The sequence below is a fragment of the Lycorma delicatula genome, chromosome 1, assembly GCF_047948215.1.
Source record: "Lycorma delicatula isolate Av1 chromosome 1, ASM4794821v1, whole genome shotgun sequence".
Taxonomy (NCBI): domain Eukaryota; kingdom Metazoa; phylum Arthropoda; class Insecta; order Hemiptera; family Fulgoridae; genus Lycorma; species Lycorma delicatula.
In genome coordinates this window covers 59,818,819-60,395,534 of record NC_134455.1, presented here as the reverse complement: position 1 = coordinate 60,395,534, position 576,716 = coordinate 59,818,819, and the positions used below count along the sequence as shown (strand labels likewise).

Genomic DNA, 576,716 nt, shown 5'->3' with positions numbered 1-576,716 from the left:
AGAAGGTCAGCTACATCGAGGCAAAGAAATTCTAAACCCCCGCAGGCCTAGAGCAGCAAAAACTTATGCTCAGGCTGCGTCTGCAGTTCCTGCTACAACTAATGTTGATACAGACCAACTGCTAGGCAAACTTGTGCCCACATTGGCTACCATGATTGAGAGAATAATAGACAATAGAATGAAGACTCTCACTCATAAGGAATTTACTAAACCTTTGATAAATGTACAGCGCCCAGAATAAGGCGACTAAGAACAAACAGCTCTTGAACAGAAGAAGACAAATACAAAGTCAGAAATCCAATTTCGTCTGTATAACCTATTGGATGATGGTGCGAGGAAAGTGACTTCATCGCAGTCTTCTATGAAGGCTCCCAAGTCTGCTACAACCCAGGTGGCCTCTAAACCACAGCGGCCATAAAGAACCACCCTGGGGAGGCCTGCTTCCCCCCTGCCTGAGGCAGTGACTGGTGCATTCCTGGGGGGGGGGGGTTCTCCCAGGTTCCCGGCTTTCAATTGGCGCCTAAACCAAACACTGACCCATGTGCGTCGTCATCCGCGACTTCGATGGTCTCCGAAGGCCGGGAATTATATGAGCGATGAAATTCTTAAGAAACATGAAGCTGTTCACAAAATGGAAAAGAAAAGGAAAAAAGGATGGCCGAAAGGTAAACTTAGGGATTAAATAGTATAAAACATTTGCTAGTCGATTCTCCAATGGAACATCAATGAATGTTTGTCAAACAACCATGAGCTTCAACGCTTGGTAAATGATGAAGACCCCATTTGAATATGCATGCAAGAAACACATTTCTGTGAAATGAAAATTTCCAATTAAGAAGATACAATTCATATTGACAAGATTAACCGTCAAATATAAGTTAGAGGTGGAGTAATTAACATCGACTAGAGCTGCAACCAAAGCGGTTAAAATAAACACAAATCTGCAAGCGGTTGCAGTCAGATTGAAGCGTTCACTGCAAATCACCATCTGCAGCATATACCTGCCGAATTTTGATTGGAGGGATGATGAAATAACACTTTTAATTACTCAGCTTCTCCAAGAGAATTGGAAAAGTTCCTACTGAATTCTGATTTCATTATATTGAATGATGGTCCAGGAACGTTTTTCAGTGTCAGATATGGATCGACGTCCTATATAGATCTAGTACTTGTAAGTGGATCGATCGTACCGAGGTACACTTTCCATGATTTAGAGGATCTGCATGAAAGCGATCATTTTCTGATGCAAATTGTAACTGACGTTACAAGGAAATTATATCCCATCTCCAAAAGATGGCTGTTTGATAAGACAGAGTGGACGATCTTCACAGCTAGGACGATACCCCCCGAAACAACTGGAGTTATCGAAGCCGATGTCGACGCAATAATTAATGCTATACTCGACTCGGCATAAAGATATATTCCCAAAACATCAGGGAAACTCAAGAAGCGACCGTTCCGTTCCACCCGTTCCGTGGTGGAACGATGAAGCTATAAAAAGAAAAAAAAAGAGTATAACGCTTTTAAGAAACTTTCGCCATTAGAAAACCTAATTGCCTTTAAAAAATACAGGGCGTATGCAAAAAGACATGATATATACTAAAAAACGATCCTGGCAGCAATACGTGTCATCCATTAACAGAAATACGACTGCGGCATATGTTTGGAACGTGTTTGTACTTGTGGGCGTACAAAGTTTACTCCCATAAGTTGCCTTCAATATTAAGATAACGTTAGAGATACTCCAAACGAAATTGCAGAGTTTCTAGTCAATCGTTTCAATGAAGCAAGCAAAACGGGATTTTAATTTAAATTATCCAGGTACTGATAATTTAGTTAGAGTGGTTGATATAAATACTTCCAATGGTCAGATACGAAGACCTGTGCATAAATTATGTTTATTACTATTATCCAATGATTGAATTATTAGTCGCATACTTATTGTTATTACAAATTCATTTATTCATAAATTATATTTTACGTTATCAGATGTCTCTTTCTTCTTCTCAGTTTACCTTTTTTAATATGAACTACATAAAAGATGTAATTAAGTTATCCATCACCAGCTGATAGTTTTTTCTTGCTTAAACTCCGGGATCACCGTTAGGTATTGACTCAGAGGATCAGATGAATGATTTGTAGCATGTGTGAAAAATGCCATGCGTGACCGGGATTCAAACCCGGGACCTCCGGATGAAAGGCCGAGACGAGATAGTTTTATTTGTAATTTATATTCATTACTTCTGTTGTTTATTTCATTTTAATAACACGTACAGCACAGATGTATTTATCCATATTTTCATTTATGTACAACAATGTGATATAAAATATATATCAAACATTATTATTCATGAGTAAATAATGAAAAATAAATCAGTGACACCAGAGTCAGCAAAAAATTTCAACTGGTTGAAATGAAATTAAATATCCATTTTGATTCAAAATGGATATTTACGTTGAAATCTGAAAACCGAAATTTTTTGCGATGCTTCCTTTATTTCATAAAAGGAAGTAAAAACACAGCTATCCTAAATACATGAAAAATAGTTATAATTTGAATTCAAAAATTAATCATCGGTTATAGTAATTTTTATTCATATTTTTATTAATAATATCTGCATTATATCTTTACTTATGAATTTGAAGCGTAACACATTGTTCCATAATTAGAGTACAAAATAGAGAATGGTTTAATTAAATTTATATGCAATTTATTTTTGTTTTTGTTGTGTAATTTAATTCCATTATTAAAATTTCTCTTTAAATACCTGGAGAAAATTAAAATTGGTAATGTCTTGAGTACTAGCTGTTTGTAATGAAATCTGAATATAGATATTTGTGTAGCTATTTGTATAAACTCTAACTGAATTTAAGCCCGTGCGATAGTTAAAAAAAAAATATGATATTGTACCACATGACTTCCTTGTACGCCAACTAAACTACAACTTTTTGATGCACTTCATTTAAACTTATTTAATTTGAAAATGAGATACGTTCCTCTAATTCTTTAATAAAGATAGTTGCACAATTGCATTGTGTTGAACACAACATTGCATCACATTTTTTTATGGTGTCCTTATCAGCACTTTATATTAGTTTATATATTAATTTTGATTCACGTCGCTCAAGTAATTATGTGGTGTAAGCGAGAACGTGTCGAATCCGTAACCACGTACACATCAGTTCGAATCCGATTTCATATACATACAATTTTTTAACTTTTATTTAATTTAAATATATTGATTTATTAATGATTATTAATCTCTTCAAAAATTTATAAATTAAAATGAATAGTACGTAAAACTTCATTTCACTAATAACTTCTGATATTTTTTTCATATTTTTTTTGTATTTTTATTATTTATTGAAATTTTTTTTTACAATCTGATGTTAATAATTATTTATAAATCAATATATTTAAATCAGAAAAAAAAGGTTAAAAAAAGGAAATGAAGTCGCATTCGAACCGATGTGCTTTCCCCTTGTAAGATCCAAATATCTCTTTTATTATAATACTATTTTGCTATAATTCTGGAACCGATGAAAATATGTAGCACTTATGATATATCGTTGAAAAGCTCTCAATGAGGGGTTATTACTGCAGTTAAGAACAAGTGCAAAAACCAAATTTGTTAGATTTTGGGCTTTTTTGGACACTTTTGGTTCAGTCGATTGCAATCAAAAGGGGAAGTGCACAACTAAATGTTACAACAGTCCTAAATAAAAAATTTCAATATTCTACGACTAATCATTTTTGAGTTATACGAAATACATACGTAAGAACAGACGTCACGCCGAAACAAGTCAAAATGGTTCAGGTATGGTCAAAATGTTTTTTACTTTTACTTTTACTTTTACTTCTTTCACAAAAAGGAAGTAAAAGTCAACAAATATTTCTTCTTAGCTCCTTTATAAGCAACTGTTTTTATTTTCCTTTGCTAATTTAAGTGTTTTTGGATTTTGTTTTGGTTATTGAAGAATATAAATTTTTCAAACTACTTTAGTCAGAAATCATTATCGTTAAAAATCAAAACTTGTCACCGGTATATTAATTTTTATTAGCTAACTAAATTTACATAGTACGAGGATTGTCCAGAAAGTAAAAACCGTTTTTCTTTTATAAAAAAATAATTTAACCATAATATATGCATCCACGCACCTAGCGAGCGACGGGCTAAGAAGGCTATAACCCCCGCTGCCCGACAATTGCAAATTTATGTCTGTCCAATTACTCTATGTAAATGAAATTTGACACTTTTAATTGCGTTGTCCCATAAACCCATGCAGTAAAAATTGAAGACCAAGGTTTTGAATCTTGGCAAGCTAGGTGAAACGATTCTTCTACTTGTCTTTTTCCAAATGTTAGGGAGTTGCGAGAAATTAGCTGGGTTGCCCCAATCGGCATATTACTCAATTTCTTTCGGGACATGGTGCTTTTAGGGATAGTTTGGCTAGGTTTAGGTTGGTTGACTCCGGCTTGTGTCCGGACTGTAGGGTCGATGACACGGTGGACTATGTCCTTTGATTGTTCCCGGTACGAATCTGAACGTACCAGAGTTGTTAGGAAACTTGAGAGAGTAAACTCCTTTGATCTGCGACTCAACTGGAGGACTCGCAGAGATTGAGCAAGTGTTGCTGGCTTTCTTTGATTCCTCGCCCTGCGCTGGACGACCGAAGGAATCTAGTAGAGTAGGAACTCGAGTGGCTAGGGTCTGCCTGGACAGTTTGACTGACCGAAGGTAGGCGCTTTGGCAGCGAATCACGGTTAGCTAGATTTGAGGGTGACCAAAAAAAATATGATCTGTCGGTGGAACGGCGACTGTACTGCCAATGGTCATGGGGTACCGTCCAGCCATGAGATGTAGTGGCGTTTTGACGAGGGCATCGGATGAGCAAACGACACTGTCGATAGGATGGTGACTGCACTGCCGATGGGCACGAGATACCATGCAGCCGTGAGGTGTAGCGGCATCTCGACAATGGTTATTGAGGTGAATGTCACGCGGGACTCTGCGGTGGAGCCATGTGGGATTAGGAGGTCTGTTCGCCTCTCAATAGTGGACCAGACCGGGGAGTCCAATATTTAACCTAAACCTAGGGTTTGAACAAAAGCTGAGTTCAGTAAGGGAACTAGGTCTAAATTTCGTAGTTGCGACCAACATTTTTGGTGGTATGTTGTTTTTACTTGCCTATAATTACGAGACATTCACGAAATTGGCTCATAATAAGTAGAACTAGGCGCGGGACTTTTGCTTCTGCGAGCTCGGTTACCTAGTTCAGAGGGATACGATGTAGGACATTGAAGATGTCTGGATGAGGCCTACAGCGAAGGCAATAAGCTGAGTTATTAAATCACTGATGCAAATGTCTTCCGAGGCATTTGCATCGGTGGCATCCCAACGAGGCCAAGCTTATTACTATGAGATGTAAAGAGTCAGAGGGCGAAAGACGACTCCCGTTAAAGCTCAACAGGGCAAGAAAGAGAGGGTGTGGCGACCGGAACGTCACTAGGCGGGTGTCTTCCCCTACGGGGTTGGGATGTCCCATAAACTACCAAAATGAGGAGTAGCATGAGGAATGAAAAATCAACTGATTTCTTGTTTAGTTGTAAATATTTAAATGTCTAATTTGAATTCATTTGATTTGAATAGTTGATATAAATTGTGTAGAGTGTTTTTAGCACAACGGAAGTTACAACCGTTGTCCGAAACAGTTTGGGTAGGGATTCCCCTACGCTATATGAATCTTTTTAGAGTTGCAGTGAATGATTGTGAAGTTAAGTCTGAGACCAATTCCAAATGTACAGCTTTGGTAACAAGTCGTATGAACAGAGCAATGTGTACCTTACTGAAGAATTTGGATCTCTGTCCACCATGGCGTGTTATAATTGGACCGCCATAATCTAGTGCACAAGCAGAAAATGGTTGTGAAGGATTTAATCTAAAGAATGGTAGCTGACCAAGGATGTTGATGCTGGGACTTTGCACTGAATCGAAAACACGTTAAACACTTACGAATGATTGATGTAATGATTTTTGCCGTTTACAATTCAATATTTTTGTGGTAAAGAATGATGGATTAAATGAAAAGCAGCTTGTAAAAGACGCAAATGTTCGGTATTGATTATTAGTTTTGTTATATTTACATTTGGGTGAAGGATGATACGATGTTTTACCTGGTAATGTAATACAGAATGTTGTAATCTGCCACCTACTCGTTGCAAACCTGAGCTGTCCAAGAATAAGTCTAGAGAAATAAGTTTAATTTGTTTAAAAATAATTTGATACCTTTATTCAAAGGTAAAATTTTAGAGTGGCAACATTTTTGTAACATATTCATTGATTTAATTCACAAAAGAGCTGATTTAATAGATTTACAAAAACTTCATTATTTACATTCTTCTCTACAAGATGAACCATTGGCCATCCTTAAAAATTTATCTATTGCCATTGAGAATTATCTAATTGCCTAAGATTTACTAAAACTAAGATATGAAAATAAATATTTAATAGCATTTCATAACGCTGCTTGCGTTTTATGTTTAGGATTGTTAATAGATTTCTTTTCTAAGTGTAAAAGTCTGTTATTAGCGCTAACAAAGGAATCACGTAATCGATCATTATCAGATTGGCGTGATAACGTTACAACAAATCTACTCTGATCGTTTCGAATAGTGTTCGACTGAAAATGTTCTTCAGACTTAGAACCTTTATTAACTGATGTATCAGTGGTAATATCTTCTGTTTTCTAGAACTGCTCAAGAAAGTTATTATATCATTATTACGAGTAACAAAGAATGATACAGACTTGTTGCCTTTAACGGTAATAGAAAGGCAACCGCTAATTAAACGAATATATCGTAATTCAGTTTCTTGAAGAACGGGATATCCATAGTTTTGAATGAATTTCCCTGGCAGGCTAAGACTCGAGTAATATTGAGCTCCTATCAGGATATCAATGGTATCTGATACATTAAAATTGGGGTTTGCCAGAACTATATGATGACACAAATTAAAATATAAAATATCAAATGCGGATACAGGAACGCTGTCAGTAATGTGCGGTAAGACAGCACATTGAACCTTGAAAGTAAGGTTCCTATGTCTGGAATACAATGTTATTTTGACACTATATTCAGATTGTGACAAAGAATCGTTTATTCTCATAATAGGAAGATCATTCTTTATAAGTTTGAGTCCTAGCTTTCGGAGAAAACTATATCTACAGAAACTTGTTTGAGTACCTGAATCCAATAATATTCTACAAGAATGTGTATAACAATGGTATTACATACAACTGTTGACAAAATTATGTTTTCATTTGAATGATTCTCAAATGAGATATATGTATTAATTTCAGAGTTATTATTTACTAATTTAGAAGCATTAAATTTGTTTACATCAATAAGTGTATTATGTTTCTTTAAGCAAACTTTACATAGATTGTAAGAATAACATTGATTAATAGAATGGTCCTCACACAAACAGTTAAGACAACAAACGATGTTGCTGCACGTTGAAGTAGAGGTTCGTCTTTGGTATTCTTATATCCGTAATGGTACTCTTCCTTTTCATCCTAATTAACGTGGAATTTGCTACACATAAAAAATAAAGAAATAATAGCTCTCGACTTGCTATGTCGGTTGAGTCTTTTGTATATTGAAGTTTCAATAACGAGTTATATTTACTTGTCATACAGTTTAACGCAGTTGATGTAAGCCTAACCGTAACTTGAATACGATTAAGGTACAAATAATCGATTGTAATCTGTAATGAACAAAGGTTATCGTATTTCTGCGTACGACTATATAACGCTGACTCCTTTCCGTCCTCAATAACTCTTATAGATGAGAGGCTGACGGTAGAGGATGAAGGGATAGCAAATAAGCAAGGGAGAGCTAAGGGTGGTTGTGAAATTGGCTATTAGAAGGGCTAAATGTTTAAGGGTTGAAATCTACCTAACGCCTTCCTTCCAGCTACCCTCCTTGATATGCAATGATTGCTTTATTGTAACTACGACAGGCAGAATAATAAGAGAGAGATAAAAGATGAAAGCGGGTAAGACAAGAAGGAAATTACGGAAGGCGATGAGAAACAGTGATGAAGAAGGGGTTTTGGTCGAGATGAGCTTTATGACGTATGACAAATGGCGCTCTCTTATCTCCTATCTCTGATAACAGATGGCGCACTTGTCGAGTCTAATTAAATGCTGACAAATTGTACACTGTCTTTCTGAAACTCACTTTGTATCAAAGATAGTTTGTTTTATTGAAGATATCTTATTTGTTATTCAACGCAGAATTTTATATTCTCCATATTGGTTATTTATTCATTTTATAAAGGTAGACATATTGAAATCATGCTCTGCGACAGGACACTCTCTTTTATGTATTTAATGCATTATTAAATTTCCATAAAATGTTATTGGTTGCTAATTATTTGTTAATGATTTAAATCAAGTGAAATTATTAAATTAAAATATTTAACAATTGGACATAACATTGTAACAAGAACGATATAGCGGGCCTGAGTAACGGATTCCTACCAATTATTATGAACGTAGAAGCAAATATAATAATGGGAGGAATTCAGAAAAGCACAAAAAGGGGTTCCCTTTTTGTAACGTACAGGTCCGTTTTACAATCGTCTTTTGTTCGTTGTGTGCCAGACTGCCCGCTAACACACAACGAACAAATAATTTTACACAGAGAAAAGCTACCGGACCTGGTTATGGAATCCATGAGAACGAACAGGCTCGTCTATCGTACTCACGCTTCGAGTTGGGTCCGGTCCGGCAGGTAAAGAGGCTACCAGTATAAGTAGTCTAGTAAGACAAGCTAAAATTCAGTTCTGTTAGACCAATCTGCGAGACGTTACTACGTCAGTTCCGCGAGGAGAGGCTGCGAGATGGCAGTCAGCGAGAGCATTCTGCAGAGAGGACAGTAAGGAACGAATTTCCACTGTGAATTAAGTTCAATACGATTAAGGCGACGCCACGAGTAATTCCAATAAATAAGAAATACTATCGGTGAATTTATCGTAAAACTGTAAGTGAAAGAAACAATGTACTACATTTCGTTCACAAACTGTTAGGGAAGTTTTATTTGTGGATAGCAAAGGTATTTGCGAGTGTATTTTATACGATTGTGTATTAATACAAGACTATTAGTTAAAAAGGGTTTAGATTAGCGGTTATGCTACATTCTTTGTTAATGGGACTGAATTCTGTTTTGCTATTTATCTACCTGGAAAAAATTCTGAACAATAATTATGTTAAACTCTGTTTAACATAATAATAATGATTATTATGATTGACATTTATGATTATTTGGATGTTATTAACACGTAATATTATGATTGCTTGCTGTTGCCATTATTGCCAAATGAATTTTGTAATATTATAATTATGCTAATTATTAATGTGATATATTTCTTTTTATTGTTTTTTATTAATATTTATTACCGATTCTTATAACTATTTGATGTGTAATATTTTGATTTTTATTCTTTTTTGAATATGTTATGTATTATGTTCAGTTTTTACGTTATGTTTATTGTTTTGATTATGGCATGTATTATGTTATGTATTAGTTAATTGATTTGTTTCTTATTGACATGTAACATTATTATCGTTACTTCTGTTTATTATTACTATTATCCTTTTTTTCCATTTTTAACCACACAGGGGCAACCGGTAATCGCTGGTAGAAGACGTTGCCTCAGTCGGCCCTAGTGACGTCGCTGTAGAATAATCCACCCTAGTGCATACAGCAAAAACCGCTGCCCTGCCCATTGGGGCAGTCACTCCTGATTCATTGAGACATCATGACAACTGTATCCAGTTGTCACGATGCATCTCTATATCCTAATCAGATGCATCTCTATATCTATATCGGGCATCGTTGCCCGTCCCTATATCCTAATCAGAGCCCGGGTGTGCACCCCACGCATACCCCTTCCGAATCGCGTACCTCCACCTCACATACCTTGTCCTTAATGCGTCATCGGAGCGCCCCAATCCAACCACTCTTGTATGTGGATGATCTAGAAACGCCCTCAGCAATGAGGCTACCTCCCTTATCCCTACACGTGTCCACGATTCGACCCCTGGAGATCTTATTGTTTCGTCAGTCCTTATTTTTTTTTTGTTGAAATTATCATACACGCCTATTCATATATTCAGATAATTTCACCCTGGGTATTAGATATCACAGTCTAAAGCTCAAATCAGTCACGATGGATTTAAGAACCCATAGGATAACGACAGGAAAAAACATGAACAATTGTAAATTAATTAGAAAATCTTACATCTAAACACAATAAAGTGACAAGGATCTCATGAGTCCCGTACAGATGGTCTACACGACAAAGGTTCACCCCCAACAAGTAGGTAGCAATAGACAGCCCGTGGAAAGAAAAATATCAATGAAAAAAGCTTAGCCTAATACATAGAAATAGAATGAACACATTTATAAAACCACCATTCACATCGTTTTCAAAGAACAAAAGACTTACCACCATGTATATGCGGCGCAAAAAAGGTTTGCTAAAGAACCCACTGCCCATGGAAAACCCAGCCTCGAGTAGGTCCAGGCGAAGAGGTAAATAGAATTTAATACATATTATAATACAAAAAGAAAATCTCAAAAAAATTGAAGGACACTAGGTACAGCAAAATCACAAGACACAGTTAATCAACAAAAGAGCAAGTAAAATCCGTGGTGTTCTGTCCCACCTAAAAAAAAACCCACGACATCGTATTATGCTAAAAACTAACAGTTATAACCATAAATTATGGCTCCTTGTTAGATAGAATATGACAAATACATATCAAAACGTAGCCTATCACAATAAACGATAAACACTAACAGGCGGTAATGCACCACAACAAGTACAATAAAGTCACTTTCTCATGTCGGTAAAAGAGACACAAATGGAAAATAATATACAATTACAAAATAGAAAACTTAACCTAACAAAATGAATTACAATATCAACAATGGTGACTATAGTAATAGCTGCAACGATCCTCGTTTACGCCGTCTGGAGTCCGTGAACCCTGCCACCAATATCATCCATTAGTCCGGTCAATCGGGACCTCATTCCGTCATCTCTCCCAGTTTGGTGTTTAGGATGCCGGTGATTAATCTGGACACCTCCTCCCATTGTCGCTGATCCCGGAGTATATGGCCCACCGTGTTTTCTGATGTCAGCCAGTCTAACCCTTGTATCGGCGACGATCCAGCCACCGTTCAGATCTATTAACCGTATGTTCCGGGGTGTTTAGCTGTCCACAATAAACATAAAGAGGAGAGTTCCGACGCTTGAACTTGAAGAGATACGTTCCGTATTCCCCATGCCCCGAAAGGAACTGAGTCAGCGAATGAGAAACTTCCCCACGCATCCTCATTATCCAGGGAACTATCCGGAAATCAACCGTCGAGTCCAATCGCCTTTACGCAAAGCATTCCAAAGGTCCTGTTATTCTTGCAGCAGTAGCTATCGTGCCGCGGTTTTTGTGCATCCTTGCTGCATCTGTATGAGTTCTGTTGCCTGGATCGAGATCGGAGGAATGCCCGCAATCGCTACCATCGTATCCCCCGATTTCGTCCAATTTGCAGTCGTCACCATTATTAGAGCTCTTCGCTGCAATAAGGCCAGCGTCTTCACATTCTGTTTCAGGTCCAGCGCTTCCACGTAGACCGGAACTACTGATATAAGTGATGACAGCGCAGCTGTCATGATCAACCTCCTCTTACTGGTTTTCGGACCCGCCTGCGCTGCTATCAACCGGCCCAATGTCGAAATAACCGTCTCGCATTTGGTCACCACCTTCCGGAGATGGGCAGTGAAGAGCCCTGATCTATCCAGCCAAACGCCTAAGTACCTTGCACTTCGCTGCTCCACCATTCTAACTCCACCTGTCTTAATCGCTATTGGCCGAAGTTGACGCCGTCCCACAACAGCTACCACTGCCGTCTTCGTTGGAGCAAGCTGCATCCCACTTCTCCGTAGCCAAATAACTGATTCTTGCCGTTGCGATATTAGCGGTGTCTTTCACCTCTCCCTCAGTACGGCCAGCAACTAGTAGTGCCAGATCGTCGCATACGCGACCACATCCGCCCCTTCCGGCAGCTCCATCTTCAGGAGGTCGTCGTATAAAAGGTTCCACAAAAGTGGACCCAGCACCGACCCTTGCGGTACCCCACGTGTCATATCGAAACGCATCACTTCTTCTTCCGTATAGGCGACGATATTGTGATCGTGGAGGTAGTTGTTAATTATCACCACCATATAGCCACTCAGGCCTATGTCTCTGACCGCCTCAACGATCACCCTCCAGGGGACGCTGTTAATGCGTTTTTAACATCGAGAAACACCACAATGGGAATCTGTCTTCTTCGCCAAGTGCCCGCAGCACGAATCTTGTCCCAGTCCACAACATAACGAATGGCATCAACGGTCGATTTCCCTTTGACAAATCCGAATTGGATCGGAGGAGGAGACCTCCTCCCTCCACAATCTCCTCCCACATGCGGTGTGCGATCAACCTCTCGTAAAGCTTGCCAGTTCATTAAGGAAACAGACTGGTCTGTATTTCTTCTCTTACTGATCATCAACAGCCAGCTTCGGCAGTAGAACCAACCTGGCCTCCTTCCATTTCTGGGGAAACGTCCGATTCGTCAACATCTCGTTCATGGCTTCCATGATCCCCTGGGTTGTGTCTCGTCAACACAACCCAGGGGTAGTGGCTCACTTGATTCTTGACAATTACTTCGGGAACTTCGTCCGTTTCCGGACTCTTCTGTCCTGTAATCCTCAGGGACGCAGTTGGAAGTTCCTCTTCAACGAAAGGCCTTAGAATCGCACTCTCGATCTCAACGCAGTCCAGATCCATGACTGGGAAGAGAGCCGATACCGATATTGCCGTCTGATCCTTAGAAAGGGTTGGGATTTTCTTATGATCGTTTCATAACGATCCTTCACAGTGGGTGAATCACAATGCGGTTGTTGTCTCGCCTGAGGTTCTTCCCCGTAGAAGTGTACCGGAACAGTTAGGCTATTGAACAGTTTGACAGTTTGGGTCCAGAACTCCGCCATTTTTCTTGTCAGCTCCCCAAGCCGTCCTAGATCCAAAAAGGTTTTGAGGCCGGGGGCCCAGGTGCCGAGATATAGAGAAAACCAAGTTTCCCTATATAAACTGTACTGTGGAACTAGAAAAAATGTTCGAAAGTTTTTGCAACAGTTCAGCAGACCACAAGGAACTATTCATTCAATGTACTTAGTGCAAAGAGAATGTATGTGTTCTTTGTACCCACTCCTTCACTATAGTTGGCAGACCTGCAACAATGGCAGGTTCCGTTATACGAGCACATTGCAGAAGTTTGGTTAACAATGTGCTCGTAACATCTTACTAAAACTAAATCTCACTAATAAAAATTAATAGCCGGCAACAAACAAATCTAATTAAGGTCTAAAAATACAAAATAAATAATAAAGAGAGTTAAATATTAGCAAATAGAGCTAATAACACTCACTCGTTATACCGGCAGTACGTGGTTCTATGGTAGTATTATAAATCACTCAATAACTAATCACACAGAAAAAACTACACCTTCCGAACTTACAGATTGTTAAATACATCCAAACGAAAACACACGCACGACACAATACACTCAGAAAGAACCACTTTTTAAGGAAAAATATCGATGAGCCACAAGGAGCTACCATACTACTCAAGAATTGTATTTCCTCGTCTTATTTTCTACTATTATCCTGATTATTATTGTGTTATAATTACTATATTAATATCTGTTTATTTACTATTTTTTATTGTTTTATTATTGTCACTCATTAATATTATTGATTTGTCTGGTTGGAATTATGAACATTTCAAACCAAAAACTGAAATTATATAAACATTCTAAATTGTCAAATTGTCAGCCTCTCAATATCCTGATCGAACCGCGAAGCACGCGACAATATGATATACAATATATTCATTTCATTGAGTACCATACGATAAATTGATTGAGTACGATATATTCATTTCAGGTTTTAGTACCATACCAAGCGCTTGTCTTTTAGAAAAAAAATTTATCCTTGATGTTTATATTTCAAACAGTAGTATTTAGTGCTTAAAAATAAAATTAGTGATCAGCTTCAGTCTGAGTTTATATAACAGAAAGAAAAAAAAATTGCTAATATTTTTAATTTTAATGAACGAACTATGAAGCAGCAAAAACAAATATTTATAGAGGAAGTCGTTTTAGATTTGATATTAAAACAAATATAGTAAAAAATATAAAATATCCCGTAAAAATAAAATTCTTCTTTTTTTAAATTATTTTTGTTACTTTTTTGGGTCATCACTCATTCTCTGATTGAATAAAATTTTACAATATTTAATAATTGAAAATAACAATAACTCTAAAAATTATGTTATTATATAAAGTCAATGGAGTTTGTTTTTACGCGTGGTAAACTTAAAAACCACTTTTCTTACATGTTCATAAAGCAGAACTCCTCCGGCACTGTTTTAAAGTTTACCCCTCCTGAGTGTCCATAGGCCATACAGTTATTACGTGATCCCCTACAACCAATTTCTTTCGCCTTGGTATACTTCATGATATTACATAGACAAAAAATAGAGTCTGTTTGTGAAATAAGTGATTATCACACATCCCTTTGAAATCAGATCTTTCAAGGTTAGAAATCCATCTCCAAAAGGGTGAAAAGAATGTTTAATTATACAATTATTCCTCAAATTTATTAGTGTAAAATATTAAATTGTTGGTAATTCAAATATGTTTGTTTTGAAAATCTGTTGCTCTTGCCTTACTTGAGCCACCCACCTGGCCCGCTGAATAAATAGAAGTTGAAGCGTTAAGCTATCTAAAATACTCTTTTTAATGTGTCTATCTGCAAAAAAAAATTACTAGGAAGTAAGAAGGCTCTCTAGTAAAGAATTCAAGCTACTTAGCTCCACACAATTAAGAAGATTGAATCAAACGATATTCAAACAATTTTTAAAAAAAAAAATGGTCTACGAAATAGTCCCGGAACACTTTTTCATGAGTAATCTATTTCGGGCTAAAACTGTTAATCTTTTAGTTTGGTAAATGATAGGCAGAAAAGATCTACAGGAAGTTGCAGTTCTCCGGTTGCTTTTATAGATAATAAGAAGATGAAAGGTTTTGTGCAATTTTTTATTTATTTACGTAACAATCGACAGACATTTTGTTCAAAATTTTTTCGAAATCGTGTAAAGTTATTTGTCACTTAATTTTAGCAAATTATGTTTTTTTTTGTTTGCAAAACAGTTGAACTGAAATAAACATCTGTAAACGATCGGCAGACATATTTGGTCGGATCTAGATGACAGGCAGTTACCTTACTGATCTTATAAAGTTTTAGTGGTCAATTAATAAACAGTCGTCTGCCAATTGATTTTTAATGATTACATGATTTTTCTACTGTGGCTGTATATGTGCTAGACAAAAGTAGATGGTAGTAATGGGTGGCAAATAAAAATAATTAATTGTTTTAGGTGCAAGATGCAAGATCTCTTGTTCGTTTTATTTATTATTTTTGTTAATAAATTATGTTATTACTTACTTATTCATTTACTTAACAACAACAAGCTAACGCTCGATTACAAATTAATCCTTTATCTTACTATTCTAGGAAGTAAAGAATAATTATAATAAATAAGATTTGGGTAGAGTGAAAATACCTTGCATAAGGTGTTATTTTTACTTTCTCTGCAAATACATACGAAAACAAATTATTAATAAAAACTGGTCACACAACCATCTCTGATATACAGTACGTTCGGAAAGTCGCTGTGCAGTATGCTTTAGAATTATATGGTGCATTCTGATCTAACGACGGTTGCTTGACCTGTGGGTTCATTCATTATAAAATGAATTGGGCGTTCCTCAGTTATAAACCAAGACGTCAGCTGTTGAGTTGTGAATGAATTTGCTTAGTTTCGTTTATGGGAATCAATATTTGCGAGAAACGTAATGGTTCTTTTGTTAGAGAAACACATTTTTCTCGCAGAACACGTCTTTCGTGAATGTGCCAAGAATAATGATTTAGTGAGGCACAAGTTTTCTGAAAAATTTCCAAATATTCCTGTTCCTCACCGCAATGCAATTCGAACACTTATCGAAAAATTTAGGGCAACAGGCTCTGTTGAAGACGCTGATCGAATTGGAAGACCACGTAGACTATACCAATAGAAGCTGCGTGATACTTCGGACGCTATGGCTGAAAGTCCAACAAGATCAATGCGTAAGGTAGCGCGGCAGCAAGATATCGGACTTGCTACCGCACATAAATCTGTAAGAAAAGAATTGAACATTTTTCCTAATAAAGTAATGTGTGTCAAGAACTGAAACACTTACAGATCGTGCCAAAAGACTAAATTATTTTAATAGTTTAAAGTTTCATTGACCAAAATTCCGTAGGTATCCTCGACATTACGTTTTTTACAGATTTAAGATTTTTTACCGCGGATTAAACCGCGGTTTAATCTAGGAGGGTTTATGAATTTACAAATACACGACTGGGGTTGACAACTAACCCCCCATAAATTGCATGAAGCGAAAATTGGAGTCTGGATCGGTGTGAGTAGAACGCGCATTGTGGGTTCAATCTTTTATGAGAATACATTTAATAGTTATCGTCATGGTGTTGTTTTAACAAACTTCATTATTCAGTTAACAGAAGTGGAAATCAATCATGGTTGTTCCAAAAAGATGGCGCCACAGCGCATACAAGAGGTCAATGAGCTTTTTTACGAAACATCTTTGATGAACAAATCATTTCGAGGGGTTTATGGCCTGCACGATGGCCTGTTCTGACTCCCACAAATTACTTTCTATGGAGGAGCGAAACTAATATTGTATCGCAACAGGCCACCCACGATTGACGAACTAAAAACCGTAATAACGCCTTACGTACGAGACATTCCAGTACATCAGCTGGTTAAAGTATTTTAAAACAAATTGAAACCTGTGCAAACTTGTATTGATGTTTTGGAGGTGGTCATTTTCAAACCTTTTATCAACTATTTCATCTACTGTAATATCCATTTCTATAAAATATTTATTTAATAAAGTGTAAATAAATAACTAAAGTTTATTAAAATTGTAAGTCTTATGTACTAGTGGGCTATTGTTTTGAAAAACGGTTTTTGGTAAATTACATAAATACCTTATAATGAATGAAACAAACTTATCTTAATTCATTCTTAACAAACGCTGTAATGCTAACCATTTAATACTAACGTAAAATAATTATTATCAAATGTAAATTTTTCTTTTGAAGATGTTCCGTGATTTTGGATGTTTTGTTTTTTTAGGGATAAAGTGATTCTTCATATGATGTCCTTTCTTGGATGAACTGGTTTCACTGAAGTTTGAAGATGAAGATGACTGGACGAGCGTACAAATTTATATTCTGTACTAAATGGTGTACAGCACTAAACCAACCCGGTGGGTTTACTTTATTAATACTATGAACGGTAATAGAATTCAGTACTTCAACACTAACTGAACTAAATAATATAACGAAATTACATGATGTTCTGCAAAAACTAAGCTGATTTTATACATAATAATTCAAGCGAAATATTTCCCAATGCAAAAACCTGATTTCACTATAGAACTGTAGCTCCTATAAGTAAGAATATAATTATTAAATTCAACACTGCTCAATAAACTGTCAAATTTGTTGGTTACATAAATATCTTCTTTAAGGAATAAACAATTAAAACTGCCAAAAAAAGAAAATTTTCTACAAACCATTCATTCCTCTATAAAGCACAATTCTAACAGCATACAAAATTTCTTAAATATTTTCACTGCTGGTAATAACTACCAATTATTTGTTAGAGAATTCTACAAATTGTATGATGCTCAAAAGTAGAGACATTTCATATATTGAACATATTGGTTGCCACTAACTTATTACCCAAGCAAGAGTAATGTGAGCAAACTATGTCTAGATATTATGTTTAAGCTGTGATAGACCACATGTGTAAGCTATGTTCAGCCCACCGGGTTGGTCTAGTCGTTAACTAGTCATCTCAAATCAGCTGAATTCCAAGTCGAGAGTTCGAAGGTTCAAATCCTAGTAAATGCAGTTACTTTTATACGGATTTGAATACTAGATCGTGGGTACCCGTATTCTTTGGTGGTTGGGTTTCAATTAACCATACGTCTCAGGAATGGTCGACCTGAGACTGTACAAGACTACAGTTCATTTACATTCATACATATTATCCTTTGAAGCAATACCTTAAGATGGTTCCGGAGGATAAACAGAAAAAAGAGAGACCGTTTGTAGTTTTTCATAAATAAAAAAAATAAAACTTTCTTTCGAAGAATAAAATAATGGTTTTTCTCATACTTCGTTTTGTAAACCATGTTACGGTAGTATCCACGAAAATGTTTATTTTTTTGTTCATTTCATTTAATTCAAGAATAATAATAGAAAAAGAAAATAAATTGTAATAGGTAATTAAGTATAGGTACTTCAACAGGTAATGATTAATAACAAAAAAGTTGGTTTGAGCGAGACAGGCAGTGAAACTCAAAAAAGGGTTAGATCATTTGCTTGAAGCGATGCCTACAATTTATCAAAACTGGTCTATTCTTAGTCGAGAGAGTAATTGAAAAGAGGTCGGTTGATTGAATACCTGAACGAATGAATGAATGAATTTGTGTGATTTTGACAGCAGAGTAATAAGAGCAATATCTTTCTTTTTTTAAAATAGGAAACCGCTTTAAATTTTGACAAAATATTACACAACAGATCTTCGGAATTGATTATTATCTCTGTATATCTTTCTGAATGTATTATTGCTAGAAGTTCTTTGTTTTAGAGAATGTTATTTTTTTAAAAATAGAATTTCAAAAAAAATTAATTTTTTAAAAATTATATTAAAATAAAATAAATTAATAATGTATTGTATTATTTGCATAATTAATAATGTTGAAAGTGGATTAATTTACTGAACAAAACTCATTCATTTGGTTAAAATTAATACAGGAAAATATAAAATTTTTGTATTATTAATATAAACCTAGTTAATTGTAACCAGTTGGAAATATTATTCATGTAAAATATATGTAATAAAATACATGTTTTGTACATAAGAAATTTTTATGATATCAGAACGATCTGTAATTTTTTCCTTTATTTGCGAGTTGAAATGGTAATTTAGGATTAATGGATTAATTTAGTAATTTAGGATTTAATGGATGAAACAATTTTTTGTTGTTGTGGAGAATTTTCTAGAAATGGCTTATGGAAACGAAAATTTTTAAGAGTTACGTAAATGAATTAAATTTTTTTCTTAAACATAAAGAATTACACATAAACTTAGGATTTTATTACATACTATACTATTTAAATTTTGTTACAAATTTTTATTTTGGGAGTGAATATACGGAAAATATCTTTTAGATCAACAAATAGGCTACTACTAATTTTGGGTAATTAAATTTTCTCAACAATGGAACAAATTTCACTTTGATATTAAATACATAGAATTTTTAATTTAATTAAAGTATTTTTCCTATATTTCCAAATTTGAAATAATGAATAATACTCAACATAGAAAAGAATAAAAAAACTCTAATTAATCGACAGAAAATTCTAAAGACAATGAATTTGAATTTTGAAAATAGTTCCAGTAAATCGGGTTCGAAAAATTGAAAAGTAGAAGTAAAATTAAATTAATAGCATATTTAGTGATAAATTTAAATAGTATACTTAAATACATTATTCCGAGGAAATGTAATGAAGTAAATTTTTATGTACTCTTATTTCTTTCTCCGTACAAAAAAATTGGCAAATTCAGAAATTTTTCATCACAACAGACAAGTACAAGATCTTATTAACAAAAATAATAATAATTTTGAAATCGATCTTCGGCTTCAGGAATTATACCTATCTAGAAGTATTATTAGAAATAAAGGACTATTTGACCAGATTTTTATTTAAGAATAAGGTATTCCACCTTCTAGTAGAAGATTAAAATACTATTAGAAAAAAAACTAAAGAGCGGAAGACAAGCAGAATAAGATGTTACAGATAAATCATATCAATTTCGGAATTCATATCAAATGTAGAAAAAATTTCATTTCAACAAAATTGCATATACCTTACTAGTGATTTCAGGTTAAATCTAGTGATTTAAGACAGTAGATTTGATAATAGAATCGGGAGATGTTTATGTACCCGTGAGAGAAAATCAACGGTTAAGGTAGTCATAACCTCGCACAATTTCGTTGTAGTAGTCGACTTCCTTATTACGGAATATTGCAACGACAGATAACCTCAATAGTCAGATTGACTTTACATCATAAACTCAAATCGGTTACTAAACTACAAACTCACCATCGCTTCTGATCAGCAACGTAAAATCTCATCAACCATCGAATAAAATATTTACTAAATTAAAAAATGTTTTTCTTCAAGTATTTGGATGAATTTTCATTTTTTTCCATCATTTTATCTTATTATTTTAATCAAAAAAATTATTTTAATTGAGCTTATTATTACAATAAATACGAAACATTTACAGAATTCAACGGTTATTTTTTTGTTTACATTTGTATTCTTTTATGTAGTTAGTTTCAATTAGTCAGCATTTAACCCGATTCTTCACTTTTTAAATCAGATAATTCATGTAATTTTCATTTTATAAAAACTTCATAGCTTATCTATCATAATTTTATTTTCAATACAACTATTAATTTCTTTGTTTATTCTGCTAATTATCTTGCTCTAAAACATAAAATATAACATGGTTAGACTAGTAAAAATAGATTATTTATTATCTATCATTATTATTACAATTGAAAAAAATATCAGTGAATAATTTTTATTCTTGTTATACTGTAATTTTATTACCGCCCTTATTGTACCGACAACAAAATTCACTACTTTGTTTGTATTAGCCTACAATTAATTAAGTTTTTCAAAATTAATTGTGTAAATAAAAATAAAGCCAATAATTAATAAAAAAAAGGTCTTGAAGGGAATTAAAAAATATATATATGCGATTTAAAAAAACGTTTAACCTCTATTCATTTCATATATTTTTTGGGTAAATATTCATGGAAAAATCAAGTAATGAATAAACCGTAGTATAACGGAAAAACAATTGTATATGAAATTAAAACTGTGGAATTCCCGACGAAAATAGAAGATTGAACTTACAAAGTAAGAAATACAGATGACGGAAGCGTTTGAAATAGAAAGGGGAACTAGATTCAGTAAAATAACTTATACAGAGTAATATTTATTATACTCTCTTTCTCTTTGTGCAAGAAGAAATAGCGCAATATAAGAAGCAGTAAATAAGGATAAAAGGAAAGGATAGAAATGCCAAGATTTACAGCGAATGGTGGTAGAAAAAAGTCAGTACAAGAAATATGGAGAATAATGCTAAAGCATTTCGTCATTCTAACATGACAGTTTATTTGGAGCTACGAAGATAAAATTTTGATTATTTAAGTATAAATTGTGTCTAAATTATTCTCTTAACAAAAAAGAATAAAAACAATTTAGCGCTGGTAAAATTGTAGTTTTTAATATTGTTATATTATTATTTTAAGTTTTTTATTTATATGCGAGTGACATGCATGTGTGTGTGCGCGCGCGCGCGCGCGCGCGTATTTTACAATTTACGTTATCGTAAACAATTCAATGAAGTATATACAATATTATGATACACCTAACAAAACAAATAGTTAAGTAGAACTTAAGTTAGCAAACAGTAAAATCAGGATATTCAAACACAAATTGCCTTATTCTCAGTAGCTAGAGTAGATTATGTATGTCATAGCAATATTACGAATCTGGCCACTGCCAGAATAATGTCTGTTTCTCATAAATCAGAAGTAATTTTGACAGAAGGAATAAAAAACTTTCGCACGTATTTATAAACGAGTTTAAAAACGTTTTGTTTTTCTAAACAGTAAAACTTCTGAAATGTTTATAATGTTTGATGAACGGATCGATTTTTAAAATTCAGAGCCTTTGATTTGGTAGGATACTTATTATAATCTTTTTGAAGAATTACATAACATACTGATTTTTTCACTGTACAATTTATCTTTTTTATAGCAGGTATTAATTTTTTAAAATCATTCTCTACTGAGAGAACTGATGATATATACTCGTCTATTGCATTGTTTCCCACAGAGAAGAAACCATACATTTTTGCTTTACATTATCTGACCCAGCATTATGATTGCTACGCATGCGAAATATCTAAGGTACAAGTGCATAGGTCTGAATTGCTGAGATTTTTTAAAGTAATGCTGTTTGTTTTACAGCCACCTGTGTTGAACAGTAAAAGGATTAATAAGGAGTTGAATATCGGCTTATTTAGGTGGGTTTAACATATTTATATACACTAGCATAACGTTATTAAAGTGGTGAAAAAGGGAGCATAAAACTTTTCAGTTAGCGTTTCCCCAAGCAGGCCTGTACGAAATTTTTTGTTCGTGAGAATCTCTATTCTACGAAACCGTCATACTTAATTTTTTTAAATGAAACCATAAAAATCATAAAAATATTGGTATCAAGTTTTGTAGAAAAATTTGGTTCAGTAATTTTTCTTCTTTTAAGTCATATTGATATGTATATAGCCTACAAATGGACATTTAAAAAAAAAATTCTACACATATACTTAGATTAACACCGAGAAAAATAAAATTACGGAAACAGTTCTGAACGTAATGAATAACGATAATATTTTTCTAAAATGATACTATACTAGAATTTAAAAGTTAGTAAAGTAAATTTACGTAGTTGTTATAGTGTATCCTAGAGGTGTAGGTAAAAGAATTATACCTAGTGATCCAAACAGTGTAAATATATAACAATAATGCGAATAATTTTTTACTGGGAAGATTGTGCAGTATGTTAATAACACAGTAACGTGTATTAGCTTACAAACAAAAGGTTTCGCTAGGTGTGACTGGTGTTTTATCACAAGTTATAACCATAATTAATTACTTAAGTTTCTTCTTTATGAGGAATATTTTAATAGCGAGAAATACTACATTTCGTAATAAAATGAAATATGCTTTCAAGCTGTAAAACCTAATGTGCACTTACTTTTAAAAGCTTATAATTTAATTGTCTTATCTGTATTTGTTACATCTGTTTCATTAGGTAAATATAATAGTTAAGGCTTACGACTTGAATAATCGACTAAATCAGTATTTGAGATATATTTTAATAGATTTTATTTGTTACACTCGTGTTTATTAATATAGATGATAGTCTCATAATATTAATCATTTTTTATCTTAGTTGAAAATAAACAATATTATTTTATACGATTATTTAGTATAATGCTCAAACTCCAAACGTAATTTAGAAAACAATGACGAAAACCCTAGGATGAAGTACCTACCCCAAGCTTTGGAGAACCTGACATCCGTTAACTGTAGACAAGGATTCTATCAGTAGTTGTACGTGTAACTGATACATATAACAACCTGGAGGTTTATAATTTTTTTGAAATATCTCTCTTAAATATTTCAACACAAATTGCATTAATATTTGGATAAGTACACAAATAATAGCTTGTAAAAGCAAAAAAAAAAAAACATGTTAATATTTTACTTTATTCGTTTTGTCTCTATTTTTTATTAAAAAATGTATATAACTCATGAAATTATCGTATTATGAAAGTTATCTACGTATATGAAAGAAATATATTCTCCAATTTTCTGATTATACATCTACAAAAAGAAAATTAACACGATCTTTTTGAAACTAGTAGACATTACTCTGACAGTTTTAGAATAAAATAAAACATATTTACATAGAAAAAAATTTCAAATTATTTTACAGACTATACAATATTTTAGTTTCAAAAATTCCCTTTTAAATTATCTGGAAGACTCTACCTATGAGATGACGAAGAGGAACTACAGTGTAAAATTAAAAAGAGTGATAAAACATTTGATAAAAGTTGGGGTTGGGCTTTAAAAATCTCCTGCTTTTTATGAAATCGTTTAAAAATGTTAATTCCATTATAATTAACTGAACTTGTGTTTACCCATAGTTAAACATCACAAATCATCTAACCTCCATCATGCTGGGCAGGATTACAATATGAAAATAAATAAAAATTTGTTTTTATTTACGCTTAACGATCAGTTGTAGAGAAAACAACAAAATTATAAAATAAGTGATATTAAAAAAAACTGATAATTTTACAGTATAATATTTTTTTTTTAATTTCTGTTTATAAGATAGTGGTGCTAATAAATCTAATATCTGTTGAAAATGAATTTATTCTCAAAAGAGCAGGCATCTTAAAAATTTTCATGTAAGTTTATAGGGTGGAAATTGTTATTATTGGTTATCCATTATTCTTACTGTCATTATTTCTTGATACTTATAATATCCCTTTTTGTAATATTCAATATTGTACTTTGATATCGATTTTAAACTGTAACGATTTGTTTGCAGACGCATAACGGGACAACAATAATAGCATTGTTAAAGTCCGCAAGCATTATCACAGTTAGTTTCTTAAGACAACTGGTAAATGTGCGTTAATTATCGTATCCAAAGTAGCGCTTTTCGACGTCAATTAACGAATAATTTTGTTTAGTTACAGAGACTGTTCGGTGCATGATTTTCTGTGTAGGTTTCACAGCTTGTGTAGTGGAACACACTGTACGGTTTCATTAATCAATCTTTAATAATGTCAGTGTTATACGGCTAATATTTCTAATCTTACCGCATGTCAATAAGTTTTTTAAATATCTTTTACTTTTTTAGTGAGTAAGAAATTTAGATGCACGTTACGTAACGAAACTATATCTAGCTAATCACTTATGTATAGGGAAGAGTGAGTCCTCATCTCTGCTTTACGACTCTGAGGTACTGTTTCTGTTGGTTAATTTCAGTTTTGTCTAATAGTTCCCGTTTAATAATAAAATTTTTATAATTTAAAATTTATTTAACCGGAAAAATATCAGTTAAAAACTTTCATCTAGCCACACTCTTATTTTAATTATCCAACAGTTTTCCAGGATATTAACCGTGATCGGGAAAAATTTCTGTTCCTTTCACGTAATCTCATCTACACTTGCTTTTTTTATTCTTTAGTATTTCTTTTTTGAGGTAAAACAAAATTGTAATCAGTTTATAAATTGTATCTTTATATTTAATTGTTTGTTATTAAAATAATTTTCTGCGAAAAGATATGATTGAATACGATAAAGCCTAGCATCTAGAACTGTTTTTGCGATCTAGCCGTAATTATAAAATGAAGCAAGACAGACATTTATACCTCCGTCCAGTCTGCATATTATGAAGCTAAATAAAGATTAATTTGAAATAAGGCTTTATTATCCAAAAAGAAACTAATGAGAATTTAATGCGACATACTCGAACGGTATTTTTTATTTTCGTTTCTTTTTCGAAAAACATTTCTAAAAATAAAATTATTCAACGGAATCAATACTTAGACTTGATGGAAATTTCAAAGTTAATTCTTTAACTTCGAATACACAGCACAATAAATTTTAGAACAATCATATTTTTAAACTCCAATCGTTTTAACGTGTAATCAATTTTATTAGCACACCTATTAAAATCGTTAATGACTATTAAATTTAAATTGAGTATTAAATTTAAATTATATTGTAATGACTATTAAAAAAAAATTACTGCCTTTTTAGGAGTAGTTGAGTAGGTTTTAAATACGAAACGACTGGAAAAAAGACTTCACGGCCAAATAAAAATAATCTTTTTTGATAACGATGTTGTTAGAGACGGTGCAGAAGTATCAAATTTCTAATATCGCAATTCGATCTTAAATAAAAGTCCTTCCTCTCTGAATTATGTTTATATAAGGTTTAGGAGAAAAAAAAACTTCAAATATTACATGAAAAATCAGTAATCAATTCAACGACTGTCGTGTAAAGACATAAATAAAAAGAAAAAATATTTTAAATATTAAAGATGTTTTTAAAGATATCTTTCTTATATATTGTTAATGTTGATTAAATAATCTTCTTATTTATTAACTATAATATTTTTATCACATGTTAATATTATTTTATTTTTTTGCTATATATTTCTATATTTCTCATTAATTCTTTTTATCGTTGTTTAAGAATGTGCATATATTTTTATCCTAGTCAATAATTTCTCCATATCCTAAGTAGTTTATTTTTTGTTTTCTGTTACCTGCCTTTTGTAGATTATTATTATTTATTTGTTGATTATTTTTTGCCATTCTTAAATTTTAACAGCTTTGTTTTCAACTTTGATATTACTTATGTAAACTTTGGGAAAATATCCGTTTACCTCTTTCTAATAAGATGGATTTAATTCGAAAAGTATTTCTTTACTACGTAATATCATATAGTAATAACTTTTCGGTGAGTAAATCAATAAATTAAATTAAATTGACTATGTTATTTTTACTACAAAAGTCAAACAAACAAATTAATAAAATATATTCTTTATGTCTACTGCAGGTTAAAGAAAAAGCGAATTTTAAAATTAAGTATAGATCGAACCTTTCACTTCTTTCTTTCTGACTTGATCTGACATAATATTAATTTATGAAAAAAAAAGTATGTAATCATTTTTAGATATAGTTATAACGAAACATCTATTGAAAATAGTGTATTATAAAAATTAATGAAAATAAAACCTTTCATTTATTAATTTTTATGTTTGTCTGATTTAATAAAACTTCGTAGAGTTTTACATCAGCGTTAAGCTGAGCCTAAAATGAATTGTATTATGACAGCTTGTAGAATTTATCAAGCTGGAAATATTACCGTTCATTCTTTTTTCTTTATATAAGTCCTAGATTGATCTGAAACGGTGAAGTATAAGAATATACTTATCCTTAGAATTTTTTGTCCACTCTCGGCCTCTTTCTTCCACTCGAATAGTAACTCAGTGTTTTTCTTCGTATAACATATTCTATTCCTTAAAGTAAATCTTTCCTATCTTTTATTGTTTTTTTCTTTTTTGCATCCTTGAAATTTTCATTTCTGGATTTTCCAAATATAATGCCCAACTACTAAGATTTCTTGTGTACTGCAACATTAAAATATTAGCTTATATTTATTATTATTGTTATTACTGTACTGTAGGTTATTTTCCAAATGAGGACGAGAAATATTGTATTAACTTCTATTTTCTGATTATCGATCCTCTTAAATTTTATTCATGTACACCACTAAACATAAATAAAAAACCAGCAGCAATACACACGTAAACACTCACCTCCCCAACCCCAATCCACAACACACATAAACCTTCACATCGAAGATATTCTGCTTGCGCATTATTTTAAATCCTTTTATGTTATACACATTGTACAGTTTTGTAATCTACATTGACTTCTTTTGATAACATTAATATTTTAACTCACTTTAGAGTGAAATTAGTACAGCAAACTATAATTCATCATGATATTTTAGGACATGAAACGTTTTTAAAACAATTCCTTTCTTTTTAAAAAAGTAGCTCCATTTGTTTCATTTAATTTTAATTATTTTTCTGTATTTGTCTTATATTTTGTATACAAAATATGTAATAACTGAGTTAATTTTCAGAGAATATGTTTGAGTTAAACTGAAATATTAGAATATAAAGTATAAATCTTTCTTAATGTAAATAACTATTAATTTTAATACTGTCAGGAGTACAATTTTTCTAGAAGTAATTGTCCTTTTTCAAAATATGAATACAATCTAAACAGCGTATTATAAAATTAGGCCCAATTCATTTAGTATTAGCTTGTTCATAATTAGAATTTGCAAGAAAGCAATATGTCTAACGCAAAAAAAACTTAAAACAAGGAATACTAAAAAAAAAAAATTGAATTTATGGGGTATATAAGCATAATGATCATTTTCATTTATTTTTACTAAACAGATATTGTACAGAAAAAATATTCTCTATTAATACTTATTTATTCTCATAACAGTGTAAGAAAAGTGTAATTATATACACAGACATATACATAGTGCGACAGAAAGAAGGGATCTAAGGTTACGGGAAAATACATTAGTGTAAATATTTGCGGAGTAGATAATTGGGTTAGAAGGGCAATAATGAAAAAAAAAGTTAGAAGATGAAAAATATTTCTCCATTGTTATTCATTTTATCACACTGCATCCGATTTTGAGATAAATATTAAGTCTAGAATATTCTAAGAACAAAGTTAAACGATCTTGAACAAGCACATTATTTCAGTAGGATTTTCTATATGCATACCCTGCATTAAAAACTTCATAACCTACACGCTTCTTGTTGTATGATTTAGATTTCGTTGAAGTGAAGTTATGATTAAACAGTTGTCAAGAGAAAATAAAACGTTAAAATGCAATAAAATGTAATTAAAATGTATTTTTATAAATTGTTAAATTGCAGATCTAATTGTAATTCTGAATTCAACTGATCGATGTTGAATTTAATGATTCAGTTGTGATTAAATCATTTAATTCATAAATGATTTACTTAATCCTGCAAAAGAGATGATTGTGGAATTACAAAATCAATCTTAGTAGTTGAAACAGAGAAAATAATATTAAGCATAATTAAAAGAGTAGACTTTAATTATTTCAGTCGATACAGTTGGCTTTGCAAATAACTAGTGTTTCATTTCTTGTTGAATTCTTGATATTCTTCTTATGAACCCGACATAGTTATCCCGACGGGAAGTCTTACTCTTTAAGACTTTGGGGATTGACGGTCCAAATCTATGCAGCTTTTCTTCCCACTACACACCGAGCTACTGAACCTTTTACACCATGCACATACACCACACCACAAACACTTCGCAGATTACAACATATATCCTTACACAGCAACACAACAACATTTTACACGTTTTCTTCTTATACTTACACTTGTTGGTGTTGCGACACCTTAGAAAACGCAACCGTAATTCAAGATGGAAACTATCGTGAGCCTCCAGCACGAGTGCTCTGCTGGTGGTCTGTTGAATCTTCCAGTCCTCTGAGAACAAAATTTCTGTTTCAAATTTTAATATTTCGGTGGTTATTGGTCCTCTTGAAAAATATCAACAAATCGGAGAGTTTGAAAAGACTTCGACCAACGTTGTCAGCCGAAAATGTGTCAAGGGATAAAGAAACGAGAGATGTAACTGTGAGTGCTAAGTTATCTTGTATCCGTTTTCTTGTAGTGAAGTATAACCAAGAAAAGTACAAAAGTACGGAGAAATGTACAGGCCATGTCTGGATCAAGACGATCTCCGTTGCCGATTGGAATTAAACATTTCCTTTTCTTTTTATTAGCTAAGATATACCTTGAATAAGTCCCGTGACACTTCCCCCGGAAAAGATAATATAAGGCTTAGTACCTCACCTCCTGGATACCGCGTTGCGACATCTTTTATCTATCTACAATAAGGTATTTTCTGACCAGGTTTTTTCCAGTTTCTTGGTCAAAAGCATTGGTGATTCCCGTATTGAAACCTGGTAAAGATAAATAGAGCCCTTCAAGTTATCTCCTTGACCAATATTATTAGAAAATAGCTAGAATGAATGGTAAACCGTCGTCTAGTATGGTACCTTGAGAAAAATACCTTAATTGCCCCCGAACAGAGCGGTCACCGCCGAGATAGATCGTCAATCGATCATGTTGTTGCCCTGGAATCTGTTATTCAAAACACCTTTCCACTTTGACAAACCCTCAATGCTGTATTTTTCAATATGCAAAAGGCGTGTGACAAGGCTTGGAGCAGGGGTATTCTAAATACTCTGCATAAATGGAGTATACAAGGTAATCTTCTTGCATTTATCAGGGCTTCCTCAGTAGTCAGTCCTTTCGATATCGAGTTGGAACGAATGATTTGAAGAAATAATCAGAACTTTGACGCAATGTTCTCTAACCCGCATCTTAATCGATGTCAGGAATAGCCGAGATTTAGTGTCCTGCTGGGCTCCAGAGTTCAGAGCCTTTTTTATCTCTAAATATATGATTACCTCCATTTCTTACTGTTACTCAATGTTATTACCACCCTTGGCGACCTTCTCTCGTAAATTATTGCTTTGGTCTTTGTCGATATGATAAAAAGTACATGTACATATAATAGTTTGTGTTCTTGAGTTGCACTAGTTTACTTATAGAATTACTTATTTTGCAAGAAATATTTTATAATATTGTAAACAGCATGAATCCTGATGCTATAGTTTATACAAAAAGTTCTAAACACGATGATTCTGTTGGTTTTGCTTTTGAGTTGCCAGCAGAACATACATATTTGGACTTTCCAGCCAGTTAATGTTTTTGTTGCAGATCTGTATGCTATTAATAAGGCCTTAAATACAGAGTGTCCCATATAAAACGCAACCCAACCTTATATTGGTAGGTATTGAAATAATAAAAAGGCATGTGTAAATGTAAATGTAATTTTTATTATTACCATCCATTACCTTACATTGAGAGTAAATGTTGGAAGTGGCCGCCATCTTCTTGAATACAAGCTTCAATTCTTTTTACAGCGTTTCTTGCAACTTTTTCAAAGTTTGTGGCTGGATATTTAATACAGCTTGTTCAATATTGACTTTCAATCGTTCAAGTGTTCGTGGTTTGTCACTGTAGGCTTTTTCTTTGAGGTAAGCCCAAAGAAAAAATCCGCCGCAGTCAAATCTGGAGATCTTGGTGGCCACAAGCCTCGACCGATAACACGATTACCAAAGAATTCCTCGACGAAATCAGAAGTTGCACCTGCGTAGTGCGATGTCGCCCCGTCATGTTCTAGCCAGCAGTGTCTGTCTTCCTCTTCCAAGAGTGCAATGAACTGAAATAAAATATCCTGATATCGTTCTGCATGAATGGTGTACTCGAAAAAAATACGACCGATTATTTTCTTCCGCGATATCGCGCACCACACGCCCAACTTCTGCGGGTGTAATTGTTTTTCGTGATAAACGTGGGGATTTTCAGCACTCCAAATTCTACTGTTTTAGCTGTTTACGTAGCCATCCAAATGAAACCGTGCTTCATCTGTGAAAAATAAAGAATCCATAACATTAACTCCCTCACGCAGAAATCGAAGGAACCATTGACAATATTGTATCCGTTTTTCTTTGTCGGGCTCAAGAAGTTGATGAACCGTTTGAATGCGATAAGGTCGTAATTGTAATTGTAATTGTTTGGTCGCCCGATGAACAGTTGATTTAGACAAATTAATTTCAGCAGACAAACGTCTGATCGATTTATTTGGCGAGGCGAGTAATCGGTCTTTGATTTCAGCGACTGTATCTGTATTCAACACTGACGCAGATCTTTTGTGTTCCTTGTTATTAACAGAACCGGTCTCTCTAAATTTTGTGACTGACCTTAGTACTGACATTTTGTTAGAAGCCGGTTTATCTGGGTACTTATGACGAAACAAATCTTGCACTGCAACCACTAATATCGTACTGAAGTACGACTTGACAATGAAAACACGTTCGTCTAGCGAAAACACCAACCATCTTGTCTCTAGCAATACACTGAACGTTATGATTGCATTGTTGTTACTATCGGTAGTGTTCTACTGTGTCGCCGCGATGTTCAGATGTTGGACGAGTCTATTTCGGTAACGAGTAAGGGAGTAAGTTTGACTTTTGAAATTTCATGGATGAGTGATTGATGGGTTGCGTTTTATATGGGACACTCTGTATAATCAGCCTAACATATTGACACGTACTTGTTTGTTCAGATTCCATGAGTGCCTTGCAAGCGATATGTGACATATATTCCAGACACCGTGTTGTCTGTGAGATACAGTCTTTTACTACTGAAATGACTCAGCGTACACAGATGTGAGCTTCTGCTGGATCCCCGATCGTATTGGAATTTCAGCCAACGAGCGCGTTGACACTGCAGCAAAAGAGGCTTGATTGAAGCCTCCTTACACTAATAGCGTGTTTCTGACGATCTTGTTTGTTTTCTTAAGAGTATGGTTCGTGATGAATGGCAAAGTTAGTGGAATGCTACTATCAAGAATAAACATCGTCCAGTTATGAACACAGTGGAGCTCTTCATCCATGAGTAACCGTCGAGAGGAAGTTATTATTTGCCGTTTGAGTATAGGGTACAATGACTCACTCATGGACATATCATGACCCAAACCGTTGCACCTGTTTGTGTTCGCTGCTACTGTCAACTGACGGTATACCACACTCTTCTGGACTGTGTCTGTTTTGCGGCATGCGTCATAATTTTAAATTAGGACTAACATCCGAACTATTTTAAGGAATAATACCACAATGTTATTCAATGTCTTGTTGTTTCTTAAGACCGTGGGTCCGTATTCGAATATTTAATAATTATTGTTATTTGTTTTTTTAGAGTTTTATGATGTTTTTTAGATTTTTGCTATTTTGTCTGTGTTACTGCGCGTTTTGGATTGTTAATTTTATTTGTTTTATATTACCGTTATTCAGTTTATATTTCCGTAATAGTGTGTTCTTGAGTTGCACTAGTTTACTTATTTTACATAATGTCGCACTAGTTTACTAACCATTGCTTCCTGGCGCTAAATCTTCGTTGTGTGCCCTGAAAAAAAAAACCGAAGATGGAAAATTGTGCTTAAATAAGACCAAAATTAAATAAAAGTTTTTTTCACATCGATTTACGATAATAATTTTTTTTTTTTAAGAATAAAAAATCAAATCTGTTCATGGCGTTTCTCTTACTTTTTGTTCTCTTTAAACCCACTACAATTCCTAAATTGGATAATTGGAAGACGATTCATTGCAGAGAAATTTCGGGTCTACCGTTAAAGAAGGAGTGGTTGAGCGAGGGGGAAATAAGAAAAAAGGATAGGGTGTACTGACGCTAAAATGGTGAGGAGTATGCAAATTTCGAATGCAATCTGCCGTCGCCGTTGACGACAACTACACTGCCTTTGCCCAAATTATACGACACAAGAAGTGCCCCGAGGAGTGTGAGATGGAGAGATAACGGAGAAGAATAGTGAAGGGTGAGAGGTAACAGGGAGGGGTGTACTCTATTTGAATAAATTGCGCTCGTGGCTTGTGGCAGAATACAGCTTACAAGTACTAACAGAACATTTGTCCCCCTCGTTCTGAGATACTCGTATTGGATTAAAAGCAAACAATATATTGTGTAAGTACATAAATGAAGTACAGAATAAGCAGTTTACGAATTGTTAAATGTTTTGCTGATAATGTGAAATGCCTATCATAAATGGAGTATTGATTTATAAATTTAGATTATATACTTCTTTCTTAACATATTTTTATAATTTCACTAAAATATTGAAATAAAAACCAAATTAATGGCAGAGACATTTTTTATGAATAACCTTTAATACTCTAATAATAACAGAAAACTCAAGAAACATATTTAACGTACAAATTTTTATTTTTATTGTTTATAGTTTGCTGAGCGTTTATCTTTGCTATTTAAATTCAATAACAGTATAACATGATTACTTATTTCGGTTTACTTTAATTACGAAAAGAAACAAGTATACGAATATTTTCACATTTCGTTTCTCAGAATTACGATAATAGATTTAGTTAACTTCAGTTCCAAAAATGACATGGGGAAATTAGATTATAAACAGAGATGTATATAAACGTTCTGACATGTATTTATATATTTGGAATAGATTCACGAGTGGTTAGTTTTTAATAAAAACGTTGCTCTCAAGTATCTAGCCTATGAGGTACCTACACTAGAATTGGTTTATAACCCCAGTAGAATGAATTATTATTAATAAATGTAATATTGATATTTATATAGATTATTGTCTATATAAAATTTTCCTTTACTATTTGTTTTCTAGAAGATATAAGGCATGTAAAATAGGCTGTTGTAAAAAAGTTGAAAAAATCTAAGCGTAAACTTAAATATATTTTACGAAAAATTATTTAATTGGAATTTAAAATAAAAACATTCGATTAGGTATTTTTTGAAATAATAACTCAAGTCATTTCGTAAGAGACAAAACATTTTTTGGACAAGATAAACGGAAGATAAAGAGGATGATAACGTTAAAAAAAATAATCTGAAATAGCAGTTATATATGTTTTTCTAATCCTGGGTGTAAGCAGATTAAAATTAAAAGCCAATAAAATTAGCTTTAGGCATTTATAGAACAATTTTTACAAAATTATTTTTATTTCGTATAATCGTTTTTGCCGACTGAACCAACTTTTTAAATAATTTATTTTAAATGAAGTAGCCTACGTTATGTGAATAATTATTTACTGTAAATCGTATTACTACTTGTAAAAAACATAGACAAATATGATGCGCACTAACAAACATATCTACGCTCACATAATCGAACTTAAGACGTTACAAAAGAATATCAAATCAGTATTTTACTTTTTAATCAAAAATTTTGACTTCTTTACTACACTACATAAAAAAATTCGAAGGAACCATTTTTACTACACTATTAAATCCTTTATCAAAAGTATAGTATTCTAAATGATCGAGTTGAATCAATAAAGGCCTTAGGCATCCGGAAGAAAAATGTGGTCAGAATAATTTTTTGGTAAATATCTCTATTAGTATTTACTTAACGTAATTTAAAAAAAATCTGATGTGGACAATACATGGCTTTCTTTTACGCCTATTAAATTACATTTACACATTTTTTTAGAATGAAAAGTACATAAAAAGTTTATTTGATTAAAAACTTTTTTTTTATTGAATTATTATTAATCGTAATTTTTTTTACAATCAAAGGTTAATTATTATCAATAAATCAATATATTTAAATTAAAAAAAAAAGTTAAAAAAAAGGAAAGGAAGTTTCATTTGAACCGATATGACCTTGCCTAAGATCAAAATATTTCATTAATTAAAATTTTATTTGGCTAAACTCTGGAACCAATGAAAATAAGTACTAATTATGACATATCGTTGAAAAGCTCTCAATGAGGACTTATTACTGCCGTTAAGAAAAAAGTAATTCCAATTTTTTTTGGATTTTAGGGTTTTTTGAACATTCTTGGTTCGGCGATTGCAATCAAAAGAGGAGGTGCACAACAAGCCTAAATCCAAAATTTCAACATCGTTCGACTAATTGTTTTTGAGTTATGCGAGATACATATAACCGTACACACATACCTACGTACAGACGCCTCGCCAAAACTAGTCAAAATGGATACAGGGATGGTCAAAACTCAGGGATTATTTCCGTTGAAATCTGGAAACCGAAATTTTTCGGGATCAAATACTTCGTACAAGAAAGTAAAAACAACAGAATTCAAAAGATTATACAGTTTATAAATATTAACATTTATTCCTCTTGTTACGAATAAAAGAACAACCTGGAGTAATTCATGTTCATGGTTTTTATTTATAATTTTATTTTTCCTGGTCTATTATTATAGTTTAACAACAAATCTCAGGAATGAATCCCTTCAAGACTGTCCTTATATATATATATATAAGGCTATGACATATATATATATATATATATATATATATATATGTCATACACATCATCCATATCTCATAGGGCCATGAGGTTGCTTATTGTTTACAAGTTGAATAGGTGTTAAAACATATTATTAGGAATACAAATAAAATTGTAGCAGCAGGCAATAAAAAATCATATTAAAGAAAAATATATTTGAATGATGGTCTATTGAATTTGTAATATTTTATTAAGTCATTACTAAAATTTATGAAAAATTGTTATATTTACACACTAAAAGTACAGAAAATTAATAGTACTTTTAAATCCTATTTACAGCGAAACTACAACAGATGATAAATTATTTGTGAAGTAAAGTGGAGGCTTAATATTTTAAAACACTATTCATATGTGATTATTATTAATTGTTTTTAATGGGTCGACCTTGTGGCCTGAGATTTCTTAACTATTCCCAGGTTAGTATAACTAACTTCTATTCAATATTACGTACTTCGTGATAAACATAAGCCGGTTATTCAAAGATGTCATTCAGGATTATTGTAAGTTTTTATTTTAATCATGGTATCCATTATAATAGGTAGCTTTCTTATGAAATCTACCTAAAAACGTAAATGCACTTTAGTCACGTCATTAGAATAATATATCAGTCCATGTGATTGAAAAATAGAGTATTTTTTTAACTAATCGAGACAAAATCAATTACAGTTTTTATACTTTTTCAATTTCAGTATCAATAATTAGTTTAAAAAACAAATCTGAAATGCTTAAATCCAAATTTGTTTCAGATGTCCGATCCTTACATTTTCAGAAACTTTCTTTGCTGTTACAGCTAACAGCCCACAAAAGGAATTCTAAAGCATTTACATATACACCCTTACCACATAAATTTAGATATGCTTTTTAACGATCAATTAATTATGTTTGTTATACAGATAAGCAATAATAAACATGACTGGACTGTCAATTTATAATTATATTTTTCTGAAAATATGCATAGCTTACGTTAATTATATTTTGAAAATGTTTAAGCTTCAAAAAATAAAGATCAATAAAAGAAAATAATATAGATTGTGAAATTCTTTCATTTATTGGTGCACCATACTGATCTTTTAACAACGGCATTTTTTTATATTCCACATCCTTTGATATTGATATTTATTATTCTTACTTATCTTTCTTGTCCTTGAGTCTTTGATTTTTTTTGTCTTTGGTTTTTCTTTGATTTCAAAATTAACTAATTGTGAGTTGTTAGTACGTGAGTAGTTCAAAAAATCCCTGCTCTTCTAAGAATTCTCACAAGCATCATTTACCAAGTTATTTTAAAACTTTTGATTTTGAAATTATCTCACGCTATCGACTCATTTTTAACATAACTTTCAAAAGTCTTCATTCTCTTCCTCTCTGGCTTACCTATTGTCCAGGTTTTTCTATTATAAAGCGCTTTGCTTCATAAAAATACTTTAAAAAACTTCCTACAAATTCATAATGTTTAATACAAGCTGCTTTGTTTTCCCTCTTAAAGCTCTTCTCGGATGTACCAGTCTGCTTTTGATATGTTTTCATTTCTTTCTTCTTTTAAAACTTTGCTTCTGAAATAGCTTTTAATATTTTGTATTCTCCTATCTCAGAACTTTAGGTCTTGTTTTCTTTTCTGTCTCGTTTCATCACTTTTATCTAAAACTTATTTTTATATATATAAAGTTAAAACCATTTATATAGGTCTCCATTAAGTTTTATCGCCAAAAGAACAATGCAATTAACGAATTAAAAAAAATAAAATTTTTATGTAAGAATAACAATCCTACTTCATAGTTTTCATTTTGTTCTTTCTTGTTTCTTTCACGAAAAAAACTTCAACGTAATGGAAGAATAATATGTGTTTTTCCTTCTCTATTGTGTACTTTACTATGCCTTTACTGTGAGACACATTTATCATAGCCATCAAATTCTTGCACAGAATGTCAGTAACTCACCCTATTCTTCGTAAAAATAACATACATTATTAAAATTTTAAACTTTTTGTTTTACTCCAAAAATATATTAAGATCTAAACGATAATGTACCCACGTACTTCTTAAACAAGACTTGTCTTTAGTTTTGTTCTCGTTAAGATTTCTAAAGCTCTATGAAATTTTAGTCTTATTTTACAGTCACCACTAAAAACATAAGCAAATTTCCTTTTTCCTTCTTCATAATCGACAAAATTTACTTATAAAGAGAATAAAAATTATACCCATAAAGACATCGATTTACTACTATCTATGTACAGTTGCTACTAAAATGATGTGATACAAATATAATTTCTGGATGACGCTTCTGAAGACTCAGTGTATTAGAAATTATCCCTTTTCAAATAATTAATTTCTTTCCTGTAGTTCATCTGTTTATTCGTCTTACCTATTAGCTGACGCTTCCTTCAGTAACGATTATTTGCTTACCACATCTCTAATGCTGTAAAATAATTCATAAAAAAAAAAATCATTTGCTAAAAATTTGTCTAATTTTTGTACACCCTTACCTACCCTTATTATAGCTATTTTCTTGATTAGTGTACTATATTTTTCTGAACAACCTTTGTTAGTTTAACAAAGGTGTCCACTGTTTTCTCCTTTTCTGCTTTAATTATTTTCTTTCTTTAACTTTTCTATTCATTTTCAATCAGACCTACATTTTTTTAACATCTAAGCTTAAATCTCATTTTTTGTTCGAATTTTAACTTTTATAATATTCCTTTTAGTCTGTTTACTATCTGCAGGGCGCGCCTCCGGCACGGCTCCGCAACTAGGCCCTCCGGGTGGGTTGCCCTGGTGAGCGGAGTCTCGGAATGCCGACACCTAAATTATTAGGTGTCCAAAATTGATTACCTCTTGTGTAAAAATGTTTTTTTTTTTTTTTATGAATGATGAAAATTGATCAAGGAAAAGAGAAAAAATATCAGCAAATCTTCACAGTTAAATCTGGTTTAGATCAGTTCAGACATCTTTTAAAGATTGCACACTCAACATTTTCATCATGGCGATATCAAGTAGAAAAAAAATATATATATATATAATTCTGTCAATTCAAGAGCTGGAAGCTTAAATATAAATTAAATTTATTTATTTATTATCTATTTATTATATTCAATTTACGAAACAAATCGTAATACGAAACTAACCTTCCTTGACACAATAACAAAAGAGAAGTTGGCTTAAAAATCAATAAATCGCTTAGAAGGATGTATAGGATTCAAAATTCTTTTCATTTTGACCATTATTGTTTCTTCTAATTTTGACCTTTATTGTTTACCATTTGATTTAACCCACATGTTCTGCCTATATGTATGTTTAATTTTAACTAAAATGCCGGATCTAAGCCATATGGTATGTACAGCCCCTGCATGATCACCCAGGCACTCTACTATCCAAATCCGTCTAACCGAAAGGCATCCCCAGGGGATGATCGATGAGCGACAACTCTGAGGAGCCCCCGCCGACCACCCCCAGAAGCTGGCCTCCCTTGATCAGCCGTCATCGAACTCCAAGTCTCCATAGATTCGCAGCTACTCAGCCTGCTGTCGCCTCTCTTCATTGGCCTTCTCTCGTATCATTGATGCGATCGTAGTCGAGACACACTCCCACTTGTTGCTATTGCTGAGCATTACCTCGATTATATTGTTGGCCCCCTCCACACCCTGATCCTCGAGCACTACGCGGAAGTTGAGCCATCTAGCGCAAAAAAATACTACATGCTCTGCTGTATCCAGTCCGCCGCAATCGTGACAGCGACTTGTACGGCATCTGCCCATCCTATACAGGTAGTCCCGAAAACATCCATGTCCAGACAGGAACTGGGTGAATTCGTAGCCTGTGTTATCATGCTTTCGTTCCACCCAGTTCCTGACGTCACTTATGAGCCCATAGGTCCACCTTCCTTTGTCCGAATCTCGTCATCTGTCACGCCAAGCCATGTAGAGACCGTCAAGTGCCTCCTTTTTGTCCCCTCCATTCACTATTGAAGCTCTCATTTGCGCTTGTAAATCTATGGGCGGTACTCCAACTATAACCGCAGCCACCTCGGCGCTGATGGTACGATACCCTGCGATGACACGTATGTTTAGCCTACGTTGTTGCATAACCAAACGCCTCACGTTCCTGGCCCTCGGCAACGCTTCCAGCCATACTGGAACTCCATATAACACTACTGAAGAGTACATACTGGCCAACAAATTCCTCTTACCCGTTTGAGGACCGCCCTTATTTATCATTATGTTGCTCAGCGCCTTCACCACATTTTCGTCCTTTCTTGCCGCCTCCTCAACATGTATAGTAAAGGATCGGTTCTTGTCCAGCCACACGCTTAAATACTTCGCGGCTGGACTAGGGTGGACCATCATATTTACCACTCTAAAACGCAATTGATGTATTCTGCGTCTTCCAGCCATAACAACCACTTTCACTTTGTCTTCAGCGAGCCGTAGACCATGAGCTATTAGCCACCTCATCCTCACCGGCCACCATCAGTTCTTCTTCCGTTTTGCGCACAATTACAAGTGCCACGAATCTGTCCTTAAAATATTCGTGCAACACCCTTCGCAGGTATGCCGGAATTCGTCTTGCTTCTAGATCACGAAATATAACTTCCCATGACAGCTCATTAAACGCATTGCGTATATCTAACAGCATGACCGCTCCTATCTCTCTCCTCCTCCGTGTGCCTTGCGTAGCTGATCGAATAATATTCATCACTCGACCGATCGCATCAATCGCCAAGCGTCCGGGCCGAAAACCAAATTGGTCCTCATGAAGTCCCCGTGCCATCTCTACGCCGTCGTTTAGTCTTCAAAGAAGAAGTCTTCCAAATAACTTCGCAAAGCAATTCAATAAACAAAGTGGTCAAAACCATATCTGTGCCTCCGTAGGACCAGCAGTCTTCCTTAGTATCACTAACCTTGTACCTCTCCACCGTTCAGGTATCCATTCCATCTCCAATATCATATTCATTGCACGCAATACCACACCAGGCACCGTCTCGGCCACAATTTTTACGACCTCCGGGGCGATTCCATCCGGCCCAGGACTCTTGCCCCCTTTAGTCGAAAATAGTTGTGTTTTAGATCTGCTACATTGAATCAATGAATTACGGTAGTAAAATTTATTAATCTAATTTATCATCATTACAAGACTGACTACATTAGACAAATTCTTATTCATTAGACAAAAAAAAAAGGCATTAGACAAATTCATTTAATAAGAGTAACAAAAACGTGAGATTTTATAAAGAGTAAAAGAAAAGTAAAAATTCATAGAGTAAGAAAAAAGTGAAAAGTTTTTATTTTTAGAAATAAAAAAAGAAGAAATGAAACTTGAGTCTTGACATAAATAATCGATTTTATGAAGAAAACAATCACATAAATAAAAGTATACATTATTAATATGTTTCGCATATATATAGATAAATAATAAAATAACAAGTATACACCTGACCACCACAAGACATGTACTAACGAATCGGGATTTTCCGCTAGTGATCGGCACGTTGTAGTGCTCTCTCTTTACCTGTTTAGTCTCCGGTAACTACCGTTAAGATAATTCAAACGTTGTAGTGCTAAGCTAAGAGGAACGCACTCAGACAGGCACACATACAAATGCCGCTAGTAGGGTAGGATATCTACCTCATTGTTCACACTTGGTATACTTCACTAAAGGTGTCGTTCGTGTATGAGCTAAAGTATCTCTAAAATAAATATTTTATTTTGAACGGTACATAATAATTCATTGTACAAATCACGTCAGGAATGTATAAGTATGTTACTATACTGGCAAAAAGGAAGTATCCCAGAATTTTCCTGAATGGATAAAGGAATACCATGGGAAAAAATTTGATCAGAGAACCATCACAAAATATACAAATAATTCTAAAATAAATGTAGAAACGGTACGGGCAATGATAATCATTTAGAATATTAACACATGAAATAAAATAATTAAGTGAAGAAACTAAGTCCATAAAAAACTACAAAATAAATCACAATTCAGAAAAAAGACGTTAATAAAAAATTTAACGTCTGAAAAAATCATGTGTTGAGCACATATTTATCTACACCTTGAGTCGAAATGCAGAAAATTCAAATTTTAAAATTTTATAATAAGTATTATTCAAAAATTGATTAGTATATTTACATTGTTTCACTAAGTGGAAATTATGTAATTTTATTTTAAATAATTTAACGGGAAGATATCTTTAATGGTTAGTTGATTTAATAAAAACGGCAATGGAAGCATAACAACGCTCTTTTATTTTAAGCCAAAATACTGTGATGGATAACACGAAAAGAGTTGTGTAGACTGATTCGATAGAAGTGGCCATTACTATTTTTTAAGAATAAATAAATGACTATTCATTTCAACAAAGAAATAAATGTTAATCTACATGATTCATATAATAGCGACAAAAAATATTCTTACAGGTGTTCTTTGACATCATTAATAGATATTTAATAATTAAGACGCTTCAAAGCAAACCAATACGATTTTATTCTATTACAAGCAATACTAATTACAACATCGCTAGAGAATTAGTCATTAATAAAACACCCAGACATTTTACAGCAAGGGCAACAGAAATGTTATCGCTTTCATTAATAGGAATTCTATCCTCGCGATTAACAATGTTACGTCTAAGAGTATCTGAGAAGCACAATCCATCGGCTGATAATATTTGTTGATTAAAAAAAAACAAACAAATTGACTTTTCATTATTATAACTATTTTAACAATAACTGCTGATGTTATTGTTAATTGTCGCGATTTTAAAAATAATTTATTTTTTCCAAATTCCAAATTTAACACCTACAAAACAAAAACAGGTGAAGATAAAACTCTGAATCTAATATATTTTTTTGCTTGGCAAAGTTTCAACATGATAGAGAAAATCTAAACTGTTTGGCGTATTTTCTGTAGTATAAAAAATTAACGATTAATTTGATGGAAATGAAAATTGGATATTAACAAAAGATAAGAATTAAAAATTAAAAAAACATGATTGCTAGAAAAAAAATTTCCTGACAAACATTGCTCTTTAATACAGGATAATTACTAATATAAGATTATTAAAGATCATGCGGGTGATAATTTTGAATATATAAGTTTTTCAATTTTTTTTAATTTATTAAAACATATATATATTTAATGTGTATATATATATATATATATATATATATATATATATATATATATACACACACACATTTGCATAACCAATGACAACATAGGTTACGTTATCTATGGTAACGTAAGGATTCCAACGCGAGGTCATACATCTAAATCGGTTCAGCCGTTGAGCTGCTAAGATGGATCAAACATACACCCTAAATACATTGCACTTTTTTTGGGTAAAAAATATTTTAATAACACATACAGTTTTATTAATGTGATTAACATAAAAGAAAATATACAGATCACATTACAAATGAATCTTTCATAAATAAAATGACGAGGTGCTCCTTCACCTCACCAATAGCCTTACACGCAATCCCCTCGAGAAGCCCATTATTATTAAACAGGAAAATTTTTAAATTTATTTAATATTACTTTATTTCATTTAACGTAAATTTAATTTTATTTGTGTAATATCATTCATTCGATTGATTCGAATCATTCAGTTCAAACCCAGCCCGCACAGTGTTAGAGGCACACACATCTCAGTTCATTAATTTCACTCATTAAAGTTTTTGCTTCAACCAGCAAATCTTCTTTAATATATATATAATATACACGAGTATATTATATATAGATATTTATATAGCCTATGACACTCTCGGTAATGAAAGGATTCCAATGCAGGATAATATTCTAAACAGGTTCAACTGTTGAAATGCTACGGTAGAGAAAACATATATACATAGACCCTAAATACATTACACTCCTTTCTGGGCAATCGTGTAATAAAAAGGCGAACGGTTTGCTACAAAGTAATCTAGAATTTACTGATTCAACTGTTGTAATTGCCATATTAGTCAACTGAAAATATATCCTTGCATTAATATGTATTCTCCCTAATTAATTAAACTATATAATTAATAAATGTAATTTTTAAAATTAAAATAATTATCAAAATTATTTATTTTAACGGAATTTAGTATAAAAACATGTCTCTTCATTTGTTTTAATTTTAAATAATTTTTTAAAATTTAGTTATACATTTTTGTAATATTTTGAGTAAATAAAAATTTGATTACTCGAACTTGAAGGTTCGAACTTGCTGTCAGTGATGAAACCATAGTTTCTACGACGTACTAAAGAATGCTTGATTAGGTGGCAACTAGTAGCCGAGGATCTTTAAGCAGTATGGTTGAAAGAATAAAAGATTCCTGATAAGAGTTGTGAGATATTTTCTCTAGATGAAAAAATCTCCGCAGATTGCGTGAAAGTGTTTTAGAAACTACTTACCTGCAACTGCAGCGGAGTAGTAGCTTCTCGGTCTTTCATCCGAAGGTCCCGGGTTCGAATCCCGATCAGGCATGGAATTTCTCATACGCTACAAAATTTTCATCTCATATTCCTTTGTACAAGCTTCAAGCTTTGGTGAATTAATTATTAAAAAAAACCTTTGTTTGTCGATAAACTTAAAGCTTAATAATCTACCCATATTTATGTTAAAAAAAAGTCGACGCGCTGTTACTTTACTTTCATAGCAATTTTCTTTTATAATTTGTAGTTTCAATTCATTGCAAACATTTTTATTAAATAAAACTTAAAAAAGACTAAACTAAAGATATTCTTTTGAGTGATTTTTAAATTCGAATTTTACCAGAGTAAATGGAAGCGTTTAAATATTTTCTTTTAATTACCTAATAATTATTTTTGTTTTAATTGTCCTCACCCAATTCGATTGGTTTTAGACTAAAACTTTTTGCTATTTTGGTATTTTTTCAATTAATAACTATTTCAGTTTGAAAATGTATTTTTTTCTTTTTAAATTAAAGAATTGATATTTAAAAAAATAATGAAGTGTAATTATTATTGTGAAATGGTGATTTTTTATTTATGAATAACTTGTGATTAAAAGCTTTACACGTTGATTTACAATAACTCAAAAAATCGATTATTTAGTACATTATCATACATACAATACATCCCTCATACGTTTACCCCATCGCATTAATTAAACAAGCAAATAATTTAGAAGAAATCTTTTAATACCACATAAACCTCGCGGTAATAACGGTTAATTTTAATTATTACAAGTACGTATTCTTCTTATTAAAACAAACAAACCAGTTTAAAAACAACCGTCTTTAATGAAGTACTTAATACTAGAAAAATGGCTAACAACTAGAAACTTTTTAGTCCAAAAAACGCTAAAATGGGGTAAGGACTATGGGAAAAGTAAAATTATAACAGAAAATAATTTTGTACGTTTAACCGGTGTAAGATGGTAGGTGAAAAAATATCAGTGAAGGATGATTTTTATAAAGTTTTTCTTCAGTTTTTAGAAGAAAAAATTTTAGCGATGTAAGGGAAATGCAATAGATAAAAGCAAAAGTGAATAAGGAGAAAAATAAACTAATCTTGATTGTAATTATGAAGAGAGTTATCGGCCTTTAACCTTATCGGATGAAAAACAAGACGACCAGGATAGTAAAAAAATCCTAATCTAAATCCTAATCCTAATCCTGTAAATTGTTTTCTTTGTTACCAAATAATAACAGATATAAAATAATATCAACTATTGATTCGTTAACTTTATATCAATTATTCATAGATCTTCAATTAAACCTATGTGATAGGTTTTCAACTTAAAACAAGTTTATGTTTTAAATTATACTACAGAAAATAAAGTTGTATTTAAATGAAACATGGAACATTTTAGATAAACGTATAAAAAAATCTTTTCAGCTACTATTCCAGCTAGATAATATTGCTGTGTAAGTTGTCTGAGAATATAACCGCCTAGGAAAACCGATGCTGATAATTCCTAAGAACTTCAAAGTACTTTAAAGGACATTTTTCCCGAAAGTCAAATGATAATAATCTCTATCCCACATATTTTACGATAATTTTTGACGCTTAAGTACAAGTCAAAATAGTCTAGATTTTAAATATGGTTTTTGTTTCTTTTCCTAATAATATATTTTTTTGATATTCTGTCTTCCAGTTATAAAATCTTTTATTTTATTTTAGGAAAACAACGTCTTTTCTTAAATTTCATTATGAAAATTCTCTTATTGTTTCAAGTAGATTATAATATTTAAAAAATACATTATATTTTTAACTTTTAAATGTAATTACCAAAGTATTATTATTTGATAATACTATAAGCAATTAAAAATATTAACTCATAATACTTAGTCCTTAAATAAAAATTATTGCTGTGACTTCAATCGGTTTTGAGATTTTCGTAACTCTATTTTATTCTTCGACAGTATGTGGATTCCTAATAGAGTGAAAGTGTATCCAAATCCTAGAAAGTGAATGAGTCCCAGAAAGTGAAATGAATTTAGCTTTATTTAATTTAGTAAATTTTTAAATTATTTTTTTTTTTTTTATAAACCTAATTTATGACATTTAGTATTATGATCTTCAATGCTGTCAATAATTGCAATCAAACATAAGAGTTTTTATTAGAAAAGTGTGATCATAAGTTAAACTAGTTTATTTTGAAAGAAATTTGTACTTTGCTATGCTATTACTTTTATCCTTAGGTTCATATTTTCTCCTACCATTAACCCTAGACCACTAATGTACGTAAAATTTACGTGTACGGGAGATGATCGGGAGGGTGAGGAGCACTGTGATTTACAGATCTCCTTAACCTCTCAGTTATTCTTTGGCGGGTTCGTGTTTACATGTTTCAAGTGCCTGACGCTGCTATTTGTATTTTTTCATCACTTTGTTCTGAAAGAAGATACGTAAAACTTACATGCAGTTACTAATTAAGGTGTTTTAGTGTACGTATTATTTTTTAGAATTAGTAATAAGTGCTGAAATGGTTGTACGTAAATTTTACGTAGAAATAGGATTATTGTATAATTTACTAAAAGATTTTTTTTTTCAGAATGGAGAAAACTTATTTTGAGCCGGAAGAAGTTCTGCAGTTATTAAAAAAACATCTGATGAGGAGGTGGAAGGCGTGGAAGACATCCTTGAAATAGAAGAATTGAAGCCTGATGATGAAACAGACGAGGATTCAGACTTCCTACCAAACGAGACGAATTAGAAGATCAAGTTGAGATGAAAATTAAAAACATTGAATGTGAACCTGTCCAAAAAAGAAAAAATCCAAAAGTGAACCAGAATTATAGAATGTTTCAAATGATTTTTTGCTGACTCCGAACGATGATGAACTTACTGGAAAAAACGGCGACATATGGAAGAAAACCAGTGCCACTTGGAGGGGCAAAACCAAGAAACAAAATATTATTTATAGACAACCAAAAGATTGTTCTCCATACGAACGAAGAAATTAGTTAACAAAGAAATAAATAACTGTGCCAGCCAAAATAATTCCACTTAGAACGACACGAACCTGCAAGAAAGACATCCACTAATCGGACTCCTTAATTAATCTACGGCTTTTAAAGACAACCATCTGACAACACATATATTGTTTCATAATTCTTATGGTTCAAGACGCTATAAATCAACAATGTCCAAAATGAGGTTCAATTTTTGATAAACTGTGCTCGATTCGATGTCAAGAGATTGAGGTCAGAGAGATAAACACTTACAAAACTCGCGCCTATTTCACATATATGGAATATTTTTACAAATAATTGCCGCCAGTCATACAAACCAGGGCCGTACTAACAATAGATGAACAGTTGGTGGGATTTCAAAGGCGTTACCCCTTTCGAATGTATATCCCGGCAAAACCAAATAGATGTGGCATTAAACTCATTATCGTATGTAAAAATTCAACGAAGTGTATCATTGATGCAATTCCATATTTTAACAAGGGTACAGTACCTTATGGAATCACAGCCTTCTGGCAAACTGATATTACAGTTTAGCAGAAGGTTGTTGTGCTAAACTACCGATGATAAGTAGCATGTAATACGGACAATGACTGAGGCATCACCATCAAACTATTGACCACTAACTCCATTGTTAGGAGGATCAAAAGGATTGTTACCAATTCTAAGATAGCGATTTTACAAGACATCAAATGCAAACTTAGCATTTCCTGTATGAGTATCCTCTTGTTACTTAAGACTTCCAGTAGGTATGTAAACGAATTTACATAAATAAAAATTTATTAAAAGCGGAGAGAGAGTTTTTTTTAACAAAGATGAGGGGTGTATGATTCTCGCTGAAGAATCAGGAATCATGTTCTGAAAATAATTAGTTTAAATCGTAAAATAACTCTTAACAACTGGTTCACAAGCGTGACGCTTGCCTAAAACGTTTGCAGGAACATCAACTCACAATAATTGGCACCATAAAAAAGAACTAAAGGAAGCTGCCTAACGAACATATCAATCCAACAATGGTTACAGAAAAGTCGGAAATACAAGTACAATGTTTCTTTTTGAAAAAACCACACAGTGCTCTCTTATAAACCAAAAGAGGGAAAGCTCGTGACATGTATTTCAACGGCTCATGACAGAGGAATCATTGACAACACATCGAAAAAAAATGGACATAATACTCAGTTACAATAACACTAAAGAAGGTGTCGACTCGTTAGACCAGATGTGTTAGAACATATGTTGTAATAGAAAAACGAGAAGATGGCCTCTCTATGTTTTTTATAACATGTTGAGTATGGCGTGTGTCAACACCTTTGTGATTTATTATCATAACAAGTAAAAGAACAAAAGAAAACCACTTAACAGATTAAAATTCATGCTGAAATTGCAGGAACAACTAATTACTCCATGGCAGAAACATCGGCTTAATTGTCCAGGTCTCTCTAGAGAATTACAAATGTCAATAAGTAAATTCTTCCATGAAATCATCACAGAATCGAGTGTTGAAAAAAAAGGGAAAATAACTCATTGCTCAATTTGATCTTATGAGAAGAGAAGAATGACGCAGACATACTGTGTATTATGTCAAAAACGTATATGTGGGGAGCACCAAAAGAAGTCATGCATAAACTATCTGTAAATAATATATGTTTACTCATTTATTTAATATATTGTAAAAGTTTTATAAAATTGACAATGTTTAAGGATGTTTAACAACGAGAAGTAAAATGTTTTGTGTAAATGTGTGTTATGTAAAATGTGGTTCTGGTTTTAGTTTAGACACCTGATTTTAATTTTATGATTTTCTTATCTTATATTATTGAATAAATATCTTATAATATTATTATTTAATAAATAATATACATTACAGCAACATTAAAAAGTTATTCTTCTGAGAAACCCAGTTCTTTAGCATGTACGTAAATTTTATATGTAGTTAGTAATTAGGTATGCATTAATTCAGTTAGGGCACTAGGGTTAAAATAAACATTTCCTTTGCAGTATTTACAAAGGTTAAAAAAATAAATAAATAACAGCCTTTACAACTGCCTTTAAAACAATAAAATGGTAATAAATTATTTGTTCTTATAAATAAAAATAATAAATTTAAATACACAGAAAAAACTATTTTAAAATGTGGAAATTTTGTTAAATTAAGTGCTTTTATTTAAAAATGTCTAAAACGATGCTATACAGGACTTAGACTACAGTTTTTATTTTATAAATACGGGTAGAAATACTCTTTTTGATATTACATTATTTGGTAGTTAATTATAATTATTATTATTATTACTTTAGTTTATCAATTTTCCTTTCATAATATAATGCAGTTCCAACTAGTATAAAATCAGTGTTTTAATAAAAGTAATGATGTAATACATTGTAACAAAAGACCGGCATTTGCATCAAATTGTAGTCGAGCGCAGCAGCCTTCTGCCAAACTGATATTACAGTTTAGCAGAAGGTTGTTGTGCTAAACTACCGATGATAAGTAGCATGTAATACGGACAATGACTGAGGCATCACCATCAAACTATTGACCACTAACTCCATTGTTAGGAGGATCAAAAGGATTGTTACCAATTCTAAGATAGCGATTTTACAAGACATCAAATGCAAACTTAGCATTTCCTGTATGAGTATCCTCTTGTTACTTAAGACTTCCAGTAGGTATGTAAAAGAATTTACATAAATAAAAATTTATTAAAAGCGGAGAGAGAGTTTTTTTTAACAAAGATGAGGGGTGTATGATTCTCGCTGAAGAATCAGGAATCATGTTCTGAAAATAATTAGTTTAAAACTATTTTTTAAAAAACGCAAAATAATTTGAACATAAATGAGTAATGTTTAATTAGACAAGTAAAATGTTTTATAATAATTATTTTATAACTTTATTTAATTTATGCATTAAAACAACGTAATTATAAAGAATAAAATTAAATCATAACAAAATAAAAAAAAAGTTCAGTGAATTAAAGAACTGCTTAATATTTTATTTTCTAGTGATGCTGAGTAAATTATTATTGAGTCATTTTACAGTATAATAATTATTAATTAGTTTACCTGGAATTATGATTTTTTGTAAAATCATATTCATATACGTATATATTAAACATGTAAAGAGAAAAATTAGGTTGTTGGATCGTATAATAAGAGATTCAATTTAATTAGCTTGGTGATAGAGGGATGATGGGAATTTTTGGTAGATGGTAAAAACTGTAGTAATGGATTGAATAAATATATATTTAAATACATAGCTGATGATGTAGGATATAGTATTTATTTATGTTGAAATTAGAATATTACCATAGAATAGAAAAAATTGCGAAATAACGAATAATTATTTTTTTACAAATGCAGTGATCCAGTTCATGACTCCAAAAAAGCTTTTTTATAGTATTATGAGATATCTATTCGAAATACTAGAGAGACTAGAGCGTCTTTTCGGGTAAGTTCCGGTACTTAAATTAAAAAAAAATCCTATTTAAAGTTTGGTGATAGTAATATCAGACACAGATCAGGCCATATCTAGAAAATAAAATAGACAGACATTTTTATCGACGTCAACATTGTTAAAAAAGTTATGGGTGAATTAATTTTTGACGACTTTGCAAAATATTTAAATGTGAGTGTTCATTGCTATAAAAAAGAAAACTTACATTAAATTAGTGCTGACTTAACAGATAATAAAAAGAGAGAGAATATGAAGAAAAATTCATTAATATGTTGTATTTTCAAATGTTCATTTGCATAGAATTATTACTTGAACAAAATTTTAATAAAAATTATAATGTAATTTTTTAAATAGATTATATTATTTCAGAACTCTTAATTTTAGTTCATCACAATATTTATATATTTTTGTCTTAAGTATATTTCTAACGTTTATCTTCATTAATTCCACTATATCTGTTAAAATGTTTTTTTCAACAATCGAAAAAATGCACATGAGTATTTTTAGACCTTTTTTAAACCGTTTTTAGGCGTTTTTTATTTGCTAATTTTACACATAAATTATATTTACTGAAATTTGAAAAGGTATAGAATGTAATCAACTTATTTAATTTATTTATTTATACTTAATAACTTAATTAATTTATTAAGTAACTTTCTCAAATTTCTAACATTTTATTGAACTTTCAGGCTTACAATTATGGGATATCAATTTATAAAATTTCTTCACATTCTAGGTTGATTTATTTATGAAGGGAATTGAATCTTGAAATATTATGCTTAAAGTTCGCGTTTAACAACAAGAAAGCAATTATTTTAATCAGTAATCAGTAATAAATTAACAAAGACTTATAAAATCTTAATGAACAATTTTTTGACCAACGGATTGAAATAAAATAACCCATTTTATAGAATCTTTCATTATAAAATATAGGTTTTAAAACCTTACTTGTGTGCAATAATTTCATGAATTATCTTCATATCACGAACCACTAATAATATCAATAAGTACATGTGTAATTTTTAAGGAACCTTTGCCAAGATGTTCAAGCCACACATTAGATTGAACTGATTCGTCATATTTTTAATAAGATGATAAATTTTAACAAATCTCTACGTAAGGATGATGGATTTTAAAAAACTATAATCTATCTATAAGGCAGTTTAGGAGTATCTACTCCAAATTTTAGTTTAGCCAAAAATCTGAAAATCAATACCCACTTCTTGTAATGGAAAAAAATTAGGGAAAAGATATTACTGAGGATGATTTAGCGCAATGCGTTGTAACTAGAAGTTAATACAAGTAATGAACCTCAAAACATTAGAAGAATGGTTACATTTCAAAATTTTGTTGAATATTTATTAAGGTAGATGGGGACTTTCACCTTGTTGGACTGAATATATATTATATTCATTGAGTAAGACAACGAAAAAGACGGCAGATCTTCCTCAGATGGCAGATCTTTAGATGACGGCAGTAGAGTATATTAACTTTCTTAAGCAAAAGTTGGTCAAAAACATTACTGAAATATCTTTGCTGAAAATCTTTCAAAGGGTTTAAAACCTTTTTCCTCTAACCTCTAAGTGTTAATGAAAATAATGATATATTAAAATAATTCAAAGCTTTCTTCTAACTTTCTAAACCTCATTATTCTTAGATCTTACATTATAAATTAAATTAGCATCACGACAACAAAGGAAATCAAGTCGTATTTTGAGAAGCTTCAGGATGTAACTTAATAATAAATTGCCTAAGGAAGCAATAATGATAACATTTTTATTTTACGTTTATTTTCCATAGTAACGGAACAAAGCTCAAACCTTTATGACACTTAAGGCTGGTAAAGAACCAAGTCGGGTGGTATCATATAGACCAGTAAATTTTTAACGTTTGTATCAAAAGTTCTTTCGAAAAGCTGTTTTTAAATTTTTAATCACTCTTAGAGGACATAAATCGCTGCCTATTTGGTTTCAGGTAAAAAACGTTACTATAGAAGAAGCCATTCAGTTGTCAACGTCGACATTTCGTTTCGTAATAAAAGGTATTGCAATGTTCTTTGACGCCAGCCAGTTATGATAAAGTTTAGCATTCAGCCCTATTGCACAAAATGAAGAGAATGCTACTTCACTTATTCTACGAGATCTTGAAATTACAAGCATATCCAGCATTTTTTTGGTGTAAAAGATTAAGATATTTTAACGGAATTATGTACCATCAATTCTGGAGTTCTATAAGAAGCGTTCTAGACCAGTATTATACTCGTAATTTTTGATGTTTACAAGCAAGAGGATACCGATTCAATGATATTTACTACTTTTCTGACGAAATTGGATTTCTTTCTACCCATGAGGACCATACAGTGTTTTCAAAACCATCAGACGCTTTGGAAGCAAGGATTTATGATATATAATTTTTAAATATTTCTGTATAATTTTCCTACTGCAATTTTATAATTTAATTTTATTATTTATCCAAATATAACAGAATAATCGAATGAGTTTAACAATTAATAATTTAAACATAATTGTTTTTATATTAATATTACAAAAAAAAAAAATACATTTTTAATTAAATCTATCTTAATTCTCCTCTTGCCGTTCATATAAGATCATTGCATGTATAAGAAACAAACAAAAAGTTCGACTTTAAATTTATAACCGAAACTTTTGTATACAAAGCATCCTGGACTTCAGTTATATATCTAAGCGTGGTTATTATGGAGTTCTGTATACTCACTGTTACACAGTTGACACCTGTAATGTTTTTAAAAATAATTTTTAAACAACCCTTTAAAATTCTTATTTTTTATTTTATTTTATCCTTGTTAGAAACCGTTTTCAATATTTAAACATATTTCTTTCCTGTGTGGAATTTTTTAAAAATATGCATGCATACAATGGAAAAAATCTATTGAATTAATTTAAAACCAATTTATAATTCCTTTTCTGTAATGTAAACCATAATTTATTATTTATAACGCACTACAGTAAGCCAATAAGGCACAAGCACAAGAGAAATGCAGTTGAATTTCTACAGGTGAAAGGAATGCTACGTATGAGGTTCGTTGATATAATAGTGGGCATGAAATGATTTTACATCAGTCGAACGAAAATGATCGTTGGCGATGCTATGTAACGGTTTATATTGCTGATCGAATGAGTACACAAGTGTGAAATTTTGCATGCACATTTTAGGGACAAGTGATTTCACGAAAGTCAAAAAAATTATCTGTTTCAACAAGCTATAAATAAAGTGGTTGTTTCAATTAATAATAAACAACTTTATTTATTTACAATTCGCAATGAAAAACAGCTGGCGACTACTATTTTGCTGACTAAAGCAAAATACCCAAGGAAATCAATATTAGTAAAATATGCAACAATATACCAAAGATAATTGTTGTTAAAAAAATTACATACAGCTTAAGCCCTGTAAAAAAAATATAACAAAACCGTATATAAGTAAGAATTATAACAAATAAAGTTATAAGAACTTAGTCGAGTGGGAGACTTCACAGTGAACAGACGTGTTTGTATACTGCTCCGCGAGTTATTATTATTAGTTTTGTTTTACGGTTAATTTTTTTGGATTTGGCTATTGGATACATGAGAGGATTGCTTTCTTGACTTGGACTACCACTTTTTAAGAATTTACGGATACGGACTTACCCAGTTTTTGAGTTAAATATTAACTTACTTGTTCGGTGGTTTTTTACCTTTTATATTACTTTTTATAATAGGTAATATTAAGTTACCGTGTTTTAGTGAACTTGTAGTGTCATCTGAATAACAACAAAGTGAGGAAAAACGCTTTTTTATTAGTTTTTTAAGGTGTATTTAAGGTTAGAATATACACTTTTCAAGCGAATTATTCTAAGTGTTAAGACAAGCTTCTACAAGTGTGTTAAAAGACGTAAACAAGGACTTAGGAAATTTTTCTCTTGTTCTTCATAGACAGGAGAATTTTTCTAAGCCCTACGGGTAGAGTTTTTAAAGAGGGAAATCCTTACCAACAATAGCTCCTGAACCACTTATCCTATTTAATTTATTCCTGGACATAAATTCGTTTCACAACCTTCCCGACCCTTTGACCCCCAACATTTTTTTTCTGACCCCATTTTTGGACGAATACATTTTTCTTCCTCCCCGAAAAACCCCCGGACGCCCGCCCAAATTTTTTTTTGGGGCACAAGGTCATGTGGGTACTTGTTCGACTTGGGGTTGTCCCCTGAGTGCAACGCCACACAATGAGACGTCGTGGATCGCTTCCTTTGGAAGGGACATCCGGGCAAAGTACTAGCGACCAGAAACTTCCACATGTGAAGAAAACTGACTTCAAAGGCAAAAAGAGGGTCAAGGGTCCTCAGAGGAGGAAGACGTGCTGCCAGAAACATTGGGCAGTCTTATATATCAACTTGGCCTCACAATGGTGGCCTTGAAACAACATCTGGGTCCTGGCTTGAACAGATACATAGTTACGCATGAAATAGAGTTGAAGAAAATTTACGATGGACTATATGCATTGACCGAACTGTCTGCACCATTGATCCAAATCATGCAGGCCACGCAGACGGATGTTATCTATAGAGAAGACGACATGGAACAAATGCTCTCTAAAGAATGCCCAAACGAAGAGCTCATAGAACTACTTCAAAAGAGATGAACGAGCGCACTGAGGACTAAATTAAATCTGGTCACTGAATTGCCTACGGAGGTAGGTGACACCCGCAGTTTGAGCAACGTCAGCAGAGTCCATGTGATTGACGACGACGAGTCCAGAAGACCTAAATACAAGGCTGGAGATATCTTAAAAGATATCAGGAAGCATCCATTAAATACATTGATGCTAGAAGAGCCCTTAATAGAGCAATAAGGAGAGAAAAAAGATAGCATTGGGCTAGGTTATGTGCTGATTTAGATAACGATCCATAGGGGATGGCCTATAAAATTATTACTAAAAGGTTTGGAAGATGTCTCCCCGTTCTTAAAAAATGTGCCAAAGCACAAGTACCCAGTCTTTTTCCTCGCATGACGGTTGAGGAGAGTAACCCTACTGAGTGTGACAGTAGACGATTTGCCTTAAGTGAGCTGCAATGTGCTGGGGGTATGTTGGCCGTTAAAAAAAGTCTAGGACCGGACAAGATTCCAGGGGCAATCATCAAGAGCCTTATTAAAAAAGCGCTATGGGAAATGCTTGAGGTGGCCAGCCACGGGCTGATTAATAAATCTTTCCCGGAGTGTTGGAAGGAGGCTAGGGTTGTCTTCTTGCACAAGAACACAGGTAATGGGGGACAACCGACCTTCAGACCTTTCAGCCTTCTCAACACGATGGGGAAGGTTGTCGAAAAAATGTTGGCTGGCCGCATTGTGCAGGAGGTGGAGGAGGATGCTGGAATTGGTGCAAATCAATATGGTTTTTGGAGAGGTAGATCCACCGTACATGCTATCAACAGAGTAGTGAACTGGGCTGATGAAGCTAGAAGCGGCACTTGGCGGACGAGAAATATTCCTCTACTTGTTTCTCTCGATGTGAAGAATGCGTTTGGATCCATCGCATGGAAGCTTATAAATACAGCACTGGTAGAGAAAGGAATTAGTCCATACTTGCGAAGACAGGAAGAGGAGTATCTCAGAGATCGGAGGTGTGCAGTCAGTGCACAAGAAGAAGAGGTACGTTTTAGCATGTGTTGTGCCACAAGGCTCAGTGCTCGGTCCACTGTTATGGGTCCTGGCCTTTGATGGAGTCCTCCAGCAGACATACTCTGAAGGGGTTCAGCTTTTCGCTTACGCTGACGACTTGGCACTACTCATTCAGGCCAAAACAATTGATGAGGTAAAGGATAAGGAAAATTCAGCACTCGAAATAGTCGGTAGATGGCTGCATTCAAGAGGACTACAGCTCTCGGTGGATAAGTGCAAATATATCTAATTTACCGGTAGAAGGGTGTTGGAACCAGTAGATATACATATAGAAGGTAATAACATTGCTGAAGTTCAGGTATTGAGATACTTGGGAGTTACTCTGCAAAGAAATTGTCGTTTCACTGAACATGTGTTGAACGTCTGTCATAGCGCAGAGAAAACGATTAAAAGCTTGAACGTTATTATGTCAAAGCACAGAGCTCCTAGGGTATCGAAAAGGAGACTACTTGCGACAACCGTAGTGTCATCGATTTTGTATGCGGTTCCTGCATGGTGGCCAGCAATGACTATTAACAGGAACAAGGACAGATTAAAAAAGATACCCAGGAGGGTATTGCTTGGAGTAGCATCCGCTTACAGAACGGTCTCGTATGAGGCCCTCTGTGTGCTTTCTGGTGTGCCCCCTATTGATCTCATTGCTAGACACAGGATTGAGAGGTTTTTAGGACGTGTGGATAATGAAGTCAGACAAGATACTAATAATATATGGCAGGAAAGATGGCTGCAGGCTGGGGTAGCCAGATGGACCAGATCCTTGATCCCTGATATAGTTAGATGGACAGGCAGACGCCACGGAGAAATAGATTACTACGTCACACAGTTTTTAACTGGCCATAGGTGCTTTAATGAATACCTCCACAAAGTTGGCAAAAGAGATCAACCTACGTGCATATATTGTAACGAACGTGACGATGTACAGCATACTTTCCTGAATTGCCAAAAATGCTAAGATACAATGCTGTTATTGACGGAAAGACTCCGATAGAGATAATAGATCATATGCTCAGTAGGGTAGAGAATTGGAGAAAGGTTGTAGAGTTCATAAGGACAGTCCTTAAACAAAAAATTATAGATGAAAGGAATATGGGTTTTTAGATTGTAGTTTGGGTGGACAGCCTCAGCGGTGAGAGCCAGCATGCTGAGGTGTGCTGGTTTCGATGAGCCGCTGAGGACTCCTTTGGTTGACTATTAGGTTTCTTTAAAAATATATCAGGTTTAAAAGAGTAAACGAAAAAGATTCAAACAGCACATCACGACACATAGGTATGGTGTGTTGTTGTAAAGGACAAAGTTAAAAAAGGGAAAAAATCTCAAAAGAGCCAACCGGTAGGCCTGACCTGCCATGCCGGTATATAGCCGGTAGGTGGGGAGGGCCTAACCCACCGGGTTGGTCTAGTGGTTAACGCGTCTTTCCAAATCATCTAATTTGGAAGTCAAGAGTTACAGCGTTCAAGTCCTAGTAAAGCCACTTATTTTTACACGGATTTGAATACTAGATCGTGGATACCGGTGTTCTTTGGTGGTTGGGTTTCAATTAACCACACATCTCAGGAATGGTCGAACTGAGAATTTACAAGACTACACTTCATTTACACTCATACATATCATCCTCATTCATCCTCTGAAGAATTATCAAAAACGGTAGTTACCGGAGGCTAAACAGCAAAAAAGAGCGGTGGGGAGGGCCTATTAGAGTAACGGACACTCCCCTGGGTGGCGTAATACCATCAAGTTGGTCCGGCCCAGGGGAGTAGAGAAGATAAAAAATAAAAAAATAAAAAGTTATAAGAACTTGTTTCCAAGTTATTATTTGAAGTTAACACATCTTTCCATGAAAGCTTCCAAAAACAGCGAAAAAGCTGAAAAATAACTGGAATTGAATATAAATTAAAAGAAAATTATTAAGAAATTGACATCAGTTAACGAAGTTAACTGGGTGCAAACTGATTGATGATTGAAGTAGATTACAATAAAAACACAGATTTTACTTCTTAACTTTTAATAGATGAATCCAGTTTGTTTTTTAATCCTGAAAACTAATCTGGTCAGAATTTTTCCATCACCCAACGTTTTTGAAAAATTCAAAAATTTAAATTTTGAAAATTGTTGATATTACATTTTTTCCGACCTCCGTGGTGAAGTGGTAGCGTCTTAACCTTTCATCCGAAGGTCGCGGCATTTTTCAAACTCTACAAATTTCCATTTTCCATAACCCACGCACAAGCTTCAAGCTTATATGGAGATATCATCAATTAATTGGTGATTAATCATGTACTTTTTTTTATTTTATATGATTACTTTATATTTATGTTGTCACTATATATCTTTAACTCTATTAATCAGTTGTTAACCATGAAAAAATAACTTAAGTCACAATAAAAACGTCACATTCATGACATATACTTCTTTCAAGAACAAGATTCATAATGTCTGTACAATTATAAACAATAGAAAGATTATTGACTTTGTTAGTCTAATGCTTTTAATAGAATAATTTTTTCAGTCGGTGTAAAAACTATATTGAGTGAATAGCGTAGTCGCATTATCCATGTAAGTATATAAACGATTTAGACAATTTCTGGTACGTGTGCGGTGAGTTCACTATAAAATCACATAAGAAAAACATTATACCATTACACCAAAATTAAAAAAGCGTATAAATTCTACTTGGACTGTAAAATCGGTGATCAGGATAAAATAAGGGCTCCTGGTCAACTTAAAGAAAATGGGTAAAAGTCACTCGAAGGTCTTGCTATTCGTTCTCCTTACAATTTGGCGTGAATCAAAAAATTACTAACTTAATTTACTAAGAATTTGGTACCGTTGGTATTAATGCAATTATATAGTCTTACTTGCCAACAATTATCAAAATATATTTCCAAGTACTTTCGGAGTCGTTACTCCATCATCAGGGATTTCTTATAAGATGTTAATTCAAAAATCAAATGTATAATTGTATTTAAATTAAACATTTTTACGTTCATAATAGTCGTTTTCAAGAAATAAAAATAATTTTTACATATTAAAAATTATTTATTAAAATAATTTTATATATTAAAATTGAGAATAAATACAATGTAAAGAATAGTTACGAATTAATAAATATGATCATTAAAATAAATAATACAACCAAATTTACATTGGATATAACATCGACACTAATAATACCATAAATATAATTAATACTACTCTAAATGAATTAAAAATAGATAAAAAATAATTTATGAAATAACAGATCTATTAGAATTGTGTATTAAATGAAACTATTTTAAATTTAATAATATATATTTTAAAGAAGAAAAGGGTATACGTATGGGATCTCCATTTTCCGCTATTTTATATTTATGAATGAACTAGAAAACGTCCTGATATTCTGTATAATTAATAAGCATCAAATTATTTTATATAAAAGGTAGTTGGATGACATCTTGATAATATATAACCAAAAATTTAACAACGAAGTAAATACAATAATTAAAGAAATGAATTCTTTAAATAATAATATTAAATTCACTTTAAACGAGAAAATAATAACAGCGTTGATTACCTGGACATAAAATTTAACAAAAATTTTATCACTAATAAAATTGATATAGACATTTGTAGAAAGCAAGCCAGACAGAATACTATAATACTTTTTAAATCTTTTCATCCTTGGAGTCAAAAATGGCAACCTTTAATTTATTATTTTATAAAGCGTTAAAATAATAATGATAAATAATATTAAATATATAGCTTTAAATAATGAATATGATGCTAAATTAATAAATAAATTATACACCAGAATAAAAAATAAGATACCCAAAAAAGACAAAATAAAGCTAAAGAATAATAATATAATATATGAATACGCTAAAATTGATTATAATATAAATTATAATAAATTTAATAAAATATTTAAAATTAAAAACAGCGTATACAACAAATAATAAAATACATAAATAATAAAGACCCTTCTATAACAATAAATCAAGATAATAACTATAATTTAAAAAACAAGGAGTGTATAGACTTAATTGCGAAAACTATGACTTACATCTTATAAGAAATCCCTGATGGAGTAACGGCTCCGAAAGTACTTGGATGTATATTTTGAAAATTGTTGGTAACTGGAACTTTAATTTATACAAATTACTGATTGTTTTTTCTGTTACCTAATGTGGAAGTTTACTTCAAATACTCTATCCTTCATTGCTATCTTTTTTTTTTTTGTACCCCCTTCACCCCCCACCCGGATATCCAATTAAGTATAACTCAGTTGGGGAGAGTGTCCATTTACTCTAAGGAGGCGTCTCCCGCCCACCGTTAGTACGCCCGGCACGACAGGTTAGCCTCCAAAATTGCTATCTGCACTCGGCAACCGGTACTCAGTGAAACCGTACCGGTTCCCGAGGCCATGAAAATTAGTTTATTAAAAACAGTGATGAAGAAGTAGTAACTATGGAATAAGACAATCACGATTCAGACTTTGAATTGCATTCCAGTAAGCCACTTACTGAATCACAAGGTGAATTAAATGTATTGGAAGATTTTAACTTTTAAAAAATCAGTCTGTTAGTTCAAGATTGTAAGGTTGGAATTTACAGTTAAAAAAAAAATCTCGGGCTATCAAAGCTGATAGAAAGATCTCAGTACTTTGCTGAAGAAACTTACTTAGTTTACTGTACAAATATTGATGAGCTGAAGTTGCAATTAGAGGAAATAATCAATCTGAGAAATAACGGACGCCTTTTCACTGATTCCTGCTAGTATAGCTTAAGAGCTTTACTGCTTAAAATAATAATAAATATCCTTCTAAACCAGAATTTTATGGAATTAATGTGAAAGAAAATGTGATGTTATGAAAACTGTTATTGAAAAAGAGTGTTATAAAAAGTACTGTAGGGTCGTGTTTGGAGATTTAAAAGCAATGGACCTTGTTAGGCATGCAGTTAGGGTACATAAAATATTATTTGTTTTATTTGTAAATCGAAGTGAAGCTAGGGATCAGCATTTTGTAGTAAAACAGTGGAAGACAGTAAAACAGTGTTAATATGCTAGCTAATTACTGCTGGACTTTAATTAGGTATCTACGTAAAGCTACCTACAGAAAGATAGCATCTGTTAAGACATTTTAATGTAACGAAGTTAAAACAAAATATTATGGAAATAAAAAAAATCACACAATTTACAGATATTATAAAAACAAAACAAAAAGCAGGCACTCTTCGATAGACCCACGCTTCGCGATTTCTAATAGACTTCCGGTCAAATTTTTATACTGGATCTTATTTGTCTAAGTATTGATTATAATTTAAAAGGACGGTGTAATATAAGCAGTTAAGTTCTGAACGCTAGTAGGTCGCTAAGAACTACTCTATTCCGATTTTGGAGGCTTTATTCCTGTTAGAATTCTTAGATACCATTCATATGTCGGATTTTATTAGAAAGGATGTAGGGGATAATTTTTTTTACAGAAAACGCAACATAATTATGGTTATATATCTAATAGTTGTCTATAAGAGACTATTTAAGTAAATGCTTCCTAAATCTTCATGAATTTTCTTCTAGATTGCTCTATATGTATATTTTTTTTTGCAATTTCATCATAATAATCAAATCACAAAGGAGTTTCCCTAAAAACACCTTAATTAAATATATTCTAGACATCAACATTAAATCAAACGTAGCATAAGCCGTGATAAAGTTCAGCCTGTAATGAACTAGAAATAGTATTAATGTCCAGTACTACGAATAAAATCACAGCGTAAAGAGAAAAAATAGTAGCACAGAAACAAATAACATTAGAAATATAAATGACCATAGAAATAAATAATTTGATGAAGCGCAACTTAAGAAGAGAGGTCTTGTTCTGAGTATCACTATTAGGTTCCTAGGTCCAGTACATGTACCCACTTTAATTGACATACATCTTCCTACTGTTTAAGAGGTTAACAGCTAGATAGTTTACGTAGTCGTTAACTCTTGTTTTGTTCTCAGATGCAAATTCATCAACTTCCTCTCGAACACACGGTAACCTAAGTACTCATGAATTTCGTTGTTCCGTACAAACAACGAAATTTTTTTTTTTTTTTTTTTTTTTTTTTTTTTTTTTTTTTTTTTTTTTACCTTGGCGTCTGTGTAACTAGCAAACTATTCAACTAGCAAATTTATTCTGGAAACGCTGAATAATCGCTGTAATCGTCATGACTTGCTCAGCTTAGAAATCAACATTACATGACACACCTTTCATACCGATGGGTAACTCGTCATTCGAAGGATACCATTAAACAGTTAATAGTATTAACTGGTCATTAATAAATTATATTAATATAAAAGAAAATTAATATATAAAATATATTTATATATTAAACAAGCATTTTATCGGTAAATCAGTCAAAGCCAAGGACTTTGAATTCCTCTATTTTTAGTCACTTCTAGCACTTCCCTAGATGAGAAGGCTTAATCGTAAGACTCATCGGAATCAACCTCTCAGGAATCCAGAATTTCCTCTTCACCAGCGCTATAGATATTAAGTGTTCGGAAGACCGATCACATGTAACTAGCAAAAAGGTCGGTCTTCTTATCGTCACTTCTACCGCAAGATCCATCTGATTTCTTTAGTGGAGGGAACTGAGGTTATGGCCACTGAAATTTTCACGTGGCCTTTCACAAAAGGTGATTGTAATTTTCTCTTTTTGAAGGTGAATATTACTGAAGTAACTTTTAAATGTCTCCTGCTTGAAAAACTTTAGGACACATTTTAACCTCTGAGCAGCCCTGTTTAAAGATATCTTATTCCCTGGTTTCCTATAATATTGCCATCTTCTCCTGAGTCGCTTCTTGATTGAAATGAGATCCATCATTTCTCATGGATAGTCCACATCACCTTGCCCTTCGTTCTTGTTCCCAAGCGTTGAGCGCCAGGCTGTTTCCTGTAACATGAGGTCAGGTGTTCGATCGCAAAATCTATGTAAGCCGAACATTTCAATCAATGGGTACAACCAGTTCATCTTTGATCCAGCACCTGTAAGACTCCCAGTCTGTCCTGTCGTGTGTAGAGGAAGGGATTTCTTCTTTCTAATTACTACCGTGCTTATAATGAGTAGGACAGGCGAATGACCAGCAGTTGAGTCATAGCTAATCCTTACAGAATTGTACACAGACGATATAATGAATGTTTCATAAAAATCCAATACGTCCGGAACCTTAGACTGATCCGACGGCCAGTAAGTTGGCTGTAATCTGGAGATCACATCACGATGCAGCTCATGATGCAGTCCTTTAAAGCTCGACCCGTAGTTGTTATAACTTGTGAGCCCCAATGAACATGTTTAGTATTACAGGCCCCACTCGCGATGAAGCGCAGGCCCAGAGTTTCAAAATACTCAAAAAATAATTTACTCGATATGATATGGCAAGAAAGGTAGTAGACTGTTGATAGCACGTGAGCGAGCAAGTCTAAAATTTCAATCGAGGTTGCTTGGATATTTGACAGCTGAAATTCAGCAATTCATTTAATCTTAATAACGGATATTTTATTCCTTAAAAGCAAAATAGTATCGCTATGCACCCTCCGACCGGATGGTTAGTCTTATATAAAGAATAACCATTATCCTTGTTCTCACCAGGCTCAAGGTTTAAGAAAAATGTAGGTAATGGTAATTTTGTCACACGATGATTTGCGTTTATAATATTTCGTACCTTATGTTCAATTTCAATCTAGATTGAATAATGTAGCTTCTTCAGAACCACTCTAAAGACCCGCTCATCCTTTCTTGTGAATGTGTGTGCGATTAGCTTGTGTTCATGACCAACTCTCTTATTTTTTTGTAGATGTCTACACTTTTCGACATTAGGCGTAATTGTTCCCCACTGACACTTTTAACACAATAGTCGCTTTTGGTCACGACAGACTCTATTAGTTCGTGAATAACACACCAGTTATTCCATAGAAGACAATCAGAAGTGGTTTGACGGCTTCTTTTCCGTATGTTTCTATATTGCTTTCTTCCTATTGACTTACCATTCAAGCATAACACAATTGTCCACGAATAACTACTATATTGTTTATAAATACTCATTAAAAAACGATTATAACTTTTAATCAGAAGCAATTTTCATATACCATTATCACAAGTAACAGCTGATTTTTTTTTTTAATCCCTTTATTTAATTGTATAAATTCCTGAATAAATTAGGTTAATATAGTATCCTCATGATTTATGTTATTTTCTGTTGAATTAGAAGTGTTTATTGTATAAGATTTCGTAATTAGGAAACCCGCAATTAAGAATAAAAAGCATCTTTTTTTAATTGTAAGAATCAATATTTTAAATAAAACTTGACCATCTCCTGTAGGCTAGGTAAGTTAGCTAACCTATACTTATTCTGGGAGCTGTTATGGATCAGCTGTCAGCTGATTCAACTTTGCTTTTTCTTGTTTAGCCTCCGGTAACTACCGTTCAGATAATACTTCAGAGGATGAATGAGGATGATATGTATGAGTGTAAATGAAGTGTAGTCTTGTGCAGTCTCAGTTCGACCATTCCTGAGATGTGTGGTTAATTGAAACCCAACCACCAAAGAACACCGGTATCCATGATCTAGTATTCAAATCCGTGTAAAATAACCAAATACGGCTTCCAAATTAGCTGATTTGGGAAGACGCGTTCACCACTAGTCTAGCTCCGTGGGTTGTCAGCTGATTCAACTAAGACTGCGATACGTTTAAGTACGAATTTTAAAAAAAAACAGAAAAAGAAGGACTTTGATATTTTCCAAATACGGATGCTAGAAAATCTTTGCGGCTCAAGCTCATAAGAGATAAAATTTTAAACGATGTCAGTGACGATATCGACGACATGAGTGACATCTGTAGAAGTTGGGAGGATATTACGGACTGACGACTCGCAGACAAGTTACATCCTATGGCAGACTATCCTAATTCTACGCAGACAGAAAGTGTCACACGCTCCCACTATGGGTGAATTGCCTCTATCGAATCAGTTTGACATCTTTCAATGAAGGAGAGTAGCGGACAAACAGACCATTCAAAGCTTGTTAGAGCCCCTCCAACAATCCTTTAAGGAATAACCCATTTATTAAAGCTCTATAATTTATTTGGAAAGGTTGTAGACGGATCTGATTTCTGTGTGGATAATAAATAGTAAATAGCTTCAAGTAATTTCCAAAGATACAGAAGTCTATAAGAAAATTACTGACTAGGTGCGAGAACAAGACCTAATATGGAACACCTTCACAAGGAAGGATGAACGGGCTTTCCGAGTGGCACTCAAACACCTGCATTATTCAATTCCAATAGAACTTATAAGGAGGACATTGAGAACCGTGGACACAGGATCCCGATGACGAAAGAGTCTCTGCCAACCTTCTTTGTTAACCTTGAACCGCAGCCCAGGGTAACAAGGAGAACCTCGACTAAAGTATACTGCGAACTGTATTGCCCGTTCGAAACACCACGGTGGTCTCCTGGCGTAGCACAGTGCACATGATGACAGCGATATAGGTACACTAAAATCAATTGCAAGCGTCCATACAGATGTGTAAAGTGCGTAGATTGGACATAGTAATGTGGACTGTGCGAAGAAGGATAATACTACTCCATAAATATGTGCACTGTGCCATTCTGATCATCCTGCAAATTATAAGGGATTTATGACATGGAAATCATGAAAAGGAAGAAAAGGCAAAAAGCCACTTAAGTGAAGAAGAATTCCCTTTCTAGAAGACTGGGAGTTATATCAAAGCTGGTCATATCAAAGCGCATCTTCTATATGACGGGATGTCTAAAGCAATTCCTTTAAAATACCCTAATGATATCGATTGTGCGATCCAATAGGCTTTTGATAAGGTATGCTTACCTGGTCTGTTATTTAAGATTAAGATGAGCCTCCCTCAGCCATATTTTTTGATATTATGTCAGGCGTATTATAACGAACTGTAGGACGGATCTCACTATTTAAACACGTCCAAGAGTTATCAGGCTTTTTTATTACCAAATGGGGTGTTCCGCAGGTTCAATCTTGGGCCAGGTTTTATATTCAATCTACACTGCTGATCAACTTAGCAGAGATTATATCACTATGTTGAGTTCTTTGCTGATGACAAAGTGATTATGGCCATTGACGATGACCCAACAGTATCGTCGGCGAAAGTGCAGAGTTAGACCTTCTCAGTCAATGGTTAGCTAAATGGAAGGCACATGTTAATACTGCAAAGTTTTGTAATGAGGAGGGGAGTCTGCTTAGATGAAGTTCACCTCTTTCATTCGGACAACTTACGAGACCTAGGACTTAGTTTTGACCCCTACCTAACGTGGAAAAATCACGTGAGAGAGAAGAGAATGCAATTAAATATTAAGCTTGGGCGGTTGAACTGGTTACTAGGAAGAAGACTCGTTTTTTCGTTAAGTAACTGCTGTTGTACAAGCTGTTTTTAAAGCCAATATGGACCTACGGAATAAAACTTTGAAGGACCACAAGCAATAGCAATATCGACATCATCCAAAGGTTCCATAACAAAGTGCTGAGGCGCCATGGTTTACGAAGAATAAGAAGATCCACAATTGCCTAGGGATGTCATCTATTCGTGAAGAGATTCACCGGATAAGATCAAAGTACGCTTAAGCTTAACGCAGATGAAAACCATCTGGCTGTAACCTATTAGATAACAGTGAGGATGTTGTCCAAGTTGTATTGGATCTTGAGACTGTTGTGCGGTAAATATTGTCGTTTTTTTTTGTTTTATTGATAATTTATTTGTTGTGTTGATCATTTATCCTTTTTTCCTCTATTCATTACTTGCTGATTTATGTGTAGTTTGTGATCATTTTTAGTTATATTTTATTCATTGTACTTTTAATTGTATTACACTATTCAGACTTGTATTGCATTGTCTTGGGAGATATCACTGGATAAGAAACAATGATGTGAAAGGAAAGTCCCTTTTTATTTATCGTCTAAATACTCGTAATAAAGCCACATTGAGTCGTAATAATTGAGCCATAATTGAATGGCGTTTCCTACAACTTCGTGAAAAGTATGTAGTCTTTATTTAAAAAACAAAATTGTTTTAGTTAAAATGAAGATTGTGTAGTGAAAGTAATTTGACTGCTTAATTATTTTGAAGTTAATCCTAAAATTAAACAAATTTTTAAAAATAGCGTATAAGTTAATTTTTTTAAGCTGAAATTTCAGTTAAAACATTTTAGACTAGGAAAATTATTACAGGAAGTTAGACTGTTTATTTCGTCTGAATTCCCCTTTCCATCGCCGACCCACAACTGTCCTCTAGTGTGTTGTGTTACTAAAATCGCTTAACTAGATGCATAAATTATTATTCAGTCGGTAGAACTGAAAGGGATTATTTGTTGCCACAGCTTGCGACTCGTCTGAATTACAATGATTTCGGTAAACCTCGAATAACTTTATTTATGTAACAAAAACTGAAGATAAAATGTAAAAGGTTTATTAAATAAACGATTTTAATGGTAATATTAAATACTACTGTAGAAATACATATTTCAATAGAATATAAAACAGAGTAGAAAATCAATAAAATTATAAAATAAAATGTTAATTTGTAATTTTTTTTCACTTGTATGATAAAGAGGGAAAATTTAGAAAAATATTTGAATGAACATGTGCTATTGAGTTGTACTAGCCTGCAGTTACAAATAAACAAAATACTTTAAGAGAATTTTGTTTTCTATTGGAAAAATTTTATTTCAAACGTTTTGTACCAATATTTACTTCTAAATTTTAAAATACAGCATTATGTGTTATTACAGTAACAACTGAACTGTTTTATATAAAATTATATAAATAATTTTTTATTGATTTGTAAAATAAACTTTCATTTATATTATTTAATACATTGTCGCTCGTGCGCATAAAACTGCAAAATAAATTGCAAAAAACGTTTCTCAGGAATCATTTACCAGTAATCGCTAATTGTTGTATGACAAGTATACGTGCTTCTTATTTTTGGATCTATGTGGTTTATACGTACCCATTAAACTATAAATATCTTCGCATTACATTACCTTTCTTTTGCGTGTAATCTGTATTAAGCAAATTCGGTTTTATTTTATTCAATGAGTGGGAGTCTAATAACTAATGATAATATTATATACAAAGTGAATTTAAATTATTAATATTTCATGAGCTGATTCGGAACATTCATTATAGGCAAAAAAGTTGCTAACAATATATATGTCCTTAATCGTTTTGTTTTCCAGTTAAATTATTTTAACTAAAGTCGAATTTTTGTATTTATTTTCAGTTGATTTTATTTACATGAATTTTACAGAATAAAATCCTCTACATATTATGCTAGAAAGTTTTTTTTTTTTATTGGCAATGCGGAATATATTAGATTACACTGATAGACAAAAAAAAAATTAATGTTTTTCTAAGTGTGATACCATTTCTTGAATTGCTTTTTTGCGAACATTAGAGATCTGTAAATACAATTTTTTTATCACCCTTAATTTTAAAAAATTACGCTTCAAAAAAATTAAGGGAAATTAAAGTTAAAATCTGTAAAATTTATAATTTTGAATGGCCATACCTGTTTTAGAATGATTTCGCTGATGCTTTTCTTTTTTAAATAACCTCAGGCACATCCCGAATTAATGTTCAACAGTAATCGGCTAGCATGTTAGTATTCCATTTCCCTTTAGAACGGCTTTGTATCACCGAAATGTCTTGACGGAAACCTTCACCGTGTTCGTCACTTACGTCTCCAAGGCTACCCGGGAAAAATCCAGATGAGAGTGGAAGAAATGCATTTTCAAAGACATATTACATCTGCTAGCTCTGTATGAAGTAAGAAGTTGATTAACTATATCGTGGTAATTGTCGGATTTTTGTTTGCCGAGAAAACTTTTGAAAACGTCTTTAAATAAAGCTCAAGCTGCGCTTTCTACCTTATTTAACGTCGAGTTGAATACATTCTCTTTGACCAACTCTCTTATTTGAGTACCAACAAATATTCCTTCTTTAGATTTTCCTTCACTTACATTCGGAAATTTCTGCCTGATGTACAAAAATCCAGGACTATCCTCTTCATTGCTTCTAAAACAATTTCCATTAGTCCTAGCTTGATGCGGAAAAGGGGTAAAAATAATTTTTTTGTGTTCAACTAAGAGCTCGTGAATAATTTGGAGTTAAGTTGTCCCATTTTTCCCATTTGGAGTTAAGTTGTCTCGTTTCTTCCACTCTTTGGCAACATAATATTTATCCTCATATCGGCTGTCCCATTCGCAAAGAAAACACATGTACTTAGTATAGCCTAACTACGAGTACACTCCCAATAAAATAGCTACAACTTTCAAATCACTACATTGTACCAGCTATGTTTTTATAACTTATTTTTTCAAGAACGTTTAAATCCTCTACAAGAACTCTATCCTCTTCTGCTGAAAGTACACTGAAAGTACTTTCGTATGTCTGTTTCAAATTAATACCATGAGCGATTGGTATCGAAGGATATTTGTTACAGTTGTGTAGTAGAACCACTTTTAAACTATACTTATGGACGAATCTATGAAAAGGCGCCAGTCCTCAGGTTTGTGAACTTGTCCTAAGTGCAACATAAGCTCATCAATATTTGTGCAATAAACTAAATTATTTTCAACAATAAAGTACTCAGAAAGTTCTTTATATCAATTTCGAAATCTCGAAATTTTTGGTATTTTTTTAAGTAAATTCCGACCTTGCAGTCTTGATCCTAACAGTTCAATTCGATTTTTTGATAAATTTAAATTCCTAACCAAGTCATTTAATTCACCTTGTGATATAAGATGTGGCTTATTTGAAGATAATTCAAAATCAAAATCATTGTTGTCTTCTTCAGTATTGCCTGATTCTTCATCGCTGCTTTCGAAACATACATTCATACATAAGGTGGCTCAGGAACTGAAATAACTTCACTGTAAGGTACAGGTCTGATTCCAGATTACAATGAAAGATATTTTACATTATGTTTAGATTTTTTTAGAAATTCCAAACACATTTGTTAAACAAAAGTAACAATCGGTTACATGATCTTGTGGTTCACGCCAAATCATAGGCACACCAAATGGCAAAGCCTTCCATGTACCTTGGAGCCATCCTCTTAAATGTAAAGAACAATTATTGCATACTATATGAGGAGCTCACGTCTTATCCTGATCACCAATTTTACACTGAAAGTATGATATGCTTTTTTAATTATAGATGTAATGTTTTTTCTATTAGATTTTACGGTAAACTCACCACATACATAACAAAAGGCATCCACATCATTTACAAAATTTCGAGGCATTATGACACTGCACTGTTAACAAACTTAAGCAATAAGACTGAATAAAATTAATTCATTACTAAATCCAGTGCTTAATACAAACAACACAGCTATATTTTCAGCAACATGTTTTGACCTGCATAGACATGATTAATCTTCTCCATGAAAATTCACTCTTCAATATTAGATATGATGTCATAATATGTGACTATGATATGATTTAATTCTTTGTCGGCTATTTTTTATTTATAGCTTACAAAATATGTAAACAAAGTTAAACAATAAAAAATGAGCTAACAAAATAAAATATAGGAGCTTAAAATGCTAACTACATATTGAAAAATAAAAAAAAATCCTGTAATTCAAATTTAATCATTTTTCAAAACTGGTCCGTGATAGAAAGATTCTGAGTTCATATTCGTTTTCATCATCAAAAAACAAATTAAAATCATGTATCGCATGTTAGGAACCAAAAATTATGTTTATCACTGTTATTATTGAATGCGTGAATTACTAGCAAGAAAGCTTTCCCCGATTAAAGAATTTCGGTCCCATGATTGATCCACGGCATCATTTTACTTTCGTGTAAAAATCAAGTTGAAATATTTCCCTTGCCATACTTTTTTTTGCTAATAAATTAATATCCCAAATTAGCTTCCCAAGCATTGAATTCAATTTTCAATTAACCTACATATTATAGTTTTATTTGGTTTGAACTAGTTTTAAAAAACTGAATTAAAGAAAGTCTAAAAACAAATAAATAACCTGATTTAAAATATTAACGTGATTTAAACGGAATATTTGAAATTAACTGCAATACTCGTGATAAAAACTAGTTCGTAACTAACAATAAAGATATCCGATTTAAAGAACACATAAATGCAATAGAAAAGTATCATTTTTCTAATTATAAATCAAATACCTCCGGAAATCAAACAATTAATATTAATGAAACATGTTAACAACAATAACATTTTTCTTTTCGGAAATCTATTACATTAATTAAACATTATATTTTAATCAACATAAAAATCTGATGAGGGTACCACATGCCTTCCTTGTACGCACACATCGTTTTTAAATGAAAAATACATAAAATTTTATTTCATTAATAACTTAATAATTTTTTATTTCAGTGACTGAGATATCAGACATATAGTTATATAATTTTAAAATATGTTTTTAAAATATTACATAAAACAAAGAAGTTCTGATTAAGCAGGGATCAGTGTTAAAATACTTAAGATAAACATAATAAAATAAAAACAGGAAGAGATATAAATCCTTATTTTTCATAAAATAATTATATTCTTTTGCAAGGAAACTCAATTTGCTCATATTTATATATATATATATATATATATGAAGCTAGTATATTATTGGGAACAATAGTCCGTGTTCCTGTATCTTCCTAAAGAATTATAAAATTTTGCGAATTTATTTAGTGTAATATAAAAAAATTCAATCTATTTATTTGTAAAGGCATTAAAACCAATCCGGAATCCCGCAGCTATTCCTTTCCAATGAATCTTCAACCTGCAAGGCTAATGATGGGAAAATTGACTGTTGCTTGTGTACTTTAAAACGTACTAATAAAACCAGTAGATAATTAGGTTTAAGATTTTAATTAGGAAAAAATTAAACAAATAGTTAAAATTGTTACTTAATAAATAATTTATTTTTCGTAAAATACTGGCAAATATCACAAATTCGACACCCTATACTGTTTTAATAAAAACAAACATCGAGAAATAACATGAATAACTGGTAAAAAACCACTAAAAAGTGAATCATTAAAAGCAAACGTAATAACAGAACTACTAGAAATGTTTAGCTACCCTGACTTTTCATTATAAAAAATGAAAAAATAAATTTAATCGTATTTATGTACACAATACTGTTTCTATAACAAAATGAAAAGTAAATTACTGTAGATAATTATTAAAAAAGGAATCATTAGTAGAAAATATCTGAAAGTGTGATTAATGTGTTACCCATCTCTTTTACTCTCAGTAAATTGTACATGTTTAGCGAGTGTATATGTGTGTTTTGTTTAGTAAGTATATATATCCTTTTGTTAAAGAAGGGGGTTGCTAGATGCGGTGAGAGTATCCATTTATTGGAAGCGCAGTTTTGGGGCTGCTGTGTCGTCACCCACTTCACTTCCACTTACAGATGGCTCCTTTGAGACTACTAGAGATTTCCCAGGACGTTTAAGAAGATAAAGACACTGGATAAAGTCTCATCTAGTATCGTGCACGTGTTTAATGCACACCCTGTTTCTCATCAATTCAAATGCTCTTCAGTAGAAATAGTTTTAAAGCAGAAAATATTACAAGATCTAAAAAAAAATCTGATGTGGACACCACATGTCTTCCTTGTACGTCTATTAAATTATATATACACATTTTTTTAAAATGAAAAGTACATAAAATTTTATTTAATTAATAACTTCTGATATTTTATCATAATTTTTTTATATTATTATTTATTGTATTTTTTTACAATCACAAGATAATAATTATTAATAAATCAATATATTTAAAAAAAAAGAAGTTAAAAAAAAGGTGAGGTCGGATTTAAACCGATCCGACTATTTGTGATCCGACTATTTCATTAATTAAATTTTATTTTGCTATAACTTTGGAAGTAATGAAAATAAGTACCAAATTTTATAAAAAGCTCTCAATGAGGGCTTATTACTGCAATTAAGAAAAAGTCCAAAATCCAAATTGTTTGGATTTTGGGATTTTTTGGACACTTTTGGTCCAGTCGATTGCAATCAAAAGGGGAGGTGCACAACTAGATGTTACAACAGTCCTAAATCCAAAATTTCAACATCCTACGGCTAATCGTTTTTGAGTTATACAAGATATACACGTACGTACAGACTTCACGCCGAAACTAGTCAAAATGGATATTTCCGTTGAAATCTGAAAACCGAAATTTTCCGTGATCACAATAAATCCTTTTCTTCGAACAAGGAAGTAAAATGTTTGTTATCTAATATGAATATGTCCTTTTATAATTTATTTTAAAATAAAAAAAAAATATTTCCCAATCGAGAATTTAGTACGCAGAAAAAAAGTTATAAAACGCCTCTTGTTTATTAATTTATTAAGATTAAACAGTTACATATCATCGGGCAGTAAAACCAAACATCGTCTCCACTCAGTCTTATTCAGTCTCAGAAAGACAATACATGGAATTGCCGTTAACTTTCTCCGGTGACCGATACACGCCTGTAACAGCAGAATTCAAATTTTGTGTAATTACATTTTATTTGATTTTCACCAGGGTTCTGGAGAAAACAATAAATACAACTGTTATTTATTCATTCAGTGACTCGGTAGGATAAATAATTTATCTGTGTACGCTGATATTAGGGTAAATTATAGTGGAAATTAATTTATTCTCTAATTGAGTATATAATGGTGCATATTCATGTTTGTGAAACATCCTTAATTAATAAACAATTAATGATAATAATTTCGAAAATATATCTGACTGTAATTCAATGTAATCTTGATGTTCAGAAAATTTGTTTGTTGTAACCGATATAAGAGTAAAAATACATAGTAATGTAATCACGTACTTTTAATCGCAGTGTTGGATAACTCTTTGTTATTGAAAGTTCTAGATTAATCTTTAAAAGTCAAATAGCGGGACTGTAGACGCCAGTAACGATTAACTTTAAATCTGTATATCACTGCCATAAGAAATTACTGAAATACACAATTAAAATAGTACTCTTATGTATTTCTTGAAATTTCAATCTCAACTGATCGTTTAAATCGGTAATAGAATACTTCATTTAACTTTTTTCTTCAAACACTTATTATTCCAAAAATAATTTAACTAAAAACTTTCTTTGACAAATATTCTGATTTGTTTTTTACGGTAGGATATCTTACGTGAAATTTCAATACCGTTTACTGAATTAAAAATGTTTATTTCTGTTTTTGTAAAGATTAATTAATATTAAAATACAAGTAAAACTTATATAGACTTTTTTTTCATCTAATATTATGAGTTATTACAGTAAACAATAAATAGGTAGTTGAAGTTACTAGATTTTGCTATCTCGACCGAAATGAAAGCGCTCGATTTTTTGTTTTCATTAGCTAACTTATGAATTAATATAAATTAAAATTCAGTAAACTACTCATATTAGTCTATATTTAATGAGTTACAAGGTGGTTTTAAATAATTTTATGTGTAAATGTACGAATTTAAATAAACATGATAGATAATTTATTAAGGAATATAAATAACTAGTTGATCGGTCGAAACAAGAGATCTTTCCTATATGATTACAAAATCGCTTTGCAATTGTACTTCGAAAGGTTAAAAAATCCAGTCCTTATTTCTGTAAAAGGAATTATCTTTTCAAAATGGGAATTTTAAAACTAGATAGAATTTATAAAAATTATCAAGTTCAAATGATTAAATGCTTTTTATTAATTAAATAGGAAGATTGTAATAAACATAAATTTCTACGAAATCATTTTGCGTTTATTATACTGTAATTATTAAAATTAACTTCCTATTGATTTCAAATGGTTGAGAAAACACTAAGAAGAATTTGGCTCTGTTTACGGATGTTTGAAAGAAAATTTGATTAATTATTAAATTTATAGCTTATTTAGTTGCAGTTTATTCTTAAAAAATTCTAGCTCGCGTCAATATCTAATTACATTTAGTTACCTTAATATAAATTACCTTAATATGATCAAATTTATAATTTCAGAAGTTTTTATTATATAAAATTTTTAAGTAATTTTTATTTCGAATCGTATATTTTTATTTGAAGAAGACTAATGTAACTATAAATGATTATTTTTTATTAAATAAAAGATGTATAAGCTATACGTATCTCAATTTCAGTAGAGCAGGGTGAAAGAGGGGGGCTCCAATTTTGATTTATAAAACACAACTGTTACCGTAGAACATGTTGCTTGCCGAGACATCCCTCTTCCTCTGCATCAACCGACCGCTCACATCCAGGAGAGAAAAAACACGTAAAATGTTCCCTGATCAATTCCGTTCTGAAAAGTATGTTTTACTTTTTTTATACTTTACACAAACAAGTTTTCACACCCTTCACGATAGTTTTAATAAAACCGTCACATCTGAGGAAGAGACAGAGCGAGAAAGAAAAAGATTAGAAGAAATAAATAAAAAGAAGAAAATTTTTTATGACTACGGAATGTGTTGATTGTTTTAATATAATACAATGATTACGATTAATATAATAAAATGATTCTGACAATAAAACGTTTTCCAGAAAATTCTAGTACATTCTCATTGACTAAGTTTTATTATGTTTTCATTAATCCGTTCAAATCTACTTAAATAGATTCTGAAACGTTTAAATAAAAGGAAGGAGTTAGCAGATTAATATAATATTTCAATAAGTTCAAAAAATTATTTAATATTTAATACAATATGAAAATTTAAAAGACTAGCTGGAGTTTTTTATAAAGTAAAAAAACATTCAATTGAAATGAGAACGAAATGATTGAAAAGTAACCGTAACAAATGGCATTAGGTATATGTGTAAGACAGCAATAAGTTCCCTTATATTTATTTTGTCATCCAACTTGCGGTAAGTAGTTGAAAATGACTCGATTTGCTATAAAATAAAACCGATACATATTTTTAACGACTGTTTTAAAGATCGCGGAAAAAATTCATTCGAGTTAGATTATAAAATAGGTTATGTTAAAGAACATTAGGGTTTTTAGACAAACTTCAAATAAGGTTACTTGAGCAGTGTTTATTCTACTTAAATTAATTGTCTTTTTAATGCAGTGAAAAAAGGTAATTTTATGTTTCTTTATTTCTTACTTTACTTTACTCTTAACGATTTCTACGCAAGATGTTTGGAAATGTTTGGATATTTCTTATTTGAATGCGGAAGGAATTCACGATAAATACATTTTAAATTAATTAAAGTAATAAATATTACTGTAATCTCATTTACAGTATCGAATTCTATTTTTCTGGTTCTGCTGCCGATTTCAAAAATTAGCATTTCTCTTGCTCCATTTCTAAGAACCCAATAAATACATAAAAGCTAAAAAAAAAAAAAAAAAAAAAATGAATTTTCTTATTTGTTTGTTTGCAGTTTTGATAGTGATTAGTAAATTTCAATATATTTATTAATATTATATAATATTAATATTATAATATAATATTATTCTTAGTATTCATTTAATATAATCAATAAATTTTAGTTTTTTGACAAAATGCAGAGACTTATAACGTTTCATGTAGATTAACCAACGCCTGAATGTGGAATGAGACAAATATTAAGCTCCGAAAATAGTAAAAAAATATGAAAACATGGGATTGGAGGGATAAATAAAGTAATATTAATGATTATGATTAATATATAATTTACCAATTACTTTTCATAAAATTAAAATCGATTTAGTTAAAAAATATTTATTAAACTACAACATACTAGCAGCTATCCGTAACGAAGTAGCTTATTAAAGGATATTGAAGACTGCCAAGACGTCCAGTGCCAGTCGGCTTTCCGACTAGACCAATCTCAACAAGAGCGTTACTGAAATTAATCAACCAGGAAAGGCGACTAAAGAATGTCCCGGGTTTTGACTTAATGACGCACAAAATGCTTGTCATGTTACGCCTTAAAGGCATCACGTACATTAAGGATCTCTTTAACGCTGCTCTGTGGACGTCTTACTTTCGAGCGGAATGGTATCACAGGTGGTAATGATCTTGAAATAAGGGAAGCCTGCACAGGAGGTTTCTTCTTACAGACCAGTTAGCCTCCTAACGGTCATATCTAAATTGTTTGAAAAGCTGTTACTTCGCAGGCTTAGCTCAGTTTTGAAGAATAAGGGGATAATTCCGGATCACCAATCTGGGTTCAGGTGCGGCCATTTCACCATTGAACAATGCCATAGAGTCGTCAATATAATTAGTGCGTGTCTGGAGAAAAGGGAATTCTGCTCGGCGGTATTCTTAGACATCCAACAGACATTTGATAAGGTATAGTTGCCAGGCTTGCTCTATAAATTAAATTAAAACTTCCTCAAACCTATAACCTTGTCTTACGGAATTATCTTGAGGGACGTTTGTCTCAGGTAAGATGTAATGATGAGTTATCGAAATTCTTTTAGAGTAGGTCGGTTGTCTTCACAGCTCTGTACTAGGTCCTGTGTTATATTCTATATTTACAGCGGACCTTCCAGTCCTGAAAGATTGCATCGTCACAACATTTGTCGTTGACACTTCTATCCTTGCCGTTAACGAAGATTCTGGACTAGCTTCGCGGGAGCTTCAGGGGAGGGTTAATGGAGTGTATATATACTCCTGCTATCCTATGCAAGCCTATTGCCATAGGCTGCTTGTGGAACGGCACTGGAAAAAAATCGATATGAACGATTTTCCAAATCGAGGCCAATACCATCTTCATGAAAAGAGTTAGCACCGAGGACTGCATCTTAAATGTTCCTGCAGAGGTGGAGAGCGCCGACAGTAAATATGTTTTGGCAATTTTTATTGACATAGAGGCAGCATTTCCTTCCTTGTGTTATATGAGCTGGAAAGTCGCAATGTTCCCGAGTCCTGCAGGCCGTAGCACGTGACTACTTGTCTGATCGTACGGCTCTGTTTAAGAATGCGTTCCTAGTTGTGGAAACGTCCGTCACCAAGGGAAGCCCGCAGGGCTCCGTTATCGGTCCTTGCTGTGGAACCTGGTATTCGACGGATTTTTGGAATTGACATTCTCGGAAGAGGTCACTGTCCAGGCTTTCACCGATGACTGTTTCCTCCTGTTAGTTCGTGGTAACTCACGACCGCAGCTGGAAGACCGAGTGCAGGCAGCTTTTTCAACCACAGAGAGCTGGATGGACATTCAAAATTTAAAGATTTCTGGGCCCAAGATGAAGTTTATGCTTCTGAAGGGTGCAGACATATTGCCATACTGTCGTAACCCCCGAATTAAGTATAAAGACTGTGTAATCAGTCGAGTTCGAGTTTATAAGTACCTAGGTGTTTTGTTTGATGAGAAGTTGCTTTTTAGCAACCACATTAGGCAAGTAGCGGCGGACACCGTCTCTGTGATGCACAAGCTTAGGAAGATTGCTCGAAAGGATTACGGGCTGTTGGACCGTTATTTGTACATGGTGTGCCGAGGTGTCTTCGAAAGTATGACCTCTTTCGCGGAGTCCGTCTGGGACCATAGGTTGGAAAGGAATCGAGCACTTATTCAAAATTTAAGAAGTGCCAGCGTAGAGCCTTAATTGTATACACTGGTGTTTTTAAAAGAAGCTCCTACGAGGCTACCGCTGTAATGGGGAAGGCTCTTCCAATCGATTTAGTGGTGAAAGTTCGTGCGGCCATCTGGAAATTGCGAAAAGGCAGGGAGGCCGAGGTATTTGGAATGCGGTTTCGAGCCGGCACTATACCGTAGCGGAACGGTGATCTCAATGCAGCGGTTCTAAATTTCAAACAGTTACCCATCTCCCGCCTGTGGAGGAGGCTTTACAGCTTCGTGGTGGAAGCATGGCAGCAAGAATGGCACGCCACGACTAAGGGAAGGTCCTTGTATAGATTTATACAGGATTTGGGGGATGGTATGCCTCTCCATCGTTTTTAAGGGGAACGAGAGAACGAGTGCTCTCCAGCTATGTAAATTTAAACCAATATTTCTTTCGGTTCCACCTGACAGCTGATGAACAGTGCGTCTGCGGGGAAGTCCAGTCGAACGAACACATGATGTTCGACTGCCCAGCTCTTAGAGGAACTTAACTCGAACTTAGAGGCCAAGGGGAAAATTGGCCACTCACAAGCAGCGAGTCAGTGCGGCGAGAGCCGCATTTTCGGATCGTGTGGGAGTTCCTTGATGCGGTTGCTTTGTTCAATCACATCAGTAGTTTACCTATGGGAAAGGACTCCTACCGGGCTGCTGTAGGAAGCTAACCGAAAAATGTGCTGGCTACCAGCCAGATTAAGGCTCCGAGCGATTTAATGGTGGACAGGTACTTGCTGGCATTCAGCAATCTAGGCGTGGCAGCGAATTGCTGTCGTTGACAAGATAAATTTAATTATTGATAGTCATATACGTTTTAGTATTTGACGAGGTGCGCCTACCCATTTTAGTGATATATGACAAGTAGGTGGTTGGACACGCAAGCGAGTGGTGGATGGTACCACGATTATTCCTCTTTTAGGTTAGCTCTAGGAGCTATTTAAGTCACTGGTATCAAACTGTTTCCTGGTTCAGTAGCCGTTTGTGGCACAGACATTTGGTCTTTTGTTTTTAGATCGACCGAATGGGGTGGTGGCAGAGAAATACCAAGCAAACCGATACTCCTGCTATCTCTCGCTCAACATCACCATAGACAGATACAGAGAAATACTACACACAATCACATGTGACTTTTACCGGAGAAACGGCCTCGTCGACGACCTAGGGCTCGACCAGGATAAACATCCGAGGTAGTATACTACCGGACATGGCAGCGGTGTTGAACTACATCTGCCTAAATATTGGAAATAGTTTCACCTTTAAGAGGGGAACTACTGGTTCAATAATCGACGTGGTGTCCTTTGTCACCCCTGATCTGGCACCTAAGAGCCGAGGATGGAGGGTGTGGGAAGGATACTCAGTTAGTGACCACCAGGACATTTTGATGATAATTGCCAACGATAAGTAAGGAAGAAGAGGTTGTTATACTGCTGAAGGCTGGAGTACCAGGAGTATAGATCGGGCAGCATTCGTGCAGGGACAAGATTTCAATACAATTGGGGGGATCCACGAAGCTGAGGAGAAGGGCATACGCCTGGTGAACTGTTTAAGAGAGGCCTGCAACAGATCACTCCCCAGAAGACACTGTGCTAAAGAACTCCTACCTGCGTACTGGTGAACTGCTGAAATATGCACATAAAGCAAAGAATGCCAACGACTTAGAAGATGAGAAACGACGGGCATACCATGACGCTGCCAGCTCTTTATGCTGAGCAGTATAAAGCGTGCAGGAAAGAGATTAACATGCTAATAAAACAGTCGAAAAGAGACTGCCAGAAGAAACTGCTAGCGGAAATAGAAAAGGACCCGTGAGAATGACCCTACCGGCTTCTAGTAAAGAATGCACTAAAGCCAGAGACTCGGATTCCAGAGATGAAACGGACACGTTAAGCATCGTAGAGGAGCTCTTCCCATGCGAGGGGACACTGGTAGAAGAAAACAAGACAGTGGCCAAACCTCACCTGCCGTTCACCAGCGCAGAACTCAACACAGCACGAATGCCGGCAGTTAAGTCTTCTGCTCCGGACCACCTACCGAACGTGGTAATAAAAGCGGCGGCACAGGCTTGACCAGATACGATATTGGGTGTATACAGCGCTTGTCTGCGGGAAGGAATATTCCCAGAGAAATAGAGAGAGCAACGATTACTACTCATATCGAAGCAAATGAAAGACCCAGATCTTCCATCCTCATACAGACCACTCGCCATGATCGATACACTGGCAATGACATTGGAGAGGATGATACAGAAGCGACTAATAGAAGCGATCAAGGAAAGGGGCGACCTATCCGACAACCAATATGGCTTTCGGAAGGGCAGATCGGCGCCCAATGCAGTAGCTGAAGTACGTTGGATAGCGGAAAGAATCATCAACAGAAGGGAAGACCGGGTTAAAATAATTCTGCGTGCTGGTTACACACGACGTGAGAAATTCATTTAACAGCGTTTCACACGGAGCAATAGGCTGGGCATTATTATCAACACATGGAGTTCCCCAATACATCATGAAAATCACAAGGTTGTATCTGACCGAGCGCAAACTGCGCTCCAAAGTAGAAAGCGGAGTAGAAGAACGCACCATCGAAAGAGGAGTGCCGCAGGGGTCAGTTCGCGGACATACCCTATGGAATGTTGCCTACGACGGGGTGTTCTGGATCCCGCTACCCCCAAAATTCGATTTCTTGTTCTATGCGAATAATCCGGCCCTCATAGTTGAAGCCATAAATAAAAAAAGGCATTCGAGGAAATCACCAACGCCTATAATATAGTGAGAGAATGGCGAACGAGGTTGGTTTACGACTGGCACCAGACAAGACTGTAGCTGTACTGATCACACGCGCCAAGAGAAGACCTTAACGATATCATTAGAAGAATAGAGAACCGTGTTTTGACAGGCGATTAAGTACCTTGGCGTCTGGATAGACGCCCGGCTACGCTTCGGCTCCCACATCAAAGAAGCATGTGAGAAGGCCGAAAAAACTAGAAAATTAGTTGCTGCCCTCCTTCAAAATTGTCACGGCCCGCAGCAACAACGGAGGAAGCTGCTAGTTAACGTAATCTACTCGAGACTTTTTTACGGAGCAGAGGTGTGGGGATGAGTATTAACGTACAGAAAGTACAGAGAAATTATGGAGGCGACACTCAGGAGATACTGCCTGAGAGCAACGGCAGCCTGCAGGACTGTGTCCAAGGATGCAGCAGAAGTGCTTGCGGGACTCCCGACAATAGATCTAGTAATTGATCTATGGGTCAGACTACGAGAGCTTGGATCCCTCTCATCAGCAGGCAAAAGGAGATGGAAGAAGACGCTGACTGAGGAGATTGAGAACAAATGGCAGAAACGGTGGAATGGAAGCACAAAAGACAGGTGAACTTACCACCTGATACGAGATGTTAGAAGATGGTGTGGGAGAACCCACACCATCAGCTGACTAAGCTCACTAGACCTTAGTCAGTTTCTGGTGGGTCATGGAGAGTACAGTACATACCTCTACAAATTCGGCCTTGACGACGAACAGACTTTGCCGACATGTGAGGAAGACGAATCTCCGCTACATGTATTCTTTGAGTATCCGAGATGAATATAACCAAGGACAGGACTACTAGACTCTCTGGACAGAACAGAAATGTTCCGACGGGAGGAAGTGATGGACATCATGATAAAGAAGGAAGAACACTGGAAGACGATTGCCGCGTTCACAAGAACTATAATATACCCAGAGCATAATAATTTCCCAGAGCATGGGAAAAGTCACGTGCAGATATGCGCCATCGGAGATCGCGAGGAGGACAGGTCTGCGGATGAGCGATTAGGCGATTCTCCGTACATGTGTGGGTCGACTGGCGGCAAAGAAGCCGTGGACACTCCTCCCGCGTGCTTAATGTCGTCCGCAGGTGTTAAATATAATAATATGGTAAGGTAAAGGTATATAACTGACTGTATATATATTATTTGTAATGATAATTAATATTTATTTCTATTGTAATAAAAAAAAAATGTATAGGTGTGTATAAATTGAATAGATATATATATTAAAAATTGTATAGATTATGTAAATGTATATGTATTTATTGATCACTGTATGTTCTCACGTTTATTTTATTCTTATTTTATAAGTATAAATATATTTATGTATGTTAGTTGTTAATGTATTGTATGTATATGCATGTTAGGAAGTAGTTAGAGTAGTTAGTTGATGTTGAGTGGGCTGATGCTTTTTCTGAGTACGTTGTGTCTTTTGCTTTGTTTAAGTACAGTTTTACTATGTTGCTAACTATTTTCTGCAGCATATTAGTATGCTGAGTTGTTCTTACACTGTTTATGAGTGTCTATATGAGGCATGAACATGTGAGAGGTAGTTTCCATCCTTCCTGAAGAAATGCTCCATTAGCAGGAAGAGTGGGCAGCCAGGATGGCGGTTTAGTCGGTAGTAGCTGGTTAACACACGCACAAAACAACATCTTGTGGAACCTGTTAGCAACACCGACACTGCCTAAGTTGCATGGGCGTCTGTAAAACGAATTCCCCACCTCTATAAAAAAAAAAAAGCCTCGCGGGAGCTGAAAATGGCATTAGACCTTGTCTGCGCGTGGCAGAAAAAATGGAGGATTAAAGTTAATCAGGATAAATCAAAGTATGTCACATTCGCAATGCGAAAGGGCGACTGTCCTAGTGCGTACTTGGATGGTGTCTTGATCCCACAAATAGAGAGAGTGCGGTATCTAGGACATCACCTAGAACGGCGTTTGACCTGGAAGTGTCACGTGAGGATGAAAAGAAAACAACTAAACGCGAAGTATAGGTAACTGCACTGGCTGCAACGGAGAAACTCACGACTCACTTTATCCAATTAAGTACTGGTTTATAAGGTTATCCTACGACCAATTTGGACTTATGGTGTGGAGTTGTGGGGAACACAAAGTAATAGTAAGGTAGATATCATACAACGCATCCAAAACAAAGTAACGAGAGCAATTGCAGAGGCACCATGGTTCACACGGAATGATCAAATTTACGAATATCTAGCTAGAGCTTCCGACGGTTCGTGTGGGTTAAGTACCAACAACGATTTGAAAATCAGGTCAACCACTTAGCAATCAATCTGCTTGATAAGTGAGGGGACGTCCGAAGGTTGAAACGTTTAAATTTTAAATACTATATAAATTTTTGTTCTACTTTTGATGATTCTGTCTTTAGCGTCGGTGCAAAGAGACACCGAAGTGCCATGAAAATATTACTTCTTATCGATATTTTAACGGGAAGAAAATAAAATATTAAATGTAACTGGCTAGTAAATCTTAAAACTTGTAAGTGTCCTTTAATTCACGTAAGTTATTTGCTAACAAAATTAAACAGAAATTGTTATAAATATAATAGAACTTCATCTCATGTTTTTTATTAAGGGATTTAAGCTACGCAATACGCAACAAATTTTATAAAAGTGATAAAAAGCATACATTGATTTCCCCATTTACCCGATATAATAAAGATAATTCTAAAAAGGTATTATGAAAGTTTAAATGTTTGATTATGTTGATAATTTGATAGTGTTAAAACGATAAAACTTAAGAATTTATTGTAGAAAATACATATTAATATATAATTAATAAATTAATATGTTATTAAATACCATTATATATAAGTAAATACAGATTCAATTATGTTTACATATGTTATACGATGGTAAGAAATCCACAAGTTTAAATTAAAGCTTAGTTTTATTATTAATTTGGATTAATGTTAGAAAAATGAGAGTTACTTAAATTTTCTTATTTATGCCTTACCAAAATTAAAAAATTACCTTATACAATTTAAGACATTTATTTTGAATATTGTCGCTAAAAAATTAAACCAATAAAAATATCTATTAATAAATCATTTAAAAGACTATTTAAGTTGCCTAGATGTAAGGCATTCTTCATCTCACAATATTAAAATGCTTCAAAGATTCTCGTGAGATATGCTTTGAATTATCATACCATAGTATTTATCCTCCATATCGTAAATATGTAGAAATATGAACACTCACATTACTCGCATGATATAAACTAAAAAAAAAAAAAAAAAAAAAAAAAAAAAAACGACGAAAAACCCAACACTATGAAAATCTATTCTCCTTGCTTGATAACAGTAAAAACTCTAGAAAACTGAAAAGGCAATACCCTATTGACTTACTTCAATACGTAGAATCTATGAATATTCATTGACATAAAACATTAATCATACCTACGAGCACCTTCTCAATTAAAGCATGAAACATACATAATATATTATTTGTTTATTCTTCTTCAAGTAGATTATAGATATATTACAATGTTCTACGAACAAAACTAAGTTAATGACAAAATAGAACGGCTACAGAAATAGTTGTAATTTCTTTAATTAAAATCGGTATTACAATTTTAATAAAATATTAAAATATTTTTTTAATAAAATAAAAAAAGATACCTGCAATTTAGCTTGAGGCTGAGGCAGTCTGCAGGCACCTACTAAACTACCGAATTATCCTCATTAATGGCATGACTTACGGAAGATTTATCATCTAAAGCGTGGATGTCAAAATAATATTTATAGGAATTTGTATTTCAGCACTGTTAACTTAAGGTTAACTTAGGGATTGGACGCTGCGGTAATGCTTTCAATTCTCGTGCTAAATATATGATTTTTATTCAAAAGGAATGTATTTATTTATTGGTAATTGATCGTTGTTTGATTTATCTTTTCCGCTGTTTGTCCATATTAAAATCAATTTTTTTAAATATCTTTTTATCTTTAAAGAGCTTGTAATATTTTCCGTAATGAGTGGGCAACCGTAATGAATTTTACCAGTAAGAATGAGAATAGAGCTCTAACTAACCGAGTCATGATCGAAACCCCTTGCCACTATTTTCATAAAATGTTTTGTTTGGGTTCACATTTTTTCACAAATCAGTTTTTAATATTACGATTTAATATTTATAATATTGAATCTTACATTTATTATATGATGAAATAGTCTTTTTGAATATTTAATCGCTATTTTACTCCTACTACGGATTTCTGTCTAAAGATGTGGGTGTAAATCAATCTTTGTAAAGTCTATCATTATTTTTTATTTAAATTAAAATCTTCAACATTATTCTAATTATTAATTTATTTCTAATTAAGTATGTTTAAGTTGTGATTTTTAACATCTGTTATCTCCTAACTTTCATCCAAAATAATAATACTATTGATGGTTAGAAAAGGCTTTTTTTCCAAGTACGACTGTGAAATTTATCTTTTTTCCTTTATTGCTTCTTTTCATAAACATAAATTATTAGCAAAAGGATAGGCAAAATCTGCAACTAGGCAATGTATTCTTCTCTGCGTCGCTGCTTATCTTCCTTCATTACCTATTTCAGAGTTACTGATTCATGTACAAATTATATATAAATTCTCCTTCTATATCTATATTATAATTTTATACGTTCTATTCCATTTAAATTATCAAATTCCTTTCCAAGTCCTAGAAATGCGTGTAACTTTCTTTTTCTTAAATTTGCCTTCTAATTACCATCATCTAACATTATAATTACAGTGGCAATTGCTTCTTTGTCCCCATGCTGTCTCTAAAACCGAAAAAGTATTTTTGTAGTACACTTTCTCTTTCTCATTTTACGACACAAAATATTTTTGTAATTTTTTGTGATTTGGAATCACGTCACGTTGAACTTATTTTGCTACAGTTTATATACTTATATAAGAACTTTGCTGCTGCGAGTGGTAAAAATAATTCTTTTATTGAAATCCAAAGATAGTTCACTTTATAAATCTTATAAATTTTGCATATAAATATGTTCAGCCTATTCAATCGTATTTTTTCAAGTCGTCAAAGTAATTCTAGTGATACATGGTCAATATTGACTGGTTTTACGCAACCTCCATATTTGTGAGATTTTCGCTATACAGGTGGTGGCTATACAGTTGAAAGTCACCTGCGTTTCTTGATATTTATACAATTATAATAGTTCAGTATTGTTGTTATTAATATTAATGCTGATTTTTGATAAATTTATTTTGTATTGAAGATACATAAGTAAGATACATAATATTGAAGATATTTTTGAAGAAATATTTATCTCGGTATTCCCTGTTGAGTGGAGACGTCGAATATAATAGATTTTTTTTCCAAAAAAGGGATATACTCGTATTAATCTGTTATTTGAATCACCCAATATGTTTTACGCTTGAAGCACGGAAAGGGTGTAAGGTTCAAGAGGGCCCAACCAGAGATGCCTTCTCTGAAAGTAATGCTTTTAATATATAGACATTGCTAGAGGTGGAAGGTAACGGTGTCACTTTTAGGGTTGATTATATTTAAATGTTGGTGCACGTTTTTTATATTTTCAATATATCTATCAATACATTCGGCTCAGTAAAAAGTATAACAAAAGATTATGTTTCTTACGACTCATTATTATTTTTTTATTTGAACATTGGTTTCATAATAAGTAACAATGATTTTACTTATTTTTCTACAAAACAGTAATCTTGTATTAATGCAATCTACCTTTTTTAGTTAATTTTAATAAAAATATCTAGATAATCTATACTTTTGCACAAAAAGACAGAATTTATTTTTTTGCCTAATGTAATATAGGAATTACTGAACTGATTTTAGTAATTGTTCTGAATTAAGCGATAAATTTACAAATTTTATTCGAGCAGAAATTAAATGCTATTTTGAAGATAATTTTTGTGAAATAGTGTTTGTTATAGGAAAAATGTGAATGAAGAAACTTAAAGTTTTAAAGTAAACTTTTAAACTAGATGAGGTTCAGGGAAATCTTGCCCTGGAATGGATGACCTCGGTTAGACGCTGGTCTTGTTAAGATATACATTAGCTCGTTTAAGTCAACAGTATTACATATGATAGATAACACATCTAACGTAAATATTATATCTTAAAATATATATTTAAAATCGGGAAAGTAATTAAATTCGGAGAAAAGAATTGTTTGGGCAGTTACAGACAAATCTTTCTATTAAACGTTATAAATTATTACAGAAATGTGTATAAAAATCGTTAGTTGATTATCTCGTAACTCAAGACCTGTTAGTACCTTATCAGTTTGGTTTCAGATCGTATCTAACGGTGAAGGATTTCAAATTGGTAACGATGTTTACTATATTTTAATCATAGAAAACGACCTACCCTAGTTTTTATAGATTTAGAGAAAGCTTTTTTCTCTGGAATTGCAAAACTTTTAATTTAAATGAAGTACATGGTGATGAAGGGGAATGCACTGAATTGATTTCCTAGATGTCTCGTGAATTGAAAGCAAGTCGTGTCTATAATTTAGGTAGAAATAATACTTAGAAATTAATAATTTTAAATAGCAGTCAAATTTACTTATATGCTGATGATTCATAAGCCGAGGGGAACAATGTTTATAGTGAGAGAGACAATTGGCTGAGATATATGGCTCTACTGATAACCGGCTAGTACTGATATTATTTACAACAAATTCCAACTTCTCGACATTAGACAAATTATTCATCCGAACGCTTTTACCATTTGTTTATGTTAAAGGACCAGATACTTGAAAAAAAAAAAATGAAAAAAGTTATACTACAAAGTATGCTAGTAGGCTACAAGTATTAGATAAAGATATTTAACAAGGTATGCTTCAGAATACTCATAAATTATTCCTAAAATGTACGGATATATCCCAAAATGACTTATTCAGTTGCTATTTCGTCTCTCTGTATTATTATATTATATAGGAATTTATCACTATAAATTAGACACACGCAATACTCATCACATACTTGCGTCACAAATTTTTCACGGAATGGTTGATTTGGATAGGCAAAGTTTCGGCAAAAAAGATTTGATAACGTTACTATTCGTAAAAATTAGTGTATATAGATCTCGGGTTTTTTATATAAATCTTTTGTTTTAAAGTCTATTTGTTTGGAAGTTTTCACTTTTTATCCACTAGATTTTTACAATGCAGTGTTTTTTGTGCTTTGGGTTGTTTTACTAATAAATTTATATTACATTTTCTTTGTTTCTCATATTTCAAGTACTATGTAATGAAAAAATTTATCTTTTTACTTAGTTGTATTTTTATGTAAGTTTCATCTCCACACACAGGTGTAAGCTCGTCTGGGATTATTTGTATACTGTACATACTAAGTCGTTTTTAAAATTCATTATTTAAGATAATACTATATCTATTTTAAATTAATAAATAAAAGGGGACTTTTTTGCCGCTTAAAAGGTTATTTTATCTTGATTGACACAGACAGCATCAAAATTCAACCTACCCTCTTTAATATCATTTCATTGTAACGCAATATGAAATCCACTATCTTAAATGCAATTTGCGACTATATTATAAGTTCTCATTATTTCTTATTAATTTCCCCTATTACTGTTTTGTTTTTCTCTCTTTGCAAATACTTATATGTCCAACGGTTCTATTAGATAAGTGTATGGCGGTTGAATGGTAACGGGTGGAACACTAAGAACTACGCTGAAACACTTCTGCCACTCTCTCTACATTTTCTGGAGTTTGTACAGTTCGAAGGCAACCAGGCGTTTTCTTGTTGACAGTGAATGCATTAGATCTAAATTATCTGATCCAATTCAACATTGTTTGGTGTATGGGAACCTTTCCATTTCTTTCAATGTCAAAATGTCGTTGAAAAATTGATTGCGTATTCTGTTCTAATCCTTTAGACCAGATTGAAAAGATTTACCGGGACTGACCTTGGAAGAATACCACATCGTGCTTTGTTCTCTCGGTGTGACTCCTCTTCAGTCTACTGCTGAAGTCTTTTCGATACTAACGCCTTCCGACCTTGTAGGAATGCTCTTGCAAACTCTAGTTGTTGGAGATTGCAATACACTCTCCTCGATGGAGAGATTCGCATGTGCTGGCAGTGACATAATTGTAGTTGTTCTAAAGGCTTTAAACTGTTTTACTCAGCTATATATTTATGTTTCCTCCATCACTACACAGCTGTCGGCGTGGTGCAACTTTTATATCGCCTAATTGTTTCTGCTCCCTCACAGTTTATGATTGTTACAACTGCAATGCGTATGAAAAATATAGAAAATGGAAAATCATTTCTTTTCACTATAAATTGAAAAGAAGACTTACATATTTTTGATCATTATAAGTTTTTGTAATTCTTTTTATGGAGTATACAATGTAAATTGCTATGTAAACTCTTAGAGTATGCATTAGTTATATTTTTATATTTGGTAATTTTACATACCAAATTCTCGATAGCGCAAATGAACTCATCCCAATAACATCCGGAAAGCCAAGGTGTCCTACTGTTCCTTGGTAGGATGAAGAATTCAGTCGTACACTAAGGGATCATCCACGGCTTTACGTAATTTCAGTCGAAGATCTACGACTCAATTTCTCTGCGTTTTCCGCAATGCGAGAGTTGTTTTCCATCAAGTGTTTCGTGTGCTAAACGAAAATCTTGATGGAATTACGTTGATCCATTTTTTGAACACCATCACCTGTTGTATGAAGAAAAGTTCACCGCAGCCGATTGGGTTGGAAAACAACGGCATCCTCGCCACCGTTCCAATTAATTGATGTGGCGAACACGTTTGGAAACTCGTTTAGGTACGTTTCAATCACATATTCTTACTATTGTCCTGAATTTCCTAGGTATAAGTTGCAGCTAAAGATTACTCCGTTTGCGACTGGAGACTAGCGAAATGAATTAAACGTACCTTTCTCTTTTGATGAGCTAAGGTATGTCTTGAATAATTAGTGTGACACTTCCTCCGGAAATGATAATATCAGGTTCAATATGTTATCACAACTTCCTTATACCACAACATCTTTTGTGTATCGAAAATAAAATATTTTCTGACAAAATTTTTCCAGATTCTTGGTCAGAAGCATTGGTGATTGCCATACTGAAACCTGGTAAAATTAAAACATGCCCCTCAAGTTATCGTCCTATCTCTTTAACCAGTACCCTGTATAAGTTGATGGGACGAATGGTTAACCGTCGTCTAGTGTGGTAATTTTAAAGAAATGTCCTAATTGCCCCCGAACAATGCACCAAAGTAGATCGTCTATCGATCATTTAGTGGCCTTAAACCTGTTGTTCAAAATGCCTTCCCACTTCGCCAACGCCTCACTGCTGTATTTTTCAGTATGCAAAAGGAATATGACATAGCTTGGAGAAGAGGAATCCTAAATAAACTATATGAATGAGGTGTACAAGGAAATCTACTTGCATTTATCAACGGTTTCCTCAGTAGTTGGGCCTTTCGAGGTCGAGTTGGAACAACAGTATCTGAAAATTTTACACTAGAAATTGGAATACCATAGGGAAGTGTTACTTCCCTAGCCATAAATTAATTTGCCGTAGCCATAAATACTATAACAAACTGCGTGAAAAAACCCGTTATGTGTTTTATTTGTAGATCAGTTTTCAACTTACGTAGCATCTAGAACTTTAGCGACCGGTGAGAAGGCTGCTCCAAAACACAATACCCGTGTAGAATCGGTGTAAAACTACTGGATTCACGTTTTCTCCTGAGAAAACGAAATGCATTTGCTTTTCACACTTGAGGGAACATTTTAAGCCTCAATTGTTTTTAATGTTGAACCGTGCACACGGGTTAGATTTTTAGGATTGTGTTTTGACCATCGATTGACATAGGTAACACATTTAAAGGAGCTGAAAGTAAAGTGTTTAAAAATGCTAGACATGCTGAGAGTTTTATGTAATACACATTGGGGGGTTGATCGATATGCATGTTGCACTTCTACAGAGCTCTGGTCCGTTCCTGCTTATACTACGGCTGCGTGGCATATTTATCCGCTCGGTTTACCGTTCTTAGAATGCTCGATGCAGTCTATCATTCATTTATTAGTCTTGCTACAGGTGTATTTCGTTCAAGCCCTGTAGTAAATCTATAGTGGTGGACAGTGGTGAGGCATCCCTGTGGAATAGACGAAATCAAATGATTTGCTCTTATATTTGTCTTTTTAAACCGTAGTCAAATTATCCACCCTTTGATGCGGTGTTTTCAAACTCGCATCTTTTTCGATATCAGTAATTGCTGAGATCTACTGGTTCGCTAGGTATCAGAGCTCAGCGCATTTTCTTAGCTCTTAATATACAGTTACATCCAATTCTCACTATTGTGCTTCATGTTATTTACCTTCCTTGATCGCCTTCTCTCGTTAATTACTGCCTTATAGTCTTTGTCGGCATCAAAAGAAGAATACAAATCCAATACAAATGTTAAGTGTGTTGATTGGCAATAGAACATACATGTTTGGCCTTCTCAGCATCGTCAGTCTTTTCATTGAGGAGCTGTATGGTATTAATAAGGCCTTAAATATAATTAACTCAACAATTCGACACGTACTTGTCTGTTCAGATTCAATGAGTGCCTTACAAGCAATTAGTGACACGTACTCGTCACCCTGTTGTCTAGGATATATAGTCGTTATCTCTGAAATGATTCAGCGTAATACAAGCGTGAGATTCTGCTGGATACCCAGCCATATTCAGGCAATGAGCACGCTGATAAAGCGACAAAAGAGTCTCTTTTCCAGCCTCCTTTCACTAATCGTGTTGTTTCTGATCATCTTGTCTGTTTTCTGAAGAGGGCGATCCGTGATGATAGGCAAAGTGAATGGAATGCTACCACCAACAATAAACTTCGTTCTGTTAAGAATATAGTATCATAGTGGAGCTCTTTTTCAGGAATAACCGTCAAGAAGAGGCTATTATTTGCCGTTTGCGAATAGGGCACCATAAGCGCATTCACGGATATCTCATGACAGACCGATGCACCCTTTTGTATTGTCTGCGACTGCGAACTGTTTACCACATACTTGAAAATTGTATCTGCTATGCGGCATTGTGTCGGAAGTTTAAACTGGTAGCAAACTTCCGAAATATCTTAGGAAACAATGAGACGATTTTATCGAATGTTTTATGATATCTTAGCGTCGTCTGTTTATACTCAAATATTTGAATTTTCTGTATTATGTGTTCAGTTATTTATGTCATTTGGCATATGGCAGATGGTAAATATATTGTTTTAATTTAGATTATCAATATAATATTTCGTTTACGTTTCATTTCGATTTTACCATCGTCAAAGGTGTCTTCCATTTTTGCTGAGTTTTTATGTTACTGGATTTTCGTTTTTAATTGTTAATTTTTAATAATTTTTTATTTACTATATAAATATCGTATCCGGGCGTTGATAAAAACACTTCGTTGAGCGCACAGGAAAACAGGAAAGAGAAAACAAAAAAGGAAAACAAACGTCTTTATTATTTTTTATTAAGTGTACTCGTATTACTATCATATCTAATATGTATATGGAGAGATAAGGATGTCAAAAATAAATTGTTTTTATTGTTTGCAATATAATGTTTGCGTGTTCTCTGTTATCGCTAATATAAATTTACGTTTTTAAGTTCTTGTGTTTAATTATTTATATTAAAGAATAATATTACTATATTTTGATTTTAGAATTAAATTTTGGGTGACTATCTGCCAGACGGTCTTTGACTATAAGTATTTTGTTGTGCAATAATTTTTTTTTTTATAATTAATTTAACATATAAGCTGTAAGCTTGTGCCGTGGGAATATGAAATAAAAATTTAAAAACACATAGTTATTATTTTTTATTATTATTAATAAGACCTCTGTGTCCGAATAATAGCTACTGTGCATTTCATCTAGATGCTTTTAAGTTGGAATTCTGGTCTGGTATGTTTTTTTTAATACTCTAAAAACTCATCTCTCACCATCAACGCTTGTGAGAGATGAATTTTACAAAGAGATGATAAGAGAGAGATGATAATAAGAATAATCTCAGTAGTTAGTTGGAATAAATAAACATCAATAATATATAAAGATTAATTAATAAACCTTACCGAGAAAACACTGTTTATCATAGATCCACGAAACTTTTATGAATGTGACAGATGGATCGGATGTAAAAAGAGAGCAGGTCTTAGATGGATAACACCCGAAAGCACTCTAAGCTATATGACACAAGGGGTCGTAGAATGGAATGTTATAGACGGTTTGGCCACGGAAATTCTTCAGAGAAAAGAAATAGAGTTCGTGACTGGAGCAGAGTACAGGAAGTATAAAAAAACGAAGAGAAAGACCGAGTCCTGGTTACTGTGGCGGGGCTCGGGAACGGCATAACCGGGTCCGGTTATCCCGTCTCACTGATTTGAGGCAGGCGAATGAATGCCGATCAAGGGGAGCAGGAGAAAGAAGAAGAAAAAATTCACGAAAATGGGATCTAATATCTCGGGTCGTGAAAAGGATCATCACCAAGTTTCTTAACAACGCGTCTTCTTAAACCACTTCATCTGAACCTCAATGACTTGGGAAAGACTACAGTGTTTGAACTGTTATTTTTCAAAAATGATTTAACTGAATGGAATCTGAAATATTCTGACCACTTTTTTCTCCAAACCTTCTAACCTTACACCCTACAGTCCTCTAATTGTGATATAACTTCTTTTTTTAAAATGTTTTTTTATTTTCAGGAAAGTTCAGAAAAGTGTTATAGTTTTATAGTTACAGTGTTATAGTTTTTGAAGATTCCTAGCCCCCTGCAATTCTCACATATAATGTTGCAATTTTTTTAAAGAGAATTTATTTTGTTGAATGTTAATTATTCAGACAATTATTATGACTATATTGTGTAATTTATGTTTTACCATCATAAAGCTTTTATACGTTTATTCTAAAAGAGGGAGATGTGTATGATAAAGAGAGTATGGTAAAACTGTACGTCATCAATAAATAGTGGTTGTTCGTAATAACATTAAACAATGGGATGTTAGTGGCAATTTATATACTCTATACCAGTCCGCCTTAATAATGTTCTTCTGACGATACATTACATAAAACAATGTAATGAAGAGGAAACATAGTTTAGTTTATTAGAATTGAAAATAAATTTTGATTTAATATAATAAATGTATTTTTATATAAATACTCTTAAATTGCTCGGTCATGACAGAGAAACGTTACTATTCCACTGACTTTCATGAAAGTCAGTGGAATAGTAATGTTTCCGACTTTCATCCGGGAAGTTGTGGGATCGAATTTCCGTTAGGCTTGAGATGTCTTCAAAATATATAAAACCAATTTAACATCTGCAGTCTATCAGCCCAATTGATAAGGATTCTCTTCATAGATTAACGATTACTTTAAGTCTTTAATATAATGTAAATTATATCCACTATCCTCTATCGTCTCTAAATTCTACTATTTATTCACCACCTTATAAATAAACTACGTATCCTTTGTATAAACCATCAAAAACCACTTGGATTTCGTCAGTATCTCTAGAACATCCATTTTCATTAATTCACAGATCTTAGCTGTGGTGTTAAAATATTTTACCTAGACTTTTAGACCGCGAGGAAGAATCATTTTATTTGAGTTTTAGTTAAAATATTAGTAAGTTTAAATGTTCGGTTTTATACCAGAGCTAATTTTTAATAACCCAAAAACATTTTTAAAAAGAAATAGTATAATAATTTTTTGTTAAACAGAAGTTTGTTTTAGAAAAAATATTTTAAAATGAATATACTATTATATTTTAATTTAAAACTGAAAATGTATTTTAGTATTAAAACATGACTTCTGAGTTTTTGTTTGATTGACTTTTTACAAGATTTATTACGTATTATTCTTGAACAAATTCGTTGCGCATAAATCAAGAGGCTGTTGAATGTTTCTACAAACTAATCCCACTGAGTTGCAATTGCTTAATTTTAGTTTTTTCTGTGTCTCTTCCTTATATTTACTGTGTGTATTCTTCCCTGAACCTTTTCTTAAAACTTTTACTGTACCAAAAATGATGTATGTGGGATAGTTTTATATTTTTATTTTTGCGGAAAACATTGTGCCACTTCCACTCGGTGTCTCCCTAGATCTTCTACTAGTCACAGTTTACACCTTTCCTATGCAATAAGACTCGAAATAATCTTAAGTTAAACTTAACTAAACAATACTAGTGAAGTAGAAACCAACAGCACTGCCAGCTTTCGCTTGGCGAATCGATTTAAAAATTATAAAAAGCATTCTAATATAGGTTTATCAGTATATGTTGCTTGTTTATGACAGAAGAACCACAAACTTAAAATATATACTTAACATTTCCGATCGTGCATTTACAGGATAATCTAGCGTATTTCATAATTAATTTTAACTACCATCTAATTTTGTACGTAACCTCCAGCTCATGCCTAATTTTTTACCAGATTTCTAAGAAGTTGCTCGTATTCCTTATGAAAAAATTCCATCGTATAAAATTTAGGTTGACAGCATTTCGAAAATGTAAAATTATAAGTTACTGCTTTATATAAATTTAAAAATCTAAAGTATAATAATTACATTTTTGTTTTTTAACGTCGTAATTTTAAGCTTTTTTGAAAAATGAAATAAACTTTACGCTTATATTAAACGGCATACTAAATTAGGTTTTAGATTGAATATATTTTACATCTATTTCAGCCGAGTACATTGAAATGATGAAAGAACAGTTCAAATCTCTCTTTAAAGATCTGAAACATTAAAAATTTACGTAAATTATTTTTTAACGGAGCTTTCGTTATAATAAAATTATGAGAAGAGCAACAGTTAAATGTATATGTAAAAAATAAGTGTAAAATACGTGTAAGCAATGACGGTAGTAAAATTTGAACTGTCGGTGGTTTTTCTAGTGGGGGCGTGCACATAAATTAGCATAACGAATAAAGATTGCCGGGAATTAGAATTTTTAACCATCCCCTTTTAAAGCAACATTTTAAATCATTACAAAACGCGTGTTTTGCATCCACTGAATATAAAACGTTGCAGCCTACCGGGTAATAACATTTTTTTATCTCGTTCTCCCATTTCCTATAGCTTTTTTTCTAACCTCCTGTCTGTACATAATCTGATAAAGTGTGACAAAAATCGGACAGAAAAAACAAAATAAGTTTAAATTTTGAAACAGCATACAATCTTTTAACTCATTTATTCTAGTTTTTCCACTTTTTTTTAATTTTGCATTGCAATTTTTTTTTAATAGCTACTTAAATCAGAATTATTTTAAAGGAATTTAGTCTTTGATTTACAATGGTTTTTTTCTTAGTGTGTTTGAAATTAATCAGTACTAAGTCATGTTAGTTTACATTCCAATTATAACATTTATAATCCTAAAAATATTTTAATAATGAAATAAATAAATACTTTTACAGAAAAAACTGTTTTGGGTTTCTGTGCTGTTATCTGGAATTGTTTAAAAAAAGCAAAAAATTACTGCAATATATCACTTAATAATAAATAATGTATAACAATGTAGCCTTTCAAGGTATTGTCCACTTTATATATATGTACATTACACGACGACTTTTTTTGTTCCATCCTTCAGAAACACTTTCGGTGTTCTAATTGACTACATTTTTCTATCATATATTACACTATTATTCCTCTATTATTTTGTGATGTTGCGGTACCATTATTCCATTATCTTTATTTTGAATTTGTTCAGGTATAACTTGTATGTGTATATGTGATTTATACGTTTATGTAAATATGTTAGTATCATTTAATCATAATTGCTATATTAAACTTATTATTAATATCTTTGTAAACGCTTTATCTGTTTTACTCTTTATTAGCCTTTATTATTATTAATATTATTATTATTATTATTAATATTATTATTATTATTATTATTATTATTATTATTATTATTATTATTATTATTATTATTATTATTATTATTATTATTATTATTATTATTATTATTATTATTATTATTATTATTATTATTATTAGTATTATTATTATTATTATTATTATTATTATTATTATTATTATTAATATTATTATTATTATTACTATCATTACTTTTATATACATACGTAATATTTTTCTCAAAATTTATGTTTTATTATATTTAATACGATTTATTTCTACGTTGTTCGCTGATGCAAACGATGAGTGACATGTAAATGATTGTTAACATGTAAACAATTGTGACATATCATGATTGTTAAAAACTGACAAAAAATATATATGCGTCATTTATTGTAGGAAGGTACACAGCAGTTGCACTGCTGTAGGAGATTTACAACAGAAACGGAAATATAATCCTTTTTGTACTCAATAGATTGCATTCATCAATAGATTTTTTTAATGGTAGTTTTTTTTGAAACATATTCATTTTTAATTATTACTTAGTCTGCTATTTGTAGTTTTATGATGAGATTTAACTGACTTTTTTTAGATTTAGAATTATTTTAGTAAATGAACTGTTGTTTATTTTACGGTGAATACATAATGTAAGTAAATATTATCTTTCATTAGTTCGTTTTTAAAAAGCGGTATCAATTCATTTATTTATTGTTAACATTTTTTTTCTATCAAATAGAATTGAATACTGTCACAAAAAATTTAAATAAATTTGATGGCATTGGCTGTAACCTGGAAGCAATTGTGTGTATTACTTTAACAAACTTTCATTATCTTCTTCTTTCTACCAATAGCTGGTAGACAATTTTTCATATTACTTAATAACATTAATAAATTTTAATCTATCTTTATGACAAAAATACCATCTACAAGAAAAACAGTCAACTATATTTTCGAAACCACATAATGAAACAAAATTGAAAAATAGGTTAGGTGATCTTTTGAAAGAAATTGAAAGTTATATGATCGGAGATCATCGGAAAAATATCGAGATTTGACCTATTGAAAATTTACTTCAACAGTAATGAAAAAAATTAATTAAATATTGTACCTAATGAGCATGAAATAGATCGCATACTTAAAAAAACTTGCGCAGAGCTGCGCAAGAAGACCGATTTTTCATTTTCGATACCCTCACTATTTCACAGTTAGAAACTCACTACATCATTCGTACGTTCAAAATCCAGTAATCATTTGAGATTATTAACCTCAATTTGAGGTTAAGTTGTCTGTTGTTGTCCTTTAATTGAGCGTAATTGAAGAACGATTTGATCTTCATCAAATTCACAGCCTCAGATACACTAATACAGCATATCTAAATTTCAGTAAAATTGATCTAATAGTTTTGGAGATTTTTAAGCTAAAATGTTTATACGTAGGCCTACGTATACAAACACACACAGACACACATAAATATAAATTTCAATTCCTTATAAATGAAGTTTTCCATTTTTTTCTTATAAATGGAATGATATTTTCGAATTCCTCATACCTGAAAACGTAAAGAAGATTCACTTTCTTCCCTCACTCCCACCATACGACCGAAAGTAATACTGTACTTTTCTTCAAAAACTCGGTAAAACAAGGAAAAGATGAAAAACGTTTAAAAAAAAATCCGCATTATTGCACAACTGAAAAAACTTTTTATGCAAGAGAAGATCATAGCTACAAGTTTCGTCAGATATTTGCACGTCATGAGGTAATAAAGTAACCTTTATCCACCTTTATTAATATAGAACTACAGAAAAATAATCAAGAAACATTAAATTTATATCAAATTATAGCGAAAAATTTGAGCCACCAGAAAATTAAACAACCTACGAAAAAATAATTTTATTTATATACCACCGAGTGAAATACGCATAAGCCTCTAGAACGTCTGAATGCCATAAGAAAGTTTTGATCTTACCTCCAAGCTTTGTAGAGAATTGTTATTGTATAATGAAAACATTTTCATTCCGATATTCAAAGCATTTTAGCTTGAATTCATGAAAATTGTTTTAAAGTTCTGAGATATAAATTAATAATATTTTCATTTTTAAAACAGCGTTAGCTCATGCCCTGTAACAGTCCCTTAATGAGGCGTTTCTTATCATTTTAATTCTTGTTTTTAATAAGTGCAAGCTTCTCACCTTTGCAGTTCTTGCGAACGGCTTGTTTTTGTATGGAAAATAGTTTTATAGTTCAAATGTAATTTTAAAAATTAAAAAAACGGTAAATAAGTTTAAAATGTTATTTTCTTTGCGATTCCATTACAAGCTTTCAGTATTTCAGTTTATTTTTAAAATACACTAATTAAGTAAGCTTAAAAATAAAATGCAATATATGCAAATGAAGAGGATGGTTTAAAAATAGGTCGATCGAGTTAATATATCCCAGGCATTATGGATGGTTTGATAAACAAGTAAATAAAATTTGAAGTTTTTATTTCAACTTATTTTTGTTTGCAAGCTTAAAGTTGACATTTCTAAAAAAGAAACTGCTTCAAAACAGTGTTACATTTCCTGCGCTTTGTAAATATTAAACGTTATAAAAAATTTATCTAATCGGTTTTTGAGAATAAATGTTTTATTTACATGTTTTTACACCAATATTTTTACTCTTCTGTAAAATTATTCTTTGAGAAAAATACAACAGTTTAAACATAATCATAATATCTCACAGTAGACGCTTTACATATAGTACAATTTATCAAGCCCACATTATTTATTGTGTACTATTCGTGCTTTACATGGAGTAGTATACCGCTCCCTGTTTTGTGTTTTGAACTATATGTCGGGAAGTTTAATTTTGACAGAATAAGTATAATAATTAGGTACTGTATTTACTTTGCTCTAGACGATCTTAACTTATTTTAATTTTTAGAGGAACTCAGGTCTTGTTTTCCTCAAGGTAACTTAATTTTGAAGGTAAAAAATATTGAAGTACTTTTATTATTACAAAAAACTATAATTTTTCCTTTTTTTCATTGCACCTGATAACGCAGTTTATTTCACTACTGCAGGAGTAACGTACACGAGTACATTTTACTTTTTTCTTCTATAAGTATTTCAAAATAGTTACATAGGTCTATAATATTAGCAGGACTGAGAATGGTAAACGATAGTCTTTTTTTAGGAAGGAAATATCAATTTTACCATAAACACATAGGTAAACATAAAAATTTTAATTAATCTTTTTAAACTGAATTTCAGATGTATGTTTAGTTACATTTATTTTTGCATGTTCGACAAAAATAAAATATTACTGTCATTACCTATCTTTTAAATTATTAATGATTAAAAGAAAGAATATCTTCCCGTAATTATTTCCCGTATATATGTGTGTATATATATATATATATATATATATATATAATAGGCTTTTTAAATAATATTTATCAGTCATACATTTTGATAATAAATTATTAATATTTATTGTAATTGTTAATTTTTGACAGTGAACATAGGAATTTTGAAAATGAACTTAAGTTACTATTTACTGAATGAAACGAAAATTAAAGGAAAGAGTTAAACGTAATGTTATCTCTACAGTAAATTAAAAGATTAAAGTAAATAGTTTAATTATGTAAGTTTTAATTTCACTTTAAACTCCGGTAGGACGAAAACAAAACGATTTCTGTGTAAAAAGTACAAGGAACATGGAAAATGAGAAAGGAACATGACCATTAAAATAAAAAGGGGAATGCAGAGAAATTATGATAAGTAGTTTCTAAAAAGTGTGAACTATGGTTTCTCCAAGTACGGGAATACGCAATATAATTATACTTTAAATTTTCAAAATAATTTTTATAATTTCAGAACGAAAAAATCTGTGCAAATCAGATTGATTTCATGTTTTACGTCACTAATTAAGGTAAACATTCCAACTATAAGTAATGATTAGGATAAACAAAAAAATATATTCATCTAATCAGCTAAGTGTCGATGTAAATTATCGTTTAAAAATATTCCACTAAAGTTATCTAGAAGCGGAAGAAACTTACTGAACTTCTATTGGAAGAACTTTCCGCCTTTTGAATCGTAAGATTTGAAAATATAAAATATGAAATTGTTCGGGTGGATTTAAATACTTTTATCTTTTTTCCAAGTTGGTTAAAATTAATTGGGTTTTCAATTAACTACACATCTCAGGAACGGTTATATCAGACTGTACAAGACTACTCTTCATTTATATTCATACATATCATCTTCAATCATCCTCTGAAGTAGTACCTTATGGTGGTTCCGGAGGCTAAACAGAAAAAAAAGAAAAAAATAGATTAAAATATTAAGAAAAAAAGCGGTAATGCACTTCAGTGGTTATAAAATTTCAATAATTCAAAGAAACTTTTGAAAATATATTTTTTTGTTATTCTTCCATTACATTGTAATAAAATAAAAAGTTATTATAAGTTGATATAGGTCTGAAATAAATACAATTAGATGATAACAGTGCACAATTTATTCACTAATAATTCATATTATATATGAATAATAATTATTATTCTTATTATTATTATTATTATTCATATTAATAATTCATATTATATTAGTAATTCATTAAAAATTATACAGTTTTAAGACTGAACAATTATTATTAACTAAGAAATTACTAAATAACAATTAATTTTCAAAAACTGAAAGTTTTAGAAAAGAAACACCATACGATAAAGTGTCAAACAACAAATCAAAAATTATCTAATGCCAATGAATAATATATTAAAATAAAATAAAACTCTCTATTTATATATATATATATATATATATTTAGTGTGTAGTCTTTGAATAAGTTTAGAAGGAAAACGAATTCCGTGCACCTGCTTATTGAATGTGGATTTAGTTTTGATCAGTAGTCATGACTCGGTAAGAAGATTGATTATTATAAGTTCCAGTTAAATATAACATTAATTTTTATACGGACTTCATCAGTACAAACTTGTTAGTAAATGTGTACACACGAACACAGAATACATAATAATCAGATTTACATGAAAGTATCTAACTGCCGATAAAATTAACTATAACAAACATTCTGCAAAAATAATTTTTTGTCTGTAAAGTAATTCCTAGGGTGTACCTTAGGAATTACTTTACAGATATATTGCTTAATACTGGTAAAAGATTTCAAAAAGGGAACACAACACATAGAAATGAGCAATCATACTATATATTAGAAATGTTTGTTGGATATCTAAGGGGATTTATTGGTCGAGATCAATAGTATTAAGGCCATTGCTTATTATTTAGCTTGTTTTTTATAGCTTTTTTTTTTAATACGACATCTAGCTGTATTATACCGTGCAATCACCACGTTATTTTATATTGTAAATTGCAACAAGTCTAACATCGAATCTATAAATGTATAATGTAGAATGTAATAAAAGATGGTAATAGTATGATAGATCAGAAAACCGGACAGTATTCAAATTATACTAGTACGATCAGAGCCGGATCTCTGAACCTTACGGAATGGTAAGCGCTTAACCACTTTTTAGCCGAAAATTCTTGTAAATAAATAATAGAAACCAAAAATTAGCAAGTTTTACAGTTATATGTTACATGACGATGGCAATTAATTACTGCATGAATCGCATAACGTATCTTTTCTGAAAGGTTAACGCAACAGATCTCTTTGTCTAGATTTCAGATATTCTCATTTGAAATTTCTATTTCTGCATGCTTGAATATTTGCGATTTTATTCACCCGTTTGTGTGCGCGCGCGCCTTGTGTGGTTCTCATGAAAAGAAACAACGTACAGCTTAGATGTATACGACCGAGAAAGAAACGAAAAGATAAGGATGGAGCTAGAAATAGATAGAGAAAAGAGAGAGAGAGAGAGATCAATGTGATTTGTTTCTGGTGATGGAAGGGGTCGCGTGTGCGCGTCCTGACTACAGTATAGATGGAAGCTGGTGGGTTAGGGGGTGTAATGCTTAAAACGGACCCTCAGTACAGTGACGGCGTTGTCACGGGAAACAACCTCTTAACATAGTATACGCATCTTTGTGATTACAACAGCCCTAATTTCGTCTTATCATTACGTATGTATTAATACATATAAATAAAATACTGTTATGACATAAATATTTTTTTTTGTTTGAAATAAAGTTTGTACGATATCATTTTTGATAAAAAATCTTGCTAATTTATAAATATTGAAAATGAGTAAATCCTTATACGTATTTTGTAATAACGTTTTCCTTTCATATTTTTTATGAAATTTATAACTGAAACAAACACGACTAAAAAAAATGTATATACATTTATTAATATTGATGTTCTTATTTCCGATTTTAAAAATAAAATTCCAAATTATTATTTTATCCAGTAGTGTAATTACTCTTCTATTTTAAATATTTTACTCTTTTTTTTTTAAACAATAAGTATAAATAATAATCGTGAGTCATCAAAAAAAGATTAATTGTAGAAAAAACTGAATGACATTATTTTCTGAAGAAGGGATGAATAAGAGCGAGTGATAAAGTAATAAGGATGTAAAACGAATGGGAAAGTGAACATGAAAAGAGAGAAAGAGTGAGTGATGGGAGAGAGCGTGAGTAGGAGATACTGAAAGAGAATGATTTTTATTATCATGAAGATTTTGTGTAAACCTTTTTTAAAGAAATGTTTTAAAGAAATGTTTCTTTTTTAAAGAAACTAATACCAGATACAAAAAAATTAATTTACACATTTAGTATCAAATAAAAGATATTTAAGAATGCTTTAAATGAAAAATGTAGAAAAAAAAAAGAGTAAGAACAAGAGAAGACTAACCAATATTTGTGTGTGAAATAAAATGTATATATATATATATTTTTTTTTTTGTTGGGGGGGGGGGATTATTTAACAACTTCATTAAATTAAGATTAAATTGGGATTAAATACTAATGTTAGTTATATCAGCAATTTTTTATTTATTTATAAAGCATAAAAACGTAATCGATACTGGAAATCTGTTTCATTTTTTAGTTTTATTTACTTCAAGATTCAGACTCCAAGATAATTGCTTCTAAAATTAGGCAAGAAAAGTTGAAAGAATTTTTTAAAAGAAAATATCTGAATCTATTATTAAAATATTTTATCAAAGAGATAATACCTGTGTGTAGAAGAAAAGTTAAATGTATAATTATGATTTATAACTTCCTAATTTTGTTGAGGAATAGTAACATCTCTACCTTAGATAAGAATGGTTCTGAGTTCAAATTTCTGCCATTTTTCATTCTCTAAAAATTTTATCTTTCCTCATTATCACGACTATCATTAGCACAGCATTACAGCTTATAATTGAGTTTTATCAAGTTTTTTTTTACTCCAAAGAATTTGTAAATTATAAAATAAAGGGAAACTGTGTAAAATATTAATGTGCGTTGTATTAGTTCAGCCTCTTCAGTTACTCTTTACCTATATCTACTTCACAGTTTTCCCTCATATATATATATATATATATATATATATATATATATACACACGAGTATGTGTACATGAAGGAAAATTAAAATATATATTAATAACCTAAAGAGTACACTTAATTTATAAAATTTATAAAGAATCTTTTTTACTTAAATATTTATATTATAGCTATGGTTTCAGCAATTTGTCAAAGTTGAGTAACGTAAACGTTGATCGGAAATGGATAAAAACCAATGGATTCACATCATGAACTGTCCATCTCTTGCCAAATGTTTTATTAGGAAGAGTGAATTATTGAAATAGAACTACTTTAATAAACAAGAGATGAATGTTAAAAATGGCAAAAACACGACTGCCAAAAAAACATTACCGACAAACAGTGCTATTTAATATAGGACAATTAAAGAGCGTGCGGGTGACAATTTTGTAATAGTATAATTCTTTTTTTAAATTTATTTAAACATATGTATATATAGCCTATAACTCTCCCGGTAATGTAATGATTCCAACGCGGGGTCATACATTTATATCAGATCAGCCGTTGAGCAGCTACGGTTGAACAAATATACATATATACCCATACACCCTAAATACATCACACCATTTTCGGGCAGTCGTGTAAAAATAGATTTTGATGCCGGAAGCTTCTGTTATTTTTCTCAGATTTTCTGTGGTATTATTTCTAGATTATTATTTTAAAATTTAATAAAAAGTCCTAATTTTGAATAAAAAGCATGTAATCAGATTCTTTAATGTTCATTGATATTAATGAGTCAATATTTGTTACCAAATTAATTAGTACCTAAAATCCAATATTTCAGGTAAAAAATGTATTTCTTCTATTAATTTTATTAGAAATTAACTTGTAAAATATATTTTGTAAACACAATTTTTTTTTTTAATTTTTACTTCAACCAGTTCAATTTTCACTTCAACTCAATTCTCTAATGTGTTTTTTTTTTTACATAAGCTTGTAGGATTTTTTACGCTGCAAAGTAGTAAAAATTTTTTTTATAATGTAATTAAGATAATCGAGGTAAACTGTATAAACAATTTTATAAATTTTTATCTAAGATTAATAAAGGAATTAAAAGAAAAATAGAAGTTTTAATTATTTATTGGTAATTCTAGTTTTAAATGAGAATAAAAATTAACTGCAGTTTACATAGAGGATAAAATTCTGCTTGTGAAGGGTTTCGACTTCATTTAAAACAGGTATTTTTATCTTTGATAGTTGAATTTTTGCCTGTGGAAATTATCTTCAATTGCTAGAAGATAATAAATATATAACCTAAACAGAAAGTTAATGTAAATTAAAAAAAATATTATATCTACTAAAAAATTCCATTTTAGCGTGGTGTTTTCAAGATAACAGTGTTGATGTTTTCAGTATAGATATAAGTAAAATATTAAAATTAACAAGTAAAATATTAATATTTCAATTATTATTATTTTTTTTTTTTTAATTTTTAATAAAACAACAGATTGCTATATACGTTTCATTTCTTATTCCTGGTCATTTGTCAGTTTGAAATATTCTACATTAGTTTACGTGCAAGTATTTTCATTTTATATTTACTGTAATACTCATTTTCTACCGTACAATCTGTATTAAAGTATTTACAATTTGCATTAAAATATGTTTTCTACCGTACAATCTGCATCAATTTCATTTTTTCTTATACAGTGTTAGTGTTGGTTTTAGAATCCCATGATTTTGCCCCACGACTTCATACTCCGAAATACATTTTCAAAGTTCTGAAGTAATCCTTCAATGTAAAGATATTTAAACATATTTTATCACTATACCGTATATTTCAACTTTTAGTTAATTATTGTGTTTTCGTCCCATTCTCTGAAAACTGTGGGGAAATGTAGTAGGCACATATTTAGGTTTAATTAATGCATCGCTTGAAGAAGAATTAAATCCTTAACTATTGAAAAACAAAACCTTTTTACAAGCACGACAGCAAAATTTGTTTACAAAATTACAGATCTTAAAAGAGATTTCCTCTATCTTTATTAAAGGTACATTTAATTCATTAAAATCTTTTCTAAATATAAAAAATAGTAATAGTAATAGTAAAATATAGTAATAGCAAAATAACATAGTAAATACTTACAATAGTATATAAATAATTTTTGAAAAAAAAAAGTGATAATAGATGTTAAAGAGAAAACTTTACTTCATTATTTTTTTATCTAAGTAATGATTTTAACTGTGCAAACATGTTCACTAACTCAATATCTTATTCATTACAACTTAGGTGACTAATAAATGAAAATAATTACAACTCAATGATTAAAAAAAAATTCTTCCGCAGGTTAAGCAAGAAGACGAATTTTCATTATTTTATTTTGTTTGAAAAGCATCAAGTCTAATCTAAAATTTTACAAGAAATGGGAAAACTAAAATGATATATAACTTTTTTTTAATATTAAAATATATTTTCTGTTTATAACAAAATTAAATTAAAATAACTGTTTTTGAAGAAAATAATTTTTAAAAAAATTATTATATTTTCTTATATAAATGCGATGTTTAAAATGATTAATTCAAATATTTATGTTTAAAAATTTGCTTTGATAAATTAACAACTTTTGCTACTATCTATTGGTAAATATTTAAAGCATTTATAAAAAGAAATGTCAACGTTAAAAGTTGCAGCGACATAACGAACCACGCTTCTAACTTGTCCTACTCAAATTTTTTTGACTTTAAATTGAGCGTAACTGAGGACAGACTCAACCAATCTTCATTAAACTTTCGCATGCACAACTTCAGATTTACTGAAGATTCACACATTTTCCTAGCTTCACTCAATTTTCAGTAATTAAAACAGCTTTAGAATTACCTTATAAACAGTTTTACTTACTTTACTGCGTAAGATTCATAACTTCTATGTTAATTAATGTTTTAAAGAGTTATTATTTACATAAAACTCTACTTTTTTAATATTTTTTTATAATACCGTGCTGGTATAGTGATAAACTTGTCGTAAAATCATTTGTTTAACAGTTGATTTCGAAGGCTAAGTTTCTGGGGTCGAATCCCAGTAAAAGTTAATTGCTTTTATACGGATTTGAATAATATCAGTGAATATGTGTAATCAGTGATTGCAATTCGGTAATTCACACATCTCAGGAATGATCTGCCTTAGTCTGTACAAGACTACAGCTTATTTACATGTCAATCACAAATATTTCTTGAAATTTACATATATAAATTTCAAGGAATTTGATCTCATAGTTTTGGAAATTTTTGAGGCACAACAATTTATATTAGGCCTTATATATATATATATATATATATATATATATATATATAACCCCAATTTAAGTGAATGGTATTTTCGCACACCTCATACCGCAAATCATAAAAAATTCTTTTTCACTCCCCACCATGCGACCGAAGTATACCGTACTTCTCTTCGAAAAGTCGATAAAAAATATCGACTTCACTTCATCAATGATACTATAAAACAGTAATTGCAAGTGAAGTTTTTAGATGTAATGATTGATAAAATTTCTCTTGGAATGACATATAGATTACAGTCAAAAAATAAACTCAGATGTCTTCGTTTTAAAAGTAATATGTTCTAGTCTTGGAGATAGAAGGGACCACACGTCACAGGTTGATAATCTCTCGTTTTCATTCGATACCTTTTAGGGAATCATCATATAAATGATGAAGACTTATAAATGAGGACCTATTCTTATTTGAAATACACAGTTTCAGTTATGTTGTTTAAATGAGTTGAAAAATAATTTAAATAACCTAATCAACTTTAATAGTACCGTAGTTTTGGTAATAACCCTGGTAAAGTACACTTCTATTTAAAAAGTTTTATTATATTATAAATGCTGAAATATGTTTAGCTATATTGCATAACAGTGACTGGAAATTAAAAAACTCTGTGATTAATCAATAGTGCTATTAAAAAGACATTCTAAAAAAACTTCCCAAATGAAGTCTTGTGTAATTTTATGAAACGATTTCATAAAGCAGAAACCCTTAACGATATCGGCTTAACCATCGTAAAAATATAAAATTCGGTTATAATTTTAAGATAAAACAAAAGTGACACGATTAAATACAAATGTTAATATTTAAATATCTTTTATATTAGAAATTGTGTTCTCAGATGCTTGAAAAATGAATCAACAAATAAATATTCCTAAGTATTCTATAATACGCACAATTAAACCATAGACTTAATATAACACACGTAAATTAATAGAGATTTTAAGTTGAGATATCTGATTCTATTCTCGTGAATTGAATGCTATAATTAATTAAGAGGTTTCTAAAATCAGTAGTTTGCTTTACGGATATTATTAAGTGTAACATTAATATAAGCAAATTATTAAGGTAGTTTTGATTCTTTGAAATAGCATTTTTATTCCATTACGATTAATATGTAATCAGAATACTGTCAAAAATTGGCTTAATTTCTTTACGACTTCTCAAGTCGTAGAAATGAGTATTAAAACTTAGTTTAATAGACCTACTAATATTGAACTTCGTACTAATTCGCTCTTCGGTCAGTTTCTCACATATTTCTATAGCTTCGCTCAATTTTTAATTTTTAAAAAGCTTTCGAAACTTTATGATAGCTTTTACTGTGGAAAATTCATATCTTATACGTTAATTAATGTTTAAATATTATTATTTATATGATATTCTTCTTTTATAATACCAGGCTGGTCTACTGCTAAACTCGTCGCTCACAAAATCACTTCTTAACAGCTGATTTTCGAAATCGAAAGTTCTGGGTTCGAATATTAGTAAATGTTAGTTTTTATACGGATTTGAATAATATGCAATGGATAAGCGGTGCACTTTGATAGTTGGGATTCAATTAACCACACATCTCAGGATTGGTCGGTCTTAGTCTGTACAAGATTTACTCGTCATACATATTATCCTCATCTCGTTGGGCCTTGGAGGGAATATTTCTTATTGTTCCCTAATTGAGAGATTGCAACGTACCCATTAGGAATAAATAAATAAGTAATAATATAATACTCTAAATCAATTGTATTTGTATTCTAATGCGCGTTCGAATAATTTCAAAAATGTGTAATGCTTTTTATGAAAATTTGCCCACAGTTATGCACTTCATTCAGATTTTGTTTTTTGGAGCAAATATCCTCCATCCATGATCTTTTGCCAATTAATAACTACGACCATTTTTGTTTTTATTTGTATTTTTTATATAAATCAATCTTTGATATTTTCAAGAATTAATTTTTTGTTTTAAGTTTTGAACTTGAAAAAAATATTCTAAAGATACAGTTTTAACAGTTTCTAAAACGTATGACTAAATAAGGTGATGATCAGTCTTTTTTATCATTTTAGTTTTATATAAACTGACGGAAAATCTGTAAGCTACATTCACAACTAAGAATGTAGAAAGTTTATTGAAGGTAAAATATTGTTTTACTTTTAATCTACTATAATAAATTTTGATTTGAATGCGGATTTTTCAACACAAATGAAACGGTATATTTAACAGGCAATAAAGTAGGTTCCCTACTATTTTTAATAAGACGATAAGAGTTGTATTTTTTAATTCAAAATTATTATAAAAAGACAAAAGTTGTATTTAATTGACAGGAGTTGTATTTAATTGACAGGAGTTGTATTAGCTGAAATACACTCGGCACTCATTATTCAGATAACGAGTGCTGAATTTTAAAGTCAATAACAACGAAATGCAAACGATAAAAAGATAAATTTAATCGTGTATACAAATGCAATCATTCAATCGTGTACAATTCACGAAATGCCCACTGAAATTGTCCCAACATTCCTATGCGGGCGCGCGCAAATATTCCTTGCTCTGTGTTTAGTCACACGATTCAGTAATTAATTAATTATCTATTTCATAAATAATTAATTATAACATGATATAATTTTTCTCATTACTATACCCCCTCCCACGAGCCGGACCCACAGTTAAGTATAACGTAGCCCCGGAGAGTGTCCTTTAACTCTAACGTGCCTTCCCGCCCACCAGCTGAACCTCCGGCAAGGCAGGTTGACCCGCCGGTTGCATCTTTTACTTTATGCCTGCCTTTAACCCCCAGTGAGGAAACTTCAGATACATCAATGCCGTAACCCTTCATTACCACCCCAGGGGCCGGATCTCGATCTTTTGAGTGCTTATGCCTCAAATGGAGAGCTTCCAAGGGGATCCCTCACCGGTACTCTGGTCTTGACTCCCGCCTAGAAGACGACAGGTCCAGATGATCGTTGTCACAGCAGAAAGCGTCACACATGGAACATGGAGTCCCCAGCTCATTGTAAATAGGAGCCAGCACACCAGGGCATACCGGCCCTCAAAGCTGGGGCTGTCCAACACCTCCGGCCAGAAACCCCTTCCTTCGTTCTTCATCATCTTTGGCTCGAAGCACCGTCCGAGAAAAGAGGCTGAACGCACCCAAGCAAGCCGCAGAAGCGATGATGTAAGGTAGCAGGGACGCAGGTGAAAACCAGTAATCCCCGTACGATCCCTTTGTTCCTCCCATCCAGGGCACTGAAACAGGGAGTGTTCGATGGTGTCACATTCCGTGCAGTACATACAATTGGGGGTATCACGCCTCCCGTAACATGTTATACTACTGCTCGGCTGTTACTGCACTTTAATATCTAAATGTTTAGAATGTCATCTGAATAATACAGATTTTTCTTTAAATATTTAAATAGCATTGAAAAATATGTTTTGTATTTCTAAGAAGATATGTATAAAAAAAACAGTTTATAAGAATAAATGCATGTATGTAAATCAGCGATTTCGAAGTCGAGAGTTCTAAGGTTCAAATCTTAGTAAAGGCAGTTTCTTTTCTACGGATTTGAATACTAGATCGTGGATACCCGTGTTCTTTGGTGGTTGGGTTTCAATTAACCATACATCTCAGGAATGGTAGACCTGAGACTGTACAAGACAACACTTTACCTTCATTCGTTTATAACATCCTCATTCATCCTCTGAAGTAATACCTTAGGGTAGTTCCGGAGGCTAAACAGAAAAAAGAGAAATATATATACATATATATATATTTGTATGGAAACCCATGTAAAAATTTGAAACAATTGAATATAAATAAGTGAGCATTTTATGTGATGTCTGAGAATAAATTTTATTTCTTTTATGGTAATGAAAAATGACAATGTAAAAAAAGGATATAATAAACAGTACTTGAAAAAAGTTAATTGAACAGGTAATCTTCGAACCAAAATATATCAATAACTAGTTCTATTAAGATAATACGGTGAATATCTGTTAACTGTTGTATGATTTGATAAGCAGTCTACGGTTATAAAAATTTTAAAAAAGAATGGGCTAATTTTAGAGATTGAGCTATCATTTTAAAATGGTTTTTAGCTTTTAGATCCAAATTTTGTAGAAATTAGAAGAAATATTTAAACTTCACACTTCCGTAATATTTTAAATTAAGATAATTTAAATATTTTTTTAATCACAGCTAATATCGCAAAGCACTGATGTCTAAAAAGTAAAAATATATCTAAAGACCTGCGAGAATATTATTCTTGCAAATCTTAATTTGAGTCTAGAGGTTGTCAAAACTTTCTATGAGTTTGCTTTGACCAGATACCAACAATTTTTGTAATCTACCCGAAGATTACAAAACTTTTTTTAATCTATGTAAAGATTACAAAAAAAAAAATAATCGTTTGCAATGGAAACAAATCACATATCAATTAAAAAAATTTTATAAAAATTATTTTTCTAAATTATCTCTGAGTTCAGCGATAAGTTTATTTCAAATTACAGAAATGAATCAATAAAAATTTAATTTACAAGTTCTCTTTTAACTCATAGTTTATTGTGTGACATCGGGTAACCCCAGCGCAAATTAAGTTTTTACTCTGATGGCACGATTGCAGAATCATAATGAGTTCAAAATATACGTACTTCAAAATTCATTGAACTCACAGGGTGTTGAAAGTCCAGTGACTTCTAAAAATATTCGTCAAAATATTATAGATAGCATATTGTTTTATTATAGCATATTGTTTTATTGAACTAAAATGAGTTCAATAAAACAATTTTCATTTATTGTTTTTTTCGGCAGTTGATCATTTGGGAATAATTAATTCTCCATTTAGAGCGCTCAAAATCACTTCTGTATGTACAACAACTATATCTACGTTAAAATAATTCCTAAAAAATTAAATATGAAACAGCTATTCCAGTGTTGTTATTAGCTCTATACTATCTCTCTGTTTGAAAACTGGTCTTAAGTAAGTCTCTTTAATTAACTCTGTTAGTTACACTCTTAAGTAATAATTCATATTTTCTTTACTAGTTAGTTGTTAAAAAAGCTCTCGTTTTTTAATACTGAATTTTTTTAATTAATATATTTTCATTTTAGTGAAGCAGTTTTTTTTAAAACAGTACAACAAATTTCATAAATTTAAAAAAGAGATTACTGCATTTTAAGTGCGAAGGCTATTTAAAACATCCATATTTTAAAAGTGAGCTGATTTTCAATATTTTTACAAGAATAAATCTACGATATCAAGATAAGCAAAAATTTTCAAAATATGCAAGAGTATTATACAAAACTGAAGCGGCTTCAGTTTCAATTTTACAACATTCTACCTGTGCTGGTTATTTCGATTTGAGTTAGCTTTTCTTTTTGAACAGGATTTCATGTGAAAAGTGATATTGTTTTAAAAAAAAATTTGCAGAATAGAATTATTTTAATCAAATTTAAAAATTTGAACGATATAAATTAATCGTGTCTGCGAGGATTTCATTTTAGCTTTAGTAAAGTTTTTTTTTATTTCTTAGTAGAAGGTATTTTAGTGAAAAAGTTCTGATAAGAAGAAATAATACTTTATACAGTTTTGGAAATTTGATTGAGGTTCTATTCTGATTAATAAATAAGAACAGATATCCTGAGAAACAGCAGAAAATTAAAATTTTTATTTATATAAAATAAATTTACTTACCTGTGCGATTTTGTGATAAATACTTATAACATCTTAAAAAGAAGCTGATCTTAAGGATGCTGAGAATATTCGTTCTGCAAACAAGGTAATAGTAATTATTAGTAGAAATTATAGTAGTAAAAATAATGAGTTGCAACATATATATGACTAGTTTAGTTATATATACGGCTTTCAAGATGTTTTCAAAATACGTTCGAAACGGAAAATATAAGAACACCAGTGTTTATATTGGAGTAAGTGTTTCTCAAAATTTGTTTCAATCACGTGAAAAAAGAAGAGATCAGAATGTGGGGCAAATTGATAACATGCAGGAAAACTAATAAACTATTTTTATTCGTCCGAGGGGTTCAAGTTCAACAAGAAAACTTTCTAAAGGGTCTTATTTAGTAGTACGGTCCGGCGTTGAACTATCCGAAAATTTATAATTTAATAAAGAAAGTCTTATGAACAAAAATATTAGTGTAACATTCTCTTTTGCTGCAGTAATATTTTTTTTATAAGAATTGCGATATGTGAAATGAATTTACTGTAAATTAATTGCGTAAATAAATAAAATACAGTTGTATATTTTTAACGTTAATAGGAATTCTGAAAAAAAAGAATTTCCTGGCAATTCTATACTTCCTATTTTATAACATTTTTTTTATTTATTTCACTCAATAAAAACATTTTATAAAACCTACATCAAAGTTTTCAGAGAAAGATTAAACAAAAAATTTCAATGTAATTAAAACTCTCTTTAAATGCTGAAAACATTTATGGATTTTATAAAATAACTAGCCAATTATATAAGGGCTCGCTTCCTTTGTCTACCTAGCCAAGGGATTTCACTCCCTGGACCCCCAAATGAGTTCATTACCCACTGAATATTAAATATTTTACAGATATTCATCAATGAAAAAAAAAAAAAATAGTCAATTTACTTCATTATATTTTTGTTACCATGGTAACAGAAATATAATAATGATCTAACAAGAATAACTTTTTTTTCTTTAATGGATATCTTTAATATTTTAACTCCCAAGGGGAGGTTAAAAGAGCTCCTTGGGCTCTATCCCAAGGAAGCTAGGGTCTCTATTTGTGGCTTAAAATCTTTCTTGGTTTCTTGGTAAAACACGATTATATCTTGAGAATTTTAAAGCAATTGGTCAGTCGGTTCTTGGGTGATACTGTTGCAAACAAACAGACAAACTTTCATATTTAGTAGATTCCAACAGCCAAAATTTTAATTTAAGAAAAATCCCTGTTACTTAACATTAATTGCACAAAATTTTAATGGAATTTGAACTTATTATAACCAGCTTATTTAGTTTACGTAAAGTTGTAACAATATAAATATCTTAATGAAATTTTTGGAAAATTGTTTATTTTTTTTTCAGTGTGAGAGTTTGGACAGTGTTTTTACACATTAGAATTACTTTAGATAATGCGTTATGTTAACAAAAAGGGAAGTCATTTGATCTTGGGTCATTGAAATGATAATTTATTTTATAGTATTTGTTGTTTTGTTCAATTAGTTATTTAACAGTAAACTAATATAATATGTAACAGCATGTGCTTGATGGAAAGTCCATAATTCGAAGTGAATATTTAAAATATCTACAAATTTTCTTGTAAATACGTTTTATTTGCTAATAACTAGAATGTAATCATAAATAAGTGATGTCCACAGTTGTGAAAAAAGATTTTTTCTTCAAGGGATTCCAATTTTCCAAATGTTCTTTAGATCATTTTTTTTAATGAAAAGTTATCTTACCTAGTTACTTATTTTATACATATTTACATTAAAACGGCAGATTAATTACGAACAGTTTATGTAATATATTTACCATACTTATCTATCAGATCTTTACACATTCTATGTTTTAAGTGAAAAATTTTCACTAAAATAGATAATTCCTAGATAAGGATTTTTGTATCGTGTGTCTGATATTAAAATTGAATAATGATGTGGTAAAAGAAATATCTTTAACCACATCTTTAACCTAATAATAGGTGATTTGGATTTTTTTTTTCTAAGATAGGCTACACAAAACAAAGAATTTTCATATTGTAATATTAGTTATATAGGTGTAACTTAAAAAAAAAGATAAATACGTTTCAACACTATTTTATTTTCAAATAAACATTTAACTTCCCAAATAAAGGTGTTTTCCAAAGAGACATACCTGATTATACTTTAAGTTTAACTGTGCTTTAACTTGTATTGTTGTTTTATTAAGCTAAATGAAAGCACAATTCTCACAGGCATTTTAATTAAATATTTCACATCCAATAAAAAATAATCATTGTACAAAACTAATGGTGAAAAAATCTCTTAAAAGAAGACAGAAACAGGAAATCAAGAATGACATGATTGAAAGAATTGTTTAATGAAGAAAAAGGTATGGTAAAAAGTGCGCTCGCATTTGTTTACATATGTATGCGTGTGTGAGTATGACAGGAAGAATATATTGAGCATTTGAAACCAGTTACAACAATGGAGCAATTTATTATTGTTCGATGTTTTTCTTCTTTTAACATACATTGTTGCTTGTTTCAGCATCACAATTTAAAATGGGGTCAAAATATCACTTTACTGTCGTTTAACCAGAATAGGAGATAAAAAGATAAATATGAGATATTATTAATATATTCGATTTTAAAATACTCTACTTTTTTTAACTCATATTACTGATACTGTTTTACAAAATATTTTCTTATGGTTACAGAGACTTGTTTAATAAATTGAACTAGACAATGATAACTGATAAGGAGTTTGATGAAAATAATAATAAAACAAAAATTGTTTCTTAGTTTTTGTAAAATTAAAGAGGAAATAAGTATTTCAATGCATAAAAAACATTTTATTATGCCATCAGAATATACTACAGCTATTAAAATGAAAAAAAAAACTAAAATAAAATTGAGCAAAATTTTAAGGAAAAAGTAATCCCTTGTAATGTAATGTTGAATGACTTATAAGACCACTTCAGAAAAGCTACGAGTGAAAAAAAAAAAAACATGAAATGAGCAGAGCAAGAGGCAAGAGCAGGAGCAGAGAGAAACAGCAAGATTATATTCAATATGATCTAAGAAGGAAAGAGTGGAAGAGGAAGACTGATTATCAGATGATAGATGAAAACAGTGAAATCCATGGAGAAGACTAGATGTTGAAAGTGCAGGATTGTTTGGAATAGAGGAAGCAGATTTTTGTGATCATGGACTTATGAAGTTTGATATGGATAATCAAAGTAAGTAAGAATTAGCTAATAAACACTAGTATGCAATAAATAATAATTAATTAACTAATACATTTTTTCCTGTAGAATGGAGGAAATATTACCCAAAATTGCATTGAATTCATTTAGACCTTATTCAGATGAAAGTGAAGATATTTTCCCATTTCAACTGAAAGAAGTGAAGAAGCTTGAGTTTGAAAATAAAAACAGATGCTACGTGAAAGGAACAAAATAGTGAAGTCTGTTGGATTCAAAATATTTATGTTAATATTTTATTGTAGTCATTCCATGATGGAAAGAGAGGCAAAAATGTAGAAATATTCTCATGATGAGGTAAACGTGTTTAGGAATTGTGCGAATCAAAAAAAAGGTAATTATAGATTTCATGAAATTGTAAAATTAATATTGTAGGTGGTAGAAGATATAGAATTTGCTGTCATAAGTTTTTTATGAGTGTATTACTATTTTCTACTGAATTCTACTTTGAGGTAATACCTCAGATCAATTCTTAACTTCATACCTCCTTATTCTATATTCTCAATTGCTTGTTATCATATGATAATAAGTCTTATTTTTCTATCTCCCAGAACTTATGTACATTAACTAGCGATGAAGCTCATAAATGTTAATGTTCTTTTTAGATTATTTTATCAGATATATTTCTCCTCTGATTCATCTTAAAGCTCTTATTTCATACCTTATTGATATAGATCATTATAGTTTTTTCTGAAGCATCACATTGTAATGAGGTTTGTTTTCACAGTGTCATGTAGGTACAGTCAATATTTGATATTAGAATAAACTTTTTTTTGTGAAGACTCTTCTTACTTATTCAGTTTGCTTTTGATATCTTCCTTAGTATCTCTATTCTTTGTAATTTTAATAACAAAAGAACAAAAGTTTTCAACTTCTGGCATGTAAAATTCTTCTTATTAAGTTTTATTATCCTCATTTCCCTCATACTTAATTGGCTGTATTTTACTTTGATTGATATCTAATTTATTTTTTGGTAATGTAATCACATTATTCATGACTTCTGTAAAACTTATTCTCAGTTTCAAATAAAATAGAAATGTCATCAAAACTTTAAATATTAAAATTTTTTTCTTTGCTTAATTCTATACTCTTAGGCTAAACAACAACTTAATGTGAACTGTGATTTTACATTTCCAACATTTTCTTTGGTATCCATATAATAAGTAAAAATGAAAAAAGAGCTCTCTGTAGATATTTAAAAGAAAATAACATACTCACCATAATTTTAACATTTAAATTACAGAACCTTTTACAATACTATTTGATAGAAGTCTGCAGGAAACTTCCAGCTTTTATTTACAGTAAATGAAGCTATGTGTCTTTGATTTCACACAGAAAACTTTTATTACAAACACATATCTTAATTTGTTTCATTTTTAGAAGTCAATTTAACTATGTTTATTGGTAATACTTTTTTTCTAATTTTCTAGTTTAATAGGAAAAACCTTTATTTCATTATATGTTTTAGTTTTTGCATTCTGTTTTAAAGGAGAATTAATGAAAGTTAAGTCTCCATCATTATGTTTATGATTCTGAAAATCAGTAATAATTGACTTTAAATAAAAAAGAGATGTTAATTTAATAAAAATGTTAGATTAGAATAATAGGAGAATGATTGTTTGTTAGATTATCTCATTACCCATCAGGGTTAGGAAAGGGGGATGTGGTGGGGCAACCGGAAGCGTCACAAGGTGGGTGTTTTCCCCTACAGGATTGGGATGTATACTAGATCAAAGAAATGAAAGAGGAAACAGGTTTTAGAGTTTTCCACTATATATCACAATGCAAAATTTTAGAAAGTAGCAAGTAATGAATGTAAACACCCTATTTAAAAATCATGAAAGAGGATGTAAATGATGAGACTACAACAGTCAGGCAGGGATTTTAGATTAAACTATGGAATGCAAAATGTACCCAGGAGCAGAAATTGATTCTATCATAATTTAGTAATGATTAACTGTAAATTGAAGTTTAATAAATTGAAAAAAGAAATAATAAGGTGGAATGTAGATAGATAAAATTAGAATGATAAAAGACAGTGATTTAAATTAAAATTAGAACAAATTATAAGTTCAGACATACAATTAATAAAATAAAATTCAGTAGAAAATTAGTAGATGAAGTTAAAAAAAGGTATGACTATACTTGTTGGGTCAGATTATTTTTGAATTCATATAGAGGATTTCATAATCTTTAATTTGATAAATTTGATAAACATTTAATTTGGTGATAGAGGGGCATGTAGACACAAAATGTTGTTGAGGGAGACAAATATGAGTGTACGAAGTAGATAATTGTAGATGTAGGACATAGTAAACATGTTGAGGTTAAAAGTTTAGATGAGAGATGCAGAATAGAAAGAAACTGAGCATTAGTGTAGAATCAGTCAAATGAGTAATGATTCAAAATAATAAACAGAGAACACACTATATTAGACAATTCACAGAGTGTTTATTTTTATGATTTCTAATCTAATAAACTGAAAATAATTTTTGAACATTCAAAATACATGAAAATTTTTAAATAGTAATGCTTAAAGTTTCAAATAACACTTTCAAAAAGAAAAGGAAAATCTGTTATTTTTATTTCTCTTTATGAATATTTCTCTATTTTTTGAAAGTTATCACTAGTTTTTATAACAAAACTAGCATTTATAACAAAAGAAAATATTGTACATGTGATATTGTACATATATGATGCAAGAGTTATGTTATTCTACATGCCTTCAGTATAAATGATGGAACGTTTTTTAGTTAAAACCTATTATTTTATACCCTATTCATTAAGAAACAAGGTCAATAATTCCTTTTTTTGTTTTTTTTTGTATTTTTGTGCTGTGACATCTTATATTTATCATACAGATGTGTTCTTTTCTCCATTTCCAACAACCTGAAAATATGTATTTTAAAAAGGTATGTCACCAACAGATGGCTTCTAACTCATTTATTTGTTTATTTAATTATCTTGATTTTCATTATCAAATGTTTGATCTGGAATTTTTCATCTATCATTTTGTCCATAGCCATCCAGTTATTAATTAAAACTTTAGACTGGAAGAGAGAATCAAGGAAGTGATAGTTTCTAATATGATTAGTAAAATTATATTTACTTCAAATGTTATATATATAGTAAGAATGGTTGTATGAGTGTATACTGGGAATTTTATCTTATATTTAACTGATATGGAGTTTAATATTTGATAAGGAAAATATGAAAAGGTGGGTTTTATGAACATGGAAACTTCATTCTTCACATTGTATTCCCAGTACTAATTCTAGTTGTTCACAATTGGTCTGGATTATAAATTATAATGATGTAAGCTATACATTCCTTAAATGTGATATAGTAAATCTTATTCGCTGAGAATGACATAAATATGATCATTAATTTAATTTTCTCATCAAACACATGCTGAAATAACAGTAGGTGGTTCTTCAGTATTCTAACATATGATGAAACATTAAAATACCTAGGTGGAGGTATGATTTAGCAGTCTCCAATGCAGAGGAGGGAGATAATGTGCACATATAATGCTAAAAGGAAGGTGAAAGTAAGAAGGGGTAGAATAAGCAGAAGGAATTAAAATTTGAGGTTTGGTTGGTGCATATATGTATAGAAGTGAGAAAGAGAATGAAGGTAGTGGTGTGCATGTGTATTCTATAAGTTAAGGAGGGATAATCTTCTTTTGGTGTTTTCATAGATATAGGAAAGGGGAGAAGTACTGCTGAAGCAGTACCACACAGAGAAAAGGGAAGAGAGTTAAGTTAGGGAGAAGATGAGGTTTATTCTCAACACTACCACCATGCCATTACTTTTGCTATTAACCCCACGTACGAGCCTAACTCAGTCTCGATTAAAAACAGGAACTCATGCTTCCTGCTTCAATTAATAAAAAGAAGAAAAAATAACTAGAATTGCTTCACATACTAGATTAAAAATGTTAAGAATTATATTCTATTACCAATATTATCATCATAAAATTTAAATACACAAGATCCCTATGTAATAAAACAGTGAAACTTAAATGATATCCAGGGGGAAAAATACTTAATTCATTAAATGTTAGTATCTTTCTTCTTTTAAATTCTCCTTTTTGTTTCTTGTTAGATACAAGTTTTTTCATTTTCATCAGTTACATTAAGTTTTGAATTATTGTAACTTAAATTCTTTAATTTTTTCTACCATAATCTTTTGTTTCTTGAGTATATCTGACTAATTTCTTTATAACTGAAAAACTGTTTGTGTATTTATTTATAAATTAATTAAAATAATTGAAGGGTTTGTATTTCACTTCAATAAGCTACTGTGTTTTTAGAAAATATATATATATATATAAATTTAAAAAATAAAATAACTGTGAACAGATATATATATATATATGGCTATTGTGATTAAAATAAGTAAACAAATAATACCGCAGCATTAGAAAAGTCTTACTGCTGATAATTCTGATAAAGAGTATCTAATTAGGAACTGATTAATTTCTACTTCATAAAAAAATTGTATAAAGCATTTCTGTTGCATAAAACAAATGTTAATCAGAGAACTGTCAAAATGTGTTGAATTCATACTTTCAGTTATTTTTTTTATTTGTAGCATCAGAATTTATCTTTATTTATTATGTAAACAATTTGTACTATTGATAACCAGTAAAAATGGTCTGAAGTGGTTTAATAAGAAAGCTCAGCTTTAAAGCATTATTTGATTATACAAAATGCAGAAATTTTGAATTTTTGTAAATAAGTTATCAAACTCTTCTCCATATCCATAAGTTTTCAATATTTGAATTCAGTTAAAATAACATAAGATTTATTATTATATTTTTATTCATGATCGTTATAGCCTTTCTAGAGAACCTTACCATCAGAAATCATGTGATTTTCTACTTAGGGTTTATATAACAACTCATTTTATTATTTTGTTTAGTATTTACTCTTTTAATTTATCTTACATTTGAATTTCATTTTTATATATATATATTTTATATATATATATAATTTTTTTTTAACCTTAAAAAGGTTTCCAATGAATGGGAAAAAATTAAAATACTGAAAAACATTTTAGGTAAAACCTTTTTGATGTTTTAATAAATTAAATCTTTTTTATATTAAATTTTTAGTAAAACAATTCTAAGTTAAGAAAAGAAAAATATAAAGTGTTTCTAATACAGAGATGAAGAGTCCTGGGATGTTTTGAAACACTTACGATAACTGTAACTGGTGTGTCTCATGCAATCTAAATTCTTCATAAAATTCCTGAGAGCTGTAATATTTCCTATGGCAGTGAAGTATAAGTCACAGTTATAGGTAAAATGTCATAGATGTTTATAATCTTCGATTTCATAAGAAAACTTGGGACATACCGAATAGAACAACAAATTAATTAATTTTTTCTTGAAACAAGAGATTTATGTACATTAACTCTAGTCTATGTGATCAGTTAACAGTTTAATATGATGTATATACTGATGTTAGGTAGGGAAATCAAATTAATATGTAAAGTCCAGTAATTATCCATTTAAATATTTTTTTGAATTTTTTTTGGTATTATGGAAGTAGCAAAAATTGAGCTAAATGTCAGGTTAATAAATGAACAGAAAATCAATTTCATTTGAAAATTTTACCTTTCTCTTCTGTAGCCCAAAGAAGGAAGTATGAAGGATTTATGATTTTAGGTTTACACCTCAGACGATAAATTTTTTAATTTTGATGTGGCCCTAATTCAACATTGCCATCAGTTTTACTATTATGCTGGTATGAGTTAATGACATACTTTAATCATGTGACCATTTGTTCTCTATCTTAGTGCTGCTGTCTGTACAAGAATGTTTACTGTAACAGACAAAATTTTTGTATTTTAAAAAGTTACAATTTTTATACAATTTATAAAGGAACAAGTAGTTTTTAATTGTAAAATGTAAAACAATTGTTGCCACTTGTTATTTTTATATTGTAAGAGTATAAATTTATACAAAAATATGTTACAAATGTACAATTTCATTTTTATAAAAGTGAATTTCCCACTCATTCAAACGGTTTTTGAATTTTAACTGGTTTTTTCTACTTTTTACTTAATTCAGATATTACACATATTCACATTTTCACATTTTCTGCATTTTAAAAAAATATTAAGGAAATATTTCATTTTAAAGTTGTCACGGTGATCCTGCATTCTTATTAGTGTTTACATTTTTTAACTACCTTTATATGCAACATTACTCAATGCTATAATTAAGTAAAATTTGCCTATAAGGTAATACTGAGAAGATATCTGTAAGTGTCTAACAAATGGTAAATAAATAAATATGGCTGTGTCATATTTGTATGAATTTTCTCTAATGAGGATCTCATAATCATCAAGAAAGTTCTGCTTTAGATCTTCTGGGCTGTTCTGCAGCTATAAAAATAATTACATTATGAGACTATAGAGATTTCATGTTTTTCTATTTACTTAGAATGCAATAAAAAATATTGTCATTGCTCATTGAACTAATTTTCCACCTCTTCTTCAGGTGTCCCAATCTTTTCCAGCCAGCTGCTTTATAATCTTAAATATTTTATGGAATCCTTGTTGGTCATTTTTTGGATATGCTGAAACCAGGACTGTTTGTATTCCTCCTGACCAGAACCAATATAATATTTACATTTAGCTTTTTCCAAGCATTTTTTCTTCATTGGTGGTCCCACCGGATACATCCTGCAATACTGAACAAGAATTGTAGCTACTCTCATTTGGGACTGAGCAGACATTAATGTCTGTAGAATTTCACATGTAGAATTTTATGATTGTTTCATTTCTTTCTATCTACCTGAAAACTTAAATAATGGGGCTTCAACTTTTGAAACTTTGTTAACTTTTTCTGAATATCATTTGTTTTATAATAACATACATGCAAGATAATTAAATTCATTTACTTACTCTTCCACTGTACGCATTTTAAAAGAAACTGCTATTTTCTCCTGTAAAAGCTAAATTTTTTGTTTTATTTAAGTAATCTTAAAATTAAATTCCTAGAAAAATTTATCAAGAATTATATTTGCATTGCAACTTATCATCAGAATTTGCTAGAATAATTTGGTGATATGCAAACAGGAATGTATTCTGTGGAAAGGCATATATCATATGTACATGCTTAAGTTGTTTCTGCCACACATTAATGATATATCATCATAAAAGTAAAAAGTAAAAGTAATAATAAACAACCTTGTCTGACTCCCTGACAAGTATCTCTTTTCTCTTTCCTTCATGTCCTTTGACATATGTATTTAAATGAATTTTATACAAACTCTGAATAAATCTTACAAGGTGATGTAACACCTCTCTTGAGTACTTCCTACAACTTCGAAAATTAATAACAACAGATTTCAAAGGTAATCTCCTAATCAACAAACACAATGGAAGTTGGAATATTGAATTCTCTACATGCTTCTATCAATTGGCTTTGGATGAAAATAGTAAATGCAAGAGCTCCCTAAATCCATGTTATCCTTGTAAATATCTCTCAGCCTGCACGTTTATTTTTATTAGTAATGATTTTTAAAAATATTGTAACCTGAATTCAGTATACTAATTCTTTATTTACTATATTAATATTAATTATCTTTATTGAACAGTGAAGCAACCAAAGTTTATCCTCATGAATTAGGTTCATTAACCATTCTAACAAACATTAGAAAAGTTAATGATCTTGAATTATAAGAGAAAGAGATTCCCATTAGCAAAGAGGGTGAAGAGCCTAGGTGAGCCCCACACGAAAGCCTAATGCCTGGAAGCAGTAAAGCAGCAGCCTAACCACCACAATTAACCAACAATGGGTCAATCAATCATCTCGAGGATTACCTCTGTTATCTTCATAAAAGGAAAAATCAGAATGTACTCTCAGAAAACAAATTAGAAACAGTAAGGATCTATTAAAAAAAAGAAAAAAACAAACTTTATTTAAAAATTAAAGCTCATTAATTTTCCCAATGGCTTTTTTTAATAAATCCCTTTGAAATGATCATCTGATCCCCCTACCTTGCCAAAAAAGAGTAGGTTTATTTTTTAAACATACCTTAGATTCTAAAATTAAAAACTTTAAAATACCTTTCTATTCAAAGTTTAGAAATGAAATTAGTTATAAATTTGGTCTTAAATAAGATATGGAAGATGGTCTGTGTGGTATAAAATTCATTGATAAAATGAGGAGATAGAGAGACTATAAAGCTAAAGTCAAAGGATTAGAGAAAATGAAATTTTTGTGTCAAACTGCAAAGAAATGGAATTATTTTTTAAAACTTAATAAAACAAAGTTGAAGATTTTAGCTCTAAGTGAAATTAAGAGAAAGTGAAGACATTATAAGTAATTTAATAATGGGTATACTTGTGTCAAGTTAAATTAATTGAGGACTAATTTTAGAATATATTAAGGAGATTTATTTATGGTTTTTAAGTTAAATCATTTGACTGGATGTCCAGAGATATGAAGGGAAATGAGTAATGTCAAAATAATTTTAAATTTTTTAAATAAAAACTTACATCTTGATGAAAATGAGTTTAAGAACAGAAAATGTGGAACAGAAGAATTTCTCTCCAAGGGAGATAGTATTCCTTAAGGAATACTATTTCTTCATATACATTTTCCATACTTATGAATAAGATAATAAAGAACTACAAATCAATGATGCACAAGTTTTACTGTGAAAATAACAAAATAAACACTGTATTTGATCATATTCTTCTGTAAATATTAAATACAATTTGGAACTGGCTTTTGGTATTAAAGTCGTTCTAACAGTATGTTCCTAAAATCACATTCAGAGTAACTTGTTTGTTTACAGAGTAGAAAATTACAAAAGGAAAGTAAATATATAAATTAATAGTTGAAAAATGAAGGTCAAGGCTTTGACTAAGGCAACAGGTAGTAAATTATCTGTCTTAAAATTGGATAAAAAATTTAATTAGGTGATCAGTATGCAGCAAAAAACCTATTAAAATAAGTGTTTGGTGTACATTAAGTAAGTTTCACCAGGAGAAGTCATGTATAAACCATATTTTCTATCAGTTTTTGTTTACAGCTATGAATCTCACCTGGTTTCTGAATATCATAAAAGTAGTTTGATGGTGTTGAAGATGACATGAAGTTACCGTGAAAGTCAGAAACGAAAGCTGGTGAAATACTTATGTAAGATCTGTACATACAATCCTTTGAATAAATTTTTTTAACAAGTTGAGCAGGCACAACTCAAATAGTTTGCACACTAATGAACAGCTAAAAATTATAAAAAGAAATTACGGGGGGGGGGGGCAGGAATGCAGAGAAACAGAATAAAAAGAAAGGTGGAAAGGTGGAAAGGGCTTTAAGACTTTTAATGCCGAAGAATGTGAAACATAGCTAAGTTAAACAGATGATTACAAATAGGAACATTTGGAGAGTCCCTGTATCTTGACAGTCTAGAATATAAAGTATATGTTTCAAATGGTTAAATTTGTGTAACATTTCATTTGTCAATGCTGTCAAGGGTGTTATCTTGGATTGCAGGAATTTGTGTCTTGAATTGTTGTTAGCATCCTTATTAAACCTTGCAATGAACATTTTCTGGATATATATATATATATATATATATTAATATGCAAACATACAAGTATTTATATGTTGCTTATTATTTTAAGAAGTGGTGCCACCATTGTAAAATCATGGGGAAGAGTTGATGATGAGCTCTACATTAACTATGTAATTTAGAAAGAAGTAGGCTTTTAAACAGTGTAAGATAAATATTTTCAGATAGGTTTAAATATAACTTAAATTAAACCAAAAAAAATAAACTTTATCCGTCTATGTAGATGAACTTGCTATAACAGCTAGAAAAATAATTGCTCATGCATTTTCTTGCTATTTTATAATTATACTAATAGTATGACGTAAATTTCATTAAATTTATTTGTTTACTACATCAAATTTGAGTTGCACTTTTGATCTTCCAGTATGTTAATTCAGATCATGTAATTTCAATTTTTTTATTACCTGCATGATATGGTGTTTTTAAATATAACGATTATATGAAACGTTAACATATAATTACTCTGGATTAACAGAATTAATATAGTCAGACTTTTTTCTTTAACCTGTTTCCTTTATTTTATAAATCAACATACTCAAAATTATGATCCTCATGGTGATAGTTCATATTATTAAATATAAAAAGTAAATATTTAATGATTATTAAATATTAATGGATTATATTTTATATTCATGGATATTCCTGCCAGTATTTAAAAAAAGTCATAGATGCTATTGTTAACCCCTTACAAATTTAATTAATGAAGCTTTCAGCAGCAGAGTATTCTGTAGTTGCCTTAAGACTTTTGTTGTTTTTACCCTCCTTCAGAAAGATTCGGCAGTTAATTTACTGAATTATAGGCAAATTTCATTATTGTCTATATTTTCTAATCTATTTGAAAAAAAGCTTTAAAAAAATCGACTTGTAGTTTTTCTTGAAAAGCATACCATACTAACAAACTTTTAGCATGGTTTTAGGAAAAAATTGCCTACTGACACAAACTATTTACCAGTTTTTGGAAGATATTTTAAATTCTGTAGATTACAATCTAAATAAAGCACTCAAATTAGTGCCACATTTTTAACTATTAAAATACTTAGTAACTATGGTATCAGAGAAGCTGCTTACAATTGATTAAAGTTATACCATTTTTTATTAGCCTCCGGGACCACCATTAGGTATTGCTTCAGAGGATGAGATGAAATGGCTTTTTTAGCATATAAAAATACCATGCCTGACCGGGATTATAATCCAGGATCTCCAGATGAAAGGCCGAGATGCTGCCAATCGTGCCACAGAGGCCGGCAAAGTCATAGTTTACCAACAGTAAACAAGAAGCTGAAATTTCATCTTTTGATAAGAATACACATTTAAAAAATAGGTCTTCACCTCAAGTTGTAGAAAACTGAAAGCCTCAGGGAATTTTTCTCAGTCCCTTACTTTTTTTATTGTTTACTAGCAGACCCGGCAATGCTTCACTATTGATAGATTTGAGTTTATATATATATATATATATATATATATATATATATATATATATATAGATTAAATGAACACAATTGAAGGTTTGATAAAACATTAACAACATGAACATTACAGAACTTTCCCTTTTCCGATTTTTCCCTTTTTCCACGCGCGTAAATCGATCCAATATTTTTTTTAGTATATGGCGGACACAAATATCGGAAACACTGAAATGGAGGCATGAAATGGAAAGTGTGTTGCATTTACGTCCAAGAGATAGAACTGTTTAAAAAAAAAAAAAAAATCATGTTTTTACCTGTAAAAACATGATTTTTATACCTAAAATGCTTACAGCAGGTGCAAAAAAACACGCGCTTACTCGAATGCAACGTTGTGTCAAACTTTCAAAGCAATCGGTGAAGAACTTTCAGAGATTTAAGATTTTAAAAAAAAGAACATTTACATTTTTATTTATCTTGATTAATGACCTACCTGAAAATCTTGAGCCATTCATTTTATCCCTTTTTGCAGATGACACAACTGTACCTATATCTGAAGATAATTAAAAGGGTTTGAAAATTGTATGATATCAGTTCAAAAACGATTGTAACTATCTGACTTAAAGTATGGATAAAACCACTGTATTGTGCTTCTTTGGTAGAAATAAAATTAGTGATCACGTGGATTTTAATTAATGACAACGATAGTATTTCTGCTGTCCTAAAATCGAAGTTTCTGAGTATCTTTTAGGCCCTCGTCGGATGATCAAATTGACTTTTATGACAAAATTAATCCTCATTGTTTTGTTACGTTTAATAAACGCTTTAATAAAACGCCAAGTTTATCGTTATTATTAAATTTTTTTTTTTTTATATCGACTCATATTCTCATATAAATTATAATGACAGAACGAGGTTTTAAGATAGAAAAATTTGCTGTCAAGTCAGATCTGACGCTTATATGTATGAATAGTGTAGATCTAAATTTAGAAAATTAAGTATATTAACTTGTCCTTGTATTTATATTTACGAATGTGCAATTTTTGTTTAAAGAAATTATCATTGTTTATTCTTAAAAAATAAATTCCCCATTACCAATCCAAACAACAAACACTGTTTTTATATAACTCATCACAATACTTAAGAAAGAGACCCTTATTATGTTTCTTTGCCATTTTTAATTAATTGCCTATCCTTTAGAAAAGTCTTCCCACCAATTTATTTAAAATAAAATTAAAATATCATCTTTTTAGGAAATAATATTACATTGTTGATGAATGTAGATATAACGAAGATTGTTTGTGTTCGTTTGTCTATAAGATATCTACAGTTTATTCCGATCGTGATGAAATTTTGCACCCCAATAATTTCAAACAAGAGGAAAATTGTTATCTACATATCATTTTGAAAACCTATCTTCACTCCCCTTTTCCACCCCCTTAAGCAAAATTTTATCGTCCTCCAGTTTTGCGATTTTTAGCGAATACCACGAAAACGATAAGAAAATCGACCAATATGAAAGGTAATTTTTTGAAAGCCTATAAAATTTGCTACAAAATGAAAATTTCACGGCATTAAGAACCTTCTTAGTTCCAAAGTTATTAACAATCAAATTTGAAAATTGATGCACAGTTGTTTTGTTCTTTACCCCGTTGTGAGTGTGTCACCATTTCATCTGCTATCGCCTCACCTGTTCCGCCTCATTGTCAGTCACACTTGCTCAATGTCAGACTGCAAATCTAACACACAGATATGTAATTAAATTATACACATCTAATTTTATTTTATTTTTTATATTTAAAATCTTCCTTACATTTCAGCGATTTATATAAAAGTTCCCCTCAAAATAAAAATTTATTTATTTATTTTTCCTTTAATAAATAATGATTTTCATCTAACTATTAACAGTGTTTTTCACAAACACTATTGTTGTGAAAAACAACAAGTAATTAAGTTGTTTGAACCTATTTCAGTAGATGTCGCATCGTATGTGATAGAATTGAAAATCGAAAATGTTCGGTTTATTTGTGTTACTCCTCTTTACCTTTGTAGGTATGAAATCCATTTTTGAAAAACACTTATCACAGCTTATCACCTGCTTCGAAAAATATTTCAATTTGATAATATCGATAAATATTTCGAATTTACGATCCATTTAATGCAACTGTTGATGTTCATCCGCAAGCTGAGCTTCAGTATGATTAATGTATTATTACGATCCTCTGAGAATACAGATCTATTTATTTATTCATTTAATAAGAAAATTGGGCCTTATTTATATTTATTTTTTTATTTCAATATTACTGAAAATTAATTCCAGGATTTTTTTAAACTATCCAGATGACCTACTTTAAAAAACTATTCTAACGTCCTTAAGTGTAGTATAATGCCTAATTTTTAGTTCTTTCGCACAATACATATAATTTCAGTTTCATAAAAATTCTGTTTTAGCTTGTAATATACAGGAAGTAGATTCTGTAAACCAATTTATATTTTTCAGTGATAACAGCCTTTAAATTGTTTAGAGCTCAGTGGTTCTCAAACCACTGAAGTAATGGTTTGACACCGATTCTTGGCGCCCTTGCTGAATCCAGAATTTCCCAAGACGTTATGTGTCAAATTCTAGCAAGTACACTTTGCGAAATAGTTAATAATATTTTGCAAGAGTTAGGCAAAAAGAAATAAAACATATTTTAGATGACAAAAATGTAATTGTCAAGTTCTATTAATTGTAATAATTAGTGGGATGGATGAGGCCGTTGATCGCCGTTCATTTTCTCAAAACAACGAATTAAACTGGACACTGCCATCCTCATTTCCTTCTACACACTTATTTTCGCGTGATAGTTAAATTATATCACAGCAACTGTTGAAAACTCAGCTTAAAATAAGAAGTCACAAATGGAATTAAAATTTTCTTGAGCTTTATTACTTAGGAATGAATATTCTTTCTTTGAATCGTTTACTGACATACAAAATTCTATTAATTCTATACGGTTAAATTCAACGTATTGTCACGAGACCATTCAATCAGATTCTCTTCTTCTGCAACAGTAAATTCAAATGGAGCAATGACATTAAATCGATTCTGAATCCGTAGAAACTTGTCGACTTTATCATTTCGAAAATATTTCTCAAAGCAAGTGATAAGCTATGTTAAGCGTTCTTCAAAAATGGTTTTTATACCTTAAGAGAAATCAACTCGATTGGAGGTCAAGAACTGTTACAACAAACATTTCTTGCTTTCATCCTCATTCATTTTTCTTTTCTATAAATTAAGTTATTTTATAAAAGCTAAAATTTTCTCAATCTACTTTTTCCCTGCAGGGAAAGATTCAGAGCATTCCACTTTTCAAAAATGTTACATAAATAAATCTTCATTCATATAATGTTCGGTAGAGTTGTGTTAGTCCTCTTTATATTTTCGGATTTTACGCTTCTTCACACTCTTGCCACTGATTGATAATGTGTCCTGTTCAATTTTTACTGTCGCAACACTTGTTTATAAAAAGCGATATATTTTTAAAAACGCATGCGATAAAACATCACTTACTTTTCAGAATAATATTCAGTTGGTACAATCTCCAAAAATTAATTCAACTATAACACCATACTCAAACCGACATTTATTTTCATTTATGAAATATACGAACACAAATTACAAGAAAATTCGAGAAACTACTAAAATAATCGAGTGACACGTCATCTGATAACTATTGACAGAGGCTTCCGCAAACAGAAATTAGTGTAAATTAAGCCAGCTCCTTTAGATGTCGCATCATTTAAGACTGAACTGAAAATAGAATTAGAATCATAAAAATTGTGTAATAATTCGTGGTGCCCATTGAGGAAATCATGGCTCCCCAGGGCTCTGAGGCGCACAGTTTAGGAACCACTGATTTAATTCATTCTCTAATTAATAATAAAAATGATACCACTAACTTATCATCGTGATTCATTTAAATAACTAATCTCATTATGTCTTTATAGAAATATCACTTATTTTTTTTAATTGCAAAATTTTATTTTGTAGACGAATGAAGATGAAAACACTACAAACATGGTTTATTGGTGAGTGACATTAGTTTTCATTAAGTATAAATTAAGACCTTATACTTCAAACGAACGAAATCGTGTCTACCCTTATTACTTCATTCCACTGCTGCAAATGTTTTAACCACAGCTACGTACAGGAATAGTATTTCTGAAAAAGGTTTATTAATTTCGCATAAATATAAGTTCCTTTAGATGAAATTCATTTTTTACATTTCATGTTCATATATATTTTTATCATTATAATAGATAAATAATAAATAACGTATCGAACGATTATTATTTACAACAAAACCAAAAAAAATCTCAGATTTGTAAACTAATGGAAACATTTTAAATCACCAAATTATGATATCCTCAGTGACGCTGCTGCTGTTCTACACTGCAGTTCTAACTGCAATTATTGTCGGTGGTTTTTTTTGAGTCAGGGAGATACATATTATAGATGAGGATTGGGAAATGCCGATTCTGTTTATTATTACGGAGTGCTTTTATGTGTTAATTGTATCTTTGAAGCCTCGTTCCGTTTGTGCATGTAGGATGCGCAATCAGAGCAGTTTATATATTTCAGTGGTATTGTATAAATGCGTCTTGTTTAATGGTTGTTTTAGTTTTTATTCTAAAAGCTTTATTGTATTTTTTAATTTACGATACATTTTTCTGAATGTTTATTGTTGCATTTAAGGAGTTGATATTGATATTTTATTACATTTTAAGTTCTATTTTATGTGAAGTTGGGTATCTCTCGTAATATTTTTATTCTCATTATTTTTATTTTAATTTTACTTCAGTTGTTTCTATCGTCTGTTTTATAGAAAATCTGTAATAATTATCTTTGATATTACGAGGCACGAAATTAATTTTAATTGTAATCTGCTTATTTTGTATAATACTTTTAAGTTTTTGTGTTTTTATATTTATAGAAATTTTATTATTTTTATTTTTTACGCTTTATTATATCTATTTTATGATTTGGTGTATTTACTAGAGGTCTAATTAGGTATTCTACTTTGTATATTTTACGTAAACCTTTGTATTTAGGATTTTTTGCGTTGCAACCCATTAAACTATATTTTTTTCTGTTATCTGTATTTTTTCATCTGTATTATACGTAGATGTAGACATAGTTTATATGTTATACATAGAATCGCTGTTGTACGTAGATATTTTACTAATGATAAAAATGAAAGAAAAACTGAGGAAACAATTAAAACAACCTATTAAACAAATAAAACAATTTTAATTTTAAGATAACGCAGTGAATATTTATTTAACTATTGCACTCATGTTGTTAGAAAGCTTTTATTATACGAACCGATATTCTTTTCAGCCTAACAAGTGATTTCTTTATTTCATATCGCATAAATGTACAGGATAGTTTTATGGACAGGGTAAGACAGAAACATTTTCAAATAAACGAATAAATTAGAAAAGAATCGTATCTCAAAAATAAATCATTTCACAAAATTAATTTTTTGATAAAAAAAAATTCAGCTAAAGAATAACATAAAACATAAAGAACATGTAATATAACATAAAGAGAAAATGTAGATAAAAAATAGCTTTGAAATATTTCTAGTCGTATGTCTACCTTGTACTGAATGTGTATTTCCATATTTTTGCCGTACAAAGATTACTGGTTACTCTCGGGAAATTAAATAAAAATCAGTCCCACTGAAGTAAGCAGGTGTGATCTACATTGTGCTAGAAGCTGTTCGAACTTCTACAAAGGAGGTATCTTAAGGCTAGGGAGTTTAATTTGTATTACTTACGTTTTCTTGAGTTATAGATATAGTTAGGGGAATTAAAGACTTAAAAAAATATTTTTATCCTTCTAACGTAGATTTCCCATTAAGTTTATAATTATGTTGTTCTAAATCTGTTTTTACGCGTATTCAGTGCTGGATGCATTTAATACTGTAGAAGAGGATAAATAAGAAAAAGTGGTTTCTTATTTCCAGTCTACATTTCGAAAATATATAAAAAAATTTGTTATGTAAACGATAAATATTATTAGACAGATATTTCCACATTTGCCTTCTCAGATTGAATTTCAGCTAGACTTTATTCAACAAACTGCACACTGACATGAAACAAAAAGAATATTTTCGTGGGCTAGTAAAGGCAAAGAAATTTAAAAAATCGGAATTTGGTTTTACGAGAACAGGTATTTCAACTATTATAAGTAAGATAAATAAAAATATTATAAATGAATGTTTATAATAAAATATAGCTGTAACAATATTATACCGGGTGGCTGGAAAGTAATTTACACTCCTCTGTAACTTTTTTTATAACTGAGATAACTGGATGCGGTTTGCGACACTCTTCCTCGTACCGAGAAGCTACTTCAATTAATCTATATTTCACCCTTTCTGATCCTTAGTTGGCGGGGGACAACTCAGAAATTTCAAATGGACCAATGGTCATTTGATTTATCATTTTAAAGAACTAGATGAGACAAGGCAAATAATAATATTAAAACTAAATTCTGATCCACCATTCCAAAACTGCTGCCAACAATGTGTTTGTTTCACATAGGTAAAACTACGATTGTATGCTCCCCTTTAATCTTTTAGTAATTTGAGGTATCCCGATTCTCTCTTTGGAAATTTTCTCCGATAAGAGAGAATAAGAGAACTTATATAAAAATAAGAGAACTCAGTAAGCTCCAAATTAGAGTACTCGCCCTTCAGTAGCGGCGGGAGGAAGGGGCTAAAATATTTTAAGTGGGATATATGATCATGTGATAAGTTGTTTTAAAAGTCTTTGCAAGACAAGCAAAGACCTAATAATTAATTAATAATAATAATATATTTTTTCAATCTTTAATTGTAAAAGAATTTCAAATACTTCTTTTAATTAAACTTAGTCTTGAAGAATTTTATTTAAGTAAACAAACATTGCATTTTAATTATTTTTTAATGTGCAATCAGTTCTATCTTTTATTTAAAAAAAGTTCTTATAATCTCATGAATTAAAACTACCGCTTAATAAAATTATTTCATTTAAAAATTGTTATTGCTTCTCATCTCATAATAAATGTTCAAACTGTCTGCCCTCTTTGTTCCTCCATGAGCTTTCGAGCAGCATCTGTATTACAGATGCTGCTCGAAAGATTACATGTGAAAAGTTTCTGGTGAAATCTTCCACTATTCTATCTCATTGCGTTCCCTTAATTCTTCGAGAGAATTTAGTTGTGAGTTGTAAAAGGTTGATTTTAAATGCCCCCACAGGAAGAATCAAGGGGATTCAGGTCAGGTGACCTGGCTGGCCATTGAGTATAACCACGTCGATCTATCCAACAGAAACCGCTGCTGGTACAATGCACTTCTCACATTGCGAGTGTACTGGGGATGAGCACCAACTAACTGTAAAAATACTTCTCTCGTGAATAAAAGTTGTCCGTTTCGTCTTCGAGCTATCTCAGTCAAATCTGAAATTATCTGCTTTTTCAGCAAAGCATAGTCAAATCACCAGTTACCATCAATGAAAAACGATTCAAGAAGTGTGTCACCTATTATTCTATCTCATACATTTAACCATTCTCGATGGTGGATATAACTTTCACGATACCAGTAAGGGTTTTCTTGGGACCAGTAATTTTTTTAACAGCCCCATATAAAATAAATGGCTTCATCAGTAAACAATATATTGAAACAAGAAATATTTCTTGCTGTTAATCTCTGTGTCAAAATTTCAGTGAATTCAACCCTGCTATCAAAATCATCTTCAGTAAGTTCTTGTAATAATTGAATCTTATATGGATGGTATTTATGTTTTTTAAAACATTTTGCACTGACCATCTAGATAAATTATTCGTTCAATCGCTCATTCTGATTTTTGATAATCAACAAAAATTTCTGCTAATAATATTTCTTCTTCAATAAATTCATCTCTACTGGATCGGCCAGACTTTTTATCATCTAAAACATTACCATTGCATTGAAATTTTTCTGTAAATTTGTGCCTGTGATCCAGCGATTAGGATGCCACGCATTAAATGCATTAGCTGCTCCTGTATGTGTGTGTGTTATTTCTCTAAATAAAAATATTATTTCTAATCTTTCTTGAAATGAGAAGTACGTTGTATTTTACTCAATTTTTTTTCCTATATTATGGTTTTTAAACTAAGTTGAAAAACAAAACCAGGTTTCTAAGTCAGGTTAAATTTTTTTAATCTAAATTAAGTTATTTTTAAATTTTCATTTCTTTAATCTTTTTTTGACGTGACAACGTCTTATAAATAGATGAACGCCGTCAGCACCCACGAAAAAGCATGACTCATTGTCCCGTTCCGCCTGAGCCGAACATACGAGCGAGAGCGCGGCACGAGCAAGAGAGAGGCACGATCGGCCTAAGCGTTCGGTTTGTGCCGCAACTATCTCTCTTCCACTCGATTTATTGTCATTGATTTGATTTCAGTTTATTTCTATAATTAATTATTCATGATTATATTTAAACAAATTATTTAAGTTAAACTTGCAAAAACTATAAATAATATTTAAAAATTGAATATAAATGTTTTTTAACCAGAATTTAGATTTACTAAACATGAGTTTTAAAAATATTTAGAACATTTAATGACAAGTTGAACCGCCTAACCGTCGTGCAATGGAATATACTATCATGTCAAGCAGGTTTTGGCGGGCTTTTCAAAATCAGTAATTTCATGAATTTTATTTATGATTTCAATTTCATCGTTTTAAATTGACACTTTATCAACATTGATTTGATTAAAGTTTATTTCTATAACAAATTGTTCATAATTACTTTTGAACAAGTCATTCAATTTAAACTTGCAAAAATTATTAATATTAATTATTATTATTATTATTAAATGAAATGAAAAATGGAATATTAACGTGTTTCATTAGCTAATTAAACAATCACTTCGATTCAATTTGTTTGTTTAAACAAGTAATTTTTTAAAACATCCAAATCATAGATGAATTTAATTAATTGGTATTTTCATCTAGTCCAACGCCAGTTTCTCAAAAAACATGTGTTTACTTCATAAGGATAACAAGTTCTTTTTTTGCGACATTACAATCAAAGGTCGAAGACATTATCGGTGTTTGCAAGACGTTGTCACACACAAATCTCGTGCGAAACGTAGTTCCACACAAACCAATTATTTTCATTTTTTCTTAATTTTTGACCTTAGTTTAAACTTTTTTATGCTTATTAACAAAAAAACATAACTTCATCCAAAAATAACATTAATGAATTACACTTCAACATTTGTTAACAACTTATCACAAAATCAACAATGAATATAAATTATGAAGAATGTAACTTATCTTTGTTTAATTGTTTTGATCAGCTGTTGACATTGCCAACTTATGAAATAAAAATTACTTTCTAAAAGTTTTTTATGAAACAAAATTTTAATATTAAAAAATTATTAAATTAATATTATTAAATTATTTTTAAACTCAACGGTAAGTTTAATTAAAAGAAGCATCTGAAAAATGTTAATGATTATTCTTTTAAATGTTTAATTAACGTAATGGCATTTGTGATCGCTATTTTGTTTTAAAAAGTCAGGATATATTTTTTTTAATACTCTTTTGTTTGTCTCGCAAAGACCTTTAATACAAGTATCACGTGTTAATATGTATCATTTAAAACTTTTTAGCCCCTGCCCCCCAGCACTACGAAGGCCGAATACTCTAAATTGAGGCTTACTGAATTATCCTCTCATATCGGAGAAGACTTCCAAAAAGAGAATCGTTATTTGAATACTTCAAATAACGAAAAATTAAAGAGGTGCATACAACCGTAGATTATTTACCTATCTGAAACAAACACATTGTTGACAGCCAATATGAAATGGTGGATCAAAATTTAGTTGTAAGTATATAATTTTTCTTGCCACATCGAGCTCTCTAAATGATAAATCAAATGACCATTGATCCCGTTAGAAATTTGTTAGTTTCCCCCCGCTATCCCTCCACCAAAAAATAATAAAATCTACGTTCATTAAACTAACCCCTTTGTGCAAGGAAGAATGCCGCAAACCGCATCCAGTTGTCTCAGTTATAGATAAAGTAAAAAATTGTTGTAAGTTACTTTTCAGCCACCGAGTATACCTTATTGTATTATTTTGTTGTTTTCTACGAGTTCAAGTATACTAGATTTTGACAATACTATAATCCACTGACAGGCTAGGATGTTAATCATGTCTTCCAGTTACAATTAATGGTGAATCAGTGTCACTTTACTCAATATTTCACCCACTATTACGGCAAAATATTCACGTTTATTAAAAATTTATGTTTTCTCCTGCAAACAGTGTTGAAGAAAATCACGTCCTTTGTAGACTAAACTTTCAATGAAAATTATTTAAAATAACCAAATAAAGGTTTTTGTTCTTCCATAATGTACTATGACATTAAGTTTTTTAAGCATGGCACAGTTGTTATATAATATTATTTATATATAAATAAATGAAATTCAACCTTACCAACAATTCGTCCGTAGTCTTTTTTCTAGTATTTTCGGTCATTCGACCATCATCAGGAAAAGTTATTCTTCAATTTATATCATTAAAATTAAATTATGTAAAAATTAATTTTTTTTAAATGTTAAAATAACAACTGGTCATCATAGTAGAAAGTTAGTTATTTCTGTAAGAAGGTCGCAGTTATTTATAACATGATTTTAAAATTTTATAATATTCTTCAGTTTATATCATAAATTGAAGAATAAATTTTCCTGAAGATGGTCGAATGTCCGAAAGTACTAGAAAAGAGACTACGGACAAATTGTTGGTAAGGTTGAATTTCATTTATTTATATATAAATACTACAACATTATTGGGGCATTACTATAATGTTATATTATTACTGTACTATGCATTTTAGGGCTAAATTGTTTAGGGTTTTAAAAATTGGTGTAGTGTAAATGACACCAACTCAGACCGTAAACGGTTTTGCAGTTTCTCGTACTAAATAAGGTTTAACAAAATATATATATATTATTTAATGTATATATATATATATATATATATATATATATATATAACAAAATTCAAAATTCGATTAAAATATTTTTCCCAGTTTTTTTTAAATTTTATCCTGCTTTTGGCATAGGATACAAAGAGGCTTACGATAGTAGCTAGCATTACGATTACATCAAAATATAAACAGAAAGAGTAAATAAAATAATATTTATTAAAAAAAAGAAGGGAAGAAAAAATATGATTTTTATTCTGGACATCTGTCGACTGGTAATACCTACAGGGCTTTGCAGATACAGAGAAAATATTTTCATATTTTTTACGTGTAGCAATTGCAGTTTATGAAACAGAAAAAGTGGTTTTGTCAGCTTTTCACAGTATCAATTTTGAATTGTATTTTTGAAGATTTTTAGCGATTCAATTTAAATGTGTTATTTATTTCATATTTATCTTCAGAGTATTCATTTTTTTCATTACTTCAATAACCGGATAAAATAGTAGATGATTGGGGTGAAATATACGAGCCTAAACGTGCAGCTGAATATATATAGACGTAATGTAAGACAGAATATCTTCCCGGCTACCTTTCAGTCAATCTATCTCGGTTCATCTCACTAATTTCACGTAACGCACGAACTCAGTATCAGTTTTTATTAAGCTGGTACAATAAAATTTTTATTGTCTCGACATAAACTTTTGATAAGTTTTACAAAGACGCATTCCCTACTTTGGAAGGGGTAAGGTGATAACCCCGGCGAAACTACTCGATATAAATTTACTTGGAAATGTATTATCATAAATTGTTCGTAAGGTTACATAAACATTAGTATTGAATCCGACTAAACGGATGACATTACCTGCCATAATATTATCGGATGTACTCGTACTATTCTATATATAAAATATTCCCTTACATAATTGATTACTACACACACATTAAGTATTTTCAAAGAAAGAGGGAAATGACGATACATTTTTTTAAATTTTATATAATGGAAAGTTTATTAATAATATAACTGCTCTGTTGATAACTGGAATTCGTTGATTTGACATTTAACATCAATATTCTCTTTTGTAGAAATAGGAACTTTTATTAAATTTTCTCAACCAAAACTGCTCTTTTGAAACATTCCAATAAAACACGCATTTAGGCATGACTTCACATTATTTTATCAAGCGCCGAGACAGAAATGAACGGTCTATAGTTGTATTTGTCAATTTCTCCGCTTCTATAAAACGGAATGTTTTTCTGTATAAACATATTTTTCTGCTTCACCAACTTCAAACCGGAACAATGACATTTCCAGCATTTATAATTTAAACATTCAAATTTGGACGGTCAATTTTCAATGTTACTGGATATGACATTAAAAAAAAAATTGCTCATGCATTCTTTTTTTTAATAAAAATTCATAAAATTTTGCGCACACTTACATACACACCCCGTTCAAAAAAGACAAAACAGCGCATGAAAATGTTTCATCCTAACTTTCCAGAAGCCATCTTTCTGAAAAAAAAAAATACAACCACTGCAATGTAAATTAGATTGACCAAATAAAAAATATCGCAGTTTAAGCGGTCTTAATTTGGACTAAAGTTTAAACAATATACACAGTGTCTAGGTTGAAGATAGAATTTCTTCACAGTGTAAATACCAGAGATGGTCATCGAGTAACAATTTATATTTATTTAAATTTCTAGAAAATGTTACAAAAAATAAAAAATAAACAATCAAGTAAGTAATTAAATATAATCATTATAATTTATTTTAGTGAATAAATTTACTTGTCATTTTCCTTTTTAAATTCTTTTTAAGTTTACCTTTATCATAACACACACACACACACACACATATATATATATATATATGAGATTTAAAGTAAATAATGAATCTTTTCGCAGTATTTCTTCAACAGTGACAACAGACATTCAAATTTTAACGTAAACACCTTAATTCATGATATTACATATTACAGCGCGTACAAGGAAGTTGGAATAATTATTTATTTCCAAAGTAGTGTAGTTTGCACCTTCTAAATGTAGAAGTAACGCAACCGTAATAAGTAAACAGTGAAGAAAGTAAAGAACATCGTTACTTTCTTTATAAAATTTGCATCGTTATCTACTTGTTATTTACAAATAGTAACGAATTATTTACAAATGATAAAACTTTATAATTCAATTAAAATAAATACCAACGTCAGATTTTTATTTAAGTAAATCCAATTAAAATTGAGTCGATTTTTATTTTATTTAGGTTTTATTAACTTATAGAATACTCAATTTCATCGATGTCTTTTTTAGTACTCCAAAAAGTGAATGTGCCTTCATCAAAATTTCCTTCATGAAACTGAGCTGAGTTAAACCAAGGTTATAGTTCCCTTAATTTAAAAACTTTCTCTAAAAATAAAATAAGTTCATAAGTTAAATTTTAAAATTAATGTCATAACTTATGTCACCATCGGCCCAATTAGTAATCTGAATAAATAAATTTCTATTCATAGCTTTCTTAATGAGAACAGTTAAACCCAATTAAGGTCATTTTGAAATCTATACCACGAGCTGCAAAAAATTACCAGAAAACTTTCGGAGTATTAAAATACGTTTTAGGACTTATTACAGAAATCAACATTGATCTTATACTCAAATGATGTTTAACTAAAATGACGTTCAATTTCGAAATCTGAAAGATTCATTTCCATTTAAGAGGATCAAACTCTACTATATTTTTGAAATATTACATATTGCAGTTTTTAATCAAGACTAAGAACAAATAATTAGCCTGTGTGTTTCACTAAAACTAAAAATGAATTTCAGGAGTAATGACTGTATAAAATAATTTCGGTATTATATATATATATATATATATATATATATATACTGGTGAAATATATTACTGGTGAACTTTATAATTAAGACTGGAAAATGTTAAACGAAAAGTGATTTTTATTTAAGTAGAAATTTTCAGTCTGAGTGTAATGGAAATCTATACTTTTGCTTTGAAGGTAGAAAACCATTGGAATTTAAACGATTTCTGTAACCTTTTACTCTGTAGGTAAAACCAAATTTTAGGCCTAATTTAACACAAACAAATTTAATCTTTACTACAGTTAGTTCATCATTTATTCATTTACTTTATGGAATTAGTTACATCAAGTTTGATTTTAGTTAAATTGTAATGTTATCTTGTAGTATTAATATTTTAGTTCATAGAAGTCGATTTATTTGTCAGGCATCGTTATTCATGAACAAGAGTACTGAAAACTGTTGTGTCTCATGATTGTGTGAGTTGATGAATGGGCTGGGACCACCTGGAGAGGTCAGCACTATCAGGTTGTACCATTTACGCCTGCCTAATCATGTAATTCGTCAAGTCACATTCTGTATTGACAAGGCAGTTCTGTTGGTCCTGTTCATTCATTGATTAATTCTAACTGGTGGTTGATGTACTTATATTATATGTAGGCCACACACACGCGCGCGGGCAGACACACACACTTTAAGCATAAATTTTACATACAGAATACATATCTTGTTTTTTAATAAATTCATTAAGCATTATATGTACGTTTACAACAATAGAATGAAATATTTTACGCCTGTGCGGGGGATACAAATTAACTTTGGCAAGAAATGGTTTGATCGCTGTTCTAAAGATAACGCGTTCAATGTCCAATGAAGTCCATTTAGAATATTACGTGATAGATCATTACAGTAATATTTTCTTTCCACAGAAGTTAATACAGCTAGCTGTTATTTTAAAATAATTACTTAATCAAATACAGTTTTCACCGGTTTTTACCGTACACATTTTCTTATTCAGCTTATCAAAACTTATACAAAAATTTTCTAATTATTAAAAATTACCACTCCTAGCTGAAACAGTTGTTAGTTGGAAAATTAATGAGAAATAAAAAATTAATTATAATTTATATAAATAAATAAATATATATATATATATTAGAGGAGTAATGAGAGAAACAGTAATGGGTGTAATAAATTGAATTGTTTATACTCGTAAATAGAAATGTATAGGTATATCCTAATCTATTCCTTACACAACCAGTACAGTTATTATATCTGTACAGCATATAAAGGACCTAAGGTACAAGAGACTCTAATCAGAATAGATTTATCTAATAATTCACTACGTAGCTTGTCCCAGTGATTAATGAAGTTGTTCTTTCACAGAGTGAAGATTTAACTTAAAGGACTGAATATCATTCACATTTTAATCGAATTACATGCTGATGTGCTACAGTACGTTGGCTCAGTTAAGAAAGCATCTGGGAACCACATCACTTTTTACTTCCCCTAGCAAGCCACGTTCCTGAAATGGGATCACTTTATTCTTGAGAATAACTATGCCACTTTATTTTGGAAAGGTCATATGTTTTGTATGAAATTAACAACCGTTTATTTCTGGCAGAAACTAACAGATTTAAACATATATATATATATATATATATATACACACACACACACACACGCACGAGTATATTGATAGACGGATCTCTTTGGTTGTGTAGTATTGCATGATTTCAGTTATTACTTAAAATATTAATTAATAAAAAATAAGCAAATAAATAATTTTTGTTAAAAAAGAATTTCCTTATACTCTATTAATAAAATGATCGAAAAAATGTAGGAAGAAAATATTAATATATAGATAGACAGATGGCGCCTTCAATTAACCAGTCTGTACAGAACGCTCAGATTATCAAATTTAATTATTTCATATAAAATTATAAAATTTTACCTTATTTTTTAAAGTTTGTTAACATAATTTGTTATTGTCGTTTAGATTATTTCATCGTTTAATTTTTTAATACAAAAGCTTTTTTTCAATTATTCACATCGGTGGTCGATGTATTTATATGTTATAATGATGTAGAAGTTCTAATTTTCCATACTGAATTATTTTGTAATTGTTAAGTGCTTTGCTGTTTTAGGTACTTTGCTGTATTAATTTTCCAAGCTTACTATTGTTATCAATAATTTTATTTTTTTAAATTAAATCTTTGACCCCCGCGTATGCAATTGTAGAAGTTACACTTTGTGCTACATTATTTTTAAATTTATCATACAAGTCTGTTTCTTTTTCAGAGAGTATATATAAATCATTTCTACATTGTTATTAATTTTAATTCTGTTAAGCAAAATCGAAAAAAAGATATTTGTAATTTCAAATGAATATTTATCAATAAATTACTTATTATAAATGATTTTAGTTAAAAGAGAACTTTATATACTGCTATATATTCAGTAAATATGGTTTAAATTATTTAAATATTAAATATTTTGTCAGTTCATTTAATTATGTATTGTTTATTACCTTAGTTTTCTCCGAACTGACTATTTACGGATTGTAATGAAAAAATGAGATTACGTTTGAAGAAAAATTTAAGATGCCATCGCAGCTACTCACATATTGATTGAATTTTGTAGGGTCGATTCGTTTTCTTTGATTTTTAGAAATCTTACTATTCTAAACGTATCCGAGAGTACTGCCTTTTTTTTTTAAATTGATTTGGAGAAATATTTATTCTTTTTTTCTCTAGTTTAAATTTTTTTAGTAATGTGTGTACTTCTATGTAAATGAAGAAGTCGCTTGCATTTCTTCTGTCTAGACCTCGACGGAAAGTCTTACTCTTTCAGACTTTAGCGGTCTAGCTCTTTCAGACTACGGCCCTAGCCACAGCAGGTTTTCTTTCGATTACACACAAAGCTGCTGCACCTTTTACACCATACATATACACTACACCATAAATTACAACATATACCCTTAAACAGCAACACAAAAACATCATACACTATTTCTTCTTACACTCTCATTTCGGTGATTTTGCGATACCTTACAAAACGCAACCGTAACCCAAGGTGGAAACTATCATGCCGATGGGTGGATAACTCTACGTGGTAAGCCTCAAATGATGTCCTCTGGGCACCTGGGTGAACACACTTGTATTTAGCTCAGTGATCCGTTATATCGCCGGTACTCGTGAGAACTGTATGTTTGTCCCAATAAATTATCCTTTGGTGGTTGTTGGTCCACTTGAAAAAACCAACAAAAACGGGGGTTTGAAGAGACTTCGATCGACGATTCTGGCCGAGAATTTAACTAGAGAAGAAAACTAGAATGTTACGGAGATTGGTAAAGTTTCTTCTAAACGGTTTCTTGATTTGAGATACAACGAGGAAAATAAATCGTTTGAAAAGTTCACCCACATAATAAAGGAGCATCGTAACAGCTTGCGGTTCTTCAAAGTCTTTTAAAAAATTCAGAAGTGAAGCCTTGCTCGTTGTAGTTAACTTAATAGGGACAAACCGAGAGATAGTAGAGCCCCATACAACGCTAAACTTTAGCAAAGAAATGATCTTTTGCTGAAATTTGACTGATTTAGAGTTATCAGTAATTACGGAAGAGTTGTCAACGTAGTAAGTTACCTCTGTGCAGCGGAATATGAAAAGGGAGAATGGCTTCGATGTATCAATATCATCGCTAGTTCTGACCTTTTCAATCCGACCGTTCCTGAATGAATAAAGATTGGTGATAACCAACCTTTATGTTCCTGTACCTTTCTGCTCGTGTGCGACCATATGTAGCAAACCTCAGACGCTGCTTTCTATGTCAGTGTTTTGGTCACATCGAAATTGGTTGCAAAAAAGAACTGGTTTGTGCACGTTGCATTCGTACGGGACATGATGATAACACATGTGTTGAGGAAGAAAAATATATATCCTGTAAAGGTCCACACTCGGCAAGGTCTTATAAGGACGAAAAAGCCATATTAATAATCTGTACGGAGCAGAAATTGTCCTTTCCGATGGCACGTCGGAAATATTAAAAATCCCTGAGGATGAGGAATCCCGTACATCCTGTTATTAGTTTCATACAAGCCCTCTCAAACAAAGTACAAAAAAAGAAAAAATGCGCACCATGTAAAGAACTGATAAAATTGGCAGAAGCTTTGTGAGAACAGGTAAAGTTCCTCACAGCAGCTACTTCAGCATTAAGTTCTGGCAAGAAGGTAAATTCTGCCAGAAAAACCGATGGTGGGCTACCTAAATCCACACCAGTCATGACGCCAACACATAAAGTTCTTTTTGCACTAACAACACAGCAAATAACGAAGATCCCTGTGAAGGGATCTATTAAAATATCATCGCCTGGAACGGCCTCTCCGTCCTTCCAGGCTTCCAAGTGTCCTCCACCATCTCGAGGTTTCTATGAGGATATGGCGGCAGCTGAAGGGCCCGAAAAAGCAGAGTACTTATTAAAGGTCATAAAATTCAAAAAGAAAAACCGGATAGTGTTTGAAAAGTGATCTGCACATATTTTTTATACATAACAATGTAATGTTTGGGGTCTCCCAAATCATGAATTCATGGATTTTTGGGGTCTCCGTTCTCGCCGTGAGGATATTGAAATCTTAATAAGGAAAGAAAATCCTTTAATACTGTGACTGCAGGAGACTCACCTCCGTCCCTAGGACCTTTCGCAAATATGACTGCAAACTGAAAGCAGAGAACAAGAAGGTGTACAAGAAATAGTGTTGGCCACGCGGATACCATATAAACATCCCTGCAGTCTCAGAGAAGATATTGTAACCATTCAAAATGAATATCTTTAACTTATATCTTTCTCCAAATTTCGAAATAAGTGAAGTTGATCTGTTTAGTTTGTTTTCCCAGATTCCTTCGCCCTGTCTAATAATTGGCGATTTCAACGCCCATCATCATTCTTGAGGATAATTGTCATGTTCCTCCCGCGGAAATATACTTGTTCGTCTGAAGTAGAACTTAGATCTTAGCTTATTGTTGAACGATGGATCGTGCACTTTTCTATCATTTTCATCAGGTACATCTTCGTATGTCGATCTGTCGTTGTATTCAACATCTCTACTTTCACGTCTTAACTGTGGTGTTTGTGCAAACTTTTTTTAACGCGATTTCAGACCGGTTTTATTTCGGTCGGTAACAGTGAACTTTCTCAGAGTCAGCTACGTAGACGGGTGTTTGGAAAGGCAGACTGGATCTTCATTTAGCCAATACAATGAAAGTGGTGAAGCAATCCATCAACTTTCCAAGTTTGCACATCTGATACTCGATAGTGCAAGTAAATATATCCCCTTACCATCTGGAAAAACAAAGCAGGCTGCTGTTCCTTGGTGTAACGAAGTGAACAGGAGGGCATTAAGGGATCGTCGCAGAGTTTTGAGTAATTTCAATCGCAGGCCTATGACAGAAATGCTCTACGCCCATCGCAATGCAAGGGCTATATGCCGTCGAGTGTTTCGGTGTGCTTAACCGAAATCATGGGAAAACTATTTCCATATCATTTCTCAGACAACTCCAATGTCGGTTGTTTGGAGAAAGGTTCGAGCCATATGTGGATCAGGACATTCATCACCACTGATTGAACTGGAAAGCAACGGCATCCTCGTTACCGCGCCAATTGATAAGACAAACACGTTTGGTTACAGTTTTAGGTCACTTTCACAAACATCATTCTACTTATCCGAGTTTATGAGATATAATTTGCAGGTAAAAAGTGTGCCTTTTATTATGGGAGACTCCCAAACTGAATTAAATATTCCTTTTTTTTTATGGACTAAGGTATGCGTTAAAAATTCCCGTGACACTTCCCTTGAAAGTTTTATCAGGTTCAGTATGGTAGCTCACCTCACACGTAGTGCATTACGACATCTTTTGTACGTTTATAATAAAATATCATCTGACCAGGTGTTTCCAGATTCCTGGTTGGAAGCACTTACTGAAACCTGGTAAAGATAAATCGTGCACTTCAAGTTATCGTCCTACATCCTTGACTAGTACTCTGTGCAAGTTGATGGAACGTATGATAAACCATCGTCTAGTGTAGTATCTTGAGAGAAACGTCCTAATTCCCCCAAGCAATGTGGTTTCCGTTAAGATAGATCGGCTATCGATCATGTTGTTGCCCTAGGATCTGTTATTCAAAATGCCTTCCTGCTTCTCTAACACCTGGTTGCAGTATTTTTTGATATGAAAAAGACGTACGACACTGCTTGGAGGAGAGGAATTCTAAACATACTGCATGAATGGGGTATATAACGAAATCTCCTTGCGTTTACTGAGGTTTCCTCAGTAGCAGGTCCTTGAGTTCGAAATAGAATAACGATATTCGAAAGTTTCACACTAGAAAACGGAATACCGCAGAAATGAGACCTAAGTGTTACCTTATTTGCCGTAGCCATAAATAGTATAACAAACTGCGTGCGAAAAATATGTTCCTTATTTGTTGATTTTTTTCAATTCAGATAACATCTACAACTTTAGCTACTAGTGAGAGGCTGCTCGAAAATAAAATATTTCCGTTTAGGTTCGTGGTGTAAAACAACTGGATTGACGTTTTTTTCGGATAAAACGAAATGCACCTGTTTTTCACTTTTGAGGGAAGATTTTTTTTTTTTTTTGTCTTCAGTCATTTGACTAGTTTGATGCAGCTCTCCAAGATTCCCTATCTAGTGCTAGTCGTTTCATTTCAGTATACCCTCTACATCCTACATCCCTAACAATTTGTTTTACATATTCCAAACGTGGCCTGCCTACACAATTTTTTCCTTCTACCTGTCCTTCCAATATTAAAGCGACTATTCCAGGATGCCTTAGTATGTGGCCTATAAGTCTGTCTCTTCTTTTAACTACATTTTTGCAAATGCTTCTTTCTTCATCTATTTGCCGCAATACCTCTTCATTTGTCACTTTATCCACCCATCTGATTTTTAACATTCTCCTATAGCACCACATTTCAAAAGTTTCTATACTTTTCTTCTCAGATACTCCGATTGTCCAAGTTTCACTTCCATATAAAGCGACACTCCAAACATACAATTTCAAAAATCTTTTCCTGACATTTAAATTAAGTTTTGATGTAAACAAATTATATTTCTTACTGATGGCTCGTTTAGCTTGTGCTATTCGGCATTTTATATCGCTCCTGCTTCGTCCATCTTTATTAATTCTACTTCCCAAATAACAAATTTCTTCTACCTCCATAATCTTTTCTCCTCCCATTTTCACATTCAGTGGTCCATCTTTGTTATTTCTACTACATTTTATTACTTTTGTTTTGTTCTTGTTTATTTTCATGCGATAGTTCTTACGTAGGACTTCATCTATGCCGTTCATTGTTTCTTCTAAATCCTTTTTACTCTCGATTAGAATTACTATATCATCAGCAAATCGTAACATCTTTATCTTTTCACCTTGTTCTGTTACTCCGAATCTAAATTGTTCTTTAACATCATTAACTGCTAGTTCCATGTAAAAAAAAAAGATATTGATCCTCAATTGTTTTTCATGATGAATCAGTTGAAGCATGCACACGGGTTAGATTTTTAGGAATGTTGACCGACTCCTGACGTGTCTAATACACTTAAAGGAGGTGAACATAAAATTTTTTAAAATGTTTGACATGCTGAGCGCTTTGTCTGCCACTCGTTGAGGAACTGATCGATCGATCATGCATGTTGCGCTTCTACCAAGCTCTAGTCCGTTCCCAGTTGGAGTACGGCTGCTTGGCATATTCGTCAGCTCGGTCCACCGTACTTAGAATGCTAGATGCAGACCAACATTCGTTCATTCGTCTTGCTACAGGTGCATTTCGTTCAAGTTCTGTGGTAAGTATACTGGTGGAAAGTGGAAAGCCGTCCCTTTGGAATAAACGGATTCAAATAACCTAAATTTACGTAACTCGTATAAAAGTGCAACGAAATCATCCAACATTTGATTGCGTGCTTCTTACATCATCTTCTTCAGAAGTGATTTGTTACTGGTGGATCTTTTACTTTATTTTAATAAGTTTTAGCAAAAGCGAATTGATCTTGAAATAAAAAAAAAATCACTGTGATTACCTGCTCTTATCCATTTGTTTAACCATTCCTTATCAACAAGCTATTGACTAAAGTTGTCGTATTACGAACATGAAAACGTTTTCGGTTCATTTTTTTAGTTTAAGGATATTATTTTTTATGAGTTATTCCGAGTACCTAATTTAAAGATATAGAATTAAAGGGATTTAGACGTTGAACTGTAATGGTTTGTTATTTCTGGACTTGTCTAAATACTTCCGATTACTGGGTTACTGAGTTGCTTTACTGGGTTATTTTTTCCACCTGGTGGTGTAGCAGTATTTTAAGTGCTAGTGTGTGCATTGAAGTGTACTATTTAATTACGAGGAGAATATTAGCTTGATTTAAATAAGTTTTGAACAGCTAATTAAGTATTTTTAGTTTTTAAATTATTTCTGGTTAAATTAAAGCTAGTAATTATTGTAGGTTATAAGCACATAATTTCACGTGGGTGACGACACCCTTGCCAGCTATTGCTCAGCTTCGCGGTATTTAGTTCGGTTTGGCAGGAAACAGCTAATAATTTTAGGTTAGCCTACTTTAGCCTAGTTTACCGCGGGAATAATACTGTTCCCGCGGTAATTAACAGCTGTATTTTCTTCCAAGCAACATTTGTCAGGGATTGTTTATAGTTTGAACTTTTGATTATTTTAAGATTTCTGTGTAGTTGTACTTCTAAATATTTCGAAGTCCTGTCATTGGATACTGGTTTAAGCGTACATCTCAAAATGAGCTAAATTTTGGTTGTCAGGCCCACTGTAATGGAAGAAATGGAGGGAACCTCGGAAAAGCTACGGAGAGCGCCTCGGACCCATCGACTGCGAAGCAGGATCGTATGGAGATAGCGTCCATGTAGGCCAGCGCTGAATGTGCGTTGCTTGAAGTTCAGGTTGAGGGCTTCCCTACTAGACCTGCTACAGATAGCAGGAGGAAGGTCAAGTGGCTAAAAGCCATACAGTGCTCTACTGAGGACGAATAGACCCCTACACAGATGGAGGATCTGATTCAGAAGTTTGAACGGTTAGCGAAAGAGCTTCGAAACAACATAGATAAAAACGTTAAAAGAAATATTAAAGATCTAGAGGCCGAAATCAGTATTGCTGTGAAGGATTTGAGAAGGGTGGCTAATGCTTTCTCGGTTACCACTGGTAACAAACAAACGTTGGAGGTGGCCACAAAGACGGTAATCGCCACAGGCTGTCCCATCAGTGATGCACTTGACAATAGTGTGTCCTCACTCAGATTGTTGACTATTAAAAATAACTTGCCGATGAAGGCATTTAGGAACACTCTTGTTGGGATTCCTGACTGGAAGCTCCAGACTAGAGTGAGGCTGCAGTCAACATTTTAGCGATTATTAGATACACGAGCTTAAGGAGGGTAAAGTGCTTAATACCATTTTTGCTAGGCACCCTCAGGTTGCATGGTTACTGAACAAGCCTGGCTTTAAGGCTGGAACAGTGTTGTCGGCGGCATTGGAGGCTAGATTGATTGGTGACATAATTGGCGATGATGCGTTGATTAGTAACAGATTCTACGTGGCGTTCTATTCGTCTTCGTAGACGGACTTGCTCAAGTCGGTTAGGACAGGAGTTACCGTCCTGGAGAACACTGAAATCCTATCCATTCGCAAGGCTGACGACAATATGGAGATTAAGTTTAAGGAGAAATAGGAAGCATTGGAAGCCTTTAGACAGGATAAAACTTCTGTAATAAAGGGTGGGAGTATCCATTCGAAGACTAAGACTGTCGTTCTTCGGATTCAGGATCTGGAGAATGATATACAGACACCCGAGATCCTACAGTCTTGCTGTGGCTTCTGGGCAAACATTTCCAGATGATCTGAAGACACATATTAGCCCGGGAGTCGGTGAGACTGGAGTGGCGACCTGTTGGCTCCCAGCGTCGTATGCCGTTGAAGGCTAAAAAGGCGAGTAGTATGGAGAGCCGGGGGAGGACCGGATAGTCATCAGCTCGTTAATGAAGATTGTTCAAGTTAATACGAACCATTCGTCATGACATGCTGACCAAATACGCCTCAGAGATGGACGCGGATATTGCGCTTTTCTCCGAGCCGTACTCTCCTCGTGCCCGACCAAGCTGAATCTACTCTGAGGATGGCGGAGCAGCACTGTGGCCTTGTAAGCCGCTCCCAGTACGTGCTGTCCAACGGGGCATCGGCTTTGCATGGCCGTTGATTAGCGGGTGAATTTGTATTCCTGCTATCCTTCGCCGTACATCAGCCTTGACAAATATAAAGAAACTCTTGCGATGATCTCATCATCGGATGGCCCCAGATAAAACTGAAATAGTTGTAGTTTCGGCTGCGAGAAAAAGACCCACTCTGATACTAACCTTGGAGGACCAAAGAATTGCTTCTAAACCTGCAATAAAGCACCTGGGCGTCTGGATAGACGCCCGGCTACGGTTTGGGGTTCATGCACGTGAGGGTAGTAAAACAGCGGACAAAGTACTGAAGCTGGTGGCTTGACTATTACCTAATTACCACGGTCCTAGATTGCATAGGAGGAAACTACTAGTAGGAGTGGCCTACTCTACACTTTTAATGGTGCATAGGTGTGGGTTGGAATCACTAGGTACGCTATATATAGGGTATGCTAGAGGCGCTGCATAGGAGATGCTGCCTCCGAGTGATGTCTGCGTGCCGAACCGTCTCCAAAAGCTGCGGTGGAGGTGCTGGCTGGGCTCCTTCCGATTTATCTTAAAGTAGAACGCCGGAGGAGGTTGCGGGAATTAGAGTCGACACCACTTGCTGAAAGGAAGAGGCAGACTGGAATTATGATGAACAAACTTATAGATTCGTGGCAGCGGCGATGGGAAAGTGATAATAAGGGACGGTGGACGTACCATTTGGTGAGAGATATCAGGAGATGGTGTGATCGACCACATGGATGGCTTGATTACTGTTTGACTCAGTACCTGACAGGCCATGGGAGATTCAGATCCTATCTATTTAGATTTCGGTTGGAATACTCTGATTCTTGCCCAGTTTGTGACGAGGAGGAGACTCTTTTGCATGTGTTTTTCTCCTGTCCCAGATTTGGGGATGCGAGAGTGGAATTGCTGAATAATATCCATAGAGAGACTATAATCATGTCTGAGAAGGTCCAGGCTGTGCTACTAGAATTGGAAGGTAACTGGAAGACGATGTCTGGATTTACAAACAAGATCATGGAAAAACTAAGGGCCTGGGAGGAGTCTTGCTCAAGAACGAGGCCGACAGGCCCTCAGCTGAGCGCTTAGGGAGTTTCCCGTACATATAGGGACCGCCTGCGTGCGATGAGGCTAGGGCACTCCGGCTGCGTACTCGATCGTGGCCTCCGGTAAGAGGTGTGAAAGACTTCATGTGTATGATGCGTGTTTTGTGATCTGTTGTGCTGTGCCTGTGGCATGATGTATGTGATTCTTGTTTTTTCTTCCCTTGCGCATGACTGGTGTATGACTATGTGTGAGGGCGTATCACCCTCCCTTCTTGATGAAATGCCTCCTTAAGCTGTTCCAGGAAGGATGGGGAGCCAGGGGTGGATGTTTAGTCGGTAGTGCGCAGGTATACATATGCACTTAATAACACCTTGCGGAACCTGTTATCGTGCCCGACACTGCCTAGGCGCCCGTAAATGGAGTTCGTCCAACTCTTAAAAAAAAAAACGCCTCCGGAACCACTGTAAGGTATTACTTCAGAGAATGATTTCTATGAATGTAAATTAAGTGCAGTGTTGTACAGTCTCAGTTTGACCATTCCTGAGATGTGTGGTTAATTGAAATCCAACCACCAAAGAACATCTACCACGATTTAGTATTCAGATCCATGTGAAAGTAACTGCCTTACTAGGATTTTAACCTTAGAACTCCCGACTTCGAAATCAGCTGATTTGCAATGACGTGTTCACCAATAGTCCAACCCGGTGGGTTACACTTAATTTAATTGGCTGCGTCCTCCTTCAAGCATGGCATAGTGTTGTTCTTTGCGCGACCTTCTGGACTATGAAATCAATTATATACAAGTTAAGTTCTAATTTTACCGTTTAGTTCTTTAAGTTCTATGTCAACCATATTTCAGAATTCCGAACGAGTATGTCATTACTGGAACAGATAAATTAAATTTGTTTACTGTAACTGAGTTTTAAGAATTAAATTGAGTTGTGAGAAAAAAGTTTTTGTTATTTCTTTTAATTTTTTTATAGTTATTTTATTAAGACTAATATATCAAAATTTAATGTTATCGACGTAAAGTATGTGTAATAATGAAAAAAGACTTTTTGGACCGTGGACTTTTGGGACCGTTGTAAGTTTACTTTAAGCTTTTGAGTGCATCAGACATTAGTTTTCAGTATCATTTCATAAATCGTGTAGATTGTCGATCCCGAATAAGAATTCTCAAGTGTGAACAATGATTCAATTTAAAATGAAAAAAAGAAATATTCTGTTAGCTTTAAGTGATCGGCACCTAGTAACAGTGTTTGGAGAAAGTGTTATGAACGAGTAGGATTTTTGGAAATGGAGTTCCCTTAACAGAAGGAAGAACAAAGTTGCATGATAAGCAAGAGCTTATTCTAAACACATTTAAAAAAAGGGATTCAAAATTTCCATCTGGTGGATCCAGATGGAAATTGAATCCCAAAAATTGAACAATCTATTGTTTGTTATCCATAGAATAACAAACAAAAACATTAACTGTTTGGATTATTTTCATTCTGACTCTTATATTGAAAAACATCTTAATATATATTTTCATTGAAAGTGTATGGTTCTGGGGTTTTATAATAAATTTCTTAGTTTTTTTTAATGAAAAAACATTCCTAGTTGTAGCCCCGACTATCTACTTTGGTTTGAAATAAAAATTATCTGGAATTAAAATAAGATATTAACTGAAATTGATATTAACGTGATCTCTATATTGTATGTCAATTCATTATTGAAACATTTTTTATATATAAGAAAAACAAATATTTTTAAACATACTCGTATTTTATTTATATTTACGTTATATATTTATTCTTAGTTTTTATTATTTAATAAAGACGAATTTAAATAACTGAATTAAATTAATTTTCTTAAATTACAGGATTGTAGGATAAATTAATATCGAAACAAAACAACATAAAAATATTTTATGCTTCCTTCTTTTTTAATTTCTAAGAATTCTGTTCTCGGGATTAATTAAATGTTATACGACTGAAGTTTCAATTTATACAAATCTGAAAACTTTACACGGATGTTTGAAGAGAAACCAGAAATTGAGATTTAACCGATTAAATGAATATTAAGTACGATAATACGTCTATTCAATCAAAATTTAACATGAAAACAAGAGGAAATTCTCTGAGCAAAGTCTGTTGTTGAAATGCGTCAGTAAAAAAACACGGCTAAAAGTCATCGACATAAGATACAATTTTGCAGTAAGATATTTTTATTTCCCCAGATCGTTAAAAGCGATTTAAAAAAAGGAAAAGGATGTTCTTAATTTGACATCTGTAATAAACCAAATTAAGATAAAGATTTGACATAAAATATTAAACTCGACAAAAGAAAAAGAAACAGACAGCCTTTGAACGATCCCGTGAATTTGATTATTCCACAAATTTGATTTGGCAGAAAATCTGAAGAATTGTGCAGCTATAGGGTTTATAGATGAGTATATTTTTAACGAAATAATGCAGTAATGAATTACGAAACAGTGGGGAAACTAAAAGCGGACAACTTATCTGCGTATACAAAAGAAGCAAACAACGGAGTACATGAGCTAAAAAGCTCTACCGAAGCTTGCACTAGAGAGTGACCAGGATAAGAATTTTGCTGGAGGGTGCGTACCGAATGATTTTCGCTTACAAAATAGGATCCATTCTTCCAGAAACATGTAATTTAGTCCTTGCAGAGTACTAAGCGAAGATGATTAAACTCGCTACTACATATTTATCACACTGGTTTATAACCACTAGAACGAGCAGAAGAAAAGTCGTTCGGTGAAGGATACCAGAAGAGAAAGTAATCCAGTAAATAAAAGACGAATGATCTACAAAGAGAAAGGCAATGAACATAGAAATTTAGGTGATAGAACTTGAACAGCAGGTAGTAATTCACACCGGTGAATACCGTGTGGTAATTCACCATTGTAGTGGATTTAAAAGAATTAGCACAAGTGTGGTTGAGACAGTGAATAGAGGATGGAGGGAGCAGAATATTGAAAAGGAAAGTTAGTTTCTGGAAAGTAGACTAGAAAAAGAGATCGAATTGAGAAATAATGATTAAGAGTATTTCTTCAAATCAATAAACTTAAGACGAAGCCAGTTCTTTTAATTAACCGTTTAATACTTTGAATTAGCCACATGCTGTGGCTCCAATTAATGAAAGAATTACACTGATAGACAAAACATTTTTTTTAATGTATCTTTAAGTGTGATACATTTCTTGAATTTTTTTTTGCGTACACAAAGATCTGTAAATACAATTTTTCTATCACCCTTACATTTAAATAAATTATGCTTCAAAAAAATTATGGGAAAATATAGATAAAAATCTGTAAAATTTATAAGTTTGAATGGCCATACGATTTCGCTGATGCTTTTCTTTTTTAAATAACCTCAGGCACATCCCGAATTAATGTCCAATAGTAATCGGCTAGCATGTTAATATTCCATTTCCCATTAGAGCGGCTTTCCATCACTGAAATGGCTTGGTGGAAACGTTAACCGTGTTCGTCACTTACGTCTTCTCCGGTAAAAAATCCAGATGAGAGTTGAGGAAATGTATTTTCAAAGACATATTACATAGCATGGCTCTGTATGAAGTTAGAAGTAAGACGAAATTAACATTATCGTGATAAATGTCGGATTTTTTTGCCGAGAAAAGTTTTGCAAACGTCTTTAAATGAATCCCAAGCTGCTCTTTCTACATTATTTAACATTGAGTTAAATACACCATCTTTGACCAACTCTCTTATATGAGGACCAATAAATATTCTTTCATTAATGTTTCCTTTACTTACATTCGGAAATTTCTGCCTGATGTACAAAAATCCGGGACTACCCTTCTTTTAAAAAAAAATTTATTAGTCCTAGCTTGATATGGTGAGGGGATAAAAATATTTTTCTGGGTTCAACTAAGGGCTCATGAATAATATTTTTCCCTTTTGGGGTTAAGTTGTCTCGTTTCTTCCACTCATTGGTAACATAATGTTTATCCCTAGCTCGGCTGTCTAGCTAGGGTTAAAGAAAACACATAAACACATTCATATAGAAAACACATGTATTTATTATAACCTAACTGCATGCCTAACAAAATAGCCATAACTTTCAAATCACTACATATGTTCCACCTATGTTTTTTATAATTTATTTTTTCAAGAATGTCTTTTATAACATCGTATGTCTCTTACAAATTAATACCATAAGCGATTGGTATTGAAGAATATTTTTTACTGCTGTGTAGCAGAATCACTTTTAAACTTGGACGAATCTATGAAAAGGCGCTAGTCCTCAGGTTTATGAACCTGGATATCATAACATCGGCTCCGAAGCAGCGTCAGTGATTGCAGGAGTTCGTTCGATGGATCTGCAGGCCAGGATGAGATCTGCCACTGCCTCGGGTAGTGACAGGACGGTGGCTATCGAAGAAATTTTTCAACTTTGGAACGACAGATGGGGTACAGCTGATACGTGTCCGTGGACCTACAGGTTGATTAAAGATATGAGAAGCTGTGCCGAAAGAAAACATGGTGACACAGGCTATGAATTTACCCAGTTCCTCTGGACACGGCTGTTTGGTGGATTTCCTGTTTAGGAGAGGCAGGAGCGACACAAGGATCTGCAACGATTGTGGAGAATTGGACACGGCTGAACATGTTATATTTTCGTGTGTTAGATGGAGGGGTCTGAGGGCCCAGTTGATGAAATAATAAAAGGTATGAGTGTACAGAATAATTGGAACAATGTTGCGAGACAGAGAAACATGGGCTAGGATCCCAAATGCTGTGCCAACCATGATTCAGGCAAAGGCAGCAGAGAAGAGGGCCAGCCGAGATAGGAATCTGCTGACTACCTAAGACGTAACGGCCGCCTGGCTATCACAGACATGCTGATGGCGGATTATGGTGGGCGGCTAGTCTCTGGAGGAGAGCGGCGGGGGCTCCTTGGAGTCGTCGTCCGTCAACGGCTCCCTGAGAACGTCGTCGTCGCTGTTCTATGTCGACGTTAGGTGTGCCCGGGCGGTTGCACGGGAGCTGTGTACATGCCCCACGGATTAGATCCGGCCCTTTCTCCTCCCCCCACGGAAAAAAAGATAACACTTAACTATTTAATATTTTATCCATGATTTTTAACGGATTACTCAATAAGCTAAGAGGATAATAGTTTTCACACAGTGTGAGATTCTAGATTTATATGTAGATTATACTAGCAACTTCAAATTACTACTGAAAACACAGTTTGCAATCATCTGTTACCCACTGGGGTAAAGGCTCAAATGACCAGAGAAAAGTAAGTTTAATAAAATGTTATTGGTAATCTTGCCAGATAGAAGAGATTAATTATTTTTTCTTGAGCAAGACTTACTCTCAATCTTTTTCGATGTAGCTGAATTCAAGATATGTTCTAATTTTTTCCAAGAAATATAGAAAAAAAAATTTTAATATATAGATCCCTTTTACATTTATATTTCTTATTAAATTGTTTATTAACCAACAATAATCACAAAATAACACTTATCAAAGATTTATTTATAATGTTAAAAAAATATTATTTAAATTTCCTTCATTAATTTATTAGCTTTGTTAGAAGTTCTGTGAAACCTATTTCTGAACACCCTTCATAAGTAATATCGTGAGACATTATTCAGATATACAGACATGAAATATCAAATACAATGTGACAGATCACGTCAGATTTAGAAACAAATAATATTTTAGTTTCTCTTTTATTAACTAACTGTTAACTACTTTAGGACAGTTCAAAAATGATATTAAAAATGATGACTATATTTTTGAGAAACTTAACAGTCTCTATTTTGCAGAACACTGCCAGAAAAAATAGGTGTTAACAATAAATCTAAATGACATATTCAATAATTCATTATTGCGAACAAATCTGTTATCGAGTTTATTCTTACAAAAGCTAATAAACTTTTATAAATTTTAAGAAAATATTTTGAATTACTTTCTACGAAATCCGTTCAAATTAACTTAAAAATCATTCTTGAAATAATTACTTAAATAAAAAAAAAAAAGATAAATATAACAACATAGACAGGTAATATCTACATCTTTATCACAGGTTGTACAAGTTGTTGCAGAAATTCGCTGAAGTTAGTAAGTGGACATAAAAATTAATGAAAATCATAAAAAAATACATAAATATAAAAAACTCTGTTATAAACATTATTTAAAAAAAGATTAAAACTTAAAAAATGGGAAGCGATTTCAAGATTATTACTGAGTTTCAGTTCCACTTTATAACATTTAATTAACTTAGTTTAATTAACAAGAGAGAAAATTATATTACTAAAACAAAAAATTATAATAATAATGATAATAGTAATATTGCAGTCTTTTTTAAGTTAAATGATTAAGAGTGGTAGTAATTAGGGCGATTAAGAATTAGTTGAAGATTTTCTCTATTTTCACTGTACTTACTTAGTAAAAAGTTTTTATTGCTCATTAATATGCAGAAAAGTTATGCAACCAAATAGAGTGTGGGACCAGTGTAATTTTTAGGCTAATTACGCGGTTAGAAAGTTGGCGGGTGCCAACATTATATTACTAACCTTTCTTCCTTAAATTTCTCATAACCGATATCCTGATTATTTTCTCTGAAAATCATCATCGATTTAAGGAATGTTTTGAGATTCAATTCTTTCATTGAGTAAATTTCATATTAATCATATCACTTTAAACTGTTCGTAATATTTAGTCTTAATAAAAGAGATAAAAAGTAAACGATCAGAAAATATGTTTACTTGCAAGTATAAGATTATAATGGGAACCAATGCATAACCCTTATCTTTCAGAAACTGTACCAAACACTCTGCACGAATTTTCAGTTCATTTAACACATTACCACTTCTTTATCGTCTTTAGATTTTTTAAGAGGAATAGAAACAGGAAAAATTAATCGCGCTCTCTTTTTTATAGTTGTAAAGCCTGTAGAAGCTATTAAATAATATTCTTCGATTTTATCTAAACCATAGGACCAATTTTTATATAAGGTTCCTCTAACAAATTCCTTAAGTTTCTCTCTTTGAACAAAGAATTCAATTTTAGTTAACTCTTTTGTTATTTAAATTTTTTATTATGTGTATTTACTAATAATTGAAAACTTATTTCCAATTATACATATCTTAAAAAGGGCTCTTTGGAAGAAAATACAAATTTACGGAAAAAAACTAGAAGTATTTTAATATTTATATTAATTACTGTTGTGTAATTGTTACGCTAAAAATAAAATATATTGTGAATTAAAATACTAACGTTTTTCATAACCCATTACGACAATTTTAGATCGTTTACTCGATACAATAGAGATTCTTTTCAGTGATAATACAGAGAAAATATACCTAAATTGGGTTCTTAATTTAGCAGTCTCAACAGAAATGTAGGATGGTTTTTCAAAAAAATTTGATGTGGACACCATATGACTTAAAATCCTATTCCTTCCTATTAAATTACATATAAACATTTAAAAAAAATGAGATGTACATAAAATTTTATTTCATTAATAACTTCTGATATTTTTTCGATTTTTATTTCTGTTATTATTGAATTATTATTCATCGTAATTTTTTTTTTACAATTAGAGGTTAATTTTTATTCAAATATATTAATAAATTAATATATTTGAATAAAAAAAAGGAGATGAAGTCTGATTCAAACCGATCTCCCTTCCCTTAAGATCCAAATGTTTCATTAATTAAAGTTTTATTTGGCTATAAGTCTGAAACCAATGAAAATAAGTACCACTTATGATATCGTTGACATTTTTCAATGAGGGCTTAATACTGCAGTTAAGAAGAAGTCCAAAATTCAATTTTTTTTTTAATTTTGGGCTTTTTTGGACACTTTTAGTTCAGTCAGTTGTAATCAAAAGGGGAGGTGCACAACTAGATGTTACAATAGTCCTAAATCCAAAATCTCAACATTCTACAGCTAATCGTTTTTTGAGTTATGCGATGTACGTACAGACGTCGTGCCGAAACTAGTGAAAATGGATTTTTCCGTAGAAATCTGAAAACCGACATTTTACGCGATTACAATACCTCCTAGTACAAGTAAAAGTAACTTTTCAGATTTTTTACATACAGTTTATATGAAAAAATAAATCTTTAAGTGTTCTGATGTTCAGCAGTTCTCATAAGCGAATAATTTTCGCTGACGTGAATTGTAAACTAAAACTGCAACCTTATTATTTCTTCCAGTAAGTAGAATACATAGAAATAATGTGGGATAAGAAGAGCTAATATCTGTAATACATTTTACGACACAAAAGTTTGGCTTTTAGTTCAATCAGTTATTTTAAACTTTTCTAATTTCTTTCTTTTCTTTTACGAAAATGGGACCGATTTTCTTATACTAAAGTTAAGTTGTTATTGTAAATAATGACACATGGAATTGTCATACACTTATGAGTGTAATGTTTTGACATTTCTCGAGTAGATAATAGTAATCTCAGTTCGCGCTCCAGAAATGTTACATTAAAGATAAAAATATTTTATTTATAGTCGAAATTCTAAACAAAATACTTTACCAGATAAAGACACTGGAGAAAAACAAATATAGTTCGACAGCCTTTGCTGATATTAGTCAAGCGTTTGATAAAGAGGGTCTCGTTTTCGAAAATGCAATACCGCTTTTGATACAAATATTTTTTGATTACTAAATCTTAACGTGATCTTAACTGCTTCACAATGAGTTTAAAAAATGACCAGTAACTACCAAAATTAATTCATACTGGAGGGTCGCTGTAACACTACACAAGTCCATACTGTTTCATTACTGTAACAGTTCCATTTCTGTTTTCCTAAAAACATATCTTAGGTTCTAACTAATAAAACCTAATAAATAACTAGAAACTCTTTCCCAAATGGTAGTATTTATTCTCAAAGTTACCTCACATAGCGTCACAACACTTAAACAATTTACTCATTATATAAGATTTAAAAAAAAAGTGGCGAATAAAGTCAAACGAACAATAGAGTCGCACATTAACTTTATAATTAGAAATAGTCTCCATTATTTATAAACCTTAAACAATTTCCACAATCAGACAGGACTAAATATATTTTCCTACTTTAAGAACGACACAGTTAATCTAGAAGACGCGTGAATGAAAAGAAACGAGAACAGTCAAAAACATACATTTTATTAGGCGTAAAAAAATTAAATTATCACTGATTAAAATAGCTAATACCATTAAACAAAATAATCCTTAATCCTATTTGAAAATACGACATTCAACTATTTTCGTTCATCAAGTCGCAACATTTAAGTACTTCAGAGAAACCAGTAAAAAATTCTTCAAGTATTATAAACGTATCCTGGTATCTACCCGACACCGTAAAACAGAGACACAAAAACTCCCGCGTTACATGAATAAATTAAATACTTCAGCATCATATACGAAAGAAAACTAGAAGACCAGAAGAATTCAGAATATATACCTCCTTGAAAGCAGTGGACCACCTGATCTGATACACTAAAACAACGCATCCTACGGACTTATTTTAACAACTACACAACTCAACTCAATGACATATAAACAGTAGAGTACCAATGGTATATTTTCAACCAACATATGAAACGTCAACATATCCGTTTATTTCTTAACTTCCGTTATAAACTTGGAGATATATTACGAAGTTATCTTTTTTTTAATTTTCAAGTTATGTGATGGATTTTGTAAGATATTATTTTTACTAGAAATTTTAAATGAAAAAATTACTAAAGTGAAATAAAATTTCATTACTCTTCTCATTTTTCATTATTTATAAGTAGTTTTGATTTTTGTTCAAGCTATTTATAAACCTAACAATTATAAGGTTTATAAATAATGCTAATGCTAGGGTTTATTGCTGTTCTTAATAATAATGTAATAATTTTTTTTTGTTCGGTCAACAATTGTGGTGAAGGTAATAATTATTTAATATGCAAAGAAATTTACGTAACCTTTACAAGATACATATTATGTTTTATAATTACGTTATTGTTGTTGAATAATTCTGTATTTATTAAATACTTTTCATTAAAAACTTAATTTTGTATACTTTTTTTCCAGCGCACCTTTAAGCAAAGGTTGACGTTTTATCAGGAATGAAATGAATTGAAGACAAAATGAACCATTATTATTCATATCTTTATGGTAGAGTGCGATAATAAAAACAATGATTCACTACAGCTTCCGGCCACTACTTCTGATATTTACATTCTTTTCTGCAACTTTCACGGTGCAAGGTAATAAAACACTTAAAATACGACATTTAAATAATATTAAAGTAAAATTTTTATGTCGGTAACAACTATTTAACTGAATTTTAGACGTTGAAATATATAAAATCTCTTATACCTAAGATGAAAATGTTTGTTTTACCGGGCGAAATATTTCTAGAAAATATATTGAAAATTTTTATAGAAATTCACAGCATAATTAATTTTCAATTTATTCTTTAATATTAAGAAAAAATGAGATTATTGTTGTAACACGTGAAAATACTAATGATATACTAATATATTAAGTATTATGTTAAGTTTATGTATTTTTTATTGACGTTTGTTCTATTTTTAATAATTTGATTGTTTGTTTAAAATATCACCAGTTATGTCTTAGTACCATATACTTTAATAGAAGAATGAAAAGTGGTGTTATTCTTTTAAAGATTTTTTTGGACCTGAAATAATAAAATCGATGTAGCATTCCGCGCACGGTAATAATTTACCACCGCTTTCAATCAATTTTTAACTTTAACAGAGCTTATCGAGGATTTAACTAAATTTAGTAGAAGAAGTAAGCGAAGCCATTAATAAACTTTTCATCTAATCAGGATCAACGTACGTAAAGAAATTATGCTGTGATTACAACAGATAAATAGTTGTATATTGTTCATTGTTAGTTCTTATTATACAATTAGATTTTAATTTTGTACTTTTATTTTATTGACAAGTATTCTATTTTTTAACTGTTTTTAATAACCTCATAGTCTGTTTAAGATGTCATCAGTTATCATTTTAAAGGTGAAATGTCCGAAATAGAAAGTTAAATTAAAAGATTCTGTCGTATTTTGATTTAGAATTGAAAAACCCGTTTCGACAAGTTCTTCGTTGTAACTTATTAATCTTTTCTTTTTTTTTTGTCTTCAGTCATTTGACTGGTTTGATGCAGCTCTCCAAGATTCCCTATCTAGTGCTAGTCGTTTCATTTCAGTATACCCTCTACATCCTACATCCCTAACAATTTGTTTTACATATTCCAAACGTGGCCTGCCAACACAATTTTTCCCTTCTACCTGTCCTTCCAATATTAAAGCGACTATTCCAGGATGCCTTAGTATGTGGCCTATAAGTCTGTCCCTTCTTTTAACTACATTTTTCCAAATGCTTCTTTCTTCATCTATTTGCCGCAATACCTCTTCATTTGTCACTTTATCCACCCATCTGATTTTTAACATTCTCCTATAGCACCACCTTTCAAAAGCTTCAAATCTTTTCTTCTCAGATACTCCGATTGTCCAAGTTTCACTTCTTCCATATAAAGCGACACTCCAAACATATACTTTAAAAAATCTTTTCCTGACATTTAAATTAATTTTTGATGTAAACAAATTATATTTCTTACTGAAGGCTCGTTTAGCTTGTGCTATTCGGCATTTTATATCGCTCCTGCTTCGTCCATCTTTAGTAATTCTACTTCCCAAATAAAAAAATTCTTCTACCTCCATAATCTTTTTTCCTCCTATTTTCACATTCAGTGGTCCATCTTTGTTATTTCTACTACATTTCATTACTTTTGTTTTGTTCTTGTTTATTTTCTTGCGTAAGACTTCATCTATGCCGTTCATTGTTTCTTCTAAATCCTTTTTACTCTCGGCTAGAATTACTATATCATCAGCAAATCGTAGCATCTTTATCTTTTCACCTTGTTCTGTTACTCCGAATCTAAATTGTTCTTTAACATCATTAACTGCTAGTTCCATGTAAAGATTAAAAAGTAACGGAGATAGGGAACATCCTTGTCGGACTCCCTTTCTTATTACGGCTTCTTTCTTATGTTCTTCAATTGTTACAGTTGCTGTTTGGTTCCTGTACATGTCAGCAATTGTTCTTCTAACTCTGTATTTGAACCCTAATTTTTTTTAAATGCTGAACATTTTATTCCAGTCTACGTTATCGAATGCCTTTTCTAGGTCTATAAACGCCAAGTATGTCGGTTTGTTTTTCTTTAATCTTCTTTCTACTATTAATCTGAGGCCTAAAATTGGTTCCCTTGTCCCTATACTTTTCCTAAAACCAAATTGGTCTTCTCCTAACACTTCCTCCACTCTCCTCTCAATTCTTCTGTATAGAATTCTAGTTAAGATTTTTGATGCATGTTTAGTTAAACTAATTGTTCTGTATTCTTCATATTTATCTGCCCCTGCTTTCTTTGGTATCATTACTATAACACTTTTTTTGAAGTCTGACGGAAATTCCCCTTTTTCATAAATATTACACACCAGTTTGTATAATCTATCAATCCCTTCCTCACCTGCACTGCGCAGTAATTCTACAGGTATTCCGTCTATTCCAGGAGCCTTTCTGCCATTTAAATCTTTTAATGCTCTCTTAAATTCAGATCTCAGTATTGTTTCTCCCATTTCATCCTCCTCAACTTCCTCTTCTTCCTCTATAACACCATTTTCTAATTCATTTCCTCCGTATAACTCTTCAATATATTCCACCCATCTATCGACTTTACCTTTCGTATTATATATTGGTGTACCATCTTTGTTTAACACATTATTAGATTTTAATTTATGTACCACAAAATTTTCCTTAACTTTCCTGTATGCTCCGTCTATTTTACCAATGTTCATTTCTCTTTCCACTTCTGAACACTTTCCTTTAATCCACTCTTCTTTCGCCAGTTTGCACTTCCTGTTTATAGCATTTCTTAATTGCCGATAGTTCCTTTTACTTTCTTCATCAATAGCATTCTTATAATTTCTACGTTCATCCATCAGCTGCAATATATCGTCTGAAACCCAAGGTTTTCTACCAGTTCTCTTTATTCCGCCTAAGTTTGCTTGTGCTGATTAAAGAATTTCCTTTTTAACATTCTCCCATTATTCTTCTACATTTTCTACCTTATCTTTTCTACTCATACCTCTTGCGAGGTATTACCTCCTCAAAAATCTTCCATACCTCCTCTTCATCAAGCTTCTCTAAATTCCACCGATTCATCTGACACCTTTTCTTCAGGTTTTTAAACCCCAATCTACATTTCATTATCACCAAATTATGGTCGCTATCAATGTCTGCTCCAGGGTAAGTTTTGCAGTCAACGAGTTGATTTATAAATCTTTGCTTAACCATGATATAATCTATCTGATACCTTGCAGTATCGCCTGGCTTTTTCCAAGTGTATATTCTTCTATTATGATTTTTAAATTGGGTGTTGGCAATTACTAAATTATACTTCGTGCAAAACTCTATAAGTCGGTCCCCTCTTTCATTCCTTTTGCCCAGCCCGTATTCACTCACTATATTTCCTTCCTTGCCTTTTCCAATGCTTGCATTCCAATCTCCAACTATTATTAAATTTTCATCTCCTTTTACGTGTTTAATTGCTTCATCAATCTCTTCGTATACACATTCTACCTCATCATCATCATGGGCGCTTGTAGGCATATAGACGTTAACAATCGTTGTCGGTTTAGGTTTTGATTTTATCCTTATTACAATGACTCTATCGCTATGCGTCTTGAAGTACTCCACTCTCCTCCCTATCTTCTTGTTCATCACGAAACCTACTCCTGCCCGCCCATTATTTGACGCTGAGTTAATTATTCTAAAGTCACCTCTCCAAAAGTCGCCTTCTTCCCACCGAACCTCAATAATTCCTACTATATCCACGTTTACCCTATCCATTTCCCTTTTTAAATTTTCTACCCTACCAACCTTTTTTAAGCTTCTAACATTCCACGCTCCGACTCGTAGAATGTTATTTTTTACTTTTCTGGTGACCCCTTCCTTAGTAGTCCCCACCCGGAGATCCGAACGGGGGACTATTTTACCTCCGGAATATTTTACCAAGGAAGGCGCCTCCATTATTGCTTTTGAAAATGCAGAGCCACATTTTCTTGGAAAAAATACAGCTGTAGTTTTCCATTGCCTTCAGCTGCGCAGTACTCAGAGGACTGAGTGATGTTGATATGGCCGTTTAAGACATTGTGATTCACGCCCCTAACAACTACTGAAAGAGCTGCTGCCCTCTTTCAGGAATCATTCCTTAGTCTGGCTCTCAACAGATACCTCTCCGATATGGTTGCACCTTCGGTCCAGCTACTCTGTATCCCTGAGCACTCAAGCCCCCTCACCAACGGCAAGGTCTCATGATTCATAGAGGAGGCTTATTAATCTATATGTGTATATATATATATAATTTTTTTTTGTAAATACTTTTATTTATAGTCGCATAAATAATAAAAGTCGTTAGCGACTTATCAGTGTAATGTAACTGATCCGGTAAATGTTTGGTCTTGAACAAACTCAGGGCGACCATTCCTTAGACGTTTAGACTCATTTGGATAAAAAAACCATTTTAAACCCAGACTTGACAAATTTCACTGCTTCTATTGTCGTGTAGTGATATTTGAGCGATCTCAAGATAAAAATTTTGTTTTCAATTTTTTTGAACGAGAAAAAGAGATATTTTTTTAAAAAGATAGTCTCTTGTACAAAATGGAATTAAAGTTTAGCCAATACATTACTAAGAATACGCTAAAAAAAAAAAAATAAATAAAAACAAGAAAGAAAGAAATAGTTTTAAGTTTCATACAAAACTTTCATTCTCTTTTTCTGTTTAGCCTCCGGACCCACCGTAAGATATTACTTCAGAGGATGATATGTGAATGAAGTATAATCTTGTACAGTCTCAGGTTGTCTATTCCTGAGATGTATGGTTAATTGAAGCCCAACCACCAGAGAACACCGGTATCCTCGATCTAGTATTCAAGTCCGATTAAAAGCAACTACATTTATTATGATTTGAACCTAAGAACTTCGACTCCAAAATCAGCTGATTTACGACGACGAGTTTACCACTAGACCAACCCGGCGGGTTAATTTATATTTTAATTTCATTCTAATTTATGTACATATAATATATTCATATATTATTTTCTAAACATAAAAAATGAAGTATGTAACATATAAAAGTTTATTTACAAAAATATAATTTAAATATATAACGTCACGTAAATATTTTCATTCAGCACGAAGAATATAAAAAAAAAAAAAACATATTTGTAAACTAATATTTATGTTCTCGTAATTATGTAAGAAGAGTTTTAATAATAACTATTATTCACACTGTCGAAATATCTACTACAGTAAGTCTACTTATGAAATGAATACTTCTGCTTTAGGGAATACGTGTTATTTTAAATATGTCTGAACTGGAAAATTACTTTTTTTCTGATTTATCAATAAATTCCTATAATAGGGAATATTTTACCTGTAGAATGGATAATAACAACAAACATATAATCGTTAAAAAGATGCGGAAACATCTTGAAAAGCATGACAAAAATTTATAAAAAAAATGATGTATAACCCCGAAGGGTTAAACTATATTTAGGTGATCTTCAAGGACGAATTTAAAAATCTTTCATAGATACTGAAACTAGAATACCATCAAAATTTGTGAAATTCCGTAATGTCATTCGTTTATTTATTTTCATCATTTCCATCATAAAAACGATAATTAACAAATTTGCTTATGGTGTTGATTAAATAGAAATATATATTACCAAAACACGTAATACAAAAACCTTAAAGTGTGTATGCCTGCCCTTCTTAGATAACAATAATATTTATGTGTTATTAAAATTGTAATAAAATAATAAATAATATTTTTTCTTACAAAAAAATTTACAAACCCGTTCTTACTCTATTTACCTTATAGTTTGTAGTAATTATAGTAATAACCAGTCTTCGTTGTATACTGTATTTTAAAAATATATTGGATTTGAACAAAATATTTCAACTCGTCTGACAGCAGCCATGATGTTGCTAATTAAGTTTACCGGTATCTTTTTAACCTGTTTAATTTATCGATAGTAAGTTTATAAGTTGTAATTAGAAAAATAAAGAAAATACATGCGAAATATTCAGTCCTTAACCATTTTACAGAGTAATACAGGGTTTGTTTATCAACTGACGGAAGAGTTCATTACGCCAGTCTTCTACATTGAAACTATTTATAATTTAATAAATATCTCTTCTTAGGAGGAGCGGTAACTCCTCCTATTTTCAGTTTTCATACAGAAGGTTCCAAACTCAAATTCCACTGAGCCTTGACATTTTTCACCGGCTAAAATATTAAAAAGTTTCATTAATCTAAGCTCAAGTGATTAATCTAAAAGAGTTCCCTTTCGTGTATACCTCAATCTTGCATTCGTTTGTATTATTATCCTATTTTAAATAAAAAAAATCCCTTTCGGCACGCCGGAAGTCGGAGGTAGATTTTACCGGTGCTAAGTAGGGTATAAAAAATATTTCCACAATGGTTGGTGATATAAAAAGATTTTACATAGAGAAGTTTTAGGTCTTTATCCAAAGAATAGTAGGAACTTTAAACAAGTTCGATATTTTACTTAATAAGAAAGTTATAACAATATTTTGTTTTTTCAAAAAAGCCCACCCATTTCCAAGCCCACGGTTGTATTTTTACCTTTAACAAACACTACCAAAATTTTGGGTCCTTATATTTTATGTATCAATTTGAAAGTGATTGTAGCAAAATTTCGGCAGTTATCGTGTCCACAAAAAAGTGAAATATATATATATATATAAGCTTTTGAACTGACTTTAGTTTTGGAGATGTGTTGAAATTTTCCCAAAATCGAATCCATGGTACCCATTTCAGTATGTAGCTTTCTTATGAAATCACCTAACATGGGCTCCAAAACTATTCAATTCCATGGAATCCATATTTCTACGTTCCATTTGATACTGTTAGACGAGAATATATTTAAATTAGCCGAATAGACAGATTGTCTACATCAGTTCAAAACATAAATATTGAATCTACTATCGCGTTTAAAATTTGATCTTCGTTTTAAAATTAACGCAGTGTAGAGGCAGTGTTGAACTGTTAACTTATGTCTTAATTTCTTTTTCTCAATTTTATATAATATAAAAAATATATTTACAAAAGTATTTGTAGGCCACCGGGCTCGTCTAAATGTTCGTCGCAAATCAGTTGTATAACAGCTGATTTTTGAGATCCAAATTGAAAATCCTGGTAAAATTAGAGTTCCTTTTAAACGAAGAATTTGTGTACTATCGGTGGGTACCGGTGTACTTTGGGTTTTTTTATTGATCACATGAAAACGGGACCAATAAAAAATTTCAAGGCCCGGACTCGCCGTGGAAGCACATACGGTCCTAGGAGTGCCATTGCCTCTAACCTTCCGAGCGACCATGGCGGGGTACCACCCGGTCAGCCAGGACTAGGTCCTCTCAATTGCATGCCTCAAATCAGGGATCCCCTAACCGGGTCTCGGTCTTAATTTGCCTGTACCCCAAACAGCCTTTACCCCTGTTTGGGGTACTTTTTACCCCAAACAGGGGACCTCCGATCGGGACTCGGTCTTTACACTTTCCCTTCCTACTCACCCCAGGAGTTCCCGTTCACTCATCGGAAGTGCGACACCTCAGCATCGCACTCCTCATGAACGGGACTATCCAGCCACACCCTACGCTACCCCACTAGATACCATCATCTTCCTCTTCAACTTCCTCCATCGCCTTCCTTTTCAAAATGTTGCCCACCCTCCTACCAATTAGATTCCAGTTTCTAGGGCTATGCAACATTGCCTCTATCACATTATCCGGTTTTATGGCAGCAACAATAGCCAGCACTTCCCTCCTAGCCCTCTCCCCCCTAAAACAGTTAAACACACAGTTTCAACCGTATTGCATTGCCCACAACACCTACACTCCGGCGACCTCCTCCTTTTCCTATCACAGAGGAACTTATTAAAACAGCCATGGCCATATTGCATCAATTCATAGTTGACTTCACCATGTTTCCTGATCAGCCATGGCTTAATCTGGGGCATTAGCCTCCTCGTTCAGTTACCCACCTGACTCCTTCACCACTTGTGCTGCCACTTATCCAACATTTCCCCTTTCGCCTGACTCTTCGGTTTCCCTTCTGCTCTTTCCACCATTTCGGCGGCATCCCACCAATCACCAACGCCGCCTCGGTGTAGACTGTACGATACGCCCTAACTGCCCCAATAGCCAAGGGCCTCTGAAGGGTTAACAATTGGTTCCGGGCCTACTTCTTCTTTAACGCTCGTTTCCATGCCGGAACTGCATACATGACGACGGACCGAGACACCGATGCCAGTAGCCTCCTTTTCACCAAACTCGGTCCGCCAATCCTGCTCATTAGCCTACACCCCGGAGCCACTGTTCATTTACTTTTCTGTGCAGCCTTGACCACACATGAAGCTGAAAAGATCTCTTATTATCGAGCCAGGCTCCAAGGTACTTTTCCCTGGCTACCGGCACAATCTCCTACTACTCAACTTATTGGAGCTAACCACTTCCTTCCTGCCATAACCCACAACTTGAGTCTTCTCTAAGGCCAAAAGAAGAACTCTCTCCTCCAACCAGGCATGTAACATCCGCATGGCTTCATTGCCCTTCTTCACCAATTCATCCTCCGTTTTAGCCGATATAGCCAGAGGCAAATCATTGGCAAAACCGGTCGGGTACACGCCCTCCGGATAATCCAAGCGAAGCACCCCATCATAGGCTACATTCCACAATGTTGGCCTCAACACTGAAGCCTGGGGTACTCCGGCCTGCATCTCAATCTGAATCTGGGCCCCCTCAGCACAGCCCACCACCACTCGTCCACTTAAATAAGAGGCGTTGAATAAGGCGTTGCAAGTATGGACTGACCCCTCTTCTCTTAAGTTCACTCAGGATCAACCCGAATGGCATTGAGTTAAACGCATTATTCACATCCAACAACACCGCCGCCGGGATGGACCTGGTTCTCCACGTCCCAGACGCAGCTTCATCAACGATCTTCATGATTCTATTTATCGCTGCCGCAGTTGCATATCCCTTCCTGAATTCAAATTGGTTCGGATAAAACCCTCCCCTCGCTCAATCTCTTCTAAAAGCCTCATGATGATCATCCGCTCAGCAAGTTTCCCCATACAGCTGAGGAGGCACAGTGGTCTATAACCATTCCAGTCATCCACTTTCCTTCTTGCCTTCTTCAGTAATGCAGCTTTTTCAGTCTTCCAATCTCGCGGAAAAACACCATCCAATAAAACTTTATTGAACGCCGACAATACTTGTATCGGGAACTTCGTTGCTGTCACCGTCACAACCTCATCCGGAATATCATCCAAGCCCAAATTTTTCTCCTGCTCTTTTTCATTACAGCACAAAACAATTCCTCTTGTGTAAAAAGAGAAATTTCCACAGCCGCAATTTCCTCTACCACTTCCTGTTGCCTACTCGGAAACAATTTCATCAAACACATATGCATCATATCACTTGATAGCACCGGTAGCTTCCGTTCAAACTTTCCACTAACAATGCGAAAGGCATCTCTCCACATATCTTTATCTAACTGATCGCATAGAGCTCTCTCTTGCTATTCATTATCTCACCTTTATACCGCCTTCTCATTAACTTAAGTACTCTCTGTGCTTCCTCAATCTCCTCAGCCCTTCCCCTTTGATTAGCACGCTGTAATCTCCTACGAGCCCGTATGCACTTCAGCCTGGCCACAGCTACCTGGGAGACCATCAATAGACACCTTTTCTACGGGGCTTCTTCCTCTGCAAAGTGTACTCACAGGCCTTCGCCACTACCTTCATAAGGAACTCCGGAATAATTTCTTCCATACGTCCAATTCTTTAATTTATAAGACCTATTACTTTCAGCAGTCCCCACTCACTTATAGCTCTACTAGCAGACTGTGGAGGTTGGGGTTCAATTAACCATACGTCTCCGGAATGGTCAGCCAAAGTCTGTACAAGATAACACCTCATTTACATGTTATACATATTATCCTCGTATCATTGGGCCGTGGTGGAGGAGTTGCTTATTGTTCACTAGTTGAACAGATGAAACGTACACATTAGCAAAGAAAGAAAAAATAAGTTTCTCGTTAGACCGATAGCATTGGCTTTAACTAGGTTTGATTCTTGAATTTTATATCTGGATATTGTTTTTACAAACCTGTCCACAATTGTACTAAATTATCTATACCCAAACAGATAGCAACTTCTTTTACTTAGTATGACTTATAACAAAAATATTACGGTTAGGTTATATTAATATAAAATGTTTTATTACTGGAAAAAATACTTCACTGTTTTAGAATTACCACTCAATTTAATTTTAGTGGAAAGCCAATCCGTCTCATTTCTGTTGTCATATTGACAATAAAAGCCTGCTTTTTGATATAATTTAATAATTTTTTTGTTCATTCCTTATTTCTAAAGAACTAAAAGCATTAATATAATGTTGAGAAGTCAAATACCTCCTTTCATAATCGATAATGTAAGTAAAGAAATTTTTATTCTTTACTATTATTCTTTTTAACCTCTGAGTAAAAACAAAATTATATAATCATATTATTTGTGTTTTTACTTTTCGAAAGATTAATATAACTATTAATATTGAGATTACGTTTTGTTTATCTTCAAGTCAGTACAGTAATTATAACGATTTTTCTTTGCAACAAATGTGTAAAACCGTTTTAGAGCAAGTCTGTTTTAAAAACCATTTCATTATGTGCGACAACATTTTTGTAATGAAACTAAAAATAAAGTCAACCGATTTATAAATAAAAAATGTATACTATGTATTAATATTATAAATAGTTAATTATTAATTATAAATATTTTGTTCTGTTTCCATTTTAATTAATGATAATATAATATTCGTAATTTAATATTATTCGGATATGCTGTGTTATTCATTTTCAATGAGCCCATTGATACAGTAAGTGAAATGCATTGAAAAATTATTCCTTTCACCTTGGTTTTTATACTTTGTTTAAAGAAAGATAATATAGGACTGTTATTTCACAATGAGGAAGTCAAATATAAAGTTCAAGTATTAAATGTTCAATAAAGAAGATGTAATTATAGTGCTTTTATTTTTATGAAAATTGCGAGTTCATGAAGTATTTACTTACCGACCTTTAGATACGTTATTGTAGATTTTTCGTATAAGTATTAAATACATTTAGCTTAATTTACCTTAGGTTCGTGTTTGCTTACACAACTCATAACTACAAATCATTTAAAAATAATAATAAACTTTATTATCCATTTACGTACGTACAAGTGTGAATCTGAAATTTATTAATACTACCATAAACTACTGCACGAAATTTACGTATACAGTGCAGTTTTCAAAGAATTGAGATAAGATATTATTCCATTTCCTAACAGAAAACATACAACTCGATTACTAATGTAGTATTAGCTGGGAAATATATGTACAATATAATATGCTTTCATCTTTTACTTTTTATCTGTAATATTATCAACCATCCAGTGGTTTAGCCAAAGAAAACAATAATTATAAAAATAAATAAGATATACAAATACATTTCAATTTTGTTTTCGTTATTAACTTCGGCCTTTGTTCATAACCAGAAAATTAGTGCTCTTGTTCTTCTTCTTCTTCAAGTTTTTCTCATATATGCAAACATACTACTACAAATAATTGATATAATTTTACCTCTTTTTCTCAATAAATCAGTGTTAGTTCCCCTTCCTAGTACAAATTATTTCTTATTTTTTTCTCATTAATTCCACCGATCCACGCGAGGTACCATCGGTCTACCTCGTAACCTTCTTATTAGAAGTTAAAATATAACCCACAAAAGATTTTTAATGTAAAAGAAGATGATGACCGAACATTATGGAATTCGTCCATGTTGAAATAATTTTTGTTTTTGGTGTATTGCTTTATTTAGAATCAGTTTCCTGAACAATGAAACTATAAGTAAATTATACAGTAATAGTGACGTGAAAGAGAGGCATCCTGTGATACCTCCAAGACACTATAAATGTTTAAACACAGTATAATACAATATAAAATACAACGAATAAAAATATAACTAATAAAGATATAACAATAAAATTAAATGGTTAACAAAACAGAACAAGCAATTGTATATAAAAACATAAATAAAAAATGTAAAAATCGTGTCTGTAAATTTTATTTTGTTCTAAGGTTATGTCGTCGTATTTAGACAATATTATTTCAGTTTTGTTTCAAAGAGAATTGTGGGTTTTTTAATATTATATTTATTTTGATTATCACTGTTCCCAATTTTTTAAATCTCCCACCGGAATTTTATAGCTTTTCTTTATAATAAAAAAAGGGAGCAATAAATAACTCTGGGATAAGCACGCAAAAAATCAGGATTATTAGTCAATGAACGATATATTTGCTCCTTCATCACATTCAATACTTCACACCTTCACACTATATAGAACCAAATGACTGCAATAAAACACAGTGAGATGCACGTTAAAATTGCTGTGCAATTTATTTACCTTCAGAAATGTGTTAAAAATTATGCAAAATAACACTACTCAAAATATTTGACATCCTGTCTTCGCACATAATGTTTATATTTATGTGAAACATTAATATTTTCTGATATCTTAATTAATTTTAGGACGATCTGAAATAAGCAGAACAAGCCTTTTATTACTCTTCCCACTTACTCAAGCGTTGAGCATTCAGTTAAGTCTCAAACAAGTTACAAGCTAACTGAATGTGCATTAACTTTATGGAGTTTGTCGACGACTGTTTTAATTAATCTAAGGACTTCTATATTTACTTCAAATTTTCTCAATGTTTTTCTTATTTTATTGATCTGGTAAATTTCTAAATCTAGATTTATCTACAGTAATGCCTTACACTACGTAATTGATTCGTTCATAATAAAGATATAATTTATCTTTAGAATAAATACACTAAATACCAAAGATTAGCAATTTTTAAATTTAATAGCAATACAAATGGATTAGGTATATTATGTAAGAAGTCAAAATGAGGACTATAAAGATTTGTCTAAATAACACAAATACATAAATTATGTATGAGGTAAAAATCAAATTTGAATCTTTTTTCTGCTTCAAAGCAATCAATAGAATAATAAAATGGAATATCTTTTACGTGATATATTTAACAATTTAAAGGTTATGATTATCTGAGCATTGATTCTTTTATGATGAAAGTGATAATTCTAAATATATAGTTCTAATGTAGCAGGAGTTTGCTTGTGGTTTTTTATTTTCATTTATGGAGGTAATTTTGAAATTCAGGTACAGAAATTTTAGCTGAAAATTATTTTTTCTTTAAAAAAATCATTACTCTAACCTCAAGTATGAAAAAGATTTTTTGGACTGCATAATACAATTAAAAATGTTGAACCTCATTAATGCTAATTTATGCAGGCTAACTTTGCAGGAATTTAGGTGTTTAAAAAAAAAAAGATTAATAAGTTGCTCAATTCACTTCATTGTAAGGGATTACCCTCGTCTTGCTCAGTGTAATTTTATTTTATTTCCTTCATACTTATGAATTCTCTAAAGTGTTATTTTTATTTATTTTTATTTTTACAGGTAATATTTATTAGAATGACCTTTATGTAATATAATCCTCTTGAATCACTGTCAAGTCTAAAAAAAAATGTTTTTGACCAACTATTTATAAACAGTGATCTCTTTAGCAAGTACACTGCCAGTACCGTAAACAACGGCCTTTTAGGCTCACAGTACAGGCAATTTGTCATCAAAATAGGCTGTATTTGAAAATCTTTACCTACCGATTGATCTTTAGTCCATGCGTTAGGGGTGATGAGGGAAGCTTAACTCCAGATTTTTAACATCCCCTCCCATAGATTTTTGAAAAACTCGAAAAACTCAAAAAGCTTTTGAAATGTGCTTTTCTCTGAATCTATGCATTTTAGAGAAAAGTTTTACAAACAAAAAATGTAGAGGACATTCTCCTCTACAATTAATGTGAAGTTATGCCGTATAATTTTAAATTGAAATATTAGGTGGCGCTGAAGTTGTAAAAAACGTTGTAAACGAGTAGACCGGTTTCGAACACATGCCCAATTCACAACATTTTCACACTTTCACAAGCTAAAGCTTCCAAACGGTAAGTCGTACAAGAAAATTGTTTAAATAAAAGTGATCTGTTTTTTTGAGATTAATAACTTTTTCAAATGCAATACAGACAAAAACAATTTTTTTCCGGTGAAAAAACGGGAAAAAACACGTTTTTATACGTATATCCTTACTAATATTATAAATGTGAATGTGAGTTTGTTTGTTTGTTACGCTTTCACGCAGAAACTACTCAACCCATCATTATGAAACTTCGTACACATATTTTCAGAAGTATTGCGAAGGACATAGGACACTTTTTAGTAAAAAAAAAAAAAACAATATTTTTTCGGGAGGGTAAAAAAAATTTACATTGGTAAGTATGATCGTCCGACAAAAAATTTGACCAAATTCAACGCCATCTGGCGTTCCAGTAAGTAAATGAAATAAAGTGCCAATCCAACACTGTAATACCGTCAGTCAAGTCACTATTCAGTTGAGTATAGTGCTTCTGCTGTTTTGAATCCTTCTATATTTATTGTTATTCTTCTGTCATTTCTAAGCAATACTAAAACTTTTCCAGTTTTTGAGGTTAGGTGCCTGTTTATTGTTTTACTTCTAACGCTATTTTCAGTTTTTACTCTGTATTTTTTTTCTAAAATGCCTCGGAAGCGCAAATCTAACCTGTCCAGGGATTCATCAAGGGCCCGGGCGGCAAAAGTTGCTCAAACTCAAGAATCTTCCGCTCATGCAGAACTAAGACGACAACAACAAGCGAGGCGACAATGTGCTTTGAGGGCTGGTGAAACAACTTCTCAGAGACAAGAAAGGTTAGATGAGAAAGCTGAACGCCAAGCTACCTTAAGAGCAGTTGAAACGCCAATTCAAACACAAATTCGTTTAGAAAGACAAGCTGAACAGCAGGCAGCTATAAGAGCGAGAGAAACTCCAGAACAATCGCAGGCGAGAAGAATCGTTCATGCAGAAATGCAAATCACACGCCGTTGAAATTTCATGCGTAACAATTGGTCTGTATTTAATAATTCTGGATTTCATTATGATCCTTCACTTGAATACCACAAGCATTCTTTAATTGGTATTGGCTCAATGAATAGAAAATGTCAGCATTGCGATGCTTTGAAATGGAAAGATGAAACTGCTGGAATGTGCTATTCCAGTGATAAAGTTTCACTTCATTTACTTGGTGAACCAGGGGAGCCTTTGAAAACTCTATATTTAAGTGTTACAGATGAGTCGAAGCAATATTTAAGTAAAATCAGAACGTATAACTCTTACTTCCAAATGACATCCTTTGGAGTAGATAAAGTGATAAAAATGCCCGGATTTTCTCCAACTTTTACTGTACAAGGACAGATATATCAACAGATTGGATCAATTTTTCCAGTATAGAAATGAACAGCATAAATTTTTGCAGGTGTATTTTATGGGCGATGAAGAAAATGAAGAAAACCGTCATTGTCAGTATATTGAAGGAGTCGAAAGAGATACAGTATTGAAAATTGAACGAATGTTTCACAGCCGCAATTTGTTGCTAAATACCTTTAAAAGTGCAATAGAAAACTGGCCTCCAGATAATTGCATAGTGGTCATTCATACTGATCGGACTCTACGTGGCGAACATGAGAGGCGTTATAATGCGCCGACGATCAATGAAGTTGCTGTTTTGGTTACTGGTGACCCATGCTCTCCACGAGACATAGTGTTAGGAGCACATGACAATACGCTGACGCATAGCCGATACTCATACATTTTATAATGCTTTGCAGTACCCGTTAATTTTCAGTAAAGGTTAGCCAGGATATCATTTCAATATTCCAATGCCTAAAGAGCCAATGCCCAGGCAAAAAGCCACTGATCGACATGACATGTTGCTCGCGTATTTCGTTTAAAGGTTCACCGCGAGCGAAGCCGTGGGTAAAAGCTATATATAGTATAAGTATATATATATATTTCACTTTCTTGTGGACATGATAACTGCCGTAATTTTGCACCAATCAGTTTCAAATTGATACAGCAAATATAATGATCCAAAATCTCGGTCAAGTTCATTAATGGGCAAAATGAAACCACGGGGGTGGAAATGGGGATTTAAAAAAAAAAAAAATGTAGTTATAACATTCTTATTAAGTAAAATATCGAACTTGTTTAAAGTTCCTACTATTCTTTGAATAAAGGCCTACAACTTATCTAAGTAAAGTCTTTTGACATAATGAACCATTGGTCCAGAGGGTGGAAAAAATGGGGTTTTGAAGACAAAAAAATCATACCTACCTTAATAGGCACGGTATCGAATCAGTCGGTGGTGTTCGTGTCGTTACGACCAAACATCACCTAAAACAGTTGTCTGAAACAATTTTTAGACATCACCAACCCTTACGGCAAGGGACGACCAAAATGTCACTGGAATTGTAAGAAGACAAGCATACGACAAGGGGCTTGTCGTATGCTAAATATGTGAAAACTTTTTCTCATGCAACCATTGTCGTACTGAATAAATTTGAAGTTTTTCTTAACTTTAAGGTGGAAATTCTTTTTATGCCCTACATACCATCTATGCTAATCATAGCTAATTAGTTGTTAATTCGTTAAAAAATTACTAGATCCTCTGGTTATCATGGATTTTCCCTTGTCATTTTTAAGAATGATTTTTTTATTTATTTAATCTTTATTAGAAACATTTAATTTGTCTTTTTCTTATGGAATGTTTTCTTCCTCCAAAAAATTTAAAAAAAGTTTTCCAGTGCACAAGAAAGATGATAAAGACAATTAAAGTAACTAAAGACCTATTCTACTAACGTCTACAATTCTCTAAGTTTGCTAGAATGTATTGTCTATGTTAGCTGTATTCCAAGCTAAGTAATAACTAATTTGACTTAAAAACATGTCATAAACGATATTCTTAGAATAAATGCTAGCCTTTTCTCTATTAAACCTAGCAGGTTGCTCCAGTTACAAAGTAATAAAGAAAATATCTCGGAGTATATTTATTGATTCGTCTGAGGATTTTGATCTGGCCGACTATATATTATTGTTAGAACACTTAAAAATGTAGGAATAAGAAGAAGTAATAAAATCAATCAACGTCTTAAGTTTTAAAAAAAATTGTCTTGCAGAAACTGCTGGAATGAAATCTAATAGAGCTACAGTTAGAAGAGGAGTCCTCGTCGGTTCAGGTCGTACATTTTTTCCCTTTTTTCATGAATAATATCCTTTCTTCTCTTTTAATCCTTAACTTTGTATTATTTTTTTAAGGACTCAAATTTGTTTTGTAATCAAAAAACTCTTTATTTTCTATTAAAAAAATTTTCTATTTAAAAGTCTATCCATTTTGAGATTTGGTGACTGGTTAAATATGCTAATTAATTTCAAATAAAATTAATATATCATACTATATTTTACTACTTTAATGAATATTATAGAACAGTACTAATTAATTTAACTAAACAAAAACACCCTATTTTATAAAATTTTACACTTAGTAATGGACAAATTAAAGAAATTTTATGAAGTCCTTGGATATTATGATAGCTTCAATCTGAATGAGGATGATGTGCGCTTGTCTAAGCGATTTTCTAAGCTGTCTTTTGCATTTCATCTTAACGTTGTCCTCTCTCTTTTTCTCTATAACCCGTATCCTTTAGTTATACATTTTTTACAATTTACTTTCCCGTTCTGTTTAGGAGAGTGTATAGTAAGTTAAAAATAATCTTTATATTAAAGAAAATACGAATTAAAATGAAATTTAATAGCAGAGCTCCAAGCAAACCGTTATGTAATAAAACCAACATACAGAGAGTACAAACAAATTCTCTGTCTTTATATTTTCGAAACTATAAAATGTAAAGATATAATATTAATTTAGCAAAATTAAACTTCGATTACTGGAATTATAACAACTGAATTTCAAAAAATATTCACATGTTTCCTTTAAGTATTAATGAATTATAAGGATTGTTTTTTAAGATGTTTCTATAATAAAATTTGTTAGTCTTCAAATTAAAAATTTACTAAATCTAGAAAATCTGCTTCCATCTGCAACTCAAAAACTTAAATTCTATAGCTAACAACATTAATTTACCTACTTAGTATGTTTCTTCTTCTATTGATTTCCGTCCCTTGAGATTTAGTGGATTAAAACAACTGTTTTGTTATTTATACTTGATATCATTGTTTCTTCTATAATGTGCTTATAAATTTTGCCTATTCATTCTTATTAGGTTTTACAACGAATTTTTGTTATTTGTTTATAGTATTAGATTATCGTTATTGTCAAATATGTATATATATTTTCTTTTACTTATAATTAAGATTTACTTAATTATAAATTTTTCTTTAAAACTTAGCTAAAGTGCAATACTTAATGATTATTATAGCACACCACTCTATCATCTTTATATCGATATTTATATCTTTAGAGTCGTATTAATTTGGAAATGATTTTTTTTTTGTTATTCTTTGATTAAGTTGAATTTTCAGTACTTTTCAATAAATGCTAAAAAAATCAATTAATTTAAATTCCAAGGCTTTACCTTTACGGTTACACAATGTAATCTTATTTATTTGAAACTGGTTATATGAACATTTATAATTGCATGCATTCGCACATTTATGCAGTAGTGGGCATGCGTTTGGTCGTTAACACATGATTGCGTGTGTTTTTAAAGATGTAATCAGTATGCGCGTATGTGCATATACTTCTTTATATGATGCTGCCTACACGTGTACATTTTGAAAATTCTATAGTAACCGCTTAGCGACACTAGCGCTTGTTTGTGAGAAGTTTTTTTTTTTTTTATTTAACAACTAGTATAATTACAATCGATTCCGCAAGTGGAGCCATAAGTAAGTCTCATAACAAAAATCACGTGATAAGGGGGTTCCGAAGTAACTCCCAAAATAAGTAATTCACATAAATAGTTCAAGTAACCTTAAAATCCAATATGAAACTTCAAGTCTAGCCTTAAATATTAAAAATATTTATCACAATACCTCATTGTCCATAGAAACCAAACATTAATAATAAAGAAAAAAATAAGAAACAAAAACAATACTGCCAGATTTGGCGTTATCAAGTTTCAAACTGTCACGCAATATTCCCTAAGACTAGTAGATAGAGACGTTTCAACCGTTGGACGTCCCTGCTGTTATCGAGTAGATTAAAGTAGTTGACGTGATTTTCTAGTCCCTGCTTGTATTTAACACTGCGCTGCTGTGCAACCTCACGAACCGACGGAAGCTCTAGATAATCGTGAATTTCATCATTCCGCGTGAAACATGGTGCTTCAGCGATTGCCTTCGTTACTTTTTTTTTGAAGCGTTGTATAATTTCTATGTTACTAATACTAGCTGTTCCCCAGAACTCCACACCGTACGTTCAGATTGGTCGCAGGATAGCCTTGTAAATTAAAATATTGTTGGATAACTGAAGCCTGAGTTTCTCCATAGCAGCCAATGTAGTTCCCTATATATTGCCTTTAGTTGCTTTCTCTTCATCCTCACGTGACAATTCCAGATCAAACGCCGATGCAGGTGAAGTCCTAGGTACCGCACAGTCTCTGTCCGTGGGATCAAGACACCATCTAGTCGAAGCATATAACATTCGCAATACGGAAGGGGAAAGGCGATTGCCCTAGTGTGACAGAAATGACACTTTTCTTTGCTTAGATTAGGTTAAAAACGCTTTTATAGAAAATTATAATTATTTGAAACAAAAGACAAAAATAAAATTTCTGTTTAAAAGAATAGCTATAACTTTCAAATCACCACATATGTTCCAGCTACATTTTTTATAATTTATTTTTTCAAGAACTTCTTTCATCACATCGTATGTCTGTTTCATATTAATACCATAAGTGATTGCCGTACTTAAATAAAGTAAGTTTTGAGTACTTAATAATTACTCAAAATATGATTTTAAAGCTCATCTAGCTACATTCGATTTGGCTCGATATGATTATTATGACTTGTTTCTGATAATTTTTAATTTAACGGTTACAATTTTTAAAATGTTAGGTTTCCTGTGATATACTTTCGTTTCAATTTATTATTATCTCTACTTTTGAATTTTTTATGTCGTTTCATGACTTACCGTTATTATCGATTGTTTTAAACACTTTATTTGGTACAAATATAATAATTGCACGTAAAACAAGAACTGTTATGTACATAATTACAAATAATTTAGCAACAGATTTTGGTCCGAGATCATGTACTGTATATTAGTTACCATGATAACGATCTATCCCGATTAATGTAACCCGCTTCCGCTTTTGGTACTCCTTCCTAATTAAAAAATTTGTAACTATGAGTTTGTGTATTAATTATTGAGCAAAATATACTTAACCCTCTTTAACACATCACGTTGTACAGCGTAGGTAAACAGGTACGATATCATCACCGTTTTTGTTGCGAAAGGCATTGGCATACATTGATCATCGCTCTAAATAGCAATTTGAGTTCATTATGTTACACTCCGTCTTCAGAGAAACATTAAAAAATGAGTAAAAAAATGAATTTATTATGTTATACCGACTTTATTACTTTTCATTTTTTTTCAAAATTGAAGTAGGTTAAGGATCTATATCGGTTTTGGTAATTCTATTAAAACTGTATATACTGCAGGTGGAAAATATTTCAGAGAATTAGAGAAAAATATTTTCGATTTTCTAAATTGTTATACTTCGGTGAATGTCATTAAAAATGACGTATTAATGACATTTAATTCGTTTATTCTTTTAATAAGTTTTTCTGACACTTTAATTAGTAAAACCCAAATATCAAAGAAGAAAAAAATTCCTCTAAAAACCTACCCGTTTAATCAACCAAGTTATGTATTTTTCTCTATTACATTATTTATCAAAGATAAATTCAGAAAAAAGATCCACCGCTAAGCTTAAACTAAGAAGTTTTAGAAGTAAAGTAAAGTAAAGTAAATACATTTTGTACACAAAAATTAATTTTACTTTTACGTACATAGAATTCAGAACTACGCAAACAGAAATAACACTGTTTTGAAATCATTGATGATTTATATTTCCGAATAACGACATAAATAACCTTCTTGAATGTTAAAGTTTTATCTCATATTTATTTACATATTTTACATTATTTTTTCCATTTTCCTCGTTATTTATTTATTTATTTACTGTAATTAAAAATGAATTAATTTGAATACGCATACTCGAATGTGGATAAAACTTAGTTTCTTAGATTTACATTAAAAATGTATCAGATAGAAATTTCCGTTAATGTTTTCGTGGAAACGAGGAGAAACAAGTTTTTTCTGACCTTTTATGTATGTAATTTCCAGAATTTTTAAAATTTATAGAAAAAACTATTAAATTGTAAATATATAGTAAAATATGTTTAGTATGTAAATTATGAATGTTTACTATTATAAAATTTCGGATTGTATTTGGTGATTATTCCAGTGACACTGGGTTTTTAAAAAAAGTTAGTCCTCCATTTTTCACCTATTATATTGTAATTGTTATTTGAAAATTTATAAGAAATTGAAAACAGGAATCTTTTACAAATTTTACGGGCTGGTTGAAAATAAACAGTGAAATTAATTGAAACAGAAATTTATATAAAAAGTTTCAACCGGCCGCTCAGTATTTTGAGTGAACACACTTATTCATGAAGATGGATAGTCATTGCTAGAAATCAAAATACTAAGAACTTATATAAAAAGTGTTGCTAATTAATGTGTAATATTTTTTCTAAAATTTTTGTTATTTCGTAATTTTACCGTAACATTGATTTAAATAATTTTTATTCCATTGTAAAACATTATTTTTATTTAATGTTACTTTTAATGTAACAATATATTTTTATATAAAAGCATTCGTTCGCTATATTTAGTAGATTCAGCACATATGCATTTTGTAGTTAGGAGATATATGTGCTATACCTAAGAAGTGTACGTAATATTACTTATACCTCCTATAATAAATTTAATATTTCGTTAAATTTACATGAAAATTAATTCCTTATTTGTGAATACGCTTGTTTTATATTTAATTTCACTGCCGTTCATCGATTCTAAAATGTTATAAAAAGAATCACATTTTATCTAATTGTAGCCACCATACGACGAATTATGACACCATGTATGAGATTATTATTATTTTCACGGACTCATGTGAATCCGGCGGGCGTGGGCGCCAGTTAGCGGAGGCCACCGTATCGGTCGTCCTCCGGCACGAAACCAGCACGCTTTGAGGGACGGCCGCTTACGCCTCCCTCCCCGGGGTCCGTAAATTAACCTATCATTCCACATGCAAATGCTAATAAACACATTTACACGTTAACACACAACGATAACCACAAGGAAAAAATAATAAAATATACATATATATAAAACATGTAACAAACTATAAATGAGAATAAGAAGGATTATAATTAACACTATAACGTCACACATAATCAATTTGCGTTGCGATACCGTTTGACAACCAGCACGCTTCTCGAGACCTGCACAAACACTATACTTCTTTGATCTCTGATTCCGACCAGGTCGTTCCTTGTGGCTTACGCGGAGTACGGTGTGATGTATTTATACAGTCATCTAATCCAGTTAGGTTTTGGTTATCTAATTCATTTTTATGTCTTGCGATGCCGATCCGCAGAATAACGCCGCTCGGTCCATCACTCCCTGCATCGAGCGAAACATCATGACGGTTGCGACGGGTCATAGATCCTGCCGTCCCGGCAATTATCATAATTTTGATTCTCCATTAATAAAAAAAAGGAAATGGATTTTGCTGGATAAACTCCAGCCGGCCTGATGGTTTCCGATACCACACTGTGAAGGCAGCCGTCAATAAAATGGAGAACAGATGTTGACCAGAACGCTGCCCGATACGGGTTCAGGTTCGTCTGGGTTTCTATGCCTGTTTTGATCCGCGGATTGTATTTTATTTCCCAGCTACCCGGCATATCTGCCGAGTATTTCCCTATCCGCCGCGCGATCGATGGGGAGTAGACAATCCTGCACGAGTTATTATTATTATAAATTATAGTCAATAACGTTAAAAGTGTTTTAATAACACATATTTGCTTTCGTATAAATGATTATTGTAACATTGAAGAAGAGAAAAGAATACATGTACTCTTAATTTAGACATTATGGAATAAATTGTTAATTTATTTATTTTAATTTAGCCATATATTACCCGCTAGTGGGTACTTCAGTAAAATAGATGTTTTCAAACTAAAACTGTTCCACGTAATTATATGTTTTTGTATTATGCAATATAAAATGACCATTATTGTCATAGATTTGTTTCGCTGTACCGATTTAATATTTTTATATGCTACTAATCGATATTAAGGAAATTCTTATTTAAAAGCAAAATATATTGTTTGAATCAATATCGAATTATTGCTTTAGGCTATCGATTTTTTTTTTTTTTTAACTATAACACCTACTTTGTATAGTCATAACATGTACTTCGATTGTGAAGCAAGACATTTGTTGTTCTAAGATTAAAGGTGCTATTCAAGTAAAAGATCTTTTAGCTTTGAGTTTTTTTAACAACTAATTGTTGTAATTGAGTTGTTTTATGATTTAATACTAGGGAACATGGTGTTAAAAATTGCCCTTTACATAGGCCTACATAATAATATACAGTATTATTTATGCATTATTTACTTTAACTATCTTTCTACGAAATAAATTTAAAAATAGTAGCGAAAAATGAGTGATATATACTTTATTGTCTTGTTTTTACATTTTCTAATTACCTTAAATTTGAATGCTAGATATCGATCAAGAAAACGATACCAAATGTTTTAATATAAAAAAAAATATGGCGTTGTAAAAGAGAGATAAGGATCAATATGAATTTGTAGTGTTCCGAGAGAATGTGCTGAACGTCTTGAATACCTTCCCGAAAGGTAATTTTACAACGTGAATAGATTCCGAACACTTCGTGAGAGCAGTAACAAAATAAAAACTGTCACTCCTGATTTCGAACGTACTGTGAGAAATTGTTGGACGGTGATCAAAAAGTTTAAACTGTATGTCAATGTAATATTACTCCTATACACTCGTTTTAATATTAGCGAACTAACAAAATGTAGCGTAACTACACTAATTTATCATTAGTGCATCATTATCTCATTAGCGCATCCTATCTCATTTTATATTCTGCTTGATATTGATTGCTATAATGTCTCAGTAGTAGTACGCACAATCATAACTAAATAAAAAATTTGTCAGCACTCAGAGTAGTTAAGACCATATTAATTTCTTTTATCATTTGATTAATTTACCGTAACAACAATTTGTTCCTAAATAAGTAATAAAACATTTCTTTTAATGTGTCAGCAGTAATGTGTTGTTTAAAAATGAAAACATCCAGGAAACGTACAATAGCCATCCTAAAATTTTGATCTGATGATATTGTAAATTTCAAAACATTGAATTCCACTACCTCTTTTATCTATGCTATCTTCTTTTTTATGAAGAGTTTCTCACCACATTTTGCATGCATTCTCTCTCAAACGTACAATCCTCAGAAATTTATTCACTCTAAATAATTTATTTTTATTTACTTATTTGTTATATACTTTAAATTTTAAAACAACTTTTCGTTTTCCATGGCAAATTTATTCCTAATTTTGATTCTAATAACCATCCTTTTAATCGCTGTAACAAAACTTTTTTCAACTATTACTGGTTCCATTGAGTTCAAGATAAAGATTATTAGTTAGCAAGTGCGCAAAATGTAAGTATCAATAACAAACTGGTTATATATGTGAGGTGTAAAATAGCTTACAGAAGTTACAATTCAATGACGAACACGAGACAGAATTTATTTAGAAGGCTGTTACTTAAATTATACTATACAGAATTTTTATATTAACTAAAAAAAAAAAAAAAAAAAAAAAAAAAAAAAAAAAAAAAAAAAAAAACAAATTAACATAGTCTTTCAAGAACGTATTTATAAATAAAATTTACTTATTCAATTCGAATTTCTTCTAAACTAATCACACAAAATATAATAAAAATTCCAGTTCATATCGATAACCAATGTAAGCACTCGGTGAACGAACCCCCAGTGCTACCACACTTTGAAGGCAGCCGTCCCTAAAATGGACAACAGATGTTAACCAGAACGCTGCCCGATACGAGTACAGGTACGCCTGGGTTTCGGTGCCAGGAAACGTACTATAGCCTTATTGAAATTTTGATTATTGTCCTAGAGTCTACATCCCCATAACTAAACATTACATCTTAAATTCTCGTTAGAGTTATGTCTTTATTCTGAATAGTTGCATTGTATCTACTCTTTCCTTATATATGTAAAACGAACTTGAATTCATGAAAACAGAATGACCAGTGTTTTAACAGATGAGACATTGAAAAGACAATTATAAATATAAATTTTTCCCACGTTTCCATGGATACATGAATAACAAAATCTTCGGTATTGGGCAACAAAAAACAGTATTAAATACATTAAAAACCACTGCATAATAATAATGGCATTTATTACCATGATTTTTATTATTAATGGTGTTGATTAGACTCCTCTGGATAAATCGAACCATATTTGTTTGCGAATATTAATAGCAATCCTGTTACCATTACGTTAGAGAAAAGTTGGCTATTTTTAGCTACTCAATCAGAAGGGAATTCTGAAATCAATACAGACAGGATCAATTAATCCAACCATTCATACAGCTAGGTAGCCAATGAATACAGTTAATTTACTGTTTCCAGATTACGTTATCTTTAGACAAATCAATATTCCATGATCCGTGAAATTACCGAATTTCATTGTATGAGATTAATCTTGTAAGGCAGTTTTAAGACTTAGATATTCAGTGTTCCATCCTCATTAATCATTGAAAAAATTCAAATAAAAACTTTTTCACAAAGTTATATAAATTCCTGTAGATATATTTCGTCGTATAAGGAAATCATAAAAACTATTCATAAAACTATTCAGTTACCGATTTCAGGATTTAGTGTTTAGAACTTAGAGTGTTTTAAGGTACAGTTAAGCGTAATTAAAATTGCTGACTGAAGTACAGTATTTTTTTAAAGATAATAATAAAAAAAAAATCATGTAATTTTTTTCATCCATTTTTAATTAATTTCGCCCTATCTGGGTTTAGTGGTACTCCTGGTAAAATTATTAAATAATAATTACTACATATATTGATAGTATTAGTTTTCAAAACCCTAATTTTTTCACAATTGCTGTAATCTTCAAAAGAAAATAATTATTTTATGGCTATAGTGGCCTAATAGTAAAAATTTGTAGAATTTTTATACAACATTTATTTTTTAACAATAGTACGATGGAATTACAGTTTAAAACTTTAAAATATTCTGAGATCATTATTTTTTAATGTTACTTATAACGATTAATGAACTACAGTGCAAGATTTACTAATTATAAACAGATCGGTTCTATATGTTACTTCATGAAACATAAAATCCTTAACAAACTAAAAATTATCATTTTTAATATAGGTCACTTCTATTAACTGTTCATTTGCTGAAAAGTGTATTTAGGAAAGATTTATTAGAGTTTGCTTTAAAAATACTTTTTTTGCTTTCAGATTTCAGTTAAAGGTGGTTTTTTTATGATGTTGAATAATTTTTATGAGTGTTAGTGCCTGAAAAAATTAATTAAAACACACTATTCTATCTTGTAAGCCTAATGCTAGTAAGTTAAAAAGTTTATGTAACATTTTGAAAATATTTTAAAAATAATAATAAAAACCAAAAATAGGAAACTAATACTACACTCTCATATACTCTCATATATAAGAAGAGAGCTAAGAATGTAATCCTAAATGAAATAATAATTTAAAATTTTTTTGTACAGGAAGTCAAACTATAATCCGTGCGCGAATATTATATTCGATTATGAGTTTGCGTGGATGTTCGATTCAGCACAATCCTCGAATCGGAAACGGTCTGTTCTGGATCCATACATGTATGTTTATATCGTGCTCTACGCGTATGTGAAGTATGCTTAACTTACACTGAAGATATCCGTACGGTAATAAATTCCTAAAATACGAGAAAGCTCTATTGACAGGATAAAATTGGTGCAGTAAGATAAGATAGAGTAGATATCTACCTACATAAGCTGGCGCAGAGTGAATCGAAAAGTTAAAGGAAATTCTTGTGCATAATTTGATTGTTCATTCCCAAGGGAACCTCTTTGATCTTACATCCTCGAAACTCTATAGCGGACGTCGTACTGCATTTTCTGTGTATGTATAAAGGTAGCAAAAAAATTAAAAAAAAAACAAACTTGTGTACAAAATTTGTTTCTACCTTTTTCATGTTTTGTCAGCAGTTTGCTATATTGATCAATACTTACTTGCTTTGTAATATTATGAACCGAATATCAGCAGGCATAATATTTCGACGGTAGTTTATATCTTTGTAAAAAATATTTATATAAGCTCTGGTCTTTCTTACTAAATATTATTTTACTAAAGAGAAAATACCATTAAGATTTTATTATCATATTAATATATTTATTTAATTTAAATGACTTAACCTCATTGTTTAAAAGGTTTCTTGATTTGTATGTCCATAAAAATGTTGTAGATATTATTAGTTCGGTTTTAATTAACTATTATATTTATTATATGCTTAAGGAATTATATCCTATTTTTTTAGTTTAATAAAATCTATTCTTTGATAATTGAACCTTTCTTTAATTATCAGATGTTAACATCGTGTATCAATGTTGAAGTTAATTAAGATTAATACATTTCTTGTAGGTTTAGTGAATTTGCTAATAAAATAATGTAAAAACAGAATAGGCTCTACTTACATGCACAATGAATTTCTCGTAAATGTTAGCTAAGGAGTTATAACAGCAGAAAGCCTTTCCTTTGGATAGCTAAACCATTGACCAATACTCCGAATAATTTCATTCAATATGAATAATAACATTTATATTATTATATTTAATTAATATTGAATGGATTTCCGTAAATATTAGTCGTTGTCTGAATGAGTTCTTGGTAAAAAAAATAACAGGTTTTAGTTTAATCCGGTATATATTATGGTTTTCCGTAAGTGAATATTTGAAAACAAGAATAGGAGACAAATACCAAATTATCATCTGTAAAATGGGAAACTAATAAATAATGTAAAACTTATATATCTTAAAATTGTATATTTGGAGTACTGGTTAAAACAAAATGCAACAAGTCATTCAAAGGAACAAATGCTGATGTTTATTTATCAAGTCCTGATGAGAAAGGTCGATCGTCGAAGTTGCATTGTGAACGACCGGCTTTAATATTATTTACATGTAAAGCAGCGTTTATATATTGTAATTGAACAGTGTCACGAACATACTTCTGCAACATGTCCATCTAAACCTGCACCACATTACTTGGTACTATTGATATTATGAGATTGAGTATACCATGGTTTTAAAGCTTAATAATTGTTTTAAATAATAGTAAAACATCGAGAATGATATATTTTATTACCTAAATGCATCTCCGTTATTAAACTTCTTAGAATTACTGCCATTTTCCTTCAAAAAGGTGAAGAAAAACAGAAAAGAACTTATTATAAAAAACTTGAATTTTAGCGCGTGAAAAACTTACAAAAAAGATTTAAAAATATTCTTGGTAAACTTGACTTATAACTTTTGGCAGTATAGTATTTTTAAATAATAAATATTATGAACTATTTTTCCTTAGAGAGAGTGACATCCAACAACACTAGGAGAGAAGTGATTAACAAGTATTGTGTCTTATAAACAGCTCTCCTAAATGTAATTGATATCTTTCTTTATTATGTAAGGTTACAGTACTTTTTCCTCTCCACAACCACTTTTAAAGAATTTTTTTAACTCATCATAATACTGGGTATTTTAATAAAATGTTTGTATTTTAATTACTAAATACATTTCCTTATTCATTATTTAAAAGAAAATTCATTTTTCTCATCATTTCTAGTGTTTACTTAAAAAAAAAACAATTCAGATTGAAATATCTGTTACCTGGAAAATGGATGGTAACTTGAAAAATCATCTTTCCCATAAAAAAGGATGATTCGTGGGTTTGTTTGTTTGTTGTATGTGCTCACATTTTTATTTTAGTTGCTATTGGCGCAGAGTAGACCAATGTTGGTGCGCCGGGCGGATGCGCGCAGCGCCGAACGATTTATGTTTATTGATACAAACGATTTATCTAAAATTATATTTGTGTTTTGGGATAAAAAGGAAAACATTGGGGTTAGAACTGCATTAAAAAATCAGAACTCAAGATACAGCTAAAAATGTTCTGGATTTTGAAGCTTTTAAGCGTTATAAAGGTTTTTGTTGTTATTAGTACACTAAATTCATGAAGTTATATAGTCAGAACTGGTAAAAACATTTAAGAAAATCATGTGCAATGAAGCATAAACCATGTAACATTTTTCGCGGCAACCGTAGGCCCGTCTTCTTCCTAGTTTAACTAAAAAATATTCAGATTTGTCAAAGAGAAGAAGAAAAGGTTAATCGACCAATTTTAAAACTTTCTTTTCATCACACGTGGTATAAATTCGTATTAGTTTAAAAAGTAGTCAAATAGGGTGCTTTTATTTAGTTTTTGCTAGCTTTGTCTTAGTTTTTGAAGAAACTTTTTTAATATAAAATGAAATTTACAAGCAGAAAAAATCAAGTATGGGAATAAAATATAACCACCCGTGATTTTTTGTCTGAATTATAAAATGAATAACTAAACTTCCATTTTATTAGCAAACCTATAGGCTATCCTTATATTATATTCCACCAGGTTACTAGCAGTGGTATATAGCTGTGTGTAATATTTGAACAATAACTTCATATACTGTTGGAGAGGAGACAAATTAAATATTAAGAAACAATTAATCTTTTTTATATAACAGCGGGTGTCAACAGCTATATCATTAGTCTGGTGGAAATTGATAGAGTATGAAAATATCTCATGCGGCCGGGATCCGAACCCGAGACCTCCGCACGATGTGCTGAGATCAGTATTTTTATATGTGTAATTGAAAGTATCTCTGTGCTTATAATATTTGTTAAAAACAGGGTAGTGCTTGATTGACCTGAACAGCTTAAACCAAGGGTGTATTGTATTTTACAGCTTAAGATTTTATATCTTAATTTTTTAAGTTACTGTCAAAATCACTTACTCTAAAAAGAGACCGATGTTTAGTTTGTACCAATCAATTTAAAAATTTGATTGAATTTTTTAGTTAGTCTTCTAAGGCCACGGGAACTTGTTTTTGAGATAGAAATTTTAGAGAAATTTCGTTTATTGACCGAAAAAATATCTCATAGAAACTTCTACCTATTAATTTATACACAAATATTTTTTCCAATAAATTGTTAAAAATTCGTTCCATTTTCATTTCATCTTTGCGTTTCGTATTAAACTGAAGCTTGATTTCAATTATGTTATTTAATTTTTTGCCAATTATTTCAGTTTGCGTTCATTTTATGTTATCCAAATACATTATCGTGATTTATATATTTTTTGGGAATTACTTGTGGAATTGTGCAATACTTTGGTGAATACATTTATTTAACCAGATATAATAATTTACTCGACAGCAAGTTCGCCGTATCAGCTACGTCTTTAATTGAATGAAACTTTCGATGGGCTTTGCTTATTTCTAAAAAAAAAAAAAATATTATTATGATATATATGCAGTCAGGATAATAATTACAAGAAAAACTAATAGAAAAAATATCAATTTTAACAAATAATTTCAAAATAAAATGAAACTTCAGAAAAATTCGAAATAAAATTAGAAACTTTTCTTTGAAGTTTTATTTATGATTTCTAGCAGAGAATTTTTTATGATCTTACTATGATATAATGTGTATTGATTTTCATGGGATAAGCATTAAAACGAACAAAATTTGAACCAGTTTCCGTTTGAAACATTTTTATTTAAATTTCGACTGAGCATATGCTTACGGATTGTTATTCGTTTCGTAATAATTCCGCCGTTTATGTATATAAAATGAAAAAATATGTAATTTGTAACAAACATTAAAAAATCTTCAGGGTTAAATCGGAAAAGCATACAACTCACTTTATTTAGAAAGGTTAACCTACCAGCAAGAAAATACAAATACATCGAAATTTGGGTAAGATGAACAATGCATGTGGAAATGTTTCCTAATTTTAAAATTATCCAGTATAGAGCAATCAGTTTAATAATGATAATATGTAAATATATATATGTAAGTAGGGAAAGCTCTAATTATTAAGGATAGGCTTGCAGTTAAGAGTATAATTTTTTTAGATCCCTTGTTTTTAAGCGTTCAATATAAATAAAAAATTAAAGCAATCAATTGGGTTAATTCTGTTGGAAGCTTACAACATTGATTCCTAAAAACTTTCCATCTTTCTCTGCGAATATTTTCTTCAGTGCTACTCTCTCTAATACTGTTTGATAGAAATTAGGAAAATTACCGATTGATCGTTTATTTAAAAATATAATTATACACTGGATGGCTGATTTCTGTACGCTTGGGGTGGATCGGACGATTAGAAGGAGAATTTGGAGGCCTTAATTATTATTATTATTATTATTATTATTATTATTATTATTATTATTATTATTATTATTATTATTATTATTATTATTATTATTATTATTATTATTATTATTATTATTATTATTATTATTATTATTATTATTATTATTATTATTATTATTATTATTATTATTATTATTATTATTATTATTATTATTATTATTATTATTATTATTATTATTATTATTATTATTATTATTATTATTATTATTATTATTATTATTATTATTATTATTATTATTATTATTATTATTATTATTATTATTATTATTATTATTATTATTATTATTATTATTATTATTATTATTATTATTATTATTATTATTATTATTATTATTATTATTATTATTATTATTATTATTATTATTATTATTATTATTATTATTATTATTATTATTATTATTATTATTATTATTATTATTATTATTATTATTATTATTATTATTATTATTATTATTATTATTATTATTATTATTATTATTATTATTATTATTATTATTATTATTATTATTATTATTATTATTATTATTATTATTATTATTATTATTATTATTATTATTATTATTATTATTATTATTATTATTATTATTATTATTATTATTATTATTATTATTATTATTATTATTATTATTATTATTATTATTATTATTATTATTATTATTATTATTATTATTATTATTATTATTATTATTATTATTATTATTATTATTATTATTATTATTATTATTATTATTATTATTATTATTATTATTATTATTATTATTATTATTATTATTATTATTATTATTATTATTATTATTATTATTATTATTATTATTATTATTATTATTATTATTATTATTATTATTATTATTATTATTATTATTATTATTATTATTATTATTATTATTTTTTTTTTTTTTTAACTGAATTTTTACGGGCATCGACTGCTAAGGTCATTAGCCCTCGTCACATTCTTTAAAAGAAATTATTCTCCATCAGGATCGTCATATGTAAGGGTGTAAAGGGCCCTTACATTTTATTTAAAAACACAAACTTCACAATAAACATTAAAACATGAAAGACAAGGACAATCACAAACACTTACGGGGTGTAAAGGGCCCCAATATTAAAATTTGAGATAGGTTCTCAAAAGACCATGAACTTAAAATTATAATTAATCTTCTCAATACCATATCTTTCCTCTTTCTTCTATATGTATATATATATAACTACCACTTAGAGTATCTTTTTCCACAGCTTTAAACTTCCATTTTACAGACTTTTAAGAAGTCCACTGGCGTGTAAAAATGCAACTATATTTTCTTCATTTCCATTATCCAGATCAGCACTAATATTATTTGTAAAACAGAACCTCTTTCTGAGGTCCTCATATATGGTACACTCTTCTATTAGATGCTTGGTTGTCAGTGTTTTATTGCAAACACCGCACATTGGTCTCACTTCGCCGGTTAACAAATATAAATTTGTTAATCGCGTGTGACCGATTCTAAGTCTGGTCACCGCTACTTGTTCACGGCGAGTCAATTTAAAGTCGCTTTTCCATTTATAAGGAGAAGTTTTAACTGAGTTTAATTTTGTATTTAAACTCCTCCATTCAGCGTTCCACTTGTTTCTTACTATATTTGTTAGACGGTTTTTAATATCTGCCACTCTTACAGGAAATGCATCCAAATCATCGCAGACTGTTGCCTTTCTGGCAGCTTCGTCTGCGATTTCATTACCTGTAATACCAGCATGCCCCGGAGTCCATACAAATACGCATCGCTGTCCTCGTTGTTTTAGAACGTATAAAATGGACAGGATGTTTGCAATTAGGACATCCTTAATGTTCTTGTTCCGAATTGCGACAAGTGCACTTAATGAGTCGGAACATATTAGCACTCTCTCTTCGCAATAGTGTTCAGTGTAGCGAAGAGCTTGCTGAATTGCAGTGAGTTCTGCCGTGTAGACACTGGCCACATCTGGCAGTCTCCAAGAGTGGGCTTCTTCATTTACATATATCGAGCATCCAACACCATGTTCGGTTTTAGAACCGTCAGTATAAATTCTAATATGTTCTTCGTAACTACTGACGGTTGCTAAAAATTCCTGCTGGATGATCACTGCTGGTTTCTTTTTTATTTCTCCTTGAGAGAGATCCAAACTTGTATTTACCGCTGGCAAGAGCCATGGCGGTATTTCTCTAGTAGAAATTGCTAGTGTCTCTGGTATAGCAATTTCATATTTCCTTCTTAATTCGTGGTACCTAATTCCGGCTGGTCTGGAATAGGTAGCACGACGTTCGTATAATGCAGCCATGGGATGATTCATAAACAATTTATTATTTATATGGGCAGGGAAAGCCCATATATTTGCTGCATATCTTAACAAGAGGATCTCTCTTCTATAATGTAGTGGCATTATTCCGGCTTCAGACATCAGACTAGCCGCCGGACTCGTGCGGAAAGCACCTGTTGCGTATCTTATTCCGCTATTATGAACTACGTCTAACTTTCTTAAGTGCGACTTTCTAGCGGATGAATATACGATACATCCGTAGTCTAGTTTAGATTGAACCAATGCTTTATACAGTCTCAATAATGTCTCTTTTCCTGAGCCCCAATTTAGGTTCGATAAACATTTTATAATGTTTAGGGCTCTTTTGCATCTATCACTCAAGTCCTGTATATGTAATCCCCATGTGAGGGATTTATCCAATACTAGTCCTAAATACCTTACGCTGTCTTTATATTGTATTGGATTATCATCAATTGTCAGAGCAGGACTTTGATGAGGAATTCTCTTCCTACAAAAGTGTACACAGCACGTTTTTTCTGGTGAGAATTGGAATCCTGTATTCCTTGCAACTTCATTTAGAGCATTGATCGCTCGTTGCAATTTGTACCTCACTATAGCAGTCTTGTTGCTGGCATATACGATTGCCAGATCATCAACATAGACGCTTTTACTGATTTCTACTGGAATGGCTAATATCAATTTATTAATGGCAATGGTAAACAAGGTACCGCTCAACGGCGAACCTTGCGGTATGCCATTTTCCAAGATTCTTTCACATGAATATTCGTTGTTGACGCGTACTTGGAAGGTACGGTCATTCATGTAGTTGCTGAGCAGTATAGGCAAATTGCCACGAATGCCCCATTCATGTAACTGGAGCATTATACCATGACGCCAGGTCATATCGAAAGCCTTCTGAAGATCAAAGAAGACTCCGACACAATGTTTCCTTGTAATAAAGCTGTTATATATAATGTCCTCTAAGCTGATCATTTGATCAGTGGTAGAATGGTATTGTCGAAAACCTGCTTGATACGATGATATCAGGTTTTCTTTTTCCAAAACCCAGACGAGTCGATTATTAATCATTTTTTCCAATATTTTCCCCATAGCACACGTCAAAGAAATAGGACGGTAGCTATTGGGGTCTGTTAAATTTTTATTTTTCTTTGGTACTGGAACTACTGGAACAACATGAGCTTTTTTCCACTGCTGCGGGTACGTTCCATCCCGCCATATTTTATTATAAAGTTCTAATAGTCTACACTTTGCAGTGGTATTCAGCTGCCTGATCATATTATAGTGGATTTCATCCGGACCAGCAGCTGTGTTACCTGATTTTTCCAACGCCTTCGCGAATTCTTCCATTTTAAATGGTACATTATATGAGTAATTATACTCAGTTCCAAAATTTAGTAGACCTTCGTGTTCTTCTTTTTTGGTTCGAAAACCTTCCTCGTAGTTGGCCGTTTTGCTGGCCTTTTCGAAATGATTGGATAACAGCTCTGCAATTTCATATGGAGTATCTTTTATTTCATCTTCATCTTGAAGGCTAGTTATGGGAGCAAAATCATTACGCCCACAAATCGCCTTCACTTTCCTCCAAACATCTGATGCAGTAGTAGTTTTGTCAATGGATGACACGTATTGCTGCCAGGATCGTTTTTTCGAATCTATCATAACACGTTTTGCATACGCCCTGTATTTCTTAAAGGCAACAAGATTTTCTATACTAGGACGCTTCTTAAAGGCATTATACGCCCTTTTCTTTCTTTTTATAGCTTCACTTATTTCATCGTTCCACCATGGAACGGGTTTCTTTGTAAGTTTCCCAGATGTTTTGGGAATATATCTCGATGCCGACTCGATTATTGCATTTGTTATGGCGTCGACATCGTCTCCGATAACTCCGGTTGTTTCTGGGAGCATCGTTCTAGCTGTGAAGCTCGTCCAGTCTGCCTTTTCAAATAACCATCTTTTAGGGATGGGATATATTGTTCTAGTAACATCAGTTACAATTTGCACCGGGAAATGATCGCTTCCATGCAGATCGTCTATAACATGGAAGCTGTACTTCGGTGCTATCGATCCGCTTATGAGTGCAAGATCTATACAGGACGTCGATCCATCTCTGGCATTGAAAAAGGTTCCTGATCCGTCATTTAAAATAATAAGATCAGAATTCATCAGGAACCCTTCCAGTTCTCTTCCACGGGGATCTACTCGATCCGAACCCCAGAGAGAATTATGAGCGTTAAAATCACCCACCAGTAAAACAGGTGGGGGAAGCTCGGAAATTAATCTTTCTATGTCATCCTTATTCCAATCGTAATTCGGTAAGTATATGCTGCACACAGTGATCTTAAGCGGTCGCTTCATTCTAACGGCGACCGCTTGTAAGTTGGTGTTTAGAACAACCGCTTCGGTGGTAGCTCTAGTCGATGTTAATATAGCTACTCCACCTCTAACTCTTACATTTGGCGGTTGATCTCGCCGAAATATATGGAATCCTTTTAATTTAAAATTTTCATTTCGGCGGAAATGCGTTTCTTGCAGACATATACAAATCGGGTCTACGTCATGTACCAAGCGTTGGAGCTCATGGATGTTTGAAAAACATCCATTGATGTTCCATTGTACAATCGACTCGCTAATTTTTAATTAAATTATTGCCTGGGTTTTCCTTTCGGCCATCCCTTTTTCCTTTTCTTCTCCATCCTGCGAACAGCATCGTGTTCGCGGAGAAGGTCGTCGCCTGTAAGGCTTCCGGTCTCCGTATCGGAGACCACCGAAGCCGCCGACGACGACGGGCATGGATCGGCGCCGGTTTCAGGCGCCGATTGAGAGGCGACAACCTGCCCGCTCCCCAACACGGGGGTCGCACCGGTCACCGCCTGTGGGAGGGGGGACACTCGCCCCCCCTGTGTGATTTTTTGTGGCCTCTGAGGCTTAGAGGCCACTTCAGTTACAGGAGGCTTGGGAGCCTCCATAACAGACTCTGTAGGTATCGCCTTTTTCTTTTCATCGAGGATCTCGCTGAGACGGACTTGACATTCAGGTTTATTGTCCGTTTTCTTTTCTGGAGGAGCAACTTTCACTTTTATCGACTTATCTTCAGCAGGCTGTATCACTATCTTTGGCTTAACAAGTTCTTTATTGCCAAGAGGTTTCATCTTGTTTTCGATGATCCTCTCAATCATGTTAGCCAAAGTGGGAGCAAGTTTATTTATAATTTGTACCTCATCTACAGCAATCGGAGCAGGAGCAGGAACAGTAGCCGCAGCCTGAGCATAAGATGTTGCTGCTCTAGGCTTACGGGCGTTAACTATTTTTTTTGCATCGAAGTAGCTGACTTTTTGCAGGGTTTTTACTTCCTGCACAGCTACCTCATCTTTGTAGACAGGACAATTCCTTGATCTACAAGAATGCGCTCCTTTGCAGTTTATGCATGTAGGAGGCTCTTTACATGGCTCTCCCTCATGCACCTCTTCACCGCACACGCATATTTGCGGTCTTTCGCATCTAAGAGTGGTGTGGCCAAAGCGTTGGCACTTGAAGCACCTCATCGGCTGTGGGACAAATGCCCGCACATCCAAACGGTGAATCCCCGCTCTTATCTTTTCTGGCAAAGTAGGCCGGTTGAAAGTAAGGACATGAGAAGCCGAGGGTAAGACCTCACCGTTCCTTCTCATGTTTAACCGACGGCACTCTATTACTCCTTGTGCTGCCAGCTCCTCTACAATCTCTTGCTCCGAACAGTTTAAAAGATCCCGACAGACCACAACACCCCTTGAGGTGTTGAGCGTGCCGTGGGGATCAACGCGTACCGCTAGCTCTCCAATTTTCTTCAGCCCTAAAATCTTCTGAGACTGTATATCATTAACAGTCTCTACATGAAGTCCCGTAAAAGTTTTCCGTATTTCCTTTACAGGGCCTCCAGCACATTTGTTTATCTCTCGAGCGATGAGAAAAGGACTCACCCTCGAGAAATTTCCATCCTCCTTTGTAATGACCAAATATTTAGGTTTCGGTACATTACTACTTTTAAAAAAAGCCTTCTGTAAGCTTTTTCTAGCCTCAATCTCTATCTTCTTACTCTCCGTACTCTTCCTCCGTTTTGCCTCAGGCGAAACGGCTGGTTCTAAACGAGGGTGTTTACGTGCACCCTCTGCCACGTTGGTTTGTTCAGGAAAATTCATGAACAAAAAATCCCTTCTGTAGTAAGGCTAGCCGCCGGGGTACACCCCCACTCCAGGGCTACCAACCCTGGAGGTCCGTTCCGGTACTCCGGTGGAACCGGCATATGTCCTGGCAGAGAGCGGATGCGCAGTCTCTGCACTGACTCCAGGCCCCTACACACCGAAGCTTTCAGGGCTCCCATGCTCCGAACATGGGCACCTTAACTACATGCTTGCCATCGCAGGGGGCATGTGGACGACGAAAGGTCTCCGTTACACCTGCAAATAACTTTGACCGTGGCCGCCACATCGCCAGCTCTAAAGGCGGTATAAATCCATTTCCGTAATCGTTAAAAATGTCATATCTGCAGGTGGCCGTAAAGTCCAGTCCTGTAATTCAGCCTATGGATGTAAATCGACCGAAGAAAGTATATCCGAGAAACAACACTCGGAACCCCGTTAGCCAGCTATATGTAATGTACTTGAGTACAGCTGTTACCGCCCTGGACGTGGAACGTAGATGTTGTGTTCCGGACGTGGGGAATATCTACCTCAGGGCATTATTATTATTATTATTATTATTATTATTATTATTATTATTATTATTATTATTATTATTATTATTATTATTATTATTATTATTATTATTATTATTATTATTATTATTATTATTATTATTATTATTATTATTATTATTATTATTATTATTATTATTATTATTATTATTATTATTATTATTATTATTATTATTATTATTATTATTATTATTATTATTATTATTATTATTATTATTATTATTATTATTATTATTATTATTATTATTATTATTATTATTATTATTATTATTATTATTATTATTATTATTATTATTATTATTATTATTATTATTATTATTATTATTATTATTATTATTATTATTATTATTATTATTATTATTATTATTATTATTATTATTATTATTATTATTATTATTATTATTATTATTATTATTATTATTATTATTATTATTATTATTATTATTATTATTATTATTATTATTATTATTATTATTATTATTATTATTATTATTATTATTATTATTATTATTATTATCCGCCGCCCAGGATATTTGGAAACCATTCCTGATATTTCCCTCGCCTCCGAAGAGTTGGTCACGCTCGTCCAGGACTGGAGAGTCCTCGAGGATTATACCGGTAGCGACCACCAATACATCTCATTTAGAGTCCTAGATGGTACACGAGAGCGCCCGGGGCCCCCACAGCAGGCGAAAAGATATAACATCAACAAAATTGACGAGATTAAATTCTCCTCAAAGATCTCCTCAGGGGTGGTAGCCCCTGAAAACTTCGCCAACGGGGGGGACGCTGGCGCTGAAGCCGTAGTTGCTGCGACTATGCGGCTGATCGCTTCTGCATGCGACGCCTCCATGCCCCACGGGGGGCCGAGGCACCAGAAGCGACCCGTGTACTGGTGGACACCGGAGATTGCGGGGTTTCGCCGGGAGTGTCTTCGACTAAGACGAGTGGCGCAACGTGCGAGGAATCGCATAGACGCGAACGCCAGGTCAGCCGAGTACAAGACGGCAAAGAAGCGGCTCCGTCGAGCCATCAACGTGAGCAAGGCACGCTGCTGGAGAGAACTGACGGAGACCGTGGATGCAGACCCTTGGGGGCTAGGTTACAAGATAGTAACTCGGCGATTGGGGGTCTCGCGGTCACCAGCTCCACTAGACGAAGCTAAAGCGGAACACGTCGTTAAGACGTTGTTCCCGGCGCACTCGGTCCGTGCCGAGCGGGACTTCAGCGACGTGGGCGACTTTTCGCTCTTCTCGATGGAGGAATTGGAAGGAGTCCTACGGTCGCTGAAATGTAGAAAAGCCCCTGGTCCCGACGGTATACCGGCCGAGGTCCTCAAACTAGTGGGGCGCTGCAGGCCCCGTCTTCTACTAGACATGTATAATGCATGTCTGAAGGCTGGGTCTTTTAGCGCCAGGTGGAAGACCGCGCGTCTTGTGCTAATTCCCAAAGGAAAAGAAAACCCAGAGTCGCCGTCCTCCTACCGCCCATTGTGTATGCTTGACACAGCTGGGAAGGTATTGGAGAAGCTGTTAAAGAAAAGACTGGTTACGGCGATGAATCAGGCAGGTGGCCTGTCACCTAACCAGTACGGTTTCCGGCAGGGTCGATCGACCCTAGACGCAATTCAGGAGGTTGTTGAGGCGGTGCGGCGAGCAGAGGACCACAATCATTTTTCGCGACGTGTGGTCCTTCTCGTTACGTTGGACGTAAAAAACGCGTTCAACTCCGCACGATGGAGCGATATGATTCGGGCCCTGGAGCATTCGTTCCATGTGCCTCAATACCTTCTGAGAATGGTAGACGCATACCTGAGGAACCGCGGTCTCATGTACGAGACCGCAGCAGGCTGGCGTAGGACTACGATCACGTCAGGGGCGGCGCAGGGGTCGATTCTCGGCCCCGACCTTTGGAACGCCGTCTACGATGGCTTGCTGAGGCTGGAGATGCCTGAAGAATCTGCCTTGGTTGGGTACGCTGACGACGTTGCGCTACTTGTCGCAGATCGCGACGTGGAGCGCGCCCAACTCAGGCTCAGTCGGGCCATGCACAGAGTCGGTGCCTGGCTGGACGATCATGGATTGTCTCTAGCTCTCAGCAAAACGGAGATCGTAGTTCTCACGAAGAAACGTATCGACACCCTTCTTTCCCTGCGGGTCGGGGTAGAGGTTGTCGAGACCAAGCCGGCCGCAAAGTACCTCGGTATGATGATTGACCGGAAACTCAGCTTTGCTGAGCAGCTTCGTACAGCCGCCGACAAAGCTGCGAGAGCCGTAACTGCTCTCAGCCGGCTGATGGCGAATGTCGGCGGACCGAAGGCCAGCAGACGGCGATTGCTGATGTCCACGGTACATTCCATCCTGCTATACGGGTCGGAAGTGTGGGCCCAGGCATTAAGAGTTGCGAGAAACCGGAAGCGGCTCGCGCAGGTGCAACGCACCGCAGCCTTGCGAGTCGCTTCCGCGTATCGGACGGTCTCCGAGCCTGCAGTACTTGTGGTCGCCGGCGTCATACCCATTGCTACTTTAGCAAGGGAGCGCCAGGCGATCTACGGGAGGCGGCGGGCAGGCGGAGACCGGGTGACCATTGCCAACGAGGAACGCACTCGCACATTCCTCGCATGGCAAGAGACCTGGGACCACGAGACCAGAGGACGATGGACCGCAAGGCTTATTCCTCTGGTCAGACCGTGGACGGAGCGACGGCATGGAGAAGTGGAGTACTACATGACCCAATTTTTAACGGGTCACGGGTACTTCCGCGCTTACCTCCATGTCATAGGGAAAGCGCCGTCCCCCGACTGCCTGTATTGTCCCGGTGTACGGGACGACGCCGAGCACACCTTTTTCAAATGTGCTCGGTGGGCGGCAGATCGAGGGACATTAGAGGCGGATCACGGAGCACTGAGTCCCCACAACGTGGTTGCGATGATGCTCCGTGACCTGGGCAGCTGGGAAAGCGTAGCCCGATTCGTCGGCAACATACTCAGGGCCAAAAAGGTTGACCTGGACAGTCCTGAAAATTAGGTAGCACCAAACAGGCTAGTATAGGAGGACTCGACCGGAAGTAATGTGATAAACGGTTCCGGGTCGAGCCCTGGCAGAAAGGGGGGTGGTTTTAGTCGGTAGTCCGCTGATGGTGATTGGATAATACCATCAGCGGGAGCCCGACACTCCGTGCGTAAATGCATTTCCACCTCCCTCCTCAAAAAAAAAAAAAAAAAAAAAAAAAATTATTATTATTATTATTATTATTATTATTATTATTATTATTATTATTATTATTATTTTTTTTTTTTTTTTTTTAACTGAATTTTTACGGGCATCGACTGCTAAGGTCATTAGCCCTCGTCACATTCTTTAAAAGAAATTTTTATCTCCATCAGGATCGTCATATGTAAGGGTGTAAAGGGCCCTTACATTTTATTTAAAAACACAAACTTCACAGTAAACATTAAAACATGAAAGACAAGGACAATCACAAACACTTACGGGGTGTAAAGGGCCCCAATATTAAAATTTGAGATAGGTTCTCAAAAGACCATGAACTTAAAATTATAATTAATCTTCTCAATACCATATCTTTCCTCTTTCTTCTATATGTATATATATATATAACTACCACTTAGAGTATCTTTTTCCACAGCTTTAAACTTCCATTTTACAGACTTTTAAGAAGTCCACTGGCGTGTAAAAATGCAACTATATTTTCTTCATTTCCATTATCCAGATCAGCACTAATATTATTTGTAAAACAGAACCTCTTTCTGAGGTCCTCATATATGGTACACTCTTCTATTAGATGCTTGGTTGTCAGTGTTTTATTGCAAACACCGCACGTTGGTCTCACTTCGCCGGTTAACAAATATAAATTTGTTAATCGCGTGTGACCGATTCTAAGTCTGGTCACCGCTACTTGTTCACGGCGAGTCAATTTAAAGTCGCTTTTCCATTTATAAGGAGAAGTTTTAACTGAGTTTAATTTTGTATTTAAACTCCTCCATTCAGCGTTCCACTTGTTTCTTACTATATTTGTTAGACGGTTTTTAATATCTGCCACTCTTACAGGAAATGCATCCAAATCATCGCAGACTGTTGCCTTTCTGGCAGCTTCGTCTGCGATTTCATTACCTGTAATACCAGCATGCCCCGGAGTCCATACAAATACGCATCGCTGTCCTCGTTGTTTTAGAACGTATAAAATGGACAGGATGTTTGCAATTAGGACATCCTTAATGTTCTTGTTCCGAATTGCGACAAGTGCACTTAATGAGTCGGAACATATTAGCACTCTCTCTTCGCAATAGTGTTCAGTGTAGCGAAGAGCTTGCTGAATTGCAGTGAGTTCTGCCGTGTAGACACTGGCCACATCTGGCAGTCTCCAAGAGTGGGCTTCTTCATTTACATATATCGAGCATCCAACACCATGTTCGGTTTTAGAACCGTCAGTATAAATTCTAATATGTTCTTCGTAACTACTGACGGTTGCTAAAAATTCCTGCTGGATGATCACTGCTGGTTTCTTTTTTATTTCTCCTTGAGAGAGATCCAAACTTGTATTTACCGCTGGCAAGAGCCATGGCGGTATTTCTCTAGTAGAAATTGCTAGTGTCTCTGGTATAGCAATTTCATATTTCCTTCTTAATTCGTGGTACCTAATTCCGGCTGGTCTGGAATAGGTAGCACGACGTTCGTATAATGCAGCCATGGGATGATTCCTAAACAATTTATTATTTATATGGGCAGGGAAAGCCCATATATTTGCTGCATATCTTAACAAGAGGATCTCTCTTCTATAATGTAGTGGCATTATTCCGGCTTCAGACATCAGACTAGCCGCCGGACTCATGCGGAAAGCACCTGTTGCGTATCTTATTCCGCTATTATGAACTACGTCTAACTTTCTTAAGTGCGACTTTCTAGCGGATGAATATACGATACATCCGTAGTCTAGTTTAGATTGAACCAATGCTTTATACAGTCTCAATAATGTCTCTTTTCCTGAGCCCCAATTTAGGTTCGATAAACATTTTATAATGTTTAGGGCTCTTTTGCATCTATCACTCAAGTCCTGTATATGTAATCCCCATGTGAGGGATTTATCCAATACTAGTCCTAAATACCTTACGCTGTCTTTATATTGTATTGGATTATCATCAATTGTCAGAGCAGGACTTTGATGAGGAATTCTCTTCCTACAAAAGTGTACACAGCACGTTTTTTCTGGTGAGAATTGGAATCCTGTATTCCTTGCAACTTCATTTAGAGCATTGATCGCTCGTTGCAATTTGTACCTCACTATAGCAGTCTTGTTGCTGGCATATACGATTGCCAGATCATCAACATAGACGCTTTTGCTGATTTCTACTGGAATGGCTAATATCAATTTATTAATGGCAATGGTAAACAAGGTACCGCTCAACGGCGAACCTTGCGGTATGCCATTTTCCAAGATTCTTTCACATGAATATTCGTTGTTGACGCGTACTTGGAAGGTACGGCCATTCATGTAGTTGCTGAGCAGTATAGGCAAATTGCCACGAATGCCCCATTCATGTAACTGGAGCATTATACCATGACGCCAGGTCATATCGAAAGCCTTCTGAAGATCAAAGAAGACTCCGACACAATGTTTCCTTGTAATAAAGCTGTTATATATAATGTCCTCTAAGCTGATCATTTGATCAGTGGTAGAATGGTATTGTCGAAAACCTGCTTGATACGATGATATCAGGTTTTCTTTTTCCAAAACCCAGACGAGTCGATTATTAATCATTTTTTCCAATATTTTCCCCATAGCACACGTCAAAGAAATAGGACGGTAGCTATTGGGGTCTGTTAAATTTTTATTTTTCTTTGGTACTGGAACAACATGAGCTTTTTTCCACTGCTGCGGGTACGTTCCATCCCGCCATATTTTATTATAAAGTTCTAATAGTCTACACTTTGCAGTGGTATTCAGCTGCCTGATCATATTATAGTGGATTTCATCCGGACCAGCAGCTGTGTTACCTGATTTTTCCAACGCCTTCGCGAATTCTTCCATTTTAAATGGTACATTATATGAGTAATTATACTCAGTTCCAAAATTTAGTAGACCTTCGTGTTCTTCTTTTTTGGTTCGAAAACCTTCCTCGTAGTTGGCCGTTTTGCTGGCCTTTTCGAAATGATTGGATAACAGCTCTGCAATTTCATATGGAGTATCTTTTATTTCATCTTCATCTTGAAGGCTAGTTATGGGAGTAAAATCATTACGCCCACAAATCGCCTTCACTTTCCTCCAAACATCTGATGCAGTAGTAGTTTTGTCAATGGATGACACGTATTGCTGCCAGGATCGTTTTTTCGAATCTATCATAACACGTTTTGCATACGCCCTGTATTTCTTAAAGGCAACAAGATTTTCTATACTAGGACGCTTCTTAAAGGCATTATACGCCCTTTTCTTTCTTTTTATAGCTTCACTTATTTCATCGTTCCACCATGGAACGGGTTTCTTTGTAAGTTTCCCAGATGTTTTGGGAATATATCTCGATGCCGACTCGATTATTGCATTTGTTATGGCGTCGACATCGTCTCCGATAACTCCGGTTGTTTCTGGGAGCATCGTTCTAGCTGTGAAGCTCGTCCAGTCTGCCTTTTCAAATAACCATCTTTTAGGGATGGGATATATTGTTCTAGTAACATCAGTTACAATTTGCACCGGGAAATGATCGCTTCCATGCAGATCGTCTATAACATGGAAGCTGTACCTCGGTGCTATCGATCCGCTTATGAGTGCAAGATCTATACAGGACGTCGATCCATCTCTGGCATTGAAAAAGGTTCCTGATCCGTCATTTAAAATAATAAGATCAGAATTCATCAGGAACCCTTCCAGTTCTCTTCCACGGGGATCTACTCGATCCGATCCCCAGAGAGAATTATGAGCGTTAAAATCACCCACCAGTAAAACAGGTGGGGGAAGCTCGGAAATTAATCTTTCTATGTCATCCTTATTCCAATCGTAATTCGGTAAGTATATGCTGCACACAGTGATCTTAAGCGGTCGCTTCATTCTAACGGCGACCGCTTGTAGGTTGGTGTTTAGAACAACCGCTTCGGTGGTAGCTCTAGTCGATGTTAATATAGCTACTCCACCTCTAACTCTTACATTTGGCGGTTGATCTCGCCGAAATATATGGAATCCTTTTAATTTAAAATTTTCATTTCGGCGGAAATGCGTTTCTTGCAGACATATACAAATCGGGTCTACGTCATGTACCAAGCGTTGGAGCTCATGGATGTTTGAAAAACATCCATTGATGTTCCATTGTACAATCGACTCGCTAATTTTTAATTTTTAATTAAATTATTGCCTGGGTTTTCCTTTCGGCCATCCCTTTTTCCTTTTCTTCTCCATCCTGCGAACAGCATCGTGTTCGCGGAGAAGGTCGTCGCCTGTAAGGCTTCCGGTCTCCGTATCGGAGACCACCGAAGCCGCCGACGACGACGGGCATGGATCGGCGCCGGTTTCAGGCGCCGATTGAGAGGCGACAACCTGCCCGCTCCCCAACACGGGGGTCGCACCGGTCACCGCCTGTGGGAGGGGGGACACTCGCCCCCCCTGTGTGATTTTTTGTGGCCTCTGAGGCTTAGAGGCCACTTCAGTTACAGGAGGCTTGGGAGCCTCCATAACAGACTCTGTAGGTATCGCCTTTTTCTTTTCATCGAGGATCTCGCTGAGACGGACTTGACATTCAGGTTTATTGTCCGTTTTCTTTTCTGGAGGAGCAACTTTCACTTTTATCGACTTATCTTCAGCAGGCTGTATCACTATCTTTGGCTTAACAAGTTCTTTATTGCCAAGAGGTTTCATCTTGTTTTCGATGATCCTCTCAATCATGTTAGCCAAAGTGGGAGCAAGTTTATTTATAATTTGTACCTCATCTACAGCAATCGGAGCAGGAGCAGGAACAGTAGCCGCAGCCTGAGCATAAGATGTTGCTGCTCTAGGCTTACGGGCGTTAACTATTTTTTTTGCATCGAAGTAGCTGACTTTTTGCAGGGTTTTTACTTCCTGCACAGCTACCTCATCTTTGTAGACAGGACAATTCCTTGATCTACAAGAATGCGCTCCTTTACAGTTTATGCATGTAGGAGGCTCTTTACATGGCTCTCCCTCATGCACCTCTTCACCGCACACGCATATTTGCGGTCTTTCGCATCTAAGAGCGGTGTGGCCAAAGCGTTGGCACTTGAAGCACCTCATCGGCTGTGGGACAAATGCCCGCACATCCAAACGGTGAATCCCCGCTCTTATCTTTTCTGGCAAAGTAGGCCGGTTGAAAGTAAGGACATGAGAAGCCGAGGGTAAGACCTCACCGTTCCTTCTCATGTTTAACCGACGGCACTCTATTACTCCTTGTGCTGCCAGCTCCTCTACAATCTCTTGCTCCGAACAGTTTAAAAGATCCCGACAGACCACAACACCCCTTGAGGTGTTGAGCGTGCCGTGGGGATCAACGCGTACCGCTAGCTCTCCAATTTTCTTCAGCCCTAAAATCTTCTGAGACTGTATATCATTAACAGTCTCTACATGAAGTCCCGTAAAAGTTTTCCGTATTTCCTTTACAGGGCCTCCAGCACATTTGTTTATCTCTCGAGCGATGAGAAAAGGACTCACCCTCGAGAAATTTCCATCCTCCTTTGTAATGACCAAATATTTAGGTTTCGGTACATTACTACTTTTAAAAAAAGCCTTCTGTAAGCTTTTTCTAGCCTCAATCTCTATCTTCTTACTCTCCGTACTCTTCCTCCGTTTTGCCTCAGGCGAAACGGCTGGTTCTAAACGAGGGTGTTTACGTGCACCCTCTGCCACGTTGGTTTGTTCAGGAAAATTCATGAACAAAAAATCCCTTCTGTAGTAAGGCTAGCCGCCGGGGTACACCCCCACTCCAGGGCTACCAACCCTGGAGGTCCGTTCCGGTACTCCGGTGGAACCGGCATATGTCCTGGCAGAGAGCGGATGCGCAGTCTCTGCACTGACTCCAGGCCCCTACACACCGAAGCTTTCAGGGCTCCCATGCTCCGAACATGGGCACCTTAACTACATGCTTGCCATCGCAGGGGGCATGTGGACGACGAAAGGTCTCCGTTACACCTGCAAATAACTTTGACCGTGGCCGCCACATCGCCAGCTCTAAAGGCGGTATAAATCCATTTCCGTAATCGTTAAAAATGTCATATCTGCAGGTGGCCGTAAAGTCCAGTCCTGTAATTCGGCCTATGGATGTAAATCGACCGAAGAAAGTATATCCGAGAAACAACACTCGGAACCCCGTTAGCCAGCTATATGTAATGTACTTGAGTACAGCTGTTACCGCCCTGGACGTGGAACGTAGATGTTGTGTTCCGGACGTGGGGAATATCTACCTCAGGGCATTATTATTATTATTATTATTATTATTATTATTATTATTATTATTATTATTATTATTATTATTATTATTATTATTATTATTATTATTATTATTATTATTATTATTATTATTATTATTATTATTATTATTATTATTATTATTATTATTATTATTATTATTATTATTATTATTATTATTATTATTATTATTATTATTATTATTATTATTATTATTATTATTATTATTATTATTATTATTATTATTATTATTATTATTATTATTATTATTATTATTATTATTATTATTATTATTATTATTATTATTATTATTATTATTATTATTATTATTATTATTATTATTATTATTATTATTATTATTATTATTATTATTATTATTATTATTATTATTATTATTATTATTATTATTATTATTATTATTATTATTATTATTATTATTATTATTATTATTATTATTATTATTATTATTATTATTATTATTATTATTATTATTATTATTATTATTATTATTATTATTATTATTATTATTATTATTATTTTTTTTTTTTTTTTTTTTTTTTTTTGAGGTTTTTAGGGGCATCGACTACTTTGGTCATTAGCCCCATCCCACTTCAAAAAAAATAAAAAAAAAAGGTTCAATTATTCACATTTCTTTGAATCAAAAATGTTCAAAAATTTATGTTCTCCTAACTCGAATCCACAAATTACCGCCTAGGCTTTCCTTTCGGCCAACCTTTTTTACACCGCTTTTCCATCCTGCGAACGGCCTCAACTTCCGACGACAGAGTGTCTGAGGCTTCGGACATGGCTTCGTCTTCTCTTTCTGACGCCAGTGACGTTCGCCGGCTTACATCAGGCGATGAAAGCTTCAATGGTGCTGTGAGCATCGTTGCAATTGAGTCTAAACTTGCAACCGATGCACTTTCGGCGGCTGATGAACTCGATTCGATATCTAAGGCTGTGCTTGGGCCGGCTGATACAGATGCTCTCGCCACAGTTGTTCTCTGAGCTTTTGGGGCCTCTGTAGGTACGGTTTTAATATCGTCTGTGTCTGGTGCTTTTTCGATAGTTACTTGCACCTCCATTTTGGTTGACGCAGATTTTTCCTGTACTCTTGTCACAGTATCCTTAGCTATATGACTCGTCGTCGGGGTGATCTTTAGATCTTTGTTGGATAGATCAAGATTTTTCTTCATTACGTCTATTGCTGGAGTTATAATCGAGGATTTTGCCGGTTTTTTAAACTGCGCTGGTGCGGGTCTTCTGTCGGCGACGTCAGTCCGGGATTGAGCCTTCTCATGTTTACTTTGTTGTATCTGTTGAGTAGACTCGATCTTGGAATCAATGATTCTTTCTATTATTGTCGCGAGACTTGGCGCCATCGTATTAAGCAACTGCTCCACGTTGATTTTAGGTGTGGGGGGAGCAGCAGCTGCTTCTGCGTATGAAGTCGATGGTCTAGGTGTACGTAGGTTTACAATCTTCTTCGCTTCAGGGTAGCTGACTTTTTGAAGCGTTTTAACCTCCTGAATGGCTGTTTCTGATTTGTATACTGGGCAGTTCCTGGATCGACAGTTATGGTGCCCTTTACAATTAATGCAGACTGGAGGGTCTTTACATGGATCACCCTCATGTATCTTCGATCCGCATATACAAATTTCCTGCGCTTCACATCTAGCGGCAGTGTGTCCGAAACGTTGACATCTAAAACATCTCATCGGCTGTGGAATAAATGCCCGTACATCAAGCCGATGGATGCCAGCTCGTACCTTTTCAGGAAGACTTGGCCTATTGAATGTCAATACATGAGAGGCCGAAGGAAGAATCTCACCGTTTCGTCTCATAGAAAGTCTGCGACAATGTGTCACTCCCTGGCTAGACATTTCCTGCACTATTTCTTCTTCAGTACAGTTAAGAAGATCACGGCAAACAACAACTCCTCTAGATGAATTGAGTGTACTATGCGGTTGAACAGTAACCGCAAATTCGCCGATCCTCTTCAACGCCTGGACTTTCTGACTTTGCATGTCGTTTATAGTTTCGACATGTAATCCGTTAAACGTCTTACGGATATCCTTGACAGGACCATCCTTGACAGGACCACCAGCACAATTTGTAATCTCTCTAGCAATTAAGAATGGACTTACCTTTTGGAAGTTACCATTCTCTTTTGTAATGACCAAAAATCTTGGTTTGGGAACATTATTACCAAACAAAGCTTTTCTCAAATCTTTACTGATTTTATCAGCATCTTTTCTAATTCTATCACTCTCTTTACTTTTTTTCCGCTTCGCTTGTGGCGAATCGGCGGTTTCTAAACGAGGGTGTTTACGTGCACCCTCTGCCACGTGAGTTTGTTCAGGAAAATTCATGAACATTGATCCCTTCTGTAGCAAGGCTAGCCGCCGGGGTACACCCCCACTCCAGGGCTACTAACCTTGGACGTCCTATCCGGTACTCCGGTGGAACCGGCATATGTCCTGGCAGAGAGCGGATGCGCAGTCTCTGCACTGACTCCAGGCTCCTACTCACCGAAGCTTTCAGAGCTCCCATGCACCGACATACATGGGCACCATTGCTACATGCTTGCCATCGCAGGGGGCATGTGGACAACGGAAGGGTCTCCGTTACACCTGCAATAACATTGACCCTGGCCGCCACATCGCCAGCTCTAAGAATGGTATGAATCCATTTCCAAAATCGTTTGTTATTTCATTTCCTGCAGGTAGCCAAAATTCCAGTCCGTTTAGTGACCTGAAGTTGGAACCAGGTCAAACTTAGAAAAGCATAACCGAGGAATTTACTCGGAACCCCGTTAGCCAGCTATATGTGATGTACAAAGGTACAGCTGTTGCCGCCCTGGACGTGGAACATAGATGTTGTGTTCCGGACGTGGATTATTATTATTATTATTATTATTATTATTATTATTATTATTATTATTATTATTATTATTATTATTATTATTATTATTATTATTATTATTATTATTATTATTATTATTATTATTATTATTATTATTATTATTATTATTATTATTATTATTATTATTATTATTATTATTATTATTATTATTATTATTATTATTATTATTATTATTATTATTATTATTATTATTATTATTATTATTATTATTATTATTATTATTATTATTATTATTATTATTATTATTATTATTATTATTATTATTATTATTATTATTATTATTATTATTATTATTATTATTATTATTATTATTATTATTATTATTATTATTATTATTATTATTATTATTATTATTATTATTATTATTATTATTATTATTATTATTATTATTATTATTATTATTATTATTATTATTATTATTATTATTATTATTATTATTATTATTATTATTATTATTATTATTATTATTATTATTATTATTATTATTATTATTATTATGATTACTATTATTAATTGGCCAATACTTGGCCATAAATTATTACATTTATTGTTATTAAAAGAATGAGCAATGCTAAACAGATATTAAAACAACATAATTAAGAGAACGTTCTTGAGTAAAAAACATTTAAAAATTAGCGAAATACTCGTATTAAGTATACATTCGAACTCCTAATCGCAACATTCTGTTGTAGTTGACATTTTTATTCCTCTATTGTGGGCGTATATCAATTACATTTTTTAAACGGCGAAATCAGATCGCGCAACATAGCTTACAAAAAGATCCTTCGATCGTTAGATGAAATACCTGCTCAGAGTGATAAATTGGCAAACAGATTTCTGCAACATCTGTTCCCATACATGTCCTGAAGACGATGCAGGTCTTCAAACATAAAAGTCCCTAACCGGTTGGAAAACTGTTCATTTATGCTTCTTATTGTAAATCTCTACTTGGTTTAAATACGGCTAACAAATTTCTGAAAATGTTGTTACAAGTCTGAGAGCGCTTTAGGCTTTAGAACCTTAATCTCTAAGAACTGATTGTTAGCTAGCTGAAATGCTATGACGGTTTCATTTCAAAATGTTTTAAAAATTGATTATCAAAACAAAAGAAAAATTTTGAAGGTAGTAACGTAGAAGGGTTATTTCTTTGATATAAGTTCAGTGTTAATACTCATCTTAAAATAAGACCGGTTCAAAACTTTGTCGAAAACCTGATTGCCTTCAAAGAACAAACAGGAAGTAAGCTTTCCACATTCATTTCTTTCATTCCGAAAAATCTTATACTTGTTTAAACAAGTAATCCGATGACCTTGTTAAATTAAATAATGAATTTTTTTGATGCTGTTTGAAAGATAAGGTTTTATTCTTTCACAGAATGTTTTAGATTTTATTTATTTTTTTAGATATACCAATAAAAATTGAAAATTATCCATTAGAAAATCTGTTAAAAGATTCTATCTTCTGTTGAAATAATAGTAAAAATTGTGAATACATGATTTATTTGTTATTCAGTTTGAACATTTAGTAAGTTTCCTCATGGAATTGTAATACTGAGCTTAATGTATTTGAACAAATGGTTCTATGTAAACGTAATGTTTTATACAACATTTGTTCAAGATATTTAGGAATCACGGAAATTAATTTTAAATTTAATGTTGCTATCCAAACATTGACAAAGACATTTAAATTAATTTTGGCTGGATTGAAATTGAATGGTAGTGATTACAATTTAATAAAATTCTAATGTTAATATTGAGTAGAAATTTGCCTGAAGGGAGTAAATTCCTTATTTTATTTCAGAAATATGCTGGATATTCTCAACCGTTCTTCACATACAGTAATTACTATGTAAAAGTTTTAAAATGAAAGTAATAATTTAATTACCGCCCAGAAAGCAAATATAACCCCATAACCCCTTTCCGCTATTTTTAAGTTAGCAGAATCTAACTTTTAACGGAATTGAAAAATCTTTTAATATAATAAATTAATTTTAGGAATTATAAAAATGCAACTGTATTATCTGAAATACTTTGAACCAATGCCACCAGCGCATCGTGCGATAAATTATATAATTATTACTTGAACTACGGAATTGGTCGTTTAAGTTCCTGTTGACTTGAAACTAAGATTTCATTATTCTCCAAACTTGCTTGATCACATAACGTTTTAGATCATAGAACAATTATATAATGAAAGTAAAAAAAAAAAAAATATGAACAAAGATATTTCTTTTAATATTTTTGCAGTTTTTCCGTAAGACTAGATGAGATTAAAACGAATTAAAATAGCCTCTGATTTTTTCCTTGCATATTAAAAAAAAAAATTAGAATACATTTGCCCAATAGTGACGAATTATTTACAAATAAAGTTTTATAAAGTTTTATTTAATACTTTTGTTAATATAATTTTTATTTTCCTCATAAAAGAAACAATTTTGTAGCAATAAAACGTTTATATTTGTGTGTCCTCATTAACGTGATTTTTACTATTTACATAAGAAAAACAGCTAGAAGGGTTATTGTCGCTAGAATATTAACAAAACCTTCCATCTAGAATTAAACTTTTAAGTTGTATAATTTCTTGGATACAAATTTTTACCTCAAAAAAGAAAAACAATAAATGTAATCAAAAAAAAAAGAAAGGTTTTACAAGTAACAGCATACAATGCAGAAAAGAAATAACGTTATGGAGGTTGTAAAATGAAGCCACGTAGAAAATAAATTAATAAATATAAAAATTCTATGGCAAAAAATATCTTAAGAAATAAACACGGTTTAAGTAGAAATTAAATGCAAAATTTTAAGAATAAATAAGCACTAGTATAGACGCTCATTAACTGAATAATAAACCAGGTGGAAGTATAAATGGCTTTTTCCCATGTTGAAACTGTAAAAAAATCAGTCTTTATTGTTAAAAATGCATTCTTACATTTTTCATAAATTAAACAACCAATCAATTTTTGCCTTATCACATCAATTCCAGCTACAGAAATTTAAGCTGTAGAATAACAATAATAATAATAATAATAATAATAATTTACAATAGAAAACCCCACCGGGTTGGTCTAGTGGTGAAAGCATTTTCGCAAATCAGCTGATTTCGAAGTCGAGAGTTCCAACGTTCAAATCCTAGTAAAGGATACGGATAAACTATTCAAATCCTGGTAAACTTTTATACGGATTTGAATACTAGATCGTGGATACCGGTGTTCTTTGATGGTTGGGTTTCAATTAACTACACATCTTAGAAATTGTTGACCTGAGACTGTACACAACTATACTTCATTTACACTCATATGTATCATCCTAATTCATCCTTTGAAGTAATACCTGACGGTGATTCCTGGAGGCTAAACGGGAAAAAATACAATAAAAAAAGCTGTTACGAACTATTTAAAACATCTTACGAACTGGCAATCCGGAGATTTATTACTCGGCCTTCACAGTAAAATATAAGATATACGGAGAAGGTGCGAAAATACAGATACAAGTATTTTAAAATGCCTTCGCTGATTTTATTCTCACGTGAACCGTGCTATACTTTCTCCTTGAATAAGGTAAAGGTCCTTGCCCATTTAAATAGAAATTCCTGTTTTCATCAAAACTGTTAGTTCCTTCTTTCACAGAAAATAAAGTAAAATTGTGTAAATTATGTAAGAACCGTAATAGTATTAAAGCTAACAGTAAGTTTTAAAAGTAAAGCTATTTAAACTGACCATCAGAAAAGTGTTTAAAATATAAGAACTATAACTTTGTTCATAATTATATTCAAAAACTATTACAATTATCATTAGCAACGAAGTTATGGAAGATTAAGATCCCATTACTTCGAAAAGGATAGATTATAATTTATTTTAATTTCTACAGATTTCAAATAAATCAAACTTCATAAGAATAAAGTAGAAAACAAGATTTTATAAAACTCCAACGCTTCAACTGAGCTTTCTGAACCTGGACATGTAAACTGATTTTTCTTTATTACGTTAGCTATTTAACTTCTTCATATTTATTTATCTCTTAAATTATTCGCTTTATTTGTTGTAACATATTTTGCCGAGCACTTTTTATATCGCTCACAACACTTTTCATTAATACATTTACTAAACTTGAGTACCTTATTACATTTCTCTATCAATTTCGTTCTTTTTCTTTTACGAATTTCGACTGCTCGAATTCTATTTTATCTGATTCATCCTAGGACTTTTCATATCGATAAATTTTTAGATCTCCTTGCATTTCAAAAGCCTTTTTCTGTTTGGCAATTTTCTGTTTGAAAATTTTCAATTTTCTGTTTGTATTCAATTTGCAAAATTGTACTTGCATAATTGTCTTTTTTACATCTTTCATGAGATTTTTTTTTTAATTTATCATACAAATAAGGAGATTATACTTTTGAAATATTTTATCCTATTTTAATTTTTATTCTAATTATGTAACAAAGTTTAATCTATTTTTATAATTATTTTTTTTAACCGCTATCCAAATTGAATTATTTCATCCCACTGGATTTTATAAAATGTTTTGCGATTTAAAATTTCCACGTAAGATGATTTATTTTTCTTAAATCTGTTTTCCAAAAATAATCTGAACGTTAAAACAGCTTTTCTAGTTTTCACGTTCTTTCTGAAACTAAATTGTATAAGAATTAAACATAGCATAATGAGTTAATATTGTGAAGAATGTAAAATTTTCAGCCTGTTCTCATTAGCTCATCATTATTCGCATCATATTACAGAGCTCATTTACTACAACACTTAACGAAACGTTTTCACTTAACTTCTTGATTATATTTATATTTATTACCTTGCACAGAATTATGAGAAAATTTTGTATTATGTGCCATATTCTCTTTGATCGCTTTCTGTATGTTTATCTCCTCTCAGTTTCCTCATACTCAAGGAAAATAGACTTTTACTTTAGACTTCCTATTAACATATTTGATATTTTTACCATTAATTTTTTACGTAAATATATATACAAAATATTTATAATATGTATAGATATTTAAATTTTAGATAATAATAACGGAACTTTCCTTGTTTCTTTATTTTGTGCAAATAAAAATGTAATTTAATTTTGTATTTGGCATAGTTTTGTGTGTGTAGATTCGTTTGATTCCGTCAAAATAGTGGTTTTATTTTGTAGAATATTTATTAACTGTTGCATTAATCATAGTATCAACATCAATTCGCTTGACTTTAATAAATAAATTCTTTTTAATGGAATGTTATAATAAGAGCTTTTCAAATTTGAGTCTTAGAGGTGTCGAAGAGTAAACAGAAGAGATTTAATATGATGAAATTCAATTTAATGTTCGTTTTTAAATAAATAAAATAACATATTCCAATTTTTTAAAAAAATACTTAATTCAATTCTTTTTACATTTCAAATATTACAATATTTAATATAATAAATATGTGGAAAAATATGTTATTTGTTTTAACTCAACCGTGTAAGTGAATGAATACAGTATAAAATAGTATGATTTCATGTATCACTTCAAGTTACCTCCGAATAAAAGACATAAGTACTGTACATCCTTTGACGTGATACGATTCTGTGCAACTAATAGCAAACAGATGTGCTTTGAAACCATGAACCAACCTCTAAAGGTCAAAATGGCACCTCTGATCTTGACTGGCATCTGGGTTTAGTTATTCTTATTCTTAGTCCTTATTCTTTTATTTTCTATCAAACATAATCTTATTATCGGATGTATATTTTTTATTTTCTTTTTTTATGACTTATATTTATTTTAAATTTAAATGTGTCATTTATATTAAAGCAAATTGTTTTACAATTTAATATATTACTAATTTATGATTTTTCGCTAAACCAGCGTAATTTCAAAAAGCACTGTTAGCTAATGAACGTTACGGACAATCTTTCCTTGTATGAGATGTATCTGATTTTGTTCTAAGCAACCGCCGGTTAAAAGAACTTTAGTAATTTTAAAGGAAATGTTTTGCTTTCTACATTGAATTAATATTAAAACGAAACTATACATTTCATTTAAAGTTCAAATTACTAATTTTTTATACTAGAAATTCCTAAAAAAAAATTATTTTTTATTCAAGTCTGACTTGAATAAGACTTCATTCACAGCTATTGTAAAATATAAAGAAATCTACAAAACTTTTATCGGCTTTCTTTTAACCTAATATTATTAGATTAATCTAATATTATTGATATTGCTGAGTGCAAAGATTATAACATATTTTTTATATTTGTACCAAAATAGTAAATTGTTTTGTAAAAATTACTAAAAATCGTGTTTTCTTTAACAATTTTGAAGTGGAACAATTTGCAGAATACTGTAGTTGTTTTTCTAAATACCACTTAAGAGTCAGAAGTTCAGGGTTACGTAGTTGATTTCAAAGTTTGTTGATCAAAAGTTTCCATGAAGGCGTTAAAAAGTAATAGTGTTTTTCGAAATTATTATTTCTCCCACAAACCGCTGTTTAATTCTCATGGCTAATTTTAGAGCTGTGAATCTGAAAAAAAAAATAGCAACCGTTGAAGCATATTTATTTATACTTAAAATTATCTAATCGTTTTCATCAGTACATTGAGTAAATATATTATGAAATTTAACAAAGAAAAAGTTATATTTCAGTCATTTTATACAGTAATTTCATACAGTTCATTTCATTCAGTAATAAAAAATCAAGAAAAAAAATTGCAGGATAAATATTTCTTTTTGATTGTGCACTTAAAAGAATAGGGATTTTAGAAAAGAAATACTCTTCGAAGTATTATATTTACAAAATCTACTTTGCCACCTACGTCATCCCTCTAATGGAAAAATAAAGTTTTTATAGGATTAATTTTATCAAACATTTTTTAAATTGTTCCACTTCGAATTTTTTTTAATGAAAAATTACAGTGAAGCCTCATTTTTCCGTAATAAAATTAAAAAAAAACCGTTTCGGCACGTCGAAAGGCAGAGGCAGATTTCACCGGCGCTAAGTGGGGGATAAAAAAGAATTTCTAGCTTAAAGTTAAGAAAAACTTCAAATTTACTCAATATGACAATGTTAGCATGTGGAAAAAATGTCAGATGTTTAGCATACGATAAGCCCAATTTTCTTACAACTCCAGCAACATTTTGGTCATCCCTTGCCGTAAGGGTTGGTCATATCAAAAATTGTTGCAGACAAAAGTTTTAGGTAAGGTTTAGAGAATTAACGATCAGTTTAAACCGATTCGATACTGTTCCTATTAAGGGAGTATCATTTTTTTGTCTTCAAAACCCCATTTTTTCCACCCCCTGGGGCAATGGTTGATGATATCAAAAAACTTTACTTTATAAGTTTTAGGCTCTTATCCAAAGAATAGTAGGAATTTTAAATGAGTTCGATATTTTACTTAATAAGAAAGTTATAGCGATATTTTTTTTTTCGAAAAAGCCCCACCATTTCCACCCTGGTCCACCCTAGTTCCACCCTGGTCCGATTTTGGCCGTTAACGAACTCAACCGAGATTTTGAGACGTTATCTTTAAGGACCAATTTGAATATGATTGGCGCAAAATTACGGCAATTATCGTGTCTACAAGAAAGTGAAGTATATATACATAGATATATATAAACTTTTGAACTGACGGTAGTTTTGGGGTCTGGGGGATGTGAAACGCGAAGCTATGTCGAAATTTTCCGGAAGTCGAATCATGGTACCCATTTCAATAGGTAGCTTCTTATGAAATCTACCTAAAAATTAGATGGTTACTACAGTTGTAGCTTGATTTTTTCTCTAGCAATAAATAATGAGTTTAAATTAAAATTAGTGCAATATAATTTAAAATTTTACTAAAAAAAAATTATTTAATATTCAATTTTAATTAATTATTTTAATAAACTGTATAAAACGGTAAATTTTCTGGTATTTTAACAGAAATTATTTATTTTCAAACCTAAATATCTATGCAGCTACTAAAGAACATTTTTTGTTTCTTTGCAAAGGTAAGTGCATAAAGAAAGTTCACAGTTAAGATTAAAGGAATTTTTTCTATTTTGTGTGTTTTCAATCTTTCTATCTTTACTTAAGAATGTAGTATTTGTATTTACTATTTTTAGTGTTTCCTTGCTTGGAGAGAAGGGTTGGAAGAAGTAAATGCTTATTTATTCTTAGTTACTTATTCGCTCATTTAATAATTAATTACAAAATATTTTAAACTACATAAATCTTTTTTTAACTAAATTAATGCCACATTGTGAAATGAGGATAATGTCCTACTCATATTTTCAGAAAAGGATAATAGAATTATCTTAAGTAAAGTAGTCTTATAATAATACTCTTCTAATTCTATATTCTTATAGTACGTAGTATGGAGTATAGAAGTCAAGGAGCTGGCTAGTATGTAGTCTAGCTAGGGGGTTCCGCCTTCTGGACCCCGCTGCGTTCGTTATTCTCTAGTTATAAAAATAATACTGATAAATAACAATTAAAGCCTGAAAAGCTTAACTCTAACGTTTTTCTCATCCTTGACATAGAAGCTCTGATACGCTTCTGCTATAGATGAATGTATCCCTTTTCGTTCCTCCTTCCATTACCCTAAGAACCCTACCTTGGGAAAGGATCAAGATAGAGAGCTGAAAATCGGTTGTTTTATAAAACGGAAGTTTATTATTTTTACGTCGAAAAAAGATATTAGGTCGTCATCGAAGAGGAAAACTCATAAACTCAACCCCAAGGAGGCTAGGGCCTCGAGCTATGACTTAAAACCTTCCCTGAGATAACACAAATGTATCCTAAAAATTTGACAGCAATCGATCCGTTGATTCTCGCGTGATACTTCTGCAAACGGACAGAATGGCCACAAACTTTGCATTTATGAATATTTATATTAGATTTAGTACATATTATTATAAACTAAATTCTTGTAAAATATATACTGTAACAAGATCTGTTCAACGAACTGAATAACGGAACATACCAATTAAGACGAAATTAGTAGAAAATATAATAATGTTAGGAATTCAGAAAAGGGCTAAAAAGAACCTTTCTAGTAAAGGTAACAGGTCCGTTTAACAATCATTCTCTGTAATGATGCACACTGATACACTTAAACAGATGTTGTTCCGTGAGAAGAGTTACCGGACCCAGGTTAGAAATGCATGGAAATGAAAGGGCCCGGTCGATCGTTCTCACACTCAATTGAGGTCTGGCCCAGTAAGTAAAGAGGATAGGCGTATAAATACTCCGCGGAAGATGAACAATCGAAATGAGTTCTGCGAGATATTAGCATGCGAGGAGGGTCTGCAAGATGTCAATCTGCGAGGGAGTATTCTGCGAGGAGGTCAGTGAAGGAGCAAATCTCTAGTGAATTATGTTCGACGCGATTATGGTGACGTTACAAGTAATTCCAGTACATGAAAACAAGAAGTGCTTCGATGAGTTACTGTTAGATTATAAGTGAAAGAGATAATGCATTAAATTTCATTCATAAATTGTTACGATAGTTTTATTTGTGAATAGCAAATATAATTGTAGTGAACAAAACGTTATATTTGACTTACGTGTTGTACTATTGTTGTTAATACGAGGCTAGTGGTTAAAAATGTTAACAATAACCGTCATGCCTATGTCTTTTGTCAATGGGAGTGAATTATGTTTTTCAATATTTAACTGCCTGTAAATAAATACTGACAATTACTTTAAATTCTGTTTTGTATGTAATCACTGTTTATTATTATTGACATTTATTATTATTATTGTGGTTATGATTACTATGATTATTATTTGTTTACTATTGACATTATTATTATTATTTTGATTATTATTGTGAGTCGTTTATAATTAACTGTCGTTTAGTATTATTACTGTTGACATTACTGTTATTATTGATTTGTCTTATTTTATTTATGTTCTTAACTAATAAATTGTAATTATGTAAACATCTTCAACTGTCAATTTCTCAATCTCCTGATCGAGCCGCGAACATGTGACAATACTTTAATATAAGTATAGTACTATAATAATATAGCTGTAACTATAATATACATTAAATATTATTGTATATAAATTAAATACTTAGAGTATAGAGTATATATTTTTATTCTTCTCAGTCTTGAATGATATGAGTGAGCTCTTATAATAAAAAAAGAAAAAAAAGGGTATAAATACTTTACTTTTTCGTGTCCGAGTGTTGAGACATTAAAACCTTTGCGACCAGTATTGTGCCACCGAAACACCAGAAGCATTTCCTTGCCACAGATCATCTAGTGTGCATTTGGTTGGGCCGAGGGTACACCTTAAAGTAGAGTTGGAGACTCTGCCGTGAGTAGACGTGCTTAGTACCGCTCCGCGATTTCGTTATTTTTGACCGGGTTTTTTGGTGATTTTTATTGATTTGTCGATTAGGATTATTAGAGGTTTGGATACTGGTTACGGACCATCATATAAGAAAATTTTTGGACACGAATTGATTGTGTTTTTTAAGAGTTTTTGATAATTGACAAGTGACATTAAAACCTTTGCGACCAGTATTGTGCCACCGAAACACCAGAAGCATTTCCTTGCCACAGATCATCTAGTGTGCATTTGGTTGGGCCGAGGGTACACCTTAAAGTAGAGTTGGAGACTCTGCCGTGAGTAGACGTGCTTAGTACCGCTCCGCGACTTCGTTATTTTTGACCGGGTTTTTTGGTGATTTTTATTGATTTGTCGATTAGGATTATTAGAGGTTTGGATACTGGTTACGGACCATCATATAAGAAAATTTTTGGACACGAATTGATTGTGTTTTTTAAGAGTTTTTGATAATTGACAAGTGACCTAGTTAATTGGTGTTTTTATACCCTTTTACTATTTTATAGTAGAGGGTATCAGTGAAATAATACATTTGTATTAGTGAAGTGTGGTATTATGTACTAAAACTGTAAGTAGAAGTGCTTTTTTAACTCTTTTTTAGAGTGAAATAGGGTTATAAATACACTTATTTTTGCGAATTATTCTAAGTCGAAAGACAAGATTTTACAAGCGTTGAATTAGTAGTAAACAAGGACTTGTAAATTATTTCGTTTAGTTCTAGTAGTAATAGAGGTAATTTTTCTCTTAAGTCCTGAGAGTCGCTTTAATAGGGGAACAGTTTTTTCCTAATATCTTCTGTACTATAAGTCCTACATCCAAATTTCCTAGTAATAAATCCGTTTCATAACTTTTTCTATCTCCTGACCCCCCAAAAACACCCCCCCCAAAATTTTTGACACCTTATTTGGATTGATACATTTTACCTATCCCCCCCGACCCCCTCAAATTTTGGGGCCCCTATTTTGGCGAGTGGGTACTTATTGGATGCGGAATTGTCCCCTGAGTGCAACGGTGTACAATGCGTAGAACAACGCGCTTCCAACGGAAGATATGTTCACGCAAAGAGCTGGAACTTCCAGAAATGTTGGTACGAAAAAGGCGACGGAACCAAAAAGCAAGAAGAGAGTAAGACAAGGCTCCTCAGAGGAGGAGGAATCAAACCCGAATAGTCTGGGTAATATTACTTACCAGTTAGGTCTGTTAATGATGACATTGAAACAACACATGGGACCTGGCCTCTCCAGATATATCGGAGAGCATGAACAGCAGTTGAAGAAGATTTATATAGGGCTGAAGGCTTTGACGGAGATGTCTCCCCCATTAAACGTAATAACCCAAGCTATCCAGACGGACTTGGAAGTAACTGAGGATAACGTTGAAACAATACTTTCAGGGAAAGTTACTGATGATCAATTGATAAATCTGTTGCCTAAACGCTGGCCAGATTCGTTAAGAGACAAGATAAACATTGTTACGGAGTAACCCAGCGAGGTGGGTGATATATGTAGTATCAAAGATTTAAGGAGAAATAACACAAATGAGGATGCAGAGACACAGATTCCGAAATATTCGGCTGGTGATATACTAAGGGAAGAAATTTCGGTAATTGGAGCACAAAAAGTCGAAGTTCAAAGATGTAAATATAAGGTCTATTATGACTCTAGGGATACAGATAAAAAGACAATGATGCATATACTACAGGCGATCAGAAATATATGTGCACAGTCACCAAAGATAGCGTTCATATTGCCAAATAATAGTATTGGCAATTATGCTAAGAAAATCCTATCGTATTTACATAAGGATAGCACAGAACCGGTAAAAGTCCTAGCGTTGCATACTGGCCGTAAAAGTGATCAGTCTAGACCAGGACAAGTCCATATTAAGAAGGCCACGCCACCGGCGGAAGATAGCCGGACGGTGATAGTTAAAACAGCGGGAAAATCCTATGCGGATCTGCTAAGGTCTATGAAAGCCGCTGTAGATAACGAGGACGCAAAGGACGTGGTAACTTTGCGAAAAGGTAGAAATGACGAACTACATGTCTGAATTCAGGGTGCGCAAAAAGCTATATAATTTACTAATACACTAAGAGATAAAGCGGCAGATCTACAGGTAGATTTGAGACCGCGAGCTAGTAGGCGAACGATTGTACATATTAAAGATGTAGACCTCGAGACCTCGAAACAAGAAATTATGATAGCGGTTGTGAACAGAGTTGGCAGTGATGAGGAGGTAAAGATATCATCCATCAGGAAAGGGTACGCCAAGTCCCAAAATGTTACAGTTATCACCTCGTATAGGGCTGCCTGTAAGCTGGTGGAACAAAGGTTGAGGATTGGCTGGGTAAATTGTCGGGCATATATTAGGGAATTAGAGGAAAAGTGCTTCAGATGCTGTAATACTGAACATCGTAAACATGAGTGCAAGGGCCCTGACAGAAGATCTCTGCTTCAATTGTGGAGGCAGAGACCACAAGATTGCTGAATGTCGGGAGCATAGTAAGTGCCTGGATTGTGGGAGCCAAGAACACCGCATCGGAGGCTGGGGGTGCTCAAAACACTTAAATGCTTAGGATGATAATGGTTAATGCAAACAGAAGTCTCATGATTTGGTTAGTGAACTGGTCATAGAGCAAAAGGCTGATTTACTGATAATCACGGAGCCGAACAAGTACGTTGTTGCTAGATCAGGCTGGATGGTGGATACAGATGGTGACGTGGCAATTATGGATGTAAGTGGCAGGATAGCATGGAGATTGACGTCCAGATCTGGAGGCATGTTGGCGGTGGAGTCGGATTCAACACTAGCGATTGGTGCCTATGTGTCTCCAAACTGTGACATACATGAATTTACTAGAAGACTAGAAATAATACAAGGAGTAGTAAATAACGCTAGGAAGAAAGTCATTATTCTAGGAGATTTCAATAGTAAAGCGATTGCAGCAGGGAGCGCATACACCAATCGCAGAGATGAGATCCTTACGGATATGATGGGGGCAGTTAGCTGCCATTTTGTAAATGATAAGAACGGTTCAAAACTTTGTCGAAAACCTGATTGCCTTCAAAGAACAAACAGGAAGTAAGCTTTCCACATTCATTTCTTTCATTCCGAAAAATCTTATACGTGTTTGAACAAGTAATCCGATGAACTTGTTAAATGGATTTCCTCCATAGTCTCGGAATAGTGTATTTAGAGTTTAAGGAACCAGCTACTGGTTATGCCTCTGAAATGTTTTATTTGCTCTGTACAAATATCATCTTCTCCTGCGGCCTTCCCAATCTTCAATCCACTCACACATTTCTCCAGTTCTTGCATTCTGAAAGGAGTGTTGAACATGCTACTAGTTGCTGGTATTATGGTACTCTTTTTCCGCTTAAAATTTGCATGTTGGGTCTTCCCATTCAGAAGAAGTTGATGTGCTATTTGGTTGGAGGTTATTTGGCTAGATTGAGTTAAAACTTTCCTAACCCCACCGAGCTTAAGAAGCTCAGTGGGGAAAAATCTAATAAAAATAAATAAAGTACATTTTTCTGAAAAGGAAATTACTGGTATATCAGAAATAATAGGAATTCATGTACAAATATTTTGTGTTCTAGTGAGCAATAACAAAGTTTTGATGTACTTAACTTTTACTAACATTTCCCCTATGTTTAAAATCATGTCCCTAATTAACCCCGTATTAGTGGTTGCTTTAGAATTTAATAATATTTTCGCATAATTAAACCAAATTTTCAGTTAATAATTTGGAATAAATATGTACGCTTTATAACGGTATAACAAACATTAAAGTATATATCCCACATTTCGGGTATACTGCTTTATTTATTTTATTTTTTTATAAAATTTAAATTACAAAATTGCATTAGCGCTTCCAAAAAAAACTTTGTTTGTTTACAAATAATTGATGGAAAATGCCTTTACCAAGGACGAAAATATTCTTAGGAATATAATGACGTATTTTTTTTTCCTAATCTTATTACGAATATTGTATTGACCAAATGTAAGAACTTATTCGGTTTCAATTTTATATTTGCAGTCTAACCTTTTAACCAAAATTATAAAATAATTGTATACTGGGCATAACAGAAAATAATTTGAGTTCAAATTTGCATTTTTTAGATACAGAAAAGGAAATGTAATTTAAAAAAATAAATAAATAATTAGTTCAATTTAAAGTGAGATTACATATACAAATATATGTACATAAATTAATAATAAATTATACATAATTTAATTTTCCTTCAAAATATGCGAAAAGAATTAATTGATTAACTTCTACACAGAAATTTATGAGTTAACACTGTTGCAACATAATATGAAATACAGATTCGTCTAGTTAAATTTGCAGCTAAATTGTACACAAAAAGAATAAAACAATTAAATATTTTTTCCTTAAATCCTTTTTCTTGATCTTATATCAGTAATCAATACATCGTAAGAAACAATTTTGAAATCACTACCACAATGTTTTTTTTTCTCCTTTATTCCCCGCCCCCCAGAACCGGATCCACAACTAAACATAATCTCCGCTCCGAGGGGTGCCATAGCCTCTAGCTATCTCGTTGGGAAGAAAGTTTTCGCCAGATAGCCGGGATTCGGACATTTAGGCTCTATGCCTCTAATAAGGGGACTCCAAAATATTCACCCACCGGGACTAGGTTGTTGCGCCGTGCCTCTAATGGGGAACCCCCGACAGGATCCCCGTCCGGGACTAGGTCTTACTTTCCTTCCAATGGTACTGCAAGGGAGTCCCCACCCGATCATCGTTAGCGGGAGACCAAGGCCTCTCACCCCCTCTCGGATGGGGCTGACCCTCAGAGACGCCATGATGTACCTACGATGAAGCAGTACCTATGCCGATGGAGTCATCTTCCATCCCCTACCCCAAGGTACCTGACCATGTGACTTGCAAGATAAGCACCTAGGGTCCTGCTGGCAGTCCTTGCGTAAATATCCAGCATTAACGCATGTAAAACAGTGGCACCTTCTATCTGCGCCAGAAAAGAACTTGGCCTGGATTCCAACATCTGAAGCAAAGGTCATCAAATGTACGGCGCACCACTCGACAGGCCACTTACCCAATCCGAAATCGCCCATCAGAGAGTAGTTTGTCGGCCAGGATTGGTGGCACTGCCAGTGTAACTACCTGAATGGAGCCGAAAGCCGACCGTATTGAGAGGACGTCAATAGTGACCGACTCACCTATCGTTTTGCAAAGCTCCCGAAGAAACTCGTCGTGTGACGTTAGGGCATCCACGTCCTTAACCAGGACGTAGGTTCTTCTACCGCCCCTACCAACTAGAGTCGTAGTAGCTCCACCTTTTCGGCAATATCCTTGCTAAGTTGGTCCGCCTTGCCACTGTCCGCCCGGACCCGTAGATGGAGGTCCTCCCCTTGTCCTACCGGAGGAAAGGACTCGCTTCTTATCGTCCAACATCGATGATGGGGATGACCGTATTAGGAACGAGAAGGTATTTCCCCATTCTTCTCCACGCGTACTCCACGGACCGCTGAAAGATTTGTCCGATCCCCTCTTGTGGACCATAGAAGCACACCCCCCGAACTTGTCTATCCTCTAACACCCGTACGATCGAACTGCAAATAGCAGAGGACACACCACGATCCCCCGCCGCAGAATCGATGACCAGAGCGTAATCGGTACGCACAAGTGCTATCTCACAGCTGCTATCCTCTTCGGAGAGGTCCCGAGTAGTTCACTGTAAAAGAAGGACCTGGCCAGATTTCAACCTGCCAGCAGTGCCCAAGTTCCTAAGCTACGGAGCCTTTCGAAGCACCTTCATTTGCTGAAAGTGCTCAATTCCAACCTCCACGTCAATAATCCAGGCGGAGCCAACTCCTTTGTCCCAAGTGTCAGTACCCTCAACAAGGGTCGACGACCGGAAGATTTCCTCGAGCCAGCCTTTAAGGACTAGCCGTTCAAGATGGGCATCAGGTACCCTCACCTTCGACAGTCCGCCGCATCTCCTTAAGCGACCATGTCGTAGCGCGTCCCATTCCCCCATCCGGAGTTTGAGTTTTCTCGTTACAGACAATTTGGTAATTCTGTGTGGATTCGTCCTTCACACTCGACCGAACATGTTGTCGCTCCTCTAGCTGTCTCTCTTCTAGCCGGCGTAAAACATCCTCAAAAGACTCCAATATATGAACGCTGTGGTCCATGTCTTCGGAGCACTCCTTAATATCGATCTTAGTTGTTGATTGTTGTCGGACCAACACATTCAGTTCCCTCACTCTACGAAATAAAAGCCTCATATTGTGAGCAAAACATTTCTTCTGTTTCCCAAGAGCCGACTCTATATTTACTACACGCCGTTGTCCTGCAGATCATTTTTCCCCCCACAACGAAAACCTCCATCGATGAATCATATCTCTCCAAGTCTGATGCCTCCTCCTCCGAATATAAAGAACTCCAACCGGCCCGAGACTTCTTCTTTCCCTCAGAGGCCGAAGGAGAACTACGTAGTCGACGCTTCCCTCCAGACCTAATCGACTCCTTCCCATCATCCTGGCCGTCTCACGGTCCTGTCGGGAGAGACGGAAAATCTATTTCATAATCCCTAGCAGACGAACCAGACGAGTCAAGAATCCTAGCGTCGAACCAGAACCTCTCTAGTTTTCTTCTCAGTTACTTCTTGAAAGCAAGTGATCGGCACGCCGAATCTCCGCTATAACCATCTCTTCAATACTCTCACAACCACTGCTGTTAGAAAGAATTTTCTGCACAGTGACTCCAGACCCTTCCCCCCTGCTGGATCACCGACCCGTAACAGATGATAATCCCTCCTCATCGATTGGGACGTCACCCTCAACTCCGCCTGGATCTGCCATAACAATTAATTATAATCCAAATATATATCAAGTAATATATACACATTATAAAAAAAATAATTTAAATTAAAATTACTGTCATAAAATTCGACTTAAAAGACCACGTAAGCCGAAGATAAACAGAGATAAACTGTCTTTGATGAAATCAATACTGCGTAACCAAAAAACAGTACTTGGTTACGGTAGATAAACACAAGTAAAAACAAAACAAACGGAAAAAAAAACAACAGTAAAAAAAATAACAGTTAACAAAAAAAAAAAAAAAACAACTAAATAACAACTCAAAACCCTAGTAAAAACTTCAAAATACCGAGCGCGAGAAAAGCACGTGCGAACGTATTCACAGCTGATTGACGTCCTACGACAACCACACGGTCGGGGAGCCTTCTAAATGCTCAACCGCGGGCCTAACCGGTCTGGCATCCTCCGGCTCGAATTTCCTGTCGAGCTTCCTTCGAGGCATGTAATCTTCATTCACATTCCTATAGTAGTCCTTTATAGCCTTCCATTCAAGGGATCCTCTCATCATAATACTCTGGGTGTCTTTTGTATAAGACATAACCTCAGCGCCCAAGGCTTCCAGCATCTCTTGGCGTTCATTTTCAAATCATGTACAACTAAAATAAACGTGTAGAAGAGTCGCCTCCTCAGCACATGTGAAACAAAAGCCCGAGTGGTCCAGTGGTCCAAATAGAATCTGTACAAGTAAGCTCGAGAGCCTCCATGGCCCACCAGGAACTACGTTAAAGAGTTACCCAGAGAACCATTAGGCCTTCGGTACCAGCTTCTAATATCTCCGATAATGCGGTGTGTCTACCGCCTTTTGCCAGATTCCTAAAAACTGTTCTTCTATATCAGCAGAAATTCTCCTCTTATCGGCAGGAGATAGAGGTCCAAATGCAAGGAGTCTCTTCCTTTGCTCAATAAGCAGGTCTATAGGTAAAAGGCCAGCTTAGACCTCGGATGCCTTCTTAGAAACTGTGCAATAAGCGCAGATTATCCGTAAACAGCATCTCCTGTGTGAAGCCTCGAGTCGTCCTAAATAGTTCGCGTACTTGTGACGCTCCCCACAATTCAGCCCGTACAACATCGTGGCGTATCCAACTCCCGTCAGTAGTCTCTCTGCAACTGGGTCGGGCCACAGCAGTTGGGTAGGAGTCCGGCAACCAACCTTATCATCTTCTCCGCTTTCGCAGTCGCCTTGATGGGCTATATTCCAAACCGGAGCCTCGTGTTGACCCAAACCCCGAGGTATTTAATTGTAGATCTGGCTTATATCCGTCTTCCCTCCAAGATGAGTCTCAGCTTCGGGCTTCTCAGCCTAAGAAAATTATATTTAAAATTTTCACGAAAAATTTTAACATATATTTAATATCAACTAAACTTTTTAAATTAATCCCTTAAAAGAAAATCTACCTCAAAGTTTCTTTCTACAAAACGTTATGTTCGTAGGTACACGTTCATACCAAATAAACCTAATGAATGGACTGTATTACATACAAAGGATTAACTGTCGTTCGTTATTCGGATTATTCAAATTAGCTGTTTTAATGGAAACTTCAAAGTAGCTTTTTTTGGCTTAGTCTTTAAAAATTCAGAGGAGAAAATTTTTAGCTGTATAAAATACAGTATTTTCGTTTCGGTTACTTCTGGTTTTAGTATTTTTTTTTAAGGAGGTTTTTCAGATTTCTATTACACGATTTTTAATGTTGACTTAAATTGGCATGTTTATCAACACCCCTTATCAGCTAAGAATAAATCAATAGGGAAACAATATAGCAACAGCAAAGAATCATCTGTCAGGAAAAAAGTGTTTCGATACCATAATGAACGGGATGTTTAAGTGTCAAAATTTCTCAATCTATTTAAATATCCAAGTTCAAAATTATTTTAAGAGACTTTCAGAAAAGATCTTACCGGTTCGTATCGTAATTAAACAATAATTGGATAGTTATGATCTGTTTGACTAAATATTTTAAGAAAAAGAATTTACTGCCCGAAAAAAGAAACCTATGGAGTATTCTTAAGTAGGCTGGATAAATTGTAGCCAGTACTGATGTTAAGAAAATGTTTTTAACTGATACAGAGTTCTCTGTTCCTTTGAACAATAAAATGCTCCAAAAACTTAAAATTCAGTGACTGTATCAGTCACCTGATGATTGTGCGTAAAGACACGAACAGCTGGCAAATATTTAATTTACATGTTATTAAAACGATAATTGTATTTTTCTGAAAATGCTGTAAAAGTTATAAGCATAAAATGTCAAAGTCATCAACTCTTAATGCAAATCAGTTCCTATATTTTCAAACCAACTTTTATAATAATGTTGCTAGAACTTTAGCAACTCCATTTTAATGGATTTTTGAGTTCCTGTCTTTGCTTAAATAAATTTTGTTGGATTCCCCCAATATTTTTTTGTATCGGTTGTGATTCTGTTTATATGTGAGGATATTAACAATTTGAGGACAATGTATAATTGTCAGACATTAGCCACATCACAGTAGTGTCGATGGAAATTTATTTTCTGTAATTTTTTTCATACATTGACATTTTTCTTCTTATTTCTTTAGATCAAACAAACAGAAAGAAAAAAAATTGATAATAAACATAAATTTGATGAAATAAAACATTTGGTTAGTTAGTCACTATGATTCTTAATTATTAAAATTAAAATTAATTAACTATTAACATAAAGTATTCGTTCAAACCTAGTTAATAAATATCAGTAGAAATTAACTGATAATCACTAACTTAAATTATGTTTGAGTAATAACTACTAATTTTCCTTTTATCGAGTTAATTATTTTTATAACTTTGTATTTTATTATTAATTATAGACTTAGATATAAGTACAGTATTTGCTTGCAGTAAAACCATCGTTATTAATTAGGCGACGGTAAATTACGATCAGAGTCTATTACGGGAAATAAACTATTTGAGGTGTTAAGGGAAGATGATTTTAAGCTGGACACGTGGTATCTATCCAATGTTACAGAACCAATTAGGTTTCCTTCCAATATTATCTCTTAGTAACCCTTCTCAATCCTCATTTCAGTTTCACGTTCACCCATGTATCTTGTTCATCACCTACCAGCGCTCCACCGCCTATTTCCGATCCTCAAAGGCTAGATCAAGAGCTCAATAGCCTACCCAACTTAAACGACTGAAATTTTTCAGTACACTTGCCTAATTTGCAGGCTAATAAAAAAAATGATGGATATTAATGAAAAAATGAAATAAATGTAAAAAACTTTAATAATGCAAAAACATTCATAAGAATAATAAGAACATAAAAATTAGAAGTGTAAGAGGGTTCTCTTTTTTTTTAGAAATAAGTGAACACTTAAAGGAAGCCTTTAAAATTTGAATGTAACTCCCTTCGTTATAATGTATAAATGTATTTATACAACATACTCGTAACATTAGCGATTATAGAAAAGATTAAAACTTATTAACTTCTGAAAAACAGAGAGTAAATCTCTTTTCAATTGAAATAATGCAATCTGATCACAAAGGCAGCAAATCACATCTTAAAAAAAACAATCAGATAATTTGAATACAAAAATAGTAATAAATAAGTAATTTTTTACCATTTAAATTTTAAAAGGTATGTCAGAAAAAAGATTACCTATGTATAATTTATTGTTTGCAAAGTTTTAAAACTCACTGCATAGTGTGGAATGGAACTGTGATTAAAATTTTTAGAAAATTAGAGCGGTGAAAAACAGAGTAAGAAGAGTTATTTACAATTATTGCTAAACTTTATTGCTGTAATAATAGTATAAAAGGAAGAAAGCCAAATTGCTGTCGAGAAAAAAGTAAAATAAAGGGAAGGAATTTAGTTAAAGGGAAAATGTACTTTCAATTCATTTTAAAAGTAAAAAAGAGCGGAACAAAAAATAATGAAATATAAGAAGAAAAAGTAAAATCATGAAATTAGAATAATAATTCCAGTAAAAAAATACGTATCAGTGTTTGAAGAATACTTTTAATTAAGTAAAATTATCTAAGAAGGTACGAAAGATATCAAGACAGATTAAATGATCAAATCAACTTTTATACAAAATTCTCTAAGTGTTCATCATAAATTTAGGAATTTGGTAGCCCTTAGAAATGTTTATATATGATTCAGAATTTTATACAACCTAAAGTGAACAGTAGAAAAGTCAGAAACAAATTAAAAAAGTCAGAAACCTTTGAAATGTTGAGTTTCAGAAAGTTTGAAAGTAGGGATTGGAAAGTTTTATGTCAGTTTGGAAGAATAAAGTTGGTGACTGGAACTTATAAGATTACAAGAATATTAAGCCATTCGGGTGGTTAACTTGATTTTAAAAGGAAGTAAAGTGTGTAAACAGTACATGAAAACAAAAAAAAAAAAAAAAAAAAAATTGCAAATAAAATGGATAAATGAGATATAAAGGTTTTACAGGAAATCTGCTTCAATGTGGTCCACATTTCGTGGTGATAAATTCGAAATAATAGCATGAAAATCAAAAATATATCGAATCAAGTGATTATTATTACAAAAGAATTAGATTTAAAGCAGTTATAGAAATCGAAAACTACTTGTTGGAGAATTATGTGTGTGTATTCGTGTACTCCTCTAGTACAAAAACTGGCTGTTTAACCGCAAGAATTTAAAAAAAAATCGATTAACAGATTAAGGAAATTTAGATAGCCACTTCCTTTCTGAAAAAAAACTGCTTAAAAACTAAATCTGTAATAGTTTTTTTTCATGTCAATTTTATTTTTTTAATTTTAAGAAAACTTATATTTAGTTTAAATAAATCATAACACAAACACACAAATAAACACATACTTATTTAATCGTAACAATCCCAAAGAAAAATATATAGTTTAATTATAAAAATAAATACTATGTTTACATGGTTTTAAATAATTTATTTTAGACTACTTTTTTTTAACTGTGTACTTATTGAAATATTTATAAATATCCTACACAGAGGTTACTGGAGAAATTATAGTTTATTATTCGTCCCGTACTTCATATAATCAATTGATTTGTTATTTTCAAAAAACAATCCTGCCAGCTTTTCCCAAGGCAGCGATGAAGTTAAATTACTGTTCTTGAAAGCTAATTAACCAACCAGTTTTCTATTCAAACTATCAATTTGTATAGGTTAGGCTTTATTATCGTTTTATTTGACAAAAAAAAAATGAAATTACCATAATATCTCAGAAACAAAATAATAAATTTTTCCACAGCTATTCCACTGTTTTAAATAATAATAATATAATCTGTAATAAGAACTTTAGTTTCATTTTTTATGAGCATTCTCATTTGTATACCCTGTGGAGTACGGTCCTCGGAAGATTTCCCGGCCGCTCTCTCGAACAGTCTGCGTGCTTGCGCCACCCCCACCTCGGATACAGTATGTAGTCCAGCGTCGTAGCGAAGAGTGACGTTTCTGACGATTGCATTATCAAGCGAATCCTGAAGTACCATGCACATAAAAATAATTTCTTTTGATTCTTTCGCGTGCGCATTAACACTGCACATTGAGCAGGAGTTTGATGGATGAAAATTAGAAGAATTGAGGAGAATATATGGGTGTCAAGAATTTCTGCATTTTTCCAAAAATAATGTACCTATGCTTAGTAAAATTCTCTTGATGCCTGCCCTGTCACTTGACAGATATTTCTTCATCAGTAATAGGTTCCGGCAGGAGCATTTGATTACAGAAAGATAGCTTGTAGCGACAGATTAATCCCTAACTGCTAAACACAAAATAGATAAAAAAATTTTATAAATGAGTAAAAGATTCATTTTTAGTTTACGGTTTTGTGAATTGACAAACTACTCAAACATTCTTTTTAATAACTTTTTTTACATTCTTTAATGGATCAGAATATTGATTATAAAGCCAAATGAGAAAAATTACTTACACAGTTATTATTTTATTATTTAACAGCAGTCTAAAATTATTGCACAAACCACAAAAAAAATTATCTAAGCGGCTCAGCGATAATATGTGCAAATATTGTGTATATAATAAAGTCCGTAATAATTCAAACCTAATATTTCAAAATTTTGATAATTGATCATAGTTCATTACATATATAAGAAGTTTGTTAAACTTCTTGGGTTTAATTTGCCAACTTTTACAACAAATAAAAATACTTTTATAAATTTAAAAAAATTAGCACTTTATTTTATATAAACCTATATAGCCATGGTAGTTCCAATAGAACCATCCTCAGTAGTAACAATCATTATTATTGATATTCGGAAAGGAGAACATGTAGGAGTTACTGTAGATCGTCGAGTAATATGTAGATCGTCGCAGAAGCTACATATTCTTTCCGTATTTCAATAAGACTGATTGAAATGTTATATACTTATGTATATTATAAGACTGATTGGCATTGTTACTACTGAAGATGGTTCCATTGGAACTGAAATGGCTAAATAGGTTTATATAAAGTGCCAATCTTTAAAAAATTATAAAAGTGTTTATATTTTTATAAGAAGTTTTTAATGAATTTTTCATCAGTATTCTATTTGATTTTAATTTATTTGATTTCATGGCTATTTAATTATGATTTCGTAGCAGTGATTTCAACCTTAATACGAATGAAATACTTATATAACATCGCTTTAAAATTATTAAGTTGATAAACCATCTGTTTGTAAATAGTTATATTTATTTCAATGTTTTTGGATACTATAAAAAAATCAGTCTAAACATCGTTGAACATCTCCTTCTACTAGTATTTTCGAAAATTTTTGGTATTGAAAAGAGATGAATGTCAGTATTTAGCATTTTGCTAGGTATGCTTCTTTTTAGGTGTCTAGATTTATATAATATATGTATAAAGATGTTTGATATAAAAACACTAAGGTAAGTGTCTGTAGCTATTTAGTTTCTTTAAACTTAGAAATTACATAAAACTTATTACGGCTTATTACTTAGTTTACACAAAAGACTGAAGTAAGAATTTATTTACTTCGACATTTTAGTTAGGAAGTACTATAAAATTTTCTGAACTATTTCTTCCAATACTGATAGTTGTAAAAACGAAATTCTTCCTACTAAATTGTACTTGAATTTAGTAATCTTATAACGTCATTAAAATTCTAATTTGTTGGAAGGAGTAATAATTTGTATAAAATATAATTTGTCACACAAAAAAATAAATAATTTTTTTCAAAAAATCAATAAAAAAATATTAACAGCAAATTTTTTCTAGCAGCAGTAAGACTTTTAATTGAAAAACATTTAAAAGATATTTAACGTGTTATATTGGATAAGATAAATTGAAAGAGTTCACGGAGCTCGTAGAAATAGTTTTGTAACTCAGCTAAAATACTGTAAAAGTTTTTTATTTTCATGAACAAAGGTACCATTGCATTTTTTCTTTGTAAGTTTTATTTATCCAGTTTCTAAGCTTTAAAAGAACAATGAACAGCTAGGACATAATTCAGAAATTTAAGCGCCAGTAATTTTTATTGAGTAGCAAGGAAACAAAAAAAAAAAATAAAATAAATGAAATTAATTGCCTAGTTATTTCGAGCATTACTGCCATAACTTATTGACTAAATTTATATTTATTTTGCCAGTCTTTCCTGTTCAATAAATTCTAGTCTGGGATCAATTACCAAAAGGGGCAAAAATTATTTTCTTCATACAAAGTATGAAGAGAAAAAAAATTATATGTACATTCAGTCTTCGTATATATTAATGATTTTAATTTTATTTTAAAAAAGGAAGCTCATACAAATACCTTCGAATGGGGATCTACAACAACCTCCGCCTACTGTGGGTTTATATCCGGGTGAATATTTTAAATCGTTGCAGAATATTAGACAGAAAAGTTTTTCTTAAAGCTAGCTGTTCTGAATTAGCTTTTTAACATTTAGAATAAAAAGAAATTTTTTTCAACAAATCGATGAGGTATTTGATGAAAAACTAGTGATGCCCTATTCTAATGCTGAATAAAGATATTCTGATTTACCGAAGAAGGAATGAAAGGTGGAATGGAAGCTGGTTTTTAGGGGAATCTAGAAGCGCTCCTTTTGACGGCCTCAATTCGCGGTTATTGAATTAGATAATTATTTTTTCTTTATCATCATCCCCTTTTCTTAATATTTGGTGTCTTTCCCTCTTTAGTTATATTCTATAGGTTTTGGAAAGACACCTAAATAAATGTTCCATGATCCTGTTTGAATAACTGCGTATTTTGCATTAAGGTAGTTCGTTAAGGATGGCTCTGACTCTTTTTTCCTGTCCGGTTGCTGTATAAAAATTCCTTTGTTGTTGGTTGATCTTTTGTGATTTGGTGCTTCGAGTGTATTGTTTCTGACATTATCTTTGTGTTGATATGATTGCATCGTAAAAACATAAAATCCGTAAAAAACAGAATCAATCATTTTTTATCTTTAGTCAATGCATACAGACAGTCTGCGAAACTTAATAGTACAGATGTGCAAGTGTAATAATTTACTTCTGTTCTCCCAAACAAAATTTTCGTAGATGTTTTTAAACGAGAGTTTTTTTCAATAGAAGCATGTTCTGAGAAGGATGGTTTTGGAGGCCAGTATTTAAATTCTAAAAATGAAGGTAATTTGTATGAATAGGAAAAGTGTCTAATAAATATTAAGTATTCAATGAGAACGTAAGTCGAGGATGAATACGTTTCTGTGGAATTTGAATTAGTTTTGTCAATGAGGAATTTAAAAATTTTGCTACTCTTAGTTGAGCTTTCTTTATTAAGGAAATTGGTGATACGTAAATGATACAAATATGTTGAAATCATTACAGATCGTTACATCCATCGATTTATTTCGAAATTTCCTCTTAACCTATATGCAAACTGTCTAATATCTTCCCACCGACGGGAAGTTTTACTCTGTAAGACTTCAGAGGTTGGCGTCCCCATGGCCCTAGCCTATACAGCTTTTCTTCCCACTACACACTGAGCTACTGAACCTTTTTCTATGTGTATGGCAATACACATACACCGCACCACAAACATTAAATAAACTATAACATATACCCTTATATTGTAACACAACTATATCTTATACAGTCCATTCTAAAAACATCTTGGATGCTTTGAATATGACTGTCCAACTGCCAATTTCCTAAGCATTTGCGGTCGATGCAATTTCCCATGTCCTAACTTTTTATTTCTTTCTTTTTTCCTGTTTAGCCTCCGGGAATTACCGTTCAGGTATTATTTCAGAGGATGAACCAGGATGATATGAAATAGGGTAAATAAAGTGTAATCTTGTACAGTCTCAGTTCGACCATTCATGAGATGTGTGGTTAATTGAAACCCAACCACCAAAAAACACCAGTCGGTACCCATGTTCTAGCCTGGGCTAAAGACACAGCGGCTTGTACTTGGTGGACCACGAAGATTCCATTAATCAAACTACTGGACGTAAAGAACACCTTTAACAGCGTTTACTGGTCCGCCATCCTTGACGATATCAAGGCGAATAACCTCGACGACTACATAACGGTAACACTGTGCAGTTATCTTCGAAACAGGGAGGTGAGAATCTTGACCGACGTGGGTGAGATCGAATTTTCTATGCACGGTGATGTTCCGCAGGGCTCGGTGCTCGGCCTCATCTTTTGGGACCTGGTATTTGATCTCCTATTGCAATTGGAACTGCCTGCCAGGTCTGCCGTCATTGCCTATGCTGATGATCTTGCTCTGTTAGTTGAGAGGTAAACGGAGAATGAGGTCGAGAGCACGCGACGAATGTCATCAGTACGATCAGAAACTGGCTGCTGACTAGATATTTGCAGTTGGGACTTCATAAGACCTCTGCCGTCGCCATGGTGGGAAGCAGGAAGATTCGTCAGATTAAGATCGTAGTGGACGGTTACCCAATTTCTACGTCCAGTTGTATCAAATACCTGGGCGTGTGATTGGACAAGTCTAGACTCTTTAATTCTCACATCAAGGCCACACTCGAGTGGACTGAAGAAGTCGTCGAGAAACTTGGCAGACTGATGAGACTTGACGGGAGCCAGGTGCCAGTAAGAGGAGAATAATCTTTGCTGCGGCCACATCTGTCGTGTTATACGCGGATCCAGCGTGGGCTGAAGCGTTTAGGATTAATAGGAACGTCAGGAGAATGGCGGCCCTGTCGAGACGGATGGGCATCAAGATTTCTGCGGTGAATAGGACCATCTCGGTGAATGCCGTGCACGTGAATGTCGGGATCCCATCAGTTCACCTGAGGGCTCCCAACTACAGAAGGTGCATGCAGGTATGAGCACCGAAGAAGCCAGATCGCAGCTCATCCAGGAGTGGCAAACGGAATCGGAGGCTACCAGCTCGGGCAGATGGATTAAGGTGTTGTTACCTCAGATAGGGCCCTAGCTCGGACAGGGGTTTGGAGAAGTGGAATTTTACCTAATTCAGTTCCTGTCTGGGCACGGGGGATTATGCGCATATCTCCATTAATTTGGGAGAAGAGGCTCACCGACATGTGTTTTTACTGCGAGGAGGAAGACACTCCGGCCCACAAATTTTTAAAATTCCCAAGACGGGTACAGATCAAGGAATGACTGGGACTAGACAGTTTATTACCAGAGAAAAATGTGAACTACATGCTGTCCGGCTGTAAACAGTGGGAAGATATCGAGAAATACATCGAAGAAGTTCTAAGAGCCAAAGAGCAGGACCTCAGAAAATGAAAGGCTATTCGACGTGACCTTGAAAGTAATCCTTTGAAGTTCAAAGCCGGAGGGCGAAAGGATGACGGATAGCTCTCTGTTGAGCCGCCGTTTTCGTCCACACTTGCGAGGATGGGCGTCGGTGATGAAGCACGGGAAATCCTAACCCCCCTCGCCCCAACGAGCCAGAAGGCACTTTCGGAGCTGTGTAATACTTAATTGCCGGTCTATCCCCGGGAGGGGAGTCTGGTGAAATAGGAGGTTTAGTCGGTAGGGCGCAGGCATACATATGCAGTTTTAGTAACAACTACGGAATATGTTAGCGATTCCGACAATCTGCCCGTAAATGGGGTTCCTCCAGAAAAAGGTCGGTATAACATCTAGACGTTAATAAATCATTAAATCATAAATCAAAAAATCTATCTCAAAGTCTCTTTAAGGATATAGTGGCGGATAAAGTGCCCGAAGAAGCAAAAAAATTATTATAAGTTATAAATAGCAGAAAGAAAAACCAGACAGTATTTGACAAGTAATCTATTCTCAGAGTTTTGTATAACAGGAAAAGAGTATTTTTATGTGTATAAATATTACTCATTGGATTGCTTGTGGTCTTCGTTCTTACCGTGAGGACATTAAAATCCTACTAAAGGAAGAAAACCCTTTAATAATGTTTCTGCAGGAGACTCACATTCGCCCCCAGAATGAAGTGTCCTTTCGCGATTACGTCTGCGATAAATTAGATTATCAAACGAGGACGAGGACGAGAAGGTGTGACTATTTGCCTGAAGGAAATCGTATTAGCTGCGCGTATTCCATTAGTGACAAACATCCCTGAAGTCTGACTGAAGATATTGACGTCGTATAAAATGGAAATCTGCAACTTATATCTCACCAAATTCTGATATCAGTGAGGATGATCTGTCCGCTCTGGTTTCATAGATTTTTTTAACCTGCCTAATACTGGCGATTTCAATGCCCATTACTAATCATGCGGTTCATCACCATGTTCTTCCCGAAGCACTATAGTTGCAACTGAGGCAGAACGTAGGTCTTTGCTATTGATCGATGGATTGTACACTTTTGTTTCATATTCATCAGGTACATTTTCGTGCATCGATGGGTCCTTATATTCGGCATCCCTACTCCCACGTCTTACCTGGCGCGTTTCCAAAAACTTCTCTGGAGGGGATCACAGACCGGTTGTTTTCTCAGACGACAACAATGATTTGCGTTAGTCAGCCGCCCAGATGGGTGGTTCGAAAAGTTGACTGAATCGGATACAAGGATTCCTTTGGTCTATACGAAAAGAATAGTAGCGCGATCCACCAACTTGCCAAGTTTACACCCTGATACTTGCTAGCGCAAATAAATTTATTCCTTTAACATATAAAGCCAAGGCGGCCTGCTGTTTCTTGTTGGGATGAAAACTGCATGATTGCACTGAGAGATAGTCGCAGGGCTTTACGTAATTTAAATCGAAAACCAACGACTGAACTGCTCTGCGCCTTCAGCAATACGAGGGCTGTTTGCCGTCTATATGCTAAACGGAAATCAAGGCTGAATTTTGTCGATACCATTTCTTGGACAACTCCATAATCGGTTGTGTGAATTAAAGTTTGACACATTTATGGATCTGGACAAGACACCCATAAATCAGAGCGATGTACCCGTCTGTGTTCGCTGCGATTGCCAACTAACGGTGCATCACATCCTTGTGGACTGTGTCTGTTATTTGTTAGTTGTCTGGCATTGCGCTGGAAGCGTAAACTAAAAGTTATTCTATGAAATATCTCAAGCAACAATGTATGGATGTTGTTTAAAATGTTTTATAATTTCTTAAGGCTATGCATCTGGATTCGAATATTTGATTAAAACTGTAATACGTTTTTGTATTTTGTTGGCAATTTTATTTTTTTATGTTATATTTTTAATATTGTTTATATTTTGGTTTTTTCGCACTTAGCGTACCGCCTAAATGTTTTACTTAGTTTTAATATTTAAGGTAAATTTTCATTTTCATTTTTAATATTTTTCTATAAATTTTGTGTCCGGGCGCTAAAAACGACATCTCGTTTTGTGCCCAGGGAAAAAAATGATTTCGTACGCCAGACCTCAAACATATCCTTTTTTTTAGTTGGTATTTTCTATACTCGTTCGTACGTTTACAGAATTCTGAAATCCTAATTTCTCTTTCGCTTCTCTGATAGAATAAATCTCCCTTTTATTTTCCCTTCAATCCTTACCCTTACTACAGCGTCCTTTTCTGTCATTATATGTTTTCATTATTTCTTACGTATATGATTTAATAATCTATTTCTACATTTTTATTTCTACATTATTTTTTTCTATTTCCTTATCGTACGAGGTGGTTTTCTTTGTCAAAAGTGAGTATATACTTAATTGTTTCCGTTGTAATGTAATTAACTTGAACATTGAATCAGTTCTAACTAAAATATTCCGTTCATAATTTACCGAAAAAATATTGTTTGAAATAGGTTGCAGTAATACTTTGTTAAAAAGTCGATATTAATATTTTTTTTAGAATCTCATTAAATTGAAACTTTTAATAAGATTTCATATGTAGACAAGAATCAACAATCACCATTAAAGTGATGCACTGGCAAACAGGTTATCAACATTACTATTCTAAACAGTAATGGGAATAAAGGACTAACAAAGTTAATAGTTTCCCAGAATAAGCGCTTAAAATTGTACGCTGATATTTAACAATTTCGAAAAAGAGAGAATTTTTTCTTGTTCTAAAAATTATACTTCCAACAACTTTATGTAAATGAATCAAATAATATATCAGGTAGTACAGAAAACGTTTACTTAACTGCGAACAGAGATTAATCTTGCTTTCATTTATATTACTCGTATTTTCCCAAACGATGATTTTCTTCGGATATACAAGGCTGTTTACATAAACGTAGGTGTCTGTTAATAAATTTTATAAAGATGTTATGAAAGATATTAATTCATCATAATTAGTTTAATAGTTCATAGTCTTTTATTCAAGTAGCTTGCATAAAAAAAAAGAGTGAAGAAAAATCTTAAAAATTGAAATATTAGCAAATTCTTATGTAATTAGCGATTAGTATCTGTTATATATTAGTTATGCAAGTATGTAATAACTGATCGACCATCTATCTATAAATTTAAAATAATTGGTAAAACTCTTGAGTCCTTCAGCCTGAACAATAGGACTGATTTAGCAATTTTTTTTAAATGAAAGCTTATGGTGCCTAGATATGTCATCTCTGGTCACTTGCCATCCCCCCCCCCCCCAACGGAGAAGTTTTTTTATACTGTGATTAAAATTAAATTTTTTTAGACTGTAATTCCGCAGTTTTATTTAAATACTTTACAATAAGTATTATGATTTTAAGACATCTTTTCATGCTTTAATTATATCATGACGTACGATCGGAGGCAAAGAAAGATTTTTAGACAATCCCAGGATCCAGTATAAGTAAAATTGGCCCACCCCTTGGAAAACTCCACTTCCATATCCTATAGTCGGTTTAAATCAACGATCAAACTGCAGTTTCAGAGTCAAGTTGAGCTTGCCTAATGAGTTAAGTTGAAGCTGTGTAGACCGGTATGAAACTATAATTCTTTGTAAAAAAAAAATTAATTTGTCAGTACTTGATTTCATTTAGCAGTAGCAGTAGTAAATTTTACCTATACATATTTCTAAAAAAAAAATATGAAATATTTTTTAATATAGGTTTCTGAACTAAATCTTGATTAATATTAATAAATCTTTTTAACCAAAAAAGAAAATAATGTTCCAACATTTTCCGATCAACATGTGGAATGAAGTAAATTATTTATACTTAGTAGTACGAAGTAATTTAGAAGAGAGAAGATAATCTAAAAAAGAAAGAATCCTCAGTCGAATATCATCTCACGCAGTGTCTAAAAGCTGTTACATTTTTAATGGCAAGAAATAAACTTCCTTTTAAAAGTGATAATGATATCGGCAAAACGTATGCTTTTATATAAAAACACCTAAGTCCTTATGCTTCCTTACTGAAACTTTCCTATTCTGCTGGTTTAAATTATTAAAACATTGTTCGGACGAGGAAAAAAAAGTGTTATTTTCTGATTCTAGAAGCCATTTTATTTGACAATCCAACTTAATACCGGATTTCCCAATGTAAAGTCTTTTCTTTGCCAAAAAATATGCTTGTAATTTTTTTGTCCGAAGTAACCAATGCATTTGTACCGCTTGCTTCGGGTCACATTTCGAAAATATCATCGTAAAATAAGTTCCATTTTATTTACTGATGAGACAGATTTTTTTATTAAAAGAAAATTAACCCGGTAATTACATTAATTAAACATGAATATGCATATTATTTATTAGTTTTTCGATATCGTTTATTTGATAATGTATTAAGGATAAAACACATTTTCTGCCCAAAAGATTAAATAATTCATTAACTGAAGGAAAGAAAACACCGTTCATTACGCGAGAGGGTTAACAATAATGAAAGAATGAAAAAAATACATTGACGATAAAGGTGGAGAGTAACAATTTGGAAAAGTAAAACGTCAATTGACTCGAACTGTTCTACTTAGAACACAGAATTAATTCACTCCATAATTAATGAATGATACCATAGAATACGAACTCTAATTGTTTACCGAACCGTTTGAAGTAGGTAATAATACATGAATATTAAAGAGTTTTGTTGCCAAGCCGATAAATATAAACAAATTTAAGCTTAGGATTTTCAATTTCAATTCAGCGCAAAAACTTACATATCGAGAAAGACCAGCTCACTAACTGGAGTTATAAACTGTTTGTATGCAATTAAGCAACTTTCTGAGAAAGCCTATCAAAAAAGATTCTATAGACACAGTTTTCAAATTACAAAAGATATTCAGCAATTTTACCAGTAGCATGTTTAAAAATCTCATTAAAACATAACAGTTAGATGTAAGAACGCATTAATATTTTACAAAACAATACTGAACTTAGAAATAATATCATTCAATCGAAGTTTTCTAGCCCACTTTACTTCGAGAAGTCAACTCATTTCAACACTTTAGTCACTTCAAAAACAAATTTCAACAATTCAAGCGATATGAAAATTGCATTTAACTTGTTGAACCAATTTCAAACTTCAGTAACGTTCAGGAAAGCTTTTTCTTCTCACACACTCTACTTCTCCTCACCGACACGCTTTCCTTCTCTGTTTCGTTGCGTATTATTCGAACTAACTGCTCTATGAACTCTATAACAAGTTTCCGCTCTCGCTCCAAACCTCGTACTTTATCACTTCAATTCATACTCTTATTGATTCGTATCCGGTAGTCCAGAACCGATACATAACGATCGTTCATTGAAGGTTTTATAAGTACGTATCTGATAATATGCATACTCAGAATATTGTTTTAACTTGTGCTTCCTTGATTTTTTGTAACACATTAATACTTGTAATTAAATCGTATAATTGAAATTAATTCATTAGTGCTTAACGTATTTTAATTATTATTAATATTTTTAACCGATAATGGAACTATACAAATAAAGCACTTCTAAATACCTAAATAATTATCATGTAACTAATTTCTGAAGTCGTGAATGTTGAAAGTTGCTGAAAAAATTAATCTACATCAAGAGAACGTAATAAATTAAGTATTTCTGCTTGCACAACTGGAAAAATTGTAATGATTTTCAATTAATTTCACATTATAATAATTTTTTATAATCTTTAAAATATTCTTTTGAGTAAAGTATGCATAAACAGATATGAGAAGATGTGGTCAATGATGAACACATAAGTAATTAACTGTTAGTTTTGACATAACAAAAAAAATGTAATTATATTTTCCGTAACAAATAATCTGTCAAAAATATAATAATCTGAAATTATCATCGTTTAGAAAAGTTTAAAAAAAATGTAACTGTCTTTATAATGTGTCCCTCTATTAGTTTGCAGATGACCTTTCACAAAAAGCATAACACCTCCAAAATACCACAGTTAATCTCAAGAATAACATTCCATTTCATCCTTATAAAGTAAAGTGACTGGTTATAACATTTCTCGGTTGACCATTTCATTGAAATGAATGTACTGTTCCACATCAGCTTTCCAAACCGACCGAATTTGAGATGACATTCCGTACAGTATGGCCTTTCCATTTCCTCACATTTTTAAAATTGGTTGTATTGGTAATAGCATTTTTCAAAAATTCTGCGAATACAAGTTCTGCGGAGACTTACTTTCTACAATTATGGTCGGTAGTTTTGTACCTCATGTCAAAGCCTCATATAAAATGGTGATGGAACAAATATTATAGAGCAGCAAACTAAAGCACACTTTCTCTTGAGAAAAATGCATTATTAACTTTGTTAGCACTAGGTAGCCCTAAATAGGGATAAGATATTTTTTAATCTATTCCAGTATAAAAAATATTTTTTTTTTTGAGTAATGTATAACACTTCAGCCTTGAATTTGACTCACATATTTCATAACTTTATATCATCACTATCATAACTTTCACTTACATATATCTTGTTGCTTTACGTTTAAAGAAATTACCAGGTGGATACATTTGTATTGTATCTCTTATATAAAAGAGAATGTCCTGAATGATTCATAATCAACGTACTGCAAAAACTATTATATGTAGAGATTCGACATTTTCAGGTTACCTTCGTTTCGTTAAGTAAGCGTGCACTAAGAAAGTATTTTGTGAAATTTTGATTTTAAGGGGTTCAAATCGATAAAAATCTAAATTTCGTGTTAACAGCGCTATCTGTTGGACGTAAAAGCAACATACGCTATACTAAATATTTTACGATTCCATTGCAGTGTTTCCGATATGTGTGTCCGCTATAGACTAAAAAACTACTGGACCGATTTATGCGTGGAGAAGAAGAGAGAAAGGGAAAAATCGGAAAAGGGAAATAGGGAAAAATCTAAAAAGGTAAAAGAGAAGAAGGGGAAATGGAAAAAAGAAAAAAAGGGAAAACGGGGAAAAGTAAATGGAAAGGGAAAATAGAAAAAAGAAAAGAGGAAAGAGTAAGGGGAAAAGGGAAATGTGGGAAGGGGAGGGGGATTAAATAAATTTAATTAAAATAAAAATAATAAAATAATATTAAATTAAATTTAAAATAAATAAATAATTACATTAAAATGGAATTAAATAATTAGAAATTGTAAAGCAAATAATTGAAGATATCAGATGAAAAAAAAATTGGTTGAGATTAAAAGTGTAGGTAAAGCATGGAAATGAAGTAATTCATTACATCTGTCAAATAAGTAATATTAATATATCGTGTGCGCGCGCAAAGCGACAGAATTAGTGAGTGCTCCAGAAGAATGCCGTTAAATTTTACAGCTGTATTTCTCTGTTTAAAATAATGAAAAAAGTTCATAATAAACATGTGTTCGGAAAAGGCTTTGTTTTTATATTAAGAATAACAAAGAATTTTACCATAATTTCTGCTTAGTGGCAAAATGAACTTATTCCGAAATTCATCGAAAAGCAACTGGAATCGAAAACCGGGGAAGAAGGGAGAAAGGGAAAAATCGAAAAAGGTAAAAGGGAAGAGGGGAAAAAAGGAAGAAGGCGATAGTGGAAAACAGAAAAACGGGAAAACAGGGAAAAGGAAAAACGGGAAAAAGAAATGGAAAAGGAAAAGAGAAAAGAGGAAGGGAAAAAGGGGTAGGGAAATGGGGGAAGAGGAAGGGGAAAGGTAAGTAAGGGGAAGAGAAACGGGAGAAGGAAACGGAAACAGGAGAAAACGGGAAGGGAGAGCGAAGCTAGCCATGATCCTCTGATCGTGACGGGAAGCGCAGGTAACCATAGAGCAAAGGCGAAGCCGCGATGGGGATCCTAGATTTGGGATTGTAATAAATTTTTTGTTTTAATTCATTCATAAATTTATTTTAATTCATTCATAAAATGGATTGGACTAATAAATATTGTTCAATTTTCATATCTTCCTTCTTTTGTTTTCCTTTGTTTAAGTATTAGGCAACAATTCATTGTTTATCGTATATTCCTTCAGTATTTTTAATAAAAATGTTTATTTACCGTTTTATCAGTATTTAATGAAAATCTAAATATAATAGTGTTCATTAAATATTTTTTATTTATAAAAAAAATATGTTTGCTATTAAAAATGCCTCGCGAGTGAAGCTACATCTATATTGTGGACATCAATATTGTTGGACATCTATATCGCGACGGGGTACGCTAGTTACTATAATAAAGTAAACGAAACAATAAAAACTATTTTTACTTTAAACTAAAAGTTTATTTTATTCTGAAAAAAGAATTACGCGGTAAAAAAATTCATCAACAATTTCTTTATGTGCGTCAATCGATAGAACGATTTCTCTTTAAATAGGAAAATCTCTCTCATTAATTCTTAAATGCAAAACGAAAAAAAATTGTTCCGATCGGTTAAAATTATTTTATTAGTTTAGTAGATGACACTAAATCTTTAAAACTGTTTTAAAGATGAGCACCCAATATCCCGACTTCGTTGTGATATTAAATGTAGGCATCAAACCAAACAGAAATTTTCGGTTACGACAGAAAAAAATTATCTGCTTTTTCTAAGGCAGAATAGCGCAAATATGTAACAAAAAAAGGTATTTTTTTATCGTATTAACAGAAGTAACTGTTAATATTCAGGTAATATATATATATATATATAATATATTTACTAGTAGTTGTTAAAGAATCCCAACAAAACTGCGTTATATTTGCAATGTTATTGGTGTATAGACCAATACAAATGTGAATTTTTTTTATTAAATTTCACATTTGTCTGGAAAACAAATTGATTTATTACCAATGTTTATATCAAATTCTGAATCAGTATTTATATTATATTAAAAAATAGCAGTAAAAGCAAGGAAAGTGGAGTCTTAAAAATAAAAACTCATTAAATTTAAATTCTATTCATTTTATGTTTTACGAAAAACAATTTAAATATAAAAGAAAAGAAAATTAAATAGAAACTAAATTCATGAGAAGTTGTGTGCTTATAAGATGACTTTAATTCAAATTTAGTTACTAAGTTTTAAACAGAGCCATCCAAACGAAGTAGATTTTTCGCAATATATTAAGTATTTGGATTTACGATATTGTATTTCTTCGTGCTATTTACAAGACCTACTGCACAAATAATTATCAAATTCATAAACAAATCGTGGCGTTTAAGGAAAATACCGAACAGCAATTTTCAATTACGATAGTACAATATTTGCTGCTCTTTTTAAGGCGGAATAGCTCAAATAAACAAAAATTATTTTTTTCTATCAAAAGTCCAACTTTTGATAAAAACTTGGCTGCTTTTTCTCTTTACATTCCTACCGCTATTCTGTTTCTTCATATGTGTTGTTAGCCTTTCCTTTAATTCTGAAAAAACTTATTACAAGAATAAAAAGATGTAAAGTTATTATGTAATTTAGGTTCTTACATATAATATGTATATATATCTTTACTGATGCGGAAACAAAATATTATTTTAAAAGAGATGCATATTTAGTTAAATACACTTAACGTAGATTAGAAAACGAGTTCGTTTAATTTTTTTTTTTTTAATCTATACTAAAACTTTTTATTTGTTGACGATATTACATTTTCAATTCCATTTCCTTTGCGCTGTGTTCAGAGCAAATACTTACCCGTTTAACTTTTTATATTCATGACCTTCATTATATTTAATTCTAAAACTATCTCAGTAACTCATAAAAATGTTACATGGATTAAACAAACTGTTTCTTCCGTGGAACAATTTAATTAAAATATATACTTTTTAGTAAAATTCATGTATGTAAATATTTTCACACGTATAATTCTCCTTTCTCAACTGAACAGTGACAGTACGTATTGATGCATTTTCACGTTTGAAAAGAATTCACTATTTTTCTGCAATTCACTGAAGTGTTTCATACGGCTCAGAAGCAAATAAAGCGCTTGAGCTATAACGGTTACCGATCAGAGATACTTTCTCTGAAAATAACAAAGTTCATTATTAGACAGCTCGTATAGCAAATTTAATTTTAGGGTTTGATATCAGATGTGATTTGGTGAAATTGGCTTTTATTGCGAAACAATAAATTCAAATCGTTAAAGAAGGCAACAGAAAACAACTCTATTCCCAGATTTCCTACTAGCATTCCCTGATCTGGGATCTTTTTATCTTGAGAATGGCTCAACCACTTTCATAATAACTTTTGCATCGTGATAGATCTCCTACAATCGTTCGATAAAATCTTTCCTCTCATTCATGTATGTTAAATATTGTTTGTTTACTTCATAAAAATTTTATTGTGTAATTTCATCTTTACTATGCCTTAAATATGTAACTAAAATCCAGTAACTTTAATTGTTTATATATTAAATATATATACTCGGTCGTAACACCTTATATACACATATATATATATATATATATATATATATATATATATATATATATATATATATATATTATTTATATATATATATATTACACCTGTTATCCTTAAAAATTTAATTTAAAAATAAATAACTAGTTTTAGCACAACTTCCTTGCTTGTCTATTCTTTTCAGGCAAACTTATAAATGAAAGTTTTATTACAATTAGCTTTAAAAGTAAATTTTTGATTTTCAGTTTCTGTTGAAAATTTGTGGCATTTTGTTTACATTCGATTAATTTCTATGCATTCATTTATTCCTGAAATTATTAAATTTACAATAACTATCCTATTCCTTAGCGCATAATGCTTTACAATCTGCAGGCATATTCTTTCTCTAGGTACTGTGCTTTCCTTTATTCAATGGGAGATTTCATTGTCTCATTATCGATTGTTATGATGATTAAATCTGCTTAGCGTAATAGTTATTTCATCGGAAAAAATTACTTTAAAGTTTAGATCTTCTTGTTGTTTTTTCTTCATTATTTTTAAGCAATACTCATTTCATTGATTAGAATCATTATTTGAAAATTCGTGGACCAGGTGATTTATAGGGATAATACAGTTTTTTTAGGAACACCACGGAAAATTTGACTCATTTGGAGATTTGGTGTTGTTTATCTTAAAGAAGTAAACTTAGTTTTTCAACAAACACTTGCAGAACATTGATAGCTTTGTCATTAATTTTTACCGACTTTGGTTTGCCTGTAAGAAAACGATCCTTACTAGTGTCGATATTTTAAAAACTTCTAATCCTAATAGAGATTTTTTCTCAGAAAGAGCGGTTTTCCAATACATTTTAAATAAATGTACCATTTCTTAAAAACAGCTAAGACATTCATCACAATCTTTTACAGATTGTTATTTTTTCTATTTCACCTAAGAAATTTTATAGGAAAATTTGTAGATAAAATACACAATTTCATAGAGACAGAAATATTGTAAATACATTAATAAAAATATTTAGTCAAAGCAAGTAGATTACTCTTTCTTTTTTCGACCAGGCCTGCTGAGGAACACGGAAATATAATTTTAATTCCTTCTGTTCTGATTTTCCCTCTTTCTCCTCCAGAATTATTTTATTCTTTCTCTATGCTGTGTTTTTCGTTCTTCTGTCCACCACATGCTCTCTCTTTTCTTTTTTGTATTCATAAGAACGTTCTGCGCATTTTTCTCCAAATTATTTCCTACCTTGACAATCTTTTATTTCTGTATTTGCTTTATTTACGTCTTCCTTTACTTGTTTTACATATGGGGGCTGAGTTCTATATTATCTAGAATTTAGAAAAAAGTTTTTTGTTCAATCTATCTGAATCCATTCGAATAATATATGATCTAAAATTTAATCATCTCTTTCGGAATGTGGTTTCTAAATCTTCAAAAATTTTATTTATTTTTTTATTATTTGTCTCTTTAATCTTAACTTTTCTTTATTTTTAGAAAGATAAATTACTTTATTAATAGTATTATATTTAATTCTGGTGAGAACTGTTATAAATAAATTTCGCAATGTTATAATAATACAAAAGTGTAAAAATCTGTTCTTTTAATAGGCTAGGATTTTGCAAAGAGATCAATTCAGTAACGAATGTAGAAATTACTGCTACCTTTCTCTTAAGTCTGTGCGATGGTAAACTGCAATTTATTAATTTTGTTAATTGTTAACCAGTTTGAGGCAGAAGATGTAAATTAAAATGCTCCGGTAATCAAAAAAAAAATTCTGATCAATAGTGTGAATAATGTACGCATAAGATTTCTTGATTGCAGACTTTATTTTTGGGAAGAAGGAGGAAGGCAGAAGGAAGAAATAAAATCCTTATTAAACGGAACCGCAGTTGGCTATTTTGGACAGATCTTATAAAAGGTCTAGCTTTGTGACCTATGAATCCTAGTTTTAAAGGTTATAATATCACTTATAAAGTGAGATATTATTCAAAGGTGGTATACAATTAATTGTTTGAGTTGCTCCCAAAAACAACAGTTAGCGGTTAGGGGTGACTTTTTCACTTAAAGCATTAGTTAGTTTTTTATGCAACAAAAATGTAAGACTCTTTCCTTTTACAGTTATATTACTATTTCAGAACTTTTTCGGTACATTGTACGCATAGTTTAGCCGTATAACAAGTGAAAGCTAAGATTAAGGAAAATTAATTTTGATTTTTTCTTGAGTTTATTATCCTAGAAATTGTGTGTCTAAATGGAGGTCTAAATTTTAATCAATTCGTTACTACTGGTATTTTAACGCAATACCCTTCCTTTACTTACAATCCTTCCAATTAATATTTAATTAAAATTTTAATGTTGAACACACATAGACCTCTTGTAAAATATATTTTTTTATTAAAGTAGAAAGTACGATAAATGTTTAAAAATATTTAATTTATTTAAAGATCACTCACCCGTCATAATTGATAGAATTGGTAATTTGGGGAAAAAAATTTCCTAATAGAACTGTCATTAACTAGATTAAAATTCAATTAAGGGATACACTTAAGCGTAAAAAAATGAAGATAATTGCAAAACGTTTTATAGTTGTTTATTTTATCCATCAAAAATTATGAGTTCAGAATAATAAACTTGCACAAGCTCTTGCACGTGTATTAAAAAGTTTTGTAATTTTTGTTTAGTAATGAAAGCTCGAATAAAAGTTAGTTACACGTACTTCTCTATAAAATTCTGTTTTACTCAAACTTCCTTGTTACTTTTTCTTTAATCGAGCTATATTACTCGTTTAAATATTTATACCTTACATCACTGTTTAATTTATTATAAAAAAAGTTGGCTACTCATTTTTTTCTCGTAGTGAATTTAATGATTACACCAAAGTTTATGAAAAAATTTCTAAATTACTTCGTGATGATCATTAAAAGTAAAATAAGTGTAAACAACAAAAGAAATAATTTAATTACCTTTGGTGCTTCATCAGCCTTCATATTATATAAAGCATTAAAGTTATCTAATTTACCGAGTGCACATTTGAGTGTCTATTAAAAATTAAATATTTTTAATAATCGATTTACTTGATCGACTCAACAAAAAAATTAAATCAAAATAAATTATGCTTTTATAAATTAGCTTTCAAAGTAGGTTTCATTTCAGGAACTAATTCAGAAGAAAGAAACTAATTTGTTTTCCAATATAATCTTTTAATGATTTAAGTAATAATACAAATATTCCGAAAGTATACGTTGAAATAAAAATATTGTTACGTCTGAATGAAATATATCCTGTCAAAAGAGTAATCATGAAAATATTTTCAACGGATTCTGTCCTTGATAAAGAAAGCATTTTAGATTGAAGGTATAGCAGGTTTACTTATAAATACTTGTTAAAAGATTTATTGGAAAGCATAAATAATTAGAAAGGACAACTTTTTAAAATTAAATTTTTATGCCGTCTCCGAAGTTTAATTATTAGTAGTAACTTTGGAACTTGTATTATTACTTATAGTGACGAATCTCTTGAGTTACTCTTGTTCTTCTTATTAATTGAACTATTCAGTGAAATATTAATAGTATTCCTAAAATTCATTATATTTGAAATGTAGGTAACAGTGATTTCCAACATATTAATTTTTCAGAAGATTATTTTTTTTTTCACAGTACAAGGAACTGTTTTTGGTGCAGCATTGATTAAATAGCTAAAAATGATAAAAACAAATTAAAATTTTTGTGTCAAATAAGATATATTCAAGGCAATTGTGAAATGTGTACTAGTAAATAATTTATTTCTATATTGTAAGATTTGAGAACGATAAATAAAACTGATTTTGAACAAAAATGAACATGTATAATGAACAACGTTTTACAAAGTAAACTTGTAATTAGATAATTATTCTATAATTTTTATAATTCTAGATTTTTTTTTTTTTTGTAAATAAATTAGAATATAAATTATATATCTACGGTGTTGCCTTCAGTATTCTTAATTTATTTGGTAATAAATAAAGCATATTTTATTTTTTGTGAATTTTTAATTTTTTACTATTATTTATCATTTTGAATAAGTAATTGGACTCGCATGTCATTAGTTAAATAGATTAAATATTAAAATATTATTTTATTTTATATGAAAATCGTAGCTGCATAAAATTAACTAAATTTTTACACATCTTTTTATAGATTTTTACAAGTAGCTTGATTATTTATTTACTGCGTACAAATTAAGATACAGTACGAACAATTAGCGAAAAATTCATTTATGTATTTTAAAAGTTCGTTTATATAAGGTCATCGAAAAAGGTTGCAGCAATAAAAAAAAATCATATCTTTCTATGTAATTGAGATAAGGTATTCACTGGAACAGCAAAAAAATCAGGATATCATCAAGTTTTTAGACATGACCGGCCGTGACCTTGAGCCGATGCGCACAACATGCTTGAGCGTATCAGCGCTGTGCGTATGAGCTTTCTATCACAGGTAATTTTTACTTGACATGCCACAACTGTATGTTTTCCCACATGTTGACCAAATTGAACAAGAAAGTAACAAGAAAGTTTAACAAGATGGTACAAACCCCCCCCCCCCCAAACACATTAGCCTAAGCGTTGGAGGCGCTCTCAATGAAGACTTCCTAATCGTTGGATTGGTAGGACCGGTCCTGTGCTTTGACACGAGAAGCCTAGATTATCTCTAATACTTTCTGAGATACGATTTTTTTTAAATGCTGCAACCTTTCTCCATGACTCTGTGTATTACTCTTATCGCAAACTATCTTAGTATAAAAATATAATAGATGTTATTTCGTTATAAATCAAATTTTAACACATGGCATTTAAAGTTATAATTTCTATGCGTAATTGATTGCGCTGCCATAAAACATTTACGTTATTAGATCAATTTACAAAGCATGAGGAGACATAATAAAGACTGAACGTAATATGCCTACTGCTAGGCTTGGGGACATCTTCCACTTCGAACGCATACGCCTGGGGCAGATTAATCTGCATCATTCCCGGGCAGCCACGTGCGAGGCCATGAGGCTCCTTGAGGAGTACAACCTTGAGGTCCTCTTGGTCCAGGAGCCGTACGCGGTCGCGGATAGGGTGGTCGGCTTCCACGGGGTGAAAGTAATTCATTCTCGTGGGGGACGGCCGCTCTCTGCGATTGTGGTTGGCTCTGACGATTTGGGTGTATTCTGGATGCCCCAGTGGTCAGATGAGCGGTTCACCGTCGTGCGAATCACGAGGGGGTACGCTCGATGTTGTACTCGTGTCGGGATACTTCCAGCTTGGATGGAGTATCGATGACTTGCTGGCGAAGTTGGGCGGGATTCTGGACAGTCTCCCGGGCACCAGAGTGTTGTTTGCCCTGGATGCTAACGCCAAGTCTACCGCCTGGGGTTCTCCACTCACAGACCCCAGAGGCGCTGGTCTCGAACAGTTCGCAGAAGCCAGGAACCTCTACCTCATTAATGATGCGGAGCAGCCACCAACTTTCTCCAGCGAACTGGGAGAGAGTTATATAGACGTCACCTTGGTGACGGGTGACTTGCTTCGGAGGGTAGGTAGTTGGACTGTCTGGCCCGAGGCCAGTGTGAGCGATCATAGGCTTATAACCTATGATATTGCTTACGGAGGCGATCTAAGGGCACCAAATCCAGGTCGCTATAACCTAAGGGGCCTGGATCAGCGCAGGCTGAGGCGGGTATGCGATGCTGCATTGCAGGGATTGCAGTGGAGCATGGAGTCCAGGGAGGAGGTGGAATTGATGGCGGAGCTAATCGGCCGGGCCATCAAGACTGGCTGCGACGAGGTCCTACGGCGGCCTAGGCCAATGGACGGACCCGTCACAAGCAGCCAGTCCGCTGATCTGAGCGTGCCTGGAGCCGTCATGACCCCATTTTCCGGGGGGTCGTCTGTGGAAGGCAGACGGAGGCCCGGCAAGAAATGGTGGTCCTCTGACCTTAGCGTGCTGCGCGCAAGAGTGAGGTCCGCTCGGGCTAGATACCAGCGTTGCCCCCTAACGGGGATCACTGTCAACGACGTGCGCGCTGAGCGTCTGCGGACCTTCCGGCGTGCCCGTAATAAATATGTTTACGCCATCAAGGAAGCCAAACTCAAGTTTTGGAAGGACTCCATGCGGGAATTGCAACGCAATCCCTGGCAGCTCGCAAAGTCTTGTTACAAGCCAAAGCCATTGCACGTGTTGTCCAGTGTTCGATGCGGGTTAGGTGGTCGTGACCACACTTTAACATCCGTGGCGACCTACCGGGCGTTCCTGGATACTCTGTTTCCAGATGCTCCGGAGGGTGAAGCGGAAATCGGCGTCAGGGCGGGTGAAACACCATTCCCTGGCGTTCGGATCGTGGAACCCGATGATATAGACCGAGTGGTTTCTCGAATGGCATTAAAGAAGGCACCGGGGATTGACCAACTTGACCCGGATATTTTCCATCATTTATTGCCTGTCATAAGAGAGCCACTGGGCAGACTGTTCACGGGATGCCTAAACTGGGGCTGCTTTCCGGCTTGCTGGAAGGTGGCTTTGGTAAGGGTAATCCTGAAACCTGGAAAGGATCCTGGTGAGGTCGGCAGTTATCGACCCATCAGCCTCTTGCCGGTTCTCGGCAAGTTGCTGGAAAGGCTGGTTGTGGAACGGCTCGAAGAAGGCATCGATATGAGCTGTATTCTAAATCGAGGCCAATATGGCTTCATGAAAGGGGTTGGCACCGAGGATTGCATCTTAAATGCTCTTGCCGAGGTGGAAAGCGCCGACTGCAAATATGTTTTGGCTATTTTTATTGATATAGAGGCAGCATTTCCTTTTTTGTGTTGGAGTTCTGTCCTCTATGCTTTGGAACGCCGCGATGTTCCCGAAGCCATACAGGCCGTGGTACGAGACTATTTATCTAACCGTACGGCCCTATTTAAAGATGCGCACCTAGTTGTGGAAACATCCGTCACCAGGGGAAGCCCGCAGGGTTCCGTTCTCGGTCCCCTGCTGTGGAACCTGGTGTTTGATGGATTTCTGGGGTTGACATTCCCAGAAGCAGTCACGGCCCAGGCTTTCGCCGATGACTGTCTCCTTTTAGTTCGTGGAAATTCACGACCACAGCTGGAAAGTAGAGCGCAGGCGGCTTTGTCAACCGCCGAAGGCTGGATGGACATGCAAAATTTAAAGATTTCTGTGCCCAAGACGAAGTTTATGCTTCTAAAGGGCGCAGACAAATTATCATGCAGTCGAAACCCCCACATTAAGTATAAAGGCTGTGTAATCAGCCGAGTAAGGGTTCATAAGTACCTAGGTGTTTTGTTTGATGATAAGTTGCTTTTTACCAACCACATTAAACAAGTTGCGGCGGACGCCGTCTCTGTGATGCACAAACTTAGAAGGATTGCTCGGAAAGACTACGGGCTTTCTGGTCACCAAATGTACTTAGTGTACCGAGGTGTCTTCGAGAGTATGATCGCATACGCGGCGCCAGTTTGGGCGCATAGGTTGGAAAGAAATAGAGCATTGCTTCTAAATTTAAGGAGTGCCCAGCGCAGAGCTTTAATTGTATGCACTGGTGTTTTTAAAACAACCTCCTATGAGGCTACTACCGTATTGGGAAAGGCTCTCCCAATCGATTTAGTGGTGAAAGTTCGAGCAGCCATGTGGATGTTGCGAAGAGGTCGGGAAACCGAGGTATTTGGGATACGGTTTCGGGCCGGGCTAGAACCGGAACGGAACGGTGATCACAATGCACCGGGTCTAAATTTCGAACAGTTGCCCATTTCCCGCCTGCGGAAGAGGCTTTGGAGCCTCGCGATGGAGGCATGGCAGCATGAATGGCACACCACGTCTAAGGGAAGATCTCTGTATAGATTTATACAGGATCTGGGGGGATGGTATGCCTCAGGTTCATTTTTAAGGGCGGCGGGTGCCCAAGTGCTATCCAATCACGTGAATTTGATGCAATATCTGTTCAGGTTTCGCCTAGCGGCTGATGAGTTGTGCGTCTGTGGGGAGGTCCAGTCGAACGAACACCTAATGTTCGACTGCCCTGCTCTTGGGGGGGCCAGAAACCGGGCCACCCTGGAACTTAGAGGTCAGGGGGAAAACTGGCTGCTCATAAACGGCGAGTCAATGTGGCGTGAGCCGCATTGTCGGACCGTGTGGGAGTTCCTCGATGAGGTTGCGATGTTCAACCGTCATCGGTAGTTTAAGTTTAAATTTATGGGGATTTATTGATTCCTGTGGCGTGTCGGTGGAAAACCTTCCTGGAAATAATGGCTGCCATCAGCCAATAAAGCTCCAAGCGCTTAAATGGTGGACAGACACTAGCTGGCAAACAGCGACCGAGGCGTGGCGGTTTAAATTGCCGTCTTTTAAATTGTAACTTTTATTGTTTTAATTGTAACAAGGGGTGCGCCTCCCCGATTTAGTTTTAATGTGACAAGTGAGCGGTAGGGACACATAGGCGGGTGCTGTACGGCGCCCAGCTTAACCGCTCACGCAAGATAGGAGCTCATTAGGAGCAATTAGGTAACGAGGTCGCAAATCTGTTTCGAGGTTCAGTAGCCGTTTATTGGCACAGTACATTTGGTCTATGCTCTAGGGCGACCGAATGGGGTGGTGGCGGGAGAAATACCAGCTAACCAAATGCCTACTGCTATCAGAGTACTGGAATCTATGATCTTGGATAATTAATGCGAACGGTGGAAACCTTTTTTCTCCTGACGAATTCATCCTAAAAACTCTTCAAATAAAGAATAAGGTGGCCGTGGTTTCACTGATATTTGTAATGTGCTCTCTCAAAATGTAATTTAATTTAATTTTAAGCGAAATTTAAAACATTTTCTTGTGTTTTAATAAAGCTTTCCACAGAAAACCGCATTATTTAACATTCTCCCTTCGAAAGTTTGTTTTCCTTTTCACTGGGAATATAACTCAGGAATTCCATCGTCTTTTTGGTAAAATGGTGATTTTTACTTTTTTATTTAGAAGCTTAGAATGGACTGTACAGAAAAATTTCAAGTGATAATAATTAAGTAAATAGAATTTAAAAATAATTTCATCAAAAGCTTTATCAGCATTTTATCCAGATGTTACTTTACCCATCTAAAGAAATAGTTAATTCAATTTTAATAAATATGACAAAGATTTTTACGAAATACTTGTTTGAAAATTTTAATTGACAGATTCATAAATTATAGTAGTTAAAAAAAAGAGACCCTGAGAAATACCAAATATTCAGCTTGCAGTTCGTATACCTCTGTATGTATTTTCAATTCGGCCACTTCCACATCTTTACATCTTTTTAATCTTTACATCTTTTTTTTTAATTTGTGACTTACTTTATGATTAATACATAGTAATTATAACAGTGGGTTAATTTTCAATAAAGATAAATTCTTTGCAACCAATGGCATTCTAAAATTGCGTAATGTGGATAACAGTGAAAATAATGAAAAATTATTTTTTGTGATAATGTAGGTCCTTTCTCTACAGTATTGGTGTACTATTGCAGTATAAAAAAAGGATGGTAACAACTTGTTAACTCTGCGTATTACTCTTATTAGGAGGATCACTTCTTTCCTGTAGTAATCATGTTATTATACTGTTCTTGTTTGTGTTTCATATTAGGTATTGCCACTAGATATACCAACATCTGTTAAAGTACGAGGGTTGACTGTTACCATTCTTCATTTCATTAAATGATTCCTTTTATTCTAACGGAAGGTTTATTGTTATGATTTTGTTGTTACTTTGTCCATTTATTATAAGGGTATTAATGGAACAACGTGGTGTCAACAGAATTTATTTTCGGGTGCATCCGTCTTTTTTCAAGTAGTCGACAAGTAATAGATTTACTGAAATCATAAAATGTTTCGGTAGGCTTATTAACTGCTATCATTTTATTTATATATTATGTATGATGCCCGATGACATTATATACTCGTATGTTTTTCTTTTTTAAGACGTTTTTTAATCGATTGTAAATGGAATCAGCGTTTTTATAATTATTCTGTGACCTTCGTATTTCAATTTTTTCTGTTCCTTTTTTGTCTGAGCTCTACGTTCTCTTTAAATTAAGACAAAATTATTTTATCCTCATTACTTGATCTTAATGAAGTCCCTTGAAAGATGCATTCCCCAGGGTATGATTTTTCTATTTCCGCGTGCTTCTTATTCTTGCAGTAGATTATTCCGCTTCCCTGTTTAGAAACAGAGTGTCCCACGAAGAAACGGAGGAGAAACTTTCAGGCCATGTACTGGTGAAAATAATGAAAGAGAGCATATTAACAAAGGTCTGGAAAGGCTTTGTTTTCGAGTTAAGGTTAGCGAAAGACTTCGCCCGGATTTCAGCTCTTCTAATTAAAAGTAGCCCTACTGTAATTTTTGAGACTAAAATTGAAGAGTAAAGTTAACGGTTTCTTATGTAATTTGAGCTGGGAAATTGGATAAAATGAGTCTCAGAACTGTCTCTTCAGTAGTTTTTAAAATATCTGACGTAAAACACAGAATTCGCCGTCGAAAAAGGTTTTCTTATGTTTATAGTACAGTAGCTTTGTTAAATGGCAATTAATGCGAAATATTTAGTAACAAAACTTGTTTAATTAATTATAAAAATGTTAATGTAGATATACAGCCAATAAAAAGTAAATGAAAACTTTTAGAAATCGATTTTTTATTGAAACAAAACAGAATAAAAATAGAAAGAAAATCGTATTATTTTTTTCTATACCTAATAATCATTACACTCAATAGAGCAATAAAAAATAAATAAAATACATGCAACGATAAATGGTAACAGAATAATAAACTCAGTTACAGTAATTGTTCGAAATTCAACAATTACTCTGAAACAATGTACGCAGCAGTCTGCCTGACGTAAAATATTTCCGGTGGCTTTCCGTATTATCTCAGGATCGTTTCGCATAAATTCAATAGCATTTTGTATTGAAATGAGAAACTTTTTTTAGTATTAACTTTTTCTTGGTGTACTTTCGTTTACATATATCTCCAAATGAAGTAATCTAGTGGCGTTAAGTCTGGTGATCGTGATGGCAAAATGATTGGTCTACCAGGTTTAATCCAGTTTATAAAATTAGCATTCAAGTGATTTCTAGCTACTAAAGAAAAATGTGGCGTTGCACCATCTTGCTGGAAAATCATTTTCAATCTAGTTTGTAAAGGTACATCCTCCACAAAGAGCCGGAAAATTATTTTTCAAGAAATGAATGTATGCATCTTCCGTAAGGTTTTCATTGAAAACAAATGATCCCAAAATTTTGTCATAAATAAAGCCACACCAAACATTAACGTGAAATCTATGCTAGAAACTAGTTTCTACACTATTATGTGGATTGCCTTCGCTCCATAAAAGTTGGCCGCAAATTGTGAACCTTCTGCAGACGGAAAATATAAAGATTTTCTTCCGGTAGGATGCGCCACACTTTGTGTTTTGATAAACCAATGGGACATGAAATTCACCCTGTACTCGTGTCTGGGCTAAGTTGAATTTGCTGAGTCACATGATGTTCATCATTAACACAATATTTACTTGGCGTGCAACAGAAAACGAACATATTGGAAATGACCACTTTGTTCGTAAGTGCTGATACACTGAACAATCTTTAAAAATAACGCTAGAAGATTAATTAAAAAATTAATTAGTCATTTAACAAAGCTATTGTACTATAAACCTAATAAAACTTGTTTTTTCGACGCCGAATTTTGTTTTACGTTAGATATCTTAAAAGATACTGGAGAGACAGTTCTGGGACCTATTTTATGCTGTTTCCAAGCATAAATTACTTAAGAAATCACCAATTTTACTCCTTAATTTGGCCCACAATTACATAGCGTAGAGCTACTTTTTATTAGAAGAGCTGAAATCCGGACGAAGTCTTTCCCTAACCTTAACTCGAAAACAAAGTTTTTCCAGACCTGTGTTTACTTGCTCTTTTTTTTTATTATTTTCACATTAGAACATAGAATTATCTACTCTTATGAATAAAGAATATTTTAGTGTTTACAACAGAATTATCTACACTTATGAATAAAGAATACTGTCACTCTCACTACTGTTTACAAATAACTAATCCAAAAACTTCCTGCATTCACCCACTCCCCACAATGGAATGCTCGTGACGTTCACTTCTCTCCTTATTAATACACGCTTACTGATGCCGCCGTCACCTCAACCGTGTCCAACTTGGACTTGCAAAACTACTCACCGTTATCACGACCACGTTGAACACGGCCTCGCCAAACTACTGACTGTTATCACTCTGGTCCCTGGCAGTATTTATATCCCCTGGCCTGCAGAACCAGTACCCACCTCATCCCTTTAATCGTTGAAGCGTAATAATTTTCAACGTCTGCACCCATGTTTTGCTATAAATTCTTATTTTTGTTAGGTAACCATTCTTGTTTTGGAAACAACGGCTTTTGGAAGTGTCATTGTCTGTATTAAAAAGAACCGATTTTGAACGGTCCCGTTATTCTAAGAAAAGGATCTCTCTCAGTTCCTTCTTAATTCTTTTCATTATTTTTTCTCTTTCTTTCTTTTTAATTGGAAGAAATCCGTTACACTAGTCCGTTTCATTACTGATCCTGGTACAGTATAACAAATGAATCAATAAATTTTATAGAATAGATTTATTAAGATAAATGGTTTTGCTTACTGAGTGGAATGAATGTAATTAATAAATTGTTACCCCGCAAAAGAGGAACATTAATCTATATTATTTTGCATTCCTCTCCTGGATTTTCATCTGTCTGTAATGCAAAAAAAAAACTAAAGTAAAATTATTAGTAGTCACAGTTACCTTTTTTAAAAGCAATGATATTCGTTACTAATGCGGTCCCTATTTGACTGTCTGACGCTGATGTCGACACTTCATTCTGCGCCTAGAAAAAACCCTATTTCACTGTAAATATAATCAAGATGTCTTTGTAATGGTCTTAATATGATGATATATCCAATATATTCGGTTCGGAGAAAAGAGTAATGGGTAACTATTTCACCCCTCAAATTAGCTTATAACCTTTAGCTTGTTGGCATGGAATACTTATTCTCGTTAATTGCTAAATTAATTTCTGAAATAACAACGGTGAGGTCAAATAAAACCGTTTCAATTATATTAATTAAGATTCACATAATATAAACAAATATGGAAAATTTAATTTAAGTCGTTTTAAATCAAACTAAGCGAAAAATAAACAATAATGTATGTTGGAATTTATTTAATCAAATTGAATAGTAATATTTTTTATAATTATTTTAATTATCGTTTTAATATTTGTAGTTTACGTTTAAACACGAACTTTTTTTTCATTTTATGTCCTAATACCAGGTTCCTAACCCCAGACTCATCTTTCGGGCTGACCTCAGGATTATTTGTTTAATGTTGAAGTGGTCAGTATAACAAAATAAAGTTGTAAAAATATCAAAAAACACATCGATCAGAGACTATTTGAACTGATACAACTCCCATCACCGACACCATATTTTCTAAACCTGCCTTCAAATCTTGCCTGAGAAAATTTCTTTGGACATAATTTAATTACATTACCAATCTTAAATAAGACTTTGGGATTTACTTCTACTTTTTAAGTTTATTAGATTAGAATTAGAATATGTAGTATTACACACACTACCCACTCATTAACGAGTTATGACTTAGAAATTAAAATCTCATTAAAAATGAAAATTTGTTTTGTATAAGTTAATAAACATGAATCTGCCAAAAGATAGAAGTAAAGTAAAAATACTGACTAATATATTAATAAAAGTTTCGTAACAAAACGAACAAGTAATCTATCGATAAATTAAGTAAGGCAATTTAGTTTAATAATAAACAAAATTTAAGTACTAAAATAGAAGGTAACTGCCGAACGAAAAATTAAAAAAGATTTAAATTATCTTCAAGAAAAAAAATACCGCTGGAACAGTGAGTAGGCAAATTAGAAAAATCTACGCCGGCTAATACTAATTTAATAGTACTGAATAAAAAGTTATTGCTGTTATCTGCATAGACGATACTAAAGTTTACTTACTGAGTTACTACTTAATTATAGTATAATAGCAGTACTATACTATATAGCATAGTATAATTGAGTGTTGTTTTTTTATCAACATATAAGAAAACGTAGAAAAAGAAACTAACAATTGAATAAGTAAGAACTGGACAATCATACGTCTTTAAAAAGCCAACTAACACATTTTTTTCTTTCTAGTTCAGTACATCTGAGAACAATTAATCTGGGCTTTTTTCTTTGAATTATCAAAATCGTAAAATTTATAAAAATAAAATAAAGCGGGTGGTAAATGAATAATGAAGTTTTATTTTATTTCAAAATACGGTTATCGCTGTGGATGTGCTTAGGTATGTTTTGCTTTCAATACTCCAACCCCTTCAGCAACTGTTTAACATTCTGAAAGTAATTCTTTACCGTCTTCTTATTGTAGATAGTGACATATCCTAGTTATTTGATGAATTTCCCGTTACTATTTTCTTAATAAATCACATCCATTAGAGAGACTGCTGATGAAATAGCTCTTCTCTTGTGTTTAGTAGCTTGTTTGTAAAATTCAGTTGAAAGAGACCTTAGAACTAAATACAAATAAATAAATTTTCATTCTAATTTCTTCATAAAATACATTGTATAGATCACGTAAACATAATATAAATAAGAAATATTAAAAAAAAATTTAAGTTGTAAAATATACGTGTTTAAAGCCCATTCTAATTATTTAAACAAAAAGACGTGAAATAATCTTAAGAGAAATACATTGAATATAAAAACTACTAAAAAATAATTCAAAAACTGCTGAAAATGATATTGATCAGGTATTTATGTACACTTTGAACTGGATGCAGATAAGTCGTGTTTTTTTTATTTTGTTTTTTATTAGTATTTTTTAAAAATGCATAAATAGAATAATATTTTTCCCGTTAAAGAAAATCATTCGATTGTATTTTAAATAAATTGGTGGAAACACTTTTCAATGATTTGGCAGTTTATTAAAAATGGCAACGGTAGCATAAGGCCCTTTCTAGTAAGCTGAAGAATTGTGTTGAGTTATATAACAACAGTTCCGTTGTCAGGTTTGGTAAAGGTGGGTATTGTTACCTTTTAAGAATAAGTGACAAATTTTTTTAACAAAGATTCCACATTCATAAATATAAAACGTCTGAGTTAAACTATTCCCTTTTTACATTTATCACTACACTAAACAGTAATGCAAATTGGTACAGCAATAATTTGCTTTGCCAGAAAATGATCTGACAACAATTTTTTTATCTTAAAAACTCGTTCTGATTTTTTGAGGGCGCTTCAAATATGACATTATGCTTTATACGAGACTATATGTAGCCATATTAAGTATTAACAACAATAACAAACTTGCTTTTTATTAAGGTGTTTCAATGCAAAACATAACGGCTTTATTTTATCATTAATGAAATCGATTTAATCATCCCACAAGAACTTGTCGTCTAATAAATGTCTCAGAAATTTTGCTTCACGGGCAACAAAAATACCATGACTATGATTAATAGAAATTCCATTCACGCTATCAGCAATTTTATGTCTAGCAAAGAAGCACAGTACGGTTATAATCCACGATTTTTCCACATTTTATGTTAGATGATTACAATCCATCTGGTGAATAATATTTTGAGCTACTATCGTACAATTTTTCATTCCTTTTACATAATTATCTTCAGATATAGATACAGTTGCGTCTACAAAATAGTTACCATAAATAGCTCAAAAATTTGAGATAGGTCATTAATAAACAATAAAAAAGGAAGGGAACGAGAACACTTTCTTGAGCACTCCGCTTTCTACATAATGAAATGAGGTCCTAAATTTTATTTACGAGTACATTCTTATCAAAAGATGCTATTTTAAAAACTTGTTTAAGCTTGATAAGGTGCGACTTTAACCAGTTGTGAGCAGCTCTTCTGATACTTTCTTTCATTTTCCTGTTTAACCTCCGGTAATTGCCTTTCAGATAATAATTCAGAGGATGAATGAGGATGATATGTATGAGTGTAAGTGAAGTGTAGTCTTGTACGTCTCAGTTCAACCATTCCTGAGACGTGTGGTTAATTGAAACCCAAACACCAAAGAACACCGGTATCCACGATCTAGTATTCAAATCCGTGTAAAATAACTGACTTTACTAAGACTTGAACGCTGAAACTCTCGACTTCCAAATCAGCTGAATTGGGAAGACGTGTTCACCATTAGACCAACCCGGTGAGTTAGCTCTTCTGATACTACAGCTAATAATGTTTTTCATCAGTAAAATGTGTAGAACGAAAGCGAATGCTTTATCGAAATAGCAAGAAATTGAAAATAGTATCTTTTTCTTATCTAAGGAATTAAAAATATTTTCCAAAACTGGATATGCTATGTCAGTAGGTAATTTTTCTAAAAACCTTGCTGAAAGTTTGTTAGTACGGTGTGCTTTCTAAGAAAAGTTAAAATTCAATCGTAATGCTTTTCCAAATACATTAGAAAATCTGGACAAAACGAAATTGTCTATAGTTTTTTAAAGTAAGTATTGAGCCTTTGTTAAGGAGGGTAATAACAACAGAAGTCTTAAGGCAGTTACGGAATACTCCGTTGGTAAAAGATTCCTTAATTAAATTTGTAAGGGGGATAACAAGCATCTACGACTTTTTTAAATCACTAACAGGTATATCGTCTATATCCACGAAATATTTTGATTAAATAAATATTTTCTTCAACACAAAACCAAGATTTGGCTTTAGCTAATTCCTGAGAGATGCGTTTCTTGTAAGACAGGAAAAAAACTGTACTTTTATGTATCTTATCTTTGAAACTCCTTCAAATTGTTTATTTTTTATTACATACTCATAATTATTATATTGCAGTTTAAAAGTAAAAACTAATATTTTAGGGATTGATCGACGCGATTCTTCGATCAATCACTCGAAATTACATTTACTTATACTTAATTCTACCTTTTTAATTAACTCTATTCATCTACCTTATCAGTATAAATCTGAAACAACCTATAATCCTCGTAACAAGTGTTCGGTTTATAAATTTTCACTTCATCAGCAAAACAATAAACATTTATATTTATTAACACGTGAAGGAAAATTAATAATAAATATTAGAAGAATAGAGGGTAGAAGCTGCTCCTCAGCACCGCTTGCGAACTGCTAATAAGTGGTCTAAATATTTCATTTTTGAAGGAGACACGCAAGGTAAGACCCTTCAAATAATGTTCGAAGAAGATTATCAGGTCGTTGCAAAACAAATTGCTATGGTGGGGTGTTAATTTACAGTTCAATATCAAGCTGCATCCTGTTTGACCAATTTAGAACATGTGAAATCTGAGCAGCTCAGTTTACGTATTTCAGGTGCATTGTGTTTCTTTGATGATTGTGTTTTGTGTATAATTTTTTTTTTTTTTTTTTTTTTTTTTATAATTCTGAAAGTTACGTTTTAATCACAAGCTTTTTTTGTTTGTAAGCTACTTCCTATTAGTATTTGTTTAAATTTGTTAATTAGGTGTATATTTTTTGTTTTTATATTTGTATATATATTTTTTTGTATAAGGATGTTTCTACGAGTGTGCGGATCAGTTAATAAATTTTATAAAATATGCAATTAGTAAAATTGTATGGGAGTAGATGAGCTAACCACTAAAGTTGTTAACTCTGTAAATAACATATATTTATTTACTCTGGTAATAAATCATTTAGGGAAGCATATTTCTGAAAGTTTTAAGTTCCATTAAATTCACACCTACGTCTAAGAAAAAGTCGTTATTTGATATAGCATGTAGAAAATTTTTGGAAATTGTATACCTAAATATACTTGTATTGGTGAGGATAAAAAACCGCTGGTTATTAGTTACGAAAGGGTTAACAGATGGAAGGAATATAAGTGACTATGCAAACAGGAAAAAATCGGATATGTTTTTGAAGGATTAAAAGTACTGAGTAATGATTTCGGATAACATGCTATTTTAAAACAGAATTTTTTCCCAAGATGTTTTAAATATGTGGCAGTAGAATTATACAGTATACTAACAAAATTCTTATTCTACAGAGTCCTTATAAATTTTTATGAAATTTAAATGACTGAAAATCTGAACTCAGATTTATAGAATTGTTTAATTTGTATGTTATTGAAGAAAGGAAAAAATAATTTAAAAATCAGATAATATACTATCAATCTCACGTCACATGAATTCATATTTAAAACGATCGTTTGTAGGTGAATAGAACGTATAGTAGAAGGTGAACTAGAAAAAGACAAGTTCACTTTGAGATCCGTATAATGTTAGTTATCGAACGCTGATTTATGAAAAGCAAATTATGTTTTTATAGATTTGGAAAGAATAAAATCATGTGATACTATAGAAGGATATTACACAGCGGGATCAGTAGGAGGAGCTCCCTAGCTAGACGGGAATGGCAAACGAAGCAAGATTTGTGATTCAGGGTTCGGCCCCGTATCCCTGGAGGCTCCAGAATCAGCACCGGGGCTCGACTGGGCCGACCTGAGCCCCGGGTTCTAGAAATGATGCCCCGACCGGTTAGTAATTATATAAAAACGCTACAAAATATTAGAAAATTTTAATAAAAATTTAATTTAGATTTGTAAATTTTATTAAATAAAAATATAATATTCATTAACAATAAGCTTTTTTTTTTAATTTACTGTAAGGGCCCCAGTATTTTCCCGTTTATAGAAAATTTTCTGCTACCGATCCCAGGAAAATAATATAACTTTTTTCTTTTTAATTTTATCAAAACAAAGATTACACAAATTTGTGAAATGTTTGATAATCCGTTGTTTTATATAAACGACCTCAATGATGCATTGAAAACAAAACTCCAAAATATATTTGTTGGTCAATGTTCCTTTTATATGCATTTCTAATCGGAAAGCCGATTTCATTGGTTTATTCGGCTATGGCATCAGCATTTTATAAGTTTTAAAGAAATATCAATAAAAACATTTATAATTTGTGCTTTTCCATTTAACTCGTTTTAAATTTATTGTAGGAGTATTACACTTTTACAATTATATGAAATACAAAAAGAAAACAAATCGTTTTATTTCTTCAAATATTGAAAGTTAGCCATGCAAATTGATTTAACTTAATAAAATCGGTAGGTAAGAAAGTTTTCAAGAGGAAGGGAGGCAAAGTAAAAAAGGGTTAAAGAAAAGCCTTTACAAGAAGGGCCCAACCTCCACCCACTGGATCCCCGTATTTAAATTGTTATATCGTTAATATTTTCATAAATATTATTAATAACGTCTAATAACATTATTTTCCCTATCATGATATTTTCTTTCAAGTGATATTTATTGCATCTATTGTAAGAATTTTTTCTCCATAACATCGTTATTTGAACTCTCGAATTGACCTTTTTTAAAATCCTCTTTTAATGTTTTATAGAAATTTTTTTTTTTTTTCTGTTTTTGGCAAACTATAATTCACACAGTTGTAACAAATAGTTTGACAACGGAACTGTTTAATATAACTCAAAGTAATACTTAGAATTACATGAAAGGGCATCCTTCGGTTGACATTTTAATAAACGGCCATTAAAAAATTTTCCAGCAATTTATTTAAAATACAATTAAAAGGTTCTCTTTTAGGAAAAAATATTTCTCTGTAGACGATATTTACATAATACTAATTAAATTTTTTTTTTAATTATTTGCACCCCTTATAATGTTTATATAAATACGTTCAAAATAATCTTCAATAGCGGTTTCTGAATTGAGAATTATTTTGCAGTATTCTTTTTATAATTAATGTATTTACCTTAACATTATTTCATGTATTGGTATTTAAATAATTAATTCAACTTAGACTGTATCCATTTTCTACTTTATAATTTGTTTTTATATGTATAATTTATCGTATACATGATCTTATTATGTATTATATACCGATCTGAATAACACTTTTTTTCTTATTTTTATTTCAAGAAAGTCGTTCGGATACAATAGGTTAATAAATAAACTAGCCAATAATGTAACCATTATACTACCGTAATCGGCTAAAAATAAGGATTATTTAAAACTATTTGAATATTTTGTTTTAAATATCCTTATTTTCCGGTTCATTTTACCTAAATACACACTTCCGATAACAAAAACATTCACATTTTTGAAAACAAATATATTTTTAAGGATAATGCTTCAAAATGCGAAAATGTAGCACAAGAATATTTTAACCTACTTCAATATAAATAATTCTCAGTTTATAATTTCTGTTATGGTTTTTATATGGCATATTTTTATTATAGTTGTTTGTTAGATCAATTAAAATTTATGGATCAAAATAATTAGTTACATATTAGCATATAAACTTTACTGCCAACTCTGGGTTAGAGAATTGTAATTTATAAATTATATATTAACGATATATTATAAATTATAAATAAAATAGTCTACTCCTTTAATTTTTATCTTAAAATTTTACAAATCTCTATTAGGAAATAAGCTACATCCATCATAATTTTTAGTACTGTACTGAACCCTTCAAAAATGCTATTAAAAACGTAATTGAAGTTGTAATTATTTAACCAAAAATATTAAAATTTCTATTGACTACTCGTTTTTTTTAAATTTACATTTTTCGTGAAATATTCAGGGAAAATATATAATAATCGAAATATTTTATTTAATTATACACAGTATTATACAGTACTTATTTTTTAGATGACCATTTGCATTTTATTTACTAAAGTTTAGAAGAAGACTATTGTAGCTTAAATACATATTCAGAAAAAAAATAGTCGTCTTCTAATGTACGGATTTTCAAGTACAGTGACAAAAATGTTATCATGAAAATACTCACCCATGTTTAATCTTAATCAGACACAGAGGTGGTGATAACTGAACAAATAATTCGTAATGAACAACTCATTTGATTTTGAAATCATTCACTTTCTTTTGAGATTGTATTTCAGAGTAAAATTATCACAATTTTTTTTTTCTGGTCGTACAACAGTAGCAGATCGTTTTGTATACGTGATAAAATATGTGATTGATGAATTGGTGAAGATTATATTTTTATTTATTAGATTTTATTGATATTGAAGCAAGTGTAAAATAAAGCTATGAAGAGTAAAATGTAATCTAAAGTAAAAAAAAAGTGTATACGTATTCATTCACGGAGTGAATATATATATATATATAAATATTTAGCGTGTCAATATAAGTGTGAAGTTTTAACCAAAACAAGATGGATGCATTCGACTAATTTACTCCCGCTTCAGTAGAACATTACTCCCAATAGTTCCCATATTTTTAGTTGTGTGAATGTAAGTCCGATTTTACGGTTTCCAGTGAGAATAAAAAAAAAATTAAAAATGAATTGCAAGTTAATGAAACTTGACTTACATTACTTGACACCAATGACTTTTATACTTGACTTTCAAAGTGAATGTTTTTTATTACTTAGTTTCAGAATAATGAACAAAATATTGAATAACATAGTTGTGAAAAATTAAGGTATTTTACATTTTTAATAGATAAAAAGAATTATTTTTTAACATATATCATAGTAGACGGATTACCCTAGTTAAATTTTACTGAACTCTGCCCATCTATGTCTACATTATAATTAGATTCATTTAAAATTATGCTAATTTTTTTTTTATGTTCCATCTCATCATCATCAGAATTTACTGAAGTCTGTCCTTCATCAACAAGAATTAATGAATAATTTACTTTGCTATGAGGGGTATAAATGAGGGTTACTTATGTATAACATTTTTTTGATAAACTAATCTAAAACAGAGAAGAAATACAATTAAAATGCATAAAATATCTCCTAGCTAATTAAATAAAAGATGTTAATGGTTTCAAATAATCTTCAAGTGGGTGCACTTGAAGATCATCGGTAGCATCATCAGTGTGCTCTTAAGTTTAGTAAAGCGTAAACCGATATCACGTAATGGTAAATTTAATTATTAAAAAAATCAATTTCTGCAGGACACAGAGCAATAAACTGAATTGAAATCGAAATATATATTTTTTAAACTATATTTTTCCTTCGAAAATGGGAGGCAAGAATTTTTTTAATGAATTTTATGTACTGGTGGTTATTCCTAGTGCACAATACTTTGGTTGTTGCAAAGAGAGAAACTAAATATTTAAAACCTGTAATTAACGCAATTAGTATTACGTTAGCTACAGATAGTTTGTAACTTCTGCATGACCATCTAATGGATTCTCATATATAAAATTATTTTTGAGCATTAAATATAATTCTCAATTCTATAAAAATTAATAAATTTTTACATTAAAATCCATTTCTGTTTGGTTCAACATACATGGTACGGGAGGTTACAATGTAGGTTTTGGTCAGGTTATGATGAATGTTATTGAATAGAAAAAGAGTAATTATTAAAAGTTTTTTCAGGATGTTAGAAAAAGGGTTTGATAACAATCGTCAAAGATAGTTTGATAGCTTAATATCAGTGAAAAGAAGACAGAACCGGCAGATATGATCACTCAAGAGAATTTTTTGTGCAACACACCGCTTTAACGTTCTCTAAAAATTAGCGAAAAACATAACATAATCTTGAGCTGATGATCGGATTGTGTAACTCTAAGTTCTGCTCTCGATAATCTATTTGTGATTAAAAATAAAAACCGTAGTCCATTATCCTACGCAGTTCATAAAATTAAATCGAAAAGAGAAAGCGTTTTAAAACTTCAACAAAATAAAATGAATGACTGCTGGATAGCCATTTACATAGTTAAGGTAAATGCTATTATGCATAGTTAAGGATAACAGCTATTATCAGTAGGCAGCGGGGAATTAATAAAAGTAACATAAGCATAAAATAATATAAAATATACTAAAACCATATAAATAGAAGAAAAATTATCCATAATAACTTGTTAAAAATACTTTCGAAACTCTTCAAACTACTTTTACCTCTAATTATAATTTAAAAAAACGTAAAACTTGACTAAATATGTCGCAGTATCAGTTGAGACTATCTCAATAAAAAGCGGAACATTATCTGTAAAACAGTCTTAACTCCCATTCATGTAGCTCACTAGGGTATGACAAATACAATTGGGCGAATTTTGTTGAGGTATACATTTATTATTAGAAAGAGAGAGAAACAACAAACCATAAACTAACCGCTGACATTTCCCCTTCGTTAAATATATTTTAGATAATATTACTCATAAATTTGTATATGTAAAATTCTAAAAGGGTGTTTTTAGGTGTTGTCCCGTATCGTTATAGAATGATAATTCTTCCCTATCGTTGTCAGTTAAGTAAGTTTGCCAACTATCTTGTTCTTGATTATACTTGGCCCAGCTAATGTACGAGCTTATGACGTCACGAGCAGACTGCGTATTCGGCCTGAGAACATCAAATCCGCGTATCAAATAGAAGTATTACTTATTATCATATTGTACGCGGTAATAACTATCATATTTACATTTATTAATTATAAACAATACGTAATTAATTTTCTTATAACCTTTATTTGTACTAAATTACTAATTTTTAACAATAAACAAAAGCTTACTTGAATTTTCTTCATGCATCTAATTCAAACTTCTAGCAAGTTCACCATCCTCGCTAAACGAATCAGTACCACTGTAACTTTAATTTTCACTTTCACTACACGTATAATATAACGTTCTATCATTTAATCTTCAGTGGTTCCAGTTTTACATACTCTTTTTCAATATTTTTTACTTTTTCACAATCGGGTTTCTAGTCATCTTCATTCATGGAATTAATTTTCTCCGTAGTTAATTTTTCAACATTCGTGAAAGAAAGTTTTGTGTTCTGACTTGCCACGTCTTTTTACGGCTGATCATACCATCTCGAGAGGATTCAAATCAGGATGGAGAGGTGGGAGTCTAAGAACACGATACCCATGTTTTTTCAAACGTTCATCCAAATGATATTTTTGTACTTTAGTTTTATGTAACTCTACTAATTCACATAATTGTGGTTTCAGCATTTTTTAACTGTACGGAATATGGATTTTCTCCAGCCAATCGGTCATATCTTTTGTTCTGGAGTTAGAATTAGGTACTTTATCAATACCTGTTTTGTGATAAGGGGCGTTATCAACAACTACTACTGACATTGGTGGAAGATTTGGAATCAATGTTTCATGCGCCCATTTCATGAAATTGTCTGTATTCATGTTATCGTGGTAGTCGCCACTTTTCGAACTGCCTTTCTAAGTTAGTTATGCGTTCGGAATAAAACCGATTTCTCCTCCAGCATGAATTATTATTAAACGGTCACCTTTATTAATCGGTGCATGAAGTCCCTCAACAATACCATCAGATCACGACTTCCGCGAACAATGCGAAATTAAAACGTACGTTTCATCCAAATAAACAACTGCAACATTGTTTTGTCTGTGTTTAGTCGTTGCCTGCAAATATTCAATTCTCTTCCACCTGATATCGGATTTCTCAAATAAAAATTTTCTGTTACTTTCAGTTTTACGCCATTTGAAACATAACTTTTTCAAAATAACAGTTAAAGTTGATTCACTGCCTTAAAAATCTAGATGACTGAAATTCTTGCCTTATTTTTTTAAAGTAGGTAATTCATTCTTCTTTGAAGAAAATTCATTCACAGTTCTTTTAACTACACCTAAATCGAAACTGTCCAGTCCATTGACAGATTTCGAACGTTGTTTATACTTTTTCGGCGTGCTAAAAGAACACGATTCGGATGTTGATTGAAGAATCATGGCTTTTTTCTGTTCTGAATTTTTGAACCTGTGTTCTTGATATCTCACAAGCAGCAGCAGTTCATTCTACGCATTTCGTAATGAAAATTTTATCTGTCTCAGTTAATTTACCTACTTTTAGAGCTTTATTTTTCATAAAATCATAAACATTATTGATAATTTCACATGCTTGATTCCTTAGTTTTTTTTTCATAACTACGGATTTAAATTCTCCCATAACAAACCGCACTAATAACACAAAAACAAAAAAGATATATGCTACAAAAAATTTGAGAAAAACAATGAGTAATTATAAACTAATATGACGACACAAAACCGCTATCCGAATACCTTCACTGAACACGATATAAACTGGTCTAATATACACACATTGTGAACTACAAATGACGGATCTAAACACAATCGTGACGAAAGACATCAGTTCTAACTGCATGTATAAATTTTTATAGGCCAGTACATAATAATACTTTCCTTTCTTTTTCCTGTTTAGCCTCCGGTAACTACCGTTTAGATAATTCTTCACAGGATGAATGAGGATGATATGTATGAGTGTAAATGAAGTGTAAATCTTGTACATTCTCAGTTCGACCATTTCTGAGATGTGTGGTTAATTGAAACCCAACCACCAAAGAACACCGGTATCCACGATCTAGTATTCAAATCCGTGTAAAAATTTACACGGCTTTACTAGGACTTAAACGCTGTAACTCTCGACTTCCAAATCAGCTGATTTCGGAAGACGCGTTAACCACTAGACCAACCCGGTGGGTCTGTACATAACACTAATCAGAGCATTAATCATTGGTTGTGGAATTGTTATTGTTTACAAGATTGAGTCATTAAGCATTCTTATACATGTAGTCATCTCAAGTGGAAAGAATTGAATACACAATAACACAAATGTATTGTTTAGACGCCCGTATTGTTTGTAAGTCGAAAAATGAAATAAAAATAATAATTACGAGCAATAATAATGTTTTGGAAAACAATAATACAATGAGATGTCAGCACGTGACGTCACAAGCTCGTAGATTCCCTGCGGCAATTATATTATTGGTTCTATTTAAAAACTTGATTTTTAATAAGCTAATCTTATATTAAATAGTAGTATATTAAATTAATCTTATATTTTGTGATGTAGCTCGAGCTACATTACAAAATATTTTCTTTGGTTCTCTACTTTAAAACAAGCCAAATGCTACTATTATTCTTTTTTCAGTCTTTCTTTTAGTTTTCCCACTATATAGTTAATAGCAACTGTGTCGTTAAAGATCAGTTTACGCTCACTATTTCCACTAACTACTTTTAGTTTTCTGGAAGGCAGAGACCAGTTTTTTAGGCCGTTATAAGATTGTTTAAATGTCGTTAATCCATTTTTTTAAATATTTTTTTCGGTATGATTTCGGTATGATCCCCGAAAACTATTCGATTTAATAATTGGGAAACGTTTTTGTACTTTAACTTTTTTGAAGATAATTCCGTATTCAAACTTAATTTTTTATTTAATTAGAAAAGATTTATCATAATTCAAGAATTTGTCTGCAACAGATTAAAACAATTTAGCGGGCTTTGATGTATTATCAAAAACAGAATTAAAATGTCCAGTTTTTGGATTAAATCTTGCTGCTATGTGTTTTTGTGAATTGAAAATTGGGTAAACTAAAAAACGTAACTTCAAAGTAAAAAGATGAGGAGCTAGCTAGACAAGATAGAAAGATTAAAGACATACTATGAATAAAAGACAAGCAGTTAAGTTAGAGGAAGAAAAAGAACTAAAGAAAATGGGTAAAGAGGACAAGAAAGAACCGACGTATATAAAGCAAGCATTGCAAATAGAATATACTTATATATCTTCCAAAATTCTTCCTTTCTCTATATAAGTCGGTTAAAAGTACAGATACGTTCAACCGAACTATAACCGACTCAGGTTTTTTGAAAAGGTATTAGTTCACGTTAGAAAAAAGATCTTATAAAGCTTCGAGTGATATCAACCTTTTTATTACCTACCTTACTATCTAAAAACGGCTGTATATATATTTGTTTAACATTTTCAATCCCATCTAGGCGATCTCACTTAAAATGTAAAACAGAATTTTCAATATTTTTCACCAATTTTAATTTTATTATTATATTTATTATACATCATTCTAATTTAATGCCTACAAAATCTGAAATTTTACTTAGTAAATAAAAGATAAATAAATATATAAAATTAAAATAATTATTTATAATTAATTTAGCCAAAATTTTTTATCATAATTTTTACTTTTTATAAACAGTATGTACTAGAGATTTCTATAATCCATAAATATTATGTTAAAAATATTTAAGTAATAGTATAAATCTATATCTCTCTGAATTTTATAGTTTTATCGTATGGAAGAGATTAAATCTTAGTTGTTCTGAGAGTATCACGAAATGAAATTTAAAGCGAATCTGCTTTTAAATTACTGTCACAAAGTAAGGCAAATCCCACTTTGCTAAGCTTTTACCATAACTTAGGGCTCTACAGTAAAATAATTTTAAGAATATACTCTAGTACATCATTCATAAGAAACTGTGCAAAGTATATCTAACGTAGACAAAAAGATGAAATGCCATAATTATAATTAGGATTTTGAACTCTTTTTACCATTTTTCACAAAAATAAACTTCTGATTTTGTGTTTTGTTTATTTATTCATTCATTTATTGCAGATTCTATTTAGAATATTTTAAATTCATCAGTCTTGGTACTTTCAATGAATTCTTTCATAAGATTAAGTATAATAAGTGTAAATTCTAGTATAGTAATTGTTTCCACACTTCAAAAATACCTACACAAAACATAAAAATTGTAAATATTAGTAAATGAATTTATTCCATTTTTCAGATATACGTACATTAAAATACTTGATACTCTAGTTATAAGAATTTAGTCTTATGTCGATTTTGAAATATTAAACTATGTAGTGTATTTTAACAAATGATCTGGTGAAAGATAGTTGTAATTGGTTCTGAGATTTAACCTTTGCCAAGTTCAGATAGATAGCAAAAATTCTATATATATATATATATATTTAAAAAAATTAATTCATTAAAAAAAAGAAGAAATTGTAAGAAAAATTTATCTTTGTGCTAATTATAATATCACTAAAGAAATAAATTAATAACTAGCCTGTGAGGTGCCGATTAGCTCTCTTCGCTTGCCATTCCCTTCTAACCAGAGAGATCCGCCCATGAACCCTCACAGTTTTCGTTACCCTCGTGCTTGTAAAAATAATACTGATAAATAACAGTACGTTGCAATATGTTCAACCATTGAACAATAAGCAACCCCCCTTTGGCCCACTGAGATTTGATGATATGTATGACATGTAAATAAGGTGTAGTCTTGTACACACACATTTAGACAAAAAATTCATTTTCTCTCTTGATGTGATGACTGAAATACAATAATAAATTAAAGTATTAATTTTTTTTTCTGTAATGAATATCTTCGATTTAAAACTTCACCCCCAAGGGAGATAGAAAATCGATCTACGGCTTAAAACCTTCCCTGAGATAACACGAATATATCCTGAAAATTTGAAAGCAATCGGTCGGTTGCTTCTCGCGTGATGTGGAAACAAACAAACAGACAACCTTGCGGCTTTATATGTAACATTTACGATTAACGTAAGATCTTGAAATTTTATAAAAGAATTTAACGTGATTCTTTCAAAAAGTAAGTTTAGAGTATATTGTATACACTGAAGATCATAAACGATTTTGATGATTCTTAATTTAATTTTAAGTGACTCTTTCTTAATCTTTTCACTTTTAATTCTCTTTTGAATTTTGCACAGGTGAATGTTTTAATACATTGTAATATTCTACGTATAGAAGTCAAAGTTCATCGTCCAGTATACTGATTTATTGATGATGTTTTTTTAAAGATTATAACAATCCATCAAGCTTAGACTTGAAGAAAGTGGGTGGTTAGCTTGGGATTTTAGAAAGCGTACGATTTTCTGTACCATGTGGGAAATCATGAAAATAATTTAAAATGCATGTTCAAGTTTGGTAAGCTATTCCTTGCTTTACTTAGTCTCGAAAGATTTTAAAAATTCTGTTACCTGATTATTTTTATTTAACTTCTTAACTTTTTTGTTCCTTCTTGGCAGAGTGGCGACGTTTTTCATTTGTAAGTATTGAATTTAAATGTAACTCAGGTTTGCTACTTTTCATTCGTTACAAATTAGAATTTGCGTGATAATTTCATAAATAAAGACATTGAAGCTACATCCAGATTCATCAAGTCTTCTAATTTATTACTGTACCAAATTTATTAAACGCAAATATATAATATAAAGTTGAAAAATTAACTTAATAAGAATGAAGATTTAAAGTAAACTTTCGTTAATATTCAAGATCCCCGGTAAAAGGGCATAATTTTTACTAAGAGCCGTTCGATTACTTATGGAAATAGAAAATTTCTAGTCTTTTTTTTAATAAAACAAAATAAATGCTAATAGTAAATCAACCTTTTTCGTAGAATTTAGTTAAAAAGAATTTGTAGTAAAAATGTAAAGAAAAATTGAAACGGAAACAAAATAGAGCACTGTACTATAAAAGATTCCCTATAAAAATTAACTATAAAAGATTAATATTACAATCTTATTATATCTATACATCACAATTTTACAGTAATGAAAATACTCTCAATCCTAATTTTAATATTACAGACTCAAAGGTATTCCAAGGAATTCACGTAATTGTAGGAACAACATTTTTAATTATCATTAAAACAAAAGCGTCCAATAAAAAAATGAAAGACAAAAAACAAACCATAACAAATCCTATTTCTTTTTTGTAAAACTAAAAGGAAATAACAATCAAAATAACTGATCCCGAAATAGTAACTAAAATATAAATTAAATAATTTCCGAAAAATAAAATAAAATTCCATTCTAAGTATTTAATTCATCACTAAAAAAGACTGCCATAAAATGCTATATAAAAGGTTGCTTTAAGCTATATTATGCCGAGATGTAACAAGAGAATCAACATTTCATAGAAACCACACGATTAAATCATTAAAAAAATAGGAATAACTATGTTTATATTTCAGAAATCATATTGTCTTTCTCATAGTTCTGAAAATATTTTTTAGTCAACGGTATCTTTACCGTTATTTTTTACGCCATTACCTAACGTTTTTTTTTTTCGAAAGTATAATTAACATTCTTTTAATAAAAATTACCTAATTAAATAACAGTATGTAGGTTAAAGAAATAAAATTATGAATAATATTATTTATTCTATTCAGAATATTGTTATTTAAATAATCTTTAAAGATTTCATCCAGTAATATTTTTATTTTTACGTAAACGGTTTATTTCAAAAAACTTAATGGGTATGTTTCATATTTGATAAAATAATAATACTCGAATCTCACACGCAATTTTAAATATATTCACTTGTTCACACAAATTTTAGCTGCCATGTATAGATTTATATTTAAATGGTTTTATCCAGTCTTTATTTGGCTGATTTCGTACAAAAGGTATTTATTTTTAGTTTAAAAATGAAATTCTTTCTCGTATTTAACCCGAGTTAATTTTTTTAATATAATTTTCATATGTCAACTTTACATGGACACTATAAAAATAAAATAACCCGCTAATTCTCTTACTTTATTGACAGAAAAAAATTAGGCTATTTCTAAACTAAAATTAACACATACTATGTGTTTTTTTAATACCTCAGTCTAATACCGATTAGAAAATCCCTCAGTCTGTCCCAGTAGGTCTCACAAAGATGCGGTGAGTGGAATTTGTTGTCATGAGGGAATATGAGGCAAGAACTATTTTTCAAATTGCTGTCCGAGAAAATATCATCAGGTTTTGCTCATTTGAATTAAACATTTCATTTGCATGTACCCACGAATAATAAAGCGTGCTATTTATAAGCATTATAACAAGTCGAAGATTTTTGTCACGGTCTGAATACAGAGTTAAAATGTCAGTCCGTATTAAAATCGATTTGTGTTGTTTTTACCGACTTTTCCAAGAAAACTTCAATGATTCATTCTTTCAGTCACATAATGTGAGTGGTGGGGGTGAAAATGAATGAATTTAAAGTATGACGAATACGAAAATACCATTAGCTCAAAATGGGGTTTCCTATATATATATATATATATATATATATGTGTGTGTGTGTGTGTGTGTGTGTGTGTGTGTGTGTGTGTGTGTGTGTGTGTGTGTGTGTGTGTGTGTGTGTCTATTTGTAAAATTTTGTAGTTCAAAGATCTCCAAAACTACTGAATCAATTTCATTGAAACTTAGATACACTGTAGTAGTTTATCTGAAGTTATGATGTGAAAATTACACGAGAATTGGTTGAGTCTTTTTTGAGTTGTGCTCAGTTTAAGGTTTAAAAAATATGAGGTTATTATGCAGTGGTGTATTTTTCATACGCGCTTATGTAGTTTTTTTTATATTATTTTTAAATTTTACATTTTTTATTTTTTATTATAGTGCGTTTTTGATGTGTATACTTTTTATGGAACAAATATATATTTTTTTTCTTCTAAAATTTGAGATTAGGATGAGTTGATACTTTTTGTAAAGAAAACAAAATAGCATAACGAAAAGTCGGCTTTCTTGCACAGAACTGCACAACGATTTTCTATAACTTTATCATTACAAAATTAAAACTGAATGATCCTCACAAGCTTTTACTAAAACGTGGCGGAAGTGAAGAGGAAGAAAAATTTCTGTATGTAATCATCTCGCAAAGAAATAATATTCAATCCGAGTTAAAACTGTAGGAAATTGCATATCATTATTTAAAGTTATTTCTCTTCATTTTAAATAATTGATCAGAAATGTCACTGACCTAATTAGTCTGGTATTCCCGCACGTTGTTAATATATTAATATTGATCAGCATTCTTTGTGGATGTGCTTAAGAGAAATTCAGTTAAATAAATAAGTATTTATAATAAGTAATAATAATAAAGTAATAATAAATAATTTTATCAGCATTAAGTTCTATGATACCCCTTTTAGTGTTTTATCTGTTAATTATTTAAGGCTTGTTCTTTATAGATTGAATAAAAAAAAATATTATCACTCCTTAGGTTATTTTGTTAAATTAAACAGTCTACAGTTAGTTTCTGGTGTTATTATGTATATTAAAATTACATAAAGTAATAATGAATACAATAACTTTACAAAAGTACGTGCATTAAACAGCTGTTTGTGAAATGTTATGTTCTTCTATATTATAAAATGTTTAAAACATTAGTGATACAAAATACACAGGGTCCCTATGGAAAGAAAATACACTAATGTTTTATATTTCAATTACATTTCGCTATATAAAGGAAACGGCTTTCATCAACAAATTTTTTTTTGAATAGACCAGCGCCCTAAAGTTAATACAGCGTGAATTCAGTAAACCTTTGAATATTTCATAATTTCTATTCGCGTCTGAATATTAGGCTATACGGACCTTATGTAGTACACCACCCATATATTACTAACACCGCTTCTAGAAGTGCATCAGGCTTTTGTACGAACACATGCTTGTTACATGAATGTGACTGCATTTACTTTGTGGCTGCTCTTTTGATTTTCCTTTGTAAATTTAGTTTTTTCTTTCCAGTGACAGTGTTATTTCATAAATAATAGAATTAGTTATTTCAAGTTTTTCTTTTTTTTCAGAAAAGAAAATGATAGACTTTAACCAGTGTTTAGAATTCCTATTTAATAATAGTATAGAATTAATGTTCTTCACATTTTTTTCTCTTTTTTTGTAAAAATACATTGCATAATTTACAGTTCTATGAAGTATCACTGAATTACAACAAAGTGCACTATTTGAATTGAATGTACTGTCATTATTTGAGTAACTGGAAAATTCTTTTCAACACAGAAAAGTTTTAAATTATTAAGCGTTATTTATGAATTATTTTTTTAATAAAATGTAGTCATAGTTAGTAACCTTAATTTCGTTTTATTCTTCTATGTTTTGCCATTTCAAGTAGGGATAGCTATAGATGGCCTAATTTTATTTCTAATAGAATTTTCTTAAAAAAAAACTATGATTACCGTACCTATTTTAATGGATCACAAAAATGTTTAATAAACTTCATTGGGCTTTTCTAATTTAAAATTCAGTATTAATTTCACAACTTACTCGTATAACGGATACGATAAAATTATTATTAATGTTCTTAAAATATGTATATATTTTTACTATGTTTTATCTTTTTGTCGTTAAGGTAACACTGGCTCATAACAGAATTTAACCAGTTAAAAATTCAATAATTCGACTTGTCCAACCTCAGATCCTGATTTATAACATAATGCATTATTTTAATTCGCACTACCAAATGATTAGTTTAAAACGGCTATCTTCAAACCAAATTTAAGTCATACCAAGGAAATACAACATTGCATAACAGCTGGATACGTGAGAGGTTGGCTACGACACCATTGTTAAATATAAGATAATTTCTAGTTGAACTTGAATTAAAAAAAAAATGATTTTTACCACTTTTTCCAACTTTGTGTGATGATTTCTACTTTCTATTATTATTATATTTTTATTTATATTAAAACTAACTTAAATTTTTAATTATATTAGAGTTCAATTAAAGTCTTGATTAGAGACTGGTCTACTGAACAAGAAGACACCTGCTTTCCAATAACTGGATTTTCAGATAGTATAATTTTAAACAGTATGTTTAGGTAATGTAATTAAAATATAGGCGTAAGATTAACATACATGACGATAGTATAGTTTAAAAAGTATTTAAATGTTTTGCCACCATAAAAACACAAAATAGATATTTTAATTTAACAGGAATACTGTGAAATTTACAAGAATTTTATTTTCAGTCAAATTCGATTCCTATATTAAACACCTCATCGTGTTTTCATCCGACCTTTTAACAATTTTTTTTTTGTTTTTGAAGTTAGCTCTAGCCTTTCATTAGTTAAATTTCATAATTTAAATTTTCTTTTGGTTTTTTTACAGATATATTGTTAACCTAGAACAGAAATCTCCGATTTGAATTTCTTGTTATGCTGACAACGAATACTAGAATGTATTGCGTTGAATTCCTTTGAGAATATAAATCCTGTGCCACATATAACGAACCGGCTGTCTGAATATTGAGTAACATTTTGAATATTTTTTTGTATATTTTCATCTGCCTTTAAAACTGTGTGTTGTAAAAGCCTTTTGAAGGAAGGAGTTTGATACAGTTTTGTAAAAACTATTTTTTTTCTTTATAAAATGTTAATCTGTAAACAGCTACATATATTATTATTGTTCAAAGGGAACTGTTGGCTCTGTAGAGATACATTTGTACCGACCCTACATATTTTTCGGATAGGCCTGTAACGTCTTATAGATAGGATAATGAAGGTCATCGGTTTATCAGTTTCAATAACTTCTATGGTATCTTTGTTATCAACTTAATTCCTCTAATTACAATACTCTGATGAATTTATCAGTGCTGTGATGTGAACCTTCAAAGAGCACATATTTGAACTGCCACGATATTTTCGACATAATTGCTTAATCTCAGCATAATTATAATAGTATTGTATTTCAACAAAGTATTGATGTGTATTAGTTTTAAAATAGATTCTAATAATGTTTAAATATATTTCATTAAAATTTTAAAAGAATTGAATTGATAATGGTTAAATACAAATTGTAATTTAGGGTCAAATGGATAAGACCTAATCTTAAAATTCTTTACTACTGAATAAACAAGAATTTAATAAAGTGGAAAAAGTTTCATATATTAATATTCCAGATGACTAATTTTTTCATGAAAATTTAAATACAAAATGGAAAAACTTGCTTTTTGAAGAAATATCCGTCTAGCAAAAATGTATTATAGATAACTAAAATGATTTTAAATAATTCATGTCTTTTTCGGTTCTGATAGGTAGAATTCAAGTAAGGAGCTCTTTAAAGAGGAGCTTAAAAATTTATTTTTTTAAATTCAGTTACGGTTTGTAGAAAAACAAACAGGACTTAAAAAACAATTTTTCAAGATGAAATAAATATATTTAATACCTGAATACTAATAAAATGAAAAATAATGAACTGTTCTGAAATGGAGGATATCGGAAATAAAATGAAAAATAATTATGTGTTTAAATTATGGGTAAAAAGACAAATCGAATAATAACAATAAAAATAGTAATAATAATAGACAATAATAAGTTCTTTAACTGCAAATACCTTTTCTGTTCACAAATAAAACTACCCTAAAGTTTATGAATGAATTAAATACTTTACCATTTTTACTAATTGTCTTAACAGTAACTCACCAAATCATTTCTTGTTTTCACGTACTGGAATTACTTGTGACGTCAACTAAATTGCGTCGAATTTGTACGCACTAGAAATTCGCTCCTTCACTGACCTCCTCACAGAATACTCTCGCTTCAAACTCATATAATTACCCTTAGCTTAGAACTCTCTCGCAGAAATCTAGCATTCTCTCGCAGACTGAATTCAACTCATCTTTCCTGGAGTATTTATACTCCTAACCTCTTGACCTGCAGGATCAGACCCCAGGTGAGAGTGAGAACGATCGACCGGGTCTTTCAATTTCCCATGCATTCCTAACCTGGGTCCGGTAACTCTTCTCATGGAAGAGGTTCTGTTTATGTGTATCAGCGGGCAGTATTACAAGGACGGTTGTTAAATAGACCTGTTAGCTTTACTAAAAGAGTTTGTTTTAGCCTCTTTCTGAATTCCTCCCATTATTATATTTTCTAAAAGTTTCTTCTTAACTGGTAGGAATCCGTTATTCAGATTTGTTACACCAGTCTTGTTACAATACTTTACATTAATATATTTCTAAATCATTTTTTAGATGTTCAAATAAAATAAATAGGAAGATATAATGAACTAATCAGTTGGTATCGTTAATTGTAACATCACATAGGCTTTACCAGGTTCTTCACAGGTTTTCAATATTACTGTACTCTTTTACTGAATTGACAAACTGTTTCGGGGAGATGGAGAAACATAAAAAGTGATGATTTGGAAGGAAACGGATAATATTGAATTATTCCCTGATTAATTATACGTTGTCGTGCATTGATATTGAGTTGTAAAATTTATGACACCTTGGAATCTGTTCTTCGTTTCTTTTTTTTTAAAAAGTCATTAATTTATTGAATTTCTGACCTGGTTATTTACTTTTTATGGAGATTAATTTGTTTTTATATAATTTTTTTACATTAAAAATACTTTTAAATTACATAGATTCTTGTACGAATAAATTGTAAATTAGGAAAAGCATTCGATTGAGTAAAGTAGAACTTGTCGATAAAGATGTTAAAAGTTATGAAAATCGTGCGAATCGATTGAAACGAAAATTAATAAAAAAGTTATATAGTGGAAAGAAAGTAGTAGTAGGGGGGGGGGGTCAACGGTTAAGAAACAAAAATGAATGCTGGAAGAGGAGTGCAACAAGGAAGTTGCAAGTTACCAGCACTTTTTAATTAAAAGTTTACATGTAAAAAGAATGATAAAAAAGGCACTGGAAAGGACAGAGGATATAAAACTTGAATGAGAAAGAATAAACCAAACGAGCAGATAAATCACTCATAATTGTAGAAAAGTTGAAAAATTGTAAACAGTAATGGAATGAATTGCAACATCAGGAAAAGGATTTTGAGATGAAAATTAATGTTAGCAAATCAAAGGTTATAAGTACGTTTAAAGAAGGTACAGATTTGAATATTTTGTTTGAGGGAAAGAAATTATAGCTGAAAAGATCATTTAAGTACATTAAGTGTGATTATATATGGACAGGGAAATGGTCCACCAAGAAGAAGGAAGAGAACTATCTTGAAAGTTTTTAACTGCAGTTATGGCAGAAAGTGGAAAAAAATAAAATAGTGACAGAATAAGAAATGAAAAAGTACTAAGGAGATTAAGGAAAGAAAAATACCCCTTGAAATATATTACAAGAAGGAAAAGGTAACGGATTATGCATATACTGAAAATGGACTGTCTTCAGAAAAGACTCGTTGAAGGGAAAAGGAAGAAGAAATTGAAATATTTTGTTTGTCAAGCATTATGAGATGGAGTTAAGGAAAGCTAATGAAGAACGAAGTTATATACATCCTTCTATATTATGTTCATTCAAGCGAGGGTAAGCTAGAAAGTTACATTTAGCTAACGGCAGTTGATTATTATCACAGGACAGACTTTCTTAAAAAGAAGATGAATATGGAAATTTCAATTATTTTAGGCAATATGTAAAAATTATTTGTTGCTAGTTGTGTAGTTTGATATAAAATAATACTAAACCTATATTAAACAAGGAAATGGATTGTACATTTCTTACCGGTCTAGTAATTAGAATAAATGAACCGTTAATTAGTTCTTTATTGCTGGAACGAAGTTATGAATTTACAGTTTTAAGGGATTTTTTTTACAGTAATATTTGTGTTTAATGGAACTTAGAGGTTATTCAAACGGAACTAACTGGTTTAAAGTAATCAGCCTAGAATTATATATATATATATATATATATACTAATCAAGGAACATAAGTTATGAGTTATCTTATTTTTTAACTTATTTTTTATCGATTTATTTCTCAGTTTTTCTATTTTTATTATTTCATATCAACCTAATCTTCAGACTGCAGATGACCCCGAAAATACAGATATTGCGTACTTACTTCCAAAACTGATAATATATAATTTAATATTGTTGGAAATAAAAAACAATATTATTATTATTATTCTCTTGGGCAAGCCCAGTAAAAAGCATCCTGGCCGGCCCAAAGGCATAGTGCAGGAGCTATAACTATTGTTCTGACATGCATTGTATATGGTAACATGAACTATTGAATACTATGGGTGAAATATATGAATGAAAGACAAAATACCATTCATAAATTTTTATGACTGAAAAATTTATGAACTGCCAGATGTTAACGGCCATTGTCCCGCGTATGCAGCTCCATCTGATGACGTTCAGGTGGCCCTTCAAGAACAGGCGTTATCTTATCGCTCGAACTTGTGATGTACCGACGGACCAAGCGGCATGTATCCAGCAACACAGCCTTCTGCATTGGTCGGAACAGATTTGTTGGTGCTCCAACGGATCTTAATGAGCCATGCAGAGAACGCGGAATCTCTCCCATCGCGCCCAAAACCACCGGGACTACCATTACGCTCTCCTAGTCCCAAATCTCCCTGACTTGTTTTGCAAGATCCCTATATTTCACTAGTTTTTCCGTGTACTACTTCACTATGTTGGTGGACAATGGGATTGTGACATCAATCAGGAAGGTGATCTTTTCCTGCTTCTTGGTCAGAACGATGTCTGGCCTATTATGCTCCACTGTTCTGTCCGTCAGAACAGTACGATCGTAGTACAGTTTATACTGATCGTCCTCTAATACAGGCTGAGGAGCATACTTAAAATACGGGACTGAAACGGTAAGGAGACCCAGGTCCAAAGCGAGTCTCTGATGAAGTATCTTCGCCACGTTGTTATGTCAGACTGTATATTCCCTTGGAGCTAAAAACTGACACCCGCTAACGACATGTTCGATGGACTCGTTGCTCGATCCGCAAAGACGGCACAGGTCAATGGCTACAGCAGGCATGGCTTGACGACATGCTTTCTGTAGCTGAGTGTGCTGATGACCCTCTCCAGTATAGCAAATACAAGGCCCTCCGTCGCAGCAAACAACTCGGCATACTCCAGCCAGGCCACAGACGCATCTCGATCAACCGCTTCATCTATAATCTATAAGCGCCGCATAGTACCTCCCATTCAACTCACTTGAACGCCACCTATCCATCACAGTGATCTCGGAGAAGGTATCCTCAAGGGGCTGAAATATCTCATCACTGAGGCGCAGTGGGGTTAGACTACTGTCACTTTTTACTATAACCCCTTGGAGCAAGCTGGATTGGCTCTTTTCTAGGAAGTATTTCCGGAGATTCAGCAGCTGTTTTGCATGAACCTCCCGCAAATCCACAACGCCTCTTCCTCCTCTATTCCTGGACAGATGAAACCGCTCAACGGAGCTGAGTGAGTGATGGGAGCGGTGTCGCGTGAACGATACACGCATCATTCTATTAAGCCCTTCAAGGTCTGTCCGCGTCCAATTTATCACGCCAAAGCTATAGGAAATCAACGGAACGGCAAATATGTTAATGGCCTTTACCTTATTAGAACCACTCAACTGGGAACTCATGACGGCTCTTACTCTACTCTTGAAGCCAGATGTAAGGGCCTCTTTCGCTCGACTATGGCTAATTCCAATATCCTGCAGGAAACCAAGGTTATATGTCTCACCACGCTGCATTGCATTCATGAGTGCAGGAGAATCCATTTGCGGCACTTCACACGCCTCAATCTGCGACCATTTTCCTCTCTTCATAGCATTGACCCTACACTTGTCAATGCTCATCACTCATGTATATGTCGACACTGAACCTCTCGACTAATTTGACAAGTTGCCGGATCCCTTTTTCAGTGTCAGAAATAAGCTTAATATCATCCACATACATGAGGTGGCTAAAACTGTACTGCCCAAGAGCAAAACCCTTCTTGGACTTCTGTAAGATGGAAGACAGAGGGTTCAACGCTAAGCAAAACCATAGAGCGCTCAAGGAATCGCCCTGAAAAATGCCTCGGTTGATCTGTGTTACTCCGACCTTAACGGGGTTCTTATCTGGAATAGTCAACAAAAGATTTGTGCAACACTTACCCATAACGACACTTAGGCACTCAACGACAACGGGATCGACTTTGTAGAGACGTAAGACCTCTATCAACCAGGAGTGCGTAACCGAGTCAAAGGCTTTCCTGTAGTCTATATAACCAGTATATAGGCTGCCCCGACTCTTCTTTGCCGTTACAGAGCTAACGCTATTAATCACTAGTTGCTCTTTGCAGCCCCTACTACCCTGACGACACCCTTTCTGCTCCTCAGCTAAGATCTGATGCCTCTCAAGATGCTTATTGATTTTGGCAGTGAGAACAGAAGTAAAAAGCTTATATATTGTAGGAAGACAGGTAATAGGTCTGTACTTGGAAGGGTTTGCCTTCGCAGTAGAAGATTACGGGATCACATAAGTCATCCCCTGGGTGAAAAAGGTCGGCATTAGACTTGCATCTCACAAGATGGCAGAGTAAAATTCTGCAAGACACCTGTGAACAGAAGAAAAGCGCTTGTACCAAAAGTTATGCACTCCATCAATCCCAGGCTCCTTCCAATTATGGGTTTTCCTAATCACCTCCCGTACATATACTAGAGTGATTAAATGATCTACCATTGTCTGGACTCTATCAACTCGTTGTCGTTCCGCCCCAGCTGACATGACAGTACCATCAATCGTTGCTTTAACAAATCCAGAATTTCATGGCCGGTGGTGTTTTCCGGGTTCTCATATGTTCGGATTATCGACTCCGCCGCCGATCGGATCCTTCCACTGGGGTTAGCAGATGTTAAGAAACTGGACAAACGACCAATCTCTTTTCTCAGCTTATCGACTTTCCTACACAGTCTCTCCTCCCAAGGTGGACGCTGGGGACTCTTACGCATTGCAGGAGCGACGATTCGCTGGCCATTCGCTTTGACTGCCGTGATTGCACCGATGTACACTAACTCATGGAGCTTAGTTATGGAGGATACTAATCTTACTTTTTCTTCAAGAATCTCATTAATAAGGCTCACTACGTTCCTCGTTTCGCAATTAACCCTCAGCCTTGGTATACGCTGTTTGGCCGACGGATCCATACCACCATACAGCACCTCGTTCTCAGCAAATTGATCGGAGAGGGGATTGTCGGCTCTTATCGTTTCTTCTACAGCACTTTCATCTGAAGATGGGCTGGACAACAACCCCAACTCCCTAGAAACATCAGCTCGGATTAACGCCACCACATCCGCAGGAACCCTATTAGACTTAAAAAGGGATCTGCGCTGATCCAGGATGTTTTGGACAGACTTACATTGTAGCTCAGGGAACTTCTCAACCATCGTTTGGTGCAGCGGAACACTATACGGTTTCATGTCCGATTCCATTTTTGTTATAGTTAGGTAGGAACGGTAAAGGAAGGCATTATGTTCATCTGTCCATTTAAACCGCTTCCTACCCCGGGGTTCTACAGCACTGGGTGACTGAACTTCAGCCACAACAGAAGCCTCAGAAGACATTCCAGGCCTTGTGGTACCATTAGGTGAGGCGCCGCCACTCGCTCCAGCACTCCTCACCCCAGACTGAACATCACGATGGCTCTGAAGGGTGTCAGCCCGCAACACCCTACCGCCCCGGCATTTATTCACATCGTTGTACTCCATTAATTTTAAAAGCAAATGGGTAACAGGATAAGCTCCTACGGGCAAAGCTCCGACACCTCTAGAAACGGCCGTCCCTAACATGGGAAACAGACGCCGACCAAACGCCGCCCAATCTGGAACAGACGCGTTGGATTTAAAGTACCTGTTATGGTCCGCGGGTGGGCCTTTGAAGAACACCACCTACCCTGTATATCTACAAGGCCTTCCTCTATCCGCCACCTTGAGAACACGCCCAGTAGGGGGACAGGATCCCCCCGGGCTATTATTATTATTATTATTATTTTAAGTAACTACACCGGTAAGTTGTTTTTAATTATTACTCTTAAATCTAATTATTTATTTAATAATTTTGAATGGTTTAAACACTCTGAATAAACACTGAATAATTTTACTGTTTTCTCGGTATTGCTTTCTGTATTCTACTTCAGTGCATATATAAGCCGATTCATCAGACTTTTTAACGTTTGTTATCAGTAATTAGTTAGAGAATTGGGTTAGCACTTTTGATTGAATAGTGGTAATTTCTGCTAACCTTTGTTACCACCGCTCAGTAAAACTGAAAAAAAAATTATTTTTTGGTTAGTATAATTTTTCCTTTTCCTGTAAATTCTGTATTCCGTATAATAAAACTACCCAAATTTAAAAAAAAAATGTTTTTCTTGGACGAGTCTGTTTTAACTATGGGCAGTTTAGTGATGGCATCTATACGGTCAGTTCGGTAAAAAAAAAATCTAAATATAACTATAGAACACCTGTGGCCAACCCGCGACACGCGTGCCACTTGTGGAACGCATGGTCACTGTGAGTGGCACGCGGAGTAGGCATTGACTTCGTTTCCGAAAGCGGACTAGAACAGAGAAAGTTAAGGTATGTTTTCATTAGAAGCTTATTAAATTTGTGAATTTGTTTTTTGATTTTTAAATAAATCAAGAGGATACAGGGTAAATTGAATTCTAGGAAAAAATTGTCCTTGATGCGATCCCGTTGGTATGAGTATAGTATTTTTGATGTTTAAAGATTCAGTCAAGTAAGATTTGAGTGCTTAGCATAATTCATTTGTACCCGCGGCACGCATGCCGCAAATGTTACCCACGGTGAGTGGCACGCGGAGGATAAAGACCCAACAAATTTAACTTGGAGTGACATTTCAAGCAAAATCATGGAAATTTTAGTGAAACGTATCCTCTAGGTTCATCTTTGAGGACGAAATTCGTTAATAAAAAACACAAATAAATCCTTAGGAAGCCAACGAATGGTTTTTCAAAAAAAAAATTAAGAATTAATGTCAAGATCAAAACTTCTTACGATTTGTTTACTTCTATCGCAAAAGAAAAAACATTATTTTGATGGAGAAGAAATTATCAAAACTAGTCTGCAAATCTTTGATAATTACGCTTCTGACGCGAAAATTAAAAAATTGTGGAACAAATTGGTTTCGCGAAATACGATAATGCGTCGCATAGACTATCTGGCTGTGAAAGTTAACACGAAAATTGTTTCTGCATTAGCCTCATGTAAATATTTTTCTTTAACTGTAATTTTTCATTAGATGGGAGTACTGATAATACTGACATACTCAATGAAGTGTTTTTGTGCGTTTTATCAATCAAAATTTTGATATTATTGAAGAACTTTTAGACATGAGACAGATATTGACAATGAGAGGCAAAGGCATCTTTAATGAAATAAAATCAGTCGTTGGGAAAAATAACATACAACGAGATAAATTAAATAACATATGGAGTACTGGTTACAATTGGTAAAGATAAATTTTTGTTTATCACTAATTGAAAATGACTTGAAAAGATAAATTAATTTTCACTCCATACTTCATAGGACGCACTTTACGCTAATGATGTGAATTTATCTAACGTTCTTGATCCGGTAATCCGGTAATTTAAACAGGATTCGATCACGCGCGCTTAATCTCCGAGAATTTTGTTGCCATTTTGTTGTTTTCCAGAGAGGTGGAAGAAAACAGTGAATTGATCCTATATTGAAACTTAAGCTAGCTTTCAGCAGGCAAGGCAATTGACAGATTTTAGAATCTTACATTTTTTGATAAGAACGTCTTACATTTTTCGGAAGAAAAAAGTGGACTACACAATGAAGTGGCTGCTTGCTTCTAAAAAATGAAGATTGACTGTGGGATCTGGCGTATTTTACAGAACATTTGAACAATTTAAATGTAAAACTACAATGTAAATATTGCTCGTTTCCGATGTTATTTAGTTCTATATCTTCTTTTATAGTTAAACTTTCTCTTTTTTTAAACGATTTGAATAGAAAAAACTGATACATTTCAAACCAATGCGTTAGCGATCAAAATTGACCTATAATGATAGGTATAAAAACTTAATTTCTAAATTAAAAGTCTAATTTGAAACAATATTTAATGATTCACAAAAGGACAATAAAATCGTTGAACTTTTTACAAAACCCATTTCTAACTGCTATTGAAGACTTGTACCACTATCCTTCTGAAATTCAAACAGAAATAATTGATCTTCAGCACCATAACGCTTTTAAAAATAAATTAAAGAAAGTAATTTCAATCCCAGTTAGTGAAAATTATATTGAGTTTTTGGAAATTTCTCTCAACTACTGATTTCCCAAATTTGTATGAGTTTGCTCTAAAATGTTTTCGTAGGTTTGGCTCCACATACGTTTATGGACAGTTATTCACATTAAGGAATAAGATAAAAAATAAATTCCGATCAAATCTAACTGATTTTTATTTAAAAAACTTGTTATTGTTGGCTTCTTAAAAACCAATACGAATATAGATGAAATGAAAAACTTTGCAAATTCAAAACCCTCATTAGAGGTAGTTTAATTTCTGTTGAAATAGTTTGACCCTTAACTAACTATTTCGTCAAAAATTAATTTTATTTTCCCGTCTAGCGCTATAGCTGTAGAAGGGAGAATATTGTAGTCGGTCCAATTTGGGCATATGCGGTTTTCACCGGATCTTGGCATTTTGTTAATGTCAAGATTTTGTTTTTGTTTGGGTTCTAACGAACCCAAAAAAACCGGATGGAAATTTTTCGGAATGTGTTCGTATATATGTGTATGTGTTCGGTGTCTCATACCTTATATCTCCAGAACTACTAGACCGATTTTAAACCAAACTTCGTCAGATTACTTCTGTGTATGGGACATTAATGCCATTAAATTTTCAACTTAAAAGGTCAAGGGATGAGGCTGTAGAGCAAGAGCACCCTCAGTATGTCGAGATTTCGTCTAATTAATGTCTTGTTTTTCTTAGGCATATTAGTAAACAATTAAAAACTAATATTTGTAAGAATTTTTTTTTCAAAATCGCACCCTCACCCCAAAAAATGCTCTTATCTAGTGGCTAAGTGGGTATACTGCGTCAATAGTACTCCCTGTCACCACAAGCAGTACTAGTGTAGCACTGACGTACAGCTGTTGTAGAAAAATATTATATTTAAATAAAATGATAAATATTTTAAATTAAGTTTGTGTGTAAGCTATGCATCAGAAAAAAGCCAAAAATTGGCACCTTATTGAAAACGGTTGGCCACGGATGCCGTAGAACATCATTCAATATTTTTTTTTTTTTTTTGCTACCGTACTTGCACTGCATTATCACACTGAATTCTAGTGTAGTACCTGTCGACACCAACCTGGCTGATGATAATACCGGCGATTTACCGGTTTGTTGTATTGGTCATAAATTTTCGTTGCAGTATATCTAATAATAGTTCATATTAGGCAGAAAAAATTAAATAGTATTGTTAAATTTTGGTGTAGGCTTTTAGATGGCCTGTTGTACTCAAAAATGATATTTAATAATAATAATAATTTTAATAAGATGAAAATTTGTAAATAATAATTAAACTATTGATGATACAAGTAATGAGCATCGTGACTAGTTACCTATATTTTTTATTTTTCAAATACTTTTCATGATAGTCCTAATGAAAATATAAAAAATTATTATTCTAAAAATTATAATACTAATGATACCAAGAATTTCACTTTAATCACAACTATTATAATAACTTAAAGATATAGTGTATCCGAGAATTGTAAAAACAAAAGAACTAAAACTTTAAGAGGGATAACGAAAAAATAATTAAATAATTGATCATAATTATAGTAAAATGATTTACTGTAAAAACATAAATGTCTAAAAAAGAGTTTTTGAATTCAAGCCAAAGTTATAAAAAGGAAAAAAATTAAGTGAACTGAAATCCAATCGCTTATCAGAGTCACTGAAGTCGATAGTTCCAGATTAAGTTGTACTTTCTTTTCCTTCAAATTAATCGCCATAATAAAGGAATTTGTAATGTAATTAACGACATAAAGCTAAATAATCTTTTTGATCAAAAGAAGGTTTATGTTATTTTTAATTTTAATAATAACTTCACAGTTGATCATATTAAATTATTAAAACCCTTAAATTCTACCTTTTCTACCTATTTTTTGAATGGTGTAAGCCTTATAGCTGGTCTAGTACTTTCCTATTAATTTATTTTCATTACCCATAGATATTTTGCTAAACATTTTTTTGTCGTGATTATTAATAATCTTATAATTGTAAATAATCTTTATTATTATTTTAAAATAAGTCAATACAAAACGCTTAGTTTTACATAGAAATTTATAAAGAATCTTTACCGAGTATCATTAAAATCGTAAGAAATAAAACTTGCAAGAGAAGTAATAATTTTTTTTTTTTGTATTCATTTCTTAAATGAAGTGATTGAAGTAATAATTCCTGACGAAAAAATAGAATGATATTCTGCTTTCAGATATGTAAGTTTAATTCAATTGTACATAATTATGAAATCTCATTTTACTTCCTTGTATGAATGAAGTATTGTGATCGCGAACATTTTGGTTTTCAGATTTCAACGGAAATAATAATAATTTATTTATTTATTTGTTTTGTTTGTGCAACAGAACAGCTACATAAAACCTTTGTGTATTACGCATTAATACAGAAAAACGTATGCACATAATTCAATTTTACAACAATTACACAGGTAACAATTTAAAAATAATCCAAAAACACTTAATTCATCATAATATAACATCAAAACAATGAGATAAATGACAAAGAAACATAAATAAACATACATCAAGCAAAGGTAAAGATAAATCAAATCCTCCCTACAATTAATTCGTTTATTAGATGATTTTTATTAATACGAAATGTCGCTAGTGTTTTTTAACCGGGAGGAAAAGTATGTTTTTCTTTTTGATGTGGAAGGAGCTAATGACCATAACATTCGATGCCCCCAAAGCTTCAAAAAAAGTAAAAAAATAATAATAATTTATTTATAGTAGAAATGATTTATTTATTTTTTGTTTGTGCAATAGAACAGCTACATTATGCCTTCGTATATTACAGAAAAATACAGATAAACATGTATACATACACTTTAAAAATAATAATAATAATTACAAATTCATAAAAATGAATATAACAACCAGGGTTGTAGGACTATCATTAAGTAATAACCCTAAGAATTTTTTATTTTCATTCTTATGCACCTCCACCACCCTCGTATAAACTTAACACCCCAGACGGACAGAAGAGGCTAGACAGCAAAGAATCAATGGGGACCAAACTAGGAAATAAAAAAGGAAACTAAGCCAATAAGTAACTACACTTCCAAGGATAACAATCTGTCTGTGCGTAATTTCCTCAACTTTTCAATAAAGGTTTACTCATCTTCCCAAAAGCTTATTTTATTCTAAAATTTCACCGCAACGCTGGTACACTTTTCAATCGTAAACACAGTGGAACCAATTGGCGTCACAAACTGTCTAAAAGACCTCACTGACCTGGCCTGCCTGGTTTCGCAACTTGGTAATGCGTTGGAAGTTCATTGCGTGAAACTTTATAAAAGAAGACCAAATCAATGTTCTTCTATCGGACAATCTCGAAGGGTCTAATTGCTTCAATATATTCTCTTTACGAGCATTGACACAACAATCTCCAAATTTAAAACGCACCCAGTTCAGGAATCTATTCTGAACACCCTAAACTAGATCAAAGTAAAAGCACGTGTACTATTCCATACTACGGTCGAGTATTCCGAGCGACTCCTCACCAAATCTTTCTACAAAAGATTACAAATGGAAATATTATTAAATCGTCCACAAATCCAAAGGACAAGACTAAGGCCCCGATGTGCTTTATTGCCAATCTGATTAACATGCTCATGAAAATACAATTTTGCGTCAAGCAAAACTCCGAGGTTCTCAAATAACGTTTCAATAAAAATACATGTTTATCTGTATTTTTGTGTAATATACAGACATTACGTAGCTGTTCTATTGCACATACAAAATAAGTAAATAATAATAATAATAATAATAATAATAATAATAATAATAATAATAATAATAATAATAATAATAATAATAATAATAATAAAAACAACAACAACAACAACAACAACAACAACAACAACAACAACAACAACAACAACAACAACAACAACAACAACAACAACAACAACAACAACAACAACAACAACAACAACAACAACAACAACAACAACAACAACAACAACAACAACAACAACAACAACAACAACAACAACAACAACAACAACAACAACAACAACAACAACAACAACAACAACAACAACAACAACAACAACAACAACAACAACAACAACAACAACAACAACAACAACAACAACAACAACAACAACAACAACAACAACAACAACAACAACAACAACAACAACAACAACAACAACAACAACAACAACAACAACAACAACAACAACAACAACAACAACAACAACAACAACAACAACAACAACAACAACAACAACAACAACAACAACAACAACAACAACAACAACAACAACAACAACAACAACAACAACAACAACAACAACAACAACAACAACAACAACAACAACAACAACAACAACAACAACAACAACAACAACAACAACAACAACAACAACAACAACAACAACAACAACAACAACAACAACAACAACAACAACAACAACAACAACAACAACAACAACAACAACAACAACAACAACAACAACAACAACAACAACAACAACAACAACAACAACAACAACAACAACAACAACAACAACAACAACAACAACAACAACAACAACAACAACAACAACAACAACAACAACAACAACAACAACAACAACAACAACAACAACAACAACAACAACAACAACAACAACAACAACAACAACAACAACAACAACAACAACAACAACAACAACAACAACAACAACAACAACAACAACAACAACAACAACAACAACAACAACAACAACAACAACAACAACAACAACAACAACAATAATAATAATAATGCCCTGAGGTAGATAATCCCCACGTCCGGAACACAACATCTATGTTCCACGTCCAGGGCGGCAACAGCTGTACCTTTGTACATCACATATAGCTGGCTAACGGGGTTCCGAGTAAATTCCTCGGTTATGCATTGTTAAGTTTGACCTGGTTCCAACTTCAGGTCACTAAACGGACTGGATTTTTGGCTACCTGCAGGAAATGGAGTAACATATGATTTTGGAAATAGATTCATACCATTCTTAGAGCTGGCGATGTGGCGGCCAGGGTCAATGTTATTGCAGGTGTAACGGAGACCCTTCCGTTGTCCACATGCCCCCTGCGATGGCAAGCATGTAGCAATGGTGCCCATGTATGTCGGTGCATGGGAGCTCTGAAAGCTTCGGTGAGTAGGAGCCTGGAGTCAGTGCAGAGACTGCGCATCCGCTCTCTGCCAGGACATATGCCGGTTCCACCGGAGTACCGGATCGGACCTCCAAGGTTAGTAGCCCTGGAGTGGGGGTGTACCCCGGCGGCTAGCCTTGCTACAGAAGGGATCAATGTTCATGAATTTTCCTGAACAAACTAACGTGGCAGAGGGTGCACGTAAACACCCTCGTTTAGAAACCGCCGATTCGCCACAAGCGAAGCGGAAAAAAAGCAAGGAGAGTGATAAGTTAAGAAAAGATGCTGATAAAATCAGTAAAGATTTGAGAAAAGCTTTGTTTGGTAATAATGTTCCCAAACCAAGATTTTTGGTCATTACAAAAGAGAATGGTAACTTCCAAAAGGTAAGTCCATTCTTAATTGCTAGAGAGATTACAAATTGTGCTGGTGGTCCTGTCAAGGATATCCGTAAGACGTTTAACGGATTACATGTCGAAACTATAAACGACATGCAAAGTCAGAAAGTCCAGGCGTTGAAGAAGATCGGTGAATTTGCGGTTACTGTCCAACCGCATAGTACACTCAATTCATCTAGAGGAGTTGTTGTTTGCCGTGATCTTCTTAACTGTACTGAAGAAGAAATAGTGCAGGAAATGTCTAGTCAGGGAGTGACACATTGTCGCAGACTTTCTATGAGACGAAATGGTGAGATTCTTCCTTCGGCCTCTCATGTATTGACATTCAATAGGCCAAGTCTTCCTGAAAAGGTACGAGCTGGCATCCATCGGCTTGATGTACGGGCATTTATTCCGCAGCCGATGAGATGTTTCAGATGTCAACGTTTCGGACACACTGCAGCTAGATGTGAAGCGCAGGAAATTTGTATATGCGGATTGAAGATACATGAGGGTGATCCATGTAAAGACCCTCCAGTCTGCATTAATTGTAAAGGGCATCATAACTGTCGATCCAGGAACTGCCCAGTATACAAATCAGAAACAGCCATTCAGGAGGTTAAAACGCTTCAAAAAGTCAGCTACCCTGAAGCGAAGAAGATTGTTAACCTACGTACACCTAGACCATCGACTTCATACGCAGAAGCAGCTGCTGCTCCCCCCACACCTAAAATCAACGTGGAGCAGTTGCTTAATACGATGGCGCCAAGTCTCGCGACAATAATAGAAAGAATCATTGATTCCAAGATCGAGTCTACTCAACAGATACAACAAAGTAAACATGAGAAGGCTCAATCCCGGACTGACGTCGCCGACAGAAGACCCGTACCAGCGCAGTTTAAAAAACCGGCAAAATCCTCGATTATAACTCCAGCAATAGACGTAATGAAGAAAAATCTTGATCTATCCAACAAAGATCTAAAGATCACCCCGACGACGAGTCATATAGCTAAGGATACTGTGACAAGAGTACAGGAAAAATCTGCGTCAACCAAAATGGAGGTGCAAGTAACTATCCAAAAAGCACCGGACACAGACGATATTAAAACTGTACCTACAGAGGCCCCAAAAGCTCAGAGAACAACTGTGGCGAGAGCATCTGTATCAGCCGGTCCAAGCACAGCCTTAGACATAGAATCGAGTTCATCAGCCGCCGAAAGTGCATCGGTTGCAAGTTTAGACTCAATTGCAACGATGCTCACAGCACCATTGAAGCTTTCATCACCTGATGTAAGCCGGCGAACGTCATTGGCGTCAGAAAGAGAAGACGAAGCCATGTCCGAAGCCTCAGACACTCTGTCGTCGGAAGTTGAGGCCGTTCGCAGGATGGAAAAGCGGTGTAAAAAAGGTTGGCCGAAAGGAAAGCCTAGGCGGTAATTTGTGGATTCGAAGGTAGGAGAACATAAATTTTTGAACATTTTTGATTCATAGAAATGTGAATAATTGAACCTTTTTTTTTATTTTTTTTTGAAGTGGGATGGGGCTAATGACCAAAGTAGTCGATGCCCCTAAAAACCTCAAAAAAAAAAAAAAAAAAAAAAAAAAAAAAAAAAAAAAATAATAATAATAATAATAATAATAATAATAATAATAATAATAATGATAATAATAATAATAATAATAATAATAATAATAATAATAATAATAATAATAATAATAATAAAAACAACAACAACAACAACAACAACAACAACAACAACAACAACAACAACAACAACAACAACAACAACAACAACAATAATAATAATAATAATAATAATAATAATAATAATAATAATAATAATGCCCTGAGGTAGATAATCCCCACGTCCGGAACACAACATCTATGTTCCACGTCCAGGGCGGCAACAGCTGTACCTTTGTACATCACATATAGCTGGCTAACGGGGTTCCGAGTAAATTCCTCGGTTATGCATTGTTAAGTTTGACCTGGTTCCAACTTCAGGTCACTAAACGGACTGGATTTTTGGCTACCTGCAGGAAATGGAGTAACATATGATTTTGGAAATAGATTCATACCATTCTTAGAGCTGGCGATGTGGCGGCCAGGGTCAATGTTATTGCAGGTGTAACGGAGACCCTTCCGTTGTCCACATGCCCCCTGCGATGGCAAGCATGTAGCAATGGTGCCCATGTATGTCGGTGCATGGGAGCTCTGAAAGCTTCGGTGAGTAGGAGCCTGGAGTCAGTGCAGAGACTGCGCATCCGCTCTCTGCCAGGACATATGCCGGTTCCACCGGAGTACCGGATCGGACCTCCAAGGTTAGTAGCCCTGGAGTGGGGGTGTACCCCGGCGGCTAGCCTTGCTACAGAAGGGATCAATGTTCATGAATTTTCCTGAACAAACTAACGTGGCAGAGGGTGCACGTAAACACCCTCGTTTAGAAACCGCCGATTCGCCGCAAGCGAAGAGGAAAAAAAGCAAGGAGAGTGATAAGTTAAGAAAAGATGCTGATAAAATCAGTAAAGATTTAAGAAAAGCCTTGTTTGGAAATAATTTTCCCAAACCAAGATTTTTGATCATTACAAAAGAGAATGGTAACTTCCAAAAGGTAAGTCCATTCTTAATTGCTAGAGAGATTACAAATTGTGCTGGTGGTCCTGTCAAGGAAATCCGTAAGATGTTTAACGGATTACATGTCGAAACTATAAACGACATGCAAAGCCAGAAAGTCCAGGCGTTGAAGAAGATCGGTGAATTTGCGGTTACTGTCCAACCGCATAGTACACTTAATTCATCTAGAGGAGTTGTTGTTTGCCGTGATCTTCTTAACTGTACTGAAGAAGAAATAGTGCAGGAAATGTCTAGTCAGGGAGTGACACATTGTCGCAGACTTTCTATGAGACGAAATGGTGAGATTCTTCCTTCGGCCTCTCATGTTTTGACATTCAATAGGCCAAGTCTTCCTGAAAAGGTACGAGCTGGCATCCATCGGCTTGATGTACGGGCATTTATTCCGCAGCCGATGAGATGTTTTAGATGTCAACGTTTCGGACACACTGCAGCTAGGTGTGAAGCGCAGGAAATTTGTATATGCGGAATGAAGATACATGAGGGTGATCCATGTAAAGACCCTCCAGTCTGCATTAATTGTAAAGGGCACCATAACTGTCGATCCAGGAACTGCCCAGTATACAAATCAGAAACAGCCATTCAGGAGGTTAAAACGCTTCAAAAAGTCAGCTACCCTGAAGCGAAGAAGATTGTTAACCTACGTACACCTAGACCATCGACTTCATACGCAGAAGCAGCTGCTGCTCCCCCCACACCTAAAATCAACGTGGAGCAGTTGCTTAATACGATGGCGCCAAGTCTCGCGACAATAATAGAAAGAATCATTGATTCCAAGATCGAGTCTACTCAACAGATACAACAAAGTAAACATGAGAAGGCTCAATCCCGGACTGACGTCGCCGACAGAAGACCCGTACCAGCGCAGTTTAAAAAACCGGCAAAATCCTCGATTATAACTCCAGCAATAGACGTAATGAAGAAAAATCTTGATCTATCCAACAAAGATCTAAAGATCACCCCGACGACGAGTCATATAGCTAAGGATACTGTGACAAGAGTACAGGAAAAATCTGCGTCAACCAAAATGGAGGTGCAAGTAACTATCCAAAAAGCACCGGACACAGACGATATTAAAACTGTACCTACAGAGGCCCCAAAAGCTCAGAGAACAACTGTGGCGAGAGCATCTGTATCAGCCGGTCCAAGCACAGCCTTAGACATAGAATCGAGTTCATCAGCCGCCGAAAGTGCATCGGTTGCAAGTTTAGACTCAATTGCAACGATGCTCACAGCACCATTGAAGCTTTCATCACCTGATGTAAGCCGGCGAACGTCATTGGCGTCAGAAAGAGAAGACGAAGCCATGTCCGAAGCCTCAGACACTCTGTCGTCGGAAGTTGAGGCCGTTCGCAGGATGGAAAAGCGGTGTAAAAAAGGTTGGCCGAAAGGAAAGCCTAGGCGGTAATTTGTGGATTCGAAGGTAGGAGAACATAAATTTTTGAACATTTTTGATTCATAGAAATGTGAATAATTGAACCTTTTTTTTTATTTTTTTTTGAAGTGGGATGGGGCTAATGACCAAAGTAGTCGATGCCCCTAAAAACCTCAAAAAAAAAAAAAAAAAAAAAAAAAAAAAAAAAAAAAATAATAATAATAATAATAATAATAATAATAATAATAATAATAATAATGATAATAATAATAATAATAATAATAATAATAATAATAATAATAATAATAATAATAAAAACAACAACAACAACAACAACAACAACAACAACAACAACAACAACAACAACAACAACAACAACAACAACAACAATAATAATAATAATAATAATAATAATAATAATAATAATAATAATGCCCTGAGGTAGATAATCCCCACGTCCGGAACACAACATCTATGTTCCACGTCCAGGGCGGCAACAGCTGTACCTTTGTACATCACATATAGCTGGCTAACGGGGTTCCGAGTAAATTCCTCGGTTATGCATTGTTAAGTTTGACCTGGTTCCAACTTCAGGTCACTAAACGGACTGGATTTTTGGCTACCTGCAGGAAATGGAGTAACATATGATTTTGGAAATAGATTCATACCATTCTTAGAGCTGGCGATGTGGCGGCCAGGGTCAATGTTATTGCAGGTGTAACGGAGACCCTTCCGTTGTCCACATGCCCCCTGCGATGGCAAGCATGTAGCAATGGTGCCCATGTATGTCGGTGCATGGGAGCTCTGAAAGCTTCGGTGAGTAGGAGCCTGGAGTCAGTGCAGAGACTGCGCATCCGCTCTCTGCCAGGACATATGCCGGTTCCACCGGAGTACCGGATCGGACCTCCAAGGTTAGTAGCCCTGGAGTGGGGGTGTACCCCGGCGGCTAGCCTTGCTACAGAAGGGATCAATGTTCATGAATTTTCCTGAACAAACTAACGTGGCAGAGGGTGCACGTAAACACCCTCGTTTAGAAACCGCCGATTCGCCGCAAGCGAAGAGGAAAAAAAGCAAGGAGAGTGATAAGTTAAGAAAAGATGCTGATAAAATCAGTAAAGATTTAAGAAAAGCCTTGTTTGGAAATAATTTTCCCAAACCAAGATTTTTGATCATTACAAAAGAGAATGGTAACTTCCAAAAGGTAAGTCCATTCTTAATTGCTAGAGAGATTACAAATTGTGCTGGTGGTCCTGTCAAGGAAATCCGTAAGATGTTTAACGGATTACATGTCGAAACTATAAACGACATGCAAAGCCAGAAAGTCCAGGCGTTGAAGAAGATCGGTGAATTTGCGGTTACTGTCCAACCGCATAGTACACTTAATTCATCTAGAGGAGTTGTTGTTTGCCGTGATCTTCTTAACTGTACTGAAGAAGAAATAGTGCAGGAAATGTCTAGTCAGGGAGTGACACATTGTCGCAGACTTTCTATGAGACGAAATGGTGAGATTCTTCCTTCGGCCTCTCATGTTTTGACATTCAATAGGCCAAGTCTTCCTGAAAAGGTACGAGCTGGCATCCATCGGCTTGATGTACGGGCATTTATTCCGCAGCCGATGAGATGTTTTAGATGTCAACGTTTCGGACACACTGCAGCTAGGTGTGAAGCGCAGGAAATTTGTATATGCGGAATGAAGATACATGAGGGTGATCCATGTAAAGACCCTCCAGTCTGCATTAATTGTAAAGGGCACCATAACTGTCGATCCAGGAACTGCCCAGTATACAAATCAGAAACAGCCATTCAGGAGGTTAAAACGCTTCAAAAAGTCAGCTACCCTGAAGCGAAGAAGATTGTAAACCTACGTACACCTAGACCATCGACTTCATACGCAGAAGCAGCTGCTGCTCCTCCCACACCTAAAATCAACGTGGAGCAGTTGCTTAATACGATGGCACCAAGTCTCGCGACAGTGATAGAAAGAATCATTGATTCCAAGATCGAGTCGACTCATCAGATACAACAAAGTAAACATGAGAAGGCTCAATCCCGGACTGACGTCGCCGACAGAAGACCCGTACCAGCGCAGTTTAAAAAACCGGCAAAATCCTCGATTATAACTCCAGCAATAGACATAATGAAGAAAAATCTTGATTTATCCAACAAAGATCTAAAGATCACCCCGACGTCGAGTCATATAGCTAAGGATACTGTGACAAGAGTACAGGAAAAATCTGCGTCAACCAAAATGGAGGTGCAAGTAACTATCGAAAAAGCACCAGACACAGACGATATTAAAACCGTACCTACAGAGGCCCCAAAAGCTCAGAGAACAACTGTGGCGAGAGCATCTGTATCAGCCGGCCCAAGCACAGCCTTAGACATTGAATCGAGTTCATCAGCCGCCGAAAGTGCATCGGTTGCAAGTTTAGACTCAATTGCAACGATGCTCACAGCACCATTGAAGCTTTCATCACCTGATGTAAGCCGGCGAACGTCATTGGCGTCAGAAAGAGAAGACGATGCCATGTCCGAAGCCTCAGACACTCTGTCGTCGGAAGTTGAGGCCGTTCGCAGAATGGAAAAGCGGTGTAAAAAAGGTTGGCCGAAAGGAAAGCCTAGAAAGTAGTATATTTGGATCAGAAATTATAAGGAAAAGCAAAATTTTGATAATTTTTTTTGACACATGAAAATGTGAAATTTTGAACCATTTTTTTGTTTTTTTTTTGAAGTGGGATGGGGCTAATGACCAAAGTAGTCGATGCCCCTAAAAACCTCAAAAAAAAAAAAAAAAAAAAAAAAAATAATAATAATAATAATAATTATAATAATAATAATAATAATAATAATAATAATTATAATAATTATAATTATAATAATAATAATAATATGGGTTATCTTCAATTTATTAAAATACTATTTTTAATAATGATTGAAGAGAAGTAAATTTTTCATTACATAAAACAAATCATGAAGATACATTTCAAAACCACAGTTTTTTTTTGTTTTTTTTTTTTTTTTTTTTTTTTATTTTAATTAATAGCTAAGCTCCATTTGATGAATTCTGATGATAGATTGTTTGTTTTGTTCTTGTACCTTCGAGTTTTGAATTTCAGTTGTACAAATATAGTTAGTCCACATGTTTTTATTTTTTTGTAAAGCTTTTGAACAAATCAAATAATTAGAAACCGTCATATGTCATATAATTGACTTATACAGGCTAATAATTTTTTTTTAGAATCTCCGTACAATTTATCATTATTTATTACAGAATTATTAGTTACAATTCTTCAATCTTCATACTACAAATAAAATAGTTTTGACAAAGTAATTAGCATATCATGAATGCTGTTTAAAAAAATTTAATTTTATAAAATTTACATATTAAATTTTTCTCTAATACAAAAAAAATGTAATATGCGTTTTAAAAAACTTGTCAGCAAAACTTTTATCACATTATTTACATTTCGACAGCCGTTTCCTCCTATTCTTTTTACTCGTTCTCAAAGAATGGATTTATGTTACAATATTACAAATTGTATGCGTGCATAAAAATTCAAAACCTCCAGCTTTAAGTAAAACGTCATGAAGTGTAATCTTGGTATTACAAAATCTTCATTTTTCAAAGTAGAAAATTTAATCCGTTCAAGAATTGGAAAACTCATTTTAGAACTATATATATATATTTTTTTTATTATTTATTTATCTGTAAGTATTAGTCACTGAACATTGTAAAAACGTATTAATAATAGCAGAAGAGAAAAACTATTTTTAACAATTGTACAGAGGAAATATTTTTAAATTTAAATGTTTTCCGTTAAATTCTTTTTGCTGCAACAAAAAATGTCATTTCTTATAACCATTTACATACTATTGGTAATTCTATATTTATTACAGTTTTTATTGCAAAGCTAATACTAACTGAAGTTTCATTTATCGCTAAGATTTATTGTATTCAGCAGGAAATACTATAAATAAGGAATAATTAGTTCTGATATATAGTATTTGCTGTATATACATAATTAATACTTGGTTAAGGAGAGTTATAGCTGATACATTTACTACACTCTGCAGGCCAAAGAAATTAAGAGAAATGGACATTGAATAGCAGTTTAAACAGAATTTTAATGGTGAAATACATTGTGTATAGTGAAGTAGCAATGAGAAAGCAGGACTCGACGCCACCAGACGTCGACTCTAGACTAGTATTAGGGGTGCAGATGTTTCCGTGATGGCAGAAATAAGGAAAGGGATGAAAAAGGAGGAGGTTTTTAGAAGAGGTGAAGAAGGGCGGTGTACAAAGAAACTGTAATTAATCTTCTTCACGCCTCCCCCGTAAACCTTCATCCCCTGTTGAAACTTTACACTTCACCCCCCTTTTGGAATTTATTGAATTCTCGTTTTATTTATTGCAAGATTGATTCCTTTAAGAATATCTCCGCGGCATAGCATATTGAAGTAAACTGCATATTGCTTCTACTGAATTAATATTTTTGTTTCCAGATTCATAGTTAACGTCTTTTCAGTTCTTTAGAAAAAAAAAAATTTAGTCATAATTAAAGTCTAAAAATACCCAAAACTGCTCTAAAAACTTTCTCCAACTGTTAGATTTGTGTTAATTTCACGAATGTATTTGTTTGAAATACAAATTCATTCGTAAAATCCTTTCATAATATCCGTAGAGCTGTAAGATATATTAATAATCTTTCTTATGTCTTTCTCTGTAAATCCTCTGTAGTTCTCTCTATATTTCAATACCTAACTAATTTTGGGTTTTTTAGTTGAAGTCTTTTTCTACAGATATCATTTTCAGAAGTCCATACCTCTAAAGTGAGTAATCTTTTTTTTTTACAAAATATGAAGAACGTTATTTTCAGTGAATAACCTCTAAGGAGCTGCCTGTAATTATAAAATAATTATTAAATAATGGAATTTGATCCACTTTATCTATTAAAACCTTTTTTCATTAAAATGACGAGTTGTCTTTATGATTGCCCTTCGCGAAGCTTTTTCAGTGTTTATCAATACGCTATTATACGAAATTATAATAAACTTACAAGTTTGAATTTGTAAAATACATCTGGAAGAAATGTCAAAAAGGCAAGTTAACCTCTACACTTTTAGGGGATGAAATCTATGCTCTGTTAAGTCAATAAAAGCTAGCGTTAAAATTTAGGCTAACAATATATTTTTTAGTTGTGAGAAACATAAAACACTTTAATTGAGAAAATATTTCCGTTAGTGATAGAATGTAGAAAATCATACTGTAAATACTTCTGACGGGCTAAAGGAAGAACCATTTATCGAACATTACAATATGTCTACTTACTATATGATTAAAAAGCCCAAAAGGAAAATGCAAGAAACATGTACACATTCTGCAGAATTAAATTTTGCAAATTATCCTGTAGAAATACGTACAGATGCAAGATTTTACACATTGCCTATAAAGTAACATTAAGAGTACAGATTTAAGAAAGGAAAAATTGATTGAACCACACATTTTACAAACAAATTTAAAATGAAACAAATATATTATTCGATCGACTGCATACTTAGGTGTTTGGTAAACTTTTTAAAACGGGCCCCAATAACAGCAGCACTATCGTTAACTTCCCTGAAGAAGATAATGCTATTTGAAGTCAAAAGGCCTTTGGAGAAAAAGTTCCTCTTACTCTCAAACTAAATGGTATAATATTTAAATTTCAGTTTAATGTTTTTACGTTTTTACTAAATTTTCCAGAGACAAAAAAAAATTAAGACAAAAAGAATTTTATTTTATTAAGCTGACTGGGATACAAATAAATCTAGCTTTGTAACGGTACCCCCATTGACTGAAAAACAACAAAGAATATTCAATGAAAATACTACCCGCAGTAGAAAGATAATTTATTATCTACGTTACGATCTAAGAAATTAAAAAAATAAAAATACTAGCAATTAACTATAAAGGCGTAATAAATGTCTGTCTATTATTCATAACCCAAAGAGATAAGAATATACAGAATCATACAGATAGTCAACACAGTTTGAAAGAACAAAGTTTTAACATAACAGCATAAATATAGTTCATAATAAAAAATGAAATATAAACATATCATAAAAAAAACATTAAATATGCAATGTGACCCACATTGATTGTGTTTTTTTCCTGAGTCAGCAGCAAGCATTAAATTTACCGATAAATTTGGCTGAAATTTCAGAAATACATTAAAAAAATATTAATCTAATTATATATGAAAAAAGCGACCTTTTCAAAAACAGTCCAATTTTAATTTTAATACAAAATAGATCAAAATTGTTCCATTAGAAAATATGAACGTTTTCTACCGAAACTGAAGGCAAAAATTTATCTTGAACAAACTTAAAATTATCACGCTCTATTAAAAAAAATTTAAATAATTTACTCTTATCCAAATTATTTCTCAAAGTATCCTTAATTTTGCGAGCTATTTTAAATTTAGGCCGCAATTCTCCTTAACATACACAATCAAGGAATGTGAAAAATCGTTATGCGACAGTTATCTGGACAGAAAGTTGGTGAATCAGCTGACAAAATGAGAACTACGTGCTTTATTTGGTGTGTCCATGTGTTATCACCAAAGAAAAGATTTTTCTCGTCGATTAAATCATGTTGACCATTTTTAGGCCAATATAGTAAATTTTATTTACGAATTGTTATGTTGACGACGACCAGCCACTCGCTCTGCCACACCATCGTCAATCAAAATTTTACAAAGTGTAGTTGAACTAGTCGGTGTGCTCCGCAAAGACTGGCTGAATAAAAGTTTCTTTGGAATTGCTGGCTGAATGGAAGATCCATTCTTGCTGAGCGGAATTCCAATACTGTATTGAAATGAAATTACTTAAAATATCGTTATAACCGGAAAAATCAACGATCGAAGAACACCGAAGTCACACAATAGACAATGAGAAAATATTGATTGATAGGAAAAATATGGTATACTTTTAGATTTTTATGCGTGTTTCACAAAGAAGTAAAGTCGAAAAAACTTAAATATTTCTTTCAAGAGGTAAGTAAGGAAACGAAATTTATTACATTAACAGAAACGTCACTGAAATAAATAACCTCAATGAAATAATAACATCCCGTCATTTTCCCTAGTAATTATAAAATAAGATTTTAGTAACCAACCTCACTGAATTTTCTTTGTATTCAGTATTCACTAACTTCATAAACTGTAGAATAACCTGAAAATTTTTCTGCATTCAGTGGTTACAAAACGTGTTCTTTGCATTAAATGACTTATCAGTAAACATTTATTTGATTTTTAGGCAATTTTACAATCTACATATTTCTGAATTATCTTTTTAATTTAATCGTACAGGTAACACACGCACCTATATTTTTTATTATTATTAAAGTAAGTATTTGATTTTTTTTTTTTTAATTTAAACGTTCATTTTACATTATAAAAGATTACGTTGTAAAACATGGACTCTATAAGGAGATATCGTACATGAAAATCTTTTTTTATATTTGAACGGATAAAACCAGAAAATTGAACGACTTTCATTACGTAACTGGCTGCCAATTCTAGAATATTATATTGTTACATAACCAATACAGCTTGAACGGTTCATATTGTACTGAGAAATTATCCAGAGCTATGCACTTTAAATTGATTTATTGTCTTTGAATACTCTAGTAAATTACGACCTGATAGGATAGATAGGAACTAGAAAAATTGATAGGACACTTCAATAAACTATCAGAGTATTTTAAAGCAAATTATAGAAACGCTTTAAAAATCTGAGGATTCAAGTAGCGTAAAAGTAACGATCGTATTTACACTTCTTCACCTGAATAAGATTTGAAAAGTTTGAAACTTTTTTTTCAAATTTATTACCTTATTTTCATACAAGAACTCACAACATAAATGGAGTGTATGTGGAGGAAACTCATAGAGATACAAAGTGTAAATAAAATTGAATTGGTAGTCGACTGCATCGTCAACTTTAGATTCTACTGAGTATTATATGATTGTATTTATCGCGGATCTCTCTGAAAGAGTAACATATTCTGTGCTTTTCATTTTTAGTTTTTCTTTTTACGTCTCAAAAGTCTTTTTTGAAATAAAAAATTAAAAACAAAAACTAAAAATTAAATTTTACCAGAGTAAAGAGATTTTTGTAACTTTATTTAAGTGTAACTTTATGAAAACATTATGTGAAACCGTAGTAAACGTAGTAAAATATTCTTTTTCCAATCTTCTGAGTTCTAATATTAAAGAAAACAGTTTCGGATATATTTAATGATAAAATTAAATTCTTCAGAAAGAATAACTTATGAAGCTTTACACATTTTTCAGCTACAGTTATCTCTTTTACAAATACCTATGCCCTAAATTATAAGAGTGTATTTTATTTCCAAATAGATATTCATATGGACATAGTTAAATAAATTGTTATATTGAGTTACGCTCGGTCACTAGAGTGTAAATAGTGTACAGTACATAGAGTATTGAATTGCATTAATTATTTTTAAAACATTACCTCTTGAAATTTTCAGATTACACACTTAAATCCCATTACACATTGCTTCAGATAGCCATAACTTTTATATACACCAATCTCTCAGTATTTAAAAAAAAAATGACTAGTTTTATTTAAATGAATTAACTTACTTCCTCACCTAAACTTATTATATGGAATATGGAAGCGTTTCCTTATATAATTAATATGAAACAATTTTTTTACTCTAAATAAGTTCTTTTCATTTTTGATTTTACTTTATTTTGCTTTGTAGAAAAGGGGTGAAAATTTTACCTCTCTCCTGCTTCCACTAACAGATTTATTTTTATGATATGTAAACATTTAAGAATTTAATATCATTAATTTCGTCGTACAGTTCCGTTGTATACGAACATTAATACTGATTGCGGAGTTTTTGTAGTGTATATATTCATAAGCATATAAATACATATTTACTTTTTGAACAACAGAACGGTACGAGATAAAAGTAGAAGAGAGAAGTAATATTTTAACATCAAATAAGTAAAGTAGAAGTAGTAAGTTAGAAAGAATAAAACGGTGTATCAGAAAATACGATGAGGGAGGTTTCGAGGTGTATTCTTTTGCGCTACTTCTATATCAATTTCTAAATGAAGATTTTACTTATCATGTCGGTTTGGTTTCCCGGTTTGTTTCATTGTAGTAATGGAATAGTAGAAGATAAGATAGGTAGACACTGTAGCTCGGGATTTTACTTTCTCTTTCCGATCTAAGGCTTTAAAACTCATCCCTTCTAATGGAAGTACGGTATATAGGACGTGTGTTATGAATATTTGAAATGAACATTGAAGTAACCCTCAAACTTCCTGCGCACTCTGTTTCACCACAACAGATTATGAAGGTAGTGAAGCTGATGACGAGAGCGCTACTAGATTTAATATTCTGATGGCATACTCATTCAACGAACCTTCGACCTACCAACCCTTCATTCTTCTGTTAACATTCCCTGTTGATCCATCAGGGCACAGATTCCCTTACGGATCTACTTTCATACCGTTCTCTTCGACAGTTGTTTGTTTTAATTTGAATTCTATAGTAATATGACATAATTCTTACTAATTATTTTTTCTACGGCAGATTTGGTCAATAATTTTATTTTTAATAAAGTTTCAAGCTAATCGAAGTCGTAAATTTAATTATAAATTAGTTTTCTACAATCAGAAAGACAAACCGCTTTCTTGTGCTTCCTTTATCTTTTCTCCTTATTCTTTCTCAAATATATTCTTTATTTCACTGCTTGTCCTTCCCAAATTTAGTTACTCATTTTATTAACCGTCGATTCTTAGTTCCGCCTCTTTCTTTTACATTGCCTTCCCTTAAATTATTCCCACTAAAAAATTATCATCATTCAATTTATTATATAATTAGTGATTATCTAATTAGAATTGCTGTCATGTTTCTAAGTTAATTTCTACCAATTGGGTATTATCTTTTCTTTCTTTCTGCAGGTGGTTAGCTATGTTACTGAAAAAAAAAAAAAAAAACAGTATTATATTTCTTTCAATTAACCATGTTATAAAATGTGCGTTATATATTTGTCTTTCCTTGAAATTCTCAGAAAACTTTTAATTCATGATGAAGAATCCTTTCATATTGTTGAAAAAGATTACAGCCATCTGCGATCTGTTCCAGTTTCTACCCTCCTAAATTAGAGTATTTTGTACCCCAACTGTACCCCACATTCATTTTATATATTTTATTTATTATTAAAATTTTTCGTATTTATTTATTTATTCTGTCTTAAATGATCTTTTCATGTTTATTTATTATGCGGCGTTCTTCTGGTATTATTATTCGGGTAAAAATAATTGTCAAGTTTGTTCAATCCTTAAAATGGAAAATTAAAAACAAAATATAATGTAACACAGCCTTCGAAGTAAAAAAGTTTACCTTTACTCGTGTTTTTCCATTTAGGATGCTTTTTTATTCACAGTTGCTGTTTTTTGTAATTTAACCCTAACAGTTATCCTACTTTTTTCGTTACTTTTCTTTAGATCTCATTATTAGATTAACTCCATTCATTAGTACAATTGTCCCTCTATTGCTTCTCTTTTTCCCCACATCAAAACAACTCTGGCGTCTCTTAATTTTATAGTTCTTCTCATTGACTGTTTTTCAAAAATCTTTTTTCCGTGCATATTATAAATATAACGAAGACTGCGGTAAGGTTTAAACAAACCATCAATATAGGTTCGTTTGGTTTGGAGAAAACAAATCATTACCTCAAATTAGCAGAAATAAAATTCGTCATACGTTGGTGTAAAATCATTATTTATGATTTGATCAAAATGAACCATCTTAATATTAAATAAGATCTACACTTACACAATAATATATTTATAATAAATTTTTACGAGAAGATGTTAGTTTTGAATTACATTATTTCATGTAAATGAAATTAAATAAACCTAATTTAATTCTAATTGTAGTTTGCAAATTAATTTCTAGTTTTCAAATACTTTATTTTAAAATTATTTTCTTTAAGTGATTCAATATTTTGTTCATAAATTTTATATCTGGCAAAATTTTACAGTCGATTGACGAAAGTTATGATATAAAAAACAATAACGAAGTCTCAGAAATCACTTGTCCTTGAATACTGCATGGATAAAAGCGTAGAAATTCAGTCGTATTTTTTGAGGATTTACTTTTACTCATCTTATCTTTGTAACAGTATCCTCTTGGGAAAATATCTCAAGGGTAAAATGTTACAATCGGATTTATGGGAGGATATAATTGAAGAGGGCGTTTCAGAAAATATTAGAATAATATAGTTTTTGAGGCGTAACATAAATATAAAGAATTTTAAATAAGAAGCTACGTTAATTAATTTCAAACGAGAATTAGGTGAGATTAAAGATTGGTGTTGAAGGAATTTGTGAAATAAGGTGTAAGAAGAGGAAGGATTTTCGTCAAGACATTTAAGAATAATTATCAAAACATTAGGACGCAGAATTGGAGGCTTTGGAATATTAATGAATAAAAAGATAAAGCAACATGCTTCCGAAATTACATGCTTCTTATTGGGATAATTATTTTAGTTACGACAGATTAAGCCATTCATACTCGTATTAATGCAGGTTCATATGTCAAATTTTTCAATAGCAGATGATAGAGAAAAGGTATTTATGAAAAATAGATGACATCATAATCAAGCATTTGAATGATAAAATAATGTAAATTAGCCGCTTAGAAAACTGCACATTTGACTTAGAACACATTCTCAGTAGAATGGGAATAATTTTACAAATTTCTAAGTACATTATTTTAGCAAGTCAGCGAATAATTCCCATTTTGATTTAAATAAAAACTGGGTATATAGTTTTCGATAATTTATTCAAAAATAAATCAAACTCCGTTAAAAATTAAGACTTGACAATATATATGTATGATAAGGTAATAATTTTTATGCAAGTGATAAAAATTAAATAAATAAATCTATTATTAAAATGTTAAAAGTTTTAAAAACCGAGATGAAAATTTTTTTATTATTTGAATTTATTGTTATAAATCCAAATAAAAAAAATTTATTGGTATATTTATCTATACACGTCCTAACTTGTTAGTTAGGACGTGTATAGACCAATAAAATGTTATATTTTTGTAAAATGAGTTTTCAACGTTTCTGAATCACGTGAAACTTCTTTATTAAATGAAAAACATTATTCTACTTGTAGAATAAAATGTTTTTATATAATCTATTCTGTGAATAAGGTATTTTTGTTTATTAAAATAAATTAGACCAAATACTATTAGCACCTCGTAGGAAATTACATCACCACTTTTGAACTTTTTATAATATATGTTTTCTAAAGTGATAAATATGGATTAAACCCAAAATCGGAAGAAAATTTAGGGTAAATATTTAAGAGGGTTCTATATTAATGCAAACAAACTTCGCGCGGTTTCAAATACTTCCATAATTTTATAATCAATTTTCATGAAATAAAAACGGTTTTGTAAAGATAAAAATTGGCTTATTATATTTATTTAAAAATTTTATTAGTTTTATCCGAAATTGTTTATTTCTTTATTACCAAAAATTTACAAAGTTGAGTCTGATTTACATTAGAAATAATTGAAATTTGTGAAAGTAAATCTAAAAAGTAAAAATCTTAAAGTAAATATGGACTTTTGAATTAATCACGTAATAACTTGTTGTCTTCGGAATTCCCTTTCCTGACTCCCTCACTTTTCATTTGCAGTTATATAAAATACCATAATTGAAGATCCCATAAATATGTTGCCGTAATCAACAGGAATCTTATTTACTTTACTTGTCATACGAGCGTAAATACTTTTCTTCGATACACCATGAAAGTATGATTTCAATTTTCATTTCCTTCTTATTTAATTATACTGTATCCCATCCCTAATTGTCAACCGATGAAGTGGTCTGCAAAGATTTATTTCCATTGAGCACAGCTTCTGAATAGTCTCTCATTTATTTCTCATAATTCTGCCACGTACGTCTCTTCAAAAAAGTTGTTAATCTCTCCTCCTTATCATAAGTACTTCTGCATTAAAACTTATAAAAACTTTTCAACAAAACCTACTAATCTTTCCTTAATCAGTTCTCTAAAAGTATTTTTCTTAAAAATTAACCAAATATCTTACGTATCAATATTATTACTAATATCTACATTTAATTGTCTTTTCTATAATTAAAGTTTATTTGTGAAAAGCAATACAGTTGTTCAATCAAACAACCGGGGGAAAAAATACCTTACTTAAAAAAGTGTATTCATCTCCATGTAATACGTTTTCATAAGTATGCATTTTCAAATGTTAGAAATCATTTTATTAAAACATTTGTCGTAATTTATCTTATGAATTTTATTCATTTTATATCGTCTTAAAATTGCATTCTCTAAATAATGAATTATGAAAAATTGTAACCTTAATAATGTTGTATTCCGAACTTCTTTACTATATTGTTAAGTAAAATTTATTATATTTTTAAAACAATTTGAAAGCAGCATTTATTTTGTCACCTATTATTGTTTGGTTCTAAATTTCTTCCTCTCATTTTATTATTTCATTTAAACAAAGTTCGTTTTATTATTCGAATAGTTAAAATTAGATTTATCTATATACAGGAAATAATGCACGCAACAGCTTTGTCGTCGAATAATTTAGACGAACTTCAACTAGTCTAATAGTCTACAAAAATGAATTATTTTGTCTATAAAAGACATGATAAATAGAAGAAATTAATTCGTAACTAGTGAATCAATTATTTGGAATAATGAATACTTTTGCAATAATCATGCATTTAATGTATATATTTGTACTTGTATACAAGTCATAAACGTACTTGCAAGTAATTATGAGAGTTATAAGTTAAAGATGGTTGCAAATTTTTATTTTTAAATAAACGTCGATAATCTGTGAGTAGGCCTAATTCTTAAAAACAGTAACAATTTCCGTCGTTTCTGCAAGAGATTAAAGTATATCATGAATTTAGTGGAGTGGTGGAAATTTAATTTAAATCTTTAATCAAGTATGGAAATGAATTTTGACTTGACTGATTGCAAAACTAGAAGAAATAATAAAAAAACTGGATCCTAGTTTATGAAAAAATAAATAAATAAAACTAGTTTACAACATATAATATTTACTTTTATTGTTTCACTTCATCTACAGCATTTATTAAAAATGTTTTGACTGATATTTTTTCATTTTAATTTTAACTATACGGTTACTACACAATTATTTGCAATTTTCTCACTTCGAAACCTTCAACACCATTCGTGAAACAATCTATATGATGATTAATTTCGTTTTATTTTCTCTAATATAATGGATTCTGGAGTAAACTTTAGTAAAAATGTTTGGTTATTGTTAGGCTTTCTGACCTATTTATTTCAGTCAATGATAGGTATCTATCATCCATCGATCAAAATTTTTATTTAATGTTTTTCCTACCCTGACTATTTGCTTTTGTACTTTTAAAGCTTCCAAAGATTGTTAATATATATGTTAACTGGTAGTTGAAATTATGTTTCTAGAATTTATCCACGTTTATTATCCTGTTTGCTATGTTACCCGAAACTATAAAATCCTATAGGCAAGATTTACTTAAACGTATTACATACTTTATGCAGTGAAAATATCAAATGTGGTTTTAAATGTTTAAAAATTCCTGTGACACATTGCCTGGAATGGCACTCGGGAGACTGCAGTAAGGTTGGGATATTAATATGTTTTTTATAAATATGTAAACCCCCAAATAATTGTCAAAGACTAAAAAGGAATTGGCGTCTGCATCATCCCGATGAAATCGATTTTTAACGAACCAATGCAACCGCTAAGAAACAACAAAAGAAAAGCTAAATCAAAAATCGGCAACGTAAACTAACTGTGAAAGATAATTATACTGTGTATTGTACTTCGTCATTAAAGAAACAACCATAAAGATATCCAGAGAGAAATTCTAGGTAGGTCAGTGGTGTTATGGCTCCACTGAGTAGGGGAAAATCCATTTCACAAATTATTGAAAAAAGTAACTTTAAAACAAAGACAAAATTAAAAATAATAACACGTTTAAATAGATAATAATTAATGAAACAATAATTTTACTTAGGATATTTATCATCACCTAGATTATAGGCTATTCTACTTCCATTTTTAAGTAATTTATTTCGGTGTTTTGTCTCCTATGTAGGCATTTCCAGCGAATCAGACAAATACCAAGGACGTAACCCCCTGCTGAGCATCACATTCTTAGAATCCAAAGAACAGCTAATGAAAGAAGGGCTCTTTTATAAGCTAAGTTATATGTTAGGTAGATATTGAGAAAAAAACATTATCCTACAAAGAACTATAAAACGAGACACTCATATACCTAAAAAAAGGAGATTCCTTCAGTTAGGTGACAACTTACCTATTATCGCTTGGAAGATCAGAAAACCTTTATCTATAATACTAACAGCACATGACTGAAATTTACTTTATGTTAACCATTTGCGGGGAATGGTGGTATTTCTGTGTCTGAGTCAGGATTTTGAACAGACATAAAATTTTTCAGAAACTGTGAATTTCATACACCATATCTCACGAACAAATTTTCATGCTTCTATGAAACCAGCCGTAAAAAAAAAAATAGTAAATTATTTAAAAGCATATAAACATATATATATATATATATATATATATATATACTGAGTGTATCACGAAGTTCTCTCAGGACTTTCATATCCTATTCTACTCGTGAAAGTAATGGAAAAAATACATATAAACATATGTCCTAAAATTCTTCGTTTGCGATTTACGGCTAATGAAAGATTTCGCTCGTATTTCAACTACTCCGGTGAGATGAGATCGTACTGAAATTTTTAGGACGTTAATTAAGCGGCAGAATTAGTGATTTCTTATGGCTTTTGACCTGAAAAATTAAATAAAACAGGTAAAGAACCATATTTGCAGTAGTTTTTGATAAATCCAGAGTGAAAACAAATTAATTAGGTTGAGTTTTTTATGTTTTATGCGCAATAATTTTGTTAATTGGGTAATAAATACATAAAAAGTTTAAACAATGCTTTTTAAGGAATTTAATTTTGAACAAAAAAGTGTAAGATAAATTGAATAAAAAAAAGAAAAGAATTTTATTTATAAACAGTACACTAGACCAAAGTGCATTATTATACGTACTAGTTTACAATAAATGTTCAAAATAAGCCCGCTATTTTCAACATATTTCTTGGAACGCTTCTGTACTGCTTTCGTTGTTTTTTTTTTTTTTAGTGCATCAGGGCTGTTCTTAAGTTGCTCAATCGCAAGAGTGATTTAAACACTAATAAAAAATTATCATTAATAAAAACATATCTAAGAAATTTTAATTTTACAATCTTTATACGCAAAATATTTTTGAGCGCAAAATTTGAATTTTTCTATGGTTTAGGATAGATGTTTATACGAACTTTTTCCATTGTTTTCACAAATAGAATAGGTTATGAAAGTTCCGAGAGAAATTTTCAATACACTTTGTATTGTAACAGATTGATTTTCTTCGTGAATCCGAATAGCCACCCAAGAAGAGGCTCCCATAATAAAATTCTTCGCCCATCCAGAGGTTCAGATCCGGTCAGGCATGGAATTTTTCACTCGCTAAAAAATTTCATTTCCATATCCCACGCACAAGCTTCAAGCTTATACGATGATATCATCATGTCAAAAAGAAAAAAAAATGTTAACTGTTTACCCAGATTACTGATTGTAATATTATAGGTTTTTAAATTTTTTGTTTGAAGCTGTAGTCATTTCTACAGCTTTTTAGATTAAACACTTTTTTTGTAAAGTTAAATCAAGATTAATAAAATTTAGGTTTCACAGTTATTTTCTACCGAATATTTTTCCAGTAGCGTAATTTACTACGAATACAAAGGAGAATTTATTTTCTATCAGCCATATGCAATATTGGTATCATATACAATAGGAATGAGCATCTTATTTCAAATTTCACACAAACCACTTTATTAGTCTGTTAACATGAATATAATGTGATATAATCACATTTACGTTGGTAGGAATATGTAAATATGTATGAATATTTGCGTGCATATTTGTACAGGTGTACATCAAAACGTGTGCTCATATACGTGAACAAAATCACGAGTAAACATATTTCTGTACGTGCACGCAGACAAACCCAAATATCCGAGAAAAGGAAATAAAAACACTAAAGATTAATTCTGATTAACAGTATTAATACATTTTATAAATTATAAAAAAAATAGTATTTCTTTAAAATTCAAAAAATTTAAAAATATTTGGTACTCACTTTAGAATACCTTTGAAAACATACCATTAACTTACATAACAGCTATTCTTTTTTGTTATCATTTTATAACTTAACTTAATTGTAAAAATATTTGAATTATTATTTTGTTACTGATCTCTGTTTTACTCTCCCGAAAAAAAAAAAATATATATATATATATTCTATATACATATGGAATAGTTATGTTAAACGGGAACGTACGGTGATATTGTCAAAATGGAGTATTGGGATTTTTGCTTGTTCGATTTAGGGCCCTACTAGTTTACTAGACCAAAAATACATACGTGTATATGTGCGTACGTGTATACACGTACGTGTGTCGCATTGGTTTTGGCCTTATATTTCAGGATTGACCGTACCGATTTTCTTCATATTTGGCCTAAATATTTATATATCTTTGGATTAATGATCATATTAATTTTTTTTCATAATTAGTTCAGGAGGGATATTGTGAAAAACCAATTTCGATTTTCTTCAGAGGCACTTAAGGAAAAACTTGGCAAATTTGTTACTTACATCGCATATATAAATAATCCAAAAAATTCTTTTTTCAAAAAATCAACCACCTCCTCTTAAAACTGAAATGTATGTTTTTGTTCTTTTTCACTATTTCCTTCAGTTTAAATATCTTGAAAAATTTGTCTCGTATTTAATACATAAAAATCTCATTACATAGGGCTATCAAAAAATGTTTATAATTTTCCAAAATTATTGACTGTTTCAAAATTAATTTTCAAACAGAAAAAATGTTTGAAAGTTTTTCTTGTTTTTGTCCTTTACTGAGCGGGTGCTACATTTAAAAAACCCTCTATTTAAGAAAATCTTTTAAGTTTAACTGTTGTATGAATATTTTTTGAAAATTTGTTTTATTTATTCCGAACCTCTAAAAAATATAATTTTTTTTTTGTTTTTTAACTTTAACTCTTTCAATTTTTATTGTTATAACAAAAGATATTTTTCCTTCTTACTTTAAAGACAATTTAAATTTAAGTAGTTTTAATCCTTGGTAAATTATTTTCTGTTCCATCTACTTCAATATTTTTAAGTTTTTGTGCATCACCAGTTGATTCAATATTATCGGAATATATATTTTGCGTGGTGTGTGTCTGTGTGCATTATTACTGAATCCAAATTAACTAATTTACTAGAAATTAATAACAATATCAGAAACAGCATAATGTTTTCACTTCATGTCAGTAATTCATTACACACATATATCATTTAGGAAATTCAGTGAAATATTGCACTTAAACAATAATTTTTATTAACAAAAAAACACAGAACTGAAATTTAAATATCCTCCTTCAAATATAATGCCTATTTAAAATTTCTTTCTAAATCAATTTAATTCTTATCGTGAAGAATCAGCAGGTAATTACTACAAAAAAAATCTGATGCGGTCACTACATGACTTCCTTGTACGCCTATTAAAACATATATACATTATTTTTAAATGAAAAGTACATAAATTCTTAATTCTAGTTCTAAATTAATAACTTCTGATATTTTTTCATATATATATATATATATATATATATATATATATACATATTTCTTTTTTTATTATTTATTGTAATTTTTTTTTTTACAATCAGAAGTTATTGATTTAATTATGAATAAATCAATATATTTAAATTAAAAGAAAAGTTAATGTGCCCTTCACCAATGTGCCTTTCACTTGTAAGATCCAAAGATTTTATTAATTCAAATTTTATTTGGCTATAACTCTGGAACCAATGAAAATAAGTACCACTTATGATATATTGTTGAAAAGCTCTCAATGTGGGCTTATTATAGCAGTAAAAAATCCAAATCTTCTGAATTTTGGGCACTTTTGGTCCAGTCGATTGCAGTCAAAGGGGGTGCACAACTAGATGTTACAACAGTCCTAAATCCAAAATTTCACCATTCTGCGGCTAATCGTTTTTGAGTTATATGAGATACACGCAGATACGTACAGACGACATGCCAAAACTTGTCAAATTCAGGATTGGTCAAAATGGATATTTCTGTTGAAACCTGAAAACCAAAACTTTCCGCGATCACAATACTTCCTTTACTTCGTAGAAGGAAGTAAAATGAGTATCGTTCCTATGATACGTAATGTAATATATACATTAAAATAAAAAAATTGGCTTTTTATTTACTCAAAATTAAAGATTTTTCTTGCATAGGGAAATTATTTTCATTTATAAAATTCATAATTAACATCTGCTAGTATGATACTAATTATTGATACCTATGTTTTAAATCGTAATTTTAGTAGTGTATGGCTACTCCCTCGAAGGATACAATGGTAGCGAAAAACCCTCAACAATGTGAGCTTCCGTTTTAACTACTATTATCATCTTTCTACTTGAATGATTTATTGTGCAGTTTGTACTAATGCTTGTTTAGATATTGAATCGTCAATACCCGCTTGCTACTGTAGATTACCATTGACTATGACGGGTGTATTAGATCAAAGTAATGTTTCCAATTCTATTTTTCAAGGAATCTTTCAGGATCATAAATTACTGGCCCTGAATGGTTGCTGATGGAAAGGTTACAATTGTATCCTTAAGGGATTTGTATTGCTAACTCCCGATGGAATCGATTACTTGGTCTTGTTAACAGGCAGACAGAAATAGCGAGAAAGTAGGCATATCAGATTTTTTTCATAAGCCTACCACTAATCATCCTCATCATGCGTAAACTTTCCGTTGGGGTTTCATGTCCAACTCAAATCAAAATAGAACGTTTATGATTACTATCACTCAGAAAGAGCACATTGCTATCAAGTCCTTTTTCCTTTCAGTACTCACATCAGTTTTCTTTTTTTATTATTCTTGGGAACACTATCACTGAGGGTAGACTAGAAACCTTTTTGCCTTTTGGAATATATCCTTCTGAGATGATTTTATCAAATCACTATGTCCTACTTCTATGTCAAATTAATGGGTCAACACTTATAAAGGATTGTTTGCTTGTATTTAAATTTTTCGTGTTCATAAAATAGCCAGCTAAATCTGCGAAGTTAGAAAACTTTCTTCATACATTTGAACTGGAATGAAGGGATTTAAAGGTTTTGCTGATACAATCAGTTCATTAATATCCTCATGAATCAGTGTCACAAATCATGTTTTTTTCCGTTTTTCTATCAACCCAAAATTTCTGTTGCTGGCCATAAAACTGTCTCGGAACACAAGAAACTTCAACTCTATTGATTTTACGCACTTCTTTATAATTAAATAATCATTACCATGAAAATTATTGTGTTCTTGTTTTGAGAAACACAATTGTCCTTCCAAATCAGAAAATTCATCTGACCAATGCGACCTGAATCTATAACTTTAAAAAAGTACGAAGCAATATTATTACCACCCCTGCCACCTATCCCTTCGTGTCAAAGACACATGTAAGATTTATCATCGGAGGAATCGTGCAAACAAAAGTAGTAACAGGGTAATTATTAAGAGCGCAGTCTTTGCTTGTGGAGTTGTAGATCAGCGGAAAACGTTTTCATAAGAGAGTTGCCAGCAGCTACTTTAATTGAACAGAGACATCTATCACATTTCTGGCAGGTTTGTGATACTGGTTTACCAAATATAATCTTTAGAAAATCGTTTTTAAAAACATCCTTGATAATTAATTTTGAATGCCTTAAGTAGTCTTTAAATCAGCACTGAGTACTCTTTTGATGACTTCTTCCTACTGTAATGTCTTAACTCCCTCGGAAAAAATGTATATTATTTCTAACTAAATTTTTTATCGGTTTATGTAAATTTGAACTTCACATTACTGTCTCAAATTTTTCCCGGTAATCAGTGAAAATGAGGCCTTGATTCTTCTTTTTTTTGTAATGTTTCAGTTTATTCGCGGTCAATGAAGAAATTTTATAAAAATTTTTAGAACATACTTGTATAAAATTTCCATTGCCATCGAGAACTGTGTATGTAACCGTTACTTGTATCCTATTTTTAGCCGGATCTTCTTAGTTACCATGATGCCCTCTTCCAGTATTTATGATCTGCATGCAGTTAATCAGATAATTTCTTTCTTGTTCTAACTCAGATTATAGAACTGCATGTATAGTGAATTTTTATATTCTTTACTAAAATTTTTACAATACAATTAAATTATTTTACAATCGTGCTTGCACTTACAATGTCCTATGAAGAATTCTTAGCCGGTACATATTTTCCGGATGAATCAAAACAAAACCAGACTAAACATTTATTCTCTTATTCCAATTTAAACACTACAAAATTATTCCGTTACTTCTGTATGAACACTGTGAACACGAGTAACAAACAATGAAAGAGATATAATAAGCACTACAGAAAGCATTACACAACTAACACAGAAACACTTTTTAATAGAGTTATGGCGCTGGGATATTCATGGTTCTTTACATAACCAGGTACATAAACCTTACCGCAACCTATCAACATTTGTAAAAACTAAAATATAAATCTAAGGCACATTCAGTGTTTACAGTTTTATTCAGCTAAGAACATATCTTTTCCATTAAAAACTTGTTTTTTTTTTAAATTTGGCACTTAAATTGTTTTCCAATTTAATTTTGATAGTATATGTTGATTTTAATAAGCAGTGTGTATCATAATAGAGCTCTCAAGGTTTATCTATCCATATTGACTTATCAATTTTTTATAAAGCTTTCATTAGAAATTGTTGTTATATATATATATATCTGATAAAGTTTTATCAGATGACAATCACAACTTCCTTTCCAATCCAATCTTTCAGATTTTTCTGCATTTGCTAAGCTCTGTTTCATATGCTAAGCTCTGTTTTTGTAAGTTAATTTTTGTTATAAAGGCAAATATCATAGTAGCTGTCGTAATAAGAAGAGAAAATTATTGTGAGTGAATTTCTTTGTATTATTCCGCATGATAGCCCTTTACAATTTCCTCTAAATTTGATTTTTTTATTATGGCACATTGCTTCCTAAATACCTTACAACGCACAGTTGCAATGATCATGTGTTCGAGGTAAGTAACTACAATTTCTTCGATATTCCCTCAGCTGTATTCCACTATTGTTTTATTGTACACAATGTAGTTGTGTAAATTGGATATTTTATCAATTGCTTGAGCAGGTTTATGAAGCACAGAGATTTTCACATTCTTGGTTAATCACTGCTATTGATTGCTTATGTGTTGATATTTTATGTTTGGTTATTATTTTTATTATTGGTCTTGGTTGGGTACGCTGACGACGTTGCGCTACTTATCGCAGACCGTGATGGGGGAGCGCGCTCAACTGAAGCTGAGCTGTGCTATGCACAGCTCAGGATTACAACTAGATATTTCTGATTGATAACATACCTAATCGGACGAAAGCCGACCCGTGGGGGTCCATCACGACCCGCGGGTGATGGGTCGCAGTTAGATACCCTTTAAGAAACATCATAGTGTTTTCTGCGCAGTGAAAACCATCTTATGCTGAAGATTCCACAACCTTACATGCCTGAGGCGCTCTAGGATCTATCTCAGCACGCGAGTTACTCTCAAGCAGCAGCAACCCATCGTCGCCATAAGCCACGATACGACAGCCACCGGGCATCCGCAACCGCATTACAGAGTCGAACTCATCGACTCAAACGAGGGGACCAAAAACACTGCCCTGTGGGCACCCTTTTGACAGGGTTTTTCCTACTTCCTAATCGCCGTCACGAAGGACGACGGTTGTGTTGCTGAAAAACTCGAGTGAGTCTCATTTTGCGTTCAACCACGCTGCTGCAACTGAAACAAGGCAGAGGACCACCGAAAGTTATTGAAGGCCACGGATAAGTCCAAAAAGACGCCGAGTACATATTTGCACTCCTTGGTTGAAGCTAAATTCATTACCCTAAGAACAGCGTCCTCTGTGCCCTTGCCAGGGTGAAAATCATATTGGTCATTTATCAGCGATCGATTAGAAGTTGACTTATTATTAATGTGGAGGTACAAGACCTTCTCTAAAACCTTACCAACTACAGGCAAGAGCGTCAGAGGCCGTTTAGAAGAACTTACAGCGGGGTTCTTCTTCACCACGTTTCCAACACCCTGGGGAATATTCAGGGAAAAGAATCTTATTAAAAACCCTAGTCAGGGGACCAAGAATCACTGACAACGTACGAAAAAGGAGTTTCACTGTGATACACTCATATTCGGGGGCTCTATTCCTAGCCAGGCTACAAATTATTTGACGGCCTCCGGCTCAGTAATCTCAGAAGACTGATTTTCAGAGCGAAAACCTACACTTCCTCCTTTCGAACATGTCGATGATAAGAGATTTCACCAACCTCAGTATCATCTGGAAGCATTACTTTCAACAGAAAATTGAGGACAAGATCTTCATCTATTACACCTTCATCCTGGCTCGAGAGAGCCGACAGAAGAATGTATTTTTTCTTCTGTCTTCTGAAATAAGGACCCCCATGGGTCCTTATTTCTCTGCTCTTGTACAAAAGAGCTTCAGGTCTCTAGCCCTCATCTCAATTCCCCCCCGAGGGGAGAAGATCCCGCTTCATAGCGTGTCAGGTCGCTACACCACCCTCTCCGTTCCTTGCCAGTAATGGCTTTAACGGAGGACATCTTCTTGCCCTCAAACTCTCTAGCCCTCAGCAAAACGGAGATGATGATTCTAACAAAGAAGCGTATTGACACCCTACTCTCCCTGCGGGTCGGGATCAAGGTTGTAGAGACCAAGCCGGCCGCAAAGTACCTCGGTATGATGATTAATCAGAAACTCAGGTTTGCTGAGCAGCTTCGGAGAGCCGCTGATAAAGCTGCAAGAGCCATAACTGCTCTCAGCCGGCTCATGGAGAATGTCGGCAGACCGAAGGCCAGTAGACGGTGACTGTTGATGATCACGGTGCATCCCGTCCTGTTATACGTAGCGGAAGTGTGATCCCAGGCAAGAGTCGAAAAATCCGGAAGCGGTTCACGCAGATGCAACGCACCGCGGCCTTGAGAGTAGCTTCCGCGTATCGGACGGTTTCCAAGCCTGCAGTACTGGTGGTCGCCGGCGTCACACCCATTGCACGTTTGGCAAGGAAGCGCCAGGCGACGGGCAGACGAAGACCGGAAGATCATTGCCAACCGGGAATGGACTTGCACATTTCTCGGATGGCAAGAGACCTGGGACTATGAAACCAACGAACAATATACCGCAAGGCTTATCCCTCTGGTTAGACCGTGAGCAGAGCGGCGAGGAGAGGTGGAGTAATACATGACCCAGTTTTTAACGGGTCACGGGTACTTCCGCGCTTATCTCCATGTCATAGGGAAAGCGCCTTCCCCCGACTGCCTCTATTGCCCCGGCGTACGAATGACGCCATGCACACCTTTTTCAAATATGATCGGTGGGCGGCAGATCGAGGGACACTAGAAGCGGAGGAGCACTGAACCCCACAACGCCCGATTCGTCAGCGACATTTTCAGGAACAAGAAGGGTGACCTGGATAGTCCTGAAAATTAGGTAGCGGCCTTCTCAGGCTGGTAAAGGAGGACTCGGCGGGAAGAGTCCTGGTAGAAAGGAGGCTGGTTTTAGTAGGTAGTCTACTGATCGTGATTGGATAATACCATCAGTGGGAGCCCCGACACTTCGTGTGTAGATGCATTCCGCCTCCATCCGCAAAAAAAAAAAAAAAAAAAAAAAAAAAAAAAAAAAAAAAATTTATTATTATTATTAAAAAAAATTATTATTATTATTATTATTAATTGAACGGCTTGCAACATCCCCATTCTAATATTATAACACCTAATCTATGATGCTGCATAAAACTAGATGAAATCTGAATACAAATGTAATTACATTTTATTGAATTTATATACCTCATGCAACTGGAATAATATTGTTAGCGATTTAAAATAACACTTCTGTCTAAGTATTTGACGCTCTCTCTGAAACCGGAAAAGAGCAATTGGTGAATTGTAATTAACGTTACCGCAAAGAAAAAGAAAATTAATATTACTCTCTTATTATTTGCATTTTCATTTTAAGAGAAGTTGTCAATTAATAGTTGTTTTAGAACTTACCATAGTAGGAATGTTTAAAACTAAGCATACAAGTAAAATGTATCGTACATAGTTCATACCGTTTCTTCTAGGAAGGATTAAAACATGTCACCAAAAAATACATCCATATATAACAAAATTTCTTTGCATTGAAAGGGGGAGCAAACTGAAATCAATTTTTATATAATCGATTGAATAAAATTCGACGATTATTGCTGGATATTGTCAACTTCCCCCTAAACGTAAAATATCTCGTAATATGTATAGTACATAATTACGTTGGCTTGCAATGTATTCAGTGAGTTATGTCCGTTGGGAATATGACATGATCTTGTAATTTCCTTCTATCTGGAAAGGGGAAAGATTAAGGGATTGTACTAGTGTAGACGTGGAACACCACTGCAGAAAACGGTAGGAGGATGCAATGTTAAGCGATAGCCGTCATAAGTTATGACCTCATTTCCGGGCGTTAAACCATGCTGAGACCGCAATACATATATACAAATATATATATATATATATATTTTACATTCTTTATACGTTGTCATACCCCATGTGTAGCTGTTAACAGCTATCACATTACTAAGCTGCAGCACTCAATTTTACATGAAGTAAAATTAGATTTTTGTATTCGATTATAATTACAGTATATAGATACATACACAGGCCCAATAACTGTCCTACACTTCTTCGTATTAAATATACTGGTAGAACGGATAAGAAGAATAACAGTGACGGAACTGTAAATTATTCGCTAATACATGACAAATCAGCAGCCTCTTTGCAGATTCGTTGATTATAAGCCACAATATTACCTTAAGTGAAATCCTAATTTAGTTACACCGATTAAAATAACCTGGTGGCTGGTTTACTGGTTTTATCACCAGAAATATGTACCAATAGTTCACTCATGCACTGATGACTTGTTTGAACATTCCACGAGGAGTTTATTAAGGAATACCAAAATTAATATTTACTGGGACTTTTTTTAAGATTTATGGTAATATTAGCAACAACGACAAAAAACTAAATGTTTGTTTGGACTGAACTCACCTCTTTTTCGATTTTGGAGTCTTTTATACGACCACAACTGCATCAATGTACATAAGTATACCTTTAATGTATGGTTTTACTTAAACATTTCTATGACATATCTCATACTTATTCAGCCACTCCCTAAGTAATGGAATACTTTCCTTTTATTAATTTTTTTACGAGTCTCTCTACAGTTTAATATCCGTCGCTTTTCTTGGTAATGACAAAAATTATTTAAAATTAAAATTCCCCTGAAATTTAGTCATCATTGGTTTATTTTATTTTTTACATTCAACTCCCGTTTTAAACCATTTTAAAAGAAAAAGTTTCCAATTTTTTTTAATGTTTCTTTTTAATAGAAAGGTAACAATTTACATTCAAAATAAGTATTTAAGGTTTTAACTGCGTTCAAAAAGATGAGGATTCGAATTTTCACAAAAGCTTTGAAATATTACAAGGAGTCTCAGAAAAAGAGGTAAAAGTACATCAATTTAAAAAAATGTACCGTACTTTATTTAGTAGGGGTTTCTGTTATTTATATCTTCCATCGTAAATTCTAAGCTGATAAATAAGCAATTTTTTTTTGTAAAAACGATTGATATCTTACAACAATATATACACTACAAACCATGTTCTTTCTATCTGTTAATCAAACAAGATGCATTGCTGTAACTGAAAAGTCCTGAAACGGTTTAATAACATTAAAACTGTTATGAATAAAAAATTATTATATAAATGTTAAATTTTGAAAAAAAATATTTTTAAATGTTAGGTAAGTTTGGATAGATTTCACTCTCCACTATCCGTAAGTGTCCTTGGTGGAAAAATTCTAAAATTATGAATACAACCTTCTTTGGTATCTCACTTTAAAGGTCAATTTAGTGAAGAAAGTCTGCAAAAATCAAAGGCTGTTATTAATATAAAATTACAAGTGGTCAATTTTCTGCAAAGCCCATCGTAACCTAAATCATTATTTTTTGTTAGGTTTTCTTCTTTATTTCGCTTGCTGTTTTTGAGACAAATGATGTGTTGTCAAGAAACATTTTGAATTTCCTTTCCACTTTTCCATCTGCTTCTTTGATGACTACTAGTTACGAAATAAAATAAAAAAACCCCTAACGTTTTTTTCTGAATCTACAATTCTGCACTGCACCAGCCAGCATATCGTAAAGTTAACAAAATTTACTACTGCGGTACTTGCTTCAGCAGTACATATACTAAAATTGGAACGATACAGAGAAAATTAGCATGGCCCCTGCTCAAGGATGACACGCAAAATCGTGAAGCGTTCCAAATTTTTTCCGGCCTCCGTGGCGCGAGTGGTAGCATCTCGGTTCATCCGGAGGTTCCGGGTTCGAATCCCGGTTAGGCATGGCATTTTCACACGCTAAAAAAATTGTCATTCATCTCATCCTCTGAAGCAATACCTAACGGTGGTCCCAGAGGTTAAAAAAAATTACTATTTCAGTACCTTAAGTAACGAAAAAGTGGTAAAGAGTAACATTAATACTCATACTAAACGAACATTTCTAGCATAAAAATGAACGGTTTTATCGCTAATGTCAATCGGGATGTTTGGGCTTTCTGTATATATAAATTTTTTTTCTATGCGTATAATAACAACATGCTTTAATCCTCAAATTTTAATATGCTTAATGCTTAAATGCTCCTCAGAGATACGGAAAGAATAACCGTTTAAATGTTAAGAAGTTAAGGTGATCGTGTTAGATATTTTGAAGAAGTAAGAAGTAGCCAATCAGTTTGACAACTTCATTGAAAACCGCTCCTACATCAAATTTAAAATCTTAAACGGTGTTTAGAAGTTTTGAATAAGATGAACTATTAAGAATTGCAAAACCGGGTAATAAATGACGACAATACCAACCTTGTTTTTTTTAACTTACATATAACTCTTAAAAATTCTCTAAAATAAGCTGCTGAAGAACGTGACAAGTGTAAAAGGTCATTACTCTATGTCCTTTAAATGAATCATTATTATCTCTGTAAAATTCATCAGGTTGAAAAGTTTTCAGAGAATAAATTAATTCGAGTTGCATACGATTGGGAAAAAATAAGAAAATTAAAAAAATTCTTACTTTATAATTTTTACACTTAACAGGAATGTTAATTTTATCGTTATTAGTCAGTATTCCAGTATTAGGAAGAATGTTAATGGATAAGGGCATACAATATGCAAAATTAAATATCTATATGTAGGTTATGGTTTAGCGCAATAAATTAAATATTTATTTTGTTTAAGGCTACACTACAAAAATTCCATCAAAATCTGTTAGTTAGTGAAGTAATGGTGCTATTTAATTTGCATTAATCAACTAAACTATAATCCTGACAAGAGGAAACATCATATCGGTTAGGTTGGTGTGCGTCAATTTTTTAACATCGTATTCCCACAATGATTGTTTGTCATTGAAGGGGGAACAACAGAGTCGCCGGCAAAGATCACAGCTTGACTCCACGGATCCCAGAAGACTATTAAATTATCATAATTAATTTTAAAACCATCTTTTTTATAAGTTATCTAATGTTAAAGTTAATACATAAAATTTATTTTATTACTTCCTTGTACGAAGTAAAGGAGTATTGTGATGGCGAAAAATTTCCATTTTGATCAACCCTGAATTCATTTTGCCTAGTTTCGGCGTGATATCTGTACGTACGTATGTAGGTATATGTATGTATCTCGCATAACTGAAAAACGATTAACTACAGTATGTTGTAATTTTGGATTTAGGACTGTTGTAACATCTAGTTATTCACCTCCCCTGTTGATTACAATCGACTGAACCGAAAGTGTCCAAAAAAGCCCAAAATCAAAAATATTAGGATTTTGGACTTTTTCTTAACTGCAGTAATAAGCCCATATTGAGAGCTTTCCAACGGTAAGTGGTACTAATTTTCACTGGAACCAGAGTTAATAGCCAAATGGAATTTTAATTAATGAAATATTTCTATCTTAGAAAGGAAGGCACATCGGTTCGAATCAGACTTCATTTCCTTTTCTTTTTTTTTATTTAAATATATTGATTTATTAATTTATTGATTTTATGTGATTGTAAAAAAAAAATTACAATAAATAATTATTCAATAATAACAATAAAAAAAAATGAAGTTATTAGTTAAATAAAATTTTATGTACTTTCAAAAATGTTTATACGTAATTTAGTAGGCGTACAAGGAAGTAATGTGGTGTCCACATCAGATTTTTTTATGCTAGGTATTGAAAATTCATTACTTATTCACATAATAAAATGGATTTAAGACGACGTTGCTCTATAATCGCAACGTTATAGACAAATAGTTCATTTAAAACAAGCACAACTTCTCTTTTTTTTTTACTTGAGAAATAGATAATTTCAATCTAGAAAATATAGGACGTAGGTTAGACTACTTAGTAGGTTTTTTGAGAATCAGGGAACAATTTCACAGAACATTGTCGATACAAACAAGAACATTTCAAGTTCACAGAAATACATGATTATACTTTCCCACGTTAGGTTAATTCCAGATTGAGTGATGTGAAATAAAATGGGATTTACGATTTCCAGTGGGACTACAAGTAGCATTTCTAGAAATTCTAATGTTTTTTATTTAATTTCGAATTAAATGTTACTTCACCGAATTCATTTTAACAGAGCAAGATTCAACTTGCTTGAAAGGGATTTATAATTAAAAATACTTCTGAATTGTTTCTTATAATATCAAGCTTATCAGTAAAACTCAAGGATATCCAATAAATATAATTATACTTCATTGTCTAAGCTTTTATTCATTTTTCCACAACAGAAATTAGTATTATCTTGGATTTTTGTATTTATAATTGTCTGTAGCGTTATGATTTTTTTAATAAAAAAAAAAATATTTAAGGATAAAATTTATTTATAATTATATTAACGTGCTAAAATTCAATTTACTCTTCAACTATTTTTTAAAAGAGTTTATAGTAACAATATTTAAAAAATAAAACAACTAATTTATAATAATATCTAATTTCAAATATTTATACAGATTACTATAGCTTCTTTAATAAAAATAATATTTACAACTTTGCGTAGAAACCCTTCCGACATGATGAACGGTTTTTTATTTATATTCAGGGATGAAGGAGGTTCTAAATATTGCAGTTGAATCTTACGATGAGATGTCTTTTCTGAAAAGATGGCTTCTTATTGTTAAAATAAAGAGGCTCAGGGAATTTTATATGAATACTTAACTTGTGATGAATAATATAAAAGACTTTACTATAGTTGGAGACGGTTATTCAAATTTTATTTATTCAGTCCGTACATATCTTTCCTACATAATAATGTAGAAATATATTATAACTATCATCACTTACTAACCTGCGTAACCTACAGGAACACGTCATCTGAGGAAGTACGTTTCTATAACTAATAGTCAGGACTATCGAGACAAGACAAATAATAGAGGAACAAAGGACGATTGAGAATCTCCCGTCCTAGAGCTACTATATGTATGAATTACAGTATATCTTAATAAAAGCTATTTCATACCAGCACTTATACTCTGCTTTTAAACAAGTATTTAAAACTGTCTAAATTTAAAAAATGCAATAGTACAATCACTGCTTTTATGTTCAACTAATAAATAATTATAACATTATTACTTAATCTACACAGATGGACTCAGAAGCACACTTTGTTAAAATTGTTTAAAATAAATAAAAAAAATGGGCGTTCTGTAATCTCACACAATTTTTCAGCAGCCAACTTTTTTCATAAATATCATTACTTAATGCAGGAACACAACAATTTTAGAAAAAGTAGCATAAAGATACAAATCTTTGACAAATTCTTCTATGTTTACTTTTTTTAATAATAAGAGGACACAGCTTTAAATCTTTTCCAGTTCATTGTATTAATATTAAAGGTATTTCATTATTATATTAACGGTAAATGGATTTAAAAGATACAATTTTCTTAATACTGAAAATTATAATAGCACAGATTTATTTTTACCTTCCTCGACCATTTGTAAATGTAAATTTCTTAATTAGTAATTTTACTACAACTGTTCTTCGGATTCTCTATTTATTTCAGAGAAATTTATTTAACAATGATTTATCATAGGTATCCTTTTTAAAAATAATTTTTAATATTCGAATTCTATCGAAAATTAACGGTACTTTTATAGGGGAATGGAAACCATGATGATGGCTTTCTCATATCTAATCTCAACGAAAAGTCGTGTTATGAAAGGTAGTACAATCTTTAATATTCATTTCTTTATTCTTCATTTTGTACATGAATGGCCTTTCATACTACATAAAGGAAGTCATATTTCCTTTTACACTGAAAACATTTCCTTGATAACGTTGCATTAGACTGAAATCCAAATATACCGTAAATTTCTATCGACTCATTAAATAGTAAAAAGTCTAAAATAATAACTTAAATTTGTAATAGCAAAAATAAATTTCAAAAAAAATCGGTATAAATTAAATGTAATTAGATTAATTATGTAAATGAAACAACAGCGATGAACTTATCAGTTTATTAAAAAACTAATAATGTAAGTAAATTAGCAAGGCCTATTTCAGACACAGTTTAATTTAAACAAAATGAAGTAAATAAAATATAATTACCCTACTTAGCAAATGGGAAATAGAATCCTCTGCAAGCTACCTACTCTGAAACTAAGGAATAGAAGTATAATTTAAAAATTTTATGAATGGTTTAGTTATAAAACGTTTTACATTATTCAATCATTAGTTATCAGCATATATTCTATTCATCTGCTCATAAATTACGACTCGATATCTGTTTTGTTTACAGCACGTGTAACATCACTTAATTACACTGAACAACTGACTAAATTAGATACTACACACATGTGCGTGGAAACTGATCCACTTGGGCCTGCGCAAATCTTCATGGTGTGTTACAGCGGCGCGCGCAACTTCCGTAACTTGCTGAAAATACAGTCTGATCAATTTCTCCTAACGCGCCAAAAGAAGTATAACTTCAAAAAAACAAAAAATTATGAACAGCTTTTTGAGTTTCCATTATAACGTATAATACATAAACTTCTTTATTCAACGTCAAATTCTAAAATCCCTGTATTTTTTTACACATAATACGTTAATTATTACTACACTAAACCATTATTTACGAATGTTGTAATATTCGTCTTCGGCAATTCAGAAAGCTAATAAAAACGATTATAAAAATTAAAATACAGACTGCCATAAAAAAAAAAAAAATAAATAAATTGAACTAAAAAAAAAGAAAAATAAGGTATGGAAATAAAGGACTAAACATCGTTATGAAGTATTTAATTAAATAAAATAAAGGGTGTGAACAATCAACTTTCAGACAGTTTTAACTTTAAAATTTATTTTTCGTGTTGTATAAACAGCCGGTATTTAAGGTAGTTTAATGATTAAGTTCTCACTCAGTCATATCGGTAAGAAAAGTTTGTTCTTCAACGAAGATATTTAAATCCAGTCGGGGAGGCTCTGAATAGTAATTATCCTATTTAGTTTCATGAGCTGAATCTGAAATTACACATTATTAGAATAAAGAAGGATTAAAAATTTAGAAATGTAAAAATGTATTTGTTGTAGTTTGTTAGAAGTGTAAATGAGCTCATTAATTATTTTTTTAGAAATAAATGTAACATCTGTGAACGATATAACAGATTTTAATTAATAGTTGTGAAATGGAATAATAATTAATCAAATTATAAACATATAACTGTAGAGCTCTTTTAATATACTAGATAAGCTTGTAGATAAAAAGAGATGTTAGTAGATAATACCGGTGAATTTTAATTCAACAAATTTAACGAATTGAACACGAAAGAAGTCGAAAGAATTGAGAACTTTTTCATATTTGTTTACTGCAAATATGAAAATTTTTTACTTTTAAGAATGATAAAGTAATCGGAGTAGAATTTTTATTGCCCGAAATTTTCATTGTAAGAAGAAATAATCTTCTTACACTAGCAATAATAATTCAGGATTTAATAAATTCATTTTTAGAGATAAATAACCCCTACTCAACAAAAACATAGTCGATAAATTTCGATTTATGGATTTAAAAATTAACTTTGGAACTTTTAAGTCCCTTACTGCTTAACAATTTGCAATAACGTAGTGGAATATAATCCGCTTAAGACTGGCATATACAAGATTTTATTATTGTTATTATTTCTTTTGAATCTTTAGGGGCATCGACTGCTATGGTCATTAGCCGAGTTATTATTATTATTATTAGTCATTATCAAAATTTATTTTTATAAAAAGTTAAGTGTGAAAATATGTATTTAAATGTGAAAGTATTTATGTACGTACTAGAGAAAAAGAAAATATTACATGGTTTATGTTTCATTACACATGATTTTGTAAAATGTTTTTTCCAGTTGTAACTAAATACGTTCATGAATTAAGCGTACTAACAACAAAAACTTTTACAACGAAAGCTTCAAAATCCTAAACAATTGTAAGGTTTCTTGAGTTGTGATTTTTTAATACAGCTCTAACCCCAATTTTTTTCCATTTTTATCTCCAAAACACAAATATAATTTTAGGTAAATCGTTCGTATCAAGAAGTATAAATCGTTCGAGAAGTGTAAATCAATCGAACGATTGATTTGAATAATTCGTGCGGTGCGCGCATATCATCGGTCGGATCTGCGCCAATAGTAACTAAAATAAAAATTTCAGCACAGACAACAAGCAAACAAACATTCGCACCATTCTTTTTTTATGGAGAGTAATGTATATTTCTTCACCAGACAAAAGATTAAGGTAATTGTAAGAAATTTTCAACAATGTTTTTTTTAAATAAAAAAGTCAAACAGTAATTTTTATACGTAATAAATAATATTGACAGCCTATCAACAGGTTAACGGTATCGTTTATCGTAAATATAAAAAGAACATTTTTTTTTTACGTTGTTTCTGATAAAAACTATCATTTGAAATGATAGTTTTACTCACTGATTAGCTGTAAACTAACGAAGGTCGATGAGGCAAAGGTAAGTTGGCAGACTGTCAACTTATATATACAGCGTTCGTTTTCGTTAACAGATGGAAAATTTCTGATATAGAGTATTGTTAGATAGTAGTTAAAAAATATGCACTATTAAAATATAAAATAATCAATTATCTGGTATTACAGTAGTTTTTATAATAAAGGATCTATTAATTTTTTCCAATTTTATTTCTTTTATCTCATTCTTTGATGATTATTCCGTTTCAATGACACTTACTGAAACATTCTTTTTAACTTATCAAACAAAATTAATATTTTTTATTCATTTTTAATTTTGACACGGTTATTTTTTAAGTTTTTTTTTATTATTAACCTGAAATTTATAGAATTAGGTTTTGTTGAGAAATATATTATGTGAATTTTAATCAGATGTTTGAGTGATATAGAAAAAGTAAGTAATGTAATATAAATATACATAATAATATAAGATGTAATAAAGATTTAAAAAATAAATACAATAGTAATAATAGTAGTAAAAAAATTAATTTAAGGTTGTTGAATCGAATAGAAAATAGTATAACAACTAATACATCTATTTTAAATTTTGAGATGGACAACTTAGTTAATATCTATTAATATATCACAATCAAAATTTTGTTTTATTTTAAAATGCTCTCTTAATCATGATTAATATGTGTATTTATTTTCTGTAATTCATTATTTTTATTTATTTTATTAATTACCTAAAACTGTAATTTTTTATTTCATGAATTTCTTTTTTATATGGTATTGTTTGAATTTTTTTTATCAAAGCCCCTTAAAATTCATAAATAAGCAATTAATTTTTGCTATATATTTGAAACTAACAAAAAAAAAAACTAATACTTTTTGTAAATAATAAAAATTATTCATAAAAATATCTCACCAAGTATTTACCATTTTACAAAACTTGTTTATTACATGCTTAATTAACCAGTCGACTCATTTAGCAATAAGTTTACTAAAAGTTTAGGTTTAACTTTACTTATTATTACTAACTGAAATTTAAATTAATAGTGAACTGATAGAGTTATGAATTTTGAAAATGATACATCTTATTATATATGACTTGAAAATGACAATTTTCGAAAATGTAGTCAGCAACATAGTTGCTGTTCTTACTATTTAACAGAATGTTAAGGAATAATTATACCCTAAAAACAAGTTGGTCTTGAATTACGAAATTGTATCGCTTAAAGATGAAAACTGTAAGATCAAAGAAAAACTGATAGTCCTATTTCAATATTGGAATGCGGCGCTTTAATTTTTAACAGAACCTGCTACAGATTAAACCTTAGGTGATCCACCAGAAAAAAATGAAATTGGTTGTGAAACAGACTTCATAGATTAACCTGTCTGGGGCACCTCCAATTTTCATTGAAGAAACATGTTTTTGTTATATGTGTGTTCAGTTAATGACTGGGAATTTTATATTAAGCATAAAGTATAAAGTAAATTACTGTATATCTCATGTGTAGTCTTCATGAAATTATTTGAAAGGATTTGTAAATAAATCACTCCAAAACCGAATTGAAAGAGCCGAAGTATAGAGCGTTTTATCTTCAGTTTGAATGGCAAAATCATGAGAAATTTAAATTCAAATCTGCAGGCAGCTAATAAAAATTCTAAATTCATTTAACTTAAAAATGTGAAATATCCTATTAAAATATTTAAAACTAAATCTGTTAAAGAGACTGCCTTCCTGGTATTGTAAGTAAAATCAAAATATTCATTGTCAGTTATAGGAAGGACATCCAGCAGAATATGGGAAACTTTGTAAACGATATATAAAAATTCATAGTACGTATATAGCGGTGCTCCAAGTGAATTCATTGAAAAAATACTAATTTAACATAATGAGATAAAAATATATTACTGAGAATTATTGTGCAGACTTAAACACAGGAAAAAATAACTTTCCCCATTCAACAGCAACTAATGAAATGACGTAAAGTAATGGCTGCCCTCATAAATTGAATCCAATTTTTACCCAAAATTAATTTTATCTTAATTACGCCTCCCGATAGGTTTTATCTGTCATTATTCCTTGCCTAACAAATCAATAAATGAGCTGAATGAGAATATTTATTTTAATGAATAGAGAGAAAAAATCAAACAGATGTTATAAAACAACTTAATTCTATTTTACGATTTGTATTTATTTATTTTATGATGCTATGCACGTCATAGCCTTCAGATTAACAGTTCCAGGAAATTTTTTTTACTTGTATAACACTGGTAGAAATAATAGGAATTACAAGTTAGATTAAAATCATTAGAATCGTTTTCATACATCAGTCCTTGTATTTTGAAACGCATTTGAATATCACGTCTACCCACCTTCAATAGATATAAAATAATATCGCTCTTTAGTCTCAGGAAGTAGCATCAGATAATCGATAGCAGCAGCGACTCAAAGAATCAAGAGATACTCCTTACAAAGAGTACGGCTCCGAAACTTAATTTTCCTCGTACCATTTATGGTTGTTTCCAACTACAATGGTATCTTTAAGATTGTTTTCCATATATTCTTTTATTTATTTATTTTTGTTTGTTTGATGATTTCGCCACATAAGATTGAAGCTTACGCGAATATGAAAATGGAATTTTTTAGTATATGAAAAATGCCATGCCTGACCGGGATTCGAGCCCGTAACCTTCGGATGAAAGGCCGAGAGACCTTGTCAGTGTGAATGAACTGTTTTATAATTTAATATATTTTTTATACAAATACCGTCAGAAGTATATACAAATATTGTCAGAAGTATCTATAATAGATATAGGTTTCAAGAATAAATCCATAGATAATAATTTCTGTTTTATACTAAGATATTAATTCTGTGTTTCTGGATATAATATTTACTCTAATTATTGAAATTGATCATATTTAGAGTGCCTTAGTAGGAGTAAATCTATCTTATCAGAAGATCAGATAATATCTATAGAATATACGATATATGTTATATTAATATTACCATGTATTTAATACCCTGGTAAAAAAAATTTATTAACCATTAAATCAAATTATAGGCTTACGTACTTTTTTATCTGTAATAATTTTTACTGAAACTATATATTATTAGTATTTTGAACTTCTATAAATTCACTGATATCATGAAATATCTGAATACTTAGATGGTAATTTTCGTCAGTGTGACTTCGGGTAATTTGTTGATTAATTTTGTAATTAAGCAGTAGAAGCGTTTTGATTATTGAGAATTATTACTTATGAAATAATCATTAAACTGAATTAATTATAAAAAGAAAAGGAACAAAACAAATTTCAATAATTTTTCAAATCAAATTAATTAAAATTAAGTCAGTTGAAAAAAAAAAAATGAACTGATTAGTTTCAATTCATTGTGTTTAAGTCATTCAATTGGAAACATAGATAGGCCGAAAACAATAGACCACGGCAAACCAGCGTAGCAGACAAAAGTATTAAGAAGGGGATTGATAAAAATGAAGTATTTCATAAAGCAAACAACGAGTTTTGCCAACAAGAGAAATAGACCTTTTGACAGAAAGTTTCTATGAAATAAATTTACTTTAAAATTACAATTGAAATGTTGTATATTAATGTTACTTCTATTATTGTCAATTATGCGATTTAACTCTAGTAAATATAAGTAACTTTTAACATAACTCCTTCAAAGGTAGATGTAATAATTTGTTTATAAAAATCCAGATAATTTTAGAAAATTTAATCTATTTTAACCGTTTTGCTGCTATTACACTAAATATTTTCAAATGCACTTTGCAAGTGAATCAAATAACATTGTAGTAGGCGTACTTTGACTCTTGAGTAATTACTCAAATTTTAACACGACATATGAAATTTTATTTTCAAAGACCGCACTGATCAGTAAGAACCGTAGATAAAGAAAGAGGAATAAGGTCAATACTTTAACAAAAAAAATTCTTTATTCAGAGGAAGAGAAACAAAATAAACATGATAAATATTTTATTCGCACTACTTTTTTAACGAAAATACATGAGTGTAATATTTTTAAATCTAACAGTAATTTAAGTTCCTTCCTTTTTAGAGATGCCATTATAAGCTATTTTCAGAGAAAAAATAGAATATAAACTCCAAAATAATCAGACATGTAGACAAATGAACTTAAAAGTAATTTAGTAGAACGGGTAGTGCAACAGCTTTCAATGGCAAAATATCTAACAACGAAAATTGAAGTAAATAAGAGTTTTAATCGTTTAACGTAAGAATTAAATAAAACATTGTTTTTATAAATCGAATTATTATTACATTAAGATTTTATCTTATTTTTATTTAATATTTTGCAGTGATTATTTTTATATTCGACACCTGATTTATTTTTTATTACGTTTATCAAATATTTAACGTTATTTACGATTGCAATTGAATTGTTAGTGAATTACTTTTCACTTTCTTAATATTAAATTTTTATTTCTTTTTTCTCTTTATTAAATATTGTACAATTATTTTTTTGCAGTCTAATATTTAATTAATTATATAACATAAAAAATTTAATGTAAATAAGACGTTTAATAATCAAATATTTGAACAGTAATTTCTTCGTTGTGAGTAATTTAATTACATTTTACCTATTAAAAGTAATTATTTATTCGATAAAATTATTTAGTGTAGCTTAGAAGTTTGTAAGCTTTAGAAATTTTTATTACATATAATTTTCTCTTTTTTTAAAATTATATTTACTTTTATTATCATATCATTATTTCAATATTGTACTTAATAAACATTATGGTATTAGTGTCTTTAATCTTAGCAATAACAAATGTAAATTATCTTACCTTGCATTGTTGGAGGCAAATTGATTTATACGTAATTAGGCTAATTAATTATTTTCTTCCTAACTTGTACATTGCAATCTGTTCAACTAAAGAACAATAAGTAACTCTTTCCCCACGGCTCAATGAGATGAGGATGATATTATGACATGTAAATTGGGTGTTGTCTTGTACAGACTCAAGCCGACCATTACTGAGACGTGTGGTTTGAGCCCCAACCACGAAACTTCACCGTATTCACTATCAAATCTGTATCAAAATAACTGACTTTTACACGGATTTGAATCTAGAACATTCGACTTCGAAAATCAGCTGTTAGATAACTATAAAATGAAATTAAATAGATAAAATAGAATTCTTTTAATAATTTTTTTATACAATTTATTTTTTGCGGACTTCCGTGGCTGAGTTGGTAGCGTCTAGGCATTTCGTGTGGAGGTCCCGGGTTAGAATCTCGGTCAGGCGTGGAATCTTTTCATACGCTACCAGTTTCCATCAGGGTAGTGTCCATGCTACTGATGCTCGCTCTTACATAACTAAAAAATCCCTTTTTTAATCTATATTTTATTTTTAAAATGAATTAAATAAATACTACCTACACGTAAGATATAATCGGGATTAATCACAAAGAAGAAATTGCTCTTCCGTTTAAATATTCAAAATTTATATTTAAAAATCTTATATATATATATATATATATATATTAAGTATATTAATATATGTATATTATTATAAACTGCAAAAACAACTGAATTAAACATACTATTTAATAAAAAGAAGAAAGGAAATAAAAGAATATAATTAAAATTTCGTATTAAGAAAAACAGATTACTTAGCAATAATTTAGTAGTAAGTCTACAACTGAATTTAAGAAAGAAATTAATTTTTAGTATTAATATAATCTACTATTAATTCATAAAGAAAAATTAAAAAATAATTTTTTAATAAATTATTTTTGAAGTTTCCGTTTCTATATTGTCATAAGTTGTTTGTCGAAAAGATATAATTAAAATTTAATACTTACGTATTAAATAAAACAAACACGTTTCCAAAGTTTCCAAGATCATATAAGAATACCTCCCAAGCAAGCATTATTTTGGATAGGATTCTGCTGGGGAAACTTCAACAAGATTGTGTTTGTATACATCATCAGTATAAGAAGATAAAATAAAATAAAATAGATAATAACCTCTATTACGAAGTATGGCTCTGTTGAGCTTTTTAACTCATTTCTAACTCATTAATAAAATTTATTTATTTAAAACTTACTACAAAATTAAGAATTACTAAAACTCGATTACACTGCTACAAGTAATATTGCAATTCAAACGTCCTTACTTTTCAATAGCTAATATAATATTAAAGTATTCATTTTTTGTATTCTACACCCACTCCGCTCCTCGATTCTCATAATTAATTTGCTGTTCCATTAACATTGGTGATTACTTGGAACACCTTCCAGACTGTTCCAGCTGCACTGTGAATGGTGCGGCAAAATAATTTCTCTCAAATCTGCATACGTTTAGTGTATCACTAAAATTTAACGTAAAAAAAGTATAAATCTACATATTAAATGTATATATTTAATTTTTATTCTATGCTAACTAATTTTGTTGTTAAATATTTCGTCTATTTTTTTACCAAACGTTATCCAGTGTTATCCCACTTTAACGAATATCCTGCATTATAATGCTCAGAGAACTGTTTTAAAAAATTAGATGTAACTCCCAGTTAAAAAATTAAGTATTTACGAATAATTAACAATTGAAATAATAAAATATACTTTAAAAAAAAATTACTACACAAAAAAGTAAAATAATACTACTTGTAAAAAGTAAAGTTAAAATCTTTTTAAATTCTTCTTTACATACTGACGGTTTTAATTGGATGCAAAATTAGAAAAAAAAAACAAGCAGAAATCTATTAATCCTTTTTTGGCACCTCCATTTAACTTTATAAAATTAATTAAAACAGAATTAAGATAAGTTAGAAGGAAAAAAAATAACGCTCTTTCCATTCTTTTATTTATTTTGAAAAAGTTAATTTTATTTATATAATTAATTTTATTTTTATTTAAAATCTGTCAACAAAAAGTGCCACGTGGTTGAGAAAAATTCCTTTAGATAAAACGAAAAGGTGAAGAATGTACTATTGATAAATAATAATAAAAATAATGAAAAGAAACGGTGTTAAATAACTACTGCTGAGCATGATCTAAGGCTCTTTGGGGTGCAGCAGTATGTATCTTTTCAATGTGTAAAGTTCTTCAGCTGTTTATTTTTTAATATGTAAATAGAACTTGTAAATAGTTTCAATATAAGAATGACACCCGATTACAATTATTATCGTTACTCTGTTATTACGTGACAATCCAATATTAAGCAATGATAACGACAAAAATCAAAAGAAAAATGTATTCAAATCGTGCAAGTAAATGTAGTACTACGCTCATAAATAGCAAACAAATATTTTGGAATAAATATATAACGAATACATCAAAAAGATTTCCTCAATAAAATAAAAAAATAATAATCGAATACTTTTTGTTTGGTGAAGAGTAAAGCTTCAATATATGTGAAATAAGATGTTACAATAAGAAGGGTTGTAGCCCTGTTGTTATGGAAAGAGAGTAATAAATTTAAAAATAAAATAAAAATAATTTATTTAACTACTTTAACGTGTTTAGAAACCACAGGCCGACGTCTAAATACCGATTAATAATGATAAAAGTTGTTTGGTTTATTAAAAATGCCAAATCTGATCGAAAATTGAACCCAGAATTTCGGATCCAATTTTTTATTTCTTTTTAGAATCTGGGACCGCCGTTATGTATTTTTCAGAGGTTGAAATGAAATGGTAATTCTATAGCGTATGAAAATTCCATACCTGACCGAAATTCGAATCCGGGACTTCCAAATGAAAGGTCGAGACGCGCTACCAGTTGCACCATGGAGGCCGGCATCCACTTATGTCAGATCTTATATTGGACCTCACTTATATCTTATCCACTTATTTTAAAATATGTTGACTCTCATCCAGGCGAGTTACAACGCTAAGACATGAACCCACAAAAGGATGTAGTACAAATGCAAGATTTCCAGTAAAGAGTTTAGTATAAATTATCTATCTGGTTCATATATACTACATGTATGAATTGATTTAAAAAACTTCAGGGACTATATCATGTTGTAGGATTAAAAATTTTTTTTAATGAAAAAGCTGTTAATGATTCAATTTCGATTATAAACGGTTGAGAAATTATGAAATAATTTAAATGGAATTCAAATTTGGGAATTGGTTTGTGATTATGAAAATATGTGCAAATCAGACTAAAGTTTACATTATTCCCAACAGATAGCACAGAGATCAGTAAAATTAGCTGCTTTCCAGTCATACAGTTTTTGATTTAAACATCAAAATTCTTCAATCTAAGACTTGTAATACATTAGTACGTTGTCGTAAGATCTGATGAACGCTACAGAACATGTGAGAGTGATAAAAAGTGGAAGATATAAGCAGCTATGTAGGAAAAAGACAAAGAATGCTAGATCATAAATCAATATTTGTGATATGGAAAAACAAGTCAAATCAAAGGCTTTAATTGTCACACTGATATCTGTTAATTAACGCCTCCTCTAGGTATCTATCATTTCTACTGAATACTGTGTAACTTACTGAATACTGTATAACGTAAACTTCGCAACAGTCCAGATTTTATTAATTTACTTAATTTATTTTTTTATCATTTTTTTTATTTTATGGGTGATTTACAATATTTCTTTTTTTTCAGAACTACAGGCTTTGGAATTACAGAAGAACCAACCAAACAGGACAGTTACTGAAGCACCAACTGAACCGTATTTTGACGTCCCAATGCAAAATGTTACTGTACCGCTGGGAAGAGAAGCAGTTTTACTTTGCTCAGTATCCAATCTTGGCAATTATAGAGTTAGTATCTTGTTATTTTAGAAAAATATACATTTATGTCTTTTTATGATTAATGCATCTACACTGGTAGTTTTTAATATAATGAAGTAAATTTACTACATTTAAAATATTTATTGTCTTTCAATCTTACCGTCATTTTATTATTATTTTTTCTTAGCTATTTTGTAGTTTATCAACCTGTATTACATAATTTTCGTAATTCATTCACTATAATGCAAACATAAAAAATTAAACTTTTAGAAATTGCTAAACTTTGGTACCTAAATACAGTACTTAATAAATAAGCAATTTCAATTTTAGCCCTCAGATTAGTAGTAGAAGGAAGATTAAAGAAATCCAAAACAACATACATGGCATTTATAGTAAAGGTATTTGGTAACGTAAAGTGGAATAAAATAGTCAGAATTTAAAAAAATGTAAAGTTCAGTTATAGAAATGAAGAACAATTGCTTATTTTACAGCAACCAAACTGCACCAATAATAATCGAAGAACATCTGAATGAATCCGTAATAAAAACGGGAGTCCGACAAGGATATTCCCTATCCCCGTTACATTTTAATCTTTACATAGAATTAGCAGTTAATGATGTCAAAGAACAATTTAGATCCGGAATAACAATACAAGGTGAAAAGATAAAGACACTACGATTTGCTGATAATATAGTAATTATAGCTGATAGTAAAAGAAATTTAGAAGAAACAATGAACGGCGTGGATGAATTCCTACGCAAGAATTACCGCATGAAAATAAACAAGAGCAAAACGAAAATAATGAAATGTAATAGAAATAATTTAGATGGACCACTGAATATAAAAATAGCAAGAGAAAATATTACGGAAGTAGAAGAATTTTGTTATTTGGAAAGTAGTATTACTAAAGATAAACGAAGCAGGAGCGATATAAAATGCCGAATAGCATAGGCAAAACGAGTCTTCAGTCAAAAATATAATTTGCTTACATCAAAAATTAATTTGAACGTCAGGAAAACATTTTTGAAAGTATATGTATGGAGCGTAGCATTATATGGAAGTGAAACTTGGACGACCGGAGTACCTGAGAAGAAAAGATTAGAAGCTTTTCAAATGTGGTGCTATAGAAGAACGTTAAAAACCAGATGGGTGGATAAAGTGATAAATGAATAGGTGTTGCGGCAGATCTATTTAGAAAGAAGCATTTGTAAAAATATAGTTAATAGTAGAAACATAGGTCACATATTAAGGCGTCTGGAATAGTCGCTTTGATATTGGAGGGACAGGTAGATAGGTAAAATTATGCAGGTAGGCAACGTTTGGAATATGTAAAACAAATTGTTTGGGATGTAGGATGTACGGGTACACCGAAATGAAACGACAGACACTAGATAGGGAATCTTGGAGAGCTGCATCAACCGATCAAATGACTGAAAAAAAAAAATTAAATCCCCAATAATTTAAAAGTTGAGATTAAAGTAGAAATATTAAAAATGTGAGATGTTAGATGAACAGTATAACAATTACTAAAGTGACTTAATAAAGTAAATCGAAATATTGTAGATTCCAAACATTAACTTGATGTAACACTTGATGTATAGTCATATGCATTTACATCTCACATCAATATCACAATTTTCAATACTAACGTCATATCAAATATTATTGTAGAATATTATTTAAAACATGTTAAAATAATGTAATGTAAATAATGAATGTATAAGTTCAATAACCTATTACTACTACAAAAAATCCAGACATACTACAATCACCCCAAAAAAGTTCCTGAATTAGTTTTATTATTCTTTTTGTAGTTATTATTATTTATTGTTGTTAATAACCAAAAAAAATTTAACTTATAATTCTTCCACTTTTATTGTATCTATCATTATTTTCATTTGACGAACACAGGTCGGATGGATGAAAGTCGAAGATCAAACCATTCTTAGTCTTCATACAAGAGTCGTCACGCACAGTCCACGAATAAGTGTAACACAAGATAAACATGCTTGGAATCTTCATATAAGGCAAGTTAAAGAATCTGATAGAGGTTGTTATATGTGTCAACTTAACACCAGTATAATGAAGAAACAAGTTGCGTGTCTTGACGTATTCAGTAAGTATCATCCTTCTTACGTTTGAAAATTTTATTATACTCTTTTTTTTATCACAAAGCCAGTATGATAGATTACCCTAAATTTAAAAAGTAAAAAAAAATTGAGATGATATATTTATCTAAAGTCAGAATTTATGGTTTTAATATTACTCATATAAGCTGTAAATAAAATCTGAAACAGTATTTTGTGTTGTATTCACGATGGAGTCAATTATAAAACGTAAAAGAGGAACAGAAAGTACTATTTCTTTTTCATTATACGTTCTCCATTAACTCTGAACTCAGAACGTTCATAGTTTTTGCAAACTTCTTGTCATCATAGGATTTGCCTGATTGGTATCTTATTTTAGGATTTTTTTTAAATTATCCGTTATTTAAGGAATTGGAATTAAAAATTTTAAGTATGAATTGAATAAAAATGATAAAAAATTGTTTTCCTTACCTGTTTCCTACAAAATGAATTTGTTTAATCTCCATCTATTAGCGACAAAGTTTTAATTCTTTTTATAGTTTTTCCTATTATTTTGAAACATTTCTTAAAAATTAAAGGATCATCACTAATAATTACAATGTTATTATTTATGTAGTGATGCGCTTATAGTAGAGTCAAATCGTGCTAATTAATAGGATTTACCAATGTAATAAAAAGGTAATGATGGTATATATATATATATATATATATATATATATATATATATACTGGGTAGGTAATGTATGGATGACTTACATGACTGCTTTCGAAATAATAGATGCATTATATTTTGGTTACAGTTGACGTTTTATTTTCCAAAACATGATTTAAAAAGTTAGTAACAGCGGATTCGTGTTGTTGATCATTTTTAGTGGCTAGGGTCAGCTCCTCCTAACATACATACATTATGAATATGTGATTGATGGACTTGATTCAAATTCTGCACTGTATATACACACATAAAACATCTTAAAACATTAATTTTGTCATTTTAAATATATATGTTTAAATAATTATTAAAAGTTATAAATAGTTTAAGAACCATAAAAAAACATTAAAGTGAGATACACTACACATTTACGTTGAATACTTTCCAATAATCTGTATCACAATTTTATAATTTTGTTCCCTTATGCATCGCTTTGAGAGTTTAGGTTAAGCTATAGAATAGGTAGCTATTATAGGTTATGTTATATAGGCGACTATATTATAAGCTATGTATAGCCCTTACCGACTCAAACATCAATAATTCTCCTCTTTCTCAAAAGATAGAAAGCTGGCACTGAATGTAATGGCTTATAAGAGACCAGTTACTTGAAAGAAATGAAAAATCGAGACCTCAGGCGCATATACTTTTGTTTGTAAGCTCCTGCTGTGAAGAAATTAGTTTCACTTAACCTGAATAGAGTAAATGAATAAGTACTAACTATATATTTTAGCGAAAATTAGCAACCGCTAAGAGATTAAAACAAAATGGTGTATCGATACCGGAAGAAGTATAAGGTAGGAATCTATCTGCGATATTCCCAACTTAAGCAGCTAAGAAGGAAATTATTCTCTCTAATCACAAAAAGAAATTAAAGGGGAACAAAACAGGTTGGTTGTAGAAACCAGAGCAAAAAGATTAAAACCAAATTTCTTAACTTCAAAATTCAGTATTAGCTCATGCGAATACTCTAGCTAGTAAATAAAATTAATATAATTAACGTTCTTTTTTTTATACGTATAATCATTGTAATAATTGTAAAACTATGTTTTTGCCTGTTGTGTAATTGCTTATGAACAATGATAAATTATTTTTTTATTTTTTACTCAATAAAGTACACTTCTAAGCAAACAATTTACTGAAAATAACCACATATTTTTCATTGAAATAAATAGAAGAAAGAATTTAACTAAGTACCCTTTCTTAATAAAATGATATTTACTAGGTCGATAATGGCTTGTATCATTTTAAATCTTATTTTCCTAAATCACTGTTAAGTTTTAAAAATGCAATCATTTTGTAGCCATACTTTGACATAATCATATATAAAATAATGTTGAACAGAGGTTTGGCTTTAATGTAATTATACATTTAACCTTACTTCTAATCAAATAAAAGTAATAATTGAAAAATAATTTTTAACTTTTTAAATGTTTTTGAACGATATTATCTTCGACAATACAATACTCTTTTAAGAGAAATTTCATATCCAATTTATTTTGTGTCATTTAAACCTAGATTATCATTTACTTCGAAAACTTGTATCCTAACTTATTTGTATACACAAGTCCGATGTCATGAAGGTTTATGCAGCACATTACTGCATACGTATAGACACCACACTCATTTACATTTCGAAGACTGCTTTTGTTAGCGAAGTTTTACTCTAAAGTAAAACTTTAGGGTTTCAGTAATTCCAAACAGTTTGAAACATTCTCTCGTGAAGACAACTAGAATTCAATTTAACTAATCAACTGCGATTTTAGGTTGATAACAAATTCCTTAACAGTAAATAAGGCACAGATGAAAATAAGAAAAACAGAGTTTTTTAATTGGAATAGTAACAGTCACTTCAGACAAGCCTGACGTTTTGCTAATTTTCTTTAACTGGAACCCAGTTAGATCCTATTAAACCTTTATAATACAAGCTACTATTTTTCTAAATCCCGCCAATTTTTAAAAAACACCAGACGTTTATGTCATAAAGATGTAAATGGTAAGTTATACCAAATAAATGGTTAATTAAAGTAAACGTCCAACAACATAACGTTTTCTTTATTTAATAAAAGAAGATAGTAATAATTAACACTAACTAATAAATTCAACATTATTAAACAAAAATACAGTATAACCGGTGAAGGTAAAAAAATTTGGTTTTAAAACTAATATTTTTTACATAATTAAAAAAAATGACAAAAGGCGATGTTATGCGGCAGATTTGAAAATTCTAAAACATTAAAAACAATCAATGTATGTTGTGCGCAAGGATAAGGAGACATCTGACAAATTCAAAAACATCACTCCTTTGACCAGTCATAAGTCAAAGGACAGTGTGGCAAACTCAAAATGTTACTTAAGAATTGTATTCTGATTTCTTGTTACATCGTATATGGTCAGTCTTTAAAATGCTTATTAGTTCGTTCACAACCTACTTTCCACATATTTTCTGGTTTAATAATAATTGTATTTAATTCTCTCTTTCTCATATCTGATGATAATGATAATGCATGATGATGATGTCTGATGATAATACACGTCAGTATTGAACGAGGTAAATCTTTGAGTTATAAATATTTACAAAATTCTCTTCCAAGAAATATTAAATTCACTTAAAAATTTAATCGATGTTTTAAAAAAAGTTGTTGATGATTTTTTTATGTTTAAACTGATATAAAACTTTGTTTCTGGAATGCATTCTGAAGTAAAAAACAACGTTAGAAAATTACCTCGAAAGATAAATATATGAGTAAGATAGTAAGACTACAAAGCTGCAATTATAATCTATTTTTTAAGATATGACAGGAAATAAGTGTATTGTTGCAAGTTTGTTAAACTCGGTTCGACAATTCGTTTTTTGAACTGGTGTAATAAATATTGTTTACAGGTTAAAAGATTAAGTAACTTAGGCGGCTGACCGAAATGACCATTTCCTGTAGAAATCGTAGGAAAAAAAAGTGATTCTTTCATTTTCAAAAAAAATACATACGGAATCATGAGATTTAACCATTATTAATTATATTTTAAATAATGGATTAAAAAAAATATATTCAATTAATTTGAAATGTTTCCATTAATTTTTTAGAGCACAAATTAATTGTGAAAATAAATATTTTCAAATTCATTGCAAATGTCTAGTAACTAAAGTAGTTTACCATAGTTAAAAGTCAGTTGAATATTTGTTACTTTGCATTGATTATTTAATGGGACATTCAATTCGTTACTAAGTAAAACTAATTTTAGTTAAGGACAATTATTATGAGTGGTCTGATTACAGTTTTAATCACTTCTAAACAACTTTAAGCCAAATTGTTATTCAGAAATCAATTTTATTACGGCGAATCCCAATTAATAATAATTATTTGATATGTATACAATACTATGCACATAAAAACTACATCTATAAATTATTAGAACCGGTTAAAACGAAATTTTGTGATGAAGACTAAATCCAATTATAATAAAAAAATTATATTCATTACACTTGCGTAGTGGTTAGTACAGATATAAATAGTTTTTATTGTTTATTTATTTTTTAACATATAACAAATATGTTACACACTTTTTGTTTAGTGTATCTAATAGCGTAATGAATATACTTTTTTCATTACACCGTTTTTTCAATATACCGTTGAATGCGGTATTTTTTGGAGAACAGACATAGATCTCCAAATAAATTCATTTCTAATTTCTCTTTTTGAAATTTATATTAAAAGATATTTTCTCAAGCCTAAGTTGCTAAACAATGACATAATGCAATCTATGTATTACACGGATAATGAATTACATACCAAACGGTAACGTATTTAATAAAATAGGTAGAAAAACGTTAGTTTTTATTTTTCCTTTGAAGTCTTCATTTTCTGAAAATTATATTACATTGGTTTGATACATTTTAATATCAAATATTAAACATATTTACAATATAAAAATTTTCACTGCGTAAATTCTGCCGGTGAAAAATAAATCGGGCATTAATTTTTTTTATTTAAAAACTAAAGTTACGTTACACTGAAAGAAAAATTATTTACTCAGCAATAGAGTGATGTACAAAAATCCCTGTGATAGTCCTTTCCCTCCACAGACATTCATCATGGAGAGTGAAACAAGAAATGTTTGAAAACTTGTTTAGATTTCAAAATAAATTAATTGTAACAACAACCATAGCAATAATAATAACATATGTACACTAAAAATATAAAATTTGTATCTTCTTTGCACACTTATTATAAATTGAGTTAACCCGTCGTTGAAGGCTATCGAATTTAACAAAAAAATTCTTTGCAAATGAATTAATAATCTTTTGAAATGAATAATATTATTAGGCAACGGTTAGAATGTGAGAAATGTATATTTCATTCGGTCTATTGACTGAATTTACGATTGAGAAATTTTACTAAAATAAAAAGTGAGGTTACTTTACTAAAAAAAGAGAAAAAATGGAAAGCAATTGCTAAACGGCTGAAAATTTTTTATTCCAAGTCGTACTAAAGATGTCAGGCATTACTAAGCCTGGAGCTTATGAAAAAAAATTTCAGCTTTATTTCTTTATACTTCCGGGAACTCAGAGAAAAACTAAAAAGGAAATCCTGTTAGCGTTATAATTTTTTGATAAGTTATAAATTTATTTTTTTTACTCTTTTGAACCAACAGTTTAATAAACAAAATAAAATCGCATCTGTATAACTAACAAAATTTAAAATATTTAACAAATTTTAATCATTTTAACTCCTAAAATTACTTTTTTTGTAGAATAGCTACACACCTACTAACTCTGAGAAAATAAGTAGGACTAAATAAATGGATCAAACTTTCTAAATTCGAAGCTCAAAATTTAAAACTATTACAATTTGTAAAAGCCTTAAATAAAAACAGCAGCATTAATTTTCCGGAAGTGAAAGTTTTCAAGGTCGTGTTTTTGTTTTCACACAGCAACCTTCATATTTTAAATAGGTGCAAATTTCTTCGAACATTCACGCATTTTTAATATTCCAGAAAAATTTCCGGTTTACCGGTAATAACTGAAGCTACAAACCAGTTATACAAATACAAATAACAAAGAACTTGTTCAAAATATTATTATGGTCTCTCATATATCAATACTACCCTAACGAAAATGCATATTTTAGTAGTTTTTTTTCTATCACTTTTTTGTTTTTAAAAAAAACTTCTCTGAAATTTTATGTGTATATTTAGAAAAATTCAAATTCTATTTATATAAATGTAAGTTCAGAAATATTTTAATTTATAAGTAGTACTTGAAATGTATTTTTGTATTTTTAGGAAGAAAATTTCTTTGTACCTATTTTTGTTTGTAGAACATGAGCATCTAACAAAAAAGATGCAGTTTCCTTTAAACATTACTTGAAAGACTTTCGAAAATTAATATTGCAATTTTCTTGCTGTCTTGAAACAAAACAATTCTGATTTGAATAAAATAAAATTTATTACCTGTATCTTGTCGTCCTGCTTCCTTACCGAAAAAATAATAAAATATAAGAGTATATTTTATATATATACAAAAAATATATTATAAAATATTAATAAAATAAAATACCAGGCTGCCAGATATGATTTTTTTTTTTTTTTTTAGTTTCTCTATAAAGATCATTTCCTATGATAATTTGCCAAAATTTGTAATTATCGGAATTTTTACTGTAGAATTTTTGTACATTCTATTTATACAGATATTATTTCGTTCGTTCTTTCTCGTTTTCATCTGATCAGGAATTTAGTGAAACGATAATGTTTAATTAAGTAGAAATCGTAGGTAAAACTTAACAAACCCTACCATATATAACATATTAATAATCTCAAATTAATTCTTAAGACATCATAATATTGGTGTGGCTTAACAACTTTTCCCACATTCTATTAAATTTTTTTCAGTGAAATCCTATACTGTTTATTGAGTAAAGTAGTTTGTTTTTAAATCTTTATATTTCTATCAAAATAGAGTATTTCGTCATTCAAAGAATTAAAAGAATATATTGTAAAAAAATTAAGACCTCAATCCAATATTTCCTTTAGGTAATGTAACAGAAAAATCCAATGATCAATAAATATTTATTAACCCTGACTACGAATCGTTGTTGCAATATTATTTCTGTTTTTTTTTTTTTTTTGGTGACAGTTGATAATATAGTGTGAACAAAAAAAGCAAGTATCCTTCAGAGACAACTCCGCAGATAGTAGAGTTTGTCATTCAGAGTCGCAAATTATTTTTTCCGACTCGGAAAACATTTTCAGTTAAGTAGATAGAATTCATTGGAGTTACTTCTGACAGATCAATCTCAAAAATAACATGTAAAATTAACGTCTAAAATATTATTCATTTATTTATTTATACAATTTATATATTACGAAATAAATATGTTTCCTAAATATTTCGTATTTAAAATGTTTAAAATTCCGCTTCCGGTAACAATTTACAAGTTCAAAGCAACTACCTGCAGTTTCTACACTACTTCTACGACCTTCTTATGTAGTTATATTTATTTATTATTTACTTAAACTTTATCAGTAAATTCACATTCCAGATATTATCCTTAAAAACTACTCAAATAATTTTTCTACTCTTAAGATGTCTAAGCGGCTTAGAGTGCGGCTAGCACGTGTTGCCTACTGTATTTGGCTAACACTATAGTCGATTGCTTTTAACTTTTCTTATCGATGACGACGGATTATCCTTTAACCTATAACAGCTTAGCTGACACGATAGTCATCTACTAGGTGATAAAATTTTAATCGACCGAACCCGGATTCAAACCAGGTATACTTTGTTAGTTTTCATGACGAACTAAAAGGGTGAAAAATAATGCACGAAATCATATTTTATGATCACTTTACTCGTATTTTCATTAAATATATTATTCATTACGTCACAACCGGCTGAAAAACTACGAAATTTGAGCTATTAACTTGGACATTGTAAACAATATAACCTATACCATTAACTAAGCAATAATTAAATATTTAAACCCAATTAAAAGCAAGAAAGGACAAATATCTTCATATTTGTGTATCTGCTGAATAACAAGAGATTCATTACACTGACACTGATTTATTTTACGGTGAATTGATTCTACACGTATGTTCTGTGTAGATAGATATACCTGTCACATTCATCTTCATAAAAAGTTTTCTTACATAATATTATACCCTTTATTTTAGGATTTTCTTGTTTTACTTATAAATCTTATGAGTTATTTTCACTCAAAATTATTACATTTTTCATCTGCTGCAATACTAAGGAAATAAGCTACGTAACAAATGGCCCGATAAAGTACTGTAGTTTCTTCAAGTTGGGACTCCCGTTATGTGTTTTTATAGTTACTTGAAAAAAATTATTTTATTTTATGAATTTTTACTTTACTTCAACAAATAAAGTAAAATTTTATTGAACAATAGATGTATGAAAGTGAAACATGATTAATAATAAAAAATAATCGATTATCCTTTCAGAATTGTATAAAATGATATGTTTTAACATTAGAGGAAACAATATATTAGTTGAAAAAACTTTTGCGTAGTTCTGTGCAAGAAGATCGACTTTTCGTTTCCGATATCGTCACTATTTTGCAGTCATAAACGCGCTTATTTTAAGGGTGCAATGTGCTACTTACGTTTGATTAACGAGTTTAACCTACACACGTAGGAGTGTTGGCTGTCATAGACCCAATCGGGCCGATCTCTGTTACAATTGTAGTTACAGTGGTCGCAAGATTAGAGAGTGTAGGGAAAGAATGAAATGTCTGGATTGTAGTGGTAGTAGTATTGATCATCGTACCGGAGGCTTGAGCTGCGCTTTACGGGAGCATGATTAGGGCAGTTTTATCGAATGCAAATAGGAATATTCTCTCCCACAATCTAGTGGGGGAACTGGCTAATGATCTGGGAGCTGATTTCTTAATCACGACGGACCCTAATCAGTTTACAGCCGAAAAGAGAGTGTAGTGCCTAGATATGGCGGGAGATGTGGCCATACGCAATATCAGTGGCAGATGGGGCTTTCAATTGTTTCATAAATCACAGGGTATCATAGCTATTGAATTGACAGACGCTGTTTTGCTAGGAGCTAATGTCAGCCCAAATTGTGACTATCAAGACTTCGAAAACTATATGTGGAGTCTTCATGACGTCATCACAATATCCCCGAAAAAGGTCATTCTGATGGGCGACATTAATTGTAAGGTCGGCGCGGTAGGCAGTTCTTAAACGAATAGAAGAGGCGAAGTCCTGACAGAATTGGTGATTTCTATTGGTTTATACTGCTTAAATGATCAGACGCATTCATTTGAAGCGAGAGGGCATCATTTCGTGTTGAACTTGACCATCATGGGTGGAGGCTGGGACCATTCCAGGTAAAGCTGGAGGATCCTGAAGGACAAGACTGCCAATGACCATCTTGCCACGATGTTAGAGATCGAGATGCCATCGAGATTGAGTCAGAGACAGGTTGCAATAGTTGTATACAATGACGCGAGACCGCTGGCAGATGGTCGAAGGCTGTCACCTGAAATTCTTCAAGAGATTATAATACAGGATATTGCTCAAATACCAAAGGTAGGCATCATCTGGCAAATACCAAAGGTAGGCAAATACCAAAGGTAGTAGGCATCAACCGGTTTATTGGTGGACCGAAAAAATTGCTCAACTTAGGAGGAACCAGTAGCGGTTGCAAGCATAAAGCAGCGGTTGCGAGTGGCTGATGGTGAAGAGTGAAGAGGCTGCCAGGAGTTATGTCAATGCTAGATGCGTTCTGAACTACGAGATTAAAAAGTTAAAAAAGATGAAATGGTGGGAGTTATGTGATGAATTCGACGCCGATCCGTGGGGGCGGACCTATCGGATTTCAATGAAGCAGTTTGGTAGGCGATTACCCATCCTCACGGAAGAGTCTACTTCTAGACAGATATCTAAACTCTTCAATAGGAAGGAGAGTGGCTTAACCGAAATCGTAGAATGTGATCGTAAGAGATTCACGCAGGAGGAAGTAGTCAAAGCGATTCATCTGCTGCGTGATCGCAAGAGCCCCGGACCTGATGGAATACCGGCGACGGTCATAAAAGGTCTAGCAAGTAAAGTGCCCTGGGAGCTGACCGACATTGCTAATTTCGGTCTTGGGACCTCAAACTTTCCCAAGTGTTGGAAGGATTCAAGGTTGGTCTTCCTTCCGAAATCTACTGAAAATGTTTCTAATGTTGGTTATAGACCACTATGTTTAATTAACAAAATGGAGAGGGCCATAGAAAGAATGCTAGCGTCTCGTATGATTGAGGAGCTTAATGCGGGCGCTGGCATTCATACGAGTCAGTACGGCTTCTGGAAAGGACGGCCCATTGTGCAGGTTATTCAGAAAGTGATTAACTGGGCTGTTACGGAAAGAAGGGGCACCTGGAGGACCGGAAAATACCCACGATCATTATGCTGGATGTACGCAATGCGTTCGGGTCTGTTATCTAGAATTCAATAATGACAGCGCTTGCAAGAAAGGGAATTAGTCCCTATCTACGTAGTCAAATAGCAGAGTACTTGACTGAGGGTAATTGAAACCGACACACTGGGAAGTAAATTAACATTCCAAGTCTTTGGCGGGGTGCCTCAGGGGTCAGTCCTAGGTCCCCTATTATGGTTATTGGTGTACGATAGGGTTCTTAATCTTCCCATGCCGATAGATACCCAATTAGTGGCGTACACCGACGATCTCATAGTCCTAGGGAGTGGCAGGACGGAATCAGATATAGAAGAACGTGGCAATATGGCGATAACAGTATTATTAACTGGATGGTTAATCAAGGGCTGGAGCTTGCTCTATAGATATGTATGTTCACCACTTTAACAGTTAGAAGACGTACTGGCGGAACAGACATGAGACTGGGTGTCCGGAGTTACCGGAGGTTAAACAGGAAAAGAATAGAAAAGGGAAGGGAGCATAGCCCCGGTCATGAGGGCCGGCATGCCAGGGTGTGTTGGTTACGATGATCGACTGGTAGCTCCAGAGTCCTTAGGCTGGCATGGAGGATGGGGCAAAATAAAAGACCCAGACTCGCCTGCTGGGTTTGGTACCCGGGGTTGACTTCGTCAAGCCCGGTTCTCCCTGCTCAGTGGTTAGAGGCGTGAGGCGTTTGAGATTATATACCGAGACCCGGTCTCCGAGGAGGGGCCCGAGAACGACATATTCGGGTCAGGTACACCTCTTCTCGGAGATTAGAAGCAGGCGATAAAAAATATCCTCCGGGGGGGGGGGGCTGGACTGTCATGCCGGACGTACTGCCGGTAGGTCGGGAGGTCCTCTTAGAGTTGAAGGACGCTCACCTGGGCTGAGCTTTACTTGACTGTATGTCCGGCCCAAGTGAGTATAAAAAAAAATCACCGTAACTCACTGCTTAAGCGCGTGTGTAAAGTACAGGAGTACCCCAACATAACTTCAAATTCAAAAACCTCTTTCTTGAGCGTAACTCAAGAATGACTCAACCAATCTTCATAAAAGTTTCACATACGCAATTTAAGATTCACCTCTATTGCATACCTAAACTTTAATGAAGTTTGTCTGGATGTTTTGGATATTCTTGAGCCACAAAATTTTATACGTAGGCCTAAATTTTATTTATAAAAGTGCAATGATAGTCAATATGAAGTCAATATGAGTGCATGATAGAAGGAAACCTGATTTAAGTGAATGATATTTTTGTATTCCACACATCTCAAAAAGTAAAAGAAATTCATTTTCTCACTATGCGACCGAAAGTAATACCGTACTTTTTTTGGAAAAGTCGGTAAAAAGAATTATTTAAAAAAAACTATATTTACTGTAGTAATTAGACATCAAAGGACTTGAAGCTTGATCAATCCCGTTTACTAAACTAATATCTGACCTCTGCTTAACAACCGTGATCTTCATTATCTTCAATTGGAGTTCTTCATTCCTATTTAACACATCTAATAAATGTATATATGTTAGATTACTCCCCGACTGATTTACCATCACGGGTCCTCATCACCGATATCTCCGTATCTTTTAAGGGTAGGAATCTTGCAATTCTACGTTAATTTTTTTTACATTAAGAAAAAAGATATTTGAAAGCTCATCTCATAACGGTTGCTCGAACATTCTTAATGATTTTCAAGCTCCGTAAGTTATTTGGAATTTAGTATAAATTGAGTAATTTTTTTAAATTTTGGATTTTTTTAATTTTCCAAAAAAATAAATCATCCTTAAAAATATTTTGTCATAATTCAGCATGTAACCATCTCTCATATAACCACACAGATTGGATTTCACACACTAAAGTATGTTTATTTTTCTTAAACTCCCTTGAATATTTTCGCAACCATCTTGCTTGGTGAAAATTAAACTTTCTAAATAGCAATGTTCTCAAACTTGAAAATAACGCAAACTATAGAAAAATCCTTACTGTGAACGGAGGGAAGCGATTTCATTCCTCCATAAAATTCCATAGACGACTTCATCTAATCATAGATTCATTTTAAAGAGTTACGTTACGTCCATCAACCTCACATAGTACTACTTTACAATTTAGGTACGCATTGACGCCTGATGAGTGCATTTAGCCGTTTTAGTTATTCTTCAATTTGAACTTATTTCAGGTAGCTAAAATCATTGACAAAGAAAGTTTAATTCTAATAATAAATGAGTAATGTTTATTTTTGATTGCGTTCACCTTCATACAACTCTCCTTGATTATCTCTTTTCAGATTTCTTATTTAATCTGTACTTTTCAAATTGGTTAAAATGCTTGTTTTCGGTTGCGATAAAGTATATAATTTATTCTATACTTATATTTATTTGTGATATGTATATCACAAATATTAATGAGAAAATTTTATCTTTTAATAAAGTTTAAGTATGAAATAAGTTACACGCATATTGAATATAATAAAATTAAAAAGTTAAATACTTTACAAATATTTTAAGTTGAACCTCTTCTGCTAATATCTTTAAGGTATGCGGTTTTTTCTCGTCAATAGAAAATAGAATGTTAGTTCAGTGTCATTAAAATATACGAGATATATGTTGAATTTTTACTTTTCTTTTTTTAAGAGACGTTTTATGAGATTGAAAGAGAAATTTTCTACGTATTCGTTAAATACAATGTTTTATGTCTTTTAAGAAAGTGTAAAGATAAAACGCCTAAACGACCTATCAGGAGCTTTGTTACTTTACGACAAAGATTACGTAATAAAAAATATAGCTTGATCCTATGATAAAAAATTGCATCAAACAGAATATTGTTATTACCGATTTAATGATGTAGGTGTAAAATGAATTCTCTTAAAATAAAAAATAAACTTTCAAATTATCCCACAATTTTAAGATTACTGTTTGCAATAAAAAATCCCATCCTTAAAAGCAATCTTATTTAAAAACGTAAAATAAATTATCATAGAAACTTTTGTCAACCTCTGCTGTGCTGATCTGCCAGCAAGTATCTTAAAATCCTAATAAATTTTTGGGCAGGAATTAAATCAAGCATAATTAATTGTATCGATGTAATATAAAAAAAATCCCGGCAACGGTCCTATAACTTTTCCGGCTTCGCTCTTAACAAACCTTTATTTCAAATTCATCGTTGCGTTTTTAGATATAATTTTAATATATTTACTTAAAATCTATAAAAAAAATATGAAATACAAATAGCAAACGATTTTGGAAATCTATTCTAATAACAAATTTAGTAAACGATTTAAAAAATCAGTTTATACATTGTTCCTAGAGATCCTGGCGATATTTCACTACGTGGTATCGAATATAACAATCTTATCTCACGTAAAATTAATAACGTTGTACATTTCCCTTATAAGGAAACGGTTTAATCAAATCTCGCTCGTTATCATTTTAATGGCAGTAAAAGAAAAAATATTAGTGTGAACTCGGGTAAAACCTTACCCGCTTGCCTGTAGCGGTCCAGACTAGAATTGTCTTAACCAATTTAACAAGTTTCAGTCATATCGTAGCTATTTATCATTCGATTTGAATAAATAGGGTTTATTATTATAAATGTCTTAAAGACTTATCTAATAACCTATTATTTGCTGAAACTAGTACTTCAGGAGTGATTAAAAAATTTAAATGGCCGCCATTTTTAAACTTTAAAATTTACTTATTTTGTAATTCCACTAAAATATCTCAGCCTATGATAAGTTTTTATTTAAAACATACAAAATGACGAACAGAGGGAAAATAAAGCTAGATATGGGTATAAATACGACACATTGCATTTATCCGCATGAAATTTTTTATTTATGAGTATTTTGATGTCCTGAATCAGTCCCTGAAGTTTGGTCAATATCTTCCTGGATATCCTGTCAGGGAAAAATTAAAAAGAATATGGTACTGTGTTGCCGCCTTGTCCGAGGGGTCGAAAATCAGGCAAAAACTGATAAATATAGCCAAATATTTGTGCCAAATTTAATTTTTTTTTTAGTCAACGAGTTTTCAAAATAATGTTGAATATCTTTCCACTCCTAATTCTGATGGACTTATAATTTTGGAATTTTTATTTTTATTGTGTGCTTTCATCATACTAAAGCTCAAATTTCTTTGGCCACTACTCAAAGAGAGTCAAAAATCTTAAACGGCAAAAACTACCACTTCCTCTTTTTTAATTTTGTTCAAATTTTAATGTCACCAATTCCCCATATAAAGAAATTATTTGACCCATTTTTGAAGAATTTATGTTGAGCCAATCCGGAGTTATTAATCAAAATGTAGAACAACAATTGTACATACGTAAATATATCTTCCGGGTTTTTCACGGGATTTTGAAACGTCGATATTTGCAAAAATCCCGCATCAAAATTTTGGGCTGATTTATATATTTCCATTTACAGTTACAGCTGCTATAAAGAAGCAATAGAGCAGTAGCTGAGAACATCTTAAAATGAACAATGAACTAGCAATTGCAATATTTTTTCTTTATTAAATGAAAAAAATGCTTTACTAGCTTTTTATTGTAAAATAGCAGCCAATTCTATTGATATATAATGTAGACGATTAGATTCAATGAATAACAAGCTTTAAAATGAGCATTTATGAATTGGAATGCGTAAAAATGGATTTTTATGATTTTTCATTGTTGAGGTCTTGCTATTCTATACAGATGTTTCCCCGTAGTCTTACAACGTTTTCACGCGTTCTACCTACTGCTTCCACGCAGTCCACAAGCAGGATAATCTGCTTGTTCACTTGTTGCAAATTAAAAATTTCTTTATTCTATTATTTATTTAGATAATTTTATTATTCTTTTACAGAACATATAAATTTAATTATTTCAAAGAGTGTTGTAGAATTATTTTAAAGAGTGTTTACAAAATTCTTCTGTATATTTTTTTAGTTAATAATTTTTATGGATCTTTTTATAAATTAAAAAAAAACAAATAATACAGAAAGTAGATGTACACCGACTATTAAAGTATTAAGAGACAAGATAAAAGTTATCATTGCTGTTATAACTGTAAGTCTAGCTAAGAAACAGTATCCATAATGTGATTTGTTTTTTTATTTGAAGCTTAAAATGTACTGTGAACAAATAGTCTGTATAAAGGTTTAAGTATGTCAGGTTGTTTAGTAAGGAAAATAAAACTCGGTATTAAGGTAATAAAAATATAAATATTCTTAGATTCATGTTGCCGATCTGGCAAATCTAGTTTTAATTTCTTGGACTCTTGGAATTTCTTGGACATTTTCACTTTGTATAACTATTATTACTTTAATTTACCCAATTTATTTAGTTCCTGGTTTAGTCTGGCTCTCCTATTACTTTCTCTTACTTTCTATTACTTTCTAGAATTGGCTGCTATTTTACAATAAAAAGCTAGTAAAGCATTTTTTTCATTTAATAAAGAAAAAATATTGCAATTGCTAGTTCATTGTTCATTTTAAGATGTTCATTATTGATGATAAATTTAAGACTTGAAATTTTTGAACGATTCGTTTAGTTTCTACACATAAAAAGGTCGTTTATATCAAATCTTAGCGAGCTGAAATGTAATCATATTTAAGATTTTATGAGGGCCAAAAAATTGGAATTTTTAGTACTACAGAGTTGTATAAAAAGAAGAAATATTTTTGTCTTCTAAAGATTTTCTTTTTCTTATAATACTTGATATTTAAAAATATAATAATTGATATAATGTTTGATATTTAAAAAAAATCATAACGATCTGTATTATGGTAGGATAAAACGGAGAATTTTATTTATTTACTCTCTATAAAAGAGCAACTTAGCAGAAAAGAATTACTTTTTTAATAACATATTTCGTGCAATGTTATAAATTAAAATTAAAGTAATGCCTTATTTTGTTTTTTGGTAGACTATCAAATTGATGCCATTTCTTCCTTCCTGTAACTTACTTCAGGATACGAACAGCGCATGAAATAAGCAAATGATCACCTTTGTATTTTTAACATATTCCATAACAATGAACTTCATGTTCTTGTAGGAATCGTTCTGTTAACATTGACAGTTAACAATATCAGCGTCATTTCTACCCATAGATTCTAATAACATCTAATTTTTCTAGGGGCTTCCAAAAAAGAAAGTTCTAAATTCAACCGGTACATTTTTGTATTTAATTATTTGTAATCAGAATTTTAATTTTCTTCGTTTTGGTACTATTTTTCTTAAATTTTCTTCGGGCTACTACTGTATTTATAAATTGAATCGGTAATGTGTTTTTAATTTTTTATTTCAGTTCATTTCATTTGTAGATGTCAAAGCCTGAAACTTAAATAAATAGTCTTCGACTATTATTTTTTTTATTTTGTGAAGGAATTTCATCTAGTGACTCCAGTTTTTTTTCTCATCCTTAAGTGAAGAATTTTTTCAATGAAAAAGTATATTACTAGATAATTTGAAGGTTTTTTTATCAGATTTTCATTTCTTAAAACTGAATTCTCACACGAAATGTTCTATGTCTGATATCACTCTGAATAGCTAAAGTATTTTCACACGAAAATTCAAAAAAATTACTTGAAAAGTTTAGAGAAAAAATAATGCATATTTCTGCATTGCAGAGAGCTTTGGGCTAGTCCTGATAAAAGTTTCTTTATTCATTCCTTTTATTTTCTCTTGATTCCTTTTCTTCTTTGTCAGGACTCTCGTTTCTCTCTTTAAATTTTTTTCATAGGGCGAGTTTTTATTCGGGCTACTAATAAAATTAATATAAAATTTAATTTTACCTTAAAAAATCGGGTAATGAATTAAAGTAAAATTAAAAACTGTATAATAAATTAAAAATAAAATATCTTAATAAAAGGCAACCAACTTTCAAAAAACCTACAAAACATGAAAAACATAATGCTTTTTCAATTTAAACTTTAAAATCTAAGTATTGTTTTTGTAATGTTAGATTTTATTTTGAAACTCACCTCGAAAATCGAAATTAAAAAATATTTTTTAACATTTAAAGCTTTTTTAGTCGGTTATATTTTTTATTTAAATTTATTTTATACTTCAGAAATTACTCATATTTTATAAACCTAGGTTACAATTTCTATAAAAGAATTCTATTCTAAAATGAGAATAAATATCTTGTTTATATTCATTTTATTATTTCGCAAAATAAACTTAAAAATAATTAAAAACACCCCATCATTTTAAAATAATAATAAATGTGATTATAGACTTGACTTAATTTTGTATTTACTTCCTGTCCTACAAATCTAAAACTTAGTGTCGTTCACCGCTTAAAAATTCATTTGTAATAAGGAGCACATTTAAGCCTAGGGGATTAATAATTAATCTATAATTATTAATTTTTAGATAATGATGTTAGATGTTAACAAAATGTTCATTTTTTAAATTGAAAACGTTAATTTAAGAAAACACGGCCTCAGTTAATAAATTGGAGATCTGATATAAAACTAAACTAGTAACGCTCTGTAGAAAGAGTAATGAGAGTAATGAGTTATTTTATTTTGTCAAATTTCAATGTAAAAAAAGTGTTGGTTGAGAACCTTCCCAATATACCTTATTCGTTTAAATAGATAATTAACTTACATATTATTTTAATTATGCTTTCATAATATTATCAAAGTTTATTTATTTAATAGCAAGCAACCTCCAAGTGCGCAGAAAGTTCTTTTAAAATTCTATTATTTTTTACATTCGAATAAACTGTCTCTTAATAAATGATGTTGGGAAAATGGCGGGCGAGTAGATAGCGAAAAATGTTTAATCATTTACTTTTAATAAAACAGTTTTTAGTATATTTGTCGGTAAACGATGTAATTTAAAAATTTTGTTTAAATTATTGTTTTTTCTTAGTACCCCCAGATATTGTTGATGATGGAACAAGTTCTGACGTAACAGTGAGAGAAGGTGACAACGCTACATTGACGTGTAAGGCTCAAGGAAGACCTCCACCTAAAATTACTTGGCGTAGAGAGGATGGCACTGGACTTTTATTAAAGAGAAACAGCAAGGATAGAGATAAAGGTGAGATTTGTTGTTAGTAGTTGATAAAATTTCTGTATTTCATGTTAAAATGCCTTTAAACATAATCTTACGTAATACCATAACTTTACTTTTCAGATTATTATAGCATTTTTTTAATTATTTTTCTAAGAAAATTAAAAACGACTATCGCTGCGTAGATTTAGATTAATTTTTATTTTAATGAAAATTTCTAAGTCCCGATATAATGAAAGCTTAAGGTTTGCTTTCCTCTGAGCTGGGTACATATTTCTCTACTAAATATCCAGTTGGCCAAATAAAAATATTCAATTTTTCGTTATATTAAACCGTTTTTCAACTTTATTTTTTTTAAATACAAAATAATTGTGAAAATAATTATCAATTCACATGTTTTATTTAACTTGGCACATATCTTCACACATGAGTTTAATGTCACACGTTTCAAGGTATACAATGATGGTTACATTACTAGTATATTGTAACCAACATCATAACTAGTGGGGGATTTTTGTTAATTTTATTGTATTTGCGTTTAGAAAGAACACTGAATTTTCTATATGCTGAGCTTTTTAATCTTTTGAAAGTATCTCTACCTACAGATACGATTGCTGATCGTACGAAAATAAATTTCATACTCGTACTAGTGGATTTACCAGCATTTGTGAGTATTTAATCATAATTTTTATAGTTAGTGTTTTACAGCGAGTATTTTCAAAAAGACGTTGCTGATAAACCATCAAAATACTTGTAGTAATTCTAGTATTCTATGGCATTTTTCTGTTTGGTCCATTAGCAATATCTGCTAAGTTGCCTGAAGACTAGTTCAACCTGAAGAAATGTTTAATAAATTCGGAGCGGCTACCTAATTCTCATTTATTCATTTCAGTTACAAAATAAGTTCCTTTCCCTTTTTCTCCAAAGATACTGACAATTTATTCTCAAGATTGTTATATGTCCATAACTTATTACCTGTTTTTATATTTTTGTATGGTTAGATACAATTCGTGCCAGAAGAAAACAAATAGCATGATAATTTATTTTTTATTTATTAGATCGTAGGAAACGCTTGATTGAACTCAAATTCAAACTGGTATTAAAGATTTTCATTATTTTACTTGTAAATTTCTATACTAAATAACCACAAATTATTAAAATAGTTATTAACCACGCCTAGTGTAAGGTACTTAATATCTTTTACTAGTCCAGCCTAGTCTATTGTTACTAAGAGCACAAGATACGATCAGTGAATTTACATTCCTGTTTGGCTAATACTTGTGATACCTTTTAGTAATATTATAGAGATGTTAGTGATGATAAAACCTGTAGAAAAGTTCAAATTATAAATTTATTACCTTTACCAAATATCAAACTCAATTAAAGTTCGAAATACTTCAAATGAAGATTAAAGGATATTGTGGAAGTTTTACTAGAAAAATATATAAAATTACATGTATAAAGTTTTTACTTTTGTTTGAACATTTTCATATAATTTTCAAAGTTACATTCATTATTAAAGAAATTATTTTATATGAATATTGTCCTTTTTTTTTAAATGTTTATAATCTTTACGCACAACTGTAATACACGTACATTAATAAATAATATTAAAGAAATTTTCTCTTTTGTTTCCTGTCCAATCACAAATCATTTTAATATTTGTGATTAATTGATTAATATCAATGGATTAATTAATTTAATTTTTGTAGATGTGTAGTTAGTAATTATCCACCAACAACATGTTTAAGTGAAAATATTTGAAACTATTTACTTAGAAAAGTATCTTAAATATATTGTACTACAGTACAACAAGAAACAATAAGAAGATGAAATTTTGACACGATAGCCCTTACGATTAGCGGTACTAAATTTTATTAAAGATGGTAAGTATGTAATTTAAATTTTCCTGCATTTGAAAAATCAGCGACATTTTATTCTTCCCCGTTAAAAGTTAAATTATTTTTATGATTTAATTGTTTTGTTTTAAAAAAAAATAATAACTTGTAGGTTGATTTGTTAAACAAGAAAATAATTATAAAAATTCGCCTAAGTTCAATTCTTTTCATCAGTATTACATCCTAAACTATCACCAAATCTGGTTAAAATAATCTCGAATAAAAATAATTTTCTCTTTGATTACAAATTAATTTTTAAGGTAATTAAAAAATTTACTTTCCTCGTTAAACAGTGAAGAGTATTTCTTCATCGGTAATGAACCACCATTTAGAAAGTTTCCGACAAACAATATAAAATTAAAAAATTAATAAGTTCTTTTGATATTGTTTGGTGAGTAATGTATTTTTATTTATTTTTTTAGATCTTTTCACCAGTAAAATAATAGTGATAACCTGACATGTGTACATTCAAACCCACGCAAGTCCACGGATACAGAATTTTGTAACGGAAACTTTTGTGTTTTTGAATTCAGGATCGTAAAACACCGAAAAATACTATATAAAATTTTGTTGGAGTTAAAACCCCATTTTAAAAGGGTAGTTAATAAATTGATTTTAGAGAAAAGGTTGTAAGAATTTTTTTTCTAATTAAATATGCTGGTTTATTATTAAGATTTGTTTAATTATTTAATCAGATAAAGTATGTTTAAGTATATATAAAAAGGAAAAATGAAAAGGTTATATAAATTGTAGATATCCACTTGTCTAGATGACGGCTGAAATGAATGAAGGTAGAGAGCAGTGTAGTGGAAGGAAGCAGACGCGTTTACCTAGCTAGTCCATCACTCGCAGACGGTTGATCTCAAGTAACTCAAGAAATGTAGGAAAGGATAAACGTGAGAGAAATTGAAGAAGAATGTTGCACAGGATGCTAATTCTAACTACAAGGGAAGGAAGTACAAAACGAGAAGGAAAAGGAGTAACTGATGAGGGGTGCTACATTCCTTCTAGGGAAGGTGTAGAAGAGAAGAGTAGAAAGATGTCGAAGCTGGCATCTGATGTTTGTCTAGCTCTTCACTCTGTACTGCACTCCATTTGTCCACTCAAACATTGCCAAAACACTTCTCCATCCATTGCCATTTCTCTAACGTTCGTTCGCATCGCTATTTTGATACCTCCATATTCTAAAGCTAAACTCTAATATACTTCATTCTCTGCCACTGCATCGACTTTTTGATTAAACTTTTTTTTAATCGTCGACACAATCCTATCTCCCAAATGTGTGTACACAAGGGATAATCCGGTATAAACAAAATATATAATTCAGTTTGCCTCAGGTCTCTTATCACGTCTTCTTATTATATACATTTTATATCTCACAAAATTTCCATTTCTTGCTGTTGACGTTTTCTTTTCCTCGTTCGCATTCATTCTCTTTTATGAATATCAGTCTACGTATTTAGTTTTCAAGTATATTTTTGTTTGTATTCTTTTCACCTTACGGGCTTAGAAAATAGAAAATTTAAAATAATAGTAAAGATAAATTAAACAAATCAACATTTAATTACTTAGTATAACTGGGTTAATGAATTAGTCGACACAAAATTAAAAATATGTAAAAATTAATGTTAATTAATAATTATTTAATTAGTAATATAATAAGATTAACAGTTGATTAAATTTGATTTTAATTAAATTATATTCTAATTACAACTGCTAATAATTTCGATTAACTGTAAATAATGGCAATTCTCATCAGTCAGTATATTTATTTGTAACCTCAATTATATAAAAGATAAAATGAGTTTTTGTCCATTAGATGGTTCCGGGCTAGTTACTGAAAATATTAAATTTTGTAATTAATTTTTTTTTACACCGGAAGGGATCTCATAATCGTATTATAAGTGTAAATTCAAGTACTTATTAATAGACTTTAAATGAGTGCATCCTCCGTCAAACAGAATATAATTATTTATTGTACTCTTGTTTTAATGTATAAATCTACCTAAACCAGACTAAGTGGTGAATCATATGAACCTGATTTTGAAAATCTATTTGGTAAATTTTAATATAGATAATAAAAATATACACAACATTTACGCGTTCCCTTTTCTTATTTTGCTATTCAAAAATAAAAAAGAATAAATTTGCTTAAATTACAATTTCTAATCAACTATAGTCAGATTGGTTGAATCATGTCAAAATAATAGCGAATCATGTAAAAGACAATTGTTAGTAAGTTTTCCAATGTTTTTATTTCAGTCGATTCTTCTTTCTACAGCACTTATAAAGGGGCATTGGATGGATGAAAAGGGTCTGTTTTCCTTATAAATTATTCTATAAAACTGACTATAGTTTTAAGGATGTACAGCGGTTATTTCGATGCCACTTGAAGATTAATCGGGATGATACGATACGGTCAGCCAATGCCGTTAATTCTGCGTACAAAATTTTGAACAAACTGATTCAGCTTTTTACCAAAAGCCTCCTGGTAAATAAAGAATGAAAGTATATTTGAAAACATAGTCTCCGTAACAGTTGCAATGCTACAAATCCTCAACCGCTGTGGCCAACTTCATTCGGTTTGTCAATCACTAATCTCTGAAGGGTTCTCCAAAAAGATTTCTATATTCATCCGTATAAAATTGAAGTTGTGCAGGCATTAAATGATACTGATCAAATTAATCTTATGACTTTTGAGGCCGACTTTTCAAAGGTTACTCACAATATAATAATGGGTGATAAATCAAATCTACTTATGTGAATTTTAACAAAACTTCCGTTAACTGGAACAAGGAACCCTAATAAAAATCACTTTGCAACTTTAGTCATCGTGTAAAGTGCAACAGCGTCCTCTAAATTAATAGTCTATATTTATTTATTTATTTATTCGAGGACTACGTTGCGAATACTGTTCCCGTCATGTCAGATCGTTATTTTCGATTGAATGAAAAGTTTTTGTCTCCTGAAGTGGTGGAGAAACCTAATACTATTCAGACTTGATTTCAACAGGAGAGTGATCGGTCACATAGCTAAGAAAAAATTAAACACAATTAAGCGATTATTTCTAAACCTCGTTATCTCCAGGTACGACACTATTCCTTTGCACTCGAGATCAGTGATTCTCATAGCTGTGATCCCTTCCACGAAACGTTGAAGAACTCAAGAGAAAATTTGTCATGAAGTTACGTCATTTAATAATTTCTATTACGGCTTGTGATTGAAAACACAAATCGATTTGAAAAGTGTGTAAATAGAAATAATGGCCACTTTCAGAATGTATTGTTTGCAACCTAACATTTTTTTATGGTCCATTAAAATGCTACTAAGTAGGCTGCCAATTTGTTGGAAAAATTGTTTTAAATTTTAAATAAATTAATTTTTTTAATTTCCTGTTTTACTGTCACCTATTCATTGCTGACATAACAGAATAATTTATAAAAAATAAAAATAAAAATCGACTTTAAAAAATAATTATACTAAAATTTACAAATAATTATATTTGTATTTATTAACTACAGTAACACAAAATTACGTAAAGTTAGAACCTCAACCGATCACTAGGTGGCTAAACGCGATTTCCACATGTAATATGGGATCTCAAGAGCATGTAAGAGAAAGCGTTTAACGACCATACCTCATCATGAGTTCATTAAAGCACATATAGCGGTGCTAATATGCGTACCTAAGCATCTATAAAATATTCTTTTATCATATATTTGTACGTCACATTTTATTGTTGTATTATATTTTTTTAGATCACATTTTATTGTAGTAAAACTTCTACTACCAATTTTGCATTGTTTGAAGTAGGATTTGTATTAAATTATTGATTTTTTTTTGTTTAACTTGTGTGTGTTAGCACCGACTTCAAAAATAGTTATTTTTTGTAAATACTTTTACTTTACTTAATAAATAAAAATATAATTACTTCCAACGTTTTAGTACTATTTTTCGTGGTATCTAGTATATATATATATATATATATATATATATATACATTGCTCAAATGTGACAACGACGTTTAAAGGAAAGTTGTCAAGAAAAGAGTAATTTTTTTTTAAAGGAAAAGTAGAGAAAGAAATGCCGTGAATATTTCCGCAGAGACTTCTCAACAACGAGAATGTAGACTCTCACAAATGAGAACGTACAACAGTCGACTCTTACGAAATGAAAGTCTAGAGAGTCATGCTCATCGTCTCAGTTAATAAACGAACGTTTGTCAAACGAAATGCAAGAGCAACGTTCCCACCGTAAAGGCTTGATAAACGTGGGAGGAGAGTTACTGGAAGCTGTACTCTTAAAATTTAATGACGAGACAGACTATTGATTTTAGAATGAAGCTGTTGATGGTTGTGTAGCCATTTCACCAGTTTGTACAACATTCCAAGCGACGTTACCGAGCGAAGTTATCGAGCGCAGAATGCTACCTCTAACATTAAGCTGGGCTGTAACTGTTCACAAACTGCAGGGCACAACTCTTGAAAGGACAGTGATAGACCTCGCCAAGAAAAGTTTTCCCAATAGGCAGATTTATGTCGTTAAAATATAAATGTCGAATTAAAACTTCAGAAGGCATCGCCTTGTCTGATTTGGAAGCAAATAAGTTATTAAACAGACCACATGATGACAAAGCTCTGACAGAAACGATGAGGTTGAGTAATCTATTCGATATGTAGGTTTCATTATTGTGAGTAGACATGGACAAGATTTGCAAGTATCCGGTTAAAAAAAAATGTTTTTAATAATTGTAAAATATTATTTATTGCAAAATTGTAATATTTATCTCGCTTATACAGAGTGATGTCGGTTGCGAGCTTGTTGTATGACTATTTATTTAATATTAAAAAATTACAATTTATTATAGCATAATATAAATATAAACATTTATATTATAATTTCGCAAAAAGGGTTATTAAACGTTTTCGCCATTATATATATAAATATTAAATGTAGGTTTAATAGTTATATGGATTTAGAGAAAAATAACCAATGAAAAAAATAAATGATTGTTTAAGGAAGAAGAATAGAGAAAGAAATGCCAGGAATATTTCCACGGAGACTAAACGATTATATAGACTTTTATTAATAATTAGTCATACAGAGAACAGAGCAACACGGTACTGGTGGAGCGGTCAGAGGCTAAGTGTGTCGAGCCGTTCGGTTTTTTTTGGTATTTTTCCTAAGATTATCATCGGATTTGATTAAAATTTATATTGGATCATTCCGAAAGTATACTCTTTCGCTTAAAAAGAAGTTATTAAAATCGGTTTACGAATGTCGGAAATATTGCGTAACGTACATTAAAAAAATACAGTCGAATTGATAATCTCCTTCTTTTATGAAGTCGGTCAATAATAGTAAAATGAATTAAAAATAAATATTATTTATGTTTTATGATTATGTTACATATTGCGTCAGGTTATATTAATTTTTTATTAAATTTGATATTTTTTTCAATTTTATATCCCAAATTCTCTCCGATTAAAATCAATCCCTCATAATTTAAAAGTGAGACTTCTACTTTTAATAATAATTAAATGTAGATAACAAATTAAATAAATTCTTAATAATAATAAATTCTTCTTTTCTTAGACAGAAACACAAAATCCCTACGACACTCACACAGGGAAGTTCGGGTTCGCCACTAAAGTTATTAAACAATAGATGCCCTAGTACTAGACATTTCAAATTCAAGAGCTTGGTTCACATGTCGCTCTTTTGTGCCAACTGGACCGACCAAAGTTTATTTTTAAAATATTAATAAAATAAACTCTATTACCATCTAAATCTAATATTTATTCTGATTCCGTTCAATAAATTTTATTAAATTGAATATAAAATATATACAGGTTCAATTAAAGTTCTGAAATATATTCATTGTGTATATTTGATACTTGTTATATTTAATAAACCTATATAAAATCCCACTTTCAAATACTATTCTATATTAAATATTTTTGTATTATTAGAGTAGTTATGTATTTTTTCAATTTTTCAGTCGTAAATTTACTATTTTAAGAATCTTTAACAAAAATTATTTAAATTAAATTTGTGTCTATTACTTTTAATGTAGAAACATCATAAAAGCATAGTGGGTTTAAGGTTTAAATTAAAAACAAAATACATGCCGTAATACGCATTTAATTTTTTTACTTGGTCTAAGTGATAGCTTGTCTGACTTGCATCCGTAAAATTATGGATTTTAATTCCGCTCAGGATTGGCATTTTTCATATGCTATAAAATTTGTCTTTCATTAGTAGCTATAATTGGGCGGTTAGTCTTTTGTCGCTGAAGAAAATAAATATTGTTTTATTTGTCAAATTTTTCATCTTAAATAGTTTTATTTTATATTCAAGTAGCCGGTCAAGGTCCGCTTCGTTCGCCCTTCCGTCTAGCCTGGAATTTCTGCTCCCTGGAGCCCCGCTATGTTCCGTATACTCGTTGTAGTGAGACTAATACTGATAAATAACAATTAAAAGACCTTTGCAAATACCTGAAGAAGAAACCAAATTACAAAAGACAGAATAGTAGTAACTAAAGTAGATAGACTCTTGAGAGGAAAACTCCCCAAGGGGGCTACGGCATCGGCCTATGACTTTAAATATTTCCTGTGATAACGCAGGTATCCTGAAAATTTGAAAGCAATCAGTCGGTTGATTCTCGCGTGATACTACAAACGGACAGACAGATCCCGCCACAGACTTTCATATTTATATATTCGATTATATTTCAATATGTTCGTCATTCGCTCAGCAAATGTTCAATTGATATTGATCTTTTCTGTCCGTATACGATGTAATATATATTCTATTACTTTTACGACAGGTTTTCGTAATTCTTTCCTTTAGGTGATTACTGTGACGTATTTTTGAGAGTATATGATGCTCTTCATGTATCCTTACTAGAAAAAGTTCATAAGGAGTTAGGTTCGGACATCTTGGAGTCCAGAATAGGCCTTCTTAGCCTATTCGTCTACCTGAAAATGTTTAATTCAATAAATTATTCTAATCTACGCTTTTCTTTAGTGTGTTTTCTACAATTTTATTTTTCTGGTATAAAGGCACTTTCTAAAAATTATTAAGAAATCTTGTTAAAAAATATTAAGAAACTTTTCTATATGGATTTTAGGTAAGGATTCAAAGTGTGGATAGGGTATTTGTTACATTTGGATTTATTCCATTTATAATTTATTTCATCATTTGGTTAAAAATTCTCAGAAAAACGGAGAAGTTAACAATGACAAAATTGTAAGATTAATTTTATTTCTGATAATTGAGTAAATAGTAATTTTGAACGTTATTATAATACTTTTATTTTAAGGAATTTTCTCTTTAGAGTAACAATTTCCAATTAAACAATCCAAGTCTCAAAAAGGATTAATTTCGCTAATGTAAAATATAAGTAATAAAGGAGTTTTGTTGTATTGAAAACATTATTCTTTGACTAAATTAACTGAAACTTTACATTAAAAAGAAAAATTTAACTTAGTAATTTGGATTCGTCATAAAATTACAATTCCATATTATCATGAAAAATACATACCATTAGTTTCCGAGTTACAACTCTTGTTTATTTTACGCTAGTCAATATTTGAAGCTATCAAATGTGATTCCTGTTTCAGTCGTTGCATTTCCGGATCAATTTCAGAAAACCATTAAGCAATCCTCTAAACACGTATCATAATGTATAACATACGTGTGTTTAACATACGACATAATCTGTACTGAAAATATACTGTTAAATTACGATATCGTAATTTCTTACCTGTTGCCAACGATATCAAAGTTAAGAGGTTAGAAGAAATTTAATTTAGTTCAATTCTAATTTTATTTTAAGAAATTAGGTTAATTTTATATTCCTACATAAATTAGAAATATTACATTTTAACTAGAAAATCACATAGAATGAAGAAGATTGGATAAATAAATTAAACGATTAATGAAAATAATAATATGAATGGCAGCGCAATAATTTTTTTGAAACGTAATTTTTCATGTGCCTGCATAATAAAATATTTTTTGTAAAAATACTTTCTTGAATCGTACAAAATTAACCAAAAATTTATTATTTTTCTTTATGCCAGGACAAAGGTAAGGCGTTTGGTGGTAAGTGTTTTTCTCTTCCGGAAAATTCAAAACGAATGCACCGATTTTCATAAAGTTGTATCAAACTAGCAAAGCCTATTAATCGTTAGTTTATGTTCTTTAAATTCGAGCAAAATTATGTCAGAAATAGCAATACTAAAATAAAACAAAAACAAGAAGTTGTTTCAAATTTATTTACAAACTGTTTATTGACAAACACCAAAACAATTAAAAATAAAACACTAATAATTATAATTGTAATTGTATAAATTACAGTTATAATTGTAAATTACAATTTGCAGTAACATATTTGACAATGAATTTCTTGTATATTTCAAAAAACTAAATAATATGAATATTTTATCCATTTAGTAATTTATTTAATTATGCATTAGGCATTCTGAATAAGCAGTTATTCATACATATACGATTATTATTTATCGTACTACTCGTATTACCGTTACTTACTGTAAACAATTCGGCTTTTTTTTAAAAAATGGATCCTATTGATTATCAGAATGTATTTAAGAGCTTCGAAAAGTTTTAATTTTTCAAAAAGTCAAAACCGGCTGAATGTTTGCTTAAAGGTAGCAAAACATTTTCGTAGAGGAAAATGTTATACTATTTTCAAATATCCACTGAAGCATTAAACATAAAAGTGACGAAGAACTGTTTGGTTTTGGTAGGAAAATTCTATCTAATTGGTGATTTGTTTTGAAAATGGTGATTTATAAAATTCAACTTCACTAATTCGCTGCTTAAATCATTAATAGCAAATAACTTATTTTTAGGTAACGAGATAATTCCATTCTTTACGGATAGAATGAGAAAACGTAATTACCGATGTTAATCCAAACAATTTAAACCGAGGTAGATAAAGTCTCTGCAAATTAGATAAAACATAGTTTGCATTAAGTAAAAAGAACAATTATAAACACGGACATGGACTTAGATAAGTAATTTTTCCAAAATACTAATTAAAGATCTTGATTCATTCATTTTCTCACCAATGCAGTAGGAGTTTCTTAATGGTCTTAATTTTTCCCTTAAGCTCTTTGTAGGTATATTTCTTCATAAACGATAGTTTAGCCACAGAAAATAGAATGCACAACCTCGCTTTAAAAATTTGAATTTTCAAATGCGATTAGCCCATCGTCGCTGAGAAACCGAGTTTTGACTTTTTAAATTAAGAGATTCAGAACGGATGTTCTGTACGCCAACAAAACAATAACTAGGATACTTTACATTTATTAATTACATTATATAGTTATGAAAATATTTTTAAAAGATCGTACGAGAAAACAAAATCGTGATTGGAATGTGGAATTAATTTTGCAGAAAAACATAACGTTATTTTTCTTGCAACATTATCTTTTTTACATAAATTATCGCTAATCACTGAATAAAAACGACATAAAAAAACGGAATATGGAGAACCTTTAGCCGTTTCTAGCTTTATATTATGATTGTTAGGTGTATAAAAAGTAAATGTTGGTCAAGTCAAAAAACATCTTTTACACTGTACACTTCCTTATCAAAGTATCATTCAAAAATTTAAATCTTGGAATGTGTCTTTTATTTTGGTATTCTAAAAATAAATAAAACAATGAGATCATGTCAAAAAGTTTTGAAGTAAATAAAAATGACATCTAAAAAAGACGATCTCATTTGGAATGGAAGTCTATAAATTACCTTATGGTTTTCTTAAGTGTAGCATTGTTTTAAAGTGTATTTCCGATTTCTAAACTATTTGTAATAAGGAAATTTATAAAGTCCTTCATTATTTTTACCTAACGGAGAAAATTATGAATTTAATACTGACGATATTTGGTATAATATACATTATATTATATAATTTAATTAAATTGTATAATAAAATTATACAATTTAATTAAAGTAATAAGATAAAGAAACGAAATTTACTGTCCTAATAAATATTTGCTTTTGCAATACATAAAATGACTCGCTGATAATGGGGCATTGATAGAGTGTTTAATGTTACTATATTGTAGCTGTTCCTGCAGTAGTGCATGCAATGTTTCTCGTATTAAACAAGCTGTGCATTAATATTAGTTCCACAATTATTTACACAACCCGCACTCTGAAAATTCTTATTTTTAAGCAATGAATTAATTTTTTTTAATAAATATATACATGTATATATATATAGAATTGTTATATGTAGGTTATAATGTTTTTTTACTAAAGAATTATTGAATGGTGATTTTTGTACTTTAAATAAAAATCAATTTTTAGATTAACTTAGATGAAACTTTTAAAAACGTTCAGATTAAAGGATGTAAAATAATTAAAGGCTTTACCTGTATTCTTATTTTCATTTTTATACATACGTATAAATTTGATTTCCTTAAAAACCCAGACTTTCATACTAATAGCAATCTAGTCGAGTATAAAAATTTATATATATTTTTTTATTCAGTTATTATTAAAGTTTAAACTGATTTCCTATAATTACCCCACGATTTTTTCTTTGTTTATTCTTCAAATACTATTTTCTTGTATTTTAGAGTGACGGGCAGGATGAACTCAAACTCGGTCTTCTTATATGTAACAATCATTATTCATTAGTAGTAGCATTTTAGTGTCCGGATCCTGAAGAGATAGCTGACGTTTTGAAAAATAATTTGTTAAGCTGGTCAATTCAAAATCATTGATTAGTAACAAATCCTAATCCTTAGTTAAGACACTTCGATCCCTCGAAGAAATGCGGGAGATGATTCCCCGCTGTCTGGAGGATACTTGAAACCTTCTTTTGGATGGGATTCGTTTCATATTCCTTTCAACGTTAGATATACTAGCCCTTTTCCATTGCCTTCGATCTCTTTTTCCCTTGTGATTTTATCGGACTTTACCTAAACCCTTAATTTATTTTAGCTTAAGTTCAAATGGATAATCATAATAATCCATAGTTAAGACTTAAGGACTGAAGCGGTACTATTTCTTGTGAGGTATGATGAAGGTGACTCGGTCTGTGCTGTCCATGTATTTCGTCTCCTATTTCATAGGCGAAAAATCTCGGTCTTGTCTTAAGTTGCTTATCAGGTAAAGCTACGCTTCCTAATCGCTCCTAATACATGTATACATAAACACATACAACCATATGGCTCATCCATTTAATAATTAAATATTGAATGTATTATGACGATAACTTTTAATTATGTTTTATATTTTTTATATAAAAATAGAGTATCCACTTACCAACAATTGTGAGTATTGACTATGCAAGCGCTTTCGGATTATTCTTCCATCATCACGGATTAATAATTAATTATTAATTTTATAGCTGTGCATATAAATTTTTATAAATGGGAATTAAAATGTAATATTAAAGTTAACAGATAACAGTTGTAAACATCTTACTGACAAGATGTTTTTCTTTTCACGTTGATTTATTTTAATTATTATCAATCTACTATTATGAACATAATAATTTTAAACTTTATTTTAATTTTAATTCCCATTTATAAAAATTGATATACACAGCTATAAAATTCATAATAAATCAATAATCCCTGATGATGGAGGAATAATCCGAAAGCGCTTGGATAGTCAATACTTACAATTGTTGTTAAGTGGATAATCTATTTTTATATAAACTGTATAATATCAACGGTACCAGATGTTAAGAAAATTTTATATTTATTTTCTCTTTTCTTAGTAGTCGCAAGTTGGTAATTCGTAATACCATAATCGCTGTTAATGTTTGAAATTATTGGATTGTAAATTGCGTAAGTGGTAATTTTTAATTATTTACTTAAAAATTTTTAATATTTTTGGAACTTCATGAATTTATGTTGGTTACATTTCAAGCGTCTCTTTTGATAGTATCCGTGGCCTGTTACTTTTTTTTTATATTCTACCTTCTGCTGCTACTACATTAATTACTAATGAAGTGATTTAAATCAAAATCTTGATTATTAAAGATATTTTTAAATTTTGACTTTGTTATATTTCTGTATAAGAAAAATGGAAATTAATTGTACTCTACCATTACTACTGTGCAGTAAAACAAGGATGCACAGAGTTGTTCTAATGCAAAGTTCATTTCACAGAGGCGCTGTACCTTTATATCATTTGTAACTGAAATATAGACAACTTCTCTGATCAATACTCATTATCGCAGTAATTCTGTTGATATGCCTTTACTGTAATTAAAAAAAACTCTCAACTACCATCGAAATCCCATGAAAATACAAAAAAGAATATTTTTATATTTTAAATAAACTCGTTTCATCCTCATTTTTGAAGAACAATGAATTCCATTTTTCTTTACAAAAATGTCGCAAATACAGCCTAAACTTTTTGTTTACGTTTTAACTGTTGAAATATGAAATATCCAAATTTAGTTTAGTCCAAATAGATAATCATAATAATCCATAGTTAAGACTTTAGGACTGAAGCGGTACTATTTATTGTGAGGTATGATGAAGGTGTCTCGGTCTGTGCTGTCCATGTATTTCGTCTCCTATTCCATAGGCGAAAAATCTCGGTCTTGTCTTAAGTTGCTTATCAGGTAAAGCTACGCTTCCTAATCGCTCTTAATACATGTATACATAAACACATACAACCATATGGCTCATCGTTCTTAATAAATAAATATTGAATGTATTATGACGATAACTTTTAATTATGTTTTATATTTTTTGCTGAAGAATATTTGAGCTGTGGATATACATGTATCGCACTTGATGATGAAAGTAAATTGTAGAATTTTTAGAATTCCGTCAGTTAAACTCTAGGTTAACACTTATCTGCAAGAGTTAATAAAATGCAGGCAATGTATTTTATAGTGACAGTGGTTACCGTGTAAAGGACTTTAATTTTGGAAATATACGTAACAAAAAAGATTTACAAGATAAAAAAAATCTTTCAATAACAAAGTATAATTTTTTATTCTTGGAAATTAAAATTAGTATCGGTAGCTCTAAAAAAAAATCGATAATATTTGAAGTGTCTGACTTTTTTTATGCGTATAGAAGTCCAAGCATGAAATTTACAAAAATTTATTTTATTTCTTGTAAAATTTACTTTGATGTTACAGTTGAGAGCTGGATGGGGGATAGCCTTGTGCTAATTAAAGTTGATCGACGTCAGATGGGATCTTACTTGTGTATTGCAAGTAATGATGTCCCCCCTGCTGTTAGCAAAAGAGTCACCTTACATATTAACTGTAAGTAAAAATGAATTAAATAATTTAACTGTAAGAAATTATTAATTTGGTATTTTATAAGTAATGCAGTTTAAACATAATAAGATACAATCCAATGACTTAGGTACTATACATTTAAGTGAAGTAACAATCAATTATCTGTACATAGATCTTGCAGCTATGAAGTGAATATATGTATACTTATGAGCCATATTCTTAAAAAGCCACAATGTTATAAAATACTGGACCAAATCATAATGACCACCGTTTACGGATAAATTCAGATTCACTCAGAAATTTCTGTATGTGCCTGAGAAAATCCCAGAAGTCTTATATAAGAGTGGACGATGCTAGGTTTTCTCATTTTATTCTTTAAACATTAACTTAAATCTAATATCTTACTCTGCATTTAATGTCGTATTAAACACCTTGATCGGAGTTCCTTAGAAGAAAAGATTAGAACCTTTTGAAATGCGGCGCTATAGCAGAATGTTAAAAATCAGATGGGTGGATAAAGTGACAATGAAGAGGTGTTGCGGCAGATTGATGAAGAAAGATGCATTTGGAAAAATATAGTTAAAAGAAGAGACAGACTTATAGGTCAAAGCATCCTGGAATAGTCGCTTTAATATTGGAGGAACAGGTAGAAGGGAAAAATTGTGCAGGCAGGCAAATTTTGAATATGTTTTTGAAAATTGTTAGGGATGTAGGATGTAGGAGGTATACCGAAATGAAAAGACTGGCACTAGATAGGGAATCTTGGAGAGGGGCATCACACCAGTCAAATGACTGAAGACAAAAAGCCCAAATTTCCTTTTATTATTTTCAGTTACTCGTCCATTAACGTCCCGTAAATGTTTAATTTTGTACATTTGATTTTATAAAACTGAGTGCTGTACCGCCTGCGCCATTTATAACCAACTCAATTGCCCTTTATATCAAGAAAACCTTTAAAGATCATTTAAATTTTAAATTATTACTCTTTAAGAAAAATATAAGTGACTCAGGATTTATCGAATTCTTTTAAATATTCAGGGTTTACTCTACATCAGCATCACAACGCGTTTGCTTTATTTTTGGGATTGTCTGCTACTTAGTTAATGTATAAATTTAATTACAATTATATTATTTAATTTTCGAAATAAATTTACCTTTAGAATCATGAAGGCATGGATGTAAGTATATAATAAAATAACAAATTTTAATCCCGTAGAGAGTCAGATCATATAATTAATTAACGGTTTCGTGGTTTAGAAAGTAATGTACAAATTGACATGCTTCAGATATAATCCAATGATTCCCATGCTTTCCGTTTAGCACACATCAAGTTAAAATTTAAAAAAAAATTTCATCTAGATTTTTTTTAATAATTTGATCTTTTAACTGTATATTAATATCTTTTCATCAGAATTAAAGAAACGTCAGCTACGCCTGTCGCATTCTTTCATTTTCATTGTATTTCTGTCAATGAAAACTGTCATGTTATTTTAATTTAAAACTTTAAAAAATCATCTCGTCCGAACCAGAAAATGCGAGACCACATTCAAAATCATATGAATCTGGGTTAAATAATTAGAAAAATCATACATTTATAGCAGAAATATAGTTTCACATAATTATTTAAAAAAAAAAAAAAAATAGTAGTTAAAATAAAACCTGATATTAACTCTTGTTAAAGAAAGGATATTAGACATTATTAATGAAAGAAAAGAATTAAAAAAATGAAAATCGATAGGCTAGGATTCTATCAATCTCTAATTATCTCCTAATATCTTTTCTCATTATTCAAGAGAATAACCATACAAGATAAAAGTTGCTGCTTTCTTTCGTTATAAAATGTTTTACTTTTTAAAACTTTTCTCATAAAGTTCTTTTTCAAGTATAAATGTAGTGTATGTATGTATTTTTTTTTTTTTTAGTTTGTGTACATTACTGGTCGGTGTTAAGATAGTTAGTTTTTAAACAACCTCATGATGACATTAATACAAGCATAATTAAAACTGTAAAAGAAGTATACCTCGTTTTTGTATTTATATAGCATTCTTTTTGTACATTAAACAATATTTATTGTTTAAATAATTAACAGTCTTTCATAATGTTCTGTACTTACACATACAGAAGCAGAAAACTCGATTCGCCAGGTCCCAATTAACACTATCATTTTATAACCGAATTTCATGAAATAAAAAAGTTTTTGAAAGAAAGGATTGTCTTATCAGATTTGCATTTGATTACTTTATTAATTTTATCAACAAACTACTTATTTATTGTCAAAGTTAGAAATACTAAAAATATCGAACATACGTAGTTATACATTGAAATGCATAGAAACAGGAGATTTTAAAAGAACTTTTGCATTAAACATAAACTATGAAATTATAGTAGAAATATGTATAATATCGTAAAACAAGACTATCCAATATTTACATCGATTAAGAGATGTGTATCTAATGGCAATATTCTATTGACAATATTCCTTCTTTGTATATATTCTTCTTAACATGAATACAAGTTCCAAATAATGGGCTATATCATCTTACCAAAAGATCATAGACTTCATCTCGAACCTTTACCTCCAATTCAATATTTTTAGGAGATGAAAAATTTAACTCATTACGATCTATTATCTTAGATTAACGGCCTAGGAATATATTATTACAATAAACGATGCGATTTTGAAAATATGACCGTACTTCTACTTTCTGTACCCGTAGTTGTTCTCTATCTCTAAAACCTTTTCTTACCTATTACAAAGATAGAAAATTTTCACTCAAAAGATCAAAAAATTCTTTACACCAAAACTATTTCAAAATTTTTTCCCTGAATTTATTATTAAAATGGCCTCTAAAGAATAGTAATAATAATACATTAATGGTAAGTGGTAATAATTTACCACTTTAGTTCAGTCTCTCCATCCAATATACAAATAACATCCTGCTTTCCTAATACATTTCTTCCGAAACAGAAGAACTTAATACTCCCCAGAATCAGGCATGAACCTAGAAAATGTCCAATGGTTTTCTCCTCTTGATCGTTGCATATAGAGCATGTACGTCTTTCGACCTCCCTAATGTGTAATTTTTAAGGATAGAAGCCACCTTTAAATTAACGTGAAAACTGTACTAATAAAATATTTGTTATTTAAGTCATTTATGTAGTTCCTTAAACCCAAATTTAAATATAATTTCTGATATATATCGTAATACTACTCCCAACTCTCTCTCTTTTTTTTCTGTTTAGCCTCCGGTAACTACCGTTTAGATAATACTTCAGAGGATGAATGAGAATGATATGTATGAGTGTAAATGAAGTGTAGTCTTGTACATTCTCAGTTCAACCATTCCTGAGATGTGTGGTTAATTGAGACCCAACCACCAAAGAACACCGGTATCCACGATCTAGTATTCAAATCCGTGTAAAAATAACTGGCTTTAGTAGGACTTGAACGCTGGAACTCTTGACTTCCAAATCAGCTGATTTGGGAAGACGCCTTCACCACTAGACCAACCCGGTGGGTTATACTGCTCCCAACTAGTCCTCTCAAACCACACATTTTTTACATCTTTCCTTCATTTTCTCTAGAATAACATTAAAATGACACTTCCATATGCTTCTGTTGTTTGTAATAAACACCTTATTTAACTCTAAATTTCTAACAACAGCCATCCACTCTTTGTGCCATCCTACGCCTCAACCTGCTATAAAAAGTAACCTGTAGTTGGGAAAGGATAACGTTTTCAATACGTACTTAAAATAAACTTCTAATATTTCCCTATAGATAAGTAGAGATTTGGTTTCAAAGGTGTAAAATAGAATTAGTATTACGCGGTAGCTCAAATATCTTTTCTAGAAAAAACCTTCTGTTTTTGTTATTTTCTCTGTTTATACCCTAAACTTGGGCCCCGTATAAAACTATCATTCCAAAATCAGCGCAGCGTCACATAATTTCCGTTTCCCTAATATAAGGACATCATTTCCAAGGATCAGAATTTTTTAAAAGGTATTTATGACGAAATTTGCTGAATTAAATTTTTTTTTAAATGACCTGTGAATGACAGACAAGATGAGAGTCGGATTCTCAGATACTTGTAATTATTCATTACCTTATTTAAACTATTTCCACTCCACCATTTATCGTTCGCTCTCAGCGTCACTCCCCGCTTTGATGTCACTATTTTCGATTTTTCTAAACCTTAAAATTTTCATTTCTCACAATATTCCCAAAATTTGTAAAAAATAATTTGAAGCGTTTTCGGATCCGATACAAGGAGAACATGGTCATTTGCATATAGGAGTAATCGAATGATTAGACTAGGATTCAAACTACGCCCTCTCTCAGTTCGTGAAAGTGTTTACAAAAAAAAGCGAATAAAATCGATGAGAACAGGTACCCTTCCTTAAACCGGTAACCATTGTAAAGAAATCGGTCACATCACCCCTATTTCTGATGAGCTGAAATAATTTATTTAATCCTAAGCAGAAAAGGTCATATTAATTTGTTTCTTCCATTCTCATAGTCGCAATAGATGTAAAGCACCTGAAGTACAAGAGACATCAGTCATGGTTCCTTTCCTTGAGAGTAATCCTCTGAGGGACCAATCCCTATGATGAACGGAGTGAATATATCACTTTACGGTTGATTGTTAAGTTACATTCTCTAGAGGTAAAAAGCTAATTTTTCATTTTCATTATAAACACAAATAAGCAGTTACAAGCCATTTATAGTCAAGATTAAACAAAAAACTATTTGTTATAAACTGTATTTTAGTGAGCACGGCATCTCTATAGGAAGCAGAATATTTAGTTTAATGAGAAAAGATATGCGAAACCATTTTCCTAGTAAACCTGGTATGGAATGTTTACTATTCTTCAGAGTGCTTATGCCATTTTCGAAAGTTACATCACTCGTACCAACTATAGTAATTATAGCAACTAACACATACATAAAAAACAAAAGAGGATCCGTACTCCTGACTGAAATTACAAAATATTCCTAACCTTGTTTAACATTCAATTTGATTTAATTTTAACCCCATATTAGTTTTCAATGAACTTCATTCTCCAAAAATAATTAACAAAAAAAACAGTCAGAAGTGGACAGATCCCAGTTTCTCTGTTAAAAATAATAAGAAAAGTATGCTAAGAAGATTTATTTCTAACGTAATCTTCCTACGTGAGGTATTTTGCTAGAATGCATCTCGAGAGTCAAACATATAAAAATCACCAAGAAGGAAGTTAGAACTCCATTTGAAATTTAAATGTATTTTAAAAAGAATGATTTAAAATTTGATTATTTTAAATCTCTTATTACTTACAAAGATTTGTTTAAATCGGCCAATACTTTTAAATCTTCTCTCACTTTATTAGCTAGTTACTGAAGCGATATCAAAGTGATAAGTGCAAAGCAGTGTCTCCCAAGAAAACGTTATAAAATTTCTCTAGAAGAAAGATTTCTGAAAACTTTACTATACTTCAGACACAGTTTGGGAATGAATATAAGTCATAAGCCATAGGAACGCGTGAAAATTCACTCGCAATATTTCGACAAAGAAAGGAATACGGGAAAACTAACTTCATTCTCGAGACCGAGAACGTTTGTTACTTTTCACGATACACTTAAATATGATAAGACCATTTCATCCGATTGCCGAATAATCATTACAAAACTGTGACATAAATTAGGAAGAGGTACAGATTTAATGGGCGTGGAATTGCGTTTCAAAAAATTGGATGTAAGGGTTTCATGTCTTCTTACACAAGAGCACAAAGGAAAAGATTGAGCGGCTCACTTTCTTCGATATTCTGAAAGATTAAGGAGAGGAATCTTGTAATTTTGTTTTTACCTATTATGAGATTTTTCTCCACCAGTTGAATCGAACAGTATAAGCACGGATATTATCCCCGTTTGCAATAATTGTGGCATTTAAAGGCAATACTCTGGTGTGAAATTTTGGGTCTCTTTATTACAAAATAAATTCTCGCGGGAAAAATAAATCTCCACAAAATCAATTCAAATCACATCATATTAAATCACCTTAATAAAATATTAAGTACATCATACTTTTAAAATATTTATTATTTCTGTATATATTACCATGTAAAATATTAAGTCCGTCAAAAATTTTGAATGAAATTTTATGTACAGAAATGGTTTGATGGTTGCTTGGTATGGTCCAAGCAACGAATCCGAATCATGTCGAATATGAATCATGTGATTGGTATTCGACAGTCATGTATTAATTAAATAATAAGTATAACATGAGTATTCATGTTATACGTATCCGTACTCATGTAGGCGAATATGATCCTATAATGACATTAAATTTCTATTATTTTTTTTTTATTTCTATGTATTTATAATATTACTATATTTTACCAAATATGCAATCCCTTTATGAAATATATGTATTTATTCATAATAGTATACGGCCTGAGTAAAAAATGCTGGCCTTCGTGGCGCGAGTGGTAGCATCTCAGCCTTTAATCCGGAGGTCTCGTGTTCCAATCCCGGTCACGCATGGCATTTTAACACATGCTACAAATCATTCATCTCATCCTCTGAAGCAGTACCTAACGGTTGTCCCGGAGGTTAAACAAAAAAAAAAAAAAGAGTATACACAACAAATTTTATGTTTTTGTAATATGGGAATTTTATGTATCGCTTTTATCTAGATCTTATTTCATTTTTTTATTATCACTTTTATATTTTATAAAGTTGCTAAGATCAAGTTTTTCCAATGATTACCTTAATTTTTCCAGGAAAATACTTGGGTAGTTCCTTTTTTTTTATTCGTAGATTAGCATACACTACCTGTGTTACTCATTACTGAAGCGATTTATATAATGTATATTATTTATGCAAAGAAAATAACCCGGATTTATGTTCGATAATCATAACATTTGTTTCTTCAGCAATTTTGGCTACAACTTTTTTGGATTGAAAGACCGTTATTTATAAAGAATTAAAGTTCATAAAAAATCTGTATTATTATTTATTTCTTAACAAAAACACAAGAGCGTTCCAGCTGAAGAGTAAGCGGAGATTCGTTTCATTCTTTCCGACAACACTCTTTCTCGCATTGTTACATTAACGTTAGCACTTGTGTTAACTCTCAAATGATCTTTCTTTTTAATCTGCGCCGATGTTTTCCTGATGTGGTTTTAACTGGTTATCAGTAAAAAATGAAGAAAGCTTTCGCTGAAGGAATTTTTAAAACATTAAAAAATTATGACGAAACCACTGAAGCAGCTGGCTTGAGAATCCACCGAAAAACTTTTTGAAAAAGAACTCTAAAAGCAAAGGAAGAGTTGCAATGTAGTTAAGAAGGCTACAATGAACACAATAGATTTTAATAGAATAGATTTCAATAGATTTTAGTTATTTTATATATAAATAAAATTTACAGAAAGAAATCCTTGCTTACAACTGAACCAACCTCTAAGATAGGCTGCATTATACTTAGTGCAGGTTTATAACTTTATCTTATCTAAAAAGTTGATCTATTAAAAACTTTTAATAGATAGAATTTAATAAAATAAATTTAATAATTATATTTTCATCAGCCTACTTTCTATTAAGAATTGACTGCTGCCCAACTTTAGTTACTTCTTTAACACGATTATTCTGATTATTGGAGCAAGGCTAAATGAATGAAAATTATTATTACCAGCTGACCATTACGCTCGGATAAAACCAGTAAATGAATCAATTATTAAATTAATATATATATATATATATATATATATGGTTTTTCATTTACATTAATACGATTAATTTATAAACACTCGGCTTAAATTTAATTTTAAAAGGTCTACACCTATTTATTAGATATGAAATCGTAACCTAGGTAATTGCCACAAAAGAAGAGATCATAAAAAAAATTGGAAAAACGTTTCAAAGATAAAAGACCGCAATGGACTACACTTGTACTAAGGGCTACTAATATGTTTTCCGTCAATAATAAAGTTGATTGATTCAGAAAGAGCAGTATATAAACATTTACGGAGAATTAATGACAACATTTATCTTTGCAAATTAAAGTGTCAAAGAAATTACCACCCGTTAATTTAAATTGAAGAAAATGGCCCCGTTTTCATGACTGAAAACTTCTAACAAAGACCATTCTTAACATAAACGTGAGACTTATCAGAAGATCACTAAATACAAAAAAAGAAATTATAACAAAATAGTTTTTACCATATCATTAATATCAGACTATTTGTATGATAATTTATAAATTTTAACATTGTCTCTTGTCACAGTATATAAAAATTAACTTCAAATTATTTGTTTAAAGTATAGCTTTAATTTGATTTAATTTAACTTGTTAAAATTAAATCACGTGATTTAATTTAAATGAACATTTCACATATAAATTATATATAGATATATATACACTTCTGAAAGGAATGCGCTGTTCTGTGAAGCTATTTTCAAAGTTAAATTATTTCACTTGGCATTTGTTTACTGAAGTATTAAATATTTTTAACAAATCATTTATTACAACTTCAAAAACTGTTTATCAAGACAATTAAAACTAATCAGTTTGATTTTGGTTCCATATGAATGAAAATTGATTTGCAATCCCTGGAAATTTTCTAAATTTTAAGTAATAAAAGAAAATATGTTATAAAATAATATTCAAGTTTTAATAATTGATTTTTAATATTCTGCCCATCTTGCACGTAAATATTTAAATATGTATACTTCATATAATTTTAAAATCTAAAATAAAATAAGAAAATAGCATAAATTGTATGAAAAAAATCTATATATATTTACTTAAATTATTAGTTCCTTATCCAATTAAAAAACTTTTATAGCATGTTTATTAAAAATTTTCCTATTTAAAAATAAATTATATATTTTTTTACATTATTATTTTTTAAATTTATTTTTCCTCTATAAAGAAACAAGTAATGATCTAATGGTGACGAATCAAGTGAATGTGGCGAATGTTTCAGAAACTTTATACTTTGCCATATGCATATACTTCTTGGCCAAAATGTATCGATGTTATTCTGGCAATGTCTTTAGACTCATGTGTTGCCAAACACAATAATGTACGCTCAGATCGTTGTGTAGGAAGCTCACATTGATATTCCAATTTCTGGTGTTGTTTGATCAATAAAATTATTTTAATCACATCGATCAACCCTTATAACAAACTCAATATTTTCATCATATGTCCTGACAAACAGTCGCTTAATTCCAAAAAGGTTGCCTATTCCACCTTTAAGAAAGCACATGTTATCCACAAACATGTACCGTTTTCACATTGGTTTTAAGCTATCTATAATACCGACATTCGAAACAAAACGCAAAGTAGTATATTTGTTTTTTGTTCAACGACGGAATTTAACTGTAGAAATATCATGTTAAACAAACATTTCACTCTTGTTACTTCAGAGGAGGAAACAAAAACGAATATGCCGGAATATTCTAGAAAAATGAATTCTGACTTATAAAATAATAGCTGTCATATTAAAATTTTTATTTCAAAGAGTAGCTAAGATTCGTTGAGCTTCTTGAAGCTACAATGTAATAAATACAAGGTAAAAGCAATTCTGGACTGTTTGTCTATTTTAATTGTTAAATAATCATCATCAGTAAATATTGAGGGAATATTATATAAAAAGTGAAATAATAATAATTATAATAAATATTTTTTTAAAAAATAAACAATAGCAGTAAAATATTATAAAATGATTGTGTAATCAAAGCAAAAATTACTATACGTCGTAAAACGATAATCATTGTGTATATTTTACTTGAATTTTGAAAACGCTTTCAAAGAATCGGTTTTTAAAAAAAAAAATATCTTAAGTATTGTTTATTGGTTAGTTAATATTCAGTATTATATCTTCATTTACAATATATAATTTTGACAATAAGTAATGATGATGATCATCATCATCATCATCATGAATAAAAATTGAAGTAGCCACCTAGCGTTAGTTTTCGGAAAATAATTTTTTGTGTACGATCAATTGCTGAGGCGTAAAAAGTAGGTCCCCTACGGATGAATTTTCTACAGAGTAATATTTCTATATACAAAACCGACACTTGCTTCTTTCGGTATAAATAAATATTCTTTACGTACAATATATAATTGTTTATAAAAAATATATGTTAAAAAAAATGTTATTTCCATAATATGTTTCATTTAGTTTCTTTACAGTTCTTTCCTCACACTCTCTAATGTTTCAATTTATATTGCTACAAAGAGCTAATGGCGTAATCCAACGATAATAAACATATTGAAACTAACTTTAAATATTTTTATGTAGTAATTTTAAATAAGGCCTGCTTGGGATTCTAAGTGAACAGAAGTGATAAAAAAGAAGAAGAAACTTAAAGAGATAAGAAGTAAAAAAAAAAGAATAGAAAATCGGACAATGATAGATGAACAGATTAAAAAGGATAGTCAGACAGATGACCAGATTCGTTCATGCTTCAAGTTGCTTCCACAGATGGGAGCGCGCACGTATCAGCGAATAGAATGATTGTGCCCTTACTTATTTGTGTCTGTGTGAGTATGCGAGCGTACTTGCGCGTGTTTTGTATAAGTATGTCGGTGGGAGAATTCGTATTTTTGTGAGTATCATTTGAGAAAGTTCCCAGAAAAAGGATAGATATATAAACTTGAATCTGTTGCCTCAGAGAATAATTTTTCATCAGCTTAATAGCGGTTGAACTTGACTTAACATCGCTTATAAATAAATACATCAATCAATCTTTCGATCGTTTCTAAGTTATTTGAAAGACTGTTCGTTTGTCTGCGAATGCCAGTTTTCTCTTTACTGACTTTTTTCATGTTATTTGAAGAAATTCAGGTTTATGATTTTATAACATATTTTGCCCATATGTTGGTTCGGTAGGTATGTATTAAATGATAAATTGAACTGAAAAAACCGGTTGAAATTTTCAATAAATTAAATATTTCCTACTCGAAGAGAGTAATTATTTTTATACTTACGTCAACAAAAACGGATCCATTTAAATGTATTATTCATCTCTGTGTACGATAATTAATAATTGACTGAATTAAAAGAGAATAAATTAACTTGAAAAAAATTCTCTAATCAAATAACTGATTAAAAGTTAATGCATTCTTATTTTTAATAAGAAAAATAAAGAATACTAAAAGTTATCGAAAAATAATGGGAACAGTAACTTTCTTAATATTTTCTGAACTTGAGTGAAATTGGGAAAGTTTCTATTGAACTTCTTTACCGACGCATCTTCAACCTCTTTCTTTAACCTTTTTTTCTTTCAATCGAAATTGAAGTTCATAATCACACCTTTGCCCATACTTACCCTTTTTATAAAACTACTTTTATTTTTTTTCAGACTTTATTTTAGATTCTAAGAGTAGTTATCGATAAACTACCAACGAACCCTGGAATTTCATTACGATGTAACTTCCATTTCACCTCAAAAAATAGAAAACAATTTAGCTCTGGAATTTTACCATCATTACAAGAAACGAAATTTACTACAAAATTACCACACTAAAGACTAAAATTCTTTAAAGTTTATACTTTTGATTTTATAGTTTCTATGATAATATTATACTTAAAACAATTCAACAAGATTTAATCTCAACCAAATTATAGCTTTAAAGAGATATTCGGAGATATTGTTTGCATAAAATATATGATACAAAGACATTTTAATGCGCTGGAGTAATACGATTACAATCTCAGAAAATGACATATTTGAATGTTAAAATACGAATAATTAAGAAAAAATCTTATATAAATAGTAAATTCTAATGTTGTCCAAACTCAAATTCGGACATTATTTTTTGATAACGTTTAGTATTCTTTAATATTTTATTGTTTTAATGTTTTCCTGATTTTGAACTTTGCTGTAAAATTTACTCGTCCCTTTTCTGTTTCTTTCACACATTTGTGGTGGCAGACCCTTTCAACCTGTGCTAAAATCTCTAAGAGTTATTCTTGATAAATAAATATTGTCCTGCAGTCTACGGGGTAGAGAGAAATTCTTTCGGGATTTCAGCACTCTAGCACCGAGAAAAATAAATCTCTAGTGCATTTAGTATCATTATTCTAACCCAGAATATTAAAACAGTAAATAAGAACTACTAAATTAATAACCATGAGCAGTACTCTAAAACGTCTTGTCCAAAAAATAAATTTGATTTAAAAGAAAAAAGAACTGTTTTGTTTGGAAGTTCTTCGGAACAATCAACGGGATCCCCAGGACTTTTACAGAAAATAAGGAATAAATATAAAAGAGTAAGAAGGAAATTTCCACTTTCAAGATCACAAAAAGATTGTATTATTCACTTTCATTACTGAAATTTCATTACCAAAATATATCATCCTTTGTTTTAGCCGTTATCAATGAATAAAAAACTTTACAAATTAACTTATTTTACGAAATGTCTTAACACTCCTTGTTAAATAAAGTATCCCAGCTTTTCAGCGGATACTTAGAGTTTTCAGTTTCATTACATTAATATTTTTAAGCTAACTAAAAGATTAATTACTTCTGATTATAGGTTATATTACGAAAAATTACTTAAATTATGGGATTTATAATTTATATATATCTTAAAACATTAAGTTAATATAATGTAATATCATTAAATTATACAGACCGGTAAATGGTTTCTTAAGAAAAATTTGTAACTGACAAATGGTTTGGTGTGCCATAAATATTCCCATAAATATGAAAAATATGGAAAATGACCTCTCATAAATATTTTTAATATTTATTATTACTAGAATAAAAACCTATCTCTAATAATATTAAATACCGTTTTAGATTTATTATTTGAATCCTTTAAACTAGATTATTTCTTAATATTTTAATTAAAATATATGAAACCTATGCAGTTGTTCTTAGCACTGAATTGAATTGGATAATGATTTCAATGGCAAGGCATAAGTTTGCTTATATTAGAAAAATAATATTTAATTGATTATTTATTGTAATAAGCTATATTATACGTGCGCTTTATTTTCGGTTTTGATCTGAAAACAGAGCCGTAAAAATTGTAAAGTTTTTGTGAAATTAATGGAGAAATAATCTTAAAGTGTTCAATATCCTTCTTTTCAGGAAAGTTAAGGGAATAAGAGGATAAGGATAACAAAAGAAACTCTTTAAGTAATAACGGAAGAGAAAGAACATCCTAATCATTCTACACAAAACCATATAAAAAGAATAAAATGTTAAACAAAAATTTTAAATAATTTAAACTACAATTAATTTACAAACTAAGCAATTTGTCTACTTTGATGAGTTCCCGATTTTTTCTAGGTACAGCAATTTTTGGTTCAACTTATAATTCCGTAAAATTTGTTTAATAATACTTATACAAATAATAAGTTAGTTTTTTATTATTCAGCTAGTTTTGCAAATAAACTTTCTCTGCATTTATATTAGGAATTAATATTTACAGCGCTTTTAAGTATAGAATACTTACATTTAAGCCATCATACGGAGTCTTTGGTAACCATTTGATAGAATTCTGGAGAAAAAACTAGTGACTTTGGCAGTAGTTATGGCTCAGTTTGATTATGGCTCCATATGAATGAAAATTGATTTACAATCCCTGGAAAAAATTAATTAAAATTGGGTTCAAGTACAGAGATAGAAGAAAAATTGCTAACATTTACAGGAACCAAACAACCACAGTTATAATTGAAGAACATAAGAAAGAAGCCAAAATAAAAAAGGGAGTCCGACAAGGATGTTTCCTATCTCCGTTACTTTTTAATAAATACATAGAACTAGCAGTTAATGACGTTAAATAACAATTTAGATCCGGAGTAACAGTACGAGGTGAAATGATAAAGATGCTACAGTTTTCTGATGATGTAGAAATTCTAGTTGACAGTAAAAAAGATTTAGAAGAAACAATGAACGGCATGGATGAAGTCCTACGCAAGAAATACGGCATGTAAATAAACAAGAACAAAATTAAAATAATGAAATGTAATACAAATAATTTAGATGGACCACTGAATATAAAAATAGGAAGAGAAGAGATTACGGAGGTAGAAGAATTTTGTTATTTGGAAGTAGAATTACTAAAGATGAACGAAGCAGGAGCGATGTAAAATGCTGAATAGCACAGGCGAAACGAGCTTTCAGTCAGAAATATATAATATACTTACATCAAAAATGAATTTAAACATCAGGAAAACATTTTTGAAAGTATATGTTTGGAGCATAGCTTTATATGGAAGTGAAACTTGGATGATTGGAGTTCCTGAGAAGAGAAGATTAGAAGCTTTTGAAATGTGGTGCTATAGAAGAATGTTAAAAATCAGATGGGTGGATAAAGTGACAAATGAAGCAGTGTTGTGGCAAATAGATGAAGAAAGAAGCATTTGAAAAATATAGTTAAAAGAAGAGACAGACTTATAGGCCACATATTAAGGCATCCTGGAATAGTCGCTTTAATATTGGAGGAACAGGTAGAAGGAAAAAATTGTGCAGACAGGCAACGTTTGGAGTATGTAAAACAAATTGTTAGGGATGTAGGATGTAGCGGGTATACCGAAATGAAACGACTAGCACTAGATAGGGAATCTTGGAGAGCTGCATAAAATTACTCAAATGACTGAAGACAAAAAAAAACTTTTTTCCTTGCATATCCCGCATTAACCAAGTTTAATCTAGATAATAAACTGTCTTACCTCTTCCCAAAATTTCTTAATTTTTCTTAAATATTCCCTACCTTATAAAATAATATCTTCGCTTTTAATCAATAAAGAATTATTTTTTCTGGACATAAAACGAAAACTCACTGATTTTAAAACACGATATAATGTACTACCAGAAATTTTTGGTAGTTCAGAATCGGTATTCACGGCGTTTAATATTTTATTCATGTTAAGAAGCTCGTTATTGAAATAATACGAATTAATTTTTTTTCTAATAACGGTTTTAGTAAAATCGTCCAACTTTTCAATCGTTTTTGCAAGCTTTCGAGTCTTTTTACGGTTTTTTAATAAGTCTTTTTATGTTTCTTTATTATATTAAAAATTGTTCTTTCGCTAACGACTGTTGCATTATTTTCCCTCCAAGCAACGTTTCTTACTCCAGTCTCAGGATTGCCTTGCTTTAAGGTTATATATACGTTGCTGATTTTTTTTTCGGACCTACTTAAGGTTTTTCCGGTTTATGTTTCACGATCGAATCACTAATTGCTAAAACCCAATTAACACAAAACACAGGATAAATTAAAATTAATGAAAATAAACTGAGTAAAATTGTTATTAAAAAAAGCTATAAAACTGTATCGTCTCGTACAGTAATAAGAAATTTATACTGAAATACTTACTTTCAGTGAACTGAATAATGGTGTCAAGCATTCAATTAAAGACTCAATAAAATGTTTAATTGCTTATCTTATCATAGGCATATCACGATGCCAGACAAATGATAGCTTACAGTACATTATTATACGCATACAGAAAAAATTGCACTTGTACGTGGGAGCGACAGAATACCTCACCCTTAGCTACTAAGATATTCATATCTGCTGCCCGATTTCGGAAGACAAGGATTAGAAATACTCTTTAAATTGCAGAAAATAACTGATTATTTCACAATAATTGTTCTTATCTCTTTAATAATTAAATTTTGAGGTCCTTGATGCGATTACATCCTTACTCCCTTCACATCTTTTACATTTTTCAATAAACTATACATTTAACAATTATATAATAATCGTTACCAATATACTACAGAGGGTATTTACTTACAACCATGTAGTATTTATAACAACGTTAGCAAGATGCTTGAACGATGTGACCAGTGACGTAAACAATAAACATAAGTTTTAGTCACCAGCGCTTCAATTGAATAAGAAGTAATCATTATTGAAGATAGTTAAATGTGCACGTCTATCTAGAAAATCCGTAATATTGTAACGCTTTTATATTCGATAAATTCTTTAAATATCACCCCTTTTGAAAAAAAAAGCCAAAAGAGTAAAGACGATAGTAGGCCACTTCATTTACTGTAATTGTAAACAAGTATTAGGGGCTAAACATATTGTGACACTAATGATTAATTAATATATAAGTAGTCATTAATATATAAGTAATATATAATACATTATCATTATTCAAGTTTTATTTTTATCACTTGCTTCTCTACTCACATTATTTCTTTTCTTCTTTCTTATATGACAATTTGTTTGTATTTGTTTTTAAATATTTTGAAAAATAAATATTATTTCTGACTAATAAATCTATCGTATACTTACACAAAAACAAAATCACTGTAAGTGAGTGTTTAATATATGTACGTCCCCTCTGTAAAATTATTTTCATAATTAATGAATAAATCACTAATCCTCTATTTTTATGTGTTATAGTTGCACCAATAGCGAGTGTGAGAAACCAGCTTGTTGGATCACCTCTGGGTGCAGAAGTGACTCTGGAATGTCTAGTTGAGGCTTTTCCGTCTACAATAAATTACTGGTTAAAAAATCCAGGGCAATTTCTTTTGCATGGGTTTGTATATTTATTTTAAATTTCACTGTAGAAATATGAAAGATTAGATTATACAATTAAATTATAAAATATAGAATAATATGTTGGCCAGAGTTATTAATAATTCTGAGATTATATTTCTGGCTGATTAATAATCATAAGTCAATATATGGTAGCTTAATTTTTACGCATTTAACTCTTGCTTGTCTATTAAATCAATTATTTTCTACATATAAAAATTCTAAAATTGATAAAAACTGATCGTAATCATAAATCTTTAAAAATAAGACTACCAAAAACTAGAACCCCAGTTAACAAGATCAATTTTTTTTAAAATATTTTCATTTAAATTTTACAAAAACCTTTATTAGTGGGTGTGGGGTCGGCATCTGAAAATTTAAAGTTTGTTGAAAATCTAATGTTATGAAGAACCGCAAAACTGGAATTTTTCGTTGGATCGTAGGTGTGCCCACCCTGTTTTTTGTTTTTTTTTTATTATTATTATTACTGTTATTATTATTATTACTACTATTATTTTTGGGGAAACTTGCAGAAACGTCTTTGGGCTTTAATTTGTGCCCTATTATAGTTGTATAAAGTGAATACTGATCGATTAAATAACACTAATTTTCATCGAAAGAGGATTAATTATTTTGTACATAGTTCAATTAAAGTCTTAAACATGGTTTAATCAGTATTACGGTAAGTTTGTTCGAAAATTTTTGTCAAAATCAATTCGGCTGTTCATGTTTCATGCTTGATAAAGTACACAAATTAAGAATAAGATTTTATTTAAGAACTAGTTTTGTATGAAATCAGCTGATTTCGAAGTCGAGAGTTCTAATGTTCAAATCCTAAAGGCATTTACTTTTATACGGATTTGAATACTAGATCGTGGATACCGGTGTTCTTTGGGTGTTGGGTTTCAATTAACCACACATCTTAGGAATAGTCAACCTGAGACTGTACAAGACCACACTTCATTCACAATCGTATATTTCGTACTCATTCGTCCTCTGAAGTAATACCTTACGGTGGTTCCGAGGTTAAACAGAAAAATAGAAAGAAAGTTTTGTATGAAACTTAAAACTATTTATTTCATTCTCTTTTTTTACTTTTTTCTTACCGTATTCTTGGTTATGTATTGGCTAAACTTTAATTCCGTTTTGTACAAGTAACTACTTATTTTATAAAATACCTCATTTTCCCATTCCAAAAAAATTGAAAATATAAAATTTTCAATTAGAAAATATATATCTTAAAATCGCTCAAATATCACTACACGACAAAAGAAGCTATGAAATTTTTTAAAATTATATATTTATCCAAATGAGGAATTTCAGAGTAATAAAAAAAAAAAAATTTTTATTCAAATAAAAGTTGATTGGGGCTTTAATGTTCAAAAATAAACGTCATTATGCGCTGTTTAAACTACAATATTATAATTTACATTGATTTTTTGGTTAAGAAATGTTATTTCTCCCACCTACCTGAAAATAATACTCGGTTATCTGCAGGAATGAAAACCAAATTAAATTTCAAACTATTATATAAATGTTAACTTGCAGAAACCATATACTTAACTGACACAAAACGTGATTTAGTCAGCAATTCAAAAATCTTTGCAAGAAATATGACGCAAAAAATGCATAAAGCTTCTTGAATTAAATCACACTTCGCATTTTTTAAATAAATTTACTTTAAATCTGTTTTAAAATTCAGTAAATTTACTATTAAAAGAATGAAAATAGTTTTATAAAAGATCATTCAAATGGGTGTTCTGATGTAAGTAACCGCCATAACGTAAAAATCATTTGTATGGTCCGTGTTTATGTGTAAGGTTGTGTCTACTTAAACAGGCTGCGTTTTCGACATCCGTGGCGCAAGTGGTAACGTCTTGGCCTTTCATCCGAAGGTCCCGGGTTCAAATCCTGGTCACGCATGGCATTTTCACATGCTACAAAATTTGTCATTCATCTCATCCTCTGAAGTAATACCTAATGGTGGTCCTGGAGGTTAAAAAAGCAAGTTACGTTAATAAAAAAACATAAATAAAATAAAAGGTTAATTCTTTTAAACAATATTTTAATTCTAATGATTTGGGACATTACATAAAGTCAATTTTAGATATTCGGCCTTAATAAAAAGGAATACATAAATTGTTGTAATACATTTTTTTTAAAGGAAAAAGATAACAAAAGGAAAAGTTATTAAACAGGTTTTTAAAAAAAGTATTATTAAATAAACTTATAAAAATCATATTTATACAGCTGCAGTGAGTTACTGGTATTTAACAATATCCTTTAACAAAATACTATTGTTTCTTCTTTCCTTTTTATTCTGGTTAGAATAAAAGGAACAGTAGAGAAATTTTAAATGGGATACACCGATAAATTAAGTTTCATGATGAAATTAAATCCTTAAAAGAAACGCAATGACACGTTATTATGGAAAGTAAATTGAGAGAAGGATGCGATGCGGATGAAGTGGCACTGGAATGATAGCGGCAAATTGTAGAACAAAGGGGATATGGAAGTGTTAAAGAGATGAAGGAGGTGGTGAAATACGACAACTAGTTTTTATTTTGTACTGACTCGGAGAAAAGAGACCTTATTAGGAGAAGATCTGATAATTAACTTGGATGTCATCTATCCCTCTTACTCAAAAAAAAAGGATTTTATCTCACTACCTCTCACCCACTCTTTCTCATTCACTAGTTTCCTTCATCTTTTTTCTTTATTTCTTTTAATTCCGTCTCTCTGTATTACGCAAAAAGCGAAAAAAGAAAAATCACCTGTTTTTTTTTTTTTTTTTTTTTTTTTTTTTTTTTATGAAATAAAAGCTAATAACCGATATTATTTAGATTTTATTTTATTAAAGAAACATAATTTTCTCACAAATTTTCATAATAATTTTATAAAGATATTTATTAAAATTATTATTGAATGACTGCCTTATTACTAAAACTAAAGAAATCCTTCAAAAATAATTAAAATCTATTATTTATTGAAATCCAATCATATCTAAGATCCTCTTTAATTTTAATTAAATTTTTTAAATGAAAATAAAATTCGCCGACCAAAAAGTAAGCAATTTAAATTCAGTAACTAATACAACATTTATTTTAGTGTTTTGAAGATACATTATAACGTATGAGATCAATAAAATTTATTTATAAAAATATTAAAGTTAATTCTTAGTTTGGATGTTTAACATTTTACGAGTTTTAAGAAAATTAAATTATTTGGGATGCATTTTTTTGAATTAAACAAGAAATAGATTCCGGACTTAAAAAATCGAAAATTAATAAACAAAACATCAAAAGAAATTTCGAAAAGAAGAGCTTCTTACAAAGAAGCTGCAAAAAAAATAGATCAGTGAGAAACTTAAAAAGAAGGAAAGGAATCAGAGGGACGCTGAAAAAAGTATTAGTTCTAGCCCAATTATTTGGCAGAAACAAAAAAAAAGAAATTCCTTTGAGACCATAGCCTTAATTTTTACATATTATTTTTTCTTTGTGTTTTTTTTTAAATTCTAAAGTATAAGTTATCAAAATTCTTCTCAAAACATGAAATATGTTGTAAATATTATTTACATTTTCGGAATCCATGACGCTATTAATTACCGGCAGATAAATTTAACATCATAAATCATAACATTGTCTTTTTATATAAATACTAGCGTTTTCCGTCACGGTTTCGCTCACGATATCCGTAATCAAAATTTGAACATGAAAAATTAATTGGTCTACCCAAGCTTTTTTAGAATTACAAAAATTGAGTAAATTTAGAAATACAAAGTATTGTAAATACGTATTAGGGTATTTAAGATTTTCAATAAATAATTTTGTAGGATTACACATACAGATATGCATATATATATATACAGTCAATTCCTGATTATTGGAATACAACGGGACCGGAGCATTTTGGCCCAATTAAACGGCTGGCCCTAATAAACGAATTGATAAATTGCAGTGTATACGATATTGTATTGCATTAAACATAACACACACAAATTCTACGTGCAAGTTCTACCGATACACATACGAGGTACGATATACTGCAGTCGCAAAAATTTAATGTGAAAACCAAATTCTAAATCAGGTAACGCTGTTCAAAATACCTGTTCATGTAGCTTAATGTTAATGCGTACTGTACTATTTAATTAGGCTGCATGTAGTAACAAAACTAACTGAAAGGATATGACAGATAGATATTTTATAGTCCCTTCAGTCTCGAAATAAGATTAAACATTATTTGTGCTAAACGTTTAAATAGAATAGAACGCAACATAAAAGTCTCACCTGATTCTTTTCTTTGAAAAAATCATCCAACCTGAACTACCGTTGTCGGACATAGGCTCAACGAAATTTGCACAGACTTTCAACTCCAATTGAGGACTGCCCTTCAACTTCTGCATTAAAAACCGTTGATCCGACAATAAAGTTTTTTGCATTTTGAATCGTAACTTGTATTTCTGGTTCACCTTAATCTTCACTGGCTTCATCCGTTGTGCTGCATGTGGACTGGAGTTTTTCTACAATGGCGATGTCTGCAAGAACTCTTGATAATTTTCAACTTGCTACAATGACGTGTTACCATCATGTTCCTGCATATTTTCTGGCTCGTCTTCTGGGTTAGAAAAACCACAACGGGCAAATTTTATTGTCGTTTTATTTAAATCGACCTACTATCGGCTACGAAGTGAATTGCTTGCAACAAGTTGACTCTTGCACTTACTTCTCTAGCTGTAGAGCCCGGATAAGTAATTTTTTTACTATTTCTAAAAGAATGTGCTGCACCAACTTACATCAGTAAATAGACTTGACGTGTTCTCTGTAATTCCCAACTCCAGTGATTGGATGAGGCTTGTTGCATTGGGGGGTAAAAATTCAATAGTAATGTTTTTTAAACAATTTTGTCGTGGAGGAGCAGTACAATTGTCAATCACTAGTATAATTTTTCTTAATTTTTTTGCACCTCGACATCCCTTTTTCTAAGCCATTCTGAAAAGATTCCACTCGTCACTCAAGCATTAAAAACATAATTTACCGACCAACTGTTCACTGCAAGCCACTTAAAACAACAGCTTTCCCAATTACGATGAGTTTTCTTTTGTCACTTTCCGACATATTAACACAACAAAGAACAGTAACACGGTCCATAGATTTTTTTGTATCAACTTCATATTTGTAGCACGATAATGCAGTCCCGTTTTGTCGGCGTTGTTAATATCGTCGGCAAAAAAATTCTGGAGAATTTCAGGGAGTTTCATAGATTTCCATGAAGAAGCTTTTTCTGCATCAACAATCAATTTTTCACCATGAGCCTTCTCGTATATTATCCGATTTCTCGTTTTTCCAACGAGATAATCATCCATCCGTTGTTATAAACTCGTTATGATTAAGCTTTTTAGAAAAATCTTCTACCTTGTCTTTAAGCATTGGACCACTGACACTAACACCTTGCGATGTTACAGTTGCGAACCACATTCATTCAGAGTTTTCTCAATAACTGCATCCTTTCCATCACGTTTTCATTTCTGAGATGTTTTATGATCTTTTGAAGCTCATTCTTGGCGTATTTTATCTTCTTAGAGAACAATACGAGGTATCTTACTTTGCGGTACACCGATTATTTCCGACAGTTTACGTTGACTTAAGTTAAATGGATAAGTTTTTATTTTGTAAAGAAGCTTTATTCGTTCGTCCAATGTCATTTCATTACGCGGCATTTTAACTCTAAATTTTAATTAACTTTTAACAGGTAGATGAACAACAAAAACTGACACAGTTTAAAGACGTTGATACAAGTCTACGCATACATAACGCATTGCAGGCCTACGGATAAAAATGTCAAAAAATGTGTGAAGCAACTGAAATAGAAAAAAATAAAAAAACTACGATTACAGATGACAAAACAACCAGAAAGTAACAAAAATGTGTGTTACACCTTTTGATGACGAAATTAAGTTATTTACACTCGCGAAAAAAAAACTAAAGAGAGGCATGGAAATACGAACGTTCAATGTACATCCTGACCACATAGGGTCCCCTGTGTGGTCCCCTATGATCTCAATCACATCACATCACAATCACATGGAGATGTGATTGTTTTTGTCGCTACGCCACTCCCTCCGTACCTAGTTCTTATGGGCTTTACCGGAGGTCATCTTCAGTACCCCGGCAATGACATCTTTCAGACGAGCCTCATCCAGGATGACACTGATGCGAATGTCACAAGCGACATAACGATTGGAGTACTACTGACATAAACTCCAAACAAAACAGTTTTCTTTTTTTTCTGATGTCGGGCTCGCTAACAGGTGCCGCAATATGTTGTTTAAATGCGTATATTTACCTGCGCACTACCGACTACACCTCCACCCCTGGCTACCCATCATTCCTGGAACCGCTTAAAGAAGCATTTGGTCAGGTAAGAGAGAACAAACTACATCTAGCCAAAATTTTAAAAAAGGACTTAATGACTTTCTAAGAACGAAGGAACGGAGGAATAACAAAATTTAAAAAATCTATTAAAAAAAAAACCCGAAGGATAAAAATTTTAAAATCCTCTACCAACCCGAAAGGTAGAAATGAGTTCGACACGCAACGAATCGTAAAACGCAATACAAAAAACTAACAAAACGTAACAATCACAGTAAATAATGTAACATGAAACATAACTGAAGAAAAACAAACAAATGTATAACCAAACTGAAACAATAACAGCAACGGTTTAGCAAACCTTAAAACAATAAAATCAAACATAAACACAAAGGAGGAAAGTCCAAGCGGTATATCACACCCCCTTCAGTGATTCTTTATTCTGCCAAATATGCAGTAAAACTTTCTACGATCACCATTCGGCTCGGCTTTTCCAATTAACACGGAGATCAAGTGTCAACCCGATAATGCCAAACTGACAAATAGTCTCCCTGCCCATTAAGTTATATATAGTACGTTCACATACCACATGATAAGCATCGTCCAATAATCCGCATTGCGGACACATGCTAGAGTTCGCCAGGCCGAATTTCTGTACTCTGTCCCGAAAAGCGCCATGCCCTGAAAGAAATTGCGTCACATACTTGTTTGGGTGTACCCAAGATGCGTCCCGCAAATCAGCAACATTAGGTAAAAGATCATGCGTATAACGTCCATACTACTCTGTCTCATCCCATCTGGCCTGCCAAAGGGCGACATCATGCTGTTCTATCTCCTTCATTTTCTCTGAAGTAAATTTACCCGACTTCTTAATAACATAACGCTGTTGCCTCTCAGATGTAATCAAGTCTTTCGGTTTCGCCCCTGTCGTCACCAAGATCGCCTTCCTTGAAATTGGACAGTAACCACCGGTTACGTTAGCAATATAAGGCGTTGAGCTCGTAAAAAAATCTCCCGATAGCTTTTAAATTTTAGCCTATCCGCCCAAGCAGGCACCGCGTATATCACAATTGCTTCGCAGACGCTCTTATACAAGATACACATATTCTTAAATTAAGCCCCCAATCAGGATTGACCACAAGTCGAATTCTGAAGAAGGCATTACAGGCCTTCTCCGCGACGTATTGAAGGTGCTTCTTAAACTGCAATTTCTCATCAGGAAACTTCCCGAGGTACTTTTGAACCTGAACATATCTAATAAGTTGGCGTGACATCGTTTCGCGGATTCGTCACCTCACAGCCAAACAGCCTTTGAGGAGCATCAACATGGTCTTCTCCAGGCTAAACCTCATTTTATGTTGATGATCCCTATAGTTCGAGTATCCTGCATGCTTAAGTAGTTCAGAATTCAACCCCCCTCCGCCAACCTCTTTCGACCAGTAGAAGCCCATTATCAGCATAAGCCACGATGCGACACCCACTGGGCAGCCTCAGCCGTAGAAGTGAATCAAACTTCACCACCCACAATAAGGGATATATAACACACTGCCCAGCAGACAACCCTTGGACAGTATCTTCCCCACGTCATGGCTGTCCTCGCGGAACATCACATCCCGATGACTTAAGTAACTTTTCATAATCTGCAACTCATTCACAGTACAATCCGATACGAAAGAAAAGTGACAACTAACCATAAATTGTAATGGAGCTAGTGCTTTCAGCGAGTATGACTAACTGAAATTCGTAGAAACTATAATTTAGAATGGATTTGATAAACATCTATCACATCGTCGATGATGTCACGTACAAAAACAAAGTCCTTCTTTGTTATGATTTTGTTACGATAATTAAGTTTGTTATTATGATTAACGTTTGATTGATTATGTTTGTTATTTGTTATGATTAATGGCTGAGCGTCATTACTGCAGTTTATCTGTGGGAAAGTTTACTGCCTCTATATCACACCATTATCTAGCTCCATACTTCTCAGAACCACAAAGTTTGTTGTTCACCGCTGGCCTGTGTTCGTTTTTAATAAAAAAGTATAGATCGGATGTTGGCTCGAATAAGCGGCATTATGGGCCGAATAAGCGAAGTACTTATCAGTGTAAAATCTCGTTTTGATTTTTAAGAAACTGTCCCAAAAAACCGGCTGTCCCAATTCATCACTGGACCAATTATCCGAAATTAACTGTATATACAGAGAGAGCATCCCTGTCGCGGCTTCGCCCACCCTACATGTTTACTTGAGTTTCCCACCGCGGTCAAGGGATATTTAGCCGGTTACGGCTCGCTTCACCCGTCCTTCCCGTCTAGCTAGAGGGCTCTGCCCTTTGGACCTCACTGTTTCATGCTTGTTCGAATAATAATGATGAATAGAAATTAACGCCTGCTCAATTTATTAAAAAAATATCATAGTATCGTAATTTTTTCCGACCAGCAGTTTGGTCAGTACAGGACCGGAAAATTTGAATGATCTAAGAATGTGGGTTATATAACAGTCAACCTCCACCTTAAAAATATTAGTTTATAACTGGTTACTAGTAATTCGTACGGATAAAAATCTATTTTTCCCAGTTCTACCCGACAATCACCACTACGAGATGACTGTACTTCGTTTTTTTTCTTTTTTTAAATTCTTTAATTACGTTTTTAGTTAAGTAACCGGAGGCAGATGCAACCAGTCGCCTCGCACATACAGCAACATTGGTAGTGTTGAATGAGCCACAGTGTCGTATACCTTCGTACCCCTTAAAAAATCGAAATTCATAAAAACCAAAAAACAGTTTTTAGATATTTATCTGAAGATTATTTCCAGGACCCAATCAAGTCAATATCTCATTTTTTATAGTAGAAAATGGAGAAAATTTGCAATCGTTGTTCAAAATCTTTTACTTTTCTTCACCCCATTCAAGGTAAAAGTTTTGAAAGATGTAAAAATTGGTTTTTAGATATTTACATGAAAATTACACACACCAAAAATCAAGTTGAAATCTTCATTTGTTTACGAAAAATTCAAAAATAGTCAATATAACTGTTACACCATTTTAACCCTTTAAACTCGGAATTTCAAAAAACTCTTTCTTAATGTGCACTTACACCGTAAGAAGAATATTTATACAAATTTTTATGAATTTATCTTCAGTAGTTTTTGCTGGACGTTGATGAATGTGTCAGTACAAGCTGCTTTGTAGGTACAGTTATACATACATAAATAAGGCAAAAACATAAAAAAAATGATTTAAAAATGATGTATGTAAATCTACAGCTGCTTAACTCTAGAATTAATTTGGTGTGATCATAATTAATACGATAAAAAAAAAATTACACGTAGTATATTTAACGTACTCAAAGATAAAAAAGATATATTGTCGACCTCCGTGGCGAAGTGCTTTCTTCTGGAGGTACAAGATTCGAATCCTAGTTAGACGAAATTTTCAAAAAAATTTAACATAATTATTATAAATAACTTTTTTTTCTTACAAATCTTACAAATAAAGTTTTTACAACAGTTAAAGTTTAAATACTTAAAAAAGCTTTGGTAATATGAATTCACGATGTTGCAAACCAATGCAACAGTTAATGGGTAATTAGTTGCGAAGAAAGGATATTGTTACTTGATATCGGAAAAAATAACTTCGATGATTAAAAGGAAAAGGTTAATATTACATACTTGAAGTAAATTAAATAAATAAATTGTCAAAAAGATTTATGAAAATCAAATCACATTCTTAATGATAATTCGTAAAAAGATATTCATGCGTAATACTTTTATTTATTTAAATAAAGCTCCTTTTATTTTACTGGAACTGAAATCAGTTTCTTTTAACTATAATAAGAAATTAAGGAAAAATTATTATACAATAATAATTATTACAAGGATTATAATCAGTATTGTACTTACTTTTTATACTATTATATAATATTTGTGTTACACTTTTGGGAATGATACATTCATTTTGAAATCCGTAGTCGTAAAGATTAAAATACAAGTTAATTAATGTGAAAACGTAGATAAAAGTGAAGGTTTAGCATATAACCGGAAATGAAAACATAGTTTTACTCCTATTTATTCATCGGGTTTAATTACTCTAATCCATTCCTGATAATGCAAAATAATGTAATTTAATTACATTAAGTGAAAACAGAATTTTACCAAAATTAAATAAAATTATTCTATCCTGTTCATGATTGAAATATATTAAAAAATTCACTTCATAATTGAAATTGATATATCATAGAAAATTAAATTACGATAATTTAACCTTAATGGAATTAACATTAAAAAATAACGATTAAATATAAATATAAAAATAAAGGTGGATATATATATATATATATATATATATAAGCATCCCCGTCACGGTTTCGCTGCCGCAATATGTTTACTTGCGTTTACTGTTGCGGTTTGAGGATGTTTAGGCGATCAGAGCTAAATCCGTTTTTTACCTCTTAAAATATTAAAATTCAAAAATCCCGAAAATGCTATTTAGATATTTATCTGTAGAATATTGGCAAGCCCAAATCGAATTAATACCTGTTTTAGTGTAGTTGAAATTGGGGAAAATATGGAATCATTGTTCAAATTTTTTTTTTTAATTTCTTCACTCCTTTCAAGGTCGAATTTCAAAAAATCTAAAAGTTCGTTTTTAAATACTCACTTGAAGATTACACACCCCAAAAATCAAGTTAATATCTTCATGTGTTGCCGAGAAATAAAAATAAGAAAATAATAAATTTCTTTGTTATTCCATTTTAACCCTTTAAACAGGGAATTTCAAAAAATTCATTCTTAGAGTGCACTTATACCGCAAGAAGAACATTAATACAAATTTTCATAATTTATCTTCAGTAGTTTTTACTGGGCGTTGATAATCTGTCAGTCAGGACAAGTTACTTTGTAGATACTGATGTTTGTATAATTATATATATATATATATATATATATATAGGTATGAAAGAATTGGAAATTTCCCTGACTGACCTACAGAATAAAACTGGAAAAATTACAAAGCTAAAAGACAAAAACATTAGATTTAAACAAAAGACAGACAAACGACAAAATACAACGAAGAGGGTGTTTACAGATGAAGAAAAGAAAGCAAGATCTGAACGGACGAAGAAATACCGGGCAGCTCGGAAGAGTAAAATAACACGCTTTTCTCAGAAAAGATCTAACTAAAATTGACTTAAGTGGTCCCATGTTGGCCGTAAAAGCATAATAATAATAATTTTTTTTTTTTTATTTGCCTTGTTTGTGCAACAGAACAGTTACAAAACCTTTGTATGCCGCACAATATCACATAAAGACACAAAAGAACAGCTACAAGTCAACAACCCACATATAAATTAAAAATACAATATTCAAAACACAATAATAATAGTAATAATAATAATAATTATGCAGTCAAATACAAAAAATAATTAGAACTTTAAAAACGGTAGCTACGGAGTGATAATAAAAACACATAGATGAAAACATACAAAAACAAAAAGACAACATTACTAATACATTCCAAATAAAACAAGTTATAAGCAATAATCCTTAAAAAAACAACAATAATTTTAAAATCATGAAAGTGAGCATCACACCAAGGACAATGATCCATCGCCACGTAACCCTCTCAAATTTTTAACGAAGGTTGCCTCATCTTCCCAAAAGCTTAGCTTATCCTGGAACTCCACTGCAACACTGGTACACCGCTCAATCGGAGACACGGTGGAACCAACCGGCGTCACAAATTGCCTAAAAGACCTCACTGACCTGGCCTGGTTCCGCAAGACAACATGATAACGCGTCGGAAGTCTGTTGTGCAGAGCTTTATAAAAGAAAACCAAGTCAAAGTACGTTCTTCTATCAGATAACCTGGAAAGGCCTAATTGCCTCAACATATCCTCTCTACTAGCACCAACAAAACAATCTCCAAACTTAAAACGCATCCAGTTCAAGAACCTATCCTGAACACCCTCAACCAGATCAGAGGCAAAACGTCGTGTACTATTCCACACCACGGTCGAGTACTCCAAGCGACTCCTCACCAAAGACTTGTACAGCAGGTTAGAAGTGGAAATATTGCTAAACCGTCCACAAATCCAAAGGACAAGACCAAGGTCCCGGCGTGCTTTACTGACAATCCGAGCAAAATATTCGTGAAAATACAACTTCGTGTCAAATAAAACCCCGAGGTCCTCAATCAATGTCTCAGCGACAATAACGTGCGTACCAATCCTATAGCTGAAAACAGAGCTCGACGTCTTACGAGAGAGTCAAATGTTTGGTCTTCCGAAAATTCAAGGGCATACAATTGCGGTCAGCCCACTCAACAACCTTGTTAATATTCAATTGTAGCAACAGGTGATCCATACTATATCTGATCGGACAATATATTTTGACGTCATCCGCAAACATCTGAAAATTGCACGTCAAAAGATGCCCGATATCATTTATAAAAATAATAAAAAGAAGGGGACCCAAAACAGAGCCTTGCGGCACTCCAGACTTAGCCAAGAAGGATTCCTCAGACATCTGTCCATCAAAACGAACCGAAAAACGCCTGTCACGAAGATAAGAGGATAGCCAATCATTAAAACGATCGCTGAAGCCGAAGCCCTTGGTCTTTGTTAACAACAAATGATGGGGTATCTTGTCAAAAGCTTTGGTAAAATCAAAATATATCACATCCACTTGACCCCTATGCTCAATTGCATTAACTGAGACCTGCAAAAAGGCGGCCAAATTAGAAGCTGGTGAACGACCTTTAATAAATCCATGCTGAAATGACGACAACATCGGGAGAACATGGTCATAAACATGTCTAAATAGAATCCTCTCGAAGACTTTGGAAAAAGTACCGATGATAGAAATAGGCCTGAAATTATCCAGGGAAGGGACACCAGGCATAGGTATAGGAGTAACAACTGCGTGTTTCCATAGGGACGGAAAAGAAGAAGACGACAAGCTCCAATTAAACAGGGAAGCAAGGATAGGAGAAACAATCTCATTCAAACCTTTGATAACAAACGCAGGAATCCGATCCAAGCCGACCGCCGATCTAGCGTTAAGAATTCCTATAGCACTGGATACGTCAGAAGATGAAACCATCGGAATGTCAAGAATCGGATGGTTGTTGATACAGTCGCCACCAGACGTAGTCTGCGTAGGAAAGTCCTGGTATACTGATTGAAAATATTCACCAAAATACTGACAACTCAACCAAGGATCAGAAATAGTCCGCCCATCGACAATAGGGGCTGGAGTCCTTACATAGTTAGACTTCTGTCGAGAAATATATTTCCAAAAATTCCTCGGATTAGAACAAAGGTCAGATTCACACTTCCGAGCCCAAACCACTCTGGCATCCGCTATCGCATACTTAACATCTCTACGCAGCCGAGAAAACAAGAAATAATCATCCAACAGACCAGAAGATTTAAACCTGTGATGAGCAGCCTTCTTCCTCTTGAGAAGATTAACAATGTTCCTATTGAAACAAGGTGGAAATTTGGTTGACTTAGGACGAAATGCAGGGACATGTTTATCAATCGCTGCAGTAATTATCTTCTGTAAACCCAGAACCGATTCCTCCAAATCGACGGTCAAGAGAACATTACACCAATCAGCAAACCTCACATCGTCATACAACGCACGATAGTCACCACGATCATAGCGAAAAACCAGGCCCGTTTCCGCCACATCAACGGTTGCGACTTCAAGGAACCCAATTTCAAACGGAGGATGGAACTTATCAGGGCAAACAAGAGCCTCAGCAGCTCTAGTGAAAATCCTGCAGTTAGTCAAAATTAAATCCAAACCATTATTACAGAAGGAAGGATCCGTTGATTCATGTGTAAAAACGTCCAAGTTCATCATGTCAACAAAATCAAAAACCGATCGTGCTTTACATTTAGCATAAAACCCAATATTTGCAGGAAGACTTCTAGTAGACCAGCACACTCCAGATACATTAAAATCGCCTACAATACAAATATCAAAACTTAAAATATCTACGTGCCTATACAGAAAATCAAAATATTGGTCGAGGAGAATTGAAGCTAAAAACGGAGCAACATACATAACACAAACCAACAAATTCTTCATGCCTGGTCGAATTAGCTCAACCCATACAGCCTCAGGAAACGCCTCGAGGTCCTTCCTCCTCGTACACCTAATGCTTGATTTTACAAGAATAGCTGAACCACCACCACGCTGAAGTAAAGAAGCAGCATAATCCCGGTCACCCCGAAAAACATGGTAACAGTCTGGAAACAGATTGACATCACAGTGCTCATCGCTAAGCCAAGTCTCAGTCAAGGCAACCACGTCGAAGTGAAAATCAATCAAGGACGCGAAAATTTCATCCTGCTTAGTCCTCAAACCACGAACATTCTGGTAGATCATCCTCAATTTACCCATCGCTACCGAGCTGCAATCCATCCTCCCGTGAACCTTTTTCTACAAACACTGCATCAGGCCTCAACGGGCCATAAAATGGAGCCAACAGCGTACCAACAGGCCAGATCTCAGGACGAACTAAGCTGTCAAAATCCGAAGCACAAACTTCAATTCGAAACGAGCTGTACGACTCGTACCTAGTCTTCAGACGAATACACTGAAGATGTTGAAAGTTGTGTCCCCCAAGCAACTTGGTGATATCACCACCCCGGTTGAAGAGTTAAACCTCGAAACAAAAAGAGCTTTAGTCCTGGGCTTAACCAAATCACAGCATACGTCGCCTTTCTCAAAAACAGCATTTCGAGACGTCACCCCTTTCTTAGGGTTAGACGGAGCAATGGAACCCTCAAGAAAAGACTTCACTTTAGGGCCTTTACGCTTCTCAGAGCCAACAACAGTCCAAACAGATTTCTTAGCCACATCATGGGAGGCTGCAGTCAAAACATCATTCACAGGGTTAGCGGATTTATTTACAGCGTCAACTGTAGCAGAAGTAAGTCCCTCAGCATTTTTGTAACCCACATGCGAAGCGTTTCTGGATGACCTCACTGCATCCTGAATACACCCAGCATCAAAACTCCGCACTCGTGTCATGTTGCCATTCCTCTTAGCCGCATTAAATACAGAAGTAGCACAGTGAGATGGCAAGGAGAGGTTAATATTATCGTCACCACAACGAGGTCTAACTGGATCAGGAATAAGGTTAGCAGGCGAAAGAGAAGAAGAACCAGAGGAAAGAACATCCCTCTGTAAATTTCCACCTTGAACAACCATGCCAGACACGACTACACCTCTTATTTCCCTAATCGAAGACTTCAATTCAGAATTCTCATATCGAAGACGTTTAAGTTCAAACCTTATATCATTAAGTTCAGACTGGAGGGCACGAATTATTTCCAGAACTCCCTCGTCAACAGCAGACCGCAGAGATTGAAGGAAATCCTTATCAGCAATGATTATCGCATAATAATAATAATAATAATAATAATGCCCTGAGGTAGGTAATCCCCACGTCGGGAACATAAAATCTACGTTCCACGTCCAGGGCGGCAACAGCTGTACTTAAGTACATTACATATAGCTGGCTAACGGGGTTCCGAGTGTTGTTTCACGGATATGCTTTTTTCGGCCGATTTTCATCTATAGGCCGAATTACAGGACTGGACTTTGCGGCCACCTGTAGATACGAAATTCTTAACGATTATGGAAATGGATTAATACCGCCTTTAGAGCTGGCGATGTGGCGGCCACGGTCAAAGTTATTTGCAGGTGTAACGGAGACCTTTCGTCGTCCACACGCCCCCCGCGATGGCAAGCATGTAGTTAAGGTGCCCATGTTCGGAGCATGGGAGCCCTGAAAGCTTTGGTGTGTTAGGGCCTGGAGTCAGTGCAGAGACTGCGCATCCGCTCTCTGCCAGGACATATGCCGGTTCCACCGGAGTACCGGAACGGACCTCCAGGGTTGGTAGCCCTGGAGTGGGGGTGTACCCCGGCGGCTAGCCTTACTACAGCAGGGATGAACTGTTTATGCAAACTGAACAACCAAACATGGCAGAGGGTTCACGCAAACACCCTCGTTTAGAACCGGCCGCTTCGCCTGAGGCAAAACGGAGAAAGAGCGCGGAATCTCGTAAAATTGAAGTTGAGGCTAGGAAAAGCTTGCAAAAAGCTTTCTTCAAAAGCAACGTTCCAAAGCCAAAATACTTAGTTGTTACAAAAGAAGACGGTAATTTCTCGAAGGTGAGTCCATTCCTCATCGCTCGAGAAATAACAAAATGTGCTGGAGGCCCTGTTAAGGAAATTAGGAAAACTTTCACAGGACTTCATGTAGAGACTGTAAATGATATACAGTCACAGAAGATCCTAGGTCTTAAAAAAAATGGAGAACTAACTGCACGTGTTGATCCCCACGGCACGCTCAACACCTCAAGGGGTGTTGTGGTCTGTCGGGATCTTCTTAACTGTACGGAGGAGGAAATTGTAGAAGAATTAGCGCCGCAAGGAGTATTAGAATGTCAGAGGTTGAACATGAGAAGGAATGGTGAAGTCCTACCTTCAGCATCCCATGTTCTTACATTTAACCGGCCTACTTTGCCGGAGAAGATAAGAGCGGGCATACATCGGTTGGATGTGCGGGCATTTGTCCCGCAACCAATGCGATGCTTCAAATGCCAACGCTTTGGACACACCATTGTTAGGTGTGAGAGGACGCAAATATGCGTGTGCGGTGATGAAGTTCATGAAGGAGAGCCGAGTAAGGAGCCTCCTACCTGTATAAACTGCAGAGGACAGCATTCCTGTAGACCCAGGAGCTGTCCTGTTTACAAAGACGAAGTAGCTGTGCAGGAAGTAAAAACCCTGCAAAAAGTCATTTACTTTGAAGCAAAAAAGATCGTAAACGCCCGCAGACCTAGAGCAACAACAACCTATGCTCAGGCTGCGGCTGCTGTTCCTGCTCCTGCTCCAGTTGCTGTTGATGACAGTGCAATCATCAACAAAATCGCACCTACCTTGGCTGGCTTAATTGAGAGGATAATTGAAAACAAAATGAAGCCTCTCAGCACTAAAGAACCTGTTAAGCCAAGAATAATTGTACAGCCTCCTGAAGACACATCTCCAAAGCAGAAAGTCGCTCCAATACAGAAGAAAACGGACACTAAACCTGAAATTCAAGTCCGTCTTAGTGAGATTTTAGTTGATGAAAAGAAATTGACAGCTACAGAGTCTGTTATGGAGGCTCCCAAGCCTCCTGTAACTGAAGTGGCCTCTAAGCCTCAGAGGCCACAAAAAATTTCACAGGGGGGACGAGTGTCCCCCCCTCCACAGGCGGTGACCGATGTGACCTCCGTGTCTGGGGTCGGCCAAGTTGCCGCCCCACAATCGGCGCCTGTAACCGGTGCCGATCCGTGCCCGTCGTCGTCGGCGGCTTCGGTGGTCTCCGATACGGAGACCGGAAGCCTTACAGGCGACGACCTTCTCCGCGAACACGATGCTGTTGTAGGATGGAGAAGAAGACAAAAAAAGGATGGCCGAAAGGAAAACCTAGGTCATAATTTAATTTAAAATTAGCGAGTCGATAGTACAGTGGAACATCAATGGATGTTTTTTAAACATCCATGAGCTCCAACGCTTGGTACATGATGTAGACCCGATCTGAATATGTCTGCAAGAAACGCATTTCCGCCGAAATGAAAATTTTAAATTAAAAGGATTCGATATATTTCGGCGAGATCAACCGCCAAATATAAGAGTTAGAGGTGGAGTAGCTACATTAACATCGACTATAGCTACCACCGAAGCGGTTGTTCTAAACACAAACCTACAAGCGGTCGCCGTTAGAATGAAGCGTCCGCTCCAGGTCACTGTCTGCAGCATATACTTGCCGTATTTTGATTGGAATAAGGATGACATAGCAAGACTAATTTCCGAGCTTCCCCCACCTATTTTACTGGTGGGTGACTTTAATGCTCATAATTCTCTTTGGGGATCAGATCGAGTAGATCCCCGTGGAAGAGAACTGGAAGGGTTCCTGATGAATTCAGAACTTATTATTTTAAACGACAGATCAGGAACCTTTTTCAATGCCAGAGATGGATGGACGTCCTGTATAGATCTTGCACTTATAAGCGGATCGATAGAACCGAGGTACAGCTTCCATGTCATAGACGATCTGCATGGAAGCGATCATTTCCCGGTGCAAATTGTAACTGATGTTACAAGAACAATATATCCCATCCCTAAAAGATGGTTATTTGAAAAGGCAGACTGGACGAGTTTCACACCTAGAACGATACTCCCGGAAACAACTGGAGTTACCGGAGACGATGTCGACGCCATAACAAATGCAATAATTGAGTCGGCATCGAGATATATTCCCAAAACATCTTTGAAACTTACGTAAAAACCCGTTCCATGGTGGAACGATGAAATAAGTGAAGCTATAAAAAGAAAGAAAAGGGCGTATAACGCCTTTAAGAAGCGTCCTAGCATAGAAAATCTTGTTGCCTTTAAGAAATACAGGGCATATGCAAAACGTCTGATGATAGACTCGAAAAAACGATCCTGGCAGCAATACGTGTCATCTATCGACAAAACTACTACTGCATCAGATGTTTGGAGGAAAGTGAAGGCGATTTGTGGGCGTAATGATTTTACTCCCATAACTAGCCTTCAAGATGAAGATGAAATAAAAGACACTCCATATGAAATTGCAGAGCTGTTATCCAATCACTTCGAAAAGGCCAGCAGAACGGCCAACTACGAGGAAGGTTTTCGAACCAAAAAAGAAGAACTCGAAGGTCTACTAAATTTTAGAACTGAGTATAATTACTCATATAATGTACCATTTAAAATGGAAGAATTCGCGAAAGCGTTGGAAAAAGCAGGTAACACAGCTGCTGGTCCGGATGAAATCCACTATAATATGATCAGGCAGCTGAATACCACTGCAAAACGCAGATTATTAGAACTTTATAATAAAATATGGCGGGATGGAACGTACCCGCAGCAGTGGAAAAAAGCTCATGTTGTTCCAGTACCAAAGAAAAATAAAAATTTAACAGACCCCAATAGCTATCGTCCTATTTCTTTGACGTGTGCTATGGGAATAATACTGGAAAAAATGATTAATAATCGACTCGTCTGGGTTTTGGAAAAAGAAAACCTGATATCACCGTATCAAGCAGGTTTTCGGCAATACCATTCTACCACTGATCAAATGATCAGCTTAGAGGACATTATATATAACAGCTTTATTAAAAGGAAACATTGTGTCGGAGTCTTCTTTGATCTTCAGAAGGCTTTCGATATGACCTGGCGTCATGGTATAATGCTCCAGATACATGAATGGGGCATTCGTGGCAATCTGCCTATACTGCTCAGCAACTACATGAATGACCGTACCTTCCAAGTACGCGTCAACAATGAATATTCATTTGAAAGAATCTTGGAAAATGGCATACCGCAGGGTTCGCTGTTGAGCGGTACCCTGTTTACCATTGCCATTAATAAATTGATATTAGCCATTCCAGTAGAAATCAGCAAAAGCGTCTATGTTGATGATCTGGCAATCGTACATGCCAGCAACAAGACTGCTATGGTGAGGTAAAAATTGCAACGAGCGATCAATGCTCTAAATGAAGTTGCAAGGAATAACGGATTCCAATTCTCACCAGAGAAAACGTGCTGTGTACACTTTTGTAGGAAGAGAATTCCTCATCAAAGTCCTGCGTTGACAATTGACGATAATCCAATACAATATAAAGATAGCGTAAGATATTTAGGACTAGTATTGGATAAATCCCTTACATGGGGATTACATATACAGGAGTTGAGTGATAGATGCAAAAGAGCCCTAAACATTATAAAATGTTTATCGAATTTAAATTGGGGCTCAGACAAAGAGACATTATTGAGATTGTATAAAGCATTGGTTCAATCAAAACTAGACTACGGATGTATCGTATATTCATCCGCTAGAAAGTCGCACTTAAGAAAATTAGACGTAGTTCATAATAGCGGAATAAGATATGCAACAGGCGCTTTCCGCACAAGTCCGGCGGCTAGTCTGATGTCTGAAGCCGGAATAATGCCACCACATTATAGAAGAGAGATCCTTTTGTTAAGATATGCAGCAAATGTATGGGCTTTCCCTGCTCATATAAATAATAATTTTTTTACGAATCATCCTATGGCTGAGGTATATGAACATCGTGCTACCTATTCCAGACCAACCGGAATTAGGTACCACGAATTAAGAAGAAAATATGAAATTGCTATACCAGAGACACTAGCAATTTCTACTAGAGAAATACCGCCATGGCTCTTGCCAGCGGTAAATACAAGTTTGGATCTCTCTCAAGGAGAAATAAAAAAGAAACCAGCAGTGATCATCCAGCAGGAATTTTTAGCAACCGTCAGTAGTTACGAAGAACATATTAGAATTTACACTGACGGTTCTAAAACCGAACATGGTATTGGATGCTAGATATATGTAAATGAAGAAGCCCACTTTTGGAGATTGCCAGATGTGGCCAGTGTCTACACGGCAGAACCACTGCAATTCAGCAAGCTCTTCGCTACACTGAACACTATTGCGAAGAGAGAGTGCTAATATGTTCCGATTCATTAAGTGCACTCGTCTCAATTCGGAACAAGAATATTAAGGATGTCCTAATTGCAAACATCCTGTCCATTTTATACGTACTAAAACAACGAGGACAGCGATGCGTATTTGTATGGACTCCAGGGCATGCTGGTATTATAGGTAATGAAATCGCAGACGAAGCTGCCAGAAAGGCAACAGTCTGCGATGACTTGGATGCATTTCCTGTAAGAGTGGCAGATGTTAAAAACCGTCTAACAAACATAGTAAGAAACAAGTGGAACGCTGAATGGAGAATTTTAAATACAAAATTAAACTCAGTTAAAACTTCTCCTTTCAAATGGAAAAGCGACTTTAAGTTGACTCGCCGTGAACAAGTAGCGGTGACCAGACTTAGAATCGGTCACACGCGATTAACAAATTTATATTTGTTAACCGGCGAAGTGAGACCAATGTGCGGTGTTTGTAATAAAACACTGACAATCAAGCATCTAATAGAAGAGTGCACCATATATGAGGACCTCAGAAAGAGGTTCCGTCTTACAAATAATATTAGTGCTGATCTGGATAATGGAAATGAAGAAAATATAGTTGCATTTTTACACGCCAGTGGACTTCTTAAAAGTCTATAAAATGGAAGTTTAAAGCTGTGGTAAAAGATACTCTAAGCGGTAGTTTTATATATACATATAAGGGAGTCTCGAAGCGTGGCACGTAAAGTGACGGGAGGTAGCCCTCTTACCTAGGCCATTTTGGCTCACCTGCATTCAAGAGCAGTGAGTCGGGGTGTGTCCGATGATGGCATGGGGGACCCTCAAGGGTGGATTGAGGGCGCGAGGCTATGGGTGTACGCCGTGCATGTCTATGGCCTGATATAAGAAGGATTCAACTGACACGGCACACTGGCACGACTGATATACTGCTCAACGGCGGTTCTGGTCGCCCCGAGGGTGCTTAAACAAACTATAAATGAGACTTCGTAGAAGAAAGAAAGAAAGATATGGTATTGATAAGTTTAATTTTAATTTTAATTTCATGGTCTTTTGAGAACCTATCTCAAATTTTAATATTGGGGCCCTTTACACCCCGTAAGTGTTTGTGATTGTCCTTGTCTTTCATGTTTTAATGTTTATTGTGAAGTTTGTGTTTCTAAATAAAATGTAAGGGCCCTTTACACCCTTACATATGACGATCCTGATGGAGATAATAATTTCTTTTAAAGAATGTGACGAGGGCTAATGACCTTAGCAGTCGATGCCCTTAAAAATTCAGTTAAAAAAAAAAATAATAATAATAATATAAATTAAATAAGTTAGAAAATTATCCAAATTAAAAGAAAATTTTCTAATGCAATTCATTAGATCAACAACCAAACAAACAAAATAACAAAAACAGAAGCAGAAAGCCTCGACGTTTCGTCCAAGATGTAGGACTTTCAAGACAAACCACAAATGAAAAAAAATCGCCGAGGTTTTCTGCTTCTGTTTTTGTTATTTTGTTTGTTTGGTTGTTGACCTAATGAATTGTGTTAGAAAATGTTCTATTAATTTGGATAATTTTCTAACTTATTTAGTTTTTTTTATATTTATCTAACCAAAGAATAGAGTTTAGTTATTATTATATATATATATATATATATATATAAATATATTTACACTTTTAATGAGTTCCCTGTTGAAAATCAAAAACAACCTTTAAGAAATATTTTTGAAAACATTTTCATCTACGTAAATAAACTTCCAAAGTTTATCGATGCTAAACTTAATTTATGGGTCCATAAATTTATTTATGAGTTTCCAATTATATATTTATAATATACTATTATATAATTATATATTTATATTTTTTAAATTTATTTATGGGTTATGGTTTTCCGATTTTAAAAAAATTAAATAAATTCCTGACGGTGGTACTCAGCAACGATTTAATATTCCCCTAAATGCTTAACTCAAAAGCCAAATGGGGATTATTTAAAATTTTGTAGCAACCCGTCGTCTCAAATACGCAGCAGGTATCGGAAATGTCTCAAAATGTAGATATAACTGTGTGTGTGTGTGTGTGTGTGTGTGTGTGTGTGTGTGTGTGTGTGTGTGTGTGTGTGTGTGTGTGTGTGTGTGTGTGTGTGTGTGTGTGTGTGTGTGTGTGTGTGTGTGTGTGTGTGTGTGTGTGTGTGTGTGTGTGTGTGTGTGTGTGTGTGTGTGTGTGTGTGTGTGTGTGTGTGTGTGTGTGTGTAAGCAGCAATATTATTTTTTCAGTTTCTTAGAAATAAATTTAAAATTATAAATTGTGTCGTTTATTTAAAGATTAAATAATTGTTTCATTGTTAATTACAGCCCGGTCTCTGATGATATCTAACATCTTAACATTTTTCATCATTTAAAAAATAAAATAATAAGAATAAAGTTTCTGAAACGTTAGTCTTGAGTTGGATTTTTATCACAAATTTAAGTCTATTTTTACATTTTATTAAGCTGCATATAGACATGATTAAACTGCCATCTTAATAAAATATATGAATTATAGAAACAATTTTTATGATATTTATATTCACTTAGAAGTACAGATTTTCAAAGAGAACTTTGAATTTAATATAGGGACCAAATTATGTTTTAGATAGGTGTTCTACTCACGATTCAAACAAATTTTTCTGTAGCCTCTTTTCCCCATAACTTTAATAAAATTCAATTATATAATATTATATTATTTATAATATAATATTATCATTATATAATAATGTCATAACATTATTAAAACACAATATTTCACGTTGTTTAAATTTTCTTTTCTTTAAATATTAATAACTTCTAAGAAAAAATTACAAATCTGTTTCACTCAAAATAAAAAAGTACAGAAGTATGTGTTTTTATTTATAAAAAATATACTTTTAAAATGACTTAATATCAAATAAAAACTTATTCTGAATGGTGTTATTTGTGTTCATATTACGTATCTCGTTTATTATCCTTTAATCATCAGAAATAACTGTACTGAACAATTGCAACCTTAGTTACAGAGGAATAAACCAACATATATATAGGGAAAAGCTTTAGTTTACCTAATTAATTGTAAAAAACCCAGTTAATAAAGAAAATCAAATGTAAAAAGCTTTTTATTTTTTACATGTTTAATTTACATCAAAGGAATTGTTCAAACTTTTATCCTTGTGTCCTTATTCATTCGTTATCCTTTTTTCCAATAAACCTTTGTTCCAATTTATAAAATCAACTGAGTTATTGATCAACAGCTTGTAGCGATTCAAGTCATTTGGATTTGAAAAAAATGCCATAACATATATTTTCAAACTTTCTTCACAGCTCACTCAAATGTTTACGGAAGTGGAGGATTAGGAAATCTAACACGTAATTTCCCATTAACAGTAGAATTCTTATTATTTTTTTCAGTAACGCTGAAACATAAAAACGCTTCCTTGTGTCGTGCATGTTTGATGCAGAAATAAGCTGAACAATATTACTGTAACAGGTGAGAAAATTTGTTTTCCCACCTGTTACGAAACGTTGCAGAATTTAAATCTGCGTACAGAATTTTAGTATCGTTATATATATATACATGTACATACATTCATATATATATATATATATATATATATATATATAAGTGTGTGTATAAAATTCTTCTTGAAATTTTTAATCCGATTTATTTATTTAAGATGGAATTAACCACTTAAAATTACTTTTAAAAACGATTTCACCAAGTCCAAAACTACTGTCGTTTTCTTTATCCCTTGACACAAAAATATTTTGTCTGTCTCATATTTCAGGATAATAAATAATTAAATTAGGTATTTAACATGAAAATTAATAAGCGAAGAGGAGGAATAAAATAAAGTTAATTCAAGACACAAAATTAACTTTTAGGGCTATTGTGCGACCCTGTCTAGTTTGTTTTCTACTTTCAATCTATTACAACAATCTCTGCCGTCGCAAGAAATTATGAGCTAATCGTTGTCGACATCTCTTGATAATTCTACCCCTAAAACTTACATCGACCCATTTTGACATCATCGTAAATCCGTTTTATTTAACAACTACGTTTCATAGGTTTACAGTAGTTTTTCTTGGTACACTTCCTATTGTTTAAATTTATCACAGTACTATTTAACAATGCTTGTTGCGGAACAATAAACTATAATTATTATTGAATTTATCATAAGTAAGAAGAAACAAAATCGTAAGTAAATTGCTTTTTTTGTTTTTTGCAGACCAAGACAGCAGGTACTTGAAGAAAAAGATGGTTACAGAGTATCGCTAAAATTGAAATTGTTAGATCTCACAGAATCAGATTTGGGTACCTATACTTGTGTAGCAACAAATTCACTGGGTAAAGCAGAAGCCAATATTAGAATATATCGTAAGTAGATTTAAAACATTTTTTTATTACATTACACATAAAAATTAAGTACTTTTACATATATAAATTAAATTTATTTATAACTTTTTAAGCTAACAGTAATTATTTTTTAAATTATTTACAGCATTTTATTTATAATGTTTTACTATCAAATTAATTTACACTGTTTTTGACTAATATTATGGTAAAGTTTGATATCAAAAAAGACATTTAAAATTCTTATAAAAATAAACATTAATTCATTAATAATTTTTAAGTAATAACTTAATTCATTATGGTATCATAAATTAGTAGCATACAGAAATACGACAATTTTGACATTGTTTTAATTTTAAAAGACTAGTTTGTAGAACTCACAGATTTTTGGATTTATGGGTGAAATAAATCATTAAGTCTAATTTTCTGTACTAAAGAAACATTTTTAATTTTAGGGGAAGACTGCCTTTGTTAATTAAATGACATTTAAGCTTGGGTTTATTAAATGACAAAAATTTCTTGAAAAGATCGATTATTTAAAAATATTCAAAATAAATAAAATAGTTTCGGATGACTCCTAAAAGAAAAATATAACATCGAAAGGTCATGAGTGAAATCTCTTCTTGAATGATTATTCTTCAAGAAGACTTCTGATAAACATTATGTTTGAATATGAGGAGAGATGAGATATTTTAATCATAAGAAAATTTTTAATAATAGTAAATTTAAAAAGAAAAATGTGATTTTGGATTAACCAGAATGGATATATTTATATGAACTTAATCAGAAGTCATTCCTAAGAAATATAATTCCTTAGTAGAATGTTTTTTTTTTTGTAGTTTATAAAATTATAGTATTTATAGTAGATTTCTTAAAACTGGAATTTTTCTTTTCCAGTAATGTTTAACACTCCTCACTGTTGCAAAAATATTTAATATATTATATTTTCACTAGCTTTATACAAATTATTTCTGAGGATTCTTTGAAATTGTACTAATAGAGATCGATTTTTAGCGTGCAAAAGTCGACCTAAACTGTAAATATAAGACCTATCAATCGGTAAATTAATTATACTTAGTGCGAAAACCTGAAGAGGCAAGTAGTAAAAAAAAGAAGGCTGACTACGGTAGTAAATATAGTAAGCGTTCATTGCTTTGTGGGCCTTAACCCACAAAAACAAAATTTGTCTTTTTTTACTGCCGTAGATCAAAAATATATGTGTATATTACTGAATTGTTACTATGAACACTTAAAAATCTGACAAGTTATAATCCAAGAGCTCCTTTTATTACTTTTACTTGTTAAAGAACAACTAAAAACCTCTAAAACTTCAAAATAAATCCTTAAAAATGATTAACATGATTTCATTAAAACTTTAATTTAGTTTACTCCTTGCATCCATGTATGATACACATTTCTATCATCTACTAGAAAGTTTCAGGCAAGCAAATAAATAAAACAGTTTTTTAATGCTAACACTTCAAAACTAATGTTTTATTTATATTTCTGATAGTTCATATGATTTAGATAAAATAATTTGGTACATAATTTAATCCCACTTTTTAATCACCAGCTAAATCATTGGAAAATTACATATTTGTAGTCGTATTAAGATAATGAGGAATTATTTTCCAAACTGTTTCTATTTCAAAAATATTAATTGAAGGAATTCATTGATGCAATGCACGCTAAAATAATCTCCAAGAATATTCATTTTTATTTACTTAAAAGGCTGCTATGTGATATTTTTATAATTTTATAATTTATAAATGCATACGCAAAGAAAACAAAACAAAACTGCTTCTCCTGTCCCTTCCTCGCAAAGAATTCAAGACGCTCTTTATGTTTATAAATAAAAATGTAGAAAAGTTTATTAGTTCACTTTTTTACAAAATTCGACCTATCATACTAGATTAAGTATGCTAGTATTCTCTTTTGCTGAGCGAGAAAAAATATTAATAGAGATTTAATAGAAGTTTGTCTTCAGTACCGCTAAGTCAAACATAAAAATTGTAAATTTCTTTTACTGTGTATTATTTCCATAATAAAAATTAATCTATTCTCACAATAATTTTAAACAAGTAATAATTTTTAATGAAAATAACTCATATTACCTCTTAGAAATAGATTTAAACTTAGTCATATTCAGATTAAGTAAAAAAAATCGTTTCAAAATTAACTATTAACCCCCATGGGAAATATTTCATATATATATATATATATATATATATATATACTCGAATATTAAAAATACTGTACGACTAAAATAGGGCTAAATTAGAGAAAAAATTAAAATTTATTCTTTAGCTAAAATTAAGATGTAATTTAGATGTATATTAAGCATTTGATATATCCTAATATTTTCCTACATTTCAAACAAAATATTGTTATGTTATTAAACGATCTTGACACCAAAATCCTGGAAAATGAATTTATTAAATTTTTATCAAAAAATATTGTGAGGTAAAGAAAAGAAAAAAAAAATCAATAAAATTAAATGATTTTATTATTAAATTTAATATGAAAGTAAAATGGAATGTAAACAGACGGGTGATAATAATAACGAGAAGGAGGAGCGAATTTGATTTATCATACGTCAGCTACATTTGACTTTTGAATAATGCGACTGTTTGGCTTAACTCTAATAGGAATGGGTTATAGTCAATTGCACCGAGCCAGAAGCAATGTAAAATGAATTAACTACTTCCCTCTCTCTCTTTTTCTCATTCCTCTCTAAAGCTTCTATACTCGTACGTACTACGTAACATTTTACCGCTCTGAATATTTCATAAACATAGTATATTTATATCAATTTGTGTTAAATTATTTTTCATTGAAATTACAATTGCGGGATAGTGCTTTATGTAAAATTAATTTTTAAATGTTTACCTAATAAACGCACAAAAGAGAATTATTTCGATTATTTACTAATATTTAATGATAATTTAAACTTAAAATGTTCCTGTTAATTCAAATGTTTTTAATAGAATGATTACTATATACCACTCGTGTATTAATAATTTATTAACACCCATTCATTTACGAATGTAGAATTAACGAAACATATCTTACATTAGTAGGTTAATATCTTTTCCCATGAATTTGAAAAATGAATAATTTGTTTCTAAAAAACATTAAAACATTCAAGGTTATCAACTTCACTTCTCAATCACTTTTCTTAGTTTACGTAAAAAATATATATTTATTTTTGAGGTTCGTTTATAATACTTGAATGGAAACTAAAGAAAAACTTTCATTCATGACTTGCGAATCATTTTAACCCTTCAGTGAAATGTGGCAAAAACATTTTTAATTGCCTATTAACATTTTCTTTCCCAGTTTGGGGGCTTCTAGACCATCACTTGTTTTATTTTAGCTACTTTCAAACGATTACCTTATTCAATCAGAAAGGTACATTTTTCAAATAAAAAAAAATGTAACGTTCATTGACATGAGCTACATTATTAAATATTACTCCTGAAATTAAATTATTCTAATAAAAAATAATTATTTTAAAACTCCTGAAAATAAAATGCCACACCAGTAAAGTAATGTAATAAACTTATTAATTTATAAACAACTGTTATCTCTTTCGATTCGTTTTTTTTTTTCACTTGTGTGTCTAATGTTGTTTACATTTTTAAATAAAACAATGCGCCAATAATATTATTTCTACTCTTACTCTGCATTGAAAATAACATAATATTGACTGTGTAATTACTCGTTTAATTGTTTATTTTTGGTACATATTTTTGCTGCATAGTACGAGTACATTCACTGTATACTGTTATCAGATAAATAATACGTATTATAGTTTTTTTGTATTTAAAAAAAGACGATATATTACAAAGCGGTTGACCCTTTACCGCGTTGTTAAAAGATTTGTTAACCACATAATCCGTCCTAATCGTCATCCTACCCCTTATTTTTTTCGGGTGATTTTATCAGCTTCTCAATGGTTTCTTCAGTCTCTTAAGAATCTTCAGGTTCGTTCCTCGGTCACGACTCAAATTCATCAGCCTTTTCAGCCTGGCGACAGGCTGCGTAAGGAATAAACCTCATAGAACCTTTTTTTCGAAATCTAGATATTCCTACTCCTCTTTCACCCTCACATATTTGGCTATTTCCAGTGGCGGCTGAACATTGGGATAAATCCCCTTCTTAGGTCGCTTAAACTCACCCTCTTCAGATCCGATTTGTTCGGCGAGTTTAATTAGATATTCCGTAAGAGGCTTACATTTTTGTTGGAGTTTCATGTCTGACTCGATCGTCCCTCTCGTCAATTCGGCATGTATTCGTTTGAAACCGCGGCTCTCGGCGATCTCGGACGAAGATGAAAGATGATGCAGATAAAAATATAGTAATAGTAAAATATGCGGAGAATACTAAAAACGCCAAAATAATCTTCTGCTGACAAGTCGGTCGAAGTTTTTTCAAACTGCGACCGGTTTGTTAGATTTTTCAAGTGGTGCAACTACCACCGAAATATTATTTATTGGAACCAAATTTTTTTACCCACATGGACAGGAGAGTCAACGGAATATTCCAGCAGACCACGCGCGTATTGGAACTAGAGCTGCACACAACGAAAAATTCATATACTTATTTCTGTTGCCACGGCAACAGAAATATAATAATGAACTAAAAGGATTAATTTTTTTTCTTTAATGAATATCTTTAATTCCAAACTTCACCCCCTCCCCAAGCATGCTAGAGCTCGATTTATGGCTTAAAACCTTCATTGGGAAATATGAATGTATCTTGCAAATTTGAAAGAATCATTAGATTGGTTCTCGCGTAGTGCAAGAACTAACAGACAAACTTTCTGCTTTATAATTATATAAGATGACATCTTAAGCAGTTTTAATACAATACCTAAAAAAAAAATTAACACGGGTAAAATGTTGGTTTGTTACGTCTTCATACGTAACAATACGTCTTCAAACTTTAAAAATGTTCTGGTGAAAACTTTTTATCGTTAAAATAATCTTTCGTCCTCTGTACTCTTCATTTTCATTTTTATTTTCTCTTCATCCTCCTTATAATAATCAACGTGTGTAATTACTGTTCGTATTTATTTCTTAATGTTCAGTTAAAAATTAAACTTTAAATTTTTTTTTTTTTTTGTTCAGTTTGATAATTATTAGTTTTACAATGAAAATTGCAATCATATAAGATAACAATAAAATAACATCAAACAACCGTTTTAATTAATTCAGCTCTTAAAGAAAACTGGTTTTACAAAAGAAATAAGGAAGAAAAGATAAGTCTGGTTAGTTTACTACACTAAAATAAAGAAATTTTTTCAAATCAGACTGCATCGGTTTCAAAGGACTATGATTAAGCACTTAAATACATTATAGATTAGAAAACATTCGTACATAATTTCAAAATTTTAATAAATCTTTTACAATACTTGGAAAAAACATAAAAGAATTTCACTTTTCTTTTTATGTGCTACAAATATAAAAGATACTAAAGGGAAAATGAATGAAATCAACCAGAGGTATATTAAAGTAAAAATCAGATTACGATTAAAAACATTATAATTCGTCAATTCCTTTAAACCCAGTGGACATTTTTAATGATTACGTTAATAATTATAATATGCAGTCATTAATTTAATGTAAATTTTTATTTACCTTAGGGAAATCTTATGACAGGCTTAAACGTAACAAAAAATTATAATGAATATTTTCATTCACTTCTCTCTCGGTAATGTCACGCAATATTTCTCCGTTTATTTCATATTCCTCCTCCCTGTTTTTCAAAATAGCACCTAATCTTTTTTTGTTCTTATTTGTGAACCATAAAAACGTGAATATTCATGAGTTGAATTAAAAAACAATGCTAAAAGTTAAAATTTATATATTCGTGAGTTCTGGATGAGATGTAAACATACCTCTCTATATCGTAATTTTTAACCGTTTTTAATTCAAAATTTATATATTCGGTGAGTTCTCTACAAAAGCGCTCAACACACAGAAAAAGGAAAGAAAATTATAAACAGCAAGTGAACAAATTTGTTTAAGAAATAATATTCTGCTGCTAGGATGATACTTGATATTTATATATATACGAGTATATATATATTATATATTTATGTACTGTTTCTCTGTTTCTCTTTCTGTATACTCTTATTAACAAAAACCTGTATATTATAAAAATAAATAAATTCTTGTCACAAGCTCTAAAAGTATACTAATAAAGCATACAAATTATATTACCTTTAAACAAGTAATGCAAATGTCATATCCTCTATTTAGTTTTGTAAAGTAAATTTTGGCTTTAAAAAAAGATGCATGAAGTTTTGATGTGCAATTATGTAAAACGTTTTTAGTTACCATTTTACTAATTTATTTAATTTTATGAAATTTATACAATACTAATTGTATAACGGAATTAATAACAATAAATTCAGAAAATTTCCAATGGTAAGATTTCGTAGATTAATTTTGCAAGTATTCTGATTGAATTGTATTACCTTCATTTTTCTAGTGTGTTATTTTGTTCGTCAATGGTTTCATACGGTAACTTTTACAATGAACACAACACCATACATAATATCATACTTTCTTTTTGAGTCGTTACAGATTTTCATTTCAGTGAATATTAAAGCGCGGTTCTTTCCTATTACAAAATGCAATTGTTTAATTTTTTTTAATCACTTCCCAGTTCTTTAATAAGGGATGTTGTAACAATCACAACGAGTTTATTCATTTTATTTGTCCGCTCTCCTTTGTTACAGAATATTACAGTCATCATGTAACATCATATAATATTTATTATCATCATAAATTATGTAGTACAATGACGGCTATTAATTATACCGTTTGTGTTTACTACTTTATTTTTCTCAAAAAAATTAATTCTAAAAAAAAATCGTTCAAATTTATATTTACGTAAAACTCAATTACGTATTAACTAAAAGTTATGTTATGTTACTGTTTAGTTAAGTTAAGTTACTGATCTTATCTATGATTTTATAAAGTAATCTTAATTTTTTTTATAAAACCGAATATGATTGTAGTACCTTGACATTTAAATAGAGTATGCTGTAATTATTTTCATAAAATAATAATAAGTATTATAAATATTTTCATAATAATAAGTACGAGCTTATTTAATGTTCAAATATGCAGCAAAATATGGTTTTCATAAAAGTGTAGGTATGAGTGAATAAACTCTCTAACTCTGTCTCTTGTTCACTCATGCCCTCACAGTCTCTCTCTTCAACAGCTACTAAACCAGATTACAAACGGGCAGTAAAATTTACTACTTCAATTTTGTATAAATTATCAAATTAAATTTCTGAAAACGTATAATCGTAATTTTTTGCTTCGATTACTTAGATATTTGTCAATATCCATGGCAGAGTGAGAGCGTTTCTGTCTCACCCGGAAGGTTCTGGATTTAAATCCTGGTAACTCTTTTGACATTTTTTACATGCTAAGATTCATATCAACCACTATAAAAAATATATATGCTATATTATGTGATTGTAACTGGGTCTGTTATCGTCACAAAAATAAGTAAATTTGACAATTTAATTAATTATTTGTAATTACTTGTAATGTAATTTAAAAACCTTTATTAGTTTCAAATTTATAAAAAAAATAGTTACTTTTTTCTTTCGGTAATTACTCTAAGTTTTATATCTTTCAATTAGTTTGAAACTTAATGCTCATTTCATTACAACAAAAAAATGTTGAAGGTGATATTATTTTACTCACAACTACTTATTTAATACCTATAAAATGTCACTTCATAGTTTCAATTTGCCTTCAAAAATTAAATAAAAGTATCCGCTTTTAAAATAATTTTTTTTAAATTCCTTTTTCAAATCATTTTTTATTTAATTCGGCTTTAAATCCGGGTAAAATACACAAAATAGATTCTAAAAACAAAACTTTTAAATGCCATTCTTATTTTCCTTCTAAAATTCGGGCTTAAGCGTATTTTTGATCCTCCATTTTGCTATTTTGGTAATTCAAGAAAGGAATAAGGTATTTTAGGAATAAGATAAATTATTTAAAAGCCCCATTTTTCAACAAACTGATACATTAATTGTGATATTCATAACTTTCGAAGGTTTCTGAACACTGGACTGTTATTAAAATTTAATCTTATTTCTATATACAAATAATATTTGCATCTTTAATGATTACTTTTTTATGTCTTTCATTGTATACGTTTTTTAGCGAATATCTAAATAATTTGGAAATCGCTACTGAGCCCGATCATGTTCTCATAAGTACATACGTACTCGTATGTATGTTTAAGATTTATTCGTCCGTTCTACGGATTCAAACCTTAGTTGATTTATATGAAATTTGGTGGGGGTATGTATACGAATAGAGAATAGAGCCCTGTGGATTTCAAGTGAATAGGTTCATAGGAATCTGAGTTAAAGCCAAAAAACTGAGATTTTGGATAGATTTTCTGCTTTTTTCTTCTATGTACGAAGCGAAGGAAGTATTGTGATGGCGAAAGATTTCGGTTTTCAGATTTCAACGGAAATATCTATTTTGACCATTCCTGAATCCACTTCGCCGACTAGTTTCGCCGAGAAGTCTGTACGTATTATCTCGCATAACTCGAAAACGATGTTGAAATTTTGGATTTAGAACTGTTGTAACATCTAGTTGGGCACCTCCCTTTTTATCGCAATCGACTGAACCAAAAGTGTCCAAAAAGCCAAAAATCCGAACAAAAATTGGATTTTGGACTTTTTCTCAACTACACTAATAAGTCCTCATTGAGAGCTTTTCAATGATGTATCACAAGTGGCACTTATTTTCATTGGTTCCAGAGTTATAGCCAAATTAAATTTTAATTAATGACGATCTTACAAGGCGAAGGCACATCGGTTCGAATCAGACTTCATCTCTTTTTTAGCTTCTTTTTTTAATTTACATATATATTGTTTATTAATAATTATTAACCTCTGATTGTAATTTTTTTTTACGATAAATAATATTCAATAACAATAAACAAAAAAAATTGGATAAAATATCAGAAGTTATTAATGAAATAAAATTTTATGAACTTTTCATTCTAAAAAATGCGCATATGTAATTTAATAGGCGTTGGGAAGGAAGTCATGTGGTGTCTATATCAGAGTTTTCTTTATTCTACTGGCAATTTTTTTACATTTCCTTTTATTTTCTTAAGAATAAACATTTTAAGAGATAAGATTGGTTTGATGCATATCAACTCTTCTAAACAGTGTCTATGTTACATTGGTGAAACATACAAAATACTTTTATTTATATTATCAGAGTAATATAAATAAATGATAGTATACTCGTACAATAAATTAAATATTTAATTATATGCCATTAGAAATATATTTATTTGATTAACTTTTGATATCCTAACCACAGTTACATCCAGAAAACGGGATTTTTGGGTACATTTTCAGCTTTTATCTTTCTACGGGTGCATTTTTAATTGAATTTAATGAAACTTGGTAGTATGATGTAAACCTAGTAGATGTAGAATTCTATTGATTTTCTAGTGAATCAGTTGATAGGAACCGGAATTAGAAGCAAAAAACCGGGTTTTTGAGTACGTTTTCAAGATTAACTAAAACCTGAAATCCGCCCTATTAACTCACTGATTGCGACAGAGTTTGTTTTTATTCAGCGTATCAAAATGAACCATCAGTTTTTTTTTTAATTTCTGTAAATAAGAAGACAGTATCATAAACTGGACTACCAACAATGGTAAAACGCCATCGCTTGGCAAGAACAATGAATATATTAGTTATTTTTCAATTAATAGAATATTTATTTATTAGGTGAAAAAATTATGCAGAAGCTTTGAAGAAGCTTGTGTGTGGAATATGGAAATGGAATTTTGTAGTGTAAGAGGAATGTCATTCCTAATCCATATTCGAATCCGAGACCTCCGGATAAAGACTGAGACCACTACCACTCCGCCAAGAAAATCAGCAGCTTGTTTTGTATCTTGTATGCACGTTTTATTCGGAGAAAAATATAACAGTCAAGGTATTTCGGCACTTACGTCGGAAGTAAGCCGAAAAAGTGAAAAGATTACTTTTCTTTATTTTTTCGTATTTTATTAAAGGAAAATGTTACAATAAAGTGAGATTGGTTTACTCAGATGTAGCTTTCTTTTCTGATTAGCCTCCGGAACCACCGTAAGGAATTACTTCAGAGGATGAATGAGGATGGTATGTATGAATGTAAATGAAGTGTAGTCTTGTACAGTCTCACGTCGACCATTCCTGAGAAGTACACAAATGCAGCTGATGAATAGAATATGTCACGATTCTACTTTTTTTACAGCTACTATATATATATATATATATATATATATATATATATATATATATATATATATATATATATTATATATATACTCGTATATGCCGAACAGTGTTAAGCAACAAATTAATGTATCCGCTTTCTCTAGGAAGAAATCTTACTCTCAATGTCTTCATACAGGAGTAGAGACCATCGCTACAAAGTGAGTTAATAATCAAACTCATCGGAAAAGACATAAAGTGACGAAACCCATAATAATGGATAAAAATCTATGCCAGTCATTACTTTTTTTTATAAATTATTGATAAATTAAGAATAGCATTTGAATTAATCCAGTGAATCGAGGGCAATTATATTGATTTTAACAAAAGAAAATTGAAAACTATAAATTTAATATGTTTATTGAGCATACTGTCACATAAAAACAGGGCTGTCTTAACCAGTTCTTGTAAACAACTATAAGAAACTATAAAGAACTGTAGTAAACTTTGTTTTTTGAAAAATATAAGTAGAAAATATTACACAGAAATTTTATTTAGTATTGTTTATATATTATTATATCTATATTTCTTTTTTAATAATATATTTTAAAATTATGTTTCTTGGCGTAATTGAATTAATAAGATTAAGATATTAAATTAACTGTTAAAAGTGATTCTATTTTTAAAGTAAAATACATATAGTAACCAGCCAGATTTTGTAGAGCGCTGATTAAAGGGCAACTTATAGAAAATTTATGGAATTATCTAAGCATTTCGATTCCTCCCCCAAAAACGTGGCCTTCTCACTCTTTCTCACACCTACAAATTATGTATTATATTGATTATATTATGTTACAAACTTCAAAATATTATTTTAATCGTTTACATGGCGCTCACTCTTAAAACTCAGACTTTTTTTGTTAAAGCACCGAAAATAAAAATGGTACAACATTTAAATATGATTTTGTGTAAAGAATTTTGTTCAGTTTTGATAATAAACTAATATTTAACTATCACATGTAAAATTCTCTTCAAAACCCCTAATAATAGAGTGAAACTGTTGAAAAAATGTTGTTTATTCTTTTAAAAAAAGTCATTATTTATGTCTCTAAAGCTTTGTAGACAAAGTTTAAAGCCGACATATCTGTTATCGGACAAAAACAAATAACTTTCCTTATTATGCTAATAAACATACATCAATAAAATGTTGCCAATAAATATTTGTATATCAAAATAATGAGTTATACAAAGAAATAATTTTAGATTCCCAGTAAAAATATGTTTTCATTATACAATTTCTATTTTTAGATAGACTGAATAAGTTAAATAGGAGCTCCATATTTACTGATAAACTTATTAAGTACCAGGCAGTGTTAAATATAAACGGGGTTTTCTGATAATTTCGATTTCAAAATGCTTTTCTTGTTTAATTTTTACATTTTCAGGTGTCAAATTCAGGCAATAATTTTCCGAATCTGAATTGAAACTAAAAGCAAAGAATAGGGACGAATACAATTTAGTAAGACAATATTTACGTATTACGTAATAGCAGCATTATTATTAGGTACTACAGTACGTAACAGAACGAGTAGAAGTATTATTTTATAACAGTACTTTAAGTACTTACATAAAAGCTGGGCCTACTGAAATATTAGTCGGTTGAACAATAATATTTGTTGAAATTTATAACAATAAGCACAGTAAAGGTAATTTTCAATTTTATTACATAACATTAGTAGATGCATACAGCTGTAATTGTATTCTAAGTCAACAGTATATCACAATTTATGTATATTTTTACCTGATTGTAAATATACTGTTGAAGATATTGCACTAAGTACGTACAACATTCAATATACATACGTACATATGCTTGTAGTAATCTGCGTGATTAGTAATCTGATTGTATACGTAATCTGCTTGTAGTATTATACTCGTACATCACTTAATTGCAAAATAGTATTTACCAACTTTTTTCTCTTATCCAAATCTGAGCACACAAGAAATATATGTAAATCAAGAATTGCATGTTCGCACAAGAATTACCCATTTAATTTAGGTAGAGTTTTTACAAACTTTTCATAGAAAAGTACAGTATTAATTTCGGTCCCGTGGTGTGATTGGGGAATGAAAATTAATTTTATTTTCAATTTTAAGTATGAGGAGTACAAAAAAAAACATTTACTTAGATTCAGATCTCCTTTTACGTAGTATATATAGGCCTTTTATAAAATTCTGTGGCTCGAAAATCTCTAAATATGCTGTAGAAGTGTATCGGAAGCTGTGAATGTTAAAATTTAATTAAAATTGATTGACTCATCTTGTTACGCTCAATTTAAGGTCGACAACAATCAATATAACCACAATTTAAGGTTATGTTGACTGTGTAGTGGTGTATTTTTCATACGCGCTTGCGCAGTGAGTAACAGTGGTGAGTGAATTGAAACTTAATGCTTGTGTGTTGGGTCTACTCGTTAATCGAGGTACGTAGGGCGTTGTACTCTGAAAATCAGTTCGTTTCTGACTGCGTAATAGTTAGACCGTTCGGAAACGAAAGGTCGGTTTTGTTGTGCAAAGCTCTGCGAGAGTTTTTTTTTTATATTTTCAACCCGATTATAATTCTTAACTGCAGTAAAATCTCATTTTAAAGAAATTTGTGGTAGAGATCTACAAAAATCTTTTTGTTTAAACTTGAAAGAAACTTTTACGAACTATTAATAACTTAAAACTTATTTCTAACCGTGACCAAATAAGAAAAGTAAAATTAACAAGTGAAGCAATACAAGCATACAAAGAAAATAAAATATTATTTTATATTGTGCATCATAGACAGATCGCTAGGAGAACGGTGGTTATAGAACATAAAAATATTTTCAGATTTGGTCAGTTAAAAGTTAAATTGTTATTAAGGTTTAGCCTGGTATAATCCAGCTGAAGTTTCGTCTTTATTCATCTAGAACTTCACACATATTTAAGGAGAAACAGGAGTTACAATCTAATATATTGTTAAAATTTGCAAGTATGGCGTATATTAAATATCAAAATTTACAATAAACGAAAATCAGAAAATATGCTCATTGTATTCCTTTAATTAACTTGTAAGCACGAACCTAACTTTACTTGAATAGGAAACCGAAAAAATAACATTCGATTAAAAGATATGTATTTCTTACATATAATAACTGATGACAACCGTGGCGGAGTGGTATCATCTCAGCCTTTCATTCGGAGGTTTTGGGTTTGAATCTAGGTCAGGCATGAAATTTTTCATATGCTGAAAATTTCCATTCTCATAGGGCAAAATGACCGAAGCAGTCGATACCAATCATCTCACAAAAAAAAGACCTCAATTTATCTTTACGTGAAAGTCAAGTGGTAGAGCGTGGAATGAAAGAATTCTAATTACCCAGTGAGAAAATTTCAATTTTCAACCGTGAAACTGGTCAATATGAAGTTAGATTACATGGAGGTTTATCGGATTACGAATAATATTCCGTTGCCGAATATATTATTTTGATAATAACAATTTTGTTTCCTTTGAGAGGTGAATAATTTGCCGCCAAATCTCTCAGGGTTAACATATATATGTTTCTGTGAAATTAATAATGGCAGAGGTGGATTTTAAATAATCTTGATAAACGTAATATTGTAAACATCATACTACTCTAAATATCATCATACTTTTCTGAATATTTTTCTTTGCATTTTATAACTTATTACCCTAGCACAATCTACAGTAAACTTAACTGTAGATATAAAGCTAAACAACTTACTCTCTTAATTCATAAAAAATCAACTATCGTAATACATGTTTAACAGAGGTGTAAACGAAGAGTGATAAGAGAGTTATTTACGATAACTAAGTAATTGATTATTAGAAAAGCAATTATAATTATCTTAAAGGCTGAATCGGTTATATCTAATGAAAAAATTCCGAAGGTAAACTTTTCAATGCTCTAATGATACTTAAGAAGTAAAAACAGATTTTAAAGTGATTTGGCAATGTACTATGGAAACGTACGGAATGGATGTTGAATTCATAAAACAGTATTGGAATGAGTTGAATAGCTACGAAATTCTGAAAGTGAAATTGTACGAATGAGAAAAACAAGATCAATATTTGTAACAATAAAAAGCTATTATATAAGAAAAAGTAGGAATTTTTAATTATATTTGCCATCTACGCAGGAAGATGCACACGATAAGATGAAAAATAACTAAAGCTCTTTCGTTGTTTCCTCAATTATCCAGATTGTTTTATAATCGGTGATACTGAAATGCTTACAGTCCTGTACGGTATAATACGTCTTTAATTTTAGTATGTGTTTTAAATTAAATATTCGACATAAGATTAACTTTAATTTCTGAACGAAGCGGAGATACATATTTAACAGTTTCCTTGAAAATTTTTAATAAGGTAATCAAATATTACATAACACTGTTAATTACATGTTAATGGATTACAGAGGAGGCAAAAAGTGGTCATTAGATTTGAATCGGGGAGTAAACTACAAAGCAAGTCTTGAGAGGTCTCAACTATAATGGATTGTGGGTGGCATAGGGGTTGGAAAAGGGCTGCTTGATTGTTTGCTCGATGAGGGGTGGAAATTTTGAAGCATTCAGTGGAGTGAGATAGAAATGGATGAGGAAGTTAGAGATTACGTAACTGTCAGGGTTAATTGCTTGCTTGTGGTCGGTTATAGTAGTGTGTACACAAGGTACTATTTTAAACTCATTCTAAAACGCCTCCTTATCCGTGCTACAGATTCATCTTTATGATTAATTAATGACCCTTGCAAAACTCTTCTGAATATTTTTTCCTAAGGTTATAATCTTAATTACGGAAATTTGTTTTTAAATATATATTCTTACTATTATAAATTCAGGAAATTCTCGTTAAGTGAGATAAGTTATCTTAAAATCATTGCCCTCCATATTTACAAATACTTATTACATACGTTCATAACAATCTTTGGAAGCAAACAAAAAAAAAAAACGTTATTAAAGCAAGAAAAATACTAACTAAAATATCGCAGGAATTAAAAAGAATCGCTAATGTAGTGAACAGTAATATTAAGTGCAACAATCAATGTTTGTTGATTCAAAGATGAAATTTAGTAATCTGTTACATCTTAATCTTCAAATAAAACGAAATTAAATCACAATCTAAGCAGTCTGTTTTCTAGCCTTTACCTTGAAGCATCAACCGACTCCATGAAATTTTCATTTTATCAATGTGCTAATAAAAATAAATTAAATTAAAAAAAAATATTTTTAAAATTTAAGTTTTTATGAACTCAAGAACTCATTACAATCGCGTTGCAAACACAATTCAATATCCGAAATCAGACTGAAACCTGTTTCTACATGTCGCTTTCCAAGGGGTTATTATACTTTAGTGATTACCCTTAAATTAATTTGAAAATGCATTAAATTACCTTAGGATAAAATAACAGCCATCCCACTTAAAATTGAACTTTCATTTGATTTTAAAATACTATGTGATGATACATGACATTTCCTATTAACCTAATTCCGCAGAATATAAGGGGGATATATTAAAACATATACCATTCACAGTAATAAAACTGTTCGATTTATGTTTAAAAAAGTTATGAGTTTAATAAGTTATTAAAAATAATATGGTGCTATGAAAACTTATTTAAGAGGATTTAACAGTGGTTAGTGTGAAAATAGCTTTTAAGCCTTTTTAGACTGAAATTAGCGGTATTTTTTGTCGAAATACATTATTCATATGTTAGTTTAAGATTATTGAAATAAAAATCATAATTTCCTGATACACCTGATACACCTGATATGATAATAATTGTTGGCTTAAATAGACGTTTTTTTTTGTTTTTTTTTTTTTTTTTAATATTATAGTCTTCATCGGCAACTTCAATTTTAAAGGAAGTGTGGCTTTTCTAACAACAGTTTTTGATACAAAAATTTAAAACAGATTTTATAATTATACAATTTTTTCAAACAAATCAATCAGCATTTATAACAGTAAATAGTCTAATTTATCATTGTTAATAATAATAATTAGAAAAATAATTATTTTCCTTTTTCTAAATATATATACTAGCATCGCCGTCCCGGCTTCGCCCGCGCGCATTTACCGTCGCGGTCAGGGGATGTTTAGCCGGTCAGGGCTAACACTCTTCCAGTATGGAATCCCTCTCTTCATTAAATTCATGTTTATGAGATTACAATGATAAATATAAATTAAAGCCTGTTAAATTTATAATAACTACCAGTATATTTCTTCAGAGTAACAATTTGTTCAGTACGGTACTCAGTAATCTGTTTGTAGATTTCCCATCGCGCTTCGCTCACGAAATATGTAATCAGAATAACAAACATTAATTACCATCACAATGTTAAAATATCACAAATGTTGATTCAATAGAGGTGGCATAAAAGATAACAATATAAAAACAAAAAACGAAAACTTGTTTTACTTTTTAAGATATTAAAATTTAAAAAAACCCGAAAATGGTTTTTAGACATTTATCTGAAGAGCATTTGCTAGGCCAAATCGAATATTTTCTCGTTTGGTGTTGTCAGAAATGGGAAATTTACAATGTTCGAAATTTTTTACCTTTCTTCACACCTTTCATGGTCAAATTTCAAAAAATCTAGAAATTAATTTTTAGATATTCACATGAAGATTAAGCACACCAAAAAATTCTCAATTAAGTTTAAAAGGGATGATCCTATGAATAAATATTTAAGGATCTATCCCCTGAACTTAAAAATTAAGTACCACGATGACTTAATAGAATAAATGATAATAAAAATTTAACATGGGACTTTATGTTTAGTGTAAGCAAAAACAGTATGAATAACTAATTTTGTGTAATATTCTAGTTATAAGAAGTAAGTACTAGCTGCTGCTTAGTACAAGTAGTTAAATAAGTATTTTAAATAATAAAATCTATTAAGTTTACATGGATTCATAGCTTAATTTGCTGGCATAAATTGATTTATGTTCGTTGCTATATGTTGAAATTGTTTTTAAAGTGAAAAAGATTCAATAAATCCTTTTTTAAGATGCATTTCTCAATTAATAAAATTACAGTATTCAACTATGAAGGGTGACACACACTTATGTATCGTCTCTGCTTTTTTACTTAAGTAACTCCTTCTTTGTAAGAGTTCATCTCTTTTCTTTCTTTAAAAAAGATATATATATTATGATAATTATAAAACCTTTTATTTCAAAACATTTTAAATAAAATTGTATAAACATTGTATCACACTAGACAAGAATGAACATGTAATCCAATTATCTAATTTAAAAATATAAAAACCATTTAATAAGATAAATTCTTTATTCATTTATCTGTCGAATAAAATAATAAAATTATTACATCAAGTTTCATTTGTGCTAGTATTAGTAAACAGAAAAATAAGATTAATTATTAGCCAATGAAAGAAATAATAATATTAAAATTAAAATAAGAGAAGAAGTTAACAAAAACAATGATAAAACATAAAATAAAAAATGCTTGAGACTCTCAATGGGAGTCAAAATTCCATTACAACATATTAATATGTACATATATGTACTACTCCCATAAACACACATAAAACAATTTGTTTTGAGGTATAGATCAAACATTCCAAACCCCCAGGTTCGTCATTAGAGGAAAACTCAAATATTTTAAACTGAAAGGGTAACGTTTGTTACATATCATTTTATAGAAGATTGAAATATGAAGTTTTGACATAAAAATTTCAGGCTGTGACAAGCGCAGCCAAAATAGTGGTCATTTAATGTTTTTTACTGACTTTTTTTTTTCAGTAGCCTACTGCAGATATAAGTAGTGGTCTGATTTCGAAAAATAGATCTATCTGCATTGGCTGAATTTTATTTTTTAATGTTTCACTGTAGAGAGATTATTTTTAATACAATTACGGTACTGAGTAGCTAATAAAAGTATTCACTGAAATACTACTACAAATACCAAGAAACTGAAACATTGGAAGATAAAATACGTAAAGAACTAATCACACAACTTAATGAGTAATGTTAATGTTAGATCAGAAAAATAATCTAAACCATTGGGAGTGATGTTAGGAGAATACAGACATAGACGAAGAAACCAAAAAGGAACAAGGGAAAGAGTTTATGGAAAAATAAATAAAAGCAAATAAGCATTATTTTTCAAAATAAAATTATAACATGAGATGAATCTAAATAATCCTAAATAATAGTGCAGAATGCGAAATTATACTCTCCCTACTCACCATAATTATTAGTGCTCTAACACCAGTGTTGGAAGTGGCCCCAAACCAAAGAAAAAGAAACTAAAAAAACTAGGAGAGACTATGATTTGCATCAACTTAGTTATGATAAAAAATCTATGTGGACATCATATGACTTCCTTGTACGCCTATTAAATTACAAACACACATTTTTTGCTGCACTTATTTTAAACTTATTTCATTTGAAAGTGAGTTACGATCCTGCAATTCTGTAATAAAGTGGACAGTTACAAAATTGCTAAAATATTAGTTACTAACATCAAATATTTATATAGTTATCAATTGCTAACTAATCATACCTGAAATATTAGGATATAGTAAAAGTCCCTTTATTACTCTTTAAATAAATGAATGTCTTATATCTAATACTATGTTTTTTAAATTAATGTAACCACCAACAAAATGAAAACAAAAACAAATAATCAGATGTTTCACCTAATCTGGCATGGTCACCACTTGACTTACTTGTACTCTTATTAAATTACATACATATACACATTCTTTATAAATGAAAAGTACATAAAATTTTATTTCTATATTTCTGGCATTTTTAATTTTTTTTTTTTTGTTATTATAAATTGCTTTTTACAATCAGAGGTTAATAATTATTAATAAATCAATATATTTAAATTAATGAAAAAAATTTTTTAAAAAAGAGATGAAGTTTGATTTAAAAAGTGATGCGTCCTCGCCTTACAAGGTCTAAATATTTCATTAATTAAAATTTCATTTGGCTATAACTCTGGAACCAATAAAAATAAGTACCATCATTGAAATTTCTCAATGAGGGCTTATTACTGACATTAAGAAAAAGTCCAAAATCCAAATTTTTGGGGATTTTGGGCTTTTTTTGACACTTTTGGTTCAGGCAATTGCAATGAAAGGGGGAGTTGTACAACTGGATGTTGCAACAGTCCTAAATTCAAAATTCCAACATCCTACAGCATCAACATCCAACATTCTTGAGTTATGCGAGGTACATATGTACAGACGTCATGCCAAAACTAGACAAAATGGATTCAGGGATGGTCAAAATGGATATTTCTATTGATATCTGAAAATTGAAATTTTTCATGATCAAAATATTTCCCTTCTATAAAGGATTCTATAATCCTTCTATCTGATCCTTGTCTATGTCTAAGGATTTATGGTAATCTGAATTCTGGCAATTCTGATAAAAATTTAATTTAATTTATTATTTGTTTACTATCACAGAAATTTATTCTAAGATATTAGTGAAATTTTCCTGTTTGTAGCAAATGATAATTTCATAACTCTTAAAAAACTCAAATAAAATGTCTTAATTTATTTAAATTTAAAATAATAATTAATATATAACATACCGGGTGATCATTTGAAAAGTTACCACATTTATTATTCAACACCTATCAGTCCCATCATACCTTTGTTTGCAGGCATGTATACCATTCTCGGGAGACCTTTTTAAAATTATTTTCAAAGGGGTAGAACCCATACTCTCTGCTACACCTACCCCAACTCAAAAATCTTAAATAGCAACAGTAACATTTAATTGCATTAATTGACAACCTGATAAAATAATTAATTTTGGTGAAAAGAAAAAAGGTGTAGCTTGTGACATCTCATTGAAAGGCTCTTTGAATGTCAAGTAATTTGGTTCAAATAAAATAAAAATTGGTTCACTGGTACTGAAGTTATGATTAAAAATGTGTTTTTTTGGTTACGTGGATACAGTGTTCAGTGTGTTCAGTGTTCAGTGTGGTACAGTGTCTTCCTTTTTCCTGTTTAGCCTCCGGGAATTACCATCAGGTATTACTTCAGAGGATGATATATGTGAGTATAAATGAAGTGTAGTCTTGTACAGTCTCAGGTCGACCATTTCTGAGATGTGTGGTTAATTAAAACCCAACCACCAAAGAACACCGGTAACCACGATGTAATATTCAAATCTGTGTAAAAGCAACTGCCTTTACTAGAGTGTTACTGACCCAAAGCATTAGGTCTGAAATCTTTTGTTCTTGTTAAAAATATGGGTTTTAGGTTTCTCCAGAATTGAAATACGTACCCAGTAAATACATCTTTATAACAGCAGTTAAACATATGAAAAACCAATAATAAGGTACCTACTTCTTTGTTGGTAACATTCTGAAAAATTTATTACCAGATAAACTTAATAATTAAATAAAAACTAATTCATAAATGAATAATTATTTATTAAAAAATAAAGCTTAAATCAATCATTAGTTAATTTTGTTATGAAGATTTTTAACAATAAGAGTCCTTAAGAAATAATAAATGAAACACATTTTTTACCTCAGTAAAACAAAGTATTAATTTTTAAATCATTTGTTCAAAATGATTCTCATTTTCCTTTAAACAATAATAAAGCCTTTATTGAATTTCACATCTTACTTTTATTAAAGTTTCTTTAGTTACATCGCTACATGCTCTTAAAATTTTATTTTTCAGCTCTTGTATGTTAGCACAAATTTCTTTATAAATTATTGATTTTAAATGACCTGACAAAGAAGCGTCCAGTGGTATAAGAACAGCAGATCTTGCCAGCCACTCAACTGTTCCTCTTCTACCTATCCAATGCCCATTCAGAAGCATTCAGTCCAATCATTGTCGAACTGGAAGTAACAATGAGGAGATGCTCCATCTTGCTGAAAGTGAAGCATGTCTTTAATAAGTAACATGTTTCCACTGCCATCTAACTGATTTTCTAAGGCATGGACTATTAGTGGGAGAATAATTTCATCCAACAACTGCAAATACTTTTCACCTGTCAAATTCCTATTGATAAATATGGACCAATTATGTTATCACTGTAAATCCCAGCCCAAACATTTATTTTTTCAGGATGCTGCATGTTTCCAACATTGAAAACATGAGTATTTACATCACTCCAGTATTGACAGTTATGTTTATTAACAAGGCCATTTAGAAAGAAGGTGAATTCATCAGAAAAATAAATATTTGTCATAAACATTGGATTGGCTTCTATTAATTGAATCATTTGTTCACAGAATTCAATCCTACTGTCAGCATCATTCTCATTCATATCTTGATGCAGTTTAATTTTATATGGAAAAAAATTTATTCAATTTTAATGTAGTGAAAACAGAATCATAAGAAACCCCAGTTTCACGGGATATTTTACGAATTGAGCTCTGAGGATTTGCTACTACATTTCCCAAGATTTCAACCTCAGTTAATTCACCTAAAACCTTTTGCCCCGCACTTTTCTTATTTATTCAAAGGGCCTTCTAATGAGGTGTCACAAGGTACACCATTACATTTAAAAATAATAGGTTATCATCTCTTGAAAATTTAGAAAACATTTAAGGGTGAAATTTTATGTTGGTAATTTAAAAAATAGTTTTCCAAGTTTTAATCCACTGACTATTAATTATTTCAAATGGTTTAAGAAGTAATATCATGTAATTTTGTAGTTATTTTTGTTGACAGAAAATTTAAAAAGTAATATGCAAAATGGTTTTTCGCATCTACCGAACGAAGGGGTGGGAGGATTTTAATTTTCTTTTTACCAAAATTTATTATTTTTTTCGGGTTGTCAATTAATGCAGTTAAATGTTACCATTGCCATTTAAGATTTTTGAGCTGGAGCTGGTGTAGCGGCGATGATGGATTCCACCCCTTTGAATATAATTTTTAAAATGTTCCCCACAGAATGGTACACACATGCCTGCAAACAAAAAATACAATGGGATTGATAGCTGTTGAATAATAAATGTTGTAACTTTTCAAATGATCACCCGGTATAATAATGTAAAATATAATAGCCCGTGGTTATTGAATATTAAAGTCGCGTAGTTTTATTTTATATGCATCAGTATTTACAGGAGATGTTTGTGAATCGGCCGCCTGAACCGATTCACAGTTTGTTCACCTGAACCCGATAAGGTAACTGAATAAGATATACTAAGAAATATTTATGACATTTATTTCTAATAAAAGAATAGCAGGATCATTTTTTCATTATAAGTGACGTTTTTATTGCTTATATAGTCCCGCCTAGCCCACTGAGTTGGTCTGGTGGTGAACTCGTCATCACAAATCAGCTGATTTCAAAGTCGAGAATTCTAAGCTTCAAATCCTAGTAAAGACAGTTACTCTTATACGGGCTTAAATACTAGATCATGGATTCCGGTGTTCTTTGTTGGTTTCAATTAACCACCAAAGTTGTAAAGTTAACTTTACAACTGGGACATCTCAGGAGTGGTCGACCTGAGACTGTGCAAGAATACACTTCATTTAGATTCATACATATCATCCTCCATCATCTGAAGTAATACTTTACGGTGGTTCTGGAGGCAAAATAGAAAAAGAAAAGATAGTTCCGCTTAATTCATTGTTTACTTTTATGGTATTATCTGATTCGCATGGAAAAGTATTTTTAATTTGTGTTATATTTTATTCTTCGTCTAAAGATTTCTTTGAATAGCCATCTTGGTAGTAGAAACAACGTAATTTTAGATTATTTAATAAATAGAATTATTAATATTATCAGAAGAAAAGTACGATATGTTAAATTATTAGAATATTGATAATTATACGGACCCAAAAATTTTATAAGTTTGTAGATTCAAATTAAGAAAAATGTAATCACAAAATAAATATCGCTGTTCTCAGCAGCGGAGTAGTAGCGCTTCGGCCTTTCATCCAGAGGTCCTGGGTTCGAATTCCAGTGAGGTATGGCAATTTTCATATCTACAAAATTCCATTCTGTATCGTATCTCACGCACAAGCTTCAAGTTTATTTGACGATATCAAGCCATAAAAATATATGTAATCTAGAACGAGTAAATAAGCAGATGCAAATTTTAACTACGAGTAATAAGTAGTATCAAGTTACGGCAGTGAAAATGAAAGTTACGGCAGTGAAAATGAATACAAAGTTTTCGAATTTATAAATGTAGCTGTATTTCTGAGTATAGTTTATTAATATTGTTTCGCGCCCTACAAATCTATTTTTAATAATTTTACATTTTCTTAACATATTGATAATGACAGTATATACATTGCACCTACATTTTGTTAACGTACTCGTAAATTTCGGTTGGCGGTAGCGAGATAGATTTAAATTTTTCAAGGTAATAGGAATCTATCGAAAGTATTGGTACATTTTAAAGAAACGGGCACGGGAACATGCTTATACAGAGAATAAATTTCTGGAAGAGGAGAAGTATAACGAAGATGAGTATTTTATTATTTCTTAGTTTTCTTTTAGAATTATGCACCGCATCATTACAGTAACGGTAAAACCTTCCCTGGTTGTCACAGTTAAGGGTGACAGTAGCTGTAATTAATGCGGTTAACATGTGCCGTAACAGCAGCCTCTAAAAATGAAACTATATTTATTATCTACATCGATAATTTTGTCAGTTTTTTCAAAGTGGAACATACTTCTGATAAAACCTAATGGCCGATTAAGACTTGATTCCTTTAATTTTCCTCCTTGAAAAACGTTTTTCGGGTCTTTATCACCGTAACAGTATTTGATATTTCCAAAAGACAAACGTTTTACTTCCTTGTACAAAGAAAAGAAAGAATTGTGATACGGAAATATCCATTTTGACCGTCCCTGAATCCATTTTTACTAGTTTCGGCGTGACGTCTGTACGTATGTACGTATGTACGTATGTATCTCGCATAACTCATAAATATTAGCCGTAGGATGTTGAAATTTAGAACTTAGGACTGTTGTAACATCTAGTTGTGCACCTCCCAATTTGATTTCAATCGACTGAACCAAAAGTGTCCAAAAAGTGACTTTTTCTTAACTGCAGTAATAAGTTCTCATTGAGCGCTTTTCAACGATATTCATAAGTGGTACTTACTTTTCATCGGTTATAGAGTTATAGCCAAATTAAATATTTGGATCTTAGAAGGGAAAGGCACATTAAATAATTTAAATATATTTATTTATTAATAATTATTAACCTCTGATTGTAAAAAAAAAATTAAGATAAATAATAATTCAATAGTGATAAAAAAAAATTTTTTTTTAAATATCAGAAGTTATTAATGAAATAAAATTTTATTTACTTTCCAATTAAAAAAAAAAGAAGTGTATATGTAATTTAATACGCGTACAAGGAAGTCATGTGGTGACCACATCAGATTCTTTTCTTTTTAACTTAATTTACTTCAAATCATCAGCGTTAAAAAATTAATTACGAATCAATTCACAGCGTATTACTACTAAAAAACAACTAAATGCACAAATTCCTTAATCCCACTTATAGCGCAATAAAAATTGACAAATTGTGGTCTGTTGTTTTTTTCCGAGAGACAATACTATTAAAACGAGCCAAAGAGAAAAAGATTATTGTTAACTCAGCACAACACTGTAGTTTATTTACTTTCTCTCTGCTATTTAATTTTTGCAAGTTACTATTCTGACGGTAAACCTTCTTCAGCGTTAACAAATCTATGATCAACATATTTCTCTTTCGACCGAAACAAAACCCACCGATGAGAAGTTCATATCAAGTTATTTTCCGTATACATACAATTACAAAAAAGCTGGATTCTACTTCTGTGAACATCTTAACAATTCGTCTAGTGGCCGCGCGATGTTTTGTATAGTTCAATATCTAAAATTAGAGAAAAATCTTTATTCTCTATTCTTCTGACAACCATTTATTTTTCTCCTCTTGACTTTATCTAGTATCATTCTTCATTGTTTTTTATATTATCGTAATAAATGATATGTTTCCTCTGAACGACTGGTAAAACCAGTAAAGTTTACTGATTTTTCTATTTTTGCATCCATTATTGGGTAAAAACTAAGATCGTATATTTTTCTCATGTTGAAGTGCTGTCACAAATTTTTCCTCCAAGGGCTCTCCGCTGATCCCCTACTACCTTTTGTTACGGTATCCACACACGGCCATGTCATCTATAACAAAAGTATTAAATCAAAATGTAGAACATCTATATCGTTTACTGAATAGTTGGCAAAAATTCTTTATGACAATAAAATTAGCAACTGACTAGAGATATCAAATTTTCATGTTACAAAACTGTACTTCTTTTGTTATCTACCTTGTTAATAATAGTGTTCGTAATCATAAAAGAAACTTTCATAGATTTCATACATAGTCTCTCCATTCTCAAGTTTACTTTTATAAAACTTACCGATAAAATTAGAAGAATGTTGTAATTATTACATTCATATTCTCAATCAATACAATTTTCTTTATTTTCAGTATTTTTTCATTCATTATTTCTTTTCACATAACAGTTTTAGTTAACGAGGAGAATGTCTTCCAATAACAGTTTTCTTGGGAAAAACTAAGATTCCGTTTAATATTCTTTTCAAAACGGTTTAACGAATACGTTTGTTTAAAATCAGTTAACGTTCATTAAAGCCAAAGTATTTATTTGTTTCATTAGACGTAACTTTTGTGTTAGGTAAACATTAATTTAAGCAATACTTGTTTTGTTAATGTGTTTTCATGATATTTTATTATCAAAAGAAGAGTGTCATTTTAGTTTTTTTTTAAAGAAGTATATTGATGTGAACATATAAAAAAGGGGAAATTAATTTTTCGTTTGAGTAAAGTAAATTACAAAAAGTAGTTTAAGTTAAATGTAGAAATTATATTGACAAAAATGTTATTTTAGAAATCATACTTTATCTTAACAGACCTCAAAACCCACCTACAATTTAGTAGTAAGGTTGTTCCAACCTTACACAAACTACTCCTGATATAGTCACATTGTAAAATAATAAACGAACCATAAATTAAAAGGTAAACGAGCCATAATGATAAAATTATGATCAAAGTTAATTTAGTATACTATAATGAAAATTATATTGTTATGGTAATTATGGTGATTATTTTCCCAAACTGAACAACATTAGACAAATTTATTTTAAAATTTACGTTAAAAAAAATCTATTTTTCATTGTACACTCAAAAATTTCAAACCTCTCTAAGTCTCACAATACTTCTATTTGTTTGAAGGGGGAATATGAAAGATAATAGATGTGAAAGATATTGTTGGGAAATGTAACTTAGAAACAGTTTCCTCTGATTTCCTAACGTTCTTAACACGGATTATAAAATATAAAAGAATAAAATTAGTTCTACATAAAACCAAAATAAGCCTTCAAAGCCAATAAAATTACGAATATAACAACATGAAAAAATCCGTACTCAAGGCTGAAATAGGGTTTTGACTTAAATAGAATACATCAGAATCTTTTTTCAATAGAGAAAATTCTGCATTAGAATATTTCCGAAGTAAAACATGATATTTAATCTTATTAAACAGAATGTTTTTTTCGTATCGATTGCAGTACAGCTAAAGCAATGTTGCCCTTTTATTAGAATATATATATATATATATATATATATATATATATATATATATATATATATATGAGTAGAAGGAAAGCAGGTAAGGTAATTACTTCAATTACTCGTAGAAATTTTCTGGGAAATTGCTTCCCTGGTCGGTGCGATTGCTGACACAATAACAAAAAAAAATAGGATTAATAAAATTGAAAATTGAAGTAAGCCTAATTTAAAGACAGCTTATGATGAAAAGACTATGATGAAATTGTTCTACATCTTTTTTCTAATATTTCTATTTAGTGTTCACTCTTGGAAATATATATAACCCATTAAATTTATTGAAACAATAATGATAATAATAATAACATTGAAAGGCTTTTGAAATAAATTTTTACGGAATAAAAATCTTTTTTACAAAAAAAAACTAAGATTCACTTTAGAGTACTTACAGTTTTAAAACCTTCCCATTCTGTAAATTTTACATTTTTTAAAGGAAAGTTTTATTCCAAAAATTGTTTTCATTATTAATCAAATATTTTTAATTCCTGAAAGCTCTAAATGTTACATCTAATAATTGTCAGAAATTAAATATTTTCCTAGAGTTTAAAATATCACTGTAACAACTTACTCAAAAGAAAGGAAAAAGCATTCAATTTAATTAACTGCACTGGATTTTTTTATTTATTTAAAACGGAAGACGTGCTAATACAATTTACGAGTATAAATTAAAATAAACAAATAAAAAACGAACCAGTGTATTCATAAAAACTACAGAAAAATGAACAACCATCCAAACAGAAGTAAGTAATTACTCAGAAAAAAAAAGTTAAAACTATGGAGCTAATTATCTAGCCCGTAAATGTTATGCTACAATTCAACGGTCGCTCACCATACAGAGTAAACAAAAAAAGAATACTAACTCGGGCCTAAAAGCAAATGCTTTTTTAACAACGTTTTTATATATAGTATAACCAATTATTCCAAATCGCTTAACGGATAATTTTTTGTTTGAAATTTCTATCGTATGAAATTAATTCGTTGCATTCAACATCATCTCCATACATGTATTGAAAAGTATCATAGCTGGCTATTAACAGAAACATATTTACTTTTCCCCTACTAGAATGAATAAGATAATTTTATTTTAAGTTATTTAAAAAGATTTCAGAAGTTTATTCATTCAACGGAATTAATATAAGCAGCGTTTTCCTTCATAAGACGACGCCGCCTCCCACTTATGCTACACCTCTCATGTCTCCTTACAGTGCCAGACAAGAGTCAAGCTCAACAGGGTCTTCTTTCTCCGCTAATTTTTCCAAGCCCGTTCCCTTGGCAGTGGTTTTGCTAAATACTAGATAGGGACAGCGAGAATCTCGTTAATCCATTCATGCGCGTCACTAATTGGATGACGAGGCATTTGGCTAGTTAGATGTAGATACCGCCAACAATGCCCCGAAATGGGTGAGATATGATGTTAACGAAATTCCCCCAGGTAAGGAATATGACTCTCTACCCGCATCCAAGACGCAAAGATCCCCGCTGCCCCAAGCGAAACACTGCCCCCCACGAGGCCAACACCAATGACGAGCATGCCAGCTAAGGCACCGGGCCACTCGTACCCGTGGTACCCAATCATCGGCTTGGGTCGGCCGTAGACTCTCCTAATAGCAGAAAAGAACAAAACGCAACAGAAACCAAAACCAAACGAAACCGCCCCCCCCCAAAAAAACCAAAACCCATCACCCGCAATCAAAATGCGCCGGGCAATCGCCACAGAAGAACGAAGAACCCGAACTAAAACCGCCTCAACTTTCGACGCCTCGCCCAAACCGAGCAGCGCAAGTTTACGGATAGTGGAAGTGATCAACCCACCACGGGCTCCAACAACGACAGGAAGCACCTGAACCTCTGAAACACCAAAGGCCGACGCAACCGCCGGCAGGATGGAAGAGTACTTCGCCACCTTCTCCCTGGCGCCGTCCCGCAGCGAGGAGCTCTGCTCAAACCAAACCGTGACGTCCACCACAAAGGCCTTCCCCGATGCTTTGACAACCAGGTCAGGCCGGAAGGTGGTGGACCCACAGGAAAACAACTGTTTTCTAGCCACTAGATGGCCGGCAGCCCGCACCGCACCCTCGATGGAGTCAACGACCCTATCATGACGGCGAATACGGGCACCCCGCCCCGCAGGACACTCGCCAAGAACATGCGCCAAGGTCTCGTTTGTAGAAAAGCAACGCCGACAGACGACATCGACGGACGGATCAAGGCGTCGCAGAAAGCAGTGGGTAGGAAAAACATTGCTACGCATCTTAAGGAGATCAATCTCCTCACCGGGAAAAAGGATCGGGCGCCGGAGCCAGGCATTGCCTACGCGGTTACTCTGAAAGGCGTGTATCCCACGCCCCTGAGATTCCTGCCCAACTAGAGAGATGCCCAATTAGAAAACTCAGCGGCCCTCATGGCCCGCTTCCACCTTTCGCCAGGAAGACGGGCCAAGAAAGCCCCATGGTTTGAGCCAAAGCAGCAAACCTAGGCCGAGCAGGCTCCAACAAGACACACCTAACCACCTCATCAGTACTCTCCTGTAACACGCAGTAAGCCTTAAGGGCCGACGCCCGAATCAAGTCCGCCAGACGGGGAATACCCAAACCGCCGTCAAGTCGACGCGCATAGAGGAGCCCGTTAGAGGCACAAACAGGAAGATGGAAGATCTGTTTGACCAGTCGCCGAACAACGGCATCCAACGCCTGCAACCGATTGGACGACAGAAGCTGAAGCGTGAACCAATGATAAAACCCCGGCAAAACATAATAAATCATCAAATCTAGCTTCTGGCGGGGCTTCAAGGGAAGGCGCAAAACACGCTCACACGCCTGGACCATGATCTGGACAGCACGCGGACCAGACGTCCCATGCGCAAAAGAAAAGTACGCCCCCAAATAGCGTAACTCCTCCTCCGCGGACACGTTCCGCTGCTCCCGACCACCAACAAAAACGCGAAGAGGAACCGTCGACCCAGGATTTACCCTGCCGACGAACCTCAAACACGAAACGTTTGGAAGGGGACAACTCCAAGCCAACGAGACCCAAAAAAGAGGATACCTCGTCGAGTAGCCCCTGCAACGAAGGCGGATTAGGAGCCAACAACACCAAGTCGTCTGCAAAAGCGAGAACCGGCAAGGAAACCCCGTCTACCTGAAACATACCGTCCAACGCTCCCAAGTGCCAAAGTAAAACATCCAACACCAAATTAAAGAGCAAAGGAGAGAGGGGATCACCCTGTTTAACCCCACGCCGTAAAAAAGGTTAAAACCGCCACAATCCTTAAAAGAAACATGTATCTCACGATACATTTCTCTCACAGCAAGAAAGAGGGGAGAAGTAACCCCCTGAGAACGCAAAAACTCTAAAATCGCAGCATGGGAAACACTGTCGAAAGCCTTACTGATGTCCAAAACGGCGGAGCAAAGGCGACTCCCTTTGCCCACCGACAAGGCACGTTGCATGAGATGGGCGTTCACAAAGCAGCCGTTCCCAGGGACGAAACCTCGCTGCGAGGAGCAAAGCGAGACACAAGACCGGAGTTTCTGCTCAGGTACCCCACTATAGAGGCGACCCAAAAAATTACCAACAGTAATCGCCCGCTAGTTAACCACGGACGAAAGGTCCCTCCCCTTCTTCGAGATCAACCTCGTCGAACAACGCCGCCCGGCAGACGGGTAATAACCGAATACAACAATAAATTAAAAAGCCCCGCCAGAACATCATTGAGGCCAACAACACCGAGAAGCATATCCTGGCGAAGACCGTCCGGACCAGGGGCACCCCGCCTCTTCGATCGCTTAAGGCGGGAACGAACATCGCTCGACGACACCGGACTACAAGAATAAAGTGAAGCAGGCGGCGGCAGAACAAGACCGCAAGGCCCAGGGGTTCCCCACAGGACCTTATACACAGTAGCCACAGAAGCTATAGGAGGACGTGCCACGGGAGTTCTAGGGTGGCTCAATCTCTGGCCCCCCCAAGAGCAGGGCAGTCGAACATCATATGCACGTTCGACTGGACCTCCCCGAGACATCAAACTCATCAGCCACTAGGCGAAACCGAAACAGATATTGGTTCAGGTTTACATGGTTGGTAAGCACCCGGGCACCCGACGCCCTTAAAAACGAACTCGAGGCATACCATCCCCCCAGATCCTGTATAAAACTATACAAGGATCTTCCCTTAGTCGTGGTGTGCCATTCAAGATGCCATGTCTCCATCGCGAGGCTCCATAGCCTCTTCCGCAGACGGGAGATGGGCAACTGTACGAAATTTTGTTCCAGGACATTGTGATCACCGTTCCGCTCCGGTTCTGGCCCGGCTCGAAACCGCATCCAAAATGCCTCGGCCTCCCGACCTCTTCGCAACTTCCACATGACTGCTCGAACTTTCACCACTAAATCGATTGGGAGATTCTTTCCCAATACAGTAGTAGCCTCGTAGGAGGTTGTTTTAAATACACCAGTGCATACTATCATGGCTCAGCGCTGGGCACTCCTAAAAATTTTGAAGCAGTGCTCTATTTCTTTCCAACCTATGCGCCCAAACTGGCGCCGCGTATGCGATCATACTTTCGAAAACGCCTCGGTACACCAAGTACATTTGGCGGCCCGACAGCCCGTAATCCGAGCAATCCTCCTAAGCTTGTGCATCAAAGAGACAGCGTCCGCCGCAACTTGCTTAATAAGGTTACTAAAAAGCAACTTATCATCAAACAAAACATCTAGGTACTTATGAACCTTCACTCGGTGGATTACACAGCCTTTATATTTAATATGGGGGTTTCGACTGCATGATAATTTGTCTGCACCCTTCAGAAGCATAAACTTCGTCTTGGGCACAGAAATCTTTAAATTTTGAATGTCCATCCAGCCCTCGGCGGTTGACAAAGCCGCCTGCGCTCTACTTTTTAGCTGCGGTCGTGAATTGCCACGAACTAAGAGGAGACAGTCATCGGCGAAAGCCTGAGCCGTGACCCCTTCTGGGAATGTCAACATCAGAAATCCGTCAAACACCAGGTTCCACAGCAGCGGGCCGAGAACGGAACCCTGCGGGCTTCCCCTGGTGACGGACTTTTCCACAACTAGATGCGCATCTTTAAACAGAGCCGTACGGTTAGACAAATAGTCTCTTACCACGGCCTGCAGGGCTTCGGGAACATTGCGGCGTTCCAAAGCATAGAGGACAGAACTCCAACACAAGGAAGGAAATGCTGCCTCTATATCAATAAAAATAGTCAAAACATATTTGGAGTCGGCGCTTTCCACCTCGGCAAGAGTATTTAAGATGCAATCCTGGGTGCCAACCCCTTTAATGAAACCATATTGGCCTCGATTTAGAAAACAGCTCACATCGATGCTTTCCTCGAGCCGTTCCACAACCAGCCTTTCAAGCAACTTGCCGAGAACCAGCAGAGGCTGATGGGTCGATAACTGCTGACCTCACCAGGATCCTTTCCAGGTTTCAGGAGTACCCTCACCAAGGCCACCTTCCAGCAAACCGGAAAGCAGCCCCAGCTTAGGCATCCCGTGAACAGTCTGCCAAGTGGCTCCCATATGACAGGCAATAGATGGTGAAAAATATCCGGGTCAAGTTGGTCAACACCCGGTGCCTTCTTCAATGCCATTCGAGAAACCACTCGGTCTATATCTTCGGGTTCCATGGTCCGAACGTCAGGGAATGGTGTTTCACCCGCCCTAACGCCGATTTCGTGAGTGGGTGGAGGTCGTCCCCAAAGGCTTCCTGCCGTTCAGGCGTCGCTATAAGCTGTATTGTTAACAGCTTTAGCCCGTGCTATCTCGTACGCCCTACATTGCCTACTCCCGACCCGGTGTCCAGCATTTCTGCCTTTCACCTGGGCACAGGCGGCGCACTTAGCGGGCGACGATTTGTGAGGGCAATTGGCTGCCCTGTGCCCCGAAGCGGCACAGTGGCCACACATCTCCTTTTTCGCTCTGCAACGGAGAGCGGTGAGTCCGTAGCCCTGACACTTAAAACAACGGGCTACTTCTACATGGTCGACTACCCTACAGGCAGTCCACCCAAAAAACAACCTTCCACCGGCCACTAAGACCTACCGGATCTTAGGCGAGGTCTCGAGTACCCAGTGACTTCTCGGGGCACCCTTCCTCTCCAACTGCCGGACAACCTTGGCTTCCCTAAGGAAGTGTTCGACAGCCATATCCAACACAGGATTTTGGCTGTGTATCGCTTTGAGGATTTCGGGCTCCTCTACCCTCGTTGCCCTCGGCATATTGTAGACCAATATCTGCGTCTACGCTCGGCCAGCAGCTGAGCCTTCAGTCCGTTCTTAGTAAGAACTGTGGCCTCCAGCAGTTTTTTAGCCTGCTGCTCATTTATAACCTCCAGGACCACTCCGTGATCCCTTGTTTTGGTGACCCGGGAAATCTTCCGGTAACGTTTACCGGAAGATGAAACAGAACGTCGCTCAGCCAACCGAACAGCAGGGTGGCAATGACGCACTTGCTGCGTGAGCCCCCGAGAGCTCTCGAAGGCCCGCACACAATGAGCACACCGGTGAGGCAGCTCAACAGCAGAAGGCCCAGGGCAACTGCCATGATGACAAGAGGCGGCGTGCGGACGAGAAAAGCCCTTACCACACCGCCAACAAGAGAACTCAATCAAAACGTCCGAATGGAACAACTGATGGTGACGAAAAAGATCACCCGGCCTGGCAATACCACCCCGTACACCGGGAGCAAGCCCCAGCAATCCAGGGAATCAGTTAGGAAACCGGACGAGTCAGAGAAACAGAAGGAGAACTACCGGCCATAATCGGTACGCTTAACACGCAACTCTAAGGCCCGTTGATAGGCCGGACACTCCCGACTCGTAACCGCATGTTGTAAGGACCGACCAAACCGCAGGCAGGCAGGACACGGGAAGGCGGTGTCCTGACAGCACAAGCCTTCAAATCATGGGGCCCACTGGAGTGACCGCAAACCTCAGGCTCGCGACAGTATTTGGAGACATGACTGAAACCCTGGCAACGGAAGCAACGGGTAACGTCCCCATAGTCCTTGACCCCGCAGCAACTCCAATCTATAAACACCCGGTCACAGAGCCGCAACCAGTTACGCACCACTGGGGAACATTCCCTCAACCAATGAGTCTCGCCAGCCCGGGAAGTAACCACCTTCAATAGTTTAAAGCCCGCCGCGAAATCCTCACAGGAAGGCCGACCAGACTCATTCTGGGAAAAAATACAATCTAAGACATCGCTCTGAGAAAAGTCGGAAGGAACGTCGTAGAGCATCACTTTAGGCTTTAGCGGACGAGGCCGCGACAAAAACAAACCTTCGTCCTGTAAGGCCGCACAACCAATAATCTTATCAACGCCCACGCTATCGGCGGCTTCAACTAGGACGTCGCCCCGAGGAAGTTGCCGCACACTACGCACTCCAATAGAACCCTAACGTGGCTTAACAAACTGCTTCAAGGAGGCAACAGTCGCACGAGAGTCTGCCTGGGGACCGCCCGACGACGGCTTGGCGGCTTGGCTCCTCAACATCAGATTCAGAGCCAGAACCCCCACCACGCAAGCGGAGTGGACCAAAGGGGGGGACGGACAGAAGCACACCCAAGCCGCACCGAACCACACCAAGACGAAGAAGAAGGCGTAAGGCCAAACGAACCCGCAACCGGCACAGAAGAAGACGCCGACCCAACAGACGAAGGGGCAGAACTCGAAAGATAGCGTTGACGAAAACGCCCCTCGAACTCATCTAAAGGTCGCCCATAGTCCTCCAAAAACCCACCAGCCACAGGCTCGGAGGAACCACCAGAGCAAGAGGCCATACCAGAAAACAAACAAAAAACACACACCCACACACGCGATACACACAACCAAGACAAAAAAGGAAGAACAAACAACAACAACAAACCGAAGTAAACAAAAACAAAAACAAATGTAAACAAAGTAACTAAGCAAACAAGCCTTAGCAACCAAAGAAAAAAAATATAAATAACCCATATAAAAAACACAAAAAAAATAACGACAACAAAAAAAAATAATACAAAAAGGCCCCAAACAAAACAAAGGGGGAAAAGAACAACAAAAAGAAACACACAAATAAACAAGAAAAAGTAGTCAAAGAAAAGGGAAGCCAAGCCCAATAGGTTAGGTCAAAAACCAAACCACAAAACTCGTAAAAAAGTAACACCAGCCACCCAAAAACCACAAAACACACAACACCAACAAAACACAACACTAAACGAACACAAAAAACACAAAAACCGGTACGAAAGAACCCGCAAAGGTTAGAAAAGTAAGAAAAACAGACGCACTAACGGAGAGCACAACAATCGCGACCACCACTAAGAGAGTCATTCTTCTTGCTTGTAGAAAGAACCTGCAAGATCAGCAATCGATAGCCGCTAGTAAATTGCTGATACGACTATATAAAATTTTACCATTTCTCATTATTTTTTCATCATTTTTCATTATTTAGTATGTATGAAAAGTACATTTTTAAAATACTGTACAATTTTTCCCCTTACCTAAATTATTTTCTTAAAAAATAAATAGTTATTCTTGGACGTCAAAGAGGAGGTTCTGCCAATATTCGACTTTCAATCTGGAAAATTTAAAAAAAATAATAATAATTTCCCAAGGATGGATTAATTACATCTTTTTTAAAAAAATGGATCAGTTACTTTTTTGTATAATAAATGTTAAAATTCGTTTAATAATATTTTCATCGTCAACAATCGTGAACAAAAACGTAGCAAAATGTGCAATTTTTTCCTCATATAAATGAAAATTCACACATTAATTTTGAATTTTTGTTACAGATACAACATTTTTTACATCATCCTATCAAGGATGAACACCAAATAAAAATACCGTGGTAGTGAACATTTGAGAAATATGAAAAATAATTTCTGCCGTAATTACCTATTTGATGTAGTACTAAAATAAATAAGGCGTTGCTTTCTTTTGAATAAAACTAAGATTTTACCTAAAAAAGACAATAGTAATAAACAAAAAGTAATGAAATAAGATTTAAATGGCCGCAGTTTTGGTATTTAAGAGTAAACGCACAAAATTTATTTGTTCCGTAGAAAATCTCTGATTAAATTTGTGTCCCAAATTGTAGGAAAATATATTAATGCACTCTTTAGGAATTTTATTTTTAAAAAAGGCAGATAGACAGAATACGAAACCTTTTCGGACATAAGTTTTACGAACATTTTTTGCTGTTTTATTGCTTTAAATCACTTCAGCATTTATCTCGTTTACTCATATGTATATGTTCTGTATGCACTCAAATTAAATTACATGAATTAAACTTCGTCAATAAGGTAACTGACATTGGCAGAAAAATTTAACCAGTGTGTTTGAGCTGGACTAATTCATCTAAAACTAGAGAACTATAGGGCAAACTTGCATTAGGTTTGAAATCCTGGCCTATTTGCAATATCTCGGAAATTGTAACCTAGGATTTTATCTAACTGAATGCGTAATAACATAATAATAATTACTTTTATCAGGAGTTGAATTAGCTGTGGTTGCCGACTTTTTTTAAAAAGTATTTCAGTTAATGACACTCTCTCAAGATGTTGTCTAAACCTGAGTCTAGACAACACTTTATTTCGAATAACCTCATACATACGTCGGAAACATAAACGGTTGTAATAACTATTTAAGTATCACTGCTCAAGTTAAATCAGATACTACTACAGTATTGTTTTTGTCTATGCCACATAAACAAAAATTTTGTGTTAAAGTTTTTGTTTGTGTGACATAATTTCCTACAACGTCAAAATAACAAGCTGCAAAATTTTCATTTCATCTCATTCCCTAAAGTAAATAAAAAGTACTATGTATATTGTGAAATTTTTTGAAAGTAAATTATTGCTAAAGACAATTGTAATAATTGTAAGTTATTGTAATAGTTTTAGAAAAGTTGCAGCATTTGTCTACTCACATAAAATAAACAAGAATATTCTTAAATAATTTAATATCAATCTATAAAATGATATTTTAGTGTAATTGATGTTCAGTTTAGATGAAATCATACACAGACAATATTTCTTTCATTTACAAAACTCTCCCTTGAAAATAAAAATTCCGTTTCGTTTCGTTAAATAAAAAACTAAAAAATTCATTATTAGATAGGAGGAAAACAGGGACATAAACTAGGTGATCATTATATTAGATCATTTAACGTAATTAAAAACTCAATAGGCCTATTACACCTAATTTTTTTTTTCTCCATACCTAGGAAGGTGGACCAGCCAATGCATTGCATCCCTCAGAGGTTTGTTGCCTCTAACCTACCGAGACCCCGCTACCGAGACCCAGCTACGCCGTTCCCCGCGGGGGTCGTTCACCCAGTAGGCCGAGACTGAGTCTTTTATATGCCTTCCTCTAACTATACCCCCTCCCTAGGCAGGGATCCCTCGGTCCGGGACCGGCCCTCGGTCATTTTTTATTACCCGCAAACCCAGGGGGTCCCCGGTCAGTCATCAAGAGTGGTCCACCTCAGCGAACCATCCTCTCACGAGCAGAGCTGTCCCTGTAAGACCCTGTAACCTACCGCTCCAGGTTACACCGTTTCACTCAACAATGTCTGTTACACCTAACTTATATTATTATAACCTATTTCACGCTTATTTATACTAGTCAGTCGGGGGTCGTTTTGCTCGTCCGAACATCTAGCCAGAGGACTCTGCCCCGTAGAACCTCGAAGTGTTCATTACCCTCATGGTTTTTTGAATAATACTGATAAATAATTAAAGTATTCAAACTATAGAAACCTAAAAGGGGACTAAATTACAAAAGACAGAATAGCAGTAACTTTTCTTTTTCTGTTTAGCCTCCGGAACCACCGTCAGGATTACTTCAGAGAATGAATGAAGATGATATGTATGAGTGTAAATGAAGTGTAGTCTTGTACAGTCTCAGGTCGACAATTTCTGAGATATGTGATTAATAGAATAGTAGTAACTATAGTAACTAAAGTATACCACACTTTTGACAACGAAAAATTCATAACTTATTTCTATCGCAGTGGTGACAGAAATATAATAATGTACAGTACAATAATTCTGTACAATAATGTACAGAAATATAATTAATCTCTTTTTTTGCTTAATGAATCTCATTAATTCACAACTTCACACCCAAGGGGATGAAATTGATCTAGGACTTCAATTTATGGCTTAAATCCTTCCCTGGGATAACACAAATGTATCCTGCAAATTTTAGAGCAATCTGTAAGAGGCACGTTCAGCTTTATATATATAAAATATATTCCTCGATTACAAATTGATAACAATATTAAAATTAAATCTTACCAATTTCAAATTTTCTGGAGACAGCAATGTGATGATCATCCTGCAAGTTATCAGAATTTATATTGTAATTAGGGGTTACAACCTTAAAGTAGCGATAAAAAAATTATGTTTTATTTTTTAATCCTATTAATGTATCAGAAAAAGTTCTAACCTAAAAGTTGTTGGTTCGAATCCGGATCAAAACTAATCAAATTTGTTACCTAAAGGATGATTTAATGATTATCATATTCAATGATTATTAAAGTTAAGGTGGTTTAAAGTGCTAGCCAAATCACCCATTTGTGTAATGAATCCACGTTACACAATGTGGATTCACAGACATTTCTTGGCTGTGATGTGTAATGGCTTAACGTCCTATTTATCTCTTGATGAAGTATATCCATCTACTCACTCTTTTTCATTATCATAAATAATCAAAAACTTAAAAATGTATATATTTATACGAATTTTAGCCTTAATTATTATTATTTTTTCTTAACGTTAGTAAGAAAAACAATTAAAGATATGATGATTGAAATGTGTTTTGAACGAGAATACACATCTGTTTATTTATGTTCCATAAAAAAAATCATTTCTGGTTCAGACTGATAAAAATAACTCATTGATTTTTTTTTTTTTTTTCAATAAAACAGGATCATACAATATTTGGGAATTTTTAACACAGCTTTAACCCCAACGTTTTCCTTTTTTTATCCCCAAAGATTAATAAATTTATTAATGGTATATTATCGCTCTTATTCATATATATTAATAAATTTAAAAAATATTAATATTAAGGAAACAAAGCTGATACGATTATTTCAGAGCATTTATTCAATACAATCCTTTCGTTTAACCAAAACAATAATTAACTGTTTTTTTTTTTTTTTTTTTTTTTTTTTTTTAATCTCCGAGTCCACAGTTAAGCATTACTTCAGAGGATGAGAGGAATGATTAGTAGCATGTGTGAAAATGCCATGCCTGACCGGGATTCGAACCCGGGACCTCTGGGTGAAAGGCCGAGACGCTACCACTCTGCGCAGTGGCGATATCGTAACCAGTGAAGTGCATCTGAGGTGCGATTATTGCTAGTTGAAAACTTTTGCCAATACCCCGCCATGTGGTCGTGAAATAATTAACTGTTAACATTTTTTTATAACAATTAAATTATTAATCCTGCAAATAGCCTCATGTGCCTTCTATTTACTGTATAGTTTGTACGCGTTGGTTATCAAAATATAAATGCGAGCACATACAACAAACCAACGCATTAGGTTTTTTTTTATTTATTTTTTATAAAGATGAAGATTTCTAAATTAAATTAAATATCATTCCTAACAAGACTATTTAAGAATTAAAATCCCGGTAAATATTAATATAAGATTAATCTGCATGTTCAATTTAGGAAGATTACAATTCTGAATTCAAAATTGTTCGCTGTATAATTATTTTGAGGCCCGATTTGTTAAAATTTTGGAGGTAAGTACAAGCAAGGATACGGTGATTTTAAGATTTTTAAATTATCAGATCTTATATTTATTTAAATCAAAATATAATTTTTCTTGAGCTATTGTTTAAAATACTGTATGTCTCGACTGCAGTAATAAAAACGATGAAAAAATTCCAGTTTATTTTCTAAGATTAGGAAATGGGAGAAACACATTAATTATGTAATTCGAGTATATTAACATATTTTACTAAATATTTTTGAGTAATAAATCATTGATAATGTTTATTTCGAGATCAATATTAATAATTCAATAAATAATTTTGACATCCGTTACAATTTATTTGAAAATAACGTACATTGTTAAAAACTAAAATTCTTTATTTTTATAATTCTTAAGACGTTTTTAAAGATCCTGTAATTATTGTTGTTCAAGAAAACTAATGAGAATGTCGTAAATTTCAAATTATATTTACATTCATTATCAATAAAAAAGCCTCTGCACTCTTGATTTTTTTTTTTTTTTTTTTAGCTCAGAATAGCATAGATATATTAGAACTGGTAGCTGGAACACCAATTGTACTACGTAATTTTATTTTGTTAATGTAATTTTTATTAAAAAGCAGCACAGGCTGAAAAGTAGCCTATGACTGCCACTTTTATATTCAGAATAGACAATGTGATACATTTTTTATTATTAAATATTTTTATATTTTTGGTAACAGAATTAACATCCATTAATAATAATTTAATTTTTTTTTATATTTTAAAAATCAACTTTTACTCATAAAACGTTTCTCAGCCCAAAAGAAGTTTATATATGCTTTGGAGGGCCTATTTTTTCCGATTAGTGTTTTTCTCTTTGCTTGTTTCTTTTAATAATGTTTCTTAATGTTTTATTATACTGCAGAATATTAAAATTGAATATGTATTTAGTACAAAAAGTGGGCAATATTTATGGATTAACGGTAGCTTAAATTAGGTAACAGCCAATTAACCTCTCTAATGGTTTTACTAATCTAAATTGTATTATAATATAAAACCTTACAATTAATTAGGTAATGGCTTAATAATTTTTTATATACGTTTTATTATAAAGCGATCTAATATTTCCCGTTTCTTTTTCCCGGTTGACGCACACACCAGATGATGTTTAATCTCCGGGACCACCGTAGGTATTGCTTCAGAGGATGAGATGAATGATTTGTAGCGTGTGTGAAAATGTCATGCATGACCGGCATTCGAACCCGGGATCTCCGTGAAAGGTCGAGACGCTACTACTCGCGCCACGGAGGCCAGAAAAAATTACGATGGTGTTTTCAATGCATAATTCACAAATAAAAACTAAACTTAATTAAAACTAAACTAAACCTAACTGGAAAACAAGATTACGCTCAAAAACCGCTTACAATATTTTATTTTAATAAAAAAAGATACATCAAACTTATAGTGAATCGATTATTCGTATTGCTTATTTCGAGAACTTTTAATCGAGGAGTTAGCAGAATAGTAAAGAGTAAATAGAAACTTGTTGGAAGCAAGTAGTAAATGTAAAATTTAACCGATTAAAAGATTAAGTACCAGACGTAAAAATCTCGAAATCAATTTCGACGTTATTGGCTCTCAAACTCTGTCACACGTAATAATTATTCAAATAGTATTTTCTGAAAGTTTTTTTGAAACAGTGTTAAAAAATATTTTTGTAAGCACTTATATTATTATAATGATATTTGAAAGAGTTGGATATTAAACTAAATTTAACTTGAACAAAATAATGTTAATGTAGCTTAGCTCTTATTTAACTAATTTTGATAGTTATTTCATTTTAATTCTGAGTACGCTTTAAGAAAAGTAATGACGTATAATAATAATTCATTAGTTTACGCTAGAGGAGCTTAAGTGAAAAAGTATTTAATCTGAGTGACAATGGCGAAAGTAAGAGATAAAAAACTGTTATTTCTCTCATTATTTTAATTTAATAAGATTGTCCTCTGATTACTACAGTACGGTCTACATGAATTCAAAATTACTTTTGGGCTTAAAAATAATGGCATGTAAATCATAATTCTGCATCAGAAAGACACATTTTATTAATTATAATATTGATAATCATATTTTCAATAAATAAAAATGATACTTAAGTTCTGTGTCCTTCCGATATCATTTCTTTAGATTTTTAATTTATATTCGCAATTTAAACAACAGGAAAATTATACATTTAATCGAAGATGTGTTTGATTAAAATTAATATTATTAGTTTAATTGCTTTTATAAGTCATAACACACTTTCTTAACAACGTGCCATGCAATAAATAATTAACTTATACTATGCATATTATTTTGTTTACGGTTTTCAAAATGCATATACCTCAGTTCATACACAGCCCGAAATCGTCTAACTTTTAGAATCTGTTGTTAGAAGATACTTCTAACAACAAATGTACCTCTACAAATGTGATACTTCTAAGAACAAATAATTAAATCACGGAATACTTCACTATTCCGTGATTTAATTTCGCTAAATTGAAGACCACTTAATAATTTTGTATACTGTAAAGTTAACGTTCTTTGAAACTCGTTTCACCTCGTTATCTCATAAGATAACACAATATGGGGTGTACAAAACTTAATGTAGAAAACATTCAACGAATGATTCTGAAACTTTTTTACTGCTTCTTAACATTTTTGTCGTTGATAATATTTTTAATAGAGCAAAGTTAAAAAAATGATCTAACCAATAAAAAGATTGTTCTTTCTGGATAAAATTAGCTTTTTCTTGGAACTATTTTTGAACAAGTTACATTGAACAATTGTTCAATCATGTTATGTTTGAACAATTATTATTGAACGCTAATTGGTCACTTTTTTTATTGTTATATAACTGAGAAAAGAATATATGAATTACGTTTCCGTTTTTTTTTTCCGAACTGCAGAAATTACAATTTAGAAAATATTATACATAGTATCATAGAAACGTGTTTCAGGTTAAAATGTATAAATTAATTAAGTTATGAAAATTCATGGGACAGGATTGCTGATATTTTCATTTTATAAAGAGTATTTTTTTTTTTGTCTTCAGTCATTTGACTGGTTTGACATACCTCTCCAAGATTCCCTAACTAGTAGCAGTCGTTTCATTTCGCTGTAACCCCTACATCCTACACCCCTAAAACTTTGTTTTACATATTCCAAACATTACTTGCCTGCACAATTATTCCCATCTACTTGTCCCTCCAATTTCAAAGCGACTATTCCAAGATGCCTTAATATGTGGCCTATAAGTCTGTCTCTTCTTTTAACTATATTTTCAAATGCTTCTTTCTTCATCGATTTGCCACAACACCTCTTCATTTGTCACTTTATCCACCCATCTGCTTTTTAACATTCTCCTACAGCACCACATTTTAAAAGATTCTAATCTTTTCTTCTCAGGTACTCCGATCGTCCAAGTTTCACTTCCATACAAAAGCTACGCTCCAAACATATACTTTCAAAAATGATTTTCTGACAATTAAATTAATATTTTATGTAAGTATATTACATATTTCTGACTGAAAGCTCGTTTCGCCTGTGCTGTTCGGCATTTTATATCGCTTTCATATTCAGTAGTCCATCTGCATTATTTCTACATTTCATTACTTTCATTTTGTTCTTGTTTTTTTTTTTTTTATGGGGAAGTTCTTGCGTAGGACCTCATCCATGCCGTTCATTGTTTCTTCTAAATCTTTTTTACTCTCAGCTAGAATTACATCATCAAAAAATAGAAACATCATTATCTTTTCACCTTGCACTGTTACTCCGAATCTAAACTGTTCTTTAACATCATTAACTGCTAGTTCTTTGCAAAAATTAAAAAATAATCGGGATAGGAAACATCCTTGTCGAACTCCCTTTTTTTGTTACGGCTTCTTTCTTACGTTCTTCGATTATTACTGTCGCAATTTGGTTCCTGTAAATGTTAACAATTGTTCTTTATTTCTGTACATGAACCCTAAATTTTTTAAAATGCTGAACACTTTATTCCAGTCTTAGTTATCGAATGTCTTTTCTAAATCTATAAATGCCATCTATGTTGGTTTGTTTTTCTTTAATATTCCTTCTACTATTAATCTGAGTGTAAAATTGCTTTCCTAGTCCTTATACTTTTCCTGAAACCAAATTGGTCTTCTAATATTTCTTTTAGTCTCCTCTCATTTTTTCTGCGTAGAATTCTAGTCAAGATTTTTGATCTCTTAGCGTGCACGTGGCTAAAATGAATGTATCCCTTTAGTAAAAAAAGGTATTAATGACAATTCGGAATTTTTCCTGATACACAACAAATGTTAATAGAAATGAGGTTATATCATGCTTTCATTTCTTTGACAATACGTCATTCAGATTTAATAAATATTACTAAAGGCAAGAGTAACCATGTTTGATTTTTTTTCATCTCAAACAACAAACATATTTATCAAATTATTTTAATTAAATATTATATTACCCTACTCTTCGTAGCAGCCTGTTTTCTTCAGAGAATTAAATTTATGTAACGTAGGCAAAGACAGACACTGATAAATTTTTCAAAAGTTGATCATATCACTACAAATTTATTTGTATAATAACCCGATTAAGATAACAGGCTTTACACGACTCGTTATGCTTGTTAGGTTTAAGTAATGCAACTGTTTTAATTAAATTTCCAGTAGCTACACACTTTATTACATTACTCTTCTATTGTTTGTGTTATAAAAAGTTTAACCGAAACGTAAGTATAAATAAATAGAAAATATAAATTGAAGTCTTATTATTTTTTTTTTAACTTATAAAATATCAAGATGAACTTCATAAAAAACAGAAATGTTTATAGAAGTATGGAACGTAAAATTAAGTTTTACTTTACGACAAATTATTTTGAAATAAGGAATAACTCTTAAATTAGATCAGTACTGGTACAGGATCTATTTAGTTATTTTTTAATAATTATAAGATTTGTTGAACGAGACGATTTAATATATGATGTAATACATTATTTGCTTTAAATTTTATTATTTATTTTCTCGACCTTGATAAATCTGTAGAGTTGACATCAGTTCTGGCCATATTAACGCTGTCGGTTTCGTCAAAAGAAATATAATAAGAACGAATAATGTCATCAATCACAGGCCCTTAGAACAGAAAATCGATTGTAAATAGCTAAAAACACGTATGAATACTAAAAAGTACGGAGATTCGATTTCATATGATCATATATTCTAATCCATGGCTTAAATGGTCTATGCAACATTTTATTTTCACTTAAATTTAAATCATATCACTGGTCAAAAAAAAAGAAAAAACTGTGATTAACTGCGTAAATGTTTAAATAATTTTAGTTGATTTAAATCCAGCTGGTACAGTGGTATCTTAATGCCATATCTGTTCGTTCATGCGCTTTTCCCTCGGGAATGATAAAGTTTCCTTTTCTGATTTTTCTCGGCATAAATTTATTGATGTTGTAAATTAATTCGGAGCTTAACTATTTTTTTTTCTCTTGATTTCCATAGAGAGTATTATTTGAACCATACTATTGCATTAATGCATGAGATATAAATTAAAAACATGAACTGGAAAATATCAGTATTAAATATAATTCATAGAATCACCTCTAATAAGGAGTATAAAAATTAGTAAGAGGGATTTGCTTTAACGCAAAGTTTAGTCCTAACCAATTTTTAAACTCAAAAAATTAATTACTAGTAAAGAAAAAAAGAATAAATAGGGTTACGTAGAAAACCAATCGCTTTTGTTAATCACTTTTAGTTAGGACTGTACCCGTATTAATTACATTTTTCTTTATTAAAAGTTAAGAAAAAAACCTTTTTTTTTATTACAAGTAAAGAAAAGGAGTTTTCTACATTTCATTTTTTTTTTAGCATCAAATTAAATTTTAATTACATTGTATTAATTTATATATATATAATCTATAAAACGAGTAATCTGTATTTTAAAAAAATTGGTAAACAAAACTAAAAAACATTTAGTTTTTCTGCAAACGATCCCAGTCACCACACCAACCCCTCCATTCGTAGCCCTGATGGGTTTTACCGGAGATGATGGGTTTTAGACACTGAAAACCTTATACATAATCATCAGTTTGGCATCTGTCAGGATGCTACCGATGCAAATCCTTCAGCAAAAATATCCCATTAGTGTATTTATAACTCAATAAGGCCTTCATGTGACTTCTTCCAGCCGCAACCACCTACCACAACTTACAACCATCAAATATGAAATACACCGATTCGCGCAAGCGCGATCCCCGTACCTTCCTTCGGTGTTTTTTCACAAAAACACCGAAGGTTTTTTCACAAAAACTCTTCCCACATCTATCCTTAATAAGACCATCCGTGACCAGCGTTTTTCAATAAAGTGCCACTTTTTGAGCTTTGAGTGCTATTTTCATGACCAAGTTCTTTCCACTCTCTATCTTTCCTTTATCTTTAAGCTTATCTCTTCACTTACGTCTTACATCTAACGTGATAATTTTCACAAAAATGAAAAAATAGCTGACGACACAGTTGTAAGACTTTTCCGTCACGCGGCTTTTTTCTGATGCACGGCTTACACACACATACACACAATTAAAAATATTTATAATTTCGTTTAAATGTAGAATTTTTCTACAACAGCTGTCCGTCAGTGCTACACTAGAGCTGCTTGTGGTGACAAAAATACCATTGACTCCGTATACTCACTAAGCCACTAATTTAGAGAATTTTGGGGGGTGAGGTGCGATTTTGAAAAAACCTTTTTTTCCAAAAATTATTCTTTAATTGTTAATAAATGGACGTAAGAAAAGTAAGACCTTAATTAGGCGAAATCTCGAGATACTGAAGGTGACCTTGCTCTACAGTCTCACCTCCTTGAATTTTTAAGTTGAAACTTTAATGCCATCAATGCCTCGCATACAGAAGTAATCTGACCAAGTTTAATCAAAATCGGTCCAGTAGTTCTGGATATATAAAGTGTGAGACACCGAACACACACACACACTCACACGTACATACGAACATCCGGAAAATTTTCATCCGGTTTTTTTGGGTTCTTTAGGTGTCAAGATCCGGTGAATAAATGTGATCCTACTCATAAATGTGAATAACAGTTCACAGACAAATGTGGAGCCAAGTCTACAAGAAAATTTCAGAGAAAACTCATACAAATTTGGGAACTCAATAGTTGAGAGAAATTTCCAAAACGCAATATAATTATCACTAACTGGGATTGAAATTACATTCTTTAATTTATTTTTAAGAGCGTTATGGTGTTGAAGATCAACTATTTTTGTTTGAATTTGAGAAGGGTAGTGGTACAACTCTTCAATAGCAATAGAGAAGGGATTTGTAAAATGTCCTTTGTAAATCATTAAATCTTGTTTCAAATGAAACTTATAATTTAGAAATTAAGTTTTCATACCTATCGTAAATGAATGTCAAGTTTAATCTCTAACTCTATCATTCGTTTGAAATGTATCAATTTCTTCTGTTAAAATCGTTTAAAAAAAGAGAAAGTTTAACTATAAAAGATTTAGAACTAAATAGCATCGGAAACGAGCAATCTTTATTTTGTAGTTTTGCATTTAAAGTGTTAAAATTGTCTGTAAAAAACGTCAGATCCAGATTGGTTGCGACCAGTCTTCATTTTTTAGAAGCATGTAGACATTGTGCAATTCACCTTTTTCTTCCAAAGAATGTAAGATATTCCCGTGAAGATTCTAAAATATGCCAAATGCCTTGCTTGTTGAAAGCCAGCTTACATTACAATACAGGATCAGTTCACTGTCTTCTTCCACCGCTTCGGAAAACAAGCAAAGAAATTATCGGCGATTAAGCGCACTGATCGAATCCTGTTTATATACCGAATTACCGGATCAAGGACGTTAGATAAATTCATATCTTTAGCGAAAAGTGCTTCCTATAAAGTACACAGTGATACTTAAAAATGTCTCTTTTCAGTAGTGATAACATTTATTTTTACCATTCATATTCAGCGCTCCATCCGAGCATATTCTGTTTAATTTATCTCATTATATGTTATTGTCCTCGATAACTGATTTTATTTAATTAAAGATGTCTTTGCTTCTCGTTGTTATTAATTGCCGCAAGTCTAAACGTTCTGCAATAACATTAAAATTGTCATTAATACAACGCACAAAAATACTTAACTGAGTAGTGTCAGGATTGTCAGTGCTCTTATCAACAGCTAAAGAAAGATATTATATTTACATGAGGCTAATTCAGAAACAATTTTCATATTAACGTTCACAGCCAAGTCATCTACGCGACGTATCATCGTATTTCGAAAAAGACAATTTGTTCCACCATTTTTTTTTTTTAATTTTCTCGTCGGAAGCATAATTAGCAAAGATTTGAAGACTAGTTTTGAAAATTTCTTCCCCATCATAGTAATGTTCCTTTTATCGCGCTAGAAGTAAAGAAATTTCGTAAGAAGCTTTGACCATTGACTTTAACTCATTTTTTTTTTCTTTGAAAAACCACTGGCTTATTAAGGATCTATTTGTTTTTGTTTTTTTGTTAGCAAATTCCGTCCTCAAAGATGAACCTAGAGCGTACGTTTCATTAAAATTGCTATAGTTTTGCTTGAAATGTCGCTCCAAGATAAATTTGTTGGGCACTGCTAGACTAGCACTACAAATCAAATTGTTTTTGATGTATTTTGATTAGTAAACAAAATGATTCCTTCCCACGCACTACTGAATACACGAAGAGCAATCGATGTCTTCTTCATATTTTCATTTTGAAGTATGTGGCTTACTTAAAGACGTAACACAAGAGAAATTTAAACGACATGCATGAAAGTAAAAGTAAAATTTACGTAAATCTGATCCTAGATCGACTTCATAAGACTACTGTGCAGGTTACCCAAGGCAATGACGAGTTGTCAAACCTATTGGACACCTACCGTCTATCAGACATGCCAGGCGCTACTATAAAGAAATGCAAATAAAACAATTCAAAGCAAATAAAAATTATAGATACCGGCGACTCGTAAATAGTAACTTTACAATCAGTCGCAACTAAAGAATGTTTATATTACATGTAGCCTGTATACTCGTGTATTCTATTGAAAACAAAGTAATTATTGAAGAGTAGACGTGTATTAATTATCGTTTCGGTTATGTTTTCAAATTATGGCAGATTTCATTTTTTTGTCCAAATTTGATATTCTAAAAAGGTTTTTATTTCTATATCCTCCGCATGCCACTCACCGTGACCCTGCGTGCCACAAATGGCACGCGTACCGCGGGTTGACCACAAATGAATTAGACTAAGCATTCAGATTTTATTTGACTGAGTGTTTAAACATCAAAAATATAGTACTCATACCAGCAAAACCAGTGTCAATCGCATCAAGGAGAATTTTGTCCTACAATTCAATTTACTCAATATCCTCTTACTTAAAAATCATAAAACAAATTTTAATAAACTTCTAATCAAAACAGACCCTATTTTTTTCTGTTCAGGTCCGCTTTCAGGAACGAATTCAATGCCTACATTCTCTCATATCGCAACTTCATCAAGACTTCTCCACACGTTCATAATCATCCTAACAGCGAATATGTAAATAACCAGAACTCGATGTCAAAATGCCTATTTTGGCGAAGCACCCAGGCGAGCCCCTAGAAACCCGGGTTTCTATTCTGTCTATACATCCATAACACCATCAGACCCCCTCAGCCCTGGAGGGATATAAAACTCAGGTATAAGATATTGTGCACATCATCAATGGTCCTACACTCCGGATACAAGCCTGAATTAATCAAACCAAATCTAGCCGACCTATCACGAAAATCACCATATCCAGAAAGAAACTGTACAATATTCCGATTGGGAGAAAAGCACCTAACAACCTGTATACTTCTCACAGCAAGAGAAATACCATGCGTGTAACGGCCATCGGACGATTCAGTCCACCTGACCTACCTTGTCTATTTCTTTTATGCGCCCAGAGGTAAGTTGGCCTACATTCTTGGCATCATATGGCGCTCAGTCACAAGGATATCAGTGGGCTTAATATCAGAAATAACAATAACCGCCTCTCGAGAGACAGTCCTGTAGGCAACAATCACAGATAAAAGTAGGAGACTGACGGCTCGCAACAAAACTTTTCTATAACATTTATACCTCATTCGATGAGCCCAGACAGGTGCAACATACAGCTTCGCATACACCCTTATGTAGAACACGGTTTCAAAATTAAGCCCCAGTTGGGTTAAACTGCTCTTCGAACATCAAAGAAACCAGAAAAAGCCTTTTTGTCAGCATATTGAAAGTGCTTCTTCAATCCAAGATTCTCGTCAAAGATAACACTTAGATACTTCTGCAGCAGACCCCCTCATCACAACAGGCCACAGATAACCAGTACGCACCGATTACGCTCACTCAATTATGAGAGGAGTTTTAAAATAACATAGCTTTTATTATATTTAAATCCTTATCTCAATGGCATTCAAACCGAGATATCTCTCAGCAACTAATTAAAGTGTGAAATTCGAATGGATCTCAAAACAATCACCACGTCAAACGTCTTCAAATCAGTCCACATCGACTTCTATCATTCGATTCAGGCAAAGGTTTTGTGGAATATACACTTTTTCTCACTCTTAAACCGTGGTAAAAATGTAGTGATGAGTGTTTTATACACAATGTATGACAACAGTTTTCACTTGAAAATTATAACAGATGTGGATGTTGGACAACGGGGATTCTGCCTCGAATTAACCTGATGCCGTCTGGCATTACTGTCTCATTTTTTCTAAACTAAGACAATCTCCTATACGGTTAGCATTTTGTATGATCATTAGAAAGGCGCTAAGACAAAATCTGTACTGAATAGGACTCTACCTATCTGAACCAGGTTTAGCCATGGACAGAGACAATTTACATTGCTCTATTATGTGAAAAATGTTTTAAAGATATGAAACTGGAGTTGAAACCTAAGGAGCAACGCATAAATAATGCTGTTTGGAAGTAAGTCTTATGGACCGCAGAGTAAATAGTCTATTATAATTTTATTTATTTATTCATACTAAGGAGCAGCAGGGGTCCCCTTTGTGCATATACGAAATTAGATACGAGTACATATTTAAAAATCTTTTGGCAACTCATTTCAAAGTTTATATTGAAGCAATAAAAAATTATTATTTATATTATTTTAGAATTTTAATTAAATTTTATTTTAATTTAAATCTCACTAGAATTTTTTTTTGTTTTTTAATTAACTGCTACTTTAAAAAACTGGATTTATTTATAAATTGCGTACGTTAAAATTCCGATACGTTTTTCATTACATAGTTATCTCTCATTTTCTAAAAGAATCTCGTAAATTACGTCATTAAACTTTTCCTTCAAACCGCTTTGTCAACTGTTTAAAAAAACACTTTAAATTTAAACGTAAAATGATATTATGAAACTCTGAAATTTAAAGTTTTTCTAAACTTCAAGATTAATTTCAGCAAATTTAATATTATTAACTTTTTGAATTTCCTTACGTAGAGTTTTATATTTATTTTAATAATAGTGGCTAGTTACTTTATTTTAATCACAAAGTAAATTACATACTTTATTTGAATTACAACTCTATTAGGGTTGATATTCAATTATTTATTATAACGTATTAATGGGCTACTCATTTATGAAAATTTTTATCATAAGTATTCTCGTGTAACTAATAATGTGGATCCATTCATTGTCTTTTTCATTACTCATTTCTTTTTTTTAGAAATTAAACTCCCTTCCAGTACGGCTGCTCCAACTACAACTCCAGCACTTGAAACTACCACTATATCCACAACGACAATAATACGTAAGTATTACAAGTACATTAGTAATTCTTAAAAAAAAAACTGTTTCAGTATGAAAAGAGGTTTTTATTTTATTTATTTTTTTATCTAAATTCTTAATAAAAATTTAATAGCTCTTAACAATGATTTGTTTTTAAATTAGATATTATTTTATAGGATTAACTGTACATGAAAAATGAAATGAAATCATTCACAAATTCCTGACATTTTTATTTAATTCTTGTAAAATTTTGCGTAAAGCAATAATTACAAACTGAATATTAAAAATCTGTATCACGTTAATACTAACCTACTTAATTAGAATGTTTTATCTAACTTAGATTTAATGCCCAAAAATACATATTTAATAAAAATAAATTAAAATTTAATCCCGATTTACAATTAGTGCAAATTCAGTTTATTTCAAATTTTTTCCCAAACAATAAAGAAATGGACATGAGCCATTTTTGGTGGCTCATAACCACAATTGATATGGCTATCTTATTTAAATGTGTGTAACGAGAAATAGCCGCATAGTCTGAAGATGCTCTCTCTGAAAACACTACAATATTTTGATTCATACATATAAACCCAAGCAGTGGAATTCAATAAGCTGTGAGAGACAAAAAGTAAGAAGGATATAGCTTGAACTATTAAAAATTACGAACTTATATTCCTCGACAAAGTTTTTTACTAGATATCCTCAAAAACACAATATTCCAGAAATAAATTAAACGTACCATTATTATTCTTATATCTAAATTAATTTCTATTCTAAATTTTAAAAATACGTATATCATAATAATAATAATAATAATAGTAAAAATTATGAAATAAAAAACCATTTTATCAAATTTACGCTCATTTCAAACACCACGACATAATACACACTCAAAATAATCCACTATTAAATACCACTTAATGTGTTCTCTCAATTTAAACTTACTTGAAGTATATATTCTATGAGTATTTAACAGTCAAGCGTATTTCATCATAATTAAATGCTCAATTAACACTTAATTCATAATAGACACAAAACTGTTACTGGGAAATTTGTTGACGGCGTTTATTTTATTTTAACGTTACAACTTTTTACTTTCAACTTTTAACAATTTTAAAAATTTTCAATTTGGGGAAATTTCTGACGTAATAAAATAAAATTAAGGTTATTTTTGGATTCAGCCCTAAAAAATACATATAAATCGATTATCAAGAGTTAAAAAAACATTCCACAATCCAAATGTTGCAGGCTTGTGTATTTAACGAGTGAGTGTTCTAAAAGAAAGGTGAAATCGGAACGAAACAATCGACTGAAAGTAGAAATTGTATGATTCTGTACACAAAAGATATCGACAGATAACCTTAGTTGAAGTAAGAAGATTTACTGTAATACACCAGAAATTAATTACTGAAAAAAAAAAAAAAACTATATTATTTTAAGCTTTTTCAATTTTTTGTCGCACACAAAAAAAAAGTATTTTTACTGTTTATTTATATTCATTTAGTACTGTTACCATAATGTAGTGGTTTTGTTAATAACATCTGCATCTAATTTAAATATTTAATCTGAAGGTTGGTTAAATAGCAGATAAATTCCACCTTATCGTTGGCCTCAAATTTTCTCATAAAAATAATAAATAATAAAAGTAAATAAATAAAGTCAATCAATAACTTTACTTTTTCTCTAAATCACCTGTTTCGACAAGCATTCTCTTCTCAGACAATGTAATTTATTTCCATTTACCACTCTTTGTTAATTCCAGTATACTTCTCTGTTCAGTTATTCTTCCCATTGCTTCATACAGTCCTGTTATTTCTTACTCTTCTTTCATCCTTCTTCCTATCTATACATCAGAATCTTTCAATCTTTTTCTTATAGTCCGAATCTTCACTTCGAACAATAGTCACACAAAACATTTCTCTAATATTTTTCTTAGTTCCTTATTCTTTCTCATTTTCTTTCCTTTTTTTTAATGTTACCTTACCAATAACAATTCTTATTTTCGTTTTCGCTGAGAAATGAAAGTGTTTAGAAACAATGTTACCGATGTAACACCACATGTAATGTTTGGTGATTAATGTATTTCTGTTCAAATTACTTAATTTCAATTTTGTACCAAAATCGTTCTTTGTCTCTTATAAGAGTATATTAAACATGTCATATTTGTCTTTATAAAAATCAGCTACATATTATGTTGAGTTTTTCAGGCCTTGCTGTAATTTTATGACTTGTCAGAAATATTTGTATCTGACATTTACGGTATTTTCAAACAATTTTGTTTAATACATATTTAAAATATAATCTAATGATTTTAAATACTCTTTTAATTTTAATTTTGTTTTTTTTTTTTTTTTTTTTAATTATTTTCCCACCTAATATTTTTTTTTTGCTCTAGGTTAAATAAATATAATATTTAATTTAAATTTATAATCTGCTAAACTATTCTTATTGAGTAACCGTTTCAAAATTCAGAAGCATTAAAACACTTAACATTTAATTAACCCATAGCTCGTAAAAACCTACGTTTCCATTTGGTACAATATCTCTCGTCAAGGTAATAATATATATAATTCACACATTAATTTTAAGATCAGATATAAACTAAATCGGTTTTCACACAATATTTCTTTTATTGGCTTTTCGTTATCAAACATTCATTTGATTAAATTAAAAGTTTTTGAATAAATGTTATGTTACATGAAATTGCCGATCTTTGTTTTGAAATAGGGAGAAATACAGTAAAAGTTGAAATAACAAGAGAATTAGCAAACAAACAGCCCGACAGGCATTTAAGGAAAACATGCATAGAGAAAGGGAAATGCCGGGAAAAGAGTAAGAGAAAAGCGTCAGTGCGTGGAAGGGTGAGGGTATATATTGATAGAAAAGCAGCCTGTTTTGTGTTTCTGGAATGAGTGAATCCGGAGTATGGTTAAAGTTGGCGGAGCACAGTAAGTAATAATGCAAGAGGCAAATAACGTGGAACAATCTGTTTGCAACAAGAGTAGACGATCTCTCTCGTTCTGCCTTTTTCTCTCTTTCTTTCACATCAAGCTTCCATTCATTCAATCCTCTCTCTGTCTCTTTTCACTGAATCAGAGAGTAACCTTTAAAATTGCATTGAATTCTTCTGTTCAACACAAAACGAGATCAATTAAATTTTACTTTCTAAATTCACTTGAATTTGTCAGTTGGAATCTCATTGATTGAATTTTTACAATGATTAACAAGTATCCTATAAAATCGCTTATACAAAAGAATTAATAATAATTTAGGTGTAATGTATTTTAAGTTTAAATCTATTTGAACAATGGTAATACTATCCGTAAATGACAAATATCAATAAATTATCAAAGCACATGTCCATCATCTTGTTCTTGACACCTTAAAAAATGTAGTTAATACGAAAATAATGCATGGCGATTAAATACAAGAAAATACCCGAAGCGAACGCACTCCATTGAAACACTACCAGATATTTACGCTTTTATCGTATGAGGTCGGATTATTTATTCCATCACGACGCCTAGGACTGCTTTCACATCATGACTGAGTAACCCTGAGGTACAAGTACGGTTACCTGCATGAACTGCGAATAAATGACGTTCTTATAAAGTATGTAAAAGAAATACATATTTGAGTTTCCTAATTTAATATTAAACACAATTGTATACCTTGTTAGAAACTAGGAAAGGGGAAATATATCGTTAAGGATACTGCTCCTTTTTTTAAAATTCAAATTATTGAAGTACTTTCCGATATTTCCTTTATTTAGGAAAAATCCAATTTCTAATCGCCTTAAATTCTCTAGATTGCAACCACTAATTCCAATCTAAAGACTACAACTCTAAACTAAGAGGAATGATTAATTTGCGGTAGCTTGAATGTTCTAAATAAAATAAAGGTAGATCTATTTACAAAGGAGTTATATTAATTTAGAGTATTTAAATTCAAGAAAGAGCTCTATTTATTATTAATGTACTGTATACAAAGACTTCAATCTAACATTTTGAGGAATTTACTAAAATAACACAAACGTTTATGAATCTGTCAGTCCAAGTTCTACAAAGTTTTCAACAGTTCCCTTCCGATAGTTTTTTTCGTTGTTATACTGAAACATTTCTGAGAGAAATACAATTTAGAACTGAAAAACAACTATGTTTCATCAAGACGTTTCACAATCCCTCCTTACAAGAATTTTAGCATTTGGAAGTACACTGACTTACGCTAATATATATTGTAATATTAAGAATACAATACTGATCGGTTTACATTTATAACATGTTATTGAGTCATTGTAGAATATAATCGTTTTATTTTTTTTTCAAGGTCCGATCGGTCGCGAAATAAAAACCCGCGCAAAAATCAGATGAACCTTTGTGCATATGTTGCGCAGTGTCTCTAGTATGACCTTCAATCACGCCGCGTCATTTCGTTTAGTTCTGAACCCACAGCTAGCACGTAAACATGTCTACAACAATAGCATCTCTCGCCAAATGTGAAGTTCGTGCGGTAATTCGATTTCTTCAGGCTGAGGGGTGTAATGCAGCTGAAATTCATCGACGATTAAGTAATGTGTACGGTGAAACTTCAATGAGTGACAGCAAAGTGCGACAATGGTGCAGGAACTTTAAAGCAGGACGTGCAGATGTTCATGATGCAGGCGGTCAGGGAAGGAAGCGAATGTCAACCGATAATCTTGTTGAGCGTGTGGATGAGGCAATTCGAGGAAATCGTCGGTTCACAATTTCTGTATTGAGTGATTCGTTTCCTGAAATTTCAAGGTCAGCTCTCTACACGATTGTGATTGAGAGACTTCAGTACCGTAAACTGTGTGCGAGATGGGTTCCCAAGATGCTGTCCGACCATCACAAAACAATGAAAATGGACGCCTCCCTAACGTTTCTCCAGCGCTACCATAATGAAGGAGAAGATTTTTTGAACAAAATTGTCACAGAGGACGAGACGTGGGTCCATTTCGAAACTGAAGAAATAAAAGAACAATCCAAACAGTGGATGCATTCTCATTCTCCCAGTAAACCAAAAAAGTTCAAGCTAACCTTCTCCAACAGAAAGTGTATGGCTACTGTGTTCTGAGACCGGAATGGAGTTCTCTTGGTGGAATTCATGGAACGTGGCACGACCATCACTGCAGCCTCATAGTGCGTGACTCTTCAACGTCTACGAAGGGAAATTCAGAATAAGCGGAGAGGAATGTTGTCATCAGGCATGGTCTTTCTCCATGCTCGGCCGCACACTGCAGCTGTAACAAAGAAGCTCCTGCAGCGTTTTCGTTGGGAAGTGTTTGATCACCCACCATACAGCCCGGACTTGGCTCCATCCAATTTTCATCTCTTTGCTCACATGAAACGCTAGCTAGGAGGACACATTTTGGCACAGACATCGAGCTGCAGACCAGCGTAGAAACATGGCTGAAAACACAGGCGGCTCTGTTCTATGACGAGGGTATTGGAAAGTTGGTACCACGCTACGACAAATGTCTAAATCGGAATGGCGACTATGTAGAGAAATAGCGTGACTATGTAAGTACTTGTTACAAATAAATTTTTTTTTATTTTCACTGTGGTTTTCATTTCGTGACCGATCGGACCTTGAAAAAAAATAACCCTCGTAAATTAAAAATAAACCTCGGAACCAACTTTTAATCACACAATATCTTAAGCAGTAAAACTAACAATGGATTCCAAAAGAATATTTATTCCACCATCCATACAAATCACGTTTCGAAAAGCGTAAAGTCATTTCATTCTGTATTTTTTCAGATCATGCAGTTATAATTTCGATATTTTTAAATCTCTAATTATATAAAAGAATCTACCAAACCATTTCCTAGATTACGAAGGACAAAAATAAATTATTTGGAACTGAGATGAAAGTAGGTGAATTAGAATGTATTTTTTATGCTGAATATTAAAATGAGATCAGTTTTTCTTCATCACCCTTAGATTTTTAGTTGTGACTTTTTAAAATAGTGAAAATCTTCTTAAATAAATGAATACAAAAGTAATAATAACTACAATTAAATTCCTACCTTTATTTAAATTAATTTTTTTCTTATTTTGCTTTTGTGTTCAGTGAAGTCTTCTCTTTTTATCATCCAGCAGTAGTCACTGATCATAGATATCCAATCTGCAATGTTTCTTTGTGAAACCTTTCTCCTTTTTCGTCGCTGAGGTCACCCAAGTTTAAAGCAGAAAGGCCAAATGAGAATGTAAAAAATGAATGTTTAATGACATTCTGCAGCCTAAATTTCTGTAGTTCACTAAGAGATCATTTATAAACTGATCATGGTTTTCAGCTATTTTGTTTACAAGAAAACTACTAATGACATCTTTGAATGACTTCCATGTTACTAGTTCTTTAGGATTCAATTTGCTGTCAAATATATTTTCACGAATTAATTTTCTTATTTGTAGCCCAATGAATATTCCCTCTTTTCACCTGGCTTCACTTAATTGTTAAAAAACCTCAGATAAATATTTAAAGCCATCTCCATGTTTATCTAATGCTTTGACAAAATTCTTCATCAGGCCTAGTTTTGTGTAGAGGTGGTAAAATAATACGATTTGCTTCGACAAGGGGAATATTGACAACATTTTCCTTTTCTGGGGTAAACCGATTTCTTTTTAGTCAGTCTTTAACTGCGTGTTTATCTGTAGTCAGACTATCCCACAAACACAAGAAATACTTATACTTTGTAAAGCCACTCTGGAAATCGAGAAGAAGCCGTAAGACTTTCAAATCATCAATGATTCGCCATGAGTGTTAATCATACTTAATCTATATATATAAAAATTTTAAGTTCGTTTGTGTACGGCTTCAAAAACTCAAAATGTTCTGCACCGATTGAGCTCAAATTTTAGCACGATATATAACCCGCATCAAAGATTGTTTTCATCTATTTTTAATAAATCTACCTATCTATTTTTAATTTGTAAATTTTTAATTTGGAAATGTAAACAAAGGAAAACCAATCAGATCAATGCAAGATGGCCGCTGTCAAACACAACGATCAATCATAAAGTGCCCGTATGGCCGTTGCCAATGTAAATAAAATCACAACTGATTAAGTAACAAATTTCTTTGAATTATATTTAACAGCTAAAACATCTGTATTTTATTTTTAAAAAAAGCACCAAAACAAAAAGAAAAGCCACCAAGAAGGATGACTTACAGTAAATAAATTAAAACCCCCAACTTTCTTATAGCCCAGATAGACTTAAGACTATCCAAGCAAAAATAGTCGAAATAACCAAATACACAGAAAATAATATCTCTACATAATGACCAAAAAATCCTTTGTTAGGTTATTTTTTTACATATATATGACCAAACAATCGTTTTTTGGTCATTTAGCGTTCTTTGCTATGTAAAAGCAAAGAACAAAATTCACAAATAGTAACACTGAAACCACACAACTAAGTATTTGTTTTTTTTTTTGTTGTTTCTAACTTCCGAAACCACCGTTATGCATTGCTTCAGATGATGATATGAATGATTTGTAGCGTATGAAAATGCCATGCCTGACCGGGATTCCAACTCGGAACCACCGGATTAAAGTCCGAGACGTTACCACTCGCGCCACAGAGGCCGGCAAACATATTCGTTAGGGGCCGAATAAAAACACGACTTACCAATATGGCGTTGTGTGTCAAACCAATTTTATACGGACTATAATTACTTTTAATACGCGAAACCCTTTGCAATGATTGAACATTAACTTAAACCTCTTCAAAAATTATTCCTTTTGAACTAAGCCACACTTTGATATCATTGCTTTTCTATAACACGGCTGCAATTCTTTTCGTTTAATGATAAGAAGTGTTGTCGAAGACAATAACCAAATTCTCTTCCAAAGGACATAATACACCGCTAAACTATTTCTAAATAATTCAATTGGTGTCATTTTTTTACGAATCGCGTTTTTAACAAAATCTCACCTTTTTCTCAATTGACCTGCGGGGTTTTGTTTTCTTTGGAGACCGTAATTCATTAGTAGATTCATACTCGAGAATTACGTTGTACACTGAAGCAGCACAACTTCTACTTACGTTAACAGTTTATTAACTAACATCTGAAATCAACGCTGTTTGATTATTCTGTAATTTGTAAGCATTACTCTGCTTTTGTAAGCAGAATGATGTAAAATGATGTATTTTTTCGCACGACTTAAGGGCTTTTTTTCGCAGCCCACAAATCTTTATATATAAAAATGTTTAAGTTCGTTTGTGTACGCTTCAAAAACTCAAAATGTTCTGCACCGATTGAGCTCAAATTTTAGCACGATATATAACCCGCATCAAAGATTGTTTTTATCTATTTTTCGCATCAGTCACATACCCGCGACCGCGAGAAAACAGTTTTTTTAACGGTCAGCTGTGTACCAGTGACCGCGCTATCTTCCGGAAGCGAGGGGAACACTCGCCATACTAGCTAACGACAACCGCAGTCTCATGTGAAACAATACCTGTTCCCAATTACATTGTTTATTAACAAAAAAAAAAACCTATCCATTTGCATCTGATTCAGATTATTATACAATCTGAATTAAATATTCACTTTAATTGAGGTACTTTTGTGTGATCGTGTCGTGATTAAGCTGCGCCTTTCACCAATATCTGAATTTATTAGAAAACGACCAACAGTGGGATATATGTATTAATGACGCGTGCAACACTGCACATCCAAACTAAATTCGCGCATTATTCGCAATTATATTGACCGCTTGCTTCCCTTCATCTCCCACAGAGTTATGGGAAAGATATCGATCGCATATGGCTGAGGATATTTTGCATAGAGTACGCCTAGAAAACACCAATATGACCATGGAATTTACAGAAGGCATTTACAACGAATCATTGATAAATATTGAAGACAAGTGCTTAGCTATTGCACTGTGGGGACCTTCTTCTTGGATGCGCCAGGAGGAACTGGGAAAACATTCCTCATTAGATTGATTCTAGCAACGGTTCGATCAAAAAATCACAATTATCCTGTTGCGGAATATTAATCAGCCAAAACTCTGCAACGGCACGCGACTTGCAGTTAATAAATTGATTAATAACGTAGTGGAAGCAACGATTTTAACGGGGCCTTTCAAAGGTGAAGATGTCCTCATTCCTCGAATACCCATGATCCCGACCGATATATCATTTTAATTTAAAAGATTGCAATTCCCAATTCGATTGGCATTTGCAATCACAATCAATAAAGCTCAAGGTCAATCTTTAGAATTGTGTGGTTTAGATTTAGATGCGGATTGCTTCTCACATGGGCAACTGTATGTTGCGTGTTCCCGAGTCGGCAAACCAGATAGCCTTTATATATACGCAGACAGTGGAAAAACAAAAAAAATATTGTATATCACAAGTATTGCAAAATTAAACTTCTATGAAACGTAGGCTTTGTTTTGTTTCTCATTTCTCATCCATGCAACTACAATGTGCCACAGCGTGGCGGGTAGAGCTAGTAACATATAAAATTTTGACATACTTTCACATGTTTCTTTCATTCCTACAGCATGGGCTACCGGTATAGAAGAATTCGAGTTATGTAATAACACTGCCTTTACACTCCTTTTTGATGAGTCTCTAAATAAACACCAATCATGAATAACATATTCACCGTCCAGTTCAGCCATTAGCCCTCTAATACCATGGTAGGGAAAAAGTAAACCATCTCTTCTAAAGTACGTCAGTAAATTTTCATTACGATTTATGTATATTAAAATTTTAGTATCCTTGTTTAATAAATTCCATTCTTTAAGACGTGAACCTAGGAGTTCTGCATGTTGTTTTGACAAATACAAGTCACGACTTAGGCCACTCAGTTCTGCTTGTGTGATGAGGTGAGGTTCAGTATTTTATTCTTCTGGAATATTCTTCTGGAGGCTATTGATAGCCTCCCTTTTTTATCTGGGGAATCAGAAATTTCTTTCCAAGACGTTGGAGCAATCGGAATCGGTAAATCAACATCATGAAATACTAGTCTCATAGCTGAACGAACATTTGGGTGTGCGCCCCTGTTTTTATTATTTGAATTGAAACCAGTAACATTTGTTAAGCAAAAATAGCAGTCATCATAATGGTTAGTAGGCTCTCGCCGAATCATAGGTACGCCAAAAGACGAATTTTCTGTTTATCCTTTTAACCACTGGTTTAGTTTAACGTAACACTTGATGCATGCTACATGTGGAACCCAGGTTTTATCTTGGTCCCCCAAGGACAGTCAAAATAGTGTTTCTAAGCAGTTTTCAGCAGATTCCATACTGGTTTTTGTTGACTTTTCACGGTGAATTCTCTGCAAATGTAACAACAAATATTTAGAGAATTTTTACAAGCCCAATTTTTAAATGAAAGAAAACTGAAATTTTACAGAAATACTTAATTATAAAAATAATTAACACAGCGCGAAACACGCAAGCACATACAACTTAACAAATCTTGATGTTCAATAAAATAATACTAAAAGTTGCGCTATGATAAAAAAACGTTCACTAAATTTATGGCATCACTTATGAAATAATCTTTATAACGTATATATGATAAAACCATTACCACGACAAAAGAATAAAGCAAGTCACACCAAGAGCTGAACTCATACTGAAGAAAATTTCATCACGTTGAATTACTCATTACTTGACTCATTGACATGTCTACACATGTCAGGCTTGACATGAAATGACATCATCTGACTGTTATGTATCAAATATAGGTCTGCAGCTTGCATCACAATATATATAAGATGTGAATATACAAACATACAGACGTATCAACTTCTTTGTATTATTTGTTCCACGAATGATGGAACAAATAAATTTAAGGGGTTGTAACTTAAGAACGTTACATGATGGTTGTTTCAGAATACATATTCAGATTCATCATATAAAATACTTAATAGAACATTTATTCCCTTTTCAATTCCAAATTTTATGTTGCACCGGTGTTATTTTCACATTGCGTATTAATCCGTTTTTTAATCCTTTTTTAACCACACTAGGTCAACCGAGGCAACGTGTTTCAAGGGGTAAGGTCAACCGGTAACCGCCTGGAAGACGTTGCCTCGATTGACCTAATGTGACGCGGCGATGTCTAACCACCATCCGTCAGTATTGTCCGACCATCGGACACCTTCCCATCGGGGTTCCTCTTGGCTCACTGAGGCATTACGACCTCAGTTTCTGGATGCTGTAGTGCCCCTCCACAAGTGGGCTATCCTTCCTCTTTCCTGCCACTAGTCGGGGTCCGAGTAGGCCCCCATGCGTATCCCCCGACCCTCGCGCGCCGCCTCACACCTTGAGGGTTAATCAGTAAAACCTAATTAAATTCATCTCCACTAGAACATCTGTATAATAAATGACGATTTAGGTTTTGTTAATTGGTAATTATCTTTTCTCAAGGAAGAAGTTCTGACTTGATGGCGGCAACATCTACAGTATTTTCGTTTGACTCACCTTCCAGATTTTCTACACCAGGTAAGAACTTTGATTGCTTTTTGGTTAAAAATAACAATTTTTCTATTTTATAGAGTTGATATTCCATGAAACTTAGTCCATGTTTCGATACGATGCACTTAATTACTAAGTTAGAATGGGCGTTAAAAAATATTTAATGTTAAGCTTGCATGAAATAAACATACATCTTATATGTAAGTTATAAATATTTTACATATACTTTACTTTACGCGGAAGAAATATTTTCTGTTAAATTTCTTTGTAGAAGCTTCCTAAAATTATAAGATAATCATAATAATAAAAAACCTTTTTCCACAACAGAAGGTGATCAAAATTGGAAATATATTTTACATTTTTAGCAAAGAAATATAATAGTAAATTTTATAAGCTTCTAAAATTGCTTACACCATAAGCAAGGAAATAAACGACAACAGAACAGTAGATATTCTTAGAAAAGCTAAACAATAATATGTCAATTAAATTTTGTGTAATGTGTGCTGAACAGATATGTTGGTAAGAAGAAAAGTTGTAAAATATTAAGTCCGCGTGAAAATTAACTTTAACCCTCTAGAATGTTTTATCTTCTTAGTGCGAAGACATTCATGACTCTCAAAGTTCGTGATCATTTTAAGTCAATTTTTTCAGATTCATAACGCATGCCAAAGAAAAATTCACTGATGAAAGATGGAGCTATCGATCAAATTTTCAAAATACTTTAGGGAAAACCTTTTATAAAATTATACTAGTGTAAGCTTCAGTCGTTATACCCTAAAGCATTTTCTACAATTTTTTTGTCTCGAGTGTGAAAATGTAAAAACAAATATTTCACTGTTCATCGGTGAAATGCATAGTACCGAGAAACGACACAAAGTGACAGATCACTTTGAAATTCAAATACAGACCATAGTATTTGAAATTAAATTACGTGCTTAACTATTTATATGAGCTCTACATAATTCTTTAACGACTGTCCCAATTTCACAAATAATATCAAACAATCTATAAAATTATACCAGTAATATTAGACATATGAAGAGTCGAAAAAAACGAATATAACGTAAGTAGATGACATTTTCCTGAATAAAAAATTAAAATTTATGGATTATAATTTCTAATTATTAAATATGAAGATTCCGCTGACCTCTATGGTGCAATCTTCGACTTTCATCCAGAAGGTTCTGAGTCTTTCAAATCCCAATCAGGACTGGCATTTTTTCACACTACAAGATTTGTTTCTCACCTCCATCATAATAATTGAAGTAAATGTGTATCAGCTGATAGTTTTTAGCAGTAAATACAAAAATAAAATAGTCTAAAATTTACTTGGTGAAAAGTTTTCAAAAATTATCTGTTACTTTCAGTAATCGATCCAAAGTTAAGGGTATTTTTTTTGGTGAAGCATCATTTATTAAAATTCAAAATTTAAAGAACGGAAAATGATATTTTTTTAATTTTATAATGCGATTTATTTATGTTGGAATTTTTTCTTTTAAAAAATTTAGCCTTGTTAATTAATTTTTTATTTTTTATTTAAAATATCGATAGTCCAACAGAAATAGCTGCCCATATAAAAAAACTGCTAAGGTTTTAAACGTATTTAAAGGAAAAAATGTTAAAAATTGTTAAAAAAATTGTTAAAAATTTAGTTAAAATTATAAATCATTGAATAGAAACGATGTAAAGAAGCTGTTACCAACCATAAACTAGTTCTCTCTGGAATCCACAATTAAGTTTTAGATCCTATATTTTTCAACTATGTTTCTTTATCCTTAATGCAAAAGTACTTTGACTATCAAAAAAAATTAAAACTATTTGTCATTACGCCAAAACTGTTCAATTCCAAACAATGACAAAAAAATTGTCTATGAAAGATTTCTTATCCAGACAGGCAATTTAATTTTTTCCTGAAAAATCTTCCGCTAAAGATAGTTTTAAAAACTAACCATGAAAATATCAGGGACCATCTATAAAGTATTAGACGGGTCTCAAAATCGGTGCCTTCAGTTAATAATAAGAATGCGTATAAAACCTACATTAAAACTGCACAATGGCATTATCGTCTATTAAAAAAAGTTTAGTATTCATATATTTCTTCTTATCATGCACGTCTTAAGAATCACTACATAAGAATTCATGAAGTTTTCAATTTCATAATAAAAATGTAATTTTTAATTTCCATGATGCTTACCAGAAAAGTGTCAAATTATCAACAAAAAAATATGTTCGACATATTTTCTACAAAAGTTTGCTTAAATTTGTATAACTCACACTTAGTAGGATGGCTTGAACACACGAGAATTTAACCCTACAAAACCACATATATCACGTTTACCTTAATACAAAGGCAATAACATTTTTTAACAACACAGCTGTTTCGTAATACTCCATTGTTCGCTACTTCGGTTTCCCGTGGACTAACAGCTTATCTGAGAACATCAGTGTTTTATATTGAAAACACGCACGAAAAAATCTGTAGTTAAATCGTTACCAGTCACTTAAATCAAAAGTTATTTCTATATATTTCTCTTCTTAAGAGACGTTTTGGTTGTGATAAAAGAATTAAAACGTTTATATAATCATATTAATCAAAATTTCTCCATAGACTAGTCACAAATTCCTTCTTTTATGTTTTTAATCAAACATTCTGATTTAAAAAATCCTTTCATAAAAGATGCTATACAAAAGTTATACTCAAGGTATAACACCGAATTGTCGGTCCACAAGAATCAATTGGTCAGATGTCTGGAAAATCCACCGAATTTTTATTCGAGATTGAAAAGGAGAAGTAGGATAGGAACCTTCTCCATCAATAATTTAATAAATCTACATATTTTCAAATAAATTCTTTCGTTTTATTGCTTTCTTCTTTTTTTAAATTATTTCTAAATCAAAATTGTTGAATTTTTTTTATACCGTTTTTCATGTTTATATTTAATTGTTTGTTGTTAACAGCTTGTACTCACTCTGTCTTGCATCTCAATTAAAAAAAATATATTTTAAATGTACATATAGGTCAAATTGAAAAACAGCTCCTTTTTTGTGAAATCGGTTATATATGTAAAATAAATAAGTACTTCGGATTTTCATGAATACAGTAACAATTTTTTTTTCTCTTCTGTAAATAAAAATGTTACCTTTGCATGAGTAAAAAACGGGAAAAATAGTTTAGTATTCATATATTTCTTCTTATCATGCACGTCTTAAGAATCACAACATAAGAATTGTGTGAAATAGTTTTCTATTTCATAAAAAAAAAGTGTAATTTTTCATTTCCATGATGCTTACCAGAAAAGTGTCAAATTATCAAAAAAAATATTTTAGGCAGGATTTTTTTAAATTTTAATGAAGAATAAATTACACCCTTATATTTTATGAAAATATTAATCAAGAAAGTAATTTAGCAAAAACATTGTTTCTGGTCGAGAAAGAATTCACAACATACTTTTAAAACGCTAGCTACATAAGCTAATTTTTAGTGAGGATCAATACCAAATTAACCATCACATTTCACTATAACTAATCAGGTGTTCATGAGCTACTTAAGTACAGCTATAAATACATTGATTTTTATGCAGATGTAATCAGAATGTTAACGGGAAATAGTATTCAACCGAAGTATCAAAAGTATTTCCTGGGCTTTAGTTCAAGTAACAATAATTTTTGCAGAGAAGTTTTACTTAGATCTAAGAAAATATTTTTAGAAATTCCAATCATGAAGTAAAAGGATTTGGTATGACTAATGATGATGACTAACCTAAACTAATTCATAAAAGTCATAACATGACTTTTAATTCTGATGACTTTTGACTCTGAATGAATAAAATTCTGATTATTTTAATTATTATTCAACTGGAGAAATTCGAATAATGAATCGTAAATCGATAAATTTTTTTTCCAATTTGTACGTTGTAATCTGTTCAACTGGTGAACAATAAGCAATTCCCCCCCCCCTCCCTGCAGACTCTGATGATAATGATATGTAAATTAGGTGTCATCTAATGTATACATTTAATATAAAAATATCAATAGTTATAATAATAATTGTCTAAGTTAACCTTTATTTGGCTCAATTATACTTGACCGATTTTAAACGTTTTAGTGTCATTTGAAAGCGCTTCTTGAGTAAAATTTCAAAAAAGACTAAAAATTACATTTCCATGGAAAATTTCTGAAAAAACTTGGAAAACTTCCCAAGTCTTTAAACTTGGGACCTTTTCTAATCGATTCCGTGACACAGATTACTATACAGAAATGATAGCCAAACGTAAATCCCTTTAACTTTGTCACAGTTTTTTTTTTTTTTTTAATGTTTGTAGAACTATTTGCACTATAATATAATCCTGAGTAATATTTAATCCGTAGTCATAAATACTGTAACAAACTGCGTGCGAATACCCGTAATGTATTCGTTACTTGAAGATGATTTTTTTTTAACTACGTTGCATGTAGAACTTTAGCTACTGCTGACAGGTTGCTCTAAAACACAATAACCCGTATCGTTAAGCATCTGAACCAAGTAATCAGATTAAATTTTTGGGTTTGTGATTTAAACAATAACTAATGTGGGTAACATATTTAAAGGAGCTGAAGGTAAAACGTCTAAAAATTCTAGATATGATAAGATTTCTATCTAATACTCGTTGGGAAGCTGTTAGAGTATGTACGTTGAGCTTCTACGGAGCTCTAGACCGTTCCTGCTTGGATTACGGCTGCGTGGCTTATTCGTCCGCACAAGCCGATCGATGTAGTCCATCATTCATTTATCCGTCTTATTACAGGTACGTTCCGTTCAAGCCCCGTGGTAAATCTCCTAGTGGATAGTGGTGAACCATCTCTTTGGTATATTTGATTTGATTTGCATGGAATTTCTCCCGCTGCCAGTCCATTCGGTCTGTACCACAAACGGCTACTGAGTCTCGAATCAGTTTAGCGACCAGTGTCCTAACCAGCTCCTAGAGCTAACCTAATTGCGTGAGCGAACTAAGCATGGTGCCACACACCACTTTCTTTGTGTCCCAACGCTCATTTATCATAATTTCTAAAATGGGTAGGCGTGCCCCGTCAACTACTAAAATATATATGACATTCAAAAAATTAAATTTATCACGTCAAGACAGCAATTTTCTGCCACTTCTAGGTCGCTGAATGCCAGCAAGTACCTATCCATCAATATTAAAGCGCTTGGAGCTTTAATTAGCTGATGGCCAGCTATAGCTCTCGGGTAGCTTCCAACAGCAGTAAAGAAGGATTCTTTCCCTTAATAAACTACTGATGTCGGTTGAACAAAGCAACGGCATAAAGGAACACCCACACGGTCCGAGAATGCGGCTCACACCACATTGACTCGCTGCTTATGAGTGGCCAATTTTCCCCTTGACCTCTAAGTTCCAGGGTGGCCTGAGTTCCCCCCCCCCCCCCACCAAAGAGCTGGGCAATCAAACATCATATGTTCGTTCGACTGGACCTCCCGCAGACGCACAGCTCATCAACTGGCAGGCGGAAACAAAATAAATATTCGTTTAAATTAACATGGTTGGTGAGCACCCGGGCACCTGTGCCCGGGTGCTTAAAAAAGAAGGAGAGGCATACCATCCCCCAAATCCTGTATAAATCTATACAAGGACCTTCCCTTAGTCGTGGTGTGCCATTCTTGCATCCATCGCGATGCTGTAAAGCCTCCTCCTCCTCAGGCGGAGATGAGCAGCTGAACGAAATTTAGAACCGGTGCATTGTGATCACCGTTCCACTCCGGTACAGGCCCGACTCGAAACCCAAATACCTCGGCCTTCCTGCCTCTTCTCAACTTCCACATGGCCGCTCGAACTTTCACCACTAAATCGATTGGGAGAGCCTTTCCCAATACGGTGGTAGCCTCTTAGAATGTTGTTTTAGAAACACCAGTGTATACAATAGTATGCACTGGGCACTCCTTACTCCTCACTCAATGCTCTGCGCTGAGCACTCCTTACTCCTCACTCAATGCTCTGCGCTGAGCACTCCTTACTCCTCACTCAATGCTCTGCGCTGGGCACTCCTTAAATTCTGAATAAGTGCTCTATTTCTGTCCAACCTATGCGTCCAAACGGACGCAGCATAAGAGGCCATAGTTTAGAAGACACCTCGGTACACCATGTACAAATGACGGCCCGACAGCCCATAATCCTTCCGAGCAATCCTCCTAAGCTTGTGCATCACAAAGACGGCGTCCGCCGCTACTTGCCTAATGTGGTTGCTAAACAGCAACTTCTCATGAAACAAAACACCTAGGTACTTATTAACTCTAACTCGGCTGATCACACAGACTTTTTACTTAATCTGGGTGTTACAACTGTACGATAATTTGTCTGCACCCTTGAGAAGCATAAACTTCATCTTGGGCACAGAAATCGTTGAATTTTACTTGTACATCCAGTCCTCCGCGGTGACAAAGCCGCCTGCGCCCGGTCTTCTAGCTGCGATCGTAAATTACCACGAATTAACAGGAGACAGTCATCGGCGAAAGCCTGACATTCATATCAGTGAGTTTTTACTCAGCCTTCGCTGTACGCTTCATTCGGACATCTTCTCTGTCCTACATCGTTGCCTTCTGAACTAGCTAACCGAGTTCGCAGAAGCATGAACTCCGCGCCTAGTTAAATACATTAAACGAACTATGAGTGACTGTAAATTTCTCATAAATACGAGTCTATTTTCAGCAATAATAATGCACACCACAAGAAATGTTGATCGTGACAACAAAATTTATACGTAGTTCCCTTAATGATCTCAACATGATCAGTTCCAAGCCTTAAACATTAATTGTAACTGCGGACTCCGGTCTGGTCTATCAGGAAGTAGAGGACAGACATCTTCTTCCCACTCAGCTTCATCGCAGAGCCCCGCGTGATGTTTACTTCTTCACATAATAAATTACCATCGTCAAGATGGTGCTACACCTCTCGGCTTCATGGATTACCATACCCTCGGTAGTGTAGTCACCGTCCTGACAGTAATTCTGCTACATTACTTTCAAACATACTTCAAATTAACCGGGGCTCAATGCCAATGCTGCTCCCTCAGTCCAATCAGTTGTCCAAGCGGACCTTACCCACCTGCGGTACTACTCTATTTATACCCGCTCAGCTGACCAGCACAGTGTGAGGAAACGGAGGAAGCCAGCCACTATGGTCCATTCTCTGCGAGTCTTCAATTGACCCGTAGATCCAGAAAGGAATTTACTATCTCAAGCTTCCTAACAACTTTGGATCGTTCAGCCTTGAACAGACAGACATAAAGAACATGACCCACAGTATCATCGACCGTATCGGCCGTATGAGTATGAGGCCCGAATCGACCAAATCAAACCTAGCCAAACGTTTCCTAAAGGCAACATGTCCCGAGATAAATTGTGTTATATACCAATTGGAGAAACCTACCTAATCGCTCGCAAACCTCTAACATCTGGGAATATACCATGCGTATATTGACCAGTAGAAGATTCATACCACCTAACGTGTCAAGATTCTAAACCTTGGTCTTCAGTCTCTTGCATACGCCCAGGAGTAAGAAGGACCTCCTTCTTAGAAATATGACGCTTGCTGCGTTCCGTAGCCAGGACATCAATTGGTTTCGTATCGGCGATCACAGAGACTGCCTCTCGCGATACAATTCTGTAGCCCCCGAAAATAGCTAACAGAAGAAGACGCTGGCTCGTAATAAAATATCCATATAATACTGAAATTGCATATGATGAGCCCAGAGGGCGCAGTGTACAACATTATGTCCACGCAGACACCTTTGTAAAGAAACTGCATGGTATGGAAATTCAACCCCAATCGGAATGGACGACTCTACGAACACCAAAAAAAGCATCAATAGCCTTCCTTGCGACAAACTGAAGGTGCCCCTTGAATTGAAGTTTCTCATCAAGGATTACACCCAGATACTTCTGAATGGTAACATACCTAATGGGTATGCCACCCACCACGACTCGCGGCCATACGGCCTTTCATAAACATCATAGTGGTTTTTTCTGCATTGAAAACCATGCTGAAGACTCCACAACCTTAGTACCTTACATGCATAGGTCGCTCTGAATTCTATCTCATTCCGCGAGTCTCCCTTGACCAGCAGGAACCCATCGTCAGCATAAGCAACGATGCGGCAGCCACCGGACAAACTCAACCGCATCAGAGTGTCGAATTCGACTATCCAGACGAGGGAATCTAGAAGACTGGCCTGTGGACAATATTATGACAGAGCTTCCCTACTTCCAGGACAAAGATCCTGTTACTGAAATAGCTCGAGAGAATCTCTATCTCGTTTTGCCTGAAGCCCGCTGCTGTAACTGGAAAAACGGAGAGGGCCATCACAAGTTATAGGTGCCCCAGATATGTCCAGAAAGATGCCAATGACATATTTGCACTCACTAGCCGAAGCTATATCTAGCACCCAAAGAGTAGCGCCCTCTCTGCTCTTGTAAGGACAAAAACCATACTGGTCGTCCATTAGAAAACGAATAGATGTCAATCTACTATTAATGCGGAGGTACAGGACCTGTTCGAAAACCTTGCCTACAACAGGCAAAAGCGTCAGAGACCGGTAAGAAGAACTTACAGTGGAGTCCTTTTCGCTAGCTTTGAAGAGCAGTTTCAACTCACCACGTTTCCAACAAGCAGGGCAATATCCAGCGAAATGCATCCTATTAAAAATCCTAATAAGGGAACCAAGAATCACTGGCAATGTGCGAACAAGGAGTTCTACCGTGAAACAGTCATATCCGGAGGCTTTATTCCTAGCCAGGCTATAGATCACTTGACGGACTTCCGTCTCAGTAATTTCAGAAGACTGAACCTCATAGCGAAAACCTGCAAGTTCTCTTCGAACAAGTCGATGATATGAGGTTTCACCAACCTCGCTATCATTAGGAAGCAGATCGTTCATCAAAAGATTGAGAACACGATCTTTATCTATTTCAACTCCATCCTGAGTCGAGAGGGCTGACAGAAAAATGTATTTCTTTCTTGTTATGCCCAATAACTGTATGAACGACACCCCATAGGTTCCTGCTAGAAATCACGCTTAGAAAACCTAACCTTATGAAGATACTCGGTCCTTGTTCGACGATAGACCGCAAGCAGGGCTACACGCCGATCAGGATCATCCTCCCGTTGTGCAGCTCTCCTGAGCCGGCCCACAGTCTGCTTCATCGTAGTCACGTCCCGAGTCCACCAACCGGCAACTCTCTCTCGACCTCGGGGAATAGAATGGTCAGCGGCTTCAACTACCACAGAAGAAAAACCCTCTGCCAGGTCCTCTAACTGGAGCTCGTCCAAACTTCGAACAAAAACCCGAAACCTGGCCGCTGGAATATTAGAAAAGTTGGCCCAATCCGCCCGCCTGTGCAAGAAGAGCCCCTACTGAACAGGAACGTTCGATTAGACCAATCCGGTGGTCTTATTAAATAAACTGGATCTCTCTAACCATACCCCCAAATATTTAACGTGTGCCGACACACTCACCCGGAAACCATCAAAAGGGATGCTGATGTCGCGGATGCGACGACAACTAACCACTGCCCCCAATTGCGTCTTTCGGGACGCCAATTCCATGCCTCTCTTGTACAGCCAATCACTCACCCGACTCACAGCCGTAGTCACCAGTTCTTCCACCTCCTTCTCCTCCGTACGGCCAGTCAGCAACAGCGCCAAGTCGTCGGTGTAGGCAAACATTGATATGTCCTACGGAAAACCCAGTCGAAGGACTCCATCAAAGGCCAGGTTCCACGGAAAGGAACCCAACACCGACCATTAGGTACACCCCCAAACATCTGGAAGCGTACATTCTCCTCCTCCGTCGCTCCTTTATCACAACTGGCCAGGACACACTTTAAAAGCATTCTTTACATCCAGAAGAACCAATAGGGGATCCTTCTGGTCCTCCAGGTACCAGCCACCCACTGCCTCATCTAGCCAATTACTCTCCAGAAGGCATCTGTAGTAGGCTTCCCCGGACGAAGCCGTACTGATTAGGCGAGAAACCTTCTGTGGCCTCCAGTTCAGCTCTGACCTTCTCCCCCAGAAGCCTCTTGTACAACTTACCCAGGACAGTCAGTAAGCATATCGGCCGATAAGCCACCACAAAATCTTAAGACTTAAAAATAATGTTTCTTCAGTTTATCCCACGTTTAGCAAGTGGCTGTTACGGCTTGGAAACGGTGACCATGAAACAACTGATGGTTAGCCAGAGAAAATGATAGAAATACCTTCTCATATTTTATTTGACGGAAATACTGCCAGAGAAATACTTGGTAATGACTTAAAATTTTCAGATTGTTGCCCAGTTGATAAAAAATCCATTCTTTGTCACAAAAATTTAGATGTAGACAACTTAAATGAGAACGTTCTAAATCTTATAGACGGAGCGGAAAGCATATGTTTAAGTTCCGACTCCATTGATTCTGATAGAAGAAAAAATACTGAAGAGTATTATCCAGTAGAATTTCTAAACGCGCACACTCCTTCAGGAATATCTGTTCACGAACTGAAATTAAAAACAGGGAGTCATCATCATGCTTTTGAGAAATCTTAATAGAGAATAAGGTCTGTACACTAGTCAAAGAACTAAAACAAAATTTGATTACTGCGGAAGTAGAAACCGGTTTATCGTCAGGTGAAATGCTATTCATTCGCTACCATCCTTTTCTTGCAACTACCGATACCAACCTTTCCTTTACATTAAGAAGACAACAGTTTATCGTAAAACTCGTATTTGCAATGACAATCAATAAATCGCAAGATCAAATAATGGAAGAAGTAGGTATTTGCCTTCCCGAATTGGTGTTTAGGCATGGACAGTTGTATGTTGTATGTTGCATTGTCATGAGTGCGAAGATTTGACTACATAAAGCTAAATCGCCCACGAGCCAGAGCAAGTCAAGATACTTCCAGATTCAGAAGATATTTATAAAAAATATTTTAATATACAGATTTTCTAGTGTAACCAAATTACAACATATTAGGTGCAGATACAAAAGTTGTAAGTTAATGATTAATGTAAGGAATTAAATTACGAAATAACAGCACGCAAAACATCTTCAGAAACGAGAAGGACTATTTTAAAACTGAAACTAAAGAATAAGATTTTCGGGAAAACCAGTAGCCACTTGTACGTTGAACATTTTCTATTAAAGAAGATTAACTTATATTGTGTACGATAAGAGCGAAATATAATATACTACGTATTCTATCGCCAGCTGTATTTTTTGTTTTGCAAAGGGTTTTGTTGCTATTATCTTAAATATATACATTCATTCGGGTATGGTTTTTGATTTTTGGTTATATTTTTTTTAAATAAACATTTTATAGAAAATTTTCCAATTTCCTAAATTTTACTTCCTTGTACGAAGTAAAGGAAGTATTGTGATCAATTTATTGTGAAAAATATTGTGAAAAATTTCAGTTTTCAGATTTCAATGGAAATATCCATTTTGACCACCCCTGAATCCATTTTGACTAGTTTAGGCGTGACGTCTGTACGTATGTGTATGTATGTATGTACGTACGTACGTATCTTGCATAACTCAAAAACGATTAGCCGTAGGATGTTTAAATTTTGGATTTAGGACTGCAGTAACATCTAGTTGTGCACCTCCCCGTTTGATTGCAATCAACTGGACCAAAAGTATCCAAAAAGTAACTTTTTCTTAACTGCAGTAATGAGCCCTCATTGAGAGCTTTTCAACGATATCATAAGTGGTACTTATTTTCATGTGTTCCAGAGTTATAGCCAAATAAAATTTTAATTAATGAAATAGTTGGATCTTATAAGGCGAAGGCACATCGGTTCGAATCCTACTTCATCTCCTTTTTTTTAACTTTTTTTTAAATTAAATATATTGTTTTATTAATTATTATTAATCTCTGATTGAAAAAAGAATTTTACAATAAATAATAATAAGAAGAAGAAGAATAAAAAGAAATAAGAAAAAATCAGGAGTTATTAGTGAAATAAAATTTTATGTTTTCATTTTAATACAAAAGTTTTTACAGAGGTAATCATAAATACATTTAAATTAAAAAAAGGGTTAAAAAGAAATGTATGCATATGAAGTCGAATTCGAATCGATGTGTCTATGGTTACGGATCCGACACGTTCTCAGTTACACCACATAACTACTTAAGCGACGTGAAACAGAATCAATATATAAACTAATATAAAATGCTGATACGGACACCACAAAAAAATGTGATGCAATATGGTGTCCACCACATTGCTTATGTGTAATTGTCTCCTTTATTAAAGAATTGGAGGATCTTATCTCACTTTCAAATGAAATAAGTTTAAATGAAGTGCAGAGAAAATGTGTATATGTATTTCAAAAAGCGTATAAGGACGTCATGTGGTGTCCATATCAGATTTTTTCATTTACGTACATACTTACTCAGTTTTTCTGATTGTTTTATTATTTATCTTATGCAATGATTACATGTTTTTTTTCTTAACGGAATTTTTTTTTGTTTACAGAGCTCTTGTTTTACAGAGATCATACTCTAATTGCTTTATTTCACTACAGTATTATTAGTTGATTATTAATATTATGATTTAATATTAGAATGAAAATTTAATATACTCACCTAAATTACGGAAACGTTTTTGCTTTGAATTTAATATTATGCAAAGAAAATGCAAAGAAAAACATTCGACATTTTCTTTGCAACTGTCGAATGTTTTATAGAATTTACCAAGGGATTTTTATTAACATTAGTTATTAAATTGCAAGAACTAAGATAATTGTACTTAGGCATTATTACGTTTGAGTTTAAATATGTTCGTGAAACAGATTTCGTTTGTTATTCGACTTATTATTATTAGGACTTATTATTTCGTTTGTTATTAGACTTTTCGTTTGTTTCATTAATTTCATATATTAAACTGTTACCGACACAAATATTTCTGTCAACGCGTATAAATAAATTTATTCTGCCTCTAATTATGATTTTGTAATTATTTTAAAACTTATTATACTTCAATTACTTCACTTTCACTGATTTAAATTCCAGTAACAGCTGTGTGGCTATTGTATTTACTTCATTTCAAATGGTGGTAAGAAAATCGTTGAAAGGATCTGTCTGTTCTGAGTGTTCTAGCGAGCTTTAGTAAGAGAAAAAATCCCGGTCGTAAATACCGCGGTCCATCCCAGGTGAGCAAGCTTCTTTCTTAGAAGCGTTATAAATCAGCCAGACTCCAAGATCATGCCGTCACTTCTGCTAGCGTAGATCGCGCTATCCCTGCATTTCTTTCTCCACACATTTCTTAGAGAATCAGAAAAAAAATATTATTGTGCTTCAAAATGAAAACGTCGGTTTGTGTTGTACAAGCAGTAATACCTTAATTTAATTTCTTTTTTCTATTCGAATTCCATTTCAAAAATTAATTCTAAAATAAATAGCATTAAAATATTAGAACTCAAACTACATTACACTACACAAATGAAACATTTTGCTTAAAAATTTGTTAGTTCATTTTGAAATTCCTAAGACGTAATAACTCCTAAGAGTGTGTATACAATTTAGCTGTCCGTAATGCTGCAGGACTAGATTCAAATGGGCCATAACGCATAGTTTTTCATAACTGGATTTTACGTGGACGTATAACTTGAATATATTTGAATACAGGTGATGTTGAATGTCCTAATGCCCACAGGTGTACTTTGGCTTTCAGGGTTCACTTAAAAGCATAGTATCAGAAATAGTTAACCGATTATTTAGTGATTAACTAAACTTTAATATCTGTAAAAACAAAATATATGTCAATTTTATTTCTACAAATTTAAAGAAGATTAATTCAAAGAGTTTACTTATTCTATTTTTTATTACTTTTTTAGTAATATTTATTCAGTAGAGAAAACTCTATAATAATGTTTAGAAAAACAAAAAATTGTACAGCATATAAAACTATAAACTACACTTTATTTTAAAACACGTATAGCATAATGTTGTGAACTTCATTGAGATTTGAAGAAATTACAACTTGATGTTGCAAGCCTCTTGGAGGCCCCTCAGACTACAGATTACTGGGAAAATGACCAAATCACTGCTCTGGTTCTGGTAAATCTAAAAAAGAAGAAAAACCCAGTAATTGTTCGCTGTACCATTTACCCAGAAGTTCTTTTATTGCAAATCTAATTCAATATGGATGATAATCTCCCTTCCTCTTGGGCCTTCTTACTTGTCATTATGAATATTTTGAAGTTTATAAGAGGTAGTGTTTATTTTTGTCCTACTGATAATATTGAAACTATATCATAAAATTTGGATTCACTGTTAAAAGACATCTCATATAGATATTAAAATATTAAGGTTTTCACAGGTGGTGATATCAATAGTAATAGATTTGTTCAATTCTGGGGAGGCTAACATATTTACTGATACATAGGTCATTAGAAGGTCCAAGGATCTTGTGGTTAATGTATGGGACTAAATTGATTGATTTTATGGTATCTTGTGGATTGTATGTACTAAATGGCCATTTCAGTAATGACAAAGAAGGTAATTTTATATCAATCCTGTTGGACATTTTGTTAAAGATTCTATGATTTGTGAAAATTTATTATTTATTTTGACATTTACTTTATTATTCTATTATGTAGATAATTTTAAAAAAGTAATTAAAGGATAATGCATCCTTTAAATTCTATAAATATATAATGTTTATTAAATATACTCATATTTGCAGATAATTACAAAAAATAATTCCCTGATACTGAAGGTAAACCGAAAAAAACTTTGTCATGGGATAGTAGCAAAATTTTAGAATATAAATACCTTATTGATAATGTTATAATTGATTACAGTATTAGTTGTAAGTGGATAAGAATCTTAGCAAAGCTCAACACTGTCACATGTTATAAGATTAGAGTGATTTTGCTTCTACTTATGAAGTTCAGTTCTCAAAAGGGATGTTGCAAGGAGATAATATATCTCTCCTACTCTTTGCAACTTTATTAATGATCTGATTCAGCTTCTACAGCTAATTTAATGAAGTAGAATGAAATTAACCTTAATAACGGGGTATTTTCATTGTTCATTGCGGATGATGTTACCAAACTCACTGATAGATCTGAAAAAGAAGTTATTAATTTTCAAAGGTACAGTGACTTAAACAAGTTAAAAGTAAACACTGAAAAGTCCAAAGTTGTAATATTCAAGAAGTGTTCACAACATTACCTTTTACACTTTACAATTTATCCTTTTTTTTACAATGTAGTAAAATGAAAGAATCATTTTACTAGATGAGAACAACTAGAAGAAGTAAGTACTCTTAAATACCTGGGTATTAAAAACCTGGTATTATACCTGGGGGTTATCTTTTAATAGCTATTGCATATTATTTATCTTTAACCTAATTTGGGTATCTTGTTCTAGAAATCTGGTATTTTAAACTTAAATTATCAAAATATGATTTCTAAAACAACCACTGCAATGTGTCACCTGTGAGAAGTGTTTTGATTAACCAGAACTGACCACTTCAGTGTGTTAACTTAAAGTTTGACAGTTTTTTGTGCTCCTATCTATTGAACACCAGCAAAATTTGGCCATTTAGGTACACTGAAAAATTGAGATCCTTCAAACAAAACTGTCAAAATTCTTATTCTTTTGGCAACAGAATACTTCAAGTTACATGGTAAGAGTAAAGACCAAAAAGGGTAAACTAAAATACTTGGTTTTTAAGCGCGCTTTAAACTGAATAAATAAATTATTGTACATATCGAATAATAGTTTGCCAAAGATATTATATTCTACACTCCTATAGCTGGATTGTTCTAGGGTAACATTGTAAAGTTTTTCAAATGTGTTTCCGAGATGAAAAATATAATTATTTATGATTTGGGATAAGATTGGTTATGGATGGAAAAAAGCACATTTCTCATGGCAGAATTTAAGATCTAATACTGACTGATTTAAAAAAATTACATTTAATGAAGATTTTGAAAATATTAACAAACCTACTTTCCATTATTTGTATAAAGTTATTGTGTGTAAAGGATAATTTTTATTACTCATTATTGTGTAATGTATCTTTTATATAATTAGGTTAATTAGTCAAATTAGGATGGCCTGATACCAGATATATAATGTATAATAAAAGATAATGTTATGTAATTGATAATAATGATAACTGTTCATTGTGTGTTTAAGATAAAGAAAGCTTAGCCTGTATTTATATTGACTGTCCATGTTATTCAAAGAATAGAGTAAATATCACTCTGCCGATCGTGGTGGAGTGGTAGTGTTTCAGCCTTTCATCTGGAGGTCCCATGTTCGAATCCCGGTCAGGCATGACATCTTTCATATGCTAAAAAATTCCATTTCCATATCATATGCATAAGCTTCAAGCTTAGGCATCATTAAGCAAAAAAGTAAAAATATCGTTAAATATTATCCATATAGATCAAATAATATTTAAAAACAAAACCGCATTTAAAAAAACGATAAGCCATATGTTCGATATTTAACTTAATTTCGAATTTTCTAAAATTAAGAAACTTTTTTGTTATATAAGTCGTCATCTTAATCTTGGTTAACTTGATAAAGATTTTATTGATGTGAACCTCTGAATTTTTTTAAATTAAAATTAATTATCCTTTATTTGAATTGAGATTAATAATAGAATGTTATTATTATGCCGGGTGGCTCTAGAAGTAATTTCAAATAAAATACTATGTAAAGTTCTTACTATGTACAAACTTTTATTATATTTTGTTGTATTTTTATTTCCTATATGAAAAAAAATCATTGACTTGCAAACACTCTTTCCTTTATTCGTACTAAATTGTATCAAAATAGATGTAAAATAAATAATAGAAATAGCATTAATTATGATATAATCTGCGAGCGTATGTGCTCAGCAGGCGTACATTTATGTATTCAATAAAAGTGAAAATACCGTAAATATAAATCTGTTATTGTAATCTAATAATTCTAAATAGAGAGAGAGCAACGTAAAACCGAGCCCATAACGTAACCGCTGCAAAATCGGTAGGTTATGTTGGAATGAAATTTTATGAATGATACGGATAAATTAAATTAGGAAAAATATAAAACATACTTTAAATGTTGCATTTATTTACCTTATTGTTACAAAAGATGTTCAAAATGATCACCCTGGTCATCGATGCACTTTTGTGGTCGACTGATCATGTTGAGAGACGTCTGACACAAAACGCTGTTGTCAATTGCGTTTATTTCTCGTTGAATTTTCATCTTTAGTTCATCAATATTGTGTGGATTAGATGTATAAACTCTCTCCTTTGAGTGGCGCCAAAGGAAAATTGTGAGGTAAACCTGTGTATTGACAGTCCAGTCAAAAAATATTGGTTCCACTATACGAATACCGGAAACGGCACATCAAATACCAATTTTCTCATTGTGAAGTGGACGCTCGAGTATCTCGTCAGGATTCCTCGCCATCAATACCTGGTGTTCTGCGAATTAACATGGCCGGATAAATGAAACCATGCCTCCTCTGACATGAGATACGACATCGGGTCTATCTTTCCACCAACAATGTTTTCGAGAAGCCAGTTGTAATAATCAAGTCGTTTCAGTTTATCTGTCTCCTTCAGTTGTTGCACAGTTGTAATGCGGTACGGTTTCAATTTTGATTCATGAAGAATTTTACGACAAGCTTTTACACATCTTGTCGTAAAATTCTTAGTCGTAAAATACCAGCTTATTGGAATACCTTGCATAGTGATTTTTTCTGGACGGTCAGTAATTGTCCTTTCAATATCGGCAATGGCCTGTGGAGTCCTAACAGAAGGTTACATATTTCGTTTTGTATATGAAACCGATTCTGTTGTACACCATTTTTTAACTAAATCATGTATGCTACTCTTCACTGGGGTATAGGCAATCGGAAATTTTTATATGAATACTTGATGTGATTCTTCATACGATCCAGAACTAAGATAGGCTTCAACTACAGCTATTCTCTCCTGGATTTAATAAGGCATTTTACACAAACACAACTACAGCTGCATCAAAATATATACTGCACTGATACGTAACCACCTGACAAACAGCAGCAACAATCAGTAGTAACATATACAACCACTAGTCGCGCTAGTTGTGTGAGAGTCTTTCATAAATTGTATTGGGTACCGGTTTCATTATATTTCATTATGTTCGGTTTTATGTTGCTCCACTCTGTATATCTCATGCATGTCAAGGAAGTAAATGCCATACACCAAAATTATTGTATTTACAAGATAACAATATTTTACAATTACAAGATTGTTACTTATCTTAAAAGACTGGTAACCTCCTACGAGGCTACCACCGTATTGGAAAACGCTCTCCTAATCGATTTAGTGGTAAAAGTTCGGGCAGCCATGTGGAGATTGCGAAGAGGCCGAGAGACCGAGGTATTTGGGATGCGGTTTCGAGCCGGCCCAGTACTGGATCGGAACGGTGATCAACAATGCACCGGATTTAAATTTCGTTTTGTTACCCATCTCCCGCTTGCGGAAGAGACTGCAGAGCCTTACAATGGAATCATGACAGCTGAATTGGGACACCACGACTAAGGGAAGATCCTTGTATGAGTTTATACAGGATCTGGGGGATAGTATGCTTCAAGCATAGGTGCCCGGGTGCTCACCAACCATGTTAATTTAAACCAATACCTGTTTCGGTTCCGCCTGGAAGCTGATGTGCTGTTCGTCTGCGGGGATGTTCAGTTTACCTGATGTTTCCCAACTGCCCTGCTCTTGGGGGGTGGGGCAGAGATCGGGCCACCCTGGAACTTAGAGGTCAAGGGGAAAATTAGCCACTCACAAGCGGCGAGTCAATGTGGCCACAGCCGCATTGTCAGACCGTGTAGGAGTTCCTTGATGCGGTTGCTTTGGTCAACCGACATCAGTAGTTTACCTAAGGGAAAGACTCCTACCGCAGTGTTGTGTGAAGCTAACCTAGAGATATATATGGCTGACCACCAGCCAATTAAGGCTCTAATCGCTTTAATATGGTGGACATGTACTTACTGGCATTAAGTGACCTAGGCGTGGCAGCGAATTGCTGTCAAGACGAAATAAATTTGAATTTATGGATCTCATATATATTTTTAGTAGTTGACGGGGTACGCCTACCCATTTTACCAAATATATGACAAGTGAGCAATTGGGATACGTAAGCCGGTGGTGTATGGCCGTGCTTAGTCCGCTCATGCTGTTAGGTAATCTCTATTAGCTATTAGGATACTGGTCGCTAAACTATTCGAGGCTCAGTAGCCGTTTGCGGCACATACATTCGGTCTTATGCTTCAGGGCGATAGAATGGAGTGGTGATGGGAGAAATGCTATGCAAACCAATGTCAAGAATCAATAGTATCAATTATCTTTAAATTATTTAACGTCGATGACTGACAAAATATTTTTTTTTAATTTAACGTTTATTCTATCAGTTGTAACTAACCTATTTTGAACATAAGAATAAAACAGTCCCTTGGGCTGTCAGTGTTCCAAACTTTTCAAGAAACTCTACATAGTATTAACATTTGCCACCGGCCATATAATCTGACCACTGTGGCTAACCAGCCTGAAGTAAAATACTAAAACACATATTAACTTATGTATATGATTTTTCAGATTCAATTGCTGCTGATCCGGAATTGACCAATAAAATAGCTGAATTAAACGCATTGAGTAAACTTGACAGTTCGAGAATTCAGAGTTCGACTACACATTCATCATCATCAGAAAAAACCATCGCATTGGGTATATGGTTACTTCCACTGTTGGCCGCCAGGTGACATCAGCAGCTGACTATATGAACATAACAATCGTCTTTCGGAGACAAGTTTGTGTACACAGCATTCTAGAAGATTATAAGACTGAAGTCCGTTTAAAACTTGGGGTCGGGAATTTATTTCATTCAGTCTTTCTAATAAACCTTAAAAAAAATAATAATAAAAAATCGTTTGAAATATTTAAAAATATTTTCATTACTGCTGATGTTAAATATATTATTTTTAAAATTACAACCTCGTAATTAATGTCGATCCAACCGTATTTAAGACATATCAGATATTTTGACTAAATATAATATAAATTTATCTTTAATGGATCACGACTGATTGATTTATTGTTGTATTGATTTAGGTGTTCGAGGTATGTGCAGAATTCTTAATCTGTAAAATAAACAAAGGAAAACTCTACGTTAATCTTAAAAATAAACTCCCTCTTATTTTGTTTTTGTGAAATACAGGTTTTTAACTTAATCATTAAATTAGCGTAGGTGCTCAGCTAGATAAACTATGACAAAAATTCTACGGAATAAATCGCTTTCATAAATTATCTTTGTATTCAATTTTTTTTCTAGCTAGTAACTAGCCTATGAATCAGTCAGAATTGATATGCGATCGTAATTGTTAAAAAATATTTTTCTTCTTGATAAATTTAAGAGACATGACAGGTTCAGAAAACTGAGTTCGTAATTTTTAATAATATTATATATTTGTAATCGCTTGTTTCATAGATACTCCTTTCTCATTAGGAGTTCCACTCATTATTAAAATGAATAAAATAAATGTTTCGTATCTCTTTAAGACAAAAGGTAAATTATTTCTAAATTTTACATAAAATCATGTTTAATGTAAATTCTAATGACAAGATATAAATACTCGGTAATTTAATACTATTTTTTTTTTGCCTCCGGCAAAAAATTCATCAAACATTAAATGTTAATGTTAAAAGCTAAAATGACGAGTTTATCCTATTTCAATAAAGATGTGGAATTATAATAAAGGAACTTATTCTGGTGGACTTAAAGCTTAAAATGGTACTTTCTACAGAGGTATCTGTACTTTTAAATTCCATTTAATATGGTGTTCTTCAAAAAAAAATCATCAAAAAACGAAACCTTTAATAGTTTTAATAAATCTATTAAAACTATCAAATTGATTGAATAAAATTGTTATTAATTCTAAATAAAGAAATTCTGCTGAAGTTGCTCATAACTTATATAAAATGGTTTAGAATTTTTACTAGCTTTGCATTTATTTGTTTGTATCTCATTCAAAATAATTTTCAAGTTAATATAGTGTCGTAACTTTTAAAAAATGATACCAATAACTATGTTAAATGATATTTAAAAACTGCAACGGATATTATTTTTAATTACATATTTAATATTTCACGTTGACTGAATCACATGGTAATTATATTACAACCAAAGTAATTATTCACAGAATGACTTGTTATTAATAGTATCATATTTAAATCAAGTAACAGAAGAGTACAACATGATTTCGCATTTATCTAATATAAGCTGCTTTAACATTTCTATTAATACTAATATTCAGTTACTTGTTCGTGCAATTAATTTAGTTTCTTTAATGTATTAATTTAGTAATTTTAAATTTAATATCAGTACATCACGATCATCTACAAGTGTACTAAAATAGTTTAACAACATGATTACATAATAATCAGCCAAAGGGATTTTAACGTCAAAAACCACAGTGCAATGATATGTTTTATTAAATTCGTTTGAGTAATTAACAATTCGTTTGAGTAATCGAATGCTGTTCGTTAAGATGGTGAATTTATTATTCATATATAAATAATTAAATAACTGTATCCTTTATGTATAAATATAATATAAATTGAATGTATTAAATTGTAAGTTATTTTAATAACAATAATATTGTAAATAAATAATACAAATAGGTGTAAATAAATAAAACCTTCTACTATTTATTTCGCATTAAAGTTAGTTGACTAAGAAATGATTTACGACAAAAATACTTATATGATCTTGAATTATTTATTGTAAATAACAACAATGATTTATAATATATATATATATATGTTATGTTAATTTTTAAAAAGATTATTAAAAATGTGTAATTCCTCATTCCTGATAAACAAGGGGTTGTAAATTTATCACAGATGAAATTGTTTTAAAATATCATATTTTTACCGTTCAGCACAACTTAAACTTTAACTTAACTTTCTAAACTTAAACTTATCACTTTTTTAAACATGAAGTCACCAGCATCTTCATCGCGACTTATGTTTTTTAGTCAATCAACTGGAGGCAGGTGCAGCTACTCGCGTCGCACATAAAGTATTAGTGGTAGTGACTGTGTTGGCCGAGCCGGCACCGCGTACAAAATCGCACTCCTTAAAAATGTTAATTCAAAAAAATCCGAAAATGGTTTTTAGATATTTATATGAAAAGTATTTGCAAGCCCAAACCTGCAGACTATCTCGTTTAGTATAGTCGGAAATGGGAAAATTTGCAAATATTATTCAAAAAAAGTTACCTTTCTTTACCCCTGTTGAGCTCGAATTTGGAAAATCTAGAAATTGGTTTTTAAATATTCACATGAAGATTACATACACCAAAAATAAAGTTGATATCTTCATTTGTTACCGAGAAATTAAAAAAATACTAAATTTCATTGTTACTATGTTTTAACCTTTTAAAATTGGAATTTCAGAAAGTCCTCTCTTAGTGTGCACTTACAACATAAGAAAAGAGTTAGAAATTTTCATAAATTTATCTTCACTAGTTTTTGCTGGGCGTTGGTTATGAATCACTCACACATGTTTTATACACCCTTATACAGGTAAAGAGAAAGAAGATGAAGAGAATAGTAATATCTCACATTAAAGAAGAACGAAGTGTTTCACTCTAAGAGAAGGAAAAAATTTCACATGTTCTAAAAGTGAAAAATAAAAAAAAATGTCATTTTAAGATGGGTCCAAAAATGCTTCTTTTTCGAATATCGCTTGTGAGAAATTTCATCCTGATTTCTGCTCCAGTGAAGGAGGGCATTTTGAAAAATTATTTTACCAGTAAGTTTTTATGTTTCTATCTATACTATCACATGAGGAAGAGGGTTTTTTTTTTATTCGGGATAAAGAAAAAGTGTATCTTAATGTCAATAAACCGATTTCTAAATTTTCGAAATTCGCCAATGATTGTAAATTTTCCCAATCCCGACTATAGTAAACGAGATATTCAGTTGATTTGGGCTTGCAAATACTCTTCATATAAATATTTAAACACCGTTTTCAGGTTTTTTTAATTACGATTTTTTTAGGGAGTGCGAAGGTATACGGCGCTGTGGCTCAACCAACACAGCCACTGCCACCGTTACTGTATGCGTGACTGACTGCACCTGCCTACGGTTACTTGACAATAAAATAAAAAGATTGACCGCTATGGAAAACGCAAGTAACCGCGGGTGAAGCTGCGACGGGGAGCTAGTTTATTTATGTTTAATAGCGGATTTGTTTCTAAATATTTTTCGATATTGAAATAATTCTTATTTTGGTTTAAAATTATAATACAGCATTTTTCTACCACGTTTCAATCTGTTTTGTTTTTAATCAAAGTTAAACTTCTTACTTTTCTTAATGCTCAGTTGTCATTACTTACATAAGTTTTCTTAGAATTGATTTCTCTATAAATTTTATTTTTTGTTGATGAAGTACTTGTACGTCAATCTTAAAAGATTGTGTATTGTGGCACAATTTCGTTTATATTTTGCAAAAGTTTTCTCAATGATTATAAGAAAAAAAGTTCTGGAACTTTTACTCAATTTTTCTGGTGAAAGATTATATAAAACCATTAAATTATCTCTTAATTTAAGTTTCAAGAACTTCAGAAAGATTTCATTTTACTCTTGGAGCAGAAATCAAGGCAAAATTACTTGGAAGCTGCAATTTGAAAACGAAGCTTTTCCAGATCCAAATTTATATAACACTACTTTCTTCATTTTCACCTGTAGAACATGTCCTGGAATTCTTTCTGTTTCTTTGAGAGACAACACATATGAATAAGAAATAAAGATAGATATAGGAGAACGCAAAATCAGGCTAGATAGCAGATTTTATATAGGCTACAGAGTGATTTTCAAATGTAACAAACGATACTTGTGTACTAACCGGCATGCATATTATTTTACATAATTTTCTTATTATTGTGATGTATTTTTGATTTATCTAATGCTAGTCTTAAAAGTAACTTAAGTGATCTGAAGCACTTTAAAAAAATTCCTTTATAGTAAGTTATTTATTTATATAAATAATTTCATATTTAAAATTGAGATTAAACAGTTACAGAACAAACTAAGGAAACTATTTTGGAACTACAATATTTAAAATTTCTGGATAGAAATATTTAAGAGGAAATTAAAAAAAAGAATAATCAAAAATTCACCCAATCCATTATAAATAAAATAAAATTACATGTGCAAGTACGCACACACAATATTTCTGAATAGAGCTTCCTAATGCAAATAAAAAAATTGAAAAGCACTCATTATGTTAGGCTACATTGTGGTGGATTCCTATGTCTTGGATATTATATGATTAGGGCTACATAAAATAAAATTAATTACATTTTCTTGAAAAATAACTTCATAAAAATACATTTACATTGCCTTATAATAGAAACAATTGAAAACAACATGAAAAACATTTCTTGTCAATTATAAAATAGGAAATTATTTAATTATTTTTTGAGGTAAGTAAGATGCCTACACCTGATCAATATTAGTTGATAAAAGATGAACTTTGTAACATGTAAAAACATCAAGGCTGACATCAGGCTGCATCAATTATGTGAAATTTTATTTTAGTGGGAACAATAAATAAAATTAATAATTTATATCCCAACAAAATATAGAAAAACACACCCATGTATAAACACACATATATATATATAAATATATATATACACACACACACACACACACACAGACAGATACAAATGTATGTATACTATATATTAGTGTACAAATATGCAATATACAAATTAATATTACGTATAACTATACAAAAAAGTAAAACTATACAGTAATCTCATCAAAATAAAGAATACTAACATTAAAAATGATTCATTTTAAGTGGTTAGAGTTAATTTAAAGTAGTTAATTTAAAGTAGAGAGTTTTCTAAGCAAGCAACTAATCCTTATAATTGGATCCTTATAAACTGTCTCCACTAGTAAATATTGAGAAACATGTCAATTGTTTGGTAATTCTTTTGATTTTTATTCATATAAATTTAAGCAGCCAGTAATTTAAATGTACTTGTTAAATTCAATTAAATAACTCATTCTTGCTTAATTAAATTTAATTGAAAAAATGTTATCAATAAATAAAACAATATTCTATTTTTTGATTAACACAGCCTACTTAATTTTTAATATTATTTTTAATTACAATTACAAATTGTAAAGTAGACTAAAATTTATTAAAGAAAACAATACATTTTTAATTGTCATGTGTTATAAAAGTTATAAATATATCTACAACTTTGTACATTAATGTACTATCCAATCATTCAGAGCAAATATACTGCTTTTAAAATTAATCTGTAACAACAATTTTCTTTGTATTTATTGAGACACTGAATTAGTCAGCAAATTAGCTGATGGCAATTGCAAACATTTTTATATAACCTATTGATCCATCTCAGTATTATTATTAAACTCTCTTCTTATCTTACAAACTTACTTACATATTAATAATCTATCTAATTGAACTTAAAAACAATTCCACTTGCATTTATTTTCTTACACTTGAAGACTTCTGTTGAAAAACTTAATTACTAGTATAAATATCTGTTTTCTTATAAAGTAGATTATCAAAAAATTTGGAGAGAGTCAGATAGATACTTTATTTGCATGAATTCTAAACTCAGAATCTAGAATGTTTAGCATATTTCATTTATCACCTTTCTTTATTTTAGAAATATTAAATTATCTTTCTTTCTCCATCCTTAAATCTGTAACCTACTATTACTACTACTGTTAAATGAGCTGAAATTTAACAGATAACCTATATAGTACATTGTGTGCGCGTGTGCGTGTGCGTGTGCGTGCGTGCGTGCAACATAACACCGAACCATAATGAAACCGGTACCCAATACAATTTATGAAAGACTCTCACACAACTAGCGCGACTAGTGCTTGTATATGTTAAAAATGATTGTTGCTGCTGTTTGTCAGGTGGTTACATGTCAGTGGAGTAAACATTTTGATGCAGCTGCAGTTGTGTATGTGTAAAATGCCTTATTCAATCCAGGAGAGAATAGCTATAGTTGAAGCCTATCTTCGTTCTGGATCATTTGAAGATAACATCAAGTATTCATATAATTCCGATTGCCAGTATCCCATGAAGAGAAGCATACATGATTTAGTTAAAAAATGGTGTACAACCGAATCGGTTTCAAATGTAAAATGAAATATGCAACCTTCTGTTAGGACTCCACAGGTCATTGCTGATATTGAAAGGACAATTACTGACCGTCCAGAAAAAATCACTACGCGAGGTATCCCCATAAGCTGGTGTTAAATACACATCTTGTCGTAAAATTCTTCATGAATTAAAATTGAAACCATACCGCATTACAACTGTGCAACAACTGAAGGAGACAGATAAACTGAAACGACTTGATTATTACAACTGGCTTCTCGAAAACATTGTTGGTGGAAAGATAGACCCGATGTCGTATCTCATGTCAGAGGAGGCATGGTTTCATTTATCCGGCCATGTTAATTCACACAAAACCAGGTATTGATGGCAAGGAATCCTGACGAGATACTCGAGCGTCCACTACACAATGAAAAAATTGATGTTTGATATGCCGTTTCTGATATTCGTATAGTGGAACCAATATTTTTTGACCAGACTATCAATACACAGATTTACCCACAATTTTCAAAGAATTCTATGCAATTAACTGATAACGAAAACTAATACAGCTTCTTACAACAAGACGAAGCAACGTGTCACATATCAAACGCTTTACTGAATTGCGTTCATGCAGCTTTCACAAATGAACGAGCTGTCAGCAGAGGACGGTGGACTCCATGTTCCCCAGAGTTTTCTACTTGCGATTTTTTCCTTTGGGGCTACTCAAAGGAGAGAGTTTATGCATCTATCCCCACAATATTGATTAACTGAAGTTGAACATTCAACGAGAAATCAATGCAACTGGCAACAACATTTTGCATCATGTGTCTCTCAATATGAATAGTCAACAACAAAAGTGCATCGATCCTCAGGTTGGTCATTTTGAACATTTTTTTGTAACAATAAAGTAAATAAATGCAATATTTAAATTATATTTTATGTGTTTCTTATTTAATTTATCCCTATCATTCATAAAATTTCATTCCAACATAACCTACCAATTCTGCAGCGTTATGGGTTCGGTTTTATGTTGCTCACCCTATGTAAGAGTACTTACCAAAAAAAGAGAAAAAAAGAGTATATAGCCGTTTTAGAAAATGATTCAATCATCAGCTATTATTTTATAAACTACACAAGCAGTGCAATTTTACAATTTTGTCAAGGTTATAAGAATTCCAATCTCTAATACAACATTTATCAAAAATTATTTACTTGGTCAATGAGTTGCAGATTTCTATTTTCATCATTTTTCAACAAAAACCTACTCCTCCACTTCTATTCGTTTCTTCATATCCACCGTCATTTTATTCTATTCTGCTCAGTAATCAGTCAATTATTACTGTTTTATTAGATACTGTTTTCTTTATTAATAAATGAAGATATGAAATTATCCATAATCAGTTATTACACTTAATCTACAATTATCTAATAGCTACAATGTCATGTGATTTACCCCTGGTTCCCTGCTTAATGATTTAATTCAAATAAGTATTGAATTAATATTATTATTGTTGCTTAATATTCTTTTATTACTCTTTATATATATTTTTTTTTTATGGATTAAGAAATGATGCTAAATGTTTGTCTGGAGGATATTGTGTATTAAATGTGACACGAAATAAGAAAAGAAATGTAACTATACGAAATAAAAAAAAGTATTATTTAAAGTTTTCAAATGCTTCTATTTGGTTTCTGTTGATTTAAAAATTACTAACTTGAATTTCTACAAAATTGTTTTTAGAATTATAAAAAATGTATAAAGACCTGGAATATCAGCAGTAATTCATTGGATTAACTCTGTTAAATGTAAGTAAGTTTCCTAATAATATTAGTAAACAATGTATAGACGATTAAAAAACGTTTGGTATTCTTGAAATCTTTATTATTAAATCACACAAAAGCACTGAAAGAGATTAGTTAAATCTTTTCTAAATTGGAAGTATGTTGGTCTTATGTTCAAATTACTTTTGTCAACCAGTACAGCAGGGTAACTATACAGAAGATCTATGATAAACCACAGTCTGAAAATGAAGATGTTATAATATCATTCTTACTGGGTCTGGAAAATTAGATGTCATGAATTGATTCATGTCACAAACCAAAAAAAAAAATAATTGTCTGAATTCTAACCTAATTAAAAAATTTCATTAAAAAACAACCAACTTTAAGTGACTGATGGAAACAAAGCCCACATTTGAAAAATTAACAATTAAACACCTTGACATGTCCAACGTAAAACAGTAAACAGGTTTTTGTGTTAATCTAGGAGGGTTCTTTTAGCTATAGCTTGACAGTCTAAACTGATAAATTGTTTAGAAATAACTGGATCAGAGCTACACTAGTTAAACTAAGTAGAAACGTTTTAGGGTTAAAATATAAAGATCATTTATCAAGTACAGATGTGGAGAAGTGAAGTTAAATGATTTGATTGTTGGTACATTACTATGATATGGTACAGAAGCTTTTTATTTTTAATATTATTTTTTTTTTAATTCTATAATTTTCTTACAGGATTTGGTAGTGACATATTTTTACAGATAGACTCAGTAATGGATATAGAACCTTTGCAAAGTGTGTGTGTGTGTGTGTGTGTGTGTGTGTGTATGTGTGTATGCACATATGAACTTTTACGCACACGCGCGTAAAAGTTCATATGATATAATTTTGTATAAATACAATAAAATTCTCTACCTAATATCTTTTTTAATCTTTACTCAAAAACACAAGACTAATTTTTAACCATAATTTTCAAAGGAAATGAAAATAAATATTTAACCTGATATTTTAAAATATGTTTTTAATTAGATTTATTAACTAACAAATTAAATTTATTGACATGATCTAATATCCCCAAGACAATATATTTATTACTCCATTTTTCTCAACGTATCATTCTCTTATAATATTGGAACAGAAATTTCTTTATTATCTATTTATTTATAAAATTTTTAATCTTAACATCTCTAATTATGCGATTGTAACTTACCACTAATATTCCATTTCTTTCTCAATCATTTTCTACATAATATTATTATTTAGTACTTGTTCATTCTTATAGTTTAAAGTAAACCCTTTTACGATTTAATGTAAACTTCTTAATTGTATTATGAACATAATTCTTTAGATCTGTTAAAACAAACTCTGTTATATAATAGTCTTTGCCAAGTTCCTCTGTCAATTCTCCTTACATACAACCTTTTTCTACTACATTAGATCCTTGTCAATTTACAGTCATGTATAATTGAATCAGTATCACAACACACTATCTTGTAATAAGTGTACCTAGCATATCACATAATCTTGGTCTAGCATTAGTCGTATTAAAAGCAGCAACAAACATATGTACAATTCTGGGATCTTAATAATCTCTTGATCTTTTTTATTATATGTTATTTGTACTATATTAGATAAATTGAATTTAATGTTGACAAAATTCAATTTATCTAAAATATCATCAATAGTAACTCATAAAATTCATGTACATCGAGCACATATTTAGTCTGATTAATATTTAATCTTTGTTCAAACTTATCCCTTTTCTAACAAATCTTTGACACAGCTCTCGTACCTGGATTATGTTCTATTTTTTCCAGTTCTAATTCTATTCCAAATTAATCTTTAGTAACTGTTATACACTGTCTTTAGTTTTATAATCATCTTACAAAATTGGAGTTTCCAATTTTAATTTCATAAAGTTTTATGTAACCTCTAACAATAACCCTCTAGTTTACCTGTAAACAATTCATTAGATATATTTTCAAATACTCAAGCTTCATATACTTCCAACACATTGTATTCTTTCTCAACAGCCATAATCTCAATTATTGTTCATATTCTAATGATTTCTCACATAGTTTGAAGGATTATACCTTGAATAACCATTTTTTCTTGAGTATTTTCCTCATAATACAACCATAAGTTTCTATCCTTTAACATGAAAAAACAGGATGTTATAATTTTCTTGGAGGAAGCATTTTATGTTTAACTAATCTAAATCAGTTTGAATCATAAGCTTCTGGTTTGTAATTTTTTTCAGATTGTACAACTGTGGAGAATAATTGTAAAACTGAACAGTAGGATACAGACCGCAGACATTAATAAATCTCAGTTTCTTATCGGCTACTTTAAACTTGCTAGCATTAGTTCTTCCAACAAAGATATCTCTAGAATTAAGTGCTTCCATAAATTACACATTTTCAGAATCTTTTATATTCTTAAATACCAGAAGCTATCCGTATGATCAAATCTCTAAAAATTAAAACCAGCTTTCTTAATTTTTTCATTTCTCTTGTGAGTTTATCATATAAATCACCAATACTCTGCCTTATCATCATTTATTGTATGAGGTTTACATTAGAATACAAGCCAGAACCTTGCCAGGAACATTCAAATATTGATAAATTGTTTTTGTTTCTTTATCACAACCATTGAACGTTTATCTGCATATTAAGTATACCCCCAGAATGTTGTTTTGAAAATAACTATTTACAGAAGGAATTTTTACACTTAATAAAATAAAGAGAGATTGCTTTCTTGTGTTCTAATACACACATCATCATTATAAACAACTGACTGCAATCGTTACTTACTGTAGTTACATACTTTTCATCACATTTCAATTGCAGTTGTAAGTAATAGGGTTTTTTTTTTGCAAACGTGATCATATTTATCACTCCAGCTATTACATTTCATACAATAATAATTTTAACCCAACAGAGCTTTCATATTATTGATGACATTGAAATGATTCTGATATTTTTAGATGAGTCTAACTGGTATATGTTATGAACAAATTAAAAACAAATTTTGGTAAGGTATCTTCAATGATTTTAAATGAATTACTGATAAGAATACAGGATACTTTAATGCAACTAAACTGTATGTGACTGGAGGTAAAAGGTTATGTGATTAGTCAAGACTTGAAAGTTTATAGAATTCTTAAATAAAAACTCATCATAAGGGAATTCTGCTGATGACCTTTCCAACCATAGGTTTAAAATAAGGTTATTCTTATTAAATTGATAAATATCTTAACAGAATAAAACATATTATGAAATATGAGTTTAACTCATTTAATGTTATGAACAAATTAAAAAATAATTTTTCTAGTATGTTATCTTTGGCAATTTAAAACTAACTATTGATAAGAAAGCAGGATAGTTTAACGCAACTAAACTGAGTGCTTCAGGAGGTAAAAGACTGTGATTGAACAAAACTAGAGGGTTCAAAAATATTAATAGCTTATTATGAAAAAAAATTAGCAAGATCCTTTTAATAGAATAACTAGAAATGATGTAACTGTTCCTGATGCTAAAATGATTGCAAATTAATATCCACCCATAACACTAGTCAACAAAAAAAAGTTTTTGTATATATGGAATTGTGCATGGTAATTTTAACCAATTCTGTGTAAGAGATCATGTTTTTAGATACATATGATTTATTTACCAATAAATGCATAATCACTATGAAATCAATATTTAAAAAAAAATCATTATTTATGTGTATTATTTAAAATTTGTTTAACTCAACTAGATTTCTATTTATTCAATCACAGATAAATTAAAATACATTAATACAATTTTAAAATAACAGTTTTTAAAAGTTTAGATCACTGGAATTGTCTTACCTTTAATTTTTAAAATATGTTGACAAACTTTTTCACTTGCACGATATTTGATCAGTTTCTCCAAACAAAAACCAACAATAGTCACCCAACATTCCAGGATCTCATTTTCCTTAGTACCGATACTCCATATTCAGAATATCCAGATGGAAATGCTCTCCTTGCTCATCATTTACAGAGCCCAAATTTTCGGTAAAAATGACTAGGTGAGAGAATAGGAAATGAATTTTTAATGACATCCTACAACCTAAACGTTTGTAGTTTTCTAATAGCTTATTAACTAAAAAACCATAGTTTTCATCTTTTCTGTTGCCTAAAAAGCCACCAACAACATCTCTGAAGGGCTTCCAAGCAGCTAGTTCAGATTCACTAAGTTTATCGCCAAAAGTTAAGTCCTTAAGCAGTTTCTTAATTTGCAGACTGATAAATATACTCTCCTTGAGCTTACCATCACTCAATTTAGGAAAACTTATTTTTAAATGAATAAATCCTGGTCCATCTTTGTCTAGTGCCTTTACAAAATTTTTCATTAGTCCAAGTTTTATATGAAGTGGTATCAGTATGATTTTACCACTCTCAATTAACAATAAATGCTTTACATTTTTTTCACCAGCCACAAAGTTCTGCCACAATGGCCAGTTCTTTACTTGGTAGTGCTTTTTTTATCATAACTATCCCAAAGACGAAGAAAACAATATTTCATAAACCTACCTTGTAAACCAAGAAGTAATGCAACAACTTTCAGATCACTGCAAACTTGCTGCATATGCTCTTTGTATTTTACTGCTTCTAATATTGGTGTCATGGTTTCATATCTTTCATTCATGTCAACTGCATGAGCTAATGGAATGGATGGCTGTTTGTTACCATTATGCAATAAAATTGCTTTCATACTAACTTTAGAAGAGTTAATAAAAAGACGCCATTCTTCAGGAATATGCTGAATTGCGAGCTCTTTCGTTAGGCCATCAACATCAGTACAAACACATAATGAGTTTTTCATAGTAAAATAAGTTGAAAGAATTTTATTTCATGTTTTAAACATAGTTATTTTTATGTTTTTTCCACTAAAAGTCTAGACCCCAGAAGTTCAGCTTGCTGCTTTGATATCTTTAAATGCCAACTGAATCATTAAGCTCATGTTGTTGAATTAAATGAGGAGATTTATCATCAGATACAGGAAGAAATTCTTTAACATCTTCTACATCATCTGCTTCATTTTCAGATTATTCTTCTAGTAATGTCAGATTAGATGGTGATACACAGGTACAGGTAACTTCTCTCTCTGTATGGTACCGGCTTTAGAGCCAAGGATAAATCTGTGTATTTTATGAACTTTCTATTTTTAAATGAAAATCCAAATATATTTGTCATACAAAAGTAGTAGTTGGTGAAGTGGTACTTAGGTTCATGCCAAGCCATCGTTACAGCAAATAGCATGGCTCGTCATTTCCCCTTCAACCATTCAGTTAAGAGTTACTAAGATATGAAAATGACATGAGGTGCACAGATTTTATCTTTATCCTAGAGTGGACAATCAAAATAAAATTTATAACCTCTTTTTATCAATTCAGATATAATCTTTCTTTAATATTTAGGCGTAAATTTACCACAAACGTAACAAAAACTGTCTGGATGATTTGAATATCCACAAAATTTTGCAGAAGCCATGTTATAGCAAATAAAATGAGAAAAATCACTTTTGTTTTATAAAGGATTGATGAAAACATAGCAAAAACATTAATAAATCTGTAAAACATAACACACAGTATAGACGAGTGAAGCTAGGCAGAATAAGATTTTAAGCTCTGTGGTAGGCAGTAACAGATGTCTACATGATGTCATCATACAGACTTGTTTGTACATGTCTACTTCTCATAGTATAGTGTATATATTTATTTATTTTTTCTTTATTAAGCATGTTTGCATATTTTTTTAAAAGTAAAAATACAGTAACTACTCCTAATTATAACCATAGTTAATCAAAATGAGTTTATTATAAATAAAACTTACAGATTTACGATTTACATAAAACCTTTACGTGGTAACAATTCCAATAGCATATTTAAAGTCAGCACCCAAATTACTATGAGAAAAATTGTGTAACATGGTAGACACAAATTTTGTGTTGATTAGTGTGATGAATGTATTAAAAATTGTATTAAACAAAAATCAATTCATTAAGTTTTTTTAAATGTAATTATTTATTTTAGTATGCTAGATTTTATTATTTATTTCTTGCACAAAAAGTAAAATTTTTTTCTATTCTTCATAGTCAGAATCTCTTAAAGTTTTCCTAAATCATATTAGTCTCAAGTCATTAACTCTTAATTTGCTCCATTTAACCTTATTTTCTTCTTTCTCAAGCTCATTTCTCAATATTTTATATTGCTTTCTTTTCATATACTACACATTTATTTATGTTCCTATTTCTTTTGTTCTTCAATTTTAAGTTTCAGAGTAACCAATTCTTTCTTACTGTTATAATCGTTGACTTTCCTATTCTCAGTTTTCATGATGCATCTTTTCAGATGTCTTTAATCTTCTTCAATATATTTTTCTTGTTTAATCAAAAGACTTTCTTCTACAGTAACTGTGAATAAATTTTCTTACATTCCACTTCTTAGTAAAATTCAATTCTTTTTAACAATTTAAATTTAGTTTTAAGTTCTGTAATTAAATGATGTAATCTAAATCTGTATCAACTATAAAAAATACGCATTTTTGGAAAAAAGGTTTTAACTTCTAGTTAGTAAGTTTGTAGGTTATTTAGTGTTATTAATATTATTAGGACTCTTCAAAATTCCCACCCGCTGTTTGTTGTTTATGAATCATAGTGTAATTAGTATTTCTTTTTTAAGTCTTATTGTATGAATATATTTAATTCTATATACTTTTCAGTGAAGTATAGTAATAAAGTTTAATAATGATAAACTTTGAAAAACATACAAAATTTAAAATGAATAATTTGCAGTTGCATTATTTATTTGGAAATAATTAATTTTAAAATTTGTACATAATTTATGTTAAAATTATTTGAAAATTGTTCAACAGTAATTATGCATGGTATCATGCTACTAGTAACTATTGAAGAAGGAATAATTAATTCTAAAGAGTGGAACAATTTTCATGAAATTTTAAGTGAATCATTAACAATTTTAATCTTATCACATTTCATACTACTGTTCTATAAATTATAATAAAATTTTGTCTCAAGTTTTTTATCAGTTTAAGGAAGCAAAGCTGTAGGTAGCATTGATTTGGTACTTTTCATTTTTACCTTCCTTGTATGAAGTAAAGGAAGTATTGTGGTAGCAAAAAATTTTTGGTTTCCAGATTTCAACTGAAATATTCATTTTGATCATCCCTGAATCCATTTTGACTAGTTTCAGCATGATGTCTGTATTATGTATATATATATATATATATGGGTGTATGTATGTACCTCACATAACTCAAAAATGGTCAGCCGTAGGATGTTGAAATTTTGGATTTAGGACTGTTGTCACATCTAGTTGTGCACCTCCCCTTTTGATTGCAATCAACAGAACCAAAAGTGTCCAAAAAAGCCCAAAATCCAAAAAAAATTGATTTTGGATTTTTTCTTAACTGCAGTAATAAGACCTCATTGAGAGTTTTTCAACAACATCAAAGTGGTACTTATTTTCATTGGTTCCAGAGTTATAGCCAAATAAAATTTTAATTAATGAGATACCTGTCTTACAAGGGCACATTGGTTCAAATCACACTTCATCACCTTTTTTAACTTCTTTTTTTTTGTATTTAAATTTATTGATTTAATAATAATTATTAACCTTCGATTGTAAAAAAATTTTATAATAAATAATAATTCAATAATAACAATAAAAAAGAATATGAAAATATATCACAAGTTATTAATGAAATAAAATTTTATGTACTTTTCATTTTAAAACAATGTGTGTTTGTAATTTAACATGCATACAACAAAGTCATGTAGTGTCCACATCAGATTTTTTTTAAAATAATTTTAATGAACAAATAACCAGAAAAGTTAATTGTCCTAACAAAACAAGAAAATGTATCATATCAAAACTTAAAAAATGTATACTTAATTTTGCTTAAGAAACTAAAAGAGAATAATCAAACAATTGCAATGCATTACTAAAAACAACTTATATAAAGGTACACAGATATCACTAATTTATTGTAAACCTCAAAAATCTTTCACTTTGCTGTAAAAGTTCAACCTTTGAAAAATTTAATTAAGAAAATAAATGTATTGGCAAGACCGACACAATACATAAAAATAAGAATAAAATTCTGTTATTCCAAAGACAGAAATAAAAAAATCTTCTTGTAAATACAATTCAAATGCTAATTACATTAAAACAGATGCAAGTTTAATATTTGTAAGAACTTATTACTAAAAATAATATTAGTGTGATTTAAACAGAAGTGTTAATGGGTGGCAAATGAGTTAAAAACAACAAAAAATTCATATGACAGTCTAGTTTATGTTTAAATGTGTAAAATGTTTATGTATCACTGCATCACATTGTGAACCAAAAATTCTACATACTCATTTCAATTGAACACAATTATCACTACTATGATACTTAACAAAAATTGTCACCACAATGTCACAGAATGTATGTAATTCAGGAGAGTGTGATGAACTCTTACTCAGCAATTATTTACAGATATATTGGAGTATCACCAGAGCAAATGACAAAGCCAGTGTTAACCTGTGTCCAAAACCAAAAAAAAAGACTATCTTACACAAATGAATTCCAAAACTGTATAGTATCTTCATTAGCAATGGCCAGTTACTCATTCTGCAATATAAATGAATGTGTCAATGGCATAACATGAAGGTTAGTTGAGGATAAGCCTGGCAACTGTGTGACTTATTCTTTGCTTCAGAATTCTAGATGGCTTGAATTCAATCAGAAACTGACTTTCCATTAGCACTGAGTTTAAAAGAACAGACATACACAACTGAATGTCTGAAACACAATGGATGTATTGCAAATCATTGAAGAACATTTACCAAATCACAACATAAAAGAATATGGCGGAATCCTTCCATGAATTATATAAAGCTTTAAGTTGTCATGAAGTTAAACAGTAAGTATCCTGGCATGACAGACTAATTCATTTTATATTCCCTGACAAATCACAAATGCAAAAAACTTAACTGTATTTTTTTTGTTAGATTTTCAGTTTTAATTTCAATATCCGGATTCCCCTGGGAAAGAATAATTTGAAAACTCTTGTTGAAATATCAGATGATTAGTAATTTTTCTTGAAGATAACCAGTTTTAGGTGAAGAAGTGATAGAAGTTATGAAATAAAATATACAGAACAAATACCACATACTTTGATTGAATCTAAAGCATAAAAATGTATGCTATACTTGAATGCCTGCATTTGTTAATTAGGATCATATCCATAACCAGAGAAAAGGCTCTCTAATTTTTGCTAAAATTGTTTATGTAGAAATAAATAAATTTTGCATTTATGTCCAAATAGATGACTGATAAGCAGTCTTTGTTAGTGGAGCCAAGTTAGGGCCATCAGATTATCTCTTTTTCTTAACTACCACATACAAAAGTTTACAAACATCAAATTATAAACTACAGAAAACCAATAAAAAATAAACATTGAATATTATTTTTATAAAATTATGGTAAAAAAAGAAAAACTAAATAAATTTAACTAGAGAAAAACATATTAAGTAATAAAAAATAGGAAAAATGCATTCATTTATCTACTCAAATTACTTAGGAATATAATACTGAATATAAATAGTAAAATAATAATTAATATTCATGTGAAATGCTTTTTTGAAGCATTTGGCATGAGATAAGGCTTATTTGTCTCACAGACAAGTTTGTCATGGACTTACTTGTCTACGGTAAGGTACACTATAGTATGTCTTTGATAATACCACAGACTGTACTAACTACAGACAAGTGAATCCCTTTCTGGATGATTCTTGTGGGGGCTATCTGAGGTGCTATGGAGTTTTTTCACAGGAATATTATTTATTTTATATTTATGTATGTTGCTGTGTTTTAAGATTATGATCTCAATATAAAACGGCTAAGTTTTCTAAAATCTAAGCATAATAATCAAAGCATAGTATGAAATGATTCAGTGCATGTGAAAATTCTATGATCAGAACAACCTGATCTGTAATAATTAACAATTCAAATACCCCTGCAGCCAATATTTGAACTAAAAACAAATTTATCTTTCAGAATGTAAATTATATTAGCAAAATATTATACACATAAAGTCCATTCAGTTTCAGAAGTTAAGTCATTGATATTATGAAGTGTAATATAATCATAATTTTCAAACCAAAAAATATTAATGATGGACACCTGAAGGATTCCATGATACTTCTGGTAGAGTATACCACTTCTTTGTTACGAATATGATTTATCTGTTAAAACAAATGCTTATACATTTTATTTTAGTTTCTAAAGGTTTGAAATAGTGGTTTAAACCCAATATTCTTATAAATATACTGAATTTTGAAGCAAATGCTCAAGAGTACTGATAAAGACAAGAATATATATTTATGTCTGTGTATGATTTGGCTAGTTAGCAATATTATTTATTGCTATATGAAATAATATAACATCTACAACAGTACTTTGAGGTAAGGAAAATTGAGGTAATGAAAATTAAATGGAATCTGATATTCCAAAGAAACTTAGGAAATTCTGTTTCCTGAAGAATCACTGAATAAAGTTCAGCACTTAACTTTTTAAATTTCATTCCTGCAGTGTTCAACTTTTATGTTGTGATTTATTGCTTGAAAGCTTTTTTTTTGGATAGTGAACTGTATTAAATAATGGTTATGAACACCAAGTATAAATACATAAGATTTCTATTTTAATTACAATTTTAATTTTATAAGTATACAACACACAAAGTCTAATAAATCTAATGAAGTTGATTACATTGAACACCTATGAATACACACTAAAAAGAAAGCACATTTGAATACATGACACAGAGAGCACACCACACGAACATAATGATTCTCCAGACACACACTGCCAAAGACAGCAACACTCACTCCTATACAAAACTAACCTGCCACTATGCGTGCGCACACACACACACACACACACAAACACATGCACACACATACACGCTCTTGCATTCCTGCATGCATACAAAAACCCTAACATTCAGTTAGGGCTAGACTAAGACTCACAGAGGTCCTTAGCACGTAAAAGGTTTTGTTGCCCCATGTGTAGGTAATTCAAAATATAATCAATAATAAACTAGAAAATAAATGTTTATTTTTCAATATTAAACAAAGCTTAGAGTAAAATGGAAAATAATATTTATTTTTGTATACTTCTACTTTATTTAGATTTGAAAAGTGTTTTACTACTTTTTTCAATTCCTAAGCCTTTGATCAGACTGTCAAAGTTAATCTTGTATAAAATATCTAAACCTGCATACTTAACACATCCATCCTCCCTTGTTGAATAGCGTTTGTGATGGGATTTTTAATCAACTGAGAAAATGAACATTCATCTGAGAAATTTGTAACCATTAATGTTAAAAATATATGAAAGGCAATGTCTACATTTAGAAATGCACACTCAATATTGTCTTCTACAATTATTTTATAAAGTTCACATGACTGAATTCAGTTATTACATTTTTTGTGCACTGAACTTATGGTGCATATATAAGTGAAAATGCTGAAGCTCAGCTGAGAGATTAGTATTCAAGTCCTCTGGGTAAGCAATAATCAGCTTTTTGCAATGTTGGGAATACCTTTCAATTTTGATAGATGATGAAGTCACTGAAATAACATTAGGTGGCACATCACTTAAAAGAAAATTTCTTTGTACATCTCTCCTTTTCTTCTCATCTCAGTTTTAGGTTTGTCAAATTGTGTAAAAGACGGTGACACAAAATTTATCTCTGGCATTCAGGTATACTTCTGATGCATCTCCATTTTTGGATACCTTCTTTCTGATATTTCTGCAAGTTTGAGCTACCTTGTAATCAACATGTAGTAATACTTTCTTTTTAGCTGCTTTCAAATTTATCTCTTGAAGTGCAGAGTTGGTCAGTTTATCTTTCAATTCTTATCCTTATCTTTCAAATTCATATCATGAAGTGCACAATTGGTCAGCTAATGATCCATACATATCTACAATCATATTTAAGTCACACATCCTCTTTCTGTAGAACTTAGCTTAGTCAATGAAAATTTTGCAAAATCCCATTAAAAAAATTCAGTATAAATGAATTACAGCTCTTGAATTTCATTTGCAATATTATTGACTCCTCTTCAAGTGTCACCCTTTTGAGACTGGACTCCAGAAGGACTCCCTATGATATGATTGGTAGTCTGCCAGTTCTTTGTTACAGTATATGATTCAAAACAATACAATTTTCCACCAGTAGTTTTAGGCTGAAAAAAGATAATAGAGTACCTATACTGCAAAAAAGAAATTAACAGAAGTCAACAGAACTTCGGCCTACCAATTTACGCCTAAGTTTTTATATAGTCCTTAAGAGGCTAATTATATTTCATTACAATTTGTTGGGAAAAGTGATTTACAGTAACTTACAATTTTAAAAAATTAAAGGTTAAGTTGGCCTTGAAATATATAAAATTTTGGAAATATTTAACACACATTAAAATAAGAAAAATAGCTCTTTTGACTATATGTCCAGAAATGATCAGTTATCATTACTTTTAAAATAAACAATTATGTATTACAATTAGTTATATTATTAAAATATATTAATCCATTCTTGTGATTTGACTTTGTATTGCAAAAACACAAAATGACCTACAGAATGAAAAAATAAGCATTTTTCAAATGTATGGTAAAAATAATTTTTTTTTTCATATTTTGATGTAAGGAATCTAGTTCTAAAGTGTGTCTGAATATTTCAAGGAAACTCTTACAATAATAATAAATACGTTTAATTCATACAAATAAAACATTGTATAAATTATCAGAACAAATTAAACTCCATAAAGAAACACATGCTTGCACACACACACACACACAACTAGGTGACACATTTTATTATGTTGAATGTTTTTTAACTTACTCTTTTTATTTAGCAAGCCAAACTTGGTTAATGATATTCAAATAAGCATGCTATAATGTATTGATCAATTTGTAATTTTTTTAAATATTTAGAATAATGAATAATAAACTAATGTTTATGTATTGTTCTGCAGATGATATTGAAAATATTGTATGCAACAAAGAAAAATCCAAATTATTCCAATAAATTTTAGTTTTAGAAATTTATAAGAACACAGTAGTTACATTAAAAAAATGAGGCAAAACTGCATATAATATTTAAATTTAAAAAGTAGTATTAAAAGCACCAACTACATTAAAAATGTATGTAACTAGAGTTCATTGCTAATTAATTTACCAGCTTAGAAGAAAAAAAAACAAAACAAAAAAATTATCAAAGCCACCAAAGCAGGGAGTGTTACAGAAAAAATGTGTGTTGCAGAGGGCTTGAAGAATGACTGGAGCCACACAAAAGATCTGCTGTGGAAAGGAAGTAATAGCACCACAGCCCTTTACAAACCAAGAATAAAGAAATAGTAGAACAAATATCTTACAGAAAAGTGATGATGTTAATAAATCATTCTCGTTATCTGCAGAGGAAGGAGAGGGTTTCACTGAACTATTCTTGTAACTGAAGCTCCTCCTTAATAAGAAAGAATTGGTGTCTTGGTCCATACAGAATTGCTGGGATCAGAATCAACTTCTGATACGTTAATCAGTTCATCAGTCACAATTTAGGTTTCATGTTATCTAACATACTATATTTATACTGGTAGCAGTACCCACATGGAGGTCATATACAAGGTGATATAAAAAAATGGGAACTTTTGAAATGGATAGTGGCAGCCATGCACAGTTGGCAGCAATGCTTTTTGGAGAGGCAACCTTGCCACTCAGTCGTCATGGAGCAATGGTACAGTCAACAGTGTGCTTTCACCATAAAAATGTTTTACAAAACCAATGATAGTTTAGAAGATGCAATTCAAGAAGAAATTTGTGGCATCCCACCTGAGATGTTGCACAGAGCAATGGCAAACCTAAATTGCTGATTGGCAGAATACATAAGAAAAATACATAAGAAAAACTTCATCTACCTGATGTAATTTTCTTGAACTGATATTAGGTATTTTGATAATTTGACATTTTATATTTTTATATGTATTATATTTTTTATTTGTAATTATTTTTTATTTGTAATATTTTTTATTTGTAGGTTTCAAACAATAAACCTTTTTGTTGCATTTTTCAAAATATCCTGTTTTTTTTTTCGTTTCACTATACTATTGTCACCAAATCATAAATGCAATAAGCATTATTCCCAAAAGTATTTTATTACAATATAATTTTTATTTACTTTTATTATACACAGAAGGAACCACAATATAAAACATGTTATATTTCAATCATGGTTAATGATTAATTTATAAGTTTTATTAAAATGGTATCACAAAAATTACTTGATAGAAATAGAACAAGGTGGAATACATATGTTCTTGTTTATTACATCAGTCTATTCTTTTTTTTGTTAAAAAAAAAGTAAAACTATTGAAAAGATGAAGTGCACAATAACCAAATTTTATATGCATTTTTAATTATAGGGTAATTATGTAATAATAATCCTTTTTCTAAAGTTTATTCAGATTTATGAGGTCCATCAAATTTTCAGCATTAAAGGGTTCTGGAGGGCGCAGACCATAACACAAACCATAAATTCATCAACATTTAACCTTGTTATTCTATACATACACAGAATGGAACATGTAATTGCCCTCATGTAATATGTTGACCAACATATAACAAGACCTACTAAATACGAACAAAAGGTAATGTTCAGTTGAGCCAGTTTTTAACTAACCTGAAGATCATGAAACATGTAAACATAAAAAAAATCAGATGGATTATAAAATAAATTAAGAAACAATTAAAATTACAAATGCTTTTCAACCATAATCTTAACACTTAACAGTATAATTTTAAAAAATTCGCTAGCCATTATCCATTAAGCTTAAAACCTTTTGAAGCAAGTTTAAAACAATTTGGCTAGTTTGCTTTTACAGGACTTATTTAAAATATAAAATAAATATCATTGCTTGTTGTCATTAAATAGTTCATAGCAAAAAATAATAAAATTGGAGTATGAATTTGAAAATTCATATTCTGAAACCATTTTATTTTTGGAAATTCTATTAAAAATTCTAGAGTAGCAGCTAATTAATGAAAGAGTTACAATTTATTGAAAATGTTTAGTTTGTGGTGTAGTGATGGGATAAACAATTCTTTCAGTTTGATTCGCAGAACGTATTCGTTCTTCAGATTCTTTTCCTTGTCTCCCACTACCAGTACAGTAAACTCTAAGTCTCTCTTTCTCTTCTTCATCCATGTTTAGTAGTTCATCTCTTTTATACTCCTCCTCAACTCAATTGATGCATATCTACTAAATGTCTTTACGATTCTTAATTTTAACGTGTACATACTTCCTTTCTCTATGTTCACTTTCTTATCTTCCCATGTTCCTTTCTTATCTTTCACTTCAATTCTGTTCATTTCTTCTCTTTTCAACTCTTATTTGACTCCTTAACATAAACATCTGATTTTTTTCAGTTCAATACGATGTTTAGTAAACTTACAGCCTATCACTTCTAATGCTCATGCACTATTCCCTTAATCTACCTAATGATTCTCCTTATTTCATCTCTTATTCTTTAAAGATGAAGTATCTTACCAAAATGCTTACACAAAACTTTCACAGAAAGTTCGATGTCTTCAGATCAAACAAGGCAATAGGTTTGAAACCGAACAAGGAATTATTGAACCCTACATTTCAACTGCATGGAATGATTTTGATAAAAAATAACACAATGTTAACTAATTCAAACACAACAGTTGCAGGAATTTTAGAGATAGATAAATATATAAAAGAACCCCTTATCTCAAGAACACAGAACATTCTCTCTTGGTCGAAAGAAAGGCGGTTTGGTTAATTTATTCAGATTATTCAAAATAATGCTAATTAAACATTGCATTCCTGCAACCTCTATTCCCTGTGAACAATTTTTTTTCAAAAGCGGGACAGTTAATAATTGAAAGGTGAAGTAGACTTACTTCAAAGAATTTCAAAAAAATTTATTTCTACATGTAAATAAGTAAAATGCTGTAAAGTTTATTTGAAAAGTATTAATTAATTATTTATTTTATTTTATTTTATTTTTTGCTACTGTTTTTTATTTTTACATCTTTGTATGAAGTAAAGGAAGTACTGTGATCGCAAAAATTCGGTTTTCTGATTTCAACGAAAATATCCATTTTGACCATCCCTGAATCTATTTTGACAAGTTTCGGCGTGACGTTGTATGTACGTATGTATCTCTCATAGATCAAAAATGATTGGAGTTTTGAACTTAGGACTCTTGTAACATCTAATTGTGCACCTCACCTTTTGATTGCAGTCGACTGAACCATAAGTGTCCAAAAAAGCCCAAAATCCCCAAAAAAATTTATATTTTGAACTTTCCCTTTACTGCAGAAATAAGCCCTCATTGAGAGCTTTTCAACGATATATCGTAAGTGGTACCAATTTTCACTGGTTCCAGAGTTATAGCCAAATAAAATTTTAATTAAGGAAATATTGAGTCTTACAAGGGGAAGGCACGTCGGTGTTCGAGTCCTACTTCATCTCCTTTTTTTTTAATTTAAATATATTGATTTATTAATAATCATTAACCTCCGATTGTAAAAAAAAAATTTACGATAAATAATAATTCAATAATAATAAAAAAATATTAGTAGTTACAAGGAAGTATGTGGTCCCCACATCAGATTTTTTTGTGATAATAGAACAAATGTTTTAAAAACAAAATGTGTGTGTGTGTGTGTGTGTGTGTGTGTGTGTGTGTGTGTGTGTGTGTGTGTGTGTGTGTGTGTGTGTTACTGCGCCCGTATTAGTAAAAACATCAAAGTAAATATATATCATAACTCTCAATAAAAAAAAATATATAAATAAATATGATGTGATGTGTGTAAATTTAATGAAATTAGTTTTAGATAAATTTTCTAGATATAAATACTATTAACGAGTTGAAAAAAAAAATTATTTGGCTCTTATATCGCTGTAGTTGGTGATTAAACGTAAAAAAATCTGTTTTGGGGCTTTCAGATAAAATTTAATTGTTTAAGATTAACTCAGTTAAATAGCACAGTTACTGAAAATATCTTATAACCAAGAAGTGATAAATTTGCCGAATGTTTAATAAATATTAGTGGTGGTGATATAATAATTTATGCATCACATTTGGATATAAAGTTAACAAACTCGAGCTAGAATTTGGTATGGTAGGAGAATCCCCCACCACAAGCTAAGCATTAGAAAGATTGCTATGAATCCAATCGAATTGAAAGTGTGAAATATTTGGTTTCCCAACACCTACCCAATTCATTGTTGAGAATCGTAAACAGATTCGGTTTCTCCGGCAAACCGATTCTCAAATCTTTCGCTCAGTATAAGTAATCGAATCGTAGGAACGACTCGTTCACGATTCTTCCCATTACTATTGTGGTGTAACCGAAATCTATTTCCGGGTAGTCTGTTTCCACAGACCAGAAATTTTTATGAAGTACGTATTATGTTTCTTTACAGGTATAGTTAATTACTTTGAAGTGGAAAGTAAAATTTGATAATTTATATAATTTACCTAAAACACACATACTTCCCGCTTCGCTATGCAATATTCTCGAACTAGGTTAGTTATAAAAAAAATTATAGTTATAGAAAAATTTAAAAATCAAGAGTTTACAAACTTGAATATGGTTCTTTTGATAAAGTTTGTTTTGGACAAACTTTTAGAAATTTTGAAAAACATATAAAGAACCACGAATCTTGTTTTTCCAACAGTAAGAGGGGAAATTAATAAACTTGCATATTCTAATTTACTTTTAAAGGATCAATAAGACGAACTTGTGGATATCTGGGGTACGTTTTTTTTTTTAGCTCTAAGTTCCGATTGTTTTTGTTCTTTGCTTACTACCTGCCTTAGCATCAGAAGACAAAAGTAACACTTTGTAAACTCCTCAGATATTTTTCTAGCCAGTATTTAATTTTTGTAACATGCATTTTGGAATTCCTTTTCTGTTTCTATTCACAGTTCCAAAAGTACTACTTTCATACAAATGGTTAGCCAAAGGAATAGAATAGAAAAAATTATCAGCAAATAGATGAAATCTTTCCTGAACAATCCACACATACCTAATAATTTAATTACAACAAAAACCCTAAACCATTATCTTTTATGATGTTTTTTTCTTCTCCCAAGCTCCCTTATTCACAAAAAAAACTTAGGCAAAAGTGAGTAACGGAGTCGCAGAATGACCATAACTTAACTCCCCATCGATGTGATTTTTCGATAAATATTGAAGCAGCTGATTGTGATTTTTTTTTGCAATCATGCTCTCATCAATTGACGTAAATTTAGTAGGAGTAAAGTAATGTTTTGATCAGGCATTGTTAATCTTTTTGGCTGCAGGTCAAAATCATGCAAAATGTCTATATTAAGAAGACGGGTATTAAGAAGACGGGTTAGTGGTATTTTCATTTTAAAACAAGTCATTTTTGGTGAATAATTAGATTAATTTTACTGAGGAAATAATTATAATATGCCTTAAACATAAAAATTATAATTCTAATTATTATAAAAACAAACATAACTGAATGAACTTTATTTTTCTGTTTGATATCAATAACTCTAAATAGCAGCTAAACTTGTGACGTCACAATTTAGTCAAAAAAGATATTACTTTTAGATATTACTATGTTAAGTGTACTATGTTAATTGTGTAAAGAATGATGATTAAATAATCTTCATTGTTATGGACATCGGAACTGAAACTAATGAAAAAGATGAAAGTTTTATCAACCTTAGTGAGGAAGATTTTAAGGTAAAATTATTACTTAAAATAAATATAGTACAGTCATCATAGTATTTATGCCATGCAGTCACACCACATGTCTGAGCTGTGCTACAGAAAGAAAGAGGAATTGGCAAAATCCTCTTTATAGAGATTGTTGTCTTGACTAAGAGATTTTGTTGAGTGAAGGTATGTTTAATTCATGGGGTTACAATGTGTGACTTAAAGTGAGATGTTAAATTTAAAATAGATAATAATAAGAATTTAGAGTTTTCAGCATTTTCCCCATGCAGTTTCAATAGAAACAGGAGCAGCAAATTCATCTCACTGTGTACTGTCAAAGGCTGAACAAATTTAAAAAAAAGAGTTTGGAAGAAGAGGTGCTCACATACAAAATCAGTTTTGGTATAGTCAAGGTCAATTGAGTAGGATATTGTCCTGTTTGCCATTCTGTGTTGTCAGATAGGTTGTCTTCCCATTATACAATTGAAAAAGTATGGTCTGACTGGAACTAAAAAGTGTAAAATGAGTTAAGTAGCTGTGGATGCATTTGAAGCACTTTGATAAATCATATTTTATTATTGAGTATTTTCATGACTCAATTGGGATATGCAGACTAACAAATTAAAAATTTTTATAAATGTAGTTTACTACTCTATAACATAATAAATAAAAATAAATAAATAATGACGACTACAAGAACAAACACAAGAATAATAATAACATAAAAAATAATAATTGAATTAAGGACAAGATTTGTTTAAAGAAAATTGAATTATAAAAACCAGAATACAATCTTATTTACTAAAAACATCATAATGACTACTAGAACCTGATATTGCATTAGCATTGAGATAATATTAGAAAAGCCTAAAGTTCATACAATTCAGTTTTCTGCAAATATTATTATTTTTACTATTACAATAGAACTACCCTACAACTTTGTGAATGAATATATTATAGACACTTTCACTAATGTTTACCAATAACTCGCCAAACTGTTACCTACATTCACCCGCTGTCCACAATAGAATACCTGTGACGTATTCTTCACTTGTTTCTACACGCTTACTGACAATGCCATTACTACAACCACATCAAACACAGCCTTGCAGAATTACTGACTGTTCCTGCTGGTCTTGGCAGTATTTGTATCCTCTGGCCTACAGAACCAGAACTCATCTCATCCCTTAACTATTGAAAAGTATTAATATTAATCTATGTCCTTACAGTTTGCCATACATTCATATTCCAGTCAGGTCTGTCTATCTATCTAGTCATACAACAGCTGTCGGTTGTGCCATTGTCAGTATTACAAAAAACAGATTGTTAAATGGACCCATAAGCCTGAGAAAAGAATGCCTTTTAGTTCCTTCTGGATTATTCTTTTCATTATTATTTTCTCATTCTTTCTTGTTAATTGGAAGGAATCCGTTACCCTGGTCCTGTAACAATATGTAAGTTTAGTGTATTAAGAGTCCAATCCAGAATATAGCTCCTGGTTTATTTAAATGTTAAAGGTTTTTCAAAACATGCAGAAATGATACATGCTGATAATTACTTATTGAGAATAGCCTAAAAGATTTCCCGGGAGCGATTCATTAGCAAAAGCTAATAATTAGGCTTCGAATGATGCAAATACCCACTGTTTGGTGAACAAATACCAGCATCTGATTAGTAAACAAATATAATGAAATATCATGAATCATGTGTATATTTATACATTTTGCACATGGCACCAACACTTTCCAATCACATGTTATGACATCTTGAAAATTAACACATTCCATTTTTTCTGCCAGTATTTTTCCCTCTTGACCTGTTGAGATTCCATTTTATGGAAGGTAGTCTTGGTGATTGCAGGCATGAAACCGATAGACTTGATTGCATCTGAGAAGCAGCAGCAGTATGTTGCTAAGTCCAGTGAATTGACTTCGGATAAAGTTCAAGAAATTAAACAACATGGCAATGCCTTGTAGCAGGCCAGATAGTATGAGACAGATGGTGGGTGTTATACACAAGATCTTCAAATGTTGGTTTGCGGGACACCTGTTGGGTGCACCCTACTAAATATATGACACAATAGATTCTGGGATGTGTTCTCAATGTGGACAATTGGATGATACGTACCATGTTAATGCTAGTACAAGTTAATGCGTATAGAGACAATCTGTCAGCTTCATCTTATTGGATTGACGTTGGTTCTCTGTGTAAACTGGAGGAGCCAAGCCAAATAGGTAGTATTGGAGAGTTTAAAGTGCACATAGCAAAGGAAAGGATTCCTGAGGGGATCTAGAGCTCTGCTTGTATTTATGTTGTATTCTGTTTTTATTGATATTTTGTTTTATAAATTATGTATTTGTTGTTGTTTTTTGTCCTTTGTTGTTATTATTCCGTGTAATATTTTTATGTTTCATGTTGTGTGTTGAACTCACGTTTACCTTCTATGGGTAGGTAGTTCAATTCCTTTGATTAGTTAGTTCCTTTCAGTCTTACTTAAGAGTTAGTGAGATGTGTTTTGTTTTGAGTTCATTAAATAGTAGTACACCAATAGGAATGTCACTCACGGCATTCACATTGGTGGCATCCTGGCCAAGGCAGACTGGAATATGTCAAAAGCTGAGGTTTTGAAGATGACCTCTGGTAAAGCACATAAGGGCTGGGAACAGAGGGTGTTTTCCCCTACAGGGGTCAGAATGTTGAAATTCCAAAGATGATCCAGGAATGACATTTCTGTATTACTGGAATTGCTATACTCATGCATTCCAATTTTAATGGTACTCTGTTTTATTTGTGGTTGGAGCAAAAGAATGTTAGTTAAATGATGTGAGAGATAACCACATTGTTAACAACAATGGGAGATATCTCCTCATACCTTATGAACACTTGCATGAATACAAGATGTGCAATTCATCATTTTGCAAAATCCCTCTAAAACTGTTGCTGTGTTGATAACAGCAAAGATGTTTATGGAGCAGAAACAATACTAGACATGTTGAATGTGAGAAAACAATTCTGTTGTACATAATTTATAGAAAGTATCTACTTAAGAAATATAGTGATTCACTTTATACTTAAGTATTTCAGTTATTACTTTCAGTTTTGCAGTATTGTAATAGTTCGTTAATAATTTTTTTTATTGCAGGGAAACACAGATCAATGATTCAAGTAAATGAAGATTTCACAGAAAAAATTTGTTGGCGTGCTGTCAATTGGAATGAATCAAAGGGAGTTTGGATAGGCATTTGTCTTAACTTCAAGACCACCATATTAATTTAAGCAACAAGGTTGTTTTATGGAAAAATTGTGTGGATCTAGAGGAGATATCCTCGAAAAATAAATATTAGCTATACAAAAGGGAACCTGTAGTTTATTGAGTTGCACTGGCTTCATAACTCAGAATTTTCCATACTGCCACTGAAATATTTCAATATTTTAACTATTAAACTATCTCTTTCTATTTTAGAAGCCGTTATGAAAAACTAATCTAGCGTTCTTTAACAGTCATATTTTGTATTTTATACTGTGGTCTTGGTTTGACAAGGTCTTCATTCACCGTAGTTGTGAAAAAATGCACTCAAAATTTCAAATGTTTACAACTTTTTTATTTACAGTGAAACCTCTCCTAAACGACCAATTCATGGTTTGTTTAAATTATGGTCACTTTGGGAGGTGGTCATTTTTAGGTTGAACCTTAACCTTTTTGGTACCAGAGCGAAAAACAAAAATTATCCCAAAAATCCCATTTATTTTTGTGATTGGACTACTGAAAAATACCAGACCCATTTTCGGCTGTTTTTCACTGGTAGAATTTAGAGCTAGTGTGAACTGTACTTTTCATGAGATGGTAGATGATGAAATGAAGGAACGCTATGTTCTTCTTGAATCGTTATATATAATTTCTTGCCACCCATGACATTTTGACTGAATTACAATAGTTACATTAAACTTAAGAACGTATGACACTTTAGTCATGATTGAACTTGAACATTATCAAGAAACTATTAGTCCCCCTTGGACTGAAATGTAAACACGACCGCACTGGGCCGGATTCTAACGTAGAATACAAGTACGACTTTACATTTTGGTAAGTGCGAATACCCACTAGATCACAGCACCGGACGGCTCAACGTGGAACAGAACAGTCGCTGTTTAAATCTTTTCTCATAAAAACTGTTATTTTTGGGGAAAATATGATTTTTTTTTTTAATTTTGCATGAATAAATATTTTATTATAAGTAATTTATGGACAAAAAAAGAAAAATGCAAATAAAAAATATAAAAAAATTATTCACTTAATATGTTTTCAAAAATATTTTTGTCTTTGACTTGAAACGCACTTAAAAAAATCAGTTGGAGCACCATCAGTTGGTGCTCCAATACTAGCCCATTTCTGAAATCAATAAACTCTTGCATTCAACGAAAATATCAGTGGCTTTGGTTGTGTCATTCATTAAAGCAAGATCGCAAAGTTCTTCATTACTTTTGAACTATTTATTTATGCATATCTAATAACAATTGCAACCCTACCCATACTATTAAATCTGTACTTTCATTGAGTGCAGTGCTAATTATATCACTAGATAACAAATAATTTTTGACCTGATCATTAAAATTTCGGCCATATTGACGCTAAACTATTGTAGCTGACAATGACAGTTGTTTAATTCTTTCAATTATTTGTTTTATTTGCGAAGACATTAAAAAAGTGTTCAGAACAATTTATGAATGCGTTTTTTCAAAAATTCGCCATCTGTAAACGGTTTTCCATTGGTACCAATGCTAAGAGCTGCAACAAATCTGGCAGCTGTAGCATGATTGTAGCTGATAACAAAACTCTTTAACAGTTTATTTAGTTTTCCAAAATTTAATACACGTTTAGCATTGATTCAGATTTTTTTTTTCATTTGGCATTTAACACGCATTATTATGTTTTGAAGAAAAGTGGTCTCTCAGTATTGTAAGTTCTGCGGTAATTACATTTGTGCATAAATTGCATATCAATTTGTCACTATTTTCAATATATCCATACATTTCTTTCCAGACATCTTGAAATAATCACTTTTTTCCTTTTTGTTTGTCAATGGTAATAATTTGTTTTAAATAATGATAATTATTTCACCGCATTACTATAATTGCGTCACTGTTCGTCGTGCACTACTGAACAAGTGCTACAACTGAGAGAACAACACCAGTGTTATCTGTCAAGGATTATGATCGGCGTTGCCAAACTTACAGATTTATCCGTGAAATTTTGTTACAGTTTTAATTTATTCATTGCTGCAACTGTAATCAAACAAAAATATTGTTATTATTTATTTTCAGTTTATTTTTTATGTTTTCTTTGAGTGTTCATCATTTGATATTTATGTTTTACAATTTATATATATTATACTTTATTTTTGGAACTCAAGTGGAATACTTGAAATTATGAAGTGGCCTCACTCAGTGGCCTGCGGCTCATAGCTTGCTGAAGCCAGGTTTAGATGTTCTGTTGAAGTGATGTACTAATGGCTCAAATCTTGGGCAAGGATAGAATTTTGGTTCACCAGGTTTTTGTATCTGTAATATGGAAAAATGTTAAGATGGACTGAAAACGACTTTGGCTAAACATGTGTCTGAACCATGCTTTGAGTAGACGTATTCCAGTAATGAGACAGTCTAGGTTTTCTAGTTATACCCATGATTAATGGCACTGAAATAAATGCAAACATTACATCTGCAGTAATTTTCTTCCAGTTCCTCAATATACTATTACTGATAATCATTATTTGCCTCCACAAATCTTGTAGCATACTTGTTTGTTTATTTAATAGTCCCAAATCAAATTGACAATAAAAAATAATCTAAAATAAGCAACAGGACTAGAATTTCTAGGTGGACAATGTTTGACTCCCAGCAATTCATGGTAACCAAAATTATGTTCCATCCTAGGGTCATTTTCATAATTTACCTCATTCCACTGAATATTATCAATTTTCTCTGAATCTGAAAGGCCCACACGGATACTACTGAAATAGTGTTCATGCACGATTTGTTGAAAACAAATCGTGCAGTGTTTTCACTTAAGATCAAGTGAAAACACTTGATCTTAAGTGATCAAGTTACTTAGATCAAGTAACCATGATCTACTCATTTTCAATAATCAAATTCACTAAACAAACCAACTCTACACTCAATTTGCAAAGCACGCAAAACAACACTGAAAACAATAACACGCACAGCTGACTGACAAAACAACTCTGCAGTTGTCAAAGCCGTCTGAATCAACTAACTAAACTCTTGACCTCTAAAGCCTTCTTAATGTATATAAATTGAGTAAGTTTATTTTTATTCTGAATTACAGTTCGTTGTGATAATTTGATACTTTAATAAAATGCTGAAGAATTCACAACCTTAGAGCCTCACATGCACTTGGCTGCTCTGAATTCGATCTCATTCCACGACTTCCTTCCGATGAGCAGAAACTTATCATCCACAAAAGCGATGATGCGGCAAGCACTGGGTAAACTCAACCTCATCAGGGAGTCAAATTCAACAATCCAAATAAGGGGACCTAAAACACTGCCCTGTGGACAATCTTTTGACAGGTTCGTTTTTACTTTTGGGCTGCCGTCATGCATGAGAGCTCTATTGCTGAAATAGCTTGAGAGAGTTGCTACCTCATTTTGCATGCAACCACACTTTTGTAACTGAAACAATGCAGTGGGCCACCACAAATTATTGAAGCTCTGGATATGTCCAAAAACATACCGATACTCGCTGACCAAAGCTATACTCATCAGTAAGTATAACAGCCTCTGTGCCCTTGCCAGGGCGAAATCCATCTTGGTCGTCCATTAATAACATATGATTAGAAGTCAATTTACTATTTATACAGAGATACAGAACCTTCTCGTAAACCCTTCCTACATCTTGCAAGAGCGTCAGAGGCCGGTAAGAACTCACAGTGGACCTTATTGCCACCTTTGAAGAGCAATTTCAATTCACCACGTTTCCAGCAAGCAGGGAAATATCTAGCAAAAAGCATCTAATTAAAATTCCTAGTAAGGGGACCAAGAATCGCTAAACGTGCGAAAAAGAAGCTGCACCAAAATACAATCATATCAGGGAGGCTTTATTCCTAACAGGAGTAGGAACGCCCAAGCGTCCCTACTTTCATTGCCGAGCCTTCCATCTTCAGAAGTCGAGGAGGTCGAAGGAAAAGGTTCCTGCTTCCTCTTCTGCCTGGACTTACTACTTGGAATTCGGTCATAGCAGAAGTTTCCCTAAAATAATCTTGATTAATATAGCTAAGGTTTACACTGTCTTCCATCTACTTGAACTCTTGGGCAAGCCCACAAATGTTAACTACCCGCAGCGAGCCACGGGTAGCAGGAGACCCATATTCTTCGCCGCAGCTGGATCGAATACGTGCTAAGAGCATATGAGTGAAACATAAATATTGATATAAATATTTCATTATAATAACAATATGTAACATTTATGACCATAATATAAAAAAAATTGAAAGCATATTAATAAAATACAATAGATCAATTATAATAATAAAGTATAATATCGTTGAATAAAATTATTATTTTAGAAATATTCTCAGTAACATGTGAAAGATTTTTTAAAAATAAAATATATTCAATTAATTGTCAACTACTGGCTACAAACACAGTTCTTCGGAGCCGACCGTTACCAGTCTTTAAATTGACGACACGAATTAATTGGTCAGGACCTGGATAAACTGTAGTGATAGATAATTCCGAATTTCCATTGCATTGGTGAACAGTTCTCCTTAGAGATGAATACTAAGTCTCCAATAGACAGATTACGCAAAGGAAAACACCATTTATTTCTCTGCTGGAGATAATGAAGATAGTTCTTAGACCATCTTTACCAGATGGATTAGACGAATTTCTGGAGTAAATGTCAACGACCTAGGCGGTTAATTTCAATTTCTTTGTAATCGGGTTCAGGTAAAGACATCAGCGGACAACCGGTAAAAAAATGTCCAGGCGATAGTGGTTCTGGGTCCCTATGATCTATAGAAACAGTAAAAATGGGTGAGTAAAAATGAGAATTAAGACAGGCTTCAACCTGTGTTAAAACCGTACACAGTTTTTCAAAGTTCAAGATTGCCCTACTACACGACGTAGATATTTTACGCTTTTAATTGCGCTCTCCCATAAGCCACCAAAATGGGGCAAAGATGATGGAATAAATGACCATGATATGTTTTGTTTGGATGAAGAGAGATGAATGTTTGATTTTAAATTTTCCGAATTTAAATAAGTCAAAATATTTTTGGCAGAACGGAAGTTGGAACCATTATCAGAAAAGATTTGGTTAGGAATACCTCTTCCTGAAATAAATCTCTTGAGTATTGCGAAAAACTATTGTGTAGTAAAATCCGATACTAATTCTAATTCTAAATGAATGCCTTGGTACTAAGACATATAAAAATTGCGATATAAGATTTACTTAAAGCTTTGGACCGCTGCCCATGACGAATTGTAAGTGGACCTCCATAATCTATTGCATAGACAGAGAATGGACGAGAAGGTACTACTCTGAAAGGTGGTAACCGACTTAGTAGTTGCATTTGAGTTTTTGCGTTAAAACGAAAACAATTCAAACATTTATTAATGATTGATGAAATGCTTGTTTTAGCATTTAAGATCCAGAATTTTTGGCGTAATGAATGATGCGTCAATTGTATACCAGAATGTAAAAGACGTAAATGCTCAGCAGTAATAATTTAGTTATATTTGCCTTTGAGTGTAGGATAGTAGGATGTTTAGCTTGATAATATAATAAAGAGTGTTGTAATCTACCTCCCACTCGTATTAGTCCAGTCATCCAAAAATGGATCGAGTGAAATGATTTTACTTTGGTTAGAAATAATTTGTTTTTTAAGTTTATTTCATCACTAAAATGTGCACGTTGAGACTGTTTTATGAAAAAAGTAAGGGTCTGATTTAATTCCCTTGTAGTTAAATGACCGGTGATTCGTTCGGAACGATTTAATTTAAGATTGTGCATAAATCGGAAACAAAAGCTAAATGTACAAATTTGCTTATATAAAGATGAAAATTATTGTGCATAGTCAAGTAAGCAATATGTTCTAAAGATGTTGATATATTTTTACGTTTTTTTATAAGACATTCCCGATCCTTTTTAAAATTATTAAAGTTAAGTGAGTATTTGGCCAGTGAGATGAAAATTGTAAGAATCAAGGAGGACCATGCCACCAAAGCGACATATTAATTTGCTTGGATTACAACCCCCAGACAATGTCAGCTGGATTTTCCAAAGACTTAATAGTGCCATTTAGCATTTGTGGTACCTCTTTGAATTTCAGTCATTCTATTACTTATAAATACCTTCCAAGCAGACGATGTCCGTGAACAGGACAATGCTATTGTTGAATCTGAATAAAAAAGTATTTCATCAATATGTATATTCAGAGCATTTATTACCTTCACTAATAAACGTGAGAGTAGTAAACAACTAGATAATTTAAGCCTTGGTAGTGTTATTTGCTTTAAAGTAGCAAGTCTGGATTTGGAACAAAGTAAATTACATGAAATTGTTTGATTAGAGAATAAAGTTCGAATGTCGATACAGCAGCCGTAACCGTTTATGTAGGCGTGTGAAAATTCGTGTATTTGGATTGAGTTAACTTCAGCGCCATTGTTGAATTTAATTGGACGACTTATCTTAATTAATTCAATTAAGTGCAACTGATTGTATAATTTTGTGAGTAATTTCAATTAATTTTACGTTGCCATAAAGATAGCGTAAAACATTTTTGACAGAAAACAATAGGACCAATAAGACCTAATGAATCAAATATTCCTGCAATAATAGAATAATTCTGTTAGTATTAATTGATTGAGTAATTTGAAATGATAATGTGTCTATAGAATTGTTCCATAAAATGCGTAAGGTACGTAACTCATGTTCCTGGGCTAAAGGAATAGAGTAGTTATGCTTGGGATTAGCAATATTATGATGGTTAGAGAACCATTGATGAAATGGAAAACCATAACGTTGTAGTAAATTAGAAACATCAACCTTTAGTTGTATAGCTTCATCTAGATGGTCAGAGCCTGAATTAAAATCATCAACATAAAAATCATTTCTAATAGCATTGCATGCTAGTGGGTTTTCATTTGATATTTGAATTAGGCATCTAGCGGCTACGTATGGAGCAGAAGCGGTTCCGTATGTTATAGTTCTAAGTGCAACGACTGAAATGGAGGTAGATAAACCACCCTCAGTTTTTCTAGCAGAAGTTATCTTTTGAGCTCTTCCAGAGCTCAATGCTGTTAATTGCAGCTGTGAGGGTTTTTACATGTTCTGACAAATCTTTCTCAGTTGTTTATATGAAATGCACTCGTTGTCCTCTTGTACATTGTTGAAAAGAGCCTGGACAAAACTAACACCGGGCTGTTTAGGATTCCTCATGTTGAGGAATCTTTTGTATACCCGACGAACCAGAGGAAAGGACACGTTCTGTTCAGTTATAATCCTTAATGTTCTTCTTTATAAAAGGGGCATTCTCGAGACCTTGCCGAATGTGAACCCTTACAATTTATACACTTTTCAATTTCAGTTCATGCGCTATCATCATGGCCGTACGGCTGAACGCGCACAGACTTGTTCCTTTGTGCAACCAATTTTGGTGTAATGAAAACCCTGATACTGAAAGTAGCATCTAGGGTTTGGGATGTATGGTCGTCCATGGACAGATAGGTAGCCTACGTTTATTCTCTCAGGAATCTGGGTAAAATGTGTTAAAATAAGTAAAGATATTGGCACATCAACGCCATTTTCCTTCCTCATTATCCTTTGAACAGAAGTTCAAAGGGTTTTATGTTCAACCCTCACCTCGTCCTTTCCTATGAACCTAAGGGCCAGTAGCTAAAGACCCTGATCGCTGTCTTTCACTTCAATCAACAGGGCGTCACTTCTAAGTTTTTGTATTGATACTCCAGAATCACAGGCTGTAACAGCGCACTTTTTAATAAGGAAATATGAAACCTTCGCAAATGATTTTCCTTATTGTGACTGCAAGAAACCTTATTATCGATTTTTTTTGCATTCTTTATTTTACCTTTCGATCCATCATCACCAGACACATCTTCAATTTACAACCTCGATCGAAGTCTTTTTAAGATTCCAGGTTTGTTGGTTTTATCAAGTGAACCAGCAACCACTAAAGAGAAATTTATTGGGACTGATATACAGTTCCCACGAGTATCAGCGATATAACCGACCACTCCAGCAGATTGTACTGGAACTAGAGCTAAAAACAACGGGTTTTCCCAGGTACCCAGAGGACGTCGTTCAAGACTCACTACATAGAACCATCCTCTCATCGGCACGATAGTTCCAACCTTGGGTTACGGATGCGTTTACTAAGGTATCGCAACGCCACCGAGTATAAATATAAGAAGAAAGAGTATAGAATGTTGTTGTGTAGTTTTGTAAGGGAATATGTTGTAATGTGTGTAGTGTTCTTGGTATATATTTGTTTAGTGTAAAGTAATCTGCAGATCAGTGTGTAGGGAGAAGAAAAGCTGCAGAGGCTAGAGCCTTAGGGACACCAACCCCCAAAGTTTGGAGTGGAGAAACGATTCACAAGAACTTCATACATTTCTTTATCTCTGACGAACGACAAGAAAACTATTACAAGATGCTAAAGAAATTAAAGATAAATTCAATAAATAAGTCTTATATGGTATCTTGGGAATTATAATGAGCGTAAATCTTATTAAATTTTGTTAACTATAAGTTGAAATAAAAATAAATTGAATTATAAGAAAATAGAGAAAAAATAAATTCACCTACTTCCTATTCGATGTCAATTTGGTTCCTTTTTGAAATTTGTTGTGTAAAAAGCTAAATAAGTTGTATGTAACAATAACATTTTGGTTTATAACTCCCATCACCTGACTTCTATTTTGTTGTTTCATCTTTCATGTTGGATTGTATATTTTTCAGTTTTCTGTCAATTTCGTCTACATTTGTGTCGAACTCGATGGCAGTTTCTTTGCAGGAGCTCATTTTTTTAATCCGATTTTTATAATTTATATATCTTGCTCATTCCATAAATTACGTTCCCCGAAAAGCCTTCATTATATTACTAACCTCTTAGGTATACCAAATTTTTCGTTTTTCTGTATCCGTGTACGAACATGTAAAAATATATATACACAACAGTTAAAATATAACCCTTTTCACGAATCTTAAAAAAAAATAACATTTTTATGAAATTGATCGAAAGCATAACTAGCCATTTTCTCTAAATTGACTGAAGGAAATATTAACTAAACTCTTTGATATTTACTGCTAGTTCAGGAGGCAAGAAAAAAACATAAGATATCGTCAGGAAATCGAGTTTTAAAAATTTTTACACAGTTGTAGTTTTGTTGAAATGACATGAAATTTTGTTACTATTTTGTTGGTTTGGTGGAATCCCGGTATAATTAACATTATACTATAAAATGCGAAAATTAAAAAAAAAAATGGGCAGTTATGTTTTGAAAGTTTTTTCCTGAAATATAAAATACTTGTACGTATATCTATATTGAAATTAAGTCATCATTATCTTTTTTTTATGAATTTCACTGATGGATAAAGATTTATTTTTTTAGACGTAGAATAAGTTTAACTTAACTATATTATTTTTTTTTAATAATTTTTTTAATACGCTACATTTTCATTAAGATATTTTGCAAGCTTGCGTGCGTGAGTGTATGGATGTTAATGGGTATTCATATATATATAAGCAGTTTATGTATAAATTATGTTACAGTAAAATCCTGACTCATTGCATTCCATAGGTCACGTATATTGCATATCATCAAAGTACCAAGAAATCCACCGTGTGATAAAATGCAATGCAGCTGCACCCTTTGTTAATTGTGATAATTTGTTAATCCTGTACTCGCTTCTTTACAATGAACACTTAACTTAAAAAGTCCATGTACGGCACTCGTTCGATGCACATCATCGTCCTATTATTGTAAAGCTAGCATGTACGCATAACTTATATTACACAGGGTCCGGCATATAAATCTGACGATTTTTTAGTAATTGTTATCTTGGCACCGCTATCAATGAGAAGGCGGGAATGTACATCGACAGGTCTATTCATGCTATTTCAGTAGCCAGTATGTTGTGATCGGGTGAACAACGAGCGTTTGTGTTGGAAGCCTATTTTAAAAATAATGACTGTTATTGTAACACAGCGTTTATTTCGCAGTCAAATTTAAATCGATACGCGTCTGTTCCTACTAGGAATACGATATTGTTGTGGGTGAAGAATTTTAGGAACACATCGTCTGCTTTAAAAATGAAACCAACAGGACGAAAACGGACTGTGAGAACGCCTGAAAACATTAACGCTGTAAGGTTAGCTGTTACGCGGTCTCCACGTCGTTCAGCAGCGAGACATGCTCCTGCGCTACCCATTTCTGATCAAAGTGTACGACGAATTCTTCATGCCGACCTGAAATTTCATCCGTATAAGATAATGTTAGTGCAGTAACTTAATGCAAATGATTGGACGTCTCGCAAAGCAGCTTGAAGGTCATCCTCGAAAATGACCACAAGGATGCCATTATTCTTTTAAGTGACGAGGCGCATTTTCATCTGTCAGAATTTGTGAATAAACAAAATTACCGTTATTGGGCTTCGCATAATCCACGGCAAATTCTTGAAAAGCCACTTCACAGTCAATGTGTTACAGTGTGTTGTGCGGTTTCAAAGTTCGGCATAATTGATTCATATTTTTTTGAGGAGTTAAATCGCAGAGTAACAGTAACATTTTATCGATATGTAAACATGTTGAATGAATTTCTGCAACCGAAACTGACTTTCAAGGACATGAAATTTGGTTTCAACAGGGTGGTGCCATCGCCCATACGGCGAGAATCGCAATGGATGTTCTGCGAGAAACCTTTCCTGGACGTTTGATTTCCCGATTTGGCGACATTCCTTGGCCAGCGCGTTCACCTGATCTGGCTGTGATTTTTTTCTGCGGGGGTATCTCAAACATAAAGTGTTTAGTAGTCGACCACAGTCAATTGCAGAACTCAAGGAGGCCATTCAACGAGAAATTGAAGCAGTTTCACAAGTGATGATTGAGCGAGCAATGTCAAATTTTAGAATGTGGTTAAGTGAGTGTGTAAGGAGAAATGGAAAAGATTTGGACGACATAATATTCAAATAGAAAAAAATCTATGTGTAATTCACTATAAATTCCAAAAATTGATCTTTAATTTGATAAATTAAATGTTTTAATAGTACGAAACACAGTTTAATCCCTCAAAAATCCCTCAAAAATCGTCAGGTTTATATGCCGGACCCTGTATAATTAGTATTTGCGTGTATATCAAAGAAAATTGTATGATATAAATACACAGATGTTTATATAAATATTGTAAAAATAACGATTATTTTTAAAAACACTCATTCGTTGTGTAAAAACATAAGTTATATATATATATATATATATATATATATATATATATATATATATATATAAAACAGGCTTACATAAACTAATTTAAAAAACAAGATTACAGTAAATGCAAGGCTATTTTTTCACTAATAATCCCTTCAGTGTAAACTTCCCTCCGATAGGAGAAACGTCAGTCAACGCTTCCCTATTTCTTATTTAAACAATATTTCATAACGGTTTTACATTTAATAGCGAGAATATATAAGGTAATGTTTCAACTGTAATCTTCTAATTTAACTTGAACATTTTATTATTATGTAGATATTTTAATGCAAAGATATTTATATGTAGATATTTTAATAGTTTATTTTTAATGCAAAGTTCTGAATCCGAATCGGAATGAGATAAGAAATGGTTAAAACCTTTTATAATATATTACAAATTAAAGATTATTGAAATAGATATTTAAAATTATGACAATTATTAGTTATTCCTCTTAGGAATTGAATAAAAAAAAATTTATGCGTATTGTAATCAGTAATTTTTAGTTTTACGGGCTGGTCTTTGTTTTATTTGGCCTTTATGTACAGTACTTGCTATTATCCAGGAAAGGGTTATTGGGTTTGTTCTTCAACGTACCACAAGAAAAAAAATTAAAAAAACTATTAGAAAAAAGGAAACAAAATATTCTTATTGTATCAATAAAAAGATGATTTTTATGATTCGTTAAACCGGAATGAAGAAAATTATAATATTTTTTTTTTTTATAAGAGAGAAATATTATTTCCCCTGTACTATTACGAAGATAATATAATTATTATTATAAAGGAGAATTATTTATTATAATTATATAGAAGTGAAAGGAAACAAAAAATATTAAATGTAGATTCAAGACGTAGAGTTTTAGAAAAAATTATTCAATTAGGTTTATTAATACCCAGAATGTATTGCCTTAAAAATGAGATTTTAAGTCCATTTATAGTTCAATATAAGCTACAGTTTGGTTTTATGAGTTTCAGGTCAGTCATCGTCATTAATCAAACCCAAGTGATTTTAGTACAGTGATTTAAATTGTTAATCACGGTATCATCGCGTCCAAATCCGGCGAACAAGACAATAAACCATTGTTTAGATTTGAATATATATTTATATAAACGATATTGTTAACTATTTATTCATTTCGGTTTTGCATGTGTTTTTTTTCTTTTTATGGAAGGTAACATTTCTTACGTTACATTTATACAATTGATTTTCGTTTAGCAAAGTTTTAATTTGATCATCTTTTCTTAATTTCTTCGTTTTACTTTCTCTAATCGAAACTTACAACGATTGATTGTCAGTCGCTTTTGATCGACATTAGTGAGATCCAGCTTACTTAATATAAAGTAAGCTGCATTCCGTCTCGAGGTCGACAGCACGTCTTCGAACTAAAATCTTCTGATATCTATCCGCTAAAGGTAACATACACACGATCAACAATTTCCATAATGACAGTTCGTTAATAAAAATCGTATGGGGCTGCCAATTTTCAGATTTGTCGACAATGTGTTGAAGGGTAAAGATCGGGTTGGTACCTTTTAGGCTTGTATTTTGATTCTCCATTCGTTTTTTTATGTTATCACTTATAGCATCGGCAAGCCGTTCATACCACAGAAATGTAACTGTATTGTGGGCTTTGAACTTCTTACAGTCGTTTTCTTTTGCGATTATGAACGTGTATGTTCCCTAGCCACATGGATATTTCAGGTAATGAATGTGCAGATTCTGCTGCTAAAGCCGCATGTAGTCAACCGTCCTTTACCACTCGTGTTACTGCATACGATTTTATTAATTGTGTAAAACACGCTCTTCGAGTAAAGTGGCAAGGTGACTGGACTGCTACAGTGGATAATAAACTCGGGCTCATCAAAGATACTGTGTTGCTATGGAATTCTTAATGTAAAAAAATTCGTCGAGAGGAAGTGGTCCTCTGCCGATTGCGGTAAGGACACACGAGAGCCACCCACGGGTTTCTGATGTCAGGAGAAAACGCACTAGTATGCATACGACGCGACAGCCGCTTGACTGTGCACCACATTCTTGTGGATTGCGTATGTTACGCGGGCTTAGTGGTAATTTTAAATTGCCCAGAAACATTAGATGAAACCTGGGCAATGACAATGACATTTTAGATCGGGTTTATTACTTCTGCGACAGATCAGGATATTAGACAGAATTTAATATTGTTTGCTGTGTTTCAATATTTTTAGTAATTATAGTATTTATTATATATTTCATTATAGTTATATTTTCTTTATATTGTTTAATATTCTTTATTATATTATATTTTTAATATTTAATATTGTATTTGCTCTGTTGTTTTTGTTCTTTTTTTTACAATTGTTAGGTTCTTATATTAGGTATTTAATATTGCTCTTATCCGAGAAGTATAACGTTTACCCTTTTCGAAGTGCAAAATGTAAAGAAGCCCTTTACACTACTCTGAGATTTCGTTAAATTTAGATTTAGTTAAATTTTATATTTTTTATGTTTTTTTTTTGTTTTAAATAAAAATACTTTATTTTAAGTTTAGGTCTGTGATATTAATATTAAGTGAATCTTAAGTGAAAGATTAACTGTGATACTAGTTGTAATTTTTTGTTTATTCAGTTTTCTTGTAATGTTACTTGTTTATTTTTTTATTATTTTTTTTTTTTTTATTCTGGGCGATGATAATGCAAAAGCATTTTTTGCCTGTTGAAAAAATAAAAGTGTATACATTAATGAGATTTTCTTTAAAATCAGAAGCAATTAAGTTTACATGCTGGATTTATGTATATCTGCTACCCTCTTTGTTAAATACTGTGAAAAATTCAATTGTGACAAATGAAAGAAATGATTTGAGTCGACAATAATCACTAATGAAGCCCTTATTGAGTTTGGACAGCAGGTGATTGTTGCTGATCGAAATGCAGATCAAGTTAGACAAGACTCTGAACAAGCCAGACAAGGAACAGAATGAACGAGATATGTCTTTGGGGTGCTGTCACACAAACTGGCCGACATAATACAAGACAGGACCATCAAACCCACAATGAAATAATCTTCTGCATTTACTGATTGTACACAAACTGAATAATGATGGAGAGCAATGAAGTGGTGTTCATTCTTTATCTACTTCATTCACTTTCTAAAGCCAAGAGTAGGTTCAAAAGAAAAATCCTGAGAATTGTACAGGAAGCATTATGTGCCAAATGGGTAAATGTTTTGAACTATCCGAAAGAACGTTTAAAAGAGTGTCTGTCAAATATATGACCAGAAACATTATTATTTTTGTCACCAATGATGTGGACAGTGATAAACATATTAATTATGCCTGTGGCAACAACCGCAATTATTGAGTGTAACACTAGTTAAATTTTTTGTGAAAATAAAAAACCTTATAACCTAAAAAACAAAATTATTTTTAACCAAAAGAGGGCAAGTCAGTTTACACTTACTTAGTTTCACCTTAATAGTTAATATTAACATTTTAATTTTACATTGGAAGAATTCACTAATATAATCTTATAAAATAAATTTTAAATTTATTGTTATAGGCCCACATTGATCTAAAAACCAAACCAGGAGACACACATTATTATGATCACATACAAGTACTAAATGTATTATATTAAAATACAATATTTGGAACAATTATGTATTATAAAAATGTTTGTATAAACATTAAATGAAAAACATTTAAATTAATAAACATTTATTATATAAATGTTTGTATAATCTTTTAAGGTATCATACAAACCAAGAAATACATAATTTCTTTTAGAGAAAAGAATTTTTTGAATATTTTATTCTTTCACTTTTTTATTTAAAAAATATACTAAATTCTTTTAATAAGGTCATAAAATGTGGAAAATAACATTTCAGGATCTACTCGAAGGCGTCTTTTTTTCAGGTAGGATCCATTAGAATACATAAAAACCATTTCTAATAACTTATACTATGTACAACTTGAAATCTTTAATTTAAGCCTAAAATCATAACTTGTAAATAAATAGACACAATTTGTGAAAATATCGCTAACAAATGTTAAATTGCTGTAATCTAAGACTGTTTCAAAATTTAATAATAAACTTAAAATTTCTATAATTTTCAAAAATTATTAATTATAAATTTTGAATAAAATAAAAGAAAATGATCTGTGTTAGACAACAAACAACATATGAATAAAACAAAATTGCTAGCTCAGTATATCAACATTAATGTACATACTGTTCAAAAATATATGTGTTATTGTTTTTATGAGTGTTATCACAGATTGTTTTGATATAATAACTTCCCTCTAGCAGTACGACAGACAGTAGAACATGTCTTTAGATAAGGTGTCATGGATTTAAATTTAATTAAAAGGAATGATAGTCCAAACTAGCATTACTCTACTTATGCTTCTTTAGTTCTAACAAAAGTGCATTGTTCTTGTTCTTGGTAAATATCAACAGTAGGAGTATGTCAGTCTAGCAAATTACCTCCTTCAGGGAGAGGGAGCAAAATATTTTATAAAAACCATTTCTGAAATTTTGTTGGTTATGTTATTCTCTCTCTCTAAGCCACTCTCAATACTTAACAGTTGGGAAAATAGTGTTTCAAGTATTTTATATTGTAAATTTTACTTTTTTCCTGTGTTATTATGTGTTTTATTTGTTAATTTTATTTTTCTTTATTTTGTTTATATATTCAATAAACAACTAAGCATATGTTGTTATAGAATTACTCACAGTGTGTTTACTGTTATAATCATTGCTTGCAGGTGCTAATAATGAACCTTTATTGTGCGCCCAGAAAACAAAAAAAAAAGATTTAAGTCATTAGTATTTCTCAGAAAGAACTGCCTTAAGAAAATTATAACAATGCAGATACCTCCTCAGAGTAATTTTAAAACACAAGACTAAATACAAATCAATGGAAATTGTCAATACAATTAATAAAAATCATCCAAAAAATCATTAATTACCACTTAATGGCAGGATCATCCTTTACAAAATTGTCTAAGTGGCAGTTGATCTTAACAATAAAAATGTGATTTAGGGGAACAGCAACTGCAAAAATATAATGATAATTATATTAATAAAGAATGAACAAAATAATGCTACTCAAATGTGATAATGAAATTTAAAACAAATACATATTATCATCATACATATATTACATATTTTACATATGTATGTATTACATACATACATATTTTACATACATATATTATCATCATCACTATTTAGTTATAAACATAATTTATTATTGTTTTTTTAAAACTCTCAAAAGTGCTTCACACTGACACAACATGTACTAAATTATCAGACCTCAATAAACTTCTTCAATAATCTCCATCTTCTAATAAAGAAGTGAAATGTTATCCTTTCTGATGAGTACCAGCATTCCAAATACGACATTGCATGACACTGATCACCATTTGGACCTTTATTGAAGTTGTCCTAAGTAGGTGACATTAGTCTGTGACATAGGTGTTGTACACACTGTTAGTCTAGTTCCAATTGTGGAACTAGACTAACAGACTAGACTAGACTAGACTAGACTTTCTCATATCCCTGTTCACAGGGATATGAGAAATATTAGGGTCAGAAATAGATGCATTAATGGAACCTATTAGGAAATGACCTGGTATAAGAGGTTCAGGATCAGATAGATCAGAGGGTAACTTGCAGACTTGTGGATGAAAATTTAGACAAACCTCTTGTGTAAGAATTGTGTTTAGTTCTTCAAAGTGTTGGGTAAGTTTTCCCATGACTCTATATGGATAATATTTCATACATTTTACTCTACCTTCCCTAAGCTCACCAAAATGTGGGAAACCAGCTGGAATAAAATGCCATTCAATACCCTTATTTACTATAGTATGTTTTACTTATTCATACCATTTGGTGAATGGCAGATATCAATTTTATTGTTTTAATTTAATATATTAATGTAATATTTCATTGTGGTTTTATTTCACTTTTATCCTATGCCATGTGCTGTCTTTATATTACTGGGTTTTAGCTTTTAATTTAATTTTTAATATTTATTTACTTAATATATAAATACCATGTCCAAGTGCTGATACCAATACTTTGTTGTGCGGCCAGAAATAAAAACAACAGTATTGGTTACAAAAAGGAGCAATTATTTTTTCTGGACTCACAATCTGGTGTTTTTATCAACTTAAATGATGAAAAGTTAACAATTAAAATGACGTAAAAAGTGTATGCAGAATGCTAAGTTAAATAAAATAAATAAACAGTAATTAAATAAAATAAGTAAATAAAACCAAAATTATAATTCTAACATAAAAAACATTTTATAACAAATAAAACATTTTATAATCAAATATTTGAATCCAGATGCACATGCTTAAGAAATCGTAAGTCATTAGATGAAATTGATACAACTGGGTTCACCCTGATCCATAGGATATCGTTTGAGACTTACTACATAGAGTCATCCACTCATTGTCATGGTAGTTCCACCTTGCGTTATTTTGCATTTTGTAAGGTGTCACAACACCACTGAATGTATGTGTAACAAGAAACAGTGTAAGATGTGTTGCTGTGTAACAATATATGTTGTAATCAATGTAGTGTTTTTGGTGTGGTGCAAAACGTTCAGCAGCTCAGTGTGTATTAGTAAGAAAAGCTGCAGAGGCTAGGGCCATGGGGAAACCAACCCCCAAGTCTTAAAGAGTAAGATTCCCCATTGAGAGGGAAAAAATATAAGATGTGCTAAAAAAAAAATAAAAATCTGTTGAAAGTGAACATGTATAAAATGATTTGTAAAGACAGTGATTGCAGTTTAGTATGCATAGCACAAACTACTCGTACAAGAAAGATTGAAAGTAGAATTAAGGAGCATTTGAATCATTATAAATGTAGAATCAGAAAAATTAACAATACCCACCACTGCCTTGAAACTTATCACAAAATTAGTTTATTAGTAACAATAGATTTAAACAAATGAACATAATAAAAGGGAATTAGAGAGTTGTGAAACTATTTTAACAGATATTTGGAAACTTAGTTTTTCATGTGAGGGGGGTCTCTCTGACAGGTTTCATTTTTTTTTATTTCTTGCTACTGGAAATATATCAGAATTTTTGTAATAATTCAGAATCAGAATTTCTCTTACATCAGTAATGGAACTATCAGCTGAGTTGTCACAGTGTTTAAATTACAATCAGTACACCAATTAGAAATAATATTTATGATTATTGATTTGTAATAAAAATCAATATTAGTTAGCATGTAAATATCATTATGTTTACATGCTAACTAACAAATTATTACTTTAATTTACTCTCACATTTACCAGAAAAAAATTCTCTTTTTAACAATATCCTTCACTGATAACAAAACTGAATTACATCATAAGAGAGTAAAATGTTAACACCGTATGAATCAACATGAACAGAAAAAGTAAAACTCAAATTGCTTTTCTGACGAGTGAAAAGTTGACATGGGATTTATAAGCAATTGAATTGTGTGGAAGCTGTGCTATATCAGTACTACTGATATAGCACAGCTTCCACAAACTATTACAATGAATTATGATCAGCTTTAAGAAGAGCATGATCAATTAGTATTTCAACTCGAAAGAGTAGCAATATTTTCCAGTGAAAAAATCAACCCAAGCTCCATAACCTTAATTTTTTAAATATTTTTTTGTTTTTTCAATGAATTTCATAGATTGTTTATGTTATTTCATTTTTCTGAAAGTTTGACTGTCTTGCTATTATGACTGTCTTGATCTAATTTTTAAATGCTACTAATTTAAAAATTCTTCTTCATAAATTTACTGCTCTGTAGTTTCATTTTTACTTCCTTGTACAAAGTAAAGGAAGTATTGTGATTGCAAAAAATTTTAACCTGATGTCATAATTTAACCTAATGTTTGTTGTAGAATTCGTATTCAAAAAGATACAAAATATATACTGTTTCAAAATTCATTAGGAAGTAGTTCAGCATTGGTAATTTTAGTTTAATAGGTATTGTTAACAACAATTATTAGTTAAAATATATTAGTAATTTCAGTTTTATAGGTAACAGAAATCTTTGTGTTTCAAACAAGTTCATAAAATCAAAATATCTTTTATGTTTCAGATTAATTCAGTCACTCAGAGAATACTTCTGCTCCTTCTACACTGAAAGAAAATTTGCTGCAATGGAAGATTAATTAGATCTACAAACCGGAAAGAACATTATGTTAAAATTGTTTGACTTGTAGATTTACATACAGTTGTGCTAGATACACATGCAGTTTAGTTGAAATTTTCTTTTTAAAAAATAAATATTATAAAAGAGCACCAATTTTTTTTTTCTTAATATCTTCAAACATTCTTTAGTAAGAGATATAACCCAAATCAAAATGGTTGATTGGTCAGTTGATAACATTTCACCATCTCACTCATATTTAAGGTAACGTGGTTTATTTTTTTTAAATTAATGTGTATTTATCTTTTACAAATGTATAATAAAAGTTGTTATTTTTTTTTTTTTAGTTGTACAAAACACATTTACTCAAGACATTGTACCAGAAATCTGAAAAATTAATAAGATGGTATTGACGCTTACTACTTCTACACATTTTGCTCCATTTATTTCTTTCAATTTTTACAGGCATATTTCTTTTATGATAGTTTTGTTAAGAAATGCAATTGTTTTGATTGAAATTTAACTTTCTTAAATCTCAAAAAAGTAAACTAGATATACCTTATACAGTTTTTCACAATTTCAAAGTTTAGAATCTACTCTCAACTTTTTTGAGTTCAAGTCACTTTTCAAGGTTGGTAAGATGGAGCAAAAGAAGCAAGCTTGTTTTCTATGTTTTAAATTAGAAACACACCAGTTAATTAATTATAATTTAAAGTAAAGCAATTATAGTTTAATAGTTGTTGTTAATAATAATTGTGTTAATAGTTATAATATATTAATAATTATACTTTATATGGGTAGCAGAAATCTTTTACGTGTTAATAGTACATTCCCTAACTTCTTCATCTTCTCTTTAAGACTGGGGGTTGGTATCCCCAAGACTCTAGCCTCCGTACCTTTACTTCCTATGACACACTGAACTGCTGAATGTTTTACACTACATACATACTACACACTACAAACACTACTAAATTACAACATGTACTCCTATTCAGCAACACAACAACATCTTGCAGTGTCATTTCTTACATTTAAACTTGGTGGTATTGCTACATCTTACAAAATGCAATTGTAACCCAAGGTTGAAACTATCATGCCAACTGGTAGATAGCTCTACTTAGTGAGTGTTGAGCAATGTCCTCTGAGCACCAGGGTGATAGTTGTATGAAGCCCTAGCTCCAGTAGTCACCTTGGAGCTCTTCATTTAGTAATAATCGTCTGAAGAGTTTATTATTTGCCATTCACAATCAGAGCATACTAGGTTCACTCATGAATATCTGATGACTCAGACTGATGCACCCATTTGTATTCGCTGCGACTACCAACTGATGATACACCACATACTTGTGGACTGTGTCTGTTATGCGGCACTGTGTTGGAAGTTTAAACCAGATGCTAACATATGAATTATCCTAGGCAAATAACTCTACTTCTGATAATGACACCTCGTTATCAACCCAGGAAAAAATCCTGCTTGAGTGGTTCATTATATCGTCGCTACTCATGGGAACTATATGTCTGTTCCATTAAATAGTTCTTCTGCGGTGTTAGTCCACTTGAAAAAACCAACAAACTCAAGAGCTTAAAAAGACTTCAACCAACCTTGTTAGCCGAAGATGTGACTGTTGATGATGAAACAAGAGATAGATCAATGATTGCTAAATTAGCAATAATACTGCTTATTGTAGTCAAATATAAGGAAGAAAGTAAATCATTTGCAAAGGATTTTTCACCTTTCTTAATTCACCAGTGTGTTTTGAAGTCAATTAAAAAAGTTCTGTGAAGTCAATTAAAAAACTTAGGAGTGGCGCCCTGTTGATCAAAATGAATAATGATGAACAGAGTCAGAAGCTTACATATTGAAATATCACAGATATCAGAAGAACTGTTCCCGCAGTCAGTCACTTCTCTTCAGAGGATAATGACTACCAGCAGTAACATAAGCTGGTGCCAATACAAAAACACTAGCACTAGACACTGAAATGATTGCAAAGACTGAAAATACTTTGAAGTATGTTTTTAAAAATATATATTTTTATTCAATCTATTGCTACAAAAAGGTAAAATTTCAAATAAGTCTAATATCAATCTGTAATTCATATCTGTAATTTTTTATGCAAAGATAAATCTGTCATAAATTGCAAAAAAAAAATTATTTTATGGGTAAGTTCAAAAGATTTCAGATACATTACAATATTAAAACTAATTGTTTTTGTCCCCTAGTAATTTTTACTAAGTAATTTTTATTCTTGAAAATAATCCAGATGTTATATAAATGTTAGAAGCAATCTGTTACAGTTATTTTAATGTAACTGTAACTTTTATTGTAAATACAATATTGTTTGAATTTGTAAGTTTTAATACAAAATACAAACTGTGGGGAATACATATGTGACATGCAGATGTTTTGCACACTGATTTAAATTTTGAAAATCACATCCTTCAGGTGGAGACCATTACAATGAGAACATTCTTAGGCTCTTTCTTTAAGCTTTAGAATGGTATGGAGAAGCTTGTCAAATGAAATAGCTGCAATCTCCCTTCTGATTTCTTCCTTTAGTGCATCAGTTGTTCTTGGTTTGTTGGCGTATACTCTCTCCTTCAAGTAACCCAAAAAGGAAGTACTCTGCTGGTGATAAATTTTTTTTAGCTGGCCGGATGATGTCACCAAATCGTGAAGTGAGGTGCCCTGAGAAGTGTTGGCAGAGAGTTGCCATAAGCTGTCGTGATGTGTGACAGGTGTGCTACCACATTTCCACAATGTCCTATTGCATCCACATTTCTGACAGACCACGATGTTCTAACTCAGAAATACGAAATCTATTGAGCATGTGGTTATAGCGTTCACTATTAATGGTAACAGCAGAACCATATCTGTCCTCGAAAAAGTACGGACTGATGACATATAGCATGAGTCACGGTACACCAAACAGTAACTTTGACATTATGCAAAGGTTTTTCATACACATTGCAAGGGTTTTCTCGACCCCAAAACTTACAGTTTTACTTCTTAACATAACTAGATAAGTGGAAATGAGCCTTATCTGACGAGATTAGGTGGTCAAGAAATGTTTTGTCCTCGTTACACTTATCCAAGAGTGTATCACACAACGTTTTTCAACTAAGCCAGTCTGGCGGGAGCAACTGCTGTGCTACCTGCATCTTATACAGATGTGTAGGTCCTGTCTCATAATCCTGTGGATGCTGCTACAGGGAACATTCACTTTCTGAACAGTCAACAGGTAGACTTGTTTGGACTTAGTTGCATGGCATTTGCAACACATTGAATTGTGTCGTGGGAATGAGACTGTTGAAGCTGTCCACGGGCCTTTTTTGTTGGTATTTCCTGTTTCTCGAAAGTTCCTCACTGACAAATGATCACTTTTCAGGATGGTGCATCATGTTCATTGAAGTATTGTCTGAATTTCCTTTGAAATATTGTCTGAAGATCAAGTCTTGAGAAGCAAAGTACGCCTCTAAAACGTATGCAATATCCCATGGGGTCGACGACATCATGCAGGACTAGACACCTGCAGCAAATATTGACAAAAAAATTCACATGCATTGGTTTTCAAAAACTAATATACAAATGTATAAGATTACTCATGTCCCTCCTAATTACAAACAAAATGTGTTCGTTCCATCATTATGGGACACTGTATATTACAGGAGTATATTAATTAACACAAGGTCGGTAAAGTAATGATACTGGTTCAGAAAAACTTTTTATTTACAATCCAATTATACATGACTCCATCACCTTCGAAATAGTTCCCTTGGGAAGCCATGTAATGCTTCAAATGGTTTTCCCACTCTTCATAGCAGTGTTGCAACTCAGAAACCGGAATATCCTTCAGATGGTCGGTTACATTTTTTAAAATGTTTTTTATGGTTCCAAAGTGGTGTCCTTTGAGGTGTTTTTTTTAAAGTTGGGAACAGGAAAAAGTTGTATGGACTCAATTCAGGTGAATAAGGTGGTTGAGGAACTACAGGATTGTTTTTCTTTACCAAAAATTCATTAATTGAGAGTTTGGTGTGATAGGGTGCATTGTCATCAAGCAGCATCCAGTTGTCTTTGATAGCTAGTCTCACATGGGAAACTCTTTTCCGCAGTCTTTAAACAATTTCTAGTTAAATATATTGATTAACAGTCTGTCCTGTAGGCAAAAACTCCTTATGGACAATTCCATTACTATTGAAGAAACAAATTAGCATGGTTTTGATTTTGATTTGCTCACTTTTGCTTTTTTGGAACATTGTGAATTTGAAGTATGCCACTCCTTGCTCCGGTGTTTTGTTTCTGGGTCATACTCAAATATCCAAGATTCATCACCACTAATAACATTTTTTTATAAAATCAGGATTAGTTTCAAATCGTCCTAGAAGATTACGACACACTTCCACCCTGTAGTTTTTCTGTTCAACAGTGAGGTTTTTTGGGACCAATGTTGCAGAAACTTTTTTCATGTCCAATTCGTTTGTCAAAATTTGATGGACTGTGGTATATTGAAATTCAATTGTTCTGCATCATTCTGTTAGTTAATCGCGGGTCGTACCGTATCAAGTCTCTGATTCGCTTATAAGTGTCGTCACTTTTTGACGTTAACGGTCTTCCAGAGCGTGGATCATCAGCAATTGATTCCCGGCCACCTGAAAATGCTTTAAATCACCTAAAAACTTGGGCTCGTAACAGAGCGTCATCTCCATACGCCCTTTAAATTTTGGAAAAGTTTCAGTAGCATTCTCATAAATGCTTGAACATAAAACTTGATTGCACAACGTTGCTCATAATTAGTATCACTCATTTTTGTAACGCACAAAAAAAACTCGTTTCACGAAAAGTTTGTTTACATCTCACGTGGCAGCAATAAACTAAAAATATTAATACCTTATATAAATCAACTAACTGTTCATACAACCATATGTTTACTAGTAACTTTACAGTGTTGCCACTTTGGCTGCCAAAAAAACTAGTCTCATTACTTTGTTTCAGACCTCGTATAATATATATATATATATATATATATATATATATATATATATATATATATATATATATAAATAAATCAAGAATTAATAAAAACATAAATAATCAAACATTATATATATAAATAAACGAGATTGGGTTCAATTCATTTTCATCCCCAATCCCACTATGCGACCAAAAGTAATACTGTACTTTTCTTCGATAAGTCACTAAAAAGATAGTTGTAATATTATAAAAATTATCACAAACATTCGTTCTAGTTACAGAAATATTTATTTTTCCCTTGTTTGCAGCACATCTTGTATTGGAGGCAGCCGGTTAGAAAAACCTGTCACTTGTTTTCCAACACCGAAACGTTTTTCTAATAAAATGAAGAAAGAAAAAGATATATCTTTTCTCAGGTATTATTGCATCTTTCTATATTATTATGTAAATTTTGAAAATTAAGTCTATTTTTAGGAATATATTTTAAGCGAGTAGTTTTGTACGGAAAAAATGGAAGTATTGGTTCGTTTTACATATATACCCAACGGGCACAAAAGACTACAGAAAAAACAACATAAGTGTTAATTCTACTTATTTAAATTAATTGATCTGATAAAGAATTAAAAGTTGTTTTAAAAATATATATTTAGGATTAATAAATTGGTAATATTAGTGTATAAACCTACTAATGCCTTAAGGGTAGAGTAAAAATCAACTTCTATTTTCCATCTTTATTAGAGGTTTTCTTTCTTTAACCTCTGTTTCGAGTTCATTTCTCACGTCATTTGTTGTAATATGCTAGTTATGTTATCTTAGGCTATGTTGTATATGACTCATAGTTACTCCCGCCGTTTACCCGCGTTTGCTTGAATTTCTTCACTTTGACATTCAGAGCACCGGGCAGAAATCACATTGCGTAAACGCCCAGCTGGGGCCATCGCAATGCTTTGCTTTAATTAAACAGTCGGATTCCCCCGGTCCGTGCCAGTTCTGAGTTGATCGTTGAATGGCGGCCGAAGGGAAAAGTTCGTCCCGACCCCGGCAGGACGGTAGCCCGAACCGCATCCAGAACAGCCGACACCCCGCAGCAAGGAAGATCCGCGGGAGGCCAAGGCACGAGACTGAGCTCGGAATAGCCGACGGATTTCTCCGCCGACCCTGTTCCCACTCGCCCAGGCCCAGCATGTTAGCACCGACCCGCACCGAGCCCCGACCAAGCCCGACACGCCCAATCCTCAGAGCCAATCCTTGTTCCGAAGTTACGGATCCAGTTTGCCAACTTCCCTTACCTACATTATTCTATCGACTAGAGGCTCTTAATCTTAGAGACCTGCTGCGGATATGGGTACGAGCCGGCGCGACATTCCGCGTAGCCCTCACCCGGATTTTCAAGATCCGGGGGGAAGGTCTGGACACCGTCGCAACTGTAGTGCTCTTCGCGTTCCAAACTCTATCTCCCTGCCATAGGATTCCAGGGAATTTTAACGCTTATAAAGAAAAAACCAGACCTCCCGCCACTCTTCCCAGAACTCCCACTGGCATCTTCGGGTCATTTTGGGTCACCCCGACGAGCGCTCGCAGGCGAGTACCCACGAAGTGACGGTTCCGCAGCCGGATTCCGGAATAGGAACCGGATTTCCTTTCGCCTGACGGGAGCAGTCGACCTCCGCGCCGCCCGGCGCGGACGGCGACGAGCCCGGGGTCCAGCCTTTTATGATTGCTACCCATCAACATCGGACTTCTTCTAGGGCTTAGGGTTGACTGACTCTTGTGCAACGGCTGTTCACAAGAAACCCTTCTCCACATCAGCCCTCCAGGCCCTCGCTAGAGTATTTGCTACTACCACCAAGATCTGCACCAACGGCGGCTCCAGGCAGGCTCACGCCCAGACCCTTCTGCGCGCACTGCCGCAGACCTCCTACTCGTCAAGGCTTAACGGCCGAGCCGGCGAGAAAAACCGGCGGGCAGCAGCCCACTTTGCCGTTGACGGCCCGGTATAGGCATGACGCTAGAGCGCCAACCATTTTCAGGGCTAGTTGCTTCGGCAGGTGAGTTGTTACACACTCCTTAGCGCATTCCGACTTCTGTTGCCACCGTCCTGCTGTCTTCAGCAACCAACGCCTTTCATGGTTTCCCATGAGCGTCGATACGGGCGCCTTAACCGGGCGTTTGGTTCATCCCACAGCGCCAGTTCTGCTTACCAAAATTGGCCCACTTGGCACTCGATCCAAAAACTCCATCCTCATCTTATGAGCAGGCCGGATATCTGACACATTTGAAGTTTCAGAACAGGTTAAGGTCCTTTCGGCCCCAAGGCCTCTAATCATTCGCTTCACCGCATCGCGAACGCGACGTCCTACAGGAAAAGAAGTGCGGTCCTCCGCCACCGGACAATGCCTATCGCGCTAGTAAATCCGTCCTACACCGTGACCGAGACCGAGCTTCGGGCCATGCTATCTGGCAGCCGTTGTGCGGTAAAAACGTGAATCTCTCCTTCGACATTCTGGATCATTTCCGTTTACCCCTGGGCAGTTTTTCCGTTTACCCCTGGGCAGCTACTAAGGGAATCCCGGTTGGTTTCTTATCCTCCGCTTAGTGATATAAAATTCAACGGGTAATCCCACCTGACCTGAGGTCAGAATTGAAATTAGTCTTCGCCCTACATGCGCCTCAGTGAGCGCGGTGGCCGCTGCCGATCCACTGCCGACAAGGCGAGGCACAGGCTCCTGAGCCGCGTTCAGCCGAACAGAAAAAAGGCGAACGGACGTTACCGGGGTGCTACGCGCCGGGGTCTTCCGGCGCCTGCGTGTACGAAGACACGCCGCCGGGCCGCCGACGGGGCTTTTCTGAGGGGTTACCGAAGGCGTGTAGGGAGGTCGTAGCAGGCCTGGCGACGACGACGGCGAAAAGCCCCCGTAAAATTTCGAGCGCTCGCGTCCCGCAGGCCGAGCGTGTCGAACTGGTCGGCAAACAGGAACCGGCGACAAAAGCGTGGTCCCGTTTTTATTTTAACCGATCCTCAGACAGACGTGGCCCTCGGGATAGAATCCCAAAGGACCGCAATATGCGTTCGAAACGTCAATGTTCTTGTGTTCTACAGTTTACATATCGTCACGCATTTTGCTGCGTTCTTCATCGACTTATGAGCCAAGTGATCCACCGCTCAGGGTAGTGTTTCTCATCCGCAAAAAAAAAAAAAATAACTCGCCGTAAGGGATTTGCACGGCAGAGGTTTCTGTAATGTGAGGTTTGTCTGTAATCGACAAACTTGCAACAAGCAACAAGGCGGGACACCGACTTACAAGCACTCCGGGACATGATGCAAGAAAGCCGAAATGTGACTAAAGACGGACTCAATGAACGACGGCTAAGCGAGTTAAGAGACAAGTCACTTAAACCATACCCCAGATGAAGATACAGTTCGTATAATCACCCCGACGACCTGTTCAATATCAGAGAGGCTACAATGCACGCACTAGCGCACAACGGTAACTTACTTTCGACTTTCCGCATAAAAGCGAACGCTCAGGACGACCGCAATGGAGCTTGAATAAATGCACAAGAGCCGAGGCTGGAGAACATTTGCCAACGAAAGTCAGCGAAAACAGTAAATCAACCTAACTTAAACACCCGCCGGGAGGCCGAATAAGCAGCAAAAACCAGCATAAATAGTAGCCACAAACGCAAGAGAGTACGCAAGGAGAAGCACCAGACGCCCGGTGAAACAGAAACGCAAGATAACTGAACGCCGTAGCGTAGGCACGCCGGGGGAGGCCCCCAAGCCAAAACCATATCCCCTTATAATACTCTGAAAATCGACTACGATCAGGTCGCACAGCGTCACGAAATGTAATAAAAACTATGCTGAAAACTTTGAAAACTAGCGCGTAAATCCGAAACAAAATTCGGCGAAAAAAGTAACCGGCGCTCTTTCGACTTGGAAACATTTTGCTCAAAAAAAAGGTAAAGAAACGTGCATGCCCAACAAAAAAAAGTTAAAGAACTGTGCATGCCCAAAAACGACAGATTCCGAAGAAAGAACTTACGCTACGGCCTGCAGTCATTTTTCAGCGTTAAAGCCGACGAGAAGCCGCCTAAACGTTCATTCCCAACAAAAAAAAAGTTACAGAACTGTCCATGCCCAACAGCGGCAGAGTCCGAATTCGGTGTTCCATCCTCATTGCTTTCGTCTGCTGTACCGATGCGAGCCTTCCGGCGGCGGCCGTCGCGTATTTCTGCAGCACCGTTTACGGACCCGGCGATCCACTGCTTTCGGCCGGCTGTACCCTTCCTGGAAGGGCCGTTATCGGTTTGGTTTATCCGGTAGGCTTGCTCTGTGAATCTTTATGCGATTGCGCTAGGTGCTCGATTGTACTCTTTGTCAGGTGAAACGTTTCACATTCGTGCCTTGAGAGCTACAATTCGGTGTTCTATCCGCATTGCTTTCAGCTGCTGTACCGATGCGAGCCTTCCGGCGTCACCGTCGCGTTTCTCTGTAGGATTGTTTACGGACGCGGCGAGCTACTGCTTTCGGCCGGCTGTACCCTTCTTGGAAGGGCCAGTTTCGGCTTGGTTTTTGCGGTAAGCCTTGCCCCCTAAATGCTTTGGCGTAGTCACTTATCAGGTAATCGCGGCTCTCTCTGCCCGGAGACTTGAGTGCCGAAAGCTGCAGTTTGCAGTCCAGTATGCGAGTTTCCTGCGGCTTGAGGCGTATTTTAAGCGGTTGCTCTGGCCGGATAATGCTTGTGCGCCGGCCCGGTCTTTAACTTTTCCGGAGTTACGGTCGGTCCCTCTGCGAGGTGTACCGTTTCTTTTCTCCGGTTTGGCTCTTGTTAAATTTTACTGCACTCTCTTATTTCCGCGGCGATTTCGGCCATTTTGCACTTTCGGCCGTGTATCCTCTCCGAAGGAGCGCCGGTGTTATTTAAACGGTTATCCGCGCGGATATTTAATGTCAAAAGTAAATGCACCAATATGCGTACGATGTGACTGCCGTTTGACTGTGCAGTACATCCTTGTGGATTGCAGTTGTTATGCAGCCTTGCGTCGTAAATAAAAATTGTCCAGGAACATTCGCCAAATCCTGGGCAATGAAAAAAAAATGTTGGACCAAGTGTTTTTGTTTCTTAGAACTATTAGTACTTACACGCCTTTTAATAGTGATATGTGTTTCATTTTAATTTTTTATTTTCTTCTGTTATCCGTGAAGGAGTCCTTTTCACTCCTCAGAGTTCGTTAAATTTATTTTTTATTTATTTATAATTTTTTATCTATGATAGTAGTTATATTTAATTTTTTAGCGGTATTAGTTTTAAGTTTTTTTACTGACATTTTATTTGTGTTAATAGCTGTAATTTTTAGCTTTTTTAACTTAGGTTTAGTTTATGTTCATTTCTTAGTTTTCCCGTTATCCGAGTTAGGGCCCTTAACAACCCCCTCGGACTTATTAAATTCTTTTTTTTGTTAAATTTTACGTTTTTAGTATTCGCTTATTTTAAGTTTTACTTTTACGGCTGTGATATTAGTTTTGAGTGTTTTTTTTTTTTTAGAGATTTTTAGCTGTGATATTAGTTATAAGTTTTTTGTTTTAAAGGTGGTTCTAGTCTTTTTAACTACTTTTTTCTTTTGCAAAAATTTAATCCGGGCGATGATAACGCCAAAGCGTTTCCCCACAAAACCCCCACAAAAAAATTAGTAAGGATTTTAATTAGAATTGCAGTATTTTTAAATTAATATCCAGTTTAATATTTTTTTTTTTTAATATAGTAGTAATTAATTATATGTAACATGAACAGAATCAATCGACTATTAATTTGTTTTACTGATAACAGTCAAGGTAAATGAATGGCTGCATATTAATAAGCGCAATAAATTCAATTATTGTGAAACTGTTTACAAAATAAAATTTAATTAGACGCTGCTTACTATAAAACCAAACAAATTACAGGAAAAGTCAATATGGCATTTTTTTTGTTTTTTTTTTTTTTGTTTTCTGTTAGTATATGCGCACGCATTCATTTGTCGTTTTGTTTTTAAATCACAAGGTCATTTAGTGTTTATTTCTAATTACTTTAATGTTGCAATTTATTTTCCTTGAACAAAGTGAGATTCAGTTCGGACTCTCCTATAGTTACTTTACAGGCTAGAATGATTTGGTAAATTAAACATATTTAAGTGTTTATGAGTTTATATATTTAAGCGCACATAGTATATATTGTGTATATGCACGTTATTATCAATTATACGTGTGTCTGTTTAATGTCCTTGTATCAAGTATTTTTACGTTAATCTAGCATTGAATTTTTTTTTCATTTTTTTCTGGATAGTTTGGATAATACAAAATTAACTTTTGCGATACGGACGGAGAATTCTCACTTGTCTACGTTGCCGCTTTTTCTTTAAAAGTCCATTCGGTGGAAGAATTTTACATTATTGTAATAAATAATAATACTCTTTAAAAAAAATATTTAATTTAAATTGTAAATTTACATTAACTAGAAAATATTTGTTGAGAAAAAATATAAAAATTTAAGATCTTTGTAAACATACTTAGTACATCCTATACGTACATGTATTCTAATGACAGTTGTTTTTTCCTTTTAATTAGAAAGTTTATTTATTAAATAAAGTTTAATATATAAATTCTTAAAAAATAAATAACATTACCGCAGTGTATTATTTTTGCATTGGTTTAACTGTTTAAACTAGTTTAATGCTTTACATATTTTACGGAATCATTGACAATTGTGAATAAAGTAATCGCTGTATGCAAAACCGTTAGTTTTAATTACTCTTTACGTTTAATAAATTTTTTCTCAAGAAAAAGGAACGTAAAATTATTTTTATAATCCAGTTAAAGTAATAAACTCCAATTAAATAATCAGGTAAAATAATAAACCTTAATTTGTTTTTTATTCAAAAACTTCTGTAGGTAAAAAATTTAAAAAAATATATATACATTACTGTCATGGAAAAAAAACATATATTTATAAAATATGCTGATGATGTCCTGCTTTTCAAAGTTGTACGCACATCCTTGTGGATTGTGTTTGTTATGTGGCATTGCATTGGAAGTTTAAACTAAAGGCTAACTTCCAAAATATGTTAGGAAACAATGAGACGATGTTATCGAATGTTTTACGATTTCTTACGGCCGTCAGTTTATATTCAAATATTTGAGTTTTCTATAGTATGTTATTTTTCTATTTATGCCATTTGGTGTATGTCGGATTGTAATTTTATTGTTTTAGTTTAGATTATTAATGTAATATTTCATTGTGATTTTGTTTCGATTTTATGTTACTGGATTTTAGTTTTGAGTTTAATTTTTAATTGTTAATTTTTAATATTTATTTACGTACCATATAAATTTCAGGTCTGGGCGTTAGTAACGACACTTCATTATGAGCCCAGGAAAAAAAATTAAAAGGTAAACATTGTCTTTTTATCCATAGTAAAAATAAAGATATTGTAAAAATTCTCCATACTAAGAGCAATCCTAGCTCTATTATTGGCTCAATCTCTTATGTTAAGATTATTAGCTTGAGAAATGTTTAAATTAATCGCTCAATCTCTTATATCAAGATTGTAAGCTTCAGAAATAAACTCTTTTGTTTTTAACATGCGTAAAGAACAGTTTACTATTTTTCTGAAACTTTTCTTTCGGTTTCAATTTTATGATTTTTAAGGAAAATATCAGTGTTCGGTCTTTTCACCGGTGGTAATGTTTTAAACGAAAAACCTTTTACTGACCAGCATGTGATATCAACAAACGTGAATTTAAAAAGAGATTCTGTAATTTTAAAGATTAATTTTAAATTTGCTTTCATTGTTTCAGAACGCCTTTGCTTGTTCGAGAACCACCTTCATCTGATTCTGAACAGGATATAAGGATGCCGCGGCCGAAATTTTTATTCAGTACTTGGAGATCTCTTAGTCCTAGGTAAAACGATTAACTTGTTACACATATTTACTGATTACTCTATTCTCCTTTTAAAAATATGGTAAACAGGTAAGAGATGGTTTGTAGTAGCAAACTAATGGTTTTAAATATGTGAGAACATTATTATGTTCAAGCCATATAAAATTTAGGCTACATAAATTGCATTATTTTAGGAAACAGGAGTAAATTTACGACTGATTTTTATATAATGCTGAGGCGGTTGGTTTGGTCTTTATTCAATTAGGCTACATGCAGTGTTTAAAATTATGTGACTTGGGATGATCAGCCTTTTTGATCAGAAGAATTTTTTACCATTTTCTTAACTTTCATAGATTTTAATAAAACAATAAATCATAATGTAATTTAATCGTCGTAAAATGTTAAACAACTTCTCATAAACATGATCCATTACTACTAACATCTAATATTAATATTTAACATTAATGTTTAATATTATTAATATTTTCACATTCAACAAGGCCTATTAAACTTGAAGAGAAAAATTACCTTTTACATAAAATTGCAGATATTATATATTAAAATGTTTACGTCAATAGCAATTTATCAATAACCTACGATCAGGAAATTTATACGAAATTTATTCAGCATCATTAATAAATATGTAAATTAATATAACATTTACAGTGAAAGAACAGTTGATATCGGTTAAATAAACGTTATAATCAGTAATATAAATCCAAAACTTCATAAAAATATTAGATGTTAGTAGTAATATTAAGGACTGTAGTACTATCAGATATCTTGTTTTAAATATATAAGATAACTGCCTAATGACAGCTATGCTGCAGGCATCGTAATTGCTAATAGTACCAGCTATTCTTTATAAACAGTACCAACCGGGTTGGTCTAGAGGTGAACACGTCTTCCCAAATCAGCTGATTTGGACGTCAAGAGTCCAAATCACTTGGACTTCGTCGAAGTCCTAGTAAAGGCAGTTATTTTTATACAGATTTGAATACTAGATCGTGGATACCGGTGTTCTTAGGTGGTTGGGTTTCAAATAACCACACATCTCAGGAATGGTCGAACTGAGACTGTACAAGACTAAACTTCATTTACACTCATACATATTATCCTCATTCATCCTCTGAAGTAATACCTGAACAGTTGTTCCCAGAGGCTAAACAGGAAAAGAAAGAAAAATTTTTATAAACAAATAAAGTAGGCTTTCATATTTTAATATTCTTGTATTTTATAATTCAATTTTACTAGAATGTTTCACATAATATAGTTTGGATGTTCATTTAAATTGAGAAAATCCTTTTTAAAGTAAATTTCTGTTCATGCATTTTTAAATAAATAATCTTTTTATGAAACATTGAATTGAAATAATAAAAATAAAGTTAAGATTAACTTTAACAACAAATTCAGAATATTATTAAATCATAGTGATTTACTCAGGATAAATATTTACTGGCTAAATAAATGTAATATTTACTGGCATAGTAAATATTTACTGGATAAATATTTACTATGAGAATAATGTTACCTTTTGCATGCATGAAAATAGCATTACTAAGTGTTAGAAAAATGTGTAACAATAAAATCAGAGTTAAGTTCATAGAAATTAGCTAAAAGATAATAATATTAATAATTTTAAAAAAGAACACTATGTTTTGATCAGCAAAGAAGAAGAAAAGCCTCTCCTAAAATAAGTGAAGTCATTTTTTAGCAATGGGACGCTGCGACTGCCAATTAACAGTGCACCACATTCTTGTGGATTGTATTTGTTATGCAATGCAACAAATATAGTATTTTTATTTGTGGCTTTGCGTTGCAATGTCACACCTCTGCAGCTTTTCTTCCCACTATACACAGAGCTGCTGAACCTTTTACACTATACACATCCACTACACCAAGACCACTACACAAATTACAACATATACCCTCCACATAACTACACAACAACATCTTACACTATTTCTTCTTACACTTACACTTGGGCTATTGCAACATCTTACAAAATTAAACTGTAACCCAAGATGGAAACTATCATGCTTATGGGTGGATGGCTATACGTAATTAGTCTCAAACGATGTTGTTTGGGCATATGGGCAAACTCAGTTGTATTTAACTCTAGCCTCTGTATGCGTGGGCTCTGCAAAGGTGGTCTTGTATTTCCCCGGTACTCATGGGACCGAAATTTTGAGTCTTACAAAAAACCTATGATGGTTAGTTGTCAATCTGAAAAAGCCACCACCCGAAGTCATGTGAAAAGACCTGACTCAGCATTGTCTGACAAGGAAAAACCTTTATTGAGGAAAACATTTTTACTAGTGGTGCATCTTGCCCAGAGCATAATAATGTAAGATTTGTTGTTCTTAAAAACAATCAGGAAGGAGGCTCCCAGGCTTCCAAGTCCCTACCACTATCTCAAGGACATTTCGAGGGTATGGAGGCCGATAAAGTGCCCGAAGAAGCAAAGCACTTTTTAAAAGTTATCAGTAATAAAAAAAAATTAGTAATACCTGATACGTAATCTGCACGCAGAGATTTTATATATATACAACAGGAAATAGTATTTTTTATGGCTACAAAAATTATTCAATGGATTGTTTGCAGTCTCCATTCTTGCAGTGAGAATTTTGAAATCCTAATAAAGGAAGATAATCCTCAAATACTGTATCGGCCGGAAACTCATCTCTGTCCCCAGGATTATGTGTTATTTCGTGGATACATCCGTGAAAGATGTGACTGTCACGCTGGTGGCAGAGGACATGATGGTGTGCCGCCCATGTTCCGCTAGAGACAAACATCCCTGCAGTCCCAGTGAAGATATTGGCACCACTCAGAATGAATATCTGCAACTTATATCTTCCTCCAGATCCAAATTCCAGTATCAGTGAGAATGAGCTGTCCAGTCTTTTTTCCCAGATTCCTTTACCCTGGCTAATAATTGGTGATTTCAATGCCCACCACTATTCATTGGGCTCATCATGTTCTTCCCGAGGCACTATAGTTCATTGACTGAGACAGAACTTAGATCTCTCCTTATCGAATGATGATACAACCCATCGTATTCTTGTATCCTCTTCATCAGATACATTTTCATACATCAATCTGTCCTTGTGATCAGCAATCTTACTTCCAGGTCTTACCTGGCACATTTTCAAAAACTTCTTTGGAAGCATTAATAGACTGGCTGTTATCTTACTCAGTAATAGTGATTTGCCTCAGAGTCAACCATGCATATGGGTGGTTCAGAAAGCGGACTGCATCAGATACAAGGATTTCTACGGTCAGTATGACAAGAGTGGTGGTGCCATCCATCAACTTGCCAAGTTTGCACACCTAATTCTCGATAGCATAAATGAATTCATCCGTTTAACATCTGGAAAGACCGAATTAAAGGTCTAAACGATCTTGTGCAAGCAGATATAGTTGAAATGATATCTTATTCTCAAACCAATAAAGGTTATAAATAGTTGTTGACTATAATCGATTGATTTACTAAATTTGCATACGCTGTGCCTTTAAAGAACAAGACTGGTAAAGAGGTCGCGTTTGCTTTGGAACCGATATTGTAAAATCATAAAATGAAACATTTTCAAATAGATCAGGGAAAGGAATTTTATAATCCACAAGTGAAAACCTTGTTGAAAAAATACAACATAAATCATTCCACATATTCAGATAAAAAAGCTGCTATTATTGAACGCTTCAATACAACGTTTAAAACAAAAATGTGGACTAAATTCACAGAATATGGCAACTATAAATGGATTGATATACTACAAACTCTTGTTGATGAATAAAACGATACTACACATTCAGCTACATTATGTAAACCTAAAGATATGAATAAAAACAATGACTCACAAGTATTGGCAAATTTAAGTAAAAAATATCATAGAAAAAAAGGTTGTAAAAATTAAATTTAATGTTGGTGATCATATTCGTATAAGTAAACATAAAAAATTATTTGAAAAGGGTTATCTACCAAATTGGACGAATGAAATATTTAAAATACATACATTTCACACTTAATCCAATTCTGTAACCTATGAACTAATTGATTCACGAAATCAAGTCATAAAAGGACGTTTTTATCAACACGAACTACAAAAAATCGAACACAAAGATGTATATCAAATTGAGAAAATACTCAGACGAAAAGATGACAAAACCTATGTAAAATGGTTAGATTTTGATAAAATATACAATTCGTGGATCGATTTGAGCGACATTGTTTTATAATATTTTATTCAATTAATATATATAGATTCTCACATAATGTCGATTATGATATTTTATTTTTTCTTGTTATTATTACTTGAATATAGAAGTTGTGATTTTATAAGCTGAAAATTCTCAATTTGTAATAAAATTATAGAGATCAAAGGTCAATGCTATTGTTAATATCTATCTATCATTGAAAATGAAAAAGACAATTATTATAATGAATGATTGACAGTCATATATAATAATAAGAATTCCCTGACGTCATCTGTTCATAATACACATCTATTATGTTTAAATAAAAATAAAAATTTTTTTACAACAATAAAATATTAATTTTAAATATTTTTATTTATTATATAGATTATTAAAAATGTCTAATATTTTCGATAAATTGAATAGTTTAAATTATTGTAATAATATTATAAAGATTATTGAAATGATACATAACAGGCGTTATAGAATTGAAAAAGTAGAGTTTATAAAAACAAAAACTGGTGATTCCATTATTGCAACAATTGAAGGATTAGGAAAATATTTTTACCTCAAAGATTCAATGATCTTACACTATCAGATTTGAATGAAATTAATAATTCTAAAGAAGTTTATATAACATATAAGGGTATGAAAAAACGTCTAATGGACATAATTATCATGATGTAGAGTTTACATGCGGTATTGATGTTCCATATTAAGTTGTATATATTTTAGAGATGTAATGTATTCGTTTTGTATGAAATGTAGATATAGAACTCCATCGCGTAATTGCGTCAAGGTTGAAAAAATAAAACACAATCAAGTTGTAGTTTTTGTAAGGAAAATAAATTAACGTATATTAAAAAAACTAAATTAATTGACAAAGTTGATTGCGCTAATTAAATGGATGAAGGCTTAATTTTTGTTTTATTTTTTTTCATATAAACGTCTCAATTCTAACAGTATATTGTAATGACCCCAAACCAGTGTATTGATGTTATCTATGGCCACCCTTTTGTCGTCATAGTTCAACAGCGCCAATTTATTTGTAACTACAGTGTTTATTGTGTTTATTCGTTCTAAATAGTATGATAGTCTTGTAAGTTCCCAAATCTGAATCGTCAAGACATGCTTTATAATCATCAAACGTAATACTCTTTTGGACTATATTTTTTTTACACCCTTTGCTTTTTTTCATAATTTTATCGTTTGTTGTTTTAAATGTGTGCATTTTCGATCTCAATCCGATAAATTCAACGATTTGATTACCGTTTACTTCGTAAATTTTCCCAGTACTTTTTTACTTTGAACGGAATGA

The 576,716-nt window shown here is 32.3% G+C and overlaps 2 protein-coding genes and 3 non-coding genes across 5 annotated transcripts; 4 read left to right on the top strand and 1 right to left on the bottom strand.

Annotated features, from left to right (window-relative positions):
• The first annotated feature begins 55,693 nt into the window (after positions 1-55,693).
• LOC142317517 (uncharacterized) lies at positions 55,694-56,104 on the top strand. Its single transcript, XM_075354078.1, has one exon. It carries the CDS (start codon positions 55,694-55,696, stop codon positions 56,102-56,104), a length of 411 nt encoding a protein of 136 aa, XP_075210193.1.
• A 107,166-nt stretch (positions 56,105-163,270) lies between these two features.
• LOC142318111 (neurotrimin-like) lies at positions 163,271-508,823 on the top strand. The gene is made up of 10 exons (XM_075354646.1): positions 163,271-163,402; positions 348,663-348,820; positions 350,702-350,906; positions 368,872-369,042; positions 384,064-384,192; positions 400,536-400,674; positions 425,816-425,964; positions 477,353-477,436; positions 488,831-488,905; positions 508,512-508,823. The coding sequence occupies exons 1-10, from the start codon at positions 163,333-163,335 to the stop codon at positions 508,673-508,675; spliced, it is 1,344 nt and encodes a 447-aa protein (XP_075210761.1). The 5' UTR covers positions 163,271-163,332; the 3' UTR covers positions 508,676-508,823.
• Positions 333,261-333,367, top strand: LOC142318612 (U6 spliceosomal RNA). Its single transcript, XR_012754987.1, has one exon. It is a non-coding gene; the product is annotated as a U6 spliceosomal RNA (small nuclear RNA).
• LOC142318579 (U4 spliceosomal RNA) lies at positions 465,180-465,320 on the top strand. Its single transcript, XR_012754965.1, has one exon. It is a non-coding gene; the product is annotated as a U4 spliceosomal RNA (small nuclear RNA).
• A 57,470-nt stretch (positions 508,824-566,293) lies between the features above and the next one.
• On the bottom strand, positions 566,294-566,451 carry LOC142318673 (5.8S ribosomal RNA). The gene has a single exon (XR_012755032.1). It is a non-coding gene; the product is annotated as a 5.8S ribosomal RNA (ribosomal RNA).
• Positions 566,452-576,716: the final 10,265 nt, after the last annotated feature.

Excerpts from the sequence above, each read along its gene's own strand:
- LOC142317517 (XM_075354078.1), top strand. The coding sequence starts at position 55,694 with ATGGGGAAGGTTGTCGAAAAAATGTTGGCTGGCCGCATTGTGCAGGAG.
- LOC142318111 (XM_075354646.1), top strand. The coding sequence starts at position 163,333 with ATGATTCACTACAGCTTCCGGCCACTACTTCTGATATTTACATTCTTT. Across the intron at positions 369,043-384,063 it reads CAGCAAGGATAGAGATAAAG|TTGAGAGCTGGATGGGGGAT; the intron begins GTGAGATTTGTT and ends TTGATGTTACAG. Across the intron at positions 384,193-400,535 it reads AGTCACCTTACATATTAACT|TTGCACCAATAGCGAGTGTG; the intron begins GTAAGTAAAAAT and ends TATGTGTTATAG.